The sequence below is a fragment of the Chionomys nivalis genome, chromosome 6, assembly GCF_950005125.1.
Source record: "Chionomys nivalis chromosome 6, mChiNiv1.1, whole genome shotgun sequence".
Taxonomy (NCBI): Eukaryota; Metazoa; Chordata; class Mammalia; order Rodentia; family Cricetidae; genus Chionomys; species Chionomys nivalis.
This window is the reverse complement of record NC_080091.1, coordinates 92,201,324-92,778,039: the sequence shown is the minus strand read 5'-3', so window position 1 is coordinate 92,778,039 and position 576,716 is coordinate 92,201,324. Positions and strand designations below refer to the sequence as shown.

Sequence of the window (576,716 nt, the reverse complement as noted above, 5' to 3'; positions counted from 1 at the left end):
GGTGACAGAAGCAACCAACTGAAGTTCTGACACTGAGAGCAGAAGCCCAGTTTCTCATGTAGGAAAGCAGGTTCCGTTCCTGTGGAATCCTCCAGGACACTTCAGCAAGCGGCCAAGAGAAACGACTTTGAGATCACGAATAGATGTGCGTTGATTTTTTTTGTCTTTTTCCAATTCCAAGTGTTTGTCAGGCAAAACCATGTCAACCACAGACATCAGTCTGACCTAACTGGGCAGTTCTTGACAGTGACTTCTCAGCTCTTACTGAACCTGAATCCTCACAGACTGTCATTCCAGTCTGCTGATCAGAAATGGAAGGAGTTCATCAGACACCGAACACACTTCCTGGAAGTAAATGTAGTTCACATTCAGATTGTCTCTGGTGCTGCTAGAAATCACATGAGTCATGGTTTCATCAAACCCCTCTTCCTGGAAGGCAAAGTATGCCCCACGGTCCATCTAATGTATGTGATAATGTTATTCTCATGCCATCAGATAGTCTTATGTCAAAGTATGCCCCACGGTCCATCTAATGTATGTTATAATGTTATTCTCATGCCATCAGATAGTCTTATGTCAAAGTATGCCCCACGGTCCATCTAATGTATGTTATAATGTTATTCTCATGCCATCAGATAGTCTTATGTCATGAATTCTGCAAAAACCAGTGAGAAAACAGTAAGTAATTCTATCAAGCAATGCTTTGCTTCCTATAATCCCGTACATTTACACAATTATTACTCAAGCTGTTAAAAACAATGAATGACATCATGAAATCTGCAGGCTAATGGATGGAACTAGAAGCGACCATCCTGAGTGTGGTAACCCAGACCCAGAAAGACAAGCATGGTATGTATTCACTCATAGGTGCCTATTAGTCATAAAGTAAAGAGAACCATGGTGCGATCCACAGACCCAGACAAGCTAAGTAACAAAGAGGGCTGGTGGGGGATACATGAGTAGATGGGGTGAAAGGGGGAAGGGATTGGGAGGAGAAACTGGGAGGAAGGGGAGGAAGGGGAAACTTTGGTTGGCATGTAAAAACAGAAACAATAACAAAAAAAATCACTTGTAGCTCTCCATCCCTCCTCCTTAAGCTCTTGTGTCTGAGTTGAGTGTGGCCTAAGTCACAGAGAAAAGATTACTGAAGTACATTTCAGTGTGAAAACCCAGTTTAAGTCTAACATACCTAATGATGTCTCCACTCTCTCCTTCAAGCAGAACTCTGAAATACTCCACATTTTCCAATCACAAATTTGCCAATAATGAGTGAATCCCTGATCATTTGTTTCCATGGATTTTTTCCATGTAAATTTCCAGTTTTAATCTGTAAGTTTGAAACCAACTCTAAGATGGCAAAATGAGGTGTGCTGAACTAAATAAATGAGTGTTTTTTCCCGTGTCATCTACTCATTAGGACAAACTCAATGCGATTTATTGATGTGCATTTAGGCCTTGATCTACAATAACCTCTTTACCTCCGTAAACACCTCCTCCAGGTGTTTGCCAAACTTAGGTGCTATGAAAAGCAAATTTCAAATGGGATCATTTATTATGGGCCAGATATAAGTATGCTGGGACTGGAGACATGAATCAGGCAGTAAAATGATTGCCAAGCAAGCATAAAATCCTGCCTGATCTTGGATCTCCAGAGCCTGCATGAAGCCAGATGTGGTAGCACACATCTGTCAAGAGACACCCTAGAAGTTTACAGGCCACCTGTCCAGGAGTATGCAGTAGCAAATAGCAAAGAGACCCTGTCTCAGATAAGATGGAAGGTGAAACCAACATTGGAGGTTGACCTTTCATCCATGTGGTGTCACATGTATGCACTCACGCATAAATACATGTATAACACATGCATAAAAATAATTCTGTAAAAGGGGAAATAGCTACAAGCAATGTAAAGTATACTTTGTATTTGGGTGTGGAATACCCCATGTACTAGCCCATCTCCTTGGGAAAAGGCAAAATCAGTTCAAGAAAAAAGGCCTGTGAGACCAAACTGGTCCTAGTTCCACTCAGCATGGCTTGCTCTACCCCACACTTGAGCTGTAATTGTGAAAAAAAAGAAAAGAAAAAGAGAGTGTTTAACTCAAACTCTTTCTTCATTTAAGAGATCAACTAAACCATATATTGCAATGAAATCTGACATCATTTTCTAAAAAGACATTTCCAGAAATGACCTATCCTAACCCCAAAATCAACTGGCTTCAGTTGATGGCAGGAGAATCTTCTTTTCAATGTTGCACTCTATGTACTTTCAGAAAGAGAGAAAAGCAAACCTGTTCTGTTGCCTTTCTAACTAAGTCTGCTGGTTCCATCCTTGGGCTCAGAAGCTATTTCAACATTCTCCACTGTAGTGATATTTCATCAGTATTTTAATTAATAAAGCTTTCCTGAAGTTCAGAGAGTAAAACAGCTGCACTGATCAGCCTTACAGACCAGGCAATGGTGACACACACCTTTAATCCCAGGAGCCACACTAGTTTGCCATAGAAACTGGGTGGTGGTGAGTCTTGGATCTCCGAGGGAGTAGGTAGGAACCAGAGACCTCTGCAGGTCTGGGGAATGAATCCAGAACTGCTGAGGGAGTAGGCCTGAGCCAGGACCTCTGCCAGAGTAGACCCAAGGCAGCAACCTCAGCAGAAAGAGCCCTAAGCAAGCGATCTCTGTGTGAGGAAGCCCAAACAACCCCTGGTATTCCAGAGCAAACCCCAGGAGCAACGAACAACCTCCAGGAACACAGAGAGACCAATGGGGTGACTAGAACTATGGCATTGATTGCACCATGAGGAGCAACCATCTGAGTCTTGGATCTACTGGCACCTGAAAGAATGATCACCAGAGTCACAGACAGCCCCAAGTACACCAATCAGAGGAAAAGATGGGTAGACAAGGTAAGAACACATACAACACCACAAAGAGAAACATGACACCAGTAAAACCCTATAACAACCAAATATAGATAAAGCAGAAGAAAATGACCTAAAAACAACTTTAAGAGAATGTTTGAGGCCCTTAAAGAGGAAATGAAAAATTTCTTCAAAGAAATGGAGGAAAAGACAAAAAATTGGGAGACATCAACAAATCCCTTAAAGAAAACCATGAAAAAAATCAAACATATGAAATAAATTATTCAAGACTTGTAAACTGAAATAGAGAGAATTAAAAAAAAAAAACATAAGCCGAGAGAATTTTAAGAACACAAATCATTAGTAAATGATAAGGAACTACAAATACAAGCATAAACAGCAGAATACAAGATGAAAGAGAGAATCTCAAGTACTGAAGATACGATAGAGGAAATAGACTCATCAGTCAAAGAAAACATTAAATCTAACAAAAGCTTAACACAAAATATCCAGGAAATATGGGACACCATAAAAAGACCAAACCTAAGAATAATTAGTATAGAAGAAGGAAAAGTTCAACTCAAAAGCACAGAAAATATATTTAACAAAATCATAGAAGAAAACGTTCCCAACCTGAAGAAAGATATGCCTGTGATGATACAAGAAATCTACAGAACACCAAATAGACTGGATCAAAAAAAAGGTCTCCTCACGACATAATAATCAGAACACTAAACATAGAGAATAAAGAAAGAATATTAAGAGCTGCAAAGGAAAAAGGCCAAGTAACATATAAAGGCAGACCTGTCAGAATTACATCTGACTTCTCAATGGAAACAGTAAAAGCCAGAAGGTTCTGGCCAAGTGTTATGCAGATATTAAGAGATCACAGATGCCAGCACAGACTACTATACCCAGAAAAACTTTCAATCACCATAGAAGGACAAAACAAGATATTTCATGACAAAACCAGATTTAACCAATACCTAGCCACAAACCCAGCCCTACACAAAATACTAGGAGGAAAACTCCAACCCAAGAAGTTGGTTATATCAACAAAACCCCAGACAATTGATGATCTCATAGCAGCAAATCCCAAAGAAGAAAAAAACACACAAAATCACATCATCAACAACAAAAACTAAATTAACAGGTGATAGCAATCACTGGTTGTTAATATTCCTTAAAATAAATGGACTCAACTCACCTATAAAAAGACACAGGCTAACAAATTGGATACAGAATCCATTCTTCTTCTGCATACAAGAAATAACCTCAACATCAAAGATAGACATCACCTCAGAGTAAAGTGTTGAGAAAAAATTTCCTATCAAATGGACCAAAGAAACAAGTTGGTGTAGCTATCCTAATATGGTGTAGGAGGTTCTTCTGTCTATGTGTTGCTTTCATTGGTGGAATAAAGAAACTGCCTTGGCCTTTTGATAGGGCAGCACTTAGGTAGGTGGAGTAGACAGAATGGAATGCTGGGAGGAAGAAGGGCAGAGTCAAGATGCCATGGTTCTCCTGCCTGAGACAAAAGCTGGTTAGACTCATGCTGGTAAGTCACAATCAAGTGATGATACACATTTGTTACGGCGTAAATGAATGGCAGACAGAAATTATATTAAATATTTAGCTTTAATTAGGGTAAGACTTACGAAACCGAGGTTCCCTCAGAGAACAGGGAAACAGAAAAGAATGCAGGGAGTATGCCCGCAATCTTTATTAGTAAAAAATAACCTCAGGGGACCCCGCCCTTCAAGCAAGGTGATTGGCTGAGGTTCCCCTACACACATTAATGGAGATGGGTTAAACTAATATGTGAGAGTTAGCCAATAAGAGACCAGCAATAATGGGCCAGGAAGTGAGTTAATTAATATAATTTCTGTGTGATTATTTCGGGGATTATGCTAGCCAGGCCAGGACTAACAAAAGTACCCACCCTCCTCCTTTTACAACACTAATATCTAACAAAATAGACTTCAAACTAAAGTCAATCAAAAGAGACAAAAAAAGACATTTTATATTAGTCATAAGTATATATCCAAAGGATGTTCAATTGTGTCACATGTGCTCAACTATGTTCCTAGCAGTATTGTTTGTAATAGCCAGAACCTGGAAATAACCTAAAAGCCCCTTGACCAAAGAATGAATAAGGAAAATGTGATACATTTACACAATGGAGTACTACACATCAGAAAAAAATGACATCTTGAAATTTCTATGCAAATGTATGGAACTAGAAAACAACATATTGAGTGAGGTAACCCAGACCCAAAAAGACAATTATCACATGTACTCACCTATAAGTGGTTTTTAAACATAAAGCAAAGAAAACCAGCCTACAAATAACAATCCTAGAGAACCTAGACAACAATGATGACCCTAAGAGACATACATGGATATAATATACATGGGAAATAGAAAAAGACAAGATTTCCTGAGTAAATTGGGAGCATGGGGACCACGGAGTAGAGTTGAAGGGGAAGGGAGAGGAAGGGAGAAGAGAGGAGCAGAGAAAAATGTATAGCTCAATAAAATCAATAAAAAAAATAATTAAAAAAAGAGAAAGAATGAAAGAAACCAGGTGGTAGTGGTGCACGCCTTTAATCCTAGCCCTAGACAGGAATATAAGATGGGAGAAGACAGCTCTTAGACACAGTCTCATTGTGAGATTCCTGGAGGCAGGAGCGCCATTTTGGACTGAGGTAGAGGTAAGAGTCAATAACTGGCTGTTTTGTTTTTCTGATCTTCAGGTTGAACCCCAATTTCTGTCTCTGGTTTTTATTGTGCTACACTTTAAGGAAAGGCAAGGCCACATCTCCTCTTACCGCCTGTCCAGTATGGCGGTCCTAGTTTGCTGGACTGCCCTAACAAACTGTCCCTCATGGCCTGTGTGACTTAACCTTGAAGGCTGGAAGCACATGGTCAAGGTGTCAGCAGTCTTGGTTTCCTGTGATACCTGTCCACTGTGCTTGAAGATGGCTACCTTCTTCTGTGTCCACACTGACTTCTCTCCAGGTTTCTGTGTCCTACACTCTTCCTGGACAAACGCTATTCCTGCTGAACTAGGGTTTACCCTAATAACCTCATTAGGATAATGAGTTGTGTGTGTCTGGTCTTCTATGCTCTTCTGATTCTAGTTCATATTTACTTATCTCATGTGCCTGACTGCCCTTGATTGTGAAGCAATTATTAGATTTTATAAACTATTGATGTAAACATACTTTGTGATATAGGACAATACTAACTTTTTTCTGGGAGAATTATCTTACAAGGTTTGTATGGGAATTAACAATCTTGGTTCCTATAAACTCAGTTAAGGGTGCTGAGCTCCTACTAGGTCAGTAGGCAAACTTGATCTCAGCCAAAATCCCTGTGACCAAACCTCCAGCCAGGTTCATTACAGGATTGAGCCTTTTGGGTCAACCCAAAGGACATGGTTTACTTTGCCCCCCCCCCATCCTTCTTAGCCATATGTTCCATCTTTTATGTTCCTAATCCAATAAATTTGTCAAAACTCTCATAGTCCCTTTTATTAGACTAGCAGTCAGCTTTCATGGAAAGTTACCCTAAAAGCCATGTTCACCATTACCAACCTTGCTCTTCTCCTTGATAGCAGACCGGCAATTCACTACCGTGTCAGTTATCAAATACCTCCAACCGAACATTGCTCCAGCTTGTCCGTGTGCCCTCGTTAGAGGAGGAGGTGCGTGCAACCTTGATCACCATTACTCTGGGGAGTTCAAAGCGGTTGCTTTGTTTCTAAATTTCCAACAACAAATCTGAATTATCTATATGACCAATGAGAAATATTGTTTTTAAGTAGTATTGCCTTCCTATAATAGTAAATTAAAAGTATTTTCTAAGACTTTTCAGAGCATGCTTTTAAAAGTTTATGATAAACATAGTTAAGGAGAAATTGTTATATGGACTCCAGGTCAAGGAAAAAGTTATGCTAGTGCTCTTCTCTGTATTCTTCTGTTGAATGGTGAAAATTACTGATAATTAAAGAACTAGCCCCTGTCCCCTCCAATCTGTTCTTCATAACTGGAATGAGCTGGTGTTCTAACGTAGCGTGGTCGATAGAGTGAGACTCTGTGCCAACAAAACACCATTAGCACTAACCTTAACTTTAACCCAGTGCCCCCCAATAAAATTCTGAACTGAGCACAGGTGGTCACTCAGCTCCTGACTCACGTCCTTCTCCTGCCGCTTGACGTCAGTCTGATGTGTAAGAGGCACCCGAGCAGCTGTCTTCTCTTCCCCTGGTCCCTTCCAATCTCATAGGGTAGCACTGCCCAGAACAGATGCAATGTGTTGTTTTACCTTTAGAATTTATGGAGATAAATCCACCTCTAGACAGTGTGAGCCACTATACTTTGAACTCTCTTAATTAATAATTACAGCCTAAGTCCCACCTGATGCTCATTCCTTACTCTTCTCCCTCCTCCCTTTCCCCAGGAACTTTGCTGTCTTCTCAAGGCTAGGTGCTTCTTCCATAACTCAAGCACAGTACTTACCACTATGCTGAAATGACCCCTTTCCTGCCTCTCTCCAACACTAAAATGAAGTCTTTCCCGCTGGAGACTGTGCTTCGTTCACCTTTGCATCTCAGCCCCAACTGGGTCTGGAACACACTAGAGTCAATAAGTATGTTTAAATTCATATAAAGTTAAACAGTTTACAAAGTTTAAATCCCATTTTATAAAAGTGTGTGAAAAGCGATTGTAGAATATCTTTGAAAAGTCCTAATTTTGTGTGTAGATAAACGTAGATGAGAAGGTGTGAGAAAAGAGCATATTCCCTCGATTACCAATTAAACCTGCATGCATGAAGGCACTAGGGAGATGGCTCTGTAGGTAAAACATAGCCAATCAGTGAGTTCCAAGTTCAGTGAGAAATGTCTCAAAATACAAGGAGAGCAGTAGAGGAATACATTCAACATAAACCTCTGCCCACCATGCACCCACAACTGTGTCTACATAAATACTGTGTGTTCACACACATGCAAATGCTCTAACACATATGTTATGTGATAAACTGCATAGTTGTGTGTACCGTGTGAGTCAGTTTCTCTGTAATTCCCCCATCATACTCCCAAATCTCTCAGTCCCGGAAACAAACTGGAAGTGGTTCCCACAGTATTCACTTATTTGAGTTCTGACAAGGTTGCTCTGAAAAGACACAGATAACTTTACATGTTAAGAAATGTGTGGATATAGAGTGTCCCCCAAAGGTCCATATGTTAAAATCTTGCTCCTTAGCTTATGGTGATGGAGGGACATGGTGGTGGGGTGAGTGGTGGTTAAGTAGAGCTAATAAAAGGAAGTTATCTCTCTCTCTCTCTCTCTCTCTCTCTCTCTCTCTCTCTGTGTGTGTGTGTGTGTGATGTGTCTGTTTGTCTGTCTCTCATCCACCATGATGTGGCAGCCTCCTGAACCACAGGCCCTAGCTATAGTATGCTATGATATACCATGCTACCATAGGCCCAAGGCAATGTGCCTCAGGTACCACAAACTGAAGTTAAGAGCCCAAATAAACTACCTTCTTGAGTTCATTATCTTGAGTATATTTGCAGTACAACAGAAAACTGACTAAGAAACATCAAACCATTACTACATGCATACATACACCCCATAGGAATTAAATTATCAGAATGCATAGACAAAGTCAGTCATACGGAGTTTAAAACACTGGACAGAGTTGGTAGAAAGCAGAGATCGTGGAAAACAGTATCTGGAGAGGGCAGGCCTTCAGCGGGCTTTGAACAGGGCAGGGAACATCTCTCCTCAGGGAAGAGCATCTACATGGGTAGCTGGGAGCTAGTGAGCCAGTTTGCCCTGATAGGTTATGTGTGCACCTCTGTTTCTCTTGCTGCTTCCTTTAGGAGAAGTTACCCAAGACAGGCTGTTGGGTACACATTGTTTCTTTGAAGAAGTAGTTTGTCTTGAAAAAAAAATCTTAATTTTTACGTCCCAAAAGATAGATGCTAGTGGCGTCGTGCGATCCAGAGAGAAATGACTCAAGTCCTTAGCAGGAGCAAATCAGGTAGGTGTTATGATATATACCCTGGGAAACCCTCTAGAGGCTTCTACCGAAACTGCTTCCTACCATGACACTTTCAACGAGTACAAACCGACGCCAAACTCAATGCATTTTTATGACCAGAATTGAAACAAGAGTGGCAAATGTCCCTCATTCTTTTGTACTGGGTCATGACTGTAATCTCATGGCCCTGCTCAGATGTCAACCTCTTGACTGAAAGGGCAGGTAGGTGACACAAGAGTTCATTCTTGTTCCATCTCCAATTTGTTCACTGCAGAGTGAAGAAGGGCACCCCTCGCATAAAGCGAGGCACGAGGCTTTCATTTTGCTTTTAACCCCTGGTGTGTACGTGCGGTGAAGCAAACGGTGCTGGCCCCCCACGCTTGAGTCTCTGTCAAAGTATTTATATCATGCTGGGTCCTATGATGTGGACACACATGTGAAAAAGCACAGAGATGTGCACATGCGTATGAATATTCAAAGAGTAACCATGGGCTGTGCTCATTTGCCACTCATTCATCAGAGGCAGCTCTCCCGAGACCTAACGCATACAGCATCTACAAAGTCTGGTTATGTGCACACTAACCTGAAATCCTATTCTAAATAGTTAAATTTCTTATAGATGCCAGGCCTAATAGGACCTAATTTCTGAGAATATGGAATTATGTAAGTATACAGAGTTGGTTAATGGACCTTCATTTCATATAACTTGACACAGATATATTACACTTGGAGGTAAGAGGCTGCAAGACTGAGGTCCTTAGCCTTTCTCTATCACACACTGCTTCAGAGCCGTGGACACACATTCCCAAACAGTATTTTGTACTATATAGAGCATATTATTGCCCCTAATAATATCTATTTTAATACTGTCATGTATTTTCCAAAGACTGTAATATTGCATTGGGTAAAGTGCCTTTACCCATCACTTTAATGTTCAGTTTGAACCCCTTTTTTTCTATATATATAAAAAATGTTCTTTGTAATAGCAGATGGATGAGTGGATGGAGGAAGAAAGGAGAAATGAGATGGGGGTAGGGAGTACTTCATTGCTTCTTCATTACTGGACCATTTCTTGAATGTGAATGTAACCACCAGGTTCAGGGAGATTCCTCAAGTGTGTGGTTGTGTTCTGACATAATGAGTTTGTTAGAGGTTGAGACCCACTTATTAGACATTTGGGGTGCTGGAGCTAGCCTGAGGCTTTTCTGTCATGTGCTCATGTCCTTTGGAGGGACACAGAATGGAGAGTGACCAGCTCACCATGATACCCAGGGACCTTAGTTTTTCATTGCAGGATTTGAAAGCCTTATAAAGAATAAGATGAAACACACACGTTTTCATATGAGGAGCAAAATGTCAGTCATCCCTGAAGAGTGTTAAAAGCAAGAAAGGTTCATGGACCCAAGCTCTCTGGGCTCCCTTTATCAAAAGATGTGCAGGGTATCAATTCAGCATAAAGTTCTGCAGTATTGCAGATCCAAGCAGAATTCCCTAGTGAGCTCAGTCTAGTTGGCATCAGATGGGAATTACAGCCAAGTGAATTCTCCATATTATAACCCTATTATCTCCCTCTCCCTCCATCTATCTTTCCTGGGCTGTGCTTGGTTGGGCCTTATGGAAAGTTATCATTTGGATGCAAAACAATTATCCTAAAACAGTTTGCCAGAGTGGTCCGGACACACAGATTTATCTTCCCTCTCCTTCACTGAAGAACATCTATCTTCCATGACCTCTTGATTACTGAAGCCTTCAGAATATATTCTTTGGTCTGTGACACTGTGCACAGTGCTGGGCAGAGCATTAAATATCACCCTCTATGATTAATTGGAAGTTAATTAAATCTATCACTGAAACAATGGGAAGGCAATGAGCTATGTAATCATTGCAATAGTAAATGAAATGATGTACAGGTCTCTCCATCTTGCTTATTGACAATGATGGAGAGGTGGCAGGCCTTGGATGCCTTGTGAGGCTGGCTGCCTGACCTCACAGGGTGCCTCTCTCTTGCCACAGAGCCCAGGGAGGAGGCAACTGAAAACCTGTTTCTGAGCCCTTTGCTGATGGAGTCTCCAAAGTATCCTTTGCAAGGTTCTCCTTGCAATCTGGTGGATAGAGTATGGGAATGGCTAAAGGAACAATAGAGATGCTGGTTGCTAGGCACTGCTGGAGCAACACTCTGTCTCCAAACTTCAGGGTCTCTCCACAGATACAGTGCATGGCCACCAAATTCTCAGTATCTTTGCCTTTCTTTCAAACTTAAACATTTTCAAAATGCTTTCATGGTCATGATGGCATGTGACCCTAACAAATCCCTGTACAGAGCTATGAAACGGCACAAGGGGCTTGCTTGTGTTTATATGGTTGATCAGGGACAGAGGTGACGAAAGCTGATTAGAAAGTCAAATGGACTAGGAGGCCTAGCTAAACCCTCGGGTTTTATGTCCACACTTATTTAACTTGTAGAAGGGAACACACAGAAGCCCACAAGCTTTGCGAGGTAACACTAAAGTACTGAGTTACCCAGCATCCCCAAGATCTAGACTGGCATTCCCCTGCATATGGCAGTATTAGTGGAGCTCACTAAGCAGCGGTCTAGATACTCATTAGTCTCTGTTTGCCTCCCACTGGCAACTTAAACAGATCTGGAGGCTGGATGTCCGAGATGAGGTTTAAGTAGGGGTGGGGCAAGGTGAGGACTCTCCTGGCTGGCAAACAACTGTGGTCCCGCTGTAATCACTAGTGAGCTTCCTTTCTTCATAACCCACAGTCATGCCATGTTGGGCAAGACTCAGTCCTACGGCTTAACCTTCATCACCTCTTAAAGACCAGCCTCCAGACATCGTCATCTCAGGGGAAACCGGGGGATAGGACTTCTAACACGTAAATACGTTGGGGTTAGGAGTCACAATTTAATCCACAGAATAATTTTAAAAAATTATACCTCAATAAATACTGCAAACTAAGATGCCCTCTTTAAACTCTAGTGCACTAATATTTGAAATTTCCATTTGTTTTAGACATCGTTAAGTGGAAGAGCATCTTCAGTTCTCAGATTAACTTGGGATCAATCCTCCTCCATTTTTCTTCAGGTTCTGTCCCTTTCTGATGCAACAAGTCCCCCTGTGCTCCCTGTTGTCAGGGCCCTGTTTGAGCAAGTTTTGGCATCATGGGAAGGCTGTTCTTACTCTCAGATAGTCACTGGACAAAAGTCAGAAAAGAGGTCATTATTAATGGATGCTAGGGCCTCACCATCCCAAGGGACCTGTCAAGAGACCAAGCCACTATTTGTGGATCAATCATAAACAAATTAATTAACTAAAGAGTCTTATCACAGTGTTGAAATTTAATATTGTTTAGTAACGAGCCAGTCAGGCAAAAATTTTATCACACATAGACAAGAAAGATATCCACCCCTGAAAGATCCTTCTCTTTCTCTCCCTCCTCTGACACAATTGGGCCACCTGCTCTCCATCTCACTGAAGATCAAAAGCTTTCAAAAGTATCACACTGGATCTTGCTCCGTAATTGTCCAGTACTAGTTCTTCCCAGGAAACCCATGGGCTCATATGCAATGTAGAGGCTGTACAGTACATAAGTACTCAAACCAGGCTTGGTCTAAAAGGAGAACCTAGAAAATAACAGCAGGGCGTGCCTTGCTTTTTAAGCCATTGCGTGTGTTCTCTTTCTTGAAGTACACAGGGCCTTAGCAGCTGCTATCTCTACCTCCTTCAGGTCATTGATTAAATGCTTCCTCATCAAGTCTCTGGCCTTATTAACAAAATGATGTCTCCACCCTGGCTGTCACTCTCTGATCTCTTAGTCTGTCTTTGTTCTAGAATACTAAGCACCATCATGTAGGGGGAGGCTGCTCATTCATTCCCCATCTTCCCAGACACAAATAATCAAACAGAAACTATATTAATTAAAACACTGCCTTCCAATAGCTTAAGCTTCTTATTTACTAACTCTTACATCTTAAATTAGCCCATTCCTATTATTTTATATTTTACCATGGGGCTCATAGTTTACTGGTAAGGTTATGGAGGTCTTTCTCTTTCAGCAACTACATGGCGTCTCTTCAACTCCACCTACTTTTCTCCTCTATCTCAGCTTGAAATTCCCCCCTTTCTCTATTCTGTGCTGCCATAGGGCCAAAGTACCTTCTTTATTAACCAATGATAATAAAACATATTCACAGCATACAGAGGAGAATCCCACATCATCTTCACATGGTAGTGTTTAGTTCTGTGTCACTTTTCTTTCTCCACAAGATTCCATGAAGTCAGAGGAGTTGCATGTTTTTGTCTTTGCGCACTGTACAGAACAGACGAGGTGCCTTGGTGAATGAGTAAGTAGATGGGCAAAATTAAGGGGCAACATGAAACAAGTAAATAAGACAACACCCCAAAGTCAAGTCAGTTACACAGGCAGTTGACACAACAAGGACACACAAGTTCAAGCAGCAGGGTGTAACCTCTTACTACCAACCTAACCTCCCAGGACCACAGTTACCAGGACCACAGTTATTTATCTGTGAAAAAGCCTTGAAGCACACGTTCCCGTACAGCTCTAACATCCTAGGAGCTGTGCTTTAGATGTTTTTAATTTGAACTTGATAATGTGACATGCTATCAGTTTCAGGAATCCTGGTCCTCATGCTATCCAAAGAGCCAGTTAGAATACATGCACCATTACTATCTTCCACATAATTTTTTACATTTATTTATATATGGTGTGTGTGTGTGTGTGTTCATTATGTGTATTAAGCCACAGTCCATGTGTGGAGGTCAGAGGACAACTTTTTGGAGCTCTTTCCACATGCATGTGGATTCTGGGGAAAAGCACCTTTACTTGCTGATCCATCTCACTGGCCCACGACTATCTATTGAGTTACAGATATCTCAAGGCTGAAGGACTAGCTAGAAGCTATCCCAGCTCCTTCACCACAAAGGTAGCTAAAGACAGATGTTGCTCTCTTAGGCTGACCTAAATTTTATGTTTTCTTCTGATACTGGCATTCTTGAGTTTTGGACTTTTTTGTAAAAACAATACAATTATTCCATCATAAATCAATCAAATAAATAAATTCTCTCTAAAATATGTTTTTCGTTTAAAAATGAACAGGATTGGGCTGGAGAGATGGCTCAGAGGTTAAGTGCATTGCCTGCTCTTCCAAAGGTCCTGAGTTCAATTCCCAGCAACCACATGGTGGCTCACAACCATCTGTAATGAGGTCTGGTGCCCTCTTCTGGCCTGCAGCCATACACACAGACAGAATATTATATATATAATAAATAAATAAACATTTTAAAAAAATAAAAAATAAAAAAAATGAACAGGATTAAAGATGAAAGACAAAGCCCAACATAGAACTTTCTTGAAAATATTTTGCATAGTGAAGAAATAAGCATGGGCACAGTGTTTTAGCTCAGGGAAACTCTGGGCTAATATGATAGAATAATTACTTTATTGATGTCACTTCTGGTCATGATGACTTGGTATATTATAGTTAAGTGAATGCTATTAAAATGACTGAAGAAGTTTTGTTTACCTATTTAGATCTATTGACTTAAAGACTCTGGGCAAACGTACAAAATACTCGTTTGAATTGCAAATTGAATCCATCAGCTAAAGTTACATTTTTTAAAATCAAATTTGGAATCTCAAGCCATTAATTCTTAAATGGTCTTCTGTAGAGTATATGAATTAGCCTATCACAAAGATAATATAACATTATTGAACAACATAAAATAACTTCCTCTTATTTGCCCATAATGTCTGCATTCCAGGTTTCCTGACTCCCTCATAATGCCTGATGGTGCCACAGGGCAAATACGTGTGAATTGCACTCACTGTATGAAAAGTGACTTCCGAAGAGGTGTGTTAGGGCTTTCAAGATGATTCCCTGTCAATAGTCTCTACATCAAACTGCCTCCATGTCTAGGTCAAACAGTGTTCTCCATAGATTCAGCCCTGTCAGGGTGATGCAAAGGCTGAAGTGTGTGAGCTGTGTCTTTTAAATCAGCACTGGTTGCAGCGATCTTGGGTGGAGAAGAGAGCAGCGGCCTTGTTTACTTTGTGATGAAGGTGGTGGATCTTGTCTTTTTCAGGGAAGTAAAATGCATGTGGCTAAATTATAAGATGTTCTACGATGTTCCAAGTTTCCTTAGCCTCCTGGTCCTATGACAGAAACCTCAAAAAGTTTGTGCTGACGAGAGCAGAGGGATTAGAGATGTTATTACATAAAGAACCATGATGCCTTCAAAGATAATTAAAAGGAAAACAGAGATGTTTGCCTATTTCGAAAGGAAGTCTGGCAGCCCTGGAAGGACAAAACAGACTTTGTCTGCCTCGGGACTCAATTCACTTAGAGCAAAATTGCCAAGCTACTTGCCATCCTGTAGCCTCTGAATTGAATAAAAAGGAGAGGATTAGAGTTTTCACTTTCAGTCGCATTAAATAAAGCATGCATAAATAAATATGAGGAGAGCAGGAACCCGAAACAGTCGGAGTCATCAGTTTTGCGATGCCTTTGTTTTAAGGTCTTTCTCCTTTGTCTGGGGTTGAGTTCTTTATGCCAGAAGACCCTGCTGCAAAGCAGAAGTTTGGCTTAGTCAATATTTTTAAAAAAAAATCCTTTCAATGCCAAAAATCTGTGGCCAGGTAGTTGAAAGAGCTGGTGTCATATTTGATATCATATTGACATAACCATTATCCCCTATCTTCATTGACCAATTAGAAAAATTAAGACAACAAATGACGCCCAACCTTTTGCTCTGCTATTGAACATCTGTGGCTTTTACAACTATGTTCCACATTTCTTCTTTCCATACGTGTCGTCTGTTCCCTTGGATACTGAAAGGCGAATGAAGGTCGTCAGAAGACAGGGCAGTGAAGCCAGCGCATCTGAGCTCAGACGCTGGTTCTGGGCCTCATTCGGTAGACAGCCTCTAGTACACAACTCATCTGACTGGAAACTTCATACAAAGTAAGTGGGAGAATGTCCATAAGCATTTACACATGTATTGATTTGTTTTTCTTTTGCTTAAACACTGACAGGAAGCACCTGGTCTATTTCAGTTTCAAGTTAAGGCTCCTCACTGAGTGCAACCAAGGAAGGAACTCAAGGCAGAAACTCAAAGCAGGTGTTCAAGGTAGGAAGTGGACTCAGGAATTAAGGCAGAGAACATGGAGGAGCGCTGCTTGCTGGACTGATTTTTGGGCTTTCATCAATCTGCTTTCTTATACCACCCAGGCCAACCAGCCTAGGAGTGGCGCTGCCCTCAGGGGACTAGGTCTTCCCACATCAACTATTAATTGAGAAAATGCTCACAGGTCAAGCTGATGGAAAAAGTTTGTCAGATGAGTTTCCCTTCTCCCAAGTGACTTCAGTTTGTGTTAACAAAAACTAACTATCACAGCATCATCCGGGAAATATAATGAATGCTTAACACATGACAACCATGTTAATTAAATAAAATATTAAACAACAACATAAATGTTCAAGATCTTTATTGTTAGTTCATAAATTTAAATTCAGAACAGATATAATGTTCAGAGTTTACATTGAATACCTGCACGTTCTCACAAAGATTTCATGAAAGAAAAGAATTAAATTTGCCTTCTATGAAAACACCAGAAAGTTCCCACAGCCCATCACACATCAATCTCAATCAGGAAAAATGTTTACTTCTTAATTATGGCAAATATTAAAAGGATGAACCTTCTTATTCCCAGAAAAGTTAAGTGTTAAAGTTACTTCACGTTGTGGCAATCAGGGGCCTGTAGAGGAACAGACCCAATGGAAAGAGGGAGAGTATTGGGTCTTTTATAATCAGAGGCAACATAATGCCACAGTGGTAAACCAGAGATCTGTTCGGGACAATGACGTAACCCCAATCTGAGGCTGGGAGCCTGGAAGCTTTCTAGAGAGGGGCTCCATGAGTCCACACTCAAAGGCTAAAGACACTAGAGTCTGGTGTTTACGGGTGATGCCAACAGCAAAACACAGCTGCACTGAAAAAGAGCCAAGCTTGTGAGTGCAGAGCATCACTCTTTCTGTCATATCAAGGCTCCTGGCATGTTGCATGGTGTCGTCCACTTTCAGGGTGATCGTTGCCCTCCTCCTGTTGACTGATGCATCAACTGTCCATAGACTCAACCTCAAAAGCATATACAAAACTGTACTACTGCATTGCATTTTAGTCAAGTTCACAACCAAGATCAGCCAGCATCAGTCCCTCCTCCCAAGAGAGAAATGAAAGGAACTTCTAGATCCTACGTGAAGCCTGGGCTGTGCCCATCCCTCAAGCAACCCTAGCTTCATAAAGAAGAAAGCTCTTGTTTTACATTGTTACATTTTTTTATTGACATGTTTGGATTTTTTATGAAGTAAAATATGTTTCGAATCAGGTATATGGGTATGATCAACAATCAATTATCTTAATTTTCTGTCATTTCTTCATAGAGAGCATTTTAAACACTCTCCTTCAATTATTTTTAAGATACGCATTGTATTACCAATCATATCCACCCTGCTGCTCATCAACATTCCAGAACTTGGTCATCTTATTTAACAACAGCCTTGTTCTTGCTTTGTTTTCTGTGTCATGGGAGAATTCAGATGAAATATGATCAAATTGAGAGTCTTTAAAGCCTTCCACTAGATGACACTTTCAAAACGACTCCAGAGACATGTGGCTTCACTGTAGGCCCGGTCCTTTCCCCAGCTGGATCAGCAGTCATGGCAAAGGAATTCACTAAGCATATTTAGTGTGTAAATGGTGGGCAGGGGCCTGGATGGGAGCATTCGCAGCTGCTCCCTTCCCACAGATAATTTCACAAAGTGCTGAGAGTCAACAAACAGAATATTTAACTTGCTGGATAGCTTGCTTTAAGGGGTAGTACACTTGGAAATTCTAACCCTCTCACCTTTCCTTCTTAAATAAGTCAAAGTATAACATGGGCTTTTCTCTCATTGTCATGAGCCACAGGGTTGGAGGGGTGAAAACATAGGTTTGAATCCCAGGCATTATTGGGTACTTTGTGTGGATGTGATCAAAATACTAAGGACAACTTAAAGGAGCAAAAGTTTACTTTGTCTCATGGTTTGACAGGCTTCAAGCCATGGTGACATGGCCCTGTGTGGTTGGGCAGAGCATCATGGAGCATGTGACAGAGGAAGTCATTCACCTACCACTAGATAGGAAGCAGAGAAAGATACAGGAAGTGAGCAGAAAAGATACAGCCCCAGGACAGTGACTTGTGTTTTGGACAGTATCATGTCAACTTGACACAGATTAAAGGTACCTGGAAAGAGGGAACCTTAACTGAGAAAATGTCTCCATAAATCCAACTATAAGACATTTTCTTAGCTAGTTTTTGATGTAAGAGGAACCAGCCCACTGTGGTGGTAATGTTCCTGAGCTGGTGGTGCTGGGTTCTATAAGGAAGCAGGCTGAGTAAACCACATGGAGCAAGCCAGTAAGCAGCACCCCTCCATGGCTCTGCATCAGCTCCAGTTCCTTCCCTGTTTGAGATCCTGTCCTGACTTCCTCCAATGATGAACATTGATGTGGAAGTGTAAGCCAAACAAATCCTTCCCTCCCCAACTTGCTTTTTGATCATGGTCTTTCGTTGCAGCAATAGAAACACTAAGACAACTTGTCTCTTCCACTTAAACCTTGTCTACCTTCTGAAGCTTATATCGCCTCCCCAGGTAACATTACTGGACCAAGGTATAGCACATTATCTCATATTCAAATCATAGCATCCAGTTTGGGCTACTTCTTAGCTTTCTACACTAGAAACTGAGTCTCAGTTCTTTAGTTGTTACATATAAAGTGTTTGACAGACTGCATAGTTATAGCAAGTATTGAAAAAAATTTATTTATGTCATCATTACTACAACTAGTATTCCATCTCTTAAAAGAATATTTTGGGAAATGGGAAATTTTCCAGATTATACACAAGGGTAATGTCAATAATCTTTCATATGACTGATTATTTTGTACGTTTGTCTTATTTTTAAAGGTTCTTGTGTTGGATAGTATAAAATAAAAGACTGATCTAGGAAAGAATCATAGTGATTTACACTCAAATATCTTCACAGCTTCGTCACCATAACACCTAGGCGTTCGTGTGGACAACATCATTTCATCATAAATGAGAAGGTAGTCCTATTGAACTGTAATCCCTCCATTGATTTATGGTCCCAAGTTTCTCCAAGGATTTTCACAAATGCCCGTGACGTTTCCTAGTGCCGGACTTTGCATTTGGATCTGTGATTTAGATGACAGATGTGTGAAATCATATGTAGCCAGACAAATCCCTGGTGATAACACATTCGAGGGGCCTCAAGCAGTGATGGATTAAGGTCCAATCAAGCAGATCAGCTAATCTGAGCCCTTTCCAGTGACACTGGCCCTGACGCTTTAAAAGGGGCACCCCAAACAAATTACTTTCCAGGAATGATGCTTTCTGTTCTGCATCTTATGCCTTCCCCACAGCCAGCTCTCGGAGCCTTTGGAGAAGACCTGCCCACATCAAGAGAGCAGCTTATTATGACTAGAGTTAACCTTTGCCTCAATGAACTGGCTAACTTCACTTGTAAAATCTCACATTCTGAGTAGAGATGGGATTGTACTGTGTCAGTTTGACCATAGCCATTTTGAAGGCCTGACAACACGGAAGACATATATCCAGGGATTTGATAATACTTTCTCATATGTTAAAGAGCTTATTCTGAAGAGCTGAGAGTTGGGAAATCAAGGCTGGTTCTTAGAAGAGAGTAATAGATGAACCTCACTCTCCAACCTTGCCCAGCAGTAAAACACCAAGGCCGTGGGTAAGCTTATTTTCCCAATGGATTTTCTCGTGTGTACTTACAGGGAAATCAGAAGGAGGCAGGGAAATCGTTCTTGTGTGTATAAGTAAAGGAATATAGCATGAGATAAAGAGCTCCCCTAAAATAAAAAGCACAAAAATCAAACTTCTGAATTTTGCAAGAAGCTGTGTAGCACAATGAAGTTCCTTCATCCTATCCCCCTATGGTGTTCCTGTTCAGTTTCAGAAAAAAACAGATTTGAATGAAATACTAAATTAAAATTTCTGGAAACTTTTTTTTTAATTTTATGTTCATAGGGTTAACTTTAGACTATCTTTTTCTTTTTCATGGTTAACTAAAGTATTATCCAAAGCAACATTTTATATACATCATTGTCTACCAGTGGCAAGCCTTTAAGCAAGTCTGTGTTGTGTGCTTTGAATAATCAAGAAATGTTGTACAATAAGGAGTTTGATATTATTCGCTGTGTGTTGTGAGCTTGAAAAGCAAGTAGATAAAGGTACAGGTTTGTAATTTGGATTTTATTTTAACCTTATTTCTCACTGGAGTGTTAGTCACCGAATCATGGTCCACAGTCACTTGAGTCTGCTGCTTTGGGAGTTATGACAGTGCATTGTAGCAGGGAGTGCATGGAGGCCAAGGCTTCTCAGCTGGTGGTGGACAAGCAGCAAAGAGACAGGGAAAGGTGCTAATTGCTCAATATCTTTCCCAGGTGCATGCCTCCCATGGCATAACTTCCTTTCAAGGAGTTCTGCCTCCTAAAGAGTCTACCACTTCCCAACACTACAACAGGCTGCCAACAAACCTTAGGCCTATTAGCCTCAGGGTGGGGAATACTTAAAGTTTAGACCTGGCTTTCTCTTCTTCCCTGAGGTCTATCCGTGCCACTGTTGTTAAGACTATCTCAAAGCTAACAGTGTATATGCTCCTGGTTCACCACTGACACCTCATTTAAAACAAGTCCTGCCTTTTATGTGATTATTATTGTTGCTGACTAGCATTTATTCAAGATCTTGGGAAGTTAATTCAAACAGGAGAGCCTAATTCCCATACCTATACTGTACCATGCATCCCTTATCTTATTTTTGGTATCCAAAACAGACAACAATGATAATGTAACTATAAAACTGAATGGTGGGTGTAGTGATTTGAAAAAAAAAATGACCCCCACAGGGAGTGGCACTATTAGGAGGTGTGGTCTTGTTGGAGGAAGTGTATCTCTGCAGGATGGACTTTGAGGTCTCTTCTGCTCAAATTTCCCTCAATGTGACAGTTGACTTCCTGTTGCCTGCAAGATGTAGGACTCTCAGTTTCTCCTGCAGCACTATGTCCACCTGCATGCCACCACACTCCCCATCATGATGATGATGAACTGAACCTCTGAAACTGTAAGCAAGCCACCTCAGTTAAATGCTTTCCTTATAAGAGTTGCCATGGTCATGTCTCTTCACAGCAACAGGAAACCTCCCTAAGACAGAAGTTGGTACTTGGACTGTGGTGCTGCTGAGATAGGCCTGACCATGATATTATTTGGAGTAATATGGACTTTGGTACTTTGGGTTAGGAAAGCAGTGGAATGCTTTAAGCACTGCTTATGGGCCACACTAGTAGGAGCATGGAAGACAGTGGTGCTGAGTATAATTTGATGAACTGTCTGGAACTGGATCAAGAAGTTACAGATTACAATGTGTTGCCTAGAGACTTTTCTTGTGATATTTTGATAAAGAAAGTGGTTGTCTTTGCCCTTGTCCAAAGAGTCTGCCTGAGGTAAAAGTAACAAGATTTGGGTTAATTGCTTTGGCAGAAGAAATCTCAAAACAACCTAATATAGACTTTGTCATGTGGATCTAATGAAGAGATATAATGGAAAGGGGCAAGCTGAGCAAGGAAAAATATTTGAAGAGAAAGGGGACACCAGAAAGTGGAATAAAGCTAAATCCTATTTTCAAGGGGATAAACAGATTAAGAAATGGAATTAAGAGAGTGGTGGCCTCAGGGCAAGATCCCACCCAGCTAAGTTTCCAACTTGGAAAAAGGAACTAATAAGAAAAGCTTAGAGCCAGGTGTGGTTGGTTGCACTTTTAATACCAACACTGGGAAGACAGATTTCTGAGTTTGAGGCCAGCCTAGCCTACAAAGCAAGTTTCAGGACCGCCAAACTTAGGCAGTAAAGGACAGAAAGCTGGTGAAGATGTAATTTGAATATAGGGGCCATGTTCTAGCCCCAGTGAGCAGCAGAACTTGCTGGCTTGGTCAAATAGTTCTGGCTTTAAAGTTAAGGATAAAAAAGAAGTTGTGGAATAAAGTCCCTGAGGCCAGGCATGTTTTAGGGGTGTCCCTGCATGGAAGCCCAGAGAGGTGATTGCGTGAAGCTGTGAAGGTGAAGTCTGTATTACCTTGGAGATCCCGTGATGTTAGAGATGACAGAGTCATGGAAAACCTGATGAAGAGAGTGCTAACAGGGAGTGGAACCAGCCCAAGAGAAAGAAGTGTGTTGTTGTCAACAAAGCTGAATGGGTTTGGAGATGTGGAGAGGATTTTGATATTAGACATGCAGATGCATAGTTTGGAGTTTGTCCAGCTGGTTTTCAGTCTTGCTTTGGTACAGTATTTATTGCTATGCTCCCTCCCCTGAATTTTGGAAGAGTAATATATATCCCATGCCATTATATGTTGAAAGCATGTGATCGGCTTTTTGATTTTGATTCTGTGGAGGATTATAGTTAAGAGATTGCGTGAATCTCAGAAGAGGACTTGAACTTTAGACTTTCAAAGATTGTTGAGACTGTGATAGACTATAGGAACTTTTGCGGTTGGACTAAATTCATTTTGCATTATAATATGGCTCTAAACCTCTGGGGGCCAGGGAGTTGAATGTAGTAGCTTAAAAGAAAATGATCCCCAAAGAAAGTGGCACTATTTGGAGTCTTGGCCTTGTTGGAGGAAGTGTGTCACTGTGGGGGTGAGCCTTGAAGAATCTTTTGCTTGAGTTTCCCTTAGTGTGACAGTTGACTTCTTGTTGCCTGCAAGATGATAAAGATGTCTCAGTTTCTCCTGGAGCACCATATCTGCCAGCTTGGTGCCACACTCTTCATCATGATGATACTGGACTGAGCCTTTGAAACTGTAAGTGAGTCACCTCAGTTAAATGCTTTCCTTGTAACAGTTGCAATGACCATGATGTCTCTTCACATAAATAGGAAACCTAACTAAGACAGTGGGGCATCTCCTGAACCAGTCATAATGAATTCAGTAGAAATTTTTTGCAGGGGCAAGAAATACGAGCTACTCTCACTAAGTCCCCTTTTTTAATATTAATTTATTTGCAATATTAAACCTCTGTGAACTTCTTTGAATTTATGTGGAAGCACCAGGTGTCTATATTGCAATAATGAGAGAGTCTAAAAAGACAAAAATGCCATGCGGGAGCAAGAATGAGACTGTGACATCACAAAGCCTAAAGGTTACAAAATCGGAACTGTCCTGTGTCCTTATGTTTTAACACTTAACCTAGCAAAACACTGAGAAGCAGTAAGTTTTGAAAATAGTATCCCTTGCAGGGACATTCAACTATTCAACCTCTTATTTCATCTTCCCAAGAGGATGTATAATATTCAGAAGCTAGATTACATGTTCATCACAAATCTTCAGTGAATTTGCAATAAATGCAACTCATCTGCTTGTGTTTGATGCAGCAGGGAGTGTTGCATAGATGTGTGTGCCAGTGACGCCACCTTGGACAACTTATTCAGCCTCTATTCCCTCAGCTTTGGGATGAGAGTTCTCCTGGTTCCCTCTTGGGGTTGCATGAATCAGATGAAATTCTTCCTCTGTGAATCCTTTGTTACCCCATGGATTACACAACACATGAAGTGTCCCAAGGCTTTTAATATAAACAGCATTCAGAACACAGCTAATTGCAGTCAGCTGACGACTATGGGCCTCCAATACCATCACCATAAACTTTCTACATGGCATGCAAGAACCAAAACATCACTTTGAATTAAGAAATTTTGAGACCGAGGATCAACACATGAGGTACTCTGGTCCATGTCCATGCTTGAAGTAATTTCTAAGCAATCTCCAAAGATGTCAGCTGTCTTTTCCCTCTCACCGCCGGTGGTCCATCCCACGGCATCAGCACCAGCCCTTCCCTCCCTTCACTGTGGCTCAGACCTGCCTCTCTTCCCTCCTTTCTCTCTACTGTCTCCTTTATCCTCACCATGTTCCTCTTTGATCCTTCACTCATTTCTAATTCTGAAGGCCCTTTGAGGAAGGGGGAGGGGAGGAAAACAAAAGGTTAATTTTCTCCAGCCTGCCCAGGCCGACTTAATGTAACAGAAGGCAGCAAATTGTATTGATTTAGTGACATGCAACTGTCCAGAAAGAGGTATTTATACATTATTCAGGACAAACACTGTCATAATGGACAAACAGCAGCAGCATCTGGGATGTTAATGTCTACAAATAAGATTATTCTTTGAAAGGATTAGGATGAAGCATTTTGTGTAATTAGATTTCTCCGTTTCAGGAATGAATTGCCTTTTAGCAGTAAAAGCTGTCACTGAGGGAGCCATTAGCTCCTTATAACTGAATTAAATGCATAATTAGTGACATGATCACATTAGGATTTGTTTCATTTTTAACTAATCTGAGGAGGGAGGGACCAGGGGAGAGTTGGAGAGAGGAGGCGGAGCCATTTCCAGGTCACTGCAGCCTTCCTCAGCTGGGATAGGCCTCAGCTGGTGTGCTGAAGTTGGTAAAAGTCAGGCGTGTGTGAATCAGAGCCCGGGCCTCGCCACGGCGACGGCCAGGCTATTCATCACTGGGTGGTGGGTGACAGTGACTGATGGGCTAGGCCCGGGCCTGGCACTTCACCAGTGCAAGAATCATACAAGCCAGGGAGCAGAATGACAGCTGGAGCGCCGTGTCAAGTGGTGGAGAGACCAGAGCTATTAATAATGTGTGCCACATGATCTCAGCTGCGAGAAAACAATGATTTAGACATTGGTGAGAATAAAGATTTTACATTTAGTCCGGAGGTGACTCTTCCCCATGGCACTTGTAGAATAAATCGCTATGCAATCAGCATGTATGAAATCAGGCAATGCATATATTAGAGACTGGCTCACGAGGGAGAGGCGTGAGTGGGGAATGTTGAAATCTTTGCGTGGGCTACGTGCCCCTAACTCCCTCTTCCTGGACTTCTGCCGCTGCTTCGGGTAGCGGGGTAGGAGGACCATGAGAGAGTGTTTTCACTCAGTCCCTCACTCGCTAACTCACCCTTCCCCTTCCTGGCTTTGGGATCCACCATGGATGGCGTGGGAGAACTAACAGATCTAAGGTCCTCACTATCTCATGGGAGTTAAGTGAACAGAAAGGGAGCTGGGAATCAAGTGTGTCTTGCTAAAATGTTGGCATTCTCGCTACCTTAGGGACCCTTACTCTTGTTTCTTGGTCTGAGAATTAGGAGACATGGAAGTGAGAGCAGGTTTGGAGAAGAAGGTAAGCAGTAAATAATGTTTGCTCCACGTTATAAAGCCTGCGGCACTTTGGGGGTGAAGGACTCCCTCAACTTTGTGAGGAAGGAGTACAGAATGAAGAATAGTTAAGATGTCTCACCATCTCCAAACCCCAGCACTCCTCCACTAACATTAGAGATTCCCGGGGTTTACTGGTATGGGGTCATCTTTGATAGAGTGCATCTCAAAGACAGGAAATAAGTTATGATTTAAGGATCAAATGGATACCCTTGCAGAATTGACAGTACGTGTTCACAATGTGGTGCTTAAAAAAGATCGACTCATGATGATCAAAACTGGCCGAGAGATAGGGTTGTCACTGGTAGCCAGGGTGGTTTGGGTGAGATGTTCTTTGTGCCCTCCTGAGGGGTGGTGAGGACTCACCAAGGTCTTGGTAACCTTTGCAAAGTCATATGAAATCCCCTCAACTAACAGCTCAGCAATGAAGAAAGGGATTTATTCTCTTTAGAGATGCCATTTACAGGACATTTTTACGTTCAAAACAGACTTTTTGTGCATTGCCTGAAACCTATGGAGCTTTCATAATGTTATGCCAGGGAAATGTATGTAAAAATTCACATATAACCTTTATATATTGGTGGGCATTAAGATTTTCCTGTTCTTTGAGGCAAATATTGACCTTGACTTCACCTCGGTCAATATTTACCTCTCAGGTCAATAGATCTTGATGTTCACCTCAACAGAAGTCAATATCTACTTATTATCTCATTTCTATCTGCCAGGTGCCCGTGTGTAATCAGTAATGTGAATTTTCTTCCCTTATGCATTTTCTGAGGTTAAGATGGGATTAATTTGGGACTTCTGCTTCCCATTTGTTAAATACTTTCTTCCCGCTGGAGCTCCTGGCAACCCTCATGCAGAATATTAACTATATATTTTTTCCTTGTTCTCACTCATGTCAGGGGAAACATGCACAGAAAACAGAAAATGTTTTAAAATAAAAGCATTATTATATTCAATAAATATTTATTGTCCTTCATATTTCTGGCCATATGAAGAGACAGACATGATTCCTGCTCTCAGGAAGCTTCCTGGGATGACCTAACCTTCCCAAACCTCTGCTTGTCGGAGGAGGCAAAGACGCCTGCTCCAACATCCCTAGAATAGTTCATTTGTTTATGTTTTATTTGGTTTGGCATAGAGGATGTAATTTTTACAAATACCTACATATGCAAGGTTGTTCCAGTGAGCAGGCTCTTGGGAGCAGGCATGTTGGCTTGTTGTATTGTCGGATGTCTGTAGTGTGAATACTCATGTTATGGCTAACTCCAAGCCACAGGTGTGCCATCACTTCTGGAGCACTGGAAAGAGCTAGCCACCTCCAGCACACTATCGCTACTTCTTTTTTCTTATAATTTTATTATTTCTTACTTGTGTGTGGAGGGGTGGTTTATATGTGTGGATGTATGTGTATGTGGAGGTGTATGCACAGGTGGGGTAGGTTACATGTGTGGATGTATGTGTATGTGGAGGTGTATGCACAGGTGGGGTAGGTTACATGTGTGGATGTATGTGTGTGCAGAGGTGTATGCACAGGTTGGGGGTTGGTTACACATGTGGATGTGTGTGTAGAGGTGTATGCACAAGTTGGGGGTTACACATGTGGATGTGTGTGTGTGTAGAGGTGTATATGCACAGGTGGGGTAGGTTATATGTGTGGATGTATGTGTGTGTGGAGGTGTATGCACAGGTCTGTGTGTAGAAGCCAGGTGTTAACAATGGGGATAGATCCTCAGGTGCCGTTCACTTTGATTTTTGAGTTAGGGCCCTCCCTGGGACAGAAGACGCACTGATGCAGCTTCAGCTTGCTGCCAGCTGTCTCCATCTTCTGTGTGTTGAGATTTACAAACCTGAACCACCATGGCCTGCTTTTTAAGGGGTTCCTGGGGATCACACTCAGGTCCTCCTTGCCAGGTCTTCCAGTGCCACTGTTCACCTTCTACACCATTTGGGGATCCCCCTTATCTTCATTTCTTCTCCACATCCCTTGTTTTTCCACATAAATTTTTGAGGAATATACTTCTTAAACTCACAGATTTCAAAACACCGGATCAGTTAATATACAAAGAGTAAATTATCCAAGATTCGTAAACTCCACCGGAATGTTCACACATGGCTAGGCGAAAGGACTTGGGCCTCCTCTCATGGAACTATGAGATTGTGGAATTTGAGTCTCGTGAGTTTTACTTGGCTCTAAAAGGACCAAATGAATCTCCTGAAATATTTCACCAGTGCCCCAGCAACCACACTTGTGATCTAATTGCCCCGTCCTTTAACCAAATTCTCAATAAAACCTGATTTAGACTCCTTCTTCGTTCTGCTCCTGTTGAAAACTTACTCTGTCTTCTGTGCCCTCCCAGAGTCCTAAGAGCCCCACTGTAAGCAAGCAGCAGAGTGGGGAGGGATGATTTCTATCACTTAGGAGAAGAGGGGCCCCTCTAGGTTCTTTTTTGCCACATTCCACTGTTATTTCCTCCTCGTACCCACTTTTAGGTTTTGACTGTAGCGGTGGGGTTTTTGTTGGTCTGTTTGTGTTTGAGAAAGGGACCTCTTGTGTGCTCTGGCCGGCCTGGAACTGACTCTGTAGAGCAGGCTGGCCTTAACCTCAGAGTTCAACCTGCCTTTTCCTCCCAAGAGCTGGAGTTAAAACTCCACCCTAACACCTGGCTATACACACCCTGTCGTCCCTACTTTATAAATATTGTCTTGTACTTGTGTGCCTGTAGGTGCGGTACATTGAAATAGGTGTGATATTGCTATCCCCATGATCAGTCGCTACATGTGTGACTATCACTGTGATGACTGTGTATGTGGTGACTGGCAGTAGTGGGCAGAGTGGATGAAAAACAACTTCCTTACCCAAGTGTATTTCCGTGTGTGTGTGTGTGTGTGTGTGTGTGTATACCTATGTGTGTAGATGCCCATGAATGTTAGAGAGGGACTTCAAGTTCCTTGGAGCTGGAGTCATGAGTGGTTTTCAGTGAACCACCCAATGTGAACGCTGACATCCAAACCTGGATCCTCTGATAGAGCCGTAAGTGCTCTTAACTTAGCAAGCATCACTCCTGAGATTTTCAGCTTTTGTAGCTTTTGAATCTATTTATATATTAAGCTCCATTGTAATTTACATGCTGACAGTAACAGATTTGTTGACAGGATAGCTCAAACTGTAACTTTGGATTTTAAAAGTGTGTTCTGTAGACTTTCTGCACAATACCTCTATAAAGAGTGGTAATGAAGGCCCTGGAGTGTGGGCAGGGCTGAGTTGTGCAAGGACTGCTAGGCAGACAGATCCTCTGAGTGTCAGAACTTGTGGAGTATCAAAACTTCCCTGTAGCTCTACCTGGGAGTCAAATAAACAGGTTTATTTTCCCAAAATATTTAGACTGGGTGCCTACTCACTTACCTTCTCACCTCAGATGAGCTATTTTGCCTGTCTGAGCTTCCACATCTTCATCAGTAAGATGGGAATTTTAATGCACATAATATCTTTGTCATAAAGATTAAAATACCAAAAATCACCTGAAAGTCCTGGTTAGATACAGAAACATGATGATTCTCTGTCCATCATCACCACAAATACCACACAAATAGAAATTGAACTGATAGTAAGATATACGTATTTTTAATGAACCACACATCCAGGCATACATATGCATGTAGACACATCATATACATATGCACGCAGATAACACCTTGTATAAATTATGGACTCAAACTGTGGGTGTGATGGGGAAATAATCATGAAATTGACCACAGCCGAGGGGAAGGTGACAAGGAAGAGAGATGGCTGTCACATTGTGTCTCCAGCAGGCAGAACAGAGGTAAAATGTATTCAAATGTTGTCTCAGTGGATCATCACTGGACTGTCATAAAAACAGAACTCAAATTCTTGCAAGAAATTATTAATTCTATTTGTTCTGATTTTTTTCTTTAACGAAGACAGTAGCACTTTCTCTAGATAAAGGCCTACTTTAAAATTTGGATTTCTAGGGAACAATCTGGAAACAACTTCTCAGGTGGCCAGAACGTCAGTATGAACACCAATCACATGATGAGATAGAAAGAGTTTTTCATTCTGGAATTTCCTAAAAAGGAAAAGCAATCATCAGGAGGTGATTCCTATAAGTAAAACTTAAATTCGCTTTAAATATCATAACTTTTCTTACTAGAAAGAGTCTCCCGCCGAGATAGAGTGACTATGAATCTAATGTTATTAAGCCATGAACCCTGCCCCTTCCCTGATCTAAACATGTCAGAGGTGCCCCCTCCATGGACTGAGAGGCTCTCTCTTCTCTGCTCTCTGCAACTGCAGCAGTGGGGATGTTATAAAAGCTGCTTGGGCCCCATAGCTTGTTGGTGGCTGAAGTGAGGTGTGTTCCCTCAGGGAAGATTCCTCTTGCCACAGACCAGCTCTGCTCCCATCCCTCATTCACCTGTAGAGGTAAGAAGCAATGGTTCCCATGGTTCCCCGCTGCTGCTCACTGTCCTGTTGCTTTCTGTTCCCTCCAAGATGTACAAGATAGAATTCAGCCCAAAGAAAAACAGCTTCTAGCGGGCAACGACGCTCATTTCCAAGAGATGTGCGCAGCCTGACACGGTTAGAACGGTGATCGTTTCGGTTCTAAACTGAGTGTGACGGAAATCAATAGCTCTCTTTCACCTCTGAAAAACTGGGTTCAGATCTGAATTTGCTCCCCAGTGAAATCAATTTGGTGGCCTCTTAACCCAGTGTCTGGGAACCACTGGTCCCCATCACGCAATCACCCTGCAGCTTTTATTCAGCCTGGTTGCCTTTTCTTGGGAGAGATGAGGATCATAGGTGAGAAAGGAGCTGAGAAGGGGCCAAGAATGAAAGGTGACTAGGAGGAACCTGAGGGCCACCACTCAACCCCGCTGGCTCCCTGCCAAGGGGGAATCTGATGGCAGCGAAGGAAAAAAGGAAAAAAACGGAGAGTCCCCGGCTCCCTGCCAGACTCTTGTAGAGAGCCTTTCTCTCGGCTAATCCTGGCTGTGTTGCCCATCCCCTTCTTCTTTTATAATTAAAACAAACTTTAGACTGAAAATTCACAGTGAAAGGTATACCAGGTTTTGAAGGGGAGGGGATATTTATCAATATTACTTGAAATGTTAAGTCCTAAAGAACTAAAAAATACTCTCAAAACTCCCAATTTTAACTAGCTCTCATGACAAAACTGTTCTCACATTTTTAGTTTTGCTGCCCTGACATTATCTTTAAAGGAATTATATATGTACGTATATTCTGTGTATGTAGGAACTGAGAGATAAAGAAATAATTGATTTCTGCCAAGATTGTCATCCTCTATTGCCAAGTTTGAGTGTGTAGATATTCTCCTTGGGATTTGTTTTTATAATTTTTTAGTTATGCATGTGCGCATGTCCATGTGTGGGTATAGGTAGGTGAAACCAGGTGCTCAAGAGCCCCTGGAACTGGAGTCATGGGTCACCTGTCATGGGTACTGGGGGCAGAATTCTGGTCTCAGCCAGGTCTTATCTAAGCTCCTAACTGCTGATTTTGTCTCTCTAGATTCTAGCATATAGATATTCACAATGATAGCATTCTTTAAAATGTTTCATTCCCAGTTCTTTTGAAATTTTAGGAACTTGGCTGACAGGACTGTAAAACGTTTAACTTTATGTGCAAAAATAATGTTTTGGCTCCATAGTCAACAACAAAGCCAACAAGAGGTAGCCTTACTGTTTGAAAACAGCACAGCGTGGCCTGGAGTGTACAGTCTTGCTTCCGCGTGGCTGAGGCTGTTTACTCACCCCATGAGAACACGTGTGGTCCCTTCCCTTAGAGCTGAACAATTACAACCAAACTAGCCTTTGGACGTTTCTATTTAAGGGCTTGTCTTTTCTTATAATAATTTAAAAAGAAATTTTGAAATTCAAACATAATGCTATAGCTTTCCCTGCTTCCTTTCTTCCTTCCAAGCCCTTGTATGTACCTCTCCCAGGAATTTCTAACATGCTTTAAAACATTTTTTGACAAATTTATTTAAACACATTATTTACTTTTTCACTACAGTCTTGTTATTTCTAGATATGTACATCCATTGAGGATCTGCATTTACTAAAATTCCGTTTTCCTGATTTGACTTATAAGGCCCATGGCCTGGCCTATGTTCCTTACCCAGCTTCCCTGAACTTTTTGCATTTTGTTTTTTATCTTCTTTTTTTTTCAGCTGCATAGACAGTAACAGGATTCCTTCAGGCATTCTTACTGACCGAGAATGTATGTCAATGCCTCTCAGTTCTCAAGCATTTTCTTGCCTCAGGACATCTCTGAAGCTCTTCCCTGTGCCCCCCTGCCCTTTCCCTCTTTACCAGATCAATATTTATTTTTCCCCTTGATTTTTTAGCTTTTACTAATAATTTTACTATGTTTTTAGTTACACAACCATCTCCCAATGCAGCGGAATATTGTAATCTTCCTAAAGCTCTCTTCACAGCTGCTCCAGGTCTCCTCCTCCTCCCAGACCATGCAGCCCAGGAGCTGCCTCCCGTGCCTTTCCTGGGGGTTTCCTACAAGCAGAGCCCCACAGCAAATGCCCAGCTGCTCTGGTTGGTCCTTGTCAACTTGACACAAGCTAGAGTCACCTGGGAGGAAGGAGCCCCAACTGAGAACTACCTCCCTCAGACTGGCCTCTAGACAACTCTGTAGGACATTTTCTTCTTTTTTAAAAAAATTTATTATGTAGCACGGTATAATACTGGTCTTTTTTTAGAAGAATAAAAACAAAATTTATGCCATACCTGGGATACAGAAAACCTCTAAAGACACCCCATAACCCCATCCAACCTCTAGTCCCTTGCAAACACAGTGCACCAGATGAAGTTCAGCATGTGCCCACATAACTCACTCACAAGAGAAGAGATAAAACAAATGCCCCATCCCCTGGCATTCCCATAGTTTGTCACGATCAACAGAGGCTTCCACTCTCACTGCAGCATTAACCCCGCACAAAGCCACAGTCCAAAGACTCTGGAATGTTCTGGCAGCATGACTGTTTCTTGAGAGCCCTCCTCCAGGTGAGTTGGGAGGTTCACCATGTGGGCCTCTAAGGAATGTCACTGTCACTGGAGAAGCTGCTGGAGGTCACATGTTAGAAACATCTTGAATTTGCACATCAGTACTTTCAGTGGTAAATTAGTTAATTAAGCCCTCGGTGTTAAGAGGCTGTCCTGTTCAGGGTGTACACATCTGGACTTGGACTCTTTGGTCCTTTGCAGCTTCTGCTTTGTCCATACACAAGGGAGCTTTATTGGGAATGGGATAGTCAATAAGGAAGGACAGAGATGAGAACAAGGAAAGAAATATTTTGGTTGAGGGAGCCATTGTAGGGTTATTAAGAGAATTTCTAGAGAAATTCCCAGGAATCCACAAGGATGACTCCTGCTAAGACCCTAAGCAGTAGAGGAGAGGAAGTCTGATCTTGACTTGTCCTGTAGTCAGACTGATGAATATCTTAAATATCACCATAGAACTTTCATCCAGCAACTGATGGAAACAGAAACAGAGACCTACATCAGAGCACTGGACTGAGCTCCCAAAGTCCAGATGAAGAGTGAGAGGAGTGAGAATATGAGCAAAGAGGTCAAGACCATGATGGGGACACCCACTGAAACAGTCTACCTGAGCTAATGGGAGCACCAACTCCAGCTGGACTGGAAAGGAACAAGCATAGGACCAAACTAGTCCCTCTGAATGTGGGTGACAGTTGCATGGCTGGGGCAGATTGGGGGTCCACTGGCAGTGGCACCAGGATTTATCTCTATTGCATGTACTAGCTTTTTGGGAACCTATTCTCTTTGGATGATACCTTGCTCAGCCTATATATAGTAGGGAGGGTTTTGGAACTTCCCCAAAGCAATGTGCCTTACCTTCTCTGAGAATTGGATGGGAGGTGGGGTGGGAGGGTGTGTGGAGGGGATAAGAGGAAGGGCGAGAGTGGGAACTTGGATTGGTATGTATAATGAAAAAAGATAGTTTGTTTTAAAAAAATAAATAAATAAAAAGGAAAAGAAAAAAGATGTATTATGTATACAATTTTCTGTCCGTATGTATGCTTGCACACCAGCAGAGGGCACCAGATCTCATTACACTCATTACAGATGGCTCTGAGTCACCATGTAGTTGCTGGGAACTGAACTCAAGACCTCCAGAAGAACAGTCACTCTTAACCTCTGAGCCATCTCTCCATTCCCGCTTATACCAGATTAATGGTGGATGTGGGAGGACTCAGCCCACTGTGGGTGGTGCCATCCCTGGGCTGGTGGTCCTGGCAGTATAAGATAGCAGGCAGATCATGATATGAGGAGCAAGCAAGTCAGTAAGCAGCACTCCTCCATGGCCTCTGCATCAGCTCCTGCCTCCAGGTTCCTGCCTTGCTTGAGTTCCTGCCTTGAGTTTGTTTAGGATATGTAAGTCAAATAAACCCTTCTCCTTTCCAGTTGCTTCTGATCATGATCATTTAGCACAGCAGTAGATGGCAAGCCAGTAGAGGTCAGCTTCTTCCACTTAGCATAACTTGGTTTATCTGTGGTATAGCATGGTTGAGAGTTGGCTTCTTCTCATTGCTATATAAAATATGTATTTCACACACATTGCCAGTGTATTATCCAGTTGGCTGGGCATTTACATTGTTTCAATGAGGAATATTATTTTAAATGCTGCCATGGATATTCATACAAAAAGCTGCATAGGTATATATTTCTGTCTCTTGAAAAGACATCTAGAGTAGAAAAATGGCTTTATGATATATGTGTATTTAACTTCTCAATAAGCCTGCCCAGAATTATTCAAAATGGCCTCAGCAGCAGAGTGGAAGTTCCTGCACCCCATGTCTTTCTTTAACTATGACCATGCTATTGGGTGTCATGTGGCATCCATCACACAGTTTTGATTTATAATTCCATATTAAATGTCTGTGCCAAGCAACTTTTCATACACTTGCTAACTCTTTGCATAGCTTCTTCAGTGAAAGACTTAGGCAACTGTTTTAGTTTTACTTTAACATTTTTCAGTCTTCTGCTTATTGTCTTTTTCTACTTCCCATGTAGATTAGATCTATGTAAGTCTCTCTTAGGGTCCTCATTCTTGTCTAGGTTTTCTAGGATTGTGATTTGTAGGCTGGGTTTCTTTGTTTTATGTCTAAAAGGCATGTATGAGTAAGTACATATGATATTTGTCTTTCTGGGTCTGGATTACCTCACTCAATATGATGTTTTTTAGATCCATCCATTTGCCCACAAATTTCAGGATGTTGTTATTTTTTCTGCTGTGTAGTACTTCATTGTGTAAATTACCATATTTTCCTTATCCATTGCTCAGTTGAAGGGCATTTAGGTTGTTTCCAGGTTCTGGCTATGACAAACACTGCAACTATGAATATAGTTGAGCACATGTCCTTGTGGTACAATTAAGCATCCTTTTGGTATATACACAAAATTAGTATTGCTGGGTCCTGAGGAAGGTTGTTTCCTAATTTTCTGAGAAATTGCCACACTGATTTCCAAAGTGACTGTACCAGTTTGCACTCTCACCAGCAATGCAGGAGTGTTCCCTTTACCCCACATCCTCTTCAGCATAAGTTGTCATCAGTGCTTTTTATCTTGGCCATTCTTACAGGTATAAATAGAATTTCAGAATTGTTTTAATTTGCATTTCTCTCATGACTAAGGATCTTGAGCTTTTCCTTAGGGGTCTTTCAACCATTTTTGATTTCTCTGTTGAGAGTTCTCTGTTTGGGTCTGTACTCTATTTTTTATTGGATTATTTGTTCTTTTGATGACCATTTTTTTGAGTTCTTTGTATATTTTGGAGTATTAGTCTGATGTGGGGTTGGTGAAGATCTTTTCCTCTTCTGTAGTGTAGTAGGAGGGGTCAAGAAAATCTCTCTGTGGCACACCCCAGCAAACAGCAAAAAGCTGTGTTAAACTGTTTTTTTTTTTTCCTGTCTGTTTAGAATTCCTTTTTAAGCCCTCTCAGGTTTTACATGGAGTTAGTTGACCATGTTGAGGCACCAAACTGTTGTGACGAGGCGTGGGCCGCATCCTGCCACCCGGTCTGCTTAACCCCAAAAATGACCACACAGAAATTGTATTAATTAAATTACTGCCTGGCTCATTATCTCTAGCCTATTATTGGCTAACTCTCACATCTTGATTCAATCCATTTCTAATAATCTGTATGACACCACAAGGTCATGGCTTACCAGGAAATATTCTAACCAGCACGAGTCTCAGGCAGGAGTTCATGGTATCTGCCACACTGCCTTCTTCCTCCCAGCAGTCAGTTCTCTTTTCCACGCCTACCTAAGCTTTTCCCTACCAAAAGGCCAAGACAGTTCCTTTATTCAACCAATGAAAGCAGCACAAATACAGAAGGACCTCCTACACCACTGTAGGCTGCTGCTTTGTCTTGTTGACCATGTCCTTTGCTTTACAGAAGCTTTTCAATTTCAGGAGGTCCCATTTATGAATTGTTTCTCTCAGTGTCTGTGCTACTGGGGTTATATTTAGGAAGTGGTCTCCTGTGCCAATGCATCCTAGCACTGTTCACATGGGCACATCCCTCCAAACTGCCAAGGATGCTCGGGAACCTAGCACAGTTCACTGTAGCTCCTCAGTCTCCCTCTTAATTCTCTTCCCACTCTGCTTTGTCTTCCCCAGTGACAGCTTCAAAATAGCTGTGAAGCTGGTCTTCCTGACTTCCACTGTTACTATTCCTGTTTAAAACCGTTTCTCTCCATATGGGGTTGCTCCAAATTTTCCTCATAGAACTTTGGTGCCAGAAGGATTGGAATGCCATAGGCTCCCATCAATCCTTAATATCCAGCCATTTTCTGGGATAAATGTTTCTTAATTTGTCTCCTGACTTTGGCCAATATCTGGGTTTCCTATAACCTTACTCAGCTCTGGAGGACTTAGCTGGACCATCACTCCACAATCCCAATGTTCCCTTCCAAACCTACCATTCTCTTCTTTTGTCTGACACTACTTCTTATATATCTCCTGCTAAGCCTGAAGTAATTTCCCTTTGATGTTCTCACATCCCATCCTGTGCTGTTGACAAAGAATTTTCCATAATCTCACAGATGACTTCTCTACATACCCACCTGACTCTCACTGGGCTGCAAAGCTCAGAGAACAGAGAATGTGTCTTTGCTGCCCACTCCCACATTCCAGCAGGTGCCCTAGCATTTGCCATGGTAGACATCAAATGAAAAGTAATTGACTTGAATAAGTGGAGTGAAATTTAATCCACAGACTGTCTATAATGCCAACTACACGGTTCAAGGTAGTGTGTTTATCACCACTCAGTTTGTAAAACATGGTATATCCTTAACTTAATTGCACTGGCACCTGTTAGCATGCATGTAAATACTAGGAAGCCAATATGTAGTAGTGCCAAATTTTAACATACATACAGAAGTTTTGCCCTGACTTATATAACACACAGTTTGGCATATTTCATAATGGTGAGTAACAGGCGCTGTAAAAGATTTTTATATGCACATAAGTATATCATTTTAAATTTAGGTTCCATATATGAGAGGAAACATTGTGTTAGTATTTCTAGATCTAGTTTAGTGTTCTTAACATAATAATTTCCAGTTGTATCAATTTTGCTGAAAAATCAGAATTAATGGCTACAGAAAATCCATTGTGAATATATGATATAGGATTTCCCTCCATATCCTGCGATTACCATTAATGAATAAAGAACTGCTTCAGGGCAGGGAGGAGCAGAGCTGGGTAGAGAGGGCTGGACTGAGTGGTGGGAGAAAGAAGGGCAGAGTCATAGAGAAGCCATGGATATGCCGGAGACAGACCCTGGGAACTTTACCTGGTAAACCACAGCCACATGGCAATATACAGATTAATAAAAATGGGTTAACTTAATATAAGAGTTAGCCAATAAGAAGCTAGAGCTAATGGGCTAAGCAGTGATAGACATGAACATTGTTTCCATTTCCTGGCTGCTGTGAATAGCACAGCAATAAGCATGGTTATATAAGTGTAACTTTCACTGTGGTAGACTGATGAAAGACCTTTGGTCTATACCCAAGAGTGGTATAGCTAGATCACATGGTTGGGGGTTTTGCTGTGGTTTTGTGTGTGTGTGTGTGTGCTGTTGTTGTTGTGTGGGAAAATTTCACACTTATTTCCTTAGTGGCCACACACGTTTGCATTCCCGCCAACTACGGGTATGGGTCCTGCTCCCCACATTCTCGGCATTTGCTCTGCATTGCTCTCGGCAGTAACCATTCCCACTGAAGCGGGGTGAAATCTCCAAGTCCTTTTCATTGACATTTCCCTCGTAGCTACGGGTGCCAAGCACTTCTTCGCCTGTTTATTGGCTGTTTGTGTTTTCTTTTGAGAAATGTCTGTTCGGTTTATTTATCAGATGATTTTTGCAACCTATTATATCTGGATATTTGCTCTCTATCTGATGTGAAATTAGCAAAGATTTTCTCCCAGGCTGTCAGCTGTCTCTCCAGCCTGGTGATTATCAACGTCACTGTGGGGAAGGTTCTTATTTTTGTGGAATCTGTGGAAGATTTCAGCTTTTAGTTTCTGGCTGTGAAAGCAATTTCAGATGATAATGTTGCCCTTGTTTCAGAGTCTCTTGGAGACATGCTTGCCATTCCCCACCGGAAGTAGGTGAGGCCGGGGCAGGAAATGAGAGAGCATCTGCATGGATGTACGTGTGGAGGGTTCCGTGACTGCTGTATGAATATTTATTGAACATTTTAAATTTCATGGCATTAACTTTCAAATTGAAGATTAGGAGAGACCAATTAACAGGTCTCTAGGCTTCTATATCTCTTCCTCCCATTCACGTGTGGTTTCTATTTTGAAACATACAAAAAAGAGACTACTGGTCTAGCATTAAGTGAGATCATCACAATCGCTAGATCTGTGGCTAAAGGCACCAGGTACTAGGATTTCTATTAGGTGGTCAAACACTGTGTCTAAAGCAGCTTGGGGAGGTGAGGGTTTGTTCCAGCTTCCAACTCTTAGGTCAGAGTCCATCACTGAGTGAAGTCAGACAGGGCAGGCACTCAGGAATAAGAAGCCACAGAGGGAGTTGCTTACTGGCTTGCTCCTCGTGGCTTGCTGGATACTTTCTGACACAGCCCCAAACCCCTGCTCAGAAATGGCACCGCCCATAGTGAGTTGGGCCCTCTCACATCAACTGCTAATTAAGAAATGTCCCACAGGCTTGTCTACAGACAGGCTATGGGAGGGATTTTCTCAGTTGTGTTTCCTCTTCCCAAATATGTCTAGGTTGTGTTGAGTAGACAAAAAACCAGCCAGCAGAAGGATGTTTCCCACTAAATGATTGTGAGCATTAAATGCAATTATGCTCTTAAAAATGGCTATCTGCCTTAACCCATGGAGGCTGCCAAAGCAAAACCCTGTGAGCTATGCACCATATAAACAGCTGAAATTTGTTTCTCACAGGTCTGGAGAAGAGAGCTCAATGTGGTATCTTGGAAGTACCCACTTTCTCATTGTGTTCTTACCTGTTACGGAATTTTTCTCGAGTCTGTTTTACAAGGGTGTTTTGTCTTTGTGATCTGCTCGCCTCTGAAAGACTCCCTCCTCCTTCAGTATGTGAATGGGGGAAAGTCATTGCATCTGCAAGCTTTGCAGTGTTTAGGAGGTTGGATCACACATGCGGCTGCTGCCCTTATGAACTTGTAGCTGAAGATAGATTATCACGAGAAATGTATTCACTCTGGATATGTTTCAAGCTTGGCTTCAGAGCTACTGTACGGAAGCATCAAAGAATCTTTTGAAGTCCGTGCATCCTTTGTGCAGATGCTGACCGACTTTCACCTCTTATTGGTACCTAGGTCCTAGGTAAACCAAGCTTCTAGCAGCGAGGTCTGATGCCTTTGTCATTACCACAGGACAGTACCCTTCTCGACAGATGAAGCATCCTGCTTAAAATCTAGTCCTCTCTTTCTCCCTTTCTCTCTCTCTCTCTCTCTCTCTCTCTCTCTCTGTCTGTCTGTCTCTCTCTCTCCACACCCCACCCCGGCCCTGAGCCTTAAGGAAAGAAAAATAAGTATCCCTGGTCTTCATTATTCTGATAATAAAGAATGTTCTCTTAATTTCCTATTGTTGTATACAAGATTTAGTACTTACCCTTAGTTTCAGTGTCAGATTGTGAACTGTAATTAATTTTCATAAAATGGAAAGCAATAAACCCAGATATATTAAATGCTGGCTGTAGAGGTTGAGGTGGCATAATTTACAATTAGGGATGGGGTGGAGGAGCAGGCTACATATGAAATAAGTGATAACTCATCCGGGCCTTGGCTTCAGAGATTATGGGGTGGTCAACAAAGCTGTACAAACATATCCCATGACACCACGGGGCATCTGGGAACTTCTGAAAGAGCTACACTAAACTTGGGATTGCCTTTCCTTATTCCACCATTTGGACCATTTGTATTATCATTAGTTAACAATAATAATATACATGCACCTAAATTACCACCGAATGAATCACATAAAACCCTTCCTGGGCTTTATTTGCAACATGCTATAGATAATAGACCATAATTCTATATCAACCATAAAATAATCAGCTGCCTACTGATTAAAAATTCATGTTCCCTTCATCTTACCATTGAAGACCCACAGAAGAGGCATGTGTAAGACTGTACAGCATTTTTACAGTGAGTAATTATTTATTATTTAGGATATAAACAAAAGGGAAGCTATGTACAACATCATGTATGAAATTCTGCTGTGTTTAAAAATGTATATTCATGTTGGAAGCGCAAGCAAGTTCACTTTCTCAATACGTTGCCTTGTTTGTTGCAGGACATGTACCCAAAGGAAGTGTACTCTGGAATCAGCACTAAAAAATCAGCAGAATGTAGTGGGTTTCTTGTAGGGGAGACCCAGCCAATCACCTTGCTAGCAGGGGGCGGGGTTCCCCGAGGATATTTTTTACTTATAAAGATTGTGGGCATGCTCCCAGCAGCCCCTTCTTCTGCTTTCCTGTTCTCCGCTGGAACTTCGGTTCTGTGAGTCTTTCCCTAATTAATGCTGAATATTTTATTACCACCTACCCATTCCATTGATGTGAATTAAAATGGAGGTGATTGCTCAGCTGGTAGTGACCACGGAGATATAAAATGACTCCTGAGGAGCGGGCAATGCTTATGAAATAATGCAGTTATTTTTACTCTCACACAGAAAGCATGATATTCATGTCAGAAAAACTCAGAACACAGCTAAATCATACTGTGAGCTTCAAAGATACTTTGAGAGAAACATTATGCGATAGTCATACTGCTACTTTCTGTTTCTCTATCACGTATTTTTATTTTTAAAAACTAAACATGATGCTTATATCTTATAAAACTCAACTTACAGTCCCTGTAGCTTATTGCCTGAAATGGATGAGTCAGATTGTCAGTAGGGATGAGACTCCATGTTTACCCTAAGCTGAACCCCAGCTACAGCTAAATACTGCTTCCTGCCGGCCCCCTTTCTGAACCCTATTGTCCTGATTTCTTCCTTCATAACACATTCAGAACTTGGAGCCACACATCAAAATGTAAGATTGCAGACACACCCAGCTAAACTCAAACAAGAGGAGTTTTCTCCTATGACGTTTGCTTTTGGGCTAGAACGATGGCTGCATGATTAAGACCCTGGTTCAATTCCCAGCACCCACATGGGGGCTTACAATCATCTGTAATTGAAGTCCTAGGGGACCCAATGCCCTCTGCAGACCTCAGTGGGCACTAGACACACATATGGTGCACATACATACAAGACAAAATACTCATACACATAAAATAATAAAAATAAATCTTTAAAAATTATTTTAAAAGAACCACACATAATACAGACTTCAAAATATTCAAGCATTTGAATTTTTTCAGGCTCTGTCCTAAGCCATGCAGTTTTGGTGGGCTTCTATTGCTGAGATGAAACGTCATGACCGAAAACATCTTGTGAAGGAAAGGGCTTATTTGACCTACAGTTCCACATCACTGTTCTTCACTGAAGGGAATCAGGACAGGAACTCAAGCAGAGCAGGAACCTAGATGCAGGAGCTGATGCAGAGGCCATGGAGGGGTGCTGCTTACTGGCTTGCTCCCCATGGCTTGCTCAGCCTGCTTCCTTATAGAACCCAGGACCACCAGCCCAGTAGTGCCCCCGCCCACCACCCACAGTGGGCTAACCTTCCCACATCACTACAGTGGGCTAACCTTCCCACATCACTACAGTGGGCTAACCTTCCCACATCACTACAGTGGGCTAACCTTCCCACATCACTACAGTGGGCTAACCTTCCCACATCACTACAGTGGGCTAACCTTCCCACATCACTACAGTGGGCTAACCTTCCCACATCACTACAGTGGGCTAACCTTCCCACATCACTACAGTGGGCTAACCTTCCCACATCACTACAGTGGGCTAACCTTCCCACATCACTACAGTGGGCTAACCTTCCCACATCACTACAGTGGGCTAACCTTCCCACATCACTACAGTGGGCTAACCTTCCCACATCACTACAGTGGGCTAACCTTCCCACATCACTAGTCAAAAAATGTTCTGTGGGTTCTTTGTACAGTCCAATCTTTTGGAGGAATTTTTTTCTCCAAAAATTGAGGTTCCCTCCTCCTAGATGACTCTAGCAAATATCAAGTTGACATAAAACCAACCAGCAAACAGGGTAAGGTCTAGAGGGCCAAGAAAGTGGGGCTATGGCATAGTAGGCTGGAAAACCTTAGCTTCTGCCCTGGACGTCAGACTAGGGGCTACTTCTTGGGGAAGTGGTTGTCCTTGAAACTCCTCAGGGTTTCTCAGGTGACCAATACTCCATGACACACATCATCTCTGATGGAGATGTGCCTAACCCAAACTGCATGAAGAGGAATGTAAGAAACGGGGTGAGGGATGGGCCTTCTCAGTTGTGGTCCTTGGAAAATCTACTCTTCACCGCTTTGGGGTAAGTTCAATCACCCAAGACTCTTGGGCCATCTCACTTCCTGTCCTGTCCTGCTTATAAACTTTGCTCTTCAAGGGTACAGGTGGCAGAGTGAACTCGGTGACAGCAAGGTCTCTGTAGCCTCAGGGTAACAGCAGTGAACCCCACGACATGAGCTTTGAGGGTCTGAACATGAGTTGAGCCAAGACAGCGTCAATGATAACTTTTCAGTCTCTTAAAGGTCTGCTTGAGGCTATTGTACTCTTGTTTCAGGCTCCCCAAATATTGCATGTTTAATGCCTGTCTTCCGTGGATACAGTGCACAGAGCAAAAGAAAACTCTATCCCAAACCCTGAGCACAGCCCCCACCACCACGTTTCATTTGTGCGGTATATGTAGACTAAGCAAGCAGTCCAACATAAAGTGATGCATAAGGTGTAGCCCTGTGTTTAAAAAAAAACAAAGTGTACCGCCAGCAACTTTACCACCAATTTTCTATCTAGAATCCATACCCAAGGCCCAGCACTGAAAGATAAGGTAAAAATGAACTCATGCCGATAACTCCCAGGAGAGGGTAATGAGTCAAATCTGGCTGGTGAAAGATCAGACACAGGCTCCCTCATTCAGCCCATCAATAGTGACTAGGCCTTTGCAGGGCACAAGAGGAATATCTGTGTTTCTCTCCCCTGTGCAGCACGACAGGATGGAGAGTGTAGAAACAGGTTTTTTCTCAAAGTGAACTGGACACGTAAAATTGTCACTTTCTAATGTTGAGTTGGAAAAAGCAGAGACCCAACCTAAACTTTTTGCTTTTCTTCGCTTTGTCTGATGTCTACCAGTAAAGGACAGCAGTCTTTGTTAGTCGCCTGATCTCTGTGTCAGCTGAGAATCCTAAGACAACCCACACACCTCACAGAGCAGGGAACTCCATTCTGTTCTCCTACAGAAATCCAGAGAAACTTTTCAATTTAAGTGGAATCTTGTTGACACCTGGAACCAGCGTATAAGGTTGTCTGTCTCGCATAGTCTGGGCCCATACACTGGACTAGGTACATGAATATATGGAAACCCTGTACTTCGTCACTTGTTGTCCAAGACCGCGTTCCTTCCCAGCTGCCCAAACCACAAAACAATCACTCAGACACCATTTTATTTGAATCACTGCTTGGCCAAAAGCTTAAGTGTATTACTAGCTAGTTCTTACATCTAGAATTAATCCATTTCCATTATTTTATATTTTAGCACAAGGTTTGTGGCCTACCGGCAAGGTTCCAACTGACAGCTCATGTCTTCCCCCCTGGAGGCTACATGGCTGTCCTAAAGTGTGTTTCTTACTTGAAACAGTACATGTAATTTTTAGCTACTCTATTAGTTACTTTTCTCATGACATCACCAAATGTATGACAGGAAACAATAAAGGGAGATGTTTTTTCTGGCTTACGATTCAAAGAGATACATTCCGTGAGGATGAGAAAGTCAAGGCAGGAAGTATGGAAGCCGTAGCAGCAGAATGAGGTTGCCTGGCTGTGCTGTATTTACAGTCAGGAAACAGAGCAAGCCAGAAGTACTGCTGGGTTTTTATCACGGCAACAGAAAGAAACTAGTGCACATGTGCGTGTGTGTGTGTGGGAAGTGCACATGTGTGTCTGTCTGTCTGTGTTGTGGGTATCTGTGTGTGTGTATATATGTGTGTGTAACTATGTGTGTGTGGTATGTCTGGTGTCTGTGTGTGTATGTATTTATGTGTGTATCTATGTGTGTGGTATGTGTAGTGTCTGTGTGTGCATGTATATATGTGTGTGTATCTGTGTGTGTGGCATGTATGGTGTCTGTGTGTATATGAATGTATATATATGTGTGTATCTATGTGTGTATATGTGCCTATGTGCATAAACATATGTGTGTGTGTGTACAAGTGCATGTGTCTGTGTGTATGTCTTTGTGTGTGTATTTGTCTGTCTGTCTGAGTATATATATATGTATGTGTGTGTATTTGCATGTGTTCATGTGTAGGTGTCTGTGTGAATATCTTTGTGTGTATTTGTCTGTGTCTTTATGTATGTATATGTCTATGTGTGTATATTTGTGGACATGTGCATATGTACATGTGTCTATGTGCATGCCCATATGTGTGTGTGTAATCATGGAGACCAAAAGACATCCTCTAATTTCCTCATTCTTTTTTAAACAAGTCTTTTCACTGGCCTAGAACTTTCCAAGTTGACAAGCCTTGCTGGCCAGGGTGCCCCGGTCCTGTCTGCTCCCCAGCTCCCCAACTTGCACTAGGAATGCAAGTGCACACCATCACACCTGTCTTTCTTTTTACATGTTTGTTCAGCTTGGGTCCTTGTGCCACCCAGCTTCTTCTTTAAGTGTGGGTTAAGCTCAGAAACTTGTGCTTCCGAAACAAGCGCTACAGCGCCCGAGCAACCTCCCCAGCAGCAGAGCCTGGCCCTTCCAAAGGAAATGATCGTTAGCTCAGTTCTTTAATAGTATCCGAGTCTATCTTGACCACCAGAGTTTTGCCATTGTTACTATTGTCATGTTTCTTCTTAATCAAGCATGGAATTTAGAGTTGCACAAAATCCTGCAATAAAATGTCCCGGCATTGTTCCCAGAGTAACTCTCCAGACCCCATTAGCTGTGTTCTTTCGTGATAGCGGGTCTGAACCAAAGCCAAGGATGAAGAAAAAGAATGAAGTACTTCTCAAGGCAAACCCAAAGAGCCTTGAGAGCAGGGCTCTCTCCTGTGATGCTTCCAGCCTGAGATTTCACACATGGGAGGTACTGACTAACTGGCTTTCAGAATAAGGACACCAAGACACTTAATTTTCATGTCAAAAACACTGAATATATTTAAAAGCTCTTAAATGGAAATTTGATAACTTTAGGCAATAGAAAGTAATGCTTTTTTAAAATCTTATGAGATTGGCTCTATCTCAGCAGATTGATGAGAAACAAAGCATTAAGCCCTGATAATAGCATGTAACGAGAAGCTGGTCATTTCCTTTACCGCTTCCTAATCCAGGACTGTTCTCTCCAGTCTTTTCAAAGTGGCTTTTGTCTTATGAATGGCCCTTGACTCACTGGCTCCGCCCTGCCTTCTGGAATCCCCAGACCAGAGCCCCAGAGTGTTAAGCTGCAACCTTGCAGCAACCTTGCAGAAACAAGTGCTGGCCCACATGGCAAGGCCTTTGTTAAGCTAAGAATAAAGTGGCTGAAGATGGGGAGAAAGGCATATGGGTGCAGTTCAGTAGGAGAGTGTTTGCCTCATACACATGGGGCTCTGGGTTCGAGACCCGGGACCAAAGGAAAGAAGGCAAGAGGAAAGTAAGCTGCTGCAGCTTCCTGCAGCTTATCTGGGAGCAGGAAGTGAAGAGATGAGTGGAGGGTTACAGTGCCTTTTATGTGACACAGCACATCTTTTGAATAAAGGAATATAAAATCCCCACCACCCGCCCAGCCCAGATCCTTATGCTTTGGACATGGACGAGTGCACTGCATGGTTTAACGAGACAACCGCGGCTTCCTTCCCACGTTGCCGTCCTGATTATTCCTTTGCCATTTCACATCCGGTTAGCAACAGTCCTTTGCAGGGCAAACCCTGTGCTTTCCTATCAGTGTGATGTAGAGAAAGGTGTGAGCACACATTGTACTTCACTGGCATCCCTGAAAAGGAAATGGATATTCATTCAGGAAGGGAGAGCCCACGCGCGCCCAGACCACCGCTCCCATTTGCCTTCTTGGCAACACCACACTGGATACTCCAGGTGCCAAAACAAAAGTTTTCAAGGCCGAGATGGTGTACCAACCGCTTTAGGCCGTGAGGGACAGCGATGCCCTCTCCCTGACATGACTAGTTTCAGAGCTCCTTTGATGGCGCCTGGGATTGCGGCGCCCATTCAGGCCTGCTGTGTTGTAGAGGGTTTGAAGCATGAAGTCTGGTTTGAGAGCAGAAACTGCAGCTCATGCCCATCCCCTGGCTGTCATTCCCGTGATGGACAGCTTTTCAACAGTTTGGACTCCAGGGCTGGCTGGAGGGAGATGGAGGGAGCAGGCAGGGGGAGAGGGGAGGAGCGGGCACTTGGGGAAGTGAGATTGAAGCAGTGTTGTCTCCTCAGACTCTCAGGAGCCCCACAGACACTCAGCCCCAGACCTCCCCGGGAAAACTGGGTGCCTCTGACATCTTGGCTGCCCTGTGTGAAACTGGCATGGAAAGCTTTAACCTGCTCGATCACTTTCTCCAGACACCTGCCCAAGCAGCAGACTAAACAAACAGGGATTCTCCGCTGCGCAAAAGTTGGCCTCTTTCAGTGCCTCTCCCATCTGTTAAAAAGCCATTGTCTGAGAAAGTGTTCGGCTAGCTGGGGAGCGAGAGCGATTGCACACTGAACTGCCCCCTTCTCCCCCATAAAGGGTCCTCTTTAGCATTTTCTTTTCTCCCTGGTTTTCACCGCCTGATTTATTCATTGGTTTCACCTCTTCGCCCCTCCCCCTTGGTTCGGGAGGAGAGCCTCCTTGTCTTGGGTTTCTCGGGGGTCATGTCTTTTCAGTCACCGGGACAATACCCACTGCTGGCATCTGCTTCCAGATCCAATCAGCCATATTGTGAGCACATCCTGCCGGAGAATTGTTCCTCCTTTTGCTGGGCTTTGTTGCCAATTTCATGCCGTGTATCGCTCCGTGTTTTGTGCTTCATGAAGCTGTCACAGGCATAAAAGTGGTCTGACCAGGGTCGTAGTAAAAGGGGTGGGAATGGAACATCCACCAAAATGTTGAGCAGGCCACCCACAGTCCACACACACACACACACGCATGCACGCACACATATATACACACACACAGAGTCTCCACATTCATACCTAGCCCCCACACATACACACACAGTCCACGCACATACAGTCTCCCCTCAAATCCAGCATACACAGAGTACCCCAAATCATACACCGATCTCATAGGCACAAAATGTGTCTATCTATACACACTCAGAATTCACACACAATATGCAATCCACTCTCACTTCCACAGACACACACCCAAACAATTCTCAAACACAACATATACACAAACACGTGTGCATTGGGGCCCTCACATAGGTTTTGTTTCTCTCCCCAAGATTGAACTGTTTCACTGGTAAGATACTTCATGCTTCTCCAGGAGGGAACACTGCTTTGCTGGGTTTTGATTCCTTTAATAATGGTGAGGAAAGTATTAAATAAATGCTATGGAAATCCAGAGAGTTCACAGGCTCCTCCCCCACTCCATGTTTCTAGTTATAATAATATATCATTAATACTTTAGTGTACAATCCTTTTTTTTTTTTTTTTTTTTTTTTTTTTTTTTTTTTTTTGAGACTGGTTTTCACTATGTAGACCAGCCTGGCCTGGAACTACTCATAGAGATCTGCCTGCCTCCACCTCCCAAGGGATGGAATAAAAGACATGCACCACCATGCCTGGCTTTAGTGCACAATTGCAAAAAATAAAATAAAATAAAACACCAGAAAGTATTTTTAAGACAAACTTATCCCATATTAAAAGAACATTACATAAATAACAGGAAGTATACACAGAAGGGAAATGTCGAAACTGAACCTTGTCTGGGCAGAAGGTGTCTATGAACTCTCTCGTCTCTGAGTTATGATTCCTGAGTGAGGAAAATTATGACATGGTGGAGAGAAATGAGGAGAAGGATCAACCAAATCAAAGTATGTGTGAAAATACCAGAGTGAACCCATTACTTTATATGAAAGTTAAAAAACAAACAAATAAAAATATAACATTTGGAGAGATTAAAAATAAAATAAATAAGATTCTCTGTGTGTATATACAGGTGTACAAGTATGTATGAGAGAATGAGCATGTATGCATGTGTGAGTGTGTGTGAGAGAGAATGTGTGTATATGTGTGTGCATGTGTGTGTGAGAGAGAATGAGTGTGTGTGTGTATGTGTGTGTGTGTGTTGAGCCCAGCAAATCAGGACACCATTGCAATCATTTCTGACATAACCATTAGCAGGAGGAAGTGGGATCTGAGTGCCCCATTACCTTGAGACCCACTGATGGGATCTGGGTCCTCCCCTGTCCCAGCCAGCCTGAGAGGAATTTGCCTTTTTCCTTGATATCCTAAATAAAGGGGAAGTGGGAGGCGGGATAGAGAATGAAAAATTCAAGGCACTGCAGTGCACATTGCCTGATGTCATTTTCTTTCTATGTAGAGTTTATCTTCCTCCGCTTCTTTATCGCAAGCATGGCTGGAGCTTCTAAAGAGGGCACATCTACACTCACGTCTTCCCATGCTTCCATCCCAGCCCAGGAGGGAAGCCATCTTGCCTTTTTCAATAAGAACACAATTTTGATTTTGACTGGTTTATTTTATCAAACCTTGGGGCCGCACAACCAGGAGAGGACGCCTTGATCCTAAGTGTCAATGCTCCAAACATGTGAAAAATAAATTTCTGTTGATGAAGTCAGCACTCTCCATTGTGGGTGTTTAGAGAATGCTACATTAAATGCCCCTCAGGTGTGATGCTCAGGGCTTTAAGAGAGGACAAAGCAGCCAAGCTCTGCTTGCCATCATCAAAAATGAGGTGTTCCTTCATAGACTAACTGGAGAACATGGCTTTTCTGTGAGCGTGAAGTCATCCAGACAACTGTGTAGTGAGATGCTCTATCCAACAACAAAACAAAGGGGTGTGGGGGTGGAGAGGAGGTGCCACGGTGAAAAGTAGGTGGGAGACCATACCAAGGAGCTGCTTTCTATGACCCAGGACTACACTAAAGTGGTAGAGGGGTCCTCAGTAATTGAGAGTGCAAAGAAAACTAGCCAGCACTCGGTTCCCTACTCGGCTCTTAAACATGCCAAGCTTTGACTTTTCTTGTAACTTAATTGTTTCTAGAAAGCCTTTTGACATTCCAAATGTACCCAAGATCACCACAATCCCAAATCCACTCTCCTTGCGTTGGTGGTGGTGTGACAAGGGCAGTTTCATGGGGGGTTTTCTCCCCCTTTCTAGATCTGTACTTTGTATTTCAGTTTAATACGGACATTGAGAGGCCCCCCAGCCAGCTTTGTGCTCTGTGTGAGCGTGTATGTGTGTGTTAAACAATTTCACGGACATCTGTCATGCACAGTTAACTTTGCATTGCTGCATTTTAAGTGGTGGGCCCAAGCTTTGCCGGCAGTGATAAAGTAGCTGGCAGTTTTGAAAAAGCCACAGGCTAACAGAGCACGAATCATAAAACACACTACTGTGTAGCAATATCCAAGTTCATTCAATGCAATGAAGCCGTGCAGAGGCCCTTTATTCCCGGCTAATTATGTGGAAACAGCTAAGACAATAAGGCATCTGGTGGTCTTTCTTCCCCATTTCAATTTTTCTCAATATTGTGACAGGGCAAAGTATTGTGCCTTTCCCAGGGTAGTTGCGGCGAAGAAGAGTAAAAGCAAGGTCAGGGGAGAGCAAATAGATGAATGTATAACGTTTTCTATGTATCCCTTTGCCATTGTTCCTCTGGAAGTCTTCCTTGAGAGTTGTGTTTTGCGATCACTATTCCCATTGCACATGACTTGAATCCCTCCCCACCCCCGTTAAAAAAAAAATACCACCCAAACGGCCAGACCTTCTACTGGTCCCTGTGTCTTGTCAGGGCCTTTCCCCTGGTGAGCGCACAGAAAAAGAGTGTGAAATGTATACTCTCTCTAGACAGAGCTTAAGGATCGGCTCTGTGCTGCTGGGATGGGGAGAGGAGCATGGTCACTGTGGTTGAGGATTTCCCAGGGAGAATTCCCCATAATTGCCTTGCACATGGCTCCTTTTGCTATTCTCTTGAAAGCACACGCAACTGCCATGGGCTGCACTCCTGGGGGTTTTCATGAAAGCCTCTTTATAGCTTGCTCTCCACTGTGCGAGGAGAGCAGAGCCAGGGTCTGATGAGGTGACTAATTGGTACTACCAGCTTAAAAAGCTAATAAGTTAATTAGATTAACTTTGTTCGTGTTTGCACAGAGCTTTGAAGAGGAAAACACCACAGGAGCCCTAAGCTCGGCATCAAGACACTTGCAGCACTGAGCACGGCAGAAGTCCCTCCGAGAGCCACATGAGTCCATTGTTGTGACATTCTCTGTTCTTTGAGTCCACTATTTTATTTCTCAGCCATCACCAAGGGTGAAATCAAAGTGAATTCTTTTCTAATGGGACAGTTTTAGTCAGAAAACTAAATTCCACTTAAGTTTTCCCTGGGTAACGGTGTAACAAAAAACACAAGGATTTTGAATGCTAACTTAGTAATAGTCCAGATTTTTTTTTCTATCCAAGGACAGAAATAAATATGAAAAGGTGACCTGACTGAGGAGGGTCAGTTTCACATGGACTCTCTTTACTTTCCCATATCTTGAAACTACAGTGGAGTCCAGATTTATGGGGAAAATTGTTCTGTAGAATGTTAGCACTGGTTTGATAAACATTCTCCGTTCCCTTTTATACAGCTTTCCATCTGTCCATCATCTCAAAGCTTCAGCAAATATTGGGCAGGTCATGAGGATACTGCCAGGAGACACGAAGATGATGGAGACTGAGTCCAGCCTTAATCCTCTGGACAATCAGTTTAAGAGCCAGGCAAGAAGGAATCTATCTACCCAGCTGGAGAAGTCCTGCAGAGGATGCAAGGCTAGAGAGTTTTAGGGGCTGGAAAACGGGGAAAAGACATGCCCTCGGCAAGCATAACCAGCAAAGAAACAACAAAAAACGTTCCGACAGAGTAGAGAGTGCGTGGTGTCCCCAGCCAGCACTAAATAACCCAGGGTGGCTGAAGCACACATACCGTGGGAGATAAGTGACAGGGTGGGACAGAAAGGTTGGGGTCAGCTCTCGAGGATCTTTCTCAGGTTTGGGGGGTTTGATTCTATTGTTTGTGCAGAGAAGGGACACTAGAAGCCCCAGCACAGAAAGACAAAGGGATGATCTGTGATGGTGTTTGAATGTGTCCTCTCAACGGAAGCCAAGGTCCTAGGCAGATTGGTGGCAGGGGTGGTAGAAAGGAGGGAGGGAGAAAGGACATGGGCAGCCCGGGAGCAGGCTGAGCAGGTGACTAAGGAATACATAGACCTATGCAGATACACAGAGACCTCTGCAGATGTGATAACGATTAGAGAAAAGGGGTATGAATTTCAAGGAGAGCAGAGGGGGCTTTTGAGAAGGTTTGTGGGGTGGGGGGAGGGAAGGTAGAGGTGTTGTGACTATATTATAATCCCCCCCAAAAATTCAAAAAGTATTTAGAATTCGTGAGCTTTCTAAGTGAAGAATAAAGAGCAGATGCAATGGGAATGCACATGGCCGTCATGTGACATCAGCTCTCTTTGTAGTCATCATGGCTGCACAGTCGGTCAATGGTGCTTACTGAAGACTTTCATGGTTCGTTTAAATCTTCCTTAGTAATGAATAAACACCAACTGTTAAAAGGGGGGGGATATGTTTAAATTTTATTAGCTAACAGTTATGACATCAGCATAAGACAGTGACATGGGCACAGTGTTGCTAAACGGAAACAAAGCATCAACCGTGGAGAGTCAGTGTTGGGAAAACAGACAAGGAGGGTACTAGAGCTTAGCCTTAGACAGGTTACAGCTCTCAATTTTCTTATCGGCAAAGCGGGGGTGGGGGGGGTTCAATTAGGACCTGCGCTTCAGGGTTCTGTAGTAATAAGGGTGGCGGGCTGTGTCCCGCAAGGCTAGCTTTACCCAAATAATTACACAGAAACTGTATTCTTTTAAATACTGCTTGGCCCATTAGCTCCAGCCTCTTATTGGCTAGCTGATCTAACCCATTTCTAATATTCTGTGTAGCACCACGAGCTGGCTTACCAGGAAAGATCTTAACCTGCGTCTGTCTGGAGTGGGAGAATCATGGCGACTCCTGACTCAGCTTCTTTCTCCCAGGATTCTGTTCTGTCTACTCCACCCACCTAAGGGTTGGCCTATCAAATGGGCCTAGGCAGTTTCTTTATTAATTAACCAATGAAAGCAACAGATAGAAAGATGGCCCTCCTCCATCAGGGTTCTCTTGTTTGGGTTATGAGAGATGACTTGTACAACGTGCCTGAGGTGTGTGTGATACACACTTGAGAAGTGTGTGGGAAGCTGAATGAAGCCATCAGAAGAGCCAACACAGACTTTCCGGTGGTTCCTGTGGATTACCAAGAAGCTGAACCGTTCCGGAGGGCGGCACACCAATCCACTTCCCTTGGAAGAATATGGCGCTCTTCCTCTAAGCTCCTCCTACTTCCTTCCAGTCACCCAGCACAGCTGTCCTCTGCTTCAAGCTCAGTTGGAGAGAGGTGTAGAACGAGTTCTTGTTCTTGGGTCTGTGTGTCCTTCCCTCTCTTAGAGGGCATTCTCATTGGATTCAGAGCCTGTGTGAGCTGATTAGTTTAGTCATGTTAATGCATCCACAGGCTCTGGCCATGTTCTGAGGGTCTGGGCAGGTGTGGACACAGGGGTGCAGACACTGTTCAGTAGTTGCAGACTTACAATCACATTGGCTTTTCCTTCAGCTGGGTGAGCCTTAAGGCGCTGATGTCTGTGTAGCATTACGCACACTGATGTCTTAGTTTCTAATACCTCTCTCTGATTAAATGAAGGAGGACCCCTTGGAGAAAAAGTCAATTCTAGAACGAGACCATGGGAGCCACTTGAAAGTCTTCACAGTCCTAAACAGAACGGCTGGAACAGTAAAATAAATAAGGTAACATTAAGTCATAACCCAAACAACAAGGTGAACGCCCATGACATGCATAAGTCAAAAGTGGAGCCATTAATTAGTGGGAAAAAAGAGAGGTGTTTTCATTGCAGGAGCACACATCATCCGTGTAGCCCTACGTACAACATCGACTCCATATGTGGGCTGTATGGCTTGGCTCCACACTGCAGTAAGGAATGGAGAATTTCCAATAAGAAACTAGGAAACTCTGTATTATCCAAGTGACCAGGGCCAACATCCAAGTCACAAATCACATTGATGGTATGTGGTCCAAATACAATGTTTTTAAAAATTGGCTCTTTACCTTTGTTACTTTTGTCCCCATAATGTGGTACCCAAATTTTTTAAAAAAATATTTATTTATTATGTATACAATATTCTGTCTGTGTGTATGGCTGCAGGCCAGAAGAGAGCACCAGACCTCATTACAGATGGTTGTGAGCCACCATGTGGTTGCTGGGAATTGAACTCAGGACCTTTGGAAGAGCAGGCAATGCTCTTAACCTCTGAGCCATCTCTCCAGCCCAGAACCCAAATTTTATCATGAGAAAAATGTCACACAGACCAGAGTATTGAGGCGTCCTACCAACTCCTCAACACCGTCAAGGTCATCAAAACTGAGAACAGTCGTAGAAGATGCCCTAGCCAGTGAGAGCCCAGGCAGCACCTGACTAAATGCAGCGTGGAATCCTAGGTGGAAGCATGCAACAGAAATAGGGAAAAGCTGAGAAAGCGTGAGCAGACTGTGTGTGTCTGTAAGCAAGAACACATCGAGAGTGGTTCGTTTAAACAAGGACGTCAGGATCTCTGCAAACTCCAAAGTTTCTGTAAATTCAAAACCACTTTTTTTTTCAAGACAGACTTTCCTTGTGCAGCTCTGGTTGTTCTAGCACTCGCTCTGTAGACCAGGTTGAACTCACAGAGATCCGCCTGCCTCTGTCTCCTGAGTGCTGGGACTAAAGGCATGAGCAACCATTGCCCAGCCCAAAACTTTTTTAAAAATTAAGTATATTTAGAAATATATCACAGGAAACGATCTCAGTACTTCGCATGGGAATAAACATAAAAGGTGCTGAGCCCAGGGACTTGCTTTTCCTTTACCTACTTCGTTAATGATGTTACCTAGGAGCTGACATTGTGCAATGACAGGGAGAAGTCATTCTACAGATGGCACTGAACACAGGTGACAAACAGGGAACTGAAAGGGACTGGAGATGGACAGCATCTGACTCCATGTTCATGGCCTGTTTGTTCCCTTCCTGGAGTGCTTCCAACCAGAGAAAGGTCCCTGAGAAAGACACATTGAGCATTTTTAAACTTTTTAGGCCCTTCCACTGTTTATTATTGAATGATTCTGTGTACTAAGTATTTCTTTGAGAAGAAATATATTTCTTCTCTATCCAGTGTACTTATTTGTAGATATTAGTTCACCAAGCACTCATACTTGAGGAACTTTGGATACAACTTAAGAACTTTGAGGGACAAGTGACCCCAGGTTCATCTGCTTTATGCTAAATAGCTGATGAGTTAACTAGATAGCTGATAAGACATCCAGCTGTCGAAATATCACTAAATATCAAACTGCATCTAAAAGCTTACCTTTATACCCAGAGAAGCTTGTTTTAGCAGCTGACAGTGGTTGGTACAGGTGGAATCAGTTAAAGGGCAGAGAATAAGTGACTGGGGCATGCTCGGCCCTAAATGATAGAGCTACCTCACACTCTACACACACATAGCTCAGGAAACACCAGGGAAGAGGGGCAGAGAAACTGTGAGAGCCAGAGGTGGGGAAGACCAGTGTAAAATAGTGTCTCTAGACGTGACATCACAAATGCTCATGAACTAACTCAGTGGAGCAGTGTTTGCCTGTGTAGCTCCTGTGTGAGATTGGTCCATCATCCTCGAGGGACTGGCAGAAGGGGTGTCACTGCCTTCAGTGGTGTGGCCACTGACAACTTGCCCCTGCTCCAGTAGATAACCTACCTCCCGTGCCCATAGTCAAACCTTTTTAAACAGGTCGCACACAGAGAGACAAAAGACGTGAACAGAGGAAAGGAGCTTGCTGAGGAAGGAGGAGGGAGAGGAGCTTCAGAGAGAGAACCAAAAGTCTCGAAGCAGGTAACGAAAGATGCGGAGAGCTAAACTTTATTGCATACATACAAGCTCTCAGGAATAAAAATAGATAATTTCTAAAATAAAGAGAACTCTGTAAAAGTCTGATGACAATTTTTAATCTTTCCAAAGCTAGCGGGCTGCTTTGGTGGCTAACTGCTTCAAATTTAAAATATGAGTTGTTTTTCTAGTATGGTTGGATAAAAATGAAGCCTTATGTTTTAATTTTTAATCTAATTTTTGCATGTTCATGGCTAAAGCAAGGCTTCGCTTTCAAGGCTCAGTCCTACCTGTTGAGCCAACTCATCCTTACCTCTGGAGTCTGAGGACACTTACAGAAAAGCATCTGACAGAAATAGTGAAAGACGCTCACAGGAAGAGAGCTGGGCACAAAAAACTCCACAAAGTTTTCGGGGTTGTCTGAATGTCAGTCGCTGGCATCACAGGGGATAAGGGAGGAAGGAATTCCCTGGAACTGCATGGGAAGAAATAAAAACTGCCAGGGCACTCTTTCCATGCCAGTGTCTCCACTCCCAAGCACTGATTTTTACTCTCTGGTGCAGGAAGTGAAACCCTGGGCCTTGTGCATGCTCAATGAAAAAGAGCCTGCTGCTGAGCCGGAAGATCTGCTTACTAGATGTGGGTTGTAACGAGTGTGAGCAAATTCTCCTGTAGGTCTGCTTCTCTTGAACTTTTCCGTTGGCCTCATTGTGCATCACTGGACACTCGGTGCACGTGGATGTGTCTGCATGTGCATGGCTGTCTCTCCGTGCACATGAACCTGTCTGTGTGCACACGTGAACACAGTTAGTATAAATGGCTGTAAGAGAAGCCTCGCCTGTTGCCTCATCTCTTTTCATTTGAATCTTCAGGATTCTCTTTTTCTTTCATTTTAATGTGTTTCATTTAGGAGTGGGGACCTCGTGTGTCATGGTGTATGTGTAGTGGTCACGGGAAAGCTTGCAGAAGTCAGTTCTCGGGTCATCTGTCTTGATAGCAAGCGCCTTATTTACTGAGTCACCACTTCGGCCCCACCTGTGCTTTTCAATGATCCTCTGAGCCCGGCTCCCACCCTGTGCATTCTCTGGGGCCATCCCTAACTTCCTGCGGCGAGCTTGCCACTGCAGGCATCTCCTCTTCTTCGAAACCCCTGCTTCATCATCCTCATGACACTTTAGAGTCTTTCCCACTTGGTGGCTGTCCTTCTTCATCCTTCCCCAGGCCACTCTCGGTGTTAATGGTGCATCCCCAGTCCCTTTAGATCCACCGTCCCAAACAATAGCTGAACTACCTAGCGGATCTTCCGGAGAGCCCCTTTGACCAGCGCTGTGTGCTGCAACCTCTGTCTCTCTTCACTGAGTAAGTTTCTCAAGACTTAGCTAAAGCACTGTGCAGCCTCACTTTTACTGCAGTGATAGGCTCTTATGTTGTATTCCCGCGGCATAGACACTGCGTGCACTATCAAAACAAACAAGATGATCTATAGTAGTGTTGAAATAAAGACCCAGCAAGCTTTCTGCACAGTCTGAAATTCATCTTCTCCATGGACCTCAGCTTCCTTGACTGTAAAATGGGAGTCATCTCCTATCATACCATGAGGACCAAGTAACGGAATACATGTAATACAGACAGCCAGCACCGAGGTCACACTGAGTCTTCAGAAAGTGTTAGCGGTTAGCCATTACAGCAAATCATCGTGTAAATCAGAATTCTGAATTTGTTTCTCTGACTTTGTTACTAGGGTAGGAGACCCTCAAGGTGGGAAGGGGGCCCATTTAACACTCTACCCCCAACTCTCATTGGAGACTACATTGCAGGTGCACAAACTGTGGATCGAGTTGAAAACCATTTCGGTAAGAATAAATGGAGAATGAAGTAAAAGTAATATTGATCTGGGAGTACGTTGCAGTTCCCTTGCCCAAGAGGGAGTGTGATCCCTTATAAGAAAGATTGCAAACCCACTTTTAAAAAAATGAAAAAACTTGTGAAAAGGAATCAGCTGCCTGGGGAGCTGCAGGAATGTACAGATGCTGAGAGCAGGGCAGAGGTGAGAACTGACTTTCCCGAGATACAGAGGCTGAAGGAAGCCATGGGAGCTGCAGGGGTGCTCAGAATTTGATGCGAATAATATTTAACAAAGATGTGTTTGCAGTGGTTGCAAGCTTCCATAGGCTGCAGTTTTCTCTTTCCTGCCACCCATTTTTCTTCAAGAAAAGTGCATCTATTCTTTTCCTGCTTTTAAGATTGTGAGCATAGGCTGGGAGTGGTGATGTGTCCCAGACTGAAAGGCAGAAGCAGGTGGAGCTCTGGATTTGAGGCCAGCCTGGTCCACAGAGCAAGTTCCAGGATAGCCAAGGCAGTACAGAGAAACACTGTTTAAAAAAACCAAAAGTGTGAGTGAGTGTGTGTGTGTGTGTGTATGTGTGTGTGTGTGTATGTTGCTAGCATAGATATAATATCTTCTAGTTTATTACTGGGAGAAAGATCTCTGTGTCTTTATCTCTATCTCTCTCTTAGGCTGTAACCTAGCATTCTTCACTAGGAAGCAGCTAAGTGACTGCTTACCGAGTGACTAAACAAGAAGAAACAGAAAGGGGATGAAAAATAGAAAACATATGAGCAGATCACTATCTAAATTTGTTCGTGAACTTTGAAGGATCTGGTACATTTCCACATTTGCCATAGTGAGACGAGGAAACGGTTACAAAGGCCGAGAATTCTGATCTTTGTTCATTCGGAGAAGTGGATGGTTTTCTCACAAATGTTTCAAAGCACTGGTTTCAAAGGTAAGAAGAAGAACATGCTTCAAATCTGTCAACTATGGATGCATGGGGAAATTTCCAACTGGAAAATTCCAGACTAAGGGTGACTGGGTGACTCTGGACCCCAGGGGAAAGCTGAAGTTAGATCACTTAGAAAGAAAGAAGTATAAAGGAAGGGAGACTTGGAGCCATTGAACTTTGCAGGGGTTAAATGACAAGGGACTTTCTTGAAGGAACCATTGTCAACTGTGGAACTGACAAGCATCAGAAGGAGGAGGGGAAGCATACAAGAAGAAAAGAGAGAGAGAAAGCATGGACCTTGAAGAGAGGAAGTGTGGGAGTCTAGAGAGTCAGTGAGGCAGCTGAGAAGGCATGAGCCAAGAACCTCAAGAAGAAACGGAGAAGGAAGAGCTGGCAGAGGAGGAGGGAGAGGGAAGGGGGAGGAGGGAGAGGAGGTGGAAAACAGGTGGACCATAATAATCACAACAGCACATGGACCACTTTCTCTGAACAGGAATGAAAGAAAAACACCTGAACAATTTTTTGTGTCCTGGATGAATGATCAAATAAAGAGGACCAGTCGGCTGTAAATGTATTACAACAGAAAAGACTTGTACAGACTTCAGAATCAGACTTAGGGAGGACTTCCCAGACAATGTCAACTTCACTCTCTGGTGTGGGATGTCAGGAAACCAGTGTTAAAGTATCTACTTCAAAGTCACACTGCAAGCCAATTTTAGGATAAAGGTTCAAGTAAGGGTTTCCCAGTTGGGTGGGTCACTGTTCTGCCTTTGCAACATGAATATTGTGCTTGAAAAAGAAGAAGGAATGGTTGACACTTGTTCCTTAGTTATTTCTTTTCTTTTATTTTTTTTTAAATATTTATTTATTATGTTTATTTATTATGCTTGTGTGTATGTCTGCAGGCCAGAAGAGGGCACTAGACCTCATTACAGATGGTTGTGAGCCACCATGTGGTTGCTGGGAATTGAACTCAGGACCTTTGGAAGAGCAGGCAATGCTCTTAACCACTGAGCCATTCTCTCCAGCCCCTAGTTATTTCTTTTAATCAACCCATGATCTCTTATGAAAACACGGCATTCATACTTGCTGCCGTAAAGATTATTGTCAATGGGGAAGATGGATCCCTTGTGTTTCCACACTTACTGAACAAAGACTTCACATTTTCATACCAAGTTGCTTATAGTCAATACCATGCCATGAAAACACGAAGCTCCAAGAGCCCAAACTCCCACTTCAAAGAGGGATGCTAGCAGGTGCAGCCCTGATGGGGAGATGATTCTTCCCCCTTTGCTTCCTACTACAGAGTCTGCAGAGCCCATGTAAGCTCACAGAAAGACCCCGCAAACACCTGGCAAAGGCAGGCTCCATCAGTATCCAGGCCCACAATTTGGGCATCCAGACAAAGCAAAATATTTTCTAGACCCTGCCAACTCTCACCTCCAAGACCTGGGAGACTCCAGTGTTCCAAATGGTGGTATTGCCGAGTTGGCAGGCAACCACATGAGGCCTCTGTTGGCAGCAGAGACCCACTTGGCTCTGAGTTCCAGGATACTAAAGGGGTATTTAGGAATAAACTTCCCCTCTGTGCTGCCACCAGAGGACTGGTCAACTCACATTAGGAATGCAATGGCTGGGTCTCTGGTGGACAGATTCACAGCCAACCATCCAGTGGCGGTAGTGACTTAGCATAGCAGAGTGCTAACCTCATGCACTGACTTCAGCCAGTGCCTGAATCGACAGGCTCAAAGAGACTTCTCATCCGTAAGCCATTCCATGTTTTCCTTACACCGCCTGTCCTGAGAGTCTGATTCCAGACCTTAAAAACGAGAATACATTGTAGCTTCTTCTTGGTGCCCATATAACTGTGAAGATACTTGGTATCAACTCTTTCAGACCAGGAGAAAACTTAGAAATTCAGATGCATTTACTTAAAGTACTTACCCTTCTTCAGCTCCTTTGGCCTTCCTGCAGCTGCCCCAGTGTACTGACAACTGTGTCAGGAACATAACCATTCCCATCATGACTCCATTCAGGAAGAGCATTGTGTAGGACTTCTCGCAGACACAAGGAGAAAGTACACCTAGACACAGATGTAAAGCTAGAAATTCTGCCTTTCACAAGGCCGACACAATCCTTGTTGGACTAATAATACATTCAGCAGCCACCTAGCCAGCAATGCAAATGGTCCCTGGGTTCAAGGTTCTACATTAGAATATAATTTGGCTGCAGCTTCTCTCTCTATTATGGAGAACAAATGTACTTTTGAATGGTTTGAAGAAGAGGTCGTGCCATCACTTATGATGGGTAGACTGAAGGAGGGTTCAGGGAAGGAACATAGTTCAGATGAGGCCCTAGAAAGTGGGTGTGCTCTTTCAACCCTAGTCCCATTTCTTGGATCTCTCTCTTCGCGTGCCTGGCAGGGAACTTAGCCGCCAGCTGGGCTCTATTTGCCACTTGTGAGATTCCAGACAGCTACTGTCGTTCTTGTGATTGCTTACCCCTGGTTACTCCATCCATGCAGCATGGGGACTGCCACCTACATCAGGTTAGGGGTACCCTACGAAGCTGGGGGTGGGTTTGTGGCTGTGCTAACTGAAGACAAACGGGGAATAGTGGTGCACCTTCCTACAGACAGAGTACCGAAAAGAGGTCTGTGTGTTCAAACCTTGTGATCTTCTCAGTAGCCCTGACTGCTTCATATACAGCTTCAAGTCAACACGAGAACCAGTTTAAGCTCTTTGCTAAAGAGCTCGAGTTCCTACTTCTCACAAGCAATTGAGCAGTATATTTAGAGGGAGGGCAAATATGCCTTAGGTATTCTTAACCAAACCCTACAAGGGAAATTGCTTAGCAATGTGTTCTATTTGCAGTCCTCCCTTTCCTAATTAAATTGGGTGAAAGGAGGCTGGAGAAAACTGCATAATTACATGAAAAATCAATCGCCTGTATTTTGACAGGCATTGAATGCATTGTTAGAAATCATGACTTTGGGCCAGGGCTTTTTCCCCCCATGTTCAAATACTTATGTAGTGTGCTGTAGGTCTAGCCAACTTCCAAATCCAGCTCTAGCGAACCTTTCAGGCATGTATTAGTTGAGGCCTAACCCTCCCTATGAGGTGTATTACAGTCCTTGGAGCGAGGATTGGCTGCACACTCTTCAGCCCACACCAAGTTTCTTTTACTGGAGAAATAGTCACAGTCAATCTACTGTGCAAATACACAGATACAAAACCACCCCCATTTCATCAGGACTTAGTCTCCAGAAGGACACAGAACCCCTTCACCTTTGGGGTGAGGAATCCATCCTGGTGCACACCAGGCTCCATAGGAAAGGCCTTTCCCGAGAACCAGTGGGGGTCCACCTTGACTCCAGAAAGCTAATGAGCCCATTATGCTTCCAGAAAGTTCTGGATCCTGGGTAAAAATGACACATGTCAGCTCTTCGTCTTCCTCTCCTTTCATCCTCAGCATTGTTGCTCATCAGGAAGCAGTCAGCCACTGGAGGAGTGAGATCACTAACCGCATCCAAATCTCGAGCATGCTGGTTCCAGCCCATTCCAGGTGGACAGTCTCTAAACACTGTCCGCCCAGCCACAAAGGCCTTTTGAAGCATAAATTCCCAGAAGAGTCATGTCCCGGAGTCTTGTATGTTTCTTACTTTCAGCAGCTAAGAGTACTTGCTGCTTTTCCAGAGGTCTTGAGTTCGGTTCCCAACATAAATCCCAGGTGACTTCAAGAAGAAACACCCTTTTCTGGGGCATCTGCATTCACACACACACACACACTCTCTCTCTCATATGTACACACACACACACAATTTAAAAATATTTGAAACAGTAGTAATGATAAAAGACAGGTGTTACATGATTCCTGGGAAAAGGAGAGTAGAACACCATGGGATTTTATATGATCTCCTTGTAGGCTTCAGTGAGGTTGACTAAGATTATGTGTAGAAAGAGCAGCGGGCCACTTCCCGCCGCCTTGCTAGCTTATGCCCCGAAATAATTACACAGAAACTGTATTCTTTTAAACACTGCTTGGCCCATTAGCTCTAACCTCTTATTGGCTAACTCTCACATCTTGATTAACCCATTTCTAATAATCCGTGTAGCACATAACCTGTGTCCATCTTGGAGAGGAGAGCTATAGCATCTGTTTGAATCTGCTTCTTTCTCCCAGCATTCTGTTCTGTCTACTCTGCCTACCTAATTTTCTGCCCTATCAGCACCAAGGCAGTTTCTTTATTAACCAATGAAAGTAACACATAGACCCTCCTCCATCAATCATGATTTAAAAACAAAATTGTATGAATATTGTCTTAGTTAGGGTTTATCATTGCTATGAAGAGACACCATGACTCTTATAATTATAACTATGCTGGCCTGCCCTGTCACCTGGGTACCTTGTTCCTTTAAGAGACAAGCTCTACCCATTCCCAATCTCCCACTTCCCACTGAGGCAAGCTGGTCTCCATTCTCTCTCCCTTTCCCTCTCTCTGTCTACTCTTCTTTTGAAGAGGCAGCAGCTTCCTGCCTTCCTCTTTCCCCTTCCTCCCCACCTCCTCCTATTTTTCTCTTTCTTTCTCCTCCCCATATCCCCTAGCCTCCCATACCCTCCCAACACTCACTAAATAAACTCTCTATACCCAAACTCTCTTCACATGGCTGTGTCTGTCTGTCTCCCACCCACTGTGGGACCTGTCAGGGTCACCTGTAGCAATGACCATGGCAACTCTAATAAAGAAAACATTTAATTGGAGTGGCTGGGGAACATGGTGGCATGCAAGCAGATGTGGTGCTGGAGCTGAGTGCTACATGTTGCAGGCTACAGGAAGTTGACTGCCACACTGATGGAAGCTTGAGAAAATGAGACCTGAAAGCCCCACCCCCCAGCGACACACCTACATCAACAAGGCCATACCTCCTAATAGTGCCACTCCCTTTGCGAGCCATTTTATTTCAAACCACCACAAATTGGCATGAAATATCTCTGAAAACCTCTGTAAAACCCCACAGCAGTGGTTACTTCTGAGGAAAGAAACGGATGGTATGAACCAGGATGTCAGCATGCTTGGTAGTTTGCATGTAATTGACCCCCATAAGCTCATAGAGAGTGGCATTTTTGAAGGTGTGGCTTATCAAAGGAAGTGTGTCGCTGCAGGAGTGGGCTGTGAGGTCTGTTTTGCTCAAGTTTCGTTCAGTGTGACACTCAGATCACTTCCTGTTGCCTGCGAGATGTAGGACTCTCGGCTCTTGTCCAGCACCATGTCTGCCTGTACACCGCTATGTCCCACGGTGATGATAGTGGACTGAACCTCTGAACTGAAAGCCACCCCAATTCAATGTTTTTCTTTTATAAGAATTGCCGTGGTCATGGTGTCTCTTCAGCAATAGAAACCCTAACTAAGACAGATTGAAGATAAAGGAGGCGTGGGTATCACTTTCAAAGAGTTCCATGTTGTTTCACATGGAAATCAAAGAAACACCTACAGAAACAACACAAGTCCCACCGCAAAGCTGTTGGGGAAGCCAATGCAACTCGCTCTTCCTTCACAGTGGCCACTCAGGCCCCTTGTGTTTCTATTCCATGTAGCATTCTGTTCCCTACAGCTTTCCATTTGCTCACCTAACATTGCCTTCTATCTAGTAACACTTCCTGAGCCCTTCTATATCCTGCTTCAGCCGCTGAGTGCTTGTTAACTGCCCAGCAGCCTCCTAAGTGCATTTCAGAGCCGTCCCTACAGAGGACCGTGACCATCTGTAATCCGCAGTAGGGAAAGTCAAATGTGGCAGAGGATGTGAGCTGCGCGTTAGCATGGCGCTAATGCAGATCTGCCCACGGGGGCCGTGAGGTCAGCTGTGTGAAGCTACCAGACTCACACTGCCCCTTACGCTTCATTCCTTCACTCGGGTCTTCCTAACTCTTCTTCTTTCTCTTCCCCATCTTTGTATTTACCTCTGTCTTGTTTTCTCGATATTCCATTCTTTACCCTGCCTTGTGGGGCTATCTTTTGTTTTATCCTTTTGTCCACAATACAAGTAGAAACTTCTCTTCGGGTCCTCATTTCCTGTCACACTACATCACAGTGAGGGCCCAGCTATGGTAGTCAATGACCTTCAACTGTGTTACTCTAAGGAAGTGGCTTCCTACTTACTTTCCTATGGCATTAGGGTCCATCCTGTCTGTGTGTGACAATTGTATTTGTCCGGATGGAGCAGTTAAGGATTCAGTGTGGTCACACATCAGAGTCTAGCTGGGGTGGTGAAGTGTGCAACCTATGCTTGTTTGTTTCAATGAAATGTAACAGCCTCGCTTGAGGTGCATACACACAATACAGAAGCTTTTCTCTTTAGCTCTACAGTAGCAAACATTATAAACTGTTAAACATGAAATAGCAATCAGTCATAAGCTCATTCTTGTTCTATGGAAACCATACATTTCTGGGAAGGTTTGAGAATGATTATTTTTCAATTATTATTTTAAAAAAAACTAAAATGGGGACCCGGCAAATGGCTCAGCAGGCCAAGTGCTTGCTATATAAAAATAAGGATCCGAAATTGAGTCCCCAGTACCTTTGTAAAGCTGGGAGTGGAGGTACACCTATCTGTCTCCTCAGCACTAGGGGTATGGAGACAGGTGGATCCCAAGATCTTGCTGGCTGGCAGTCTAGCAGAAATGGTGTGCTCCAACTTCAGCAAGAGACCCTGTGTCAAGAGGCAAGATGAAATGGGTAGAAGAAAATAGCTGAAGGGGACCTCTCGCCCTCATGTAACAAGCCTCGGAGTGCACTGTGCACGTGTGCACACGCACACCCCCCCCACACACACACCACAAATAACCAATGGAGAAAAAGAAAGGAAGAGTATCAAGCTTCCAAAAATAAAACCTTTATGTAAATCTTGTTCTCCCTCTCACACTCCATGGACTTCTAGAGGCTAGGAGAAAATATGTATAGTTAAAAAGCATATTAAAAGACCAAAGTAAAACAATTATCTAGAAATAAACATGTACACACACACACACACACACACACACCTGTTGGTCAGAAGCCACACGGCACCACCACAGCTTGAGTCATATGTAGTAATTAATTCACTGCATGTTTTCCGTGGCCAGAATCGCATCCCTGCCCACTGCTTTCCCATAGGCAAGCAGAGTTTGTGTACCACGGGCGCTCAGCCTACGTGCTTAACACATTCATTAGCCAGGGAGGCTGGGGGATGCCGTTCTATGTTTCTCATTATTGAAAAGAACAAGTTAATCTCCCCTTTGGAGGGCTGCAGGACTGGAGACCACACGATCCTCCTAAACCGGTCTTTGCCCCACATCCTCCCTTGTTGACAGGTCTGCTTTCGTAATTTTATTGTCATGGCTGCAGAGCAGATTTCAGTGAGGTAGAGTTAGCTGATGGAAGCGTGGGGATGGGCAGGAGGATGAGGTTGGGAGAGGAAATCAGGTCCTGTGATGTATGGCAAACCTTCTATCAGACACATCTCCTCGCCTTCTGGAGTGCCCATCATATCAGGCAAACTGCTCCTGAAGAGCTCTCCATTTACCTTCCCCCTAATTAAATGTGCACTTCATTAATGTAAATTGGGGGTTTAATGCTCTTGTTGAAATTCTGAAGAAAGTGCTATGGCCTTGCGAAATGCTTAAGCATCATTGCAAATTAGATTAGGGACCAAGAAAGGCAGTAAAATTAGAATGATAATGGCTGATGTGGCTTCCTGACAGGCATGACTATTCAGGGATCAATGGAAGCGGAGCAGTTTCCCGAGCCCGGAGTGAAAGGCAGGGACAAACGTCAGCCTACAGATGTGGCTTTTGGAAGCACTTTCAATTAGTTTAATTTGGTAAATGGCGGGGATTTAGAGGCTCTCAGCCAGTCATACAAGACAAGAATACATTGAAATGTTTTTCAACTTTTTAACATAAAATAGGATTGGCTTCCCATTTGCATTTCTCGAACAAGATGGAGTGGGTTGGGGTGGGGCAGGTGGCACAGGGAAAGTTTCCAAAGTGTTTGACCAACTCCGCTTTTGAAAATGGAAATGACTTTTATAAGCTCGGGCTAAAACCTTGCGACGAGTGGGAACGCCGAGAGTGAAGCTCCAGGCTCAGCCTCCGAGCCTGAGCTCCCGAGTTCAACACGACCCAGGGCGGTCGCAAAGCCACTCAATGCTAACCGCCCCCCAACTTCCAAAAATGAGCATTATTGTTCAACTGCGACACCTTCCCTGTTGTCTACTTTTAGTTAAAATAAAATTATAAAATAAAACCACATTTGGAAGGCTTAGGAAGGAATTTCCCTGACCGTATCTCCCAAACGTTGGCCCTAGTGCGACAGCAGTTGCTTGGAGAAATACACAGGCCTGTGGCTTCCGAGAACCTCACTTTTTGGAGAACTGCTGTTGTGCCCTTCCCGGTTTCTTCAGGTTAACCCCACCCCACCCTGACACCACTGGCGCTGATCTGGTTGCCGGGCTTTTGCAAGCAGGACAGCTTGCGGGACACAAAGGCCTCCTTCAGATACGCATGCACGTTTGAACCACAGCTCCCTCCTTACGTTCCCAGAATACTGTCAAGCTTCACTTGCACCTCCTCCCTGAAGGCGTCTGCATGTTTCATGAGTGAAGAGGAGGAGATGATGTCAGAAACTACAGTAAATATGACCAAATCCCCCGTGGCTCCCAAAGCCGGGGTTCAACCTTGTGAAGGCGCGGTGATTGTGGATCCACCCAGCCTAGGCTCTCAGGCTCCCCAATCTCTGGTTACCTTTGCCCCAGAGTGCAGCAGCAAGCATGGAAAGGAAAGGATAGAAACACGGGCGCCACGGTAGCAGTCCATCTGGTGTCCTGAGAGCGAACCTGGGCAAAGATGCCCATGAGACTGTGCCCTGTGAATCCCTCAGTCAGAGCTGCCACTCACACAGCAAGGATGGTAGGGGATCCTCATGCAAATTCACACAAATGGGCTTCATTAGACCCTGTTTCATAAAGCTTCTTGCCTCCCACAAAAATTTAGATGTGAATAAGGAAGAAAATTCCCATCAAATGGTTTCCATTTAGTTTGTAAAAACTATAATAATAGAACCTAATATCTGCCTAGTACCTTGTTACTTTCCCCCAAAGACCCCATTTTCAATTATTCACTTGATGGATAGCAGATTGGAGGGCAGTAGAAAAGAAATAATTATTCTTCCTGTTTTATAAATATTAAGGATTCCTTGGGGACATCCCAGTTACTTTCCTGAAAACACTGAGGCAGTAAGTTGCAGAAGAGAGTTTGAGACAAAAGGCCTTCTTTTCTAAAGTGTTCAATATAGGAAAGAAACTGATAGGTGGTTGATATGGGAGAGAGTCTATGTAATATAAAAATGTGCAAAGCAAAATTAAAGTGTACTGCAATAATAACTGCCAATCTTTCACGTGATCTTCTGTGCGTGCGTACAGATAAATAATATAAAAAAGATGAAAGAGGAAGGGAAGAGAACGGGGGGGGGGGGGGGCTAACCGTGTGTCCGGGAGCTGGAAAACTGGCTGCATGCACTCCTCAGAACAGCTGCCCCGTAGATGAGGCTCATAAAGGAGGAAAATGAGACTTGGAGAGTCTAGGTGACACAGCTAAATTCATACCTCTATGAGGATTATTTACAAACTGATCCTGAGGTGTTTAGCACGATCATGCACCATGAACATCACGATTCAGCCATCATGTTTCGAGGCTCTGGATCCGGCTGTCGCTACACGGTATAATTCAGTGAGCAAATCCCCTATAGAGGGACGATTCACACTTTTGATTTTTTCCACCACAAGCAATGTTACAGCAAAAATCACAAGCAAACTTTCAGAATTATCTTCTTAGGGTGAACTCAAGGCACAGGATATATAAATTGTGAAGCAAAACTCAGCTCTTCTGTTTGTGGCTTTACTGCTTATTTGCAGGCAGAATCCCGAGTAATGGACGCCATTGGGAATCAATAGCTGATAGCTCTGAGCCTAGTGAAATATGGACCCATTTGAGATTACGGTCCCAAGCCTCCCTAGAAATCCAGAGACTTGCCTGTAAGTGTAGTCCTAGTTTTCAGAGAATAACAACATGATGGTGTTATATGAACCAATCATTGCCATCCTTTCTGGCATTCCACAACCATTGGACTGGCTGCAAAGAGAACTCACTGGAGATTATAGCCCCATATGGTAGACTGAATCCTTAAACATTTATGTATTTATTTATTGTGTATGGATGTTTTGTCTGCAAACCGGAAAAAGGCATCGGGTCCCTTAGACTATAGCTACAGACAGTTGTGAGTCACCATGTGGGTGCTGGGATTTGAACTCAGGACCTCTGCAAGAGCAGCCAGTGCCCCTAACCACTAAGCCATCTCTCCGACCCGGAGTCTTACAACTTCTTTTTTTGTTTGTTTTTTTGTTTTTGTTTTTGGTTTTGGTTTTTCGAGACAGGGTTTCTCTGTAGCTTTTGGTGCCTGTCCTGGAACTAGCTCTTGTAGACCAGGCTGGCCTCGAACGCCCAGAGATCCGCCTGTCTCTGCCTCCCGAGTGCTGGGATTAAAGACGTGCGCCACCACCGCCCGGCTTGAGTCTTACAACTTCTACCTGCCAACCAAACTCTGCTCTCAGTCAGCCTGGTAGGCTACTGGGGAAGAAATCCAAAAGGCCCAGCTAGGTTTGCTTAGGGAAGGGGCTGGTCAGTGACTATCACAGGCCTTAATTCTAGCCAGAGAGCCCCCAACACACTGACTTCACCAGACCTGAAAGCCTCTCCCCTGTCTGTCCCACCTCACTAAAATAAATAGTGACAAGGGCTTCCCGCCTGCCACCCTCCTTACTGAGGATACAGTTTAACTTTCAAACATTCTGCCCTGCTCCTTGCCAGAAGACATTACTGAACTCCGCAACAAGCGTTCTGGAGGGAGAGGAAGGTGGATCTCTCTGAGATTTTAGAGATCAGCCAGGGGTCTCAAATAACAATAATAATTTTAAAAAAAAACCCTCTAGAGCTGCCCAGCATGAGATCTGCTCTTTGCCCCACTCCTAAAGGATTGAATATATACGTAAATAAAGGATAGAAGACAGCTCTGTAGGTAGTCGGAGTCCTTGCTGTGTCCGCCACCTCAGAGCCACCTATGGTAGAGGTAAGAGGTCCAGGAGCCACGCAGTTCTTGAGACTGGCCCATTTCTTTGTTGACACAAAGATCTCAAAGGGACATTTCTCTGCTGGCATCAGTCAAAAAATGTTCAATTCCATTTCACTTTAATTTGCAATAAATGTGCCTAATTTTATTTTTAATTTCTTAAATAGATTGATTTGGCAAAGCCAGTTCACCAGCTCAAAGGTTACATTCCTGATTGAAAATGCTAATAACAAATTCATTTTCTCAGATGCTGATTTCCAAAATCGTTGCCTAAAAGAGATTAAAAGATCTATAGACACGGGAGGTTTCTTCAACATGAATCCAGTAGACCCAACAAGGCTGAAAACTCTTGCCCAACAAGATGCCCCTGGCTTATAACCTCCTTCTATCCCACTCCACTGAACCTAGAACACCTGACCAGGTCAACTGTCGCCCTAGAAACTGTCTCTTAAGAGGAATTCCTTATGTTCTGTGAGACTCCTCTTCCTTTGGAATTCAAACCACTGTCAGACAGATTCTTAGTTCTAATCACTGTCCTAGATAAAAAATAAAATAAAAGCAACAATAGTGAAAGACTCTCACAGGAAGCCAATAATAGCAGTTGATACCCAGAAGGAAGAATGAATGGCAGGGAGAAGAGGGTAGAAAGGAGAATCGCTCTGCGTGGGTTAACTCGAATGGCTTGTGTCATTTACTGTGTATGAATTTATCTATTAGGACACTGAACCTGCGTCCTAAGAATGCAAGGAGAGCAAGTTATCATGTAAATTCTTTCCAAAGAGAGATCACCCTGTTATTCCGTCAGTTTGATGGGAACACACAGCTCTAGATTTCGGATGTAGTTGTCTCCTGGAGGGGACAGAAACTGTTAATCCACCGAGGAATGTGCGAAGCCCAAGAACAAAGAGCAGCCCCAGAATAGAGATGGAGAGTCCATCAACCTGGTGTATCTGGGCTGTCTGTTAGCAGGGGTTCCAAGTGGGGAAGAATGCTCCAAGTAGAAAGAATGCCTGCACAGAGTGAGGGGATTAAGGAGTACATGAAAAACCCACTGCTCACACTGGCCCTCCATCCCTCCCAACACTCAGATCTGAGAGTGGCCTGCCTCTTTTCAGAAAGTCTTGTTTGTTACAGTTCTGCTTTAGACTTGAGTTTTCAGGGGAACGGTTTGCCAAATTACAGCACATCCCTGCTACACAGTATCAAAGCCAGTTAGGAAAGAGCAGCCTAGCTGAATGGGATTTTAAAGGTGACTTCATATTAGCCTGCAGAGCTCACACACAGGGGCAAGGCCACCAAGCCTGAGGTGTGTTTACTTATCAGATGGGGTGCGGCCGTTCAGAAATGGAAGCTGTCTTCATGCCAGCAATGTTGACTCCATCAGAGTGGAGGGATTTGGAGGACACAATGGGCATTTTGCTTGTTTAAATTTATTTTCTGCTTATATGTAGACATTAAATATGTGCAAGTCAAAGGCCCAAAGGCCCAAAGGCTAGCCGTCACCCGAAAGCGCATCAGAAAAATGTCTTTGTGATCACATTGGCATTACTGAGGTGGTTTCTAAATTCTTGTCACATAGCTACTGTTACTTATGCCAAACTCCACACATCCTGTGTGTTTGTCCCTTCATGTAGGAATAACTTTTAAAGCACACAGGGTGCCAGCTAGAGCAGTTGGTGAACTTACTGCAGTCTACCTTCATCTGGAGAAAACTTGGATGGAAAGAGCTAGTTGGTATTATGAAGGAAGAAAAGAAAATATGTATTGGAGTATAATTGATAATTTTTTTAAAAAAAGCCCCAGGAAGTCTAAGGCAGACAAGGGGCGTCCCAAAGACTCTAGGCTTGCATATTCTAAGGAACTTTATTCCTCCCCTCCCATTGTCCCTCCCTAGATGCCTGCCAACTGCTTCCCCCACCAATCACACACAGACCCCCTGTGCCTCTTGGCTTTTGAGAAGCTGGACCTGAATGATTAGGTATGGGGCTGTAGCTCACTCTCACTTACTCGGCTGATAGAGCCGCTTAAGCCTTCATAAGAACGCTAACATTTGGGTGCCAATAACAGATTGACCTTTATTCATAAAGTGCAAAGAGTTGGAAGTCGAACAGATTGCTTGCCAGCGATGGCCTTTTATGTGCAGTTTAAGGCTTTGATTTCTCTCCTCTTTCTTCCTTTAATCTGACATCGCTGGCTTGAATAGCATTCGCAGTCTAAGTAAACAGGGCTCGGGGAGGCCTCCGCTTTTGTAGCCCAGTTTGCTTGCGCGGACAGGAGACAGAGACTGAGAGTGACTTTTTAAGATTTGCCTTCGGAATTCAACGATTTAAGAATGGCTTGAAAGTCCGTCCCTCCCCCCCCCCCCCTCCACTGAACGGAGCTGGCGGGGAAGCTGAGAACTGAACCCTTCGCAGTCTTTTGCATCTGAAATCAGCCCCGTGCATGCTAAGTGGGAAAGTAAGGATTCATATTAACTCTGCAAAGTTCACTCTGTGTCCGACACAAAAGGGGCAGCTCACAAACCGCTGAGCCTGTAGATGGGAACAGGACCACACTGCAGGCCTCCAGGGCCCTCTCCTAGCCGGCCGCGATTGTCTCCAGGCACAAGGCTCTGCACGGCGGATGAAGCCTTTCAAACAAGCTCGAACTTTTAAAGCATTCCAGGACTGGTACAGACACTCTCCAACAAGCGTTTGAGTCTAGACTTTTTTTGCCCAGATTTATCTTGATGATGCATTGTTGGTTTCTTTAACAGCACGGCGTATTCTTGATTATAGTTGGAGTCTTTGTAACATTCTCATAGAGAGTGTATGTAGAAGGGAAGCTTCCCAGCAGCCACTTGTGTAGAAATGATGGTGTCCTTCGTGAGTCACCTGAAACGGAAGATGCGAAGCCCTCAAGACTAAGACTAGGCTAGAAGAAGAAAGCTATTGGCTGTGAACACCTTCTTGCTGGGCCTCTAAATAACCTTTACAACACTCTTGAACGTCTGTCAGGAGTGCAGACATCTTTCTGATCCTGACAACTGGCATTGCCGGAACGACTTCGACTTTAAGATCTAGATGTGTACCCAGGCCTTGTCAATAGTCACTTAGTCAAGGGGCTGGTCTCGGATCTCAGAGCACCTCCATGCTGGGCCTGCCAGTCAGGGGGTTGTGGAAGCCCTGAGCGCCGCTCCCAGTCTTCAGCGGGTTAATGAACTGTTAACTTTCGATCCTGTTGCTGTCTTTGATCCATGTGGAGAATATGACAGAAAGGACAGGAAGCACAGAACAACAGACTCCGTCCACGGCCAAGCTCACGGAGACTCTCCTGTGGTGATTGTCACTAGCAGGTCATTTATCTGTGTCCATATTAACTCACTATCTTCAGACACATAATGTTTATCTCTTGGCAGCAAATGGATCTTGTGTTTCTTTGACAATCCTGCTCTAGAGTGGATGCCAACAAATTGCTTCTTAGTTCATTCTTCTTCACTGGGAATTACCTCTGGCCTAGTGAGACATCTGATGTTCTTTTTCCAGCAATCCCTCCGTTCAGTCTTTCCACCACTTTCAGTTCTTGCTCATGAACCTGACTCTCCTGTACTTACCTTGTCACTGGGCTAGTTTGGGGGTCACCAATCTTCCAACGGAGAACATGCATGCTGAGCACTGGGTCACTCTGCAAACTGATACTGAAAAGCACTCCCCCAAACTTCTACCACACTGTGGCCCCTCATCAGGCCACCACATCTCTCCTCTTCGGGGGTTTCTTGAGGAATGACACAGGAAGGGACATGAGTGGGAAGGATTTTTAAAGAGATAAACATCACCCGCAGCACTGTGAGGTTCCTTTGGTTGCTTTCCCTTAACTCAGACGGCCATAAGAAAGACGAAGGCTGCAGTGCACTGGTTAACTGGGTAGCCATCTTGCTGGAGGACCCTGGTTTCAACCCACAAAGGAGATGATTTCAGAGGCCACAGATGGATGGGGCTGCTACTGGAGAAGGAACAAAACTGCTCAGATGTCTTCAGCAAGCACTGGTGCTGCCACCCAATAAGAGAGAGAGAGAGAGAGAGAGAGAGAGAGAGAGAGAGAGAGAGAGAGAGAGAGAGACTCTTCTACAGCTTCCAGATCACTAATGCCAATGCCCCTCTTCCTCCTCTGACACTTCTTTATGGGGTGCCAGGGTCAAACCCACAGAGTGCTAGGTAAGCCTCCTGACATGAGCCATCACTTCATTCAGTGTCAGGCTTCAGAATGGGAGCAGTGACTCTGTATCTGTGCTGTGGAATTCTGAAACACAGAGCCCAAAAGAACAAAGAGCTGAAATTTACATCCAGCTACAGAAACACACAGGCGGCGGGCAGTCTGGACTGTCCACTTGACTGGCTAGAGACTCGCAGGGGAGACACACCTCCACCACTACGGCTGACCCACCGTGGCAGACTACAGCCCTTTAAGCCATGAGCTCAAATAAACCCTTCCTCTGCTAAGTTGCTTTTGTCAAATAATTGTTTATCACGGTGATAAGAACAGTAAGCAGTAGAAGAAATGACCATCATACAGAACAGCAAAGTGAGGAGGGATAGATGAGAGGCTAAGCTTAAGATGCCCTACCTTCACAAGGCCTTGGAGTCCCCCAAGAGGCAGACACTGCGGGATTTAAAACTCTGACCTCTGGTCCCAAATCTGCAACCCACCCAGAGTCCGGGCTCAGTGTTTATTCTCAGTGGTTACTCATTGCTATTTAATTGTTTCCCCACAACCCTTCTTTCCATCGCCAGAGCCAGCCATGCCAACGGGCTCTTAATGAAGCCAGGGCATATACATGAGGGAAAGATTTCAAAAAGATTATGAATGTGATTTTGAATGCCTACTGAAGTACACACAGACTCTTCATTGGAAAGGAGGAAATGCTGGAAACGGTTTTTTAAAATAAATCCTTAGTAACCGAGAGTTGGCAGGCCCAGAGCTGCTGTGAGGGAGGCCAGGGAGAGCAGCCTTGCTAGGGATGCAGTGTCCTGAAGAGTCAGTGTTGACAGGAGCCCTGGGTCTTCAGTCTGCTTTACTGGTGTGTTTCTCGCTAGTTGGTAGCCATGGTGTACACAAGAAGAAAGTTTTGCTTCAGCTTTAACAATGATGGTCTTTTTGATTCCATTTCTTCTGTGAAAACTGGGAAAGTCTATGACAATCTCCAAACAGCAGGTTGTTTGAAGGCTTCTTCCTCCTCAAGCCAAAAACCTTCATTTCCGTGCCCTCATCTGCAGGATACAGAGCTGTAGAGACCTTCAAGTATGTCTAGAAAAGGAACAGAAGAAAATTTAGATTTTTAGACATTTAGAAAGTTGTGGCAGGGGAGGAAGAGGGGGAATAGAGCAAACCATGTTAAAACTGAGAGAATGACTGACGCCCCCAAACTGAAAGTTTAATGTCCCTGACTGTTGTGGAAATTAATGTTCAAATCAGAGTCTCTGTGGAGTAAAATTCTGTTGAATGAATGTCAGGAGCCATGTCCCCCCAAAATTTACAGGAAGCACCGCCGTGAAGAGTTTTGCAGAGAGCTCTACTTCTCAATTGTATTGAGAATAGTTTTATTGACAAAGCCTATCCCACACCCAAATTAACTGTTAATAGAGAGCTATCTGTTAATGGAACCCACCTCACATTCCAAACTATCTAGAGAACTAGGTGGGTCAATTTGTGACTTCCTGACCAAGGAATCGTGACCTGACCGATCGTAACCTCTTGGCCTACGTGATGGGCATGGACCACGCGGCAAGATCCCATGCCCCAGCCCCCCAAGCTCCTCATCCAGGGGCTATATAAGCTGTAACCATGACTCTAATAAACGGAGGCTTCGACAAATCTGCCTAGCCTCCTTCCTCTCATCAGCCCATGCCTTTCAGGTGGTGCCTCTCCGTGACCCTGGAATAACTGACCAGCCAGGCGGGTTACAGACCCTAGACAGAGTAACTCGCCAAGCCGGTCGACAAATGAATGAATGAATGAATTCCCTAATGTTACCTTACTTCAGTCAACGCTGGTATTTTCAACTTTAACCTTCCTACTCGGCTCAGCCACAGATTTGGTAGGCTGCCACTGCTAAAGTCATTGAGAACACCTGAGCTGCGAAGGCAGCTCTTAGTCACTCTGCAGGTGCACTAAAGGAATAAGGCAGGGCATAAAAGACGGGTACAGATAGCCAGCAGCTAGGCCACCACTGTGAGTTCTCAGATTGCAGTGCTCAGCTTGAGAGGGAGGGTCCTCAAGCACAGACAGCAAGAAGGACGCATGCTGTAGTGCACAGGAGCAATGCCCATGGGGACAGGGCCATCGAGCTTCTGACACAGATATTTTAATAAGGCATGAAGAGGAAAGATTCCTTTTCCTACCAATCACTGTTTTTTGGTTTTGTTTTTGTTTTTTTTTTTTTTTTTTTGGTTTTTGGTTTTTCGAGACAGGGTTTCTCTGTGGTTTTGGAGCCTGTCCTGGAACTAGCTCTTGTAGACCAGGCTGGTCTCGAACTCACAGAGATTCGCCTGCTTCTGCCTCCCAAGTGCTGGGATTAAAGGTGTGCGCCACCACCGCCCAACCAATCACTGGTTTTAAAAGGCATCATTCAGCCACATGTCATCTCAGACTCCATTTTCAGAGACGATGGTCTGGAGCTGCACTAGAGAGCTGAAAGACATCACCAACAGTGCTTTCAGTGTTTCTGCAGAGTGAGAGTTCTTACTTAGAGGCCAGGTCGTGGTCACACACACACACACACACACACACACACGTACACACATGCACTCATGCACGTACACACACACCTATCAGATTGCTGTCTGAGTGACTGGATGAACAGATGCTATAGAAGATGCTAATCAGGCATGGGATTCACAGAATTCGCTTCATTTCGGAGTGACCCAGACTGATACTTCCAGAGTCAGGTGGTGGACTGGAGAAGTCAGCTAAGCTATGCAACATTATTCTTGTTTGCCTGTCCTGTGTGGGTTTCCTTTCTTTGTTTTGAGACAAAACTTCACTCTGTAGCGGTAGAGTCTGGAACTTCCTACAGAGTTCAGACTAGCCTCAAATTCACAGTAATTCTCCTGCCTGAGCCTTTTAAATGCTAGAAAATCCTCCTGCCTTGAACTTTCAAATGCTAGAATTATAAACATGAGCCAACACAGTGGGTGAAAACATTAGTTTCAAAAGTCTCTTAAGGCATTTATATACACAAAGCTAGAAGTTAGAAGTTCAAATCTAGAACTCAGATACACAAAACTAGAAGTTAGAAGTTCAAAGTTCAAATCTAGAACTTAGATGGACAAATCTAGAACTTAGACACACAAAACTAGAAGTTAGACATTCAAATCTAGAACTTAGAGAGGCAAATCTAAAACTTGGATGTACCAAGCTAGACCTTAGAGGCTCAAATCTAAAACTTAGAGGAACAAATCTAGAACTTAGATAACATGAAGCTAAAGCCTAGAAGCTCAAATCTAGAACTTAGAGAAACAAATCTAGACTTGGAAAGATATCTTTGCAAGACTGAGAGACTTTGGCTGAGAGAATCCCAGTGCCCAGGACCCTGGTGCTGAGGATAGGGCCTTGTGGACTATCTGGAGTCTGTGGCTGCTGTCTCCTTGTGAGAAGACAAATGAACGAAGCCTGTTCTCCTCAGTCCCTCTCTGAGACTCTTGTTTTTCTCTCACTCCAGGCCTGTCTCTCTTCTCTCTTAATAATGGATCCTGAATCCCTCCAAGGGACCGCAGGACAACTCCTTATCTGCCCAGTGACTTTCAGATTTGGATCCCCAAATGACTCTGCTCTTATCCTGCTCTTAGAATCCCTTTCCATGAAACAAAATAAAAACAAAAGGCCCAGTTCAAAAGGCAGAGACGCCTGTGCATTAGTAAGTAAACGTCAATGAGAAAAGTGGTAGATGTCAATTATTTAAACCCCTGTGAAATCATGCCTCACTCCCTACATCTGTGTAAACAGATCATACAAAGCCTATGTACAACCAATTGAACAGGCATTTGTCATCATTACAGAAAACCAAGAATAGAACCACCAGCCCATGCAATGCCTTCATGGCCTTCCCTTTTACACTCGCTCATAAAATTAGCACACAAATCTGTGAGGCTATGCTGTCAGCACACATTCTCATCATTGAGAAAAAGCAGGAGACATCTCACCTAAGAGGGAGCTGCGGGCTCAGAAACTCCGTAGAAAGATCTCTTCACTGTGGGGAAAGGCATCCTGCCAGTTACATCAGTGTTGGCATCACCACAACCTGTAAGGAAGAGACACCAGCAATGAGTCCAGGTACTAGAAATGAAGAAACTGGAAGCGTGGATCTGAGTGAGGGCTAATCCTTCTGCCTTCATCTCTGCCCTCTCCTCTTGTGATTCCGGGAGTAAGTGTAGGCTAACTTTGTGCCTTACTTCTCTGGATCATTTTTACAGCCCCTCAGTCCAGAGTTAGACTTTCCCCTCAGTCCAGGGCCAGACTTTCCCCTCAGTCCAGGGCCAGACTTTCCCCTCAGTCCAGGGCCAGACTTTCCCCTCAGTCCAGGGCCAGACTTTCCCCTCAGTCCAGGGCCAGACTCTTCCACAAAGCCATCCAGCTTTGCCCCAGGTGGAGCAACTCACTTGGCTTCTCCATCAATTTGAAAGATTCTTAACTCACAGGCCACATACCAAAGAAGCCAGCAAGCCAGGCTGCCAAGAACTGGCAAGTACATGCCTGAAGAAGCCCAAGTCTTACCCCATCCCCTCTTATGAGGCAAGCTTGTCTTGAACATATTTGGGGGCAGGAACCTCACATAAGAGCCAACAGCTGATAAGGACTAACCAAGTCCTCCAATACTCTAACATTCCCAGGCTCATGTGTAGAAACTGAGACATGAAAAGATGAAATAATTTTCCCAAGGCTATTGATCTCTAGGTGGTAGACAAGCATTTTTACCCAAGCAGTCAGAGCTGATTGTCTGGGTCATTATCCTTACAGCATGAGAAAACACCAACCCTTCCATGGAAACTGAATGGTTTGTACTCCATCACCAAATGGTACAAGTACCTGGCAGTCTTGTGTTTGAAGCAGGTATAATATGGATGGAGAAGAGAGACCCAAGGGCAAAGAATGCATGTAGTGGGCAGATTTTCAACCTCCTAAACACAAGAATATTTTCACTGGGTAAGATAGTCTTAGTTCAAGCAATAAAATCCCAGCAAAATATATTTTAATCAGAAACCTTCCCTCCGTGTAACTGGAAATCCTGGGGCAGGGCAGCAGCTGGTAAAATCCCACAGCAGTCTGTCTCTTGTTCCCCATCTCTTGGTCACCTCTGTTCTTGAGCAGAAATGGCACCAGTAGCTGGAGATTTCCTTCTTCACTGTGGTGGATCCTTCTAGGAAGCCATGGTAACTAGAGATCCGGGAGGGTTTTACCAAAGAAGTGACATTTGCATGCCTGCTGATGAAGCAAAATCATTTAAGGTGGGATAGGGTGAGCATTCTCGTCTCTGTGGACCATCCTGTGTACTGTGAGCCTCCTGGAGCATCCCGAAGAGCCCAGATTCAGGGGCTACTGCCCTCTGATGAAAGAACCAATGTGAAGGAAAGCTGGAACTCTAGGAAAATCAGTGTTACAAAAGTTTACTCTGTAATCGAATCTATTGGTTTTTGAATACAGTAACTTTTGATTGTCTATACAGTAGACTCCACTGGATCTACGGTCTTGGTTGAGCAATGTTTAAGGCCTAAGAACTGAAACAGAGTGGGAACAGCCTCCCTGCAATGAGATTGAGCAACCCTAGTAGTTTATTAAATTATCAATGGCAAATGTTTCCTGTGGCGATTTCTCATCTCTGCTGGTTTCTTCTGACCTTCCCTCACTTGACTGAGCATCTCCCAGAACTTACTAAGACCTTCTGAGGAGGAGGAGCTGCTTGCTGCTCTGCTCAGCCCTCTGAGCTCGACTCCTTCAGATCTGTGCTGTTCGGGAGAAGGGGCCCAGCCACATACAGCTACATGAATTGACACTAATTAAAATTAAGCACAATCAAATAAAACTACACCTCGGTTCCTGTGTCACATTAGATAGGTCTTCAGAGATGGGCACCCCAATATTGAGAGCAATCATCACAATGGAAGACATAGAGAGGGGATGCTTCATCATGGCAGAAAATTCCATGGGGCACCCGGGCCCGACTCCTGACTCTGCCTTGTCTCTCATATTCTGTATTTTAATCACTGCACGGTTTCCAGATCAGGGACCAAGACAGACCAAAGAAAGCTTTCCACCCACGAATGGTTTAGGGAAGTGCTGAGTGTATTGTGGTTACTTCCAGTGTCCGGTTGCTAGGTTGCTTATGGGAGTTTGTGAGTCAAAGGGGATGGCCACACTGGAAAGCCCACCTCAGTGTGGACAAAGGCTGTGAAAACTGCATCCCCGATCTTACACAACTCACAGACAGCTTGACCAATGGGAACCGTCCTCTCCTCGACAACTGCCACTGCCTATAGCTGGGGGTGGGGCTTGGGATACCTGGCGCTTTCAGGTATTGGGCCTTGTTTGTTTATTTCTCCCTGGCGTTTCTCTAAGTTTTATTTACTACCTCAGTCTTGAGCCCTACACCCAGGGGGGAACTGACCAGAGTAGGAACTCTCAGCTGCTATTCATTTCCTACGTCTGGTCCCCTGAAGGCCCTACCTAGCAAACAGGAAATTCAGAAACCAAGGTCGTGCTTGACCACCCTTAAGTCATGCCTTCGGACCCCGCCACAGGAAACACTTTTAGATTGTCTTAAAGCCTCTATACAAAAGTTTTTAGTTAATAAATTGCTTCAACCAATACAAATAAATACTGTCTTCTGTAATGTCCTGCCTCTTCAAACTCCAATGTCCTTCAAAGAGGGAGGAAGGACAGAGGGAGGGAGGGAAGAAAGAAGGAAGAGATAGAGAGAGAAAGGGAGAGAGAGAAATCTCTTGTCAGCAAACTCCTTACTGAAAATATTAATTCCACTAAAAGCACCAAAAGGGCTTTTTCCCCCTTAGAATGAAAAAAAAAGAGAGAGATACAGCTGCATAGCAAAACGGAGGGCTTGAATGAGCATTCCCAGTCCTTCTTGTCGTAAGCCATTAGTTGAATTGCTTAAAGAAACCTCTTGACAACCCTAAGTGCTGTTTTTATGTTTGAAGCTTCATAATGTTGCCCACAAGAAGAAATTTCTCCACAAAAGCTCCTTGTGTTTAATAAAGTGATTTGTTCCAGTGATGGTGATAGTGAAATTGCTCAATTGAAAGGAGATTGTTCAATGAAGACCCGAATCCAATTTTCTGGGCCCGTATGATTACACTTTCAGCTCTGTGTTTACTCATTTGTAGAATTGCTGCCAGTCTTTTGATACGAAATTAATAGGATTAATGGTTTTCAGGACTGGCGGGAAGTAACAGGGAACAGAGCCTGTCCACACGCAGATTGGCGGCCCGGCGCGCTGACCTGCGGAGGCCTGCACACCTCGCTGGCCAGCACAGCAGAGCTGAAGGTTGGCCGCCTTTACCTTTCCTGCCCCCGGAAATGAGGCTCCTTCTCTACAGGAAAAATGGTCTTTTGAATAATTTCATTTAGGTTTATGTGGCTTCCCACTTTGGGTAGCTCCTCGGGGAGTTGGTGGTGGAGACATCTCTCCCAGAGAAAATATATAAAGACGAGTATAGTTGTCACAGGGTTACCTGGAATAAGGTCTTCACTAAGTAATTCTGCATAAACAATGATTAGCATTGTTAGTGGTGGTTTAATGACAGGATCAAGATTTGTGCTAGGTTCCATTGCCTGGAAATTTTTGAAGGTTTGGATTGCGTGTGTGTGTGTGTGTGTGTGTTTGTGTGTGTGTGTGTGGTATATGTGCATGTGGGTGTGAGCAAGTGCCTGTGCTCACACACTTACAAGGCATACAGGAAGGTATTGGGTGTCCTACTCTGTTGCTCTACCTGATTTCTTTGAGACAAAACCTCTGACTAAACATGAAGTTACACATGCAGCCAGCAAGCCCAGACCATCCTTGTGCCTCTACCCAAAGTTACAGGGCCTGCAGCCTTGCACAACTTCTTTTTAAAAAAAAAAATTATTTATTATGTATACAATATTCTGTCTACATGTATGCCTGCAGGCCAGAAGAGGGCACCAGACCTCATTACAGATGGCTGTAAGCCACCATGTGGTTGCTGGGAATTGAACTCAGGACCTTTGGAAGAGCAAGGCAATGCTTTTAATCGCTGAGCCATCTCTCCAGCCCCCTTGCACAACTTTTTTACATGGGGGCTAGGGGTTTAAACTCTGGTCCATCTGTTTGTAGAATAAGTTTTCTGAAGATGGAAGTTTCTGTTCTGCCTGATCCCACAGCTGCTCAGTCCCAAAGAAAGATCAGAGGTTTATATTAGTTATAAACTGTTTGCCCTACTAGCTCAGGCTTATTATTAGCTAGCTCTTACAACTTAAAATAACCCATAATTCTTTTTTTTTTCTCACTCAGGATAGTGCCATAATTCTTGTCTATGTTTAGCCACGTGGCTTGGTACCTTTTCTCAGTGAGACATTCTCATCTTGCTTCCTCTGTGTCTGGGTGGTGACTGGGTCTCTGTTTTCCCTCTTCCCAGAATTCTATCTGGTCACCCCACCTATACTTTCTGCCTGGCTAATGGCTGATCAGTGTTTTATTAAACAAATATGAGTGACAAATCTTTACAGAGTATAAGTATTATCCCACAGCAGTTTCCTTAGCCACTAAGCTATCTCCCCAGCACCCAAAATAATGTGCTTTTTTATATTTCTATACACATATATTATGAGCATTGCTCATATTCATCCCTAACACTTTATCTCTTGCCATCCCCTTTCCCATCTGTCCCTTTCTCCCCCATCAAATAGTCCTCCTATTTTCAGATGGCAGATAGATGGATAGATAAAGATATATTGATGATAAAGATAGATAGATAGATGATAGATAGATAGATAGATAGATTGACAGTAGATAGATTGATGATAGGTAGGCAGATAGATTGATAGATAGTAGATATATTGATGGTAGATGGATAGATAGATAGTAGATAAATTGATGATGATAGATTAGAAAGATAGATAGGTAGATAGATAGATAGATAGATAGATAGATAGATAGATAGATGGTAGATAGGTAGGTAAATATATCAATAGATAGGTAGATAGATAGTAGGTAGGTAAGCAAATAGGTAAATCAATAGCTAGGTTGATAGATAGATAGATAGATAGATAGATAGATAGATAGATAGATAGATGACAGAGAGATAGCCTCTAGGTAGGTGCTGTATCTCTGGTGCTGCTGGCTTGGATTCCTTGGGGAATGCTCAGGAGTGCTCCAGCTGGGTCACATGGCAGTTCTAGTTTTAGTTTTTGAAGGATGTCCATGGTCTTTTCCATAGTGGCTAGTCTAATTTACACTCATCCCAGTGGTGTAGAAGTGCTCCTCTTTCCAACATCCTCGCCAGCATTTGTTGTTGGTTGTCTTGGTGGTAGTCGTCAGATGGGGGTATGCTGGGATCTCAGCATCTTTTCATTATTTTTTTTAAATATTTATTTATTTATTATGTATACAATATTCTTTCTGTTTGTATGCCTGAAGGCCGGAAGAGGGCACCAGGCCTCATTACAGATGGTTGTGAGCCACCATGTGGTTGCTGGGAATTGAACTCAGGACCTTTGGAAGAGCAGGCAATGCTCTTAACCGCTGAGCCATCTCTCCAGCCCCTCAGCATCTTTTCATACTCACTAGAATGCCATGAATCTCACTTCTTTCCACTACTGAGCAGTTTCAAATTTTCATTCTTTTGAAACAGTCTTGAGTGTCTGCCCTAAGTTGTGACGTCCTTAACTAGAGTTCTGCATAGGAAACATACTCATAGTTTTCCATTCAAGTTAGTATATAGAAATTTTAATTTATGGACACATTTTCTCTAAGTTAAAGTCTTCACTTTGCACACTAGTTTAAGCCATGAGAAAGACCTAACAAGCTGAAGCCACACAGAACAGTATTTATTTATTTATTTATATTGTTTGCATTCGTGTTTGATCTGTATGTTTGTCTGAGTGAGAGAGTCGGATCCACTGGAACTTGAGTTATAGACTTTTGTGAGCTGCTACATGGAAGCTAGGAATGGAACCCTGGTTCTCTGAAAGAGCGCTTAACCACTGGGCCTTCTTTTCAGCCCCACAAAGCAGTTTTAATGACAGGAAGAAAAATTATGGTGTCCCACAATGTAAAATTTAAATAATATCTCTGGTTCAAAGGGTGAAAAGGGCCCAGCAAATAAGCGTTGACATTCACCCATGCCAATTCGCGGTGCCAGAGAGCATTTGTGTTTCTGCCGTCAGCTTTGTCCAATATCTACTTACCAGTTCCTGGTTTTCAAGCCTCATTGTTTTAGGATAGGGATTTGAGCAGCAAAGTTGGCAGAATATGAGCCTTGATAGATTAGAGCTGCTGGCATGAGAGCACAATGGTTAGGAAAGAGTTGAGCATGTCCATAAGAGCTTGGAGGGAACTTACATTTCAAAGAATGGATTTCACTAATCCTCTCAAGGCTACACACATTTGGGCAATTTGGGTTAACTGTTTCCTATAAGGGCAGATTAAATTTATTTAAATTGCAAAAAGAATAGCATTATTCAAACAATTATAAAAGTCTTTGACCTTTACCACTGTTTTTTAAACTTTGTTCTGGGAAACACCAGTACTCCTTGTGATGGTAATATATATATACCCCTTAACCCAAAATGGGGAGGCAAGCTTGGTCCTGAGTCTGAATGGTTGCAATGGATGTGACCATTCAGAAGCCTTTGATGATTGCTGTAGTTTAGAAGGAGCCAAGTTTAGTTAGCCACATTTTTCAAACACGTTCATCCTGAAGCAGTTTTCAGATGGGGTGGGGATGGGGATGGGAGGAATTAGGGGAAGTGAATGTTATCAAACTACACATACGCATGAATGAAATTCTTAAACAATATGAAAAGTATATTTTAAAAAGAGCAGTGTGCTTGACATCAACAGTTTTGAAAAGCTGCACAAAAGGCATAAATAATCTGGAAGGGCTCCCACTTTCACAGGCCTCGCATTTGAGGCAGAGTGAAGACAGTATTTCTCCATCACACCTTGACCCCAAGCACCTGAGCAATGAAGTCCGAGCATCCTGAGCATTGCTGCAATGGCTCACGCCTGACATAAGTCTGCCTGTGTTCTGTTCTCTCCTCCAGACTGATGTAGCCGTTGGAAAACTCTCTCATCAGGCAGAGTCTCTTGACCATCCATCATCCTGGTGCCCTAATTCAGCTCAACAAGAAGGACAAACTTCCAACGCCAACGACGCACCCCTAAGCTATGGTGTACGGCCTCAGTGCCGTCACCACTTAGCAGGCAAACACAATGACCACAGCCAAAGCAACTGAGCAGTGTGTGGGGTTTCGAGGTCATATTTTAACACCTTGAAGTTGGAGCATGTCTTACACAGAAGTATCCTGTTCCTCTGAAGATAAAAGGAAAGGTCCCCTTTGGCCATCTAGGTGTCTCCAATGCTCTAAAGCTAGAGAGGAGTTGAGACCTTGCTCCATGGGGACCATTAATTCAGGCCACTGTTTTTGCAATGCTTTCCTATCATGAGAGTTGAAATCTGTATCCTAATGTATCATCTCCCTAACAATTAGCAAAAGGAGCCAATTAAATTACCTGGAAGGACCTGTTTCTAAGTCACATGTCAAACATAAAAAAAAAAAACAAGCAAGAAATATGTCATAAGTAAGTGAAGAGCTTTCTGCAAATTTAAACATCATCTTTAGAAAAGTACTATTATTATTTTTGAGGTATGTTTGGTAAGAAAATTTTGCTTGCAAACTTGGTAAGATGCTAAATTTCTTTACATTTTCACACCTAAAGTTAGGACATTATGATTCCAGCCAATTTAATGCCCACATTCCATTTCAAATAAAATAAGAAAAGATATTAGCAAGTCCCCACTCCGGGAAGTGGATGTGGTCATGAGCCTAGGAGTGAAGTAATGACTTTGCCTCAAGTATGTTGTGCTGCCCAGGTAGCCAGCTCAGCTCTTTAGACTCGGGCACGTTGCCAACATTTTTGCTTGGCATGACTTCAAGGGCACATGTGCCCAACCCAAGGATACATGAGCCAAGCTAACTGCATGCAAAGCAGGCCAGGTCTTGGACTCGGTTTGCACCAGCATGTCGTCAGAGAAAGACGTTTATGCGGGTGAGAGTCTAGGACTGGGTAGAAAGATGAGAAGCAAGGTTAAGCAGAGTGGAGCTGCGGAGAACACCATATGCCCTTGGAGGACAGGCAGGGGATAAAAGAAGGTCTGGGAGGGCAGCAGAAACAGAAGGGCATTCTTCACAGGCTGGCTGGCAAACCCTGTGGCGGTGCCATTCTTCAAACAAAACCTCCCTCGGCCTCAGATCCTCCACGGGTCACGCCACTCTATTGATTTACACAAAACCTTCAGGGCTTTGATCAGCTCCCAAAATGCAAACATTTGAGGCAATGGCTCGAAGAAGCTTGTTTAAAAAACAGTTGATGTAAGGGTCTAAAACAGTCCATTAACAATCGCATGTAGAGATGTGTATGCTTCTACGCACAAGAACATTTTATATAGTCTATTAACCACACTGTGGACTTACGACACACGATCACTTCAAGCCCAGAGAAGCATTCTTTACTCGAAAATGTGAAGTCAAAAAAAAAAAAAAAAAAAAAACCTTAAACTCTTTTCACACTGACCCTCACACCCCAAGCGAAAGAAGGAAAAGAACCCACACTACGCTTGTCCATCCCACACAAAGAGTGACTTATGGTTGGGCCTATTTAGATCATAAGCTCTCGCCTACGATAAAAATTTAGGATGTAAATTAACCACATGATATTACAGGCTTCAGACGTATGAAGGATTGTTTCTAAGTTTTCATTCCTCGTGATGTATCCCCAATACTTGTCACCCTGACAAATGTTCTGCTAAGAAATCACAATGCTCAGTTGCACATACCAGAGGCCACCATCTGTGACCCCAAGAGCTTGCTCAGCCTCCAGCTTTGACTCAGTTCCTGGCTTCAGAAGCATCGCCAAGAGTTACAGCTGTAAAATCGGCAGCAAGATGGAATGGTGTGCCCTGAGCTTTTAAAAAATTATGAAATAATATTTGTCTGCCCTGAGTCATTTAGACTGTGTCTCTGGGCTTGGTGAGTGTGGCGAGCTCCATTCTGTTTAAATATGCACTTCTTCCATAAAGGCAAGATCACCCTGGCTCCAAATGATTCCTATAAAGAAAACATTGACTCATGAGGCCAAGGATGGGGCTACGCCAGTCAAGCCATTAGGAATACGGAATGCAGTAGTGACCAAAGCTCTCGACCTGTCTTTCAAGCTCAGGTTTCTTCCAGCTGAAGAGCTAGTCAGTAATAGAGCATCCTGCTGGTCTGAAGTGATGAGCTAGCCTTCCAGGGGCACAGCCACGGGCAGCAAAAACTCAGTTTCTTAATCCTCCAGAGAAAGCTCTCGAACACAGTTCTACACCCGTAATGGCCAGCCCTTTCGCCCCAGCACTGAAGTTCAAAGATCAATAGGTTCAGGGAAATTTTAACATACACCATCTCGGAGCTACAAACAAGGCAGCTCTTCCCAGTTCTTTGCTGAAGAAAATCCTCCTGGAATTAGCCAAACCCTCTCTGAGACCCACACGAAGAAGGACCCTCCATGTCAACAAACAACCAATGCTCAGCCAGGAGATCTCCTTCACGGGTTCGAATTTCTCTAGCCTGATTTGTGGACAGGAGCCTGTATCCAGTCCCTCCCTCCCAGCTGAGCAAATGTTCTCAAACCCCCACCCCTTCCTTTTATTGTTCCTGCTGCTACCAACACATAACACATTGATTAGGGCAGAGGGGACAGCTCAGCAGGTTACCAAAAACCTTGCCACACAAGCCTGATAACCTGAGTTCAGATCCCCAGAAGCCACAAAAGAGCCAGGCATGGCAGTGCATGTCTGTAAACTCTGCACTTGTATGGCAAGGTGGGAGGCAGAGACAGGGGAATCCCTGCAGCCGCTGCCTGCCCATCTCAGCCCAGAGACCCACGGCCCAGGAGAGTCCTCTGGAAGCTCATCAGTGTGGACTATATAAAGCAGCAATAAACAAGAGAGACCCCGCCTCAAACAAGGCAGAAAGTGAAGAACAACTCGAGTTTTGATCTTAACACTGTTTAACCTTTAACGGTGTTGGCCTTAACACTCTCACGTACAAATGTACACACATAAATAAATATTTAAGAATAAGTAAGGAAATAAATAAAATTTATAAGTACCGGTGTATAATGCTTACACACACACACAAACCAAATTTCAGCATTTATAATGCTGTTAGCTACTAAATTTAAATAAAGTATTGCATGTCTTCACTGAACCAGCAATTTATGAAAATATAATTAAAGCCATACGGATTGGAAGGGCCAGTAAAAGGGTAATGCTGTGTGGCATTTAGACATATCAGCCCATATATTTGAAACCTTGACACACACCCCCAGGGACATACTTCCTCCAATAAGGTCACATCTCCTAAGCCCTCTCAAATAGTTCCACTAACATATGGGCCTATGAGGGTCATTCTCCCTCAAACAATGACACACACTGAGAGTAAAGAAAGACACTGGCATGCTGTCCTTCTCTTTGTATGAACCCAAGATGATAAGCCGTAGGGGAGCGTTACATACAGGGCTGTTCAGCTGGATTGCCTGGGCTGAAATCCCTGTTCTGTCATACTCTGTAGGACCTCTGTGTGCCTTGGCTTCTTGAGTTCCTCATCAATCAAACTGATCTTTGATCATCATCAGACCGGCTTCAGAAAGTTAAGAGACTGAAAAGAGAGAGGGCTGAGAAGATGCCTTCCACAGGGACATTGGGGAAACTGAAGCCGGGAAGGCAGTCCAGTCAATAAGTGTTTGCCTTGCCAGCAAGAGAAGCCTTCGTTTTTAAAAGTTGAACATGATGGCATGTGCTTATTATCCCAGCACCAAAAGTGGAAGCAGGAAGATCCTTGGGACGTGACGGCCAGTTAACCTATCCTAGCCTATCTTAGCCTAGATAAGACCCAGGCCAGTGAGGAACTCTGTCTCAAAATAAAAAAAATGTAGGTAGCACCTGAGGAATGAGATGCAAAAATTAGTTCTCTGACCTACACACACACACACATACACACACACACACATTATGGAACAAAACTGGTCACTAAGGTATTCACAATCTAATAAAAAGTCGTAAAATGGGCTGGAGCAAGAAGAGGTCCCATCCTCAGGCTGGTGGCCTGGGAGTCAAACATTCCCATTACAGCAAACCCCTTAGATTGGCACATCATACAGCTGGGTTTTGTTGCTGTTTTTTCCAATGGACTCCTGCGACTAGATTTTCATGCCAGGTTTTAAGGCAATCTCCTCAAATACAGGTAGACTTAATCCTCATAATAAAAGAAAAAACTCTGAGCCCTATCCTGACTGAAGCTTGAGGCAGTCGAGATCTGGACATCATTGGAGCCATGGAACTAAACCCTATCCTGCTAGCTCACCTAGTCCTCTGGTGTCACCAGTGTCACTCAGTAACCGTGACAACTACAGCCCTGAGCAACAGATGACTCCTAGATCCAAATTCCTGCTATTTTGTGTAAACTTGTCTGAGTTACTTTCTATTGCTGTGGTGAAACACCAAGACCAAGGCAACTTCTAGAAGAAGAGAGTTGTTTGGCTCACGGTTTTTGAGGGATGAGACCATTTGTGACAGGGAAGAGGTAACAGGTGGCAGGTGGCCCAAAAAGCAGCTGAGAAGTCACATCTCCAACCGAAACCAACTGGGGACCAAACATTCAGATGCTGGAGAATACGGGGAATACCCCACTCAAACTACTGCATGGCTTAGCAGCTAATTTTACGACAATGTTACTAATGATGCAAAACAGAACACACATTTTTGGCATTTAGTTCTCTCCAAACATGCAGAATCAGTTTATCTATGATAGCATTGTCTTAGCTGAAAATCTTTTCAGTGGCAGAGAATTGATTTTAACTTAAAATTTCCCCCGGGGAAGCTCTTCAGCATCTCGCTTTCCCCACCACAGATTCAGCTCCAGCCAGCAGAGAGACTGAGTAGTAGGGTGAGGATGAGAGGAGAATGCAGACGCTGAAGAACAGAGCATCTGTGACTACACCCATCCCTCACAGGCTGTGCCCCGTCCCTCACAGGCTGTGCCCCGTCCCTCACAGGCTGTGCCCCGTCCCTCACAGGCTGTGCCCCATCCCTCACAGGCTGTGCCCCGTCCCCCATGGCTGTGCCCCGTCCCTCACGGGCTGTGCCCCTCCCTCACAGGCTGGTATGAAATCTCTGAACTAGCACAAAGTGAGGGTGAGTCATGAGTGCCTGGCATAGAGTGAGAATGCCTTGGGTTTTAGTTGTTACCATTGGAGTGCATCAGAGGCACTCGGTGCCAACTGTACTAATTAAATGGACATCAGCTAAGAGCCAAGGAACTGACTTACGTTATCTGTTTAATTCTCACCACAATCACGAGAATAAGAAATTTCCTCCTCCATTTCAGACAATAAATGAGAAAACAAGCTCGGGAAACGTGATGACAGGGGCAGAAAGCTGACATTCGTGACAGAATCCATTTTTAAATGCAGTTATCCAACAATGGCAATGCATATTCAATATTATTTTATGTATAATGGAAAAGCAATCAATTTATTTAACTCTACCACTGAACATTGGTCCAGGGAATCTGAGGAGAATTCGTTTGTCTATTTTTCTGTGAACTTGAAATACTACAAGCATATCCTCAGGAATCTATAAAGAATCCAAATCTAAGCTACTATAATGCCTTTAGTGAAGTTTCAGGCCTTTGTAGAGGTCAATCAACATTACTCTCTTATAATAAAACTTCCACAGATTAAAGCTCATCAAACTTGCTTGAACATAAAACAGGAATTTGTAACTAGAAAACAGAACCAGAGGCATCAAGAAAGGGGATACAGCCAGGTCCAGGAGGACTAGAATATTCCAGCTGGGGTGGGATCACAGGCAGGAAGGCGGAAATTGTCCTCCAGGCTCTATAGTTCCCTGCTTCTCTGCTTTTTTTTTTTTTTAATCCTTCATTGTGTATCTTTCTCTTCTCCAGGCCCAAGCCCACCCACAGTTCCTGACTCAGAACATTCAAGGAATGGATAAAGATGGAGACAAGCATCTCTGAGCTCCAATTCAAAATTCTCTAAAGTGACTACATAGTACAGCAATCCCAGCGCTCTAGGCGGTCCCATACTCACACACAGGTACAGACTATAAGCACACATATGCACATGCATGCATCTTGCTCCCCGCCCCCCACCGCCAGCTCCACATGCAGATAATACCCTACACAACTATTGCCCAAATAAACTGTCACTATGTGGACACATTTTACCAATTCTTCCATCAAAATGCTCAGGAAATTCTAGGTGTTCTCAAGCATGAATGGCCAAAGAAAAATGGGGAAAAGAAATTTTGAAGTCAGACACATCAGAGCTGTAAGAAATTGCCTGGTAGCAGCAGTTGAGCTGCTGGGGGAAAGGGGGGTCTAGCATAGGCCTTTATGTGATGCTTAATCAGATGGTGAAGAGGGAGGGGCCCTGCCAGCCAGCATCGCAGCCAGACCCTCCAGGAGCCCCGGGAATAGAGAGCAGTCTGCTGGAGAATTCTCTCACAATGGCCTGGCATAAATGGATGGTCCACACAGGGAAGGATCAATTGTAAAAAGTGGAATTAGTCATTCTAAATCATGCAGCTGTGGTCGAAGGGGCTCTTCTAAAAATCATTAAACAATCATGTATTCCTATTGATTTATTCAAAATACCTTGAGGGAAAGCAGATTAAACACAAGGTAAAAGGAAGCTAATGCAGATTAAATGGATGAAGGATGGGCAGAGAGTTCCCTGGGTAGTTTTTGTACTAATGAGAGGAAAATTATATGTACACTATTACCAGGATAAAGGGGTCTATTAGAGGTCTTTTGCTTGACATATTTATGTATTTCAAATACTAAGTAGCATAGTGAATTAGGTTTACTCTGGACATTTGTTATTTTTATTGCATCTGCAAAGTGATAAACACAGTTCTCTGTTGAGGGCAGTGTGCAGCTCCGAGAAACCCTGGCTGAATAGGCAATTCTGATGCCACTGCCGCTCCCTGGACATCATTTATTATCAAGTCTAGCAACCTGACTGCAAAGACTGAACCTTGAAACCCCACGAGCAGCAATCCTCTCCCAGAGGTTGGGATGGGTAAGGTGGGGCGATTCCATAAGGGCCCTGTTCCCTGGGTCACCTTCAGAGATGCCCTGGAATCTATCCAAACATGTTAGCACACCAGAAAAACTTGTTGCGTGTCTTCCTCACACATGTGGTAGACACAGCGGGTATAATTCTCAACAGGGGAGATTACCAGGAAGGTCAGCTGTGAGCAATTCAAGCTCCTGGAACCAGAGAAGCTGAGAGTCAAGGCCCCAGGCCATTCTCTCCGCTGCTTCAGGCTCTTCCTCCCACACTGTGTACAGGTTAAATCCACACTCACGGGCCATTATTTTGAATAATTTGATTCAATTGATTGTTATCACTGGTTTCATTGGATGACTTAACACCAAACTCTCTGTCCCCTCCAAACCAGTATATCCCCACAATCTTTGCTCCCATCACTGTCTGTTTCAAGCACATGGGAAATTACATCATCCTCCCATGATCCCTCTTAACCAGGGCAATAAAATTCCAGCTAGGAACATTGATTTCATTTCCCTTTCTTAAAACCCCACTACTATCTTAATCTTCCTAAAAATATTGCTTTCCTATGACGCCCATTCATAAACTCAAAGAGTTAACGTGGCAATCACCTGTATTTCTTTTCTACCCTATCTACAAAGGTATCATGGAAACTGCCTAAGGAGACCTCACGCGTTGACAGACTGTGGTAGCCTCACTTTTTAGTAGACTGCTCAAAGGTGATGTCAGGAGCCTTGTATGGTTGACGCAAAGGCTGAGGGAGAAAAGAGGATTGACAGGCAGCACCCATGGCCGAAGAGACCATGACAGAGTGAACTCTAGGCTAGCAAAGGCTCCTGCAGTGGTAGCATCATTAACAAAATATAAGTAGAACCAATAAAACCGCTAACCTCACTCGACTCCATGGTAAAGGCTTTAACCTAAAGCTATAAAGATAGGGCCATGGGTCTCGACTTTCCAGATACACAGGCTTTGCCATTTCTGGGTAAATTGGGCAGAGTCGGAGGTAGATGCAAATCTTGAGGATGAATACTGCTAAATACCCATCTAAACTTCATTAGAAAATGAGAAAGAGCAATGACATTTATCCCTCAACATAACATTTTTATAAGGAATTAAAGTTCATTTTTTAAAATGTGGGTAGCACACTTGCATTGAGAACCGATGGAGAAACTCCTCCACTCGTTCCCAGCTTGCTTCTCTGCCTTTCTCAGAAGCGCATGCATGCACACACCGCAGGCGCAACCCCATTAACTGTCTAAAACCTTCTTGGAGAAGTCCAAACAGAAGAAGTAAATGCCTAAGTAAAGTGTGTTTATTAAAGCTGCTCGGATACCGCAGAGCTCCCAGAAGGAGCAGAAGCACCGGCCGCAGGCACCCCGCGAGTGTCGGGAAATGCAGATGGTCACAATGTCTTCATCTGTCTCAGTGTCCTCTGTCCAGCGCCATCAACTCACACTCCAAGCCCCATCCTGCTCGGAAGTTATGAAATGCTCCTCGATTTCCCGTTTGTCCATGTGCTTTCATTTCAAATTGCCTGGTTTTAGGCGAGGCATCCAGGAAGAGCTTCCCCCACCCAGCTGACAATGCCTTTTGTCCTATTTGGGGGTGGATCACTATGGCTGTGTAGGTCCAGGACAGGAAAGTCTTTCTGCTTCCCGAAAATGAGTTCTATTCACAACTATGCTTCAGACTCTGACTGTTCACATTTTCTTGGACACTGTTAAACTTATAAAATAAACACTCCCAAGATTGTTTTCTTAAAAGTCAGTCCAACACAAAATCAAATGAAAAGAACTTTTCTGAGTCTTCGGTTCAACCCGGGAGCGTTTAGCCAGGAGCGCACCTTCTCCTTGGTCTCTTTGAACTTCATAGACTGATCTTTGTTTTTCCAAGTCTCAGCCCCGGCTCTTTCCACTAGAGACTACTGTTTGATGACTGGCTCCGTCCTAAACTCTGGGACAACATTTGGATGTCAGTTATTTATTTAAGATCTGCATTCAGGCAGATGCTGAGACAGGTGCTTAGGAACGTGAGCACTCACTGAGCAGTTACAGAGCGCAAGTCTAGACCGACACTCAGGCAGAACATCCAGGCAGCAGTTTCCAAGCAGAGAGGGGTGGTGTATATTGTTCCATTTTACAGCTTAGACGCCTGAGAGGTGGACAAGCCATATCACCTATTAATGGGTGCACAATGGTTTAGTTTGGACCTAACTCGCCTCCTTACCAGATGTGTACTGTTCCTGCTACATGCAGAATAGATGGATTCACACACTGCCAGGTTCACTGCAAAATGGTCAACAACTTGGACCCTGATCAGATCATACAGACTTGAGGTGGAGCCCCATTTCCTCCATTTGCTATCTATGAGAATGAGCAAGTTTCTTTACAGAAAGAAAAATGGAGCCAGTGAGTTGGCCAGGGGTAAGGGCGCTTGCTGCCAAGTCTGATATCCAGAGTTCAATTCCTGGGTCCCACAAGGTGGAAGGAGAGAAGCAGCTCTTCTCACCAGCTGTCCCCTGACTCAAACACACACACACGACACAAATAAATGTAAAAACAAAAGAAAGAAAATGAGGAGCAGTCATCTCCCAGATAGTAGTAAAAGGACTGAGCAGGATATGTACTAACTACCCAGTGTTTATCCCAGAGTCTAGCACCAGGTAAATATATAAAAATACCATCTATTGCTGCAGGTCTACAATTAGTGTGTACATATGGTCTCTTTGCAGTCACTTGTATAAGCTTCTAATAATTCCAAGATAAGCAACTGAAAGGGAAATAGCAGAGGAAATAGGCTGTTTGTGTAGGGGGTTAGCATGCACTCCTAATACACGGACCCAGCTTAGGTTCTGAAGGGGAGTAGAAGACTTTATTCCATTTGGTGAGGCATGTGAAGATGTGTAGACATAATAGAAAACTAATGTCGTTTGCAGTGTCCTCCATGGTGTGAGCCTTCCAAAGCCTAGCCAGGGCTCTCCCAGTGAGTCCGGGGAGAAAGTTGATAGTATTCCTTAGAGATCACACACTGTAGCACATAAGATTCAAGGTTCTCCAAAACTTGAGTTCCCCTCTGTGGTTGACCTCCCTGAGGACCATGCAGACCTACACCAGCTGACAAGAGCTCCAGAATGATGTCTTCATCGTTCCATTTCTGTTTTCAGGTCCCCTCACCCCCAGGCAGGCCCTTGAACTGAAAAAAAAATGGTCAAATTCACTGCCCTATGCCAGAACCTATATGACCTCTTCCAAAACTGTAAAGACATATTGACTGGGTGCAGATCCAGGAGACATTTGAGATCCAGTGAGGCAAGCTACAATGGAAGACTGACAAATTTCAAAACCCACCAAGAGAAACAAGAGGCATCACCAGTCCATTCGTCAAAGGCGAAGATGAGCCATCATGTGACACCACACCAAGACACATGCCCCTCCCTGAGCACAGAGCGCCTTGACACAACTCAAGCACTGTGGAGGCCATGAGCACACACTTCCGGTCCAGGCGAGCCAGCACCCTGACTCGTTCCTTCCTCTTACTCTTCCAGCTGACACTACAGCTCAACGTAACTTTCCAAGGACGGAGTGGGAGGAAGGTCTGAATGTTTACTGACTTCTCCCAATTGGAAGGAAGTATTATTGCCTCTCATCACAGCACGCCCCTGTGACCGCACACCCCTGACATACTGTACCTCACAGATGAAGAAACAGAGGCAAGGGGACACGACACAGGAGAAGACAGCGCGTGCTGACACCACAAGCCAAAGCACAACTCATAAATTAAGGTGAGGGTAGATTCCTGGATGTGCTTGCCTCTGGCACATCCTCCATTGCCACGGGTGGCAGCACGCCATGTTGACAAGAGAATCCAGGGAGAATGGCGTGCCTTTCTCATCCTCCACAGACAGGCATGCCACTTTACAATGGAAGAAGGTGACCTGGAGAGAGAGAGGGAAAGATGACTGGAACAAGACGACAGGCTAAAGAGGACTGGGCGTGCTGAATGTCAAGAATGCTGTGCACCTAACTGAAGGGTAGAATCCACAGGTCTCATTCTAATTGATAATTCCCTAAAATTACAGTAAGAAAACTGTGTCCAAATTCAAGTTCCCTTTGCATGAATTTGGACAAATTGCCTCATCTTGCTAAGTCTCAATTTCTCCATAGGTCAATGGTATTCAATGGTCCCTATCACATAGGACTAGATGTGTTTGTACATGTTATTTACAACAATTGAAATGTAGAAAATAACATTAGCAATTATTAAGGAGAAAAGTCACACCTTCACCATCTTTTCCTTTATCAGTGAGATCACTCATACATTGATATGATGTGAATGTAGATCTTCACTTATGAATGCATCAAGACTTAAATGTTAATGTGCGCTAGCTTGGTGTTAAGGAAGCACTAGGAAGAAGAGAGATCCCGTCACGTCCTCCTTATAGCTCAGACTCTACAGCAGCTTTTATTCTGACTTTCTGTCTAAAATGAAAAACAAACTGACTACCTCTGTCTTATTTGTTCAGTATCCCTTCAAATGGTCTTCGCTTTTTGCCGCTTCTATCGCTGTTGGCACTAATTGCTTGCATGACACGCGATAGATCGCCCGCCACTTCTAAAGGATACTTGATGAGTGTGTGGAAGAGAGCTCAGCAGGGTGCAAGCTGTGTGCAATTACTTCCTAGTTAATCCCATTAGAGACGGTGGTAAGCGTTGGGGAGGGAGCCCCTAATAGGGAGACAGGCGGTTCGCGCGGTTTGCTGTGTTCCACACCGCCTGGCAAGCCTCAGCTCTTCATTTCCAGGGCAGTGTCATTGAAGAGACGTCTCTGTGTCACCTAACACATGTTTAGTGATGATTTTATCTGTGCGTGGTGACGACCATACTAAACGATTGCTCCCTCTGTCTAGTTAAAACTGACAGGGCTGTCACTGCTTCTGTGATGGATCCAACACCCAGCGTCTTTTCCAGAATATGTCCCATTCCGTGTCGCAGAAATATAGACAGCCTGAGAGTGGGCTCAGCCAGCGATACACAAGGAGCTCACTAACACATGCTAAATGTATGGAGCACATCCGAGCCACAGGAGGGCTTATTTAAAGTTTCTCTAGTCTCCACCCATATTCTCAGACCTTGATTTCTGCTTTCAGTATTGAAACAGCCTGGTCCGTTATGAAATGCCAACCCTTACAGAGGGTTTTCAGAAGCAGGTGGCAGCTTTTCTCAGTCCCTCTACCCCTTCCTGACAGCCATGGTATATCACAGCAGTGGCATCTAGAGAGATAGTGCTACCTTAATGGGCCACAGTGGATCAACTGGGAGGAATGAATGGCCAGGAGAGATAAGAAATCTAGACATTAAGGAAGTTATTTGGGTAAACCGAACCTTAAAGAATTTCATGAATGATAAGTAGATATGCCCAGAGGAAGTGCTGATAATAGCAAAGGACCTTCTTGGAAAATGCTTGGAGTAGATGTTGCTTTTATCTTGTGTACCCCACGTTTTGGATTTAGAATTGGAATATGTCCCTTCAAATCAAGTTCAGTACCTTTCTAAGTGAAGACAAGGACCATGTTTGGTCTCTCACACACGCTGTGATGGGGAATTCTGGACTCTGGGACCCATTAGTTCTTATTTTTCTGCTAAGGCTTTCAATTCACCATTTTGTCCTCACCTGGAGGGAAGGGGAAGACAGAAAAAACATACTCATGGTTTAGAGCTAAGCGAGCAAGAGCGTAGCTAAGCTGTCAAAGGCCAGGATCTCCGAAAACGCTGGAGCTGAAAACAGAAGAGAGGGGATTTGCTGAAGCCGAAGCCACGGTGAATAGGAATGGTCGGTCAACCAGTCAGCAAGGAGCAGTGGAAAGGGCGGCCTACGTTTAGCCATCACCACGTCCATCACGGAATAAAGTGGGCGTTACAGTCTGAAGTCCTGCTTGCTTCCCAAAGTTTAGCAAAAACGGAAAGTGGCACCACATCAACACCCTAGTGACAACCAGAAATAGTCTGGCCATCTGGGGTTAACCATGAGGTCACCCCTGGAGCTCTGCCGTCAACCTGGCCATGCTCTCCACCTCACCCTACCCCCAGTCCTTCCCAGCTCACTCCATGCGTATCCACGGCACAGCTGCCTGATAAATCAGACAGAATTCTTCAAAGGGCCCCGGGAGGCTCATAATCACAATAAATATCCCGAGTTTGTCCTCACACAGACCTTTGTTCAGGAGGCTTTCTAGCTTGCCAGTTGAGTTGTTATGACTGCTCCGTGCCTCTCGCACAGGAGATTGATGAAGCCTGGTGGCTTCCCTGAGGTCGCCCAGCAGGACGGGGTCCTACCAGAAGGTTCCACGCTGCCTAGAGAATCAACGATGTTACAAAACAGAGCTCTGTAACGCCAACAAAAATATGTCAGTGGATCTTACAAAGGAGGTTTTAATAAAAGAGCAAACTCCAAGTCTGTCTCGGGTCTCCTTTATGGGCTGGGTTCTTTATTATGGGCTCTACCACCTCCCAAATCAGCAGCCAGATGTGGAATTAAATTTGGTAATATTTGGTAGGCTAGATAATCACAAGCGGAATTCACATTTTAAAAATCAATCAAAATTTGAAAACAAAATCAATTGCTAGCTCATGTGTGGAGGTCGGAGGTCAGCTTGGAGAAGTCGGGTTTCTCTTTCTACCATGTGGATTTTTAGGACTCGAACTCAGGGCTCGCAAGGGTCGACAGCAGATGCCCTTAGAAGTCGAACGGTTTCTCCAGATCCGTAAGTTTTTTCCTGAGCTACTAGCTGTTAATATGAATTCTCCTAGCACGGTGGTCTTCAATCCCCAGCAAGGTCACCTAGCAGGAGACGGGCAGAAGCTGTGACTGTCACAGCTGGATGGATGAAGGAATGTCACTGAAGTCACAGTGGGACAGGGATTGCTGCTGACATCCTAGTACAGGGGACAGTACCCACAACAGAGAATTGTCTGGTCCGTTTTGACAGTCATGTATCAAAAGCTTGGAGGCAGGAACAGCAACTGGGACAGAGAAGGGACTTGTTTGGAAATCATTTCTTCAGTGATTGGATCTTGAGGGTTTCTTCCCCAAATCTGGTACCAGGTATCTACTACCCCCTGCCCCGCCACCTTTGTAGCTGATGTCTGTTACACCTATGTGTATTTCTAAAGCATAAACAAACATCTGGGGAGGTTTGTTTTGGAAAATAATGGAAAGGGAATAATGGTTGCATCATTTTTGCATATTGCAGTTTTTCCTCCAAAGTATATTGTTGAAAGTCTTCTATACTTGTGTGTCACCTGAGTTCAGTCTTTTGAACCACCATACAATATTCCACTGTGTAGATGAACTTTGGTAGGCGTCTGGATTGCCTACAGGTATCTAAAATCATGAATAAAAATCATAGCTAAAGTTCAAAGTAGATGTGTGGTTTTCTATGAGTATACAAAATATAAAATATATAAATATATAATATGTAATATTAAGGAATTACATATATCCAGATATTAATTGCTATTAGTTTCATGCTGTTGGATTGCTAATAATTTTCTCTTTGTTATTTTTTAATTTTTTCTCTAATGACTGTGTATCTTTTACAGTAAGGAAAAAATGTTTTCCCTAATCCTGGGAGATTAGTATTATAAGTGAAGAATTTCCTTATATGGCAGATATCAGAAAACCAATATAAAATACTATTGTGAATACCCCAGTTAAGCTATCTTTCCCTTATTGCTTTGCTTATCTAAGGGCTAAAAGCCCAATGCCGCAGCCATGCCCAGCTGAGGATCACGAGGACTAGACAGCAGCCTGCACATGTCCAGGCCCTGATGCAGGAGGCTCTGCACCACGTTCCTTCTGTTCCCTCTTCTCCGCCTCTGAGAAGGATGAAGGAGACCCTTCATCTTGAAAGGACGCTGTCATCTTGAGAAAGGCCAAAAGCTATATTTTAACCAAAAGGAGTGGGGACATGTAAAGAGGTAAACAGGTTTGCCTGGGCGGTATGCAAAGTCAGAGGGAGGTGGAACACTACAAAGACCAACGAATAACTGGCCAGGCAAGTGCGGAAAGTCAAAGACGGCCCTACTCCTGAGGTCCTTACCCAGAATTAAGGACAAAAGACATTTTACAGCATCTTACTAACCCATCTGTACCATGACACGCCCCAAATGATTCTGAACCAAATCAGAACAAGTCCCCCCACCCCCCGTTGCGATGTTGCGATGTTAGGTAGCCTAGTCAGTCAGTATCTTGACTCGCACTCACACAAATGCCAACAACTGACCACAAGAGAGGAAAAAACCCACAGCACAAACTGTGTCCCCAAATATGAACCGGGAGAGACAAAAACAAAAATTCCCCTCTCTCCTCACTCCTATCAAAAGACACATGAAGTTTCTCAGTTTGTCTGAAAAATTATTGTGAATCCCCTACTCATTATATTCTTTCCTCTCGTTTTCCCACCTCGTTTTCTCCACACAGAGAAAATATGAAGGTTCAGTGCTTTCATTTTTCTTTCTGTTCTTCCTCTTCTGCTGTGAACCCTGACTGCAAACTGAGCAGTCCGCAAAGCCACGTAAGACCCGTTGGACGGTAAAAGAATGCGAGGCTGTGGAGAGGAAGGGAGAGAGAAAAACCCCTCACTAAGGCAGCGCACCTCCTTCAAGGAAGACCCCTGCTCGCTGGAAATCAGGAACTGCCGCCGAGGCTCCCATCTGGCCTGGGCTTCTTTTCCTCACTGGAGAGAAAAACCGACAGGTGGCAGTACCTCATTCCCCCCTGTGCCCAAGCTTGTCCAAGAGGTGGCCCAACTGAGTACACAGCCACAGGCACAAAAACAGGATGGCGCGCCCGCCCGCACAGGCGGGCAGAAGCTACACCTCCGCTCCGCCGCAGCCAGAGCAAGGAATTGTGTTTGCCAGAGGTCTTAAGGGGATCTTCTATTTCATTCTCCAGCGATGCCCTTTCTGTTGACAAAAGTAAATTGACGGCAATCAAGAGGCAAGCATGTGATGGAGAATTCTGTTGACCCTTCTCGGATTGGATCTGACCACGGCACAGGACACTGGCAGTTGCAGAGATGATAGATTAATATAGTGACTGCCAGAAAGGCCTTTTGGCATGTTTAAATGGCAATAAATTTCACCAGGAAGAAGGCAATTTTACTACTTGAGATCAGTAAGGAAACACGCTGTTTAAGGTGTAAATAAATCCCACCATTAGCAGCAAACGCATTCTTTCTACAGTGAAATTCCTAATCAGTGGCTACTTGCATTTAATTTAATTAGGTGGGTCTACCTACCTCATTATGCTTTTTCCTTTCAGGTCACAGACTGCTCCGGCTGGCACCTTTGGTCCCTTCCTATTTATCTTAGGTCTAACAGCAGAGCCCTGCTTCCTCATCTCCCCTTCCATGGAACCGGAATAGAGCAAGGCAGCTCCATGAGACTGACTCAAGAGTAGCTGAGTGAGGGTAAGCTGGAGACTGGTCCACTACCTGGACCTTCCCTTGCTCCAAACTCCTCTCCGTTCCTCAAACAGTAAGCAACCTGGCTCAGTCTTCCCTGGACTCAGTCACTAACTGCAGGAGAGAGCAATATACAAGGCGTTTGACTTTTCTTCAAGAGTGACTTATGAAAACCCCGCTTGTGACTTATGGAAACCCCGCTTGTGGCTTATGGAAACCCCACCTGTGGCTTATGGAAACTCCTCTTGTGGCTTATGGGAACCCTGCTTGCATTTGCAGCTCCCTCTCACTGGCAGATGGCAATGGGTTGTGATTTCACAGGTGTAAAGCTACTGGGACTGAATCAAGACTCGATCCCATTGCTATAGCTCACACTCTGAAGCATCACTTTAAATGGTCATTTAAAGACACCATTAAAGGTAGGAATGAACAGGCTTCATTAATAATCATCTACTTGTGGACAGTTTAACACATGCAGTGTACATCTAGATCAGTCCCAAGTCAAACTCAGCTGACTTCCAGCTTGGATCATTTTGGAGCTGAGGAACAAATTGAGAAGATACACTAAAAACCATGCAGGCCAACGCCACGCTGTACAGAACCAAAGGGGTGTTGAGTTAGTGATGGTCAAGCACCCACGGCTTCCCAAGCCAGCATCTCCATTGATACTGAGCACTGTGCTGAAAGAATGTCATTTTTCAGTGTGACTAGGAGACTAGATGAAAGTCCAAGCCCTCATTAACACCAGGACCGTTGTTTCTCTCTGCTTCCTTCATGGATTCGGGGATGCTCACTTCCTCAAAGCACACTGGGAAGCATCTCTGCTCCTACGATTTTGCCAGCTTCTGGGAACACACCAGTAGCTCTGAACAACTTTAGGCCACAAAATGTTCTTGTTACTTTCAGATCACCCACAGAGGTTACTGAAACTCCAGTTGGCTTTCAGACTTGGGGGAAACTGTCTGGCTGACCACACTGGACTGCAATTTTAGAAGAATCACACTTGGTACTCCAGCTAGAAGACTGGGAAAAAAATATAAGAGGAGTATAAGAAAATATGAAAAGTATAAACATCCTAGGCAGAAATTTAAGTAAGGCGAATATCTGAAAAACTGATGGTACAGGGAAAATGGGACATGTAGCATGAGAGAGACTTGCGGTTTCAAGCAGCGGATGGTTTCAGAAACCAGTCTTTGCTGGAGGTGTAGCCTGGTGGTGAAGAGTTTATTTAGTATGCTCAAAGCCCCAGGGTCCATTGCCAGCAAAGAAGAAAGGAATAAAGAGAGGAAGGGAGACATGGGGAAAGGAGAAACAGCCTGTAATTTCTTATTTTATAGACATGAAAGTGAATGTTCAAAACCCTGACTTATTTTTTTTCCTAAGACTTACTTTTATTTTAAATTATGCACATGAAAGTGTTTGTGCACATGAGTGTAGGTACCAGTGGAGGCCAGAAGAGGGCATCAGATCCCCCAGAGCTGGAGTTACAAACAGCTGTGAGCTGCCTGATGTGAGTGATGGGAACCAAATTCATGTCCTCTGCAAAACTGCATGTGCTCCCAACTTCTGAACCATCTCACCTGTTCCCTAAAGGCCTTCAAATTATGGTGACAAGCTAGGACTAGCTAAAAGACCCTGAAGCTCACTCTGCTTCCTCAACACTGTACCAAAGCAGAGAACCAAAATCAGCCACAATCTGCTGCCCACGGGAGCCCGGGGAAACCTACAGGCATCCTGGTCCCTTCCCAGGGTGTTCTGAGCTGGACTATCCCTGAAGACAAATGTTCAATGTTTTCGGGCAGCCAGGGTGGCATGCATGGGTCTCCGAGTCCACATTGCCTCTCAATCCTGGCTTAATTTTATATCCTTATATCCAGAGATAAAATGAACCTACAGAAGAGCTGGGTATTTTTAGACCACAGGACGAGGTTACCTGGCTCTATCTGAGATGAATGCACAGGGTCAGAACCTTGCCCATGTTCACCAAAGTCAGCCAGTTGACCATGTGGGAGGAAGATGGAATTTTTATAGGCACTGTAGACATTTAAAAGGATATAATCACGTGTAGCGATAAGTCAAGCTAGCAGTGTTTTTAACGGACTCCCCTCTTCACCTCCCTTCTTCAGCTGAAGATGGCCTTATCTGCTAGTGCTCAGTTAACCCCAGCTAGATGCAGCCCGCAAGCTGGCCAAGGGCAAGCACTTGCCTGGAAGCCTGCTCTGTTTACTGTGTCTGGCTCAGCTAATTCCAGGTGAGGGCAGTCCCCCACACAAGGGGCTCATGCTGATGACAGGGAGGTAATGGCTGTGTAGGTGACTAGGAAGGTGCTGATGCGAGCATAGGAGGGCAGATGCCGGCGGTTTTCTCTTCTTACTGATGAGGGCTAAACTCTTAAAGCAAATAGCCAGAGATAAGATATAAATGAAGGAACCTGAGTCAACAACCGACTGTTGACTTCACGCCGTAAAAAAGCCAGGTGGCCTTATGACCCTTTGTCCTCTCCCCAATATTCATTTTGTTTGATTTCTACTTGGTTGGCTTTATGATTTGCTTATTTTGTCGGGTTGATCAGGTACAATTAGCATGTCTTCCTAACAAAGATTAATAACTCTTCAGCTCAATGAAGAGCAATTAGACATGAGGTGTATTATAGCGATACTCGGAGGAAGAGGATATGTTTGTTTTGTACTGTTGGTCATACGCATGGTCCTAGGCCCCCATCAACACCGCAGCAGGGGACAAGAAGCCAGCTCACTGGGTTGTGGGTAAGAAATGCTTTAGTGTGGGTCTGACTGGCCCAGCACAGTGACCACACAAGGCTTGTTTTGGATGGCCTCTGAGAAGACAGCCATGAGCAAGCAGCGTAGGCCCAGCAGATGCCCAGGGGTTTACAAGCCTCTGTGGTTCATTCCTCACATTAAACATACGGCAGAAGTGTGGCAGGAACTCATTCTTTCTCACTCAGTCCTCCCTTCTTTTCTCAGCAATGGAACCTTGATTTTTTTTTTCTTTAACTGGGTAAAAGGTTGCACTTCTCAGCTTCTGTTGTAGCAATGTGTGACCACAGAAACTGTTTTGAATGGCCAAGACTTCAAGCAGGAGGGTGTTTGTCCTTTTGGAGACAGTTCCTAAAGAGAGCACCTGATGCTTTTGCCCTCCTCCTCATCTTCTTGCCTCCTCCCCTAACACAGGTGTGATGGCTGAAACTTAAACCATCACTTTGGATCTGCCATTAAGCTAAAGAGGAGACACAAGGAGCCTTTAGGGGAGGGTGTGATATAAAAGTTGTCACAGTTATGATTATCATCTCAGGATTCTTACTGTCACGTTAGATAAAGAAAATGGGACAAAATGGGAAACACTGCCCCAGTATGCAAAGCAAGAAGTTAATAGCTGAACCCATTTTGTCATCCCCCAGAGATAAGCAACCAGAGGCATCACAACTATTCATTCATTAGATAAATACATACACAAATAATAAATGGTGAGCGTCTTCCACGTACCAAAGTCTATACCTCGGGAACAAACAAACATGAGAGCGTTGAACATTGAACATGTTCACAGGAGGCAGAGTGTATCCTGAACAGAGTAAGGAGGAAGAAAGGAGAGATGGTTGGCATGAGGTAGAATAACTGAAGAGACAGGAATATAATGCTATGCTTGAGTTTTTTCATAGGTTTACTGGTGACAAAGTATAATGCACCCATGAAACTAGATTTCCACATCCACCATCTGGCTTTCAGAGCAGTTCAAGGCTGGGGTGTAGCTCAGCAGAATCGAACTCTTTCTCTCTCTCTCTCTCTCTCTCTCTCTCTCTCTCTCTCTCTCGCTCTCGCTCTCGCTCTCGCTCTCTCTCTCGCTCTCTTGCTCTCGCTCTCTCTCAGTATGTGCAAAGCCCTGCCTTCCACCCCCAGCACCATCAAAAACAAAAATACAGCCTGGGACTGTAGGTTCTGTTTGCTCTGCTTAAGGCTGACTCCGTCACGTATGGCCTGCAATGAACATGTGTTAGCCATCTCTGCCTATCACTTTGAGAAGGGATAGAAGCTCGACAGTGCTCCTCACCAGCTGACAGAATCCAGTCAAGGAGTCCAGCAGACCAGACAGCGCACTCCACACCTTTGCCCTCCAGAAACCTGTGCCACTGTCACGTGTGGCTCACAGTCTGCGTGGCTTCCCGTCAGATCAAACTGAAGAAAAAGAGTTTTCTCTTCCTGGATTGATTCTGAGTAAAGGATGTGATGTGTGGTGCCAAAAAGACCTAAAAAACAAATACATATGATACACACACACACACACACACACACACACACACACAAGTAAGGAATAGTCCTTTTCAAACTGGAAGCATATGGTCTCTTTAGTCCAAACCCATCCTTAGGACAATACTTTTCCCAGGCAGTGAACTGGAATTACAGTAATGGTTATCTTTGGTTGGCTGACCAGAGGAGATGGGAACTATGAACGTACTCATTTAAAATTAAAAGGAAATAAAACCCTGAAATCCTTACTGAACTGCTGGTTCCAAAAGACTTCTTAAACTCAAAGCCAAGCTCAATTAAGTTTCATATCTAGTTCCATTCCACCTTAGCCCTAAACCTGTGCTTTATTTATTTATTATTTATATCAATATTTTTATAGTTGCTATTTTTACTTCTGTTTATTGTTTATTTATAACTTATTCACCATGCAATATTAACCAACACATAACCCAGGCCCTGATGGAAAGGGGGAATCTTTTCTCATTTACTTTTATAAATATTTCAAAATAGTAGCCAAAATGGGTAGTTTCTCCATTTCTATATGAGTCTTTCATGTGCTGAGTTATGAAGTACTCCAAATTCTTTGCCATGGGTCCCCAAATAAGTGCTCTTATCCCTGCCCCCTATAGCTCCGTATCCGAAGATGTCACACATGAAAGAGGTACATCACTGTAGCTAAGACCAGACCTAAGGAAGTCAGAGTGCTCTGTGGTTCTTGTGACCCACTGAGGCACAGGCCAAGCACAGGAGGAGAAGTTCAGGTTTGTATTTCTCAGAGTTGACTCTAAATTAGGTTTAGTGATCTATGCAATCCAAATACTTCATGGTGCCATTGGAGAGACTGCAAGTACTTAAGGAACCACAGATCGGTGAACAGCACATCACACTACATAACTTCACACACACAAAGTACCTGTTTGTCAATACTAAAATGTGAAGCTCTCTAACGTGAAGAATAGCACAGGTTGCTTAGTTTAGTTCTGGTGAGTAGATCTGATAATAACCAAGGACCTTACTGTTTGACTCAAGGAGGCTACACCTCACTTTGCAGGTGCTAGCTTTTGCTCAGGTGTTTGTTGGCTTTGATAGATTAAATAAGGATGCTTCAAGATTACCTTGTGTTTGGTCCCAGCACTCAGGAGGCAGAGGCAGAGGCAGATAGGCTACCGAGTTCAAGGCCAATCCAGTTCTAGAACAGCCAGGACAGCCAGGGATACACGGAGAAACCCTGTCTGCAGAAAAACAAAACAAGCAAACAAAAAGATTCCATTGTCAGATCTACCCTGCCCTTGTTCCCGGAGAAGGAGCTTTCCTTTGGGGGCTGGGGGCAGGGTCTGGAGTTCTTTGGCAAGACTTCCATGCTGCATTGTGTTTCAGTTAAGGATAGCTGATAATGATTTTCACAACAGGTTTTGTGTGGCTCAGTGGTGCACTGCTCAGCTAGCGTGTGTAAAGCTCAGGGTTCCATAGCTAGCACTCGAAAACTCTCCCCCGCCTCTCCCACCCTCGTCGATCAAATCAACTGTCTCTTTACCAAACCTAGGTCTTCTTTGACTTTTTCTTTAGGACCAAAGCAAGGAACCCCACAGTTTTTCTTTTCAATACTTAGTTACACATCAGACTTGAACCCTTCTCCAACTATTTACAACATAACTGACTTATTTTTTTTAAGATTTCTATTATTATTTTATTTGTGTGTGTGTGTGTGTGTGTGTGTGTGAGAGAGAGAGAGAGAGAGAGAGAGAGAGAGAGAGAGAGAATGCCTCCTGTGTGTCGGTGCCCACAGAGGCCAGATGAAGCAATCTAATGCCCCAGAGCCGGGCTTACAGGTGGCACGCGGGTGCTGGCAGCAGAGCCAGGTCCTCTGTCGCAGTCACTACTCCATCTGTGAAGCCTAGAACTGACTCATTCTGAAACAACAGCAACAAAAATAGTCATCCTACCCAGCATAGCCAATAATTACAGTTTTATTGTTCTAGAAATAATTGCTTTGGTTGAAAATTATCTATCTGCAGTTCAGCCAGGAGTTTAGCAAGGATGTGCTAATAACAACTTTGAATCTCTGACTGTCCTGGCAAACCAGTCCCTAGCACAGGACCTGTACAGGTAGGCACACAGTAAATATGTTTTGAATGCATAAGTCTCTATTACCTGTATTTCTAAATATTAATATTCCCTACCTGAGACGTCTTCCCTCAGCCAATCAGGGTCATTCCCAATTCAGTTCTGTTAACATGGCCTTAGCGGTTATGTGTGTGTGAGACTGTGTATGTGTAAGTGTGTGTGCAAGCGTGTATGTGAGTGTGTGTGTGTGTGTGTGTGTGTGTGTGAGAGAGAGAGAGAGAGAGAGAGAGAGAGAGAGAGAGAGAGAGAGAGAGCAGCAAGGATGTCACCGCTGAGAGTGGAAAGGAGGCTGTCTGGGCTCACACCACGACCCATCTCACCGTTCCTATGTACGGGGTAGTTTAAGCTTCTGGATGAAGCTGTAGAGAAAAGGCTTCCCCTCCACGAATCCCTGAGGATAAATATTAATTAAAAAGGTCATTGCGGAAAAAAAGCTTTTAGGAGATGGCATTAAAATTAGCTTCGAGGAGCGGACATCTCCAACCGTCTGCATAATCCACTCAGCGCAACAATGTAAAAATGAATTTACAGAGAAACCAAGAATTGTGCTAAGGATAAGGTAGTATATAAAATTATATGAAATGTATTTGCATTTATCGCTAGCTAGTCTCTTACTGTCACTGCTTCAAACCAGCGGTGTCTGCTAGAGTGAGCTGCTGCCTGTCCTCTATGCCATCTCTTCTCACAGGACAGCCATAGGTGGGGTGACAGGGGTGTCTTCTCACAGGACAGCCATAGGTGGGGTGACAGGGGTGTCTTCTCACAGGACAGCCATAGGTGGGGTGACAGGGGTGTCTTCTCACAGGACAGCCGTAGGTGGGGTGCCAGGGGTGTCTTCTCACAGGATAGCCATATGTGACAGGGGTGTCTTCTCACAGGATAGCCGTAGGTGGGGTGACAGGGGTGTCTTCTCACAGGATAGCCGTAGGTGGGGTGACAGGGGTGTCTTCTCACAGGATAGCCATAGGTGACAGGGGTGTCTTCTCACAGGACAGCCATAGGTGGGGTGACGGGGTGTCTTCTCACAGGACAGCCATAGGTGGGGTGCCAGGGGTGTCTTCTCACAGGATAGCCGTAGGTGGGGTGCCAGGGGTGTCTTCTCACAGGATAGCCATATGTGGGGTGCCAGGGGTGTCTTCCCACAGGACAGCCATAGGTGGGGTGACAGGGGTGTCTTCTCACAGGACAGCCATAGGTGACAGGGGGTGTTGTCTCAATGGCATGCCACTCAGTATATTTGATCACAAATAAAATACTTCAGGAAGAAAATTACATTTTAAGTTTTGAATGTACAATACAAATATAAAAACTGGTTTATTCCCTTCTGATGACAAACTCTAAATTAGTCTCAAAATTACATATCATGCTCAGAGCACCCTGTATTATAACAACCCTATCTATTCAACTTACAGTTCCAAACTGGGAAATGATGATGGAAAGGCATCCAGAAGAGAAATCTAGCCTGGGTTAGATCCTGAGATAGCCCCTTCCTTGCACCCTTGCCACTTAAGCTGTCCAGACTGTTAGAGCCGAAGGTGGTGGATCCGAGACGGCACGGACACTATAGAGAAGGCAGATGTGGCCCGCGCGGCTTGGAGAAAGCAGGGAGCTTCCTGTTGAGAGACAAGGAGGAAAGGAACCCAGGACAGGTGGCCCGAAAAACCAACAGAGGACACAGTCATGAATAAGAGGCACGGGCAAAGAAGAGCATGAGAGCGGAGGGAAAGAGAAGTGGGGGAAGGGTCAGGAGAAGTGGGAGAGCAGCAGGAGCCTGCAGGAGGGATGAGAGGAAGGGAAACAGAGAGCCACTCCTCTCCAGCCCTGCCTTCTCCATCTTTGTCTCTCTCTCTTTCAGATGGCACACTGACAGAAGATTAATTCAAGTCAGCTGCTGAAAATAATTATTGCATTATGGGAGCAGTAATCATTATTTAGAACATGATTAAATATGTCTGCACCTATTGACTCTGCCTATGATTTATGTATTTGTTTAGTCAATAGTCTAATGTAAATGATGTAATTAATTATAGATGGTGGTGTCAGGTCATTGCTGAAAACAATCTGAAGAGAACAAGGGCTCTGTTTTTTTCATGACAGATGCAGAGAAAGGGGGTGGGTTGAGTTGAGGGAATTCCAGGGGAACTTTTTCACGTGTGAATGGCGGCTGGGATCTCAATTTGCATGTTGTCTTTCTCTTGTTCAGCCTTCGTTTAGAAATTGAAATAACTTGTTAAGCAAAGGGGAAGGGAGCAAATGATTGCCAAGAGGACGCCTGGGACTTGGGCGGGTGAGTAGGTAAAGAGCCAGCTGCTCCCTAACACAGGGGAGCGTGGCACCATCATTTACCGCTTCATAAAATTAAATGTTTTCCAAATTAAATCAGCAGGCAGTGTGCAGGAGGCCCACTATCTCTAATAACAATTTTTCAATCAATATTAGGGGCCCTGCCAATATGAAAACAGAGCTCAGGACGTTATGCCAGGTTAGGGGCCTTGCCAGGGGAGGCTGAGGAGAGGAGAGGAAAAGAAGACTTCAGATCCAAAGCCTTCCATCAAACTAAAGGAGATATAATGTTACATATATATATATACATATATATATATATGTATATATATATATATATGCATGGGGGACTCGCTGCTGGCTGTGAGTCTATTCCCCATAGATTTTTCTCTTAACTGATAATTCGGTCAGTCACATTCCTCAGAGGGAGGTCACAGGTCACCCCAGCCCCTGTCAGACCTCAGAGAAACCATTTCCATTTTAATGCCACAGCTATAATCTATCAAAGATGTGATGTACAAGATACAATGAATTTAAGTGGTCTCCATATATCACGAGCTTTCATGCCTTCACCTGGGTAATAGTCTGAATTACTCTCCCTACCTCACAATCTGTCACCCCCAGTAAAATAACTGCCATGCTGGTGTTAATGGCAGATTTGTCCAAATTGGGGCCACGGTAGCCAAAGTCATTCTCCTTCATAAACTTTAGCATCCAGTGCTTAACCTGGAAAGGGCCCATAGCTTAAAATCCTTCTGTAAATAATTCTGCAGAGAGGCTCGACTCATGTTTTTATTTATGAGCTAAAATAAATCTAGCCAGACAACACCAAGCCTGCCTTCTCCATCTTCTGAATCTAGTCCTTTCTGTCTCTCAAACCCGTCTAATCCAGCCTGTCACCTTTCCTCCGAGAGGTGTCTAATAGACCCGGACCTCTTCCTGAGACAGTAAACGTCGGAGAGTTCAGAAGACTCAGCTTATAGTTGCTGACCTTCCCTGCAACTCAGCGATTAACCCTTCCTGCTTTTCCAGCAAGCTGTGAAAGTCCCCTGCTGCCAACACATCTGTCTTCCCACAAACAATCCCTGGCTGACGCGTTACAGTAACTTGTAGACATCCACGGCCCAAGTGCCCTCCTGCTCAAGGAAACTTAAGAAGCCTGATGCTTTCAATCCTTCCACACCCCTTTCAGTGCGCATTCTCTCCATCACCAACAATCCTTCTATTATCTTCTCCAAAGGCTTCAGATCAAGAGGTGCAGGCTGTGTATGAAAACAATGTCTGATATTATAATATTATACTTAGCCTAATAAAAAGATAATATCTACTCTAGTCCGGCCTTTGTCATGCTACCAATGGATGAATGACCTATATGATAACAATATTATATAATTAGTTACGTATTAGTTGCTAAGACTCTGCAAGGCAAGGGCCAGTTCATTTTGTTCCTTGGTCACTTAGTACCAGGGTCACACAGTGATGATCATTCACCAGCAATGTGAAGAATGTTAGTTTTGCAAAGGGTCACTGCTTTTTGAGTTTTTTTTTTAATTTTCTGAAATTAGAATATAGAATTCTTTTTTAATTAAAACATTTAAAACTAGATCTATCATTTCCTCTTTCCCTTTCCTCCCTCCAACCCTTCTCCTCATGGACACCCACCTTGTTCTCTCTCAAATTCATGGCATCTATTTCTTTCATTTGTGTTGCATACATGCTACTGAATATATACATACAACCTGCTCAGTCTGTATAATGTTACTCGTATGTGATAACAATCGGTGAACTCTGTCTGGAAAGACTATTTCTCCTGCTCTCGGCATTCCTTACTGGCCTGTAGTTCTGTGTGTAGGGTTGAGGCCCCATGCACTTTCCCCCTTCACACGTGTTAGTGTGTCTATCGACGTCATCCTTGCTCAGGTCATGTTTATGCAGCCATGTTAAACATGAGTGTCGCATCCCTGACATTTCTTGGCGGCACCATCTTCCCTGGCCCGCTGGCTCTTACACTCTTTCTTTCTAATCCTTCTGCCATGGTCCCTGAGCTTAGGTGCAGGAGTGAGTTGTGACTGTGTCGCTAGGGACACTCTATGGTCTCAGGTTCTCTATGTTTTGATCAGTTACAAAGACTTGCTCCATTTAAAATTTTTTGTGTGTCTTGTGTTCATACATGAAGACTGGACTACTACCTGATGGCTGTCTTACTGGCTGACTGTAATACAGACGGCTGTCTTACCTGGCTGACTGTAATTCAGACGGCTGGAGTGAGGGAGATAAGTTTCCCACGCCACTCATTCTTCACTAGCTGTGGATTCCTAGAAATGGAAGCAAAGTTGTCGAAAAAGTTGATGGCTTGACTAAACGACAAAAAAAATTGTTTTTGAAGTCAATGGGATTGAATTTGCTGTAGGAAAGGTTCAGACAGAACATGTGTGGCAATTCTTCCTCCAGCTTCCAGACCGCTTGTGTCCAGCAACAACCAAAAGCCTGGGCCCTCCCATTCAGATAATGCTTTCATTAAGGTAAACAATATATTATTAATGCTGAGGGTCTTTCCAGAAGGCTCTGTTTGCTTCCACCTTATCTGGGGGTCTTTGCAATGAATTGTAAACTCAGAAGATGTAAATGAAAAATTGTTCCCAGTCAGTCAAAATCAATGAGAGCTCTTGCTTTCAGCTGGGGAGAAACTGTAGCAAAATGAAGCAAACAAAGCTTTTTTGAACCAACGATGACATGTACTTGGTGGGCCCTTCAGCGTTTTCGTGAAGTGTATGTTTTTAAGCATGGGCACAGTGAGGAGATGGTCTCTGTTCAAGAGCAGACTTCAGAAGGCCATTAAAAGTGGAACATGGCTCTGACACAGACAACCAAAGCTACCACCTTCTTCTATCTCTGCACATCTTTTGTCCTGAATGATTCTTTGGACTTGAGAAATACAAAGTTCACTGAACATGCAATGCTCCCGCCAGTGAGATTGGTACTGGCACGGAGAATTTCCAAAAGCTTTCCTTCCAAAAGCACAGCCTGGACTTGCATGGTCATGAACTTCATTGCTCTTAAGAGGAACCGAACAGAGACAGCGAACTGTGTGGCCCGAGGTTTAGAAACTCATTATCTACTCCAGGGAAAAAAGGCAATGAAAGTCTCATAGACAAAGTGCCCATCCATCCCCCACCTTCACCGACACTTCGGAATCTGCTAATGGTGTGTGTGTGTGTGTGTGTGTGTGCGCGCGCATGTCCTGACAATACACACACAGTTCCTAAAGTTGTTGTTTTTCCTGTGGGAAAACCCTTACCTTGTAAAACAGTGTGGAGCAGGGCTCGGCTGACCTGTGGGTGCACTCCTCGGTAATTTACAAAGCTCTTCTCAGCTGTGCAAAGACAGACCAGTAAAACATTGTCCAAAACGGTTTCACCTGGAGCCTGAGCTTTGGATGAGCTCAGAATGCCTGTCCGAGGCAGTGTTTCTTAAACTCAGTTTAAGAAATTAAAACGTCCAATTAATTTCAATTCTATGACAATAACAATTCTTTTTTTAGGATGAGCATGTTCAAAGATCACATGGGCATACTCATCAGAAATTCAAATTCACTTTTTGGGTTGATTTTTCTGTATTTGAAACAATCTCAGTCTGTAACCCTAGTGGACTTCAAATTGATAGCAATCCTCCTAGCTCAGCTTCCCATTTGCTGGGAAAACTTAACTCTTTTTGTTATTGTTGTTTATTTGTATATCTTTATGTCCTTGCTATTTTGTCCACTAAATCTGGCCGCCTAAGAACCAGAATGACCAAAGGTGTTTGCATTACAACACAGACACAGACTCAGCCGGCCAAGGGAGAACTTGGGTTTGATCACTCTATCAGGGACATCAGGCAATTTTATTTTTTAAGTAAGCACCCTGGGTTTTGCAGGGTAGACAGACTTTGAGAATCATGTCTGAAGCGGTAGGATGTCACTTGATGAACTTTCATCTCTCAGAGCTTGGACCGCTGCGAGTATTGAAACAGTGTCAGGAATCACAGCTTTTCCCCGGGAAGTCTGATATGCTTGCCCAGCCTCCTCAGATCCCAGAGACACGGTCCTTGATCACCCAGCAGGAATAAGGACAAGCCATATGAGTTTCTGTCAAAGGATAAATGGGGCCTATTACCTCTTCCTTGTAATTTTCCTTTCCTCACATATGGAATAAACTGATTTCTGCTGCCGTCCTTCCTTTGCAAGTCGGGTGTTATTTACAATAAATTGAATCATTTCCGTGCTTGACATATTACACTGATCTATGACTGGGCTTTCATTTTGTCCTGTTAACTAGAAACCCACTTCATCATGAAATATGTTCCTTACACTTTCCTCCATAGTGAGTAAAAACATTGATAAAGCATCATAAATTGTAGGTCATTCCTCAAGTGCTTCCTGTGATGGTGAGGATGGGGAAGGGAAAGTAAGGACTGATCAATGGCTACTTGATCAAATTTATGCGGGATGTATGGACAGGGGAGCAATGGATGCTCCCGAGGCTGCGTTATAAGATACTCCACTCACACGCTCACTTCATTCTTTAGTTCACAGTCACAACGGTGATTCAGCCTTTCCCTGCCTGGCAAATCAGGCCCCTCCTGAGCACTATATTATTGAATGCAAACTTGCAGGAGTGATTTTATCTGTCAAATAGACAATTAAAATCAAAGCATTATGCCTAAACTAGCAAAGCAGTTCTGAGGCACCTGTTATTCTGTGTGAATCATGACTGCATAGAGTTACTTAAAACCTTATGTTGAGACAGACGTGTCAAAGACAAAACTTTGATTCCAACACAGCAGTATCACCGTATAAGGAGAGATGCCAGTTTGCTGTGTGGCAACAAATACGCCGGAATTTGTCAGCGTGCCTCTGGCAGAATGTCATAATGACATTGTAGAAATGCAAAACTGGATGATTTGGCTCAGAGCACATTGGAAGAGGTGAAGGCGGTAAAGAAGGGACCAAAAAAGGAAAAGTGGGGTGGGCGAGAGGATGGCATCCTTCAAAACCTATTTGATAGCTTGTTTTTTGGATTTTTGTTCTCTAAATACCTTGTGTAGTAAGAAATATTTGAGATCCCTGAATATTCCAAGGCACGAATACCTTTGTTTGTCGTACAATAATAGCCCCTGCATCAGCTTCTCTTCACTGAAAGATCCCCCTTAGTAAAGTTGAAGTTGTCTTTATGAGTCAGGTCAGCCTGAAAATAAGCACAAGTCATCGTGCCCTAGAGCACATGGCTCCACTTAGCATCATTCCGTGCTGGGTTTCCGGAATGCAGGCCCCGAAGGCAAGACACTAAAAAACCCCTCTAACTAAAACCTGCCGAGTCTTCTCCGCCTCATCGTGAGGACAGCCAACCTGCCTCTCAGCTTTGGTACGAGGAATGACTAATACAAGTGAGTTCAGAGCCCTTTGAAAACACCATGTGCTATGTGAATGTTAAGCAATAACAAGGATCGGGGTGACTGCGGTGAGCGGCAGCCCAGCTTCCAGGTGCTCTTTCAAACTGGACACCAACCATTTCAGATTCACCCACCATTCACCCCCTCTCCTTATGAGAAAGTAAAATGGGCTGTTGCAAGGGAATAGAAGGACTTAATTTCAAAGGATTCGAGGTTGCATACTTTGGCCATTTAAAGTAATGAGTTCTGTTAATTAGTTAATGAAGAAGATGTGTATATAGGAATTCTGAGGAGACAAAAGTGTCAGTTACACCCAAAACAAAATAGATTATTGTTGCTGCCCTTGGTTGCCTTCTGAGGTCGAAGGTAAACGCCTATTGTGAGGACACCACACATTTAGGCTGCAGGAATTGGATGATTTGAGCTTGATTTTTTTTATTAAGAACATTTTAATATACAACCTTTTCTCATTTTATATGGCTATCCCCGATTCCACTCCCTTCCTTTCTCCCACTTCCTCCATCTTCCCCCAACCCCACCTCTCCATCCAAAAAGGGTAAGACTTCCCATGGGGAGTCAACAAAGTCTGAATACTTCACTTCAAGGCAAGACCAAGGCCCTTCACCCCTATATCTAGGCTGAGCAAGGTATCCCTCCAAAAGGAATGTGCTCCTAGACGCCAGTTCAAGCACTAGGGATAAATCCTGGTCCCACTGCCAGTGGCCCCACAGACTGCCCAAGCCACACAACTCCCCCACATTTAGTGGGCCTAATTTAGTTCTATGCAGGCTCACCCGCTATCAGTCCAGAGTCAGTGAGCTCTCACTAGATTTAAGCTAAATTTAACATGGAATTCTCCTTCCTCTAGTTTGGCTTCCATGGTACCAAAAAGTACTAAGCACACTTCCAAAGGAAGAAAGCAATTAAACAGTTATATCCATCCAGCTACAACACCTATGAGCCAGAACAATAACCTGCAGGACAAGCTATCCCTAAGGCTCAACAGTGGCGTTCATATCTGGACAGTGACCAACAGCTGTCTAATTGAACTGAAGGCTGACTCAGGTCGCACCTGGTACTAGAAATCTAGCCAACTACCTGGGGCTAATGAGGCTGTGGATCATAGAGGAGAACCTACCTGGGGCTAGTGAGGCCATGGATCATAGAGGAGAACCTACCTGGGGCTAGTGAGGCCATGGATCATAGAGGAGAACCTTCCTGAGGCTAGTGAGGCTGTGAATCGTGGAGAACCTACTACAGCCACTACTACTCCAGTAAACAACCATAATTCCTATCTGCATTCCAAAGCCTCTCCTTATACCCACAGGTAAGTACAGCTCTCACCCTCATCAGAGAAGCCTCTCTTTACAGCCAATGGAGACCACAATAGAAAAACACAACCAAACACAATGCGGAGATCAACCAGTCATGAGGAGCCTGGCTTCAAAGGATACATCTACAACACAACTCCTGTACATAACACTCAGGGAATATTGCCGAAGAGGGGGCAGAAAGAATGTTAGGACCAAGAAGCTGGCTCTCAGACTGTCTTCCAGAAACGGTTGCCTAAACAAGACCTGAACGATGACTGTGTCAGTAGATGCGCTAGAGCAGAAGAGGGGAATCTCAAGTTTCCCATGCTCTGCAAAGAGCTATGAGGGTCTAACAACCGCTGAGACAGCAAGAATTAACGTCTCTTAGGAATGGGGCTCCTAACTGGTTCTCCAATATAAAGTGGTCAGCCCTGAAATCATACATACATAATCAACAAAAATGGACTCAGTGGGCTGGATTTACATATTTGTGCCTCTCTCTTTTCTCTCTCTCAAACTGTGTGTGTGTGTGTATGTGTGTGTGTATGTATAATCAAAGAAAAAGAGGCCATCAATTTGAGAGGGGGAAGGAAAAATGAAAAGAGAAGTGAGAAGTAATGCAACTATATTTTAATAAAAAATGTATATTATAAAAAAAAACTCTTACCAATAAAGCTTTGCTTTCTCCCCAGAAAGCACATAATTCTGGCTGCAGATAGGTTTTAAAAATGTCATAAAAGGCATATGGTGCACAGCCAATATAGAATGGCACTGTGTGTGTCCCTAATTCTTCCAGGAAGTCATAGCTAATCCCCAAGCATTGTCTGTTTGTGTGTGAGACAGAAGGTGAGAAACACCATGTTCATGACCAATGTGGCAAGGGTGACTGTCGTCCTGCACAGCAAGAAGGACAGAGAAACAAAGGCTTCAAACCGTCTTCTCAAAGACGTGATCTGCTAGCATTAGATTGGACAAGTTGTAGGCACCAACATTATTTTCCCCCTTTGCTGTTTATATGAGCAAAGATTTGTTGCCGCTCTTAAGAAGGACAGGGGATGCACTGGAAATAGAATTAATAGGTTTTTCCCATTGCCCATCTTTAGAAAAAGAAAAGGAGAGGAAGACGAGGAGGAGGAAGGCAGCAGTCCTTGTTAGGTAGTTCTCACTTCCCTTGGGTTCCGAAGTGAAAGGCATGGACTCCCGTATTACGTGAAACGAGAAGACAGATCTGAGCCGCAGTCACGTGGGAAGGCAGGGAGTCAAATTCTGTCCCCATGTGAAGCCCCCTTTGGAGCTACACTGCCCTCCAATCAACAGGATGTGCATAAATCTGCTACATGTTTGAGGCGTGTTGTATATGGCTGTACTAAATGTACATGAAAAATTAATAAAATTCCATTCACTAAATGCAAGTCATTATTGCTTAATGTAACAAAGAAAAACGGGGGCGAGTCTCAGTCCACACAGATTCCTGGGTGTCTTATAAGATTCTTGCCACACGAACCATCCCCCAGAAACAGTGAAACAGAAGTTCGTCAGGAACGGGACAGTGCTGAGTTTATTCCTGGATGAAAGAAGGGTGTAGCGTTTGCTCTTCTCCAGTGATACACGGGTCTGAAGAGAACTCCAGAGAGGAAGGAAAGTTTGTGCAGACTCCGAGGCTGATTTTTATGAGTGCCATCACGTTTCTTTACGGTTAAGACAAACACAGCTTTGTAATATATGTATATTATATGCACATACATCCTTCCAAGCAGCCCGTCTCTGCCTCTTAGGACGGCAGAGAGGCTCTCAGCCTTTCCATTATAAAACCTGCTTCTCGGGGATTTGTAACTAAACTGAAGATTTCCCGCAGAGGGAAGCGAGGATCACCGGGTCTCAGCTGAAAGCGAAATTTGGCGCTGAGTTTTCTGGGAAGTTTGGTTTTGTCATTATCAAGTTATGGAAATGGAAAAATAAACAAGCCAAATCTTACAGGGCTCTGGCTTCTTTCCTTTTTTATTTTTATTTTAAACCTTCGTGAAGCTTTCAAACAGCGCGGTTATCTGAAATGACATTTAGTCCAAAATATGGATTTCTTTCTTAAAACGTCTGCAACATTGACATTTAAAAATTGGTTATTACGCATGCATAGAAGCCGCTGCTCCAAAAGATACTTGACTGCACTGTGCAGTACGGTGTGTACCATGCATACTTAATGCCCACTTGCCAAATGACCCTTTCCTATTGCTGGGCTGAGAAAATAGCTTTTAACAGAAATGACAAATATATTACCAATTCAATTACTGTTTTATTATATCGCACTCATTAAAAATTTCTTGAAGAGTAGCATAGATTGTGCAAATTACTTAGTTTCATGCATCATTCAAAAAGTAATTATTTACCTCCAAATGAATATTGCCCAAAAGGCTCTAGGAACCTCTCCACCAAAGATCTTGGAAAACGACAATTATGATTTTTTTACCAAGGCCCAGAGACATAAAAGAACATAATGAAAATCAGAATAACGTGTAAGAAACACTCACAGAAATTACCCCTGTAGTTTCTCCTAAGGCCACATAAATATCCCACATGCTCCAAACACACTTCCGAATGCATAGATTTCTATCATCTAAATGGGTTCATTGAAAAAGAAAAAAAGCCAAGAAGTGGTTGTTTTCTCTGTTAGCCTCAGCTGAGGTCAACAGGAAACAGGAATCTAGAGGGAGGCCTTGTGCAACGGGAACCTGACTGAGTCAGTGGCAGGTCCCGATGCCTGAGGGGAGGACTCAGCGCTCACTGCTACAGGCCAGATGCCCACACCAGGTGTGCCCACGCTGACACAGCCGTGGCATCAAAGTGTAATGGCCTAAAATGGACAAATTTTACTTCCTAAGTTGGCATTCATGCTTCACCTGGTATCTCTCCCACTAATAATACATACTCAGGAATCTGATGTTAAAGAGCAAACAGAAGACTTGCCCATTATTGTCACGGACAACTAGATGAGAGGCTGAGTCTATGGATGGGAAGGACAGAGGGAGACGTGCTTGAAACATCTGTTTATGAGCAATCAATAGAGGCCTGGGGCCTCTGTGCTTGGGAAGATGCCCCTTAAAAGAGCACATTGGCTTGACCACACCACAGTTGATTAAAATTGTGTATAATTCAGAAGAATTTGTTTCTTATCACATTTCCTACTTGATTGGCCTAGAAATTCTCAAGTACGAATGGAACGAGTTTTGTCCGTGTTTCCTCATCAGCTGAAATGTGGAGGTGACGGCACAGTTCCGGGGCTAGACCCGGACACAGGGATGGTAAGAAATGACATCGGTGATGCCTTAGCAACATTTCCTGAAGTTATGGCTGTCGATAAATCTTTTTTAAAACATTGTGACAAGTCCTCGTTTTGTTCTTTCTGTTCAGTAGCTGGGGCTGTTGCTATTATGCACCATCGGCATTGCTGATGCTGTGGCTACAGATAGAGCGGCAATGCTCAGAGCTTCACGGTTAAGGACTGTGTCGACATTTTTACCACAACCAAGGACAAGTCAACTGCGCTGTCAGATGACTTTTTCTGCCATCAAGACTAAGATGTTTGCTGTCGGGTCAAAGGGCACATAAGAGCTTGCATCACAGAGCAAGACCAGCAACATAGGAATGAGAAGATGCTAAACTAGCCACATAGGAATGAGAAGATGATAGGCTGACCACATAGGAATGAGACGATGCTAGACCGGCCACATAGGAATGAGAAGATGATAGGCTGACCTCGTAGGGATGAGATGATAGGCTGACCTCGTAGGGATGAAAAGATGCTTCGGCTGTACGGCATCTCAGTTTATTTCCTCTGTGCGCAATGCTGCTAAACCACACAGCATAACATAATGCGTGCAATGAGTAGGCACCATAAATTGGAATAAGGAAAGCGATCATTCGCCTCTGACTTTTCTCAGCTTTGCTCTCTACCTTATTAGAATAAAGGCGGGTCAACTTACCCATCTATGAAGGGATACCTGGCTGCGATAAGTGTGCACTGAGCACACAGGGAGGCGAGGAACACAGATGCTGGGAGTGTCTGGTTTGCGAGACAGCATGCAGAGCGCTGGAAGAAGCATGAGATGCGCATCCAAATCCTGCACTCTGCCTGCCCCCCACCACTTGCTGCATGACCTCCATCAGTTTCCTTCCTGAGCCTTAGTTTCCCTGTAGGGGAAAATAAAGTGTGAAAAACACCCCAACATCTCAGGGGCAGGTACAAACCTGAAGGAACTCACTCTGTAAACTATGCAAAGAAGCAGACTCACATGAGGTATCATTTTTAAGGGATTATTATTATTTTCATGACCACAGGGGATTTTTTTTTATCTTAAATGTAGGTTTTTAAATGCCTGAGAAAATGGGGTGGTCACAGAAGCATGACTTTAAACAAACTTTATTTGGGCGCATGACTGACTGGCAATTGTGTGCAATCATTTTAGCTGTCACGGGCCCAGAGAAATGTGGGGGAGCTCTTCCATGAAATGTTTATATTTCATAAACAAAATGATGTGCTTAGCAGTCAGAGCGATGGGAGGGTTCCGGCTAATGCATTTTCCAATGTGTGAGGCAGATTATTAATGCGCTCCAGTAGCTGTTAATTTTAGTTTGCCGGAATGATTTATGGGGAGGTAAAGGAGAGAGACATAATCTAATTGAGATCAGAATCGCTGTTCTAGCAGCAAAGCCCCAGCATGGGCCCTGGGCACGGCAGAATGATTAATATCTAATAAGCAAATAATCCGTTAAATTATTATAAACATTACTTTTGACAACTCTTTTGTTGGCAAATGAAAGAGGGGGGAAAGAAACAAAGAAACAAAAGGTATAAAAAAAACCCTCCACTTTCTTTGATGATGAGGGAAGAGATTTTGTCAGGGCAAAGGTGACGGCATCATCGTGGGCTTGGATGTTGTGATCAGTTTTTAAGAACATAAGGGAGGGGTTTGCCAGGTCACTCCGCAGACACAAAGCTGGATCACAGCCGTTCTCAGGGCACAGCTCTTCTCCCTACACCTTACCAAGACCCCTCAGAAGGCAAACCGTGCCTTGCCACTCTGAGACCACAACATATAGAGCCTACGAGGGCATGCAAACAACCCCTTTTACAGCCTTCACTTTCGTTCTCCTCATTTTTGTATTTTTAATAATCTATAAATATTGTAAAATTATTAAATTACCATTTTGTCCATTTTCCAATACATTAGATGTATCCACACTGTCGTGTAATTGTCTTTGGCATCTACCTTCTGAGACTGACTGTATCAGTGAAAGATCCCTGTTCTCGGGGTCCAACCCATGGCAGACTGACTGTATCAGTGAAAGAAAGATCCCTGTTCTCGGGGTCCAACCGTGGCAGACTGTATCAGTGAAAGATCCCTGTTCTCGGGGTCCAACCCGTGGCAGTCATTGGCATCTTTTCTGCCCCTGGGCTTTGACTTCCGTAGGGAATTCATACAAATGGAATCAGAGCACTCGTTTTTTCGTGACTGACTTTACTTAACAGACGTCGTAGCATGATTCACTCATGTCATAGCATGGGCCAGAACATTGTTTTGAAGGCCAAATAATATTTCGTTATGCACTCTATTTTATTTACCTGCAGACAGCTGAGTTGGTTCCATTTTTGGCCACTGTGACTAATGTCGCTATGAGAAGAGACGTATTCCTATACCAATTTAAACCCTTCCTTGGTTCTTTTAGATGTTGCCAAAAGTAAAGCCAAGGGGCAATGTGGAAATCCCTTTTTTATTTTTTTAAGGAATTGCTGTACTTTTTCCATAGTGCCTGCACCACTTTCTCACCAGCAGCACACTGGAGATCCATCTGATTTCTCCACCTCCTCACTGACCCTTAGTATTCTCCTGATTGCACCTCTATATAGCTAGACACAATACATATATAAAATCACATGTGTTTAATGATCAACCCATGGATGAGAAGTAGCTTTTTCTTAAATAGATTGAATTTGTCAATCTTATTGTATCATATCCAAAGGACCTAGTAAGAGTTCTTCTATCCTTGGACCTGCTTGGGGACTCTTCTCTTGCCTGTAATTCAGCAAGTTCTTGGCATCTTTTTTATATTGAGCCTGGACCCAATTGAACACATGCTTTCTTGCTAAGGAGGCGACCCTGCTGGAATGAGTAAAAAAACCGGTAGAGGCCCCCAGCTGTGTCTAAGGGGTGTCTAGCATTGGAACGATGCAATTGAGTGAGGTCTCTTTCACTACAACCCAGGAATCCCAACCCTCAAGCCTGACTTCATCTTCCTCTGCTTCTTCTTTAATAATTCTCTATGGACCTCCTGTCTCATAGCTATTTAAAGCAGGACACCTTCGTTTCTTCATCCCCGTCTCCGCTGCTCTTCCAGTGCGGTCTGTCCTTCCCAACACTGCATTATTCTTGGAAATTTTAAACCCTCTATTTTCCGATACTTAAACTAAAATTGAATTTTTGTACTGTTGTATTTTAAATAACGTGAAGCCATTTATTTATATGTTCTTCGCTTTATTATTCATTTATTTTTAGAAACAGGCTACATAGGCCTTAAACTCTGTGTGCTCAAGGTAGTCTCAAATTTGAGGTCCTTCTGTCTTAGCCTTCCCCGCCCCAAGTATTAAGGTTATAAATATGCACCACCATGCCCAGAGGTTGAATCATTTCAAACTGTTCGAGATTTTGTAGTTCAAGAAGATTCCTGATCATGTTGTGTAGCTTGGTTTCCTTTGTAAGGCTCCCAGCACTGAGATCAGGGTCTGTCCCCAGCACTTAACTGGCTTTTGGGAACCTGTTCCTTCTGCAGGATTACCTCGCCCAGTCAAGGGAAGGAGCTCAGTCCCGCAACTTGACGCGCCTTGCTTTGTTAAAGTCCCTGGGAGGCCTGCCACTTTCTGAATGGAGATGGAGGGGGAGTGGATGGGGAGAGGAGTAAATGGGAAGCAGGGAAGTGGGGGATGGGGCAACCGGGGAAGAGAGGAAGAGGGGAAACTGCGGTAGGTATGTAAAATACATTAAAAATACTATTTAATATAAAATATAAAAATGATCCCTGACCATGTCCTTTGCCCATTTCCCCTTTTTGTTTTACTGTGTTGTATTTGTTCTTTTTTAAAAGAAAGTTTATGTACGGCTTTGTGTACATGTGCACATGTGTGTGCAGACGCCTGCAGAAGCCAGAAGATAGGATAAGATCTTCCAGAGGTGACGACTCCGGCCGTGGGGAGCCACCTGATGCGGGTGCCGTTGCTCCAGCCACCTGTTCTAGTGCCTTTATATTAGGCAATCAGCTCATTGTGTGACATATGAATTAAAAATACAGCCTTTTAGCCGGGCGGTGGTGGCGCACGCCTTTAATCCCAGCACTCGGGAGGCAGAGGCAGGAGGATCTCTGGAAGTTCGAGGCCAGCCTGGTCTACAAGAGCTAGTTCCGGGACAGGCACCAAAGCTACAGAGAGACCCTGTCTCGAAAAACCAAAAAAAAAAAAAAAAAAAAAAATACAGCCTTTTCTGTTTGTCATCCATGTTTCACCTCATCCATTCTGTTTTTGTCATGGCCATCGCTACTTTGCAATCCATTTCTAGAATTTCCTTCTTTCTCAGAGCTGTTCGTGCTCTGTCATTTTTATGATGACAATGCCCGTCTTTTGTTTCTAGCTCTCATCAGTTATGTAAGGAAAGCTTTGCTCATCCTGATGTCATCAGAAAAGTTTGATCACATTGTCTTCTAGTGACGTTTATGACTTGGTGTTCGCATCTCTGTTGTTGGCTCTTTCTCTTATTCCCCTCTGTGTCTCAGCTCCTAACTATTCAGCAACGCACAAATGAGTTCGTTAGAAAACCTGTAAGCTTTCTTTTGGAAATTGGACTGTGGAATCGTGGAAGGGTTAAGAACATCACACCTTTGTATTTCTTCAAGAAAAAAATTATATAACCAAACAACTGGATTTTGAAGTTCAGAAGTTGGGTATACTGTGGATAATTTGGGGGGGGGGGCTAACCTCAGCATTACCTTGGCTTTGCTTATTGGGGGTTGTGAACAGCTTCTGATGTCTTACAGTGATTTTCCTGATCCCAGAACATACCCTTCCTTGTGGGAGGTTTCCAGGAACTGTGCCAGTGCTGAGGACACAGCCCCAGGCTGAGACCAAGGTTGCCATCCCTATTTCCAAAGCATATCACTCTTCTTTGAATATCATTGATGTAACCAAAAACTGAAATCAACGACTACGATTCTGGCCCCTCTTTGGAAGCTTCTTTCAGGCATCTAGGCATATTTGAGTGTCAAAGAGATCAAGGCAGGGCGGCAGGTTCTAGAGAAAGACTGGCAATGTGCTACCCAGATATGGAAGTCAAAGCGTAGCTGCTAATTCTGTCTCCTAGTCCATGTGTCCTGAAAGTACAGAAGGATGTGGCAGCCCACTGGCGGACTCCAAAGCTGTCCTGAGAGGACTGCTTAGGGTATCTCCGTTTTCTCTGGCTTTGCTGGTTTTCCAGTCATAAAACAAAACAAAAAAAAACCCATTGCTAATAGAGGAGTGGATGAATAAAACATGCTATATACACACAATGGATTTTTTATCCAAAATAACAAAATTATGTCATTTTCCAAAAGATAAAAATGATTTTTTTTCTCTTTTGTGATCCCTAGATTATATATAGATACATAAAATCATTTGTGTGTATACACTATAATATACACATAAATACACAAAATTGTCAAGAGAAACAAAGGAGGCTGGTAGGAAAGGAGGGAGACAACAGAAAAGAGAGCACAGGTGGGAATGTGTTCAGCATGTAACATACGACTGTCCAAAAACCTTTTTTAAAAAGCCTCTTTTTGTGATTTAATGAATGCTTTTATTTTGTTGACACACATTTGTTCTTTTGCAATAAATTTTATAATTTTTATTTTTCCCAATTTTCCCCCAAAGTAGCTCTGGAATGCTTCTTGTGCTCAAGTCTATGTGGCTCTTGAGAGGTCGGGATACTGAGAGGAGACATGGCACTTTTGGATCGTGTGGAGGAGAAAACAAGGAGTACTTAGGCGATCCAGGAATGTTCCTATCAGTGCTCCAACTGATGAGGAATTCGGGGAGGCTGCTCAGAGGCGACCACTCCTCCAGCAGTCTCTCTCTCATTCACTCTGTGGTGTCGGCTCCCAGAGGTCTTAGTGAGGGAATCACTAGCTATTTTGCGGATACGCCGAGAGCTCTGGAGGGATGGAGTGTGGATTCACCAAAGGAAGCTGATGGTGATCAATACTTTGTCATTAATGCAGGGTCATGTTCCTCCATCTTTCTGTATTGATGCGGGATCATGCTTAGGACATGGGGAGATGGATGAACCTCTTATTCGGTTCTCTCGGAGATGTCATAGACGTTTCTAGTACAAAGCAATTTGTGCATGTGGCGTTTGCCGTGAGGTGACAGAGTGAGGTGACAGTATCCACGCTGTAACTACCGGCCACCACCCAGCTTCTCCATTTCCCCTACACTTACCTGATGCCTCACTGACTCCTTAAAAGAAGACTCATTTATATTTATTTTATGTGCATTGTATGTGTATGTGTGAGAGGTGCCAGCTCTCCAGGAACTTCATGTGGGCGCTGGGAATTAAAGCCGGGTCCTCTGAAAGAGCAGTCAGTGCTCTTAACTACTGAGCCACCTCTACAGCCTGCAAGACTGATTTTAATCAGTCCAACTTCTAAAACATTCTGGCAGCCATCTATATTTTTCTTTGTTACTTTAAAACCTTTTTTTGAGATAGCTTCTTTCTATGCAGTTCATCAGGACCTTAGTCTCCCTGCCTTTACCCCAGAGGGCAGGAGCGGCTTACAGACCTGTGCCAATGTAAACACGCACTATCTACCTTGTTCTATACACTGCAATAATTCAAGTGCAGAACCCCCTGGTGTCTCACCCAGACATCCTCACAACCGCCTGTTGTCTTCCATCCCATCACAATCTCTTTGGCACCTCGCTGGTGTTACAAATTATCTGCCCTCTCCCCAGCCCTTAAAACCCATAAGGATTTCTTTCTGTTTTCCAGATAAAACTAAGCCTTGGGGGTCCTGGGTGCTATGACACTCATCTGCCTCCATAGCTGCCTTGTTTGACACGTCCTCCTGAGTCTATCAGTGCACTCTCGCCTTTCCAGCTGGCTCTTGGCAGGAATCCTCTTGCCGGTGCTGTGAGGCTTTCCTACCTGCTCTCCCCGCAGCTCTGCTGGGCAGCTTCTCCTCACAACTCACCTTCAGAAGCAAAGAAACTGGAAGAACCTGACAGCCTCTCTGGACTTTGCCCTGACCTTCAAATGCAAATTTGCCTTCCCTGGGTTGTCCCATTACTTGGTTCCCTTCACCCTCCTTACTGCGGTTTGTAAGCACATTTAACATTTTGCTTATTTCCTTAATTCCTTTCTCTCCTCCTGGAGTGCCAGCTCATGGGGGCAGGAAACAATTTTACTCACCCATGTTGTGGAATGCAATAGTGTTAGTGATCACGAGGGTTCAGAGGTGTCCTGGATCAGCAGGGACATTTGATGGATGATGGGTAAGAGTAATAACAAGAGATGTCTAGCTAGAGTTGGGAAGGAGCAGGGTAGAAGGAGACAGAGTGTGAGAAAGGCTGAGATCTGGTCTTGTCACTGAAAAGCAGGCAGCTCCATGCACACGTATGCTTCTCTGGGCTACTCGGAAATCACGAGAAAGTGTTACACATTCTAATGGGAGTGGAGGGGTTGATCACAAGTTCGACATCTTCTTGCCTGTCTCTGTAAGGACCCATCTGGTAGATTCAGAATTCACTATATTTAGAACAATTTTGTTTACCCAGTGTGGACTTTGAATGCAAGGAAGACACACCTTTTCCAGCATTCCTGAGTAATTTCACATAGTCTTGTGGTAATATTACCTAATGACATTTTATCATGATTTTGGATTGATTGACAAAGGGACTGGAATAGTATATAATATATAAAATCAGGTCTAAATATTTCATTACTCATTACTTGCTGATCTATTATCCTACATGTCTTACTTCTTCCCCTGAGCAGTAATTCTTAGATTGCTCACATGCACTTTCATATTAATTATAATAAATCAGAAATATCTTAAAGTCTCACAGCAAGTTACAGTCTCCAGTTAGATTGTAACTTAATTGATGACTTCATTCTTTTGATCCTACCTTAATAGGAGAAATTGAGGTTGAGAAAAGAGATATGACTTTGTCTATACCCCAGAGACTGTCAGTAAAAGAGTTTGATAAAAGAAATTAGACCCACCAGAGCATCGGATGAACGGCTCACTCTTGCTATGCGTTGGCTATAAGACTTGGATGGTTGGCTCGTTCTTGCTAGACATTTGTTATAAACATCGAATGGTTGGCTTACTTTTGCTAGACATTAGCTCTTTGACACATAACAAAGAGTCAGCAGTCCCATTCGGTAAATTATTGATTTGAAATCAATAATTATTGGTCTCTTTTAATCAATAATAGAGAAAAAGAAAAAAAAACATGGAAACAAATTGTTTAAAGAACTCACTAGAATAAAGGAAGTGACCAGGTAGGTGGTGGTGGCACACACCTTTAATCCCAGCACTTGGGAGGCAGAGGCAGGCAAATCTACAGAGTGAGTTCCAGGGTAGCCAATGCTACACAAAGAAACCCTGTTTTGAAAAACAAAACAACAAAGATTTTTTAAGAAACAAAAAAGAAAGTGTGTGTTTTATACAATGTTTTTAAAGACTTATTTCTATTTTTATTTATGTGTGCATTTGAATCTTTGTGACTATATCACAGAGTATGTCCAAGTGCCCACAGAGGCCAGAAGAAGGTGTGTGAGCCCCTGGAAGTGGAGTTACAGGAAGTTGTAAACCCCCTTATGTGAGTGTTGGAAACCAAACTCTGGTCCTCTGGAATAGCAAAGCATGCTGTTGACCACTGAACGACCTCTCTAATTCATAAGGCTTTTCTTTTCTACAAAAAAATTAATAAAATTATTTACATTTTAAATATGGGGATTTTTCTGAACAGAAACAGAAGAGAAGTGGATTGGGAGGGATCAAAGGAGAGGTGAGGGAGGGAATGAGAGGAGGAGAAGGAAGGGAAAATGCAGTTGAGATGTAAGATAAATTCATTAATTAAAAATAAATAATAAGCCGGGCGGTGGTGGCACATGCCTTTAATCCCAGCACTTGGGAGGCAGAGGCAGGCGGATCTCTGTGAGTTCGAGACCAGCCTGGTCTACAAGAGTTAGTTCCAGGACAGGCTTCAAAACCACAGAGAAACCCTGTCTCGAAATAAATAAATAAATAAATATAAATAATAAACAAAAAAGTGGGGTTTGGGTATAGTTTAGTGGTAAGCCACTTGCCCACCATGCAGATGGCTCAAAATTCAATCCCAGAATTGCAAAAACAAAGATAAATAAAATAAAATTGAAATACGTCTCTAACCCTTTGACTAGCTGACTCTAACTGACTTGCCTCACTTTAGAGAGTTGTTCACAAGGTCTAAAATCCACAAGCTTAGTGCAACCAGAGAACCAAAGGCCAGTGGGAAAGGCCTAGAGACCAGCCTGTGTGTCTCCCAGGGGCCAGACTGTGAGGTCAGACATCGACGCGCGCCTGTGTTCTTGGTGACTTTAGATTGTAGGCACCCTCCACAGTGGCCAACTACATCAAAGGATGAGCCCGAGAAGGCAACCAATGGACAGGCCACCCTCCTAGGTTTTTAAACGACCAGAATGGTAAGTTGCTCATGAGCCAAGCAGAGTCCTTGAATGGTGGCTGAGCAGATCCCAGAAGTCAAAGGCTTCAGAAGGTCCAGGGAGCCAGAGTCAAAGAAAGGTCACCAGAAATGTGCTCGAAAGTGGGGGGCTCTCATCTGAGAAATGGGCAGGTCCCCCACAGAAAGGTTCTTCATATCCCACAGAACACCCTCTGGAGATCGACGATGTGGGTTGCATGGAAACTGGAAGGGCAAAGCCTGAACGCTATAGCAGCACTGATCCAACATGGAGGAGGGGGCAGGGCCCTGCACAAACTCCCTGCGCACTCAACCTCCCGCACCCTCATTCGCGCTGAGCAGAACATAGTGGACAGCACTTAGATTAAAACTGAATGTGCTGCCGTTGAGCGAGTGGAAGTAAAAAACCAAGAGGGGCGATAAGAAATGACAGTAGAGGCTGCGTGTGGTCTTGGCACATTGTTTGCACCCGTGGGATTGTCATAATGTAATTCTTGGTACAATTAATATGCACTAATAAGAGAAGTGGTGGTCCTGGAAACGTCAACATCTTTTCAGATGGGTTTTTTTTTTAATATCCCAAAAGTATCCTGACCACAAAAATAGTATCCTTCTTAACACAGAAAGCTATTTAAGGTGTGGGGGTGGGGGTGCCGTGGGATGCACCCGAGAAATGAAGGGGCAGAGGAGGAGCATGGTAGAGCGTTGGCTGAAGAAAACACAGCATCCTAAGCACAGCATCTCACTAGACAAAGCAGGAAACACAAAATGAGCATGAGATACGGAGTAGCCTTTGTGGAGGAAGGCTAGACCTTCATGAAGAACCGGAACACAATGAAGAAAATGTGTGCTGCGAGGCAGGGATGGGAAACTGTCAGCACTTGCTGGCCTGCTCCTTTCCAGGGAGCGGGTTTCATCTCCCCTCCCTTCTGTCCAAACTCAGTCCCAACTTGATCAGAAAAAAAGGGCTGAGCTCAGAAACAAATAAGTAACTTTATGTTACAGAGATGCTGACAGATGAATTTAAAATAGTTAGGCTAACGTGAGTTTACAGTCTTAATTGGCTGCTTAATTTAACCATATAAGTTCTATCCCTGTTGCCACAAATAATTGAGTAGTTTGTAAACTAGAAATAAGTGGCGTAACCATTTGAAAGTGGAACGAAGGAAAACAAAGCAAATTATATCATTTATAAATAACAATGAAAAAAACTAATAAAATTGATTGGAGAGGAGATACATTTGGGGCCAGTGAGAGGACTGTATGTAAAGATGCTTCTCAACAAGTCTGAGGACCTCACAATGGTGTTCCTGAACACACACACACACACACACACAAGATGCAGACACACTAAAGGTTAAAAAGATACATCTGTATGACATTCAGTCAACTAGCTAGATACACAAGTTAGTATTGCCCAAACACTAACAATATAGTTACAAAACATAATGAGAAAAATGATACATGACAAGCTAAAACATAAAAACTGTAGGATTAACACTACCTAATAACACCAAATGCAATCATTTCTAAATAAAAAGCACATATTTTATTGAGAGCATGTTTAGGAAATATTCATCTGTTTGCTGACAGTTGCCTCTGTGCCATTTATTTAACCCGAAACCAACAGACTGGCAGGCAAGATGTGTGACATATGCTAAGTCATGATCCAATCAATGGGGATGCATAAGCTCAGGGCTGGCGTCAGCCACGGGGGTGCCTGCTGGCTGTAGCTCTGCCTCGTGTGTCTGTGTGAGGCAGGAGTCCTGAGCAATACCATCCCTCCCTGTTCCCATCAAAAGGGAAAGAAGTCGATACGGTGAGTTTCTGACCCAAAGCACTGTGCTGTTGAGTTTATTTCTGAGGGGAGGAGGCTGTTCCTTCCATAAGGCATGACTGAGAACCAAATGCCCCACTTAGAATTTGTGTCTATCTGATGACTGGAAGAGGTCTCTGCAGACTGCCTATAGCTCCGGGTATTTCCACCTCTTTCTGGGCTGGCATCTTCCTAATACAAAATGTGCTGCTGTAGCAAGCTGAGGGGCATCCCAACGGTTGGGCTCATGGGGGCTGCTGGAAAGAACTGAGCCACATGGAAAGTACTGCCACCTTTGTCTCGCTAAACTCAAGCGCATGATTCCCAGACCGGCGTCCATGAGCCAAGCATTCCCCTTATGAGAATTATCCTTCCCTCTCTCCTTCCTGTCTCGCTATATAGCCCAGGCTAACCTCAAATTCACAAAAGCCTCCAGTTCCTTACTCTGTTTTCTTTTTTTAAATTAATGTGTTTATTTATTTTACATCCTGACCACAGCGTCCCCTCTCTCCCCCCCTCCCACCCCCTCCCCATCTCCTCCATATTCTCTCAGAAAAGGGCATCTGTAAAGCATGCCCTATCAAGCTGCCAGGACCCCAGGCACCTCTCCCATCCCATTTTCCGCTCTTTCTTCGGCTGCCCAGGAAATTCCACCCTCCAGTTAACTCCAGCTTCTGCTTCCTACAGCCCCTTCTCAGGCCGGGTCTAAAAATCTTGAAGATTAACAGGAAAGCTTTTTCCATGCTACAGCTCAAATAGGGACGTCACAGAAGCCAAGCCAGGGTTCCTTATCAGCATTCCCCTTAAGTCAAGAACGATTTCCACAAAACAGTGAAGCTTAAGCGCAGTGTGACTCAAATGAATCTTTGAAGGCATGCCTCTCAACAGCGTCACACATGCACGTACACGTTTAGTAAAGCCAGGCAGAATGACGTTCACCTGTGATCCCAGCAGCTGGAAGCTATGGGAGGCGGAGACAATAACGGCTGTGAGCTCAAGGCTAGCCTGGGCTACGTAGCAAGACCCTGACTCAAAAATAGAAAAAGAGGAAATGGGAGGGTCTCCCGAAACTCATCAGCCCCACATTCTGTGATGTCATCTTGGCCCTGGTGGGAGTACTTGTCCCGTAAACCGACAAATGGTGCAAACTGGGACTTTCTGTTCTTCCTGAAGGGCCACTAAACAAACATTACCAGGACCCCCACCACCACCAGATTGGATTCCTCAGAATCCAAACCAAGCCGCTCGAAACGACTTTTAGGTCACACAAGTTCCCTTTCATCTCCATTGCCACTGCCCAAATTCAAGTCACCATTATCACCCTCTGGGTTGCCAGTCTATTTCCACCCAGTTCTGCGAACCACCCAGCCAGCTTTCCAGCAGTCTGAGTAATTCTTCTTGGGCCTCCCGCCCCTGTTTAAGGTTTCCAAAAGGTTGTGTATGCTCCGGGATAGTCTGAATTCCTCACCACCGCAGACATGTGTTTTCTGCTTGACCTTGCTGGGTACTCTTCTAGATGGAGGGATGCCAGGGCTGATGGTAGAGCTAACCCTGTCCTCTGACCTCTTACATGCTCAGATGGTAATAAAAATAGGGCTTAGCAGTGGGGCCGCGTGTTAGCGTGCATGCCTAGTATGCACGAGGCCTTGGTTCAGCGTCGAGCATGCAGAAGAAACAAGAAGATGGGGGAAGGGGGAAGAACGGAGGCGGTGATGAATAGACATGCCCGCACATTTCAGACACATTAGAAATAAATTAGGAAACGGGGTGTTCTCTGGAAAGGTACTCTTTCTTTCTTTCTTTCTTCCTTCCTTCCTTCCTTCCTTCCTTCCTTCCTTCCTTCCTTCCTTCCTTTCTTCCTTCTTTTCTTTCTTTCTTTCTTTCTTTCTTTCTTTCTTTCTTTCTTTCTTTCTCTATATAACAGTCTTGGCTGAACCCACTCTGTAGATCAGGTTGGCCTCAAACTCACAGAGATCCTTCTGCTTCTACCTTCCGACTGCTGAAATTAAAGGCATGCACCACCACCACCCAGCTGTGGAAACATTCTTAACCTCTGATGTATACAGTCTTCACACCACTGCATCTCATCTGCTAACATCCCATTGACCAAAAGCAAGTCACATGATCAAGAGAAGGTCAGACACTAATCTGTAGGTGAGGGAGCTCTGGAGCCCTGAGAAATGGGTTTGCTCGTGGAGAGAAGAGAAAGTAGAACCGAGGTGCTGCCCAGCGCACTCTCAATTTCTGTGATCCCTAGCAACACTGAGACCACCTCGGACTTTCATAGACAAAGCAGATCTGCTTGGATAAAAAATACTATAGCCTCTTTCATAAAAACATGTTTAGGAAAAAACGTATTACAGTGAAAGACACTGGATTTGTGAGTAATTGTGAATGCTTAGCTAGTAAATGAAGAAAATCATAGATAAAATGTACCAAACGTACAGACAAATGTATACCAGAGAAACTATTCCCCCTGCAAACTTAGAGCTATCTGTGAATGGCTTTAACTTCTTATTTTGAAACAGCATCAAGTTTATGGAGGATGCTTAGAAATAGCAACACAAATAACTTCTATAACAGGTCACTCAGATGCCCCAATTATGGCGTGTTCTCATACCTAATTTACTTTCCCCTGCCTATGGGCACATTCGTGCATGAACGTGTGTGTGTGTCTTAGAGATTTTCCTGAGCCCTTCAAGAACAACTGGCAGACCCGATACCTTGCTACTTCTAAATACCTAGGTGTGTGTTTCCCAAATGAAAGGCATTTTCGACTACAATCAATGACCTAAATCCAGGAAGTAACACAGGTACACTGGGAACTTGGTCTGTAGAACCCATTCATATTTTACCAATTATCTCAAAAACAGCCCTTTGAGGAAATAAATCATTATCCATCATGCATTGCAGTTAGTTGTAATGGCTTTTTAATCTCGATTGGTCTAAAATAGTTCATCTGTCTATATTCTTTTCATTACTCTGGCCATACTTACGAGAACTGACTAATTACCTTGAAGCCACCTCATCTTGTCTTTGCTGGGCTCTCTCACACTTAGAATAAGGTTGTGCAATTGGACAGTATTGGCATAAAGTAAGGTTGCATCCGCTCAAGTACAAAGTATTGAAAAGCCTACAGTTCGCACCTGTCAGTACAATGCTAACTAAACCTTCGGTTCTCCACTGTAGACTTCATCTGGGGTGGGGTAAGCAGAGATGGCTGAGAGGTAAGGGGTTTACCTCCAAGCACAGTGACCTTGGACCCACAGAGCACCAGTAAAGAACAGATTCCCCAAAGTTGTCCTCTGAGCCTTGCTTGGCTTTTAATGTGAGTGCAAAGATTCAAACTCAGGCCAGCAAAGCAGACCCTCTTATCCACTAAGCTGCTTCTCCAGTCCTATTTTCTTGTTAATGCCAGTACATCCCAGGAAAACCCTGTTTATCCTATGTTTATTGTTGGGGTGTCCAGTTGCTTATTTTGGACTTGTTGTTATTGTTAGTGTTTTATTTTTATTTTTTTATTATTTTTGCCTTTTTAAAGCAATTTCTTGACATTATAATTTCATCATTTTCCCTTCTCTTCCCTCCTCCTTCCTGCTTTCTTATTTTGAGATAAAGTCTCTCTATGTAACCCAGGCTGGCCTTGGACTTCCAATCCTCCTGCCTCAGACTTCTGAGTGCTGGTATAACAAGCAGAAAACCTTACAATGTTTCATTTACCTGTATCTATGCTGCGATTGTATGATCATCTCTTTGGAGTAGCTTTAAGTATTTTTCTTAAAATACTTATTGCTTAAAAAATACTTCCGTATTTTTTTAAATATGCCAACTAAAGTGGCGATTGCCTTTCTTACTCTCTGAGACTCCGAAAGCTCTCCGAGAGTATGTTAACATATTGTGTACCCATTTCAAATCTGGCTTTCATTAGCCATTAAAATCAAAAACAACTTTAAAGTCAAAGATAAAAGAGATTTCTGCTAAGCTTAGCCTCACATTAGCATACGAGAGCCTCTGCATCAGCAAAAAAAAAAAAAAAAAAACCCTCTTTTTAAATGAAACTAAACCTCCGACTAAATTAATAAGAGCCAAGTTTGACCTTTGAAATGCTAAAAAATACAGTTCCCAGTATAATTCTTGTTCATCCTAGACCACACCAATCTCGTAGTAAATTATGGAGGTAACAGCTGGCTGCCAATGAAGTCAACTATTAATTGTATGTTCACTGCACAGCCTGGTATAAATCAATATGAGTAATGAGCAATTGTCGCCAGTCTATAGATGCAAAGATCGTACATTGCAAAATAATTTAAGGTTGGCTGTCAGGCTTCTAGGACTCCATGTCATTTGGTCCCCTTTTTGCTGAAGACGTGGCAACAATGAACTCATTGCAGACCATCTAATCTACGGTCTCTGTGGTGAGCCTCTAACTGTCTCTGTGAGAACACACAGTCTTCAGAGGCTGGAACGATGACTCAGCAGTTCAGAGCCCATACAGCTCTGGTAAAAGACCTGGGTTCGGTTCCCAGCACCCATGTCAGAGGTCCCACAGTTGCTCTTCATCTAGTTCCCAAGGGATCTATCACCTCTGACCTCCATGGGCACCTCCACTGACTTCCACAAACCTGGACACATAAAAGTAAAATAATTCTAACGATAGTCTTCATAATCTAGAAGTGGGCTTTGACATCTGTTCTGAACAACTGTTATGTTCAACAACCCGGTGAAGTCTGAAAAAGAGCTCACTGTTTTACTAACTGAGACTCTCAGACTTCTCTATCGACCCCCTTTTATGCTTAGTTTCTCACTTTTGTCCACTGCACTTGCTCTCCATCAACATGAAAGACACCAGCTTTACTCCCGGCTGCTGCTGGCCCCAGCTTCTCTAGTGTCTTCACCCAGATTTAACCGATTCTCATCCTGGAAATTCCTGAATCTGGACCACCCCATCGTGTCCCATATATTCCAACTCCTACGTAGTAGTGTGGTTCGGCAATATAGGAAACAATTCTGACAGAATCTGTTTCTAATCATCCTTGTCTAGCTTTGGTGGGCACTATCTACTTCAGGAATATCTAAGTGGCTCCTGGGAGACATCCTCAAGATTTACTAATGTGACTGGGCTGTGGTGGCGCATGCCTTTAATCCCAGGACTTGCGAGGCAGAAGCAAGCGGATCTCTGTGAGTTTGAGACCAGCTGGTCTAGAAGAGCTAATTCCAGGATAGGCACCAAAGCTACACAGAGAAACCCTGTCTTGAAATAGCAAAAAAAAAAAAAAAAAAAAAAAAAAAAGACTGATGTGACTATGTAAATTTGGAAAACACTAGTTTCAGTCAATAAAAAGACATTCTCCATAGAATTTACTAGAGGCTGGTAGAGAGTGTGGCTTTCCAAGTAGAGATTACATGACACTATTTCTCAAAAACGTTCACCAAAGAAGACAGTTTTCACACAATGATCATAATTTTACTATAAAATGAAGTACAATGAGGAAATACTGTATTTACTTGTTTCTTATTAATTCCTAGCCAAATTTTCCAAACCATAGCTACCCTAAAATCTCTGGAAGTAAATCCTTCCTCGACAGTAGCAAATTACACCCTTCACGTCTTTTGCTGAGGGGATGAAGAAAACACAGACACCCTGAAAAGCCGAGGCTTGGTGGACTGGACTCTCTGATGGAGAAAACACAGCACCCCAGAATTACATCATGGTTATTCTATACAGAGAGGCAGGATTATTGCATACAAACAAGGAGGCAAGTTTAGCTAACCTCTGCAGGAGCCATCTCTGCAGGAGAGAGCGCTCTTTTCAGGCTGTGTCTGCAGGGAGAAAGCTATGGTGAACATTTTCTGTCAACATCCACATATGTACTGGAGGGAGGTTTTGCCATTCCCACAGGATTGAGGCCCTGGAGGGTATTGATATGGCCTTGCCCATGTCAACAGCACACACTCGCTCCATTCCCCACAATTGTTTGTTGCTTGAATTGCTGGACATAAAACTCAGCGCCTGACTCATGCTAGATCAACGCTCTGCCACTGAGCTATAGCCCCATCCAAATATAAGATGATTTAGGTCATCTTTGCTGAGCTACGATTTACAAAATGTCCCCAATTTATGAGTATCCTTTGATGCGCTTGCACAAACACCGATTCTCACTTAATAATCTAATACCTCCATGGTTCTAAAATGTGCCATCCTGATCCTTTTGTCTACGCATGCTCTGCCCTCAGCAAACACTAATTTATTCTTTTCTATGTAATTGATTGAAATTCTCTTTCTTCTCTCAGCTACAGTTTTTGATGACCTGTTTCTACTTTTAGTGCATTAATTGAGTGCATATTTGTCATAACTTCCTTGTAAATGATCCTCTTATCATTATGAAGAAGCATTCTTCTTTATCTTTGGCAGCATTCCTTGCTCTGGTAACTTCAGTAAAAATAAGAATAAAACACCCTCAGCCTCTGTGACTGGGTTGGCATTTCACCCTCCCGCTCCTACCATGGCTTTTGTTTGTTTTATATGGTGCAGTACAAATAGCTAACATTTAAGTGGGTCTTATGTTATCTTCCGATCTAACCACCTCTGGCATGTTAATTGGAATATACAAACTATTTACTTTTAAGGCAATTATCAATACAGCTGAATTTAAAGAAAACCGCTTGCATTTTCATCCTGCTCCATCTCACTTCTTGTCTCCATCATGACTTTTTTTCCACTTCGGACTGAGTACATTTAGGATTTTTCCTCTCTTCTTCACTGTTGACCTGTTAGATCAGTCTCTTGGCTTCGTCTCTGTTGTTGCTTTATAACTTAAGGTACTCCTCTTCAGCATATCAAGGTCTCTTTTCAAACAATGCTATTCACCAAACATAATGAAAGAATTTTTAATTTCCCCATCCTGTCATTATTCTATAGCTAACATTTTAATTTAATGTTATGAACTCTACAAAATATGATTATTATTTTTTACTTCAATTATCAATGTTTTCTACTTCTGATGAAGTAATTACTAACAGGACACCAACTATAGTTAATGTCTATAAATTATAGACAAAAATATTTTTAACAGCTACATAGAGGCATTGAGACATTAAAAGGCACAAAGAGAAAGGAAGTAAGTATTGGGTATTTTTATTATTATTAATATTATTATTATAGTAACTTGAAAATAAACCTAGTGTCTACCTTGTAGAACTATTAAAGCTACTGTGGCAAAGTTCAGTCTTAGAGATCCAAAAGAACAGTAGAATTGATGGTAGAGATCCCCAAAGTGAGAGCCAATCGATGCCCAAGCCCCATTTCTAACAGATGTATTGACAAATCTCTGGCAGACATCTAGACACACGTGTCAGTAGCCCAAGTAAGGCTAAGAGCATGAAATGTAAATCTAAGTTTCTTCCTATAACAGGAAAAATGAAAACTGAAGCCAGATTTTAATAAAAATTTAAATGTTCTCCAAAAAAAAGTAACAGAATCTAAAATTCCTGCTATTTTATGATAGTCAGAATATAATACAAGATTACTCAACACACAAAAAAAACTTTTAAATGATATGATGTCTTGTCAAGAGAAAGAATAAGGCTGGGCAGTGGTGGCACACATCTTTAATCCCAGGATTTGGGAGGCAGAGGCAGACAGATCTCTGTGATTTCAAAGCCAGCCTGGTCTACAAAGTGAGTTCCAGGACAGCCAGGGCTACACAGAGAAACCCTGTCTCAAAAAACAAAACAAAAAACCAAAGACACACAGAGAGAGAATAGTCAGAACAATCATAAGGTGCCCCGGGAGTTTATTGTTTCTTCAGAAATCAACAGATAAAGGTTTCAAGAAGTTATGCAACTATACGCGGTCATAAAACTATGCTCATGATGAATTAAATGGTAGACTATCTCACCAGAGAAACAGAAACTATAAAACAACGAACACTCTGTAATTGAAAAAGATAGAACATCGAAAGTAAAAAGAAACCCGTACTGCATTTGTAGCAAACTGAAGATGAAGGAGGAAATGATCCCTGTCCTAGAAGGCGACTTACCAGGAAAATCAGCCATCTGCAGAGCAGAAAGAACAGCGGGAGCTGTTAGCAGTGTCTCAGAGACTGTGGTACTCAGAAAGTTTCCCAAAGCTGACTCTGGGGTCCCACAAAGGACGACAAAGGAGCGGGAACCAGTGGTGCCTGAACAAGTTCCGGGAAAGGAAATCTGACAAAAGCCCACTAATCTGCACTTCCCTCTCGGTGCCCTGGTCCATGTGTGACTGCTCAAAGGAGAAAATAAAAACGGCACCTTGGAGTCTAGGATATAGCATATAAGATGCCTTACAACTGCAGTGTAAAGATGAAAACGTGGCATTGCAGTTTTTACGGCCAAAGAGCGTCTATATTTTCAGAAGAGCAGCGCAATAGCACCAGGACAGTGGAAAGGATCTTATGTGACTCCTAGGGAGCTGCTAAAAATAATCACAAAGCTGTGTAACAAAAGAGTCAGGGAAATCTTAAATGCAACTCTGTATACCACATATATATGTAATATATACATATATGTAATAAGTTCAAAGGAATGCTGCAAAGATGGGAGAGAAGAGTGTGAGAAAGAGGATAAATGAGAAGCAAATAATAAATGGTGGGCGAAAAGGCAATCATGGCAGTGATGCCTTTGAAAATGAATACAGCAAGCATTCTAATTAAAAGTAAATGCTGGCAGGATGAATTTTTTTTTAAAAAAATACAAGATCAAATTATATTCTGACTGGAAATCTTGAATATCATGATGTAAGTTGAAAACAAAGGGATAGAAATATATTTACCCCACAAAGAGTAAGCATAAGAATATTATAGGGGCAATGTTAATATAAACTAGGTATGTTGATAAAGCTGAAAATTGATAAAGCTGAGTGTGGTGTCACAGACTTCTAACCCCAACTGTTCCTAGGGCCTGAGACGGGAGGACTGTGAGTTCCTAGTTATCCTGATACACACAAGACTTTGCACCAAAAATTAATAAGCAAAAAAAAGTATTGAAAGGCATATGGGCATTGATTTAATTATAAAATGGTTAGTCCATCAGAAAGCAAAGTGTCACTGCTCAGGAAATGGGTGAAATCATTGCAAACCTTTCCCAGGGTCCTGAATAGTCAAGAGTTTCAGAGTATTAAACACCAACCTAAAGGGCATGGTAAATGAGGAAGGATTGTGTGACTTTTTATCAGTCCATAAATTATACCCCAACACACACACACTAAAGAAAGACCATCTTTGTTATACTGAAGAGACAGTTACCAGTGTAGCCTTGTGGTTAGCTTTCTTTTTTTTTAGGTAAGATTGTTTAGTTTTAGTGACAAAGGCTGAGGGGAACACAATCAAACTTATTATCATTTTAAATGGAATAGACAGCTTGAGTGGACTCATTAATCAAACCCTAGGACACCAGCGTACCAACTGGAATTGGAACGAGTTTTTTATATAGCAATGGAGAGAAGACAGCTAACACAAATCCTTGCTTTCAAAAAATAAGCCAACCTAGGGAGAAAAAAATCCCTCTCTCTTTCTCTCTCCCCCTCCCTTTCTGTCTCTCTGTCTCTCTGTCTCTCTCTGCTTGTCTGTCTCTCTGTCTCTCTCCCTCTATCTCTGTCTCTCTCTGTCTCTCAATCCCCCTCCCTTTCTCTGTCTCTCTCTGCCTGTCTGTCTCTCTGTCTCTCTCCTCTGTCTCTCTCCCTCTATCTCTGTCTCTCTCTGTCTCTCTGCCCAATTTTAATACATATTGAGATAAATTGATTTAATGTATTGAAGACATACCAGGCTATGTCTAGAATACTACTAGATATGAGAGCAATGCTTCTCTCTTCAAGATTTATAATCTATGTAAGAGACACTTTCGGAGAATGACTGACACACGCTCAGCTTCTGCTCCAGCACCATGCCTGCCTGCCTGCTGCTGTCCACTGGAGTCCACTGTTAAGGAGAGCCGCTGAGGCCAGGTGTGTGACTGAAAGAAACCAAGGTGCAAAGCTGAGAAGGTGAAGTCTGGATTTGCTGGAGACTCCAAGATGTTGCAGATTCCAGAGCTGGGGGCTGCAAGGAGAGTTGCTGCATACGGGGAATGAAAACAGCCCGAGAGAGAGAAGTATGTTGTTCCATGATGATGCTGGACTCTCCCTTTTAAACTGCCAGCAAGTCCCAAATCAAATGCTTTCTTCTATAAGTTGCCTTGGCTGTGATGTCTCTTCACAGCAGCAGGAAAACTAAGAAGTTGATGCTCCACGTGGGGCCATTGCTCTGGCACACCTGACCATGCTGTTGCTTTGGGAGAATATGGAAGGCTTTGGTGTTGTGTGTTATTTTTGCTCTTTTGACTTTGTGTGGGAGGCCAAATAAATCACACACACGGAGGCTTTTTCTTAGTTATGAATGTCCGGCTTTTGCTTGTCTTGTTTCTTACCAGCTTTTCTTATCTTATCCTGACTACCTTCTCCCTCTGAGTTTTTCTCTCTCTTACTTCTGTATATCTTACTTTCCTTCTTATTCCGTGGCTGGATGGGTTGCTGGGTGGCCAGGTGGCTGAGTCCTGATGTCCTCCTCTCCTCCTCTTGCTCCTTGTTCCTCTCATTCCCGATTCTCCTCCAATTTATCCTCTCTGCCTGCCAGCCCTGCCTACCCTTGCTCCTGCCTTACTATCTGCCATTCGTCTCTTTATTAGGACCATCAGGCATTTTAGACAGGCACGGCAACACAGCTTCACAGAGTTAAACAAAAGTCACACACCTGAAAATAATGTTCCCCACCACTTCGGGACTTGGGTTTAGGAAGTAGTGCAAGGCTCTAAGTGGCGCTCAATGGGCCATCCTAGCAGGAGATTGCAAAACTGTAGTGCTGAGAGTGATGCGGACTGTGGAAGGCCAGGTCAAGAGGTTTCAAGGGGAACAGTATTAGTAACTGAGCTGCAGACCATTCCTCTGATATATTGGCAAAGAATATGGCTGGTTTTTGCCCTTGTCCAAAGAATTGAAGATGAAATTGAAGAGTTTTGCACTAACTTTGTTGGCAGAGGCGATTTCAAGGCAACCAAATGTTGACTGTGGTGTGGTTATTGGTAATCACGTTTATGTAAAACTACAATGAAAAAGAGCAAGCGGGGAAAGGAAAACACAAAATGTACAGTTTGGTAGGAAAAGAGAAAGAAACCCCAGGAAATTTCATGTCGGAGCAATGGTTTGTGCTGGAAGAGCTAAGGAGAGACAGAATAAAGGCAACAATCCCCACAAACTGTGAAAACAAAAGGCCTAGGGAACTACCGTCCCTAAAAATGAAGCACAGTTAATAAAAACTCAGAGAGAGAAATTGGGGTTCAAACATGAAGACCCAAAAAAGCAAAGCAGCCAGTCAGTGGTTCTTACCTCGACCTCAGTCTGAAATGGCGAACCTGCCTCCACGAATCTTGGAATGAGACTGTGGTTGAGAGCTGTTCATCCCGTTTTATATTCCTCTCTAGGGCTGGAATTAAAGGCATGCACCACTGGGATTAAAGGCATACAATGCCCGGTTTCTATGGCAACTTGTATGGCTACTGGGATTAAAGATGTGTATTACCACTGCCTGGTTTGTAAGGCTGACCAGTGGGGCTGTTACACGTTCACGATCCCCAGGCAAGCTTTATTTATTAAAATCCCATTGAAATGCAGCTACATAAAAAGCAACAACCAATCAAATCATCCACAAATGTAATTTGAGGCGGAGACAAATGCCAATACGGCAGGAAGCAGAACTTGGCTACATTGTCCAGGTGCTTCTGTTTTAGACTCATGAAGGCCACTGGAGTCCACTCTTAAGGAGAGCCACTGAAGCCAGATGAGTGGCTGAGGAGTCCCAATGTGGATGCCCAGAGACACAATGGTGTGAAGCTGAGAAGGTGAAGCCTGGATTGTGTTAAAGACTCCAAGATGTTGCAGATTCCAGAGCTGGGGGCTGCCAAGGAGAGTTGCTGCATACAGGGAGTGAAAACAGCAAGAGAGAGAGGAGCGAGAGAAGGACGTTGCGGTCAACAAAGCTAAAAACAAAACAAAAACCATCTAAGCCCTTGACATTGGACATAGAGCTACAGAATTTGGGTTTGCCCTATTGGGGTTTGATTTGCTTTGGTCCAGTATTTGCTCACTATGCACCAAATCCTCCTATTCGGACTGGTAATATATATTATGTGCCATTGTAATTTGAAAGAATGTAATTTGCTTTTTTGTTTTACAGAGGACTACGATTAAGAGATCGCCTTGAGTCTCCAAAGAGACTGTAAAAGACCATGGGCACTCTTGAAGTTGGACTAAGTGCATTTTGTACATGGTAAGCAACTCTAATGAAATCCTTCAGGTCATCAAAAAGCACAGAGAGGGAGGGAGAGAAGGAAGGAAATGCTAGTAAATGGGTATTCAAAGTACTGAGACTGGAGAGCCGGCTTTGCGGCTAAGAGTACTAACCGCTCTTACAGACCCTTCGGTTCAGCTCCCCCACCACCGTGTCAGCTAGCAAAGCAGTTTGAGGAGATCTTTGCCCTTCAGACCTGCAAGTACCAGGCATTCTGCAGTACACAATGCACACACGCAGGCACATATTTTTTAAAATAACCAAAACCAAAAAATAATGTTCGCAGGACGTAATAGCACACAACTTTAACTCCAGTGCTCTGGAGACAGAGGCAGGCAGATCTCTGTGAGTTAAAGCCCAACCTGGTCTACAAACAAGTTCCTGGCCAACCAGGGCTATACAGTGAGACTCTAACTCAAAAGAAAAAAATTCAAAATATTCATAAGCCCTAAAGGACCACAGATAGTGTTAGTGTGTGTTTGTTCTCATCTGTCTAAACAGCAAGCACAGTAAACTTGACTTGGGGAAAAGCTTCCAGGGTTTGAATCTTGGCTCCCTAGGGAGGAGGTTATGAAAAAGGAGCAAAGAACCCTAGTTTCTACATTAGTATCTCTGTGAGCTTGTGGGATCCCTTAATCTCCAGAGCAGATGTGTGGGTTGTATACTCTTTTGGAGGGGGGTGGAAACAGAGTCTCTCTGTGTAGCCCTGACTATCCTGGAACTCACTCTATTAACCAGGCTTGCTCCAAACTCACAGAGATCCCCCTGCCTCTGCCTCCCTGAGTGCTGGGAGGTGCACACCACCCCTGCCCAGTGGCAAACTCATTTTAAAAGACAGAGAAAAGCACAGAAATATATTTCTTTTAGGAAAAATTTCAGTTGCACTGAGAAACAGTAAGAACTCTATGAATGTATGTAAATATCACTTTAAATCCCATTAATATATGCAATTAATATATTAATTAAAATTTTGGAGCATATGCAGAAATTCTTCCTAACACATGTGATGATGTCATTTTGTTTATTATTACACTAATAATTCTGTTGTTCCTCCTTTAAAGAAGTTGACCACCTATATTTTTGTCTGCTGTGTTCACAGGTTTGTCCTTCATTCTGGGAACAGTGACTGGCACAGGATAATTCTCGGGATATATACTTAGATGATTAAATAAACTATATTTCTATAATTTTGAAATGTATTTTGTTTGGGCTTTTGTCTGCCCAAAGCTAATATGGAAGAGCGGCACCTGTGGTGATATGTTAGCAGGAAAATCTCTCTCACGTGCGAAGAGACTGGAGCTTCTGTCGGACCTCAGTCAGTGTTGGTGCCCTGATGTCATACAGCAAAATTTCCCTAAACTTAGTGGCTTATTACAATGCCTGCTTGTTATACACAGCTCATGGGTTGGAGGTCTGAAACAGCACAGCTGGGACCTCTACTCAAGTCTTCAAGGGTGAAATCAAGGTGCTAACTGGCCTACATGGTCTTTGGGTGGCCAAGAAGGACCAACTTCAAGTTCATTCCTGTTGTGGATGTGTGTCATTAAGGCCAAAGAAATCAAGTTGCCTGTTCTTCCTGGCTGCCAGTTGCAGGGCCCTATAGCTACTCACGTTCCTTTTAAAGAGGCCTCTCCATAGTCAGGGTCGCCCCGACAGGGAAACAGCCTCCGACTTCAGTTCTCACCAATGTCCTCTGCAGGGGAGCAGAGCTCTGTTTACAGAATGACTGGTGAGTCATTCTGGAGAAATATTTCATCGTCAAGAGAGGCCCTGCCCGACTTTAAAGGAGTGTCACTCAGTATTTCTTAGAATTCTGCATGCACAGAGGCTGTGTGACGTCAACAAAGAATGATTCTATCGGTGCAGTTGTTTACCACCAGTCCTAGTACATCGAAGATGGTCTTTATTTCTTAATATGTGTTAAATATGCAAGAAAGGGGTCTATCAGGTGGCATATTAACATTTTATAGTGACAGTAACAGGGAATAGTATGAAATCACTCATAATTAACATCAGATAATCTCAAAATGAAAAATGATAAAAGCAAAAAGAAGTAATTGACCCCTTTGTTTTTTATTGTATTTCCCTAATTTCCCATGCTGTTTTAAAGATGAAAACTAAGTATGTCTTTCTGTTTTAGTTCAGCTCACTACTGATGGAGCAGTCAACTAGAGTAGCTTCTTCCCCTTGGAGGCAGCTTCCTCCGAGAGGATGTGAGTGTTTCCTTAGGGACCACTGAGCCCTCACAACCTCCTTGAATGTTCAGAGGTTACTGCCTTGCTGATCCCAAAGGACAGCAGCATCTATGGCTCTCTGAACCCCGCCCACCCTTTCACGCCATGGATTCAAGTAATATAGGTCTGGTCTACTTTTTTCTGTCCAAGGAAAGAGAATTAAAACCTTAACAAACCCTCCGGTTTAAAGAAAACCACTGTGCGGTCACCCAGCAGAACTGAACAAACCAGGGAGCAGTTGAAGCGGTTGTTTGGATTAGCTGCATATTGGACAAGACATGAATTAGGAACCCAAGCCATGGGTGTGCTGACATTTTGTTATGGAATTCACGTGTGGAGGAGTCTTTGACAAGCAGTATTTCCATACTTAGACTGGGCAATCGATTGAAGCCCTAAAGAAAGGGGATGTACTATGCAGCTGTCAATCAAACTGTGAAAAACTTCTGAGGGTTTTCTGCCACCTTCTTCCAGTGTAAAGAGATGATTGGCAGCCAAGAAAACGGGCTCTAATTAAATCAATTATGTTGCATCATATCACGTGATCAACGCGTACATATGCCAATCTCTTCACGGAACAATTGAATGAAGCATTTATAATTCAAATATATAAGCACATGAGCTACCTCGTACTTGACTCGCCAGCTCAAAACAGTTCTAAACGCTCAGTGTAATGAGGTCTCTCTCAGCTGGAGGGAGGCAGGGCTGCGAAAACTTTACAAAATTTAAACTTCATCCCGACTCAGCTGTGCTCTGTCTTTCAGATAAGCTAGGAAATCCCAGAATTAGCTTTCCTCTGTGTGCCTGCCCCAGCTTCCGCCCCAGCTCTCTGTTTGTATTCCCAATAGCAGTTTTGTAGTGTACCTCATTATACCCCACCAGGCCCCAACACAAAGTCTGCTGGCATCGCTTTTTTTTTAAAGTACATAGCAATACAATATATAAATCAAAAACAGCATAGCATAAAAGAGATGGTCACCTTGAGGGGCTTTGCTTAGCTGCCTATTGAGCTTGGGAGAAGATGAATTTTTCAACGTGTTAACAGTGATTTTTTTCCTATGATACAATACAGCTTTTTTTTTCTTTTAAAATGTGAGCTTCATCTTCTGAAAAATCTATCAAATGCTTTGAAAGCAGAGAAAACATCCATTAGGCCGCACACGCTTATAGAGGCAGGAGTAACTGGAAAAGTCCAAAGTGCCACATAAGCTGTAGAAATTATTCATATTTCCAGTGTTTGGTTTCTAAAATATGTCGTGTGCCAAGCAAAGTTAGTTGGCTTTTCTGGTTTTCTAGTTAACAAAATGGTAGACTCTAATGTTCTCCAGGACTAGTGGCTTCAACATGCTCCAAAACATTTCACAAATGCTTAATTTGCTATGAGAGATTGAAGGACTGGGTTTATTTAGTTATATGATGCTCCCTTGTGGCATGTGGCTTGTGAAAGGGGGGTAAAGTGAAGCTAAACACAGGACGACAGCCAAAGAAGAGACAGCAGAAAGGGAGCGTGTGTTTTAAAGCTCAAAGGTCCATTCCTCATGGCAGATGAAACTTTCAATAATAGCTATCAAGTTTCTTAACGTGAAATGTATAGGATAAAAAATGCCACTGAAGGGGCTGGAGAGATGGCTCTGCAGTTGGGAGCACAGTCTACCCTTCCAGAGGACCCTTGCTCCATCGCTAGCACACATGACAGGCGACTCACAACTTCCTGTAACTCCAGTCCCAGGGGATCCTGTGCCTGCCTCTGCACATGCTCGGATGCACCTGCACACACCCAAGGAGACTCAAACCTACCCACACATAATTTAAATAAATCTTTTTTTAAAATACCACTGTATTAAGTGCATGACACGAGATGTTTTCAAAGATAAACCCTGAAATCTCAGTAGATAACCACAGACAATGTTTACTATTTGCTTTAAGTTCAAAGAGAAGGAGGAGGAGACAATAATTTCACAAGGCCATTCAGGGGCCAGGATGATGGTGGTTTGGGCGTCTTCAGTTGCTGGTGTCAAAGCCATCCCCAAACGTTCCACATCCCGCCAGCAACTACAGTTGGAGGGGAATGTTCTGGTTGTGGCTCTGATGTAGGTATAATGTCATCGCCGTCCACTTTGCCTTGGCTTAAATATAGCCCCATAGTGGTGTTCGATGCAAGGGAGGCTGAGAAATCTAAGAGGGACAGGAACCTGAACTACAGCCTTGTCTCAGCCAAACTGTAAGAGCTCTTGTGGAGTTCTGGGGTGGTTACGAGGGTGTAAGCACTTACTGAGCAAACCAAACCACTTGAGTATAATTCCCAGAACCCACATACAGGCCCAAGGAGAGGACCCCTCACAGGCCTACATACCACATTTAGAACCCATTCAAGCAGGGAAGAAAGAGATTGCTGTGGGACAATGGTCTTATACCCTGTAAAGTTTTGTAAGTTGTACTGGTTTAATAAAACACTGATTGGTCAGAAGTCTGGCAGGAAGTATAGGCAGAGCGACCAGAACAGGAGAATTCTGGGAAGAAGAAAGGCTGAGTCTGCAGTCATCACAGAGGAAGCAAGATGTGACTGCCTCACTGATAAAAGGTACCAAACCGCGTGGCTAACACAGACAAGAAGTATGGGTTAATGTAAGTTATAAGAGTTAATAAGAAGCCTGAGCAAATAGGCCAACCAGTTTATAATTAATGTAGACCTCTGTGTGTGTGTTTGGAACTGAATGGCTGCAGGACTGGTGGGACAGAAACCTCTGTCAACAGGAGAGGGAAAGAAAAGACAAAGGGAAGAAAAGAAGGAAAGAAAGAAGAAAAAAGGAGAAGAGGGAAGGGCTGGAGAGGGGAAGAAGGAAGTAAGAAGGGAGGGAAAAAAGGAAGGAAGAGAGGAAGGGAGGGAGGGAGGGAGGGAGGGAGGGAGGGAGGGAGGGAGGGAGGGAGGGGAAAAGAAAATGTCCTCTGCAGCCAGCAGGACAATTTATTCTGACTTTTCAAGAATTTTCATTTTTTCTGAGCCTTTAAAGTCTCAGTTTTGCTCTTGCATTGGATGCTAGGTCCACTCACACAGAATTCAATTTTTTAAAAAATCATAAAATATGGAAACAAAGGGCAAAGTAGAAAACTTGTACAGTTTAGTGCTTAGAAGTTTGTGAGCCAACTTGATTTGCTAATCTGCAGGCCGAGCTTCTGGAGGGGAGAAGAAGGGGAGTTCACAATCCACAAACCAATTTGTGTTGTTTCTGCAACACTGCAGAAGTGCGACTCATGAATATGCTAATGAAATTGCGATGAGCGTTTTGGCACTATTTCATCCCCTCAACTAGATTAGAGAGTAATAACACTATGGGCTTCCATGTCTTCAGAAACTGCTGTGGTAGTAGGAAAAAATGGATCTGTGATATTTATAATACAACAAAAATTACAACCATGCTACAATAAAATAATAATTATTTTATATGTAATTAATAGTTGGACACACACACATACTTTCCTGCTACAGCCCTTCTCTGTTTTCTACGGATCTGTTTACTGGTGCTAAGGTGAGTGTGTATTTGTGAATGGACTCAGATCTGAGCCTTCTACAAAGATAGAAAACTGATATTTATGGAAATACTAAAGCAAAGCAGTAATCTTTACTGCTTTTTAGCCCTTTTTAGGATTCAGAAAGCAGAACTTGGGGGTGGGGTTATTTTTATTTTCATCATGCAATTACTAATGTGATGGTCACATTATGTCCCAACACTTAAGGTCTGTCCAGTGCATCAAGAACACTTGGAAATCAATTCATGAGTTGTTTCAAGGAAGGGGCCATTCGACAGGTAGAGTTCTGTTCAGAGAACAAAGAATGGGAGACTGCAGTCCTTTCAAGACTTGAGATTAAGTAGACCCAGCCATGAAGAAGAGACAGAGACCTCTCTACAAATGGATCCAGTCTGTCTAAGTGGGTCCTTTTCAGCTGAGCCCACAGTTACCCCTGTAATCACAATCATGCTTTGCCTCCAACCGCCAAGTGGAGGCTTTCATTCATAGTTTAAAAAAGTGAAGGGAGGCGTATGGGGAATATAAATCCATGGGCTCAATAATTTAGAATCTCTGCTTCCTAAGGTGAAGTTGCTACTGGCTCCATGCACTGAGAGGATGCTGCTGGATCCATGCATTAAAATGATGCTGCTGGCTCCATGCACTGAGATACTGTAGGAATTCCTACCGCCAGGAGCCTTTAAGTTATTTGCCCACTTGGGCGTGGCCTCTTATACTATATATACCCATGTAAAGCATGTGTCCGGCCTCTTTTTTGGCTGCAGGATTCGATTGCTGTTCCCCATTCAAGGAGAGGATTGTAATCTGTGAGTGTACCCCTAAATAAATAACCCGCTACTGTACTCAATTCTGAGCTAGTGTGGGATTTCTTTTTTAGCATCCTTCTTCATCTGGTGCCCACGTGGATCAGAACTCCACACCTACCAGTGAATTGGCTTAAAGGCCTAACCGGTCCCACCCCCACCAGCTTGACTTGCTTTTACCTATTAAACAGGTGGGTTTTTTTTTTTTTTGTTTTGTTTTTTGTTTTGTAAAACCCCCGCCACAGCGGAGATAACTGCATGTGGCGACTTGGACATTTCCCAAGCACACGCGTGCACACACCCCACACTGCCATGTTCCCTGCCATGTTCCCTGCCACGTGGCAACTTGCACAACTTCTGGTTTATACGCCTTGCTCCTGAGTTCTAGGCTTCTTGTTCTGTGTGCAGAATTGATTTAATTGCTTTTAATTTGTCAAGCAAAGTCTATTTCTCAGTATTTAACTAGCATCAAGGCTGGGAAACCTAACTGGCTCAGGACTGTTCATGGCACCAGGTTGCAACTCTAGTTGAGACTCTGCAACCACGACACCTGCTGGACAATAAAGGTTGTTACACATAAAACAACTTACCAGGCCTCATACCAGGTAAATATTTTATTAATTAATGAATCAATGAACTTTAAAATTATATAATTGCAGACCATATTACCATAGAAAATTTTAATAACATTTTTTCTAATACTATAGATTGTATTCTGCAAGACTTATATGGTTATGACGATACATCCATTTATTGAATATTGGGACTTAGTTTTTTTTCTTCATATTATATCCTTAAGAAAACAATTTAATAACAGAGCCAAGAATGAGGCACTTTTAGAAATGATACAGTCTTTACAGACTAATAATGAACAGCTAGCTGAGAGGATTAATACCATTGAAAATCAAAAGTTACCTGAAAAAATTAATACTATTGAAAAGGGTAACATTAATTTGACAGACAAAATTGAATCCATATCAAAGGATACTGAGAAATTATCTGAATGAATTCATACTGTTGAATTTGGCAACCAAAATTTGTTAAAAATTTATGATAGGTTAGCAGATAGAGTATCTCTCCATGATGGCAATCTACACATTATCCAAATACTGTACAAGAATGAGATGTTATCTTTAAAGGAAAAACTTCAGACCTTGGAATCACATGTGCAGAATGAGAACCAGAGGCTAGGTGCCTTAATGAAATCACTAGAAATATATACAGGCCAAGAGATTCAGGCTTTACAAAAGACAGTAGTAAAAAGATTTAAAATAATTGAGGAAATCATTGGAGTTGATGAGCAGGGAAAGTTCATCCACAATGGTGACAACCATACAGATGGTAAGGAAACCATATAGGGTTGGGGCAGGGTTCTGCTCTTGTCTTTACAAGAAAATACACATCTTCAAAAATTCAAGAGACCCTGGATAGTTGGATGCTGACAAAAGGAAAAGTAACTATCCAATAAGAATCATCAAGAAAAAAGAATATGACCTGTAAGGACAGGTGATCAAAACATACTTTGAATATATATGTATATTTATGAATATATAGAGCTGGCTTTTTGGACAAGGGCTCTGTCCTCTAAATACAAGAATGTTGTTAAAAGAAAAATTCAGAGTTTTTGCCTTATGTCAAAAGCTGTCTGGTATGGAACGGAAAGAAAGAATTTAGAAAAAATTTTACTTTTCTTCATACCTATTTTTGTCTCTATCATACCTTTCATTGAATATATATGTCTGTACATGTCTATATAAATAATGTTTAAGTTTCCAAAATGAACAATGAATTTTCCTGCAGTAATCTTTGAAGTTTCCAGGAAGAAGATGGGGCCCCACAACAACAACTCCACCTGGTTGACATACCCCTCCACCTGGTTGATATGATGTCATGATGCTGATAGCACTACCATAAGACCTGTTTTGGGTACCAACTGCTCAAGATGGTTCCAACTTGGTTAGCTGAAATGGTGCACTTTTTTACAATGTTCTGGCTAGAACTCCAAATAGGCAGCTCAAAAAAAAACCCTACCAAATACTCAGAGACTATTTGCAATTATAACAGACAGTAATCTTGAAACTTAACCATCATTTTACTCTCAAAGGATCCCATAGAAAGAACATCACCCCCATGAGAGCTGGAAGTAATTCTAGAAGATGACATCCCCTCTCCCAACAAAATCTGTCCTCAAGGTTAGGGACATTATTTAGGGGTTGATTATAATTGGTATAGTGCTGGGGTCTGGGGAAAAATTATGTAAGATCAGGGATCTCTTTGAAAAAAAAAGAGGGGGGGAATTGGATGGGATAATATATTACTGTGAGCTTACTCATGTTAATAATAGTGAGTAATAGAGTGAACTTGTGAGGTATTATTTATAGACAATTTACATTAGTATAGATTCTTGTATATTGCTACAAGCTTAAATTATATTGAATATGTTCCTGTTTTCATATACAATATTTGTATACCTAGGCAAAGTTATATTGTCATAATATAAGCATGCATGCTTCTACCTCTGCTTAAGACATTTTGTATATTGATATAATTTTGGGATGCATTTATTATATTACAATATACATTTCTACCTCTGATCAAGATACCTATATATTGTTTACATTTTGATGTCATTGTCTTCATTTGTTGCACAGTTGTTTAAAGATTATTTAATATTCTAATATGAAGTCTTAGTCTTTAAGTTATATAGGTATTAAGAAGTATAGGTCAATAGTCATCCATGTTTGTTATATTTATAGTTAGACTAACCATGTTCTTTAGATACATAGAGATTTTATTACACATAGATAGTTAATCTTCAACTACTTCAAAGAGCTGTAGAATATGGCATTTAAATAACTTAGGGTTCTGTTGACATGAGACATGATTTCTCCTGGCAGCACCCATCTTTTCCTGAGAGAATGTTGAGCACCAAAGACACTCCACTCGGAGCTTGTTTTCTTCTTGGCAAAAACTGGGCTCTGGACAAGGAATTGCCCATGCATCAACCACTGACAAAATGCACAATGTCCAAACAGGATAAGCAGAATACAAGAAAAAAGACTGTCAAATCTTTTCAAGATAGGATAAGATGGTTTTGAAATTTTTCCTGCCTCTGAAAATGGTCTGTTAGTTACTCTAGTCCTTAGCCAAAGTTGGTTGCTCCAACATTGTAAATGAGATTTTGGGTGATTGCCCAGATAGCCAATTGTCTCTGTCATTTGTTAAACATTTTGGGAGCTGCTTAATTGTACTTCCTGCTTACTCAAATAATATTATTTCCCTTCTCGGGTCTTTGTTGGGGTTGAAGACTAGATAGTTGTAGTCACTTTCCTCTCATGACTTGTATTATTTATAATACAAGACCTAAACTCCTGAGGATAGGATAATTATCGAAACATCACGTTTTTTGCTTGATATTGTTTATGCTGTTGTAATTCTAATTTTTATACCTGATATTTGTTCTTATTGTATATAATTTTGTATTAGGCTTAGAACTTTCTTATTTAAACAAAAGGGGGAGGTGCTGTAGGAATTTCTACTGCCAGTAGCCTTTAAGTTACTCGCCCACTTGGGCATGGCCTCTTATACTATATATGCCAATGTAAAGTGCACATCCAACCTCTTTTCTGGCTGCAGGATTAAGTTGCTGTTCCCTGTTCCAGCAGAGGTTTGTATTCTATGAGTCTACCCCTAAATAAATAACCTTTTATTATACTCAATTCTGAACTAGTGTGGGATTTCTTTTTTAGCATCCTTCTTCACTGAGAGGATGCTGCTAGCTCCATGCACTGAGAGGATGCTGCTGACTCCATGCACTGAGAGGATGCTGCTGGCTCCATGCGCTGAGAGGATGCTGCTGACTCCATGCACTGAGAGGATGCTCCTGGCTCCATGCACTAAAATGATGCTGCTGGCGGCATTCACTGAGAGACTTCAACTGTTTTCCTCACCATGTTTCGTGGCACAGTACAAGAAAAGACATTATGGCTTATTTGAAATTATTTAATAAAAAGAAAATAAATGTTTCCACTTAGCAATAAGCCAATGGATATTAAGAAACATGTAAGTTATAAAAATTTTTCTATGTAGCATCTCAAATAATGTCATCCACTTATTGGTACCAGGATGAGCACCCACTCATTTAAAAAAATAAGTATCCCCAAATGATGAAACTGTCAGGTAAGAAGGCAGGGGAGAAGAGAAGGGGCAGAAGGAGAAAGAGCCTCTGTAAAAGGAGACTGCATGCTCGTTTCACACAGAAACTATATTAATTACAGCACTGTTTGGCCAATGACTCAGACATACTCCTACCTAGTGCTTACATCTTAATTTAACCCATTTCTATTAATCTGTACATCACCACGAGGCTATGGCCCTACTGGTAACATTCTGGCTGCGTCTGTCTTCTTCGGCAGCTACGTGGCATCTCCTCCACTCTGCCTACTCTCTCTATATATTTCTGTTCAGATTTCTCACCTGGCTAAGCCTGCTAAGCCATTGGTCGAAACAGCTTTATTCATCAACCAATAAAAGCAATACATATACAGAAAGACATCCCACATCAAACTTCTATTCCTCAGCTTTGTTCAGAAAGCTTTACACATGGGGCTGGAGAGATGGCTCAGAGGTTAAGAGCATTGCCTGCTCTTCCAGAGGTCTTGAGTTCAATTCCCAGCAACCACATGGTGGCTCACAACCATCTGTAATGGGGTCTTCTGGCCTTCAGTCATACACACAGACAGAATATTGTATACATAATAAATAAATAAATATATTAAAAAAAAAAAGAAAGCTTTACACAACAAAAACTACTTCTACTAGCTCTAGTAAAACTTTGACTCTTGAGGTGTGACTGCCTCCAAATATCTTCACTTTGAGAATAATTATACAGTTTTAAATTAAGAAGATACATATTCATTTTGAGAATACTTTGGCAATATTAAATTAAGGAGATTTTGCTTATAAAAAAGTTGTGTGTAGGACTAGCTAGATAACCCAGTGGTTAAAACACTGGCTGCTCTTCCAGAGGACCTGGGTTCGAGTCCCAGCACCTGCATGACAACTCACAAGCATCTCTAATTCCAGCTCCAAGGGATCAAGTGCTCTCTTCCGGCCTCTGCAGGCACCAGGTACATACAAGCTTCATAGGCACACATACAGATGAAACAACCATACAGACAGAATAATACTTTAAAAAAAAATAATCTGGTTGGCATCTAAAAAAAGGAAACAATTCCAACTATATCAAATAGGACTTTATGTAATTTAGTTTCTATGTTTATATTTATAAGGTTGAAATTGGATAGGTGGATGAGAGGTAGGTAGATAATGACTTAGTTACTGTTTCTTTTGCTACAATGAAACACCATGACCAATAAGTTTAGTTGAGGAAGAAAGAGTTTATTTGGTTTACACTTCCATAGTACTGTTCATCATCAAAGGAAGTCAGTACAGGAACTCAAACCCAGCAGGAACCTGGAGGCAGGAGCTGATTCAGAGGCCATGGATGGGTGCTGTTTACTGATTTGCTGCATGTTGGTTGCTCAGCCTGCTTTTTCATAGAAACCATGACTATCAGTTAAGGGATGGCACTATCCACAATGGGCTGGACCTACCCCTATCAATAAGTAATTAAGAAAATGCCTTATGGCCTGATCTTATGGAGGCTTTTTTCCAACTAAGATTCCCTTCTTTCAGATAACTCTAGTTTAGCTGTCAAGTTAACCAGTCAGAATAGATCATGACAGATATTGAATGGAAGATAGGTAAGTAGTAGATAGATAGATAGATAGATAGATAGATAGATAGATAGATAGATAGATAGTCTTTTAAATTATAAGGTAGAAAAATGATAGGTAGGTAGATAGATGACAGGTAGATACACAGATTAGATAGATAGATAGATAGATAGATAGATAGATAGATAGATAGATAGATAATAGAGCAATAGAGAAATGAAGCATTGAAGAATTGATTATTGTGTGCTGAACATTGTGAGTTCTAAGCTTACTTTTATTACAGACACTCACCTAATGACCTTGGGGGATAAGGTCACATAAATGAGGTGAGACTTAGGAGCCTTGAGTTATAGTTCAACACCTCTTTTAGTTTGGTAAAGAGCTGCAGCAATGTCAAAGGTCCCATCTAACTCTAAAATTCTCTGGTGATGTTGCTTTGCCCCTGGAGACCCAGCTACTAACAGAGCTGCTACCTTGCTCTGCATGTCTTGGAGGTTTCTAGGGATGCAAGCCATGCTGCATTTGCCCATCTGAATTCCATAAGTTGCATTGAATTAATTTGGAAAGTCCGTAGTGTAGTTAAATGATAGTAGGGGGATTGGACCAAAAAAACACCACCCGTATGTTCATGTTTTGTTCCTATTTAATCTCTTTTCAAACATGCCACCTTTGACCAAAATTCTCAATGGGTTGGCATCAAAAATTGCCAAAACTTTAGTTTTAGCCAGATCATAAAGTAATTTGTTTATTCTAATAAAGTAATACTTTGTGGAAAACAGGCATACCTGCTATTTACTTAATACGACCAGCTCTAGACTGTACGTTCTAGGCTGCATTTCTTAGATTCTTTCAGGAGGGAATGCTTTTAAGAGTCTATTGGATGCTAGGAACTCTCTCCAGAAAAATACATACATGCCATTTTGCACATAAATTCAAGCCCCTACTAAGTGGTAGACCACAAACTAATAACTCCTGATTTACAATGTCACCTCCCTGTTTATAAAGTACCAAGGCTCTTGGATCAGAAGAGTCTAAATTTGTAGATCTATTTGCATAAATTTGCATACTCTGTTCAATCTGCTCTACCTCTATGTTTATAAGATAAATTATTTAGTCTAACCTAGTACAATAGTTTTCAAATTCAGTATAAGTGACATGATATATGTAAAATCCTTTAGGAAGTTTTAAGACAATCAATTTAATAGCATCTCACAACCAAGGTGTAATAAGGAAAGCCCTGGCCAAAATGAGAAGTATTCCATCATGGCCTTTCATATGCATTGAAGTTCGCCATAGCCTGACTGGCCTTTCATACACACACACACACACACAGACACAGACACAGACACACACACACACACACACACACACACACTTCCCATGTCCTCTGCACCTAACTGTAGCCCTCGAATGTGATGAGACTGCCCTTGGCAGTTTATTTACTAACCATCAAAGCTATTCTTTCATTACCTTCATAATGTGATAGTTATTTTATGAAGGCTCATTAAATTTAATGAGATACAGCCATGTTTATTGCTACCCTATAAAATGGATGGGGGGGAGTAGTAACCCATCTTCAAACTGACTCTTGTGCCTGTGGAGTACCCAAATTAAATGCCAGCCCCTCCACTGTACTCAGGGCAAGACACTTCAGAGTTCAGAAGCCCTGTTTAGGAGCTGTATCTGATTAGGATCAGCATTTCCACTGTCATTGCCACCACTGACATGTGGCATTATTACCAACAATGGCAAAGTCATGGGACTACGAATCAGTGTGCAAGTACTCTTTGCCACCGTTTCTGTAAACATGGCACATGTTACACAATTTAATTCAGTTGTACCATAAAACATAAGGACCAAAATTGCCCCATTTTCATGCAAGGGAGAGCTTGGTTATAGTGCACAGATTGTAAGGTGGGATGCAGTGGGCTCTTCCTAAGAGCCCATGGGAGTAGCAAAGGAGCAGGCCTGGCCCCCAAAGTAGAACCAGCAGAAAAGCCAGAGGGGATCCCTCTAGCTGGAAGCTCTCCCTTGCAATTCTCACTCAGCACAGTCAGAGCAGTGTGCCTTGGAGCTCACTTCCACCAAGCTGTCTAGTTGGCCACGTGACCTGGGTTGAACAGCAGTGGGCCGAGAACCAGCTTAGACAGTCTGCACACACAGACCTTAGAAATGGAATTCTCTGCCTCTTTGGTCAGGCAAGGTGGTTGTGCACTCTTCCGGTTGCCAGAAATGGTAGGAAGCTGTGCACTCAAGTGGCAGCTCTAGGGTGGGTTGCAGGGATTCGGGTTGCCTAATAATGAACAAGAGTTAAGTTGTACACTAGACACCATGAAAGTCCTAGAATATGAGTAATGGGCATAGTTATTATAAGAATTTTGCATTTTAAGAAAGGAAGTAACTTAGTGGTAAAGTGCCAGCTACCATGGGTGGAGGCCTTGGGTTCCAGCCCCAACATCACCAGGCCTTGGTTTCATTGCTCACTGATTGACCTAGTTCATCTCCTCTTCAGTGTTCCTTCTAACCCTGTCCCAGTGAGCATCCAGCAATGAAGCTGTTTGGAAGGCAGAAGAAGAACCTTTCATTGCCCCGATCTCAGATTCATTCCACTGAAAAGCATTCTATAATATCTGACAAATACCCAGCATCCTGAAACTAGAACTAGCTTATGAAAATTGTTCTTGACATCTGTGACCTGCAAGGGTTCCAAAAAAATTAAATTTCAGAAGTAAACTGAAAATACAGCGTAAGTAAAGAAAGACTAGGGCGGGGCACTTGTCTCTCCTTCAAGATTTAATTCAGAAAGGTGCTATATTCCCGGCACTCAGGGAAACTAAGGTAGGAGGAGCTTAAGTTTGAGGTTTGTCTGGGCTACAAAGCAAGTCTGAGTCCATCTGGGCCATGCAACAAGACTCTGTCTCAAAGAATTAGAAGAAAAGAAAGGAAGAGAAGCAGAGGAGAGGTATCATACAGAGAGAGAGAGAGAGAGAGAGAGAGAGAGAGCCTGCCAGAAGACTCAGCAAGTAGAGATGCTTGCCACCAAACCTGTTGAGTAATCACCAGGCCCCACATGGTAGAAAGAGAAAGCTGACAACTCCTGTTGGTTGTCCTTTGGCCTACACGTGTACACACACACACACACACACACACACACACACACAGCTAAATGAAAGGAGGAAGAGAGAGAAGGAGGAAAGAAACAAATGAACAAGAAGGCACGGGTTGGAAGTACAACCCAAGTAGACAGCTTGACTGCCTTCTCCAAAGCCGCCACTCCTCACTAGGCATGGAAACTGGTATGTGTAGGAACAATACCTACACATGCACAGGCAGGCTCACAGAGAGACAGATGGACAGACAGACAGACAAGAGAGAGAGAGAGAGAGAGAGAGAGAGAGAGAGAGAGAGAGAGAGAGAGAGAGAGAGAGAGAATATTTAGTTCAGCATACACGGGGAAAGCAGGCCCTGTTTATAAGCAGATGGAGCCAAATATAAAACAATACACCACTGAGGCAAGGAGTCTGAATAACAAATTCTCCCAGTCCCAAGGAAAATAACTCTAAAACAGAGTACTTAGCTGAAAAATTTCCATCTCCAAAGTCCTATGGGGAGTTACACTACTGGAGCCCCATCACGAATACACCCGCAAGAGCAGATCTGTTGTCCTCAGATGCCATCCGTCCATTTAAGAGGGAGGAAGAGTCTCTCTAGAAAGGGCAATGCCTGGTGAGAGGCCCGCCCTTGAAGGGTGTGGTTTTGTTCAGGAGCCACAAGAAATGATTTAGTAAATTACCTTGTCTGGGTGCTAAGTAAATTAACTTGTCCGGTGGTCTACTCTTAGGTTCTATCATTGCTTAAAAGAAGGTCTTGATTTAACCATGGAGATTGGAGACCGTGTCTGTTGTGACACACACCTTGAGACAATTGTGATTAATTGCTTTGCCATCATTTCCAGGACTTCCTGAAGTCTGGCATCAGGTGTGCGCAGAACGTCATTGTTCTTAGACCTGAAGCTGCCACTTCCATCACACTAAACTATGGGTTGCAGGAGTGGATTCCAGTGGGCGAACGCTCGCCTAGTGTGCACTGGGCTCTGGGTTTGACATCCCTCCCCTGCTGAAGAAAATAAGATGAAAACAAATAGCTGTAGACAATAGCAGTTAGAAATTACGGTGGAAACAGAGCTATGCTTTAACACCGTGTATGCTCCATGAGGACAACACGATGCATCAGTTTGGACTCAATCTAAAGTTTAGGGTGTGAGTTTGCATCTAGAGCAGCACCTTGGTTGACTTTGGTTCCTCTCTGAGTCTCAATAGCCTCATGTGGGACATGATTACCTCAAAGGGCTGCTGAGAAGTCCACGAGACGATTTGAAGTGTGTCATATGACACCTGATGCCTACTAAGTGCCCAAAAAATGACAAATATTGCTAAAATTGGTAAGCTTGGAACTGAAATTTACATTTACAAGAATTTATTTTTTGAAGAAATAAAGGAAGTTGGAAAGCTCAGAAAGCCTGTCTCTGTTTATTTAGATGAACTGTGTAAAAAAGTCTATTCCTGTTTCTACACAGTGATCTAATTAACCTTTTGCCAGTATTAAGGTGACCTTGAATTGGTCTTGTGATCTCAAATGTTTAATGTTGTTGACTTTAAATGGTTTTTTGGGGATGGTCAGAAATAGCGTATAGAGAAATGGGCAAAAGGTCAAATTAATTTACTGTGTAATAAATGGCCAACACATTTGGTATTAGCTGCCTATAAATAGGAAGAAATGAATATAATTCATTTCCCAAAACAAGAAGGTAAGAGATTACACAAGTGTTTTAGAATAAAATTTTAAAAGAAGGATCTGTCATTCATCTGTGGTCTCACACGACTTCTGTTAAACTAGGACGAGACTAAATTATTCATTTTTATAAACTAAAGAAATACATTTCCAGCTCACATTGAAATGAAGCAAAGATGGATCTAATTAAACAACACTGATTCATCATCATAAACACCCCTGCCCCAACAGAGAAGTCATTGAGCCAGGATGAAATGGAAAAGATAAATGCAGAGTGTGGAAATGTCAGAACTGAGCGACTGTCTGATTTCTGAGACGCCTTCTCATTTTACAAATGTTTACGCTTGAGAAACCAAAACTCTAGTGACATCTTTCATGTTATTCAAACGTTAGGATGAATGACCAAGCCTATGTTACCAACAGAATCATGTCTGGAAGATTAGTTTCAAAACAGAGTCACAACCATAAATAACATTGCATCACTTTAGCCGTGGTCCATACACAGTCCATCTGATTGCTGTGCCTCACACTGAAGTCTGGTAGATTGTGGGTGTTTTATTATTATTATTATTATTACTGTAAGAAACTTTCCTGAATCTCACTGGCATGTTAGAATCTAATTGTCTCTGATACAGAAGTAACAATATCTTTTTATTTATGAATCACACTCATCAACCCACGTATTTATTTCCTGTTGAGAGGCACGTGGAGAGGAGGGCACCAAAGCGTTCAGCCACAATTGTCAATACGGGTGTGCACTCTGAAGTCTGCCCAAATGAAGTCAAGCTCAAATGTCTGCCCGTCCGGTATGCTTAAGAAAGACGTATAAGACATCTCTTATTGAAATTATCTGCAGCTCTCCCTCTTCCTTGTAATAATTGTTAAGCCGCCGGCTTAATCAATACCTGGCTTCTGTGCCAAGCCGAGGCCTGAGTGCTTACGTAGGGCCATCACTCCACCTTAGATTTCTCCAGGCTCATCTGTCTCTGCAGTGGGCCTATCTGTTACCATTTATATCAGTTATTGTTTAACACTGACCATTCCGGCCACTCTGTTATTAATTTCTGTGCTCCCTGGACCGTGCCCCACTCTTCCCATGCTGTCCCAGGTCCTTGGCCATTGCTTCCCGGAGAAATGAAGCTTTAAAGGCCTGTTATTTGGAGGGCATCACCATTTGTAATGTCCTAATTATTCTACATAATCAATAACATCAAGGCCTTTTTTCTTGGAGACGTTCTGTTTATTCGCATTGTATTCCACACACGTCAGTTCCCATCAAGAGCAAAACCGATTTTCTTGTCTGGTGTCTGCTCTCAGGACAGCCTTAATTCACCGTAAGTCTATCTGTGTTCACTATGTCGTCGTTAGACCCAGTTGGTGATCTTGATATAATCCTGGGGCCAAGCATATCCTGCTCTGCAAAGCAAGACTTTTATGTAACTGGGAATGCTACCCAGACGACCAGCATGGAGACTGCCGGCGGGGGCTTTATTTCATTGTTGTTATTTTTGCAGAGGCCTCTGTTTATGATGTGATGCATTTGGGCCTGAGCGCATTAGCTGCATTATTCATTGGGTACATTTGTCAGAACATGCATGTGTATAAAGAACTAATGATCCATATTAAATTAATGATGCTATAAAGAAGAAAAATACTCCACGCACACAGCTATGTCAGAAAGTACAGACTCCGATAAACCAGAGAAAGGGCCTAATCGGATGAAGCATTGGACTGTTCTGTCTCCAAAATTACATTTCTAGAAATGTGCTTGTACACAATGTTGGTTTTATTAAAACAAATTAATTCAGTCATTAAGGAATCATAAGGCAAGTGTCTCATAAGTCAGGACCTCCAGTGTAACAAATTGATTAAATGACTGTGTAATAGTCTCTTTAAACAAATCTAGTGTAACAAGTTAATAGATCTGCTCAATTACCATGCTGGGGGATGAAGCTGTGGGTGACTCTCATTAAATCTGGAAGATTGTTCTTCCGAGTTCTGTCCACTCTCCTCTGTATTTTTCTGGGTGTGCTCTGTGGTGTTTCGAATCTGTGGTGTATTTGGGGGGGGGGCTCTAAAAATTGATTGCTGTAATCACAGTTTTAATTTTTTTAAACTGAAACTTGTGGTGGATCTCTTTATCTTTTCCTCTCCCTCCTCCTCCTCCTCCTCCTCCTCCTCCTCCTCCTCCTCCTCCTCCTCCTTCTCCTCCTCCTCCTCTTCCTTCTCCTCCGCCTCTCACCTCCTGTCCCTCTCTCCATCCTCCCATCTTCTCCCTCCCCACTCACCTTCTCCCTCCCCCTCTCACCTTCTCCCTCCCTCCCCCCTCACCTTCCCCTCTCACCTGCTCCCTCACCCTCTTCCTGCCTTCCTCTCCTACCCGAGGAGCAGGATAAAATGGAGGCTGAACCCTACCCACTGCTTTCCTCCGACCTTAGTATGTAAAATAACCTAATTGTCCTCATGCCAGGTGCTTTATCTCTGCTGATAGCAAAATTTGAACAATGCAATCTGGCCAGTGAAACCTGGGATGGCTTGGATGAACAGACAGAGAGCGCAGAGAGCGAGTAGCTAACGGGCAACCTTACTTTTCAGCTACGGTTGATTCCCGTGGAACATACACCCACCCCAGCCGGATGCTTCACACGCAGGAGAGGGAAATTTACGGCCAGCTCAGAGGCCCTCCGCAGCCCGACTTTGCCCTTTCCCCAATGGTTGGCTGAGGTGGTGAGGAGGATCTCACTCAGAGTCTCCTCCAACCGGGGCTCTACTCAACCGGGGCGGTAGAAAAGTGCCCCTGAAGGGAGCAGAAGGAGAGCTCAGGTGTCTATTGCAGACTGAACACTGAAATCTAAAATCTGGAGCTTTTTTGCTTTAAGAAACACGGAAGTGTTCTCTGGTGGGTGCTGAAATCTCGGAAAGGAGGGAAGATGATCACCGAGAGACCTGGGAAGTTAATGCTACCCCTCGCTCACAGGATTCCGATTCCCCGCAGGCTCTTGGTTGGAGCAAGAAAAAAATGACTTGAAGTCTTCCTTTTTGGAGGTGTCCGTGCCTATGACACCCTTTCACCAAAGGCCCTGGAGGAAACAAAATCTATTACCTATTGCCATTTTGTTAAGTGTTTGCTCTGCAGTGTGACCCTGCCACTTTATCTGTTGCTTTTTATTTTCTGAGTGCATGTTGCCCATATGTTACTCTAATAGTTGCTATAATTCTTGAGCAATGGGGCTCGTATTTTACGGGGCTGAATTAAAAAGAATGCACTTTAATAAAAACCTTAGCAATACACTAATGGCCTGACATTGATGTATTTGCATAGAGATGAATTATACGGGCCTGCTTGACACGACTTTTAATAAATGATGGAGAAGGTTATTACAGGGATGCAGTTTGGTGCGTGCTAACAGGTTATTTTAGTGCATCCGTGGCTAAAACCCGGGGTGATACAGTACAGCGCACAATCGTAAGGTACTTTTTTGTCTTGCATATTATGACATTTATTGGGACCGCGCTGAACCCATATTACGATCGCAAACTGCATTTTATTAACCATTAGTAACGTTAGCTGTAAATGGAATTGGGAATTGAAGAGAAAAACGAGCCCCTCCGATAGACCCTCATCCACATTAAATTTGTAGGCAGTTGTAACGAGCATTTTATACCTGGCGCCCTCTCCTCTGAACTGACAAACCTCTATTTGGCTAGAAGTGGATGGGAAAGGCCACCGCATTCCCAGGGAACTACATACAAACTGCTGAGCAGTGACAGTAAGAAGCCACCAATTTAGACTTAGTCGGTGAAGTACGATGACTTTGGGATCCACCCACTAGAGGCTGTATATACACACAGCCCCGAGGGTCGTACTCTAATTAAAACCCCTACCGATTGCGAACGTTAACTTGGTGTGCCCACTATTGCATTCTCACTACGTGCACGTCCTACCCAAAATAAACAGAAAGAAAACGGCACACCGAATTGATCAAAAACTGAAGGCCTCCCAGCCTCGGCTCCTCGGGCTTTCTCGGACTTGGCTCGGCGTCCCCAGGTGGGGTCGCAGACAGCGCGCCACCGCTCGGTGCCCTTCCTCCCGCGACCAGCCAGCTGCGTTACAGCCACAGAGGCAAATGGTCACATCGCACACGGAAAAGGAGATTGGAGGGACTAGTCCTCCTCCTGAACCTAGAGGAAGGGGTGAGGATGAGAAATCGGTTAGAGAGGGCGCCGTGGGGCACGTGCGACCTCAGCACCCAGGGTGTGGCACGTCCTTTCAGGACACGGAGCCTGGAGTCCCACACCTCGTCAGAACAGATGTTTTTGTCCCTCGCGGAGATTTGTAACTGATGTTCGCGACAGCTGGTGGACCCCGCCAGCTACTTGCATCTGTTCTAGAACAAACCTGGTGGGAACTGCGGAGGAGAGGGAAGGGCCCGGTAGGGGACAAATTAAAACGTGTATTATGTGTACACAGTCTCTGTGTCACTTGCAGAGTGAGAAAGGGTCGGATCCAATTTAGCTGAGCTCGGTAGAACTAACCAAAAGAGAGAGAGAGAGAAAGGCTAGAAATTCCTTGAGGAAAGGAGCGAGGTCTCCTTTGGATGTCTTGTGTCTCAGCAGCTCAGAGAATACCGACAGGGGTCTGCCGATGCGAAGGTCCGTAGCAGTGGTCCCCAAACCCGAACTGCTCGACCCTGAGAGGCTCCAGAGCACTAGACCATCCCGGGGATAGGCGGCGGCGAGGGCGTGGGCACGGTCTGTGTCGAGGGTGCTAATAGCCATAGGTCTAGAGGGAACCGTGCGGACATCCGCGGCCTCGGTATGCACGGCAGGGTCTGTAGTGCTTCTGATCCGAGTACCGCGTTGTCCTCCACGCCTGCAGGGGGCGCTCCCCGAATTCGAAATGAGCTCGCGCGAGACCGGCCGCGGGGGCTGTGTGTGTGTGTGTGTGTGTGTGTGTGTGTGTGTGTGTGTGTGTGTGGCGCGAGGGGTAAGGCTAAATAAACCAGGAAAGGGGATTTACTGTACCCAGTTCTATTCTGAACACTCCAATGCCGTCTTCTCTGTGAAGACATGCAGGGCACCCAGGACAGATAGTGTCAAGGACTTGCACTGACTTCTTGAGCCCTCTTGGTTGTCCTGGGCAGGAAGATTGGGTATGATGCAATGGATCAATCGATCCCCGCTGGGCCTCAGACAGGTCTGTCACCACGCTGACCAAAGGTCTGCCCATCGAGGACACCGTAAGCATCAGGGAACTAAGCCCAGGAGTGGCCATGCCCTGAACTCCAGACTTGGTTGGGTCTGGCTCCAGATGGAATGTGTCAAAAAACATCCTGAAACCAGAGAAGGAAGTACCGGGTCTACCGGGTGTAAACAGAAAGTCCACTCTAGAAGACAAGGACTTGGTACTAGCAAACACCGTCCTTGACCCAGTGAGGGTTGGTTCAAACTGTGTGAGGGTGGCAAAGGAGAAAATATGCAAGGAAAGTTCTACGACCTAAGAGAACAATGGACAGGGGAGGGCAGAGGCCATTATAGGGTTTGCCCGTCATGGGTGGAGGAAGGCATTCTCTGCGAAGATCTTCGAAGATCGGGAAATTGTGGCAGCTGTCCCTGGTCCCTCTGCTAGCAGGTGTGGAATATGCTAAAGGAGGTGTCCTGAACGATCTTAACTCCATCCTATGGACCCCACTGCCTCAATCCCGGGATCACCCTTACAGGGAGTCCAGCTGCCAAACCCATCTACGCAGGAGCACTGGCCTGCCTTTGGCTTCGCAGAGCTGCACTCGATGGCCCACAATGAGCTTGAAGAAAAGCAGAGGAAAAAACGGCTTGAGACTGGGGGCTGGGCAGGGAAGGGGGGAGCGGGCGGCAATTCCCGCGGGTCCTCTTTTCCGGCACAGGCGAGTACCACGAACAGCTCCGCGGTATGGTATTCTTTTACTTTGCCTTGCCAAAGAGTTGGGACTAATTTTCATTTGTCTGTGTTTCTTTTGTTATTTGGCTCAATGGAGCCAACAATCCCCAAATTTGGCATCTTTTTCCAGTCCTCAACCGACGGGAAGAATTTTCTAGAGCTGCGGCCTCCCGCAGCCTGGCGTCACAGAGCCTTCTCTGTTCCCCCGAAGGACAGTCTCCAAGAGCTCCCCCCAGGCCTCGGGAAAGATTGTGTTTGCATTCTCTGTTTTTGGGCCCTCATGAGATATTCCAAACCCTAAGAGCAGTGGTCCTCATTACATCACGTGTGCCCCACCCCTGCTGGACCACAGGAAACTGGTTTTCCTTCCTCTGTTCTTTTTTTTTTTTTTTTTTTTTTTTTTTTTTTTGGTTTTTCGAGACAGGGTTTCTCTGTGGCTTTGGAGCCTGTCCTTTTATTTGTGAAAGTATCTGGCCCGAGAAGCAGGATCTGGGAAACAACTTCTTAAAAGGGAGGCGACCAGGTAATCTAAATAGGCACCAGGAAAACACCCCCTTCCCCCTCCCCTGCCCCACTTCCCCAACCCCATTTCCTTTCTGGTCTGTTATAGGACCAGGCTATTTCTCACCATCACAGGCTTTTTCTCAGCTTCCCTCCAGAGCAGGATGGCTGTTATGGTAAGCTAGAATAATAGAAGTACCTAAGAAAAATAACTGAAAGATGAATCCATTACACATGGGAAAACACCCCCCCCCCCCCCCCCCGTGAGGCACAGCGACTCTTAAGTACCTGAAAGGGCCAGGGAAGGATGGATGCTTAGACTTTCAGTGTTGTGACTTTAGCCAGCAGGTTGGAGGAAGTTGACTTCAGCTGATCACCAGGCCCGCCTCTGCCAGCAGGCCTCCTGAGCCTCATAATCCTGCAAGAATCCTTCAGCATAAGGATCTCTGGCATGCCCTGCATGCTGCCTCCTGACTTTCTAGGCACCAAAAACCGGCATGCTGCAGACATGGAGGGTAGCCTAGGTAAGTGCTCCCGGTGAAGATTCTGCAGAAGTTGGACTCTAACTAAGAGATCAGTTTGCTGTGTTCATATGTTTAGTAGTCCAACTTTTTGTCCCAAAAGAAAATATTACTGAAAAATCAGATTTGTCATTCTAAATGCTCTGCTGGGGGAATAAATGAGACATAAATTTCCCAGCAATGGACACTGGAAATGACCGGTGAGCATCCTTCTTCCGCCCTCTGGCTTGTGTGTAATCCTCACCCATGTGACTTGAAGAGTACCAGAAACAGCATGAAACAGCTTGACTGAAGCGTTTCTTTAAAAGTAACTCTAAATGAATTAAAATACCATTTCTTGGGCTTCCATTTCTCCCAGGGAAAATATTGACATTGAGCTCATCAATCTCTTATGTTGGCTTATTTTTACAACTTCTCTGCTATTTATAAATATAACAGGCCATAGAAGAGACTCCGGGAGCCTGAGAACTACTTCCTTCCAGCGTGCACTCTCTCCACCCCCCGCACGTGTGTGTGTGTGTGTGTGTGTGTGTGTGTGTGTGTGTGTGTGTAGAAGATCGAGATATGTTCCTTAAGGTTGTAGCTCAGTTAATAAAATGCTCATCTAGAATACTAGAAGGCCTAGACTCAGTCCCCAGAATCACATAAAACTGGATATGGGGCACACCCTAGGCAGATGGAGGCAGGGGGATCAAAAGTTCAAGGCTACCCTCATAGCAAGTTTTATACTAAATTGTTACATGAGGTTCACACAACAGTAAACAAGCCCCGTGTTCTGGTGGAGTGGTATTTTGGCTTTTCTGTTTTCCACAGGGTTACTGATGTTACATTGTATTCCAAGCTGCTATCCACTGTGACCTTTCTAGACTCTCTGAGGCACACTTGTCTCCCTGGTGAGATAACACACAGGTAAGCTGAAAATGTAAAAGTAAAAATATGTCTACTTGGAAGATATCAAACCTCTTTCAGGTGGAGCATGAATCCTTGGCTGTCAGTCACCTTAAGCATGCTGGAGGCAAAGGCTATGCCCACTTCTGTCTTGCAGTCTGTCTGCAGACCTGTGCTGTTTTCATATTTACCTCTCCAGACCCCTTACCAACTGAAATAATCTTTGTCAGACTGCCTGGGCAGGCACAAGGTTGGCTTCTTACCCAGGGAGTGAGGAAGGCCAGTCTTGGGCTGTGTCTTGCTGGCATTGCTCCATTCCTGGTCCCCTGAGTGCTCTCTGCTTGCTTTGTTGGAGGGGAATGTGAAAATAAAGTACATAAGCTAGCCATAATGGGCTTGCCTATAATCTCACTCCTTGGGAGTCTGAGGCAGGAGAATCCAGAGTTCAGCCTAGCTTGGGCCACATAGCCAAGAATTCTTTGTCATGAATAAATGTATTTATTTATTTTTGCGCTTTTTAGAAATCAAGTTACAAAGATGAGCAGATTAACAAAGGAAGAGTTGTCTACCAACTAACTTCATTTATTACTCATGCTGAATGAGGGAGTGTCTAGAGGCTTTTGTTCTTAATATTTGGTTCTGCTCACATCTAGGTCTTTTGTGTGCCTCCATCCCTCTCCCCATTCCTTCTCAGGAGGCCACAGAAGCTTCAGCAGGATCTCTCATCCCCCCCACACCTCACCTCATGGCCACTCCAAAGACCCACAGCCCTGGCTCTCAAGAGAGAGGTAAGAGAGTAAGGAACTTCCAAATACTGAGTTCCCAACTTAAAACTGTAGAATGTGTGTGTGTGTGTGTGTGTGTGTGTGTGTGTGTGTTTCCTGGCATCTAATAAAGCAAAGAAAAAATGGAAGTATGTCTTTGGTCTCTTCCCATGGGGAGAAACAAAACAGACAAACAGGACACAAAGCTGCCTGCTTCGTTCCATGTCTAAGGTCTCATAATGGAAACATGGTATCCCATACATAGCCAAACTACAAGCCATATTACAGAAAGTGATGTTATTAAGTTTCTCAACCTTGAGAGGGCTACTCTTATAGTAAAATAATTGTGCAGGGAAAGAAAGGGAAGGTTACTGAAGTCAAATGACTTACCTGGAATAAAGTTGGAATGATGCAGAAGTTAAAAGCATTTGCTCTTGCATGGGACTGGCATTTGGTTCCCAGCACCAAATCTGGCGCCATACAACCAACTCCAGTTCCAGGGCATCTGATGCCATCTTCTGGTCTTCATACACCCGGCCACACATATACTCAGGCACATACACATACACCTAAAATAAATACATTTTTTTTTTCAAAAAGTGAGGAAAAAGAAATAAAGATTCCTGGGGCTCAGATATTGTTTAGTAAAATTAAGTGGTGCTTCCTGTTTATTTTACAGGGTCCTTCTGAAGTGTGTTCAACCAGCTTTAGGTGTTCAGTTCAGGAAAGACGCCCCGAGTCTTTTCTTTTGATACCTCTTATCCAAAGAACAAAAATAGATCTGTTAGATGCTTAGTTATCTGTGCTGTATAACAAATGACCCCAAAGTTCCCGGAGTGAAACAGTAAACCTTTACTACTGGCGTACTCTCTGTAGGTCAGAGATCCAGTGAGCTGGCTGACTCTGAGTCAGGAGCTCAAAGAAGGCAGCCATCAAGAGGGTGGCTGTCCCTGAGCTGGAGGGTCTGCCTCAAGACTCTACCCTTTGGTAATTTATAAGCCAGGCAGTGGTGACACACGCCTTTAATCCCAGCACTCAGGAGGCAGAGGCAGGTGGATCTCTGTGAGTTCACAGCTAGCCTGGTTTACAAGAGCTAGTTCCAGGACAGGCTTCAAAGCTATGGAGAAACCCTTTCTCAAAAAAACAAAAATAAAAAATAAATAAATAAATAAATAAAGCCTTAGGCGGTCTTAATCTAGGTTGAAGATGTAACTCAGTTGGCAGAGTGCTTGCCTGCCATGGGGGCAGTCCTGGGTTTGGTCCCCAGCATTACATAAAAAATGTGTGGTAGTGCTGATCTGTATTCCCAACACCAGGAAGAAGAAGAAGAAGAAGAAGAAGAAGAAGAAGAAGGAAGAAGAGGAGGAGGAGGAGGAGGAGGAGGAGGAGGAGGAGGAGGAGGAGGAGGAGGAGGAGGAGGAGGAAGAAGAAGAAGAAGAAGAAGAAGAAGAAGAAGAAGAAGAAGAAGAAGAAGAAGAAGAAGAAGAAGAAGAAGAAGAAGAAGAATCAGGTTAAAGTGCCTGAGATCCTGCTCCTACTCCTAACCCTGTGTGCCTCTCTGTGGAATTGTCTGAGTAATGACAAGAGACCACTGACTTCCCCAAGCAGGGATCCAAGAGGCAGAACAAGCCACATTCTCTAACCAACATGATGCCCTCACCCAAGACTGGAATGATGAGGCTCTACTTTCTAAAGGAAGGACTCTCCCAGAGTTTTTGGAAGTCCTTTAAGGACACCTCAGCTAGCTGCACTTTAAACGTCACATGATGGAAAGCAAACCTTGTCCTCAAGACTGTTCTCACTTCCATCTTATGATTGCTCCTGGACCAAGTATCTATCCTGCATTAGAGCTGAAAGTAACCTTGGACAAGGCCTTTCTTGATGCTACAGCAGCTGCTTCCCATGATGAAGATGATAAATGTTTGGTTCCCACAGCTTACCTGTGTCACACTTGCTCTCAAGTAGGACTGTTCTCAGGACATCATATAAACTGACGGGTTTCATTCTCTCTACAACCCTAAGAGGACAGTGCAGTTGACATGCCTACTGTACAGAACACAGGGGCACAGGGAAGGCACAAGTCACTTAACCAATACTGCACAGCCAATCAGGGGTGCCAGTGCTGAGATTCAACCCAAGCCTGGCTATCATACACTATATGATCTTGTGATTGTGGCAGAGACAAAAAGAGTCCCAAGGCCCTCCCACTCTTGAATTTGAGGAGGAAACTTGACCAGCCCTTGTAAATCCAATGATGACCCAGGAAGGGAAGTGGACAATCCCCCAGGGAAGAGGAGGACTACAAAATGGTTTTCAAGAGCTTAACCAAGGCTAAGAACCAAGGTCAAAGCTGCAGCAGTTCCTGGAGATGACTGAGAACTGCGCCAATGTATGAGGCACAAAAACACCTCAAAGGCCTTTGCTTGGAGATGGCCGCAGCCCTATGGGAATAACTAAGTGAACTGACTTCCAGGAGCCTTAGCTTGCTCTATGTAATACAAGGAAATTTGCCCCCCAAAACTTGACTTTTTTTTTTCATGGTTTATATACCCTGACCAATTAAAAACCTGAGCACAGAGGTGAAAGGAACTTTGGCTTCCTTACTGAACTTCCTCTATCTGCCAAATAGTGCAATTATTACTCAATATGTCTTTTGGTTACCCCCAAGGAAGACAATGGCATTAGCAATAGAAAGTACTAGAGATCCTCTGTAACAATGCTATGCACCTATCCAAACTGCATGGTAGAAAATTCCCCCTTACAATGTAGAAGGATCCATCTTTGAGTCTAACCTTATATGCTGAACCAGCCTTTTTTTTTTTTCAAATAAGACACTGAGTTTATAAAAGAGACTTCTGCTTCAGGCTGGCTGGAATAGATACCAAACGCCTTGGGAAAGTTATACTTTCCAGCATTTCTAATGTGTTGCTCCATGGTAGCATCTGCTCCGGAGCCTCAGAACAAGTATACACATCTGGACAGCTAATCCTCTAGTCACAGGGTTCAGATGGGAAAGGAAGCCAGAGAGTGAGCTTGGGCACCAAGACCAACTCTCCAGTTTGTGGAAAAGCTCCAAGCCAATTGCAGAGAAATGGCCCTAACCCTTTAGCCACACTGGTCACACCTCCTCTCCTCTCCATGAACCTTTCATTAATAAATGGGAGGGATTGTGGCGCTATGTTTTAAGAGGATCTAGTTGGGCATGGTAGCAGGGACCCTCCATCCCAGGATTCCTGAGGAGGGGCAGGAGAATCTCCAGTTTGAGATGAGCAGGAGAAGGTCTCAGAAAGGAAGGAAAGGGTAGGGGAGAGGAAGGAGAAGGAAGGGGGGACTAGAAGGAGAAAAGAAGGGGAAGTGGTGAGAAAAGCAAAAGAAACAAATGGGGAAGAGAAGAGGAGTACAGAGAAGGGGAAGGCAAAGAAGAAAGAGGGGGGAGGGGAAAGAAGAAATGGAGGGGGGAAGAGGGGAAGGGAGGGGAAACATTCATTATCCCAGGGAACACACATAGATCTCTGAAGTAGCTATCTAAATGCTTCAGAACAAAATAGCACTTTCCTAAGAAAGGGGGGCGCGTACTGAAGAACTGACTTTAAAAAGAAAAGGTGGTCCTGGGGGTGGGGGGAGCATTCCCTGCATGTCTGTCTGTGTGTGGTAAAGGGGCAAGGGTGTTGAAAGCAGAGAGAGCTGTTCAAATTAGCCTAAGATGGAGATCATAGATGAAATCAACACTTACCTCTGTTGTTGCTACACCATCTCATTGTTGGGGGATTAACAAAGGGGCCACTGTCTCTTTAAGCTATTCAGTGCTAGGAGTTCCCAAGTGGAATCTCTCTCCCTCCCTCCCTCCCTCCCTCCCTCCCTCCCTCCCCCCTCCTTCTTCTCTCTCTCTCTCTCTCTCTCTCTCTCTCTCTCTCTCTCTCTCTCTCTCTCTCTCTCTCTGCATTCCTAGTCCCCTCCTAGTCCACTAACTTGAATGGGAAGGAGACCTCCCCAAGTTAGTGTTGGCTTACCATTCTCATCTCTGGACCCTAGAGAGCAGAAGACACCCTTAGCTTCTGACATAGAACATACAATATGTCCAAAGAGAGAAGGGCTCCAGAACAAACCGCCTGCCCTTGGAGTCCTCTCTCTTCCCACTGTCCTCAATACGAAAAAGAAAAGTGGATTAAGATGCTCTCAAACTTGGTAACATGTCCAACACCCCCACCCCCAGCTTCTGGAAGGAAAGTATATGTGCTTGACTTCAGAATCCTGAGCGTAACCCAAAGGGAAAATTAATCACTACATAGGAAAATTGAGCTTGTATGGAAGAGAACTGTGCAAGAACAGCGAATCCAGGAGCATGGCTTGTTCCCTTCCACTGCAGGCCCCCAAACCTCAACCATCCTCCTCACTGACTTCCTTTTTAGGAAAAGAAACACACACAACAAAAATCAAAACACTGTGCTCTCCCTTTCATGTGCACCCACACGCGCGCGCGCGCGCGCACACACACACACACACACACTTTGCTTTTTGCACTTGTAAAAGCAGTGGTCTATCAAATCCCATGGAACATTTTTTTTTTTTTTTTTTTGGCTTTTAGTCATGAATCTTTAGCTGTGAAGGCTGGAGGTTCATTGGGTGCTTATGGTTGTTAATACCACAGTATTTTAAACCAGAGATGAAAAGCAAAACAAAACAGAAGACTCCAGGACTCTTCCCCTTGCTGCAGTGCTGGAAACGTGCTTCCTCAGTTTCCCCACCGTGCCAACTCTCAGGCAAAACTATCTTTTTGCATACACACAAAAAGAAACCAAACCAACCCAGACAAAGGGAAGCAGAGGAGGCACCCCCCACCCACTTCTCCCTTCCTACCAGCTGTGGGGGGGGGCGGTGGTAACCCGTGGGCAGCTGGAGTTTGGGATGGAAGTAAATTAACTGGAAACCTCAAGTCACTGTTGCAGTCAACTGGAAAGAAAGGGTGGATGCCAGTGCAGCAGGGCCCCAGAGCCCAGGGCCACCAGCTCCGTCCCCTGCAGAAGCTCTTGCCACCATGTCCTACTTAGCGGGTGGGGTACAGTGGAGGCTACATTTAAAGACGCCAAGCACACAGAGAATTATGACAGGACCTCTCCACAAGTCCAACCTGAAATAAACACTGTCAGCCTTCAGATGATTCACTTCCTGAGAGACACATTAAGTCTTACTGAAAAGTTTTCTATGACTCCTATTATTGTATCTATCGTTTCTCCAACTATGAATTATTGTTGTCATTATCCAGAAACAATGTTTTAATTGTAGTGTAAATTTTTATTTCCTTTTGCTTCCTAGCTTTTTCATGCAGCAGAGAAGTTAAAAGTTGACAAGAGTACAGTGGGAAACGGATTTTTATGTTTTTCAATAAAGTGTCTTTGAAAATAGCAAGTGTGTTTGTTCCCTTTCTCAAAAACCGTGAAGAAGGACAGAGAGGGAAAGGAGGGGAAAAGGGAGGGAGAGAGGAAAACTGACAAAGGGGGAAATAATTGAAAGGCTGGAGAGAGATATTAAAATACTGAAAAGGGAGAGAAGAGGGAAAGAAAGGATGAAGGAAGAAAGAGAAAACGGAAATACTGAACAGAGAGGAGGGTGGTTTCTTGCCTGTTCGCAGTTAGCCTTAACCAGCTACCAGTCCAGCAGAGTACAGCATTCTTGGCAATCCAGCTGCCTTTCTATAGGATGAATACCTCAGTCTTGCTAAGAACACAGAAACCAAAATGCATTCGAAAATTCTGGAGAACTTTGCAAACTGGAGACAGTAACAGTGGGGCGATTTCCTTCCTTCTTTTCCAATGAACCCTGCCATCAGGAATATACAATAGCCGGCCAGGCAGTGGTGGCGCAGCACTCGGGAGGCAGAGGCAGGCGGATCTCTGTGAGACCAGCGGGGTCTACAGACTGAGTTCCAGGACAACCAGGGTTACATCTTGAAAAACCAAAAAACCAGGAGGGATATACACCACAAGAATTACTATTAGCCATTCCAACTTCTGGGGAGAAAGCGATGTTTTTCAAATCTGCATTCTCTAGAAAACCAAACAGTTCTCACACTTGCGTTCCCTGAAGTAAAGAATGGGGGTGCCACCGATCTGTCTTTCTCTGGACACAGGTTCACTAGTCTACATCACTAAAGAGAAACTATATCTCCCTGGACCTGTAACTGAGAGTCTGAAAATAAAACAATAGCCAATCACACCCATGTCCTTCAAGGCCCCAATACAGTAACTGCCGCCCCCCCCCCCCCCAGTGCCCTGGATTAACACATTTCTCACTGAAGCAGCTTGGGGCACTGTGTCTGTAATTCTAAAGGCTGCCAGGCCACATCACTTAAAAAGATACTTTCTTTCCTTCTCTGTTTGGGGAATTACAGGCTCCTGACTTTTCTGCATTGGGCTAGGTAACTGATGCAGACGGGCAGCGCCCAGATCCCTGCTACCCCTAAGCTAACTGAATCAGAGGTTGCCTGAGGAACTGCATCCATACAAGGAGATGAGGTCTTCCTAGATTCCCCAGAGGCTTCCTGGAAAAGGGGGAAAATAAGGGAAAAAATTAGGAGAGACATTACAAGCATCCGCTAGACAGTCGCAGGAAGCTCTGATAAGGGGACAGTTTCTCCATCCTTCCATACCAGGGGGTAGGTGCAATTCCTTCAAAGAATAGACGATGGAGGTGGTGGAGCTGCTGCTGCTGGTGATGGTGGGGATGAGGAGGAGGAGGAAGAGGAGGAGCTATTTTACCCAGGACGCCTACCTAACACTTTTTTTGTGGTTTTCACTTCTATTTGAAACCTCTGATGAGGCCAGGTGATCTGCACCTGTTCATTCAAGGCAACAGACACATTCAAACTATTTTTTTGTTGCTGTTTTTAATTAGATTTCTCCTTCAAAACAGAAAGTGCATTACATTTCATGGGTCTCGCAAAGGGGCTACCTTTTCTTTACAAACCGAATTCCGTATAAATTAATAAATGTTAAAGAGGCTAATATGTCACTGTTATTAGCTTAAAAAGAAAACAATTTACATATTCTATAGTATTCTTATAATACAAAACATTTCGGATTGGATTGCAGCAACTAAATGGAATTTTCATGTTCTGACCCAGAGAGCTTGCAACAATTCCCAACATCTACTTTTATGCATTTTTTATCAGAAAGGAGTTAAATTAAATACAAGATATTGTAGCCCCTCCCTCCCCAATATTTTCTTTAAATCACTAATAAATAGCAACAAACGACTGTGCAATTTCGGAAGGGAACCCAGAAGCTGGTGTGAGAAGCTTGAGGGTTCTGCAATTTCAAGTCCTGGGGCGGGGCGGGGGGGGGACTTGGGGCTGCCCTGGGGCCCAGGGAGGTCTGCCGGATCAGCGACAGAATCGGTGAAGGAGAAAAGATCCAGAGCCCTAAGAGGAATGAGTAGGGAGGTGTCTGAGGAGGGCAACGACATTTTTTCCCTACGATTCCCAAGTTAAAATGAAAGCAGGCCAAGTGGTGTATTAGGTCTTAAAACCAACGGGAGGAAAGGTCCATCTCTTTATACCAAATTCCAAAAAGCATTTTACATTTTAAATATTCACAATAAAGTAACTTCTAGTCAGTGTGACTCACGATTTATTTACATAGAGCTTTCAACAGGTTACTTAGTGGGTTGAGCAGTTGTGGGCCGCGGGAGCGTCTCTTTTTCCCTAGGAGGCGGACGCCCTGCGTGGCTCCGAGATTCCCACCAGGCGTTGGCTGTTGACTCTTCAGAAACACGACCCGGAGCTCAGGGACCGCAGAGCCAGGGACCAAGCCTGGATGGGGGCGGGGGGAGGGGAGGCGATGCTGACGTCGCGGGTGGGAAGGGTCCTGGGAAGCCGTGGGGTTGCGGGTTCGGCTGCGGGGTTTTTGCACAGTACACTCGGCGGGCTCCCTTCCTTCTCATCAACGGCCGTCCTACCCCCAGCCCCCGCCACAATTTCTAGGTTAAAAAAATAGATATGTACATCTTAGAAAATAGTAAAGACCCGGGGAGCAGCCGGGGTGCTGGGGCCCCGGGCCGGACCGGCTGAGCGGCGCGGTCGGGGATCCATCCCGGCGCTGCGGGCGGCGCTCAGGACGAGCCCTCGGCTTCCGACGCGTGCAGCAGGAGGCCGCCGCTGCCCGACTTGTGCTTTTTCAGCAGCTGCGTGATTTTCTCGTCGTCAGAGTTCGGGTCCAGAGGCTTGTTGTAATCGTCGTCGTCCTCCTCGTTCTCCGAAGTCCCCTTGAGCCGCTCGGTCTCCGAGTCCTGTTTCTTCTTGGCCGTGGCCATCTCGGCTGCGTGCTTCTTCCTCCACTTGGTCCGGCGGTTCTGGAACCAGACCTGAGAGAGGGCAGGAGGGGGAGGCAGAGCCGGGAAGGGGGTGATTGAGCGCCGGAAGACCCAGGCTCCCACCTCGCCACCCTCCCTTGCGGGCCCCCGAGGTCCAGGCGTCAAAGTCAGTCTGGTGGCCTCACTAACCCACCGCCGTTGCCATAGCGATAGTTGCAAGAGCATTGAGGCCGGCCGTAAGCCATTTCTCCGAAAGAGTGAAATCAAGACTTGGAGTTGCCCTAAAAATAAACTTGCTTTTCCTATGTTCCAGCAAGAAACGGAAAACTTGCTTAGTTTTCCGATAGTAGCGGATTTTAGTCCTTAATTGTATCCGTAGATTAAGAAGTTTCAAACCACTACAGTGTTGTGTGATTTGTACAGAAGAGCACAGTATTAAAACCAATTATCTCGACTGTGTTTCTCACTTTTGAACACTTGACTGCTCACTTATTAGAGGCCCGAATCCTCACTAACTTCGCTGGTCAGTCCTCCTCTCTTCTCCACAACACTTAAGATGCGTGATCCGAAGTTTTCCGATAAAATGGCAACTCCAGTTCACGCATAGCAACCAACGCAGGCACATGGAAATATTCAACAGCTCAGTGCTGAGTTTCTTTACTCACCGTCAATGTTGTTCATAAAGCTAATATCATTACCATTCGCTATCTTTAAACGGAAAGGTTGCCGGTTACATTATTTTTTATTATGATCTTGCCTTGTCTTTCAAACATTAGTGTAATATTGCTCCTGCCTAAGACATTCATTTGCAATACAAATACGTTCAACCTGTTCATGATGTTTGACATGGACTGACACATGTATTTTAATCTTTACAATCGGGAGAAAAAACAACCAATTTTCTCAACATGTTGAATTGTCCTCGTTGTATGCTTCTCATCCGTTATTTATTTTATCCAGGGAATTAGAACTGTTAAGAAAAGTGATTTTCTTTATATTGCTATAATAATTCATTTCTGGCCATATGGACATATTTACGGTGGCAAATGAAGACCTCCAGATTAAGGTGGTAGACTCTCTAGCCACCCGCTGCAAAAATAATTTCGAATGTGATAATTTTCTAATGGCCACGTGAAAAACACTCGATTGAAATATATTATAAGATGCTTGCCTAGCAGGGAAACAAACTCTTAAGTAGCTCAGTGATATTACTTCTTAATGAGAAACAATATAACTAAAGAAAGCAGACTGCACACACACACACACACACACACACACACACACACACACGCTAAAGAAACAAATGCACCAAACTGAAGTGGACAAAGAGAACACAGAAAGCCAGTAAACCATCACATTGAATTTACACAGCAGGTTCGATCCCTTTCCTTTCAGGGACAGATTTCTGAAATTTGATTCCCTAGAAATGAAGTACACAACTCAATTATAGCCAGAGAGACACCTTGCTTGGAAATTGTCATAAACTGCACTGTCTTAATTCTGCAGGTAAACTTGCTTTTAAGAGAGTTCAATCCTAAAATGCACTAAAAATCTTGCCAGCTCATTTGGAAAATTGGAAAATTTGGAAAATTCCAAAGCGATCGTATTCGTCTAAGCCAAAGCAAGTTATCAGTGCTACGTTCTTCTGGATTTATTTCCCTTTAGCCTACAAATTAACATAGCACTGCAATTAATATAGCTGCTCCCCGTTAGGAAATTATATATCTAGTGGGGCCTGAATTGACAAACAGAAGCTTGAGTGTCTTTACAAATAAAACAAATCAAGCTTTCTAATCGGCTCGATCTGTGCTCAGGGATATCTCCTTAGTGCTTTTATTCTCTGCTAAGGGCGAGTTCCCCCAGCACAGGCTGCAGTCTAGATTAGCCTAATTTCTAAGGCGGGGACTTGACTCCTTTTGTTCACCAACAGTTTGCCTCCAAAAGACCCCAGGGCCTGTTCGACCCCAACCCTCTCCTCCGCTCCCCACTTCTCCCCAGGCTCCCCAGAGCGCACCCCACCTCCACCCGGATTGTCAGTTTGGGGAGGGGGAACATTCAGGCGCGTGGGTATGAACACACACACACACATACACACGGGCGTGCGCTCACACGCACACGCACGTTCGGGAACGCTATCCCTGGAGGTGTCAAAGGTCCACTTACCTTGACCTGACTCTCCGTCATCCCCAAAGAATAAGCCAAGCGAGCTCTCTCTGGCCCCGCCAGGTACTTCGTTTGTTCGAAGGTCTTCTCCAGAGCGAAGATCTGTTGGCCAGAGAACGTGGGTCTGGTGTGTTTTCTCTTCCCATCTTTGTCCAACAAAATGGATCCCTGATCTGCAAGAACCGATATCATAATCAGAGAAGGACGAGGCAACCAGTTACAGTGCTTCATAGGGGAGTGGGAGCAGGGAGAGAATTAGCAAGCTCGGCGCAGTCGCGTTTGTAGTTCATGCTTATCCGTGGTCTGCGCCGGAGGTGCACCCCGAGCTACCTTTTGCCGGCTTCTGCTCACTACTTTTGTCGAAGCCAGGTGCAGTTGGGGCAGCAGTAAATACTTTATGCTTAACCACAGCGCCAGATAACTAGGGGGCCACTGCAAAGCGTGCGGGGCCGAAATGGGACACCACCCCTTAAACTAAGCAAGAATGCATGAGAAAGGTCACCCTCGCTCCCGGGGTAGTCTCTGTGCTCCTGAAAGAAGTAGTTTGGTACGAAGGTAACTGAATATATGTATATATATATATATATATATATATATATATATATATATATATTTCCCTTAGTCACTCCCCTAACCTGTGTTGGGCAACAAAAGGCTCCTTGTGTTTTGCACAATTGAGAGCTAACTGGTCTCTATTCTGAGGCCCCTGTGGGCTGGAGGAAGAGAACGAAGGGGGGGGGGGACACAGCTTATGGCGATCCCTACAATCAACACTGATACACGTCCCCAACACCCCAACCCCAATAACCCTAAGGAGTTCCCTTCCCAAGAAAGTCTCACTTGGTTTCCTCAGTTACTGAAGTTATTGCCACTAAGCCCCAAGTAAGCAGGCCCAGTGACTTGGACTAACTTCAGGGACTTGGTCACCAGCAAAGAACAGAGTGAGAGAAGGATCTGAGCAGGGCCCTGGACGCCATCTGGGGGCGAGGAGCCTTCTAGGAGCTGGGGCTCACTGGCCAGAAGCCTACCCAGATCTTGGGTCATCGAGGTGACCCAGAAAAGTCTTTGGGAGCTACGTTTTACTGCTGCGTCCTGTCACGGGTCATATTTCTCCCCCTCTCTTTTCATGTGTTAAGCCAGTGAGTGTCGAAATGCCTCTTCTTTGTACCCAGATCCCACTTGCCGAGGACCCTGGGGTCCAGGAGTTGGGAGAGCCCAGGCCCCAGTCTGGGAACCACCGGCCCTGTCGTCAACGGGCTAGCTGTGAACAGGTGTGTTGGGGGTCCGCGGGGAGACGACTAAAATGTAAGCTGGAGTGGCAGGGGAGGTGTGTGTGCAAACGCCTGCTTTTCTTGGGGACGTGGGTAGTTGTCCTACCCTCCTGGGTTTGCGGAAAACACGGGTCAGGCTACTGCCGGCCTGACTCTGGTTGGCTGGAAAGAGCCAGAAAAACAGGAGTGCAGAGGCCTCTCCCCTCTCCAGCCGCTTTCCAACTTTGGAACCCAAAGTTGGTCCGTTTCAGGAGCAGCCCAGACAAAAACTCCGACGCTTGCTCTCCCGCGGAGCCCAGGCCTGCCTGAGACTTGACGAACTCAGGAAATCTCGCAACCCTCGCTAGAAGACCAGGTCCAGGCAACAGCATGCTATTCTAGTACTGCCAAACTACTGGGGTGTCCAGGAGGACCGACCCATCCGCAGGCAACCTAGGCACCGTGACCCGAAAGCAGGCATAGGAAACAGGGATCCAGGCCCGCGATAGTACTCACGGGGGGTACAGGCCAGGCGTGCGTCCCTCCAAGGCGGGCTCTGCATCACCCCGGGCCAGAAGATGGGCGTCCTGCCGGGCAGCTCGGCCAGGGGCTTGGGGTACCGACCCACGGCGGCCACGGCCGCAGCGCTGGGGCTGAAGTAGAGCCCGGGCGGTGGCGGCGGCGGGCTCAGGCTGCTGAAGCGGGGCAGGCCGGCCAGCAGCCCGGCGGGCGAAGAGGCGGCGGCGGCAGCGGCAGCAGCAGCAGCGGCTGCGGCCGCAGAGGCCGAGGTGGCAGAGGCGGACGAGGAGGTGGAGGAAGAGGACCCCGAGGGCGAGGCGGAAGGGAGGGCGGCCCCCGAGGCCACCGGCATGGAGGGCCGGCTCAGAATGTCGTTGATGCCGTGCGGGGTGGCGGCCGAGAGCTGCTGCGGGGGGCTGCTCAGGGACGAGAGGCCCCCCGCGGCCGGGGGCTTCAAGCCGCCTGGATTGTGGGAGCCCAAAGGCGGGGAGGGCGACGAGGACGAGGAGGACGAGGAGGAAGAAGGGGGCCCGGTGGGCAGCGGGGGGTAGGCGGCGGGGTACAGCGGGGTCTTCATCTCGGCCATGCTGTGCAGGGCGGCCAGGGGCGGACTGCTGAGCAGGAACGCGCTCTGCCGGGGGCCCTCCATCGCCCCCACAGCTAACATCCCACAGCCAGGCCCGAACCCGCAGCCGCGCAGGCCGGTGGCCCCGCTGGGGCTCCGGAGAGCCCGATGCGCCGGGGGTGGGCTCGGCTCACTGGGAGGCGACCGGCCAAAGGAGCCGGGACCGCGGGCGCCCGGAGCTGCTGTCCGAGCTGCGCAGCAGAAATGTCCAAACACCTCGCTGGAGGCGGCGACGGGCGAGAGCCGCTGGAGAGCTGGTGGGTTCGGCGCTGCCTTGGTTCGGAGAGTCCCGGACTTCGGTCCCCGGCGCTCGTCCCTCGTCCGCGGCTCAGAGGGCTCTATTTCTCCTCTTCTCCACCCCCGCGGGAAATCACCAAAACAAGCCCGGAGCCGGGCCCTGAGAGTTTGCAATAACGCTGGAAGCCACCGAGCGTACACTTTGATGTAGGAGGGTGGGGGCTGGCTCGCCGGCTTTGGGGAGCTTCAAAGGGAGCCGCGTTGCGCCCGGTGCGCGCCTCTAATCTCGCTCGGACTCTCAAGCGCTCACCACTGCACAGCTGATTCGCACTCGCCTCTCGCTCGGGAGGGGGGGGGGGGGGACAGAGCGCAAATGGCCCGCGCGGGGATCGCGCCTGCCACGACCTCGGGCCCGGAGCTACTGCGCCAGAAAGGGCAATGTCACTGCTCCAGCGGCCTGGGGACTTGGCGCGCCCACGCGCCTGCTTCCCCTTTGGGTCACGCGGCCCCCGAGTAGCGGTAACGAAAAGAATTAAAGAGGAAAAGAAAAAGAAAAAAAATACTTAAGTGTGAAAAGTCTGACGGGTCGGTTCCCGCTCCGACCGTCCGTCCGCTTCTGCAAACCGGCCCGGAGACCCCCGCCCCACCCCCTGGCGCCCTCTCTGGCTCTCACTCCCCGCCTTTCTCTCTCCTCTCTGGCATTTCTCCTTGGCTTTCCAGGCTTGGCTCTTCTAAACCCTGTCCTCTGGCCAAACTGACCCTCTCGCGGCTCTTCCCTTCTCTGCTCTCTCCCTCCGGGCCTGACAGTTCGGATGAAGCTCTCAAAGGTAATAAAACATTTGCACCCCTCCCTGCCGCTCTTTAGCTGGGGGACGCCAGGGAGGGGCGGTGGGGGGCCAAAATGAGAACTTTCAGGGACGTCACCACTCCGGGGCTGCTCGGCGGGGCGGGACTGAAGAGCGGGGCGCAGGTCTGGGCGTAACCACCGCCTCCAATGGCGCTCAGCTGCTGCCTGGCCTCGCTCCTCGGGCACGCCCACCAGAGAGCGCCACATCCTCTGATTGGCTGAGGTTAGGGAGCCGTAAGGCCGCGCCCTCCTAGTCCCCTCCCCGGCGTCCCTTGGGCGGAGCCAAAAGGGGAGGGACCTGGCGAGAAGAGTGTGGTTCCAGCCCAGGGCCAGAGGCCCCGCTCAATTAATTGTGCAAAATAAAATGGAAAAGGGGAGGAGGGAGCAGGAACGAAGAGGGTATTACTTTTTAAAGAGAGGAATAGTGAAAAGCCAGCCCTTTTATGGAAAAGTAGTTTAAGTTCGTGCCTTCCGCCCACATCAGCTCGCGTCATCCTCTCCCACTTTCCCCCACGAGCTCTCGGCGCCTCACCTCGAATGGTGTCTGGACCCTTGCGAAAGAAATGGAGCTAATGGAGCAGGCAGCCGGCGCATCCCAGGCCGGGTTCCTTCTTTTGAAGGGATTAATTAAAGGCCATCTGGGCTCTTGCAGAATTGTGTAAATTAATTTGTTGCTCCTTAAACCTATAGATGTCCTTAATCCCCTCGCAGGCCTAAGGGTCATCCTTTCCCATCTTTCCTCCTCCTTCTCTTTTCTGTTCCTTCTCCATTTTGATTTTCATTCTTGAACATCCCTCCCCACTCTTCTCACTTGGCGGGGGTCTCATTGCTCTAGGAACGAAATCAGCTTAATAGAAATATTTGTCTCTTGCGTGGTGTCCAATCCTAAGAGGAATGAGACGAATAATAATAATAAAAATACTCCCTCTACTATTATTAGTTGGATTCACAGGAGGCAGAATGACTAAAATTCAGGCGGCAACTTTAGATACAGGAATACCTCCAGAATGTTCTGTCAAATTTTCAACTCTGAGCTGTTGAGGAAGCTGGAGATGCCGGGACTTGAAGGCTGGGATTGGGAGCAATGGTCAGAAGGGCTTTGCTCCCTCTGACCTAAGCCCTCGCTCGGGTCGACCTTGAAGAATCAGGCAGTTAATGGACCAGTGTGTGTTGGGGGGCGGAGGGGATCATCGCAGAGATCTGCATGAGGTTACTAAACCCAAATTTAAGGCTCAGAAAACAGAAATAAATGCAACAAATTACCCAAGAATAAAAATTGAGCTGCACCAGGGAGTTTGAATGTCAAGACGCCTTTGTTAGTCCAAGCAGGAGGCCTTAATCACCCCCCACCTTTCAACCCTTTCCCAAGCTTGAGTCTTCTACCAGCGTCAACCTGGGGTTGAGTTTGAAATGTAAGAGCAAAGCCAAGCAGTTAATCATCCTTTGCCCCTTTCGTTCACTCCGAGTCCGGGGATGATATTTGTCTTCCTCCATCTGCCCCACCTTTATTAACTTCAAGACTTGGTTAATGCCATCTTTTCATAGACTTTAGGACCTGACGTAGGAATGGTGGGGTTCTGCATGGATGGGAGGTATGTTAAGAGGCCGCCAGCCTCTGGCTTCTGAGGAGAGCTGAAGTGGGCACTGTCTGCACTTCCAAGCGCCTCTGCGCCTAAATCCGAGTCTAAACCCGAGTCGAGCCGCCAGCCAAATTCGCAGGGAGACTTCAGAGGCGATAGTGGCGGTGCAGTCACCGGTCCTGGTTCTGGCTTCCTCACAAACTTCTCCCATTCGGATCCAGCATTTCGGCCGTGGCATAAGGTCAGCCTGCACCCGAATCTTGGGCCTCCAGGGAATCTGCGGGAAGGAAGGGCGTTCGCAGGGACTAGGTAGGAACTGAGAAAACGAAGCTACTGGTCTTGCAAGTTAGCCGCTCCAAAAGTGCCTATCCCTGTAAATACTGTAATACGCAAAAAGATGGTAGTTTTAGAAACGATCATTTTTCTATTGAAAATTTAGTATCTGGTGTTGGGAAGGAGATGTTAAAAAGAGACCCGAAAGAAAGACAAAAGGAGAGAGGCACACAGATAGAGACAGATGGACACAGAGAGAGAGAGAGAGAGAGAGAGAGAGAGAGAGAGAGAGAGAGAGAGAGAGAGGAAGAAGAAGGAGGAGGAGGAGAAGGAGGAGGAGGAGGAGGAGGAGATCCGTCAACTCCAGTTTAACTGTATTTGCTAGTTGCAAAGCTGGGTATGAAATGAAGAAGTCTCAGCCGTTGATTCTGTAACTGTCATTCACGTTGTAGAAATTAAAGTAGTATGATTCTTAATTCTAGCAATAAAAGATTATAGGACCTGTGTCCTTGATCCCTGATGGGTGAATGCGGGTGCCTAAATCCTCCAGCAGCTTAGGCAGGCAGCGTTCTGCATTCACTCTGCCAGCCTCTGAAGAAAGGCGGGTGCCTCTAGCCAGGTTATGTCGGGAATCTGCCCCCAGCGTCCCAGGAGCGTGAGCTGCTCGGTTCATTCCGGTAGAGATCGCTTTGCCCTCTACTGATCCACTCTGACCCAGGCCCTGCCAGGCACTGCCTGGTGGGCTCCAAATACTCCTGGGACTCCAGACTTGGTTTTCCTTGGGGGAACTACCCGGGCCCCCAAGCTCTTATACCCACTTCCCACCAAAGAAGGTCTAAGCGTCGGTCCCTGTTCTTTCCAACACTATGTTTCTATATGTATACAGCTATATATTGGGGAGGGCCAGGCTGTGCTTGAAAGCGAATGATTTGCATTTTAATTAAAAATAAATGAAAGCTTTTGGCAAATCCGAAGTTGCAGGAAGGGTTCACAGGGCCGCCTTGAGGAAGATGATCTGCCCCTGGACTTTGAGCCTGGGGGGCAGTGGCTCTCCGGTGCCCGGATTCCAGTTGCAGCCTACTCCTGGGAACTGCAGCTTTCGGGATCCACTGGGCTCTGCATTCTCCCTTGACCTTTGACTCAGAGCGCCACACCACGCGCTATTGATACTTCTGCTTTAAGAGAAAGGAGCCGTCATTAGATCCAGGGTGACACATGGGATGAATGCGAATGAAACCCCAGCTAACTGTACATAAGCTCCTCGAAGATACCAGTGCCTCTGCCTGGATTATATTAGTGTCAAATGTCAGAATGCTCGAAGGTGCTGTAGAAAAGCTATTGCTACAAAAAAAGGAGTGGGGGCTGGGGATTATGTGTTTCGGACAAAACAAAACCAAACAAAAACAAAACAAAACAACACACACTAAACAACAAGAAGTCTCTTCGGAACCTGTTTTGTGGAACCCGCTGGAAGGATTGGGGCCTGTTTGGGCTGAAAAAGAGAAAGGTTAGTTTTAAAATAATGTTAACAAAATGAGCTAGTGGCTACAAAGAAATACAAGGAAGACACAAGAATGTCCCCAAACTGGCCCAGCCTGCTCTAGGGAACAGACGGGTGGTGGGGTCAGGGGAACATTCGCGGGTCTCTTTGCAGTTAAATGTTGTCAGGTGGGAACCGGACCGGAAGTTCTGCCAAAGGGGAAGGAGATTAAGAAAGGAGAGCAAGACCCTGTCAACCCACACCCGGGCAGGCAGTGAAGGCCCTGGTGGCTAGCGCGGGGTGGGAGTGAGTGGTGGGGGTAGTGCGCCCTCCCTGCTCACCGGTAAGGAAGCGCCAACAGATGCATGGTGGGATCTTCTACTAAAAGACCCAGAACCCCTCTCCCGGACTTTCCTCAGCCTCCTTGGGGGCTGCCTTCCCCGCAACCCGCAGCCCAGCACCCCTGCAAAACAGCTGCAGCACGCGACCCTGTGGAACAAGAACAGGAGCGCCCCACCGGAGGATTCCGAAAGGACCTCAGAAGACAGGAAAGAGCAAAACTTTAAATATGCATAAGTATCTTCAAACAAACAAAGAAGATAGACATAGGAATGCAAATATACGGCTTTTCAAATGAAAATCACCCCTCTGCTCATCCCCCAAACCCTTGGTTTGTAATCTTGGTTTCCTTTGAAGTATATATTCTGGAATATATACAGATGGAGAATCAAATGGTTGAAGGAATGCCCGTTCTAGAGTTAACTCACAGAGGAAAATGCTAGGTCAGTCTAATGCCTCAGATTTGAATCTGATGTGCACAGTTTTGATTGACAAGCTTACATAACGACAGGCAACATGCATGGTTTTTGATAGACTCCATAAACCGGTTCCTCCCGTGGGATTAAGCGCCTGAGTGTGTGGGCGTTGGTCCTTGCCTGTCTCCCGAGTGCAGCTTTTTATTCTTCTGTCCAGGCGGCGGCTGGAAAGTTATTTTATTCGTGTAGCCGCTGGTTGGCCTACACGCGCTTGTGAAAATTTGTGCAGTTATCGCCCTCTTGTGGGGAAAAAATTCCTAACATTTTCCTAGCGCCCAAGGAAGAACTGTGGGCCCATTGCGTTGGGTTGTCAGTGGCACAGGCTGCCTGAGTGTAATCCCCGTGTGGTTCATTGGCATTTGACAATTTCTTTATTATCTGCCGAATTCTTGACGTGAAGGATGGGTCCATTAGTTTTGCTTTAAGTCAGGTACCACAACCCTTCTGGAATGAACATTTAATGTTTAAGTCTTTCTAACTATAGTGATTCATTGCCACTTTTATCAGAATTATGTTGGCTTTCTGCCTTCTCTGCACATCGAGTGGAATTTTGCTCATTGGCACATTTGGAAAGTTCAGAGGCTATACAAGTGCACATAAGCCCAAACATTGTGATCCGCAACCCCACCTTCCATGCCAACACTGTGACCCCCAATCCCACTTCCATGGCAACACTGGTCCACAATTGTACCTTCCATGGCAACACTGTGATCTGCATATAGTTCTCTTCTCTGGTCTGAATGTTGAGATTATTCTGAAGTAGACAGAGTTGTTTTATAACCTTTATTTGCACGGGGAAGCAGAAACAAACCTGACTTGGGAATTAGCCTCTCCTAAGAAGGATCATATTCCTGTGTCAGAAGGCCTAGCTCACTTTAATAAACTGCAGTCTTGCCTGGAGATTGCTTCAGTGGCAAGGTTCCTCCTTGATCCTTCCCATCACTGTCAAACCCTTCACACAGCCGCTACTCCTCAGCATGCTGTGACAGAGGAACAGGGATAGCAGCTAATAAATGTTTAGTGTTCTAAGTAGTTTATGGCACTAATTCAACAGCTCGACAAATTAGGCAAAATAAACATCCTCCTGTGGAATGAAGTTGTAGCACAGAGAATTTAAGAATTCTACTCAAGAATTAGAAAAATAGGAAGACTGGAATTTTTACACACACACACACACGCACGCATGCACACACACACACCCCAATCTGGCTCCAGAACCACCCATACTTTTAATCGGTATCTTATGCTGGCCTTCTGCTAGTGCAATAATAATGGTGCTTAAATGTTTGTGAAAGCAAGGGGCTGGGCATGTAGCGTATCAGTAGAACACTTGCCTAGCATGACACACAAAGGCCTGAGCTCCATGTCAGCGCCAGGCAGGAAAAATAGAAGAGTGTGTGAAAGCAACTTGAACAGTGAAAATCGCCAGTTGACTCTATGTATCCATTACAGAGGAAACGGAATTCACCATATCCTGGGCAGGAGAAAGATTTTGGACCATCTCAAATAATAAGAATTTAATCCCTGGAAATAAATGTCTTTAGCTTATACACAAGTCAAGTACCTAAGTTTAATTTGTGTTAGTTTTTAAGTCAACACACGCTTTTGTTTCTGTTTTTTGTTTTCATGGTCTTAGGGATCTTACTGGCTTCACACATGGCAGACAAGCATCCAACTTGCAAGCCATGTGCTCAGTCCAGGCTTTCAAGAGACTTACTTTTAATTTTTAGTATTTTAAAATTGCAATTGAGTCTGGCCTTGAACTCTCAACACTCCTCAGCAAGCCTCCTACTTCCATGTCCTAATTTCCAGGACATAGCTATGAACTGCCTCCTTTGGCCCTTTTAAAGCTTTTTTCATTCTAAATACACACAAACCAGATCCACATCAATATTCCCTTAATTCCCTAGTCACAGAGATGCTGAAGACATCCACAGTCAATGACCAGGTACCTTTAAATCAAATTAACCAGTCTAAAAAAAAAAAAAAAAACATTCACTGCACATTAACCCAAGGAAATCCTCAGTTACCTGATATACTTCGGGTGACAAAGTTATGATTGCTGCGGAGGCATGATACTGAAGCCATTTGTCAGTTTTGCACAGGCATCACCCCATCAGAAGGGGTGCTGCCATAGGCATCAATTAACCAGAGGGATACCCTATCTGTTGGAATAGATGTACTGTTGTTTTGCTTGTCTGGTGGCTTCTTTTGAGACACAGTCTTTTGATATAGCTCAGGGTGGCCTTGAACTCAGCATTAAACTTGTCCTAGAGGCAAGCCTGTTTCAAAGTGGTGATCCTCTCATCTCTGCCTCCTAAGTACCAAGAACAAGGTGTGTGCCATGGCCAGGTAGATGTACTATTTATCTGCCTGAGATTTAAAAAGAAATTATTCAGCTCCTTGTTGATACACATCTTCTCAGCTATGATCTTGGATAGGTTAATTACTCTGTTGGAAACTGATACTTTGTCAGGTTAGTAAGTCAATCACTCTTCTGAAAAGGTGCTGGCTTTAAGATGTCCTTCCCTGGAGCTGTTAATGGAGGTATCTGGGAGCTATGAAGACCCCTGTGAGATAAAAAGGTGATACTCTTTCAAAGGAATCAATGTAGGCAGAGGTTTCTGTTCCACCAGGTCCCTGCAGCCATTCAGTCCTAAAGAAACACACAGAGGTCTGCATTAATTATAAACTGGTTGGCCTATTCACTCAGGGTTCTTATTAACTCTTATATCTTATATTAACCCATAATTCTCTGTGTTAGCCATGTGGCTTGGTACCTTTTATCAGTGAGGCATCCTCATCCTACTTCCTCTGTGTCTGGGTGACTACTGCAGACAGAGCCTTTCTTCTTCCTAGAATTCTCCTATTCTGGTTGCCCCACCTATACTTCCTGCCTAACTAATGGCCAATCAGCATTTTATTAAACCAATACAAGTGACAAATTTTTAAAGGGTACAAGACCACTGTCCCATAGCAAACCAAGACTTTCTGATGTCTGTCATGTGTAGAAAAGCCCAACCTTGGGAAGGAAGAAGAGGCAGAATTTAGATGACTCAGCAAGAGCAAACAATTCTCTGTTCTTTTGTTTGGATCTCAAGCTGCCCAGTGTACTTTGCACAGAGAGGTCCAGTAGATGCAGCAGCAACAACTCCTAATCTACAAAGAACTCCTCATAGGGACTCTCCCACACTGGTGAGTCCCTTGTAGAAACTAGTTCATTCTAGTCTCTGAGGCATTCTGTCAGCAGTCAAGGCAAGGACAGTTTTTTGCCCATGTGGCTAGCTTTGCCACATTGAAAGCAAACTCCATATGGAGTTTCTTCAATGCCCATCATTCTTTCCTGAAGTAAATTGGTGCTTCCAGAAGCAGACATGTCTCACAATCATGAAAAGCCTTAGGTTATTAAAACATCTTAAATCCATATTCTGTAGGTCTCTGGTGAGTTCAAAGACCACAGAGCTAGCAAAAATATATCTCTGTTTAACCTTGAAAACACACCTAACATGACTACAAGTTTAGCATAGACTAACTTATATTTCTTAATTATACATTAATTTTTAAATGAGCTGCATATGTACAATGCCTTAAACAAGAGTTAACTCATATATGCAGTTTAACAAAAATAACCTTAATTTTGTATCAATATACAAAAACACTTTAAGAATAGAAGCATATACAGACTATATTCTAACAAAAATAACCTTAAATTTGGGCTGGAGAGATGGCTCAGAGGTTAAGAGCATTGCCTGCTCTTCCAGATGTCCTGAGTTCAATTCCCAGACACCACATGATGGTTCAAAATCATCTGTAATGAGATCTGGTGCCCTCTTCTGGTGTATAGGCACACATGCAAACAGAACACTGTATACATAATAAATAAATATATATTTTTAAAAATAACCTTAAACTTGAATCAATATACAAAAATCCATATCAATGGAAAATATTTGAGAATAATAGTTACTTCTTAGTTTAAAGTAGATTCAATAAACTATCCTTTTATTCTATCATTCCTATGTCCCCCTTTTTTCTTTTTCAGGAAGAAATCCTTAAATCCAACCTCCTTTTCTTAGTTTCTTCCCTTATAATGACCAATAACAACTTGCAACCAACCCCCTTAAATGATGACAAATACCCATACCCCACCAAATGACCAAAAACCATCCTCCCCACCTCTTGGGAATGTGGGCCTCATGTTCTTAAAATTACCTCCTGCTGACTGGGGGCTGACAGCATTTTAGTGGACCTTGAGAAAATCAAGATAACTACCTGTAACATCTGTTGTGAAGTCTCTGTGTAGTGGGAAACTTCAGGGTTTATCTGAAGCCCTAGTTAGTGTAGTCTACGAGGCCAGACCCTCTCAGCTAGCAGCTTTGAAGTTGTCCTGAGCAGTTTGTAGTGCAAAACTCATCTGTGTGATAAAGGAGGATCATCTGTCTTTGTGTTACTTTCATTGGTTAATTAAGAAACTGCCTTGGCCCTTTGATAGGACAGAAAATTAGGTAGGCGGAGTAGACAGAACAGGATGCTGGGTAGAAGGTAGTGAGGCAGACGCGATGAAGCTCCAGCCCAAGATGGACGTAGGCTAGAATCTTTCCCGGTAAGCCAACATCTCATGGTGCTACACAGACTATTAGAAATGGGTTAATCAAGATGTGAGAATTAGCCAAGAAGAGGCTGAAACTAATGGCCCAGACAGTGTGATGGAGGAAGGTCATTGGTTAATCAATAAAGAAACTGCTTGGCCCTGATATGTTAGAACATAGGTGGGTGGAGTAAACAGAACAGAATGCTGGGAGGAAGAGGAAGTGAAGTAAGACGCCTCAGACAGAGGCCATGCCACTGCTCTCCAGAGCAGATGCGATGAAGCAAGCTGCCAGGTCAGACATGCTGAATCTTTCCCGGTAAGCGCACCTAGTGGTGCTACGCAGATTATTAGAAATGGGCTAAATTAATACGTGAGAATTAGCCTAGAAGAGGCTAGATATAATGGGCCAGGCAGTGTTTAAAAGAATACAGTTTGTGTGTTGTTATTTCGGGGCATAAGTGAGCCAGGCAGCCGGGAGCTGGGTGGCAGGAAGCGGCCTGTAGCTCCTTCAACAACAGTGTTTAAATGAATACAATTTGTGTGTTGTTATTTAGGGACATAAGCTAGCCAGGCGGCCAGGAGCTGGGCAGGAATGCAGTCCGCAGCTCCTTCTACATCTGCGGGTGGTGTTTGTCAGTTTAATGGCATTACTATGATCCAGGTAGAATCATCATTGTATGACCCCATCATTTTTTTGGAGACTTCAAAGGTTGTTGTTAGCAATGGTCATGATTCATTGCAGAAAACTTAAAACATTTTAAATGTCATATGCAACAGATCTCAGAGAGGTTAAAGGACCACAATCTATTAAATATCATAAAGGCTTTGAGTCACTTAATTTTGCTGACTTATAAGCCTGACTTTTCTGATTTATTTGTATCAGTATAGAAAGTAGGGACTCCAGAAATTGGTGTTCCCTTTATTATATGAGAGAGAATCCAATTAGTTCTTTTTATAAAGTGAAATCTCTTGCTTTTGGGATATTTGTTGTTAATCTCTCTCAAAAAATTATTCAAAACTCGAATTTCAGCATTAGTAAAAGGTACCACAATTTCTGCTGGGTCTATTTCTTCTAATTGATGAAGTCTCAGTTTTTCTTTCAGAATCAATTCAGAAATCTTTTCTGCATAGCTCTTTAATATTTTACTCTGTGTGGTAAAAATATCCATTCTAAGACATTATCTTCTCTCTGCATAAGAGTTCCTGCAGGAGAATGAGTGTAAGGCAGAACGACTAGGGTGCATCAAGCTCTGGATCCAAATGGTCCACATGTGCATCCTGTAATTTCTTCTCTTCAAGAGCCAATTTTATCTCAGCCTTGGCTCATGGTTTTCTTGGGCTGTTTATGTTCTTGCCAGCTTGTAAGGTTTGAACTAAATTACTTAGTTCTTGAGTTGTTAATCCAATTGTGGGCCATAGCCAGTTAATATGTCCCAATTTTTGATAAGCATTCATAATTAATCTCTCCTGATTTGTACTTTCTGTGGTTGAATTTTCTGTAAACCTATCTTATATCCGAAATAATTTAGTAAAATCTCTTCTTTGTATTTTTTTTCAGGAGCAATTTGTAATCCCTAACGAGGAAAAATTCTCTTTATTTCATCAAACATTTTTTTCTATAGCATCTACATCTGATTCAACCAGCAAGATATCATCAGCAGAGGGCTCTCTCCCTTCCTGCAATTTCCAAGCACAAACTCACTTTTCAGTGTCCTGCAAGCAGCAGTGGTGGCAGCTTACTGCCGTGACTCTCCTTTTGTGAGGTCCAGCCATGGACTGGATGCCAAATGTTGGTTGTTTTTTCCTTCAGCACAGAGGCTGAGCTTTAATCCACTGCTGCTTTCGCCAGCCAATGTGGCTCCTCTGTTGCTGGCCTGCTTCTCTAGCAATGGGCTAGACACTCAGGCCATGGCCTGGCAGGAATTCTGTTCCAGCAGGCACAAGCTATGTCACCACTGCCAAATATAGCTTTCAATTAAATCTCTATTGTTTTATTTATCAATAAGACTCGGGAGTCAAAGGCTGGGGTAAAAACCTGCTAGCTCAGAGAGGTTGAGTTGCAACTAGCTGAGCTTCTTTCTTTGCCAAAGTCTCTGAAAGAAAACACCCCTCTGCTCTGCCAAAACAAAAGGACCCATACTGTACTAAGTCCCTCCCTACCACTTCCTGTGTGTCTATCATCTTACAGACACCCAATGACTCTCTGAGATCTCTTTCTGTCAACTAGTTGCTAACTCAGCCTCCTGACCCAAGGTTTATTTTATTTAATTAATGCAAATACAAACTTGGGGTTCACAGTGTAATTGAATATCCCACAACAGGACAGCACAGAGGCAGACCCTGACAGTCAGCATTGGTAAACTATCAATTTATTACTAGACTTTCAGTTGCCTCCAATGTCCCATCATTCTAGTAAACTGTTATCAACCCACACACACTGCGCCCAGTACCCTTTGTTCTCTCACGCCCTCCTGTGCTTAGGGTGCCCTGCTGTGTCACTATGAATCTATGTGCTCACAGACAATCTCTTTCCAGACTGTTTGCTTCTGGAGAGCAAGCCCGCACTTTCCTAACCTTTGTAACCCTTTTACCCCGCCCAGGATCCAGACCACGGTCAGTGTCCAACATCTGTCTGTCAATACCACATCCTCCACAAAGTCTTCTTGACCCTAATTAAGCATTTGGGATGAAAGTGCATGTGCTCCCATATACAGTACATATTTAATTAATTTTCAACTTTTACAGATCAGGTGAAATTAAAGCTTAGGTCAGGAGGTGTTTACTATCACTCTGTGCTCAGCACTACTGTGAAAACTTAACTGATAAAATGCAGAATTTTTTGGTATGTGTATGTGTGTTTGTATGTGTTTGTGTGTGCGTGTTGTTTTGTTTTATTGTTGTTTTTTTTTTCCAAGACAGGGCCTCACTATATAGCTCTGGCTGTCCTGGAACTCACTACTTCACTATGTAGACCAGGCTGGTCTGGAACTCACTACATAGATTCGGCTGGCCTTGAACTCATGGAGATCCACCTGCCTCTGCCTCTGCCTCCCTGGCGCTGGGATGAAAGGTGTGCTACACCCAACTAAAACACAGCTCTTGCTCATGACCTTGTTTCATGATTTCTTAAGAAATGGGGTACAATATGCAAAATTCCAGGATGTTATTCTGTATTATTATGCAGTTTGTTTGAAAAATAGAAGCTAAGTGTTACGGAAACTGAGAATTACAGACAGAGTCGTCGAAAGGTGTCAAGTGGAAGTGGACACTCTGGGGAGAAGCAATGCTGGAGGATGGTAGGGATTTTCATTCAGAGTGAGCAGGATCCTTGATCTGGAAGTAGGAGAAACACACAACCAAGGAACAAAAAAATTTAAAAAATCAATGTGACGTTAGCAAGGAAGAGATAATGGGAGAACGCACACTTCGTTTTTACTAAGTGCTGAATTTGTGCTTTCAACACAGATGGAGGAGTGGGGGAAAGCTGTCTCTTCATAGACACGAAGCTGAGTTTTGCCTAAAAATATCTGCTTTCTCAAACCCTGCTCGTATTGTGGCAGTTGCTGGCTTCCTTCACCAAGTGTCTGCCCACGGTTCCCTGAATTTACTTGTGTGTCTCTCCCACACCTCCAACCGGAGGGGAAACAGAACTGAAACAGATAGCTGGGACAGGACTAAGGAGGAACTGAACCATCTTACCCAGTTCCTGGAGAACTCAATCTAAAGCTCATCAGAATCATCAGGAGACTGGGGTGGGAGGTGTGGGGAGGAGATGGCTCTCAGTAAAGCACTTCCCACATCAAGCTTCAAGACCCGAGTTTGGAACCCTACAATCCACGTTAAACCTGCACCACAGCACGTCAATAGTGCCGGAGGCTGGAGGAGGGGCTGAGATAGGCAGATCCTTAGGGCTCACGGTTAGAGACCTTGCTTCAAAAATAAAGTGGACATCAATAGAGGAATACACCCAACATCAGCATCTGTATGCTTTCACACATGTATGTATTACACACGAGCATGTGCACACACATACACCTCATACACACATACACCTCACACACATATGCTCACACGCATAAAAGATATCAGTTGGCAGCATGGGGTGGCGGTGGGGGAGGGACATTAGCTACTAAAAACAGAGACTGGTAGTTGTCCAAGCCAGTCTTGAGAATTCAAGCTCAGGAGTCAAAGCCAAAGAGACTCATTCAAATGGCCCTGAGAACAATTGCCACTGCTTATAATCAGCCAAGGCTCATCAGCGTGAGCCTCTCCTGTACCAGGACAAACATGGATTAGGATTTAGGAGAACAGAATCCTGAAGCCACCAAGGTTCGAATGTTGGTGGCCCTAATGTTAGTGGTCTTCAACACACTAACAAATAAGGAGATTGTTGGTTAAGGTCATTTTTATGTTGCCTTCCAATGCTCATATTCTTTGATCTAGTTGATCAGTACTCGGGTGCACACAAAAGACAACATGGAGGCAGGCCTGTCTGAAGAAGATTCTGAGGCTGGACTTACCTTCTTGGACACTACCTGAGGACTGTGGGAGGTCCCCTCCCTTGCAGTTGTAAAGCACACTTGTGACCACAGCTGGCCAGGCACTCTTTCAACTGGACATAGTTCAAATGATGTTGATTTGTTATAGCCAACCCGTTTGCACAGTAACATTTCCTCAGTGTTTGGAGCCTGTGTGAAGGGTCGGTTCACTCCATATGAATTCTCTCAAAATTATTCATGTCAAGGGATCACACTGTAGCCAATAGATTTGAGACTTACTCAAAGGATGTCACTGCTACCTGTTTGCAGTTTGGGCTGTGAAGGGATGCCTAGACAAATACAATGGTGTCTGAATCCTGGACAAAACTTAGAATGTATTCCAAAGCGATGGATACAAATCACGTCCAGGACACAGGCAGTGGAGAGTGTTGGAGACCGACTATTTGCGTGTTCGTCCATTTAGCTCTTTGTGCTGGGGATCCATCTCAGGACTGTGCGCATATCCTCAGCATACACTTTTCCAGTGAGTTTTATTCCCTCAGCCCCAGTATTGGAATTTTAAAACTAACTTGTGCTTTTAGTATTTCTGGAATGTAGTGAACTGACAGGGTGATGTATTAAGAGTCAGCAAGCATTGATTCTAGCATTTTCCATCCGACTTCCTTCATCCTTAAAAGAGCAGATGAAAATACATGCCTCTATAGACAGTTTCGGCCCAGCAAGCAGAGCATATACTAGACAAGGGGAAGCAACCCAAGTACTCATCAACTAATACATGAATAGATACAATGGGATATAGTCATACAGTGGAATATTACTCAGCAATAAAACAGAATAGAGGGCTAAGGAGATGTTCAGTGGTTAAAGCATTTGCTGGGCAAACTCAAGGACCAGAGTTCAAATCCCAAGAACTCACTTAAGATTGGGTGGGTGTGGTGACCCATCTATATTGCTGGTGCTCAGAAGGGAGATGAGAGAAGCTCTGAGTTCAGCTGACAGACTCCAGCTCAATGAAAAGGGGAAAAGGGGTTGAGGGTGACTTCTGCTACCAACCAGCTGGTGGCTACCCAAAGGCATGGAAGGTCTCTGGTTGGCTCTGCTGGGGTGCAGGAGAATGTAGTTATAAACTGCACAACTGTGAATTTCCTAAAAGCTTCTGAGCTGTGTGCTCAGTAATTACAGAATTTTATGGTACATGAAAACAAAGTTCATTAAAACTGTTAAAAATATCAAAAGAAATGGGACTAGGTAAAAGGTCAAGCCCGCAGACGCAAGAGTAACGTGTGTTGTGTGGGCGGGACACACTGTTGTCTTCCCCTGAGGAGACCCAATGGGCCAGGGCACAAAGGACACGTGCCAAGAGGGACCTGAGACCAAATAAAAACCTAAGAAAGCAACAGAAAAACATGTCTCCCCTTTGAGCACAGTTACTCCTCTATTCCTTTGTGCTTTCTACTGTAAACAAGACAGAATTGACTGACAGAGAGATAACAAAAAAAAAAATGCACAGTGAACTGAGTACTGCACAGCCATATTCCACAATACGGCCGAAGGTCTATGGCTGTATCTATGCCATCGAACCTAACAGACTATCTTGCTGCCGTGTGAACAGCATGTTGGTAGAAGTTCGCATTTTCAGTTTGGTTTTGCTGATGTCATGTGTGCAGACCCTATGAAACTTTACCAAAGTAGTTGAGCATTCTCACCTTGTTTTGTTACAGTCCTGGGGATTGAACCCTGGGCCTCCCACTCACTAGGCAAGCACTCTGTCACTGAGCTGTGTGACCAGCCCTAGAGATGCAGTCTCCCATGCAGGAACAAACATGTCTTCCACTGTAATGTTGACTGCTCTCTTACTGTGTCCTTCACTAAGTAGCTAGGCAGCCTAGTGTCAAGGAATATTATTATCAGGTGTGTGACTTTTGTTTATGCTGCATTTGCTTAACTCTGTGAAGCTGTGATTCTTTGCCTGACTAAAACACCTAATAAAAAGCTGAATGGCCAACAGCAAGGCAGGAGCAAAGATAGGCAGTGCTGACCGGCAGAAGGAGAAATCTGGAAAAGAAAGGAACAAGAGAGAACAAGGAGAGGAGGACGCTAGGGGCCAGCCACCTAGTCACTCAGCCACCCGGTCAGCCAGCCACACAGTCACACAGTCACCCAGCCAGCCACAGAGTAAGAGTGAAAGAGATACAGAAGAAAAGGAAAAAACCCAGAGGAAAAGGTAGATGGGTCAATTTCAGAAACGTTGGCTAGAAACAAGTAATCATGTGTGGTTTACTTGGGAACCGGGTTGTAGGCTCTCCCTCCTGAAAAAACAAAAGAATAAAAATAGCAAAATCAACCACCAACAGCCTCGGACAATTCCTTAACCTCTCCCAGTCTCAGATTCTCCCTTTGCACCCGAGGTGCCACACCGCCTACCCATGACAGCTCTCTGAGGCTTGTGGGGGTGGGAGATCACAGTGTATAAAGGATTTATATCAGACTCGGCATTGTTTTATGCAGATGGTAGAATTGGGAAGGGACTCATCATAGCAACAAAATACTTGACAAAAGCAATGGAAAGAAGGAAGGATTTCTTTGGGCTCACACTTCCACCGTGCAATCAGCCACCATGGCGGGGAAACCATGACCACAGATATGCGAGGTGTGGCATTGCATCAGTTAGAAAGCAGAGAGAGGCGAGGGTTAAGGCTCAATTGGCTCTCTCCTTTTTATTCGGTTTGGAACCTCAGCTGTGGCTGCCCACAGTTGGGGTAGGTGGGTGTGTGGATCCTCTCCCCTTAGTTAACCTAATCTAGAAATCCCTCACCCACATGCCTAGAAGTCTGAGTCCTAGGTTTTTCTAGATCCTGCTGAGTCAACAACCAATATTTATCATCGCCCTCTCTTGCCTTAATTCAGTCCTGATAACCAAAATCAAAACCATCATTTTCACTGCTAGTGTCCAGACTTGGCTGGTACCACATCTCAGTGGCAGAGCGCTTGTCTTGCATGTGCAAAGCTCTGAGTTCAAGACACAGTACTAGGGAAAAAAGAAGACTTATCAGGCTTCAATAGGGTCTCTTCCATCACTTTCAATCATTGTTATTACCCAACTCCTAAACACAGTTTTCATTCCTCCCTCCATCCTTCATGTCTTCTCTATTAATATTTATATGTAGTGTTTGTACAAGAAGGATTTGAAGTGTTGCGTGACTAACTTGTGTAATCAATTAGTCATCAATAAGTGTTTACACAGCCACCAAGTGTCAGGTTCTGATGCAGGCAGGGGTGTACAGTTTGGGGGCGGGGGTGGGGAGACAGCGGAAACCCTGTCTGTGTGGAATGAGTTAAGGAATGGGAAGGAGAGGACCGACCAGTGGGTGGATAAAGGGCCACTTGCTGTGCTTCAGATAGGGTTAGGTGTGTTCTCTAAAAGCTCATGTGTCGGAACCTTAGTCTCCTTTGTGGTGAAGGTATGAGGTAACAGAACTCCGAGGAGTTGCCAGCTGGTAGGCAGAGGTTAGGTCACGGGTGGGGAGCAGAGGAGAGAAATGACGACAACCAGGCCTCAGGGGAGAAGTCTGCGTGGTGTACACGGGAAGGAGTCTGTGTGGGTCCACGTGGGTGTACGCGGGGAGGAGTCCCTGTGTGAGTACAGATCAGGGCATCCGTGTTTGTACCTTTGAAGCCGAGTCTAAGAGACAGTAGTCTACCAAGACCATGAGTGCAATTTCAAGGCTGAAACGTGTGCATCAAAGAACAAGGGAAGATCAGGGGTGGGGGAAAGCTGGCGCGGTAAGACAATGAGGGTGAAGGAATCTGGAGAGGGTCATGATCTAGAAGTTCCCCCAGTAGGCCTCTGGGTGCAGAGCCGGGATCAAGTCAAGTGCCACTAGAGGCAGGTCAAGGTAGATGAGCAAGGGCTGGCAGGCTTACCCAAGGGAGAGTTGTTGGTTGTGATAAGAGCTGGGTGACTGCTGCAGAAGCTGTGATGACCTCTGGAAAGTGCCGGATGGAACTGGAGAAGAAAGTGAAGGGGGCGCGATAGCTTTCTAAAAGGGGAACAAGAGTCGAGAGAGAAAATGGGGCTACAGAGCCAAGAACCCTTGCTCTGGGGGAATTTAAAAACAGATGTCTATGGGCATTGAATATATTAGCACTTCTTTATCTGCAGATATACAGAATCAAGGATGAGTTTCAATGTGACAGGTAGTTTCTCTCTTCATAAACACAGTAACTAGGAGGGAAGGAGTAAAAGGATGGATAGAGGGATGGATAGAGAGATGGAGGGAGGGAGGGAGGAAGGGAGGGAGGGAGGGAGGGAGGGAGGGAGGGAGGGAGGGAGGGAGGGAGGGAGGGAGGGAGGGGAAATGGCTGAAGGCAGGAAGGGAAGAAGGGAAGGGAGGAGCCCAGCCTCACTGGTAATCTGGTAACTTTCCCTAAATGGAGCTGATAGGCAGGCCCTAATTAGCTTCAGACTTTGAGCACAAATGAATCCAAATGGATTCAACTTTCCTGAACGATGTATCGTTTATTTTGTTACTGAAATAAGAGTCTCAGGCAACTGGGAATCAATGCATTGATTTAAATATTATGCAAAAGATGGAGCTATTACTATGAGCACATTTTTATGACTTAAAAATCACATTTCAGCATTTTCTTATGTCAGGGGCTGTGACAGGGCAGCATTGATTAACACGTTCAGGCCCAATCATCAAGAAAAAGACTTGAAACTGCAAATTTTTTTCTTGTGAAAGATGGCTTCTTAGGTCCACATTAAGTTCAAAGTTATTAAATAATGACAGTTACATTTGGGAGTTTTTTGGCGTGTGATTTGTTTTTAACTTTTTATTATTATGAAAAATTTCAAACTGGGGCAAAAGTACAGAAAGACTACAGAATGACCTTCCTCTTAGCATCCTCTGAACCCAGCTGCGATCATTACCAACTCAGAGTCCAGCTCACTGCATCCACGGCCCGCTCACTCCACCCCCTCTCCTAAGTACTGGACTACGCAAGCAATTATTTTGAAGTGAATTCCAGACCCTGCGTCATTATATCTGCAATGATTTCACTGCGTGTGTTGGAAAGAGACTATTTTTAAAACAGTAAAACATCACATTGTCATTTTCACACTTAAAATCAGCGCGGTCATTAATTCTAGCAAATATTCCTTGGCGTCCCCATTTCCGTAAATGCCTCTGCAGAGATCAGTTTCAACTGGGATCCTGTAGACACACCATCTTTAGAAGGGACAGAGCTTTACAGGGTTACAAGCTCTAGTTTTATAGGTATCTTACCCGAAACTCGTTGTTGTTGTGGCACGTGGTATAAAAGACAGTCTGATTAAAATACGGACAGCGTGTTTTTAGTGCTTTAGGCTCCCAGAGCTCTTCCCAGGTGGGTGCCCTTGGACTGTTCTCATTTGTCTTTGCTCACGGTCTCCACGGGCCTCTGCCCCTTCCTTCCACCTGGATCCTCCCTGCCCCAGTCAACCCTTCCTGACCCTGCCACAAGCTTCACTGGCTTCCCCACTTCCCGCCTCCATTAAGGCGTCTTTGTCCCCTCTCATGATCCCTTCACTAGCCTCATGTCCTACAAACTCACGTGTAAACACACACACACACACACACACACACACACACACACACACTGTAAGCTTAGGATCCACACTTGTCTTTCTGTCTTTTCCTTCGCTGTTACTCACTGACACACAGGTAGGCTCTATAGCAACACGCCTGAAGATGTCTGCAGAAGGAGAGAAAATGGGAGGAGGAAGGTTGTAGTGGCATTTCAATTGTATTTTAATAAATAAAGCTTGCCTGAAGATCCCATTGGTCAGCCTTACAGATTAGGATATGGTAGCACACACCTTTAGTCCTAGCAGTCACAATGACACGCACTTTGAATTCCAGTAGCCACCCTAGTTGCCATAGAAATCAGGTGGTACATGCCTTTAATACCAGCACTAAAGAGGAATATAAAACGGGACAGGGGAGACGCTTCTCATACACAGTCTCCTGTGATTCTGGGAGGCAGGTTCTCCATTTCAGACTGAGGTCAAGGTAAGAGCCAGTGGCTGGCTGTTTAGCTTTTTGGATCTTCAGGTTGAACCCCAGTTTCTGACCCTGTGTTTTTATTAATCGTGCTTCATAGGGTAGAATTCATGGCAACTGCTATGTGGATTGTTCCATGCACAAGCAAGGCCCACACTGTTGGGGGAAGCAAGTATAGGTCAGGGTCAAAGACCATCAACTCGGTCACCTTGGTCCTAAGTCCTAACCCCTCTCTCTCTCTCTCTCTCTCTCTCTCTCTCTCTCTCTCTCTCTCTCTCTCTCTTTCCTTTTATAATGTGTATAGGTGTTCTGCTTACATATATGTCTGTGTATCGCATGCAAATAGCACCCATGGGATGAAGGAGGGCGTTAGATGCCCAGGGATGAAGTTACAAATGGTTGTGAGCCATTCTGTGAGTGCTGGGAATTGAACCTGGGTCCTCTGGAAGAGAAGTCAGTGCTCTTAACCAAGCCTCTAAGCCCCTCTTACTGATTGCCTCCTAACTCTGGGCCACACCTTCTATAATAAACAAACAAACAAACCAAAAATATTGTTGCTGCTCTCTTCTGATAAACTGAGATGGCCTCCAGCCCTGCATTCTTCCTTCATCCCTGGCTTAGATAAGGCTACACTAGAGGACAATGGGCACTATGCCATAGTTCATTAATTCTCCACAGTGCTCCAGCCCACCAGAATCACACTACAGTCCAGAGTAAGAGCTGCAAACCTTGGTACCTTAATGAAAGAGTTGAGAGAGAGGGATGGGACAGGGGCTGGAAGAAGGGACTCCAGGAAGTCATCACCACACAGGCCCTTCACACATGGTGTTGGTGAAGGCAGAGCCAGGGTACCACCTGATCAGCACAAAAACTGCCACCATCTTTTTCTCCTCCTCCTCCTCCTCTTCTTTTCCTTCTTCTTCCCCCTCCCTTCATCCTCTCCCCTCCTCCTCTCTTCCTCCTTTTAAGAGCTGGAGATGGATCGTTATTTAAAACTTGGATCTACCAAGTTGGCTTTTTTCACTAACTCGGGGAACAGTGACCTTGACAGACTTCACAATCTTCCCCTTAGGTGCTGCCTTTGTGGGGGTCTTGGTAGCAGCCATTGCTGTCTTCTTTGATGCTGCTTCCTGGCAGTCCTGACAGCTTGCTCTCCATGAGCTTCCCCAACTTCTGGTTTCTGATTCCTCTCGGTCATTATATCAACAGGAGATGCACCAGCAATTGCCTGATGAAATTTGACTGCGGGGCAGGGTCTTTCCTTTGAATTTCATCTGACTGTCCTGTTTTTGTGTTTTCTTCTTGATTAGAATATTTGGTTTTCTAGTGTTTAATTTTGCATTTCTCTCTGTAACCCCATCTGGTACATGACTGGAAAAGATTTTGTTCTATCTGCAGGCTGTTTCTTCATTCAGGTAGTTTTCTGTGCCATAGCTTTAAAAGTTTATGCAAATCAATTTGTCTTCCTTGGGTGTACTCCTGTGATGTTGAAGCTTTTTATGGAACCTTTGTCCATGTCCACACAGACTACTTTCTTGTTGACTTGACATAAACTAGACTCATTCCGGAAGAGGATACCTCAATAAGAAAGAAATCCCACCAGGTTGGCCTGTGGGCATTTTCATTATTAGTGATTGATGTGGGAGGGCCAGCTCACTGTAGGTGACGCCATACCTGGGCTGGTGGTCCTGGGTGCTATAAGAAACCAGGCTGAGCAAGCAGTGGGGATCAACCAGTAAACAGCGCCATTCCATGGCCTCTGCATCAGCTTGTGCCTCAGGTTCCGGTGCTGACTTACCTTAGGGATGGTCTGTTACCTGGAAGAGTAAGATGCAGTAAACCCTGAGTTGCTCTGGCTCTGGAGTTTCATCACAGCAGTAGAAACCCTAACTAGAACGACGTCTGTAGTTTGAAATGCTTTTTCCTAGGTCTTCTAGCAGTTTTACAGTTTCAGGTCTTATACTAAAGTCTTTGATTCATTTTGAATTGTTCCAGTTTGTTCAAGATGAGAGATATGGCTCTAATCTCATCCTTCTATATGTGTATCATTTGTTGAACGGGAAATCTTTTCTCCAGCATATGATTATTACATCTTTGTCAAAAATTGGGTGAATGTCACTGAGTGCCTTTATTTTCCCGTCCTGTATTTTATTTCACTGGTCGATGTGTCTTTGGTGCCAGAACACCCTGTTTTTATTACTATGGCTCTGGAATATGATTTGAGCCTGGCTATTGTGAGACTTCCCACAATGGCCTTTCTGTTAAGGATTGCTTTAGCCGTCTGGGGTCTTCTGAAGTTCCTTGTGAATCTCAGGGTTGTTCTTTCCAGTGGCATTTTGATGGAGATTATACTGAACCTGTAGGTCAAATCTGCTAAGTGAGCATAGGAGCTCAGTCCAGTCTCCAGTGTCCTCTTCCGGCCCCTTCTTCAGCGACTCAAAGCTGGTTGGAGAGGTAGAGGTCTTCCCGCTCCTTGTTTAGGAATCTCCCCGGTGTTTTCTTGTTTTGAAAGCTATTGAGGACGAGATTCTGCCACCGCCTTCTTTCTCATCAAATTCATGGAGCTGTGTATTTTAAATATGATGCAATGGGTGTGAAGAGGGGCTTCTCAAGCAAAAGCTTTGCTGGATATGTGTTTTGGGACAGTCACTCATAAATTCACCCACAACACACACAAGGCCTTCCAACTGCAGCGCAAAATCTTTCTTTTTTCTTTTGGTTTTTCCAGAGAGGGTTTCTCTGTGTAGCCTTGGCCATCCTGGAACTCACTCTGTATAGATCAGGCTGGGCTTGAACTCACAGAGAACCTCCAGCCTCTGCCTCCCAAGCTGCTGGGATTAAAGCGTGCCATCACCACCCTACTGTAAATACAAAATCCTAACCTTAGCCGGACGGTGGTGGCGCATGCCTTTAATCCCAGCACTCGGGAGGCAGAGGCAGGCGGATCTCTGTGAGTTCGAGGCCAGCCTGGTCTAGTTCCAGCTAGTTCCAGGACCGGAACCAAAAGCTACGGAGAAACCCTGTCTCGAAAATCCAAAAAAAACCAAAAAAAATCCTAACCTTGTCTCCCTGTTCCTGTTGTTGCCTTGGCTTTGCAGGATGAGTTCCAGTCCCTCTGTCCTTCCAGTGGTTCCCACACAGAAGGCTCAACGCCCTCCAGCTCAGCCCAATCGAGAAATTATTATAGTACCCTCCAGAAAAGAACTAGAAAAACAAACAGAAAAAAGAATTCAAACAAAAGCAACGAATTTCATGTTAGAAACCTCTGTGTACATTGCCGGCACTGTTTCCAGCACGAGGGGCGCTCTAGCTGACGCCGACTACCGGGCATCTGACACTGACGCTAGGAAGCGTTCACAGGACCCCAGCGAGCTTTGAGCGTGGTCCCTCCACTTAGAGAGGTGGCAACAGAGGCAGAATGGATTGTCGGGGGACCACGGAGAAGGAAAGGGAACCCCAAGCCCAGACTGTTCTACAATCACACTGCCTTCTGTCTCTACTGAAAAATCAGTGACTCCAAACTCCAGGTTCACGTTTAACTCAAAAACAGCGTTTTTTCACCGAATGAAAAAAGCACTTAGAGGGCTGGCTACCTTCAAGTTTCATTTGTTTTTATCTTACCGCCCTCGCGTGTGCTACCATTTCAGAGAATGTTACCAACTGTTATAAATGACTCATTCTTATTTCATTATTCAATGCGTTTAATATGCTTTATTCAACTACATTCATCCACATTTAGCTCTTGGCTGACAGAATGAGAGACATTAGGACTGTCCAGACTCAGTAAATATTTATTCCTTTCAAATTATAGTAATGTTTCTCTTTGAAACAGCCGGCTGTCGTATTTATGGTAGGATGAAAGGACGCCACCGTCGTGCTCACGGTTTTCCCTCACAGGGAAGACTCTTATCAATAAACTACGGAGCTTGCATAAGTATTTTTAAAGGAGCAGCACATAATTTGTTGTAATGGCGCCCCCTAGTGAAAATTTTCATTATTGCCTTGAACACACTAGATTTGTTTTTTAACTGTTTTTTTCTATTTTATTTTATTTTTTAAAAAAGAACTTTTTAAATTTTACATACCAATCCCAGTTCCCAGTTCCTCCCCTCCTTCCATTCCCTCCACCTTCCCCCCCGACCCCACGTCCCATCCACTCCTCAGAGAAGGTAAGGCACATTGCTTTGAGGAAGGACCAAGGCCCTCTCTATGTCTACTACATGAGCAAGGTGTCCATCCAAATAGAATAGGTGTAGAAAATAGCTCGATTCTGGTAATAACCAGGCCCACTTAAAGATAAACAATTATATATATATATATATTTTTGTTGTTGTTGTTGTTGTTGTTGTTTTTTTTTTTTTGGTTTTTCAAGACAGGGTTTCTCTGTGGCTTTGGAGCCTGTCCTGGAACTAGCTCTGTAGACCAGGCTGGTCTCGAACTCACAGAGATCCGCCTGCCTCTGCCTCCCGAGTGCTGGGATTAAAGGCGTGCGCCACCATCGCCCGGCTACATTTTTAATTGTAATAAGGGGAAACTCACGCCACAAGAATGGGAAGTCCGAGTTCCTCTGTATCCGGCAGGAGTCACCCAGAGAGAGCGCACACCTGGTCCGTCCCAGTTTTTCTTCCCTGGGCTCCAGGTAGCCATGCCTTAACTAGGCATGATTGGTTAACAGAGCTTCCCCATCAAATAGGTTCCAAAAAGCCAGAACAGCAGGTATAAATCCTTGACCCACTGCCAGTGGCCCCACAGTCTGCCCAAAGGGCCTAGTTTGGTTCCAAGCTAGTTCCTTCCTTGTCTGGCCAGAGTTGGTGAGCTCCCATTAGCTCAGGTAAGCTGTTTCAGTGGGTGTCCCCATCATGGTCTTGACCTCTTTGCTCATATTCTCATCGTTCCCACTCTTCGACTAGACTTTGAGATTTGTTTGTTTTAATAGTTGGTTTGTTACTTGGAGTTTTTCTTTTTCTAGAGCTAGGCAGGGTGGCACATACTCATAATCCAAGCACTTGGGAGGCCGAGATGGGGGATTGCCTCAGGCTTTGGTCCAACCTGGGATACATATCAAGACCTGTTTCAAGACACTAAAAGAAAATTCTTTTCCTGCCTGTAAACAAAAGTTATGCCTCCAAATGCTCTTTTAAGTTTCACACGTGGTCACAAAACTCAGCAGTATAAGTACAGTTCCTTTCATCTTGAAAAGAAGTGTCCACGCTTTCACCCGCTTGGAACAAGAAAAATGAAAACAGTAGCGAGACTCCAGGGAGTGGAATTGGCGATAGGAACGGCGATGTGTGGAGACATGATTTTGTGTGGATTCTTCCTCAGCACTCACACAGGTCATTTACATAATCTTTGGGTTACTTTATTTATACTGTGCCAATACTAATCACACGGAAAGCACACCAGCGAGCAAGGGGAAGCTGAAATGTGAACCTAGATTGCCCGATCCAGGCCTCAAGCCACAGGATTAGTTATCAGTTGACATAGTCACTGGATTAGTTATGTCTCAAGCCCAGTTTTTCCCAGAAGAGCAAACCTGCTTGCTAGATGATTGCTTGGCTTATCCATTCTCCTTTGCTGACGTCACAGACAGGGCCAGGATTGTCCTGCTCCAGGATTTCAGTTCTATTTCCTACACTCTGCAGCGGCCACTCAGTTAGGAGGAAGTGGTCTGTAAGCCCAGAGCCACAAGTGTCAGCTTCTCCTGCCAGAGCTGGGACAATGAGAACATCCACACAACGATAAAGCATAGGAAAATGAGACGTTCATGAGTTCACACACTGGAAAGATGGATGGTGGATTTAGAGTATATATATATATATATATATATATATATATATATATATATATACACACACACACACACACATACCCTTCGGTGGTTTGAATGAGAAATGTCTTCCATCTGCTCATGGGAAGGTTGTGGAGCCTTTGGAAGGTAGATCCTTGTAGTGGCATTTCAACTGTATTTTAATAAATAAAGTTTGCCTGCAGATCTGAGAGTGAAACAGTCCCACTGGTCAGCCTTACAGACCAGGTTATGGTAACACACGCCCTTATTCTCAGTAGCCATAATGACACACAACTTTAATCCCAGTAGCCACACTAGTTGCCATAGAAACTGGGTGGTGCATGCCTTTAATGATGGCGGTGCACGCCTTTAATCCCAACCCTAGGGAGTATTATAAAATGGGAGGAGACAGCTCTCAGACACAGTCTCATCTGAGATTCCTGGAGGCAGGATCACCACTTCAGAGTGAGGTTGAGGTAAGAGAGAGTGGCTGGCTGTTTTACTTTTTGGACCTTCAGGTGGAACCTCAATTTCTAACCCTGAGCTTTTATTAATCATGCTTCAGATTCTGGTTGGAGAAAGTATATCCTTGGGAGTGGGCTGTGAGGATTTAAAACTTCACCCCTATTATATGAGGTTTCCATCCTGCCTGGTCCCATAATAATCACACAGAAACTGTGTTAATTAAATCACTGCTTGGCCAATCAACTGATCTGGTTGATCACTGTCTAGGGATTTAGCGAGGCACAATAAGGAAGTTGCAGTTTCCAGGCAGGGAGCAATTCCCGCTCTGGTACAGGTGTTGTCCTTCTAGCTTGTCCTAGAACCGGAGGTGACGGACCATAGGAAAAAATGAATCCCAGAAGAGAGAGTTACAGCATGTGGCCAGCTTTTCTTCCGCCTTTAGTAACCCACTAGGCATCGACAGGCCTGGGTGACATGTAGGTGAACGCCTTTATCACTGAAATAAGATTTCACATCGACTATAAAATTTACTTAACAAGGCCTATTTTCAACACATATGAGGCTATCTGTTCCTGATGATTCTGGGAATTGTAGGGTCAAATCCTCTACGTGAATATAATGGTGTACCTAAGAGGCTTCTGGGAAGTGTAAGGCGACAGCCCCGCCCATAACTTCCCCCTCCCACTCATCTTGGACCATGGAGCCCTGTGGGAGGAGCAACACGGCCATTCAGACAGCTGCCACCATCAGCGCATGCGCGCTTCACCTGAGCCCCTGGAGATTCCAGTCCGCATCTGCCTTTCAAACCTCGAAGCTGGTTTTCATTTTAACAAAGCCCTCAAAACAACCGTATTAGAGTTTCTATTGCTGTCTGACATTACTTACGGGAACTCTTTTTTTTTTTTCTGAAACTACAAATTTTTCTGCTACATCCCGTTCTTTTCCCATTTATTCATGGTATGCTTTTGCTTTATTCATACCAAACCCTTTTATTTTGCCCAGATTCTATCTATGGCCTATTTATTCAGTTGGAATTTGAGTTGTGATGTAATTTAAAGCTGGTTGAGTAAAAGATCACTTTAAGTAGCAATAATGTTTTTTGTTTGTTTGATTGGTTTTTTGTTGTTGTTGTTTTTTTTTTTTTTTTTTTTTTTTGATTTTCGAGACAGTGTTTCTCCATCTGTTTGGTTCCTGTCCCGGAACTAGCTCTTCTAGACCAGGCTGGCCTCGAACTCACAGAGATTCGCCTGCCTCTGCCTCCTGAGTGCTGGGATTAATAGTGGTTCTTTAGACGAGACGCTGGCTCTGTCGGACACCTGCAAAAGGGGGCCTGGGATAGCATGGACATCCCGACAAGGAGAACGTGTGAACTCTGGTGGCCCCAGGGCTTTGACTAGTAGGAGCAGGCTACCTATGGTTGCAAGGGTTTCCATTTCTCAGTGCTGAGTCACCTTGTTTACTCCAGAGGGGCCCACTCATCTGAGTCTGTATCACATGCTTCCCTCAACCCAGCTGATGCCACTAGAAGAAGAGAAATGTGGACATATACTGCTAAACACAGCTAGGAGTCATAGTAGACAAGGAAGAGTCAGCATGGCCAGAGCTCTGGATTTATGAGCTGGAAACATTCTATTACCAAACCGCTGTATTTATCCCAGCATATATTTTAACAGTATTGCCCCTACTCTCAAGAAAGCTGATGTTGCTGTGTGAATTTTTGCATGGGGCACATTACTGTTATTAAGTCTCAGTGCTAGAAGGTTCTCGGACAATTCTCCTGGGTTTTCATTGTTGCAAATAATAACCTGTTTTACTTCTTCCCAGGTCTTTGTTTTATGTCTGATTGTCTGCTTTGTTTACCAATGTATCTTCAGCTTTTAGAAGCATGCATGGTTTATTTAGTAGGTATAACGTCTAGGCCAGTCTTAATGAGTTAGAGTAATATTAAACATTCCTGGTCTTTCTGGCTCTCAACATTTTTATTATAAATGTGTATTGTTGTTGTAGGGGAGTTTTGCCTGCAGGTCTGTCTGTGAACCTCTTGCACGCCTGGTACCTCTGGAGGCCAGTAGAGGGCCTCAGATGCCGGAACTGAAGTTACAGCTGGTGGGCTGCCCTGTGGATGTTGTAACTGAGCCTGGGATCTCTTGAATAGCAGCCAGCGCTGTTAACTGCTGACCGTCTCTCCAGTCACTATAGATGCTTTATGTGCCTGTTGCAAAACAAATTTGAGCAATGCGAGAGACTCCGGAGGATGAACTCTTCCTCCCTTCGCATACCCTTGGCTTGTGACAGCCCTATTGTCACCAACTCCTTTGTAGGCTTTGACTGTCTTCTTTTTGTTTCAACTTGTGTTTGGCTTTTGTTGTTCTCCTTTCCTGATGCACCTTTACCTCCTTTTACACGGCACAGCCTAGGTAGGGCTAAGCTTGGTTTGTAATCCAGGAAGGGCAGTGGACCCAGCTGGGGCCAATCCATGAATTGCTTTCTACTAAGGTTTGTGGCCTGTAGGATGTGAGCCTGGAGTTATCATCGTTGCTACCCAAGAGATGGGAATGGGATCTAATTACATGAGAGCAAAATGAAGACAGAACAAGGGGTGGTTTCGAAGCATGTGGTCCCCCAAGCACCCAAGTGCCAAGAATGATCTCTGTGCCCTCTCAGCCTCTATCTTGGGCTGTCGTGTTGGTTCTTTGTCATCCATGACAAAGGGTCACCACCACCACCACCAGTTCTGTACAGATTTGATCTGTCACTGACATTTGCTTCCAAGAGTGTGACCCGAACTTCAGACAAATTTAAATTTCACCCTATGGTTGTCTCTGGGTTGTACATGTTGACATAAAGGTTTTGGGTCTCTCTCACTTATCCTCAAAATGAGACGAGATTGTCTTTATTCCGCATACTGATTACTTGAAAACATTTTGTCAATTATAAAGCATTCTGGAAAAAGAAATTACTTTTGAATTATGTTTACACCAGTATTAAATGTATGTTTTTCAAAATCATTTGTTTTACATGTCTAACTAAAAGTTTCAGTATGTTTTAAATTTTTCCCTGATGTAGGATTCCCCTCTGTATGCTGTGAGTACCACTGGTTAATAAAGAAACTGGCTTGGCCTGATAGGGGAGAACAGAGCTGGGAGGGGGGGAGCAAACTAAACTGAAGGCTGGGAGAAAGGAGGCAGAGTCAGAGAGAATCCATGCAGCCCTGCTGGAGACAGATGCCAGAACTTTAGCTGATATGACACAGCCACGTAGCGATACACAGATTAATAGAAATGGGTTAAATTAATATGTAAGAGTTAGCCTATAAGAAGCTAGGGCTAATGGGCCGAGCAGTGATTTAAATGATATAGTTTCTATGTGATTATTTGGGAGCTGAACAGCTGGGAACCAACAAACGGCCTCCCTGCAACATTTCCCACTTGGAATGACATCAATCACGTGTTTCTTGGGATGCATGAGATAGGAACTGGTAGGGTGGTGACTGAGGGTAAAGATATCAGAAACCAGTCATGGTTGGTCACTGCTGGTGTGGTTTGAATGAGAAAGGCCTCCATGGATGGGTTCACATTTGAATGTTTGGTTCACGTTTGAATGTTTGGTTCCCAGATGGTGGACTATTGGGAAGGAGTTGGAGAGCAGCCTTGCTGGAGGAGGTATGTCACTGGGGATGGGCTTTGAGGTTTCAATAGTCCACTTCAGGCCCAGTGTCCCTTTGTCTCTCTGCCTGCTGATCAGTATGCAAAGTCTCAGCTACTGCTCCAGTGCCTGTCTGCTTCCTGCCACGACAATAGTAGACCAACTCTCTAAAACTGTAAGCAAGCCCCCAGTTAAATGCTTTCTTTTATAGGAGCTGCCTAGGTTGTGATGTCTCTCTATGCAATAGAATAGTAACTAAGGCACCATTAAACCAAGATAATAGGACTGGAGAGATGGCTGTATTTGGTTATGAGAAAAAGAGCAGTCAGTTTTTCAAGTAGTACCCAATCCACGGTGAATGCCACAAAACTGCGGCGACTACTCCTGTATCATTGCAGTTGTTACCTTTGGGAGAGCACACTGACGTCTCAGCAATCTAGAGAGAGTGTGTCAACAGGAGGAACAGCTCCAGGACCATGGCCACACCAGGCCATGGATCTTTGAAGCAAGCCCTGCTGCCTGGAGTTCTGGGACCATGGCTCTGAGACCAGGGTGGTTCTGATGGTCACTCACTACCAGTGGACCATTCTTGGATTTCATCTTTAGAGAGTGTCACTTAAAACCCTTGCCAGGGACTTCCCCAAGCCTGACTTTTCAGCAAGGAGACAGGCTGGAATCCCAGCGGATGTTATTGTGGACTTGCCCGTGACCTCATGAGTCAAACTGATCTTCTGGTATTTATTGTTGTAATTTAATCCAGCTTGCAAGGGGTGTGAATGAGACCTTCCACGTGGTGATTAGCCGCTCATGGTCCAGATCATCACAGAGAAGGCAAGAGAAGTAGATGAAGGGAGAAAGGATAACAGCAGAACCAGTTCAGGAAGTAAACATATTTCTCCACTTGGCAGGGACTGCCAGGGTCCTTGACCAACGTGTGACATCATTTCTGCACTCCCTACCCCAACACATGGTAATAATGGTTTCCCTCAGGGGGCACCCACAGGATGGACTATTAAACTATCATTTTCATTTGCACAACCTTATTTGGAATCCTTTCTTCCTACGTGTAGGGCTATTGCATTTATCTTTCTGTGAAGTCTTCAGTTTTGAACTGTTACCCGTGTAAGCTACTCTGACTTCACAAGTCATGGCGCGCGGGGGGGGGGGGGGGGAGGCATTACAGCAAACAAAACAGAGCACACCCAATGCCATGGCCCCTTGCCCTTCTGAGTGCAAGGGGAACCAACAGACCTCACGGCCTTTGCTTCACTTGAGGAGTCTGTTTCCTGGCCCACACTCACGACAGGAAGTAGATGGCAAACCAGTCATGTTACCCTCTTGACAAACAACAGGGACCCAAATATGGAGTTGGCCACCCCAGCACTAACTGTACCAGTGCCCATTAGTCCATTACACCCCTCTTCCTGGTAGTGGACATGTGCCCAGGCTGATGCAAGGCCCAATAACCAGAGCATCACAGTTAATATGCACCACTGCCACGGCTTCAGGTTTCTGAGAATCAACCAATTCGCTTTTTACTCTGCTAAGAGCGGTGTCAGGAAGCCTCTGGTCAGAGAAAAAGGAAGAAAAGTGTGGTGGTTACTTTTAACTGACGACTTAGCCAGGGCATAGCACTCAGATGTATTGTCAAACAGTATGTATGCTTTTATTTTTTAATGTATTTTTTGAATCTTTTTTTTCTGGAAGTATAACAGAAAAGTTATTTTAATTTTAGTATGTGTATGCGTGTATGTGCATGTGTACACACATGTACATTGTATGCTAAGGTCCTTGTTATTTATGTGTGTACACTATGTGTGTGCTCACACTTGCTACAATGCATGTGTGGAGCTCAGAGGGCAACTGGAAGAGTCAGCTCTCTCTTCTACCTTTAGGGTCCTGTGGGTCCAACGCAGACCGTCAGGCTCGCTGTCAAGTGTTTTAGTCACTAAAGCCATCTTACTAGCCTGCTGTCTTCTTTTTGGAGTCAGGGACCCTCACGGGACCTGGAGTTTGGCATTTTGACAAGACTGGTGGGCCAGTAAGTGCCCTTCCCTTCATCCTTTGCATCTTGCCTGCCTCCTCTCCGTGTCACCAGAGTTACAGACAGAGGCCCTACCCTGTTTTTACGGATGCTGGAGATCTGAATTCAAGGCCTCATCTTTGTGGGGCGGGCACTTTATCTGTTGAGCATGACCTCAACCCCTATGGAGGTGGTGTTTTGTTTTGTTTTGTTTTTGTAAAACCATTTGAATTTTGTATAAAACAAAAAGTGGTCTGTGCCTGGGGGCTATAGGAAATCCAGGCAGATTTCAGTCTTTTAGGGGGCTGAAAAAGGTCTATTCTCAGACAAAATCCCCAAGTGTCCCTCAAGCAGGGGCGGAGATTGGACAGTCAGGAACCCTCACTGTCTGACCACAACCCTAGGTTAGCACACTGCTGCTGTCTAGGACGAAAGGGAAGAAAACCCCAGAGTCCAGGGCACTGACCCGACTGGTGCTAGCAGCTCCTGATGTAGGAGATGACTGCGGATTGGCACAGGCTGCTGCAGGTCAGCACGCCACATATGGAGAACATGTCCAGGCACGGGTCAGCTCACAGGACCTCCCTGTGGGTACAGACCTCTTTGAGAAACTGTCTGCAAGGTTTGTGGCTGCGCCAACACTGCTCCTGGCAGCAGTCAAGAGGCCAGGGTTCCCTGGCTCTACAGTTTTTATTTTTTTCTGGGGTGGAGGCTGGGATGATTTCCTGTGGGCTTTGGTGCTGGGACTAGGACTGGGGACTGCTCGTGGGGTGTGTGTTGGGGGTGGGGCTGGGAGGACTCACCTCTTGACCATCACAGTAGCCGTTGTACTGGATAGGGTGTAAGATCTGGGGCAGAGAAGCCACAGCCTGAAGGCCGGCAGGCAGGCAGGCAACTCTCACAGCCAGAGTGAGGAAGCTTCTGTGGTCATGTGATATATAGAAAATGCTGTCAGCCTCCCTGTGCCCCGCTCCACAGAGCGAGTGTGGGACCAGGAGGTCTGGCAACTTGAGGCTGAGTTTATTTATTGCCCCAGAGTAGACAGCTCCCACCTCCATCCCGGAACCTGCAGGTCAGTGGTTCTCAACCTTCCTAAAGCTGTGACCTTTAAATACAGTTCCTCATGTTGTGATGACCCCCAACCCTAAAATTATTTTCACTGCTGCTTCATAACTGCAGTGTTGCTACCATTGTGAGTCATAATGTAAATATCTGATATGCAGGGTATCTGATGCGCGACACCCAAAGGGTTTGCAACCTAGAGTCTGAAGCAGCCAGCCTGACGATCCGGTGATGCAGTCAGAGGACACAGGCTGAGGACTGGTTCCCCTTTTGAGGATTCGGTAGAGGTAAAAGGTCCCTCTAGTGGCTACACTGCTTCTCTGGGTTTTTATTATTAATACCAGTCAGAATTCGTTCTACACGAGTGGGCTTCCTTTAGTCAGTTGATGGATTTAATAGGAAAAGGTTGGCTTCCAAAGAAGAAACAGTTCTGCCTGTAAATGGCTTTGGAATTTGTACTGAGTCAGCAACTCTACCCCGGCAGATTTTAGAGTTCGGGGTCTCTGTTGCAAGTGCATGGGTAATGTCTTAAAAGCTCCCCCTCCCCCTCCATATACACAGATAACATACTGGCCCGCACCCTACTGCCTCTGTTTCTCTTCCTCTGAAGAACCCTAACAGCAGTGGGAGCACCGATGGATGGACCGCTTGGAGGTGGTAGCCATGTGTGAGGAGGGAAAGAACGGGTCCTAGAGAGGGAAGCAGCTCATGTGGCTTCATGAGATGGGCAACGCCGAGACATCAGACCAGCTCCGGGACCCTCTGCCTGTGACACACGTCTCTCCGTCCAGGCCCAACCAGAGACATCAGACCAGCTCCAGGACCCTGTGCCTGTGACACACGTCTCTCTATCCAGGCCCAACCAGAGACAAGATAGGGAAACCTAGACACCTCCTAATGCAGTTGGCTTTGTTCCTTGAAATTAGTTTCTGTCTCCATCCCCTAAAAGGTAAATAAATACACGTGCAGGCCGAACAGCTGCAGGTCACACGGGAGATGATGAGCAAAGTCACCTGAGAAAGGGAGAAAGATAAAAGGACCTGGGGAGTTCAGCATGGAAACAGTGCTGCAGGAAACTCTGAGGGTGGGGCATAGACTTTGCTCATCTGAGCTGTGTATACTGGCAGCTTCCTGCCGTTTCAATATTTGGACATATAACACAATGTATTTTCTTTTTTTAAAAGATTTATTTATTATGTACAGTGTTCTGCCTGCATGTATGCCTACAGGCCAGAAGAGGGCACCAGATCTCATTACAGATGGTTGTGAGCCACACCACGTGACTGCTGGGAAATGACCTCTGGAAGAGCAGTCAAATGTTCGTAACCCGGGTCATCATCTCTCCAGCCCTGCAACTGTATTTTCTTATTGGCCTCTTCTGGATTCATTTCTTTACAAGTCGTACTTGTGGAACTGGGCCTTGAGGGAGGGCAGACTCACTTGTCTGCGGCAGGAACACACTTGAAGATTTCCTAGACAAGGAGGCTGCATGACTAGGCCAGGACTGATGAAGACACAGGATGAAGAAAGGATGAAGAATTGGTTTCACAGATGCCATGCTGGTTTCTCTGGATGAAATAGGAGCTGGTGTTGCAGGAGATAAGGGACCACTCATTGGTTGGTTGGTCCACCTGCAGGGAGTCTGTGACCGTCAGTGCAGATGTGATTATGAAAAGGAATACTGTTGATAACTGTACCAATCCCGGGAACAGGGCATCATCAGGGCATCTTGAAGGCTGCCTAACACAGGAACCATTCTGTTTGTTTGCTTTTTCTTGAAAATATTTTTTAAAATCTTTATTGAAAATAGATTCTTCTTTCATATAATACAGCCCAGCCACAATTTCTCCTCCCTCCACTCCTCCCAATTTCCCTACCTCCCCTACCCCATCAACTCCCCCTTCATTCGCCCTCAGAAAAGAGCAGGTCCCCAAGAGACAAACAGGACAAAAGAAGATACAATAAGACAAGGCAAAAGCCCTCATATTGAAGCTGGACAAGGCAACCCAATAGGAGGAAAAGAGACCCAAAAACAAACAAAGAGTCAGAGATACACCTGCTCCCACTACTAGGCGTCTCATCCCCCCCCAAAACCAAGCTAAAAGCATAGTAAAGAGTTAATAAACAATTGATATTGGGTTCCAGACACAGCCTTGCAGTAGACTGATGGATTTTGCAGTGTGTTATGCTTTTAAAGTTAAGATTTCAGAAAGAATTTCCTCATTGCATGGGAAGAAATTGTCCCTGACAGTCATGAATCACGCTCGTAGAACATAGAAAATGGCATCTGGGGATTCCGACATGAGGGAAAAGAAGTGCTACTGAATAGGAGCCCGGAGACCATCTAGTGCTGGGCCAAGCCTTGAGCAGCAGGTTTGTAGCACCTAGGCAGCCAGGTGAGAGGAGAGTACAAAGTCCAGCTTCCTCATCTGGAGTTCATGTGCTTCCTACGCATGTGCATGCGGGAAGGGTAAACTTCCTACACTCTGTGTCCTTGGGGTCGCACAGGAAAGAGAAACAATATGAAACGGACACAATACACAAGTTGACTTACTTAGAATATTGCTTTAAAGTAGAGACAGAGTTGAACTTATATGTATCTGACTTAGAGTTTGTGGATGAATGTTGTTTCCTGCGTGTGTGTCAGTGTTGTGCCACCTGTGTGCCTGGTGCCTGCCCATGGAGGCCAGAAGAGGGCACTGCATCCTCTGGAACTGGAGTTATAGATGGTTGCGAGCCACCATGAGGTGGATACTGGGATGTGAACCCAGGAGAGCAGCCAGTGCTCCTAACTGATGAACCATCTCTTCCGCTCTGACCCTTTATAAAAGAGAACAGGTTTCTTTCAGCTCATGGTTTCAGTCCATCACGGCAGGGAAGGCATGGGAGGGTCCACAGCGGGAGCATACGGTGGAAGTCCTTACATGGAAGCTGGACCAGGGCAAACGAACGCTTTGTTTTCAAATGCTGCTTCTTATTACATCATACTCCATCACAGATATTCAAAGGGCAAACAAGGTCCTTCCTTACCTGCACCCCCTTTTAAAGATTCGTTTTGTTATTTTGAATTATGTGCATGTGTGTGTCTGTGTCGAGGTATATGCACACAAGTGCAGGTGTCTGTGGAGGACAAAGGTGCTGGATACCCTTGAAGCTGGAGTCCTAACATGGGTCCTGGGAACTGAACTCAGGTCCTCTATAAGGCTAATACATGTTCTTACTGCTGAGCCCTCTTTCTATGTTTTATCTCCCTTTCAACTCTTTCCTTCCTTCTCTCCCTTTCTCCCTCCTCCCTCCCTTCCTCCCTCCCTTTCTCCCTCCTCCCTTCCTCCCTTCCTCCCTTCCTCCCTCCCTTTCTTCCTTCCACCCTTCCTCCCTTCCTCCCTTCCTCCCTTCCTCCCTTCCTCCCTTCCTCCCTTCCTCCCTTCCTCCCTTCCTCCCTTCCTCCTTTCCTCCCTCCCTCCCTCCCTCCCTTCCTTCCTTCCTTCCTTCCTTCCTTGTGTCTGCCATCGTGTACCTGTGGAGGTAATCATGGGAAAACTTATGGAATGTGGACCCGGGGACTTTTTCCCTAAATCTGGTATCTATTCTGCTGTAGAGAGCTGAGCAGATATCTTACTGAGGTCCCTCACCGGGACTGAAGGCTTAAAGAAGAGGGTTAATATTCGGCCAGAGAATCAAGCCCAGTGTGAGCCTCCACCAAAGGAGCCTAAGAAAGCATCAGGAAGTGTCTTGGGAGACAGAAGATACTCCACCTGAGCAGTCGGGAGGATCTGTGTTCACTCCTGGACGGAGCGGTCTCTCTCGTGTCAGTCTTTGCATATTTCCCACCCAAGCTCGGATGCGAAGACGAGGTTTAAAAGATTGTGAATTTCATTGTATTCCTTTTTTGTATAAGTGCACGTGATATGACTAGGTACAGATTTTAATTTCAAATAATGATTTAAATTTTAGTGTACGTGTATGTGCTTGTGTGCTCGTGCACGCATGTGCACGCCCGTCACAGTGTGCACACGAGGTCAGAGGACAGCTTTGTGGAGGCAGTTCTCACATTTCACCTTTATGTGGCAATCAAACTCAGGTTACCAGTCTTCCAGCAAGCACCTTGCCCATGCAGCCATTCTGTTAGCCCTGAATGATTTTAAAAGTGAGTTCTAGCACTGAGGGTGTAGCTCAGGGGTAGGACCACCTACCTATCGTGCATTAAATCCTGGTTGAATCTCAAGCCCTACAAGGAACAAAAAAAGGAGGTGGGGAGAGGACTTCCAATTAGAGTATGATTTATTTTCAACTCAAGAATTCTGAAAGAGACAAAACAGAGCTAAGGCGACAATAAAAAGATTCGTGACATGGCAGATAATATTCTACTTGTTATTAAAATGCACTCCTGTCGTTACACGTTTGCCACTAACTGTAGACAGCACCATGGAAGTCATGCCATCCAATGCAAATCAAGGACTTTGGGTGGGAGCCATGTGCCACCCCAGGCTGATCTGCTGCAGCAAATGTGCAGAGGACGCCTTCACAGCTGAGACTGCACGTGTGGGTGGAGGACTCACAGTGGAGGAGGCTGCACTGTGTGGGGAGGACTCACAGTGGAGGAGGCTGCACTGTGTGGGGAGGACTCATAGTGGAGGAGGCTGCACTGTGTGGGGAGGACTCACAGTGGAGGAGGCTGCACTGTGTGGGGAGGACTCACAGTGGAGGAGGCTGCACTGTGTGGGTGGAGGACTCACAGTGGAGGAGGCTGCACTGTGTGGGGAGGACTCACAGTGGAGGAGGCTGCACTGTGTGGGGAGGACTCACAGTGGAGGAGGCTGCACTGTGTGGGTGGAGGACTCACAGTGGAGGAGGCTGCACTGTGTGGGGAGGACTCACAGTGGAGGAGGCTGCACTGTGTGGGGAGGACTCACAGTTGAGGGTGCATGTGTATGGGGAGGACTCATAGTTGAAGAGACACGTGTGTGGGGAGGACTCAGTCAAAGCTGCACGTGTGGGGAGGAGGGTGTGAGGGCTCTGTATTCCCTGTTGTTTTGCTGTGAAGCTAAAGCTGGAATTAAAAAATAAGTTTCCATCAAGTGATTCTTCTTGTAAGAGATCTCTTGTGGAAAATATGAAAGTAGAAATAAGAGAAGGACCCCATCCAGTCAGGCGTAACAGTTACAGCCGTGTGGCCAATCTTGCCAAATCCCACACCTACTCACTTCCCTCCACCTCCTCCACCAGGTAATTTGAAAACAAATCTGGTTTCTTATCTAACTATTCATTGTGTGGTGCTCATCGAGGATCTGAGAACCTTTAGACCTCAGCCCAGTCAGGGACTCGCTGTAGCAGGTCGTGGATGGGGTCTCCATTTCCCCCACCATGCAGGAACAGCCAGAAGTGGAACTTGAGGACAGATGTGGTAGTGTGGCTTCTCCTCCCTCACTTGGAAGTCTTAGAACCACAGAAGGTTGGAGGGTGGCCTGAGCCTTTTTTTCTCTCACGCACAGAAAAAAGTACTTTTCATCGTCCGTTTTCCAAGCTAAGTATTTCAGTGGTCTAATATGAATTACTTTACTGTTTTTGCCTGTGTATTTCTTCTGGACATCTTGAAATCATTTCCCTAAATAAATCTACAATACCTCTAGTTTTTCCAAACCTCCACATTGGACTTTATAAACACATTCCTAACAGAATATTTTATAAACCTTGAGAAACATCAAGGCTCTGTATTGACACAATCAATAGCTTTCAAAATTAGGAGAAGAAATAACAAAACATTAAAGATGGTATCTATGGCCTCTGAGCTGTAAGAAGCAAGGCCCACGCTTTCAGCATCGTATGTTCTTAAGTGCCAGGACGTCTTCTGGGTGGGGCTCTCCTGCACCAGTCAAGCAAGCTATTAACGAGGTGCAGCTTGAGCAACCACCCAGGAATGCTGAAGTCAGTGACCTGAGCTTGCAGGAGCCTGGCTAAGCAGCTCCATGCAATCTGCTTAGGCATGCTGACAGCTTCCCTTAATAAACAAAGGCTCAGCTAGATCCTTCTTGATAAATATTATTGGAGATCATATTGCAATAGATATGTTTAATACCATGTTTATCACCACCACTAGTAAGACTCTACTAAAACTATTTTTAAAAAGAATTCAAAAGACACAGTGTCAAAAAAAAAATAATGACAGCAGGAGATGGAAAAACGCAAGAAGAAAGATGAGAGGAAAGGACAGGGAAGGAGCACACAGTCCAGAGGCTGGGAGGGAGCCGGCAACGCTGAAACCCAACTGTTGTGGAAGAAAAGCCATTTAAAAATTTCCACAACCACTAAGCACCTCTTCTGCCGTCCTCTAGATATACGGTTTGGGAGCTCCTGGCATTTCTGCAGGTGAGATCAGGACTATGACTAACACTGGAGGGCTGATTGACAGCTCATAAGAGAAGCAAACGGAATTGTAAGGAAGTCCAGGTACGCTTGCACATTTTCTGAGACAAGTTGGAACCATTCGTTTCCTGCATTAACAGGCGGGGTCGCGTTGAACTGTGCAGTGGCATTGGGTACAGCACATGGCGGTTGTATGAGCTGCTTCTGCACTGCCAGGATCGAACAGGAAAGGACCTGAGGGGCGAAGGGTCTATTCTGTCCTACAGTTTTAGGAGCTTTAAGTCCACCGTAAAAGGGAAAGCGCCCAGAGTGGTATTCACAGCGGCAGGAGTGAGTGACAGATAATTTTCACGTCACCACAGCCCAGCAAGCTAGTAAGTGGGCTCCTTTTCACCTAGTGGAGACTTGGGATAGGAGCTCAGTGCAAAGTGAAAGTCAGGTTTAGTGTAGGTATTACAGACTTCTCAGCAAGAAAGGGCCCCTTCCAGAGTTAGGGAGACCAGCAACTCTAAGTAGGGGTCGGTTTTTATTTGAGTTTAGGTGATTCTTCCTCCTTTTTAAAAATTGGTCTAAAGAAGGCAATGAGCTCCTGAAGACAGCAGGGACTGAGTCTCTGTAATTACTGATCATCTAGGGTAAAAGTGGGCACCCCAATTTTCTCTGCTCTTCGTGGTACAATAGGTACAGAGAAAGCCATTGTATCTGAGGAAAAATGGGCTGTGCATCAGAGAATAGAACTTACTGCTAGGGATAAAGCCACAAAGAATAAAAAAGTACTGCCTATTGATTAAAGCAAAAAGTCATTAGAAATCCCTCAAACTGAAACTTTTATGTCCCCCCTTTTCTCATCCTAAGGATCCGTTGCCTGAAAGCAGAAGGAGGGACCAGGGTCAAGGGCCAGGCTATAAATTTAAGGCCCTCTCCTTATTACTTGTGTCTACTCATCAGGTCCTTCTTGGAAAGGCTCTGCAGCCTCCCAAAATACTGTCCATCATCTGTTGGGAAACGGGTGTTCAGAACAGGGCCTGGTGGGGGGGCAGACTCAAACTATTGGGAAAGGAAATGAAAGCAGCTATGAGAATCTCTGACCTCTGAATTCTTGGTTTTCACACCCGTACCCAGTCAGCTTCCAGGGCAGGGGAGGCCGAACACCAGAGAATTCTCAGGGAGAAGGTCTCCATGTGGTCAGGTAGTAACACAGTCCACAGTGAGGGAGACTGACCAGGTACAAGGCTACCCCAGTTTGTCAGTGATAGCTCTCCTGCTTGCCCAGCTCTGGGACTAGGTCAAGCAGTAATCGTCTAAGGCAGCGTTCTCAAACTGTGGGTTCTGACTCTTCCAGAGTGAAAAGATCCTTTCACAGGGGTTGCCTAAGATCTTCAGAAAACACAGGAAAAGCAGATATTTACACTGATTCATAACAGTAGCAAAATTACGGTTATGAAGTAGCAAGGACAGTAACTACAACATGAGGAACTGTACCAAAGGGTGGCAGCATTAGGAAGGTTGAAACCCCCTCAGTCTCTCTCCCCTTTTTCTCCTCCCGACTCTCTGCCTTTCTCTCTCCCTCTCTCTTCCTCCATCCTTCATTGTTTTGTTCTGCCTTCTTTTGGAAGGATACGGAGCTTTGCAGTTTCCCAGGCTAGTCTCGAATGTATCTTTTAGCCCAGGCTGTTCTCATAGCGACCCTTCTGCCTTAGTCTCCCAAGTGTTGTATTACATCTCTGCACACCATGTCTGGCTTTGTTTCAGGATTTTAGGGCTTTGTTTTGTTTGTTTTTGTTGTTGTTGCTGCTGAGAAAGGGTCTCATGTAGCCCAGAACTCACTATGAAGCTGAGAATGGTCTTGAACTCCTGATCCTGCCTATGCCAGGTTCTGAGACTGTCACTGTCGGAAGATACTGTCATTTTGGTTTATGGTTCTGGGGAGTGAACCCAGGGCTTTGTGTAGGTAAGCAATCTACCTTCAGCACTCTATCCTGGGCACCCAGGATTTCTTAAATTTCTAATAGGCATCCATAAGCCCTTCTACTCTTTCAATAAGTCAGAAGAAATTCTGCAGTTCACAATTAATATTTATGACAAATATTGTTTAATAGAAATGAACATCTTATCATATATGAAGATGTTGAAATAAAATAGCATAAATATATTATAGTATGTATCTATAAAAAACTGTGTGTGTATATCTTTTAATTTATTTTTATTTTTTTATTTTTGAGTTTTTGAGACAAGGTTTCTTTGTGTGTAGCCCTGGCTTCTTGGAATTTGCTCTGTGGACCAGGCTGGCTTCCCACTCACAGAGATCTACCTATCTCTGCCTCCTGAATGTTAAGATTAAAGTTGGGCACCACCGCCACCCAGCTAAAATAGTATATTCTTGTACTGACTAGTTTTTATGTCAACTTGACACAATCTGGAGTCATCATAAGGGAGGAAACCTTAATTGAAAAAAATGTTTCCAAGTTGATGACCATTGATGGTGCATGCCTTTAATCCCAGGACTTGGGGGGCAGAGGCAGGTGGATCTCTGTGAGTTGGAAGACAGCCTGGTCTACAAAGCAAGTTCCAGGACAATCAGAGCTGTTACACAGAGAAACCCTGTCTCAAAAAAACAAACCAAAACCAAAAACCACTCCCCGCAAGGTTAAATGACAGAAGAAGAAAGTATGTAAAAGAGCGAATGGTATTCAAAATAAATAAAATTAAAAATATTTTTTAAAATCTTTGATTTACTAAAATTAGCTAAATAGGTTTACAGATGATCAGCATATTTGGGGAGTCAGATTGCCATAGTAGAGTAAGGAATCACAGGACAAGCCTATAATCCCAGCACTGGGAAGCTAGAGGGATTGAGTTCAAGGACATCATCTGTGTCCCTCAAGATGGAGGCCAGCCTGAGCTGCATGAGACTCTACCTCAGAAAACAGAACCCAAAATGAATCAAAACCAAATCCAAATTGTTACATCAGAAGGCACAAAGCCTTGGCCTAAGACTCTGGCCTAGACCCTGGTTTTGCTGGTTACTAGTTAAATCTTTGGCAATCTCTTACTCTTTCCTTCCACGAAGTTCAGTCTGAACACATGGGAAATAATGGCAGTATCTCGTGGTGTTCAAGGATTTTTAAGAACATACGTGAAACTCTCAGTAAGGCATCTGGCCTATGATACGTTCTCAATATCCAGGGTACCACTTTATAACTGATACTCGCCCTCTGACCTTGCGGAGGGAAAGTCCCCATTTCTGCTTTGGTCTGCACGGTCTAGCGTTCGACGGAAGTAGCAGAAGGATGAGCTACCTGTCCATACGCATCAACACGGCTGTAGATAAGGACGGCACTTACACTCCTGGTCCCTGGATCCAAACATTATGGAAAAGGGAACTTGGCTGACACACCATTCTTCCATCTGCTCTTAGCTCCCCAAAAGTCTGGTAAATGCACCATAAAACCAGTCATCCCCAAGCACGGGTGGTAGCTGCTTGGGAAAGGAGGCATGTGCTATTGAACCAAGCAGACTGAGGCTGTGTGAACTGAGCATCCTCTCAGGGTGGGGGTGTGAGTGGGTGGCCCGGGAACCAGGGACAAGCCATGGAGCACACTGATCCCGTGAGACCCGCACAGCAGTCCTGGATATGGTGCGGCCTCATTCTCTCGTTTTCAGAAGGGAGGGAAAATCCTGTGTGCAGTTCAGTCCCCTAAATTTCTACTTGGTGAAATGATTATGAGATACTAAAAAGGGGTAAAATGATTAAAGTATATTAATACACACACATTCACACTTTTTAAAAAGGTAAAATTACCAGAGGCTAGTTCCATGGGGGTATAATTAACTTAGTGGGCTTTGGGGTATGTTATTTTTGTAGTCAGAGTTCAATACCTTCTACTTTTTAAAAATAAGACTTTTCTACTATCTCACAAAAACCCAGAACCTGACAAAGAAAATAGACACCTGAAAGCTCCTGTTAATAAGTTATCAACCAAAGTCCCATAACGTGAAGTTTATTTTTGGAAAAAACTGAAAATAATCCTAAGATCCGTGAGATGAACCAGCCTTAGGCTGCTGCTCCTTTCATCTCTATCTATGGCTTCTTGATCCTGGAGATAGTTTTTTTTTGGGGGGAGGGCGGGGGGACTCAGAGACTCCAGGAGCCAGAAAGAAAGTCAGGCTCCTAACATTCTTGTTTTGGGTTTTCCTCTCCACAGAAGCGGACTTCTGGATCCAGTCTTTCTGTGGACCTGAGAGGGTAGACTGTCAGGATCTACTCTTCCTCCTGGAATGTCCATTGAGGCTGCAGAATTTCTCACAGCAGTGGAAGCTGCTGGGGAGAGGCAGAAAAATGTGTTGCAGAAATTACCATCTTACCAGATACACTTAAAATCACCCTTTCCTCTTACTCAGTCGAGCCAGCATGATTCCACAGCGACACCTGACTATGGACTGGCTAATCTCATCTCATTAGCAACTTCATGGGGATATAGCAGCAAGCCCCAAATGTTGTAAACAGAAAGTATTTGGTAGATTATGAATTTCACAGCAATATTATGTGGTCTATAGTGTTGTTTGTTTAGTTTTGCAGATGAGGAAATGGGCTTGTAGTGATTAAGTAGTTTGCTCAGAGTCAGATGTCTGTCAGGTAACAGAGCTATAATCAGAAACCAGGGCTGCCTGCCGGGGGAGCTGGATTAAAAGGCTTTACCACAATCACCTGCTAGCAGCCAGCCACTCACAAAGCATGGCTGGCCGGGCCACATCTTCCCACCAGAGGCTTTCCCAATGCCTTCCCTGCCTCCTCCACCACTGCCCTATTCCACACTGGCAATGATGACAGATGAATACAGAACCACTGGGGCCTCTCCTGATGTCTGGTGGGCTGAGAATGAGGAAAAATATCCTTAAAGTATGAGTTTAGGGCAGCATTTAAGATAAACCAAGAGGGGCTTACTCTGTAAAGGATACTGCAAATAGACATTACTTAGAAGGCAGAGATTGTACACATGTGTGTTTATGTGCCTATGTGTGTGTGTGCCTCTGTGTGTGTGTGTGTGTGTGTGTGTGTGTGAGTGTGAGTGAGTGAGGGTGGGGGGAAGAGAGATGATGGTTTAATTTGAACTTCTTAATATTCAGTTTGGATTAAGTACATAAAATACACTCCTGTAAAGAACATTCCAGAATTGAGAAGTCAGAAATTATAGCATTGAAAAGTAAAGGACAAGATGAATTAAATTAATTATGAAATAGAAATTGCTTTATTAAAAAGAAAAAGTAGGATAAAACTCAAATAACTATAAATAAGTAGAAAAACTATTTTTTTGTTATTGTTGTTTTTTTGAGACAGGGTTTTTCTGTGTAGTCCTGACTATCCTGGAACTCACTCTGTAGACCAGGATACCCTTTAGTCCCAGCACTCAGGAGACAAAGGCGGGTAGATCTCTGAGTTTGAGGCCAGCCTGCTCTAAAAAATGAGTTCCATGACAGCCAGAGCTGTTACACAGTGAAACCCTGTCTTGGGGGAAAAGAGGGGAGCGTTTAAATTTATTTACTACAATTGCAAAAGTTCAATGACTTTAGGCTAAGATTGTTTACTGAAAAAAAATTACCTAAGAATTCTTAGTAGGGAGACACAGTGAATAAGTGATAAGTCAGTTTACTAGATTATCTTTTATGAGGTGTTTTATGCAAAGATGCCACACTAATAAGAACACTGCCACGGAAAGCTGAAATTAATTACTTCGCAGTGTTAATACTGATTATCAACTTGACAGGATGGAAAACCGCCGGGAGACGAAGCTCTGTGAGTGCTGGCTGTGTAATTTTATAGGCTCAGTTGAGGTGGTGCTGTCCTAAGGGCTGGGATCCTGAACTGAATTAAAAGGAAGAAGTGAGCAGAGCAGCACTCACCTCTCCCGGCTTCCTGATGATGGATGCAGGCTGACCAGCTGCCTTGTGCTCCTGTCATGGTGCCTTCCTCTCCCTGATGAAGAGGGTCCTCAAAGTGTGAGCCCCAGCTAACTCTTCCTCCTTTAACTTCCTTTTGTTAGGCAACAACAAAAAACTAACACAGAGTCTTCCTAAATTTTTCCTGATTTTTAAAATACACACAGTCAAACATGAGCGCTCTAGGACATAACTGTTGAATATTTATACCAATATCTGTGATTTTGAAAATATGACTTCTTGCCAGGTGTGGTGGCCCACATCTTTGATTCTAGAACTTTTGCAGACAGAGGCAGGTGGATCTCTGTGAGTTCAAGTCCAGCCTGGTCTACATAGCAAGTTCTGGGACAGCCAAGGCTACACAGAGAAACTGTCTCAAAAAAAACAAAAAATAAAATGAAATATGACTTCTCTGTAAGATAAAGAATGAACTCCTTGGCCGGGCGGTGGTGGCGCACGCCTTTAATCCCAGCACTCGGGAGGCAGAGGCAGGAGGATCTCTGTGAGTTCGAGGCCAGCCTGGTCTACAAGAGCTAGTTCCAGGACTGGAACCAAAAAGCTATGGAGAAACCCTGTCTCGAAAATCAAAAAAACAAAACAAAACAAAACAAAACAAAAAGAATGAACTCCTCCAAATACATATTCATACACATTAAAAGCTAGTAGATGATTTTCCCCTTTTATTGATCAGTGTTGATTTTACACACAGGAAGTATATTGAGGATAAGGGCAGTTGCAAGTGTTGTGTACTTCCTAAGGCTAGACAAGGCCTGATTTGTCAAAGAGGAAGCTGGTGTTGAAGGAGGGCTTGCTTGTTTGTCCCGGCCACCTGGCTACCTTAGATCTGAAATAGTCACACAGAAACTGTATAAATTAAATCACTGCTTGGCCCATTAGCTCTAACTTTTTATTGGCTAACTCTTACATCTTAATTTAATCCATTTTTATTAATTTGTGTATCACCATGAGGTCATGGTCTACCAGCAAAGTTTCAGCACGTCTATCTCTGGCGGCAGCTCCATTGTGTCTCTGACTCTGCCCTTCTTTTTCCCAGCATTCAGTCCAGTCCTCCCAACCTACCTAAGTTCTGCCCTATCTGCCCTATCAACTGCCAAGGCAGTTTCTTTATTCATTAGTGGTAATCACAGCACACAAATGGGACTCCCACATCAAGCTGGTATACTCTAGATCACAGGAGACCCCTGAATCTTTGGAGGACGTATTCTGAATCCCTCCATGGATGGTGAACCTGACTAGAACAAGGCCTACACATCCCATGTTGTGTCCTAAAGACCTGTAGTATTGTCACAGAGTTCAGAGTAGTCCTCCCTGTTCTGTGTCTGGGAGCCTCCTTAGTAGTATATTCCCCCTGTTTGGGGATATTATTAAGTTAAAACAAAAAAAGAGTTATTTAAACTAATGCACTGCCATCCCACAGCAGTCGACCTGAAGAACAAGGCTGAGTGATGTGGGAGTCCCCTCTGTGTGCTGTAATTACCATTAATGAATAAAGAAACTGCCTTGGCCTGTTGATAGGGCAGAGTTTAGGTAGGCAAGAAAGACAGAACTGAATGCTGGGAGAAAGGAGGGCAGAGCCAGAGAGACACCATGGATCCACCAGAGACAGACCCTGGGAAGTTTCTCCAGTAAGCCACTGCCATGTGGTGATACACAGATTAATTAATATAAGAGTTAGCCAATAAGATGCTAGAGCTGATGGGCCCAACAGTGGTTTAATTAATATAGTTTCTTTGAGGTTATTTTGGTTCTGGGCAGTCAGGACGAACAAGCGGCCCCTCCTTGCAACAGCTGAGTACCTAACAGGTGGGTAGCATATAAAGCTTGGACACACTGGGTAAAGGAGCAGTTGGTACTTTGGGTTGGACAGTGCAAGCTCCACTCAGGAGGAGGCACAGTTAGAAACTTCCACACTGTTTTTTGTTCTGGAATTTCCCCTGTAATATTTTAAAGCTGGTAGCTGACACTGCAGAAATTGAACCCCCAGATAAAGTGGGGGTGTCTTTTGTGTAAGAGGGTTTTGTTCTGCTCCTTCCCACGACCTTGAGGGAGTTATCCAACCTCCCCCTGGCTCACTTCTCTTCAAAGGGTGATGATTATTGAAGTACCTGGCGGTCGAGGGTGTTTTGAGGGCTAAAAGAATGACATAAGGGCACCGGTAAGAGGATAGCACAAATAACTCTCAGCTTTTCATCTTCACAGAAGTGTCCAGAATGGGCTCAGGAAATACTTGGTGTCTGAATAAATGAATGACAATTAGTTCTGCTTATTCCCCCTGTGGACTTATTAGTTGTCCCCACTATGCAGACAAGTCTATGGTTCTGATATACAATAGATACTCTTTTGTTGGGTGGTGGTATGTGTGTGTGCACGTATGTACCTGCATACATGCCTGTGGAGGCTGGAGGAGAACATCAGTTGTCCTGTTCTGTCGTTTTCTGCCGTATTGCTTTGAGACAATGTCTTTCATTGAACTTGAAGCTAGGCTGGTGACCAGCAAGCTCCAGCAATTCTTTCGTCTCTGCCCCACGCCCAAACCCACAGTGTTGGGTTCTAGGCAAGCAAGCCACACCCAGTTGCTTCTGTAGGAGCTGGGATCCAAACCCAATTTCCCACTGAACCATCTCTCCAGTCCCTACAATGGGTATTCTTGTCACACTATATAAAAGTAAAAGAAGATTATACAACAGCATGCGTGTTCACCTGTTTTCAATTGCAAACACGTTTGTTTCTGATCAGATAGCTTTAATAACTTTATAGATAAGAAAGGGGTCCTGAAATTGATAGAGTACTATAACTCATTAAAAAGCAAATACTTGGGCTGGAGAGATGGCTCAGCCGTTAAAGGCTAGGCTCACAACCAAAAATATAAAAAGCAAATACTTGGGAGGCAGCTGCAGACACAGGAGGATCCCTATGAGAAAGATGATAGACAATCAGGCTATTATATCAAGACTTAAACCAGACATTTAAGACTAAGAAGAGAACCGTTCAGGTGAGGGTTTTTAAATAACTATTCTTCTAATGTAAAGAAAAATAATAGAATTAATCCTAATTTTCAATTAAATGAAAGCCAGGTAACACTCCAGTTCACCATGAAGCCAGGTAGCCTGACTCAACGACAGCAGTCGGTCCTTTTGAGAGCTTCTAACAAAATCCCGCATGCTAAAAACACTCACACACAACAACTGGTTTCTCAGTGCTGGAGACTGGGAACATGGGGATGATGGCAGATCCTGTACGGGGCGAGAGATGAGTCATGGCTCACAGTCAGGGCTTGTCTGCTGTGTATGGTGGAAGGGTGAGGGACATCGCTTGAGACTCTTATGGCAGCAGATAATCCTGTTCGTGAGGGTGCTGCCTCCATGACTAATCTCCTCCCAATCACATCCCAACGGGTGTGAATTCCAGAGTGCAGGGGCACAGTCTTCTGACCACAGTGAAGACAATCATGGCTCTGCTCAGCCTTAGCTACTGCTGTGGAATACAGTTGAAGATGTGTCCCATTCCTTTATGTGGTGGAACATTTGTTTACGGATGCAAAGATGAGCTGCATTCTTTTATGCTGCTTTTGTTTAACTCTGTGAAGATGTGTCACTTTGACTGGTCTAACAACGAACTACACGGCCAATAGCAAGGCAGGAGAAAGGATAGGCGGGGTTGGAGGGCAGAGAGAATAAATAGAACTCTAGGCTGGAAAAATGAGGGAGGAATAAGGTTGCCAGAAAAGAAGAGGAGGACTCCAGGGGCAGCTACACAGCCACACAGCCACACAGCCACACAGCCAACCGTGGAATAAGAAGGAAAGAGAGATAGAGAATAAAGAAAAGTAAAAGGCCCAGAGGCAAAACACAGTTAAAGAGAAATGGTTCCATTTAAGTTAGAAAAGCTGGCTAGAAACAAGTCAAACTAAGGCTGAGCATTCATAAGTAAGACTAAATCTCCATATATTTATCTGGGAGTTGGGTGGTTGCCCCACCCCCCAGAAAAAAACACTACAAGCTACATTTTCATACTGAGTTCTCTGGGGTGTGTGGAAACCCTGCCTCACTGCCTAAAATATCAGAGTACTCCAAGCATGGCTCAGACAGAGTTCCAGGTGAGTCAAACCCAGGGACAATGTGGCCTTGTAAGCCTGAACTAACTTGAACTGCTAAAAGTCAGAAACAGCTGATCTGAATTCATACTTTGGTTGAATTGTCAAGTAAAATACAGGGTACCCATTTAAAGTTCAATTCAGATAAACAGTGAAATTCTATTTTTATTTTTGTTATGTTGCAACTACTGCACAGGACATGTTTTTACTACAAGATTATTTATGGCTTATTCTAAATTTAAGTTGGTTTTATTTGCTGGCTAGCGCACGCTCCGGTCTTAATGCTTTTCTTTTCATCTGTGGCTTCCCTGTTCATTCATGGGGGGGGGGGGGGGAAAGGATGAAACAGTACTGCAGAAGGCGGCAGAAAATATATCATATTCATTCTGACATTGGCCAGGGAGAAGAAATGAAGACAAAATAATACCTCACAATTAATATTTTCAAGTTAGAGAAGTCAACTGCCATCTATGAGCCAAGGCGATGGAGTTCACCACAGACTCCAGGTTCTCTGCTGTAGTTGAGGAGGCCAGGTGATCCTGAGGAGGGCGTGGTCATTTCTTTAGATGGTGGGTAAACTGCAGGGAGTTAGCACGTGGATCGTTCAAGTGGGGTTAGCACATGGCTCGCAGATGCTGGCTACTGGGTGTACTGGTATGCTGCTAACATACTTGCTGAGAGTAAGTAGCATATGGAATTATCCTAAGCAACCATTAATGGATTAACAGGTAAAGAAGATGGGGTTTATTTATACAATGCTAGTCTGTCTTGGTGAAGAAGAAAATATTGCCATTTGTTGCAACTTGAAACCACTTTGAGATTCCATTTCGCCCTAATCTGAATGGCTGCCGTTAGGAAAACAGCAAGGAGTGAGGGGATAGGGAAAGAGGAACCGAGTTACTGCAGGTGGAGTATGAGCTCATGTAAAAACCAGTGCGGAGGCATCTCAAAAACTAAAATAGCACGGTCATGTGACCCAGCTATACCACTCCTGGGCGTCCACCCAGAGAATTCTATATCCTGCCCTAGAGACAGTTGCACATCTGTGTTTATTGCTGCTCTTTTCACAACAGCAAAGAAATGGACTCAGCTGAGACGTCCATCAATACATGGAAGAAGAAGGAGAATGTGACCCATGAACACAACGGACTTTTAGTCAGCTACAAAGGAATGTGAAATTTGCAAGAAAATGAGATGGAAAATATTATATTAAGCGAGGTAGCCCAGGCTCAGGAAGACAAATGCCATATGTTCTCATATGCAGATCCCAGCTTATAATTGTAAATTATATGTGTGTGGGTGGGAAGAGGGATGGGTAAAGACCAGGAAACTAGGAAGGGGCCCAGGAGACAGGGAAAAAGAGGCTTTGGGAGAGGTAGGGAAGACAATAGAACACATGAGGTGATAGGTAAGCGTAGTGGCAATTCATTTGTATTTTAGTAAAAAAAAAAGCTTGTCTGAAGGTCAGAGAGCTAAGCAGCCATCCACTGGCTCTTACCTCGCCCTCAGTCCGAAATGATGATCCTGCCTCTAGGAATCTCAGAATGAGACTGACCGAGAACTGTCTCCTGCCATTTTATAATCCTTTCTAGTTCCGGGATTAAGGGTGTGCACCATGACTGCCTGGTTTCTATGGTAAACCGGTGTGGCTACTGGGATTAAAGGTGTGTGCCGTCACTGCCTGGTCCGTACGGCTGATTAGTGCAGCTCTTTTCCTCTCTGATCTTCAGGCAAGCTTTATTTATTAAAATACAAACACTACATTGGGCGCCAAATTGTAAGAGGAAGCATAAATGTTGTGGATGAAAGAACACTGTGGAGATGGAGGAGGAGCAGGAAGATGGGGAGAGAGGGGGGAGGGGAGGGAAAGGGATTGGGGGAGGGAGGGGGAACAGGGGAGGGAGGAATCAGATAGGCGGATCTCTGCGAGTTCGAGGCCTGGTCTACAGTGTGAGTTCCAGGACAGGCTCCAAAGTTACAGAGAAATCCTGTCTCGAAAAACCAAAAAGAGAAAGAAAGAAAGAAAAAAAGAAAAGAAAAGAAAAAATGAAAATGCTAAGCCAATTTTTAAAAATGAATAAAAGCACTGTTATTCGTGACACCATGGGTAGATCTGGGAGACATTATGTTAAATGAAATAAGCCACATTTAGGCCAATAAAGCATGCATGATCTCACTCATGTGTGGATTCTGAAAATGTTGCACAGCAGGACGGTGCGTAGCAAGGGCTGGAAGAGAATGGGTTTGAGGAATGTTCTAGTTTGTTTTCATTGCTGTGATAACACCATGACCAAAGTAATGGAGGTGGGGAGAGATTTTGTCTTACGGGTTATACTCCATCACTGAAGGAAGCCAAGTCAGGAATTCGACTCAGGAACCTGGAGAGACTGACGCAGAGACCATGGAGAAATGCTGCTTACTGGCTTGTGCCCAGGTCTGCTACCTCTCCTGTGCAATGCAGGCCTGCCTGCTCATGGTGACACCACCCAGAGTGGTCTAGGCTCCTCTACCACCTAAGAATCAAGAAAATGTCACATAGCCATGTCTGCAGGCCAAGCTGAGGTCCTCTCTCCCAGGTGTGCCTGGTTTGTGTAAAGCTGAGGAAAATTAACAAGTACAGGGAGATAGTCATCAAAGGAACAAGTTCCAATCATATTGGAGGAGTTAAAGATACCTATTGTATGTTTTTGTATTGGAAAACAAACTCGATTTCACGAAAAAAATGCAAAAAGAAAACCTCAGTGGCCTTACGTAAATAACACTGCCTTTTTGATCATACAACCTAATTGGAGGTATGTATGTGTGATACATTTGTATGATCGTATATGTTAGATAAATTTGGGGGAGCAAGTGATGTCTCCAGGGAAGGTGGTAGAAAGTAGGCTATGGTGGAATTACATGGAGCCTGAAACAGGAGAATTGCAAGTTGGAGGCCAAACTGGATTGCCTAGTGAGGCCCCGCCTGTGGTGGTTTGTATAGGAATGGCATCATAGGCTCACATACTTGAATGGTTGGTCATTAGGAGATGGTGTACTCAAGAGAGGCTAGGTGGTGTGGCCTTGTTGGAGGAAGTGTGTCACTGGGGGTGGGCCCAAGCCCAGCTCGGCGACTCTCTCTACTTCTTGCTGCCTGCAGATCTGGATGTAGAACTCTCTCAGTTCCTCCAGCCCCATGTCGGCCCGCATGCCACATGTTCCCCACCATGATGACAGTGGATTAAACCTCTGAAACTAAAAGAAGAGCCAGCCCCAATTAAATGTTTTCCTTTATAGAGTTGCCATGGTCATGGGGTCTCTTCACCAATGGAACACTGATTAAGATACTGTCCTAAAAAACCAAACCAACCAACCAAATGAATGAAAGGTATTTAAAAGACCTTGAACAGAGCCTGGAAAGCCATACAGATTATATAATGTCAGCTATCGTGTAGACACGGGAATCTCAAATGCCTCCTAATGTGTACTGAAAAGCCTACATCCAGGGTCCATTTCCTGTTAGTCTGAGTACTTGCTGTGTGACTCAGGATAAAACTGAATAATTGGCCTCATCATTAGCTGGAGAGGCCTAACGACAGTATTTTGGGTATGTGGTTATTGAGACTGTTTCCCCCTTTTTAGTGTGTGTGTGTGTGTGTGTATGTGTGTGTGTGTGACATCATGTAGAGATGTATGCTTACGTCTGTGGATGTCAGTGGTTGATGGTGAACGTCTTCCTCGGTTGTTTCCTGCTGTTCTGAGGTGGCTTCTCTCAGTGAACCCTTAGCTCACTGGTTCTGCTAGTCTGTCCCTTTCTCTGTCTTCAAAGTGTTGAGGTTACGGTCTTGTCCACCCAGCCTTTTGTGGGTGCTGGAGCTCAAACTCAGGCCCCCACGCTTGCATGGCAAGCACTGGACACTGGAGCCATCTCCCCAGCTCTAGTTAATGAGAATTGTAACTAAAAGAACAAAGCCATTGCTCAGGACTGAAAGCCCTAGACGCTTGCTAGGCAATTTTTCTCTTCGCCTTCTGTCTTCTTGCTTGTGCACCCTCTCCTAGGCCTGCTGTTGTTCCTGGATTCTTTCCCTTCTCCCTGTCCCAGGGAAGGCTGTCTTCCATCTCGGCACCAGTCTCTACCTCTGTGCTGGCGGTTCCTGGCGTCTACATTCAGTCTGTTACCCCGCGTGCATGACAGTCTCATAATTCCTCCTGTGACCTCGTCTTTTACTTCCATGTTGTCTTGTCAACCCCCAGACTTGCCTACCTGAAATAAATCTCTCAGCTGCATAAGGCTGATTTCTCTTGGGGAGGGAGAAAGCTCAGTTGTTTTCAGTTCTCTTGCTCTTGGTAAACACAGCCATTCTTCAGACGACCCTCAGCTCAAAGCCCTGGCCTGTTACCTTTCGTTGAGTTCACCAGCGATGCTGTGGGAAACCAGCTCCCCTCTGCCTTTCTGGGGCCCATTAGAGGAACCTGGGATTTCAGAGGCTGAATTTCATGTTCTTGTACTTCCCATTGACACAAAAATGCAGCTCTTCCCTAAAAGAGAATAAGATATTTTATTCTAGAGCCAAATATGAGTGACCCCAGTTCAGGAACACAGATTTAGGTTACGCCCAGTTCCATACTTCAACAAGGTCACAATTTTGTCACCACTTTATACAAACACTGCAAAGAAAGAATACTTTTTTGTGCCTCAGAAGGCAGGACCAAAGAGTCACATGGTGGGTTTCTGGGGAGGCCCTCCTCCTGGATTGCAGACAGAAACCTGGCTATGGTCTTACAGGTGAAGAGGACAGGAGCATTCTCTGGAGTCTTCTCAAAGACGCCTGTCCTTTGGGATTATTGCCTCACCCTGATGGCCTCGAGTAACTTCAGTTACTTCCCATTTCAGAACACCGCATTTGGAACAAGAAGTAGAGGCAACATGAACTGCTGACCGTATGTGGGACGGGTGAGGGTGTAAGAGCAGTGGTGTGCCTTTTACTTGAGCAGCCTACTGTCTGGTGGCACATAGCTGGAGAAGGGGCCTACAGGAGGGGAGCTGGGCCTGAAGCTGAGGAGGATGTCTTTTCTACCACAATGCTTGATTTGACACAGAGCCGGGCAAGGGATGATTATTCAGTAGGCTAAAGACAGTCCAAAACAGAGCCAAGTGTGCTGGTACAGGCCTTTAATCTCAGCACTTGGGAGATAGAGGCAAGGCAGGCGGATCTCTGTGAGTTCAAGGCCAGCCAAAGATACACAAAGAAACCTTGTCTTGAAAAACCAAAAAGGAAAAAAAAAAAAAAAGAAAAAAAAAAGATAGCCCAAGGTAAATTGTTAACTGGGCCCTGGGCTCTGAGCTGCAATATTCTAACCTCCCCACATCACTGAAGTTCTGATCAGGCTATCAGGTTTGTAGACACGGCTTTCCCCAGGCGTTCCTGTCTACATCCTTAACCATCACAAGAGTGAGGGTGGATCTGTGAGTAAGACACACAGCTCGGCAGCAGGTCCCCTTCTCCCATGGTTTGCCCCATGTCTGTAAGTCCAAGGGAAAACCATTATTTCAACACGCAGGCCAAGATCCTAGGGGCGCTGCCCAACCTGTTTCATTCTGTCACATTCTGCATCTAAGAAGAAAATATAAAGTATGTTGGTGCTCCCTCCAAATCATAAAGAACCTGACGCATCTTGGCTGCTGTGCCCCTGATACCGTGATACAAGCAGCCAGCATCCCAGAATCCTCCTAGCTGGCTCTCCCAAAAATCCTCAGGAGTGCATAAAACAGCAATAGTTAGAGCTGTAGAAATAAATGTGGAATTGTTCCATTAAGTAAACTGCTATGCTCAGAACAGGCTAGGGGCCAATAGGCTGTTTCACAATCCTAGCTACTTTTTATTTAAAATCTAATGGGTTTCCTACTGCATCTGGAAGGAAACGACCTTATCTGATTTGTTGTAGATGTCCTAGCTGTTGTTTGGGCAGCGCATGGGTTGCACCTTAGGCCTTGCCCATGCTAGGCAAGAGTTATACCATTGTATAGCACCTAATTGTTGTGTATAACTCACCCAAGTGCGTTATATCACCCGATGATATAAACAATACCCGGTGCCTCTGAAGGAAAATAAAGCGTGACTGATGTTCACCCATTTGGGCTTAATACAAGGAACTCCTCCGACTTGTTCTCAGCATTTCTCTTACCACTATTATTTACAATGGTTTCCAAATAAATATTTCAGTTCTTAAAACCAGAAAGTCCACCTTCCTGTTGCCACTTGCCCCATATGCAACAAAATTTCCTACAATTTACCATGTGCAAGTATTGACATATGGGGCAGAACAGACAGGCCAAGGTGTAGGCTGTGGACATGACTTCCTTGGTGGTTCTTGTCTGAGCTTGTCCCAGTGACTTTCCATGTCCTTATCCAGAAAATCAACAGGATAGCCTGTAAGCCTGCGGATAAAAGACATTGTATATAAAGTGATAGTTGCGCTTGGTGCTTTGTGGGTTTCTCTAGATTTCCAGACATCTTCCTCAGCTTCAGGCCCCGCTTCCCTCCTGTAGGCCCCTTCTCCAGCTATGTGCCACCAGACAGTAGGCTGCTCAAGTAAAAGGCACACCACTGCTCTTACACCCTCACCCGTCCCACACACGGTCAGCAGTTCATGTTGCCTCTACTTCTTGTTCCAAACGCGGTGTTCTGAAATGGGAAGTAACTGAAGTTACTCGAGGCCATCAGGGTGAGGCAATAATCCCAAAGGACAGGCGTCTTTGAGAAGACTCCAGAGAATGCTCCTGTCCTCTTCACCTGTAAGACCATAGCCAGGTTTCTGTCTGCAATCCAGGAGGAGGGGCCTCCCCAGAAACCCACCATGTGACTCTTTGGTCCTGCCTTCTGAGGCACAAAAAAGTATTCTTTCTTTCTTTCTTTCTTTCTTTCTTTCTTTCTTTCTTTCTTTCTTTCTTTCTTTCTTTCTTTCTTTCTTTCTTTCTTTCTTTATTGTTTGAGCTACCCAGTCCACAACACCCTGCAGCTGAAGCTAAAAACACAGATTTTCCTACCAGGAATAGGATATAGTGTAGCTAACTGAGCACGCAACTGAGGCATCGGAGGGAGAGGTCAGAAGAATTTTGAAGTATGTTTTAGAAAGCGCTTCAGTCACAAAGGGAATTGTGAAGGAAATAAGGATATTGACGGTCATTGGTGGCCATCAACGGCCAATGTATCAGTATGAAGGAAGAAAAACAGGGACCTGGAGAGTAAGTTTCCATCTTCAAGATGACAGGAACAATCTCACTCATTCACAGAAATGGATGTCACTGGTCATTCTGAAGATGCATCCGATGGAAACGGGAAAGATGTTGGAAACCAGAGGGAAGGTGAGCCACAAGACTGAGGAGAATTTGACTGCATCTACAACAGTCTGTTCTGTGTGCAATGGCTAAAACCGACCCAATCTGCTGGAGCGCGCCAGGCAGTGCTGGGTGTGGGGGCAGGTTCTGCACCCCGAGCTTCTGTGATGGCAAGAGAGGAAGAGGTGGGGAGGGCTGTAATTTCATGCATTTGGGCCTAGTTTTCTCAAATGGAAGCCCTAAAGCTCAGAGTTCTCAGTGGGCGCTGCAACCGGAGAAAGAAAAGTCCACATATCCATCAAATAAGTTAATCACACATCCTGCCTGTGCCCACTTCCACCTCCCTCCCCACAACATCCTCAGGAGTCCTGAAACAACATAAAACCGGCACAATCGTTTGGTAGGCACATCTTACAGACCCTGTCAGCATATGAAAAGCACGTGTTGAGGGGTTGAGGGAGACATCACCAACATCTACTCCCTCTCCACACCCCCAAAACAAACCAAGGTGGGGTTCGCTGAAGTTTAACTCTGGGGAGCCAGTGAGTTTATTAGGCTTCCCTGCAGAGCAATGAGTGAGGGTTGCATAGGAACATAGATGGAGGTCTTTACCCAGCATGCATTTGGGCACGATGACTCCTGCTGGCTTTTCCTTCTCCTAATCCTTCCCTACCTGTATTCTTTCTCCCAGTCCCTGAGGCCACATTCAGCTATGACAGAATTTCCTACAACAACTTACAAAGGGTGGCTGGATACTCAGGTGAGGGTCCCAGGACCCTCCTTAGGCCCTGCGTCCGTAAAGGGGAAGTCAGCAGTCAGCAAGCCCAGCTGGGATGGCCTTTGGTGAGCAGCCAGCCACATTCCTGAAGACAGCAGCAGTTTGGCTTGGAAGATAACCTTGTTCAGTAGCATATGTTCTTGATTTTATCACTCTCTGTCCAGGTATTTGTAAAGTTGTTCCCTCCTGTGGATTTATGTTCAAGTATGTATAGTAAATGTACATTATAATTATGTACAGAAATTTAATAATAATGGGATTGAAGTAAAATCCTGACATGTTCATCAATAGAATGGCTAAATAAATTTTGGTACTGTTGTATAGATACTAACTGGAAGAAAGAGTGTTGGTGACCTAATACAATACCATGCTGAAGCGGAATAATCAAGGATATTACAGAGCATTATGTAGACACATGCCATATGCCTGATTTTTCTTAAACCTTTTTGAGACAGGGCCTCACGTCATGACTGCAGCCTGACTTCAGACTGCTAATGTGGCTGTGGATGACCTGAACTCCCAACACCTCTGCAATGGTGGGATTTCAGGTGTGCACTACCATGCCATGTATGCAGAACTGAACATTGGTGTCACATAGGCAAGGCACACACTTTACCAGCTGGGTGAGCGGCATCCCTAGTTCATGCTTACATAAGTGAATATAGACACGGGAAATATCTGGAAGGAAGCCTGGTAAACAGTTAACAACCAGTTACTTCTAGATAATGAAAACAGGAAGCTCGAAAACAGACTTTGAAATTATAAGATGCTCGAGATAATACAGCATTAAGTTTTTAACTTCAAGTGTATGTGTGTGTGTGTGTGTGTGTATACATATTTACATATAGTCTGTATATATTTATGTATCTTATGAAGAGCCTAAAACTGGGATCTGACTTGGAAGGTCCTCAAGGATATTTGCTATATAAAGCGAAGAATGTAAACTCTATTGGATGAAAACAAGACTAGGTTGTTACAAAGCCCGGTTGACAAAGTGAGGGCCATAAGTTTCAAGTGAATAGGAATTAACATATAGCAAGTACTTATTTCACACTCAACCATGTAACCAGAGAGACCCTGAAGTTAGAGAACTTATTAAAAAGGATTTTAACTTAAAATCACTCATCAGACAAATGTATTTATAGTCTATAACTTTGTATTTATATTCTACAAATATGAACCACACAAACAACTGTCTTTCTTCTTAAGATTAACCTTTACTCCACAGAGCTGTAAAAATAACCTGGTTGAACAAAGACAGGCAAAGATGTATTCACCCAGTTGTCCTCAGTGGAATAATGGCTAAAGAAAATGTGGTCTATTTCTACAGTGGAATACTGGTCAGCACAGAGAAGAAGAAGAAAAGAAAAAAAAAGAAACTGGTTCACACATTCATGATGGAAATGAAAGTCATTACGCTATGTTAAATAAGCCAGACACAGAAAGACAAGCAGCACATACTCTCACCCATATGAGGAAACACTCATGTCAGACTCATAAAAGAATAGATCAGAATAGTGGACCCCACAGGTGGGAGAGAGAAGGGTGAAGAAGAGATGACCAGGGACACAAACACACAGGAAAGGACTTCTGGTGCCTCATTACACACAGGTTAACACCTAAAACATGACTCACTCTGAGAAGGGAACAACTCCCAAAGTGTACAGATGATGAATGAGTGAGGAGAGGAAAAGACCGAGGTGACCATTGCGTGTTGGGCACAGACTCTGACGCATCCTCCTGGATCACCCAACAGCATCACAGATGGGTGCCAAGATGTGTCGACTGAAGCAAACAGAAAGTTATGGAGCGGCAAAGAAAGAAATAAAGGGAACCTGGACTGGAGACCCATCACAAACGACCGTTTTCCACTTGACTAAGATAATATATAATACATCTGACTATTAATACCACAACGTATTATCTGACACTCTTCTCTTGAGTGGGTGGATTGAGGCTTCCAGACATAGGATTTATGGTTTTTCTTAATGTTAAGGATGATGAAACTGACATTTTTCAAATAACATAATTTTAAGGGCTGCATATTTCCTTGTATGTTGTACATAACTCATGAATTTATATTTTTTTTTACCATTTGTGTACTCTCATTCTGTTTTTATGTTATTAACATTATATTTAATGTTTCTGTATAACTTTGAAGTTTTTACAAAATCTTTACCCTGCTTCGATTTTATTTATATTTCCATAAATTTTTCCTACAGCTTTTTATTACTGTTTGCTTGAGAAACCAAATGGAAGCATTTGTAAAATAGTTGTAATGAAATATATATATATGTGCACACATATTTACATACATATTATTTTTGTATATGCATTTAAAAGTTAAGAATTCATTAAAATGGTCATTCCTTGAAGGCGAGGATTTTTTTCCTCCTGAAACCACATGACACCCAGAGTGCAGCCATACAGAGCAGGACTTTGAAGGTTTTAGTGACAAGTCTCTTGAGTCTTGAGCTTCTTTTCTCTAAGTGCATAGCAGCTAAAAATATAAAATAAAATGAAATGAAAGAATCACACTGTTACCTTGGAGGAGGGCATTGGGTAGAGCTCAGTTCCTCTTCCCCACAGCCTCATACCACTCTCTTGTGTTCATAGCAAGAGAACATTTCCCAGTAAGAGCAGGGGGCACTGGGACAGTTCTCTGATACTCATCGGAGAGTTTTTCTGGAGAACACATGGAACTCCATGGGGACTACAAGTCAATACAAAGGATGCACTGTGGGTTCTTCTGCCGATCTCTGTTCTCAATTTCTAGCCATAGGGTCAGATGATGCATTTTTATACTTTGTTTTTAATTGAACTATACATTTTTCATCACTTCCGTTCCTTTCTTTCCTCTCCCCTTCCACGCTCCCCACTGCCTCTCATGCTCCCAATTTACTCGGGAGAGCTTGTTTTTATCTCCTCCCTAGGGTATCCATGTGTGTCTTTCTTAGGGTCATATTTGTTGTCTAGGTTCTCTGGAGTTGTGAACTGTAGGCTGGTTATTCTTAAAAGCCACCTATGAATTTTGATATGCAGACTATGTTAATAAACACGGAAAAGCAGTTTTAAAAGGTGCATGTCTATGGGATCAGGTATCACCAGGCAGACCTACTGGGCATGCCCAGAGAGTACTGGAAGGACAGCTAGGAACCTCTATTGCTCATTTCAAGACCTGGCCAATTTTCCCTTCCTTGCTATGTTTATGATCACAGCGGTAGCTTGAATGTAATTGGCCCTCAAAATCTCATAGGAGGTGTGGCTTTGTTGGAGGAAGTGTATCACGGTGGGCATGGAATCTGAGGTTTTCTATGCTCAGGATACCGCCCAGTGAGTCATTCCACTTCCTGTTGCCTGCAAGATGTAGGACTCTCAGCTCCAGCACCATGTCTGTCTGCACACTGCTATGCTTTCCGTCATGATGATAATGGACTGAACCTCTGAATCTCTCAACGAGTCACTCCAATTGAATGTTTTCTACCTTAACTATGACGGTCATTCTTTGTGTTCTGGAACACGTGACACACCTTTTGAATATTTGCCAATGAGCCCACAGATCTGAGGAATGTCTCCAATGTACACAGAGCAGACGGCTACTAGTCATTTATCCTGTTGACAAGATGGCCAAGTGACAAGGCAGATTTGGTTGTTTCCCTGCTGAATGCAACTCTACATCTTGCCTTCTGGAAACCTCTGGAAATCCTTGTAGAAGACGTTTTCACTGCACTGCTAATCTCTTCCCCAAACATACTGAACTTAACAAGACCTAGTAAGAGTGCGTTTGTTCCCCAAGCTCAGTGGCAAAGGGATTACACTCTGTACCAGGTGTTATGGGCAGTGAACAGAAATGAGAAACAACACAAGACCCACCGCCATAAAAGCAAGAACCAAATCTCTTAAGCATTTTAGGTCAGCAAGACTTTTGGTCCACCCACCTACTTTGGGCTCCTCCCAAGTATCTAAAGGCCGCAGTGAAGAGTCTTGGTCCTTTTAGCAACTCCATGTATCAGGCTTTCCCAAGTAAGTGCAGAAATATGTATCAGATAGTAAATAACTAAATTGTAAATTATTGTTATGGAGCCAGATAAGATCAACTTGCTGGCCATAATTATTTGGGCTATTAATATTAATTTGATGAAGAAATCAGTAAAGTCTCTAAAATAGGACCAAATATTATTAGTGGATCAAACTATGTGAAAAAAGGTTACCATATAGCCGGTCATACAAGGAATGCAGAGTGTAGAAGTGTTTTGTCATGCTCAGTCGTTCCTAAGGATTTATTTTATTTTTAATTGTGCGTATGTCTGTGTGTCTGTGAGTATTTGCAGATATACAGGTGCTTACAAAGGCTGAAGGGGTCATCAGATCCCTTGGAGTTGGAGATACAGGCTATTGTGAGCTATCCAATGTGAGTGGTGTAGTCAAGCCAGGCCCTTGGGAAGCCCCCGTAACCACTGAGCCATCCTTCCAGCCACAGCTGTAGCAAGTTCTTCAACATGACAGTGACGACATTTTGCAAACCAAAGCTGAGGTTTCATGTAGTCTAACTGGAGAATTCTGAGGGACTATAATAATATATAGATGTGAAAGCTTGTCAATATTTAAAAAATCTGATTCACATATACTTACTAATAAATATACCGTATTTTAAAAAATACAAATAATTGCCACCATCCCCCCAAAAAATCCCAGATTCCTAACCAACAGCAATGAGGCTTGAAAATGCTCTATTTCATTGCAATCATCACTTAAACGTTGTACCATGTTTTTATGTTCCTTATTAGGTTTCCAATGCTGTGAGAAAATCAAGTTAAAAGTAGGAAAGAGTAATTTCCCTGATAGTCTCAGAGGGCCTCTACCTGTAGGCCTACAATGAGGAGGAGCATCCTGCTGGGGAATGCAGAAAGAATGTGTTAGTCACTGTCTGGTGGTCAGGAGAGAGAGAGGGGAAGAGGAGAAAGGGAAGGAGAGAGGAAGAAAGGAGGAGAAACAGAAAATAAAGAGTAGAGAGATAGAAGGAGGGAAAGGAGAAGGAGAAGGAAGGGGGTAGGCTGTGGTTTCAGAGTCATGGTCCCAAAGACTTGACTTCCTTCTAGTAGGCCTCCTCTCCCACAGATTGCACCATCTCCCAATAACACCACAAGCTGCCAATCAAAACTCCAACACATGGACCTTTGGGAGTCTAGATACAAGCTACAGCAGTGGCTAACGGGACTGTGGCAGAATATTTCCTTAACACAATCAACCAGAGTCTGTCTCTCAACCTAGGAGCCTCATCACCTGTGGATTCCAGCAACTTGCTCAACACAGATGAAAACCACTGATTTAGTCTGCAGCAGCTGTTGGCTCACTCCTGACTTTATTTGGTTTGGGTTTGATTTTTGTTTTTGTTGTCTGTTTTGTTTTGTTTTTAGCATCAGTATCTCAACCACTCTTATTTCAAACTGGCCTGGAATTAAAAAGTCCAGCTTAGCCTCCAACTCCCAGTGATCCTCCTGTCTCAGTCTCCCAGGTACTGGGGTTGCAGGGAGGTCCCATGCCTGGCTGGGATCCAACCCTTCCAACAGCAGTTGTTTACTTGGTCCATTTCCCAAAAGACACAAGTCCACCTGTATTTGAAGAACAAAATACTCACCCATTACACAGTATCAGAGACGTGTATAGATTCACTCTCTCTTGTGTCTATTTAAAAACATAAATCTTATTTTTGCTTGAAATGTGCTTTTGCCAATAGTCAAAGGAAAGCCACGAGTAAGTACTCCATCCTTTAAAATTGTGAATTTATAGAAAGTGTCTGCTATCTACTTTACAAACAGATTAAATCACTACCCTGTGATTTTCCCAGGGAATGTAGGACTCATGGAGGGAGCCGAAGTGAAAGGCGTTCTACAGTCCTCACACTGTGTACATGGACACAACAGGTTCCAGTTAATAGTGGGAGCTCTGTCTGGATTATTTTTGACTCCTCTCAGGGATAGAACATAAATCCTTTTGGTAAGCTGATGTTGCTAAAGACACCCCACTTCCTGTCTCACTTTCCACCTCCCCACCAAAACAATAGTAGTGTTTTCTGTTCTTCAAGGTCCTCTGGGGTACAGCAGTGACTTTAGAGATCAAATATTCCTCTCTTTCAGAATGTGGATTTTAAGAATATGAATAATAATAATACGTCATGTTGACAGAGGTTTCTGTCCTGCAGCCATTCAGTTCCAAAGAAACACACAGAGGCTTATGTTAATTACAAACTGGCTCAGGCGTCTTGTTAATTCATATCTTATATTAACACCTAATTCTTGTCTGTGTTAGCCACGTGGCTTGGTATCTTTTATCAGTGAGGCATCCTCATCTTGCTTCCTCTGTGTCTGGGTGACAGCTGCAGACTGAGCCTTTCCTCTTCCCAGAATTCTCCTGTTCTGGTTGCCACGCCTATACTTCCTGCCTGGCTACTGGCCAGTCAGCATTTATTAAACAAATGCAAGTGACAAATCTTTACAGGGTACAGACCATTGTCCCACAGCACTCCTCCTCCTTTGTTTTTTTTTTTTTTTTTCAAAACAAACACTCTGAATTTAATCTCCTTTGTTTAGCTTTCTTCCTGACCATTATCCACGTGGCTTGCTTCTGCCATCAAGGATTTCTTTCTTTGCCTCCTGAACCAGGCAGAATTTGAATTATAGACGTGTAGATGACAAGCCTGTGGTTCTGTCACACTCCTGACCCCAGCATGAGGAAGGCTGAGGATGGAGACTGAGGCTTTCTGGCTAGCCTGAGCTCTGTAGTGAGTTCAAGGTCAGCCTGGGCTTCCTAGAGAATTACTCAAGACAGCAACAACAACAAAACAAAGACATACACTCTCCCATCCCCCATCCACTTGGGTTCCTAAAGGAAGTTTTGTGTTGAAACCTATCGTTCTGAATCTCTTGACTTTTTTCTTGTAAAATGGGAATGATGATAATATTTGCCATGTCTTATAGGTGAAGTAGAACAAGTGAAATGATGTGTGAGAGAGTTCTGTGTGAAGCAATACCTGAAGAGACTTTAAACCTGTCCGTTAGGATGTGGCTTCAGCCATGTCTGATGAAGGCGCAGGTGAGTTGGGTGAGAGCTTGAAGATGGTAAATAGAGACATGACCCCCAACTCAGGGCTACTGGCCCATGAACCCGAGGCTTCTACCACCCCATTGCATTCCCTCCGGTCTCTCTCACTGTAACATCACAGGCCTCACCGTTGTTTCCCTGCACAGTCTAAAAATAAGAGTGTTGTGAATGACAATTATCTTTCAAGATTTTCCCCAAAAGATGCCTCATTGATTGGTTTAAATTAGAAACTCTGTTTTTGTTCTTTTTTACTAATTTATTTTACTTTACCTTTTTATTTTTGAGATTTTATTTTAATCACAATATTTCTCCTTCCTTTTCCTACCTCCAAACCCTTCCATATATCCTTCCTTCTCTCCTTCAAATTCATGGCCTTTTTAAAACCAATTATTATTACATCCATATATGTATTTGTATATGCATAAATATTCCTAAACATAACCTGTACAGTCCATATAACGTTACTTGTGTGTTTGTTTCCAGGGCTGCTGGGCTCTGAATGCCCACAGAGGAGGGCCACCTCTTCTGCTCCCAGCTTTATTCAGTTGTCTGTAGTTCTTCCGATAGGATCGAGGCTTCAGGGGCTTTTTCCTGGGTGCTTTGTCATGCTCATTGATATTCTCCTTGGTTAGCTCACATTTGGGCAGTCATGTTGGTGAGCTTTTACAGCCATAGCTTCCTATGTTTCTGGAAGACAGACCCTCATGACAAACTCCCTGAGCCTCTGCTCTTACCGCCTTTCTGTGCCCATTTTTCTACCATGTTCCCTGAGCTTAGGTGCAGGAGTGTTTCACAGATGTGTTCCCTGGGACTAGGCTCCACAGCTCTCCATATTGACTGCTTGTGGTTTTCTGGATTGGTCTCTTTCTGTTGCAAAAAGTCATATACTTGATGAGTGCATGTAAGGTCAAATGTTTCTAGGTTATTGCTAGGGATTATTCTGGTTTTGTAACTCAGTGGTTGTAGACTCTCCTCCAATAACCATGGTTTTATTAGCACTGGTTAATTATGTAGGTTTTCAGTGCTAGGCTTGGAATCTCTCTTGTTGTTGTATGGGTCTTAAGACCAATTAGAGGGTAGTTGGTTATCTACAAGTAATGTGTACCACTACTGCACCGGTAGGGTAGTTACTGATGTAGTTCATAGGTGTCATAGCTGGGTGGGACTGTTGGTTGCTTCTCTTCTCTGGAAGCTTGCATGGTGCCTTCTGATATCAAAAAGCTAGTTTCCTGGAGGGGGCATGCTTGTCGGTTGCTCAGGGGTCTTTGGGTCCTGCTTCTGAAGTGCATGGTGTCTTTAGCAACAGGGACTTACTTTCCACCGTCATGGGGTAAACGAGGGCAACAGGGATTGACCTTATATTTGGAAGTCTCTTAGCCCTGGCCACCGACTCAGAAAAGGGCTTCTCCTGTCAGGTATTGGGGTTTTGTTCAGTCGTTTGTCTTATTCAATATTCTATTGCTGTGAAGAGGTGTCATAACCACAGCAACCCTTTTAAGAGAAAGAATTTAACTGGGGCTTGCTTGCTGTTTCAGAGGTTTAATCCATTATCATCATGGTGGGAAGCATGGTGGTCCACAGGCAGACATGGTGCAGGAGTGGTAGCTAAGAGTTCTACATCTAGATCCATAGGCAGCAGGAAGAAGAGAGAGCCACTGGGTCTGGCTTGGGCCCTTGAAACCACTAAGCCCACCCCCAGAGACATACTTCCTCCAACAAGGCCACACCTCCTAAACCTTTCAAAAACTACCACTTCCTGGTGAGCAAGCATTCAAATCTATGAGCTGATGGGAGCCATTCTTATTCAAACCACTGCAGTGGACTTCGGTTTTTGAAGGAGCATTGTCAACCTAAATGGGGAAAGTTCATTAAAATTATTATCTACATTGAATTGCATGTATTATTTTTAGGTAAATAGCTAATCATATGATTCCTTGTGGCTTTTTTAGCCATCTATTTTGTTATTTCACTTCTCTTTCCCCTTAAATCAGAAACGATTACCTCCAACTTATTTATATAAAGAGCTGGAAGAGGTAGCAGAGAAGGTAGGTCAGGCCACAAAAGCTATAGGAAGGGTATCCAGGCAACCAGAAACCTTTGGTGAGGCAGAGTTCTCCTTCGCTTGGCGAGCTGGGATGTGAAGCCTGTAGGGCCCAGCATGACAAGCTCCATAGAGGCCTGAGTCTCAGTGGTTTACCCGAGGCTATGAAGACCACAAACTGAGATTACCCAGGTAGCACCCAGGAACAAACCAACCGAAGGAAATTCCTAAGGTTCCTTCCAACCATTGTAGATAGGATCACCTGCCAGCAAACACCCATTGCTTTTCACCAGGACACTCCTAGACACATGTCAGCCAATCAGGGGTCCTAAACCTTAGAAATCCTCTCACCACCACCTTTGCTACTTATAAAAACCCAACTCTAACTGATCACTGTAATACATTGGACACACGGAGAGACCGAGTTTGCAAACTTGTGTAAGAAAGCCTCTTTGCTTTCTATACAGGGCTCGGTCTCCTGGTTGGTTTTGGGGGCGCTCCTTGATCTGGGCATAACACAGCCAAGGATGTGGGAAGCAGCTCAAATTCTCACCTAAGAGGGAGACTTTATTCAGTCTTGAAACCTCAGGACGCAGTTCTTGGAGGAGCAGTAGCAGGTCTCTACATATTCTGTTCCTATTATTGCAGGCAATGGGAAAAATTAAAACCCAAGCTAAAATAGACACCATAAAAATAACATCATCACTGCATGCTCTCACACTACCCAGCCACTCCCTTGGTAAGAGCTAAGCAGTTCCAGGACCACTGCCATGGAAACTCTTCAAACTAGCCAGGAGTCTCTTGACCCAGTGTCTCCTATGTACTCTGGGACTCCTGGAGGCCCTTCAGCAGGTCAAATCGTAGTGACAGGGGAGGCTTGGAATCCTTACATGTCAGATTTTGTACCATAGAACACAAACATAAACAAAGGTGGAGAAAAATGAAAGAGTTAAAAAAAAAAGGAAAGAAAAAGGGTCTTGAATAAAGTCTGCAAACGTTAAGTGCAATAAAGCCAGCTATCATTAAATATATTGTAATATATCTTAATTAAAATATAAAATATTACTGGAACTTCTTGAATACATGTTAAACTTAATATCTTTTAAAGGTGAAGTGAAGCATGAAGAAACGTGGATACGCATGTGTATCAATTAGTCAGAGTTCTCCAGAGAGACAGCCCGGACACACTAACTACCTATCCCTACCTACTATCTATCACCTACCTACTATCTATCATCTATGTATCATCTTATCTATAACCTACCATCTATCTGTCTATCACCTACCTACTATATATCACCTACCTTCTATCTGTATCTCTCTCTCCATCCATGTGATTTATTAGAGTGGCTTGCAGGTTGTACTCTGAGTATTCCAACAATAACTGTCTTCTGATGTGAAGTCCAAGAATACTTGTTCAGACCATGAAGACTGGATGTCTCAGCTGGTCTTCAGTACACTCAGGGATTCCAAAGAAGGCTCTAATAACAGTGAAGGAATGAACTTGCCAGCAAGAGCAAGGGCAAGCAAGAAACATCAAGAACTTCCTCCTTCTATGTTCTGGCTGCCACAGGCAGGTGTGGCCCAGATTTAAGGTGGGTCTTCCAACCAAGAAAACAGGGTTTTAGTTTTAGATATAGTCAAGTTGACAACCAAGAACAGCGGTCACATTGTATAAGTCAAAACATGAGCACCAAGTAACTTCCTATCAAGCCATACATCTCTATCCATTCGCTTCCCATTCACCTTCTTCAACAAACGCTGCTGACTGAGGGTAAGGGCTGGCTCTGGGGCAAGATCTTAGTCTGTGGTTCCATCGATCATTCAACTAGAGTCAATAACTATAATGAAGACAGAAATAAATTACCGTGTCAGCTGAAACACAGGGAGCGGCAGAACTTAGAGAAGGGCGGGAGTACTGTGATGACGGACATTGTCCGGCTCACTTCCCTGAGCAGAGAAGCACTATTTCTTCTGTTACGTTCACTGTCTTCTCCCATCCCTCTTAGTTCTACTCCCCTACCGCAAAGGGGAAAGAAAGGAAGGAAGAAGGGGTTGACTGCTGGAGGAAAGAGAAGTGTCGAGCCACCTCTCTGTGCCAGGGGAAGCAAAGGCTAGTGTCTGTAAGGGCTAGGAGGGTCAGGAGGCCAGCCTCCTTACTATTCATTTTACAGAGGGAGACAGGGGGCTTACCCACTTCCTAGAGGCCACAGAGATAATGGACACTTCTGGACTGGAACACTGGTTCCCCAGCTTCGTGGAAGAAAGTTTAAAGTCCTTTTTTTTTCTGCCGGGTGGGATGGACAGCCAGTGTTAACTCACTACAGCCTTCTGTGGCCTCTCCTGCTATTACTGTGCCTTCCCATCAGAAAGCACTTTCTCCCTCGTTCTCCAAAAATGTACAACAACTAACCTAATTACTTGAAGTCTTTTATTCTTTACCCAAACCAACAAACCAACCCAAAACCAAAACAACACACACACACACACAATCACGCATAGGACTTACTCATGCCTTCCATTAGTTTTCAGTGATATTTATTTATCATAAATGTAGAGATCAGAGGACAGCTTTCTGGAATCCCCCATGTATGCAGGGCTTGGGGATTAAACTTGAGTCCTAGGTGTGGCTGCCAGTGTCTCAGTGTCCGCTGAGCACTCTCCGAGCCGTCTTCATTATTTTTTGCTACTCTGCTTACAAAGAACAAATAATTCCTCTACACTTTTGGGAAATGAAGCTGGCATCCCTAACTGAACTTGACGGCTTTAAAGGTCTGCTGTTTCTCATTGCGTCTTAATTTGATGTTTGTGTTTTCCTGACTAGTTATTAGAATGTAAGAACAACATATTACTTGTTTTTTACTTTGTCAGTAATGATCCGAGAATTTGTTGATTTATTACATTAAAAGCGCTCCTCTGCCTGGTTTGTGGAATACGTGTCACGTTAGCCTTTAAAGACCAGCTAGCAGATGCATATGAAGAAAACTAAGAACCTGCTAACAGGATTTAGAAGGGAATTAACGCAGATCATGTGTCGGTCCCGCTCCAGTTATAGCGTCCCAAGGTCCTTGTCTTTCGGAGAGACACGGTTGGCGGTGGCGCTCTAAGGCATCCAAGGTTCTCTGTGGAACCCACGGTAGAACATGTTGTGAGAGTCAAAATCAAAAGCCCGAGTTTGCCCAGTACAGAACCTGGTACGAGATTTAAACTATTGGCCAACTCATCCCCAGGCACCGCGGAGGCAAAGCTGGAACGCGGAGCCAACGGGTCTGTCCTGCCGAGCAAGTTTCTGCTTGGGGACGCCTGCGAAGCTCCGCCGCGCCGCGGCGCGTCAAGCTGAGCCGAGTCCCTTGCAGGAGCCGGCTGAGCTCGCTCTAACGCCCCTGCGCCGTCTAGGGCTTCCCGTCGCGCGGGTTCGCCTCCCGGTCTCCCACCTCCACGGCCCGGCACGCACCTTTCCGAGCCCCCACCTGAGCTGGGGCCCTGGCGGTGACGTCATCGCCAGGGGGCGTGGCCCGGGGCACCGCAGTGCAGCGCGGAGGGGCGGGCAGGGCGGGGCCTGCCTGCGGCGCGTGACCGTGCTGCGGGAGCTCGGCGGCGGGCGGGCGGGCGGGCGAGCCGGGTGGCGCGGTCGCGAGGCGCGAGGGAGGGCCGGGCTCCCTCCCGCTCCTCCGCCCTCAGGGGCCAGTGCGTGGAGCCGCGCACCTGGCAACGGCGCCGCCGCGTCACTGCCCGCACCCCCTGCCGGCGGCCTCGAGCGCTCGCTCGTTGATGCCGTTCTGGGGGTGACCCGGCGCGGCTCCGCGGTGGCGGGGCGCTAGACGACGCCAGCCCAGCCAGCGACGCGGGAACGGGACATGCTGGAGCTGCGGCACCGCGGGGGCTGCCCCGGTCCCGGGGGAGCGGGGACACCGCCACCCCGCGAGGGAGAGGCGGCTGGCGGCGACCACGAAACCGAGAGCACCAGCGACAAAGTGAGTGAGAGACAGAGAGAGAGTGAGGCGGGGCCCGGGCCGCGCCCCCGGAGCGGGCGTGCCGGCCACGGGGGTCCTGCGTGTCCCCCGGGGCGTGCGAGGCCGGGGCTGCCTCACTTGAACCTGTGCACTTTAGATTCTTCCCTCCACCCCGCACCCTAACCCCGCTCAGGGGCCTGGATGGAACCCGTCACCACGGGCGCTCCGGCAGTCCACTCCCTCGCCTCTCCTTGGTAGGGCGACAAAGTTGGGAGTAAACTTAAGACGGGCACCTTGGGTTCTAGGCTGTCATTGGAGCCTGACGCAGACCGGCTCTGGAGCTGCTCCAGGCTGCGCTTTCGTTTCTCTGTTCTTTTTTCCGGGCGGATATATTTCGGAGAGTTTGAGGCAGTCCTACATGGGGAACACGTGAGAGCATCGCACACGGGGCAGTTGTCCCCACCAGCGGTTTCCCTTTAACCGAACAGACTTTTAACGTACATACCCCACCTTTAAGATAGATTAACATTGCTTCATACTTAAAGACTTGCAGGTGTAGTACCACTGTTATAGTTAAAGCTAGTCAGAATTTTAGGTGTTTTCCTAATAAGCTGGTGCCAGTAAGAACTTTTGGAGAAAAAAACATGCAGTTTTATGGTCGTGTGAAATAGGTAGATTGGGAAACTGGGCCAGAGAATACCTTAACTATAAAAGCTATGTTTACAGAATTCCACTTTGCTTGAGAAACTCAAAACTTTTGAATCATCCTTTGAATTCTTTTGTGGACGATGGTGTGGTGGTATTTTCTCATAATCCCAGCACCAAGGAATAGGGAAAGGTGGAGGCAAAGAAATAATAATAATTTCCGCTTTGTAGTAAGCTGGCCCCTGGCCCCGGTCTCAAAACAGAAAGACTGCTCTCTAGTTGTCTTGAGATGGTCCAAGGTCAAGCTCACTGAATTTTGTGCCTGGAACCTAACTGCCCCACCTCTGTGTTGTTCTAAATCTCAGGGCAGCTTGATTGTTCCTCCAAAAGCTTATGTTAATGAACTCGATGGAGCTTGAGGTACAAATCTGTGCCAGGAAAACACGGAAGCAATAAACACGCTGGTGATCTTAGGACCAAAACTTTGGACTCGGTGAGTTGACAGCGTCTTCCGTACTGGTGATAGGTATGAGGCTCAAATGAGAGTCTGGGAAATATGTGTGCTGAGGAAATAGGATACATTTTCTAGCCGTGCAAGGTTGGAAGCTGGAGGCGGTGGGGCTAAGAACAGCCTTTTGTGGAAACTGCCTTGGGAACTAGACCCAGAATAGAATTAATTAGGTTGGGATTTTGTTTTAGCACTGCTATCCTTTGGAATCAAGGAAATACCAGCCTCCTCATGTTGACTTCCTTAACTAGAGAAAGCTAGTGAGCTTTTATTAAGACAAAACATGTCCTGAAAACGGGAAACAGTGCGTAAAATAGCTCTTGAGTGGATTTACTTACATTGTAAGCACCAGAATGTATTTAAAACGGCTTCTGTGGTATCATTTGCCTCATTAGATTCGTCATCCCCCTTGGTGACTTGTTTACCCCCACTGGCTTGTGTGTGTGTTTATAAAGTGCTGTGTTGTTAGCTGCCATTGGTACGTATGTGGCGGATGTGCTTTTCCGAGATGAAATGCGTCCATCTGTAACTCATCTTGTGGTGATTTCCTAGATGAGGGTGAACTTGGTCAAACGGCTGAAATATTCCTGTACTTCTGGAGTGTTCTGTCAAGGGGCCCTTGACTTGCCAGGCTTTGAGGCGTTGAGCTGTATCTTCTGTCCTTTCTTATCAGGGTGTGTATTTGAACACACCTATATTTCCAGGTCAAGGGCTATTTTTAAATCAGTTGCCCGTTGGAGGCTGGTTAATATTTGGTCCATCGAAACTCTCAAGTGCTGTTCTGTTCAAGAGCCAGTAAAGAGCAAGAAGAAAAATCCCTTTGAGTTTAATGCAAGCAGAGGAGGTGCTTTATAGCTTGCTATCAAACTGCACCCCATGCTTTGCCCTTTTTTAGCCTTTATATTGGTGTTAATGTGACATTTCCATTGTTCGGGACCCTGAGACTTCTGCCTAGAGAAGGCTCTGTGTTCGGAGAATTAACGCGTGGGAAAAGTGCTTCTTACCTCCAGGGGAATGTTCCTGGACTTGTAGCGGTGGAGTGGTACTTGGCAGAGGACAGGGACCCCTCAGCCCAGTCCCCACCCTGGAGCCTTGTGTGGGTTAGATTTAGTAGGCAGCCGTGAAGGCCTTGTTAGCACTGGAAGGTCTGAATGAACTACCGTCTGGACGCTGTAGGAGAAACTCTAAAGAGCCCCCGAGGGTTGAAGTGGGAAGAAAGGATGCCTGGGAATCCAGTCAGGTGGACGGCGGTTAGGGCAGGGTGTTCTAGGCAAAAGGCATGCAGAGCTGCTGCTTGACTCGGCATTCTAGGGACAGAACACAGAAATTCGTTTAGAAATCCCAGAGCATAAACTCTACCTGTTTGGTAGGTGGGGTTGAGCACTCGAGAGCCTTATAGCTTTTGATGTTCCTCTCTGTTCATGGACTCTGGGAAGCTACTGGACTCGGTTTTTGTTGTTGTTTTGGTTGCTGGTTTCCTCTGAAGTAGTGTTTCATGTGTAGTCCAGGCTGAGCTAGAACTCATCAGCCTCTTGTCTTTGGCCCCTCAGTGCTGGGGTTAGGTGTGCTTACCACCACGGGTAGCTTGTCTCTAGGAACTTCTGCAGAGACGTGCATAGCTCAGGAGCAGTGGTCTGGAAAGTGCTGGAACTAGTCAGGAACCCTGAAGAGGAGGGTAGGATTGCAGAGCTATCTGGGGAATTAATGGGCTAATCAGTCTAGGGCAGTGATGTCCTGCAGCCTAGAGAAGGCATGTATCTTTCAAAAGATGGCGGTGCTTATGTTGAGACTAACGGAAGAGTGTCCATGTGTCCATACCAGAAAAGTGTTAGAGATGTAAGGAGTGACCGAGATAAAGGGTCCTGGGTGTCAAAAGAGGAGGGGTTGCTCGGAAGGTATCCTGAGTAGCGCTTTAGGCTAAAGGCCAAGGCACACACAGAATTCAGCCAAAGCTCTTGGTGGAAACCAGGCTCTCTGTTAGGAAGGTGAGGGGAGCACACTTGGTAGCTGTTGTTGGGAAGGGGCAGTGTAATGGCAGCGTTAAGATAGGGGACCATCCCCTCAGGACGACTGTTGCTCCTCAGGACGACTGTCCCCTCAAGGACGTGCTGAAGAGGAGGTGGAAAGATTGTAAGAGCCGGAGGTGATGGGTGACTCACGACAGGCCTGATGCTCGGATGAACTCGCCTGAGTTCTGAGCCTGTGGCAGCACGTGCAGGTCCCGCCCAGATGGGGCCCAAGCTCTGAGAAAGGGGAGCGGACAGGGGCGCCGACCCTTACCCAGGAAACTATCCACAGCTGATACCTCCCTGCAAAGGGAAGATGAGTTTCCTCGAGCAGAGTCAGTGGTGAATCAGCCACATCCCAGGGCAGAACCCGTGCCCAGGAGTAGCTGGCCAACACACAGTGAACTCTGGTATTCTTGTGGGCTTCTTGTTTCATTTTGCTTTTTTGTTTTGAGGGAGAGGAAAAGAGCATAAAGTTGTGTGATTAGCGAGGTGGGGAGATCTGAGAGGAGTGGAGGGAGGGGAAAACACGATCAAAATATATCATATGAATTTTTTTTATTAAAAAAGAGGCTAAGGGAAGACATTGTTTTTCGGTGGAGGGGAGGTGTGTTCTTAGAAATGAACGAGAGATGGGGTGCTGACATGGATGAGTAGGGCTGAGCGCTAGGCGGGAGTGAGCCTGGAGCGCAGGGGAGTATGTGCATGTGCCAGGGAAGAGGGGCACGTGCTCTTCCGTGAGGAAGAGGAGAAAGCAGAAATGGTCCAGCACCGTTCTGAAAAACAGAAGAGCGAACATCCAGGTATTGGCCTTGGGCCCGCCACTCTCTGAGCCCAACAGGAACTCAGAACCAGTGAGCCCTAACAAATTAGTTTATGCTAACACACTGGTGGTGTCCTTTTTGAGGCCCAGGACATTAAATGAACAGGAGGCAGCTAATAGATCTATCAAGCCCAGTGCAGATCGCTACACAGCGAATCCACACAGCCTAAGTTAGCCGTAAGTCAGAGCATCTGATGTCTGTGAGGGGCTCAGTTCTTTTGGACTTGCTCCTCACGATGTGTCTGGAGTGATAGCCAAGCAAGAGGCAAAGCAGTTGGCGTCTTGCAGTGGGAGAGCAGGTGTGGCAGAACCGAGACTCGGGTTAAGGCGTGCCTTTCAGTGTGGAGGCCTGGTTAGGGTGGGCAGCTATCATAATACAGCTGTGCAGAACTGTGGATGTAGCCAGAAAGGACTGAGCTGGCTGTTAGTACTTCCTGTGGATCAGCTGATGGGTACTTTAGTTCCCTCTTGGGGTCCCCTCAGAGGACAAGGGCCTTCCTGAGCACGTGTCTTCAGGAATATAAGCTATGCCACAGAAGCCAGTTCTAGTACAGGTGTGTAGACAGGAAGCTGAGGGCAGGTGAGGGTGGGACTTGGTCTTCTTAAAGTCTTTCTTATATTTGGGATTTCTAAAGAACAGCCTAAAGGTGTTACTGTGTGAGCTTTTACACTTTGGGTCTTGACTTGAAGCAGTTCATCTTACTGTTTTGAGAAATTCCCCAGAGAATAGTGTCTGCTGCCTATAACAAACCACCTGTTCCACTAGAGTGGACTTCCTGATGTAAGCAGTCAGTATTGTGTGCATTTATAAATGTCCAGGGAAAGGTGGCATTTTGATATTTTGGTAATTTAATATTTTTTCCACTCTAGAGGTCTTTATGTAGTATCCCTGCTAATCCGAGGGGACGGTCTGCAGCGGCCGTTTCTTCTTCTCCAGGTGAAACCGACTGGCACTTTGGCTCCCTTCTTTCTCACGATCATCTTCCCTCACTAATTAGGGAGCTTACTGTGGTCACCACTCATGGATGCTGACATTTATGGGGCATCCTTGTTGAGTATTCCCAGGCCCTCATTATCACAGGAACTGGCCCTGGGAGCTCGGAGTGACACCCCGTGAGATCAGACTGCAGGAGCGCAGAATGTGGCAGTGCTGGTGATGGGGCCAGTTCCGCTGCCATTAGTTGTCTTGATTTTTTTTTTTTCACCCAGAAAGGGGTCAGACGTATTCTTCTAGTAATTATGTCTGCGTAAGTGTTTGTCGGAACTACCAAGATCTTAAACTTTGTTTTAATATAACATTGAAATGCACAGAATGGGAGAGTCCAGAGCTCTGTGGGGATCCTGTTTATCTCAGATGTTTTGTGAGCCTAAAGGCTGCTTCCTGACTGCTGGCAGTCCTTTCCAGTGTCAGCAGGACTCTTGGTTGACTGACTGAGATGTGGGGTGCTGGAGCTCATCTCACTCCAGGTCTACCTGGCCCAGAGGGCACTGAACCTGTTTGCATTAAGATAAGGGCTCACTGCTACACCATCTCCGTTTCCAGTAGGCTGTTTCAGATACGTGGTGGCGCTGTGGGGCAGTCAATATTTATTAAGCTCATCTTGGACCTAACATTTCACCTCAATATGTAGAAATCCAGATGAGGAAACAAGATAGACCTGGGCTCTTCCCTGGCTGTTCTTGTTTTCTTTCATCCACTTACTATCAGGCGAAGCCTTCTGGCAGCTGTATAGGATGGTGTGCGTGTGGAGTCGGGTGTGCGTGTGGAGTCGGGTGCGCGTGGAGCCCGGTGCGCCTGCCTCCTGAGTGCTGGGATGAATGCCTGTCTAAGCATGTGTATCTTACAGACATTTTCCTACACAGCCACAATACCGTTACAGGTTTAAAGATGAACAAGTCTTATTTAGCTGGTTACAATGGCACACACTCACACTTCCAACTAGTTAGGAGGTTGAAGCTGGAGGATCACTAAGTCCAGGAGTACAAGACGAGTCTGGGCAACACAGACCCATCTTAAAAAATTAGTCTATATTCTAATTTTCTGATTGTCCCCAATGTTTCTTTCAGAGCTCTCCCACCCCCAAATCAGGATCCTAGTGCGCCCGGACTGGGAGTAGGTGTGGTTATTCTTAGTTGTTTAATTGGGTTTTCATTTTCTGATGGGGTAAGATAGTGTAGTGGGGAGAAAGTGGTGATGTCGTTCATAAAAACTCGGGTAAAGCGCACATTCGCTATCACAATCGAAATTAGCATTTGAGTGAAACCCATCAGCTGTCTGAACTTCTCGGTGTCATCCTATGCCTTTATCCCTTAAGGGATCTTTAGTTCTAATTTGGGACTTGGGACTTACGTAAATGACACCATTAGACATAGTGTAATTTTAAGAATGACGTGTTGTCTCCGGGGAAAGGTTGCAGTGAGCAGGGACGTCCTAGAACAGGGCCTGAGATGGACTGTCATGTGACTACTGCCCATGGCATTTTAAACAGCAGGAGATGGCGAGGGCAGTGGGGTGGCCACCCAGGAGGCTGGGCTCATTCATGTCTGTCACCCAGAGGGCCATTACCAGTCCCTCAGCACACAGAGTCCTCAGGGGCAAGCATTGTCCTGGGGGGTGGGACTCTGGCAGGTGAAGAGGCTGGAGAACTCTGGCAGAAAGGCAGGTGGCTGGAGGGGTCTCGGTGTGGCAGATTGGAGTATGGGTGCTTTTTAGTATTTTATTTCTGATAACGTCTTTTTCGTATCGCCACAACAGTGGCTTAAAACAACACAGACTACTGCCTTAGAGTTTTGAAATCAGCTCTCTGAAATGAGTGAGCCCCACGGGCTGAACTCAGGGTGTCAGCAGGCCTGCTGCTTCCTGAGGCTTTTAAGGGAACTGCTGTTTCCTTGCCCTCTCTCGATCCTCGGTCTTCCTGCATTCACGAGCTTGTTGTAGTAACTTCTGCTCTTGTTTCTCCTCTGGTCCTTCCTCCATTCTCTCCCACTGGGGTATATGTGACCCACCCGGACAGTCCCGGATGCCCTCCCCATCTCCAGGTTGGCTACTTGGCAGATTTCATTGCCGTATTTCTCCCTCACACAGTGACAGAACATCTTCACATCGCGAGTGCCCACATCCTTCACCACCCAGTGTTCACGGTTGGGAAGACCCCTCTTTTCAAGTTCTCCAGTGACATCACTAAATTGAACACACTTAAAATGCGTGTTGTTAGTTTAAGTTGCTATAACAGACTCGTCAGGGATTTATTTTTCACAGTTCTGGAGGCTGGAAGTCCAACATGGAGGTTGTGGCTGCTGTGGTCCCAGGGGAAGTTGCTGTTTCATATTTCAGATAGCACTGGCTGTCTTTGCATGGCAGAGCGGGAACATCTGTCTGTGTCCTGTGAGGGCACCGGCTCCAGTCTCCACCCCGTGACCACTCAGTATTATCACACTGGAGGTTAGCAGCAGGGTGTGACCCGGAGGTCGGGGGAGACAAGTAATCCATCGCAGGTACAGTTTGATGAGTTTTGACCTATTTTTTTTCCAGTGTAACCATCACCATGATTAAAATAATGAATATTGTCTCCTCCAACCCGTGGCCACTGGTGTGCTTTACAGTACTGTAAGTTAAGTGCACATGTCGTGGAATGCCGCACAAACGGAGTGGATGCAGGCATGTACGTGTGTACACATTTCATCTCACCCTTTATTTTCTCATTTCACCCAGACTGGCCGCCAGCTGCCTCCACCTCTGTCACCACCACACAGCCCATGTCGCAGTAGGTTCACATAGAGAACGAGTGACAGGCTGCCCATTTCACAGTGCGATTTTAGGTTGTCTCCTGTTTGACACCATGGCAAATACAGCTGCCATGGGTTTATGTGCACAGCCACATACAATATATATGCTTCATATTTCTTGAGAAAAGGCTGTGAAATGCAATGGCTGGGTCATCCGGAGACTATGCATTTAATTTTCCAAGAAACTCGCAGACTGTTTTTGGAAGTAGTTATCCTGTTTACAGTCCTACAAAAGCAGCATACAGGGACAGAACTTCACAGTTTCCAACAACTGATGTGCTGTGTGTGTGTACTTCTGTGTATAAGTGCGTGAGTGTATGTGTATGTATACTTCTATTATATACTTGTATGTGTATACATGTGTGAGTGTGTGCATACTTGTGTGTGTATACCTGTGTGTATATACTTCTGTGTATATTCTTGTGTGCTGTGCATATACTTGTGTGTATATACATGTGTGAATATGTGTGCAGCCTTTGTGTATACTTGTGTGTATATGTGTGTGTGTTTATGTGAGTGTATGTGTGCATGAGTGTGTGTGTGTTTGTGTGTGCATGAGTGTGTGTGTTTGGGTCTCTGTTGCCCAGACTGGCCTCAGACTGGCAGTGTGCCCTCCTCCTCAGCCTTCTGGAACTTGGTTGGTGTGCCTGTGCCTGTTTCACTTGCAGGTTTTGATTTTCATCTCCCTAATGAGTAATAATGTTGAGCATCTTCCCTTGTGCTTCTTTGCCATCTGTGTGTTGTCGTTGGCGGAGAGTGCTAAAATATTTGCTCATGGGTTGTGGTTGTTGACTGTTCTCATTGAACTTTGAGAGTCTTTTATGTCAGAGTCTAGCTATCAGACCATTAGAAGCTATTTTACCTGTCAAAGCTATCTCTAGCTGTGTGATTGACAGGTGTTTTCTCCTAGTTGTCAGGCCATCAGCAGCTGTGTGATTGACAGGTACCCTCCTACTCTTTGGCTTGTCTTCTGATTCTCTTAGCAGTGTCTTTCAAAAATAATTTAGCAAATTTTATTTTCTTTTTTCTTTTATGGATCATGCTTTTGTTATATTTTAAAAAAGTCTTTAGGACCTAAACCAAACTCAGAGACTTTATGGAATTTTAAAAATTCTTTTACTGGGCTGGAGAGATGGTTCAAAGGTTAAGAGCACTGGCTGCTCTTCCAGAGGATCTGAGTTCAATTCCCAGCACCCACATGGTGGCTCACAACCATCTGTAATGGGATCTGGTGCCCTCTTCTGGTGTGTGTATACATAATAAATGAATCTTAAAAATTCTTTGACTTGGGTTTTGGACGTGTCATGATATCTGGGTAAGGATCCCATTTCTGCAGTTGTTGCAGGCCTTCCTAAACACTGTTTTCAGAGTGTTGAGAATGAGGTGGGCACGTGTGTGCAATGTCACTTCCTGGACCCTGTTCCAGGGACGGTTCTGTCTTTTGTCTCAGTGCCATGTGGTCTTGCTGACAGCAGTTTTATAGGAACTCCTGCAAGCAGCAGTGGATGTTCCTAAGCTTTATTCCTTCAAAGTTGGCTCTTCTGTTGTTAAGGTTTCCTGTCAGGGCGCCTGCAGGCTTAGCATTAGTGCACAGAGTGGTTTGGGAGCCTATCTAGAGCTGGGCAGAGTGGGTGTTTTGCTTGACATCTCAGCGTAAACTTTGTCACTTATGCAGTGGAAGTGATTATTTCCTTTGGTGAACGCATCATAAGTGAATCAGTATCTAGGAAGCATCTCGCTCCGCATTCTAGAATCAGTTTCACTGTAGAAGCCAGACTTGCAGGTGATCAGGGAGACTCACTCAGCTCAGACACCATGAGCAGACAATTTTTATTTGGGCTTTGTAGTTGGATGATAGTGCTCCCTACTCAGAAGTCCTCATTCTACCTAAGTACAAGGTAGGTCCCAGGTCAGGTGATTTACCTGAGATTACCTGTAGCAAGAGCAGGTGAGAACTTTCTTTAATGTAAAGTTGTAGCAACAGACTTGTGTTTGTTCAGTGCCGCTCCTTGGAGTCGGGATTGCTGCCTGTGGTCAACACTTTCCCTGCACAAAGGGTGTGGACTAGTAACAAATACAGACTATCAGGCAGGTCACTGCATTAAAGTGAATTCGGGAAGTATAGTTGAAGAGTAGCTAACCTGGGAGTCAGAGAAGATGAGATCTAAAGGAGTGGCCTTGCTGGTGAGGTCAGGCCAGGGCCCTGCAGGGGCAGGACTTGAGGAATGGACTGGGAGGTTAGAAACAAAGCGGGCAAGAGAGGGCTGTAATTCCTGTATTTACAGAGAATAAGTGTCTACATGCAGGAAAGAGGGAGGACGCTTTTTAAAAAGTGGGGCACAAGGAGGATGCCCGGAAGATATGGGTGCCCTCATAGAAACAGCCAAAACAGCACTCAGTGATTTGGCTTCATCCTGGTGATTTTTGGCAGGGGATCAGTAAGGTGGATTTGTGGCTTTATAAAATAGCCTTGGCTGCAGTGTGCACAGCAGGTTCGAATAGGCAGGATAGGAGGAGGCTGAGGCACGGGGAGGAGGGTGATGCCCAGGAGGGCTTATGGTAACAGAAGGAAAGCCAGAAGGCAGGCGTGGTGGAAGAGGCAGGTCAGTTGTTTCTGTTGTGTACCCTGGTGCTTTTCTTGGAAACACTCCGGGACATGGCAGACTGGGAGCTAGAGGTACAGGTCCCTGGTGAACAGAGATAAAGGAGAGGCGTGTAGACTTTGGAGTCGGGGGCCCAGGATGGAAAGACATTTGAGAACCGCCTTTAAACTATTGGCTTGGCAAAAGGCATCTGTGACTTTGCTTTTCAAAACTGTTTGAATGTACCCAGCATGCATCAGTGCAGTGAAATGATCCTTTGTCCATTCACCTTTAGAAACCACTGTCTTTGGGGCAGAGGACCCATTCAATTCTGATGTGTGAGTAATGCTGTTCTGATATACTGTGTTTGGGAATTACACTTTAGTCTTTATTTAAGATGAAATTAAACAAATAAAAATAAATCTTAAATTGTGTTTCTCTAAAGGAAGAAAGATAAAACTCAGAACTTGAGGAATATAACTAAGAGCATGGCAGCATGGGAGAAGGGCACTGTTCTAGAGCATGGCAGTGTGGAGGGAGGGCAGTGTTCTAGAGCACAGCAGCATGGAGGGAGGGCAGTGTCGAGAGCATGGCAGCGTGGAGGGAGGGCAGTGTTCTAGAGCATGGCAGTGTGGAGGGAGGGCAGTGTTCTAGAGCATGGCAGTGTGGAGGGAGGGCAGTGTTCTAGAGCATGGCAGGGTGGAGGGAGGGCAGTGTTCAGAGCATGGAAGTGTAGGGGGAGGGCAGTGTTCCAGAGCATGGCAGTGTAGGGGGAGGGCAGTGTTCCAGAGCATGGCAGCATGGGAGGAGGGCAGTATTCCAGTTGCATTTCTGTTGCTTTGAGGAAAAAATCCTGAGAGCAGGCAGTGTTACTAAGAGAAAGAGTTTATTTTAGTTTGGAATTCTCAAGTTCCTCACTGACAGGGAAGTCACAAAGGCAGGGGTCCTGGACAGCAAGCTACACCACAAACACAGTCAGAGCAGAGAGAGATAAATATGCCATGCTGCAGTCTGCTTGCTGACTAGCTTTTTTTACTCTTAGACCCTTCAGTGCTGTCTTAGTCACTGTTCCATTGCTGTGATACAAAGCAGATATGTGATCTAGATCTCCTTTGCATGCACATTCCAGGTTGGTTCAAGTGACAGTTAAAACAGGAGATGAGGCATAGCCAGGTCTGTCATTGTCCACTGGACTTGGATATGGATTGCAAAAATGTTTTTCACTTGAAGGAAAACGACATTATATCAGAGCTACATTTGGTAGGCTGAACTTTGATTTTTGTTTTATAAAGTCTGAAAATTCTGCCTAAATGCTAACGTTTCATTTGGAAAGCCACCTGAGGGGTTGGAAGGTTTGATTTAATCCTAATAGCCGACTGCTTGTTTGAATTCACCCCATCCTCAGCATCATATCAAATGCAGTTAATATGGTGACGAGACTTGCCGAACTTAGATTCCTCAGAGTTGTTTCCCAGCCCTCTCTGTGCCCAGTGCCTGCCCTTGTCTGTTGGAAATGTGCCTTCCCCTGAGCTTGCTCCCTCTGGTTCTCACATCCTGAAGGCTGTTGGTTGCAGATTCTTGGAGGGCTAGGAGAAGGGAAGGATGCCATGACTGTTCTCACAAATGCGTTAGCCAGCCTATCCTGAACGTTCTAGGGTGGCCTTTGTCCTAGAGACCCAGGGCTCCCAGGGCCTATAGCACACATGGTGCTTGCGTACGTGCCCTCTTAGAAGTTAGCTTAGATATTGAAGGTCAATGGTCAATTAATAAAGAAACTGCTTGGCCCTCATAGGTTAGAACATAGATGGGTGGAGTAAACAGAACAGAATGCTGGGAGGAAGAGGAAGTGAGCTCAGACGCCATAGCTCTGCTCCCCAGGGCAGACGCGATGAAGCTCCAACCCAGCATGGACGTAGGCTAGAATCTTCCCGGTAAGCACACCTTGGGGTGCTACACAGATTATTAGAAATGGGCTAAATTAATACGTGAGAATTAGCCAAGAAGAGGCTAGATATAATTGGCCAAGCAGTGTTTAAAAGAATACAGTTACCATGTAATTATTTCAGGGAAAGCTAGCTGGGTGGCTGGAAGCCATGCAGGAGCCGGGGTGGCCGGGATGCAGCCCACCGCAGCTCCCACTACAGAATGGCCCCCAACGTGTGGACAACTATATCCACAGAAAGCCTGAGAAAGCTTGGGAAAGAATAGAGTAAAGCATGTTTTCTTGGTAGCAGCAATTTCTTGGGTCTGCTCTGCTTGCTAGAGGCAAGCAAGCACTCTCATCTAAGAGAGGCTTCCTGACTCAGCTTCAGCTGTGAAACCTTGCAGCTCATTTAAGAGGTTCTGCCATCAACACTTGAATGGTGTTGAGAAAAGCTGACTACATGCTTGTTTGTTTTCAGTCGTAGCAGGAAAAAAGTTGTGCTGTTTTAAAATGCTGGCTTTCTGGGCTGTCCTGCCAGGGCAAACTCTGACTCTTTCACGCAGGCGGTTCATGTGGTTTGCAAGCACACGCTGCTGAAGCTTGCTTGCTGGGAGGGACCTTGAAACGCCATAGACTTAGACTTGTGGCAATAAACATGGCTACAGCCGGTACCTCCGCCATGAGGCTGGAAAGCTAAGGAATGGGCTGGATCTAACTGGCAAAGCCACGGCTTTAATCCTACCCATATTGCTCAGTAATTTAAAGACTCATGTGGTCAGAAAAACAGAGAGAGATACAGTAAAGAGAGTGTCAAAAACAAAGAAAACCTTTAAATGATTTACAGTGTGTTTAAAAATATATGCAGGCTAAAAGTTCAAGTTCTTAAAAGTAAAAAAAAAAGGAAGAAAGAAAGTAGTTGGGTGTGGTAGTACACACCTTTAATCCCAACACTTGGGAGGCAGAGGGAGATTGACCTCTGTGACTTCAAGGTGTGGTAGCACACGCCTTTAATCCCAGTGCCTAAAAGGCAGAGACAAACAGATCTCTGTGAGTTCAAGGTGTAGTAGCATACACCTTTAATCCCAATGCCTGGGAGGCAGAGACAGGTGGATCTCTGAGAGGTCAAGGACAGCCTGGTCTACAGAGTTATTCCAGGTCAAAGATAAAGAGAACCTGTCTCAATAAGCAAAAAATAAAAGTAAAAATAAACAAAATAGAGGTTAAAATAAAGCGCACAAAGATGGAAAATACACAGAGAATTTTGATACTGTATGCTATTATGCTCTGTTTCAGTTGTTTGACTGCTGAGGAAGGAGCAACAGCTGCTAAAAGATATTTGTTTATAAATGCTACTGTACTAATCCAACATAGATATTTTGAAAATACCTTGACTTCAAAATTTGGATCTAAGGACATGATGCTTTAAAAAGGAGTTTCTTCTTTGGTTTTCACAGAGGATGAGACACTGTGGATTGCTTTTATCCCAATATGGTATGATAGACCACGCCCTCCTGAAAGGTTGCTGTGAACACCTTCAAAAAAATCACTTCATTCAACTGCTGACTGAGATGAATCTAGCACACAGGTTATACCATGAAAGACCTAAATAACAGCGCCCCCATTCAGCAGGAAGCAGTTTAGAGAGAAAACACTGTGCCCATGTTCCCAAGTATTGTTTATAAATGTTCTTTTACATTTAAAGGGGGAGATGATATAGGTATGAATAATTTGCATTGCTATAGATTTTAATGTCAATTTTGTTATAGATATATGTATTTCTGACCTTGATTAAGGTATTGTGATTGTGTAGTTCATTTAAAAATGTAATGTATATAGGTTGTTAATGGATAATTACCAATAATAGTCAAGCTTGTAGTCATGTTAGTTAGATTTTCTAGATGTACATAGATATATTTTAGATAGACATTCTTCATATCTTTCATCTTTCAAAGACTACGGAATATGCTATTTAATGTTTTAATAACTTAGGACTTTTCATGACAATGAGACACTCTGCTCCTGGCAGCACCAATCTACTTCAAGAAGAAGATGGGCATCGAAGAGGATCCTTATGGCGTTTGATAGCCATTTGGGCAAGAAACTGCTCTTGCCTGGACTATTGTATAAACTGGACACAGAGAACCCACAGAGAGAGGACTACTGAACTTGCCTAAAGATGAGATGATCTTTCGGGGTTCCTGATTCATGAAAGAGTCTGCGAGACATTCTGCAGGACACAGCAGATAGTGACTGAACTGCCTTTGAAATTTCCTGCTTCATGGAAATGTCTGCTGGAAACTATGGGCCTGTAGGCCGAAGATGGATGCCCCAACGGTACAGAGAAACTTTGGGTGACTGTCCAGGCAGCGAGATGTCTCTGTCATTTCTAGAGTTTGAAAGTTGCTTATTTCTTGTTTGCTTAGGTAATATTGTATCTTTCTGGAGTCTTTGATGGAGTTGAAGAATAGTTAGTTATAGTTATAGTTTTCCTTAGTTATGATAAAGATAAAATAGATGTAAATATTGTAATTTTTACTTGATAACTGTTTTGTTATATGTAATTTTGCTATGTTAAAGTTAAAGCCTTCTTTTTTTTTGTTTAAACAGAAAAAGGGGAAATGATGGAGGAAGGTCATTGGTCAATTAATAAAGAAACAGCTTGGCCCTCATAGGTTAGAACATAGATGGGTGGAGTAAACAGAACAGAATGCTGGGAGGAAGAGGAAGTGAGCTCAGACGCCATAGCTCTGCTCCCCAGGGCAGACGCGATGAAGCTCCGACCCAGCATGGACACGTAGGCTAGAATCTTCCCGGTAAGCACACCTTGGGGTGCTACACAGATTATTAGAAATGGGCTAAATTAATATGTGAGAATTAGCCAAGAAGAGGCTAGATATAATGGGCCAAGCAGTGTTTAAAAGAATACCGTTTGTGTGTTGTTATTTCGGGGCATAAGCTAGCCAGGCGACCAGGAGCTGGGGCAGTAGGAACACAGCCCACAGCTCCCCACTACAAGATATCAAAAAGTTTAATCTGACAACTGTAGTAACACCTTTGGTCACATACATCTGCTGGAGAAATATAGTGTCCACTTGGCTGGCTTTCCTGGGGTCCAGTAAAAATGATGGATGTTAAAATCCATATCGCTACACCTAAGCAATAGCCTTCTTCATGTTGATGCTAGGATGTTAGTCAAAGAAAACCAGACTGAATGGCTGGTTAGCTTTTACAGAAATGGCCCTGTCCTCCCAGTTGAGAAGCAAACAGTAAACACTTGGTTCTGTCAGCAAACACCTGACTTAGGAGTCATCTAAACTGTTCTTCTGTCTTTTGTTTAAGATAATCCTTTCTTTTGGAATTTTATCAAAGATAATAAAGCTTACTTAGCAAGAAACTATGGCAGTGCTTGGGCATTCAGTGGAGGCTAATAGTGCCTTTGTCTTAGATTAGACAGCTTAGTGTGGCTCACCGAGCAATGAGAGGATGCGCTGGCAAGCAGTGCTGTTTAAAAGAACGCTTTGCCCCAGGACTGATAATACACACCTAGATCCCAGCACTGGTAAGCGAAGGCAGGAGCGCCAGAGTTTGAGAACCACAGGGTGACCCAGTGAACTGCAGGCCAGCTCTGGGCCAGCCCCAGGGCACTCCTAGCCCCATCTCAGAATAAACATATGCACGGATGCTTTGCAGACAGTTCTTCCTTTTAATTTTAGGAAACAGACATTGACGACAGGTATGGAGATCTCGACGCCAGAGGAGATTCTGATGTTCCTGAGATCCCACCATCCTCAGACAGGACCCCTGAGATCCTCAAGAAAGCCCTGTCTGGACTGTCTTCAAGGTATGATGGGTCAGGACAAGTCCATCTTGCTGCCTAGCACAAACACGAATTTCCAGGTCATCCCGGTTCGTCCATGCTTCACGTTTGGCTCTTTGTGAGTTTGGGACCCGTGGGAGAAGAAGGCTGTAATGGAGGAGGATCTGAGGTGCTTCATAGTTCCCGCGTTTAACTGTTAGACCGGGTTCAGTGTGAGAGAACAAAGTCTGACAGGTTGACTAGTGAAGGCTGCAGGAACAGCGCAGGAGGCCTCACAATGAAAATTACACATTGTGTGTTCTTCAAATGCGAGAGAAAAAGACGTAATTTTTATCGTTTTCTTTGATGGTTGCTGTTGTTACGGGGGGGTGTACATATGTGTGTGCATATGGTGTATGTGTTCTCGTGGAAGTGTTCATGTGTGTGTAGGCATGCACGTGCATGTGTGTGCACAGGCCAGAGGTCAGCATCAGGTGTCTGACTTGGTTATTGTTTGAGATAGGATCTCTCCCACAGAGCTCATTGATTTGGCCAGCACGCTTCCCCTCCCCCACTGCCTCCCCCACCCTTCCCCCACCCCACCCCCGCTGCCCCCAAGCTGTCGTGTGCCACTGGACTTGGCTTTAACCAAGGGTGCTGGGATCCCAACCAGGCACTCGTGCAGGAGGGGCTTTGTGGCCTGAGACGTCTCCGAGCCTCCAGAATTTCTTTCTTTAACTGAATCTAAAATTATGGTCTCAAACTCAACAACGCTTTACTGTTTTTGCATTTGTGTTATTTTAAGGTGTTTATGACCATAGGATTTCAGCTAAGTCTATCTTACCCTGCGCCAGATGCTTTGGTAATCTGAATTATAAAATGTATAAGATTGAAGGAAGCGTTCATTTTCATCCAGGTTACTATGAGAAATGTTCACATGCTGACAGCATTCACCAGCATCTTTTCCCCATCCCACCAGGAAGAGATGTATTTTGTATCACATCCCAAGAGGCACAGACACAAAGATGCTACTAAGGTTTTATATGATGATACCCTCTGATTTCCTTCTGCTTGATGCTGTTCTTTGGTACTGAACAATAAACAATGGACATTTCTCCTAATGGATCACACCACCTCTGCTCTAGTCATGGATTAAAGGCAACCGGAGTTTCCTTGTTGTGTTGGGCAATACCCATTCTGAGGATATCCGGACAGACTTACATTCAACTCAATCCCTCCTACTTGACTCTAACAACATGGATCAGTCGTGTGAGCTGTGTGCGCATGTATGTGTGTGCACGTATCTCTGTGTGTGTGTGCATGTGCGTGTGTGATAGCGGTCACCCACTGTGTGTCTGCTTTGACACTGTCTACCTGGAGAGACAGCAAAGGTGTCAACGGACTGAGGCACAGGACCATTCCCACTTCAGATACGGTCGGCAGTCTGGGCCTTCAGAACTCCAGACTAACCAGACATGGATTGGGTTCCTGTCAACCCTCTAATGAGGCTCAGTTCAGAGCAGCCCGCAGGCCTCGAGGAAATGCTCGCAGTGTTGGTTTAAAGGACTTCTGACAAAACAGCCAAAGAGATTCAGAGGATGAGGTCTCCATGTCCCCCAAGTGTCAGGTTCTGTCTCCGTGACATCGTAGTTACCTTCCTCCTGGGATATGGATGAATTGTTCACCTTTCTGGACTACTGATGACAGAAGCCACAAAATAATCCCATACCAGCTCAGTATTATGAATAATAAAAGGGTTATTTATTTAGGGAAAAGTTATAGATCACTGTCCTAGACAACAGTCCTCTGTGTGAATAGGAGCAGTCTAGCAGCCCAAAGTGGTAGCTGGAAGCGTGAGAGTAAGCACAAGCTTTACAGCTGCTTTTTACAGTACCAGAGACCATACCCAAGTGGGCTGGATCTTAAAGGCTATTGGCTGAAGGAGCAGAGTGTGCTCCCACAGCACCTCCTCCTCTTGTTTAAATAAGAGGGTTCCAAACCCAATACAAAACTATGTACACTAGGAACAGATATCAAGTATAATTAGAATTACAGCCAGCATAAACAATATTAATCAAGGAACATATGCTAAATGTTTTAGTAAACATTCTATCCTAAGGAGTCTAAGTCTTGTATAGGAAATGGCTTGGCTAGATCATAAGAGGACAGTAACTACGACTGTCTAATCTTCAACCCCATTGAAGGCCTGAGAAGGGAGATAATATTACTTGAGCAGGCAGGAAGTACAATCAAGTAGCTTCCAAAGTGAGCAATATATGATGGAGACAATTAGCTATCTGAGCAATCACCCAAAGTCTCATTTTGCAACATTGAAGCATCCAACCTTGGCTAAGGCCTAGCTTAACTGACAGACCATTTTCAGAGGCAGGAAATTTTTCAGAACTGTTTTACCCTGTCTTGGCACAATTTGACAGTCCTGCTTATCCATTTCCGGATATCATGTAACTTGTCAGTAGTTGAGGCGTGCCCAAAGGAATAGTTGCAAACAATTTTTGAGCAGTAGATAGGATTCTTTTTTCAAAGTTTTTATTTGGAGTTCTGGCCAGAACACCATGGGAAGGTGCATCATTTCAGCAGCTGGTACCCAAAAAACTAGTCTTATAGTAGCGCTATCTGCATTATGATGTCATCTCAACCCAGTGGAGTTATTGCTGTGGGGCCCCATCTTCTTCCTGGAAACTTCAAAGATTACTTCAGGAAAAAGGATCTGTAGGAAAATCTACTGTTCATTGTGGAAAACTTAAACATCATTCATATAAACCTACATTCAATGAAAAATAGGATATAGACAAAATAGAGATGGAGAAAGTAAAATTTTTCCTAAAGTCTTCCTTCTGTCCCATACCAGATGGCTCCTGATATGAGACGGAAACTCTGAATGTTCCTTTTAACAACACGCTTGGATTTAGAGAAGTACAGAACCATTGTCCAACTCTAAAACCAGCTCTATATATTAATATATATTTTTTAGTCACCTGTCCTTACAAGTCATTTTCCTTTTTCTTGATGATACTTATTGGGTAGTTATTTTTCCTTCTGTCAGCATCCAAACATCCAGGGTTTCTTGAATTTTTGAAGATGTGTATTTTCTTGTAAAGACGAGAAGAACCCCGCCCCAACCCTTATGAGGTTTTCTTTCCACCTTTATGGTTGTCACCTTTGTGGATAAGCTGTCATTCCTCTTTTTCAAGAGGTTTCTTCTTTTCAAAGTGAATCTTTATTAATTTTGATGGTATCCATAATTTTTCTTCTCCTGTGGAACAAGAGTGAAACTTCTTCCCCAACATAGCACATCTCCTGGTTTCCACTGTTAGGTCAAAGCAAACAGAGTCCATCCAAGAAAATCGTATGAAGAAGCTGAGCAACTTTTTTTTTTTTTTTTTTTTTTGTCTAGAATTATTTTCCAAGCTCTCTCAGGCTTTTAAGTGGATTTGGTCAGCCCCACGTTGGCACGCCAGTCTGTTGGGGGAAGGGGCTGCTCGTTGGTCCTGGCTGTCCAGCCACTGCTTGGCCCATTAGCTCTAGCTTCTTATTGGCTAACTTTTATATATTAATTTAACCCATTTCTATTAACCTGTGTATCTCCATGTGGCTGTGGCTTACTTGGTAAAGTTCCCAGCATCTATCTCTGGCAGTTCCATGACTTCTCTCTGACTCCAACATTCTTTTTTCCCAGCATTCAGTTCCATCTTCCTTGCCTACCTAAGTTCTCCCCTGCTATAGGTCCAAAGCAGTTCCTTTATTCATTGATGGTAATCACAGTACACAGAAGGGACTCCCACATCACCCAGGCCTGGTTCTCATCTGCACTGAATAGCAAGGGAATACTTCTCAAAATCAAAAAGATACTTGTATACCATCATTTATGAGAGACTTCGTTCTAACAACCAGAACAGTAGATGCTCCTAACAGTTTAGTCTCAGGCAATTCTCTGTACAGAGTTCATGGATGTTTCTATACAAACATGTACTTGCATGTTTCTCTGAGGCCTTCAGTTAGTGCAGTAAACCAAAATGAGACCATGTTGCAGAGACTTGAGTTTGTGGATATATAGGGTTAAAAATCCTCACTGTGTGAGAAGTTTCTGAGCCATAGGAGGAACTCGTGACCTTCCCAGCACACATATTTGCAGTATTGGTGTATATTCTTAGGTCCTCTGCTCTGTGAATTGTGCGTGCCTCTGTGCGGTGCAGAATGGGATCAGAGTCTTCTTACCGAGCTTTCATTGCATTCTGTGTAGTTAGAAGCAATTTCTCCTATCCTTAAGTATTTTCTACCCATTGGGGTCATTTAGTTTCTGAATCTTCACAGTGGAAAGCATATGTATAGTAAACAATTTTGTAGCTACTTTCTCCTAGAGAAACACAATTTTGTTAAAGTGAATCCACAGTTTTCTTAGAGTGGAGCTGCTTGGCCAAGCCCTTCCTCTGTGATGCCTCAAAAGAAATGTGCTTTTGAAAGAGAGAGAGGCCTGAAGAGTTTCAGTCTCTAGTGTTGCCCCAGCCATTTCATCATTCAGGTGTGCTCTGGGGTGTGTGCATCAGCAGTCAGGTGAGTGTGCTCTGGGGTGTGTGCATCAGCAGGCAGGTGAGTGTGCTCTGGGGTGTGTGCATCAGCAGTCAGGTGAGTGTGCTCTGGGGTGTGTGCATCAGCAGGCAGGTGAGTGTGCTCTGGGGTGTGTGCATCAGCAGGTGAGTGTGCTCTGGGGTGTGCTCATCAGGCAGGTGGGCTTAGCTTCATCTCTCAGTCTCTTTTGGGGACATGTGGCAGTGTATCGTGTCAGCCCAGTATCTGCTGCTGACAGCTGGTAGGTAGAGACCAGACCTGGACAGCAAAGTATCCTAGGGAGGCTCATAGTAGGGTTCTGCTCCAAGGTGATGCTAATGCCACAGAAACCCTGGAAGATCCAGGGAAGCCTACTGGTGCTCCTGAGCTTTGCATTGGATCTCCTTTCTCTGAGAACCCACACACTTCCTGTCTACCTCTGCTTCAGGATGCTTGATGGCCTTTCTCCAACTCCTGCTCTCCATCATATGACAGAGCCTGCCTGCTCTTTAGGCCCACTTCTGGGTCCTTATCTTTGGCTTAAGTAAGCTGCGTGACCACGCAAGTTCTTGATGACTCATGATGCTTGTGCCTCTAGGAAAATAATTAAAACATGTCATTAACTTTTGAAATAGAACTGATGTACTGCTTATATTCAACAGCCTGGCTGTTATTCGATCAGCATGTAACCACTTAAAATGATTGCTTTTTCCCCCCTGGCTGTACTAGGGATTGAAGCATCTCATGTGTGCCAAGCACATTCCATTTTAGCAACAGTGATTTCCTGCTCTCCATATTGTGTTATGTTCTTTGACTGAGTCCTTTGACTCTACGAGGCAGTTTTTGTGTATAGGAGGATGTGTTTTCAAGTGTTTTCCAAAGCTCACATGTAGAACCTTATGTGCAGCAGGGTTGACAGGTATGGCGTAACAAGAGCCCCTGTGGGTAGGTGAGTGCCATTGACATGGGAGTGGGGGTACTTATCGCAAAAGCAGTCTTGATGTAGAAGTGACATTTCTTGGTGCCTTGCCTGTGGCCTCTACTGTAGGATGAAGTGGCAGCATTCCCAGATGCCACACTTGACCTTGGACTGCTTGCCAGGACTATAAGAAGTTTGTCTCTATTAGTCATAAGTTACCCAGCTTCAGGCGTTCTGTCACAGCAGCAGAGAAGAGGGCTAAAGACAGTTGCACTTGATATATACAACATGTCAGACAGCTCACAACCACCTGTAACTCCAGTTCTAGGGGTCCCAGTCCCCTCTCCTGTACTCCATGGACACCCAATCACACATGCACACACCCACACACAGACACACATAATTAAAATATAGTAAAATCATTTTAAAAACCACCATGTGACCCAGCCACACCCCTTCTGGGTGTGTGCCTGCAGGACTCTTAGGAGATGCAGCCATGTGAATGCTGTAGCACTGCTGTCCACAAGAGCCACACCCTGGATGCCACCAACAGATAAATGGATCAGGAAGATGTAGTCCACATACACTGAAAATTTTATTTAGCTTCAAAGAATACAGTTATAATATTTGTAAGAAAATAGATGAAGCCAGAGATCATTGCATTATGCAAAATTAGTCAGACTCAGAATAATGTGGAATCTAGCTTTAAATTTGTGTGTAGAATAGTGGGCATGTGTGTGTTTGTCTGTATGTGCGTGTACTCACAGAGAGACCATGAAAGAGAAGAAGGAGGTGTAAAGGGAGCAGGGTAGTGGGACAAGAGGAGTCGTAGGGTACATGTGCCGTGAAAGGGTGGTGCATGTTTTGGTGAGGAGGAAGGGGACCAGCCTTTAGAGGGGGTGGTGTTGCAAAAAGAGCCGTGGGCTGCGTTCCAGCCACCCAGCTATCTTTATCCGAAATAATTACACGGAAACTGTATTCATTTAAACACTGCCTGCCCCATTAGCTCTAGCCTCTTACTGACTAACTCTCACATCTTGACTAACCCATTTCTATTAATGTGTGTAGCACCATGAGGTGGTGGCTTACTGGGAAGATTCTAACCTGTGTCCATCTCGGAGAGGAGAGCTATTTGCAACAGAGTGGCGCCCACGTGGATAACTGAATCCACAGAAAGCCTGAGAAAGCTTGGGAAAGAATAGAGTAAAGCATGTTTTCTTGGTGGCAGCAATTTCTTGGGTTTGCTCTACTTGCTAGAGGCAAGCAAGCACTCTCATATAAGAGATGCTTCCTGACTCAGCTTTAGCTGCAAAACCCTGCAGCTCTTTTAAGAGGTCCTGCCATGAAATACTTAAACGGTGTTGATAAAAAGCTGAACGCATGCTTTTTGGTTTTCAGCTGTAGCAGGAAAAAAGCTGTGCTGTTTTAAAATGCCGGCTTTCTGGGCCGTCCTGCCAGGGCAAACTCTGACTCTTTCAGGCAGGCAGTCCAACTGAGTGTGGTCTGTGAGCAGAATGCTGCGGCTTGCTTGCTGGCAAGGACCTTGAAACGCCATAGAGTTGTGGCAATAAAAATGGCTACAGCCAGTACCTTTGCCATGAGGCTGGAAAGCTAAGGAATGGACTGGATCCAGTCGTCAAAGCCATGGCTTTCATCCTCTCCTTAAAGACTCATGTAGTCAGAAAAAGAGAGATATATAGTAAAGAGAGATTTAAAAAAAAACTCTAAATGTTTTACTGTTTGTTAAAAATATATGCTGGCTTGGCAGAGAAGAGAAAAAGGTTAAAGTTCTTAAAAAAGAAAAAAAAAGAGAGTAGTTGGGTGTGGTGGTTCTCACCTTTAATCCCAATACCTGGGAGGCAGAGGTAGATTGACCTCTATGACTTCAAGGGGCAGAGGTAGATTGATCTCTGTGACTTCAAGGTGTGGTAGTATACACTTTTAATTCCAATGCCTGGGAGGCAGAGGCAGACCGACCTCTGTGAATTCAAGGACAGTCTGGTCTACAGAGTTATTCCAGGACAAAGATATACAGAGAACCTGTCTCAAAAAGTAAAAGTAAAAATAAAAGAAATAGAGGTTAAAATAAAGGCATGTAAAGATGAAAAATCCACAGAGAATCTTGATACTGTATGTTATTATGCTCTCTTTGAATTGTGTGAATGCTGAGGAAGAAGCAACAGCAGCTAAAAGATATTTGTTTATAAATGCTGCTGAACTAATCCAAGATAGATATTTTGAAAATACCTTGACTTCAAAATTTGGATCTAAGGACATGATGCTTTGGAAAAGTCCTTCTTTTGTTTTCACAGAGGATGAGACCCTGTGGATTCCTTCTATCCCAATATGGTATGATGGATCATGCCCTCCTTAAAGGTTGCTGTGAACACCTTCAAAAAATTACTTCATTCAACTGCTGACTGAGATGAATCTAGCACACAGGTTATACCATGAAAGACTTGAATAACAGTGCCCCCATTCAGCACGAAGCAGTTTGGAGAGAAAAAACTGCACCCATGTTCCCAAATATTGTTTATAAATGTTCTTTTACATTTAAAGGGGGATATGATATAGATATGAATAATTTACACTAGTATAAATTTTGTTATATGTATATGTATTTCAGATATTGATTAAGGTATTGTGATTGTGTAGTTCATTTAAAAATGTAATGTTTAATTAAGAAATATAGGTTGTTAATGAATAATCATCAATAATAGTCAAGCTTGTAGTCATGTTAGATTTTCTAGACACGTAGAGATATCTTTCAGTTAAATAGGCATTCTTCATATCTTTCAAAGACTACAGAATATGGCATTTAATGTTTTAATAACTTAGGGCTTTTCATGACAATAAGACATATCTGCTCCTGGCAGCACCAATCTACTTCAAGAGGAAGATGGGCATCGAAGAGGCTCCTTATGGAGTTGGTTAGCCATTTGGGCAAGAAACTGCTCTTGCCTAGACTGTTGCATAAACTGGACACAACCCACAGAAAGAGGAGTGCTGAACTTGCGTAAAGGTGAGATGATCTTTCGGGGTTCTTGACTCATGAAAGAGTCTGTGAGACATTCTGCAGGACACAGAAAAAAGTAACTGAACTGTCTTTGAAATTTCCTGCTTCATGGAAATGTCTGCTGGATACTATGGGCCTGTAGGCTGAAGATGGATGCCCCAACGGTACAAAAGAACGTTGGGTGACTGTCCAGGCAGTGAGATGTCTCTGTCATTTCTAGAGTTTGGAAGTTGCTTATTTCTTGTTTACTTAGGTAATATTATATCCTTCTGGAGTCTTTGATGGAGTTGAAGAATGGATAGATAGTTATAGTTTTCCTTAGTTATGATAAAAGATAAAATAGATATAAATATTATAACTGTAATTCTTGCTTGATAACTGTTTTGTTATGTGTAATTTTGCTATGTTAAAGTTAAAGCCTTCCTTTTTGTTTAAACAGAAAAAGGGGAAATGATGTAGGAGGGTCTTCTATCTATCTGTTGCTTTCATTGGTTAATTAATAAAGAAAACTGATTGGTCTGATAGGTCAGACATAGGTAGGCGGGGAAGACAGAACAGAATGCTTGGAGGAAGAAAGCAGAGTCAGGCAGATGCCATGGAGCCAGCCACCTGGTCAGACATGCTGAATCTTTCCTGGTAAGCTACCACTTCGTGGTGCTACACAGATTATTAGAAATGCGTTAATCAAGATGTGAGAGTTAGCCAATAAGAGGCTAGAACTAACGGGCCAGGCAGTGTTTAAATGAATACAATTTGTGTGTTGTTATTTCGGGTGTAAATCTAACCGTGCAGGAGCTGGGTGGGACGAAAAGCAGGCCTGCTTGCCTTATCACTACAGGCTGGGGCATGGCAAAGTGGGGGGAACAGATAAAAATTAAGTTTAATATATATGTATAAACAGTAATATGTCACAGTGATACCCATTAATTTTGATGCCAGAAAAAGTCTCTTTTTGGAAAGTGAGTAGGAACACTTTATGTGTTCCTTGAGGACCAGGGTGTGTTGACTGTGATGGTGAGATGATGGGAAGAGAGTGGCTGTCTTCTTCACATTTCTGGTTCAGCAGCTGTTGCTGTTAAAGCTCAGACCAGACACAGACATCTGAATGGTGTCAGCTCCCATCCAGGGCCTGGCTTGTGATACTTCTCTGGGGAAGGCTAAATATTCCGGGTTTCATGCGGACAGGACAGGATTATCGTCACTGGCTGGCTTAAGGTACTTTATTTACCTCTGCCTGGCTTCATGACTTAGCCCAGTTCCCTAATCCATTTATTAATCTGCAAGAGTTACATCTGTACAACTAAGCAGAACCTTTCAGTTGTCTTTTGACTGCACACTGCTGTTTAGTTCAGGCCTGACGCCCAGTGAAAGGCATTGTGGTTGTGCATGTTTTCTTGCATGTTTTCTGACCAGTAGAGGGAAATGTGGAAGGGTAAACTCAGCCAAAGACCTTAGGGAGCCTGGGAAGCTAGCAAAAAAAAAAAAAAGCTCTTGTTTTCGTGTTGTTGAATCCTTGAGTAACGGCGTTAAAGGATTATTTGTAGAAGTGTCTAAACTATTCAGGATAGGGGATGAGGGTGTGGCTCAGGGGTGGAGTGAGTGTTTGTTTTGTATGTGTGGTTCTTCTGCACGAGAGCCCCAGCACCACACACACACACACACGTAGGATTCATGCTTTCTTTATGTGTTTAAAAAGATAAAATCAGTCACATGAGGTAGGAGAGTGGTTGAAAAGAAGAGATATTGTCAGTATTTTATAAGTAGATGAAATCAGCCAATAGGTCTGTTGTAAAAAGGGAGGGGGCCTGTGCCTAGATTAAAATGCATTAACTAGACTAGATTGAATCAAAATCTTTTGTAATATAAATTAAATGTTATTACTGAAACTAATAAAACTCTTATATGATAGCTAACTTTGTCTGTTTGGTTTGATTTCCAAACACCCAAAGCATAAATTAGACACACTGTGGTGTGTCTGTAGCAGTGGTCACAGAGAGGCTTAGTGGAGCAGGGAGACACACCCTGCACATGGCAGCAGGGTCCTTTTGACTGGAGCTCTGGACTGCATGAACCAGGGAAAGGACACCTGCAGGGCACTGGCATTCCTTCCACTTTCTGCTCTCTGATGATTGCCTGTGACCTAGCTGCTCAGGTCACCCATCATGACTTCCCTATCATGCTCGTTCAGGTCACCGTGCCTTCCCTGCCAGTTTGCAGTGCCAATTGACGAAAATCGTTTCAAAGATATTTTAAAATTTATTATATATGTGCTCATATACATACGAGCCACAGCACTGGTGTGTGGAGGTCAAAGGTCAGAGGAGAACTCTCTAGACCTGTTTCCACCTTATGCCTTCACCAGGCCTGCAGAGCAAGCCCCTTTGCCTGCTGAACCATGTTGTTGGCCCTGAATACCCTGCTTTAAACTTTATGCCTTATATTTTTGTTAACTTGTTGATTGGCTCACTAGCTCCTCAAATATTTGCTGAGCAAATACTCTGTACATGTGCATTTATATTTTGCGGCCACGTCCCTCAGCAGACAGTGTACTAAAGGAGGAGTCGGTGTGTAGAGAGGAATGTACCACTTACACAGATCAGTCCTTCCTTCAGTATTCAAATGGTCCAACACATGCAGCTGAGGCCCTTGGATCTTCATGAACGTTGCTAGTGAAACTCACGGAGGAGAAGAGGTTGGAATCCATGGGAGCCTCCAACTGTATGGGGCCTAAAGCATGTGTGGCAGAAATCACCATCTTAAAAACAGCAGAGAGTGTGGATCCACAGTGATCCACATACTGCACATACCAGTGCTTTCAGATCTGTTCAGGTGACAGCGCCTTGGGCAGTGTGGGCTGCCTCACACTCCTGGTGTAAGTGGCCTTCCATCACTGCACCAGGTAGCTGGACTACAGGGGTGTGACACCTTAGGGTTTCTAATATGGCTTACAGTGACAGTCATGTGTTAGGATTTTCTTAGTTTTGTGTATAGTGTCTACCAGTCTACCTCATGGCATGATCAAGTAACACAAGGACTCCCAAGGGGTATTCTCGTAGGGAACAGCATGAGAGGAGGGGGTTGCTGGACGCCTTGGCCTTAAAGCAGAGGTCTGAGGGGGCCCAGTCCTCGGCGTACCAGGAGCCAGCCCTTCCTTGCTGCTGGGGTGCTCCACCCTGAGAAACAAACTCTGCTGGCAGCGCCACATTCTTAACGAGACATATGACTATGACTCCAGGAACCCAAGCGTCTCCTTTCCAAGACTCACATCAGGCTGCTCCCTCACAGAACCTGTCGGGAAGTCCCATTCCCACATGGGCTCTCCCAGCTCTCCGTCCTTGCGACTCCCCTGCTCTTACTTAATGGCAGCCCCTTTTCTCTCATTAGCTAACACAGTGTAGCGTGTTAGCTGTTGTTGCCATTATATAAGACAAAGTAGTCTTTTTTTGTTTTTTTTCTTTTTCTTTCTTTTTTTTTTTTTTTTTTGTTTGTTTTTCGAGACTGGGTTTCTCTGTGGCTTTGGACCTGTCCTGGAACTCACTTTTGTAGACCAGGCTGACCTTGAATTTACAGGGATCCTCCTGTCTGTGCCTCCCCCGAGTGCTGGGATTAAAGGCGTGCACCACCACCACCCGGCTGAAATAAGGTATTCTTAAAGAACAGTTAGGAGAAATTCCCAGTTCTGGGAATTGTGTTGAAACCACACATACCGAAAGTTTAAAATCACATTATTAAATCCTGACTTTTTGGACTTCTCTGTAGATGGAAGAACTGGTGGATCCGAGGCATTCTCACCCTGACCATGATCTCCCTGTTTTTCCTGATCATCTATATGGGGTCCTTCATGCTGATGCTCCTGGTAAGTGATTGGCACCAGCCTAGTAGTTGCATATCATTGAAGTTGTTTGAGCATATCATCATAAAAAGGTAACCCACTACTTGACAGCAGCAAATTCAGCTCCTTTAGCAGTTTCTACTTCATGAAATGATCTAGACAAATCTTTTGTTGGTGCAATGAACCCACAGTGTGCTCATGCAGCAGAGACCAAGTGGGTGTGCATTAATACATAGATACCTAGATATCCAGGATTGTGCAGAGCATTAGGTGTGACGGAAATGCATATAGCACTTCCAAATACTTATAGCTGACTCGATCCCTGACTTCACAGAACTTAGTGTGACAGCAGAAACACTCAGGACTCAATAGCGGTAAGTCTCATGACAGGCCATGTTTCAGCCCAGGGGTAGAGAAACACGCCGTCTGGTCTGAAACAGGGATAGCAGAGGCTTACAGAGAGATGGTGCCTAAGCTTGATCCTGAAGATTACCCAGAGAAAGCAAGGTGGAAGGCAAGGTGGCTATTCCAGTGTCAATCAAGGGAGGAGCTAATAAGAGAAGGTGGTACCGCCTGCATGGGATCCGAGCTGACCTGTGTGTAACCCTTAGGGTTGAGACTGGTGAGCTGAGTACCTGCCCTCCTGGGAGATTTAGATGTGTACAGGAAGCCAAACAAGTAATGAGGGCAAACAGATAAATTAAGCTGACTTCATTCATTTCATAAATGCTTCAAGGTGACTGGTGTGCACTGAGCATTACCAAAGACCCGGGGTGCGTTAATGGTGTGCTCAGAAGAGCACACCAGCCTGTTTTCTCAGTGCTTGCTGTTTACACTGTAAAGAACGGATTAGCCGCTTCTCAGTACAGACTGTGTGTTTTAAATGAAGACTAGCACTGTCAGAGCAGAAAAGGAGTTGGCAGACGGTCCCCGGGCATTGCGCAACACGTGAGCGTCCATCTGAAGGTTGAATAGGAGTCATGGAGGTGGAGAGAGGAGCTAGGAGTGGAGGCGTTCCTCACTCAATGTCTGCCTCAGTTGTGGGAGCCAGGAGAAATCATTGACTTATCAGGTGTTTCCAATTATCCAGGCATGGCTTAGCCATGAATAGTGATGCCCATTCTTGGGGCACACACAGTGTCCTTCTTTATTACTATATAAGGATGAGTTGAGAAGGTGACAAGCTCTCTAGATAAAACTGTTCACTCCCTGGCCAGGCACTGTGGCCCCTGCCCTCCCGGGACATACGTGTGCACCAGGCAGCTGTGCTGGTGTTGGACCTCCCTTTTACTCCTTTGCTTTCCTCATCTCATCTTGGTCCACGCAGCCTCTTCCGCGTACTCACATTCCTCTTCTGCCTACCGGAGAGGACGAATGCCTCTAACCCATCTTCCTGTCTTCCCCCGTGTCCTTTTGAGAGTAGATATGATTATCAACAGCATGGTGTGCTTTTCCTTTTATTAAAAAAACATTTGAAATTAAAATTAATCACAATAAAAAATTTTATCAGCACAGGGAGTCGGGGTGAAGCCCCCAAGAAGGGCCAGATTACATTTCCATGACAAAATTCAGAGCACTTTTAGAGAAGTCTTGCTGTATTGCCCAAGCTGACCTTGAACTTGCTCAGGGAGGCCAGGTTGGTCTCAGACTTGCAATCCTGCTGCTTCAGCCTCTGCAGGGTAGGGATTATAGTGTGCACCATGCTCAGTTGGATCCTGATTTTTAAAAGAGAATCATCAAACTGCCTAAAGTACTTGAGATTTCTTTACCTTTCCTGCTGTCTAATGAAATGTGAAGCATTGTGTTATTTAAATCGCTGTGCTTTTTTTTTAAACATTCAGGTTATGTTCTGATTCTTTAATAAGAACATTTTTAATTCTGAACATACTGGAGCACAAGTAAGTTCTGATTTCATAAATCAGATTATTTTCTTAAAATAGATTCCTAAATTAAAAATAGGCATTTTTATTTGCATAACGCACATCTGACACTCAATATGTCAAAATCCTGTTCTGTCCCCCAGCCGTCCTGCGTAAATCTGCTGTTTAGCCCTCTAATGTGTAATGTTGTCTAAAAAGGCTAAGTCGAAGGCTTGCTTCCCACCGGGATCTAATCACTGAGAGGGGTCTGACCTAGTCAGGGTTCCATCTGATGGACTTTTTGGAGGTGTGGCAACTTCCAAAGGTGGACCAATGGGAGGAGGCGGTTCAGAGCAGAGAGGCTGTGACACTTGTCTCTTCTCCGGCTCACTCTGTGCCTCCTGCACTGAACAGCCTGTTCCACGGTGCCCCCCACAACTCCATGTCTGCGTCACCATAGATCCCCAAATCTCTGAACTCTAAGACCTTTGGAATAAACTCTATGTTGTTTTGTCAGATGTCACATTCCTACTTTCCAGCTTCAATTAATCTAGTCTCCACGTGTCCCCGCGACACTCTCTGCTGGTTTGCACTCTGTTCACACCCACATCGGTGCATTCTGACAGCTCTGAGCTACTTAGTCAACCTAGCATGCGTCGGTCATCTGTTTCTGTTTGATGCTGCCTCTGCCCGTCCATCCCCTACCACAGGTGTGTGTGGTTGTTTCCACATGGCCTTAGAGTTATGTGCTTCTTCACAGACTCTCTCTCTGAGAGCAAATGCCCCAGATCACTTCCAGGACTCCTCAGTATCTGTTAAAGAATTGGCTGTTGTTTTTAATCTCCTAACACATTAACTGGGCCAGTGAAATTCTTTCAATGTTTATTGCTACCTGTGTCAGTAGCTCGGTGTATCAGTTTCTGCATAATCTCCTGGTTCGTAAAACTATAAAGACATTTTGAAGATTCTTATCTCTAGCACTTTGAATTCCTTTGGTTGTCCCAGACATTCTGTAGCCTCCTCACCAGCTGTAATGATAATCACACAGATAACATGGCTGCTAAATAAAGCCCTTTCCCTCCTGTCCATTCAGTGCTGCCTTCAGTGCTGCGTGGGTGCTCATGAGATCACATCACTGCACGTGATACTCTAAAAGCTCTTTGTTCTCTAAATAGTGTGGTTTGCCATTTTGTCTTCACACTGAACTTTGTCCCCATTCTTTATTTTTTGTGAAAATAACCTTTTGTTTCATATTTACACAAAGATTATTTGAAGAATGACTTAAATATCCTTTGTTTTATAATACACTAATGACTTTTGCCTCCACTCTTCCTTTACTTTCCTGTACTATGAGACAATATTTCTTTATTATGTGACTAAAGGGAACACTTATTTTTTAAAAGTATATGATTGAACATACGATAAATATTTGGTGACAAAATAGCTTAAAAATCCCCGAATGGCAGGTTTGAGAAGGCTAGTTTATAGAAATCCTTCTCTCCCCACCCCATGTGTGCATGTTTGTGTGTGTGCATGCCCTTGTGTACCTGCACTTTCCCGTGCGTGTACGTCCTGGAGGTGGAAGATTGCTGTTGAGGTCTGTCTGTCTCTGCACCTTCTCTTTGGAGGTAGGATCTCTCATTGAGCCTGGAGCTTCTAACCCCTGAGCCCTGGGATGCCCCTGCTGTCTGCTCCATCACTTTCCCGGTGCCGGGGTTGGAACGTCATGCATGTCAGCCTAGGTCCTCATGCTTGTGCAGTGTGTTGTGTTATCACGGGCTCGTTCACCCAGACCCCAAGAGATGCTAAGAAAATACACCTTCAAACATGAATTTTGAAACTTTTTTCAATGAAAGACCAAACAGTAGTGTTTTTAGATTCTAAGCTACAAATTGACCTGTTAAAGTCTTTTATTTTTAAACTCTTTAAGCTTATAAAAGTCTCATTTTTGTTTTTTTTTGTACACGATTGCACGATGACAAGTCCTTGGGTATGCTGTTTAAAGGAAGGAAAAGAATCCGTTGTGTTCACCAAGACTCCCTTCTGGCTCAGAGGTTCTCACTGTGCTGTTTGAGTCTTGGAATTGGCCAAGCTTGAGCAAGATGTTGCAGCTGTTATGGTTTAAGTAAAATTATGGAAGGGAAAGGGAGAGGCAGGTGGTAAGGGGAGAAGGGGGAAGTGGTGGGGGGAGAGGAGCCAGAGCAGCAGCTACCTCTTAGGGAGAGAGACAGAAATGAAGAGGCCCTGGCTGCAAGGAGGAAGGAAGATCTGCCTGCCTCAGCGGTAGGGGGGATGGGCAGGGCGGTGTGTGTGTGTGTGTGTGTGTGTGTGTGTGTGTGTGAGTGAGTGGGGCTTGTCTCTTAAAGGGACAGGACAGACCATTACATTGACATCTCTTTTTTATATGAAAAGGCAGGAGGTTATACACGACAGGTTAAAGGAATTGGATTTGCGGATTCTCAAGACTGCTTTCTGCTTATTTGTGGGCATCTTGGGAGGGGGGGACCTGAGAAAGCTGGGTGCTGGTCACATCCTGGCATAACTGGTCTCTTTGCTCCTGTCCAATGTTTGTAGTATGGAAACGTCTGGTGTCTCTTACACATGTTTAAGGCACAACAGAGGATAAAGTTAAGTTTAGGAAAAAAAAAATTAGGACCAGGGAATTGAGAGGGGTGTATCTGACCTATTTAAGGTGGATCCTCCAATTCAGCTCCCTGGAACTCACAAGAATTCTTTGGGTGTATGAAAATTTAAACAGCAGCAGAATGATTGTGACAGATGTTTTTCAGCAATGAAAAGTATTTTTAAGACTATGGAAGGCAGTGTGAGAGAGATTTGATAAGTTGTATTTGTCTTCACACCTTTATAACTTGCAGGTACACACCTTAATAACTTGTATTTGTGTTTTACTGAAAATTGTTTGGTGAGGTCATCCTTTAAACTGACAAAACCTCTCAGCTGTCAGACTGCATCAGAGATCTTTGGAAGGATAAAGTTTTACTTGAGTTATTGTTTAAAAAACTACATTAGAACTTACTTGGTTGGCACCTAGAGCTACTCCTCAGGGTCCTCCATGGTTGCTGAAGGTTGTATTTGTCTTTTGCTGTTTAGCTCAGGGCCTGCCAGGCTCCAGAAGATCCTGTGGGTTAGAAATCTGTAGGAAGACAAGCCTACTTTGACCTGAGCAGCTAGGCTGTCAATTTCAGTGATTCTGTGCATGTCTGGAGATCTTCAGTTTAGATGAAAGGCAGATTTTCCCAGTGGTTAGTACTTGGCAGTTGAAGTAAATTGCAGATGGACATTGTTGTGTGCCCATTTGTCTTCTGTCTTCTTTGGAGAAAATAGAGTGCTGATGGTAGGAGCCAACCTGTCTGTTTTTGTTATGAAAAGTTTTTTTTAATAATTATGCATTTAAATGTCATATTCCCCAGATCTCTGAGCAGATGGGAGCTGTTTACTGGGTATAGATAAGTCATAACTACAGTATAGAATCTTCCTGGAGAACTGGATCTGGGGTTGACTGTACTGGCTCAGTAAGATTTATACTTATAAAAAGAAAGAAGAAAAAATTGCAATAGAAGGTTAACAGCAGAACTGACAAGAGTAGAGAACAGCTTATTATATTTTAAATCCGGGTTGGATTAAGTGACTTAAAAGTACACACCAGTTTAAAATATGAGACTTATTACTTTGTAGTTTGGAATGAGATTCAATGAACAGAAAATTATAACATTTAACAGTAAACATAGGTGCATTTAAGATACATGTATGCGTGCACACACACGCACACACAGTGAACAGGAATTGGGCAAAGGGAATGCTTTGGTGGACTCTACCAAAGGCATGCCACTGTGTAAAACATATGTAACAGAGTCAACACCAGGGAACCAGGTAGGGAATACCTCAGTAAAGATGGCGGGACTTGGTCACCTGACCTGACTCTCAGTTAAGATGGCAGCAAAGTCACCTGACCTCAGTTAAGATAGTGGTAAGGTTACCCATGTAACAGAGTTAACACTGGGGTACTAGGCAGGGAATACCTCAGTAAAGATGGTGGAACTTGGCAGCTTGGTCACCTGACTTAAAGTCACCTGACCTCAATCAAAATGGCGGCAGTCACATGTTGAATGGAAGAGAGACCTAGAGACATGATCTGCCCTGTTGCTGAGCGCCATGCCACAATACACTGTGGGGAGCAAAGGCTAGAATTGAAAACAGCTGCCTCGTGGATCAGTTTCTGCGGGACCAGCGGTAGTGGTGTCAGGGATAGTTTGAGGAAAAGTGGAGCTGGTGGGACATCAGCAGAGCATTCACAGGCGGGTGGCTGATAGTTTGAGGGTTTATACCATAGCTGAAGATGTGAAAACCCACAAAACAACAAACACTGCAGGGCCTATAGGAGGATGTCTCTTCTCTACAGGCGGGTGTTAAAGCCTTACAGGCTCAGGTCCAGTTGACTTAGAAGCCAGAGTCTAGAGGCCACTCTGAGCAGTCTCTCATTGCGGGGACTACTTATGAGTGGTCCAAAGAAAATGAAAGGAAAAAGAAAAATCCGAGGGACCCCAGTCCCCAAAACGAATGCACCACACAGCATGTGCAGTGCTAGCATGGGAGGACCAACCCAGGTTAGTCCAGGCACGTTTTTAGCTATGGGAAGCAACCAGAGATGAATGTCAATGAAGGGCTCGACCTCAGCAGTGAAGGCTGTGGTTGGCTGACTGGAAGGGGAAAACTCACCACTGAAGCCGCTGGTGTGTGTAGAGGTCAGTGTTTAGGCAGATAGAACGTAGAGCTAATGCAAAGAAACTGGTTCTGGAGCCCAGGGTTTCACTTGTCCTCCGCTGGCCCACCTGTGGGCAGGAAGGAACGTGGAGACAGCCTGGCCAAGTCAGTAGCACCAAATGTTATGGTAAAATAAAATACCATAGGTCCCCAAGTGGTGGCAGTGGGCAGCAGGCACGAGACCACAGTGGGCCACGAATGCAGCCAGTCCCAGGCAGGGAGCTACACAGCAGGTGAGAGACAGATCTGTTAGGCACACCATGCAGAGAATGTGGGTATTTATTTAGTGGGTTATAGAGGGGAAAGGGGAGAAGTGGGGAGAAGGGAGAGTGGCAGAAGCTGCCTCTTCGGGAGAGAGACTGAAAGGAAGGGACTCAGGCTAGAAGTGAAAGATCCTCTTGCTTATTTGGTGGATGGGGGTGGGGGGTGAGGAGAGTGGGGGAGGGAGTGGGCAGGGCTTGTCTCTTAAAGGGACAAGACAGACATTACAGCAGCCTCACCTTGATCCCTGGTTTATCACTGGGAAGGGCAGTGAGCAGACCAACAGCTTAGGAACACAAGGACATCTTGCAGGCAGAGCTCCACCAGCTTTGTTGTCTATATGCCGGCTACGCTGCCCAGACTGACCAGAGCTGTTGCTGGCTATGCTGTACCTGTACCTGAAACACAGGAGGCTGGGGAGCTGAGAAGGGAGTGAGAGGCCAGTTTGTCCTATAGTGTGAGACCTGTCTCAGAAGAGATTATCCATCTCGAGAAATGGCGAATATGTGGCAATAAATAATAATAAGAAACCTCCCAAGGACTCACTACCCCTGGCTATTCTTGGGAAGATCTCAGGCCTTCGTTGTAACTATCCTTTTGCTGCTCCATTAGGCATCACTTCCCTTGAAAGAGCGAATATTGCCTCTTTGCTATTGCCATTTAGAATAATTAGAAATAGGTAGATTAAGACTCTCTAAAATACACATGGCAAGATGTTGCTTTAAGTCACACAGCACAGATATAAACACTGGAGATCATGTGACCCTGTTGTTTTACTCTCAGGTTCTGGGCATCCAAGTGAAATGCTTTCACGAGATCATCACCATTGGGTACAGAGTCTATCACTCCTATGACCTCCCGTGGTTCAGAACACTGAGTTGGTGAGTGACTGACACACTGCTCTGGATAGGGAAATTGAATCCATCTCTAACGTTTTTAATTGCAGAATGATTTTGGAGAAAGAGAAACATGCTGTAACTGAATTTATAAAGAAGAAAATAACCTTTGTTCCTCCTCCAGCACAGCAATCCTCAAGCTTTCATTTTAGTCTCTGTAGTGACATCTAATAAATGATTAATATATATATATATATATCACTTTATTTCCTTCCTGATCATAATTTTATGAAAAGCTCTCTTTTTCCCCAGTTGATCAGATAACATCAAATATTTTATGTGTGTGTGTGTGCATGTGCGTGTGTGTGTGCGTGTGTGTAGCTTTGCTTTACTTCTTATTATTTTTAACATTTAAGGCATTCATGCCTGCCAAGACTTTGGAGTAGGAAACACAGCACTATGCTAGCTCATAGTCAGGCTCCATGGTTGTGCCTTTAAGGAAGCTATTCCATTAACATCTTCCCTGAAGCCACTGTCTTCCTAAAACAGGTGTTTCTCACCTCTGGGCTTAGACTATTCTAAATAGTTCCTACCTGAGTGTGCTGACTCAGACCTTTGACCCTGGTTCTGGGATCCTGGCCACAACAACTTGCTCAATTGCCCATTGTCTGCGGCAGGAGGCCCATGAGGTCAAGACTATTCTGAGAGGTCAAGGCCAATCTGAGCTGTTTAATAAGATCCTGGAGATGGGGAAAGTGGTGGAGTGGGTATTGATATTATAAGGGGCCATTTTCTCCTAGTACTTTTCTCTGTTCTAATAAAATATATGGGAAACACACACACACTAAATCAAAATAAGAAGAATCATTATTTGATTGGAACCCTCTGGGCATTGAGAAGAACTGAGAAAAATGTCGGAACTATGTGCAGGGCAGTGGGGGAGATGGTCAGCCACCTCTTCCTCCTTCCCTCTTAACTAGCTGGTGAGGTGAGATTGTGTTCTCCGGGGTTAGTTATTAAACATGAGAACATTGAGCAGCCAGGAGCTAATTTTCATTATAAACTCAATGCTGTGTGTACACAGATGTGTGCACATCTGCCTGTTGATTGTAAACTCAGTGCTGTGTGTATGTATGTGTGTGTGTGCGTGGACATGTGAACATCTGTCTGTTGTATTTTGACATTGTTGTCTCTGATACTATATTTTGATTGAACACATGAATTGTACTTGGTGAATTGCTGATTGCTGTTGACTGGTCTGAAATAAAGTTTGAATGAGAAAACAACATTTTTTGTGGAGTGTATTTTGAATTAATCACTCAAATTTGGTTTTTGCCATCAAAATACAGGGAATAATTGTGTCCCATTTGGTGGGGAGAGCATTCAGACTCACCAAGCTAATGGGTTTCAATTGCAGGTACTTCCTCCTGTGTGTGAACTACTTCTTCTATGGAGAGACGGTGGCGGATTACTTTGCTACGTTTGTTCAGAGGGAGGAGCAGCTACAGTTCCTCATTCGCTACCACAGGTTCATATCCTTTGCCCTCTACCTGGCAGGTAAATTGAGGTCGGTCTGCACTGACCTGTGTTAATGTTTTCCACATGTGTCTTTACCTAGGTCATTTAAATGCATTTGTATGGTTTTTTCTGTTGCGTTCTGTTCCGGGCTCTCTTTACATTATTTCTCATGCATAAAATTATTTTTTCCATTGTGGGCTTAAGTAGCATTTATTCCCTAGTGATAATTAAGACAAACATAATTATAGCATTCCATGTTCCTGAAATTTTTCTTTTCAATTTATAATTAAAAGAGAGAAAATTTGAAACATTTATTAGAGTATGTATTAATCAAACATAATTTGCAGAGAAAATTTTGCAAATATGTATTTATAATTGTCTCTAGGGAATAAGGTTTCGTCTAGAGCGGTGGTTCTCAACCTTGCTAAGGCTGTGGCCCTTTAACACAGTTCCTCGGGTTGTGGTGACCCCAACCATAAAACTGCATCATTGCTCCTTCATTCTGTAACTTTGCGACTGTTGTGAATGGTAATGTAAATACTTCTGGAGATAGGGGTTTGACAAAGGGGTTGCGACCCACAGATTGAGAACCACTCTTCTGTATGACAATCTGCTGGAGAAGGCGTGTTTTGTGGACAAGCTTGCTTCCAGGACGCCAGTGCCTTTCTCATTGCTGCCGATTAGGGTGTGGAACCCAACGTGGAACGTCTGGGGGCTTTGAGAGGACGGGAAACTTTTCCTAAAGGATTTTCCACATTTTAGATCGGATATTTTATCCAATCTGTTTTCTGATTTCTTCCCTTAATTTTAAAAATTGTAGCCAGGTGTGGTGGCACATAGCTTTAATCCCAGCACTCTGAGACGCAGATCTCTGTGATTGCCAAGCCAGCCTGGTCTACAGAGTGAGTTCCAGGACAGCCAGTGCTACACAGAGAAACCCTGTCCCCAACCCCCACCCCAAATGTTATTAATAGATGGTTCAATGGTTAAGAGCACTTGCTGCTCTTGCCACAGACCCAGGTTCGAGTCTCAGCATGCTCGTCATGAATCACTACTGTCAGTCTCTCTTCTGCATATACACATCCATATAGGCTAAATGTACACATACGGTAAAATAAATCTTTACAAGGTTATTGATGATGTGTTTACAGAAGATGCGTTCTTAGAAATAGGCATTAGAATATTCCTGTTCCTTCAGTTTGTAGGTAATTGGTCCCTTTGAATTCTTGGCAGCTGGAAGGTGTGGCCCCTGCTGAGAGGTCACCTAAAGTTCTGTAGTCTGCGAGGCAGGGCTGCCTGCTCCTCAGTGCATGTCCGTGCTCTGTTTCTTTCTCTGAAGTCAGTTTTGAGATGGAATCTTTCCTTGGGAGATAGGAATGCACGTTATTAATGTTTTAAAAAGTTAGTGAAGTTAGCAGGAAAACGTTTTGTAGTGGCTTCTGGCTTCTCCAAGTTTGTTCATTTATTTTCTTTGGTGGCTTTTAGTGGTGCTCAAATTGAGGGTCCCACATTCCTTGGCAAGTGCTGGGTCTCCAGTCTGTCTTCTGCCATTAACCCTGCAATCTTGCTGTGTAGTGGGAGCTGCAGGCTGTGTTCCTGCCGCCCCAGCTCCCGGTCGCATGGCTAGCTCATGCCCCAAAATAATGACACACAAACTGTATTTTTTTAAAGACTGCTTGGCCCATTTGCTCTAGCCCTTACAGGCTAATTCTCATATTCTGATCAACCCATCTCTAATAATCTGTGTAGCATCAGTCTTACCGGGAAAGAGTCAGCATGTCTGACCTGGCGGCTTGCTTCATTGTGTCTGCTCTGGAGCACAGTGGCATGGTGTCTGTCTCTCAGAGGAGCTGCCCTGCATCTGCCCGGGAGAGGGGAGCATGGCATCTGAGCTCACTTCCTCTTCCTCCCAGCATTCTGTTCTGTTTACCCCACCCACCTATGTTCTAACCTATGAGGGCCAAGCAGTTTCTTTATTATTTAACCAATGACCTTCCTCCATCATTTCCCCCTTTTCTGTTTAAACAAAAAAAAAAGAAGGCTTTAACTTTAAGATAGCAAAATTACATATAACAAAACAGTTATCAAGTAAAAATTACAATATTTACATCTATTTTATCTTTATCATGACTAAGGAAAACTATAACTAACTATTCTTCAACTCCATCAAAGACTCCAGAAAGATACAATATTACCTAAGCAAACAAGAAATAAGCAACTTCCAAACTCTAGAAATGACAGAGACATCTCACTGCCTGGACAGTCACCCAAAATTTCTCTGTACTGTTGGGGCATCCATCTTCGGCCTACAGGCCCATGGTATCCAGCAGACATTTCCATAAAGCAGGAAAATTCAAAGGCAGTCAGTCACTATCTGCTGTGTCCTGCAGAATGTCTCGCAGACTCTTTCATGAATCAGGAACCCCGAAAGATCATCTCATCTTTAGGCAAGTTCAGTAGTCCTCTCTCTGTGGGTTCTCTGTGTCCAGTTTATGCAATAGTCCAGGCAAGAGCAGTTTCTTGCCCAAATGGCTATCAAACTCCATAAGGTGCCTCTTTGATGCTCATCGTCTGCTTGAAGTAGATTGGTGCTGCCAGGAGCAGAGTGTCTCATTGTCATGAAAAACCCTAAGTTATTAAAACACTTAAAATGCCATATTTTATAATCTTTGAAAGATATGAAGAATGCCTATCTAAAATATATCTATGTACATCTAGAAAATCTAACTAACATGACTACAAGCTTGACTATTATTGATAATTATCCACTAACAACCTATATACATTACATTTTAAAATGAACTACACAATCACAATACCTTAATCAAGGTCAGAAATACATATATCTATAACAAAATTGACATTAAAATCTATAGCAATGTAAATTATTCATACCTATATCATCTCCCCCTTTAAATGTAAAAGAACATTTATAAACAATATATGGGAACATGGGCCCAGTTTTTTCTCTCCAAACTGCTTTCTGCTGAATGGGGGCGCTGTTATTCGGGTCTTTTATGGGATAACCTGTCTGCTAGGTTCATCTCAGTTGGCAGTTGAGCGAAGCAATTTTTTAAGGGTGTTCACAGCAACCCTTCAGGAGGGCGTGGTCTATCATACCATATTGGGATTGAAGAAGCAATCCATAGTCTCATTCTCTGTGAAAACAAAAGAAGAAACTCTTTTCCAAAGTATCATATCCTTAGATCCAAATTCTGAAGTCAAGGTATTTTCAAAATATCCATGTTGGATTAGTTCAGCAACATTTATAAACAAATATCTTTTAGCAGCTGTTGCTCCTTCCTCAGCATTCAAACAATTCAAACAGAGCATAATAGCATATAGTATCAAGATTCTCATTGTATTTTCCATCTTCGTGCGGCTTTATTTTAACCTCTATTTCATTTACTTTTACTTTTATTTTATATTTTCTATATATCTTCGTCCTGGAATAACTCTTTAGACCATGCTGTCCTTGAACTCTCAGAGATCCCTCTGTCTCTGCCTCCCAGGCATTGGGATTAAAGGCGTGTGCTACCACACCTTGAAGTCACAGAGGTCAATCTCCCTTTGCCTCCAAAGTGTTGGGATTAAAGGTGTGTACTACCACACCCAACTACTTCCTTATTTTTGTTTTTTTACTTTTAAGAACTTTAACTTTCAGTCTGCATATATTTTTAAACACACTGTAAATAATTTAAAGTTTTTTTTGTCTTTGAATCTCTCTTTACTGTATATCTCTCTTTTTCTGACCACACGAGTCTTTAAAGCAATATCAGTAGGATGAAAGCGGTGGCTTTGACGGCTGGGTTCAGCCCATTCCTTAGCTTTCCAGCCTCATGGCTGAGGTACCAGCTGTAGCCATGTTTATCATCACAACTCTGTGGCGTTTCTAGGTCCTTGCCAGCAAACAAGCTACAACACTCAAATGCTCTCTCTGTAGCTGATCTCCTGCCTCAGAGTCAGAGTTTTCCCTGGCAGGATGGACCAGAATGCCAGCATTTTAAAACAGCACAACTTTTTTTTTTTTTTTTTTTTTTTTTTTTGCTACGGCTGAAAACCGAAAAGCATGCCTTCAGCTTTTCACCAACACCGTTTTAAGTGTTTTGTGGCAGGACCTCTTAAAAGAGCTGAGGGTTTTGCATCTAAAGCAGAGTCAGGAAGCCTCTCTTAGATGAGAGCACTTGCTTGCCTCTAGCAAGCAGAGCAGACTGCAGAAATTGCTGCTACCAAGAAAACATGCACAACACTGTCATTTTGTTCTAGAATTACTTCCCAAGCTTTCTGAGGCTTTCTGTGGATGCAGTTATCCACGTGGGCGCCATTCTGTAGTGGGAGCTGCGGGCTGTGTTCCTGCCGCCCCAGCTTCCGGTCGCATGGCTAGCTCATGCCCCAAAATAACAACACACAAACTGTATTCTTTTAAACACTGCTTGGCCCATTTGCTCTAGCCCTTATAGGCTAATTCTCATATCCTGATCAACCCATCTCTAATAATCTGTGTAGCATCAGTCTTACCGGGAAAGATTCAGCATGTCCAACCTGGCGGCTTGCTTCATTGCGTCTGCTCTGGAGCACAGTGGCATGGCGTCTGTCTCTCAGAAGAGCTGCCCTGCATCTGCCCGGGAGAGGGGAGCATGGCGTCTGAGCTCACTTCCTCTTCCTCCCAGCATTCTGTTCTGTTTACCCCACCCACCTATGTTCTAACCTATGAGGGCCAAGCAGTTTCTTTATTATTTAACCAATGACCTTCCTCCATCATTGCTGTGTTTCATGTTACTGTTATAGTACTATAATATAATAATACTATAATATATGAATTATTTGTGCTGTTTATTAGTTTTTAAAAGCCAGTTTCCAGAGTTTGTAGTATAAACAGTATCCCTACCCCACTCCTCTCCAATGTTCTCTTGTTTCTGTGGGTAATATGTCTGTTCCTTTATTATTGGCATCATTTATTTTGATGTTGACTTCTTGTTAAATTCCGTATTGTGTTCCACAATCTCAGACCTTTAAGTCATTATTTATGGTACTTAACTGGTGTCTGAACCACAACTTCCTATAGAGCCAAATACTGTCTGACTTCTAGTCATATTTTTTAAACGTTTTATTTGTCTGAGTGTTTTTCCTGGATGTATGTCTGTTCACTATGTGCATACGAGGCCTGAGGAGGCTGGGAGTGGAGGGCAATGGATGCCCTGGAACTGGGGTTGGAAACAGTTGTGAGCTACCATGTGGGTACTGGGAATCAAACAAGGTCCTCTGGAAGAGAAGCCAGTGTTCTTAAGCCACAGGCCATCCCTCCAGCCCCTCCATTCATTTTTAACTCTTTACTCTCCTTCTACTGAATCAGCTGCCCTACCTAGTAGAGCCGTCCATATTACCCATGAATGTAGCCCTTGTGTGCTGGTAGTGTTTTTTGGTTGGGTTTTCTCGTTTTGTTTTGTTTTTAGATGTCCAAAAAACCTGAGACCATGTCTTTTACTGTGGTTAGTGGAGGTCCCTGGGCCCTCCTCCGGCCTTCATGATTCAGTTCTTTCCCAGGTGCCCCAGCTTTTTGGACATCATCCCGCCTTGCAGAAACCGGGCTTCTAATAGTGGCCTGTGAGATGGGACAGAGGAGAACGCTTTGTGTTCATAAGTTCTTGGCCCTTAGGACTGAGCGCCATGACTGGGGCTTTGTGCCTGCCGCCAGTCCTTTTCCTTGGTGCTTCTCTTGCCGCCACTGACCTTTGGTGTTGGTTTTGGAGCACACTGTCAGCCAGCCCTGTGGTCTCAGGACTGCAGAAGCTACCCATACTGCCTGCTGTTGAGTCTGGCGATGTTTTTCTTCCATCCTCTTGGTTTCGGTTGGTCTTCATCTTCATTTCTTTGGTGGCATTTGCATGGACTGCCAGGGCCGAATAGAAATGAGCGTGCATGCTCAACTGAGCTTCAACCTGATTCGACTTCTTCCCCTGTCTTCACAGAGCCCCTTGCTTTCTCAGTTTTGTGGGCTGTCAGGGACAGCCAGCTTTTCTAACAAAGTTCCTAAAGTCAGTGGAGTCTGAGTAGTGTGGGAAGGCTGTACCTATGCCCGCTGCTGACCGGGGCCTGGTCTGTACCTCTCCATGGGAGGCCAGAGAAATGAAAACCATGCCAAGATTCTAAAAGTCTTATTAAAGATAGGATTTTTTTTTTAAAAAATATACTCTGTACTTTGTAGTAAACATTCAGAAAAACAAAGAACTATTCAGTAAGATCATTTTAATGCCTTGGAGCCTTACTTCCGGTCTCCAGGGACTTGCTGAAGTTATTGTGACTTTCAGAGTATTCAAGCTTGTACGCTACTTTCCTATCTTCTGTCACCTATTATTCTATAACCCATCACCTCCAGTTAATGTAGCTTCAGGTGCTTGTATAGTAACACATCTAAACCCACGCCAGTGTCTCCTGATCCGTAGTTGTATCAGATTACAGCTTGCAGTCCGACCGGGCACAAGTCCATGTATACGAGGCTGCTCTTTCCTTTCTTCCCACTGTTGGTGGCTGTAGCTCATGCTTGAGAATAGCGTCTGTTGAGCAGAGACAGACAGCGAATTGATTTTCTTGTTATTTCTGTTTAGACTTTCTACAGACTGTTCTGTACGTGAAGGGTTTAGAATCTCATAAAATAACTATTGGTTGTTTTCCCCAGTGATTTCTGCTAGATATATTTCACTACACGGTAATAGGCACAGTGGTCACAAAGCTCATTTGAAAGTCACTGGTTCTTCTTTGAACAAACGTTCAAGACCTCAGTGTGGCGGCACTGACAGCATGGGGGACAGTAGCTAACCCCACCCTGTGTAAAGCCTCTGAGGCTCAGTGCCCCATTTGGTCAATTCTTAGAGCTCTCTGTCGAGCCCAGCAGTGAGTTTCCTTTTGTGTTTGCTGAATGATGAGACGGCTGAGAACGTGTGGATCCACGGGACGCTTTTGAACGCGGTCACCTCGGCCTCACTGCTTTGTTTGTGGTGCTGATGAGTCTTTAAGTCGTCAGCAGTGCTATGAGTCTGACTGATGGAGCTGGACTCTGAGATGGTGTAAGGAGATGAGAGTGTGAAAGGGCACTGGGAAATGCTGGTTTATTGCCGTGACCAAAGGACTTTGGAAAGATGTCCTAGCTGATGTAAAAAGCAAAGACAGCCTAGGCTGATTCATTGACATTATATTTTATTGGAAAAAATGTAAATATCTCTGGGTCTGTCCCCCTCATCAGAGGCCATGAAGTTCAAAGACTTGCTTCCTGTCATACAAGATAACTCACTGAGTAGAATCTCGTAGTTGTCCTGACATTAAATAATCTCGTCACAAAGAGAATTTTACTAAGAAGCAAAGAAAAAAGTCAGCAAGACTGGAAATAGTACAAGTTTCTCCAGAGACTAGATTTGCATAAAAAAGAGCACCGTCTCCCAGGCTTGATGACTTGGGTTAGGGCTGTTTAGGAATGAGAGCAAGCATGTGGTTGCAAGTTCTGTGATGTGGGTTGATAGGTTTGGGGTGCTTGACCCCCAAAGGACATCAGCAGCTACAGTCACATGTGTATTATCTTAGCAAAGGATTGTTTTGCTTACATGTTATATGTGGTTGTTTTGGTTTCTATAAGATCCTTAGGTAATTGATCAGTCTCCATTGGCAGCTTTTGTTCTCACATTCAGCTGCCATGACTGTGTATCAGTGTCTGAACTACCGGTTCCTTTAACCCTTGTGTGCACAGCTCAGCCGTAGTCTAGGGTGTGACTCGACCACACAGTGCAGCGTGCCTCTGAAGTTACCTAAGATGATACCAGAAGTTGGGGTTTTGACAAGTAGTATAAAAAGAATGAGGAGGAAGTTGGTAAGCCCCGTGTTCAAACCCAGGCTCCTCCTCATGGCCCGTTCAGAGTTGGCACCATATGTTTACTGGGTCCTTAATCACTAATATTAAAATTTAAAAAAATTATTTTTCCGTTTTCCATCTCTTCAGCTGGACAGTAAGCTCTGTAATGCTCTTGACTGTCTCACCTTTTTTTTTTTTTTTTTTTTTTGTATTTTGCACCTGGAATGTTATAAATGCTTGATACGTTTTAAAATTGTTAACTCATTATCTGAAATCTGCTGTATTGTGTCTAATCTGCTGTATTGTGTCTTGTGGGCTTTTCCAGTATCTCAATTTTTCCTTCACTTTTCACGACCTGCTCGACCATCTCATCTGCTTCTATTCTTGGCTATAGAGACTTTTCTTTGTCTGTTGGAAACTGGCTCTCGCTGCTTCCTGGGGAGTGCTTGGGATGGAATGCAGGATGCTCATATCTGCATCAGCACCTCCAGCTCAGCCAGTCCCGCTCCACATAACTGCATTGAGAGCTGTTACGTCACAGCTGAGTGGGTTAGCACACCTGTGCTAGTGTGCTTTCTGTTGCTGTGATAAAACACCGATCAAAAGCAACTTGGGGAAGAAAGAGTTTCTTTGATTTATATTTCGTGATCATAGTTCATCACTGAGGGAAGTCACAGACAGAACCTGGAGGCAAGGTAAACTGAGTCTATGGGGGATCTTGGCCCACTGGCTTGCTCCCATTGCTTGATCTGCTATTCCAGACCACTTGCCCGGGGGTGTCACTGCCTGCAGTGGATTGGGCCCTCCCACATCCATCATTAATAAAGAAAATGCCCCACTCATTTTCATAGATATTGAACACATTCTGTAATACTCTCAATCAATGGACATTTGTTTGTTTGTTTGTCTTTCGAGACAGGGTTTCTCTGTATCTTTTGGTTCCTGTCCTGGAACTAGCTCTTGTAGACCAGGCTGGCCTCGAACTCACAGAGATCCGCCTGCCTCTGCCTCTTGAGTGCTGGGATTAAAGGCGTGCGCCACCACCCCCGGCTTCAATGGACATTTTATGTAGTGGAATTTCCTGTGCTGAAGATTAAGCATTGGACCCCACTCCTCACATGCTAGGCAAACACTCAACCACTAACATGTCAGCCTGCTCTTGGTAAATTGATAATTTGAGATGTTTTCCAGCTTCCATATTAGCAAGGGACTAATTAATTTAATTAATGTAGGAGACAGAGATTGAATTTTTCCCATGGAATATGTCTGGCACTTTGGAGATTTCACAGTTGTTCCTTCAGGAGACTGCTTAGGATGCTCTCTGTAGAGGAGGAGAGGTAGCTGAGTGCTTAGGATGCTCTCTGTAGAGGAGGAGAGGTAGCTGAGCACTTAGGATGCTCTCTGTAGAGGAGGAGAGGTAGCTGAGTGATGACTTGACACATGCTTGGATGAAGTGCAGGAAACTGGCTTTGGGTGTGGGGGGTGTTCAGGGGTCTTCTACTCCGTGCAGAATCCCACAGCTTGTCTTGTGTTTTTGAACAGGTTTCTGCATGTTTGTGCTGAGCTTGGTGAAGAAACACTACCGCCTGCAGTTTTACATGGTGTGTATCAACAGTTTTCCATAGTTGCGTTCACCTTTCTTTTTTTTTTTTTTTTTTTTTTTTTTTTTGCTTTTTCGAGACAGGGTTTCTCTGTGGTTTTGGAGTCTGTCCTGGAACTAGCTCTTGTAGACCAGGCTGGTCTCGAACTCACAGAGATCCGCCTGCCTCTGCCTCCCAAGTGCTGGGATTAAAGGCGTGCGCCACCACCGCCCGGCTACCTAAGTGTTTCTTTAAGAAGACATTCCACAAATTATTATTGCTAAGAAATCTGTAGTGTTTTCTACATTTATAATTTCAGGTGATCCTAGAATAAAATCTTAATGAGATCTAAGAACATCAAGACTGGTTGGAAATAACCAGACCTCCTGTCAGGACATTGTTCTAGGACCCTTGTGAATGACAAACTCTGCACGCTTGAGCACTTTCTGTTTCTCAATGTTCCACGGGATCCTCCTTTGCACTTCAAATAATTCCTGTTAATTATAAGACTTAACATAATCAAATCCTGTGAAAATAGTTATTGCTTGGGGAATAATGACAAGAAAAGAATAAGTGTGCATGTTGATCCATGTACCTGTGGTTCCTGAATTTGTGGGTATAGGATTAACTGTATGTAGAGGGCCAGCTGTGCGGTATAATAGGGCCAGTTGCCTATTGGAAAAAAGGATGTATTGTAATGTAACTACTGTAAAGTGCTAGGTTCCTTTAAGTGTATACCAATAGACTAGAAGAAAGCAGTCACATAAAATATTGTGTTAAAATATAAATAATGTTTAAGAGTAAATAAAAATCTGAATTATTTAAAAAAATCACTTCCTAATTGCCAATCCAGTTTATCTGATGAGTACACAGAATGACTGTTTTTGGTTCACGTTCTGCTCATAGTAATTGTGCTATAGTCACTAAAACAGCCTACCCTCAGGCTGAGGGCCAAGGGGGGGGTGATGAGGGAAACAGCACAGGGCTTGAAATTCTGAAATTGCATCATGTCATTGAGCAGACTTAGAAAGATGGTCTTTCAGCATGAAAGGATGGAGCTTTGTAAAGGCAGTTGAATCCTGAGGGTTTCAAGCATTCGAAGTTAGAATAACTCTTTGCAGGGGAAGGTTGTCAGGAAACTCAGGAGAGACTGCAGCTTCAGCATGCTAACTGTGCCGCTCTCAGAGACCAGCACTGCTTCCGCATACCACAGTGATGCTGTCAACCGAGTGCTCCAAGATGGCGCCTTATTTCTTTGTGTTTTTAAAAACTTGATAGTATGTCTCACTGGTATTAGCATTCCTTTTATCTATAAATTAAAATAATTTTGCTAAATGTTTTTGTTATTTCAGGGTTTTAGTAGACAATGTGAAGAGTGTAATTTACTAACCATGCTGTTTTGTTTGTATGATCCTATCTTACAAAGTTTGATCAGAAGTCATGGCAGAAAACTTGTGTTTCAAAATCGCTCTTGCTAATTGGCTGTTTGATGAGCCGTGTTTGCTAACTTCTGTGTTGTTGGGCTGTTGACAGTTCGCATGGACCCATGTCACTTTACTGATAACCGTTACTCAGTCACATCTTGTCATCCAAAATCTGTTTGAAGGCATGATATGGTAAGGGATTGTGTTGTGTTATGCTGCATGCTGTTTTCATGTGTTGCCCTTTAAACCCCCTAACTCCAGGCAGTAGCTTTCTGGTTTCCACTACTGCATGGAGACCACTTGCTATCTCACTGACTCTTACTGTTTGACAACCCAGCACAGAATGCCTACCCAGAGACTGAAGACTCTTTCTTCTAGTTCCAAGCAAAATGCAGAAAGTCTTCCCCAAAACCCATGGAACTGGGTTTCAGATGCTAACAAACCCCAGCGTTGTATTTTAAAAACAAAGGTTAGATGTTATTTACATGGAGCGCAGAAAGTAGGTGGGAGCTGCTTTCAGTTAGCAGGTTGGAGAAGTGCTGGGGACACTTGGGCAGGTCCTGCTTTCAGTTAGCAGGCTGGAGAAGTGCCTTTTCTCCAGGGGACACTTGGGCAGGTCCTGCTTCGCTTCTAGGAAGGAGCAAGCTTCTAGACTGTGTGTGTGCAGAACTGGGTGCTCCACAGCACTTGGGCTTGCAGATTCAGACAGCACTTTTATTAATTAAAAGTAATCCAGATTCATAATTAGAAATGAACAGGAATGGAGAAAGGCTTAATAAGTTCTCTGTGCATGCATCTAGACAGTGAACACGAGTCTTCCCCCTCCACATCCATCGCAAAGTCACCAACTAGAATCTTTCATAGCTATCTGGAGTTTGCCAGGATAAATTGATCCTCCTGACAGCTTACCACAATGTCCATGTGTTTGTATAAACACTCTAGTTTAGGGATGAATATCATATAAAACCTTTCAATTGAGGGAGAAATGTTGCTTATTTAAATAGGTTCTGCAAAGTTATCAGTGTGTGACATAAGCTAAAATCGAATTAAGATTAATAATTTTCCTGAAGGAGAATTTGCATTAAGAGCCTGGCATGACTTGTCACTTTAGTCTCTGCTTGCACAAGTGACTTGTTTTGCATTTCACAAGGCTGCTTTTCTTGAAAGTTATTTTTTATAAAACTAAAATGTAAAACTATAGAGATTGGTTATTTAATAGTTTCCTTAGCAGCATTCTCTAAGTTCTAAGTTTAGAGATAGATTTTGTTTCGTCTCCTGGCTAAAGGAGCGAGCGTGTGTGGTATTTTCTGCTTCTCCTAGGCCTTGCCCTGTGCTATGCTCTGCTCTGTCCACTGTGTGAGCTAAAGGGTTTAACGTGGGTTCACTCTGAGCTGTAGAGGGGATAAGCGTTTGCTGTCTAATCACACAGACTTTTCTCTGCTAATCTTTTCAAGGTTCCTTGTTCCAATATCAAGCGTCATCTGCAACGACATCACTGCTTACCTTTTCGGATTCTTTTTTGGAAGAACTCCCTTAATTAAGGTAATGGAAATGTTAGACAGAAGCCCTTCCCACAGACTTACAGGCCACAGAGCATGTCAATCATTGCTGCTCTTGCGCTCTTCCCAAACGCAGCAGCTTGCCACCGTGGAGGGCAGGAGTTCCCTCTGCTGTCGTGTGTCTAGCTGGGTCCTCCATGGGGGCCCAACTCTATTTCCCTCTGCTTGTGAGGGCTCATCTTCATTGCCCACTTCTTTAACCCACTCCCAGCATTCCCGAGCCTAGCTATGCTGTCTGACACTAAACTTCCTAAAAGAGCAAGGCTCACAGTCTTTATGTACTGTCCTCCAAAGATTCCCAAGTTCATCTACATAAAAGACTGGAGGATCTAAAGCCAGTGGTAAGAGGCAGAGACAAGGAGGAAAGCACACATGAACAGCCATTTTGCTTTGATTTGGTTCTGTTTATGGACAGTGGAGGCAAGGGTATGAATTAAATTATTCAGATCTCATTTTGGACAAGAAAAAACAGTTCTTCATGAGAAATCCAACCTTTTCCTTGGACTTTTTTTTTTTTTTTTTTTTTTTTTTTAAGAGAGCTTTTTATGTTGGGACTTCTTGTAGGATTCAGTTTCCACATTGAGCCAACTGTTTAATAGGATCTCACACATACATTCCTTGGCTGAGAGGGAAGCTGTTAGGGAGGAGCGGCTGGAGTCTGAATTAGCCTTGTGCTGTTGGGAGCCATGTGATGAAGTGTGCCGCTCGAGTGGGTAGCCTGCCCCTCACAGTGCCTCCCTCAGCTCTCCTCTCGGGACGGCCGCACAGCACCAGGCCCAGCTGCAGGGCTGCTGGCATGCAAGGTGTGCATGTCTGAGCTGTGTCTAAAGCTGCTGCACAGAACGAGTCAGCATGTTCTTCATGCTCGCATGGGCTGAGCTCTAAACTAACATGCCGCGAGAGACCCGTGCAGGAATTCTAGGGACTGGTTTTGAATGCCTTTCAGGTGATTTCAGCAAAGGAGATTATTTGTATGATATGCCCAGGAAGTTGGGCAATTCACTTATGATCTGGTGTGAGTCAGCTCTACGCTTTCTTAAGTAATCAGCAGATACTTTGAGCCCACTCGATGGCACCAGTACAGACACGGAATTGTTCCCAGGAGAAGGTGCATTGGTTCCTTCTCTGTGGCAAAACTGTCACCAGATTTGCTAAGAAACCATTGCTGCCAGCTAGTTTAGCAATGAGGTTTCTCAACTTCAAGTTAAATAGTCTACAAGGAGCTCAGGTAGCCAGGGCTGTGACCCATTCCTTCCCCGAGTCATACGCATCTGAACGTTTACCTTCCGTGGCAGCTTAGGGCGGTTATACCACAGCTCCTAAGTTTTCTCTCCTATCCCTTACCCCACTGAGTTCCGGACTTCCCTCCAGATTTTCCTCCCTGAATGTCTCATTGACTGGGAAAAAGCAGCCAGACTGAAACAGACGCAGTATCTATTCTCAGAGCACAGTCTGTTCCTTTCTACCTAAAGGTAGATGTCGATTATGGGGGTGGGTGTTGAATATTTCATTCCAGAAGGAAATCTCGTGTATCTTGCATATTAGGACTGAGCTGAGCATGCTAGTACAAATTTATAACCTTATCAGTGGAGAGGCTGAGGCATGAGGGTTGCGAATTCTAGATGCAGTGGGCTACGTAGTGGGACCCTCTCTGTCCGGCCTACCTGACACACGAGACCACCTGGACTGCCGCGCGGCCGTGCCTTGTGGTCAGCGGCGGGTCAGCACTGGCAATGTTTGCATGGCATGACTAATAATCTCACTCTAAGAGAAGCATGCAAGGCGTGAGGAAATTATTTCGCTATTGAACCTATAGCCCTTTGAAAAAAAGAAAGAACTTGAGGCTACTTAGCAGGATGAGTAGATATCACAGTACACCACACGTTTGAGGGGCTGCCCCGCGTTAGGTGCCCCTCAAGACGCTCACCCAGGTCAGTCATGTTCAAATGAGAGCAAAGGGAAGAGATACACGGGGCATTGGGGAACGTATGAGGAGTACGTGTACTAACCCTCCACCTTCTCCGGCCTCTTCAGCTGTCTCCTAAGAAGACCTGGGAAGGGTTCATTGGCGGTTTCTTCTCCACCGTCATATTTGGATTCATTGTGAGTTCTACTGGGGTTTTACTTTTATTTATACTCTGAAAACGCATGCTAGGGTTTAGCCTTTTCTAAACCTACAAAACCACAAAATGCTAGTAATACGTTAATTAAAACTTACTAAATAGGCAGCCATAGTCATTCTCTGCCTTTTGATTAGTATGGATTCTGTGATGATCTCCATCTGCTGCAAAAATAACGTTGTTTGATGAAAAGTGAGAGCCACACTTACCTGTGGATATGACAGACCACCCATCTCCACCAAAACATCCCTACACCTAAGACTCAGGGAGCATCTTCAAAGATGGGGAGGAAAGATTGTTAGAACCAGAGAAGCAAAGTATCTCCTACAAGATAGTGCCTTTCATATGTGCCAGGGAGCTGCACCCATGAAATCTAAACAAGACCCCATAGTGATAGCACTGCTTGCCATTCCTGTGCACAAGCAGTTGGAATCTCTTCCTAGCGGCATGTTTGAATTTCTGCTGTTCTTGAGGAAAACAGTGGAGTGAGTGGCCGGGGGAGAAATGGAATCAGATGAACAAGATGTTTTATCTTCTCTCCCATTGCCATGGCTGAGGAGGGCTAATTTTAAGAATTGCACCGATGACATCGTGGGCTGGCAAGGGGCAGTGCCTTTCCCCCGCACTGTTGTGCACTGTTTGTTTAATGTGAAGTTAGCACAGTCTGTGTGCAGTAAGCCCCCCGCACAGCCCATATCTTTATAATCCACTCCTTTACCACGCCGTCTTAGGCCCTGCTAAGAGAAACTATGCAGACTTTTAAAAAGTAAGGTCTTGGCCTGGAGAGATGGCTCTGTGAGTAAAGGCCCTTTCTGTGCAAATCCCCAGAGTTCACATAAAAAGAGAAAGGGGGGAACTGACTCCAAAAGCAGTCCCCTGGCATGGGGACACGTACAGTGCATGCATACTTAGAACATTTGAAAAGTCAGATCTCCTATAAGGCTCTTTTAAGAACACATCAGCCCCGCCCCTTCTGAGGTTGTATGGAGATCTCGGTGCTTTCGAAAATTCTTTTGTTCTCTGAAGGTTTTTCAGTTTCTCCTGGGACCATCCTGACCTAACTCTGGATAGAGCCAAATGCCGGTGCACAGGCACTTGGCGTCTGGCTGTGCGCTCTGGCACTTGGCTTCCTCTGGCTTGGGCACTATCTCACAAATTCTTGCTTTGGTCTTCAGGCTGCCTATGTGCTGTCCAAACACCAGTACTTTGTGTGCCCAGTGGAGTACCGAAGCGATGTCAACTCTTTCGTGACAGAGTGTGAGCCGTCAGAACTGTTCCGGCTTCGGAGTTACTCTCTCCCTCCGTTCCTAAAGGCAGTGTTGAGAAGGGTAAGAGCGAATGGCTTAGCCGGCGTGTTTGGGGATCCTTCGTTCCCATCCAAGCTTCATTAAAGAGGGATGCTCTGGTTCTTTTTTTTTTTTTTCCCAAATATGTGGAAGTGGTTGTATGCTTGTCATCTTATACATCAAATGGCTATTAACATTTCCAAGCTTATGTGTGTACACTGGGGATTTATTTGCATAATGATTTAAATACTGATAGCAGTTTATATTATTAAAAATTATTTTAAAATATAAATAAAATTTAAAAAATAAATAGATTTTTACAAATAAATGAATGTTACTGATATGATGAGTAAGTATAAAGCTTGAGACTCATCAATTGAAAGAGTCCTTGATTTTTCGGGGTCACTATTAATACAGAAATCTAGAAATGAGCCTTCCATTGCCACCGTTTAAAGCACCTGAGATGTCATCTCCCAGATTGTTTGGTATGTTCTGCAGTAGACTCTGTTACAGCATTAGAGTGGGAAAAAGTAGGCCGGTTAGTTTTTACGTGGGAAGGATTGCCTCCATCAGATTGTCCCGTGGGCTTGTTTGTGGGGCATTTTCATAATTGCTGATTGATGGATGAGGGCCCAGCCTACTGTGGGTGGTGCTGTCCCTAGGCAAGTGGGCCTGAGCTGTGTAAGGAAAGTCGCTGAGCCAGCCAGGAGAAGCAAGGCAGCAAGCAGGGTTCCTTCCAGGTTCCTGCCTTGACTTGCTACAGGTGACTGTAACCTGTAAGTTAAATAGCCCTGCCTTTATAGCAGCAGAAAGCAAGCAAGGACATACAGTAACTATGCACATCTGTGCGTATGTACATTGAACTTCAAGCTCACAGCCGCAAGTTTTTGGAAACAGCCTACAAATAACTTATCTCTTTGAGTGTTCATTATTTGTTTTTAAACATTTCTTAACCATCCATGTTACATCCTATAAAGCTTGGGCTCGTACCAGTCTTTAAGTCTGGAGCAATGTTGCTCTTTGAGAACAGATCCAAAACATTTTGGACTGAATGTCTTTCCTGGACCATATCCGTCTTGTGCTGCTTTTAGTTCATAGTTAATTCAGGGGGGAAGAGAGCTATTTCCTCAGATAATTTGAATGTAAAATTCTGTTCCGATGATTTCTCTAAATCTTTTGAAATAATTTTGTTTATGCCCATTTTGACAGGCTTTGTTTTGTTTGAGACAGGGTCTTATATAACCCTGGCTGACCCTTGACTCCAGGTACTCCTGTGTCAGCCTACAGAGTACAGAATAACAGGGGCCTGCCACCACCCCTTGACAGTATGTTAAGAAACTCATCTCTGAGTTGGGCAGTGATGGTGCACACCTTTAATCTCAGCACTCGAGGTCAGCCTGGTCTACAGAGCAAGTTCCAGGACTACCAAGGTTACATATAGAAACCTTGTTTTGAAAAAGCAATCCAAAAAAAAGGAAAAAAGAAAAAATATTTATTTGTGTTTGTTTCCATAGCTTTCAACTTAGTTTTGGCGACAAAGACAACTTCTTGCTGTTTCATTGTTTAAAATTAGATCGTGTTATAAAATATAAAATTAAATTCTGTGATTATAAGAACAAAATACTATGGTCTAGAGAGCAAGTGTAGAGTGAACCAAAGTGTGAATCTCCCACGTTTCCCACACAACTGTGTTTCCTAAGTCCTGGCTGAGCTGGAATTCTACCGGGTGTGGCAGTGGGGCTGTGGGTGCCTGGCAGGGAGTTGGCACAGGGCATGGAGACTGTGGCGGGTGTGGCGGTGAGCAGGGAGTCAGCACGGGGCATGGAGACTGTGGGTGACGGGCAGGGAGCCGGCACGGTGTGGAGACTGTGGGTGACGGGCAGGGAGCCGGCACGGTGTGGAGACTGCCGATGGTGCCGTGTTTTCAGTCATGGTCTTTAACGCTGAGACGTTAACAGAAATGTGGTCTGTCTCAGCCTCCTGTGTCTGCCATGTTCCTGGGTTAGGCGGCATGAATAAGTTCAGTGTTAACGCAGCTGGTCCTCTCTCCTTCCTCCTCCTCAGGAAACATTGAGCTTGTATCCCTTCCAGATACATAGCATTGCATTGTCAACGTTTGCATCCCTGATTGGCCCGTTTGGAGGCTTCTTCGCCAGCGGATTCAAAAGAGCTTTTAAGATCAAGGTGCGTTTTTACATTCTCTGCTGCAGTCTCTGTGCGCATAACAGGAGCTCTCTGTCCTTGGGATGTGGCTCACACTGGTCACACTGAGCCCCTGACATCCGTGTAGCCTCACAGCCATGCTGCCTGGCTGATTTTTTTTTTTTTTTTGGAAGGCTTGGTGATGCCATGTTCTTTTGAAGTGTCTTATCCTCTTCTGGGGATGGAGTGTCCCTCAGTCCTGGGGCAGCTGTCAGACTTCAGGAATGGAGTAGTGCGCCATCTGCAGCTCAGCATCTCCCAGTCTCACTCAGAGGGTTCTGCCAAGGAGCATTTGGATCGGGAACTGTTAGGTAGAATTTGTCAGACTTTCTGTCTTGCACGTTCTCTGTGGTTCAGCTCTGAATGCGGCTGCTGCGGTATGAAGCTTACACCACAGACGTGTCCGTGAAAGTCTTAAAACTTTTGTTTGTAAGACCTTCTTGTGGGTTGGATTTGATCTGTGAGAGTTGGTTCGCTGATTGTGGTCCAGATACTTAAAGTAATCCCCACGCGTTAGTACAGCAGGGTCACCCTAAAGTCCTATTATCACGGCCGCCCTCCCTTACCAGGTAAAAGTAAATCGGCTCACTGAGGGTTAGAATGGCTGGGGAAGATGTGCTAGTCAGGGAACGGTGCTCCGAGGAGGTGGGATTGGAGCCGAGATCTGAAGAGAGGACGAGGATAAATCTTACTGAGATGTCCCAGGAAGAGTGTTGACATGAGTTCAGGGAGGGAGGCCTCGCTGAAGGGAGCCAGGACCGAGCAGTTGTTAGGGAACAGCATTTGGAGACTACCCCAGACCTTAGGATGATGACCTTAAGATGGTCATCAGGGAAGTAAATGAACTCGGGGAGCCGCTGCCCTGCCAAGGGTGCTGTGGTCGGGGCAAGGTAATATAGAAAGCCTGCAGGGTCCCTGGCCTTAGGATGCTCCCTCCCCATGGGGGAGGGTGGGAAGCAGCCCTGTCCTCCCTTGCAATGGGATCAGGCTGCTGGGGCTCCCTCACGCCTCGGTGAGCAGAGAAGGGAGGAAATAGGTTGGGAAAAATTAGTCACAGGTATTTAGATTGTGGGTTTTTTGTTTTGTTTTGTTTTTTAAGACAGAGTTTCTCTGTGTAGCTCTGACTGTCCTGGAACTCACTCTGTAGACCAGGCTGGCTTCCAATTCACAGAGATCCACCTGCCTTTGCTGGGGTTAAAGGCATGTGCCACCACCACTCAGTGTGTTTTTTGTTTTTTGTTTTTTTAATGGTCTCTAAGGTTCCTCATTAAAAGGAGAGGGTTTTTTTTGTTTTTATATCTGAATGTGCAGTTGCTGTTGTATCTTGTGTGTTAGTGCCCAGATGTTCACAAGAACACTTGTGTTCTCTGGGGTTTGGGTAGTGAGCTCTTCTGCAGAAACCTCACCGCCTGGCCTCTCCTCACTGCCTGGCCTCTCCTCACCGCCTGGCCTCTCCTCACCGCCTGGCCTCTCCTCAGGCTGTCTGATGGATGAGCACGTTCTCCACGACCCAGATGCTTTGTTCTTCTTTTACCTCATGCTTAAAGAAGTTTGCTTACCACTGGAGTGTTTGTTCCGGCACAGGGCTTGTTGGATAAACACAAGTTAGAGATTCGTGTGTGTCTGTGTGGCAGTGAGGCAGCTCCCACACAGCTGCTCACCATGCAGGGCCACAGGCAGTTACAAAACGAGATAATTTAGAGAGATTACAGTAATGAGAAAAAGTGCTAGACTTAATTAATATGTAGTGTTATTTCAGTGCTGTGGGCCAATTTAGAAATCATTCAACAGTGAGTGGAGAGTTGAAAAATAACATTTTAATCTGTTGGCTGTATTCTAATTTATTTGTATTTGTTAGAAAAAAATTAATAGTAAAGTTGTTTTCCTTATAAAGTCTATAATACTGAAAAGACATTTACATGCCAGAATTTGATGCAAGTGATGTGTATTTCACATTTGTATGTTTGTTTCTGCAGGATTTTGCAAACACCATTCCTGGACATGGCGGGATAATGGACAGGTTCGATTGTCAGTATCTGATGGCGACGTTTGTGCATGTGTACATCACAAGCTTTATAAGGTACATCCCTACTAAAACAGAACCAAAAACTTCGTTGCATCATTCTTTTGAGTTCCTATTAGTTTAAGTTACTGCTTCTGTCAGTGGTTGTTTATAATGTCAAGTGAAATGAATTGTGGCTCTCGTCGCTGTGAGCACATTTGGGCAACTTAAAGTCGTATACACCATGACAGTTAGCAGAACCCAATCAGAAGACCAAGTTAATGCGGCTCATGCTAGGTTCAAAATACAAGCAGATTGCATTTTTTTTTTTCTGAGACAAGATTTCTCTGTGTGTAGCTCTGGCCGTCCTGGAACTCACTCTGTAGACCAGGCTGATCTTGAACTCACAGAGGTCTGCCTGCCTCTGCCTCCCTAGTGCCGGGATTAAAGGCGTGCGCCACCACCCGCCCAGCCAGATTACATTTCTTAACTGTGGGCATAGCACTGAATGCTGTTAAGGAAGCAGACAGTTCATTCAGCCCAGTTATTGCTGGAGTGTCTATGATGTGCCATCACAGAGCAGAGCACAGTGATCCCCTCCCTGTCCTCAGAGCTTCTCTTGAGTGACATGTCATCACGGAGCACAGTGATCCCCTGCCTGTCCTCACAGCTCCTTCCTGAGAGAGCGGAGGACATGAAGTGATAGCGATGATCTCAGCCGGAAGTGAGGGGTGGAGGAGGTGGCTGTTTAGTAAATCGTTGGCTGTTCTTGACACTAGAATATGAGTGTTTCCCATCTGCCCTACAATGACAGTTTAGCATGGGAGAGCCAACAATCATACCATGGTGGATTTGATCTCCTGGTCTCTACTGGGGCCCAGAAGGTCATGGAAAATGTTTTCATCAGAGTTATTTAGAGGGAAACCCACATTCAGAAATTCATAAATTACACTTAACAATATGTATCCATACTATTGTAAGAAATTTTGTATTAATCTTTTGTTGGGGGAGGTTGCAATCTTTTTCATCAATTTCCTTCACCTTTTCAAAGACTTTATTAGTTTTCTCTGTGGTATGTTTGTTTTCTCCTTCATTGATTTATACTTATTTTTTCATTTCTTTATATTTTCAAAGTTTAATTTGTTCTTCTCCTAGATGTTTAAGATCACACCTAGGTTGCAGATTTAGGCTTCTTTTCTAAGGCTGCAGACCCCGTCTTTAGCACCCCCGGGTCCTCGTCCTGTGGGTCCCAGTGTGCTCGTTTTCCCCTGCCACTGTCTCCCCTGACACTCAGGTTATTTAGAAGTATGCTGATTGGTTTCCAAGCAAATGAAGACTTTGCCGTTGTTCTTTCTTTATTGCTGTTTGTCCTGGTTTCAATGTGTGGTTGGAAGAACCTAAGGTCTTGAGCCCTGCTTCACGGCTCAGCTCACCGTCTCTTCTGGTGCACGTCGCATCTGACAGGAGCAGACGGCCACCATGCAACTTCAGATGTAATACTGTGGCGGGTGCAGTTTTGCTAAGAGCTGAGTGCGGTCATTGAGTTGTGAGTGCTTGCTTTACCTTAATGGAGCGCAGAGGGCGTTCCTGCCACAATCGCAGGTCGTTCCTTTCTCTGCTCTGGTACACACGTGTAAGTTTCACATCCTCTCTTTCGAGGTCGTGTTGGAGTATCGTGATGTGGCTTTGTTGTTTCCCTGTGGAATCCCTCCTTTGGCCACCGCTTGTCTTGCTGCCTGCCCGATGTGTGTTAGGACACTGGGGCCGCTTCCATTAGTGCTAGCATGCAATTTCTTGGTCTTTTTTTTTTTTTTTTTAAAGCATTTCCCTGTCTTCATTTCAGCAGTGTTTTTCTTTTCTGGTTGTTTTATTCTTTATGACCCCATCACCCTCTTTGTCTTTTTGTATGGTATTTCCTTGTTGATAGAGTCTGACATCAGTAATTTATGGCCGAGTCCCTGAAATCCATAAAGCAGACAACAACAGAGGCTTTAGAGATGGCAGACTTTGAAGGCGAAATTTACACTCTTTGTTTAGGAAAGGATTTGCCTTGTGTTCTCTTAGCGGCACAGTCACGCTGCACCACGCCCCTGCGGCTGAAAGCAGATCCTTGGCCTATTTGGAGGCAACAGAGATGTCCTGGATCCAGCTCCCAGGAAACACCTGCTGACATCACTTTCCAATTAGCTCAGCTTGCTGGCATAGCTCCTTTCTCTGTGGGCAGCTGCTCCAGGTCATTCCACCGAATGCAGCAAGACCAGCTGGGCTGTGAGGGGCACATGGCCACCACAGATTTCTGCATGTTTGCCTCGAAACACGAAAGTGACTCGTGGGATGGCGGCTCAGTGCTCTTACACTGCTACTGTTTTAAGTCAGAGATTTCTTGGAATAAATTGTGCCTCTTGTGATGTTTCTATGGAAGACGTTTCTTTGTCGCCAGGATTTCTACTTCTTACAATTCTGTTTTTAAAATCTGTTCTGTAAATCATTTACCTACCTGTTTTTAATGTGCATCTCAGAATTCTGCACCACCCTACATATTTTGCTAATGGGATTTTCTAAGTAGATCTCACCGTTGTTTACACATGCACCCCTCTGCAAGTGCACTGGGGAAGGTGGTAGGTTTGTGGGGTTTTGTTTTTGTTTTGCGACAGTGTCTTACTCTGTAGATCAGACTGACCTGGAACTCACTACATAGTCCAGCTTGGCTTCCAACTCATGGAAATTCTTCTGCCTCAGTATGTCCAGTACTGAGCTTACAGGTGTAAGCTACTATGTCTGTCTTGCTTCACAGACCATTCATAGAATGTATACATGTGTTGAGCTCTCCAGGTCTGGCTGTGGGAATTTGCATTCCCATGACTGCAGCAGTGTTAGCAGAAGCCAGGGTGTGAAGGAGGGACCCCTGCCTGGGGTTCCTCTTAGCTCTGTGTACCCCAGCTGGGTGACACACTGAAAGGCTGGAGTGGGGATCCTGGAAGAGTGAGCCCAAGGGGAAAGGGTGACGGGCTGATTCCCTTAGCTGTTCCCTGGGCCCCTTTCTCCTCTGTGGATGGGCAAGAGGCCAGCGTTGTCCTTGGCCTCCGTTCAGAGAGCAGAGGGTGTCACACTGTTTGCGTTTCCCTGGGACTTTGAAGAAGACACTGGTGCATCCATAGTTCAGGACTTTAGTGGTTTGTCTCTCAGATCATAGTTCCCCTAGGGTATTTCATCAACAAAGTACTTTACATGGTCTTGAAATCTCTTTGAGGCTAAAACTTGTAAATTTCTTTTTGTGCCCTCCTTTCGGTTTGTCCTGTGTCTCCTGGACCAAGGGTTTGCCCTTCATCAGGTTGCCTTTGAGAGAATTTCTATAGAACTTAGATCTCTGTTCTGCACCTGCCGTTCCCTCCCTTCCTGCCCACTCTTCTTGCGTCTTAAGCCTCAGTCATCCTGGTGCATTGCTGTCCTCGACACGAGTGCTGGGCGCTCACGTGGGAGCAGTTGCAGTTCTGTGGTAGTGGTTGCTTAGCCCTTCAGATGGGTTCTTGGTAGCACGTGCTCACTTAACCCCTGTGCAGACGGTGTGCAAATGGTGCCAACATGTCTTCTCTGCTTCCTCATCAGGGGTCCGAATCCCAGTAAAGTCCTGCAGCAGCTGTTGGTGCTCCAGCCAGAGCAGCAGTTAAACATCTACAGAACCTTGAAGACACATCTCATCGAGAAAGGAATCCTGCAGCCCACCTTGAAGGCCTAGCTGCCCTGAGAGGATGGACTGCCAAGGAGGAGCTCTTAGAACAGCTCCGAAGTCTTGCACTGAGCTGGCATGGGGCTGAAGAGGTGACGGATGCAGGTTTTACAGATGTGAATGTCTTTCTCTGAAATTACTGTGAATATTTAACAAACTCGTGGTCTAACTGGTGAGTGTACAGCAGGCGCCTGCCCGTGAGAGAGCTGCTCTTTTCTAAGGTGTTTCCCATGCTAACTTCTCTGCCCTCACATGCTGGATTCTGCAGTTTAGGAGACTTGTGTTTTAAAGAGTCAAACACTGTAGGTTGAGCCCCTCTTAGGGTTGTGCCTGACAGTGAGCTCTTTTGCACAAACTTCGACCTCTGCGTTGGGAAATGCCCCTCTGTAGCCCCAGGCTTGCTGCAGGCATCGTGGGGAGCCAGGTCCTGGGGCTTCCTCCTCTTAGAGACTCAAGTATTTCTGAAGGGCTGAGTTAGATTAAAAAAGAAAGAAAAAGAATGATTGTTCACTTTCTTCTGTTTTCTTACTTTTTGTTTGTTTGTTCATGGTCCCGGGAATGGAACCCAGGGACTTGCACTCCTTGGCTCTGTTCTGTGAGACTGTCTAACTGTCAGAGAGGTAACAATCTGCTCAGTGGGAACGTCCTCATTTTAAGTAGTTTCAGTATTCGGAGGCTAGAGGCTGAAACCTCTACCGTTACTGATTTGTCCAAAAGCAGGTGTCAGCATCCACTTCTGACTAAACTCTTTAAAACCATAGCCTACTCCCCAAGAGACCCAGAAGTGGGTCCTCAGCAAAGACAGTCACACCTTAAAAGCTGCAGAAAGTCATTCCGTGGCTTGGTGGTAACCTGTGGATCTTAGTTCCCTGGGAATTGATTTCCCTGAGTCCCAGAATGGGCAGGGGTGGGGCTGGGGCAGAGCCCTGGCAGGTGCCAAGGTGAGGCGCTGCTTCCTGCTCTCTTGTGTACCTCTCCTGGAAAGAAGACCCAGGCCCCTGCCAACTCCTGCTGGCCATTGTTCTTCCCATCATGTCAGAAAATCCAAGCAGAAGTTATAGCCATTAAGAAGAAAAGCACATAAATGTCATGCCCTCCTTGGGTGGGCCGGACATTGTCACCAGACTGGAGGACACCTCTCAGCCCTGGACATAGCTCCTGTTACTGTGTGCTCTACAGCCATCTTAATATCGCGCATTGCCCACTTCTCCACTTCAGTGTCTAGAGGGGAGAAATAGATACATTGTAAAGGATATTTTGGTAATGAAAAGAGTAAATATTTTGTTTAAATTAGAAATGAATTTCAGTGATCACACATTCCCTTCCTGCTGTAGATGTGCCTGGGTTCTGAGGATTCGCCTCCAGGCACCGAGTGTGCTGTCCTCACACAGTGTATGTCCTGAGAAGGCCGTCACTGTTGGGTCTGCTCTCTACTAGGTGACTTGCAACCAGGGGCTGCACCAGCCTCCATCGCGTCCTGTCTCTGTAGAAAGCCTAGCCACGGTGCTGCCACGGCGCTGCCACGGGCCACGTGGGAAGTGATTCCTACCCCTTGCTTTTGTTTGCCCCACTTCCCACTCCAGATGTTGACAATAAAAAGTTGCAGGCACCAGAGAAACAGGAAAAACCTTGTGATAGGAAGATGCACTGAGCTGCTTCAGGACGGTGTTGATTCCCCTCACCCGCCGCGTGACTGTGGGATTGGTGAGGTGTTACTAGACAGAATTAGGAAAGCATAGTTTACTCACGCGTACTAAAAGTCAATATTCTCCTAAACAGATGAAATTAAAACCATTGGGGGTCACAGTGAAAGCTTTTCTCAAATAGACTTTTAGATTGTGTACATTATGCCATGTAAAAAAAAATAGGTTCCCAATTTTAAGAAAGCTCTGAAGATTGACATTTCTAGTATACTTTTATAGCATGTATATTAAAATGGACCATATTTTAGCAATCACCGGCAGAGCCAGACTCCAGTCAGCGTTCTATTTGCACCAGAAGAGGCTTCAGCTGCTGCAGAATGTAAGGGACAAATGAGAGCTGGGGACGCCTTCCACAGTGACGGGAACCTGCTGCTTGGTACCCATTGTTTGGCTTCTTCTTGTGGTGGCGCACACAGTCGCTGAGATTACAGACCGCCCCCTCTCACTTAGCCTTCTCTCCTCACTCGCACTTTGGTTTGGATGCAGGTAGTGATGCCTCTTTCACTGAAAAGGAAATGGTAGCAACATTGTATATAAGCTGTACATGGGTGAAACTTTATGATATGTGTCAATCAGTTCTCTGAATCTTTTTACTGAAACTGAGATAGAAAAACAACAATAATAAAAAATGGATGATATTTTGACTTTGCTGTGCATTTTGTCATTGGAGAAGCATTCCTTAAGCATCTGAAAAATGAACCGCCTGCTCTGTTCTCACTCGTTTTTGGACAGCCCCATCCCTTGTCCCCTAGCGTCATTTTATATACTTCTAAGGTGAGCTTCATTGTCCCTTGCTGATGGGACACATGAGAGGGCCCCAATCTGTGTCCAATGAGGAGGAGCCTGTTAGTAATTGTGTCTGTGCCCACTGCTGCCCATAGCCAGTGGGAAAGGGTGGGTTGGGAGGGCTGAGTCAAAACTCAACTGCTTTGACTGTGGCTTTTCTGGTAGGACTAAGTGCTTCTTGAATGGTAGGCTGGCTCCCCTTCCCTTGAGCAAACCTGGAATGCCCCCACTAATCCGTGTAGCCCAGTGAGTCCTTCTGGAAACAACACTGGAACTTGGATGGGGGATGAAAAAAGTGGCTGCAGGTGCAAACCCCAGGTCCATGGGAGATGGGAACCACCTGAGCTCCTTTGAGAGGCTCCAGTCCTTTGGAACCTCTGTGGAGAAAGGGCCTATGTTTTTGGGAGCCAATGAAGTTCTGTAAAGGCAGTCAGGCCTAGACATCCCCTAGACCAGGAGTCGTCCTGGCAGCCTGATGTCTTCACGCACAGCTGTGTTGTACTTTGCAGAATCATCAGCACATCCGGGTCACTCAGTAAAGAGTAGCGACAGGCACATTTGTGTCAATAGCACAGTGTTCTCCAAAAGCTGCAGGGAGAGTCGGTACACTGTCCTAAAGTGTAGAGGGGTATGGCTGATAAAGGCCTTGTCCACAGAGAAAATCCTTGAGTCGGACATGCCATCTGAGTAACTGGGAGAATGGAAAGCCTCTTTGTCCCCTTTAGTGGAAGGACAGAGCTCCAAATCGCTCCCTTTCCAAATCCCCTTCTGAATCTGTGGGCTTTGGGCTGCCCGTAAACCCCGAGTCTCCTTTACTGTGGGTCCAGCTCGAATTTAGTGGATCCCAGTGGTTTTTAACCCTCAGCTGGGGCCTAGAAGAGGGCACAGTTTATAGGATAGTCTTGGAAAAACCTATTAATATAGTTTTCATTAGTTTGATAAATCCTTCATAGTTATGAAGGGATGAGAGAACCAGAAATTTCACCTAGTCCAGGTCAGATGGACATTTCACTGGTAAGCCTTTCCCCTGCAGAAACTCTGTTGAAATATAATTTACACACCAGGCTGTACATGACAATGCATGCCTGCTCTCCCAGCACTAGGGAGACAGAGGCAGGAGAATCAAGAGTTGAAGGTCAGCCTCAGCTATGTAGTGATTGCCACATCAGCTTTGATCTTAAAGAAGAACTTGCCTCAGAACAACCAAAGCAGTTAATTTACATACCCAAACTTACTCAACCATCACTAAACGTGGTTGGAAACCGTGTCCTTGTTCTTCCCAAAAGTTCCTGGTGTTCCGTTTGCAGTTAATCCCTTTGCTGATGCCCAGCTGTGTTGCCCCTGATCCACTAACCTGTTTCGTTTGCCTTTTGTGGGCTTTGTGTATTAATGGAACCATGGGTGTGCTGTGTTTTTTATCAGGCATAGCATTTTTGTGTGTATTACTGCTTTTCAGCCATATTGTTTGGATAACCCATTTGCCACTTGAGAGGCACTTGTATTATTCCCAACGCAGGGCTTTTATGAAAAATGTTGCTTCCATCGGGGAGAAACTAAAAGAAACCTCTGAAGACCCTGGTCTCCGTGAGCCTCTGAATTAGCAAGAAAACGGGGTAGGGAAGACACGGTGTTGGATTGCTGTTTCTCACAACTGTGTGTGTGTTGGGGGGTGGTAAAGGGAAAGAGTGAAAATTAGGTACGTGTTAAATCGTCCCTTCTAGGATCCAAAAGCTTGGAATTCACAGAAGACTCAGAGGAAGGAGACGCGATCGCGAGATATCTCTTAGACTCCACCTTTATGGCACAGGAAAGGAAAGGTTCAGCACGCTGATGGAATCTTCGCAGTGGCTTGGCGCTAGAAGCCATGATAATAAGGGAATGTGCTGCCTCTTAACTGCTTGAATTAGAAAACTGAAAAACGTAGTTATTTCCAAAGTTATCACTGTGTCTTGACATATCTTATTGTCTGGGTTAGTTTTTTTTTTTTTTTTTTTTTTTTTTTTTGTTCCGCCTCAAGCTAGTCACCTGAGAAGAGGGAACCATAGGCAAGTCTGTGGGGCATTTTCTTGATTAGTGATTGAGATGGGCGGGACTAGCACCGGAATTGTATAAGACAGCAGGCTGGAGAGATGATTCAGTCACAGAGGGCGAGCTAGGCTCACCGTGAAGAAAGAAAAGAAAGGTTGAGCAAGCCAGTAAGCAGCATTCCGCCATGGCTTCCGAGTGAGTTCCTGCCTCCAGGTTCCTGTCCTGATGGCTCAGGGATGGACTGTGATGGACAGGTAAGCTGATATGCCCTCCCTCCCAAGCTGCCTTTGGGAATGGTGTTTTGGTCATGTTGGTAGAAAGTAAACTAAGAGACTGACCAACTGAGCCTGCGGGAAGGGAAAAGCCCAGGGTAAGCACTCCAAGCCCTTTCTTTGTTTCATTTTCAGTTTTATTGTAGATATGCAGATCTCCATATTATAGGGAGATTAGACTTAAATCAGACACAATTACAAGTCCCACTTTGGTTTTTTGTGTGTTTTGTTTTCTGTGGAGAGGGGTAACGAATTCTAAACCAAATATATTGACCTGCGGTAAGGAGTAGAGTCTAGTCACGTTAAAAAAAGTCAGGAAGCCTAGGCCCAAAGGACTTGACGGAAGTTCTAGGCGTCAAAGAGGTGGACATATGTTCTTCTCGCTTCCAGACAGCAAAGGGAAAGACAAGAGCTTCACACTGACCCCCGAGTTCTCAGGAGAGAACACTTGTAGGCACCAGGAATAATTCTACTCTAAAAGATCTTAAATTCCAGCCTGATATGGTGGCCCATGCCTTTAATCACAATACCCTAGAGGCAGGGGCAGGGTTAGGGTTGTGGAGTTGAAGCCAGCCAAGGCTCTATCAAGAGACCTATAAAGGGACAGAAAAATACATTTTTTGGAGGGGGTATAAAACTGAAGAATACTTATTCCCACCATCCCTGTGCTGGGTAGTTCTATGTTAATTTGACACAGGCTAGAACCATTGGAGAGGAGAAATCCTTGATTAAGAAAATGTCTCCAGGTAAGCAGGCTGTAGGCAAGCCTGTGGGACATTTTCTTAATTAGTGCTGATGGGGGAGGGTCCAGCTCATGGGGAGTGGTGCCAGCCCTGGGCTGGTGGTCCTGGGTTCTGTGAGAAAGCAGACTGAGCAAGCCATGGGGAGCAAGCCAGTAAGCAGCACCCCTCCATGGCCTCGGCATCAGCTCCTGCCTCCAGATTCTTGCCCTGTGTGAGTTCCTGCCCTGACTTCCTTTAGTGGACTGGTTTCATCACAGCAGTAGTGACCCTAACTAAGATCATTCCCAAATTCCTGATTTCTGAAGGGTGGGCACCATCTCTTCAGTAGAGGTGCACATGAAGTACTATTTGGCAGGAATGCCACTTTGGCACCCCCAGCTAAGCCCACACTCTGCCCTCAGAGCCCTTCAGGTCAGCTGGGGAGATGCATCTGCCGTGTTTGCAGTCTACTCAGGAAGGACCCCTAACTTCTGCTGGAGTCAGGGGTGATGGGGGTGAAGAGGAGGGCAACAGGGAAAGCCCAGGGAGGTCCAGAGGCTTGGGTACCTTCTGCAGCTGCTGGGACAGCCTGCCACTGCCACCTACTTTTTCAACAGATACCTTCTTTATTCTGGCAAGTGGCCTGTCCCCAGGTCAGAATGTGTTGGAATAGGAACTTAGTAACAACATGGAGGGCGTGGATGGGGTGTTGCTGGTTCCTGGGAAAAAAAGCCCTTGGATACCTGCTGAGGGGGTGGGGAGAGGGGACACATGGCTAATGTATGCACCAGGACCCAAGAAAGTTGGAAATGTATACTAAAAGTTGTAAATACGTCTTCACAATAGTTAAACATGGGAGCAAATGTAGAAATGTGGGCACGTTGCTGGTCGATGGATAAATACATGTGTATAAATTACACAGTGAACCTCTGCTTGGCGGTGAGCAATGCACTGGTACATGCTGCAACATGGATGACCAGTCACAAACACGTCTATCTGTATAAACACAGACAGATACTGTTTTGTATACTCAAGACTCGCTCAGAGTCTATAGCCCTGGTTGTCCTGTTAGTCTCTAGTCCAGGCTTGCCTCAAACTCGCCAGAGTCCAGCTTCAGCTTCCTGGATGCTAGGATTATAGGTGTGAGCCACCAGGCTTGCTTATAGGAAGGATATCTCAGTTATTCATATCGCTTATTATGGTACCTGCGCTATGGGGTCTGTAAGCAGGCAGAATGAGTTGGGGCACCCAGGGCTGAGGGCAGGTCAGGGAGGGCTGCCTCCCATTTGAGCAGGCTCAGTCAAGATGGGAGGCTTTCTCTTCCTTCTGACTTTGGGCAAGGATGCTTCTCGCTGAGAGAGTGGGCATGCGGCTCCATGGACCCCTCCAGGACTAAGGGCCATGGAAGGTTTAGAATCAGTTGTCTGTGAAGGATTCAAAGACAGGGTTTCAGGCCTGGGATCTAGATACACGAAGGCTCAAACCCAACCCCACATGTTGCAGAAGTTGTTCTATGAAAACTGCATCCGAGCTGAGAGCAAAGATGCTCCAGCTGCTGCCCTGCCTGACGATGCTTGGAGGATTTCTGCACAGTGGCGGGTAGGATCGAATGGTAGACCTTCCTTTCCACAGCTGGCCATGGGGAGACGGACAGTGAGCCGCTACAGAGCATGGTTGTGGGAAGGTTGTGCTCGGACCACAGGACCCCCGCTGCCCTCAGGAGTGCTGGAACCATCCCTCTGAAGGGGTAGGCAGAAGGCATGGTCGGAACAAAGGAGAGAAGCCACTCAGGGTTTTAATCAGCGCAGTGGCTCAATATGGCGTTGGTACTGTTGTGTGGAGGAGCTACTGGGAGACAAGCAAATGCCACCCATAGCACCCAGTTCGGAGACTCACACTGCTCCCCAACAGCCTGTCTCGCAAGTGGAAAGCGAGTGGACGGGAAGATGAAAACCACTGTGAATAAAGATGAGTAGGTAAGAAAGTGTGCCGTCTGAGAGGGAAGACGGCCAGGAAACACACGAGGAGGCTTAGTATCACGACTGTTGAAAACAGTACCGATTCAACAGAGGGTCAAAATTGGCACAACAGGATATTATAAAAATGCACATTGCAGAGCCTAAAATCCCCACCCTGGCAGAGGCTATTCCACTGAACTTTGAAGGTAGGGCAAGGGAAAGTCACCATAAGTTTATTGAGTTGCTACGGAAAGGTCAGGCTCTCGTAGGAACGTTTTAGAAGAGGGTTTTTGTCTAACTTTCTGATGGCCCAGCTGAATGTGTATCAGCATGAACATGGGGGTTGCTACTAGAAGAAAAAGTAGCATTTTCAATGTGTGGATTTGAATTTGAACTAGACGCATGTTCAATAATGTGGAAGACTCGGGCAGCAAAGCCAGACATTATGAACTGATCTGTAGGTGTGCAGTCACAGCCTGCTTGGGTTACCTTTGCTCCAGGAGTCCTTTCAGCAATCAGTTTACAGAGGAGTGGTTTCCTGCTATGGTTGTGAATGTGTGGTGGACATTACATTTTCATACTGGGGTGGAACTTGGAGATTGTGCCTAAGTCCACGCTTCATCCCTGCGCTGTGCTCTTAGCTAGAAGCAGCATTTTCAAGTCCCATCGTCTGAAGTTGGTTGTAGTTTTCAAGGCAAGGCCACAAACGAGTTGTTTTTATTGGAACAACTCTGTCCTCTTCCCTGGGAAAAGCTTGCAGTTTCACTTCGAGCAGGAAGCATGAGAGAAGATCAGGGTTGAAGTTCTAATGGTTTATCTTCCTGATATGGCCGGGTGTGATTCTACACAGATGGCATGACCGGGTGTGATTCTGCACAGATGGCATGGCCGGGTGTGATTCTGCGCAGATGGCATGGCAATCATTCTAAGCATACGTTCTCTGAGGTCATGAAAAGGACACTGGGAAGGGTGAGCGCTGTGAGCAGAGGCTGGATGGAAGAGGGAGGACGCTTGTTTCTCATGCACCTCACTTTGGGAACTCAGATTCCTCTGAAGCAAGGGTGACTGTGGGCTTTGACTGCCGGGAGCTCTTTCCACTGTGCCCGGACCACGTGATCAGTCCCAGGAGCTCTTTCCACTGTACCCAGACCACATGGATGATCAATTCCCTACTGATTTGCTTTTGGGTTTCATAGTTCAGCACATCATTTCTTGTTAATTTCTGGTGGTTTGAAAGAAAATTACCCTTGAAGAGGGTGGCACTATTAGGAGGTGTGGCCTTGTTGGAGGAGGTGTGCTGTTGTTAAGGAAGTGTGTCACTGTGGAGGCGGGCTTTCAGGTCTCATAAATGATCAAGATACCACCCAGTATCTCAGTTCACTTCCAGATGCTAGCAAGATGTAGGTCTCAGTTATTCCTCCAGCACATCTGCCTGCGTGCTGTCATGTCCCACCATGATAATGGACTGAACCTCTGAAATGTAAGCTGCCCACTCAAATGTTTCCTTTATGAGTTGCTATGGTCATGGTGTCTCTTCACAGCAATCGACACCCTAAGACAATTTCCAAGTCAGTGGGTATGTGTTGAGGTCATACGTACTACTTTGGCTCTCTAACTTCCAAACACCCAAACCGTACAGCACTTGAGGAACAGGCATCTTAGTAAATTTTCACAGAAGAAACTCAGATACAGAAAAGGTTGTCATTCGCTCAAGTGAATGAGGAGAAACAGCTCTGGGCCTGATCGGCATAGCATACTTGCGAGAGCTGTCTGCAGTGTTAAAATGGTAGTGCTGACAGCTGTGATGATCAAAAGTGTAGTCTTGTCTAGGATAACAGTGGGAGGTTTTAAAAGTCCTTGTTAGTCCCCGACACTTCCGAAGTGTGTCATTCATAGAGATTCAAGTCTCAGAGGGAAGTTTCAATAACTGGTTGTAGCTGCCAATGCCCAGTCCAATTTGGCAGGTGTTGGGGGAAGCTCAAAGAATGTGCTGGAATCTGATTAGCAAGCAAACAAGACTGCAGATACACCATCGCTGTGTGGGAAGCATGCCTTCAGTGTGGGCAGAACTTCCTGCATCTTTTCCTTGGGTTATGGTTCTCAGGTCTTTATCCCTCCAGTCCTGAAACCTGTCTGTGGGTTAACATGAAGCCTGCTCTCATAGAATACTAAAACCAGGTCTGTTCTTATCACCACGCTGATACTTGCCCTGCAATACAGGAGTGCTGGAGAAAACTGGGATTATGGTGTAATCAGTGAGCATGTCTTCACTACCAAGCGCAGGCAACAAAAACAGGTACCAGCTTTGCTTAAGAAATGGCCTTAGAAATAGGCAATGGTGGCACATGCCTTAATTCCAAAACTCAGGAGGCAGAGACAGCAGGATCTCTGAGTTCGAGGCCAGGCTGGTCTATACAGAGTTCTAGTACAGCCAGGGAAGCAGAGGAACCCTGTCTCAGAAAACCAAAACAAACAAGAATGGCCTTGGTGAACAGTAAAAATGGGGAATTTTGTTCAGTTTTGACTTTTCAGGAGTCAGTGACACACTGCAGCTGCTTGGAAGATGCGCCTGGGGTTGAGCCATAGTGTGACTAGCGTAGTGTGACTAGCCTCCTTTCTTGGACAACACTTTGTACTCACAGAACAAGCAGCAGACGCCGGCTCTGTGGCAGACACATTTGTGATGGTCAAAAATGAGCATGCCAATTCAAAGACGACCATAGACATTATTATTGCTAATGACAAAAGTTTAGGTTTGAAGGAAAGTGTCTACTTCCAAAGAACTTAGAATTTCCAATGGTGCTGGTACTATTTTGGTTCTATATATGATCTATCATCCATCTATCTATCTGTATGTCTGTCTATCCACCTACCTACCTAGACCTCACATAATGGACTATGTGAGCACCTTGAAGCTCTTCAGATTCTGCAGCAGCACACAGCTCCCTATGACACTGGCCACTAGCATTTTTGTAGCACATCATGAGGCTTTATGGTTATGGAGAGGGAAAAGACACAAGACAGATTTTATGACAGGTTCATTGTTACAGATATAGATTCTTGATAACAGTCAGCATGGTGGCACACACCTGCGATCACAGCACACACTTGGGAGGCTGAGACAGGAGGATTGCTGGGAGTCTGAGGTCAGATGGTACTACACAGCGAGACCCTATGTAAAACAAAGCAGAGGCTGGGGGATGGCTCAGTGGTAAAGTGCCACGCAGTCACAAGAACCTGAATTGGGATCTTCAGAAGCACCCATGTCAGGGTCAGGCATGCAGTAGAGGGAGATACAGCAGAGCTTGTTGTCCAGCTTTAGCGAGAGCCTGTCTCAAAAGATAAAGTGCAGGGCTGGTAAGATGGATCAGTAGCTAAAGGTGGATGACGCCAAGCCTGGAAGCCTGAACAGAGCAGACATCCAAGGTTGTCAGGACATATATGCACACATGCAATAAACCTAAGATAATGGTTTTAAGGAAAAAAAACAACAAAGATAGAATGGAGCCCATAGTAGAAGACCCTGATGTTGCTCTCTGGCCTCTACATGTGCACACTCATATGTACACACAACACAACACACACACACACCCTAAACAAAACCTCCACAGACAAACGAAGCTTCAAACTATTAAGAAGCACTTACTTGGGAAGATTAGAATATTTGTTAGCTAGGTTTTCACTGAAGAACAGTAAAATAAGAATTCTAAAGCAGACCTGAGAACCTACTGGTCCCTATTCAGCTAGACATGAAAGAACTTTCACAACCATAAACAATTCTGGGTCAGTGAAATACCTCGGCACATCACCAAGCCAAACAACCTGAGCTCCATCCCTGGGACCCACCTGGTGGGAGGAGAGAACTGACTTCAAAATGTTGTCCTCTGACCTCCGTGTACACACACACACACACACACACAACTCCATTGTTTGTGTGGGGTTGTGTGTGCCTGTTGAGTGGGTTTCCTCGGTTGCTCTGCAGCTTATTGTTCTGAGGCTGGATCTCTCATCAAACCTCAAGCTCTGATTGGCTAGACTAGAGCCCGACAAACCCCAGGGACCTTGGCTATGCTTCTCCAGAGCCAGGACTGCTCCATCACTGTACTTGTGCTTTTGTTTTCCTAAAAAAGTAATTTATAAACATATGTATTTGTTAACATGGCTTCACACTGTAACTTAAAAAGGCGTTACTATGCTCGGGGCGGTGGCACAGACCTTATTTCTAGCACTTTAGAGGCGAGCAGTTGGATTTCTGTGAGTTCCACATCAGCCAGGGCTACATAGCAAGGCCCTGTTTTAAGAAAAAAAAGTTACTAAATATATTTTTACATCTTGGCGTTTATAAGACTTTAAATATTGATGTACATTATTAACCAAATGAGGAAAAGCTATTTGGGGGTTCTCAGAAAATGTTCAAGATAAGTCTAGACCAAAAGTCGGCAGCAAACTGTGTTATTCTTCCATGCTCTTTGTGTGAGGGCAGAGGACTTCGAAGACAAAAAATAATTGAGACAGTCTAAATAGACTTAAAAAGTCTTGTCTGTTTTTTTTCCCCTGGGAATACTGCTACCTCTAAACCAAACAACTGATGGCCACGACGATGACCTTAGTAACAGCTGGGGCTGGTGAATCCTAAGTCTGGGAGGTTGAACTGGAAGGAACAGCTGCTCACAGTGACTGCAGGACTTCAGAAGATGGGTGGGACGAGACACACACACATACGCACACATGCATGCATGAACGCACACACACACATGTGCACACATGCAGAGGTGCTTTATATAATAATGAAAACAATGCTTAGAAAAATAAAGAACCAAAATTATGCAAAAAGGTCCTTGATAGGCCAATTTAAATTTGAGAGCATGGCCCCCAGAAGCCACTGGCCTCCCTTTCTTGCCAGCCCCACGGTCGCCAGCCTGGTAGTCCAGTATGGTGGGAAAGTCCAGGATATAGATAGGCAGCCTGGTTCATAGGGATGGATCAAACTGGAACTTGGACTGTGACCCACACAGCTTGTCTCTGCGATTTAAGCAGAGAGGAAAGAAGTATGTTCAGCCAGAAAAACGTTACACTAAATAGAGGGGAGAATTGTCATCAGTTTTGTTTTTCTTCTCTGAAGAACTTAATTTCAAACAACTTAAATTTTTTTGTGGTAAATAGTCGGTATTTATTTGAAATGAAAAAAATACTTGAGTACCTGGACTATTGCATTTCATCATGGATTGTAATTGTCTACCTTTTTGCATCAGACAGAGATACAATAAACACTCGGAATCACAGATTGCACACTAGATAGGAAGTTCTTCAGGCCTTTTCCATCACCACCAGAGGAACAGATACAGGGTTCTGCGATACAGTACAAAAGTCCACAATCAATCCAGTCTCAGCCAGCATCTTCAGTTTACTTCCGTCGCTGTGCGAACAGTTGGCCGTTACTAGGGCTCACAAGTTAATAACAGGACAAAAATATACATCGCACTGACACAAAAAGTCAGCTGTGTTAAGGGTCATGCAACAAGTACCCAAACTTGCTGAAATTAAAAATACTCTCTAAAAACAGGTTTTTAACAGCATAAATATTTTATACACAGTTCGTTTACCAAAACAAAATGTATTTAAATGATACAAAGCAAAAATAAGTTTCTACCACCTTTGTACATAAGAAAGTGCAAAATAACTTATCTAGAGTGTTTTGCTATTCTCCAGAGGGCTGGCTGCTACGGGCAGCTACTTCTCGTCTTCGAAAGCTTGACGTTACACTTGCACACTGCACACGGATGTGTCAGAGCACATGGATGAGTAGGGATGGAGGGACGGGTGGATGGATGGGTGGGCGGAGGCATAAATGAACATCAGGCTGGAGCCCTGTGAGGTACTCAGAAAAGGAATACAGACCACAGGAAGGTGGACGCACGCAATGTTGCTAAGCAGATTGGCACGGACCACAGAGGGCAAAATGAAGAAGGAAGGAGCCGACGGACGCGAGTGAGTGCACTGCCCGTGTGAGCGGCTTCGTGATTTCTGCAGAAGTGAAAAGAAAACAAACACCAAACCTGATGGACAAACAGTCGCCCACAGCGCCAGCCGCCAGAGGAGATGCTACCGTCAGGGGTTTGGTTTCCACCTACTAGTTATGGAAGTTGTGTTTCAAAGTTTTAAGAGTGTTCATCCCACAGAACTTTGGGTTAGACAGAGGAACAAGCTTCAAGCGGCTACACACACATTCCTATATTCAAGTCTCGAGAACACCTCTGCTATCGGCTACAGGTAAACACAGGTCATGGGCCAAAAGAGGGGCGCTTCTCGGCAAAGGTGAGTAACACTGCTATAAAGCATTCAGGCGCAGACAGGGCCAGCCCACCACCACGCAGAAGCGGTTTCTGCAGCTGAGGAGGAACACCAGCCCCTTCTAAAGACCTGATGGGGAGATAGCGGGGCTGCTTAAGACACAGGAAGGAGAGCAAAGCAAAAGCCACTTTTCTTCCAGTGAAAAGAGTTAATGCCAACAATCCTTTTCCCGTGTGTATTTGAGCGTTTAGAAATGGAAGTATTTGAGTCAATTTTGATATGTATCATAGACTGTAGGCTGAAACCTATAAAGGAAGGTTTACATTTAGGGAGCATAAGGCACTAAAGCAGCCTTCACGGTTTCTCCTGGAGACCTGCGGATCAGGAAAACTACTCTCTGTTCTGAAGCTGCTTTCAGCCCACGGGGTACAAGCTCACTGTTGTACCAATGCCTGTTTCTGACACATGTGTATATATGTGCATTTTAGTGCATGAGTGTGCCTGTCACCAGGGCTAAGGATGGAGAGTTCGGGAAGCCAAAGCCACTGTCCTTTGAATGGTACCTCCCTCTGTGAGGGCGCCAAGGCCTGTCCTTTCTCTTGGGCCGTTAGTGATCCTCTGTTGTTCAAATCACAGGGCTTTTAGAATTGTTCATATTATTAGCACTAAGTATCTGAAAATGTTAAAATCTAGATTAATTGTTTTATTTGATTTCATATATATATATATTTATATTTATGTACATAACACACATTTTTAAAAAATCCCACCACTAAAGCCATTTTTCTATAAACTTATCTCTCAGCTCCCACCAGCTTTAATCCTCCTGGATTTGTGTGTTCTGCATCCAACTAGTAGAAGAAATTAAATAACTAAATATTAAAATACTGTAATTATATTCATAGCAAAACCAAAAAAATAGACATCGATACAGTATAAATCTCACTGTCTCAGGTAGATGGCATTAAATGGGAAAGGTTCATCTTAAACAGTTCTGACATGATCCAGTTTTACAAGGTTTAAATGTTAATTCTGTACACTTTTTTAAACCCTCTTTTGAAAATAAGTTGTAGTAGCACATAGTGTCTCCAGAGACACACACTTGTTATGTTCTGTGCAGAGAAGCTAATTTGGGGTGACATGCAAATCTATTTCCATTAACTGAGGCAGCGCTGTGTCCTGCCTGACATTGGTCACCTGGTCCCCTTGGGGCCATCGATGCCGAGGTGCACTGGGACCACACAGCCCACAGGTCAGGTGAAGGGGCCTGTCATGTAAGAACACCGTGGTCAGGTACTTGCAGGTCGCCGCATGACCAGACCACTTTTCTCCCACATTAGCTCCGAAAGCAGGGCTACACGATTTTGGTTACTAGCCTATTTTAAGTGGAGATACTGTGGGCAACTTGAAAGAAATGGTATCAGGCACACAGGCTTGGTTTGAACAGGAAAAAAAATATTACAGATAATGTCTTTGAGGATTAAAAAAAACCCTTATTTATAATTGAGAGATGTTAGACAAACCTTAAATAGTTCATTGAGTTAGTGGCTTAGTTTGAAGTCTCATGTTACAGGCAATTAGGTCCTTATTTAGAAAAAAAAGGCCTTTATACCTATTTACAATATACACAGCTGCTTGCAAAGAAGTCAGATTTACTACTGTTTTCTATAAGCCTTTTTTTTTAAAGTTTTTCTTGATTTTTCCAAATAAGGATGAATAGCTCTATAAAAATGAGATGCAGGAAAGACAGTTGGGGCGCACGCTACGGGAGACTTGGGTTCTGAAACGCGCCTGGAACCACCTCGAGTTCTTGTGCTGCTCACTGCTAGTGCCTGCCAGTCACCGACCTCGGAACCGCGATCCAGAGATCCTCAGTGTGAGAAGCTGTGCAAGTGGAGGCTGCTTCAGTACACTGGGCGCTGAGACGGGACCCAGAGAGCTCCCTCAGTCTCGGCAGTTTCGAGGTCCGTCTTCTGCCCCTCTCTCGTGCTGTAAGCTATAGTAACAGTTCTGGCAGACTCGCACCGGGGATGAGATCTTCAAACGCTTGATTTCTGACTGAAATCGACTGCACCTACAGGAAAGCAGAGATAGGTTAGTGACAGATCCTCTCCACAAGCCACCAGGGGCTGAGGGCACCAGCGATGTGGAACTGCACTGGAAAGCAAGCAGTCTGGGGGTCAAAGGAGCAGGACACCAGAATAACGCCCAAGGCCATGCTGGTTGGTCCTCATGTTGCTGGCCCAGGACCAAAGAATGCTGCAGAGATGCCAGGAGGCCCATCTGTGACCAGAGAAAATCAGAAACATTGAGGGATTCCACACAGCTGTGAGTCTGCATCCACCCTGAGCGTCAGTAGACCTTAGCTGCTTAGGACACACTGCTTTGGGTCAGGGGGTCTGGGGTACAGGAGCCTGATGACGAGCCAGGAGGTCTGAGTCTCCTCACTGAGCCCCACACAAGGGAAGTCAAAAGCTGACCGCATCCGTGTGCCGGGCTGCCTCTAGTTTCCCGGACTATAGGTGCGGCTATTGCGGGAGCTCCCACAACATGTGGCGAGTGTGGCAGTGTCATCATTGAGCCTAACCTTCCCCCTTGATTGCGAGCGCTGCCCACTTGGGTGTTTTCTTGCTTTTAATTTATGTCCTCACAAGGAACTGCTCATTTTGTTTCTGCCAGTGCATATTAATTATATTAATGGCACTTAGTGCTATTTCTACACATGTACAAGCAGGCACTGGTCAGCCCATCTGTCCCTTCTGTCATTGTCCCCCACCTCCAGGACCTTAACTACTAGCTGCTCATCATACTCTACTTTCAGGTCACCCAACTTTTATTTTTTAACTTTCAATAAATGTCCTTGAATGTGTGCTATATTTGTCTTTCTCTGCAATGGCCTATTCCACTCAGCACACATGTTCTTCAGTTCCATTCCTTCGTCCTTTAAGGACACCTAGTACTGTGTGTGCATATATACATGAGAACTTTGCACTATTCTATTACATTTTGTTTAGCATGTGTGCATGCATGCAGTACGAGCGGAAGTCAGAGGCCAGCCTTTGGGAGTGTGTTCTCATGTGGGCTCCTATGTTTGAATTCAGGCCGTGCAGCTCCTCTGCAGTCATCTTTCAAATACGCAGTATCCCCGAATCCACTCACTGCTACTCTAGCTCTTGGCTTCCGGGACTACAGCTACGATGGCCACGGCTATGCAGGCCCTCCCAGAGGCTGACTTCCATGTCCTCAGATGTATGCTCAAGGACAGCTGGCCACATAGCAGCTCTGAGCTGACTAATTTGCATCTCACAACAGTGTGGAAGAGCGTCTTGTCCTCCTGTCCACGGGATCATATTATTGATGACAGCTATTCAGATTATGGTAAGATGGAATCTGTCATTTTGAATTATATTTCCTTATGGCCTGATGGCATTGAGTATTACTTTATATATTTATTGGTTATCTGTGAAGCAGCTATTTGGACCACTTGCCCAATTTTCAATCTAGATTACCTAGTTTTCGTTTAAGTGCTCTAGCTATGAATCCAGGATGACGAGCTAGCACACGCTCTCTCCCATCCTGCGGGCAGCGTCTCCATTCACTCACCACACCCTTTTCCGTGATCACAATTCATTTGTCATGTGTTGCTCTTGATGCTTTGGAGTCTGATCTAGAAAACTGCCTAAGCCAGGGTTTCTCTTTGTAGCCCGGACCTGCTCTGTAGACCATGCTGGGTCTTGAACTCAGAGATCCACCTGCCACTGTCTCTCTAGTGCTGCAATTAAAGGAGTGCACTATCACCGCCCAGCCTAAACCAGTACAGAAAGAATCTCTCCATGCCGCGCGGTGGTGGCGCACGCCTTTAATCCCAGCACTCCGGAGGCAGAGGCAGGCAGATCTCTGTGAGTTCGAGGCCAGCCTGGTCTACAAGAGCTAGTTCCAGGACAGGAACCGAAACCCCCCCCCCAAAAAAAAAAATAAAAAAAGAATCTCTCCTATATTTTCCTTTTGGTGCAGTGAGAGCTTCTGGTCATACACCAAAGTATGTGAGCTATTTGAGCTGACTTCCACACGCGGTAATAGAGAGGGTCAAGTGTTAAGCTCCTGTATGTGGTTACCGGGTGTTCCAAAGCCATCGCTGAAGAGGCTGTTATCTTCAGGGTGTTTCTGTCAACTTATCAGTCAGTCACAGTGTACAGGCTTCCCTATGTGTCTGCAAGCTGACCCACTGGTCCACCATCTGCTTTTAGCCCAGCACCATGCTGCTGTGGCTACTATAACTCTGACTTTTTGTTTCCCTACTAATTTTAGGGTTGTTTTCCCTAGTTCTGTGCAGAATGCCATTGGTATTCTGAAGGGGGGACCACGGTGAAGCTGAGCTTGCTTTGGGTAGCATGCACATCCTGGCAATATTCATTCTTCTAGTCCGTGAACACGGGAGGCCTTCCAGCCTTCTTCTGTCTTCTCCATTTCATCCTTCAGTGTCTCATCTTCACACGTTAGATGTCCTGTGTGTATGCGTGTGCGCTCAGTTACTCTTCCTTAGGAGCCATCCTCTAGGTTTCTGGAGACCCGACCAGGCTCCCGTGGCCATGCCTGCACGGACTGGGACTGCAGGCTTCCTTCCCCACCCTGAGCCTGTCCGGGGATGTCTGCAAACTTTCCTCTCCCTGAGTCTGAAATGCTCGCAGGAGTGGGTGAGAGTGGAAGGCCAATATCACTGGCAGTTTCTCTCCAGGCATCCACAGGCTGTGTGTCCCATAGCCATGCTGGGACTGCTGCGCTGCTCCAGGACACCTCCGGAGGGTCCTCTGTGATAGCAGCAATGGAATCAGAGCTCTTCCCTTGGTAACACAAGGTGGCAGGTGGAGGGCGGGTGCAATGTGAGCAAAGCCGTCCTTCTGTCCAGGTCCCTGTTTCAAACCAGTCACAACCGGTCACACCCTTGGCGGCAGGCTCCACCATCCTTATGCATCGCATCCTTCATCTCCGTGTGCCAGCATCTGTTTTCCCACATAGCAAGAAGCCACATGGAGCCAGTGTGGCGGAGTCCCTGTGGAGTCTCCTGAGTGGAGAGATTCCGGGATTCTGACCTTGAAGCAGTGCAGATTCAGAGACTGGGTCTTCACTGGGAGCAGAGGTGATCAGCCCTTCTAGCTAAGCTATGAGCCTGTGCAGGGGTGGGGGATGCACTCCCAGGACAGGATCTACAGTGTCTGTCTGTTGCTCAGCTGAGAGTCTCCTAGCAGCACAGCAGGGCCAGCCCAGAGTTGTGGGATATTTTCTCCTGTGGTGCCTTTGTCTCAAATTTCAAGGTTTCATGAGTTTCCGTTTCTCTCCTGTGATTTCCAGTGTTCACTTGGTATGCGGCATTACCCAGGCTGCTTTGGGTCTCTGTGGAAAAGCTGATGGCTCTAACCAGCAACTGTGCTGTATGACCACTGTCCATCCAAAAGGGCACTCCGGCTACCACACACGTTTTGTCTTTCAACATTTTTATTCTTTCCTTCCTTTTTTTTTTTTTTTTTTTTTTTTTCTGAGACAGGATTTCACTGTGTAGCCCTGGCTGTTCTATGACTTGCTTCCTAGACCAGGCTGGCCTTGAACTCACAAAGCTCCACCTCTGCCTCTTGAGTGCTGTGATTAAAGGTGTGCATCATTCTATGTATTATAGATTGAACCCTGGGAAGTGAGACTGTTTGAGGTCTCATAAACGGGAATACAGGCTGTTCCAAACATGCCATCAAGTGTTGCAAGCAGACTGCACAGTCCTGCAATCATTTCTTAAAGGCTTTTTTTTTTTTTTTTTGGCTTTTCTTGCTAAGTGAAGTGTTCTTATTTCTATTATTGAGAGTGAAGTGCTCCCACAGGCTACTTAAGATAAGTTCATGGTCTTTAAAAAGTACTGTGGGTTTCTTTCCATAGAGTAAATCAGGATATGACGCCAGGCATGGCATTAAATCATTTTCAGCTTGGATTCTCACAAAATGGATATGCAGATTCATACAATCTGTTAACCTGAGTGTCAGAAAATAAACCGAGTGCTTAAGAGGGTCACGGGACTGGCTAGGGATTTGTTCAAACGCTCAAGATGGAGGCGGTTCTCAGCAGCAGGGGGCAGGAAGGTTGTACCTTCCTACATAGCTGATTCTGGCCCTGTCTGCTAAAACAGCAGCTGCTATTTGGTCAATGCTCTCAACAGCCTTCACCATACATATCTGAGCAACGGGTAATTTAAAGACTTACCTATATTTAATTCTGAAACCACTACGAAGAACAGGTGGGTGTCAGTATTGAGCATTACACTGGGGTGCTCCACCCATAATTACAACATCAAAGCACAGTGCTACGTGACAGGATCCTCTGCCCCACCTCATTCAAGTCCCAGTCAGAAATGCTGGCAGTGACATTCCTGCTAATGTACCTTGCAACCCACTTCTAAGAATGGGGGTGTAAGGGAAAAAAAAGCAGTAATTATAACACCTCAGAAACCTAGCGGGCCTCCATCCCCACACTTGCTGTCACTCAACAGCTCTAAAGACAAGCTCTTTTACCCACAGAGAACAAGCTCAGGGCTTCAGTGAGGTAACAATAAGCTTGCTCTGAGTCAATGGAAATACCACCTCCTCACCAGGGACCATATGACCTGTGAAACCTCAGAACCTGCCTTCAAAAACGATTATACAGGTGTTTTCTATGAGGGCATTTACAATGAGACAATGTGGGTGTCAGAGAGGCATATCCAGGGGATCCCTTCTGTGTGTGCAGGACAAGAGAGGCCTGGATGTGCCATCAGAGGATGGCGAACTCACATTTGTTCTGGGCCAAGATAGACTGCCTATCATAACTTAAAGTTATGATAAAAGATTAAATGCAAAAAGTAAAACTTGAAAGCGTTAAAAGAAAATAAAATTTTCTATATGATCAAACTTAGGATACTAAAATTCTAACATACATGCACAAACTGAGTATAAGTGCAATCAAAATTGAAGCCTGTGCGCCAGACAGTACAAATGCAAAATTAAACTAGAAGTAGGTATGTGCATGGCACAGCGGAGGGCTGGAGTCCAGAGCACACAGAGAACTTGAGACAGGAAGGAGGGAGAAAACCTACAAGGAAAACGGGCAGACTTTCCTAGAGGAATCCTGGGTGCCAATAGGTGCCTGAAAAGATGCCAATGTCTCTAGCATTGCAAGTTAAGACAATAAGACATTTCCTTAACCATCAGATTGGCAAAAGGACAAAGGCTTGGTATACCAAGCATGACTAAAAATCTGGAAGTTTCTGTGTCCTACTGGGCCAGGTGGAGTAGTGCTGCTGTCCTAGAGTCCTTTAGCAAGACCAGGTAAAACCCAGGTCAAGTCTATGTCCTGGAGGATGTGCTGTCTCCTGGGGAGGAAACCGGCACTTAGGATGGAGCACACTGCAGGATTATTCACAGCATCTGCAAGATGGGGCGCTAACACCAGGGATCCTCAGGAGGAAGTGTTGGGAATCAATTCCTGCCTGGCAAACGGTTACACTGAACACACTAGAATAATGGTTATCTGTGAGTGGATTAGGAACCAGAGTCTGACTTTACAGAAGGGTGCAAGACGGTGCAGTGTAAAGCCGAGAAAAGAACCAGACTCTGTGTGCCGAGTGGCAAATGCTGATGGCTTTAAGGATCATCTGTGAAAGTGGGATGGACCACAGTCTCAGTGCAGTATGGATGTGCACATACCCCGTGTGCCTCTACAACAGTCCGGACGGCATGCACGTGCGCTTCTACAACAATAAGGACAACATGCACACATGCAATTGAAGTCAGGGTGGCAGGTATTTTTGTGATTATTTCTCTACTTTCTATGAGAGAAATAATTCATAATGAACTCACTTCTGACAGAAGAGCTGCCCACAGTTCCTGCAATGGTGCCGTCTTTCGGTGAGGGAAAAACGCACGGAACAGCCGGAGCAGCTGTCGCCACCTTCATCCTTCACCCAGTGGTCAGCAGCGGAGCGGCCAGGCTGGTCACTCACAGACCAGCTGAACACGCGGCCCCGACTGTCACCAACGAGGATTCTGCTGTGGTCCCTGTGGAATAGGAGAAGGGCTCTGGTCCAGGGCTCACGGTGTTCAGAGGAAGCCCAATTCCCTCAAAGGAAGTTAGTTAAGAGAGGCAAAAAAATAAAACCTAGCCTGGGTTTATTTTCCCATTTCAATTTTCTTTGGCTCAAACCTTGCTGTGTCTTTAAAAGACACAGAGAGCATTATGGTTTATTTGTTGAGAATTAAAATCTACCCAGTGGCAAGCTTCTGACCAGGAGAATCAGATCAGCTACAAGCATAATACATGTCTCAAGGACTGGGCTGAAATAAGGGTCCCTAGCTATGAAATGACCCAGAAAGAGAGATGGGCTCCAAAAAGCCTGGCCCTTACTTGGAGACACCCAGTGCGGTGACCTCGGCTGGGTGTGCATTGTCTTTTCGATCAAAGGCCGTGTGCATCGTCAGTTTGCTTCTGAACACCAGCTGTCGCTCCCACCGGTACCCTGGATGGAGAAGTGGAGGACAGAGACAAACTCAACCTAGGGAGCGACAGGAATGGAGGCCGTTTTTGCACTGTGGTTTCTTGTTTAAAACATGCCTAGCTTGAACTCTAGGAGAACTGTCAGAGGCCTTGGTCTGTGGCCTAGGCCATAGATGTGATCAAGGAGAGAGCCCCAAGGGAGCTGGACCCCATGGCCCATCACACAACCTCTCTCATCACTCACAGGCAGGGAGAAAGACACCAGACCTCAACTTACCTGGTTTCAATCTGCTGTAATTTCGTGCTTCGATGGGGTTGGGGTGGGCATGAGTGAGGGGGCCCTGCAGATGGGCTCTGGTCTGGCCCTCAGAGTAGTTCACAAATATGAAGCCATCTTTTTCATCAAGACTGAGCTGGTCGGACCAGCGCCTGGAGTCATCGGAGCTGCTGTCCGTGCACCACGTGGCAGTGGCTCTGCAGGAGGCTGCCCTGGGCCTGTGGCTGGTGCTGCTGGGCTGGCTGGCCGCTTCCTTGGGCTCCTGGCTGATGCTCGGCTCCTCTGTTTCTGAATCGGTGCTGTCTTCATCTTGGGCTTGCTGCCCTGGGTAAAGTATAAGTGAAGGGAGACGGCAGACACATCAGGCAGACTTACTTTGGTCCTATTCGCTTTTCTTTTATTGGTGAAAGCCACAATAACAACAGAACACTTTAAGCCAAGTATTTCTAGTAAGGTTACAGACAGTAAAGTAGGATCTGTCTTAGAATTCCATTTTATAGACTATGCCTGAGAAAATCCTTAGCTTGGCATTTTAGCCTTTACAGCAGAACCCAGACTATAGTCTTCCTAACAGCCTGGCTCCTCTGGCCCTCCCCACAACCTGCTCGCCCTCATGGAGGTTTGTATGCACTGTTTCTCTACATGAACTTGTCTTCCATGTCTGTGTGGGCTGGTGCTACCTGTCTTTGAGGACACAACTTTAATGCTTATATCTCCTTCCTCTGCCAAACACCTTCCTGCCATGCCTCTCTAAACTGTTGCCCCTATAACCTTACAAACAGTGAAGAACAGAGAAGCACAGGAACATGGCCGTGGCAGTGGGTAACTATGCCACTTCTAAGACCAGTGAGTTTCTTAGCAAAGTTTAAATCTTGATCCTTTTCTTCCCATTGTCATTCTCCATTTCCTCACACTAGTGATCTGTCTGCTGCAGAGAAGATCCAGGGAAAAGGTGCACAGACGGACACAACGGAAACCCACAGTGCGCACACACATTTCCTTGTCAGCACAGAAACGTCCCCAGCTGCTGAGCGGTGGCTCTGAGCTCCTGGGAGCCCCTAGTTTGTCTTCCTCGAGTCTCAGGTCTGGCACTGTTCAGTCCTTCCCTGTGGACCGCTTCCTCCCCCCTTCTGCAAACCGCCGCAGCAGAATACACAGGACCACGATACAGGAATTCTCTCTACTCTGGGCACGGCCCTTCTTCCATCTTATTTACTTATCTTCTTTTATTCATTAAAGGAAAGACTTCCTTCTCACTGGACCCCATAATCCAATGACGTAGATAAAACAGGCAGCCAACCCCCAAACAGTTACTGAATCAAAGTTTCCGAACGGCACTTCTCCCCATCACCACTTCAGATCACCTCTTCTGGGGCTACAGTCTAACCTGTGGGAATTACATTATCAATATGACGTGAGAATTAAAATGTCCTGCTGATGGGATTATTTCTCCTGACACAGAAAGCAGACACTTTGTGCCGTTCTGATAATGTTGCCTTTTCCCGGAGAAGCCCCTTATATCACCAGAGTCATTCAATTCTCTGTGTGCAGAAACACAGAGGTCACCAAACTGAAAGCTGATTCCTTCCAACAAGTCATTAGTGCCAGACCATGAGGGGCAGCTTCTGTGGAGACAGCGGCACAGGGCAGGCCACTGCTGGCTCCCTGGCTCTGTCCCCAGTCATTCTGAGGAGAAATCACGTGGCTCTGTCTCAGAAATAACAGGTAACAGCCTTCAGTCGCCATTACTACCCACGTGAGCAGGAGGCCTGGGGACTGATGTCTGGCTTACCAATTTAAAAGCATTGCACCCACTTGTTTCTTCCACACTGTACCCCAACAGCTGGGCTCAGCAGCTGTAGAACTGAGGTGAGGAGCTGCCTTACTCACCCAATGCTGTCCCTAGAACTCAGGCCTCCAGCACTGCAGGGAAAGCATTCCTGTATCTGCCTGCGATGTCGAGGTCAGCTAAGCCTGCCTCCCGAGAGGGCACTGGTGAACTCTAGCAAACCAGGTACACAGGAGCCTGGGAACGGCGGCAGAGACAGTGCCGAGTGCGGCGCCCAGCCTTGTCCATTTGAGATGCTCGGTGTGACCAAAACCAGAGTGTTAAAAACCTATCTGTGCTCCACCTAAACCAGGGTGGTAAATACCTATCTGTTCTCCACCTAAACCAGGGTGGTAAATACCTATCTGAGTTTCAGGACAGCCTTCCTGCGTTTCCAGTTCTTCCACAGGCTCAGGAGCTGGTGTTTCGGGGACTTGTAGAAATTCCATCCTCCAGAACTGCAATAAAGTAACGTGGAAAGAGCGCACGGCAGAGTCAGGCTGGAGACAGTGAACACATTACTTCATAAAGGTGCAGGCTGAGGGGCAAGTGTGTGGTTCCGGTTATTGCTTCTAAATAGGTTTTTCTGAACCTGCGGGGCTACTTGCCTTACATGGTAGTTACCCCTCACTAGGGGCAAAGGACAGAGGTCAAGAAAGTTTAAAGTCATGGTTACTGTGGAGGTTTGAGTAAGGATGGCCCATAGGTTCATATATTTGAATGTTTGGTTCCCAGTTGGTGGACTGTTTAGGGAGGATTAGGAGGTGTGGTCTTGTTGATGGAGGTGTGTCACTGGGAGTAAGCTTTGAATTGAGGCACTGTCCCTCCCTCCCTCCCTCCCTTTCCCCATTTGTTTCTGCTCTCTCTGTTTTCAATTTGAGGATAAGATGTATACTCTCAGCTACCGCTCCTGCGCCCTGGCTGCTTGCTGCCCTGCTCCCTGCCATGAGGGTCATGGACTGGCCCCCTGAAACTGAGCCATCAATTAAATGCTTTCTTTTATAGTTGCCTTGGTCATGGTCTCTTCATAGCAATGGAATGGTAATGGTAACTAAGACAGTAGCCACATAAGTAAACTTTACAAAACTTGTAAAGTCTTGCATACATGAAGACAAACCTCACCTCCAAGTACACTTGTCTGTTAGCAGCAGAAGCTGTAGCCTCAGAACTGCACACAGGACACCCCCCTCCCCCAACCCCGCCCCACTTACTGCCCGAGGCACTGCATATAGTTTGGGTGTGGCTGTCAATTTCATCTCTAAACCTGAGCCTATAATTCAGGAGAGTGACAATCAGTCACCTTGACAAAGGGTACAATTAAGGGACTTAGAGCTACAAAGAAAAGGAAAATCTCCTGAGTGACTACAGAGCTTAGGACACATACTGTCTCTCTGTGATGCCAACACAGCAAGCAGCAAAAATAGGGGCTGCATTTAGGTCCAGCTTGAGCATGGACAGAAGGTCTCAAGACGTGTTTGCATGTGTATATGCATGCAGGAACAGTAAGAAGGCTTTTCTGAGGTCACTTACCCGGACCACGCCATCCGAGTGTCCTGTCACGATGACATTCTGCGTGTCCCACTCGTTCATCTCGGACACACAGCAGCAGACGATCTGCTGGCTCCTGCCTGTGAATGTGTTCACACTCACGATCGGGTTGCCATTGATGCTCCACACGTGGATGTGTGTGCCAGCACAGGACACAATGTCCCCCTGAGGAGAAGAGGAGGAGCTTGTCTCTTCACTCTGAGATTCATATCCCATGTCTAGCTCTCAAAACCCTTACATCCTGAAGACTAGTGGCTCTATGATTTCTGAGGTAACCTACAATTTGGTGCTTGCTGATACAGGTATCTTCAACAGAAGCTTCAAGAACTGAAAGAGGAGTCTTTGCTGGAGCCAGGGATCACAAATGGAGGCAAGAAGCAATGAACTCAAACACCAGGACCAGAGGGTGGAGGGAAAACTATGAGCCCGGGAGGGTGGCATCTCCAGTAACTGAGAAGGCAGATGGGTGCTACAGACTGTGGTGTATCTACTGTCAAATCTGTACTTTCAGCAAAAGGGGGAAACAAACCAAGCTGATGGTTTCTAGCAAGAGGTCAGGCTGTGCAGTTCATTAGAGAAGCTGGACGGAGAGCCGTGGATGGACAGAAACCTCTCCAGAAGTCACTGAGACTTACCAAACCATCTTTAAAAGACTGCTATGCATACAACTGTTGCCTGCATGCATGTCTGTGCATCATGAGCGCTCGCCTGATGCCCACATAAGCCAGATGTGACGCTTTAGATACCCTAGGACTGAGTTATGGACAGCTGCGAGCCACCATGTGCGTGCTGGGAATTGAACCCTGGTCCTATAGAAGAACAGCCAGTGCCTTTAACCGCTGAGCAAGCTCCACTAAAACATCTTCAACAAACCCAAATGCATCTGTACAGTTTGGAGCCCTGGCTGCAATCGTGTACAATGGCTTGGCAAGACTAGAAACATGGATTCGAGCTACTTAGGAACAATCCTAGACCAAAGTGTTCTGAATGCTGACATCAAGCATCTCACTGAGAAACCCCAAGGCCAAGGAGTTATGTTGTGCCCACAGTTTTAGAAAGCTTTTTAGGTGCAGTGCTCATACAAGACCCCATGCATTCCCAGCTCTGAGCGCACGGCTCGCAGCAAGTGACACTCTCTGTGGGAGTCACTAGAGCTGAGTTCCTAGGAGTGGCTGCAGGATATCTGACTAAGACACAGCACGCAGTGTCACAGTTTGAACACGGGTGACGGCCGTGGTGGGAATCACTGGACTCCTGAGGCAGGAGGCTTATCTGTGGAGGTAGATCACTGCAGGGTGGGCCTCTGAGGGCTATAGCCTGGCCCTACCTCCAGTCTGCTAGGGTCTGAGTGTTTCTTACAGACTTCAGTACTAACAACTGCCTTATACCCACTCACAGCCCGCAGACTAGAACGGTTTAGCTGCTATGTCTTCCTCACCGTGATGGACCATAGCCACTTACATACCATGAGCCAAAATAGACCCTTTCTCTTTTGCTTTTGTTGGGAATTTAGTTACCATGTTGAGAACATTAAGTCTTACAAATAGAATCACCTAGAAGAAACCAAAATTATAAGGGTCCTTCCAGACAGAAGGCTGTGCGGATGATAGTAACAACCTCATACTGTGTTAAGAAGAAAGCCCCAGGACAGGGCCAGGGTAAGATGCAAATGAGTATGTGTAGCCAGGAAGCCAACAGGTAGGTTGCTATTAATTCCCAGGATTGCTCTGCGGATGGAGCACCATCTGTACAGGATGCCTCGCAGAGAGGAAGTCTCACACCTGAGCTCCCCTTGCTTATCATTCCAGCTTAGCAACGGATCTCCTTCTTGTCTACCTCAAAAGGCCTTGCTCTGCCAGAAGACTCTAGATAATGCATTCATTTTATTCTGATTCATTTATTTATATATGAAACACTAACTTTTAAAAAAGCTAGCATCTTCTGGTAACTTTGAAATCTGTTTTTTAAGTAACCTGATAATTATTTTTCTCTCGTTCATTGGCCCAGTGGTTAATAGTTTTTACTGTACAAAGAATTTCAACAAAGCACTTAGACTGTTAGCAAGTCCTAGGATTTGCATTTTTGTTGCTGTTTGGATTATAATTTTACATCCACTTGCTTTTCAAGCAGAATGCAGTGGCTCCTACATCGTGAATATACAACATGAATAACCATCAACTTTCCAAAGAGCTTCTGTCTGTGTTTAGTCTGGCCAGTATGTTTCCTAAACATTCTACTTACTGTTAACTCATTAATACAAAGAGCAGAAACGGGAGCTCGGTGGCCACGGAGCTGGGTTAGAAATGACAGTCTGTTCAAATCCCAAATGATGCAGGTTCGGTCTCGGGACCCGCTAACAATTATGTGATAGGCTAGTGATGCTGTGGCACAGGTGACAGTGTCCGTGTGGCCAAGTAAAGCCTACAAAGGGAGGAAAGCGAGAAATCAGGCCAACCCAATGGTAGAGTAGCCTAGCTGTGTCCAGTCTTCTAGTACCAGCAGAAGGACAGGTTCATTATTAGAGAGCCAGATGCCCAGAGCAGGTGCGGGGGTGACGGTCTAGACTCTCCTCCTTTCCATTCTTTTCAGCATGATGGAAAATGGTGGCCCAGACCTTTGAAGGAAGGGGGAATGTCCACTACCACTGGCTTGGACTCTTTCCACTCTTCCCGGGATCATGTGCTGACTATGGGGCCAAAGTCGAGGCCATAAGCTAAGCTTCTATTCTTCTGCCATAAACTCTTCTTTAGATGATTGTGAGCACCTGCGATTTTAAAGAGGATGAACCAAGAGCAATTATTACAGTGCTCAGAAGTAAAGAAATTAAAATTGCATGGTTGTGGTACATGGTCCTAAAAGATGAAGGAGTCTGGTCCTGACATGCCACCACTGCATCCTGCCGTCCTGCAGCTCTGTCTGCAGAAGTCGTCTGCACTGGGTAGTCCTTCCAGGGCTGCAGCAGGACAGCAATGTGCGATGGTTAGGGAAGAGTTAAGAGAAGTTTCTGATCAATGTTTCATTTACTGAAAATACGCTGCCTCCCCTGTCCCCAGTGGGACATGCTTGCTTACAGAAGGAGCTGCCTTAATTTTGTGGTCATATTGACACCTGGAGATATGCTGGGCAAACAAAGAACGCTGTTTTAAGTCCTAAGTTCACACTGACAGCACATGAGCTCAAAGTCCATTGGCTCCTGGTGGGTCCTTTCTGCCAGAAGTGTGCTTAGCAAGGGCGCCAGCAGCCTTACCTATGGTGCTGTGGAGAATGCCTTTACATGTTCATTGTAGTGACCAGAAGGACTCTTTGCTCCGTGTGGAAGGTTGTTGGACAAGGGACTTAATCCTCCCCATATGCAGCTAAAATATGGTTTGTTTGTTTTTTGCCTTTAAAATAGAGTCACATCTGATCTCAAGTTCTGGCTTTATCTCAAAGGTAACACTGCATGCCTTTTATGCATGCCCTCACCCCCAGACACAGTAACTACCTTGTAACTTGAGGCTCAGAGTTCTGTATGAACAAATGAGATAGCTTATTAATAAATTGCTTTTCAAATTATATCCTAAAAACATGGATGTACCCTCCTTATTTGAAAACACCTGCAACAAAGCCTCACAGATCCAGCACTGCAAAGCAGTTTAATACTAGAAGGATGGTGCTGTGGGCAGAGGAGCCTAAACACAACCCCTGGGCCCTGAATTCAACCCTAGAATCCACGGAGAGTTGAGAACAGAAATGGACTCCATTAAAAAAAAAAAAAAAAAACTTTCACATTAAGTAAAAATTAATAGAATCAAATAATGATTAAGTAATCAAAACACTTGTCAGCAACACCATCAGTGTTTTGCTGGACACGTGAACGAATCTGACCTGCTCTTAGGAATGACAAATGACAAACAACTAAGACTTGGTGGCCCAGCTAAGTGGAGCATTAATGACAATCTACAGAAAATACGCTTGGGGTAGAGAATTTCTAAGAAACATTTGTGTTTAAGTATCCTGAAATATAGTCCCCAAAGACAACTTCATTTAGATTTTAAGAGACAGTTTTTGAGAAACAGCTTATTCTGATTATTGAAAAGTATTTCTAGTAAATTAATATTTTGGGTCAGATGCAATTCCAACACCTAGGTGGTTGGGGAAGCATGAGTCTGAAGACAGACTAGACTACAGAGCTGGAAACAGTCTTAAGCCAAAAACAACATACAGCTTCACCCCCACAGCCAAACCACGCCTCCCCAACCATGCTCTGGGTTTGTCTGGAGTGGCTCTGGCCTAAGGAGGCCTTCCTAGTTTCTGGAGCCTGGTAGCTGAGCAGGAATGCGCCCGCCCTTTCCCCTGCTATGGTTACCTGCTTAAGCGTGAGGGGTTTGGCCTTTTCTTTGGAGGTGCCCATCTCCCACACACACACCACCGTGCTTGTTCCGCCCGTGATCACGAGCTTGGGGTTGGGGCAGATGGCGCAGAGAATCTGGCCCCACTCGGACAGACATTCATAGACAGTCACTGCCTGTCAAACAAAGTAGACATGAGACACAGGCCACCAAGTGCTGAGGAAGAGCTGCGCTGTGCTCCCGGGGAGAGCAGCCCAAGCACGCGCTGTCTCCCTCTGGGCTGGGTTCAGTTGCAGTGGACAGGGTTCAGTTAGTGACAGTTCCCCTGAAGTTCTATCCCAACTGCCTAAGAGCGTCTAAGCTACAGAAGCTGCTAAGCAACAAAATTAAGAGACTGTGTTCATATCAGTCTGATCTTTACCCGGTTTGGGAAAAATGATGTTCAACCTGTGTGATGGTAGCATGTCTGCCGTGAACATGCGTGTTTAAGGAGCATTCTGCCCACAGAGAACAGTGCCCAGTGTGACCATGGGGCTATACAATCTGCTTGGATGGGAGGAGCCAGCAGAGCTCCTGTCTGTTTCTCTAGGACACAGCACAGCTTTTGTGCTGTAGGAGGGGCTGCTTTAGGCTACTGTTACCATGGTGAGCGGCCAGATTGTGACCTGACAATAAGGAGGATATTCGGGTTGCAGAAATGGTGAGCCCTTTGCTGACTAGGATCTTATAGAAGAATTCTGGGAGTGGGAGAGAAGCTGTTAGCACCCAGTTCACAAGTTTCCCAGAAACACTTGTTCTTCAGGCTCTTGTAACTGTTCCAGCTTCTCCCCAGCTGTTAAGCCAGGCTGTCCAGACATGCAGGGAAGGATGAAGGAGGGAAGCAATGCACACCTTATCTGACTCGTAGGTCCCCAGTCTGCAGCTGAGGTCTGCATAGCCCCAGGCGAAGGTCTTGTTCCATGCTGGTGGGATAAGAACCTTGTTCTGCTCTACTGCAAGAATTCCTTTGTCTGTGCAGACAATCTGCCCCACAGGCTCTTTGAGTTCTGTATGGAAATCATTGCATTAAGACAAATGAGGATGTAGGACCTCAAGCCTCACACACAGAGCAAACATCCTGACCCCAGGCTCTGGTGCCCACCATCCTACCTTTCACAGGGGTCAGCGAAGGCCTCAGGTTGTCTAGGTGGTGGAAGAAGAGCTTGTCACTGGTGACTCCCGGGGGGATGGAGATGCTGATGTTGTCTCCATTGAGCCGACTCCTCACTCGCTTTGGTGGGTGAGGCTTCTTAAACAGCTGAGGAGGAGGAGGACACACTTAGAGGGAGACGTGTCCTCAGGCCTTTGGATGCCAAGCGTCATGGCCTCCTTAGCATACACTTTACATGTAACATCAACTATATTACCCCCATTTACCATCTGAGGAAAGAGGTTTAAAGGCTGAGACTAGGAGACGTACCACAGTAAGCAGCTACAGGTTACGGTGCTGAACTAACTTTCTGAAGACATAATTACTCAAACTAGACCTCGGCTGGCAGTTATTTTCCAGGAAACGGACCACGAAGGATAAGAACCTCCATACCTGCTTAGGGATCTGACCGAAGTTGTTAATGAAGCCGATGGTGGCCGTCTCCTTCAGAGGGTCGTTTATGTTGTAGATGTCCACTTGACCCTCATAAAAGAGGTGATGGAAGACATTGACAGCTTCCACTGCTGCAGGGCCCTGCTGCTTATAGCCAAAGATCAGGTCGATCCACTCGTGCAGGTGGGCGCTCACATAGTCACACTCCAGAGCCTGGGGTCAGAGGTCAACAGAATGAAAATATCCTCACCCCGCATGTGGTCACCGACCAGAGAAGCCCAGCATTCTTTCCCTTACCTCGCGGTGGACTCTGATGAACTCTCTCGGGTCTCCCTTTGCCCAGGGCGGAAGAATGACGTCTCCAAGCTTGGTGCCATTTTGTTTGCAGCCTGTGCAATGGGACGCGTTAGGAGTAAAGTGGAAGAGCAGTTTAGTGGTTGGCTGCCTACTAAAGAGACAGAAACTGTGCTAGACTCATCGCCAGAGCTATTCAGCCACAGCACAGAATACCCTCCCCAGTCCTGAGGCTGTTGTGGCCTTTCTCCAAGGCTGCTCCCTAGAGCAAGCCTCAGAAAGACTGCCAAAGTTCAAAAAAAGAAAAAAACAAAACAAGCAAAACTCCCTCAAGTGTCCTTCGGGAGGGTTAACTTACAAAGTTAAACACAGTTTCTCCCAGAGGCTCTGAGGCTAAGCTTATGGTTCACTAAGGGCAACACAGCAGTTTCTAGAATGCTGATAACTGCGAATCTCTTTTTAATGGCACATGTAGTAACTTCAGTACACAAGTTTTCTCATCTGTTCTCTCTCTCTATCTCACACACACACACACATATACACACACACTAAAGACAGAGTCTTTCTAGTGTGTAGCTCTGGCTGGCCTTGACTCACAGAAATTCGCCTGTCTTTGCCTCCCAAGTTCTGGGATGAAAGGCTAGGGCAACCATACCCGGCTGACACTTAAGAGGCATCCACAGAAAACAGATACTTTGTAGTGATGATTCTCATTAAAAAATAAAATCTGAAACAATAAATTTATAACATTAAAAGAAAAAACATTTGGAAAAATTAGAGCCTGTTGGCAGAAACAAAAACATCATTTTGCAATAAATATTGATCCCTATTCCATGTAAACTTATTTAAGTTATATTAGATAATCTGAAAGTATTAAAGAAATAATTTGAGCCAAGCACAGTGGTACACATTCATAATCCCAACACTTAGGAGACTGCAAACTGGAAGCCAGCCTCAGCTATATACAGCAAGTTCTAGGTCACCCTAGGTTACGCAGTAAGTAATAGGCTAGCCTGGGCTAGAAAATAAGATTCCCAATTTAAGAAAAAAAAAAGAAAAAGAAAACATCTGTTCTGAGGTTTAAAAAATTAACTGGAATTATCATCTGGAAAAGCGGGTTTTTTAATGAACTAACTCTTTTAAAAGTCATCTTGGCTTGTAATTCCCATAGGGACAAATGAGACGGCACCGTGCTGGAGTTACTGGAAACACTAAACCAGCGGCCTAACTTTGCGGCAGCTGGTTAGATAAACAATGTGCTGTTTCATCAAGTAGCACAATCTTCAAATTTCAGAGCACTGGGCTGCCTCAAAGAGATAGCCAAAAACAAACAAACAAACAAACAAACACTTCCTGAAGAAACCATCAAGTCTTCATCATTTAAAATGTGGTGGATGTAAAAACCAGTTTATTGACCGGCAGTAGTGGCACACACCTCCAATCCCAGCACTCGGGAGGCAGAGGCAGGCGGATCTCTGTGAGTTCGAGGCCAGCCTGGACTAGAGAGCGAGATTTAGGATAGGTTTCAAAGCTACACAGAGAAACCCCATCTCAAAAAACACAAAACACAAAAAAAAGAAATTACCATGTGACTTAAAAAGTCAAAAAGTCATACCATTATAGTGACCACACACTTCACATGTTCCCTCTCAGCCCCTCAATCGATCCCCTGCTCTGTGTATATGTCTGTGTGCGCACGTGTGTGCATGTGTGTGCGTGTGTGTGTAAGTCTGCAGAAGTCAGCTGGAATTACAGACAACTGTGAGTCACTCTACATGGTTGCAGGGCACTGACCTAGGACCCTCTGGCAAGATGGTCCTCACTCTTAACCATTGAGCCATCTTTCCAGCCCCACAGACCAAATTTTTTGTTGACTAAAACCAAGCAATAATCCCCAGGCCTCTTTGAGAAATAATTGAGCTTTAGAGAATACTTATGTTAGACATATTTCTTCAGAACTACCAGTCATTTTAAAGGTATCTGAAGGTGGCACAGTCACAGAGAAACCCTTAGTTTATGTATCCTGCAGGTCTTTTCCAGGAAAGACACAAGAACAGGAGCACCAGAACAACCGGAAAACAAGCCCGTGTGCTTTCTCTCACGCCATTGATCTTTGCTCGGAGAGTGGAAGCCTGGTTTTGTTTTGTTCTTGAGGTAAGAGTCATACGACGACTCTGATCAATTTAAAGAGACCAATTCCACGGCATTTGGTCATTCAGCAGGCACACAGCCAGCGTTTTTAGGTAGCTCCAGAACACTGTTATGCCTCTGAGAAACCACGGAGCGGTTCAGTGTTTTCTCCTGCACGTGGCAGTCACAGTGTGCGTGAGTCTGGGGTCTACCTGTTCTGAGGATGGCCAAAGCGTCACATGTTGTGTGACAACAATGGCGGAGCTGGGTTTTTACCACTCAGCATGATGCTTCTGAGGTTCCCCTATTGCTATACCAGGTGTGGAATGTCTCCCGAGGCCCTTGTTTGGTTAGACTGGTGCTACAAGGAGGCTGGACTCAGGGGTGGTCTTCTGGCCACTGGGCCACATTCTGAAGACATAGAGAGACACCAGTCCTTCCTGCTCAGTTCAGTCCGCGTTCCAGTCCCAGGAGAATGGCCCTTCTACCCCACAAGCCTCTGCTGCAATGCTCCCCTTCAGCATAGGCTGAACCCCAGGGCCAACCAGATTGTGGACTGAAACCTCCTACAGCCTTCTCATATGGTCAGGTATGTGTTGTCGGGTAGGATGAATAATGTTTCATGCTCTGCACTTGCGCGCTTCACATGTGCTCATCCATGAGCCCACTCACACACAGCTGAGCTGCCACGTGTGTCATGTGACATGGCACTCACACACAGCTGGTCTACCACGTATGTCATGTGACATGGCACTCACACACAGCTCATCTACCACACGTGTCATGTGACACGGCCCTCACACACAGCTGATCTACGTAACGTATGTCATGTGACATGGCACTCACACAGCTCATCTACCACGTATGTCATGTGACATGGCACTCACACACAGCTCATCTACCATGTATGTCATGTGACATGGCACTCACACAGCTGAGCTGCCATGTATGTTGTGTGACATGGCACCCACACACAGCTGAGCTGTCATGCATGTCATGTGACATGGCACTCACACACAGCTCAGCTGCCATGTGTGTCATGTGACATGCTGGGTGTGTCTGCTTAAGCTCTGGCTTCCATTCCACACATGTAGGAGTGGACCACTAGCTTATGTAGTGTTTTTATGCTCACTATTCCTTTGGTTTGTTTGTAGACTAGGCTGGCCTGAACCCTAAGATCACCCTCCACACCAGTCTCCCAAGTGCTTGGACGGCAGGTGAGCACCATCACATCTGTGCTTAACCATTGAAACAACAGACATCAGGTTCTTAAAAAAGACAAACTGAGGAGCAGCTGGCTGGAATACTCTAAAATGGGAACCATGGATTTGATGCTTTCAAAGAAACCCTCAGAAGCAGAGATCAGCAAATCATAATCCACAAGACTGTAACTGAAGGCAATGTCTCTTCCCCTAACTGGCAGGTAACAGAAGGAACACTACGCATGGAGATTTTCTCTTTTCAAGACATGCTGATTTGGTACTCCCCCTCCACCTGGAAAATAGGATATTCACAGGACAAAGAAACATGATTTAAATTATTTTTAAATCATAGTTTAAAAAAATGGGCATATAAAGTGATGATGCCTCGGGTAGCAGACAAGATTAACAAGATGCACGGGACTGTGCACACCACCCTCGGCCATTGATAGGGTTTCAACAGTAGATGTTTCTCAAATACACTTTGTTTTCACTGAACAACACAACCCCAACTATTGGATGCCGCCTGTGTCAGTGTTAAATTTCTCCCAGATTCCCAGTTGAACTGACTCTTTTGAGGCATGAACTTGCTTTCCTGTGTTCCATTTAGACACAAAGCAGTCAGCACAGCAGTGTGGATTACAGGAAACTTGCTGTCCAAGCACCACAGACAGACTTTGTAAGAGAGACTGCTAACGGTCCCAAGAAATGCCACTTCTCCGTACCCAGATCAAAGTTGTTAGAATTGAACAGGAATTCTGGCAGATAAAAAAATTCCGGGATGAGTTCTTTCACATCCGCCATGTTGTGCTTTGACGCGGAGTACCAGGCCTCACGCACGCTGTGGAACATCCGGTCTGCCAGATCGAAGTGTCCGCCCTGTGGGCAGGAGGAGGGAACAGAGTTTGTCAAGCTCGAGGGCTGAAACACTTTATACACCTTTGCCCACATTCTCATTTCTTGCCACCCTACATTAAACACACAGAACTTGAAATAATCATAAAATCCATTTCTCTTTGGTGTATTCTTTACAAAAAATGCCCAGTATATGTTTTATAATCAAAGTAAAATTAAAACAAGAAGACTGTAGACCGTTAGTCTCTACAGAGACAGCGAGACCATGAGGAGTAAGAATCTTCCACAAGGGATGAAGGCCTGTGGAACATTCTCGTGGGGACCCCATGGAATTGGAAAGTCAAGTCCCTAAGTGTGAGCGGATGTTTGGCCAGTTCTGCTTTTTACGTCAGCTCACAGGGTACCGGGTTCCACACAGGACTCCCATTCATATTTGCCGTTGGTGGATTCCATGACTTTCTAGTGCATATTAATATAAATTAACACGACACCTAAGTTTTTGCTGCGATTTTATTGAGTAGAAAGTTATCAGAGATTAATGGTTGATAAAACATGTTAATGTAGAATGCATTTTTACCCACGCACCCTCAGTTTTCTCCTGTCAGACCCTGATGGTGCTTTAGGGAGAAGGGAGCATTCGACAGTTGTTATAGGAAAACGCCAAAGACCACTAAGGGCAGCTGAGGTCTCTTGCTTATGGCTCTCTTACTTCTCCACTCTGTTCTGGGTACCCTGGCACCTTGCTGTCCCCACCCCCTTTGCCAGGCAGGCATATGCTTGCCTTGGGCCCTGTGTAGATTCCACTATGTTTCCAGGTGTTTGCAGGGTCCCTTCCCCCCTCTTCCCTAAGCCAACTCTGTTAAGTTGCCTCCCTCCCCCCCTTTTCACTCTTCACCTGCATTTCTGACACGGTTGATCACACTCTAAAAAACACTGCCCAATTTACTCATTTAAAACAATGTGTAGAGCCGGGCGATGGTGGCGCACGCCTTTAACCCCAGCACTCGGGAGGCAGAGGCAGGCGGATCTCTGTGAGTTCGAGACCAGCCTGGTCTACAGAGCTAGTTCCAGGACAGGCTCCAAAGCCACAGAGAAACCCTGTCTCGAAAAACAAAAAACAAACAAACAAACAAACAAACAAAAAAAACAATGTGGCCGGGCGGTGGTGGCGCACGCCTTTAATCCCAGCACTTGGGAGGCAGAGGCAGGCGGATCTCTGTGAGTTCGAGACCAGCCTGGTCTACAAGAGCTAGTTCCAGGACAGGCTCCAAAACCACAGAGAAACCCTGTCTCGAAAAACAAACAAACAAAAAAAACAATGTGTAGCTGTCTCCTTAACTAACCCTGAAACTGCAAGATAGAGCTTTGTCCTTATCCTCAGATGTCCTTCTGGACAGCCCAAGAGGGACGTGTGCAGGGGGGTCAGCAGGCCTGTGCTGACCCAGAGTGCGGGGGGGGGGGCTCAGCAGGCCTGTGCTGACCACAGAGTGTGTGTGTGGGGGGGGGCTCAGCAGGCCTGTGCTGACCACAGAGTGTGTGTGTGTGGGGGGGCTCAGCAGGCCTGTGCTGACCACAGTGTGTGTGTGGAGGGGGGGCTCAGCAGGCATGTGCTGACCACAGAGTGTGTGTGTGGGGGCTCAGCAGGCATGTGCTGACCACAGAGTGTGTGTGCGTGTGTGTGTGGGGGGTTCAGCAGGCCTGTGCTGACCACAGAGAGAATATGGAGGAGGCGATTATAACCATGGGCACAGAATAGGGCCTTTGAAAATAAAACACTTGCTGAATTCTAGTTAAGACTAACTCTCCCAGCCCCCACCCCCCCACGCTGGAATATTCATGCTGTTTACTTTACCTACAGGATCCTGGCACTTGTTCATCCTAAATGAATCTTGGTTTATTTATCAATTTAAGCTTAGCAGCATCTCAGCTCAGCTCTGAATCACCAACTTGTCACTACTAAAGCTCCATAGTGCTCCTTCTAAGGTCACATTTTTTTAAGAAAAGACAATTTTAAATGAAAGTAGACTGAATTAGAATGGTAAAAATTCGGAATTTGAGCTTTACCTGAAGCCGCAAGAATATCTGTGTGAAAGGCTCCATTCTGACGAGGTACGAGGCCACAATCATTGCCGACGAGTAGTGGGTGCCGTAGTGGTATGCTGGAGTTTCTCCTGCTCCAGACAGTTGGGGCATCATTAAAACAAAAGGAAATAAGAAAAGTAAACTTGGTGTTAATCAAATCAGAAGGTTTGGAAATGTTAGCAATTGTGATAGGTAACCGGGACACCAAATGCAGCTAGTGCCAGGCATGGACAGCAGGGCCACTTCAGCCCCACTAACCTCAGGTACATCCCATCTGGCAGGCACCGAGGACAAGCCTGCTGGATTCTCTCCTGAGAGGAGCACACCTGCCTTGGTCAGTTTGGGGCTCCGCAAGCCATCACCCACTGAAGTAGGATACCCACTTAGTGGATACTTGTTTCTATTAAGTTATAACTTGTAATGATAAACTGAGATCGACAAATGCAACGCAGTAGTATGTATCATTATTGTGTATCTTCCTTGGCAGTCAGGGTGGGGAGAGGGGCAGAAAGAAAATGGGCACAGGCATACAAATAGGCTTAATGTCAAAAGTTTCCCCCCTTTGCTTTATGTATTTGAGGGGAAAACCAAGTCACTAAATATAATAAATTGTACAGTTTACAAATTTCATCAATTCATAACTTTAAATGAAGGGCTTTTTAAAAATGCCTAAATGAAATTAAAGGAAACACAATAAATGAGTGTGTACTTCAGACTAAATATTAGTAGAGACCAAGACAGAGGAGACAGTTTCTTGTCAGGGCTCTGCAGACAGCTTCAAACACCTCAGAGATGGCCACGAACTGGCGTGAAAATCTAATTTTGATTGCAATCACGCGTGTGCAGGTGTGCACACGTAACACACCGGCAGCAATCACGCATGTGCAGGTGTGTACACGTAACACACCAGCAGCAATCACGCATGTGCAGGTGTGCACATGTAACACACCAGCAGCAATCACGCATGTGCAGGTGTGCACACGTAACACACCAGCAGCTTGCAGGCATATTCACAGGTGTCAGACCACTAAACACAGTGTTGACTTTTGAAACCGAAAAGGAAGCCAAAGGCAGAAGGAGTGCCTCACCATTGGGGTCCTCCCAGTCCTTATACCGCTTCTTATACTGGGCCAGCCGTTCGTCCGTCTGTGCGCCCATCGGCTTAGCCAGGTTTCTGAATGTCTTGGGATTAGTAAGATCAACCTCCTGAAATATGAAACAAAACCCATGCTGAGTTACCAGGCGCCCTTCTCAGTGTGGATACAGCAGCTGTGACAGGAGTGACCCTGTCCGTGGGCCGAGTGAAACAACTGCGTGTGCCGTTTACACATCTTACATTAGAGGCAGAGACAACCGCGTGTGTGTGCCGTTTACACATCTTACATTAGAGGCAGAGACAACCGCGTGTGTGTGCCGTTTACACATCTTACATTAGAGGCAGAGGCAACCGCGTGTGTGTGCCGTTTACACATCTTACATTAGAGGCAGAGGCAACCGCGTGTGTGTACCGTTTACACATCTTACATTAGAGGCAGAGGCAACCGCGTGTGTGTGCCGTTTACACATCTTACATTAGAGGCAGAGGCAACCGCGTGTGTGTGCCGTTTACACATCTTACATTAGAGGCAGAGGCAACCGCGTGTGTGTGCCGTTTACACATCTTACATTAGAGGCAGAGGCAACCGCGTGTGTGTGCCGTTTACACATCTTACATTAGAGGCAGAGACAGCTGTGTGTGTGCTGTTTACACATCTTACATTAGAGGCAGGGCTTGCTACTACGCGGCCCCGCTTGACAAATGTTTTGGAGATTATGCATTTCACAGGAAGACACTTGGGATTCCGGTTGTAGGAAGGAAGGTAACAGGGAGATACTTCTTGTTCTTAACAAGGACACAGAAGGACACTGCAGACCAAAAGCTCCCATTTGGAGGATGGAGTCTTTCTAGGTTTCCTCCCGCCCCTTCTACTTCCTTTTACTTCATTCCTCAAGGGGTGTCTGGCAAAGTTGATGGGGGTAGGAGGAAGGGAGAGGCGGGACGCCTCGGCCACTGATGGATGGCAGCATGGAAGAAGGTGTCATCTCTTAAGATGACGTCACAGAGCTGGGGTTGCACCTGTATCAAGAAGTGAGGGGCCTTACTACCTCCGCACAAAAATGCGCTGGTTTTGCTTTCCCAACACTACAATTTGTAATTTAAAATTTTCTTTTTCAGATGAACTGGAATATTTTCACCTCCTGAATCTTTCCCCTTGACCACCCCGTAAAATGTATTCATCCACCCAGCTGAGCCAGCTTCACGCATCAAGTGTGCCTTGGCACGTCTGCTCGGCAGGGCAGGTGCTGTTCTCCCACTAAACCAGCATCTTTCTGAGGACAAAAGCTTCGATTTTTCCAGAATATGACACATAAAATTTTGGATCATTTAGGCAGCTTGATTCTAGCAAGAGACAAGTCAGGTGGATGTCTGACTTTTGAGAGTGACCAATCTTTCTCCTCCTTGCTTAGAAATGCCAATCTTGCCTTACTCCGTTGGCTCCCGCTGCACCAGATCCAGTGTCATCTCCACCAGACAGGAAGTGTCAAGAGACAGAAGTGAGAACAAGTGTTGCATGCCATCGACTTGGAGCCCCAAGTTACGTGAATCCCCCATGCTTCTCAGGAAAGCAGGAAACAGTCCTCCTATGCAGCGGTGATATTTTACAGAAAGGGCCACTCCCACGGTTTTCTAGATAACAACTCAATCTGCAAAGGCAATTTCTGACACTTCCAATGGATGCAAACTGATCAGCACCAAAGGAAACTGAACAGACATGGTGAGCCAGTGCCTAGTACCAAGGAGGGACTCCATTATCTAACCTTTGGTATATTTTATACACCCAATGTACCCACGCTAAATGCCCTCTTGTCTTCCTCATATAGTGCCTGTGCCGATGAGGGAACAGTGGACCGCAAAGAAGCACAGGAGAACTGAAGCTTCCCTCATTTCTGAAAATGTATTACACTCGGGTAATGACTGGACGCTCACCTCGGAGTCATAGTCTGCGAGAATCCAGGGGAAGACGGGGTACTGCATGAGGTCATTGTAGGATCTGCCGGCCAGGGTGTTCAAGTGCATCAAATACTGGAAGTTGCTGATTTCACCTCTCTTAGGAAAGAAAATAAAGGGACACATCTTAGAGTAAGTAATTAGTTTTGCTGTTTGAAATTTTTTATATGCAAAAATTGACATTAAAAAAAGGTTTCCTATAAAAGCAGAATCTCTCCTCTGTGGCTACATTTACAGACCGTGACCTAGGAGGTACACGGAACCTTCTGTGTACTTGTGCTTACCTCCCACCTCTGGGTCACAGACTTCTCTCCAACCAAAGTACTGAGTAATCCAGACCTAAACACAGAAGACAATCAACTGTAGGTCAGAGTTTTCCGTCTGAATAGCTTTCCAGCAGACACATTTCAGTCTCTTGTCTCCAGATCCTTTCCAGCCCACAGAAAGGATCTGTTCATGTGGGCCATGAATCATTTTATAGGACTGTGAGGGGCACTTTGAAACACGAAATAGCTGAAGCAAATGAGAATTCAGAAGTCACAATATACAGCAAGGGAGGCATTTTTTTCTATGAACTGTGTTTCACTATTCATGATTTAACCTTAGTGCCCGGGGATGTAACACAGTGTATACATGTCATTATCCATCATGGGTAAAAGACCTGGAAAACCTTGATCGAATCCAACTTTGTAACCACAGTAGGTATGCAGCTCCTGAAATAAGTGATTGACAGTATGAGAATTTATGACAGGTTAGCATTGCTGCTCTGTCAGAGTGTTATAAAATGCTCTTTAAGGTTATCAGAACTATGCATTAAAAAATCAAGCACTGGTCCAAGAGTCATTGGCTATCCCCTTTATTATCTGAAGGGGAGGTAGATGGCACACCTCAGGTTCGGTGGAACAGGTTCCATTTTCTACATCTATAAAGTCCTTCCACCAGGCAAAGTGAACATGCGGACTAACCCTGGGAAGGACCAGAACATTCCTCAGTACTGAAACGCTCCCCTTCCCGTATTTATGTCGACAACAAAAATGTGTGGAGCTTTTAGGACCTGCTTCTGAGGTTAACAAAAGCACGTACTGAGGATTTTTATTTGCATCTTTTTATTAACTTAATATATTCTAATATGCACAGATTGAAAAGAAAATTCATTTGTAAAAAACTCTATTAAGTTTTTACACCGTGTGTGTGTGTGTGTGTGTGTGTGTGTGTGTGTGATTTATTTAGTCTCACAACACCACTTCTTTCCAGGTGGCCTGTCACAGAATGACTGCAAACAAAGCTGAATGTATGGATTCTTGAAAGGCTGCCGCAACCAGAGGATCCTCTGATTAAAAGGAGCTATGGGGGAGCCCAGAGGCAAGGGTGATGCTGGAGCCATGGGGGAGCTCGGAGGCAAGAGCCGGGGAGTTTAAAGACCAGAGAAAAAAAGAGGAAGGAAGGCTGGGAAATTTGTATAAGTAGAGGTGTAATCAAGACCTCATTATAGAGACATCCCCTGTCAGCTGACGACAAGAACTCAAGGAAAAGTGGGCACACGAGAGGCGTAGCTCAGAGTCAGTTGACAGAGTGCAAGGGTACTCTTAATGAAAGCAAAAAAGCATAATTTAAATCTGAAGTTTTAGTAACTAATGCAGAAAGCTGGTATCTATTCAGTAAATGAAATCAGTCTAAAAAAGGGCAGGATACAAATGGAGAATTTCTTGTGTATCAACTTGGTTTTGTATATCAAAAGCCTTAGTGTAGTGGCATTTCATTTGTATTTTAATAGATAAAGCTTGCCTGAAGATCAGAGAGTAAAACAGCCTCACTGGTCAGCCTTACAGACCAGGCAGAGGTAACACACACCTTTAATCTCAGTAGCCACACAAGTTTGCCACAGAAACTGGGTGGTGCACACCTTTAATCCCAGTCCTAGAGAGGATTATAAAATGGGAGGAGACAGCTCTCAGACACAGTCTCATTCGGAGATTCCTGGAGGCAGAATCACCATTTCAGACTGAGGTGGCTGACTGCTTTTCAAATCTTTAGGCTGAACCCCAATTTCTGTCTCTGAGTTTTTATTAATCTTGCATCACCTTAGAACTTATATACTTCACTTTTTGATAGACATTTTATACACTCAAAACAAAGTGTTCTTAGCCGGGCGGTGGTGGCGCACGCCTTTCCCAGCACTCGGGAGGCAGAGGCAGGCGGATCTCTGTGAGTTCGAGGCGAGCCTGGTCTATAAGAGCTAGTTCCAGGACAGGAACCAAAAGCTACGGAGAAACCCTGTCTCGAAAAATCACACACACACACACACACACACAAAAAAAAAAAAACCCAACCAAAAACAACAACAACAACAACAACAAAAAAGTGTTCTTTAGAAAACCTGGAAAAGGTCCCATCAGAAAGTCAGAGAATGCTTTATACATCTGATGAATACTAAAGTTATATTTCCAAAGAGAGCTTGGAGAAATATTCACATACAGCACTAAATGAAATAATAAAAGCCTGTATTCTGAGAATTCAAGTTTTTAAACACCAAATAATTCTCTCTAGATATAAGTCACCTTGAATTCACAAAGAAATGATTTGAGCATCAACACATGGCTTACCCTTGTTCCACACTGGTGTTTGGTCTCTGACCGGAGACAGACTCTGAGCTGTCAGTGAGAGATGGCACAACTGCCAGGAACCTAAAAAATTTAAAAGTGCGAATGAAGTCTCAGTGGGGGCCACATGGAGCCCTGGAAACAAGGGCAATCCCCATATCTTTACTGCGCCTGACCCTGTGACCAGGATGCTGACACAGAGGCCCACAGCACCTGTACTGTCACATGAAGTGGGGAAGGGGAAACTGAGTCAATAAATGAAGTGCTAATGAGTGTCTGCAACTAAGTAGTCACCTGACAGTAGGCAAGACATGGCCAAACTAATGTTAACAGACATCACTAACTGAACGGGACATGCAAGGTGCAACTTTGTGCACTACTGTTAGCTTTTGCAGAGTTGCTCGTGACATCAGTATATGTCTCAGATCTCAAAGAAGAGTTGGAGGGGAAGCCAGGAGAGGATGTGGACCTTGAGCCTGCCGTGCATAAAGACATTTCTGAAGGAAAGACAAACGCATCTCTCCCAGCACCCCACAGTTGTGCAGGTTGAACTGCGTTGCCTCCGCAATGGCTAAGTCAGATGAGTGGGGGGGGGTGTCACTTGGTCAGCCCTCTCACAGGAAAGGAGTCTAGGGACTGTATTTAAACAACATGTTATTTCTGTGCCACACACAAGTCTTCTGCTATCTACAGTTTTAGTTTCTGTCATTTAGTTACCTATGGTCAAATAAAGAACATAAAAAATGGTTCAAAAATATTAAATGAAAAACTCCAGAAATAACTTTTAGATGTTATAACTGATCAGCAGTTTTAGCAGCTATGCTACTTTTTCAACAATGAAGGCATTCAACTTCTTTTCCAGGGCTGTAAAGACTCTCAAGAGGATCCTGTTTCTACAGGAACTCATTCTGGAGCCCCACAGAAAGGTAAGGAGAAAGGTGGAACTTTTAGAACCCCAAAGTATTACTTTTCAACTTTTACTTGATTTATTATTATCGTGTATATGTATGTACACCGCATGTGAGAAGGCACACGTGTGGAGGCCAAAGGGACAGCCGTGGAGCTGCTTCTCTTCTACATTTTGTGGGTTCTGGGCTTCAGGATCAAGTGCTTTTACAACTGTCAAAGGCTATTTAATCACAAAGTCTGAGATTTAAAAAACAATGCTTTAGTGGACTGGAGAGATGGGTCAGTTCTCACTCTAAGTCACCAGAAGGGAGACAAGCTATTTCAGGAAGGAACTGGCACCATCCTAAACTAGGAGGAGGAATCCCATTTCAAGAGGCTGGGAAATAAAAAGAACACTACAAAGACATCGACTCACTGGCCTGGAGTCTGGATTTTAAGCAGCTAGCAGAACAGGCTGCCAATGGCCCCCCTCCCATTTCTTCCCACAACAGTGTATAAGGGATTCCTCATGAACGAGACCTTTGGTAGACTTTATTCCGAATTCCCTTTTGAAAAGCCAGGAGGTAATTCCGTCCATCCCCAGAGAAAACTTCAACAGCGATAGGCTGAAATGGTTAGAGAAAAATAAATTATGAAACAGACCATAACAAACACACCAACTTCCCCACCGTGAAGCCCTACAAGGTTGATGAATTTCTCCACTGGAAAATATTTTAGACTCATGAATCCTCTGTACATTAAGCCATGGGATCAAAGAATTTTCTTTCTTTCTTTTGGTTTTTTTGAGACAGGGTTTCTCTGTAGCTTTGGAGCCTGTCCTAAAACTAGCTCTTGTAGACAGGCTGGCCTCAAACTCACAGAGATCCGCCTGCCTCTGCCTCCTGAGTGCTGGGATTAAAGGCATGAGCTACCACTGCCCGGCTACTGGAATTTTCCTATTCTTCTCAAAATTAAAGAGATCTTTAAAAAGAAAATGATAAATAGTAACTTAAAGATTCTGTTCCTAAAATGACGAGGATGTATTTTTTACATGAAAGGACAGAATGTGCACTTGAAGACTAGAGAGAGATGCACAGTGGAGGTGCAGGAGAACTCAGACTGTTTAAGGAGACACAGATGCATCCTAAGGGCCATGACCCTTGGGTTCCAAGTCTCCAAGGAGCAGTGTGGATGCTGCAGTTATCACCATACCGATCCATTTAAAATAATACATTTTCGGACCAAGAATGAGGGGAAACATTTAGTGGGTCACCAACTCACCTGCAGGAGGTACCTCCTTTTATGCACCTCCTTAATGTCTTCATATGCAAAAATGCTGCATGTTCTCTTGAGTTGACTGGGGCCTTGTCTGGCTCCCCGAGGGATAATCGGCTCATGCATACTATGAGTAGCCAAGAGAAAAGGGAGCAAACAAAACACAACAGTAGGTGGATAAACTCATTGATTAATGAAGCAGACGCCATTTCCAACACAGGGCCAGGAGGGGAGACAACATACAGAATTTCCAGCTAGAAATGTGGTTAGGAGAGCACTCTACTGCCTCCTGTGAACAAGGAAACCCCTTTCGAAGAGTTTATTTTTGTTGGACCAACCTTTCTATTAAGCAGTTGGACAGGGTCTAAGCCAATAACATATGTTTAATTTCTTTCCAAAGCAGAATAAAAAGACTTAAAACATTTTAATATAAATCTAACTTTATATGAGGAGTTACAAAACATGGCTTCATTTTATTTTTCAAGAATCATAAAACATGATTACAAAGGTTTTTTTTTTTTTTTTTTTTTTTTTTGGTTTTTTCGAGACAGAGTTTCTCTGTGGTTTTGGAGCCTGTCCTGGAACTAGCTCTTGTAGACCAGGCTGGTCTCGAACTCACAGAGATCCACCTGCCTCTGCCTCCCAAGTGCTGGGATTAAAGGCGTGCGCCACCACCGCCCAGCCTACAAAGGTTTTTTTGTTTTTATTTTTTATACAGAAGAGGGGCTCATTAGAGTCATAGCTTGGCCGAGACTGTTGAAGAAAGCAATTATTTGCGATATCCTCTAGCAATGCAGAGGCCCTGTCTCATTAACTGTAGTATTAGGTGCTCAGAATGCTGAAGAGGAGACAAAAGCCCACATGTGTGTTCTGGCCACTTAGTGCTCTAGTACCTACAATGACCCCATGACTGGGGGAAGGAAAGGAAGATGGAAAAGAGCCCAGCTAGTCATCCCATGTGGGCTCTGGTTACCCTACTTCCAGGACACTCAAAGTACAGGGTTGGGTTGGTCTTTTATTAAAGAGTGTAGTTTCTGTATGTGCTCTTACCACCGTATGCACATGTGTAGGGTGTATATACATGTGTGCAATGTGTCTAGGTGAGTACATGTGTAGCATGTAAATGCATGCTGGAGCACAGGCACGTACGTATGTCTAAGTGTGTAATTGTGTAGCTTGTATATGCATGTGTGTATACTGGTGCACAGGCATGTGCTCATATGTCTAGGTGTATCCATGTGTAGCATGTATATGCATGCTAGTACACAAGCACGTGCGTATGTCTAAGTGTGTACATGTGTAGCGTGTATATGCACGTGTGTATGCTGGTACACAGGCATGTGCTTATGTCTAAGTGTGTACATGTATAGCGTGTTTTTGCACGTGTGTACGCTGGTGCACAGGCATAAGCGGAGGACTTCAGGTGCTGAATCGCTCTGAGACAAGGAACACAGCTAGTGGCCATGAATCCCTAGCAATTTCCCTAGCTTGGTCCCCACAGCACTGGGGTAACAGGTGCCTGTGTGGCCATGCTTGTGTTTGTCATGTGGGTTCAGGGCATCTCAATTCAGGCTCTCATGCTCCAGCACCAAGCGCCTTTACCCTTCCAGCCATCTCTCCACTCTGCATCAATGACTTCACCAGTGATCTCACAATTCAGAATGAACCTCTGTCAGCTCGCCACAGTTAGAGCCATCTGGGAAGAGAGTCTCAGTGGTGCAAACATGTCTGTAAGAGTGGTCTGTGGGGAATTTTCTTGATTTCTGTGGGCAGTGCCATCCCCTGGGCAGGTGGGTGGTCCTAGGTTGTATAAGAAAGCAGGCTGAGTGAGCCTTGGGGAGAAAGCCAATAACAGCACTCCTCCATGGTTCCTGCCCTGTCCTCCATGGTTCCTGCCCTGACTTCCCTCAGGGAGGGATCTGGACAGGGAAACTTAAGGCAAATTAACTCTTTCCTCCCCAAACTGCTTTTTCTGGCGATACTGTTTATCACAGAAAGAGAACAAGTAACTAAAACACCAGGCTAACAATGACTGTAACTTGGTATCCAATGCTCATAATGGAAAGACATAAAATGCAATTATCATTTGATGAACAAGAACTCCCCGCCCCCCCTTTTTTTAGTGGAAATGACAGTATTGGCCAGAGGCACACACAAACTGAGAGATAAAGTTACTTAGGACACAGGCTTGGGATTAAAAAGAAATAACACAAACATTTTCTGTCATCTAAAGGCAGCTTTACCTATGTCTCTTCATTCATTTACTTACTTTGGAGGTAAAGTTTCAATGTCTCTTATTTCCCTGGTTGCTGTCATGGTAAATCCATCAATCACATAAAAGTGCTCTTTCCCAAACAGCAGTAGCCCCTCACTGGTGTCCAGGCCCTGGACGCGAGCACAGCGGTACATGTGTTGAATCTACAAAGAAAGTCACAAATAATCTTTCTTTTAACTTTAAAAAATTTTTTGTTGTTGTTGACTAATTTCTCTCTTTTGTTACTGTTACAGTAAGCCCCAAGCTAAACATATTAAACCCAAGAAACAGCCTACACTCAATTCTACCTGCAGATGCCTTCAGCGACAGGAGACAAGTGTTCACCCACATCACCCATTTAAGCCCACACCCCATTTAGGAGTCATCTCTTATGCCAGGTGCATCTAGGGAGGCAGAAGCAGGCGAATCTCTGAGTTCGAGGCCAGCCTGGTCTACATGGAGAGTTCCAGGACAGCCAGGACCCTGCCTCAAAACACCTTTCTTCCTATAGCTAATCACTGCAGGAAGGTTTGTGCGTCTGTTATGATTGAAGTCATATAAGGTGATGGGATGTGGATAAGAAACAGTGCCTGAGTATAAGCACACACCAGGAAGAGAAGATGCAGGAGCAAATGATTATAATAAGGGACTAGCTGATAGCTATTAGGCAGTCTGCAGGCCCAGGGGGAGGGGCACCTAAGTGAGGCTGAGCAGGCAAGTGTCCTCATGTAGGCTACAGACTTCTAGACTAATGACACACAGATGTTACTAGCTGGAACCCTTATGGTGAAGGGGAGTGGGGGGAGCTGTCAGAAGAAACAGCATGAGCAAAGTTCAGAGCTAAAACCATGGTGCATGCAATGAGTGCAGCGTGCATGCTGCAGCAGACGCTCAGGCTGTGGCAGGCGCTCAGGCTACAAGCAGTGGAGTAGGCAGAACCGAGGAGGCAGACAGCTTCCTGTGTGTGAGGGAGAACGGAGTGAATACAAGCGGGAGGTGAGGGCACTGATCAGCTGGTACAGTTTGCATGATGACCACAGTGATGGAGACGCAGAGGGGAAGGCATATCATGGCGGGGACAGCAGGATGGCTTGTCTGCAGACTGACCAGACCTGCAGAGAGTGTGGTCTAAGGGTGGGGCCATGAACTCCATTTCTGATGAGTCTGCACTGTGGAGTGCAGGACGGCCAGAACCCTCAGTCGCCCTGCGCCTGCGCTCTCTTGCACCTTGTCTTTGGCTACTACTTCAACACACTCGCTCCTCAGAAGCACACACAGTACCTTTTCTCCTTCCTCCAACAGGCGCAGCAAGGTGGCATTGTCTGTCTTCTCCTCCTCTTCTATGGAGCTGCTCTCAGCGATCTGGTCTTGTAGCTGCTCCTGGGTCTCCTCATCGCCTCCATCAGGTGCAGACCGAGAGCGCTTCAGGGGAGGCTTCACCAGGCCTGCAGTGCAGAAACCAACAGGGTCACGTGGGGAACAGTTTAGTTCCAGAGTCGGTTATGGGTCAGGTGGCCTTCACAGGCCCATGGGCTAAAGCCTTAGGATGGTGCTGGGGATTTTTAGGATGGTGGAATTTTTAGAGTGAGCCCAGTGGGAAAAATTAGGTCATCAGGAGATGTACCCCAGGAGGGGATATTTAGACACTTCCTATCTGTTTTGTGGCTGCATGAGGTGAGCAGCTTTGCTCTCCTGCGTGGTACCTGCGGTCTTGCGACAGACCTCAAAAACGGCAGCAGCCACGACAGGAGACTCTGAAACCTCTGCTCTGAGTTTACTCGTCATGTGTTGTCACGGCAGAGAAGGCTACTCACACACAGTCTGTGTTATACATCTCCAGAAAGAGAATGCTGGAGAGCACAGGCCTGCAGCAGTGTTCCAGGGTCAGCAGCAAAGGCTTGGGAATTCAACCCTGCATGACTCCGGGAAATTATCTGCCTTTTGTGCACCACGGTTTTCTCCATTATAGAACTGGGGAGGAGTCTACCTAGCTCAGAGGTTTGTTGGAGGGCTAAATTTGGTAATGACTGTAAAGTCTTGGGACCATGATCACACATAGTCAATTCTCCGGGAAGTCGGATGATGGCAACAAACAGCTAGCGTAAGTAGTGGCAAGAACGTGCTGTTTGTCTGAGTAGCACGGGGGAGGCTCTGTGAGTGAACGGCTAACGACAGTCCCTGCTACACACATGGGGACGGCATACTACACGCATTATAACTCAGAGGGCTCAGGGAGACCATGCCAACCCTCACCCAAAGTAGCAATGTGATTCTTCATGAATGAAATTCATCAAACAATGGGTCACAAGGAACAGGAATAGAACTCTTTTTAACAGCACAGGAACAGATGAACTAAAATTAAGAAATACTTTACTGCTCGTACTTGGATAATGTCAAGAAAAATCACATTTGAAGAAATAAAAATCAGTGAGATCCTAAAATATTAGATGTTCTCAAAAATGTACTATAAATCACAGTGTCTTCATATTAGCTGTGCCATCAAAGTGACAGTGGACTTGTTACCAACACTGCTCTAGCATTCGCCGAACGCTAATGACCAGGGCTCTGGCTTGCTTTGAGAAGACACGGCCCAGTGTGAGCAAGCAGGAGAGACGAAGCCCACAGAGAAACCCATGAAAGGAAGTCCTCCTGGTGGCATTATTTCAAGTTAATGCATCACGACCTCCAACTCTACAGCTAGAATAACTTGTTGCATACAATAGTAACGACATTGATATTTGTGATTTGAGCTAATTCCAGAGATTAAAAAAAAAAAATGAAGCTTGAGACAACAGCCTGAAGCCAGGCCATGTGACTAACTGCAGGCTAAGCTTGGCTTATTCTTAGGAACATGGGCTTAGACCCTGCCCATGGTCTGGCAGCGTGAACAGACACAGAGCTGAGTCCTCTGCTCAGCTGCAATTTGATTCTATGAGTATCTAGAACAAAAGGAAGACCTACTGTGTATAGAATCCACGGGTTAATCCGTTGTTTCCACTGTTTTAGAGTGTCACTTAGTGAAGTTGAGGGCACCACAAGAAAGAATATATGTGTTTTAAGGGAAAGAGAAAAAGTAATACTATTAGATTTGCTTTCTGTTGACATGAACATGAGCTATTAGTTTTAAATCCATGGGATGTGAGGTTTAGTTTTCTTTTTTTAAATTAATTTTAAGTGTTTTGTCTGCATGCCCACAGGGGCTGGAAGAGAGTGTCAGATCTGCTAGAAGTGAATTTACAGACAGTTGTTAGCCACGGTGTGTGCTGGAACTCAAATGTGTCCTCTGGAAGAACAGCCAGAGCTCTTAGCCACTCAGCCATCTTTCCGCCACTGAAGCATAGTTTTAATTTAGTGACAACTTTAATATTAAATTTTAATCTACTTGCTTTCAATTTTAAAACTTTTAATTCAAAGTTCTTAATTTATACTTTAGGGCTTAGTGTTGGAAAATGAAAATATTTTTGAGTTTGTAGTCATTCAGACACTTTAAAAAACTGAAAACAAAGGCTTATGGATCCTTTCGCTTTAGGAACGTGCCAATGGCATAAGAGGAATGGAAACTGGGGCTGGAGAAGGGTTCCGGGGGTACAGTGTCTGCTAAGCCAGCGTGAGAACCCGAACGACTGGCAGCACATGTGTGTAAAGCGGGGGTAATGTTGCACACGTGTAACCCCAGAACCGGTGTAGCTGAGACAGAAGCATTCCCAGGACTTGCTGGCCAGTCAGCCTAACAGAACTAGCGAGCTACAGGCCAATGAGAGAGAGCTCAGAGAGCAAGGTGGAAGACTTCTGAGAAGCTACGTCTCTGGATTACCCGGGGCTTCCATGTGCATGAGCACACATGTGTGCTTGTGCCACACATAACTATGTATATGGGCACACTTACACATCACACAAAATGAAAATCTCTGCCTTGAGAAAACTTACAAATTTAAAAGAGAATCAAGTTTCTCTGAGTGTTTTGTGAAATACAATCAAAACCTATTGAGCTAATGACTATAAACCATGAGCTAATGACTACAAACCTTACCTATCTATAGGGAATAGAGACAGTCTCTTCAGTTCTCATCCACACATCAGCCTTTCAGTTGCGGTGGTCAAGTATCTATGGACATGTTTATAGTTGGCCCTCCTGTCTGCAATGCTCATATTTACATGTGAAGTCACATGGAAGGAAGGCTCCAAATGATTTGAAATCAAATTCAAAGAGAAGGCTGACCTTTGACCTTGGCGATGGTGTCTTCTCCATGCTCTGGTTCTTGCTGGGTGGCTTCCCCTTCAGAACTCTCTACGATAGCATCCTGAACAATGCCTGGGTTCCCAGAGGCCAGGCGTAAGTAGTATTCTTTACTGTCATAGCTTATAGCTCTTCTGTACCGAGCCGGTTTCTAAGAAATAACAACAGAAAATGACTCAGAGTTATTTTCAACCAGTACAACACAAGCTTGTGAGGGGTTCTCTGTGTTCCTATAGTTTAGGGGCTATTGTGTAGACTAAGTGAATAAACACTGAATATACAGACTTCCAGGTTATGTGGCTCCATCAAAAACTCCACAGTTTGTAAGGTGACACATATTGAAAATACTGGTAGTTTTGTCCTTCCCAAGAGAAAGAGACCATGTTTAACCAAATAGCATTTCTGGGCTGGTGCGGTTCCCTGTCAGTTCTGGATCTGCTGACCTTCTGGGACAGCAGAGGAGAGCATGTCCGTTATGAAGGACCCTGGGCTGCAACTTGGGTTGAACCAACCAGACTGAAAGCAGTATATTAATTATAGACACATCAGGGAAAAAGTTAGTGATGTCTGTCAGAGGAGACGGAAGGGCGCTCGTTCACTGGGGACAATCTCAAGTGCTTACTTCGGGAGCTTGCAGGACCCTAAACACAGCCAGCACCTGCCACCTCTGCATCACTAGGCACAGAAGACACCTTCAACACTAGGTGGCACTCTCTGGCTGGCCTGCAAGATGAGCTGGTCTGTAGTACTGTCTGGCACTATTTGGAAACATAACTATAGAACTGATAAGACTTAATTCTGATGAAGAAATGAATACCTAGAGATATAAGGGAAGATTCAATATTCTGGATATAGTGGGACATTTCTTTCACAGAATCATCTTTATTCTAAAATGGCTTTTCCAATTGACCTAAACTTGCTTTCCTTCTTAAAATTACATACAAGGAGAAAGCAATGGCTCAAAATCTTTAAAAATGTCTATGAATAATGACTGCTAAAACCCAGACTTTGAAGACTCCAAACATGCTCCCCCTCAGACAGCATTTCGGTTCTCCTTTGTTATAAGTATGATATTCAATCTTTTTTTTTTAATCCTATTTTTTTCACATTCTTTTTCACATTCTTGTAACTGATTTCCAACTAAAGCGGAAAGCAGGTACCTGGGTGGTGAGATACTTAGGCTAAAATACTAAAAGGATTTCCAGACATGCGATACCTAACTGAAGACATAATGCCCTTCTTTTAATTTCAGGTGTGGAGCCGGGTCACTGAGATCTGTGAGCAAACTGAGGAGGGGGCTATGCAGACGGGTGTGGGGGGGAAACATGGCACAACTCTGGAAAATATCAAAGGATGTGGAGTGATCTCACAGGAATGGGAAGTCGAGCTGACGGGCAACCTAACAAGGGAAATGGCGTGTTCCATTTAAATGAGATGAAGACAAGAAACTTAGCCCCTTTATGGCATTCTCTATGAAGCAAAATGATCATATTCAACTCTAAATTGCTTATACGTCACTGAGACAGAAAGACCCACTTAGTAGACAGCTAGTAACCGGAGTATCACCGCCAAAACTACAATGTTTTCAAAGATGATATGATAGCATAGTTAGTGATGGGCAAAATAATGGATTAATGGATGTAGATTTGGCTACTGACTCTTTCCAGAATGTGTTGAGGTACATTTCTATATCTATATTGAAAGTACTGAACCTTTTTAGAAAACAAACAAACAAAAAAAGAAAAATACATGCCAATTAAAAAAGTGATCATACGCTTTGTTTTTAGATTAATTTCTTATGACTAGAAAGCAATTTAATTGGGATAGTCTTGCATTCTCAGCATTTAAAATAATTACAGTATATTTAAAAAGCCGAGGGTGCCCGCCTGCCCATCACTAACATGCCTCATAACGGGTTAGTCACGCGTGAAGCAGCACACGCTGGGTCAGGTGACAGCCCCGCCTGTTAGTGAGCAGCAAAAAGTCCCTGCCATGAGCGCAGAGCAGCTGAGGAAGGGGAGAAGTCTCCACCCCAGGGACCTCACGGGCTGTAAAGTTAGTCACTAGTCTACCGTGCACTAAGAACAAAGCCCCAGTGGTCTGCAGTCCTTTGCAGTAATCAGTGTTTTACCTTCTGGGCAATGACATCATCGGGAGCCTCGGGTTGTTTACTTGGGATCTCAGACTGAAAACAGGGTATTAAGTATAGACACATCAGGGGGGAAAAAGCATATAAAGATATCAAAACCAAAATTTTCTTGAGGACCATAAGACATACAGAGGATGTACTCAACTCAAAGGGAATTAACATGACCTACTCGGCCACTTACACAAGCACTGAGCTTATACGGTTACTTCCTCGCTGACCAAAGAGCAGGGTTTTAAAATAAAATTTAAACATACCAAAGTTTCAGTGCCCTGAACAGACAGACATAAAAATTGCAAAACAAAACTTCAGCAGTGCTGTTATCATGGATGACTTCAAAAGAATACACACACACACACACACACACACACACACTCACGCCAAGAAACAACCTTGTGCACATTTCTTCCCCCACATCCCCTAAGTCTGTGCTGTAACAACACACGTGATTTACTTTGTCATCTACATCTCTGTACACACAACCAGGGCTGACTGGTTGACATCCACCCTGCTACGGAAGCCCAGCCACAGGTTCCCTGCTTTCTAGTCAGCAGCAGGGAAAGCCACCAGGGGAAGGCCGGCTGTGTCATCAGCCCCAACAGCAGCTTTTCTGGAAAGAATTTTAGAAGAATTAACAATCACCTAATGGACAAGAGGCAATTCTGCTGAGGGCCTGGTGTAGTTTCTATGCAGAAACAGCCGGCTACAGGGAGGAAGCAGCAGTTACAGGGAGGAAACAGTCGGCTACAGGGAGGAAACAGTTGGCTACAGGGAGGAAACAGTTGGCTACAGGGAGGAAACAGTTGGCTACAGGGAGGAAACAGTTGGCTACAGGGAGGAAACAGTTGGCTACAGGGAGGAAACAGTTGGCTACAGGGAGGAAACAGACGGCTACAGGGAGGAAGCAGCAGTTACAGGGAGGAAACAGTCGGCTACAGGGAGGAAACAGTTGCTACAGGGAGGAAACAGTTGGCTACAGGGAGGAAACAGACGGCTACAGGGAGGAAGCAGCCAGTTACAGGAGGAAGGAAGCCGCTGGCTACTAGAGGAAGCCGCCAGCAGCACTTCCCAGTGGCCCTGCTCTCCAGGACTCCTGTCTGAGGATCCTCTCTTACTCTCCCTTGGCAGAGCAGACCCTGAGGGAACTTCCAAGCACTTCACATGGCTTCCGGGACTCGAGCACTTCACAAAAAATTAAGCAAGTGACTCACTACAGAGCCTTGTAAAATAAATGGTCGTATTCAGACCTCGGGAGGGGTCTGGTATGGGAGACAGTTGCCAAAACCCACTGAGATGGCCAAAAGGGAAGTAAATGCTTTCTGTTTCCAGGTTTTTAAGACAGGGTCTCATTCCCAAGCCCTGGCAGGTGGAAATTCACTATGTAGATTACAGTGGCTCCAAAATCAAGATAATCCTCGGGCCTGTGGTTCCCAAATACTGGAGAGGACTGAGGCACCCTACCCAGCAGTAAGAAAAACCCACTTTAATTTTAAAATTTTAAAAGTTCTTAAAATTCAACCGTGAGAAAGGAGGTTAAGTGTGTTGTAACTTAGGGTATGATGACCGAGTAAAGGCCCTTAGCTTGACCCTAACGTCTGTGAACGTCTGTGACTACAAGATTACCCTGATAAAAACTTATGATACTGAACCCAAATTAATAATAAGCAGAACTGTTTTAACATGTGCTCAATATTGAAATTAATAAAAAGAAAAACCCTACAGGACAGTTTATGATAAATACAACAAGATGGACCAATCACCATTGTCCAGACAAACTCTGCCTGTTCTACTGCAGAGCCCCAGGCAGAGGTGTGTGAAGAGTCCAGAAATGAATGGCAAACACGACCAGGATACCAACAAAGTGTTATTACCTCAATTTCCTTTTACATAGAAAAACTATAATAAATTATTTATCATCATCATTATTATTATTATTATGGTTACAGAAATCTACTTTTCTCACTTAAAATTTCTAGAAAATAATTTTATACTTTTTAACTTTACTATCTCTTAAACATGCTGGAGATGGACTGTCCCACATGAGCCGTTTAGTTTCGAATCCTAGAAGAGCGACATGAAAACACAGAGGCAGCTACCAGAGTCATTAGTCAGGAAAGAAAATGTAGACTAGGTCAGCTTCCTGCCTGGCACTACCCCATGCTCATGCATGTGCAGCTCGTACTTACCACGCTGATGTTTGCAAAGAACAGCACATTTATTTGAAATTTGAAGTTCTTAATTTGAAAAATATGACCCAACCTATTTTAAAAATATTTACTCATGTATGTGTGTGTGTGTGCGCATGCGTGCATGCTCACGTGTATGTGTGAGCTAGTGTGGTACCACAGGCATCACAGTGCATGTGTGCAGCACAGAGAACAACAGGCCAGTTAGTTCTCTCTCCTTCTACCACAAAGGTTCAGGGATTGAGCCCAGGTCATCAGGTTTGCTGGCGAGCACCTTGCCAGCCCAGGATCTTATTTTCTTGCTTTAGGACTCACAGTCATGAGTCCGGGTTTTGCAGTTTCATCGCAGCCTGTACTGACTTCCTAATGTCAGCTGTGAGCACACACAATCCACACAACAGCAGTGCCATCCAGCACAGCTCCTTGCATTATGGGAAGTGTTTCACCCTTCCAAACAGTCACCATGCAGAGAGGGTTTGGGCGAGAATCTGAAACGCCTTTTTGGATGAGTTTTGTCAAGGCATTAATTATTTAGGTTTCTTTGTTTTAATTTTATATTTTTACTTTCAAGTCTGTGGCACATGAACCACCAAACATATAGTACATTTTATAAACAAACTTCAAAGTTAGACAAGAGACTCAGCTATTTTAAAGCCTAGGGTGCAGATTGTCAGGGCTTAAGAACCAACTGACTGGGGGCTGTGGGAAGAGCTCGGGTTCTGTTCCTCACATCTATGTGGTGGCTACAACCATCCAGAACTGTAGTTGTAGGGAGTCTGATGCTATCCCTCACCTCCTAAAATCCTGGGCACATACATAGTGCACATATATACACGCATGCAAAACACTCACACAATAAAATCCACACCTGTGATCTCAGCACTTGGGAAGTGGGGCGGAAGAGTCTGCATGTGAGGTCAGCCTGGACTACGAGACTCCGTCTCAACCTGCCTCCCCCAAAAAACCTCCTTGCCCCGTCCTCAAAGGTCTAATAAACAAAGACATAGTAAAATACAGAAATAATCACTAGTTTAATTTCTAACAGAAAGATCTAAAGTAGAATTAGCTTTTAGTCACCACTGTAGTCTACAGCTTATACAACAGAACACACAATATAAACATGACATAGAAACGATAATCACTCTGGATTAACAAGGTCCGTCCTGCTGGTCACTAGTCTTTGGGAGCTGTTTTCTCTCGATACACAACTGCTAACTGCAAGTAGTCTGGCTATATTTTATAAGTTGGGCAGGAATGAGTTTAGGGTGTTGAAAGAAAGGTCAAACGACCTCTATTTCTAAAGACTTAACATGGCTGAGGGCAGGGATGGAGAATATGGAGCTTAACCTTCAATAGAGCATGCTCCGTATGGCTCTTATACCCCCACCCCCAGAGTGTCACACTTGCACCCCGCAGTCCTCCCCCAGAGGAAACGCTCGTTCATACTAAGTTACCTTCAGGACCCAGAAAGCTGGCTCTTGCCCCTTTCAGTGGATAATATTTAAGAAGTGCTCCTGGACAATAAAGAATTACAGATACCCAAAGGACAGATTCAGATATAGAAGACCTCTAAATGGGTCACAGTGTTGAATAAATGTATGTAGTCTTGGGAGAGAGAAGAGTATACAGAGAAAGTAAATCAATTGAAAAAAAACCCAAAGTTTAAAGAGACAGAGTACAGAGATAAAATGAGTAAAAAAAAAAAAAAAAAATAAGCCAAATAAAGATGGAGAATTCACAGAGAGTCTGGATTATGTATATTATTGTGTTTTCTTTGATTTTTTTTTTCTGTGAAGAAGCTAAATACAGAGAGACATTTCATTGTATGGGTCTGCTAAGCTAAACCAGCATGTATATTATAAAGGTATCTTGACTTCAGAATTTGTGTCTAAGGATATGTTGCTTTGGAAAAGAGGTTCTTTTTTTGTTTCCACAGAGGATGAGCATATGTGGATTCATTCCAGGCTAATGTGGTTTGATAGACCACAACCCCATGAAAGGTTGCCTTGTACACTCCTAAAAAAATTACAGCAGGAAGCAGTTTGGACAGAACTACGCCCATATTCCCAAATATTGTCTATAAATGTTTCTTTATATTTAAAGGGGGATATGCTATAGAGATTTGCATTGGTTAAGGTCAATCTTGTTATATGTATATTTCTGCTCTTTATTAAGGCTTTGTCACTGTGCAGTTCATTTAAAATGTATGTATAATTTAAAAAAAAGGTTACCAGATCGTCATCTATAATAGGCAAGCTTGTAGTCATGTTAGGTTTTCTAGATATATAGAGATATGTTTCAATTAGATATTCTTCAAATCTTTCAGAGACCTTCAGAATATGGCAATTAAATGTTTTAAGAAATTAGGACTTTTCATGACAATGAGACATGTCTGCTCCTGGCAGCACCAATTACTTCAAGAGGATGATAGGCATCGATGATACTCCTCATGGAGTTTGCTAGCCATTTGGGTAAGAAACTGCTCTTGCCTAAACTGTTTCATAAACTGGACATGCAGGGCCCATAGAGCAATGACTGTGAACTTGCCTAAAGGTGAGACCATCCTTTGGAGTTCCTGCTTCATAAAAGAGCCTGCTAGACATTCTGCAGGACACAGAAGAACATGAATGACAAACTGCCAATATAGGCAGAACTGTCTTTGAGATTTCCTGTGTCATGAAAAAGTTTGCTGAATACTATGGGCCAGTAGGTTGAAGATGGATGCCCCAACGGTACAGAAAAACTTTGGGTGACTGTCCAGACAGCGAGATGTCTCTGTCATCTTTAGAGTGTTGCAAAGTTGCTTACAATGTACTTCCTGTTTACTTAGGTAATATTATATCCTCTGGAGTCTTTGATGGAGCTGAAGAGTAGATAGTAATAATATAGTTTTCCTTAGTTATGATAAGAGATAAAATAGATATAAATATTGTAACTATAATTCTTGCTTGATACCTGTTTTGTTATATGTAATTTTACTATGTTAAAGTTAAGACCTTCCTTTTCATTTAAACAGAAAAGGGGAGGTGATGTTGGATTCCCCTCTGTATGGTGTGAATATCTTTGGTTAATAAAGGAACTTCCTTGGGCCTATAGCAGAGCTATAGGGAAACAGAGCTAGGCCGGGACAGCTAAACTGAATGCTGGGTAAAAGAAAGATGGAGTGAGAGAGAAGCCATGTAGCCCTGCTGGAACCCGACAGAACTTTAGCCAGTAAGCCACAGCCATGTGGCAATATACAGATTACTAGAAATGGGTTAAATTAATAAATAAGAGTTAGCTAATAAGAAGCTTGAGCTAATGGGCCAAGCAGTGATTTAAATAATATAGTTTCTGTGTGATTATTTTGGTTCTGGGCGGCAGGGACAAACAACACTAGGGGAGGCAACAATCAAAGCCTAAAGACCTGCTCTGCTCTGCTCTGCTCTGCTCTGCTGTGCTGTGCTGTGCTCTCTCTGCTCTGCTCTGCTCTGCTCTGCTGTGCTCTGCTCTGCTCTGCTCTGCTGTGCTCTGCTGTGCTCTGCTCTGCTCTCTCTGCTCTCTGCTCTGCTCTGCTCTGCTCTCTCTGCTCTGCTCTCTCTGCTCTGCTCTGCTCTGCTCTGCTCTGCTCTCACAAAGCAGGTGCTAGAAAAGCCTGCAGAATACGGGGGTCACTGTGTTCGCAATGTGTCTACATTTGGAGGTAGAGCGAGTGCTTTAAGACACTGTATGTCATTCTTGATAAAACTAACGTGTTGAAAAAAGTAGTTTTAAGGAACTATTGATTAATAGAGTCTAAAATCCTTATTCCCTTGAAAAAAAATTGTAAACTGACAAATTCTAACATGTATGTTTATGAGGTAAAAGGGATACTGTACAGTTTACAGTGACTTCATAAACTAACAGATGGTTACTTCAAATTCTATCACTTTTGTAAGGAGCACACAAATCCTGAAACATATAAAACTTCACCGTTAGCTCCAGTTCCTCGACGGGGAACAGGTCTGCTAAGTGTAGTCAGTGTCCCACTACAGCCTGGTCACACCCTGCTCCCTGGCTACCACACTCCTTCTGCTCATTGCCTTTGATGTCACACGAAGGGGGATGAGGGGAACTCCCTCTATGCACCTCCCTTCCTCCACTTGACATGTCTCCAAATACACCCAGGTGTAAGCAAATGACAGCATACTCTTCTTGTTACAATCTCAAGTGTTCCAACCTCATACGAGCTGCATTTTCTGTTTATCTGTGGATGGACATGGATGTTGATGCGGGGACCTGTATTCTAGGCAGCACTGTGGACGGGCACGGATGCTGATGTGAGGGCCTGCATCCTAGGCAGCACTGAACAGGGCTTGGAGCCACAGATGAATGGAGCCAGGACTCCCACAAGGAGAGATAGGAGCTGCTGTGTGCTTACCCTGTGGTAGACGGTACTCTCTTAATACTCAACTGACATAATCCTAACAGTCCTGTGAGGCAGAACTCACTTCCAATTCTGAACATGAAAAGGTGGAATTAAAGAGATCCTACAACACACTGTAACATGCAACGTGTGTTCTGCCTCATGGTGATGTCACAGGTATACAGACACAGTCTTCCAGTTAGTGTTACCTAACAGGTCATCCACTAACAAGGAAAAAGGAGCCACCACGAAGGCTGACTGACTCACCGCCACGCTGGTCTCCTGTTCCGTCTCTGGCACGTAAGGGTAGTGGTTGTAGAACATGTCATTGCGCACCATCTTCTTCCTCATTCGGCAGGGCCCCTCCGTCATCTCTAACATCCACTTGTCCAGGTGGGAGCCGATGGGCGGGCCCCACAGCCCGCGCTCCCGCAGGAGCTCGCACTCCATCTGGCACCACTCCTCAGTCACGTACTTCAGAGCGTTCTGCTGGCGCTGCAGGGAGAGAGGCCAGGGTGCTTTTCAATGATAAAGAACACAAACGACCTGAAAAGAAGTTATAGTTGGGAAACAAACTCAACCAGGTCATTTCAGTAAATATAATAAATCATATTTTAGTCATAGTTTAAGGAAAGAAGGCTTCATGAGAAGTGGGGTTTGCTGTGAACAAGCACTTGACATTTAAAAGAGACAGCAAACATCTCACCCAAGGGTGCAGAACACCAGGGCCAGTGTTGCGGATGCTCACCTCCTGATACTCCTTGTACTGTGTGTCCACCAGGTCACGCACAACAGCGATATGCGTAAACATCCACTGGGAGATCTCCTAGCAAACCGTAAGAAAAGAACCTTAGCATTTTCTGAATTTTTTGGGGGGGAAAATGAGCCTGAAATTAGTGCTGAACAGTGACATAAAATTTGGCCAAAAACTCTGTCTCCAGCCACGTAGAGTAAAATACACTATAGTGTGACACTTCCCAGTGTCCAGTTCCTCTCTTTTCCATAGGGATGGGCTCTGAGGACATCCCCAACCCCCTTCCTGTAAACTGGATCCATAGGAATGAGCTCTGAGGACATCCCAAACCCCCTTCCTGTACACTGGATCCATAGGAATGAGCTCTGAGGACATCCCAAACCCCCTTCCTGTACACTGGGTCCATTGGGATGGGCTCTGAGGAAATTCCCTAATCCCCTTCCTGTATACTAGATCCTCCTCAAAGTTGGCTTCTTAGAAGCCCGCTATGGCACAACACATGCCAGGCACACGCCAACTCCTTCAGACCCTTGTCACACTGCCACTGGCCTAAGGGTTGTGACGAATGAGGATGAAAAATTAATGGAGGAGGCAGATAAGATTGAAACACACCAATCAAGTATTTACAACTAGACCATAAACATTCCTCTGTCACTCCTAATAATTTCTACAATCATGGAAACTGTGAAAATGTCACCCGTCTGTCACTTGCTCCAGCTGTTAAGTGGATTCTCACACTCAGTGCCTCGTGCATCTTACAAGGTGAAGACACCCGGAACCTGTCATCTCTCTCTTCTAAAGCAGAATGCAGAGCAGTTCAACATCAAACCTTCTGCTTGACTATGTGAGCAATATTAAATAAAACACCGCTGGAGAGATGGATCAGTGGTTAAGAGCACTGCCTACTCCGTCGGAGGTCCTGAGTTCAATTCCCAGCAACCGCATGATGGCTCACAACTATCTATAATGAGATCTGATGCTCTCTTCTGTCATGCTGGCATACATGCAGATAGAGCACTCATATGCATAAATAAATAAATAAATAAATAATAAAATAAAATAAAATAAAACACTGAAACTAGACCTGGAGATACAAAAATCCTTGAGGTATGAGCCATAGCGCTAAGTCTTGTACCTGGGTGGAAGGGTTGTGTTTGTGAAGGCCGCTTTCCTTTCGATTCCTTCTCGACCCTGTCAGTTTGGAAAGGCCAAAGCCGCTGCTGACCCGGGACAGTTTGGATTGTGTGGTAGGCACCAAGGCTTCTCCCCGACTTATGCACTTCTTCTCATGGGCTGCAAATATAGAATTAAGCAACTGTACAATTCATCATGCATTTATTAGGCCTTGACTATTCCATGTTCTGGTCACGGATCACAGCCATCTCCCCGTGATCCACCATTCCCTTCCTCGAGCTGCAGCACCCAGTGTGCAAGCACAGTCAGAGACAATGGCTGCAATGCAGTAACAGGAAATGAGATCTGGAAGATCGGAACATGAACGTGCCTATCGCAGTACAAGGCCATGGCTGTTCTAGTTCATGTCTGTTACTAGCCCATGTAAATGCAGCTGCAGGCGTGCAGATACAGAAAACACAGCAACACAGGAACAGCGCTCCCTGCACCTCTCCTGTGCCTGTGAGCCCATCTGGGGACGAGCCACTGTAGATGAAGAACTGCTCCAATTACTAAAAGGCGCTCATCTCAGTTTCTTTGAGGTGTCACAGATTATTTATTGCTGGTCCTGTTTAAGGTCAGGAGCTTGAGAACTAGTGTGGCAGCTGAATTTATATTTGGTTGTAATGTCACTCTCTTCTACTAAGATGAAAATTTATTAAAATCAGAATGTGTCTTTATGTTAATTATTCACAATCTATTATCTCAAAACATTTGTGGTTGAGAATGTTTTGGAACACAAAATGTCTTAGATTTGAGGAAAACTAGGAAGTATAAGCACTAAAGACTGTATACCACCGAGGGTCCATAATATAGCTCCTTAACATCACCCAACAAATTAGTTTGTACCTAATATGATAAAAACAGCTACCAAGGCACTTTGCTTTAAGGGCATACTTTAAGGATAAAGGGCACGGACATGGACACGGAGCTGAGACAGTGACATCCACAGCAGTGTGTTACTCTCTAAGCTCACTCATGGACAGTGCAGAGCCTTAGCTGCACAGAGTGACATGGGGCAGAAGCCACAGGGTCTCTGAGGGCCTTCTTACCCAAATGATTCTGCCAGCATTTCAAACCAGCCTCTTCGATGAGTGGCCGTGCGGTGGCTATGTCCACATGGCCCCTGTCGTTCACGGGCAGGCTGACTCGGAAAAGCTCCTCCAGGACTTGCTTCTTACTGTGGATCAGCTCAGTCCAAACTCTGTTGACAGCTTTAATGAGAAGCTGACGCCCTTGAAAACGGAAAGAAAGAAAAGGATGCAGAGAGAACATGAAGGTAGCCGTCTTCCTCATGCTTCCCCCCAGGAATTTGAACTATTGTATTTAATTGTAACACACAATTTTAGAATTAGATTATATTCAGTTCAGTGAAGAGAGTTACTTAATTTAGATAAGCCAAAGTAAAGTTCTGCCTATGTGGAAAACATTCCAGAAAACCTTTCCATCCTGTGAAAATGATGTACTGTTCATTTATCTACCGACTTTCAGAAAGAATTGATATCTCTGCTGTCCTTTACCCTCAACTGAACCTAGGGTCCCATCTGTGGCACTCAAGTACTCTGCTAGGGCTACATCCTCGGGCCCCTAAAAACAAATTTTAACATATTTCTTTCTACAAATGAATTCTAAGTTAGAGCACAAACAACAGGGGTCGCCATGGCATCTCACACATACACGTAATCCTTATTCATGCTTCCCATGGTCCCCCACTCTTGCTGGCACTCTTCCTCCCCCTTGGTAGCCCTCCCCATCCTTCCAACCTTCTCCCCTCTCCTACTATCTCTCCCTGTTCTCTCATGGTGACCCCTTTAACTCTTATGACCTCTATCTGTTTGTCTGTCTGTCTGTCTGTCTGTCTTACACTGTACACACATTCAAATATAGATTCCACATGAAAACAAACAAAGCATTTCTTTCTCAGTCCAGTTTAGCTCACTAACAATGGTTTTCCAGTTTTATCTGTTGGCAAGGCTTCATTATGGAAAACAAAATAATGTCATGATTATGGACACATTTTTTTTTTCTAGGATGGTTCTATTTCTTGGCTATTTCGTATAACAGAACAGCAGAGACACACATATGGATGGGCAAATTATCTCTAAGTAGGCTGACTTAGATATCTGGGTATACACCCAGGAGAGGAACAGGGCAGGTTGCTCTTCTGCTTTGGCTATTGGCCTTGAACTTGCAGATATCTTGCCTGCTTCTACCTCCTGAGTGCTGGTGTTAAAGGTGTGCACCACCACAGCTGGCTCCCTTTTTTTTCGTTTTTTGAGGAACCTCCACACTCATTCTCATGGTGGCTGAATCAGTTTATCTTCCCACCGACAGCAGCTGACCCATCCTTAGCAAGCCTCAGAATCTCTCTGAGGGCTTGTGACAGACAGCCATTGTCAGCGCTGGAGATTCTCATTCAATTGATCTGAGGGGTCCGATAATCTACAGTCATGAGTTCCAAGTGAGTCTACAGAGCACACTGCAGGAACGAAGTTTCTAGACCTCCAGTTCTGAGGGGCAAATCTCAGTTTTGGGGACCAAGACATTTTAGTAGAAGACAGAAGCACCAATTGCTTAGATAAAGGAATGAAGGGGAGACTCTGAGCTCTGGCCTTCCCAGGAGAGGACCACACATTATAGCACCCCACGGGATTGCTGGGAGACAGACACTATGTAGTAACTGGAACACATGAAGTAAGAAATCAATGTACGTGATGTTTATAGAGCTGGGAAAGAAGAGATTCTAAAAAAGAGAGTAATATGTGGGAGCCTGAAGCAGGCGGATCACTGCCATCTCAGGGCTAGATTTACGTACACAGTTCAAGGTCAGTCTAGGTATGCAGTGAGACCCTGTCTCAAAAATAAACACACAAGCAAAAAGATGAGATGGTCCTACTGACCACTTGCCTCTAACGGGGACGTGCCAGCACAAGCACCAGGCGGCTCTCTTTCTAGACAGTGCCATGTTCTTCACTGCAGCACAAAGGCCACCAACTTTCATGAGAAGGCTGAAGGTTGGCTTTGACAGCCTCACAGTTCTCCACAGAAGACTGTCTGTGGAGGTTGGCAGACGGACAGGTTGGCTAGGTGAGTGGTTTCTGAAACCAGTTGTTGTGTCTAAACCTGGAGATGCACAGCACCACACCCACAGCCAGAGGGACAGTTACCTTCACTGATATCTTGGCTGTAGCCCCCATCGGGTTCAATGTCTGAAGGAATCATGATGTGCCACGTGGTCATGCGTGCTTCTGCTTCCAGGCCAAATCCTTCCACGTTGCTGAAACAGTCAAACCAGATTCCACTGTGAAGGCATGATTATAGCTGAGAGACATAATGACTGTGAATCACTGTGCAGACACGTGTGGACACCGGCCACATGCCATCATTCCTAGCACAGACATTCCGCAGATGCGAACAGGACTCCTGGTTTGACACAAACGTACCATTTCTGAGGGCTGAGCTCACAAATGCACTTAGCTACACATAGCTCAAAGCCCCTTTAGGGATCAAGATGGCCATGGCACAGTAATGGCTTTTAGACAGTGTTTATCTTAAAATTGCAAAAGGATCACTTCTCTAAAAGCACTGCTGCATGCCAGGGTCCTCCCCGGGTGCTCCCCATTGTTTCATTTGCAGCTGCCCTGAAGTCAAGCTCTTCCCCCTGGAGGTAGCTACACACGTGGCTCTCCCTTCTACAGCAGTAGATGGCCAACACAGAAAGACCCCAAGGTGTTTTTGTAGGCATTTTGTCACATACTGCTTTGAGATTCTTTTTTAATCTTACTGGTCTTTTGCTTGTACATTATGCTTTCTATCTTTGTACTTTTATGGATTTTGTTGGTGCATGGATGTGCCTGTGTGTTTCTTGTTTATCCCTGTTTTCTTTTTATTCTGGTTTGTGTGGTTTTTGCTTGTTTGTTTGAGAGAGAGAGACAGAGACAGAGACAGAGACAGAGACAGAGAGGGAGGAGAGAGAGAGGTGGTAGTTGGGTTGATAGAATCTGGGAGGAGGGGCTGGACAGGTGGCTCAGAGGTTAAGAGCACTGACTGCTCTTCCAGAGGTCCTGAGTTCAATTCCTAGTAACGACATGGTGGCTCACAACCATCTGTAATGAGATCTGGTGCCCTCTTCTGGTCTACAGCATATACGTAGGGAAAATGTTGTATACATAATTAATAAATAAATCTTTTAAAAAAAAAAGAATCTGGGAGGAGTTTGGAGGGAAAACCATGATTGGAATCTATTGTATGAGAACAATTTTTTTCAATAAAAAAAGCAATTTTCTTTTTACAATTACATGAGTTACATATGATTATTAACACATTTAAAGATGTAAAAGTAAAAAGAGAACAATCCTCACTATCTCTGCTGAAATGCAACGCTTGCCCTAATCCTTTTCCATAAAGCAGTAAATAAAACTCATTGAAGGGAAAGGAAAATAAAGAGCTCTGACAGGATGCTATCAAGACAACAGGACAAACAGAACCCCAGAAACTTACCTTCCAACATGCAGATTAATCAGGCAGTGAGCAAGACAGCTAATGAATTCTTGGTCGTGGTTGCCAGGTCCCAGGATCAAGTTGCGGTTTACAGTAAGGACCCTGAGTGAATCAAGGAGAGCCACTTGCTGAGGAACAGTTTTGTGTGCACGCGAGAACTGGTACAAGATGGTCCTATTGAGGCAGTGATAGACCGCATCAAGCGACAATCCCTGTGATCTTCTCTTTGACTAAAGGAACGAAAGATAGGTTTTCAGTAACAGGACGAAAACGTAAAACCCGCTGTCTTTCACAGGCACGCTTGGACCAGCTACCATGCAACGGGTGTCATTGCTCATAAGGATTCAGAACCCAAGATCACATAAATGCAATTTTAGAATGTTAGAGCCTTCTACAGTCCCCAGTGAGGAGATCCATGCCTGTGCTGCGGAGTGGCCTCCCTGAGAACGCGCAGATGTCACCTGGGAGGAAGCTTCCCCCAAGCCAACTCTGTTATCGTGAGTGGCAACTCTATGGCAACTGAAGAAATCCCAGGAGTGTCAGTGAGGGCAGTCCTGTGCTCGGGCTTCATTCCTCACCTGAGAACTGTCTCTGGCTTAAGTACCAATGTACATCTTCAGAGGGAAGGGTACCCACTACCATACACCAGCTGAACATGGCACAGGGCAAGTGATGCAGCTTGGCATGGAGATGAGAATTTTTTTCTCTTTCATTTACTTTTTACATCTTTAAATTTGTTCATATCACCACATGTCATTCATGTAACTATAAATGGGAATTTGCCTGTTTTATTGAATTTTTTTCTTCATGCTGTAGATTCTGATCTCAGTTTTCCTTTCCAACTATTCCTGGGCTTTCCCCACCCACTCAGACACACACCCTTCTGTCGTTATCTTTAGAAAACAAACAGGCAAACAAACAAACAAAAAATCAGAATAAAAAATGATATAGAAAAAAAAATTACAAAGTAACACACACATACAAACACCAAAACATAAAACCCGTAAAAATGCAAGCCCATTATATACATGGAAAAGTAAGATATGTGCCAAGCCCGACCAATGCTCTTTGGTCCAGCACGCATGGGGGAATGACATTCTCAAAGGAATATGGATGATAGTGAACTGGAGGCTCACAGATGAAAGGACATTTCCTCATCTCATGCCCCGTAGTCTTCACGCGACACTATAAAAGCTTATCGAGTTGTATCAACTTAAGGCATGTGAAGTGCTTGGGTTAGAGAGGGTTGGCAGGAGAAGGATCAGTCTGAAACCCAGGCACTTCTGTAAAGAGAGCACTGACTGCAGATAAGCGAGGAGAATTCGGTATTTCTCAATTCACCTTTACAAAGCTTGGGTGTATCAAATGTTAATCTTCACTATCTTATTAACTATACCTACTTCCAATAATTCTGACACCACAGGAAAAAGTTAAAAGAAAAACGTGTGCTCCACAGTTAATAGAGACAATGGATTACCTGTGCAATGAGTTGAATTATAAAATCTATAAGAAGTTTAGATTCTTTGTTGAACATGCCTTGCCAAAGCTTGTCCACCACACGCTGTGTGAAATAAAACACGTTGTTCACCAGCACCTGGTAGCTTCCTCCGCTGGTAATGGGCAGAGATGCATCCTCCCCTAAGTCCAAGTAGGAAAAGAGATCTAAGGAAATTGACATCTACCAACACAAGACCAAAGACACCAGGCTGAGGCAAGACAAGTGAACCCAGTCTTCAAGAAACATGGCCACGGCTTTTAAAAAAATGATGTGCATGGCCAGAAATCAGGATAAACATGGAAAAGATTATTTTTTTACCAGGTTATGAGCTTTGTGGGCTGTAAGTCCCTGCGAACACTCCTACACCTAAGGACAGCCTGTGAGAAGCTAAGAGTTCTGCAGCCAGAATCTCAGCAACAGCACATCTTCACCCGATAAAAAGTTCAATTAAAGATGGATTAAGTGTGAATAGTGAACGGGGGTGTGGGTGGGAAGGAAGCTTTCTCAGCAAGACTGTTGTGGCGCACTTCCCACAGCAACCAAGTGATGCATGCGGGCATGAGATTCACAAAACGGTCAGCACCGAGGCACCTCAGGCAGGGGCCACAGACAGCTGTGACCAGGAGTGCAGGCTCCCTAACCAGGGGACCCCAGTGTCAACCCCCATACTGTGGAGACCACACAGACCACTGATTACCCCCACTTCTAAGGAGATGATCTCAGGGGATAAGAACAGGCACAAAATGTGAATTGACATTTAGTGGTAAAAATTCAGTTACATATTAAGGCAATAGTTAAGATGTCCTGGCAAATTACTTTATGAAAATATTAATTTACCAGAAAGGTTCTGTGATTCATATGATCACTCAGAGTAGGTCAGGGAGTAAATTGTTCAAACTTCTATAGTTATGCTTTCCAAGAAGGGTCTCACTAGGTAGCCTAGGCTTTCCTTGAACTTGTAGTCCTCCTGATGCAGCATCTGGAGTCACGCCTGGATGACAGGCAGGCAGCTATTCCTGGCTTTGAACTAAAACATTTTCTTTTCTCAGAAATTTCATTTTGTTTGATACAAAAGTGATGTGTCTATTGTAAACGACTTTCTCAAGTGTTAATTTGTATTGCAACTCAATACAAATGCCTTGAAAGAATATAGTCCAGTGCCTTCTGACTTTCTAACCCAAAGCCGTCCTAAAGAATAGTGTGCACATACCTGAGATCCCACTACCCAACAGACACACGGAACATACATGCTTGTGGCTCCTGAATAACAATGTTCACAGCAGTTTTAATGGCGTTGTCTCTAACAGGAACCTTCTATATATCTATCAGCAATAGTATTAATAAGCATGCACACATGTGACATAGCACTATATAGCGATGACAACACGCTGCTGTATGCAAAAATGTGAATATATCATCTCAAACGAAGAGGTCAGTCAGAAAAGAAAGAAGGAAGATTAGAGAGAGGAAAGCGGTAATGTATGCACTTTTAAAACATAAAAATAAACACAGAATTACCCAATAACACATCAGCTGCAAGCAAGTGGTCCATCACGCTATCCAAAATGTGTGTCTGGAATTCTTTCTGCTGCGTTCTTGTAGATCGTTCAGGAGAGGCCTAAGTAAAACAACACGCACACCAGGATCAGGAGGAAACCTAACCACACAAAGACGGATCAGGAGGAAACCTAACCACACAAAGACACGGCCACCTGATGAAAGCAGGCCACACTGGTAAGTGTCTCATCACTGATCAGTACTTAATTTTATTTAAAAAACAAAAATGTTTCTAGCTTCAGAAGGTGGAGACTTATTTATGGTGACTGAGTTATACAGGAATTAAGTCTTCCGAGTCTTCAAAGCGATGATGAAACTTACATTCCTTACTGGCCCTCGCTGCCTAGTTAGAATGGTCCTGTTGGGACTCAGCAGCCTAACTGTTAAAGAACTCAAGATTTTATGAATGCAGGCATCACTGTGTCTTAATTTAAAAGAGCTCATTAGCATGTTCTTATGTGCTTTGGTATATACATATATGCCCTCTTTAACTGGCAAATGTCATTTTGAAATGGGGAAATTCCTATTTTAGAGACAAAGGGTGACTGTTGGTTTTTGTCAACTTCACACAAACCTTGAGCCATTTTGGAAGAGATACTCTCGATAGAGGAAGTGCCCTGACCAGGCTGCCCTGTGAGCAACCTGTGGGTCATTTTCTTGATTACTGATCAATGTGGGCAGGTCTAGCTCACTGTGGACTGTGCCGTCCCTAGACAGGTTGCCCTAGTTGTATAAGAAAGCAGGCTGAGCCAGCCATTAGGACCAGGTACGATGGTCAGAAACAGTCCTGGCTCTGTTTTCATATTTGCAAACCACCAACAGCATGCCTCTGCCTACAAATACAAACCAACAGCATTCCTGTCTACAAATACAAACCAACAGCATTCCTGTCTACAAATACAAACCAACAGCATTCCTGTCTACAAATACAAACCAAGAACATTATGACAGTTGGAATTGTCCACTGTGTGTCAAAGGCCTGGCATTTCAGGACAACCCAAGGATCCCTAGTGTCTGGCCATCTGCCAGGTCCTGTACTTGAAAGCTAGGTTGCCGCCCTAACAACCAACAGAAACAGCTGTCAGAATGCAGTTCAACTGTGTCCTAAGCTTTCACCTCAGCGTCACACTCAATCCATTCTCATGAACAGGGAACCCGGGCACCACGTCACACTCAATCCATTCTCATGAACAGGGAACCCGGCCGGGCACCACGTCACACTCAATCCATTCTACCTGAACGGGATTCTGTTAGTTTTAGAGACTGCTAAAGAAAATAGACTCACATGTTTCTTTGGCAGATATAATCAAGAAAGCACGTTCTCCCATGACAAAACTAACACTAATAAGACAGAAGAGAGTATGGTTCACAGTGGGCAGATTAACGATGAATGTGTTTGAGGCCCTCCCTTCGTGCAGCAGGCAGTAAATACACAGCTCTGCTCGAGTCAGAAGATTAACAATCATGCTTTTTAAGGAAGGCATGGAAAACAGTAATATTAACTAGACTGATTTGTATATAGACACATTATATAAGTGTGTAAAGTTCTTTACTGTTGCAAGTTACTTTTATTAACATGTATGCTTATGTAGGCACGTGTGGTGCCTGAGCTATCTCTCCATCTCTGCTTTTTAAGAACAAGCGTCACCCTTTCTGGTGAAGATGGAGTCCTATCTCCCTGTTGGGCAGAAATGTAGTTGAGTTATTAAACAGCACACCAAGGGACTGTGCCAACTGTTACAGGGGATCAAGACATGAAAATCTGCCTGTAGCTTTAAAGAGTTTAACATCCCCCAGGGCTTCAATCTGACAGTGCTGTTGTTCCCAGACTATAATCCTCACACTCAGCTCTCCAGTTCAAAGGGCACAACTCTACACACCTACGGTGAGACCATACTTGAGGTTGACACAGGTCAATATATAATTATAAATATAATACATATTCCAAAATACATTATTCCTGATTACATACGAAACAAAAACATAGGTCCCTAAGTTACTCATGACCAGTTGCTTAGCTGTCAGTGTTCTTAGGAGCTAAAGAGATACTCTCACTGGCCAGACACACCTGCTCATTTCCTTACCTCTATGCCAACCTTGGAGCCTTTATCCTTCCTGCACATTTCTGTTGAAAACCATCTTGTGATTCCAGTGTTTGGTTTTGAGGGTTGTTTCCACTAGATACTAAGGTGCTAACCCTCTCCCTTCTTGAGCTGTTCTGTTTGTTCATCACCGAGCTCTATCACCAAACTCCACTATAGAGCTCCATGGTGGAGCGCTGTCACTGCTCTCCTGATCTCCACCACTGAGCTCCATCCAAGGTTCTATCATGAAGCTCTCTCACTGATCTCCACCACTGAGCTCCATCACCAGGCTCTATCATGGAGTTCTCACCACATTCTATCACCAAGCTCCAACACAGAGCTCTGCCACTGAGCTCCATCACCAGGATCCGCCATGAAGCTCTACCACTGAGCTCCACCACTGAGCTCTATCATGGAGCTCTCACCAGCTCTGTCACCAGGCTCCATCATGGAGCTCTCACCAGCTCTGTCACCAGGCTCCATCATGGAGCTCTATCTGTTCCACCAAGCTCCAGATCTAGCTCTATAACGCCTCTAGGTTTCCTGAGCAACAAGTTGTATCAGGCAGGATTTTAATCGTGTGGTTGTTTACTGCTGACACATGATTCTCTCTGCCAATTTCAAAAATTTGTGGTTTTGGTTAAGATGCTTCTAAATTCCACAAGTGATTTCTTTTAATTGACTAAATGGAGATGTTTTCAAAAGAGTGAGATAAACACCTTCCATGGTTTTGAGGTTGCAATTAAAAAGTTAACTGCAGTAGCCACCAGAGGGAGCAGAGAAATCTGTTTTGTTTGTCTAGCTGTGAGCATGTGACATGTTTCCATCCCTCCCTTTGAAGAGAGCAGTCCCCACACACCTTAACCTCACACCTTGCACAAGCAAGGACTCTTTGGTACCGTTTCCATGCACTGCCCAGAAGGGTCAGGCAAGGGATGAGTCACTCAGATTCTTTCTCTCTGATCTATTTTCTTTAGTGATGTCAGTAGATGAATATTTTGTTTTGGTCATTAGACACTGTTGTTTAGAATCAAACCCACAGTCTTATACAGTCTACCACAGAGTGAGACGCCCAATTCTAGATGAACACATGAGAGTGGTTTTTAGGGATGGTTCACATCTACAGCCAGCAATGAAACCGCTCAAGTGCGGAGTCTCATTTTCTCCTGTGCCACTGATCCTCTCACTCCCCTCGAGAGGGACAACCAGAAGCCTGCTGCCCTTGGGAAAGGTCACTGAGCGTGTGTTGAGTGTCTTCTATGTGCAGCACAGCACGCTGGAAGATGCACTGGACAGTGGGAGCAGCCGTGGGTGGCAGTGGGACTGACTGCAATGTCTAGAGGGGCTGGCACGCACACACCGTGCCTGTGAGCTGACTCCAGCCTGTGTCCATGGGCAGATAAAACCCTACTCATTGCACCCAAAGGCCTTTTCTCTAGTTCTGCTCATAGCACAAGGGCAGAGATGAAGCACTGTGACAGAAATTAAAGTCAGCATTCCTGAGCCCTGATTGGAAAAGTTTGCCATAGGAGAAAAGGTGATAAAGGACTAAAGTAGAAACATGCTTGAGGAAAGGAAAAAATAAAAATGGAACCAAGTGACAGGGTTCGCCATCCACGTAGCATTGAAAACTATCTACTCTCACACGCTTTGTGTACGTTACCCAGAAGAATTAGAAGTCTCAAACTATTCTGCGCAGAGCTTAATTGGTTCCTAATGTTTTCATTATAAAAGCAATGCGGGCAAATGATACGTGCGTTTCCTTGTCTTTACCTCCAACAACAGATCAATTAGAGGAGTTTGCTTGCTAGCAGGGGTGAGGCAGAGGTTGTCGATCATTAAGACTCTCATGAAGTCAAAAACGAACTTCTTAGCTGGGTGATTGGTTAAATATGTCTTGGTGCCCACATTGCAGTACTCTGATTGGCTCCTGTTCATGCCTGTGTCTGCGGCGAAGGCTTTAAATTCTTCTGCTGGAGAGCCAACCTCGTCATCGAGATCTGTCACCTGACGGAAGGAATCAAGGGCAATCGCGTTAGAGTGTGTATTGATACCTCACCAGTATGTTTGCCAGCCTTTGCTTCCCGGTAGGCTAGTCAGCTCAGGACCAGATTCTTCTATCCTGGCTTTCAAGGCAGGAATCTGGCACTGCACCATGCTACTCAACACTTCCAACAGACCATTGGTAATACATCTGCTTTATGGGGAATATGAACACTTCAGATACAGGACATGATGTCATGGGGACAATTGTACCTGCATATCTGAAGCTATCTGCTGAGAAGCCAAATGTCACTGGCCAGAGAAGAATCTATATACTGGCAAGCCCCAAGAGTTGAGCTATCTTTTTTTTTTTTTTTATTTTGCAGCTAAACAAAATCAATTAAACAAAATATCAATAAGTTTCAGCTAAGCCAGAGAAAGAGCTGTAGACAAATCCCAGATGTTGAAGAGGAGATGTTAAGGAAATGTTGTAAGTCCATATATGCATGCATGTGTGTGCATGTGCGCGTGCACACACACACAAATATGTATACACATACTTTTTAAACCAAAACAAGGACTCTAAAACTCTAAGCCAGCAGAGTGTTAAGGTTATCACAGTCTGTCTCTAAGTCAGGAATGGGCACTTCACATTTAGATAGAGGAAAAAATTAGTGTGAAGAAGGAAGAAGGGCGTTTACTTCAGACCCTGCAATGCATGACAGGAACAGGAAGTATGAACTATCTCTTTGGGCCTCTCTGAAAGGACAGACGTCTTTGTAGTCTGTCTGATTGTAGACTAATAATTTCCTGTTAAGTTAGTACAAAATAAAAGGTTGAACAAGGTAAGAAAAGCTGAGCAAAAGAATCACACTCATTTCGTCACTGATGAAGAAAGTCAACCCTATAAATCACTTGGTAAAAATAAAACCTAGCAAACATCTACCATCTAAAACAAAAACCAGTTTGTTTGGCTAGAATCCAGGTACTAAGAAGAACAGTTTCTAAGCACACAGCCACCATCTCCTGGAAAGACATACAACAGCAGTCGCCTGGTCAGAGGCATCAGCAACAGACTCACAACAGCATGGAGACAGAGAGCAGGGGGTGCAGTCTGTGGATCTCATAGGGGGAGGCCCTGACATCAGACAGTGACAGAGACGTGGTACAGAAGGTGACAGACAGACAAGCTAGTCAGGAACTTAGGGGGAAAACGTGCTTCCTCCAGAGCAGACCAATTCCAGCCTAACCGCTCCCTCCGACTTCTTACCATCTCTGAGTAAGGGCGGATGTTGAAGGGGAAGACAGTGGCTGCTAAGGCACACAGGAAATCGGGGCTCATCCACATGGAGGCGAGGTCTGGAACATTGTGGTACAAGTATCTGAAAAACTGCATCAGGGTCACTGGGTACTCGCGGAGCCACGACCCCTCTTCTTCTGACTGCCAGGGCTAACACAGGGCGAGAGAAAACAGCTGTGTTAGAGACGATTCTAACGGTGCTTTGCTGGGCTTGGTGCAAACATCTGCAAGCCAGCTCTTGGGGAGAGGAGGGAGAAACATCAGGAGTTAAGGTCATCCTCAGCTACAGGGAAAGTTTAAGGGTAGCCTGGGCTACAGGAGACCTTGTCTCAAATTAAAGAGGGGGGATTTACTATTTATTCTTCTTCTAATACTGCACATATCAATGATCCGAAACCTTATAAATCATACATGAGCAAAGACGTATGTGCAAACATGTAACGCACCCGGCAGTCAGAGGACACCCACACCCTTAGAAACTGCCCGCCAGCCCTCTCCACAGCTCGGCTAAGAACAGTTGTTGGCATCAACATGACTCCGGCTCTCTGCCTTTACTGTTCCTGGGCATCCTGCCAGAAAGCCGGGAGTAGGCTAAAGATGCAGAAGTCATTTCTCCCCATACACCTTCCACTACATCCCAGTGCAATACCTGCAAGCACTAGACGACAAACGTGGTGCTCCGTGGACAGTACGCAAATCTAAGTATTTGAAAAATGCTATTTCTTGAGACCTGTCCGGAGCGTGGCTTCTCGACATAGAATTTTACATTTATTTATGGACCAGCAGGAAAGTAAAGTTCAAAGGCAATGAATGCATTTAATGCAATGATGTTTTGTTCTTGGATGAGAACCATCAGATACAAGTAATGTAAGGACTCTAGGTTAGCATTTTCTCTTAATATACAATTCTAAGCTGTGTAACAAGCTAGGCCACCATTCACGGTGTGCCTGTAGACAGACAGGAGTAGATGCTGTCACTACTCTTCTAACCGCTATTCTATAAATAACTAGAACGGAAAATAACATCTAAATGAAAGTAATTTCAGAATCTCAATGTGTAACCATATCATATATACAAGATACTATGATTATATGCATATCTATTACTATATATCTTATGGTGGTAATATTAGTTGATACTTATGATACTTTTAATATATTTTGTGTATATAATACCTCAGAAATCCTCACAACCTACGAGATAAATGCTGTTATCACAAGATGACTAAACTTAAGATGTAGACAGAAGCTAGCACATTTGGAATACCAGGCGTGGGACCCTTGTTTCCAGAGTCTGTGGTTTCTGGTCGCTCTTAAGTGCTGGGGCTTAAACCCCACCTCCCACTTGGCAGGCAGAGAGTCAGCCAGTGAGCCACACCTCCAGCCTGTAATCTGTGGTCTTAACTACACTGCCTGTCCTTACATTAGAGGTAAGAAAACAACAGAGACTAGAGCCACGGCAAACAGACAGCTAGCTTTCTCTGTGCGGTAGCCAGCACTGCACGTGGGCTGTGGGCTGCCAGCCCTCTGGCCGTCGGAACTCACTGAATTCAGCATGCTGCGCAGCATCCCCAGCAGTAAGAAAGCAGATTCTGTGCACACGTTGTGGATGGAAGAGACCACTGTTCCGCTGGAGGCGGGGACTCCAAAGATAAAGGTCCAGATGGAATCCAAGTCAAACTGCAGATCAAGCAAGCAACAATAAGACACTGGTCATTTTTTCCCTAGAGGAGATGCCTAGATATTCTAACAATCTAAAATCTCTTTGAATCTACTTTTGCTTTAACTGAGTAATGACCAATCAATAGATCATTAGTAACCCTCCATTCTACATATCAAAGCTTGGGGAATACCGTATAGACCGTCGCCTGGTCCATCTCAGCAAGTACCTACACATTCAACGTTACTCTATTCCTTTTTTCTAGAGAAAATATGGCCCCAACCCCCACATAGCAATTAGAAAAAAGATGAAATCATCAATGTGATCATCTTAAGCAACATGTTTACAGGAGCACAGTGAAGTCAGTTCCCAAACTCAGCCATGACACAAACGTATGCTACCTATGAGTAAGATGTGACAGAATGAGTGGGTGATGAGAGCTACTGAGAGCAGCTTGACAGAACACCACGGCCATGGTGTCATGCGATTCAAAAAGACCTGGGAAACCAAATTCTACTGAGCATAAATCTAAGAGTAGCGCTTAGTATATTTCATGGAAAAGGCTTAGTTAAATATAAAAACTGCTTTGAATATCATTTGGTGTTGGATGGAAGCAAAGTCGAATTTAAAGGCTAAAGTAAGTCTTTATGGAGCCACAGATATCAGTTACATATAGACAATTTTAATGACAATTTTAATGACAACTCAAATCAATCATTACTGGAAATCATCCTGAAAATGTAGATGTTATATACCATTAAGAAATTAACAAAGTTTTTCAAACCAATACTTGTACCTACTCATTTTAGAGTGGTGTGTGTGTGTGTGTGTATGTGTGCGCAAAATAAGCAGATGTGTGTGGAGAACCAAGACTGATGTCTGGTATCTCTCCTTGATCACTCTCTAGCCTTCATTTTTATATTTTGAGACAAAGTCTCCCCATTGAACCTGAGGTTTACCAATTTGGGCACAGAGGGTCAATGAGTTCCAAGGGTCCCCACCCCCCTACTTAAGGGCTGGGGTCATGAGGCTGTGTAGCCATGGTGACTTCTTGCTCAGGTTCTGGGGGTCGCAGGCTCAAGCTATCTCCCCACACCCACCCTTCATTTATTATTATCTGGTATAAAATCAAATTTCTAGGTAAAGTTAGATTACTCAAAACAATCCCTTAGATCAGCGTTAATGTCACCCAAAGTCGTCATGTATAGACAATCACACAGAACAACCAGAGAGAAAAGAACATGTAACCGTGACAGGGATGTCTTCCTAGGAAAATTACCTAGCAAATTTTCAGGGTTTTTAAGTCCCCAAATTCAACTTTAAATGTCAGAAGGAAAAGAATGTCAGGTTTTACAGTGACACCTTACTAGGTAATTCCTACCTTGCAGCCCTGCTTACATCGGCTGCTGGTGACAGGCACACTGACCTGCAGGTTCTCAGGCAGCTCACTCACAGGCTGCTGCAGAAACAAGGCCATGAGAAGGAAATAGAGGGCAGGGACATTCGTGTGCTTAGGCAGGAAAGACTGCAGAACCAAGAAGCCGGGAAAATGGCAGGCCTCCCGGTTAATCTCCCTGACTGTGGATCTCCCACCGGCACTCCTGCCCACATTGAACCCTAGGAGAAAAAAAGTGGGGAAGAGTTAGGAAGGGTCCCAGTGCCACACTGACTAAGAGAGCACAATTCTGTGGCTGTGGCACACTTGTCCTGTGCTCACACAGGCAAAGCCAGCCAGGGACCAGCGGCTGACCCCATCTTTAGTCCAGGTTCACGACACCACCTGCTGGACCGCAGCAATCTACCCAGGAGGACACAGGTTCTCACAGAGAGCTGGAACAGGTCCACAGATGCTTCTCACAGTGGACAAGCACATTCAAGACAAGAGTAACTGTCAAAGAGCTCACGTTTCCAAAAGAATTAAGTGAAAACTGAGCAATTTGTCCTCAAAAAAAGGCAGCATACACATCTTAACCTTACGTTATATATGGAATCAGGCTTAGGAGTAAATGAAGACAAATGACCTCCTCACACAACACATCCGCACTGTGTCAGAAGACGGCAGACGTGGAGAAGGCAGATCCATGCCCACTGTGGCTGTGGTCTCCCCAAGCTGAGTGGGTCACCCACCATTCTCTGAAACTTTGCCAGGAGACAGCTGGGAGAGAGCCGTGGATGTGGATAAGAACATGCATGCATCTATGAATTCTGTCTCTACAGGAGTCCTCAATTACACCAGAGTTTCAGGGTACGACCCAAACATGGTCCTTCTGACACCCCATAACCAGCAGAGAGCTCAGTGCAGAGTGAATGTCAGCCACAATTTCAACAGAAATCTTTTGTGCACAGAAGCAGTAGTCTGACTTTCACTCTGAAGCTATTAAAATTTCAAATGGCGATTCACATTTTCCAGTTATGTTATTTAACACAATAAGAACAATTTATATCTAGGTTGTTTTTAAGTATATGTATCTTCACCAGTTTCTCAGTGTGGCTGAATTGTCTAAAATATACTCTAATGAAGAAAAATTTCTCACTCTCTTGCATACATCATCTTGTTTCTGAATCACAATGATCACATGTGACTTAGGCCCCGCCATACATATCTGAGACAATGGGGTGTCTATCCTGATGCGTCCCTGCTGTGTGACTGATGTCAGCCCTGGGCTTTGATAAACTTACACATCATCCAGTTACTGTGCAAACCAAACAAGCTATTGCACGGCGAGCACGGTGACTGGTGCAGGACATAGGCATGGACACTGACGTTCCCATTAGTCAATTCTGCTGTAACAGTTGAGGTCAAAGAAGATTGTATGGAACAATAAAAGCAAAGCCAGTTATCTGAGTTTTCACAAATTAAAATTCCGTCTCTGGCTGTGGTTTGAATCTGGAAGACTATAAGGTTTCTTTTCATTGTTATTAGAATTCACAGTTCCTAGTGGCGGCGCTATCAACTGGAGTGCGCACGCTTACACGGCACTCAGACAGACCAGCAGCGTATTTTGAAGCACGGAACTGGAGTCTCTCACCTAGCACAGTCCCTATCTTATTTGTCAGCACAGAATCCGTCTGCTCCAGCCATCCTCCGCCGCTGAGTCCTTCCTTAAACTTGATGAGGATCGACTGGTTACTCAGCAGGGCCACAAGAATCCGCATGGCAGCTGTGACTGTGGTGGGATGCAAGTGTTCTTCCATGAACATCAGGATCCAGTCAAAACCCAGGGTCCTCACCAGCTCTTCACAAGCCCTGTTCCAGGACAGACGGGTTCAAAGAAAGGAAATTAGCTTTCAAACTAAACTCAAATTTCAAATAGAAAATTTGGCTGAGCTTCATTTTCGAGATACTATCAATTTTAGGGTTAAAGTCGATCCTTTGAAACCTGTTTGCAATCTCTTCCTGTTTGACAGGAAGTGATGAGTAATTGATGTTGGATGTCCTTCTGTATATGTGTTTCTTCTATTGGTTAATGAATAAAACTGTTTCAGCCAATGGCTTAGCAGATTAAAACCAGATAGGAAATCTGAACAGAGAGAGAGAGAAAGAGAGAGAGAGAGAGAGAGAGAGAGAGAGAGAGAGAGAGTCGGTGGAATCGAAGAAATGCCATGCAGCCACAGAAGGAGAAAGATGCCAGAACATTACAGGTAACCACAGCCTTGTGGTGATGTATAGATGAACAGAAATGGGTTAATTTAAGATGTAAGAGCTAGCTAGGAGTATGTCTGAGCCATTGGCCAAACAGTGTTGTAATTAATATAGTTTCTGTGAGATTATTCAGGTCTGGGTGGCCAGGAAACGAAAGTGCAGTCTCCGTTTGTAGGACCAGCATACAGGAATATCAGTTCTTTTACTCTTTTTTATTCTTCATCCTCGTCGTCTTCTTTTTTTCCTTGAGAAAGGTTAGCACTACGTGGTCCTAGCTGTCCTAGAACTCACAATGTGACCAAGCTGGCCTAAACACACAAAGATTTGCCTGCCTCTGCTTCCCAAGTAGTGTGATTGAAGGTGTGCACCCTCATGCCAGGCTAGGAGCAGTAGGTTTCACTTACTGCAAGTTAATGCTTGTCTTTTCTTTCGATGTATGAACTAGTTTTAGCAAGATGTCTAGAAGTCTGTTCCTCAGAAGTATAAGATTAGCAGACACAAGACCTCCGAACTCCTCTTCTGATCCTAATGGGGAGATAAACACATTTACATACCCCAGGGATGGAGGATAAAATGCCCAATACTCTTCTTTGAAATAATGGGGAAAAAAGCCTTGTAGGAAACATGTTCTTCACAAGTGATTTCCACCATAGCAAAAAGAAAATGAACCAGATAATTTCTCTTTAGAACCATGACCAGTGTTCATTTATACCTCCAACATTGTCAAAGGTAGTGACTTCAGACTTTATTTCTCTTGTGTTTTAACTAATATTCCCCTATCTTCCTTAGTAGGAGGAAGCCACCAATTAAAACCATAGGAATCAAAACAGTTATTCCCACAGAACCTCAGTGTCCCTGACAGGTCCTCTACTTCCTATTTATAGATGAGGTAAATGCAGGCGTGTGGCCTAAAGCTCCTGGAACAGGCAACGCCCACATTAAAGCTTCGATATACTCAATGAACTCCCTAATTATGAAGACTTGGAATGTTGCAGATCAGGACCCCAGAGGCCTTAGGCTACGCTAAGCTTGCTCTTCTCTCCTGTGTCTGACCTAACGCCTCTATGTGATCCAGTAAACCCTTCTGAAATAAATTAACTCAGCAGACTGTGACCTTTCCCCAGCTACAGTTAGGAGAACATCAAGATGACAAGATGCTCCCTTGCTCTGCTGGATCCTGCTACCCAATGTTTGCACCAGTGTGAAAAACTACTTACTTTTGTTCTGTAACTACAAAACTTCACGAAGCCGTTCTACATTAAAACATGCTACCTGAGCCAACCTGAACCGAGGCCATGATCACTCATTACTGGCTCAAGAATAAACTTTCTCTTAATTTCTCTGAGATGAGAGCTATGCTTTCTGTTGAGACTAGATGTTAAAGTTTGAAAATAGGAATCATTAGTTTATTCAACAAATACAATACACAAAGCAAAGTGAGAATTTGTATAGTTCAGAACAGAGACAAAGTCTTCACAAAGCACAAAAGAAACTATAGCAAAGCTGAGCAAGACAGGTTCAGAGGCCCTCAGTGGGGTGGATCAGAAGCCTAGGGCTTGGGCACTGTTAGTCACTGCCACGCTTCCATTTCTGCTAGCACTGAGGCCCAGCCAGAACTCTATTGTGATTTTAGCTTTTACTTGTTTGGATCATGGACTACTCTAGAACTTTAGACTGTCTTTTAAAATATGGATTTGGCTGGGTGTGGTCACATGTGCCTTTAAACTAACATTCTAGAGGTGGGCAGATCTCTGTGAGTTCAAGGCCAGTCTCATCTTCATAGTGAGTTCCAGGCCAGTCAGGGCTACATAGTGAAATAAAAAGTAAATTTAGCTGAGTACAGTGGTGCATGACTTTAATCCCAGCAATCAGGAGGCAGAGGCACCTTGGTTTATATACCAGGTTAGGTCACCCAAAGACAGAAAGTGAGAGATCCCGACTCCTACTTCCCCTCCATATACACAAAGGGAATTTATTACTTTATTCATTATGATGCTTCAAGTTCACAAGGGGACTTAGGACACCCTCTTTCAGGTGCCGAGCACCAGGGGGCCTTGGAACACTCAGTTTTAAATAGGATCTCCCTCCCTCGGGAGTCAGGGAACTCTGGGGAAGAGGAGGTGGGAAGACTGGAAGAGCCAGAGGGGATGGAGGGCATCCCGAAAACAAGACTGCCACACCATGAACTCGGAGATTGTGGCAGCATGCCCAGGGCTGGCAAAGGTCTCAGCCAGATGGCCTTCTAGCCCCGAGAGTGGCAGATGCCACCACCTATTCTCAACACAGAAGTTGTCTCCAACTTATTTTTACCACCGAATCTCACTGGGGAAACAAGGCACACCTAAGGGCAGGCCCGAGCTCCACAGTGGATGGCCAACACAAAACAAACTCAATGTGACAGCATTTTCGAAGATTTTTTCTCACAATGCTTTGTCTGGGAACTTGTTGTTTTCTTCTTACAGGTCTTTTGCTTATATATTGTGGTTTCTGATTTTGTTCATGGGTCTTCTGTGCATGTGAACATGTGTCTCAGTATCTGTATGATTCTTTTTTTTTTTTTTTTTTTTTTTTTGGTTTTTCGAGACAGGGTTTCTCTGTGGTTTTGGAGCCTGTCCTGGAACTAGCTCTTGTAGACCAGGCTGGTCTCGAACTCACAGAGATCCGCCTGCCTCTGCCTCCCGAGTGCTGGGATTAAAGGCGTGCGCCACCACCGCCCGGCTTTATCTGTATGATTCTTATGCCATCCCTTTGGCCCTTTTTTATTCTGTTTGTTTTTTTCTTTTTGTCCATTCTGGTTTGATTTTATCTTCTTCTTATTATTTTATTTTTAGAGGACTGTATTCTAATGAGACAGAAAGACGGTGTGGATTTGGATGTGTGTGGGAGTATAGAGGATTGTGTGTGTGTGTGTGTGTGTGTGTAGAGGATCTGGGGAGAGTTGGGGTTAGGAAAACAATAAGCGGAATATACTGTATAAAAAATCTATTCAATAAAAACCAAAAACCTTATGTTGGTTTGGGCTACCTTGATTCAAATATAGTCACTATCTTAGATCTTTCAATTATGTTGCGTGAGTGGCAGATTCTTTTCCCTAAAACAGAGGTGGCAGTAACCACAGCACAGGGTTGTTGTGTAGTTAGATAGAACACACAATAAGTATTCAGCCAACACTGTCTATCCATTTCATCGTAATTCTGCTATTTTTTTCTAAGATCAAGGTAGTTTCAAATGAACTGGCAGGAGCAAATTAAGCCGGAGCTGAATGCTCTAGTCCACGTCTGTCATTAGTAGACCGGTTTTAGCATTCCAGTCTCTTAATCTTCGTCCTCTGCAAGCTGAGGTCACACTACTTTTGCTATACTTCTTCTGTGTACGTCTGTAAGCTATAAGATTCCATGGGATAGATTTTCTGATTATCTAACAGGGCAATAACATCAATAATGATGAACAAGGAAAGTTCTCTCTCAGTTTCAGCAGGTAAAGATTTCTCTCAATGACTACTGAAGACTATGGTAAAAAAAAAAAACTACAGAGAAATAATACTAGTAATATGGACATAATTTTAGAAATGAAGTAATTTCAATTATACCAGAAGAGAACTGCCATGACTCTAAAACCAGGAAAGATTTTATATGTTGTGACCACACAACATTTCTGCATATTACATAGATTTAACATATGATAGGCATACCCGTAAAAGACAAAAAAATGTAACATAAAGAGGAATGTCACATAATATTTTCACATACAATCCAGTCTCATTTGTATCATATAAGGGCAGAGTGATTAGCTGCCCATTTTCTTTGGTTAACTCACCCACGTCAGGTTTCTCTTCATTATTAATTTCCATAACCACGAATTTCTCACAAACTGCAAAGGTTGGCAAAGTAGAGGAAATGAACTGGCCAAACCTTTAAATAAAGCAGAAAGCAAAAAGGTCTAATTCTTCTTTTCCCTAGATCACGAGATACAAAGAAATGAGAAAACAAACACACACATTTCTGCTTCGACTTCTATGGCTCTTTAGGTGACGGTATTCAGTTTGTTTTCTCGTAGACCATACCTAATGCCATCAACACAGAGACGTCTCTAGGTTTTCAGAAGTCTGGGCTCTTTAACGCACTGAGCCACGTGACTTAAACAAGCTGGAGGGCATGACTGGTCAGGTTAGATGCTCTGGCTGATCTGTGTGAGTCCACTGAGCCGGGGATGGAGAGCCTGGGTTTAGAATGCAGGCTAGGTTATACATATATGATGTGTGTGCGTGTATATAAGTATATTTACGTGCACACACACACAGAGGCACTGACTGACTTTTAACAATGTGACAGAGACAAGCAGTTAGAGTTCTCTGGGCCCTTGTTCATTTACAAAGGAAGTGGAAAAGTTAAAAAAATAAAATGTTGATGAGGTTTGGTGATAATTTCATCTAAGTGGTCATATGGCAGGATAAATTCTAAATAAGTAATTAAGATAATTGAAATTCTCCAAAACACTGTCAAAGCCTCAGCTTTGAATATCAAAGTTAAAACCATCAAACAACTTTCTGCAGACTCCATAAATAAAAGGAAAGGCTCTGAATTTCCCTCATGTTAAAAAAAAAGCTATTACCTATGGCACATGCATGCAAGTGTGTGTGTGTGACTGTGGGGTAAGCATGTGTGTAGGGGTGAGTGCCTGTGCATGTGTGCAGGACAGAGAATGAACTGGCGTTCCTACCTTGTCCTTCTCTACTTTGTTCTTTTGAGACAGGGTCTCTTCCTGAGCCTGGTGCTCCTATGTGACTGCTGGGCGAGCAGCCAGCCCCAGTGACCCTTCTGTCTCTGCTTCCACCTGTATGGGGTTACAGGCAGATCTGGCTTGCTATGTAGGTGCTACTCAGCTCATCACAGCTGCATAGCAAGTGATCTTACACCCCGAGCCATCTCTTCAGTTACTCTAAGCAAATTAATTCTCAAATCATATAAAATATTTATGTCTCCAACCATAAAGTTTCATCTGTTTCTGAGTGACAGAGGGCAAGGCAAGGTGCAAAGCAGAAGTCCATATGCACGTGTGTGACACACACCCGAGAATGAACAAGCCTTGAGGGGTAAGGGTGGGGCTGACAATTCCTCAATCCCTATACTGAAAACTTCACATCTAGGTCAGCCGATGTTTTGGCTGATTTCCACACCCTTCCCACAACTTACTTGCACGATACTGACATTACAAATGTTACATGAGCATAGGGACCCTAGGGACCAATTCCATCCAACTCAACTCATCTCTACCTCACTGGCGATTTCAGTCTCTAGAGAGACAAACCCACCTGAGCAGGTCGTTGCTGCTGGGGAAGCCCTGCAGCAGGAAGCTGAGGACATTACTAATAGCAGCAATGGTCGGCTGGGACAAGGACATGTCTCGGAGAGTCAGGAGCAGCTTGGGGATTAGCTGAAATTCCCTCATTAACTTGGCATTCTTGGAAGCCTCACTGTAAGAGAAAGACAGTTCACACATTGTAAGACCATCTCTTTCATAAGTGGATAGTCAACGACACGAGCATTAACTAATACCTGGACTCGGTCAGTAGTTCAATGAAGTGTTCAAATAAAGAAAGATGAAGTTCATACGGTGCGTGGAGCCAGACCTACAACAAAGCATGAACAACAAAATATTTAAGCCTGAAAATGCCCTATTGATTGTCAGCAGAACAAAATCAAGCACACTAATGGAACATACTTTAGTCATATAATTAACTATATACAGCAGAAAATGGGGGAGAAAAATCAGTCACTATAAACAGACCCAAGAAGACAGAAATGCAATTAGCATGCTTTTAAATCTATTATATATATTCTATATGTCATAAAGATAAATACGATCGATGACATTTTTAAAGTGTAGAAAAGTGAAAATGGCCAAGTAGAAATGCATTTACGCAAAAGCATCTTTAAATAAAAAGAGAGAGAGAAAAAAAAAAGCCTTCTTCAGATGGGAGAATTCATTGCCAGCAGACCTTGGTTATAATTCAGGTACGAGACAGAATACAGATTTACAAATAAGGACTGTGTTGTTAGGCCAAAGAGAAGGCTCAGTCATTAGGAGCCCTCGCTGCTCTTGAGAGGAGACAGCTTCAGTTCCCAGCACCCAGACTGGATGGTGCACAGCTACCTGTAACCGCAGCTCCAGGGGACCCGAAACCCTATTCCGGTCTCCTTGGGTACTGCACACGGGCACAGATATACTTACATAAAAAATAAAAATAAAATCTTTAAAGAGCTGTAAATATGATACATCTGGGCAATGAAAAGATTTTTTAAAATGCATTTAAAAAATTAACTGATCATTTAAGGTGAAAATAATATAAACTATTTTGGATATTATAAATTAGAAAAATGCACAAATACAGCAGAGGACAGGAAAGAAGAAATGGACATAGTACAATATTCTTCAAAGATAAACCACATTATTTTAGATTATAAAATAATATCAAAGAAAATATATGCTGTTATGATTATTTTATTTGTGAAATGGCTGTTTATAAAAAGGGGAGGAATTATTTATAGACTACTGTGGCTTAGTAATAAAAGATGCTCTAAAAAGTCATGGAGTAGAAAGGTACTGTGAAACGGAGCCAGAATTTGGTATTAAACTAAATTTATGTTTGCATATTAAATGGTAATCATAAACTTGAAATCATAAACTTGAAAACTGCTGTTTCAGGGAGCACATTCTTTCACTATGGAGCTGCTAACCACCCAGACTCCACTTCTCGTGGAAAAGTTCCTTTCACAAGAGCGTAATGGGAACCTTTGGTTACGCCTGCTGCAGTAAAAACGGGCAGTTGCAGGGTATGTATTAAGCATTTAATTTCTGTAACATTTGTAGAACAGGATGTATTTGGAGAAAAGGAAATATAATTACTTGATTTCTTATGTTTTACTAAATGATATTGATATAATCATAAAATTACATGATTTCAGACACATATATCTGAGATAAAACTGCTTAACTCTCTCATAGAGAAGAAAAAAGAAAAAGTTGAATAGATCCATCAACTTTGTATTCTCAGTTAGTGTGTATAACTTACTTCAAAATCACAAAGCAGGTCCTGGAAAGCGGTGGAATTGGGAATAATGGATGTCTCATGGCCACTGTCAACGGTCCCCACCAGGGAAAACGTGAGATGCAGGATGTGGCTGTTGAGAAGGGAGCGTTTCTTTTTTAGCAGCATTGCCAACAACTGGAAGAAGAAACACAACAGGCCTATTGCAGATAATCACGTGGATCGTGGCACATATAACCGACCTAGTCAATGGGTTAACTCTTTGTTGGCTTTATGACCTAATGCTATTAGTGCAGGTGAGGTCCCGCTGGGTGAAAGGAGCCACGGGGGATGTACTCGTTGAAACAGTCCTCAGTCCCTTCCTGTCTCCTGCTGCATGAGATCAACAACTCTCCTCAGGCACATGCTCCCCACTCCGATGTCCTATTTTACAACAGGCCAACAGTCACAGAGCTGGCAGATCATGAACCAAGCCCCCAACGGCACAAGCCGGAAGACAGCACTCATGCCTTCGTGCTGGTTTTCACAGGTGTCCAGAGAGACAGCAACAAAACTCGACAGCAGAGACTCTCGGCTTTGCCTCAAGTATTTATTTTAAATTGTTTCCCTTGCATTCCTTTTCTGCCCCACAGACTACACAGCAGAGAACGACGCCGATCTTACAACCCCTGTGCACCGTTGGGAACAGCCGTGTGTGCTCGCTGTACAGTGGCTCTCCATACTTGAGTGAGTATGAGAGCTAGAGATGAAGGGGTGGGAAATAGAAGGGAGCCAGAAAGAAAATGGGGAAAGCTTTGAGGGGTCACCAACCCCCAGTCTCTCCAAGTAGCAGCTTAACCTGATCCATTTCACTTCACTCCCTCTGGGTAGGGAAAGAACACCCAAGCAAGGAAACAGCGATCTGAACATAGTTGGCTTTCTCTATCCATGGCGCTTGAACATACAGATTAGGTCAAATTGAAGTCAAAAACATCCTATTTAAAAGCATTGTACAGACATTTTCTCTAATTATCCCCTAACCACCGCACTACATAGTAACTGTAGGGAGAGAACTGTAGGGACAGAATTCACATAGTAGTATGAGCGATAGACATCTCAGATTTCAGCACATGGACTAGTCACACCCAAGTCACATGCAAAAGCAGCATGGATGGATGAGATGTGTGTGAGACTTGCGTGGAGACCTGGAACCATTCCACAGGACAGCAAGGGTCCAGCGCCTCATACATGTCAAGGCTGCTGAAACAATGCAGTCTGCAGGACATGCATGACTGAGAGAAAGACGTGGACCTGAGAAACCAAAGTTAAACAAAGCCACACAGATGTCTCCTCATTCGATGCGTTTCCAGTTTAGAAAACAGGACTAATGAGAATGAGGTGATCTGGGTAAAGCGGAGTGACGGCAAAGCCTTACGGTTACCAACCTGATAGCCCTTGATTCTCTCCATCTCCTTACTGGCTAGCGGGTTACTCTTGACCACACAGACCAGAGCCTTGACTGCTGCATACAACCCTTCCACATCAGAGGCCATGGCCACCAGGCCCAGGATGGCAGCAGCTCCTCCAATGTACTGCAGCGTAGTGGCAACAGGCTTAGGGACAAACGTTCTTACTCCTGATTGAAAGGAGAGCGAATGATAATTAAATAGATTTCCCATGCAAGCAAGAAGTCGCACTGACGAGTTTGCTAACAGTCACATATTTCATAAAAACAAAAACAAACAAAAAAAAAAACTGCAAAGGAAGAATTTGGGAGAAGGCAGTGTTAGTTTCCGTACTCCCAGAAAGGCGTGAGACGAGCATATAGGATGGGTTTAGTACAGCTTCACCTATCCAGTACACGGTGCTGGGCAAGAGACAGGCTAGAAACACAGAGGTCAGGAATTTGGGGTGAGAAAGAGCTTCCTAGTTTCTGCCAGGGAATCCATGTGGGGAAATGAGTGCAAGGCAGGGATGCTGCTCCGGTGAGCGCTACCTGACTGCTCTTTAGGACTGAGTGATTAAGATGCCAAATCAGAGGCTGGAGAGATGGCTCAGTGGTTAGAGTGCAGCGTGTGGTCTTAGAGAGCTGGAGTTCAACTCTTAGCACTCATGTTAGGTGGCTACAACCTCCCGTAACACCAGCTTCAGGATCCAGCGTGTTTGGCCTCTGAGGGTGCCTGCCCATCTGTGCACCTCAGCTTCTGCATATACACATACTTAAAAATTAAAAAAAATCTTTAAAAGTAGCTGTGACGTGTAGCCCCTGTTACTAAGAAGGATGGATGAAGATCACTTGAGCCCAGAGTTTTGAGATCAGTCACAATATAAAATGTATGAGGAATCATTATTTTATACTTAGCTAAAATTGCATTTGTACATATAAGTGTATGTGCATATACACACACATTTCAAATGAAATTACATCATACAGGCTTATAATACTCCTCCCACAAACTATCTAACAAACCTTCAATTAGTACCAGGCATGGGAAAGCTTTCAAGTGGTTAGTCAGGGGAGTCTGTCCAAGTGAGTCCCAAAACAACAGAGCCTATTGCCAAAGCCCCTGGATGTCTCCCTGTTGTCATAGCTCCTTGATGCCTTGCTATTGCCATAGCTCCTGGATACCTCCTTGTTGCCATAGCTCCTTGAGGTCTCCCAAATACAAAGACATTACACATACTTTGAGGGTCTGAGCTGGAACTGACCCCAAACCTCCTCCTTGAGAACTATTTTTCATAGTACTGGAAGGCGCAATGCAAGGTACTGAGGGAGGAAAGGACCAAGAGTCCTAGCCAGGTGTGGCACCTATGTCCATCACAATGACCAGGGGGCAAGCTATCCCTATAAATGCCACCCAGCCATGACACATGGCTGGTAAGGTCATGGATCTGAGGTTCTTCTAGGGCGACTTTCCTAACCTACTATAACCTGGCTACAGTCTACACACTTACCCTTATGTGCACAGATAAGCATAGCTCTCACTCCCCATCAATCTCTATTTGCAGAAGCAAGAGATCAGTATGTCAAGTCACAAGAGATCAAAATGCAGATCAGCTGATTGTGTGGTACCCAGCCCCAACTGCTCCATCTCTCGGGGAACAGAATGGACGAGAGGCTGGAGAAAATGTAAGACCAGGGAAGTCTGCTATGAAACTGTGACTCTTAGAAGTGACAGAGAAGCTGTGTTCATGAAATCTCAATATGTCTCCCTAACGACCTGAAGAGTTCCACCAATGGTTGATATCCCAATGTCGATATCTCATTGGGACCCACAACGTGATGAAGAGTGACAGGCAGTTGACAACTGCTGAGAGAGGGAAACTCAATCTTCACTGGAGAAGAGCTCTCTGATTGGGTTACCCCAAACCAAGTGGACAGCCTTAAACACAGGCATGCAAGCGACTGAGCAGACCCAGCAGGCTGTACTTCTAAGTTGGTTCAGTTCTCTGAATGTGTAAAGACAATGGCTGTGAATCTGGGAAGCCAGGAGGCAGGGCCCTTAGACATGAGGGATAGAAGGGAGGAGAGAAATGATGTGATTATAGTTTAACTAAATAAAAAAGGAAAAACCCAATATAAATATACCCACATGTTAATATGAATTTAATGTTTATAGGCTTTGCAGCGTTTATAACATTTTAATCCATGAGAACCATGGATTTTGAGAACTATTTTCTAAGGCTATCAGGGTAAGTGTTATTCACAGGGAAGGAAACTGAAGTCTAAGCAGCTTAGATGCTTGGCCTGAGTCACTCAGTGGGATGGCAGGAATTGGAACCTGGTCTGCCAATGCTTTGCTCATCACTTCCCACCACACCACACTGTGCTGGGGATCTGTAAAGAATGGAAAGCCCTAAGTCCCAAAAGCGGTGCTCCATCAAACAGGGGACCTTTAATAATGCAATATTACCACAAAAGAAAAGCAGGGTCAGGATATGGCCAGCATAGGGTGCTGAAAATTGCAAGGATGAATTCAACATAGGAGTTGGCCCAGCAAAACTGTTACTCTAAAAAGGAACCAGCATCACGGGAGCACAACTTTAATCAGTTCTCCTGAAGCCTGGGAGCCTGATCGGGGTGCCTTGATCCTGCCTAACCATAAACTCCAACTCCAAGACAGAGCGTGGAGCTCTAGCAGAGGCAACTCTGATGCCTGTGACAGGTGGACCGTGTCTACACCCAGAAGCTCCCCCACTTCACTCTTTCTGCTGCCGTCTGGAGGTACTGGGGATTAGACCAATGGCTTTGTGCCTGCTACAACCCTGTTCTTTCAGATCATTTTTAAGAAACAGAAAGACATAAGGGCAAAACCAGCATAGAATGAAGTCACGAAGTAATCAATGCTTTGATTTTCACAACTGTTTCTACATGTCATTTGCAGTTTGTACAGAAGCTCAGGAGATTTCATGAGTGCTCATAATTTTTAAATATGATTAGAATTTGGGACAAATTCATAACACAGCAGGAACATGATCTGTAATGTTAAAGTGTAATGTCAAGTGCTTCAAAATATAAACCTAAAACATTCCTTGTCTCCCTTTATATGAATACGAAGGAAAGAAATGCACATTTGAAAGCAAAGAATTTAAAACAAGAAAGACAATTTACTCACCCAAGTAACCAATGAGAGCGGCCCCAATTGTGCGTGCTGGGCCATTGAGATGGCCTGCGGCATTGTGAACCAGCTTCACCGGGGTGGCATTCTCATGGGAGGAAATGCCCAACTGGAGAACAGGAAAGGAAAAGAACACAATCAGAGAAGAACGAATGGTCTGGTACGGTGCTACCACTCCTATGATGGGTAAACCCTTTCTGTCTCCTACTTACAGAATATGTAAATATGAGTCTTCTTTACAATCTTTCCTTTAATTGGGCAAGGACTTCCAAAGTATGAGATTTAATAAAAGTAATTTTAAACACAGTCGACAGAGGTAAAGATGGCAGAAATATTTGAGAGACTTCCTGAACAGACTTCCCTGTGGCTGTCCATCATTCAGTGCCTCGCAGACAAAAATGTTGATGATGCAGTTTTATCCAGACCCAATCAGCTTCATTTGTATAAAATTTCCAAGATTACAGACGAAACATGACTACATAAGGAAATTATAAAACATACCGACTAGGCTCTTCTGCCATAAAGCCAGAATCACAGAGAAAACCTTTTTTTATTGTATTTGTTTAAATTTTAACAATATCAGTATTTTTTTTTTAAAGGAAGTCTATGTGGTCCAAGCTTAAAATTTCAGTGTCTAGGAGGCTAAGGCAGGAGGAATCCAGGTCAAGACCGATGTGGCCTATGCAGTGAGAACTTGCCTCAGAAAGCACAAACCAGTCAGCCTAATAACTTATCAAACAAACACTAGAAATTGAGTTCTTTAGGACCATAAGGTTCAACTTCTTAACATTCTGTGGTGTGGGGGTCACACCTAGGGAATGTGTGCAAAGAAAGTGTTCTACGGCTGCGCTACACTCAGGCTGAACTTGACGCTGCCAACATAAGCGTTGATACTCAGCAAGATATTCTCAGTTTCCCAATTAAGCTAAATATTTAAATATGTTTGGCCTAAATTAGGAGCAAAATGTACCAAATATAAATGGCACATGAAGGTGGCAATATGGAAAAACAAATATGCTAATTAAAGTCCCAGAATAAAACTAAGAAAATGCAGCAGAAAGGTATTTGCAAATCTAATTACTGAAAGGTAGTGGAAGATGTGAATTTATATTTCAAGAGAGTCAATGCTTCCATTCCAATCAGGGAACACATTTCTCAAAAAGTCTAGGTATTTCATATTTGATTTTTAGAGATCAAATGTGAAAGAAAGAAAGAAAGAAAGAAAGAAAGAAAGAAAGAAAGAAAGAAAGAAAGAAAGAAAGATGTTGTAATAAGAGTGGCGGGGCTGTGTTCGCCACCCGGCTGTCCGCACGACTAGCTTATGCTCCAAAATAATTACACGGAAACTGTATTTTTTTAATCACTGTCTGGCCCATTAGTTCCAGCCTCTTATTGGCTAGCTCTTACATATTGATCTAACCCATTTTATGGGCCAGACAGTTTCTTTATTAATTAACCAATAAAAGCAACAGATTAGAAAGAAATCACTCCCACATCAGAAAGAAAGAAAGAAAGAAAGAAAGAAAGAAAGAAAGAAAGAAAGAAAGAAAGAAAGAAAGGGAGAAAGAACACACAGAGAACCATCACTTCAGATGCTCAGGTCTGCATCAGAAACTACACAATACAACAAAGGAAGTAGTTTGGTTTGATTGAATTGTCAACTTGACACAACCCAGAACCACCTGAAAGGAAAGTCTCCAATCGAGAACTGTCTAATCAGATTGGCCTGTGGCCATGTCCGCGGGGAATTGTCTTACTAACTGATGCAGGTGAGGCTGGCCCACTGTGGGTGGCACCATCCCTAGGCAGGTCATCTAGAGCTGCATAAATAGCTAAGCACGAACCCAAGAGGGAGTCGCAGGCAGGGTTCCTCCACTTCTTGTTCAAGTTCCTGACATGATTCAGTGAGGGACTGAAACCTAACCCTTTTCTCGTCCTAAGCTGCTTTTGATCAAAGTGTGTGTCAGCGAGAGAACGACCCCAGAAGAGGAAAAGAGTAACAAATGTTGCAGTTACATCCAGCAACCCTGCCCTGCGGGGAGGAAGACCACGGCAGTCTCTTGGATGCTTTACCAAATTACCACCCAGCTAAGGACAACATTAACTTGATGATCTTAGTTCTGAAGATCTGTGGACAAACCCGGTCCTGGCGGCCTAGGAAGGTACTGGCAGCGTTGTATTGGTTGTGGAGAATCCATTGTCTTTTGGCCTACATTTGTTGGCCCATGTTCCCTTGTTTTCATCTTTAAATCAAGCAACATCGCACTCTACTACATTGGGCTTCACATCTGAGGGACCCTGAGGGCCCATCTGGACCACCCTCCCAGTGAGAACCGCCATGGTGAACTAGGAGAGCGTTCCACTTACCTGTTTAGCGATAGCTTTGCTGTCTAACTTGTTATAGACTTTCCGAATTCTTGCCACTGTTAGGGAGGACACGGAGAGTGCATAGAGGCCAAATGAAACCTTTTCCTCTGCAACTAGTGACACAGGCGAAGGAATGACACCTTCAGACTTTACATCTTTACCTTCAAAAGAAAGAGAGCATCTTATCACAACGGCCAATCGTTTTCTACACGCTCAGAACAAAGCGTCTGTTTTTCCTGTCATTCTTGCCTGGGTGGCTTTAAATATGTTTTAAAGTGGAAATAAAAGACAGCCAGATTTCACAGCAAGATTTCAATCCATTTTGCCTTTTTAGCTCTTGTCTATTTCTGTGACTACAGTATAGGAAAGGGGCTGCCAGTCATACAAGCCTATACCCGTTTTACTCTTACCGAACCTGACCATCAGGCCTACTGCGCAGGGGGCGAAGGGATGAAAACTCATCTAACAAACCATCAAACACTCCATTCTGCATGGGAAAACCTAAGAACGCCTGGTTGTCGGCAGCTCTGCTTACCAAGCGCTCTCACCTAACCACGGTGGGGAAGAACACACATTTTGGAATCTTGCTTTACTACTGAAAATCTATGTAGTAAATCTATTTGTCTGTCTGTCTCTGCCTCAGCTCCTACACTGATGAAACGGAAGTGAAAATGGCAGGAGCTGAGACGCTGCTTTGAGAGAAATAAATATGCATGAGGCGGAGCAGAGAACAAGGCCCTTGGGGTATTAACCGACTGAGCACAGGGTCGGCTCTCATCAGACACAGGGCTGAGTAAACAAAGTACTCAATCATCATCAAGTTAGCTAATATTTAGAACTTATCTGTCATAACTAAGGTCTCTGAGACCATGAGTGAAATCAGAACAAGGAAATATGGGTGCCACAAGTAAACTGTAGTCAAAAACGGATTTCAGAAAATTGATTATTACGAGTGACAGCTTTAATCTTGAGAATTTTTTATTGGGCCTACTTGTTCTTTTGTAAACATTTAAATATTTAAATTGCTTCATGTGATAGAAGTAACAACATAAAGAAAATAGGATTGGAGTTGACCAAAATCTTCATCTTTAATCCAAGAATAAAACATGGGAAATTAGTGAGTAGATAGTGAATCAGAACAGCACAATGTGATTGTGAAAAGGAAATTAGTGAGTAGATAGTGAATCAGAACAGTACAGTGTGATTGTGAAAAGGAAATTAGTGAGTAGATAGTGAATCAGAACAGTACAGTGTGATTGTGAAAAGGAAATTAGTGAGTAGATAGTGAATCAGAACAGTACAGTGTAATTGTGAAAAGGACAGTGTGATTGTGAAAAGCACAGTGTGATTGTGAAAAGCACAGTGTGATTGTGAAAAGGAGCACTATATTTTCTTTCTTCCCCCCCCCCCCCCCCTTTCTTCTTTTGGTTTTCCGAGACAGGGTTTCTCCATGTAGCCCTGGCTGTCCTGGAACTAGCTCTTGTAGATCAGGTTGGCCTTAAACTCACAGAGATCCTCCCAAGTGCTGGGATTAAAGGCGGGCCTCACCACTGCCTGGCTCTATATTTTGTTCTCTCTATCAATTTATTCGTGATGCTGAGGAATGAATCCAAGGCCCAGACAAGGCAGCAAAACACTCTAGTCCTGAGATATATCCTCAACCCGAGAAGAGCACTTTCAACAGGAGTGATGGATAAAATTAAAAAGCACTTTCCCAGCCAAACACATACCCAGTCCTACATACACACACACGAATCTCCGAATCTCACTGCAGAAGTTATGCCCCATACAGCGTGCAGAACTGAGGCTAAGTTACTCACATGGCACGCAGACAGCCTGGAAACTTCCAACGTAATTTGGTCCGAGTTCATAGATGGCGGTGACACTGGAAGGAGGTAGAACTTCCTCTAAGAAGTGAGTGGGCCCCAGGCGCCAGACCAGTGACGCAGTGTGGCGCTGTGCAGGAGGAGTCCCGATGTAGGCGTAGACTGTGCTCAGCACTGGGGGATTTGCAGAGCCAGAGCCTCCAGGAGTGCTGTGGACATAATGCAACTGCAGAGAAGACACAAGGGTGAGACGGCGAAAGCCTGGAACCCAGGAATAACTACTTTACATTATATGTGTTCTCATTATCCCAAGACCACACCATATATTCAAACCAAGTTGAGAAACACAAAGGGCAAAATTCTACGGTTTGTAACTGGGTGGTCAATGCAGAAATTTGTCATCAGATTCTCACAAAGTACATTATATAGAGAAATGGCAGCAATTAAATATAGGGATACTATCACTCACTGCCTGTGGTCTGATTATCAGATTAATGATGCTTCTCTGAAAATGCAGAGTTCACAGTTCTATGATGAAACCACTATTGATGTGAGTCTAATGAAAATTACTGATTAAAAGTATCTTAATAGTTAGAAAAAAAATCTATAATTTATATGCATATATATTATCTCAACACAAGATAGGCATGGTTGATTGACATTCTCAGAGTTGAAAATGTTTTGTTTACTGATGAGACATCTTAATTATCAATCAACTCATTTTAAATAAATATATATTTCAGTTGGTTGTAAGAGATGAGGAACTGAGGGTCTGCCTGTAACGGTGGCTTCTGTGACAGGTGAGAGACATTGCCACTGATTTGTTTTTCCATAACATCAGCCAACCTCAGATCATACCCCAAATTTTACATTATTAAAGAATGATCCCAGGGCTGGAGAGATGGCTCAGAGGTTAAGAGCATTGCCTGCTCTTCCAAAGGTCCTGAGTTCAATTCCCAGCAACCACATGGTGGCTCACAACCTCTGTAATGGGGTCTGGTGCCCTCTTCTGGTCTACAGGCATACACACAGACAGAATATTGTATACATAATAAATAAATATTTAAAAAAAAAAAAAAAGAATGATCCCAGTGTTGTCAGCGTGGAGGAAAGGCACTCTCAGTAGACGTGTGTACGTGGACATGTGTGTGTAATGCTGCTGTGTGCCTCTCAATCCTAAAAGCTGGCGACACAATAGCGTGAATAAGGAGGAACCTAGCAGAGTCTAGAGACTCACTTTAAACACCACCATACACCAAAGAATCAGTGAACACTGTAATGGGAAGTTCCGGCATTTATCTCATTGGCACAGAATGTCACAATAAAACATCACTACCACTGGGGAAGATGATTCCAGGAAGCTGATGTTTTCACACAAAGAGACTAATTTGCTTTCGTTATTCTCTCAAATAACATCAGTGTAAGATGGACACTGTCTCACACAAGTTAAGGAATTTTAACCTTGCTGAGTTCTGTTCAAAGTAAGGACAGCTTACAGCCTGGACCGGAAATGCTTTAGATCGATTTAGTCTGAACTGGAAGTGTTTCAGACAGATTTTCCAGACTTTAGCATATCTATGCAAATTTTGTTACTCAGAATATGTAAAATTCAAAATACTTTGAAATCCCCCCCCCCAACCTTTTGTGAATAATACTGGCACTCAGGAAGTTTTAGATTTTGGTGTATTTTGAACTTTAGGTTTAGAAACGTTCACCTGAGACCAATATTCACCTCATTCAGGAAGGGATTCTTTACTCCTTCTTCCCAGTGCTCCTGAATACTAGAGTGTGACATTCTTGATACATCGCCATCCCTTCCCACAGCATGAGTACCCAAGGGAAACCCAGGCACGGTGGCCTGCATCAGTGAGCAGCACCGGAGAGGTGGAGGAGGAAGGCTCACAGGTGCTGGTGCCGACCAACCTAGTCATCCCGTGAGCTCTGGGTTGAGAGGGACCCTGTCTTAGAAACAGAGTAGTGGGCAACAGAGGAAGACACCCAAAGTCAACTGCTGGCCTCCACATATGCACACATGTACGCACGCATGTACGCACACATGCACGCATGCCCCTCTGCCGGTGTGCACATGCCCCATTACCTTCTCTCAAGAGCTGGCTTGAGAGGGCTGTGTTTCCCGGTGCAGAATGCTTACCTTCACAGTGCTGACCAGTTGCCCGTCAATATAGAGGGCCGCGGTGCTGTTCTTCAACATGCCTTTGCTCATCAGCAGAACCAGATGATGCCACTGTCCTTCCACTATCAGCTCTCCACATCGAAAGCGGGCACAGCACGGGAGAATCTCATAGAAGGAGGATTCTTCACTGAAATCATCAACTAAAGCAGTGGGAAAGAGTAAGAGTGCATGCCCACACTGCCCCTATTCTGTAACCATCATCAGAGGAAGGCATGCTGCTCATCCCACAGACCACCCTGCCCAGAATCTCAGGACAGCAGCTCTGCATGGCTCTGTGTGGAAGGCATCGGCGGTTGTAAGCTCTTGCTTTCTGGGAGAACCTTGTCCTACAGTCATCTTCTTCTGCCAGCTTCCCCAACTCTACAAGCTTCTCTACTCTCCCCACTTCTGCCTGATATGTAGCACTAGTCACACCGTGCTAGCACCAGGTTTACACATATGTAAACAGTAAGATTACAGGACAGAGAGAATTTTCTCCTTTTCTTATCTTTGAAACTGTAACTTAATTACCACAGTGCTCCCTTCCTTTTGCTTCCTCCTTCCCACCCCACCCCAGCTCCTCCCAGGTCTCCCTCCTTCCCTTTCTCCTCCCACCCCTACTTCCAACTCCTCCCAGATCCTTCCTATCTCCCTTTCCAGTTGTTCAGAATAATTTTGATCAACTATAACAAAAAACAAAGGGTTCATAATAATTTCATTTTAAATGTTCATCTAACTGAAAATTTATGTACTGTCTTTTGTTTTGTTTGTTGTTCTTGGTGGTGTTAGGAGGCAAATCCAGAACCCGACACGTGCCAACATGTATTCTTCCCCTGAGTTATAGCACAGTCTTGCTCTTTCTCACAATTTGTAGTGGGTAGACATCAGCTGAGAGACAGAGGTTAAAACCACATTGAAAAGGGGACATGAAGGAGCTAACATAACCCATAACCAACTTGGGAGCAGACAGGAAAGAGCATTAAATAAGTACATTTAAAAGTAAAGTTCCAATTATATGAAAGAACTACAAGCAAAACGCTGATTCCTGCTTTGGGCCTATAAAGATAGCTATTACAGTAAAGCATCAGATCTTATTTAGAATGACAATTCCTTAGCATGTATGGAGCCCTGGTGTCAATCACACACACATACACACACACACACACACACACACACACACACACACACACACACACACACATACCAGCTCTGGCAAGGCGGTTCATAGGTAAAGGCACTTACTACTGAGTCTGATAGCCTGAGTTTGGTACCCAGGACTCACAGTGGCACAGGCTCCTCTCTTGCATCCCCCCAAAGGCACACCAAAGGAAAAAGTTGTGCTTCCCTTCCTTATTAATAAACAGTAAATATTCTCCAGTACTGAAGGTGATATTACTTAAAAATTCTATGGGGCGTCTGGTGGTTTGAAAAAAAATAGCCCGCAAAGGGTGTGGCAGTACTAGGAGGTGTGGCCTGTTGAAGTGGGTGTGGGCTTGCTGGAGGAAGTGTGTCACGGTGAAGGCGGGCACTGAGGTCTCATGTATGCTCAAGCTATGCCCAGTGGGACAGGCTACTCCTTACTGCCTGCCCAAGAGGCAGAACTCTCAGCTAAGTCTCCAGCACCATGTCAGCCTACACGCTGCAATGTCCCACCATGGTGATAATAGACTGAACTTCTGAACCATACGCTCCTTCAATTAAGTAAGAGCTGCCATGGTCACGGTGTCTCTGCACAGTAGTACAAACCCTAATGAAGACCAGGGTGGGTGTGGCGGTTCAGCTCCTACAGTGCTTGCCTGTATGCGCGAAAGCCAAACTCGGTCCCTAACACTGCACAACACCACACATGGCTGCGGGGCACGCTTGCAATCACAGCAGGAGGGGTGAAGGCAGCAGGATCAGGAATTCCAGGCCACCTGGGCTAACAGTGAGACTTCCATCTCAGAAGCAAACCAATAGTAACAGAGAGTTTCCCTTTTGGAGAGGAATGGACGGCGTGCCACAGTAAGACAGAGCAAAGCCTGGCAGTTGAGGGTTACTCAAGGCTTCGAGCTGGCCAACTAGCTGTCACCAAGACAAAAAATAGACAGAGAGGTAGGTTTCATAAACAAATCTCAGACAAGGTCCTGTACAGAAGAAAATTCAAGTCTTTAAATGCAGATGTTCTCTATGCATGTGAAATACAAACACCAGGCTTAGAAAATGGACAGACTTTTAAAAAAGATAACTTCATGGTTCCTGGGGTAATGTGGACTTAAAAGCAAGCAAAAAATGATGACCCCTTCTCTTCCCAGGGAGAACAGACTGGACCAAAGAACATTAATTCTGAAGGAAAGATGCAAGAAAAACCGATCCCAGGGAGGTGTGAGAGAGGGTGGGGAGAAGAGCGATGTGACTGAAATGGGCATCCTCAGCACAGCATCAGGACCAGAATCCTGAGCGCTGGCACGCGAGATGCGCCCTCGCTCAGGCTCAGCCTCTGCTGCTTGCCTTAAGTGGGGTGTACTTAGGACCAAACGAAACAGCATACATGTAGGAAATTCTCAAAGAATATATGTATGTGTGTGTATATGTGTGTATGTATGTGTGTACATATGACACACAAACACAAAAGTATCTTACAATTCACTGGTAAATAGGCAAAAATCCATATAACCTGTTCTACACTAGCCTACTGAAAGCCAGATGAGGATTAATACTTTAAATTTACAAATGGATATTAATTAAGGTAGACATTCCCCTTGTGGAATCATGAGAGCAGAAAGGGGCTGACACCAACCGTAGTTCTGCAGTAACTCCTCCTTCGTGGAGACAATTAGGGAGCGGTCCTTTGCAGACAGAACTATGGCAAGGCACACATAATGCTGCTCGGAGGAGTTCGCTCGCCGCACAACAGTGAGGAGCCTGACAGGGTGGTTATTCGGAGGAGAACTGAAGTGCTCAATGCAAAACCAGCTGGAATAGCTTAGGCCAGAAGGAGGAGGGAAGAACCTCTCACCTGGAGAGAAAAATCAGGAAAAGGCTTTGTGGCTCCCGTTTACATTCTTGTAGGTTATATTAACAAACCTGCATGCGCAATACAAAAGCACAGCAACAAACAGATGATGGAACACCACCACCACCACCACCACCACACAAAGTTTTTCAGTTCTCTTGTACACGGATAAATGGTAGAAAAGTTTGGTCACTGTTTGAATCTTGACTATACCTGCTGATACTGACCTGTCAAACCTACACTAGTTCACTGTAATTATGTATGAAAACAAGTTATTCCAGATCCTTACAGCACCTGTGCAAATGTTATTCTCACGTGAACTGCCTTCTCATTCTCCGTATGTTTATTTAACTTCCAGTTTCTGGGGTCTAAGGTTGAAGCCTGCCATATTCTTTGGGGTTTTATGTGCACAGCACTGGTGGTATTTAAGTCTGTAATATGATACAGGCAGAGTAAACTAAGGCAGCTGTGAAGCCTGAATAAAACTCAGGCCAGGAGAGGGCACAACAGCCAACTTCCTGATGGCGTGCATCACTGGAATGAACAAACGTGTTTTTCCTCCAATAATCTCGCCAGTGGCTTGCATGTCGCTGCACCAGTAACATGTGTAGACCACGTCTGCCTGGAAGACACAAAGCAGCACGCTTTCAGGACCACTGGTTGCTCTTCCTTTTCTTGTGCCTCCTCTTTCACTGTGGGCACGGGCTGTTTGAAAATGATTTCATTATCTTTATTGTCATCGATTTTGGTCACTTGTGATTTTTGTCTCTCCAAAAATGTACAAACTGGTGTGGGATCCTGGCTGTCCACAGTCTTCTCAGCCGCCTTATTCCTCTTATGAACCATTTTGGCCATTTCCCAAAATGTCCTCTTCGTTGTATTCCTAGGTATACCTGAAAGCCTGTCTTTTGGGGTACGCAAAACCTGGTTAGCCTTGGACTCCTGAGTGCCCAGTGAAGACCCTTTCTTTGGATTAGGTAAGACCAACAAAGGGAAACTATAATCGATCCCCTTCTTAGCTAGCTTCTTCCGGAGTAATTTTTCTTTCTTGAACCGATATTCCATCTTCAACATTAGCGAATGCCCCGGTTTCTGATTATAGCGATTCAGTGCCGGGAATAATGGCTGAAGAAAGGGAACATTCCACTCTTTAAAAAGGCCCTCGTGGACTTTCTCTGGTGACATAAATTCACACGACAGAAGTCTTGCGCCATAAAGGTGGCTGTCCACTGTTTCTGCAGCCATCCTGGCAACATTCGCAGACTCGAACTCTGCAAAGCCACACCCTCTGCTGTTCCCAGTCCGTTCACTTCGGGACAATCCGAATCTGCTAATGGCGCCAAACTGGGTAAAGTAATCATAATGTGACTTTCAGAAAATGTTGCTGGCAGGTGGCTCAGAAAGATCACTCCAGGATTAAGACTTTTTTCTTCCTTCTTTTGCTTTTTCGCGAGCCGTTGAGCTTGTGTCAGAACAATCTGAAACTGCATGTCTTCCTGCGAGTTCAGCGCTACACTCGGCTTTGCGGGAGCCATGTTGAAGGAGGCCTTCCCACTCCCATTTACATTCTTAAATGAACGGCAAGTGAGATACCTCCTGAGGAAGAGTGACGCTTACCTGAACCGATGCCACTGACCACGGCCCCATCAGTAAGACCAGTTGTGACAGCATTATTGGTAGGGGCGTTATGGGGAGCCAGGCTGGGCAGAAACAGGCAGCTGATAAAGAAAACACATGCTGGTTAGAGGGCCACTCTGTTTTATACAACGTGTGTGCAAATAAGCATGCAACCATAGCTGGAGATTAGAGGGTATGAAATACATCTGGTAATACAATCTCAATCAAAACACTTGAGTAATTTCATTATCACAGAAAAGATATCTCCCTTCAATGCTTCCTCATAATTATGCAACTGGACATAGTTGTGCACACTCTGAGGCTACTGGACTTCACAAATTTGGAGACTCACTGTAGAGTCTGTATTGCTGCGTTGGCTCCTGTATCAATCTCAGGATATTTAAAGTTATCATCTGACATCACTGAGTAGTCATACAGATGTCACTGAGGTGTCACTGAGGTGTCATACAGATGACATTTATCAACCATAATATCATACATAATCTGGAGGCACGATGAAAGAACCCAATCTGAGCTTAATATCTAAGTTTATCTATCATCTACAGCTCATATTTATTACAACAGAAATTGGCTGTCTGGAAGGGGACAGATAAAGCACCTCCTGTGTTCAAGCAGCTTCCTTCTAGGATGACATAATTCTGCCACTCAGAGAGGATACATGAATGAGCTGGATGTGACCCAAGAAAACAATTTTATCCACAATCAAACTTACAAAAACTTACTCAACCATGGACCTCAATTATTAACTCCATCATTATACCAATATAGTTAATATGATAAATAACTTTTAAAAAGTAAATATAGAAAGAGCATGCTCAAACAACTGGAATCACTGAACACATACAGCACAGAAGGTATAACAGCATACTCTAACCCAGCAGTCAAGATCAAGTCCATCGCAAAGACCTCAACGAGGCTCAAGATGATAGAACAAGACTCTAAGGGAGCACCTCCGGCGACCTTGCCGCTTCCTTACCCAAAGCCTTCAAGGGATGTGTCAAATTCAACAAATGCTGGAGTAACGGAGGAGCCATGAAGTCTGATGTCGTGAGGGGTTGTCATGGAGACGAGACACTTCACCCTGGTCAAGGGAACAGTGCTTCCTTCTGCAGACTTCACCAGACTTTTACTTATCCTGTAATGGTTATCCTCATGTAGGCTGAAAACGTTGTCAGAGCCCAGACCTTCCAGAGAGGTGATCATGCTGCCTGCAAGGAATGAGGAGAACAAGCTGAATTTTAAAGTAACTTTACCGGACTGAGTTATATTCAGACGCTAGAATTTTCTTTTTCCATACCAAGGATACTTGTGCTCTTGCAATGCTGGTTGTTCCGTTTCAGACTTGAAGAAGAGCTTGCGTTCCCTTTTAATCTTACTATCAAAGACCACACACTCTGCAGAACATCAGACACTGGGCACTAAAAAGAATATAAGTGCCCACAATCACCGCTCAACCCCCACCCCCGACACGTAACTAACTCTCAGCTAAGGGGTGTAGTTTCTTAATTCACAACAGCATTGATCGTTTCTCTTTGAAAAAAAAATAAGACCACCCCCCCCCCCCCCCGCAACACAAGCAACATAGCAGAAAGTAACTGGGTAGCTCAGAGAGGAATAGCAACACTCACTTTTCCTGTCTTCCCCCATCTTTTGTACCCTTAGAGCTATCAGAATAAAACCCTTTGCTTGAGGATCTCTACGTGGAGACAGTGCTGATAAACAGTTCTGTCTTCCCAGGGAACATCTCAAATGCAACAAAGGAAACATTTCCTCTGAAGAGGAGCTGCACGGTATCTTCAATGTGCCTGATGCCAGGTCGACCATATAGTGTTATAACGCCGTCTTAGGGAGGAACTACTATTTTCTCCATGTTAACAAAGGGAATTACAACTCAATTCTAAAGAACTGTGTAAAACACAAAAACCAAAGTACATAAAGGGGATGTACAGTAATTAACATGAAAAACTGTAATATATACTGCCTTCCCATGAAACCGTGCTGGAACTCAAAGTTTCCATGACACGGCAGCTAACAGTGGTGGTGACTGGTAGGGGGATCAAGGGCTGAAGGTTGATGCACTGACGTCAGAACTGTGGGGAACAACTGTGACGGACATTACTGCCTCTCACAGCAGCCACAGCGGACAGGGAGGATGCACCTCAGGGACAGAGCAGCTGCCTAGCACAGGGTTAGTTCTCAGCACATCCAAAACCAAAGGGCAGAAAACACGAACCTGGGAAGGGTTGTCTGTCTCTACACAGTGCGCTAACATTGTCTATTCAACCTTCATTCTAAGTCCACCTTATCTGCCCTTCCTCCATGGCCAGCAACGATCCAGAGGAACCGTAAAGTGAAACATGCACAAAACCACAGAATTAACCATGGACGGAAATCCAAGAACCACAGTTAGCCACAGGCTGGAACCCAGAATCCAGGGCAGCTGGGCTCCTCTGCCATTGTGCCTTATAAACCTGACTGACCAGTGGGGAGTGCCAGCATTCTGCTCCTCCCAGGTCACCTTCCTCCGCTCAGAGTGACATCTCCTTGGAGGCTACTCATCACATCTACCACAGTTGTCTAGGTGACTACATCTCCCCCTGTACTCCTCATTCCTCTGTTCATTCCATCTATCTTCTCTCCTCTCATTCACGCTACTTTGAGGACGAGTTAATTGGTTCCTATGAATGACCCATAGGACATTTCCCTCATCTCCCTCTTCTACGCCAGGGGCTAACCTGCCCGTATCCCATACCACCCAGCACGACTCCCCCATCACATCCAGAGAACCTGAACTGTTCTCTGTGCCACTGCTCAAACAGCAATGAACTCTTCTGTTTGGAAAGGCTTTCATAAATATCCACCCTCCCTCACATGGACTTGATTAACAAAATAAACCAAGACAAAGAATTTCAAACTCAGCTTACTTCTCATCTCGGGCTCGTAGCTCAGCGAACTTGGCTTGTGGACCCTATATTGCTTCAGCAGCTTTTTGTCCCAGGCACCACAATTCAAAGGGCTTGCCAAACGCAAAAACTCCCTAAAGAGAAAAGCAGAGTTACTCCTTGACTGAGAATATTACAGGACAACATGCCACATCGTGAGGGTGGGGCATAATGAATTATACATATATAATTCATATATATATATATATATATATATATATATATATATATATGGAGTAGATAGAACACAACATGCGATGCCAACATCACATTATAATCAACATACGCCTGCACATCTACTATGCGTTTCCTACACACATTGAGTGCCCCCTTCCACACATCACTGAAATGTGTTCGTAGTCCTCTCATTTACTTCCTACATTCATACAATTCCCGTGTTAATCATATAAATCCTACTTCCTAAAACTGTCTCTGATCTTCTCCTTTCTCTCCAGTCTCTAATACTACCCAGACTAACTGCCCTGTTTTTGTATTCTAGAAGCAGCTTTCATTGCCTCCTGTGATTCCCACCTTGTCTTAACAAAATCTACTCATTAGTGGCTTTCAAAATTCAAATCTACAGACTGTCCCTGCCTTGCTCAAGGCTTCAGTGGCTGTTCCTTCCAGGTAGGGGGAAACCCCAACTCCCCAAAAGGCTGGCACACTTCAACTTTGCTGCATCTACTTTCTCCCCACCCACAAATCCACCGAGGTCTTCTTCATTTAACAGAAGTGCTGTATTGATTACTGGACCACCGTGTCTGTCTTTCTCATTCGAAGTGGAGTCCCCCAGGATTTAATCTGGTTACTTTCCGTATTCTATTCTAAATTGCCATCCTTTAGAAAACCAGTTCTATGCCACCCTACCTAAAATTTTGGGTAAGTTGTCCTTAAAGATTCTATAACACTGCTATTACAGAATTTACTATAAAATATTTTAGTTTCCTGTCTATGTGACTGTATTCCTTTACTCGGTTGTACATTTTTTTCAGATAAAGCTCCTTCTAGTGTCTGCTCACCAATGTTTTCCTTATGTCTCAAATAGAGTAAGGCTTCAAATAATAGCACGTAATAGTTATAAAATAGGCTAACTTCTTTTTTTAAAGATTTATTTATTATGCATACAATGTTCTGTTAACATATATACACCAGAAGAGGCACCAGATCTCATTATAGATGATTGTGAGCCACCATGTGGTTGCTGGGAATTGAACTCAGGATCTCTGGAAGAGCAGCCAGTGCTCTTAACCTCTGAGCCATCTCTCCAGCCCTAGGCTAACTTCTTGTTCTTATTTTAAGGACCAGAAAGAGTATAGAAGTTGCAATGGGCTAGGAGATGCAATGTGTTGAGTGTGTTCTGGATGTGGTGCACACATACAGTGCACCATCCAGGAATCACACACAAGCATACATTCCTTCAGAGCCTTGTCATGTGAGAGGCCATGCCACCTGATACAACACTGGTTAATGTGTTTATGTCAAGTATTTTTCTTTACAATAAGTTGGCAATGTGCTTTAAAAATCACAAGTAGATTTTAACCATGTTTTTGAAAAGCTTTTCAAGTTTCAACATGAGACAAGAATAATTACAGAGCAGTACAGTCTCAGAACGACAAACTATAGGTATGTGTGTAAAAGACGCAACAAAGTGATGTATTACTAGATCTATCTGGCAGTATAGTGTCAGAACGACAAACTATAGGTGTGTGTGTAAAAGACGCAACAAAGTGATGCATTACTAGATCTATCTGGCAGTATAGTCTCAGAACGACAAACTATAGGTATGTGTGCAAAAGACGCAACAAAGTGATGCATTACTAGATCATCTAGCTAGATGACTTCAAAGAAAACAGGTGTTTTTAAAAGGATCTATTTATATTAATTTATGTGTATGCTATTTTCCCTCTGTGTATTGCTGTGCACCATGTGTGTGCTTGGTGCCCAAAGAGGCCAGAAGAGGGTTTCGAACCTGGAGCTACAGAAGGTTTCTAAGTGCCAATGTGTGTTCTGAGAACCAACCAATGCTCTCAACTGCTGAGCCATCTCACCAGCCTCAGAAAAAAGTTTAAAAACTCACCAAATTTCATTTTAAAACACAGCATTTTCCTCTTGAATTAAAACATACATTCTTCTTGATCTAGGGATATACCTCAGTAGTAGAGCACTTGTCCAGCATGCAGGAGGCCTTGGCCTGATTCTCAGCACTACCTCCTCCCTGCCACACAGACATAAACACACACACGCACGCACACACATACAAGCACGCACACACATGCACACACAGCGCATGCGTGCACATACACACATGCATATACAAACACATATATACAATTTGGAGGGCTTCACAAACTGTAGTATGCTCACACCATATTATTTAACAATAAACAGGAAGGAACTAATTAATGATATACATTAAAAACTTGCATATATCTCAGGAGCATTATAAATAAAAATTATCAATCTATAAATGTCACATACAGTGTGTGTGCAAGCAGAGCATTCTCAAGGTGACAAAATTATGGAGCTAGAGTACAGAGCAGTGGTACACAGGTTAGAGTGGTGGGAGACCAGAGAGTGTGCGACACTGGGCACACCCCCCGTATCTACTTTTGGGGATAAGGTGTTACTATAGTGGGCCAGGCTGCCTTAACTCACAATCCTCCCACCCCAGTCTCATAGCGCTAGGAATGGAGGCGTGCCACTTCTAAAGAGTTGGTCCATTTTGTAGTTTGTTCATATTTAGCTCAATTAAGTCCATGAAAGAAAACTTTTTATTTTTTGTGGTACTGGGAACTGGACCTAAGAGTTTGTGCATGCTAGGCAGACTCGCTACATCCTCAGACTTCATTCACGTTTCCCTGTGAGACAGCATGGCACGAGATTCCCCAGGCTGTCATCCACAGTCAGGCCTTGTATTTGTGCCCCACCCTCCACATTCTGTCCCAGCTTCCTGGGTACCTGAGAAGGCAGGCCTTCACCACAGGGTCAGAACAGGTCGTAAAACCCTCGCCTCAAATGCGATGACTCCCAAAACTGTCTTTTACTAACAGATAAATATGAAAAAGAATTTACTAACCTCAGCACCATGGGCTCCAAGGCCTGGGAGGCTAAGCGTTCGAACATGCGCTGGAGGGGTGGATGTAGCGAGTGGTCCTCGTCAGCCAGCGCAGCACTGCACCTCTGCAGTAGCCGTGCATGAAGACCAGCTTCACACATGACCTGCTGGTTCCTCTCCGTGTGCACCAGCGATTGTAAAATATTGGCCACAGCAAGTTGAAGGTCCAAAGCATGCTGAAGTTAACAGAGAGAGGCATGCCACTGGGGCGTCCTTAGTGACAAGGGCGGCGGTTCCCTACAACTAGCACCATTGCAACAGCAAGTTTTATTTCCTTGAAAACATGCTCACATAAATTAAGACACTGGCTCAAGCAATAAATAGAGCAGCTTAAGAATAAGGCCATTTCGATTCGCTCCACTTGGGCTTGACTGAACTGTCTTCTCCCTGACGTCTTCCGAACACCACAATTACGCAAATAGTTCTGTTTCCATGGAAACAGGTGTAAAGTCTCCTTTTCTTCTCTGTAAGGCAGGGTATCACTGTGTAGCTAGGATCTTAATATGCAGAGCAGGCTGGCCGAGTACCGGCTGGCCTTTGCTTTCCAGTGCTGGGATTAAAGCTGTGTGCCTGCGTGTCTGGGACATGGAGTCTTTTCCATGGTGGCAGACAATTAGCTTAATGGAAGTTTGTCATTCACATTTGTGACACTTTGGGGCCTAGAAGTCACACAACACTTTAGCAAAAAACATCACCCCAAGTGTAAATAAGCCAAACTTTTGAGTGCTCATGACAGAAGAGATAAACAGGCTCATTGTGGTACCTGTAGGAAGTTTTTCTTCGGTATTGCCTCTCAGCCACTGCTACCACTGGTCAGGACTTACAAAGGGGTAACAGTGAGACTCTCACACCAGAGGTAACCAGCTGGGTTCTACTGGTAACAAATTAACTATATTCAAAAACAAACTGCTATCTGGAAAGCACTGCCGGAATGGCTTTCCTGCTGCTGTGACAGGCTGCTACAGTCAATGCTCTCTTTGGTCCTTATTTCTCAGGTAAAAAACACACTTCTCTGTCGTTCACTAAACCTGGAGAGAACTATTCAACCTAGCTTACCTCTGGCTGAGTCACTGAGCCCACAGAGGCCAGGAGGTCCAGCATGGCCAGCATGGCTCCAGGGTGGATGATGACAGCATCGGAACTTGGGAGAGGTGAACTTGTCGTGTCGAGCTTCAGGTCAGCGACACCTTTTGCAGGATACACAGGAGGAGTTGAGACGCAATGAAACGCGTGCCTACAAAGAAGGAAGGCCTGTTGAGACCTCACATAAAACCAGTCAGAGTTCGCTTTCCTCATCTCCTGCTATTTTATATTTTAAGTCATTGATTCCTTAAAAAGGCTTGCAATTCAGGGAGTTACAAAAACCTGATGAGGGGGCTGGAGAGATGGCTCAGTGGTTAAGAGCATTGCCTGCTCTTCCAAGGGTCCTGAGTTCAATTCCCAGCAACCACATGGTGGCTCACAACCATCTGTAAAGAGGTCTGGCGCCCTCTTCTGGCCTTCAGGCATACACACAGACAGAATATTGTATACATAATAAATAAATAAATATTTTTTTTAAAAAAAAAAACCTGATGAGTGAGACTCTTAAAAACCAAACCAATGTATCGTCACCTCACTGAGTTTCGTGCAGACAACTTACCAGCTCTTGGCTCATACGGCCTGTACTGTCTACTCTCTGGGTCACTTCATTAAACAGCAGCACGAGTACCAGGAGGTATTTTTAAAAATCAGGTGAACGAGTGACCCACAGCTCTAAGAGGACAACCATTTGGGTAATAGCTGACTAAACTGAATCCCTTGCCCGAGTCTTTTGAAACTAACTGTGTGGTGTAAATCTTCTCTTGACCCAAGGGCAAAAGAATCATCGGCTAACAAGATGTAAGTGATATACTCTAGCAGAAGCAACTGAGTGAGTGCTGGCTCAGCAGAGAAGTCTTTGGCTGATCTGGAACTACGTTCACATTGTGTGTCCTTCCAGTATCACTGAAAACATTCAGTCTTTATGAGCAGAGAGGGTGTCTTTCATACAACAAGCTTCTATCAGAAGGACAGTCAAGCCATTCCCTCCCACAACGTGCTCTTTTTCTATATCTTAAAATACTCATCTACAATGCACGTTTCTGCTGTCCAATGCTCCGAACAGGTACCTGTGGCCACAGCCCGTGGGCGCTCTAGTTCCAGTGGGTGGGTCTCAGCCTAATCTCTGGTCGAGCTGTCACTAAAAGCTGTGCAGCTCCGGCTCCAGCTCAGGAGCAGCTTGGGAAACAGATGCCTTCCTTCAGTGACTTAGTAAAGAACTGGCACTGCCATGTTTCCAAACACGCACTATTCTCTTTATAGGAATTCCAGGAAAGCATTCATCTGCCCTCGTGCTCACTCACGTCAGCAATGCTGTGCCATTCATGCTCTCAGTCCCCTCCTGGATTTGCTGGTTTACATTCAGAAAGCTCTAACTTCAAGACTTATCGACAAGGATGTCTGGGCTGGAGAGATGGCGGGTGTTGGCTGCTCTTGCAGAGGCCTCCAGCTCAGTTCCCAGCACCCTCAGAGCAGCTCACAATGTCTGTCGCCCTCTTCTGGCCTCTCTGGGCACCAGGCACAGCAGGCAGTGCACTTACACGCAAACAACGCACTCGTATACATAAAATAAAAATAACCCTAAACCAAAAAGAGCTAAGATTTCTAAGCAAATCTTACTAATGGTTGCTGCCTCATAGTCTCTTTCTCTTTATTCCTGAAAATATTTTTATCCGTCTAGAAAAAAGATTACACTTTCTCCACAGTGTAACAGATTCCCCCATTCACTAAAATTTAAAAAAATCCATACACAGTATTTTCATTATAAACAAAAACAAATCAAATTTGATGAAAACAGAGATTTCAGTTGTATATCTTACATATAGGCCTTTCTTTGAAATTTGTGAAATTATATGATTCAAATTTGAACTTAAACCATAGCCACATCCAAAGATACCTTTTGTCCATAGAAATTAAACTTTTCATAGACGGATAAATATTACAGCCGCAAAATTTAAACCCTTATATGACAATATGGTTATAAGCAGAAAACATTGTAAACATTATTAAAAACCTAAAGCATGATTTTTTAGTTCAGTAAAGCTAGCTGCATTTTATAGGGCCGTTAATACAGCACCAGTTCTTACCAAGTAGTAGATATGACCAATCTTTAATTATGGATTATGATGAGTTTATTAAATAGTTAATTCACAAGCAAGACCCAACTGTTTGTAAAGGGAGTAAAATAATTTTTCATACATCAGCTAATATGAATGTTGTAATAAATTTTAATTACTAGAAATTGCTACTTAAGACTCCAACTTAAATTCCTATACAATAAAGTTTTGCCAGCTTGTTTTGGTAAGACATAGTCAAATACTCAAAGTGCACCCAGCTTTTATTAGGTATTTCAAGGCACAGGTATTGTACAGTGACTAGTGGCTGTAGCCCTCCCCTGCAGGTCTATGTAATTGCTTTAACTATTGTGTATTTTATTTCCCTAACTCTCAACATTGCTCAAGTAAAACTTTGCCCTAGTATTTCTTTTAAGTTATAAGTCACGAGTTTTATTTCCCCAAACACGAGGCTAACTAGTTCTTCCTATTTTAAAAATAGAGACAATCCCCAGGTTTTTCATGTAAGACAGATCAGAAGTTCAAACTTCTTTAATGTCCAGATGCTCCACAGGTCAGGAAAACACGGAACAAGACTGTTCTCTCTCTTGCCAGCAAACCCAACGCGGGCTGCCAAACGGAAGAGATGCCCATGAGCTGATGTAATCTGTTGAGGAGCTGTAGAAATACTGTGACTACATGACTATTCTAATTTCAAAATGCACTATACTTGGATGTGTGAATAAATATACTGTATTATTTGCTGGATGATAGCTCAGGAGGGGACAAACTGACCTACATGGCAACCTGAAACTGTAGGCAAGGGGGAGGGCATGAAGCTCTGTAACAGAATGCTTTCCTTAAGTGGCCATGCTTAGTCCTAAGCAGTGGGGCTGGGGCAACTGTGATTTCAGCACGAGTGGTGCCAGGAGTCATTGGTTTGTAAGACTGATGGAGAAAACACACACAGAGACGGTCGCTGTGTGAGTGACGGCTTCTCCTAAGTCCCTAGTGTCTCTACAGATGGCTGCACTACGCACAGCGAAAACACATTTCTGACTGAAAGTCACACAGAACTCTACACAGAGCCATTTCTCTTTGTCAATCACTACTTAAATAACGGACGTGCTTCCAGGTTTTTCCTCTAAAAGAGAAGTCTGTTCTTTTAGACTGTCAACTTCTACTCCATGAGTTTCAGGGAGTCCATGCAAGGACTAACTGTTTTGGAACATGGCAAATTGTAGGCCTTTTTCACTTATAATATGGTCATTTTAAAATCAGAACTTTTAGTAATTTCATACTAAATTAAAATTTTCATACTACTTCATAAATATAATCCTTTCTCTAATACTTACTGATTTTTTAAGATCATAAACACACTAATGTTCAAATGGAAAAGTCTTTTATCACATTCATTTTGCAATGGAAAGCTATACTGAGTTCACTCAAACGTATCTAATTTATGTTCTCTTGAATTAAGATCAACTCTTTAAAAGAAAATTATTTGGCATGCACAAAGCCGTATTTACTCATAGTATCACACAAAAAAAGAAAAAGATATTTGAGGACACAAATATATTGAAATGCAAAATTTATTTAAAACTATTAATAATTAATTGTAATGGGATACAAGTCCTAGCAAAAATCTAAAACAAAAAGTAAAATAAAATGTACCCTTGTTTCCCTAATGAGTATTTCTATAGGAACTTGGTCAGTCCTGCATATCCTAGGGGATCAGAACGAGACCCATGGTGAGCCAGCTCACGCGTGTTCAGGTTCCACACAGAAATGGGGTCATGCCTGCCTGTAATCTAGGCACATTCTCTTACCTAGGTTATTCATCATGCCCCATACACTATAAATAGTTCTTAGACTACATTGCTCATGGAATAAGAAGAAAAAAAGCTCATATGTATTCAATATAAAGCAAAATTTCAATCTGAGTTTGATTGAATTTACTGGCACAGAAAAAAAAACAGAATGTGTGATATTTTTGATCCATTACCCATAATTATATTTGTTTTGTAGTCTGAACAACTGTCATTAGGATGAGAAGCATAATATAACAGATTCTCAGATTCATTTTTCAAAACACTCAATTGGAGATGTTTATATGAGCTAATGAACTGCGGTAGCCATGAGGACAACAGAGAAGAGAAAGTGCACAGTGCCAAAGGCACAGACCAATCAGACTAGGTGCAGGCTGTTCACAGACTCTTGAATGGATCTTAATCGTGCTTGGCTGATCACTTGCTAATTTGGTTCTCCCACCCCTTTAATTGATAAAATTCATGTGCAATCAACAAGACCAGCTTACATATTTTCAAGGGATATATGAAAGTAAAATCTTAGGGTTTTTTCTTTTTTTCCTTCCCTTTTTCAAAACTTGGCTTTTTCTTTGTTATAGCCTCATATTTCAACCAGTTCAACCTGATTGAGAAAATACATGTTTCCTTTGAGGGCTGTTCACTTTGTAATAACAGTAAAACCAAGAATGTCCCCAACAATACCTGATAAGAAAGGGGGAGCAGTCTACTTAAAGAAGCATGAGCCCACAGTTATTATTTCTCTATAGGGGAACAGATCATGAGTACACTGCGGGAGCCCTGGAGTCAGCAAGAGTGCCCGGGCAGTGGAGTGCAGTGGTCTGGGAGAAGTGAGGTGGTCTGGGACATGCGAGGTGGTCTGGGAGAAGCACAGTGGTCTGAGAGAAGCACAGTGGTCTGGGAGAAGCACAGTGGTCTAGGAGAAGCACTTTTGCTGTTAGATAAGCTTCTCTATGCACAGCTTCATGCTGTGTAAGGAGGGTGGCATTTGTTGCTTGTGTAGGCAGGCACACAGCAGGAACCTGCGTGACTTGTGGGGAGGTCAAATTACCACCTCAGGTACCAGTCCTGCATGCCCCTGGTTTGAGAGTCTCTTGTTCATACTGTGTAGGCCAAGTTAGCTGACCCACGGATTTTCTGGAGATTCTCTTCTCACTGCCTCGCATCTCCCCTTCTAAGCCCCGGGGATCTTTCCAAGCTTTCTGGGGATCTGAACTCAGGCCATCACGCTTGTGCAACAGGCACTTTACCCACAAGCCATTCCCCCAGCCCAAGGACAATGTTCTTAATAGAAAGTATGCCTGCTCTCCAGATCATAACAGTGAAAACTACTTAATAGGGATGAATGAAAAATTCTACACATCCCACATACTATTATAGGTTAAATACATTTTACTTTCATCAACATACTGAAGGGAAACTAAAAATCTAAAATCCTAAAATGTATTTTTTTTAGTCCTCCAAAGGAAGCCTAAATAAAACATGAACCCCAGGTTACAGAGTGCAAACACACAGTCAAGCACAGGAAACCCCACAGCAATCCACATTGACTTCTCGTGTGAGATCAGTACCTTTTCCTGGACAAAGCTGGTGTTCCCCAAGGAGAGGGGAGAGAAGACTCGCTTGTCAGGCAGGGAGGGATCTGCTCTGCACGACTACAGATGACAAAACAGACAGGGGTTAGCGGTTAGGAGCGTGCGCTGCTGGCCGGCAGCTGGTTAGTATCACAGGAGATGGAGGGTCAGTTTCATGAGAAACATCTTCACATTCTGCGGGAGGGAGGGCCATGAGGAGCACAACACAGGGCCAACTGGAAGAGGAGAGCTGCCAGAGGCAGAGGCTGCTTCCCCAGTGTTAACACGGACCTTGTTAAACAGATACCACTAAATCTAAGGGGTACTACGTGGGGTCAGTAGCAGAGAGAAGACAAGTATAGTTTACACATTTCCACAGCTCATGCCTTCAGTGCCACACAGCAGGCTGCTTCCTGCAAGTTAGTAATTAACAGCAAGATGAGAAACTAGGTACAATACCTGGATTTTCAAACTTATTAGGAACCAAGAAATATTATTAAGATGCAAGAAACATCTCAATATATGTTTAAAAGTAAATATTCCATGAACAAAATAGACAAAACCCATGAGAATCCCTGGTTGCTTGGTCTGTTTAGGGCTGAAATGGGAAAATCCCATTCATTATATGAAGGAAAACTGGAAACTATTAAAACTGATAATGCTTAAACTAGAGAAATCAGAACACGACCACACTATTTTTAGTGGGATGTCAACTGAAAACACAGTCAAACCATGAAAGTAAAGACGCTGGGTGAAGGAGCCGGCCTCTTTCTGTGCAGAACCCTGGATTTCTCCACGGTAGAATGTGTGTGCACACTGCAACTATTTGTGTGTGTACCCTATCAATGAGCAGGTGGCCAGGACGCAGAAGCATCATGCAGGCCTAGAGCCTCAGTGCTGGGGTGTGCAGCAACCTGGGGTGCAGCAGGTCTTCATCACTGGGAGAGTGAGGAAATGGTTCTGATGGCCTCTTGACAGGGATGGCGCCAGACACTCACGTGTCTCCTAGGGAGCCATGGCGTTTTCCCAGGACTGTGAAATGGAAAAGGCTATCTGACAGCAGCCTGGACACAGGCATTATAGTAACCATTTCTCCAGCTGATGAACAGGACGAACACATCCACATGCACCTAGTGTTTCTTGAGAGTAAAGAACAATAGACACACTAGGAAAGGAACGGTACAGAAGCTGTTTCATCAGCGACGGCTAGGGAGCCTGCGTGGGGCTGACCTATGCCCTCTGCATGTAGATGACAGTTGTGTAGCTTGGTCTGTTTGTGGGGTCACTAGCAGTGGGATCAGGACCTGTCCCAGGTGCATGAGCTGGCTTTTTGGAACCTATTCCCCACGCAGGGATGCCTCGCCCAGCCCTGATGCACGGTGAGGAACTTAGTCCTGCCTCAGTGAGATATGCCATGCTCTGTTGACTCCCATGGAGGCCTGCCCTTTCTGAACAGAGGAGAGAGGATGGGGGAGAGAGGGGAAGGAAGGAAGAGAGAAGGGAAGGGAAACTGGTTGGTATGTAAAACAAGTAAGAAATTTTAATTACAGCGGGGGGGGAGGGGGGAGCTGTTCCATTACGTGCAGCAGAAGCTAACTGAACTTTCCTTTACTGGCAAACACTGGTTTCTGCACTGCAACTCAACATGTGGGCAATAGTGACAGTCCTGGGTAGAGGGGCAGACCTCAAGTAAACAGAAGATAGTAAACAGAAGATTTAGTTTTCCCTTCCGGTTAACTCCAGCCTGAAGGCCGACCTTGTGCCGAGTGCACCCTGCCAACCAGAAGGTGGAGCGGGCCCATACCTGTCAAAAGAATCGGTGGCTACTTTGTAGAGATAGATGAAAAGCTTGCTGCAGTGCCGCAGGGTGGGCGCCACGGAGTCTGCTGAGGCGGCTTCTTCCTCGAGCAGTCTTTGGAAAGGTTGTGTGTTAGAGGGGAAGACATTCATGGCACTTATTTTCCTAAGGTCCGAGAAGCAGCCAAGAAACCTAACAGCATCCGCCAGCTTCTCATACTGAATCTCCGTCTTGAAGAAATGCGAGTTGGCCGGCTCGTAGCGCAGGGCTGCTGTCAGCGTGCAGAACACGGTGTGGAGGAGCTCAAACACTTGGTTCTGGCTCACCTTCTCCCAGCCGTTCTTGGGAGGACAGCTCAAGGACCTCTCCATAGCCACGAGCAAGGATGTGATGTACACAAAGCCTCCAACTTTCCTAAATACTGTTCTTGAACGATGGCTTTCTCGAAGGACTGAAAGGAGGGCCTGCAGGAGAAAAGAAAAAAGTTGTAACCTGAAATTAATTTGGAATTCAAATTAAAAAACAAAACAAAACTAAAAACTACCATGCATGAATATCAAAGGCAAACATCGTTCTGGGAATATTTGATATGAATGTCTTTGTCATTTGACCAATAATAAATAGTTGTATAAAGCATTCAAGTTTTGCTGTGACACGTGACAATGTGGCAGAATACAATTTCAGGTAATGCTGTTACATATTTCTTCTCTTTTTTTTTTATTCTTTTTTTTTTTTTTTTTTTTTTTGGTTTTTCGAGACAGGGTTTCTCTGTGGTTTTGGAGCCTGTCCTGGAACTAGCTCTTGTAGACCAGGCTGGTCTCGAACTCACAGAGATCCGCCTGCCTCTGCCTCCCAAGTGCTGGGATTAAAGGCGTGCGCCACCACCGCCCGGCTTTTTTATTCTTTTTTAATTAAAATTTCCACCTGCTCCCCGTTTCCCATTTCCCTCCCCTCCTCCCAAATATTGCCCCCTCCCCCCACTCCCCTCCCCCATCCCCACTCCTCTTCTCCTCCCCCCACTCCATTCCCTCTCCCTCTCGATACTGAAGAGCAGTCCAAATTCCCTGCCCTGCGGGAAGACCAAGGTCCTCCCACTTCTATCTAGGTCCAGGAAGGTGAGCATCCAAACAGGCTAAGCTCCCACAAAGCCAGTTCATGTATTAGGATCGAAACCTAGTGCCATTGTCCTTGGCTTCTCATCAGCCTTTATTGTCCGCCATGTTCACAGAGTCCAGTTTCAAATCATGCTTATCTCGCAGGTGTCCAGGGAGATATTACACATTTCTTGATAGGCTAAGACTGGATCCAAACAACGGCTAGAAGCCTTACCTTGTTTAACTTATAACACTATCGATGAATTCAACTTCTTAACAGAATGATTGTATGAAATAAGTAAACCACGCCATCTAACATCACAAGGCCATGAGAACGTGGACTGTCTACAGTATAAAAGGGGGATTAGTCCAGGAGGGATGGGAAAGGTAAGGGCAGCCAAGAACCGAGGTCCTTGATTCATACACACTGTTTCTCGAGTGTAAGACAGTCTCTCTATAAAATTAGAGCCTGTAGACCAAAAAAGAGGTGCTGTCCCATTTAAATACATGGGGCACTAAGCACCGAATTCCTTCAGACCCTGTTGTCTTTAATTGCTCAACAGTACTATGTGTTAAGTAAAGTGAGTGTCTCTCCTCCAAAAGGCTTAGGTCCAGGAATTCTGTGTAATGTTTGCAGAACACCCGCATATATGCGATGATATACTTTGGGCATGGGAGCCCATGTTGAATAGAAAAATATGTTTGTTTCCTATATGGTTTACAAAGATAGCCTGAACAGTGAAGTATTTTAAATAATCTTATGTATGAAACAAAATTCTACTCTAGGGGATTTCTGACATGGGGCATTGGAGCAGAAAGTTCTAGACTTTGAGGCTGGAGTCATGATCCCACAATCACGAGCACTGGCAACTCCTATAGAGAACCCGAGCAGGGAGCTCACAGCAGGCTGTAGCCTTTGTTCCAGGGTACCTGACATCCTTCCTCTTCTGGTCTCCATGGATACAGGCATGCACATGGTACACAGGCATGCATGATACAGGTGGGCAAACCCTACTTTTTTAAGTTTTAGAATTTGGAGTTTTTTATTATTATTTTGGATTTTCAAAACAGGGCTGTTCAACCTATATTACTACTATTATTGGATGATAAATTAAGACCACAGTAAAAAAAAAAAAGAATCAAAGATTCTATACTACATTAAATGAATAGCAAAGGTAGGATTTAAAGCCAGAAATTCCAGTTCCCCAAATGCACCTAACCATGATATTGTACTGTCCTGAACTGTGTCTGATGCCTGTGGACACACACAGTGGGCTCGTTCCCTTCTGTTTCAGTTCTTATCACACAACAGGCTGGTGTCTACCAGGAGTTTAGACACATTTTAATCTTAGCAGTTATCACGTTTCAGAAAGTCAACTTAAAATATTTCACGTTTCTAAGGGCAGCCAAAGAATGGAAAGGCTACAGGCTAGTATAGGATACAGTTTACACACGCTATATGTAACCAGCCTCCTGAGACACACTGCTTCAGAAATGAAAGTTTGTTTCATTGTATATACTATGACTTCTTATCTTAAAAGAATTATCTGTGTATGTTACTAAAACATAAAAACATAGTATATCCTTTCCATTCTTCTGCAAAGAATTAATTTCCATTTAAAAAAATTTTGGTATCAATATCATTTCCACATTGTCAGTAAATTATATTTATTTTTAAAAATTACAACTCATGTTAAGAAATTTCAATGCTATAAAATCTTAAAGTTATCATGAAGAGGAAATGGATCCCAGTCCTGGCACTGACAGTAAACTGCTTTATCACACCAGTTACTAGAGCTTTCTGTGGTATTCAATAAGGGACACGGCCTACTACATACCGAGGTTAGTGCACACTGTAGAGTATACAGTCCCAGTCCCGGGACACAACCTACTACATACCGAGGTTAGTGCACACTGTAGAGTATACAGTCCCAGTCCCGGGACATGGCCTACTACATACCGAGGTTAGTGCACACTGTAGAGTATACAGTCCCAGTCCCGGGACACAACCTGCTACATACTGAGTATACACTGTGGTGTGTATGGTCACAGTCCCGGGACATAGCCTACTACATACCGAGGTTAGTGTACACTGTGGAGGGTACGGTCACAGTACTGGGGCATAGCCCCTAAATAGTTTATTAAACACTGAGGTTAGGTATGCTAGATTATTTCAGATTCTAAGTATCTACTATTCTGAGTCATATAGGCAGCAAAACACTTCTATATCTGAACAAATCTAAACATGGGAAAGGTACAAAGGAAACTGTCCAGGGAACTGCACTGACGCCCCTTACACTGTGTGGCTCACTCAGACAGTTTTGTATGTGATGTAAATACCTCTACACAGAACACAATCACAGTTTTATAGATGCCGACAGGTGAGTTCAGAGTTAAGAAAAATTTCAGGGCTGGTTAGAACTTTGATAGAGTTAGAAAACGGTGCCTAATTCTTAGTCTAAGAGTTATTATTTTGCCTCCTACTTCATCAGAGTGGCTCCTGCCGGCAATCTCACAGTCCAATCAGTATTAGAAACTTTCAAGTTCCAGGGCGACTTCTTGCTCAAATCAAGATATGATAAAGAGCACGAATAATACAGCTATGATGAGAGCTGGATTCCAGGAGCTAAATAGAGAAAACTTCACTATGTATATAATATATAATTCAACGTGTGTGTCAGCAGGATTATGAAGACCATAGGATTTCAGTTTGTGTATAAAGAACTGCGGAGCAAATTAGCAGACATGTGGGCTGCACAGTTGGAGACTCTGGGAAGCAGCTTTGAATGCAGGGAAAATGGAAATTGAAGTTGAGATCCCACATCCTCCCCACTGCTTCCCAGCACTGAGGCGCAAGCCCTGAAATCACAGCACGTGGCACCGTCCACTGGCGCAGGCCCTTAGGCAACCAGTGCTGGCTCGGAGATCAGCAAACTGGTAGCGAGGAGAATGCAAATCGTGGTCTCCGTGACCTCTTGACAGCAAGCATGAGCTGTCCTGTCATGGTGCTGTGTTTCTGTCCTTTGTTTACTCAGTCCCCTGCTTTGCTCTCTCCCTCACTTTTCGGCTAAAGAAAATGATTTCGGCTCACTTTGTCTCTTTATCTGCCTCAGCTGTATAGTCCCCATTTTCCTAAGGAACCCTGCCTGTTACAATAGAAATGATATTCAGAAATTGTGGATCAATAAATTAAAGAACACATACAAATATCAATGTCTCTTCTTTCTTATGCAGATATTGACGAAATGCAAAACAAAGATTCTAGCCAAAAACCAGTAAGTCTCTTTTGATTAAAGCTGTTACTCAATTGTGCAAGACCAGCTAGCTCTGTCCTTGGTTCCCCGACCCCCTAGACTCCCACTTCCGATTGTTTAATAAAGCTGTGCTCCAGTTGACAGTGTATAAACACAGGGAGGGTCTCGGGGCAGAGGAACTGCAATAAAATAAATTACATAGAATGGCATAGGGACACCAACAGCATCTATCTCTGCTGAGAGGCTCACGTGAGTGGGTGCATACGAACACACACAACAATATCTACACACAGGAAATGGTACTAGCTGCTGCTGGAATTACAAGTTTTCTGGCACTTAGACAAATGCTTTCATGTGTCACTTCATAGTCTTCGCTTATCTACTCCACCTTGCTGGGAGTCACTGAACTCCTATGTAAACAAATTAAAAAGAGAATGTTTAATTTTAGTGAGTTATAAAGTTTCCTTACATGGCAGTGTAACTACAGCACTGTGAGGAAATACACGTACGGAAATCCTGTGCAGAATATTAGTGTGGCAGAAAGGATGCGTGTTGAGGCCGTGTGTGGGGAAGCACAGGCAGGCTGCGCTATTTTCCTCCTCTGCCCATCAGTACATAAGTGTAGCATTAGATGACTGGAACTGAATAGATAATATATGCGTTTAGATTTTACTAACTCCAGATGATTCTAACGAGCCAAGATAACTGCTCCAAGGCCAATCAGAAGGACCACAGGCACCAACAGGCATGAGAGAGCGCGCTTTCCCAAACTCCTAGCATATATAAACTGAGGAGGTTTCATTATTTTGGATTTTTAACAGTTCTCTTGTGTAGGCTGTATGCTCAGTGGTTAAAAGCAAGTACTGCTCTGCAAATGGCCTGAGTTCAATCCCTGGCATCTCACAACGGCCTCTAACTCCAGCTCCGTGGCTTCTTATGCCTCTGGCCTTCACTGGCACCCACAGTCAAGGGCATATACTTACACACAGATACACACTTGAACACATAATGTTAGAAAGTAATACATAATAAATCTCTTTAAAGAATTTCCTTGATAAAAAGAAATATATTTGATATAAAAGGATCCTTAGATTTAATAGTAAGAAAGCAGACATGTATTAATCAAATGTACCCTTAAGATGTCCGTCTTCAACTGCAGTTCTGTGGGTGGGGCTGAGTGCATCAGCCCCAGGAGGGTGCCCATGTCGTCGTCCCCAGTCGGAGAGAGCACCAGCTGCTGTATGGTCATCAGGGCGTGCTGCCGGCACTGCGGGTACCTGACTATATTGTGTGCACATCGTGCGCCGCCAAACTCTCGGAAGATTCCTGAGGCAGGGGGAAAAGGGACAGCATGGAGTAACTTAAGGCAGTCAGGGTAATTCAGGTGAACTACAATTCAACTGCTTCTGTGGGAACAATACCTTAAAGAAATGTGTGGAAAGCTGACATACCTATTTTATCTTTTATACTACAATATAAAAATTGCATTGTGGGATGTCAAGAAACATACACATATACATTTTCTATACTTCTTAATGGAAGATTAACGTCCTGATACAGTCACCATGTTCATTTCTAGAATACCTGAAAATTTTATAGGTTTGTACCAGGAAATCATACACTGAAAGCAAGCACCAACAGGTGTTTGGATAAACAATGCCCAGGTAATAGAGGTCTGCACTGAAGGCGGTTTATAGCACAGTGCTGGAGAAGAATGGAATCAAATGAGGAAATACGGCAAACTCAACAACCAAAACCACAAAATCTACAACAGAAAACACCAGTTGTGGGGACTGCACCAAAGCCTGCTCTCTGCATATTTAACCCTAAGTCCCAGCTAGTCAGTGAGAGCACAGAGTTCGTGTTCGCAGGCAGTGTCCCAGCCCATGTTCCCACTCACTCTGCATCCCGTTCTCAGATCAATGCTGCCTGCTCTCAGGCTTTAAAAAGAAAGACCAATCATGTAAATCACCAATCTGTATTTCTAACAAGTAGTTCGGCAATCCTTCTTTATAAAATATCTAGTTCCACTTTAATTTTATCAGTCTTCTTGCTGTTTACATATCACCCATGAAACTTAGGATTTTCTTATGATTTTGTTTCAATGAAAATATGTCAATTGAGTAACAGTGCTTTTTTTATTTTACCTTGGTGACCACTGTCACTTCAATTTCAGTGGCTTTCCATTTGCTAACTCTATAGGAATTATAAAGCTTTGAAGTGAGTGTGAGGTCATGAACTTCAGACAACACACTGGATCCAGGCTGATATGGGGAGGTCATGAACTTCAGACATAACACTGGATCCAAGCTGATATGGGGAGGACATGAACATGACACTGGATCCAGGCTGATATGGGGATGTCATGAACTTCACACATCACACTGGATCCAGGCTGATATGGAGAGGTCAGGAACATGACACTGGATCCAGGCTGATATGGGGAGGTCCTGGAGCTCAAGCCCTACACTTCGGAGTGGGAGGCAAGGAATACAAGGCGAGCTGGAGCTATCTAACAACAAGACTTTGTCTTTAAAATAACAACAACAAGAAGCCAGACTTAGGGCATGAACTTGTGACATCCTTTGTACATGAAGGGGGACAAACCCAGAGCCTATCAGACTCCACATGGCTAACAGTTGAAGAATACTTTCTGTGGACCCGGCACAGAGCTGCGGATTATAAGGGAAGAAACATCTTTCCTAAAAAAGAAAAGTCAGACACCAAAAGAATACATGGAAATGTCTGTACCTGGGAGGTGCCAAGGCAGTGACTGGGTAAGCAGCTACTCTACAACAGCCAAAAATGAGCTGATCCTAGCCTGGGCAACTTCACACAACACTACCGAAAGCTAACTTGACAAATTCTTGTTTTTCATTATTTATTGTGTCTATATCTCAGTCAACTAAATCTAAGTAGCAGTAAGCATACTAAGCATTCTACAATGGACAAATGATCCTACAGAGCCCATGAAACATCATCTGACTCATAGTTTCTGTCACCTAGTAGATTTATTCAGCTTTGTCTAAGCACTTACCAAATTGTATTTAAACAATCACTTATATAATTATGCATTGCATCTTTCCCCCAGATTCTCCTGGGGGAAGAATTATCTTTTCGTCACTGTGAGTTGGTATGTTGGCTGGGACACATTACATTTAAATACGTTGGATATAGAGTTTCTCTGTGCTCCAACAGCCATGCATTTTACATGATATTCCTTCATTCATCTGTGGCTTCCCCATACAACCACCATCCAGTTCGAGCTCCTGCACGTGTCCTAAGAAGGGCTCCATGATGTGAGCCTGCCCACAAGCCTGAGCACACTTAGGCCTCTCAAGTTGTCTTAGAATTTGGTTTCTTTGAGGCAGCGTCTCACTATGAATCCTTTAATCTCTGTGTAGACCAGGCTGGCCTTGAACTCACAGAGATCGGCCTACCTCTACCTCTTGGGTGCTAGGATTAAAATCTTGCTCTACTACAACTATGAACCACAGCTATGAAGAAGTATTTCAGAAATAATTTAAATAAGGCGATCACTTGAAGAAGAGCACACACTATAACTAAAAAGGGAAAAGAAAGAAAAAAGCCAAACAGAAAGCATACCATAAAAAGCAGTAAATATATTTCCAGACAATAACAGCAGTAAAGATTTTGCTGGGGCAGTATTTCAGCAGGCCAAAGGTGCCTCCTTTTGGGGAGCTTGACTGCACCGTTACTGAACCAGTGTTTCTCCTCTGGATGACAGGAACCCGGAGAGCAGCAGACCCACTCCCGAAGCATGAGCTGTGCTTTCCTGTTACCTGCATTTGTGTTCGAGCCTTGAAGGAGCACAGTCAAGGCCTCCATCACCAACAGAGCCAAGTGTTCTTGGTCTTCAGCTGAACTATTATTTCTTGAGTCCCCTAGAAGATAGGTTCAAAGGTCTAAATCACAAAAATTGCTTTTTTATTTGAGCCAGTTTTAGTTGAATAATTAATTCCTTTCATTCTGCCTTTAACATTTACTTTCTCCACTAACACAAACGCTAGTCATAAACACTTCAAAATAACAAGTGTCCAGTACCTGTCTAAAATATGCCTAAATAAATCATATTAATAGATTTCTATTTTAGTGTGGGAAGAGTTAGTTATGTAACAAATATTAAAAATGAAAATGCCAAAGTAAATATGGCCTTCTCATGGGGATTCTAATCAATGAGGGCAATAGAATTATCATACAAAAAGATGCTTATGAATCAGCTGTCCATTCAACATGTATTAACTCCCAATTAAATCGTGTCAACCGCTAGATACAGCAGTTCTTTAGTTATTTATTAAAAAAGCATATAAAGTTTATGAAACCACTAAATACATATAATTGTTCTCTAGAATGAAAATATTTTGAGATACCCACATTTAATTGTATTTAACCAATTGTAATTAATGACAATTTCAATTATTCCAGAAATTAAAAAAAAAATCTCCCAGAGAAAGCAATAAACACAAGTCATGAAGACCATGCATGTTTATTTTGAACTCTCTCCCACTACTGTAAATCAATTCTAGGCCCCCCTTGCCCAATTTCCTAACAAAAGGTGAAGAAGAAGTTAAGGCTGGGCAATCCGCACTCTAACACCACAATCACATCAACCACCAAATGAGAGACAGTGGCGCCTCCCTGACCCTCTCCCTGACCCTCTCCCAGCATGTTGTCAACCAGGTGGGGGTTTACCTTGCTCACTGAGTGCTTGAGCTGGATCCTTCAGGAGGGCAGCATACTTATGTAAAAGGTTGACCATGACCTCCAGAAGGCCCACCTCTCTGAAGACGTCTTTAAAGATGTAGTCATGTCTTGTAAACTTCAGGAGGGTTTTCATTGCAATGATGCTACAGTGGTAGGAGGAGCTGGATTTCAACAGGATACTAACGCTAATGAGTTCTTTACAAGGAATATAATTTAAGCTAAAAACAACAAACTCCAGCATTTCAAAGTATTTGTTCTGCACGTCTGGGAGTTTGGCGATCTTCTCCGCAAACTGGGACAGGGTGTGCTGGGACTCTAGGATGAAGTAGTTGGCATTGTCAGCCATGTAAATGTTTGTGATGGCGTCAAGGATGATCTGGGCAAGGAAGTTGGTTTTTGCTTTTAAAAATGCATTCTGAAGAACTGCAAAGGCCTGGATGTTCCTCACACTGTGACCTGAAATAGAAAACAAGCACACAAGTGGATGCCGTGTGGCGCTTCACACAGGGTAAAAGATCCCGTGTCAACACAGCACGAGCTTCACCATTATCAACTATTTACCAAGACAAGATCCTGTTTTCATGAGAGGCCTCACTTTTCTTCATCAAGTTCAAATATTTAATTAAAAATAAACAGAACCAATCAAACATTTAATGCACAATTATGAGGATCAAAATGTTAGAAGAATGTAGCCTATGAAAACTTATTCTCTAACCTAAAGGAAATAATGCGACCTCTTTGTCTTAGGGTTTGCACAACCTTAAAAGATATGGAACACTCACACCTCCTGCTTTCCTTATGTCCCTAGCAGCCCTCCCAGCAGAGGTGAAGCAAAGTGTGTGCTCAAACCTCCAGCCACACACAGAGGGCATGCAGGAGCAGCACTCAAAGAAGGAGGCCCAGATGACAGGGCTCAAAAGCACGCATCTTCCGATGAACCCCTCTGGTGTAGTGCTACCATACTATTTTCAACTCCTTGTCCCTCAGACTGAAGAGGGAGAAATCTTTCTGCAGCTCAACTGCGGGCAGAGAACTTTATGGAAAACGGTAATCACTTTCACACTGGTAATTCCTACCAGGATCCACCAGTAAAAACAAATCCACTCCTCCTCCACTCTGGGCACTCAGGAAGAACTCACCTTTGCCTGCAGGCTGAGGCACTGCAAATCCAGGCAACAAGAAGGGGGCCCCTGTGGTGACACCGGCTGGCTTGAGCTCACTGACCCCATACGTGGTCAGGGAAGTCACCAGATTCACCAGATCCTTCAAGGCGTCTCTGCATTCCGCCTCTTTCGCTTGTTCCAATCTAGAAAAGGTTGATTTCAGAACATTTTTTTCTTTTGTTAATATTCTTATATTTAATATAGAATTACCTGTCAATTCAGACTACATAAGTAAATTTATAAAGTAATTACAAAGTATTTTACATCTTTCTCATATACATATTTCTTTAAAAATTTCTAAAGACTGTATTATGCTACATCATAAAGCATTTCAAACTTTTTTCGAATTTACTGTTTTCAAAAGACAGTTTCCCTCTGCTGCCCTGCTGGCCTGAAGCTCTGCATTCCATAGACAATTACAGCATGATTTTATCACACAGAGTCCACTGTGTGTGTACAACAGATCGCTCTTGAGCTCACAGTGATCCTCCTGCCTCAGATAACTCTTCCTAGTAAGTTTTCTCCACAATGTTTAAAAATGAAATTTATGGGAAAGCTCATATATATATGCGCTGCATGGGTTTGTGGGGGTGATGCTGTCAGTCAAAGGTCTGAGAGTGCAAAGCAAACTTTGGAGCTGACCTGACTCCTAAGAGCTCCTGCCTGAGGTGGTGAGCGTCCGTCTGAGGTCATGAGGACACGACTCTTGCTGTTGCCCTACTGACAGCACAAAATGCCTGAGAGAATCCCATTTTCATAAAGACTAAGATTCACTGGAACTTTCCTTATTATAGAAATTACTAATTGTCATCAACATAGACTCAGGAAATGCCTAAGACTGGGAATGGAGAAAAGATGTGGCCAGTGTCATGACTCAGCCGGCAGGATTCACTATTCCCCTGTGCTTTCCAAGTACTGTTTGGGATTTTCATTGGATCTAAGTGTGTGATCAGGTCCACCCCTACCCGGTCGCCAAGTCCTTCCACCCAGCCAATCACTTCTCCGCCCCAGCTGCATGCACTCCTTTCTTAACCCAGAGTCAGCTAAGCGATGCCTGCCCACGTGTCTACAAGGGCACCCACTAGAGCGTGCCTCTGTGGCCTTTCCGATTGCGTCCATCTGGAGACAGTCTCTATGCTGCTTGTTATTACACCATATTCACAGCTGCACAGCTGTTTCTCCCCCACTGACTGTGAAGCACGCCCCCATGTTGAGCTCTCCTCCAGAACCACGTTTCTGATGTTATTCCAGCCAATCATGGCTCCAGCAGCTAATACGCCAATGTCCTTTCTCCATGTTTGGAATCCTATCCTCTCACCACAGATAAAAGATTGGATTGTGTGAGAGCCTCAAGATATGAAGGTACAGCTTATCACCTTACAAGCTAAAAGAATGCACCAGTTACTATCCGGGGGTGACATTCACATGCCCTCTCCTACAGATGCGGACACCTCCTTGGGATCACCTATTAGCCAACAGTAAGTAGAATAAAGTACTTGCAGACAATAAATTCACAAAACAGTGCTGTCCTGTGATACAGCAAATGTTCCAAAGACAATGAGCATCCAAGGATAGGTAGCGGGGACGAGGTCACAGTTCTCAAAAAATATGTACCCAGCCATTTTGTGTGTAGTATTGGAGACAGTGGGGAGGCACAACATTTAGCAATGACTAATATGTCTTATATACACAAGTGCACAAATTCAAACTATGTTGAAAATAAAATAAACCAGAAACTTAATAAAAATAACCAGAAACTATATAAGTAACAATAACTTAAAAATAAAAGGCCATGAACTTGAGAGGGGTGAGGGGGATGTGGAAGGACTGGATAGAAGAAAGGGCAGGACCAACTGAAGCAAATGCAGTACTCGTGAATGAGATCTCGAGAATTAAATGAAACAAAAAATTTAAACTTTTAGTCTGTCTCTCATACACAAACACACAGAAACACACACTGGTAAGCAGTAGAAGATGAAGAAAAGCAAAACAATAAAGAAGCAGGAAGAGTTTACACTTGAGAGCCACACTAACCAGCTCTCCAGCCTCCTCTGTGGTTACAGGAGAGGGCAGCCATGCCGTGCGCTGCCTTTGACTGTCTCACTCAGAATTCCCCTTCTTCTGGGGGGGGGGGAGGGAGCAGGAATAAAAGGAGAGTGACGCCAAGACCCCAAGAATGCATCAAACAGGAAGTGTTCCCTGGTTTCTTCTGACGATCCCACCGTCTCCACAGACATTTCAAATGTGATCTCAAGCCGTGGGGTTTACCTGAGCAAGAGGTCACACAGGAAATTATATCCTTGCCATATCCGGAAGTCATCCAGGAGAGTTTGGGAGACGCCACTGGAGTCTTTGAGAAAGCACGAGAGCCCTGCGAACATTTCAACGATCTCCAGGGGAGACAGGTCGTCGGATTGCTGCATGTTCTGCACACACGTAGACAAACATTCTTTTTCTGTAAAGATAAAAAATTAAGTATGAATTGTCTATATCCATTGCTTAAGAAAAGGGTTTTAAGGAAGAATCACGTGCTAATGTACGTATGACTGGGTAAGGTTGGTTTTTTTAAAGGGGAAACGAGGCCTCAGATGCACGGGAAGGGGCCCTAAGCGGTAACAAAGGGTAACACAGGAGCAGCTGGGAACCAGCTGATGCTAGCACAGTTCTTACTACACTTTGATGCCTTTATTAAACAAAATCTAAACAACTGCCCACTGCCAAATAGTTTCTGATCATTTACACTAATACATACTCATACAAAGATTTTAAAAAAGGAAGGAAAAGAAATTATCAAGTATTCAATGTACAAATATAGACCAACTTAATACATTCATAAATAAAGGGATAAAATGTTACAGTCACATCCCATCAACAACTATGAGGCTTCAGCATCCTACAACAGAAGCTAAGAATAACATGGGAGAAGAAGGAAGACATCACCAATGACTAGTTCAGGACGGGGTGTCAGGCCACACACACACGCGCGTGTGCGTGCACACACACACGCACACACACACATATGCTGCATATATTAACTCGAGAATTTCAGGACACTTCAGCATTTATGTGCATCCACACAAAGTAAGAGAAACACTTGAGATGCTGCAGAAATTGCCTGAGAGGCTGCAGGAATTGCCTCTCACATCGGCTCCTCAAAGGCCAGATGACACTAGATATACATTAGGCAGACAAAGAAATCTACCTCTTCTATCTATTCTGTATGAGAAAGATTACCAGTGAATTTATCTTCAGAAACACTGGCAGCTACAGCATTTGAAAACACTTGCTTTTTTACTAGGAGAACAGATAGAGACAATGGCATAACCTACACTGAATTAAGACTAACATTCACACAACAGTGAAGTAATTTTAAATTCATATCCATTATGTGGAACCTATGAAAATGCCTTGCCTTGGGAAGACCCAACAAATCATTTTTTTCTCCTGGTAAGTTTTTGTACATGTGTATCTGGGAATCCTAGGGACTGGACAGACGCTCTCCCACAGACTAGTCAAGCCTAGGAACTGGACAAACGCTCTCCCACAGACTAGTCAAGTCTAGGGACTGGACAGATGCGCTTCCACAGACTAGTCAAGTCTAGGGACTGGACAGATGCTCTCCCACAGACTAGTCAAGTCAAGCAGTTCATACTGGGCTACAGGCAGCCTGTTTGTCCTTTCCATTGTGAGAAAGGATCTCACTAAGTTATCCAAACGAAACAAAAATTCACTTCATAGCTGGGGTGGGCCTTGAATTACATCTCTCTGCCTCAGCCAAACTAGACCTGTCAAAATGTATGCATTAACGTAAAGGCAAACTTTGGAACACTTAGAGATGACAGGAGAAAATGGGAAGACAACAGGCTCCTCACCGTGAATATACTTCACCACGTTGACACTCAGCCCGTGGCGGGAGATGGTTGTAAGGACCTCCCCCGCGCTCTTCCTCCAGGGCAGGTTATAGGGGGGGCACCAAGACGTTATTGCACTGAACAAGAGCTGCAGGTCATCCTTCTGGGCCAGCTCCTCCGCCGGAGAAACGAAACTGCACAGCTTTACTAAGATCTAGATGGAAAAGGAAACAAGAGTGTGTGCTACCCAGAGGGCATGGGACCAAAACTTCACCCAAGTTTCCACGCGGGTACTTGGCAGACAGTAAAATTACGGTGACCACTGCTCTTAGGAACGTTAAAAGATATCTAGGGATCGGGTACGTGCTGGAGACTGTGCTTAAAAAACTTCACTACCCCTTCTTCTTCTATTTTTGGATAATTCAGCTTGAAACAGAATAAAACAGCATTGCTGTACTTCTTTCAGTGTCAGTACTTAAATTTTTTAATTTTCTCTTTCTTTTTAAATTTTTTTTGGGGGCGGGATGTTGAAACAGGCATTCTCTATGTATCCTTGGCTGGCCTGGAATACACACAGATTCCTTCTGCCTCTGTCTCCCCAGTGCTGGAATTAAAGGTATGCACCACCACAACTGCCCATTTTAACTTCCTTATTTAGTTCTTCTGTTCTTTATTTGCACTGATGAAATATATTTTTTAAAAGTATAGTACAACTGATATTAGATAAAGTGAGTTTTAAATTGTTTCCATTTTATATAGAAGCAGGAAGAAATCTCTAATTAGTATAAATCATCATAATTTCAAAAGATCGTTCAATTACATCTAATTGATAAAAACTCCCTGAAATCTGGCTTTCAGCAAAGACTCTGTCAGTTCCAGAAGGAAGAGCTACCTGTGACCTGCAAAACTCTAGCTCGGCGTTTTGCTGCACTGGCGCTGCTCCCCAATAGTTCAAGTAGACTTTGCCCTCAACAGTCTCTCCCTTCTGATCCAAGTTCAGCGTGAGGGACAATCACCTTCTCCATGATGAAGCCCCTCACCTAGACATGTGGTGAGATATAAGACACCACAGAATCATTCCTTTAGCTCAACAACATTCTTCAGGAACTGTGGGTCCCTTAACACCAGGGAGAGCACAGCTCCATGAACTAGAGAATCAGAGCATGAGAAATAGCGCGCCCTGCCTGCAAAGCCAGGTCCTCCGTGTCCTATTCAGAGCCAAAACTTTCTTAACTAACAAAGGCTTCCTAGTTCATACCTGCCAACCCACAGGAAGAGAGGGCTGAGGGCTGAGAGGGTGAAAGGCTCCCATGGTTAGCAAACACAGGCACCTTCTCTACAAAAGGCCTGGAGGAACTTCTGGGTGCAGAACACCCCCTGATGTGTGCTTCTCTTGCCCAAACAAACACAGCAAGGCTAAGCTGATAAGGGGGATGCTGTCGGCTCTGTTTGATTCTACTTGTGATGCTGCCATTAGAACAGATGCCATTTCTCTAATTCATAACAGAAAACAAACCAAAATAGTAAAAACTAGGAAATAAAATCCAAACCAAATCCCTGCTCACTGCTGAACCCTAAAATAACTAACTGGCTCTCTACTGCCAAGTGACTCTTGAAAATCATTTAGCCTAACCCTGTCCCCCGGGCCGGAAGTGCTGTCTATCGCTGTTCTCTCTCCTTCCCTGCAGGACTTCTTGTCCAAGCGTGGTAGAGGCAGAACTGCTCACATGGTCCAGGCAGCGAATGCCTGCGTGCAGCGGCACCAACTGCTAAGGTCCCAGGAAACCATCTGTCGTCACAGAATACAAACACGGAGATTTGCTCCAGCTTGATGCATTCAATAAGCTCGCCTCAATTTTTTTCCTGAACAAAATGATAGATATGGTGTCTATCTGGGGTGAGGCAGGAAAACAAAGGAACTGACACAGTGGCGAAGGAGCCAATGGCAAAGGAGCGCACCAGGTCCTCGCCAGGGTTGGGTTACACACATGACGTCAGCTCCCACAATGCAAAGGGGGAGTCTGAAGCTATACGTTCCTTTGCACCTTAACATTTAACAACTGCAGTACATTAACAAGAGCCTTGCACTATTTTAAGTCAACATCTACCCCTTTCAAACACTGGGCGTCAATTTCTTAAAGAAACAGAGCCCCGTGCCTGCTTAGATGCTAGGATTAGAAAATCAGTTTCTACTTGCTGCTTACGGTCTCAGCTATTTTTTTTTTTAAATGAAAAGATGTCACTGAAATGGGGCCGCCACTCTTAACTGTCAAGATTAACCCACTACACTCATCAGCAAGGTCTCACAGAAACTTTAATTCCTATGTGATGCTTTTCTTTATTTAATCCTACAGTTCTGATCATCTGCCAATTGCCAATGTAATTATTTTGGCGAAAAACGAAAAGTTCTATGGTTAAACATTGTTTTTCAAGTTACATGGGATGAAGTGTTAAAGTTTAGTATAAGAATATATATATATATGATTAATCAAGTGTTCAAAAATTCTTTTCTTTTTTTTTTTTGAGACAGGGTTCCATGTAGCCCAAGATGGCTTTGAGCTTCACAGGGAGCAGCGGCTGATCTTGAAGACCTATCCTATGCTTCCTTCATGCCAGGATCACAGATGTGCGCCACCACCCCTAGCTAGTGCAGCGCTGGGGACTGACCCAGGACTTCCTACCTCATAGACGAGCACTCAACAAACCGAGGCCCCGAAATATTTATTGAGATAGCATTTTGTTTAGTGATGCGAGTCTATTTTATAGCTGGCATAGTGCCCCAGGCTCTATCCTGCTGCAGTAGCGCCTTCTCAAGGCAGCCGGTCTTGCAGTGAAGACAACGAGAAGCACACGGGCCACCAGCGTCTACACCCACAGCACAGACCCACTGTCCTCTAGTTTCTCGCTGCTCTCGCAGCAACAGCGGCAAGTGGCTATGTAAAGTCTAGTCTGTGCTGAGCAGAGAGCTACAACTCAAACTCAAAAACCTGTAGACACACACTTTTCTCTCTGTAGATAAGGAAACTATATCCTTGATTACATAACTTCAGAAACCTAGATTCAACGGTGTTATTAGTGTACTATGCATGGAAGTTTCTAAAAACCTCATCAAATTCATAATCTTCAGCACAGGAAGTGACGGACTATAGTGTTAGCTATACACACTGCTGTCAATGGACCTATAGGTTCTAATCTTACAAGGCTGGAACCTTACCCCTAGGACCCTTTCCTACGGCTTTCCCTCCCACATCGCTTGTTCTCATTTCCTGAAGACTGTAGCCACCTCACGCAAGTACAATCATTTCGTATTTGTCATTTGTTTTGTTTTGGTTTTATTTGCTTTGTTTTTTAAATTATATTAGGTCCATGGACAGACTATATTCTAAATGTTTGAAGACTGCTTAAAAGTCTTTCTCCCACAGAAGACCATGAGGTGCTGTATGTGACGGTGCTTAAAAAAGGCCTTTTACCTTCATTTAACACAGTGCTATGAAAGAACAGTAGCAGTGATGGGAAGGGAATTTCCAGAGTTCAGAAGAGTTGGCAGGAGACAGGAAGAGGTGGCAGTAGACAGACAGTAGGAAGTCCAGCAGGATAAGCCAGTAGACAGACAGTAGGAAGTGGCAGCAGCCAGTATAAATCACTATTTTCTAAGTTGAATATTTATAAGCCTGCCAAATCCTATCTATAAATAAAAATTGCATAGCATTTTTTGTTATTATAAGACATATTTCCCAAATCTCAATATGACAAACTCAGCAAAAAATTATTTCCTTAGCAATCTAATTTTAGAGACATCATTGATACTTCCCATGTAATTTTAACAGCTGGACCTGTTTGCAGAATCAAATGCACTAACACCTTCAAACATCCCCAGAAAGCATTTTCATATTCCTTCTGCAAGAAAATGCAATTATGAGGAAAAGCCATACCATAATAAATGTCATGGAAAGTGAAAACAAGCAAGCAAATATGGGTGAGCATTCCCATAATCCCAGCGTCTGGGAGGCTGAGACAGGAGGCTGTGGTTTGCAGTCAGCCTGGCCTACAGTGAGAACCCGTGCTAGAACAACCAGAAGAAGACACAGCATCTACGCAATAAACGCTCTAGTCATCTCACAGACACAGAAACAAGCCACGAGGTGAGTGCCCGCTTACCTGTACAAAGACTTTCTGGAGCAGTCCGCGGCGCTCCGCTAGAGGTAGCTCATTCTGGGCACCTCCACCTGCCTCAGGCACATGTGGAAGGTCAAAGAACAGATACAGACATTTAACCAGGGTGGAAGGCACTGACATCGTTGTCATGCAGTCCACGGTTTTCTGGAAGACAAACCAACCGAAGTGAGTAGAGAGATGGAATAACTGGAGCTGGGACAGCTAACGTCGTCACAAAGACGGGCTAGAGTGCCATATATGAGCCAAGCTCACTCTTGAATGCCGGGAAGATTTAAAAACCGATTTCAGACTGAGAAACAGTCAATTTGCCATTTGGGCAAATCTGCTCTAATCAAATGTTAAGAGTGGTTTGCTAGCAGTGAAGTAAGTAACTTATTAAATATATTTATTTATTAAGCGGCTTGTTTCACAGAACATAAACTTTAGGAGTTTAAGAAAAACACACAATTACCACAAATAGTGAAACTACTTAATCTCTGGGGCCTCTTCTCGCTCTCCTCTCTGTCTCTCTCTCTGACTCTCTCTCACAAGTGAAGAGAACTGTGTATACAGTTCAGGATAAAGACGGCAGCTAAAATACAACAGACACTAACAGTTAAGTTTGGTGGCACAGGCTGCAATGTTAGCTAGGTCAACCTTTATCTGGACAACAAGGTAACCTTGAGGCCAGGCTAGTCGACTAACTCATAGTCTGTCTCAAAAGAAAAACTAAAACAAGGCTTGGAGAAAACCTTAGGGATAGAATTCTTTCCTTGAAGACAAGAGGCTCTGAGTCCAATCCCAATCCAAAGAAATAAATGAATCAATCAGTAAATAGACTCACTGGCCACTAAACAGTGTATTGACATCTGTTTTACTACCACGTGTATCTCTATTTTGTTGGGATGGTCTTGGGTGGGAAGGACATCTGAGAGACACACATGAGGTGCTATCATTTTCAGAGATTTACAAAACGAAATTATTGACAGTCTTTTAGGGATCATTTCAGTGTTGCTAAGAAGTATGATATAATTATCAAAAAATCCACAGTGCAGTGGGGCAGAAAGTTAGACTATAGTAGGGACTGGCAGTATCTTCAATTCACTTATTTACTTTCTCATCAGACATATTTATTGAGTATCTAGGGCAGAGGTTCTCAACGTATGGCTCACAACTCCTTGGGATGTCAAATGATCCTTTCACAAGGGTTCGCCTAGGACTTTTAGAAAACCAGGATATTTACATTATTATTCATAACAGTAGCAAAGAAAATAATTTTATGGTGGTAGTGGGGGTGTAGTGGCATTTCATCTTTATTTTAATAAAGTTTGCCTGAAGATCAGAGAGTAAAGAAGCCCCATTGGACAGCCTTACAGACCAGGCAGTGGTGACACACACCTTTAATCCTAGTAGCCACGCTAGTTTCATAGAAACCAAGTGGTAGTGGTGCACACCTTTAATCCCAGCACTAGAGAGGAATATAAAACAAGAGGAGACAGCTCTCAGACACAGTCTCATTCCGAGATTCCTGGAGGCAGGATCTCGAGTTCAGACTGAGGTCAAAGTAAGAGTGGCTGGCTGCTTTGCTTTTCTGGTCTTCCGGTTGAACCCCAATTTCTGTCTCTGAGTTTTTATTAATCGTGTTGGGGAGGGGTCACCACAGCATGAGGAACTGTATTAAAGGGGCATAGCATTAGGAAGGCCGAGAACCACTGGACTAGGACATGTGAGACAGCCCATGGGAAGCTGCAGGCAAGGACTAGGAATCCCTCCCTTTCAAAGGACCATATGACTAGGACTATAACCATTGACAGACCCCTAAGTAACTCTGATCTAAACCCCCACTGACAATAGCAGTACATGCAACCCAATATGAACAGGAAGAATCAATCAACAATGTCTGAAATGAAACAGATAATTACAAATAACTAAAGTTGGGGAAACACCACCTGAAGACACTTGGGATGTGAGACCACATATTTGAAGAACTACAAAGTCCAAAATGGCAGGTGCTTGAAAGCTACAATAAAGCTGACTTAGGGTGTGTTATTTACACCTCAGACTCAACACTGCATGGTCCTCACAAAGACAGCAATCGAGGCGCATCACTGACATACCCTGCTTTAGGTGGAGAGCCAGTTGAGGGTGCATGCCCAATAATCCACGAGAATGGTCTCACACTCTAGCTTGACTTTTTTCTTTTTAAACTGGTGGCAGACACCCAATGAAATACCAACAAACAAGAACAGAAACTGAATTCAGATCATTAGCCTGTAGCAGCACAGATCATAAACAGCCAGAGGAGAGGGAACAGGGAAACCAATCAGAAGGCCACATGCCGCGAGATGAACCGATCAGATATAGTCCTGGGGCGGGGGGCGGGGGTGGGGGTGTGGGGGGTGTGGGGGGGTGGAGAGGAGGGGAAGTTTCGAGAACAAGGCTTTAAAGGTCTGGCCCACATCTGCAAAGACATCACCATTCCATGCAGACTCGCTGCCTCCTTGGCTTTGGTTTGTGGCTTCTCAACCCCACATGCCACCACATAGCTACCGTGTAGTTCAAGTCTTTGTCATTTCTCCGAGTTTCCCAAATCCCATTCTTTCCTCTAACCCTCAACCTCACAATGTTTACGGCATTTCTACTGTCGAGGCTCATCACCGTATTTTACGCTATATTTTATCTGCCTCTTATATGTTGAGTCAGGACTATAGTCATCTTGCTATCATGCTGGTGCCAGCAGAAAACAGCTCTCAAACAAAAACAGCAGCTCAAGGCATAATGCGCATTTTGCTTTTTAAATGCATCATTTTCCAGTCAAATTCTCACTGGCTTTCCCTTCCCATTATGCAAAGCACTATGGTTTCCCATTCTCATCTCATTACCGGTGCATTTGAGGCACAACTTGGCATCCAAACTGTACCGTATTTGTCATCGTTTTAAGTGACTGAGGCGCCACTGGCTGTTTCTTTCTTTTTTTTTTTTTTTGGAGACTTGGTTTCAAGATGTAGCCCAGGCTGCCCCTTAACTCATAGGCTAGCCTAGGCTGGACTCACATATTTCCAACTTCCTGTCTCAGCCTCCTGATCATAGCTGCAGACCACCATGTCAGGCTCTTTTCTTAGCTGAAAAGCCAGCTAGCCATTCTTGGAGTCTAAGTTCATCTCCACCCAGTGATTTTTTTTTTTTTTGTCGTGTTAGGGCTACCCCCTAGGGCAGCCCTCTCACCATAAAAAGATCTTAATTAAGCATTTATAAAAAGTATTAGTAACTTCAGAAACATTTCAATTAAAACTTAACACATAGGAAGTATTGATAACAATTATTTCATTTCAATGATAATATTTAAATAGCATATAAAGATACGGTACTTTAAATTGAATCTGGGTACTGTGGTATAGAGGTATTTGCAGCTATAGTTAATGGCAGAAGGAACTGGGAATTTGCTAGTCCTCTAGTGCAGCCGCAGACACTGACATGGTGGTCTATGCGAACACTACCTGAAGGTTGATACTTTTGATGAGTGGACTCCCTCCTGACCAGGGACTCAGGGGATGTCTGAGATGCAGCACTTTTTAGGTTGAAATGTAAACAGTAAGTTCTGAAAATCAGGATAAGTTCGTCTGGCAGGTTCTCTAAGCATCTTCAGTGAGGGCAGACAAACCAGGAAGCTGCAGAGAACACAGGCTGTTCCGAGGAAAAGTCCAAGCACCAAGTGCTCAGGCTGGTAAGCACATTAAGACTGCAGTTGTTAAAGGTACCCACTGTTTCTGAGGTGACTTTAGTAATTGTCATTGTTAAGAACGTTGGGGTTTTTTAAGTTCACTGAGTTTAGACAACAGATACTGAACATTGGTTTTCCTTCTAATAGGTAATTATACTCCAGATTTAGAAAACCAAAAAACCTTCATATTCCAAGATGTCAAATACAAAACTAAGGTGTCCAAATGTCTCACTCATGAGTACATTCAACATGTCTCAGCTCAGACAATCAGGTGAAAACATCCTTCTCAAACTCAAGATGTTAGCCCTCCTTACTTCCTGTAAAGATCAGAAATACTCATAAATATTCTGTGTCATTTATTTATTAGCTGAAGATATTACATGAGTGCATATTTAAAGCCAGAATTTTTCTAATGTGAGTCACACACATGCTGGGTATACCCACTGCTGGCTAGCTCCCTTGGGCCACCAGTGGTCCATCTTGTTGCCTACTATGCTCTATAATGGTATACTTATGTGTGTTGTAACATGACAAAGATGGAAACAGCAGCGCCTCACGGAGCTGTCATGAGAAGCACGGAAGCAGAACATGCACGACAGAAATGATTACTGCAGCACTGAAATCCCAAGACTGAAGGGTTCCCTTCCCAAACACCATCGCTCACCTGACCAGAGGATGCCAGCAGGTTGATGGTTGTCAGCAGCATCCAGCCTCTACTGGCTTCTTCGCTCTGATTGATCTCCAAGAACTGGACAATGGCCCGACTTGCAGCTTCTATAAAACCAAAGGGAAGCCGGTAAGCAGGGGAAATCCCTAGTCAACTTAAAACAACCCATAAACCATATCAGGGAAAGCATCATTTCCTAAGCACACATTTTATAACAGCATTATTTTGTACTCTATGAAAAAATAAAATGCAGTCTTTACTGAATATTTGTGTGTGTATCCATATACAATTCCGAAGGAAGGCAATCTGAGGGCTGTAGCTGGTGGTGTGAGAGGGAATGAAGTAGAAAACACGACTTTAAGACTGTGACACTGCGAGTCCAAAGAAAACGGTGGTGAGAGGATAAAAGACACTGCCTGCGTCCATTACACCTGCACCCACGGGGACTACTTGATAGGCTAGCCTGGGGACAGAGAAACAGTAAGATATATGAGCATCCTCCACAGAATGGTAGAGTTATAAGAATATCTGAAAGTCAATTTAGCTGATTATGACTTTGGACTGGCGAGAAGGCTCAGCAGGTAGAGGTGCCTGCTGATGAACATGATGACCCGAATCCAATCAGCAGGATCCACCCTGAGGAGGGAGATAAATGACCCCACAAGTTGTCCCGTAATGTGTACTATGGGCGCATGCATAATACATCATGATAAATAAGTTTTAGGAGAGCAATGAAAATAGAGAAATCTCTAGACATCCACTTAATTTTATCAGCAGTTTGCCAATTTTAAGATCTGGCATGAATAAAAACTGCCAGAAGTTCCCAGGGACTCCTGATGAACGGGGCAAGACACCAGACTGCACCTGGTGCACTTCATGAGGAAGCAGGAAGCTTACTAGAACTTGGCCGCTGAGGTTCACTGTTCTTCAGTGTTTAACACAGCCACACATGAGCTTAAATAGCTCAGCTCGAATCTTATATGACGCTGTGCTGGACACATTTCATCTTTATGCACTTGTACTTGAAGGAATATTTTAACAGAAAACATTAAATCATTGTTTTTCCGGTATTGGCAATGTTTGCAGTGCCCATGTTTTAGCTTACTCAGTTTTCACACAACTGGATGAGTTATTTCCTATTAATAAGCCTCTCCGGTAAAAATTTTAAATATGGAATATATAAGTAATTTGCCAGTAGTGAACTCACATTTAAACCTAAGCTGTCTTGTCTGTGAAAAATAGGGAGAAATATTAAAGAGAGAGGGAGAGAGAGCGAGGGAGCTGGAGGGTTCTGCTGGGCAGTCGCTTAGGCAAGCATGAGACCAGAGTGGGACTCCCAGAAGCCATGTGAGGAAACGGAGAGTGCGTGAAGCTGTCCTCTGAACATGGCTGGGGCTCGTGGACTTACTAACGCAGCTGCAGTTCCCTGTACAAGGCCTGTATAAGGCTGGGGCCTTCAACCTGGGGACTGTGGTGGCGGCTGGAATAAGGGTGTCATTTTCTTCACCAGCACCGGCACGGCCTGTTAACTAGAAAACAGCTCCTGCCTATGCTTGAGCAAGAATCCTTGTTCAGTTCAGCTGGAGGGAGGGTTTCCGTGAGAGAAGAAGAGGAAGAGAGGGGAATGGGAAGTGGGAAGCATTAAACTTCATACTTAAAGTAAAAAAAACTGCCAAAGAGTTAAAAAGAATAAAATCTGGGCTTGCAATCTTAGGACTGGGGAAGCAGAGACAGGCAGGTTCTGGGGGCTCACTAGCCAGCCCAGCCTATGGTGAGATCCAGGCCAGCGAGAGACTGGGAGTCCTTGTCCAAAACAGAAAAAAACAAGCGATCAATACCTGAAGAACAAGCCCCAGGTTGGCCTCTGGTCCCACATGTGTGTACACAACAAAGAAAAGCACAGTAGCCCAGAGAAACCTAATGTGTGAGATGCTACTGGTGGCCCATGACCATATTCCTGTGCTTATTAAGTTACAGTCCCTGGCCTCTCCAGAGAACATGAACCATAGGAACAGAGTCCGTGCTAAGCCTTGTCCACGTGTGATCCTGGTCACTGACCTTGAGTGTGCAATCAGTAAGGACCTGCCGAGGGGGCAGCCAGCCCAGAGTACAGGAGTCACCAACTGACTGTGGACAGCAGGGATTCTGTAACACTTAGGAAAGGGGAGTGACGTGGAGTGACGTTTGGAGCTCGCAAATTTGTGACATTCTTATTACACAGAAAAGGAAAAAAAATCAAAAAAGAAAAACTATCACTCAATGTACTTTTAGCAACCACCATCTGAGAGCGTGGGTATAAACAGAAACTGTTTCTTGCAAAGCTACAAAGGAGCCAACTGACGGGTGAGAAACCCCGAGAGCAATTAAACAGACACAAGGTAGACATTCGTCCCGGCAGCCGAAACTCTTGGCCAGAGCAGACCAATAGTCTCCACAATGGGGCAACTTTTATGTTAAACTGCGCATCTCCAGCCCCATCCACAGCAGCTTTAGGGAAGGACTTGTGCTTTCCATACTGATGGCGTCTAGCAGCCCAATGCATTGACATAATACCTGATGACAACACTGCTTATGAAAAGACCTGGTTAGTGTCTCCTATACACTCACAGAGGAGAAAAAAGATTTCTAAAGAACTAAATCAACTTTAAAACTCAAAGCATTGTCATTTTCCTGGCAGAGAGGACCAAAGTCGAGAGACATGCACAGACTGGGAATCCATCTGGGATGCTCACTATTAACTTAGAAAAGTGCTCAAATGGGTTTTCCACTGCTATTCAAGACTGCCAGATACTAGTACAGCATGTTAAACTAAAACAAAAAACGCACTTTTGATTTTTAACTATTAATACTTTTGGTTTATATTTATCTGTACAATGATAAGCATTTATACTTGAAAGGGTATGCAGTTTGTTTTGTTTTTTAATTATTATTTCCATCATTATGGTTATGATATGTGTATGTGCCCGTGTGCAAGGGCTTACATAGCATGAGCAGGGAGCTAGAGGACAACTCTGGGAAGCTGGTTCTCCTTTCACCCCAGTCTCCACGCACTGAATTATGTCATTAGGCTCTTATCAATCAAGCCATCTTGTCGGCTCTGTTTGGTTTTTGTTTGTATGTTTTTGAGACATGTTCTCATGCAGTCCAGACTAGCCCCCCTCACCTTATTTTTCTGCTTTGACCCCTCTGCCATGCCTGGCAATGGTGTGTTTTTTATATATTCTGTCTGACACTGAACATTAATTCTTCATCATTTAAAAGGGCAAGGGACAGAGGGACAGGCAATGTCCTGACACACCTACATGCTCTGTGCATCAGTGTGCCAAATAAATAAAAAAGTGAAACTAAACCCAAAATAACAAAGTCAGTAGAACCCTTCATGTGTCCTTTGAACACCTTTAACACTCACTTTTTGAGGAGGCAGGAAAGACCCAAGTATGGACAGTATGGGGCAACTGGTGTGTGGCTGGGAGCTATATACCTCAACAGACATGAAGTCTAGACAGTTTGTGGCTGGCTGATATAAGGGATGTCCCAAACTTTGCTAATAAAATGAATTATCAGGGATGGAGAGATAGCTTGGTGGATAATTGCATACACTGCTCTTGGAAGACTTGAGTTCAGTTCCAACACCCACCTCAAATGGCTCACAACTACCCGTGAACCTGTGACTCAAGTTCCAGGGCTTTAGATGTTTCTTCCGGTCCCCAAAGGCATCGGCACTCATGTGCACGCACCCGACACACCCACACCATATTAAAATAATAGGTCTTCAGCAACAACACGAATTAAATCCTCACACCATAAACAAATGTGGAGGAACTGTTTACTTTCACCTTCCAATTTCAATGGCATTTACAGTCAAGCAAAGGGATCCTCCACTCTAAGTGGGGAAGCAGCTCATGGAAACACAGATTTCATTTATGGCGTCTTTAAGACATTTTGTCTGGGCTGAGGCTGTGGCTCAGTGCAAGACCAAACTCCTTACTTCTCGTCACAAACATTGTGTCAGGATCTTTTAATTTCCATAACATTTAACAAACGTAGGTTGAATGCTGAGTTAAGGGTTCTAGAGTTAATGAAGACACATTTTAGTTAACTCAGCTCTTGAGCTACAACGTGGGATGTACGTGTCAACTTTTCCACCCCATATCAAGATAAACACCAAGAGGAAAGGAAACATGGGGTCAGTAGAGCTTAAGTTAGGTCAAATGGACACACAATGTGCACAGCCTTAAGACAGATGCAAGTTCCTGTCACACATGGAGAAGAACTACAAGAGAGTTCCAGAAGACAACATCTAGAGCAGCCAGAGCATGAAATGTGTTAATGACAAACATGAAATCCACCCACGCCCTTTGTGCAGTCCACTGAGAGCACGTGCCATTTCCAGTGGTGCTTCAGGATGACAGCAGGAGCTGAGCTTGCAGTATTGTTATATTTATTTTACTGATGAAGAAACAAAGCCCTAAAAAGGCCTGGCCCTCAAAAAAAAAAAAAGCCATCTGTAAATTTAGCTGGAAGACGGTATTAGACTTCATGGACTCTGTCCTTGCTTCTTTTTACCTACTGCGTGTACACACCTTGGGGATGGTATCACCTGAGGTGCTATGGGTCTGAAATCCTTGGAGAACAGCACCACACACTGTTTTTCTGTCTGGAAAGAAAGGCTGGGTTGTCTAATTAGATTCCCTACAAGTCACTAACCGCGCTGTTGGAGGACTGTGACCGTCACCAGCCTCTCCATCACTAGCATGGCGCCACTGGGAACTGCACTATTGGGTTTAGCTGTGGCCTCTTGCATACAGCAAAGTCATTTGCAATAAACTGAAGATATTACTGCACACAAGTGAGAAAGCAACACACAAACATGAAATCTTTAAAACTTCTAAATAAGATTAAGAATGTTAAATCTCAATATTATATGGGCTTACGAAACAGGATAACCATATACCTTAAAGTCCCTTAATAATAAGATGTCACAGTGGGGAACAATGAAGGGCGTCCTGAGATTCTCCATATCATTCCTGCAATGTCCCCTGAGGTTATAAATACTTCAGAATTAAAACTTAAAATATTTGCATAACTACTACTGTAATTAAGAGTGAGTGAGACACACTCTGTTTAAGACATCTGTCATCTCATCGAGAAGATTAGCTTGTGTATAAAATCTTCAAGGGAGCCAGGAAAACAAGTCTGGAACACAGCCAAGTGTCCTTCCACAGACAGTCCAGGTGTTCACAGAACAGAACAAGGATGAAGGTGGAGCCCGTGGAAGCAAAGTTCGAGACTGTCCTCTAATCTCGGGTGTCACTCAAGAGAGAAAGCGCAATGACAGCAGCAAACACGGGACAGAACTTCCCTTTCCACCGTCTGTCTGCAGTCACACAGAGCTCACACAACAAATCCTCGCTTCTGCTGAGTTAACTAGACCAGGAGTGTGCACTACAAGAGGGTTCGATTCCACCCTGGGCGCAGAAGGGAATGCGGCCAGACAGGCTTACTGACCCTCTCATTAAACGTATTTCAGGTGCAAATGTAATCAAAGCCACCTTGGTTTTAAATGCAAGTATTAATCCACTTATTGTACCAGCGACCATGCATGGATTTAATCCTCAATTAAAGACATTCTAATTGCCAGGCAGTGGTGGCACACACCTTTAATCCCAGCACCCAGGAGGGAGAGGCAGGCAGATCTCTGTAGATTCAAGGCCAGCCTGGTATACAGAGTGAGTTCCAGGACAGGCACCAATGCTACAGAGAAACCCTGTCTTGAAAAAACGAAAAAAAGAAAAAAAAAAGACATTCTAATTTCTCCAAGACTGCATGATGTGCGTAACGGACTCGGGTTCAGACAGACATCTCAGATTATGTGCTTAACTCTATTTGCTGAGTGCCACTGCTGTGGTCTGAGCTGCCGAGCCAACTGTGTCGTTATACACAGATGGGGCACCTGGGAAGAAACCAGGGTGAGATCGGGTTGTGAGGATAGGTCCCTCACAATAGGACGAGCACACACGTTAGAAAAGTCCTGAGGGCTGGCTCTCCCATCTGAGTTCAGGGTGAGAAGGCAGCTGTCTACACAGCAGGAAACCCACCAGCACGCAGGAACAAAGCCGAAGTGTACATCCTGAAGGTTCCTAGCCTTCTTCCTTTCTGGTGCTGGCTTCCAAAATGCCAACAGATATCATGTCTTTTAAGCAGAGTCTGAATAGTTTTCCAGGAAATCCTTCTTTAATGAAGACACAAGTTACCAAGAGTATAACTCAACAAGACAACATCACTCCAAACTCACGGAACCAGGTTCTGCCCCAAACTAAGGCTTTTTGCTAGAAAGAGGGATGATGCTAAAAGACCCTCCCAGCTGACCCTGGCTCCTCACCCTGGACTCCTGTAGAATGACCTCGCTGGCCTAACAACTCCAAGGGCTTATTTTATCCTACACTTCCAGGCAATAGTCCATCACTGGGGGAAGTCAGGCAGGAGCAGGAACTCATGGCAGACAACTGAAGCAAAAGCCATGGAGGAATGCTCTTTGCAGGTCTATTCAACCTGCCTTCTTATAACATCCGAGGTCACAGGCCCAGGGGTGGCACTGTGTCCAGTGGGTAGAGCCCTCCCACATCCATCATCAATCAAGAAAATGCCCCAAAGGCCTTAACTCTGTGTGCTGAGTGCCACATGGTGAGGGCATTTCTCAGCTGAGGTTCCTCATCTCACAGGACAGTACCTTTGTCAAACTGAAAAAACAGCTAACTAGAACAGTTCTTAAGGTGCTTATGGTACAACACACATGCACGCATGCACATGTGCACACACAAACACACATGCACACATGCACCACTCATGAGGCTGAGAAACACAAGAATGGTTTGGAAAAATAAAAAAATGTTTTGATTGCAGAAATCATGAGCATTTTTCATCAAGGAAGTGTGACTTAACCAGGCTGAGTTTAGGTAAACTGAGTAAGGACTGTCCTTCTGGGAGAAAACGATAAGAAGAGAAACAAAAGCACGGTCAACTCTGCAGCCTGCAACAGCTCATTCTGATCAAAAGAAAGAAAAGGAACCAGGAATGGAGACAAGTACACACGTGACGTCAGATCATAGACTGCCCTTGAGCATCATGACGTGGTTTAAGGATTTGTGTACAGGATGGCAGGGTGGCAGTGGAGGGGCCAGTGGCCCCGCAGGGCAGCTTCCAGCAGAACTGTTCTTTTAGACAGTGCATGCTCAAAGCAGCAGGCAACAGTGACTGCAGTGGGGAGGGGCTGTGGCTGAGGTCCAGGTGCCTGCAGCCGGGCTGGCTCCTACTGCATTTCAGCAGCAGTAAGCTCCCATCCTCTGCCTAGGTCTGCTCCTGGCCCCTCTGTAAATACCTGTGGATTTGTTTGATGCTCTCCTCCGAATCTCCGTCACCATTAGTCGCGAGACTTGCGTTGTGAACTGCAGAAGGTCAGAAAATTTTTCTGTCATAGTATTTGGTGGAGCGTTTCCAAAAACCTGTAAACGAGAGAAGCATTTAGTGAGGCCCTGTCCCTTTGCCTGAAGTGAGAAGCATTTACCGAAAGAGCATACCTGGACACAAGTTCTCATGCGTATGAATGGGTTGAGTATATGATTAACTAAGCAAGCTGAAAACACCACTAACAGACTTCAGAAAGCATAACCATTCCCTGTGGAAGCCTAAACTGAAAACTCATGAAAGGGGGCGGTTTGCTGAGGGAAGACAGGTGCTCTATGAGAAGACGCAGACACAGACCTACGCTGAGCAGAATTCCTTCACTTTATTTGATATTTCAGAATAAATTCTAACCACAATCATTTTTAATGTAAGGCTATCTGAAAATGACAAGAGATAAAGGAAAAAATAGAAGGCTCATAAATAAACTGTCTTTCATGAAATTTTAGGGCAAATGAACTTTATAATAATAATTCTTAAAAACTGGTGTAGACTCAGAAGAGAAGGGATGAAACAGGATGGACCGCCATAAGAGAAGAGGAAGTATTTTAGTAGCCATATGGATAGGCTGAATTTTTTAAAATGTTCTTTACAGTTGAAAGGGAATCCTGTCCTGTAAGCTGTGGTAGCACTACACTTCCCATTTACAATGTGCTATTTGCATTATTACTATTCAAACGGCTGCTATAAAGCCAGCCCACATTCTTTCCCAAACGAACATGGCACTAGGCATTTGCAGGGAAGTTCCCTAAGTAAAGTCGGTTGTGTATATGCACACTGTCCTATAAGCAAGTACTACCTAGAGACTGGTAAAGGAAGACTGAGTATACACAACTGTACCCAGCTGAGGAGCTGGGACGAGCGCCCAGAGCCCAAAGCCAGTCTGAACCACAGTGTCTGCTGTCTCAAAAACAAAAGCAAAAGCAAAACAAACATCAACCAGCAAATAAAACGCCAGGGCAACACAAACTGCAAACTCAACACCCAAAAAGAACTCAATTAGTCAAAAGATAAAGCCTAGTGAACTGTCCTAAACCAAGTCCATCATTCAGTCTCCCTAAGACCTATGCATCACAGATGGATGCTGTATGCAGTGGACATCTTGGTATCTGTCAGCATGTACAAAGTGGACTTCTCACCATCTGCCATGCATTCTTGCTATATGTATGTAGACTTTTCAGTATTTGTCATACATGTATGCTATATGTACATAGACTTTCCAGTCTTTGTTATATATGTATGCTATATGCAATTGGTCTCACCATCTGCCATACATGTATGCTGTGTGCATGTGGACTTCTCAGTATCTGTCATACACACACAATGTGGTTTTCTCACCATCTGCCATACATGTATGTTGTGTGCATGTGGACTTCTCAGTATCTACCTATCATACATAAATGTTGCATGAACGTATACATGTAGATTTTTCAGCACCTGTCATATGATGTGGGATTCCCCTCTGTGATGTAGGAGGGTCATCTGTCTATGTGTTACTTTCATTGGTTAATAAAGAAACTGCCTTGGCTTTTTGATAGGGCAGAATTTAGATAGGTGGAGTAGACAGAACAGAATGCTGGGAAGAAGGCAATGAGGCAGTCGCAATGAAGCTCCGGCCCAAGATGGACGTAGGTTAGGATCTTTCCCGATAAGCCACCACCTCGTGGTGCTACACAGATTAATAGAAATGGGTTAATCAAGATGTGAGAGTTAGCCAGTAAGAGGCTAGATATAATGGGCCAGGCAGTGTTTAAATGAATACAATTTGTGTGTTGTTATTTCGGGTGTAAAGCTAACCATGCAGGAGCCGGGAGGAACGAAAAGCAGGCCTGCTCGCCTCATCACTACACCTCTGTATGCTGTGACTATGTTTTATTACTATTGGTTATTCAAGAAGCTGCTTTGGCCTGTGGCAGAGCAGAATGTAGCCAGGCTGGAAGAGCGAGAGAGAGAGCGAGAGCGAGAGCGAGAGAGAGAGAGAGAGAGAGAGAGAGAGAGTCAGTGGAGTCAAGAAGATGCCATATAACTCCCCAAGCAGCAAGAGGTAACAAACCATGAAGCTCGTGGTAGAATATAAAATAATACAATGTAAGAGTTGGTTAATAAGAAGTCTGAGCTAACAGGTCAAACAGTGTTGTGATTATAATATAGTTTCTGTGTGATTATTCAGGTCTGGGCAGCTGGGAAATGAAAGAGCAGTCTCTGTTTACAGTCATACGTGTATGCTGTATGCACTTGTACTTCTCAGTACAATAATAAAAGACTTTATTTCACAGAGTCTAGTAAAATATACAGAAACCCCCACAATATCATTTTAATATAGGATGTTTCCTACGTCTTATAAAGATACTGTTTCAAATTAAGTGGTAACTAATAACAAACCATTCTGCAAACGTTGCTCTGGTCAAGGAATAATCTGTTCTGTCAATTTCACAGGAAGAATTTTTATGCTTTCAAAGAACAAATTGTTTTTAAAGAATTCCTCAATTGTTTCCTACTACAGTTTTTTAAATTTAAAAAATTAATTTATTCACATATACGTGTTTTGTCTACATTTCTGTTCATGCATTGTGTGCATACACAGGTTTGCCTGGGGCCCATGAGGTCAGAAGATAGTCCTAGATGACCTTGAACTGGAATTACAGTCTGTGGTTTGCTGCCAGGTGGGACTGGGAACTGAACCTGTGACCTCCGCAAGAGCAGCCAGCACTCTGTACCAGTCCCCTCCCCCCATTATGGCTCTCTGATAAATGTGTACTTTCAGTTAAATCTTTCGCCTGTTAAATAAGACCCATAGCTCTGTTTTTTGTTTGTTTGTTTTTGTTTTTTGTGATACATGGGTCTGAATACTGGGCTTCAAGAAGGTAAGTAACTGGCAAGTAACTTTTAGTAGCTGGGCTATATATCAGCAAGACCAATATTCCATAACAAACTCAAGAAAAGATAAAAATTCAGGTACCGACTAATGATTTCTGACCCCTACTCAGGGATAAACATGTAATTTTAAAATGAGGTTGTCTATAAATATTCCTGAGACACGGATTACATTGATGTATTCTATATTCTGCTTGTAAGAATTAAGTGTTTCATTTATTTGAGCAGAAGAAAGTTTCTAAGCAAACAGCCACTTCTTCCAGTGTAAGAATGGAAGGGTCCAAGCAGTTTTCATGTAAGGCACACAAAACATCCTGAAAATACATCCAACTTATACAAACTTGAATTTTATTGCTTCATTTCTATCACAAAATCTTTTCAAAAGATAAAAGGAGTATGTTCTAGCTACTAATCTAAATGAACAAGCATGGCTTCTACATCAATGATATTAGCATAATGAAACAGCGCACGCCCAGCAGTGGTCTAAGAGCTAGGAACTCACAGGTAAATAAAGACTAAATTCTAGTGTACACCAAGTTCATATTCTAACTTAGATGACAAATGCTAAGGAAATTAGCTTAAAATTCTAATGACTCAGTTCACTCCCTAATAACACAGACACACACACAGACACACACATACAGACACACACACAATTACACTCATACACACGTACACACATTAGAATAGCACAAAGACTATAAATTTTAAAATTCATAGTTTTATGATTTATATCTATAATCCCATAGCCTCAGAGCTCAGAACTCCAGAGAGCTCCTGTTTCAGAAAGCAAAACATTGACTATTAAAATTAGGGGTTCAGCTCAGTGGTAAGGAATGCAGTTAGAATATGAGTTCCTGGGTTCTATCTCCAGCACTAAAAATAAATAGAAATAAAAATATTGAAATTATTCAGGAGGATGCTTATATGTTTTTCTTTGGGTTCACCTTCTTATTTAGCTTCTCTAGAATCACGAATTATAGTCTCAATGTCCTTTATTTATGGCTAGAAACCAAATATGAGTGAGTACATCCCATGAATATTAACCTTCATCAGGCGATAAAAGAAGACAGAGACAGAGACCAACATTGGAGCACTGGACTGAAGTCTCACGATCCAAAGGAGGAGCAGAAGGAGAGTGAGCACGAGCAAGGAACTCAGGACCGCAAGGGGTGCACCCACACACTGAGGCAAAGGGGATGTTCTATCGGGAACTCACCAAGGCCAGCTGGCCGGGGTCTGAAAAAGCATGGGACAAAACCGGTCTCGCTGAACATAACGGACAATGAGGACTACTGAGAACTGAAGAACAATGGCAATGGGTTCTTGATCCTATTGCACGTAATGGCTTTGTGGGAGCGCAGGTAGTTTGGATGCTCACCTTAATAGACCTGGATGGAGGTGGGTGGTCCTTGGACCTCCCACAGGGCAGAGAAACCTGCTTGCTCTTTGGGCTGAGGAGGGAGGAAGACTTGATTGGGGGAGGGGGAGGGAATGGGAGGTGGTGGCGGGGAAGAGGCAGAAATCTTTAATAATTAAATAAATTAATAAAAAAAATAAAATAAACATTTCAAGGAAAAAAAATATTGAAATTAAAATTAAGAAGCTAGAGAGATGGTTCAATGAGGTAAGAGCACTTGCTGCGCCTACAGAGGACCCAAGTTCCATTCCTAGCACCCATGACAGGATGCTCACTGTCACCTACAACTCCAGCACCGGGGGGGGGGCGGGGGGAAATCATGCATATATACACATAATTAAAAAGAATAGCAGGCATGTTAGCACACACCATTAATCCCAATGCTTGGGAGACAGAGGCAAATGATGCTTTGAGTTTGAGGTGAATCTGGTCTGCACAGTGAGTTGCAGGACAGCCAGGGATACCCTGTTTTAGAAAAACAAAACCTTGAAAAATGAAGATAGGTATGTGCTATGAGGAATAGTGTCTAGTGTGGAGGAAAACTTCTACAAGCCAACCTGAGGCGGTGACACGGACCCTAAGGATGGCACTGTGTGATGCTACAGAGAGGCAGAGCTGTGCAAATGACATCATGGTGAAGAGGGTGAAGAGGCCTGGTAGTCTGGACCATGGCAAGATGGAGGAGCACAGCAACTGAGATCTCAGTCTGGGAAAACTGAACAGATAAGGGTGAGCAGAAGAAAGCGTGCTCTTTGGGTTTTTTTTTTTTTTTTTTTTTTTTTGGCTTTTCAAGACAGGGTTTCTCTGTAGCTTTGGAGCCTGACCTGGAACTAGCTCTTGTAGACCAGACTGATCTCGAACTCACATACATCCGCCTGCCTCTGCCTCCCGAGTGCTGGGATTAAAGGCACATGTCACCATTGCCTGGCGAAAGTGTGCTCTCTGTAAATGACAGCAACGTTCCATCTATAAACACTAGGTACGCTTCCCCAGGTACAGCTCCACCATGTAAATATCTTTTAAAGAGAGCATGGAGCTTCAAGGCAGGAGATTGGGGTCTTCTCTCTCTCCCTGTCTATCTGCCTGTCTCTCTATTTCTCTCTCTCCCCTTTCTCCTTCCCTCCCTCCCTCCCTCCCTCCACGATTCCCTACTGTAGAGTGATCCTTCTCTACACTGTGAAGATGTGTTGCTCTCATTGTTACTAAAAAGCTGATTGGCAGATGGCTAGGCAGGATTATCGGGGAGAAGGGCAGAGTAACGGAGTCAGGAGACTCTCAAGCCAGACCCTCAAGAAACAACATAGATGAGGCAAATGAGACTTGGGGCAGCACAAAGATGAATAGAAATGGGTTGATTTAAGTTGTAAGAGCTGGCTGGAGACAGGTATTAACAATTAATAATAAGTCTCCGTGTGGTTATTTGGGAAGCAGCTGGTGGGACAGAAAAGTTCACCTAGAATTCCCCTCCTATCAAGGGAGACACTTAGCACATTCAGCTCAGGAAAGAAAGGTTGTATGATAAATTTGTGACATTTGTGACCCAGACTGGGGGTGGGACGATAACTCTAAGGAACAAAAGCACCTTGAAACACATTCAATAATTAACTAAACTTAGAAACAAGAATTTACACTTTTTCTAGCACTGTTCAAATGTTTAACATGTCATTAATGTCCCAATAAACTTTTACAGAGCAGGTGCTGGTAGCATCCCCCTTTTACAGTTAAGAGAATTAAGGGTCAGTGAAGTTAACCTATGCCAAGATAAGAGCACAGGACTAAATATGGGGTCAGTCTGATCCCCAGAAGCATCCAGGATATTTTCTCTACTAATCTTTGTCAGAGCAGCTTCCTGTAATGCTGCATACTGTCGTCCTATGAGAGGTTACTGACTACGTCACTGAAAAGGGTACCGAGCCATGTGGCTAACATAGATAAGAATAATGGGTTAATATAAGTTATAAGAGTTAATAAGAAGCCTGAGCTAATGAGCCAATCAGCTTATGATCAATGTAGAGCTCTGTGTGATTTCTTTGGGGCTAAACGGCTGTGGGACCTGGTGGGAGGACAGAAACCAGACAACAGGTGACTTGATATTCCAAGGGTTATTTTTATGGGTTAATCATCTTCTAATGTTAGCAGTGTTGTGAATCAAAGCCAGGGTCTCACACTGGTGAGGGGGATGCTAGCTAGTCCCTGAGCCCTCTTAAAAGGCTAATTTTTAATATCTACTTAATAAATACTGAAAAATTTCCTAGCACTTGAACTAAATAGATTTGGCATATTCAGAGAAAAGAAACTAATGGTGCTATTTAACAGTGTTTATAAAGTAGGAGCCCAGTCTGTTATTATTATTATTGAATGATATCATTAAATAAAAACAGGCTGGGCGATGGTGGCGCACGCCTTTAATCCCAGCACTTGGGAGGCAGAGGCAGATGGATCTCTGTGAGTTCGAGACCAGCCTGGTCTACAGAGCTAGTGCCAGGACAGGAACCAAAAGCCACAGAGAAACCCTTTCTCAAAAAACCAAAAATAAATAAATAAATAAATAAATAAAACAGATATGACTAATAAAAGAAATTAGGACATACACAAGATCTTGTTTCTTAAATATGTCACCATCTAAAATTGTTAAATACTGACCCCCATTAGTTCTTAAATGAGTTGCTATGGATATAAAATGCAACAAAACAGATCATCTGCTTGAATTCTGGTCTTTCTCTTACCTGGATCTAAATGTGTGTGCCCCTGTCTAATGCCAACAATTTTAAAGCAAAGGTCACTTGAGGGATTTAGACACTGTTTTCAACTTGGATACTTCTCAAATATAAACTGAAAATAATTTCAAAAGCAAGTGGAATTTCTTAAGGATTAAGTTCATAAATATTAATTTCAAAATAAGAGGAAGATATGCTGTGATAATTAATAGTGCCATCTTATGGAATTTCAGACAATGAAAACCTATTCATTTTGCAAAACTTAATACCCAGTGTTTCCTCTGTGAGATTTTGTTCTTGGACATAAAGATTATTTTTTAGATTGCCAAATAAGTTTATTTCTCTGTTCTCAGATTTTCTGTGATCTTGAGGTCTGAGACGGGACAGCAGCAGCTGCCCTGCAGGACGTAATGGAGCTCAAGGGCGGCATTTCAAGACTGCACTCAACATAGGCCAACACAACCCACGGCTCCCAAAGTCTTGTTGGCCATAATGCCATTCTGAGCCATTTATTCACCAACAATACTTCCTGTTGGTAGAAAATGTTCATGCAGATGGAGAAACATTAAACAACTCTCAATTTGTAGATTTGATGGAAATGGTAATTTTTGCTTATTAGTGTTAACACAATGAGTATAATTTGTACATATTTTAACTGGTCATAATGGTATAGAAATAACATCCAATCTTTTCACTACTTGGGAATTTCCTAGGAAGGTAAGCGTAAGTCCTCTATGGTAGAGCACTTGCCCAAGCATATAAGAGGCCTGCCCTTCAAAACCCACAGCCAGGGTGGGTATGTAGGCCAGTAGAGCCCACACAGGAAGTTTTACAACTACATAGGCACACATACATGGGGTTGTTGTGGAATATTCCCTTACACTATGTAAAGCTATGCCGTGTTGATTGGTTTGATAAAGATGTGAATAGTCAATAGCTAGGCAGGATTTAGAGTAAGAGAGAACCCTGGGAAGAAGGCAGAGCCACTACTTGGAGGAAGCATAACAAGTAGGAGATGAGGTAACGAGCCATGAGCCACGTCGCAGCAAGTAAATTAATGGAAATGATTTGAGGTATAACATCTAGTTAGAAACAAGCCTACGCTATTGGCTGAGCTTTCACCATTAATAAGAAGTCTCTGTGTGGTTGTTTAGGAGCTGGCAGCAGGTTAGAGGAGGACACACAACAGAGGTGTGTGGGTGGGTACTGAACCAAGGATGGGGATATATATAGCTCAGTGGCAGAGCCCACGCTGGATTTATGTTCTATCAACACACACACACACACACGAGAGAGAGAGAGAGAGAGAGAGAGAGAGAGAGAGAGAGAGAGAGAGAGAGAGAGAGAGAGAGAGAGGAGAGAGAGAATACTAAATTTCTGAAGGTCAAATTATTCATTATAAAGAAGGTACTGTACGTACTAGCACTTCTAATCAGCTAATTAAAAGCTTTCAATGTAAAAAATTTAATAGCTAGTTAATGGTACTTCTTTACAATAACACAGACATAAGAAAATTAAACCAAAAAGTATAAATAGAGAATAATCTGTCTTGGATCCACTTTGAAAACAAGCAAGCACAAAATGCAAATACTTTTAAGACTCAAGGACTAAGATTCAGTTCAGTGACTACAGAAGCTGAACTGTTGAAGTATGTGTGTGTTTGTGTGTGTGTCAGTGTGTCTGTACGTGTATGTGTATCTGTATGTGCCTGTATGTGTGTGCCTCTGTGTGTATCAGTGTGTGTCTGTATGTGTGTCTGTGTGTGTCAGTGTGTCTGTATGTGTGTGTGCCTCTGTATGTGTCAGTGTGTGTCTGTATGTGTGTTGGTGGGGGGGGAGAAGACACAGACATATGCCAGGTATCACTTAAGAGTTCACACTGAGAGCTGAGTGTGAATTGGACAGGTAGCTCAGGGTAGACCACCAGAAGGCTCTGAGCTCCAACCCAAGGAACTGCACTAGAGAAGCTGAAGGCCATTCTGACAGCTGTCTTAGACACTGTCACTCCCAGGAAATGTTCATAGTCTGAGAGAATCATGCTGAGCTAACCATAGCCACGATTTTCTTTTTAAGCCAACTATGAAGCAGGAAAACAGCAAGTACGCTCTACAAGTGGTTCCAATATAACCAACGACTTTCTGAACAGGGCTTGGTTCATAGCCAATTGCAGCTCCCATTTTAAAATGGCTGTTTTCACCACTGTGCTGTCTGTCTCTCCTTGTGTTCATGCTACCGTCTCCTGCTGCAGGGTTCTTGCTCCTCCCTCTTCACACTGCCATTCTGAAAAGGTCAGCTCTCCTTAGTTCCCTACTCAGTTCACTCCAGACCCACAAAGGACCCTTCCACCAATGAGAGCAGGAATCTAAGGTCACCAAGCAAGACTTTAGCCAACACTAGCAGACCCTATTCACCCAGCAAAATCTGTCTCCCAGACGAGCTCAGTGGCCTTCTCCTGCCCAGTGCTTACTCACCCACCTGTAATTCGACACTAGGCTCTCTCCTCCTTTGATCCAATTGTATACTATCTTTGAAAATTTACAAATTTCTCCCTTGATGAGGTTTTTTTTTCTTTTTTTATGAGCAAGACTGAGTCTTTGTAATCTTCAAACACAGCAAACTTCAGTAAACGTACCAAACTAACTATCCCTCTGTGCTGGCTGATTTTTGCCTGCTTAATACAAACTATGGTCATCTAGAAAGAGGAACCCTCAATTGAGGAGCTGTCTCCATGGAGTGGTTGCTGAACAAGTCTGATATGGGAGGGCCCAGCCCACAGTGGGTGGTGCCACCGCTGGGCAGGTGGGCTTGGAGTGCATAAGAAAGCAGGCTGAGCAAGCCAGTGAGTGCCACACTATAGTTCCTCTCTCTGTTCCTGTGTGAGTTTCTACAGATTCCCTCAATGACTGACTTGTGATTTAGACATAGAAACCAAATAAACCCTTTTCTTTTGCTTCTCTAGCAAGACTCAGCAAGCGCTTGCCAGACTGTCAGCACCTCTGCTGTTCAGACTCTTCAATTCTTCCTTAAAAAAAACTCCCTAACATTGCGCATCTTGTTACAGCAACACCAGATTAAGAGAACTTCTACCAATTTCTTTTGTTCTATTTCTTTCAAATTTATCAAAGCCTGGTGTGTTCTTTCCATACCCTCTTCAATTCCTCAACTCACCGCCTCATAGTTCCACCAGGCACTCTTAGATTAAGTCACCCTAGTTAGCCTCTGAGCACACTCTGAGAACTGCCTGGTTAGGTTAGTCTCTAGGCACACTGTGAGGACTGCCTGGTTAGGTTAGTCTCTGGGCACACTGTGAGGACTGTCTGGTTAGGTGAGCCCAGGGGCACACTGTGAGGGCTGTCTGGATAGGCTAACCCCTGGGCACACTGTGAGGACTGTCTGATTAGCCTCGGGGTACACTGTGAGGGCTGTCTGGATAGTTAACCTCTGGGCACAGTGTAAGGACTGTCTGATTAGCCTCTGGGCACACTGTGAGAGCTGTCTGGTAGGCTACCCTCTGGGCACACAATGAGGATTGTCTGAGTAGGCTACCCTCTGGGCACACTGTGAGGGCTGTCTGGTTAGTCTCAGGGCACACTGTGGGGGCTCTCTGGGTAGGGTACCCTCTGGGCATGTCTGAGAGGGATTATCTAGTTTATATTAACTGAGGTAGAAGACTCACTTTAACTGAGAGGCACATGGGCAAGTGATCCGAACACTGACTATTCATTACCCTCTGCTTCTGTCTGCGGATACCATGTGACCCACTGCCCCTATCTGCCACCATGCCTTCCTCACCATGACAGCCTGTGACTTCCAACTGTGATCCAAAGTGAACCCTAAGTTACACTGATCATGAATGTCACCGCAGTAATAAGAAAAGCAACTAGAGGTGGATAATCTTATTCTCATTTTACAGCCCAGAAAAGGAAGATGATTGCTCCTCTGCAGTCAAAGAAACAAGTGAAGCTAACAGTGTAGACCAGGACAGGGTGTGGGATGGAAAACTGAGAGATTGGATGGAAGTCTGTGTACGGAATAAGAACTATTCCTCATCTCACGGCATGGCTCTAAGAGCACACTAGCTGTCCTGCTTACAATGACCCCTGCCTCCTGCGAGAGCAGCATTCAGGAAATAATCCCTTTGGGGATTGTTAGGAAATTTCCTAATGCCAGCTCTCTGCCGATGCAAAAATCCCAATCAAGCCAAATCACAACAAGTCAAATTACAAGTATCCAGGTTTAATGGGATTCCTGCACTCTCGGGTGGCCCTGAGGGGAAACCAGGAAGTGGTGGGCTGTCTTGAGCCTCCTCCGGGGAGGGGTCAAGGCTTAGTGGGCACAGGAATGGAGCACAGGTCTCTGGTCTTTGGAGGTCAAAGACCAGGACTTACAGGTATGGCATCTCAACTACACAAGCCAGGTAACTCAGCCACGACCAAGGGCCTAAAGGAGTCCTGCTTCTCTACATTCCAAGGTATTTTCAGTGTCTCATCCTTAAATATCAGCACGATTAGGAGAAAAGAACCATTTCCAGAAGATATGTTCCAGAGAAAATGATACAGAAATGAAGATTAGTGAGTCAGAAACTCAGGAGGGAGAAGAGGAAGGGAGATAGAGTGGGAGAGAGCGAGAGAGCAAGAACTGGAGTAGGAGGGATGGAAGGAGAGAGAGGGGACATGTGTTAGAGGGATGAGGCAGAGGGAAGAAGGAATGGGAGAGAGGGAGCAAAAAGAGAGGGGAGCCAGAAACAGGGTAGAGAGACAAGGGAGAAAAAGGAGTCAGAAGGAGATGGAGAGAGGAAGAGAAAGAAGGGAGTGAGGATGGAGGAGAAACGATTACAACATTAGGGAACGAGTCTGAACTACTGAAGGAACAAAAGGGACACACCCCAAGATTCACCTTTGCATTATAGGGACCCTTCAACCAGTGGCCAGTGGCTGAGAACAGTTAGGCACGACTACACGGAGGTGGAGAGAGTTGAGTGTGTGAAGCAGGGGGATTACCTATGCTGTGGTTGGGAGGAGCAGGAAGAGAATTCTCCTTTCTTAGGAGGAAGTCCATTAGAAAGGGGCAATGGGGAAGAGCAGGGGAAGCTCGGAGTTAAGAACTTCAGGGGCAGCCACATCTGGTGGGCAGCAGCAGGATCTCCAAGACTGCCGAGCCGTTAGACGTCTCAGGCTACACACTGCAACCCTTGATTAATACCAAAATGTCATGTTAAAAAGCTCCAACAACATTGCTACATGCGAAAATAGAAATACATGAAAGGACCAAGTCTCCTTCGTTCACCACAGCCAATAACTATCCGCTTATGGCATGTGTCAGAAAGCCAGCTGACCAATGCTAACTGTGATGCCTTTTTTTCTGAGATGCTCTGACAAAGTAGCCCTGGCAGGCTGGCTGGAACTCACTCTGTAGACCACGCCTGTCTGGAACCCACAGTGATCCGCCTACCTCTGCACTCTGAGTGCCGGGGTTAAAGGCCGTACCACTGTGTCCTTATGTGACCACTTGGAACATACAAAGGGCTTGGCAATCACACAAGAGAATAACACAATGAAAACTAACAATCTCGCCCCTTCTGAAACTTGAGTGAGTGCCCACCATTTTTACCCCAGGGCTGACGAGGACTAAGTCAGCACAGTGTACTCTGTCAGCTTCAGTCTCTCTCGTTACAGAAATGTAGAGCGAAACCAAACTAAAGAGTGGGTATCACTCTTCAGACCTCAAACCTGCAGTCGGCTCTGTCTCCCAGGTGTTGTGACTACAACTGTGCTCACCTGGCTTACAGAAAATTAAAAAATGAAACAAGACATATGCTGTCATCTATCCGTGACTTTCTGCCAACATTAAGATTTCCACGGCACCAGCAGTCCTGGAAGGACCATGTTCGGCCAACTGGACTCACCCTGTTGAACACGGGCAGCATCATGTACAGCTTTTCTTCCTGCTCTTTCTGGGTCATGTGCCTCGGAGGATGGCACAGCTCGCTGAAAAGGCGGCGGAGGTGCATCAGGCCCAAGGCGTTGTCCTGCGGACTGCACTCCTCCTGCCGAGGCCGCCCCATGATCCTCTTCACCATGTTCATCTTGGCTGGTGGGTGAAGCACACTTCTGTTTCTGTAGGAACATGTCAAGACACAGGCAGTCAGCATGGCCGGCCTTGCCTCGGGCAAGCAAGCCTGTGAGAACTTTAAACAGTCCACAGACTGTCCAGAGTCTGTCTGACTGCTTTAAATGCAGAGCTATGGCTGATAAACCTCCCAGAACAGCTTTATGGACCGGCAACCTCAACCTCCTACTGGTTCCCAATGTATATAGGATATGATGGGGCAAGTCAAAACTGCCTGCCATTCAGTTAGCATCAAGTTCAAACTGTAAGAAGGGGATCACAAAGCTTACTACTATGAGGCTTAACAAAGTATGTATGAAAAATCAGTGACCCTAAAACTCAAAACATCTAAAATAAAGCCCAAAAGAAGCGAACTTCACAATTTTCTAGTTTTAATTTAAAAATGCTTGGACATGAAGGATTTTGAGCATGTGATGAACAACTTGTTAGTCTGAAAATATATAAATTAGATGGAATCATATCTCTTAAGTGTTTAAATATAGAAAGACTGATCATAGAACTAAAGACCACTTTCGTGAACTGTGGTTGGAAACCTTTGTGACGTCTTGTTAGTTCGTCACAGTGGTGGACATTTTCTAGAAGAAGTAGCAGAGGAGCCAATGGACGGAGCGTGGGAAGGAAGGCTACCGGCCGGTGCCGCGCATTTGAAGGATGCATGAGTGTGCATGTGCGGTTATGGAGCGCGCGTCCCTCACTGCACCCGCAATCAGTGAACTACTCAACGGGCTCAGTACGCCAGAAATCAATCACAGGTTCAGAAAGCGCCAACAGCTGTTCGGTTACTTCTGACTGTGCCGGGAATTAGCCAATCTCAGACACAAAAACAGGAAATCTAACAAAGGAACCAGGAAGGCTGGGAGAACATTAGGATAAGGCCAATCTGAATGAAATGTGGTTTGTTTTCAGTCTGTTATAAAGTAGCCATGGCCTGCTTTGATTTTCGCTTTGAGGTCACATGAACTAGCATGCTACCCCTTAAGAAATGAAAGGCCATGTCTAAGCAGGGGTCTCACCTACCATGGGTCAACGACTTAAACCTTTGAGAACGAGGATCTGACCAGAAGTATGTTGCCCTTGGGGAATGTGTGCAGGCTACCAACTGCACACATTATCTCCCCTAAGACAGGAGGGTCTGAGGAGCACCTCCGAGATGAGAGGCACCTCCTAGATAAAGGGGCACCTCCCAGATGAGGGGTACTTCCCAGCTGAGGGGTGCCTCCAAATAAGGGGTATCTCTCAGATGAGGGGCACTTCCTAGATGAGAGGTAGCCATGCTACCTAGAGTTCTATCTCTGGCAATGCTAGGTGTGTGGAGTGGCTACCATAATCATATATTCTCAAGAGCCTCATTGTGGTAGAGTACCTGAACATACAAAAGGCCAAAAACATTTAACTACAACGTAACAAAAATGAGTCCAGTTCAATGCTGTCCAATATATTCATTTTTGGAAAATACAACTCAAGTCTGCCAAATGTTAATAAAAGGATTTCAGCAAATATATTCAAGAAGCTTACTAATATGGTAGTTTTTTACAGTCCTGAAAATCTCTAAATCAGAAATAGAATTGGAAGTGAACAGTAAGCACACATACTGGGTAGCTCACAACTGCCTGTAACTCCAATTCCAGGGGATCTAATGCCCTCTTCTGGCCTCTGTAGGCACCTACACACATGTGGGACAAAAAAAATCACACAGGAGTGTACACACATACACAGAGCGATAAATAAATCTTGTAAACAAACAACCCAGGATAAAGCTACTTGATTATAACACTTATTAACACGTCTAACACTGATTACACAATTCAGTGCTGCCCCTACGGTCACACTGTTGCAGCCATGCCCAACAGCTCCTCCATCTACCCCCAGCTCTGGTGTGACAACCACCACCTTACTCTCTGACTGTGCTGACCTGTCATGTAACTGGCAACATGAAGTATGTGCACTTGCAAAGCCACCTGGATCCACACTTAACAATGCACTCAAGGTCCATCCACAGTGTTTGCCAATGACAGGGTTTCTATGCTCCCTGAGGTGGAATAATATTCCATTGGGTATACACTCACATCGTTCTTCTTAATCCATTTATATATTGTCTAGTTACTGTTCTATTTCTGTGAAGGGACAATAGGACCAAGCCAACTTATAAAAGAAGGCATTTAATTTGGGGCTTGCTGTAAGCAAGTGTTAGCCTATGATCACCATGACAGGGAGGGCAGCAACAGGCAGAGATGACAGCGGACCAGTAGCTAAGAGCTTATATCTTACCCATAAGATGGAGGCAGAGACAGAGACAGAGACAGAGACTGAGACTGGCTGAGCCTGGTGTGGGCTTTTGAAACCTTAAAGCCCACTTCCAATCACACCAACTCCAACAATACTTCTTTAACTTTCTAACTATCCACCTGAGAACCAATCTGAGAACCTCTGGGGGCCATTCTCATTCAAACCACACCAAGAAGCATGTAGGTTGTTTCTACATCTTGGCCATTGTGAATAAATTCTATGGCAAGAATGGGAATAGAGGTATCTGAGATCAATTTCCCTTCAGTAACTAGAAGAGGATTTCTGGGTCGTCTGTAGCTCTAATACTAGCACCTTAAGGAGCCGCTACACTGTTTTCTGTAATGGCTGTATGTGGACGCCTACCAACAGTGTACAAAGGCTGTATCAGTATATATGCCTACAGTGTACAAAGGCTGTATCAGTGTGTACACCTACCAACAGTGTACAAAGGCTGTATTAGTGTGTATGCCTGCCAACAGTGTACAAAGGCTGTATCAGTGTGTATGCCTGCCAACAGTATACAAAGGCTGTATCAGTGTGTATGCCTGCCAACAGTGTACAAAGGCTGTATCAGTGTGCACGCCAAGCAACGGTATACAAAGGCTGTATCAGTGTGTATGCCTGCCAACAGTGTACAAAGGCTATATGTGCATGCCTGCCAACAGTGTATCAGTAACATGCCCACCGATGGTGTACAAAGGCTGTCTTTTTCTACCTGGCCACCATCTATTATCGAGGTAACAGTCAGGTCATATAACAGCTACAGAGGCAGCTCCTAGTTTGGGTTTGTATATCCCCAGTGCCCAGTGATACTTCACATATCCTCACTCACTGGAATGTCTTCTTTTGAGAAGCATTTTTCCAGATCATTGACAAGTTTTTAACTGGGTTATTTTAAGTTGTTGGAATTTTCTGTATATGTGGGATCTTAACTTCTAACAGATACATATGCTGCAGGTATTTCCTTCTGCTTATAGGTTGCCTCTTGAACGTTTCCTTTGCAGTGTAGAAAAGTTCTCTCCCCTAACTGCTTTTGCTGGCTATACTTTTAGTGTCAAGCCCAACAATATATTGCTTAAACCAATAGCAAGAAGCTTTCACTTGCTTTTCTCTGGTAGCGTCTGGTTTCCAGTCTGAGCTATTTTGACTTGGTTCTTACATACCCCATAAAGTAAGAATATCATCTCAGTTTTCTGCATTTGGGTGCTGTACTGGCTGGTTTTGTGTGTCAACTTGACACAAGCTAGAGTCATCAGAAAGGAAGGAGCCTCAGTTGAGAAAATGCCACAGTGAGATCCAGCTGTGAGGCATTTTCTCAATTAGTGATCAATGGGGAGAGCCCAGGCCGTGGTGGGTGTTGCCATCACTGGGCTGCTGGTCCTGGATTACATAAGGAAGAAGGCTGAGCAAGCCATGAGAAACAAGTCAGCAAGCAGCACCCCTCCATGGCTTCTGCATCAGCTCTTGTCTCCAGGTTCCTGCCAGTTTGAGTTCTTACCCTGACTTCTACCCTAAGACAGGTACCTAGTTCCCCCCTCCCCCCATTTACTACAGGGCTTGCCTTTGTCCATTGTGTTCTGTTCTAGATACATTAGCTGGAGAGTTCACTTATAAATCCAGGGACTTTCTTCTCTCTATCTTGCTCTGTTCCACTGATCTAACAGTTAAAGTGACTACAGACTTGGAAACAGGAAGAATGAAGCCTCCGGTTTTGCTCTTTTTTCTTCTTCAAGACTGCTATAAATTGTGACTATCTCTAGGGTCATGGGAATCTTAAGATTTTTGTTTTGTTTTTACTTCAGACAAGAACAGATCTTGTCACATTGAGGATTAGCCTCCAACTTCCTGCCTGAATTAGACATCTAGGGTGTGCCGTCACCCTCACTTGGCGTTGCTACTGTTCATTTGGGTTGTTTATTCATTCTTTTGTAAAGAGAGCCATTTGGATTTGGATAGGGGCTGAACTGATTCTACAGGCATGTGAATTTTTACATTAATTCAACTAATCCATGAACACAGAATCTGCTTTCACCTTGTCTGCTCTTCCTCCCATTGGGGTTTAATAATTTTAGTGTAGAAGTCTTTTATTTAGGTGTGGTTCTATGAATTATATCAATTTTGCTGCTACTGCAAATGTAGCTGCTTTTTCTACTAAATTCCACTAGGAGACAATGAATCACTCATATTACCACAGTGGGCAAAACAAGGCTGGAGGGGAATCCACTCCAGTCTTTGAGCTCTGCTCGTGTTCTAATCACGGGCTTACCACTAATTTACCAATTTATCATAAACAATTCTTGGAAATTGTGAGCTGAATGTTTATTTAACATGAAGGGATGGTCAGAATCTGAAAATTTTCTTAGAGATAAATTAATAAATTTTCATTGAGTTATGTTAAAAATAAGGCTACAACAGCAGTATATAACTCTTGCCCCAGCACCCAGAGGCCTGGGCAAGGGGGCCTGACAGAAACCAAACACAATACTACATGCTGAGAAAGCAATGGAGTAAAGAGCAGGAACCCACAGAGCACCAGGAGAGGTTAAAGCTCTTAAACCCCTGGGTCTGAGTTTCTTTCACCTGTGACATCTTCCCTCACAGCCTTGTGGTCCTTTCCTCGGTCATGAAACTTCATTCCTTTATACAGCTTTAAAAATTGTTTAATCAAGTAAAAAAGTAATATAAATCCTTAAGAATGTTAGACTTGCTATCTATCTATCTATCTATCTATCTATCTATCTATCTATCTATCTATCTATCTATCTATCTACATATATCCATTCTCTCTTTCTCACACAAACAGACACAGAGGGACAGGGACAGACATAGATACAATCAATTTCTCCAATGGATGTCAGGAAAAGTTTTTACATGGTTTGGTTTTGGGATACAGGGCCTTGCTATTATAGTGTGATCAACGTCACTCAGCCGCACAATAAACTCATGACAAGCTTCCGGTCTGAACCTCCTAAGAGCTGAGATTATAGGCCTGTGCCACCAAGCTCAATTGAAGAACAGAATTATAAGGCAGAAAATTAGAGAAATAGGCCGGGCGGTGGTGGCGCACGCCTTTAATCCCAGCACTCGGGAGGCAGAGACAGGTGGATCTCTGTGAGTTCGAGGCCAGCCTGGTCTACAAGAGCTAGTACCAGGACAGGAACCAAAAGCTACGGAGAAATCCTATCTCGAAAAATTCAAAAAAAAAAAAAAACAAAAAAAAAAAACAAAAACAAAGAAAGAAAGAAAGAAAAGAAAATTAGAGAAATATGCAAGATACACAATGGGAGGATAATTATATTCAGAATTATGTTAAGGGGAAATATGAACAGGTTTATTTTATTATAAAGATTGTGCTTAATAGGCTTTCCATTAGAAATCCTAATTTTTTTCCAACAAGGAAAAAGTGTCTGCCCTGCCAAGAGGAGAGCGTTTAGGCATCAGCAGGATAATGCCCCCTAATCTGCACAGCACTCCTTGATCCAACCCGTGTTAATGCCTGAAAATCACTTTACACTCCCCCAAATCCTTCTAAAGGATTTTCATTATTTAAGCTACAGAAGCACACAGACCAAGCGAACCCTTTAAATACATGTGTGCAGTCACCAGCTGCTCCTAGAGGCTTGGCTAAAAACTTCAAACAGCTTTGCTAAGTTACCCTTCATCTTATGAGAAAAAGAAGCACAGCTTCATCTAGGACCTGCAGGTCCTCAGGCGCGTCTTCTTTTTGATTTTTCTAGGTAAAAAAACAAAAAACAAAAAAAAAAACAGGTTTTTCCTACACTCAAAGAATAAAGGGTAAAACTTGGATGCTACAAGCTGCATGTGAGCTTGCGGTTTAAGGTGAAGTAGGAAGCAGCTCAGACACAGCAGAAGTACACGGTTAAAAGTCTATGTTGAAATGTAAACTAAATTAACAGGAGATAGCAATCCACTGGTCATTAATGTACCTTAATGTAAATGGACTCAACTCACCTATAAAAAGTCACAGGCTAACAGATTGGATATGAAAACAGAATCCATCCTTTTTATGCATACAAGAAACACATCTCAACCTCAAAGACAGACATCGTCTCAGAGTAAAGGGTTGGGAAAAAATATACCAATCAAATGGACCTAAGAAACAAGCGGCTGTAGCTATCTAATATCTAACAAAATAGACTTCAAGCTAAAATCAGTCAAGAAAGACAAAAAAGGTCATTTCATATTAGTCACAGGAAAAATCCATCAAGAGGAAATTTCAGTACTGCACATTTATGCCCCAAATACAAGGGCACCCTCATACGTGAAAGAAACACTTCTAAAGCTTACATCATACATTAAACCCCACACATTAATAGTGGGAGACTTCAACACTCCCCTCTCACCACTGGATAGATCAGTCAGACAAAAAAAATGAACAGAGAAATAAGAGAACTAACAGATGTTATGACTCAAATGGACTTAACAGACATCTACAGAATATTCCATCCAAACAGAAAAAAATATACCTTCTTCTCAGCACCTCATGGAACCTTCTCAAAAATTGACCACATACTCGGTAACAAAACAAACCTCAACAAATACAAAAAAAAAAATGGAATAACCCAATGTACCTTATCAAGTCACCATGGTTTAAAACTAGAAATCAACAGCAATACTAATTCCAGAAAACTCACAAACACATGGAAATTAAACAATGCTCACCTGAATCATCAATGAGTTAAGGAAGAAATAAAGGGAGAAATTAAAGATTTCCTAAAATTCAATGAAAACGACCACACAACATACCCAAATTTATGGGACACAATGAAAGCAGTGTGAAGAGGAAAGTTCATGGCACTAAACGCCTGCATAAAGAAGCTGGAAAATCCCACACTAGTGAATTAACAGAACATTTGAAAACTTCAGAACAAAAAGAAGCAAATGCACCTAAGAGAACTAGAGGGCAGGAAGTAATCAAATTGAGAGCTGAAATCAACAAAATAGAAACAAAGAAAACAATTCAAAGAATTAATGAGACAAAGAGTTGGTTCTCAGTTCTTCGAGAAAAATCAACAAAACAGACAAACCTTTATCCAAACTAACCAAAAGGCAGAAAGAGAATATCCAAATTAACAAAACCAGAAATGAAAAGGGGGACATAACAGCAGACACAGAGGAAATCCAGAGAATCATCAGGTCATATTTCAAAAACTTGTTATTCCACAAAATTGGAAAACTTAAAGGAAATGGACAAGTTTCTGGATAAATATCACTTACCAAAATTAAATCAAGACCAGATAAGCAAATCAAACAGACCAGTAATTGCTGAGGAAAGAGAAACAGTCATCAAAAGTGTCCCAACCAAAAAAAGCCCAGGACCAGATGGTTTCAGTTCAGAATTCTACAAGATTTTCAAAGAAAAACTAATACCAATACTCCTCAAATTATTCCACATAATAGAAACAGAAGAAACATGGCCAAATTCTTTCTATGAGGCTACAATTACTCTGATATGCAAACCACAGAAAGACATTACTAAGAAAGAGAATTACAGACCAATCTCTCTCATGAACATTGATGTAAAAATACTCAATAAAAATTGAAGCCAAGAACACATCAGAACCATCATCCACCACGATCAAGTCAACTTCATCCAAGAGATGAAGGGATGGTTCAACATACGAAAATCTGTCAATGTAATTCACCACATAAACAAGCTGAAAAATAAAAACCACATGATCATCTCATTAGAGGCTGAAAAGCTTTTGACAAAATACAACATGCCTTCATGATAAAGGTCTTGGAGAGAGCAGGGATACAAGGAACATACCTAAGCATAATAAAGACAATATACAACAAGCCAACAGTCAACATCAAACTAAATGGAGAGAAACTCCCAGCGATTCCACTGAAATCAGGAACAAGACAAAGTTGTCCACTCTCTCCATATCTATTCAATATAGTTCTTGAGTTCCTAGCTAGAGCAGTAAGACACCAAAAGGAGATCAAGGGGATACAAATAAGAAAAGAAGTCAAACCCTTACCATTTGCTGATGATATGACAGTTTACATAAGCAATCCCAGAATTTCTACCAAGGAACTTCTACAACTCATAAACACTTTCAGCAATGTAGAAGAATACAAGATTAATTCAAAAAAATCAGTAGTCCTCCTGTACACAGATGATAAAAGGGCTGGGGAAGAAATCAGAGAATCAACACCCTCCACAATAGCCACAAATAGCATAAAATATCTCGGAGTAACTCTAACCAAACAAGTGGAAGACTTGTATGACAAGAACATTAAATTTTGAAGAAAGAAATTGAAGAAGGCACCAGAAAGTGGAAAGATCTCCCATGCTCTTGGGTAGGCAGAATTAACATAAAAATGGCAATCTTACCAAAAGCAATCTACAGATTCAACACAATTCCCATCAAAATCCCAGCAAAGTTCTTCACAAACCTTGAAAGAATGGTACTCAACTTCATATGGAAAAGAAAAAAAAAAAAACAAAAAACCAAGATAGCCAAAACAATCCTGTACAATAAAAGAACTTCTGGAGGCATCACAATCCCTGACTTCAAACTCCACTATAGAGCTACAGTACTGAAAACAGCCTGGTATTGGCATAAGAACAGACAGGAGGACCAATGGAACCAAATAAAATATCTGGATATCAATCCACACATTTTCAAACACCTGATTTTTGACAAAGAAGCAAAAAATATCAAATGGAAAAAAACGCATATTTAACAAGTGGTGCTGGCATAACTGAGTATCAACATGTAGAAGAATGAAAATAGATCCATATCTATCATCATGCACAAAACTCAAGTCCAAATGGATCAAGACCTCAACATAAAGCCAGCCACACTGAACCTTATAGAAGAGAAAGTGGGAAATACACTTGAACACATTGGCATTGGAAACCACTTCCTAAATATAACCTCAGCAGCACAGACACTGAGAGAAACAATCAATAAATGGGACCTCCTGAAACTGAGAAGCTTCTGTAAAGGAAAAGACATGGTAAACAAGACAAAACGACAGCCTACAGAATGGGAAACTACTTCACTAACCCCACATCAGACAGAGGTCTGATCTCCAAAATATACAAAGAACCCAAGAAATTGGTCACCAAAAGAACACATAATCCAATAAAAAAAATGAAGTACAGACCTAAACAAAGAACTCTCAACAGAGGAATCTAAAATGGCTGAAAGACACGGAAATGTTCGACATCCTTAGTCATCAGATAAATACAAATCAATACAACTCTGAGATTCCATCTTACACCTGTAAGAATGGCCAAGATCAAAAACACTGATGACAACTTATGCTGGAGAGGTTGTGAGGAAAAGGAAACACTTCTGCATTGCTGGTGGGAATACAAGCTGGTACAACCCCTTTGGATATCAGTGTGGCAATTTCTCAGAAAATTAGGAAACAACCTTCCTCAAGACCCAATAATACCACTTTGGGGTATATATCCAAAAGATGTTCAATCGTGCCATAGGGACATGTACTCAGCTATGTTTATAGTAGCATTGTTTGTCATAGCCAGAACCTGGAAACAACCTAAATGCCCCTTGATCGAATAATGGATAAGGAAAATGTGGTACATTTACACAATGAAGTACCAGACAGCAGAAAAAAAACATCTTGAATTTTGCAGGGAAACAAATGGAGCTAAAAAACATTATTTTGAGTGAGGTAACCCAGACACAGAAAGACAATTATCACATGTACTCACTCATAGGTGCTTTTAAAACATAAAACAAAGAAAACCAGCCTACAAACCACAATCCCACAGACCTTAGACAACAATGAGGACACTAAGAGAGACTTACATAGATCTAATTAATCTACATGGGAAATGGAAAAAAAAAAAAAACAAGATCTCCTGAGTAAACTGGAAGCATGGGGACCATGCGGGGGGAGAGTTGAAGGGGGCAGGGGAGAGACAGGGAGGGGAGCAGAGAAAAATGTAGAGCTCAATAAAAATCAATTTTAAAAAAAGTCTACGGACTGGAGAGATGGCTCAGTGGTTAAGAGCACTGCCTGCTCTTCCAAAAGTCCTGAGTTCAATTCCCGGCAACCACATGGTGGCTCACAGCCATCTGTAATGAGGTCTGGTGCCCTCTTCTGGCCTGCAGACATACACACAGACAGAATATTGTATACAATAAATAAATATTAAAATAAATAAATAAATAAAAGTCTACGTTGGAAACACAGTAGAACCACACTGCTACAAAGTCTAGCATGGAAGATCCAATGGCCAGTGCTCTGTCACACAGAGTAGATTAAATTCTTGGGGGTGTGGTGGTCACACCTTGAATCTCAGCATTTTGGAGGCAGAAGCAGGTGGATCTTTGTGAGTTCAAGGCTACCCAGGATGTCAAGGGTTAGGTAGTAAGACCTGTTCAATAGCAATAGTGGTAATAATAATAATAATAATAATAAATCAAATTTCTACCTTCTGAAGACTGAACTTTTTTGCCTTTCAATGAGAGTCATAAAAGTTTAGTCCAATGTGAGATGTACTAAAGCAATCCATCTCTCTTACAAGACAAAATATGTAAGACCCACCACCCCTTCCCTACCATTCCAAGCTAAACTCAATTCTTTAGATACACCTTCAATTCTTTAGATACATATTCAGTGAAGAAAACAGATAAGAGAAACTTAAACCCACCCGAAAACACTCAGCTATGATGGACAGCTCTGAGTGGATACTGTAGGTATCTCCAAACTTGCATCCTCACCCACCTTCAGCGAGGGCTCCCACTGGGATTCGTAATCAGGACACCATGACTGGGGAACATCGCCCTACTGAAGGTTAGCTGGTATTACTAAATATATAATTGATTACACTATAGAATAAATCCTTGTCAGACCTACAATAGCTAGCGTCATCAGAGAGCAGGTGTTCATTCTGCCAAGAACTGTTACAGCTCAGTTCTTCTGTAATCCTGCATTCTAGATGTTTCTCCTGAAGCCCAGGTCATTCTGTCCAGCTGTAACCCTTCTGCACTCTCGATTTCCCAGAATTCACACCTGGTTAAGAGCTATTTCCCCGCCAGGTGGTGATAGCACATGCCTTTAATTCCAGAACTTGGGAGGCAGAGGCAGGTGAATTCCTGTGAGTTCGAGGTCAGCCTGATCTACAAGAGCTAGTTCCAGGACAACTAGGTCTGTTACACAGGGAAACCCTGTCTCAAAAACCAAAAAAGAGCTATTTCCCCATTTATTTCTGCTTGTGTGCTAAAGTCCAGGAAATTCTACAGTTCTTCATACTGTGTATATTATTATGATGGACATGCTGGCACAAGCCTTTAATCCCAGCACTCTAACACTAAGGGGGCAAAGGCAGGCAGATTTCTCAGAAGCCAGCCCCATCTACATAGAGTTTCAGGCTTGCAGAGTTACAAAGAAAGAGTCTGTCTCAAAACACAAAAAAGCATTGCTATAATTTCTTCTATTTATAAATAAAAATAATACAACTAAACAAAGGTATAAATGTGAATAAAAAATTAGTAGCAAGTGTAGAAAGAAATGATAAGAGCTAAAAGTGAATTCTTCTTTAAAAAAAAAAAAAAAAAGAACAAATTTATGAGTAAAAATAACCAGAGTTACGACATGTAAGACAGCAGGGACAGGGCTAAAAGAAATATAAACAAAAAATGAAGACAGAAAGAAATGAGCTAATAAAAATAATAGGCACAAAATAGATTGTCTAATCAGGGCTTTGTAACTAGAATATCTCCATGGAATTCTTTTCTTTTCTTTTTCTTTTTTTTTTTTTTTTGGTTTTTCGAGACAGGGTTTCTCTGTGGTTTTAGAGCCTGCCTGGAACTAGCTCTTGTAGACCAGGCTGGTCTCGAACTCACAGAGATCCACCTGCCTCTGCCTCCCAAGTGCTGGGATTAAAGTGGAATTCTTTTAATTAAAAACCCTAAACCTAAGTCAGGTGGAGATGGTGTACACGCCTTTAATCCCAGCACTTGTGAGGCAGAGGCAGGCGGATCTCTGTGAGTTCAAGGCCAGCCTGATCTACAGAGTGAATCCTAGGACAACAGCCAGGGCTATTACATAAAGAAACCCTGTCTGGAAAAACCAAAACCAAACAAAAACAAAACAAAAAAAACCCACAAAAAATGAAAACAAATAAAAACCCTAGACCAACACATACTTAAAATAAAAACATAGAAACCAGCCAAGCCTAGCAGCTCACATCCAAAATTCCAGCACCCAGGAAGCATAAGGATTCTCTGGGCTTCAAAGTGAGAGCCAGTCTCAGTGAACACTACAAATCAACCAATTAAAATAACAAAGTACTGCAGGTAAAAAGAGCGCATTACTATACAGGTATTAAGAACATCAGAAATGCAAATAAAAACAAAGAACAAATATTTGCTCATCAAATTTGACAAAACTAATTAACAAACTACATACTTAGTACAGCAAAAATGGAGACATGCAAACATGGTTGATTAAAATTTAAGCCAGTTGTCTTGGTTAGAGCAACCAGATAGTTCCATGATAGTTCTCAGCTGGGGTTGCATCTTCAAGGATGCTACCGAGAAATACTACGTCAAAAAGAAATCATCCAAGGTGCACATGTTTTTACGACCATTGGGTTATCATGACTTTTAGCAGGGCCTCCATCACAGTCCAGGTGAGTGAGGGCTCATGTCTCAGCATGTAGGCACACACCACCACATGAAGGAAATGGTCGGTAAGTGGGGTGGTGTGCACAGCACTAATTTACAGGTAATTATCAGAGCGGAGAACGAGTGACAGGAAAAACTTAAAGAAAAAGCAAAGCTAAAGTTTATCATACCATGAAAATCTTAAGCAGGATTCTTGCCTTGACAGCGAAATCACTGAATAAACAGGAAAGACTCTCTACTCAGATGGCTGATGTGAAATCTGCTTCACCCCAGAAGCCCGTGGAGCCACGAGTGGGAGAAAACCTCTCTGTGATGAGTGCAGGAGAGTGGCCAGCAGGAAGGAAAAGGTCCAGGTGTGTGGTTTCAGCCTCTCTGTGATGAGTGCAGGAGAGAGGCCAGCAGGAAGGAAAAGGTCCAGGTGTGTGGTCTCAGGATGAGCAGACACATAACTGCCCAGGTTTCAACCCAGGAGTTTCACTCTAGAGACGGGAGATCCGGGTGTCTGCTTCTGGCAAAGGGTGGGAAGACTTTCTGTAAGAGAAGGTCCCGCCCAGAATACAACCCGCGGGAGGGAAGATCAGCTCTCCAAGAGAAAGCCTTCCCCAGAGAGTTCTCTGGCCTGAGGGAACAGCCATTCCTCAACCCATGCTCCAGGGCTTCAGAAGAAAGGAAAATAAAGGTAAATTTTGAGTGGTCAGCTAAAACAAAGGAGAGAAAGGTGTGTGTGTGTGTGTGTGTGTGTGTGTGTGTGTGTAGATAAAAGCTACCAAGAAAAGTTATAAACATAACAGACACTGGTGTAATCACAACAGGACGACTGTAACAGCTTGGATCATGGTCTCCTGATCAAAGCCATGATGCTAAAGTCCCCCAGCGGTGAAGACACTTGTCTATAACTCCAGCACCGAGGGACAGAGGCAGGGGGAACTCCAAGGAGCTAGATCTACGCTCTGGACAGGTAGCAAGAGCCACACAATGAGACCCCGATTTTAAATAATAAACAACAAATACAAGATAGAGAGATGGCAAAGGCATACCATGTTAACTCCAACCAAGAGAAAAACTGGAGAAACTAGATTAATTTCCTGCATTGCTGTCAGTAGAACAAGGACAAAGCGTCAGGTAGAAGGGAGCCGATCCACCTGGGCGCCCACCTCTCCTTCCTGAGTGAAAGCTAACACGTGAGACAAACTCCACAGGACTAACAGAGAAAGAGATGAAAGACATGGTTGGTAGCCTCAAGTCCTTGGACAGCACAGGACAGATCTAACTGTAGTAGGGGCTGTGGGCGCCATCTGTAGTAGGGGCTGTGGGCCTCTTCCCACAGCCCGGCTCATGGTTGCCTGGCTAGCTTATGCCCCAAAATAATGACACACAAACTGTATTTTTTTAAGCACTGCTTGGCCCATTAGCTCTAGCCCTTACTGGCTAATTCTCATATCCCGATCAACCCATCTCTAATAATCTGTGTAGCATCAGTCTTACCAGGAAAGATTTAGCATGTCTGACCTGGCGGCTTGCTTCATCGCTTCTGGCTCTGAGAGGAGCTGCCCTGCATCTGAGCTCACTTCCTCTTCCTCCCAGCATTCTATTCTGTTTACTCCGCCCACCTATGTTCTAACCTATGAGGGCCAAGCAGTTTCTTTATTATTTAACCAATGACCTTCCTTCATCATCTAACCCTACAGGATTTACCATCATTTTCTCTTGGCGCAAGCCTTTAATGCCAGTATTCCAGAGGTGGAGGCAGAGTCAAGAATTAAGGAAAGAAATTTTAGGCTGCAGACAAAGCTCAGTTGTAAGTACACACCTAACATGCACAAGGCCCTGGGTCTCAACCCTGTGTTCTCAAACAACATAAACCCAGCATGGTGGCTGTTACACACCTGGAATCCCATCCTCAGAAGTGAGCTGCAGGAAGATTAGTTCAAGTTCTCCTCTGCTACATAGAGTTTGAGGCTAACCTGGACTACAAGGGACCCCGACTCCAAAGTCAAAACCAAACCGAAAGTTGAGCACAGTGGTTTGTTCCTGAAAGTCCAGCACAGGTCCCAGCCTAGACTATATGGTAAGATCCTAAACAAACAAATACCAAAATCACAAAGAAAGAAAGCAAAAAAAGGAAGACAGCAAAACCAAAGCCTTGATCTTTGAACCAACTGATAAACTGCATCTCATACTTTAGGACTGGTACCTCACATCTCACACCACAGGACTGGTACCCGGCATCTCATACTACAGAACTGGTACCCTGCATCTCACATTACAGAACTGGTACCCTGCATCTCATACTACAGAACTGGTACCCTGCATCTCACACCACAGGACTGGTACCCCGCATCTCATACTACAGAACTGGTACCCTGCATCTCATACTATAGGACTGGTACCCTGCATCTCACACCACAGGACTGGTACCCCACATCTCATACTACAGGACTGGTACCCTGCATCTCATACTATAGAACTGGTATCCCACATCTCATACTACAGGACTGGTACCCCGCATCTCACACTACACGACTGGTACATCATCTTAACAGCGTCCTCCACGGGTCCGGAACTACCTTGTGAACAGCAAAATTGCCACAAGATTTGAGTCTCTATTCCTGAGAATACATTAAAACAACTCGATCTAATATCTGAGTTCTCAGATTCCTTGGCTTCATTTAGCCCACTGCCTCCCTCAGCAGAGCCCAGTCCAAATTCTCCTGGAAGGAAGCCCCCCCTCCACACCCAACCCTAGCCTTGGTGATACTTTCAGTGCTCCTTGCATGGGTTAATGCTGTTTTCTCTCAAGAGTGAGCCCTCCTCAGCTTTGCCTACCTGCAAAGTACTTGGCCTTGATGTCACCTTCTCAGGGCTAAGTGGTCCCCAAGTGTACAGGCCGCTTTATCCCACAGGGACATTTTTCTTTTTTTTTCTTTTCTTTTCTTTTTTTTTTTGGTTTTTCGAGACAGGGTTTCTCTGTGGTTTTGGAGCCTGTCCTGGAACTAGCTCTTGTAGACCAGGCTGGTCTCGAACTCACAGAGATTCGCCTGCCTCTGCCTCCCAAGTGCTGGGATTAAAGGCGTGCGCCACCACCGCCTGGTGGGACATTTTTCTTATAGTAAAACTTAAGACTACTCTTAAGTGTGGAGCAAAATTCCTGGAAAAAAAAAAGACCCACCCGCTTGACCATAGGATGACTATACCTTCTGCGATTGTGGAGAGGCCGATGTGCTGCAAGGTGGGAGCTCAGGTCCTAATTACAAACTATCTTGGGCGATATCTGCCATTACTAGCCACATCATGTAAATCTTTGGAATGTACAGACCACTAACTGAGCCAATCAAAAGGCTCAGAATGCCATTGGACACCCCTGAGGCTGCTGCTTCTGGGATTCCCTCCTCTCCCTGGAGCTCCTGCTTGAGTTCACAGCAATGCTCTCCAAGTACCCAGCCCTCAGGGCTCTTTGTGTGTTAGGTTCTGTTGCTATGCTAACCACCTAGGAATATGGAATTTGGAGAAACCAGAATCTGTGTTCTCAGGCTATGTTCACTCAAATGGGGTTCCAGGACAAACTGTTATTGTCTATTTAAGATACATTAAGTAATGAATGGGTTTCCCCTCACTAATCTAATAATTTCTTCAGTGGTGAAAAACAAATCTTAGTCAGGTTTGTATCCTGAATTCAGTCTGTAATGGGCTAATACATTAAAAAGATAAACAAAATATCACTTACTTACTAACTGGCAAAACCAGATTTTCTCTCAAGTTATTCTGATCTCTGGGCAGGCCAGATTGACTATTTCTCAAAAAGTTAAATATTATAGCATTTAATTTTTTTAAACTTTGTAATTTATGTATCCTACTTCTTACTAAATGAAAACCCTTCACAAACCCCCTGAATTGTCTCCAGAACAAAGGCTGTATTACACATTTGTCTATGCTGAAAAGGTACCAATTTGTTTAAAGACAATTTCCTGCTATCCAGTCATCACTACCCCTCAATGATCTACGAATTCCCTCACGGGTGCGGTCTCTAATCCTTCACCTCTGCAGAGGCCCAGTGCAGTGACAATGAAGAGCATGTGCGCAAGTGATTGCTGCTGCTCTGCAGATTGAGCAGCCAAGCCATGGGTCCTTACTGTGGCCCCTGCAATGCTGGGAGTCATCACACCCCAGAACCCAAGTCCATCCAGCCATGGCCAGGGCTTCCATGCTCACTAACGAGCTTTAAATCTCAGCTCAGCTGCCCCTTTTTGGAGAAAGCATTCCCTACCCTCAATTTCACAGGAAACCACTCTTTTTTGTTCCCATAGTGCACTGTGTAAATGCTATTTTTCCAACACCAGACTTTAAAAAATAAAAAGTATATGGTACAGAAGGCAAAGGTGATGTCCGGCTCAACTTTTCTTGCTCAACACCTGATGATACCTGGTAAATAAGAAACAGACAAAGGGGCACGTCTTTAATTACGGAACTTGGGAGACAGAGTCGGGAATCTCTGTGCGTTTTAAGGCAAGCCTGGTCTACATAGCTAGTTCCAGGACTACATAGTCAGACCCTGTCAGAGAGAGAGAGAGACAGAGACAGAAACAGACAGATGATCAATATAGTTGAGATGAATAAAGGTATCTCAGGACAGAGCGATGATCAATATAGTTGAGATGAATAAAGGTATCTCAGGACAGAGCTAAGGGGAGGTGATTTACATTGAGTCCGACGGCCACAGTGTAATGCAATGCACAGCAATGCACAGCTGTAATCTCAGAGCTCAGGAAGCAGAGACAAGAGGATCTCAAATGGGAGAACAGCTTGGGCTCCACTGCAAGTGCCCGGTAGATCTGTAACATCAGCATTCAAGAGTCTAAGGCAGGAGGATTGTAAAATACAGCCAGCCTGAGATAAGGTAAGATCCCATCTTAAAATCCAAGTAAGGAAAAATAAATTTGAAGGTCTGGGGGTATAGGGCAGTAGTTGAGCATTAGCCTAGTACGCCCAAGACCCTAGCTAAGACAATGGTGATCCCTCCCTGTGTGTGGGGACACAATGTGCTGCAGTCCACAATGTTGAATTTCAGCCACAAGGGCTTTGTTGAAATTGAATTCCTTGAGTGTCTGCTATATATAAAACATCACAGAAATGCCAGCTCAAGTCTTCACTCCATCCATGATGTGACAACATGCCTTTCTCCAAAGATCCAACCAAGTCAGTGTATATGTTCTTAAAAGTGATGAGTCAGATAAGCTAAGAGCGGTCCTCAACTACCGTAAGCTAGAAGTCCTCAACATCTGGATGGGCCAAACCACCATGAACTAGGAGAAAAGTCCTCGGCATCTGGATGGGCCAGACCACCCTAAGCTAGGAGAGAAGTCCTCAACATCTGGGTGGGCCAGACCATCCTAAGCTTAGAGCGCGGTCCTCAACATCTGGATGAACGCATATAGCTCTCTGACCCTCCATGCATGTTGTACAGGGGCTTTCTTTCTACACCAAGGCTTTCTTCTGCTTGAAATGAAAACTAAACATTTTTAACTGCCTGAAAATTTATCATGGATACTTAACTTTTCTTAATCCTGAGGTAATTTGAACCGTGGCCACAGAAATACCCCAGGCATTAACTCACAGCTCCAAGTCACCCGATTCTGTGTTTGGACCTCCTGAAGTGCAGATGCTACCACTCACATCCCCTGCTCCCATCACAGTATTACACGCTAATGGGAATGAAACTTGTTTAAGAGCATCGCTCTGTAACCAGACTGCACTCAAGTTCATGATCCTCCTTCCTCACACGGTTGCCTGAGTGTTGCGGAATGAACTATAACAAAGTTGTAAAATATTCCCTAAGCTCAGTGTAAGAAAGAATGTTAAACAAAACTAGACACATAACACATACAGAATCAGCTTTATGAAAATTAAAAGCCACTGTACATCCAAATCAACAAAAGAAAAGCAAACTAATAACACACAAGTCCCAAACGGGGGAGGGGGAGAAGCCTGTGACACCTGAATGAACAGAAAAGCATGAGATAGATCTAACACATACAAAAAGCACCTTCTAGTCAATGACAGAAAAGCAAACAACCTCCACCCCAAAAGTGATCAAAGCACAAATATACACTTTGCAGAAAACAGAAACGAACATCCACAAATCTTAGGAAGGCTGACTAACCAGACTAGAAATAAATGAAATGCAAATTAGTAAAAACAAGTTTCAGCCAGCCAAAGTAAATCTTTCCACTAAACCAAAAGAGCCCACATTCACATAAAGCAGAGAAGTTCTCAGGCCACGATACCTCAATTGTCACCCTAGGATGCCCGACAGTTTCCACTGCAAAAGGGACTCTGCAAGGCCAGATGTGGTAGCACGTGTTGGTTTTTAAATTTATTTTTACTTTATGTGTATGAGTTTTGCCTGCCTGTATCTAAGTGCACCACATGTGTGCAGCACCCTTGAGGGATGGAAGAGGGCGCTGGAGCTCCCCGGAAGGAAGTGTTCTTAACTGCTGAGCCATCTTTCCAGCCTGGCACTTGCATTTGAACTCAGCAGGCAGATAGATCTCTGTGAGTTTCAGGCCAGTCTGGTCTACATAACTAAATTCAACCAACTAGGGCTATCTAATAAGACCTGACTCAAAATAAATAAAAAGGACTTTGCAAATATGACAAAGTCAAGGACCCTGAGATGAAAAGAATGTTCTGTAAGATCTGAGCCAGGCTGGTATGTTCACAAAGTCAGGGAAGGAACGTGAGAGCCGGAAGAAATGTGGCTTGGGGAGCAGGGTCAAGGAACTGCAGCCATGAGCCAGAAATCTGGTGAACCCCAGAAGCTGACAAAAGAAGAGGCTCACGTCACCCCACCCCTGTGCCTTCAGAAGGAACACAGCTCTGGACATGGTTAGAAAATTTCTGACTCCTGACCTCAGGACCAAAAGATAAAACCATTGTTCCCATTTGCCACTGTAATTGTAATTACACAACAGCGGGGAAAGAACACAATACTAAAGTTCAGTGTGACATTTAGCTGGTTTAGCATCAGCTAGTGACACTGAACACACGCATGCCATCTCGACTAGCAGCTCCCGTCAGAAGCACATGCCCAGAGACACTCTTGCACATGCATAGGATGTGTGGGAGAGCAGACATAATCTGAACTGATCCTTACTAATGGAAATGAGCAAACTTCATGGAACAGAACGGGTTCATTTGAAGACTTAAAATGCATAAAGACAGGAAGTTGAAAAACAACTCGCTACATAATACCACTTTCTGACATGAAACTTCAGAACAAAAACAGACAAATACACTGTTTTGTAGGAATGTGTGAATCTACAATGTATCCTTTTCTATATGGTTTATACACACACACACACACACACACACACGTAAAGGTAGGGAGCAATAAGCAGAGAGTCTAGGTAGCGCCCAGGAGACAGGCAGCACAGCTTCCTGAATCACGCAGGGACGTGTACTAGTACTGTTTTATAGAGCTTTTGTTTCTTGTTTTTCTGGTTTAGTCTCAGGTTCATGTTTTCATATCATGAAACAGATTTTGCTGTTTATAAATGTTGCATCACACATATCACTTGCTACCTGTTGCCTGGGCCATTTTACTGTCCCCCTCCCCTCCCCTGTCTCAGTCTATAGACACGCCCCTCACTCACAGGTCACAGGTGATCACAGAATTCATTGGTGTTTATTTGGTGGCAAATTAATTTTTCTTAAAATTATTAGAAAAAGGATATCCCTGGTTTATCTCAAACATACAGAAAAATAAAGAACACAGTTATTTCTGAAGCTCCTTGAAAGGAAGAAATATCTAAGGAAATATTGGTCTGCCCAGTGAGGCTCTCTCTCAGCCTGTCAAATCACAGCTCCTTTCCTGAGTGGGTAAATCCAAGTGCCATTTGCTTCCATGAAGCAGTTTTATTGAACTCTTATTAAAATACAATCCCTGAGATCATAAAAGACTCTTAAGACCAGTTTATCAGCTGCTGCTGTTCACTCGTGAGTCTATGTATGTATGTATGTATGTCTTAAACACCAGCTTATTTCTTAGGCTGGTCTCAACTAACCCATGAGGTATATTTATATACTTTTGTCTAACCTGATTCTCAGGTATTTTCAGTGAGTCTTTCTCTTCCTTTTAATGCTCTAAAGCTAAAAGAAAAAAAACACAACAAAAACATGCACTTAAATATAATCTGCTCAGAAAATAACAAGAAAAATATTACATCTTAAGAAATACTTAGCTGGAAGTAGTTTTTCTGTTCTTCTTCTAAAAAATACTTGTGACCATTAGAATCATATAAACAGAAATAAATTCCGAATAGGCTTCTCTCTCTCTCTCTCTCTCTCTCTCTCTCTCTCTCTCTCTCTCCCTCCCTCCCTCCCTCCCTCCCTCCCTCCCTCCCTCTCTCTCTGGGGAAGGGGGAATGACTCTCTCAGCCAGTGATGACAACTCAGTATTTGTTCCCAGGGAAAGATGTTTAGCTCAGAGACCCCAGAGAGCAAGGAGAAGCAGACCAGTCAGGTCTCTCAACTCCTGAAAGAGTCTTGCATGAGGGAGAAAGAGGCATAAAAACTGTGTATTTTAAAATAGCATCCAGACAAACTATGCAGCCCTGAATGGTACAACACATCTGATCTCGTACTCCCAGAACAGACCTACCCACAGTCTCCAACAACAAACCAAGCTGATTCCACAGTGTTCAAAAATCCCAATTTGGCTTTATCAACTTCCTATATTTGGGTGTCACCATACATTTTACGTATTCTCCTATTTGTTGTGTGACCATGTAATAAGAATGGTGGTTCTCAATGATGACACAACCTACTAAATTGGAATCCTATTTACAAGATGTAAACCATGCCCTGGGTAGGAAGGTCTCCAGGATGGAGCGAGCACCGAGCACCATATGAAGGTCTCCGGCATAGAGCGAGTACCAAGCACCGTATGAAGTTCTCCCAGATAGAGCGAGCACCGAGCACCGTATGAAGGTCTCCGGGATAGAGCGAGCACCGAGCACCGTATGAAGGTCTCCGGGATAGAGCGAGCACCGTATGAAGTGCACTCCGTGGAGCACAGATACACTCAGCCATTTGCCAGGAGAGTCTGAGTGGTGGCGAGGACACAGAGAGGTGATGGGGGCTGCGCCCTTACAGCAGAGAGGCAAGAACAAGGGAAAGTGGGGCTGCAGGGCTGTGGGTGAAAGAATATGTCAGCTCAGGCTATGGACATGTTTACCAGGTTTTCAACTTCAGGAAGCCAGCCTGTCCTCAGCCCAGCCCAGCCTTGCAGGTTTCTGCAGCTCTACTTCTGCCTACGTCAACCACTCAAACCCAGTCTTTTCCACTCACCGGCTGGTGACCGGGCTTCCCATGTGGAAAACAACAGCTATTCTGTCCTTAAATCATTTTAAGAGCCTAAAGGGACTGCATCTACACTGAGTACCCAGGGCTGGTGCTGGTCCCTAGGGTCAGGAAATGCAGTCTAAGGTCCTCAGACTCAGACACACAGTGCTAGGTACTTTCACAGAAATGGAGTCATGTATTGCCAGAAAATGGGAGATGGAGAAACACACTCAGAGACTAGAGCAACTTGCCAGAAAAACTGAAAACCCAGCTTCAGCTAAAATTTGAAGATAGAAAAATCTGGATCCAGTCTGTTGTGGGATATTATTTTAAGATGTGTTACATTCTTTTATGCTGTGGAATATTTGTTTAATGATGCAAAGATGTGTTGCATTTGTTTAACTCTATAAAGATGTGTTACTTTGTCTAAAACACCTGACTGGTCCAATAAAGAGCTGAACGACCTGCCAGGAGGAATAATAAATAAGAGGGAGGAGCAAAAAAAAAAAAAAAAAAAAGGAGGAGGAGGAAGAGGAGGGGAGGACACCAGGGGACAGTCACCCAGCCAGTCACAGAGTAAAAAGTAAAGAAAGGTATAGAATCGAGAAAGGTAAAATCCCAGAGGCAAAGGTGGATGAGATAATTTAGGTTAAGAAAAGCTAGAAATAAACCAAGCTAAGGCTGGGCACTGATAAGCAAGAATAAATCTCTGTGTATTTGTTTGGGAGCTGGTGGCAGGCCCCCAAAGAGTAATAAAACAAAACACACACACACACAAAAAAAAAAAAAAAAAACCAAAAAAAAAAAAACAACTCCCCCCCAAAAAAACAATAACTACACCAGTCTTGTACTATTGTTGGAAGCTAACTCAGAGATTGTGTGTGTGTATGTGTGTGTGTGTGTGTCTGCGTGTGCAGGTGTATACACCAGAGGTTAACACAGTATCTTGCTCAGTCACTCCCCACTTAGCTTTCTGAGATGGAGATCAGGGCTGACTGGCTGGCTGGCTGACAAGAGAGCCCTTTGATCCACTGTCCCCAGGTACTGGGGCTGCAGGAGCACATGGCCCCAGCTGGCTTTCATTGGGTGCTGGGGTCTGACCTCAGGGCTTCATGTCAGCACAGCAAATTTTACCCATCAAGTCATCTCTTATCCCAGGAAATAATTGTTTATTCAAGGATAGCAATCTTTATTCTCTAGCAAAAAGTGGGATTTGTTTCTCTGTAACACTCAGATGAAGTCACCATGTCAAGTATTTTTACACAGAAAAAAACTTTTAACAATTGCAGGAGGGTATGAGGGTGGGAGGGAGGCCAACTGACCCTATGCTCGCTCTGTGTGTTCCATCACGGCTGTAGCCAGGCTGGTAAGGAACAAGAAATGTGTTCTGAATATGATCTCGCCAGAGAATTCTAATCTCCAGACACAGTTGATATTCAGGAAGTGCCCTACACACATGACGGCATTTTCTTCTCTCATGAGAGTTTCCCTGATTATAACAACCACACCTTGAACCCAAATATGAATAACACTCAGAATATTAAGGAAACAATTCCCTGGCAGAACCCATTGAAGGGGACTGCGAATAAAAGACACTATTGGCAGTCAAAAATTAAACAGAATGTTATGTCATATAATTATTAAGTTCTTACAAATTTCTTCATGAATAAGAAAATGAGATTTAAAACTTCAAAAGAAAAATGAATCCAGCAACAATAACTGTTGACCTTATTATTTAAAATAATCACTTTGATTTAAAAATGAAACTCAGGATTCATGAAATATTTTCCCTAAATATCCAACATAAGTAGAAACACAGACAGCTCTTCGGTCCGTCAGGTCCTAACCTTGAGCCGCTGGTCCAGATCAAGTCAACCATACGAGCTGCAAAAGAACAGAATGGCTGAACAATCAGAATCCGGGCAGCAGCTGGGAACCAGAGCGGGGAATCCACCAAGGAAGAAGCACTGACAGTCAATCCCGTCCTTATTCCTGGGGCAGTGTCCTTTCAGCCCTGAGCTCAGTCCCCACTCTCAAAAGCCTGCTCCCCCCCTCTGATTTCTATGATTATCATTTTTATTTTAAGATTTGCTTAGTTATTTGATGAGTGCTCTGCATGTACAACTTTATGCCAGAAGAGGGCACCAGATCCCATACAGATAGTTGTGAGCACCGTGTGGTTGCTGGGAATCCAACTCAGGACCTCTGGAAGAGCAGCTAAGTCACCTCTCCAGTCCTAGATTTCATGTGTTCAAAGGCCTGGCCTTGAAATTAATTAGATTTAGCTTCAGAAAGTTAAGATATTATAATTAAACAAATTAAACTATTTGCATATGAGATGGATCGTAGATCATCATCTCATTGGCCTGATGTGTGCAGCCTCATGGGAAATGGATCCTGGATCCTGTGGGCCTGATCTTTAACAGCAGCACCTTGGCTGGAGCGCTTCCGGAATATCTTTACAAATGTTGGAGGCATGCTGTGGACGGCACTTGATTCCTCAGAGCTGGGAAAGCTCACAAAGAAAAGTCATCAACCAACCCTCGAAAACACCTTGCCCAGCTTAAGTTAAATCAGAGAATTCCCTCGGTTTTATAGTGTAAGAGAACAGAGTATCACAATGCATGTGTGGGGCCATCACATAGTGAGTACTCAATGTCTACTTAGATCATAATCATAATTATAGCTAATCAATGTGTGAAAAACTGATCCCTTTTTGTGTGCAGCCTCAAGACCTATGGATGCCGGGCAAGCACTGCACTGGAAGCCTCATCCTCATCCCCACCCTCCGTTCAAACTTCCATTCAGGATAGTGCTGAGCAGACTACATGGGCCTCATACTTAAGATCCTCTTCCACAGCGTCCTCAGAAGGAGCCATGGGCCAGCATGCCCAGCGGAAGTTACCATCTTAACGAATGCAGGGTGATGGAGGAGTTACTTTCATTTAATAAAGAAACTGCCTTGGCCCCTTTAATAGGACAGAAAATTAGGTAGGCGGAGTAGACAGAACAGAATGCTGGGAGAAAGAAGTCGAGTCAGGAGTCGCCATGATTCGCCCACCAGACACAGACGCAGGTTAAGATCTCCCTGGTAAGCCACCAGATCGTGGTGCTACACAGAATATTAGAAATGGGTTAATCTAGATATGAGAGCTAGCCAGTAAGAGGCTGGAGCTAATGGGCCAAGCAGTGTTTAAAAGAATACAGTTTCCGTGTAATTATTTCGGGTAAAGCTAGCCGGGTGGTGGTGGGAAGCAGCCCTGCCGCTCATATTTCAACAGAGTGGCTCTCAACGTGCTAATGAACTCCATGTAAAACCTGAGAGGGCTTAAAAAGGACACAGAGAGAATTTAAGACAGCTTTTTGCTGTTTGTGGGTTGCCTGCAGCAAAGAAATTGTCCTGACTCAGCAACAGGAAAAAACTGGCTGTTTTAAAATGCCGGCTTTCTGGGCTGTGCCGCCATTGCGATCTCTGTTTGGCTCCTGCTGGAGACAGAGCTTCTGAATGGAGCATTTGGAGTAAAGTGCTACGTCTTGCTTGATGGCAATGTGGACTGCTGTGTGCCTGGAACTGTGTGTGGCTCAGGGGCACCAAATGGCTCTGAGGCAGGAGCGGCTCAGCTCCGACATGCTGAACTGTGCTGGTCTCAGGCAGGAACAACCATAATTACCATAATAACAGCACAGTTAAGGTTTAGACTGGGCAGTACACAGGCGGTACCATATTACCTGTACATGGTGCAACTTAAGTTTTTAAGAAGTGCTTAACATTTTAAGAAATGCTCCTGGAGCACTGGACTGAAGTCTCACGATCCAAAGGAGGAGCAGAAGGAGAGTGAGCACGAGCAAGGAACTCAGGACTGCGAGGGGTGCACCCACACACTGAGGCAATGGGGATGTTCTATCGGGAACTCACCAAGGCCAGCTGGCCGGGGTCTGAAAAAGCATGGGACAAAACCGGTCTCGCTGAACATAATGGACAATGAGGACTACTGAGAACTGAAGAACAATGGCAATGGGTTCTTGATCCTATTGCATGTAATGGCTTTGTGGGAGCCCAGGTAGTTTGGATGCTCACGTTAATAGACCTGGACGGAGGTGGGTGGTCCTTGGACCTCCCACGGGGCAGAGAAACCTGCTTGCTCTTTGGGCTGAGGAGGAAGGAAGACTTGATTGGGGGAGGGGGAGGGAATGGGAGGTGGTGGCGGGGAAGAGGCAGAAATCTTTAATAATTAAATTAATGAATTAATAAAAAAATCAGCAAGAAAAAATAAATAAATAAATAAATAATACCATTTAAAAAAAAAAAGAAATGCTCCTGGATAGTAAAAAAATTACAGATTCACAATAGTACAGATTCAGACACTGTTGGATGAATGTACGTAGGCTTGAGAGAGAGAAGAAAAGAATATAGAGAATAAAGTTAATGGTTAAAAAAAGGGTAAAGTCTTTAAAGAGACAGAGTACAGATAATTATAGATTAAAAGAAATAAAGAAAAATAAGCCACGTAAAAATGGAAAATTCACAGAGAGTCTGGATTCTTTGTATTATTGTGTTTTCTTTAAAATTTTTGACTGTGAAGGAGCTAAGTGCAGAGAGAAATTTCATTATATGGGCTGCCAAGCTAAACCAGAATGGATATAAGGGTATTATGATTTCAGAATTTGGGTCTAAGGATATGATGCTTTGGAGAGGGTCTTCTTTTGTTTTCACAGAGGATGAGACTCTGTGGATTGAGTCTATCCCAATATGGTATGATAGACCACGCCCTCCTGAAAGGTTGCTGTGAACACCTTCAGAAAATTACTTCATTCAACTGCCGACTGAGATGACCCTGACACACAGGTTACACCATGAAAGATCTGAATACAGCGCCCCCATTCAGCAGGAAGCAGTTTGGAGAGAAAAACTGCGCCCATGTTCCCAAATATGGTTTATAAATGTTCTTTTACATTTAAAGGGGGATATGATATAGATATGAATCATTTGCATTGGTATGGATTTTAAGGTCAATTTTGTTATATGTATATGTATTTCTGATCTTGATTAAGGTATTGTGATTGTGTAGTTCATTTAAAAATGTAATGTATAATTAGGAAATATAGGTTGCTAATGGATAATCATTGATAATAGTCAAGCTTGTAGTCATGTTAGTTAGATTTTCTAGATGAGCATAGATATATTTCAGTTAGATAGGCATTCTTCATATCTTTCAAAGGCTACAGAATATGGCATTTAAATGTTTTAATAACTTAGGACTGTTATAGTGAGATACGTCTGCTCCTGGCAGCACCAATCTACTTCAAGAAGAAGATGGGCATCGAAGAGGCTTCTTATGGAGTTGGTTAGCCATTTGGGCAAGAAACTACTCTTGCCTGGACTGATGCATAAACTGGACACAGAGAACCCACAGAGAGAGGACTGCTGAACTTGCCTAAAGGTGAGATGATCTTTTGGGGTTCCTGACTCATGAAAGAGTCTGCGAGACATTCTGCAGAAAACAGCAAAAAGTGACTGAACTGTCTTTGGAATTTCCTGCTTGATGAAAATGTCTGCTGGATACTATGGGCCTGAAGGCTGAAGATGGATGCCCCAACAGTACAAAAGAACTTTGGGTGACTGTCCAGGCAGTGAGATGTCTCTGTCATTTCTAGAGTTTTGGATCTCTTGTTTGCTTAGGTATTATTATATCCTTCTGGAGTCTTTGATGGAGTTGAAGAATGGATAGATAGTTATAGTTTTCCTTAGTTATGATAAGAGATAAAATAGATATAAATATTGTAACTGTAATTCTTGCTTGATAACCATTTTGTTATATGTAATTTTACTATGTTAAAGTTAAAGCCTTCCTTTTTGTTTAAACAGAAAAAGGGGAAATGATGGAGGAGTTACTTTCATTTAATAAAGAAACTGCCTTGGCCCCTTTAATAGGACAGAAAATTAGGTAGGCGGAGTAGACAGAACAGAATGCTGGGAGAAAGAAGCCGAGTCAGGAGTCGCCATGATTCGCCCACCAGACACAGACGCAGGTTAAGATCTCCCTGGTAAGCCACCAGATCGTGGTGCTACACAGAATATTAGAAATGGGTTAATCTAGATATGAGAGCTAGCCAGTAAGAGGCTGGAGCTAATGGGCCAAGCAGTGTTTAAAAGAATACAGTTTCCGGGTAATTATTTCGGGTAAAGCTAGCCGGGTGGTGGTGGGAAGCAGCCCTGCTGCTCATATTTCAACAGCAGGGATCTGTATTTTCGAGCTTCTACAATGTGCCCTCATAGACTGAACATGCCATAAGCAAAAACAGCCTGGCTTCCAGACTATGCACAGCTTCTGGCTGCAAGTTAGGAAGAGTCAAGCAAAACCCAATTGCATGAACTTTCACTGGCAGAAGAGAGTAGAGACCGACTGCACTGCCAATGTTTTCAGCTGTGGGACTAGAATTCCAGGGTCTGTCGCCTCCCTTTGGCTGGCAACAACTGAAGCATCCTGAGGCGGCCTAGAGCGTGTAGCCTAGAACGAGGGCTGGCAAACCCAGGGCCAGATAATAACTACTTTGCCAGGATGTGTTTGTTATAATTGCTTAATGCTGCAATTGTGGGGTGAGAGAAGTCACATGTAATAAATAAGTGTGGCTGTGCTCCAGACACAGTTCACATATGGACACTGGTACCACAAATCATTGTTCTTTCGAGATACTTTCAAATCTTTGAAAATGACAATCTAGTCACAGTTCAAGGAACACACACAATCAGGTCACAGGTCACATCTGGCCTCCAGCTTCGAGTTAGCCATGCCTACAGATCTCATGCCCATACATAAAGCATCCTCAATGGGAACTGGGGTGATGGCTCAGCCATTAGGAGAACTTGCTGCTCTTGCAGGACTCAGGTTTGGTTCCCAGCACCCACATGACAGCGCATAACTGTAACTCCAGAATCAGGGAATCCAACACCCTCTTCTGTATCTTTGGGCACTAGGCACACATGTGCAGGCAAACACGCATAGTCATAAGATGAAACTAAATCTTCTTTATAAAGCATCCTTAATGGTGTGTTCTGTAGTATAAGACAGTCCTTCTGTCCACCCCGCGAATCTATACTCCGCTAATACTCTAGTAAGAATATTTACTCCACTAATACTCTAGCAAGAATCTATACTCCGCCAATACTCTAGCAGGAATCTATACTCCGCCAATACTCTAGCAGGAATCTATACTCCGCCAATACTCTAGCAAGAATCTATACTCCACCAATACTCTAGCAAGAATCTATACTCCGCCAATACTCTAGTAAGAATCTATACTCCGCTAATACTCTAGTAAGAATCTATACTCCACCAATACTCTAGCCAGAATCTATACTCCGCCAATACTCTAGTAAGAATCTATACTCCGCTAATACTCTAGTAAGAATCTATATTCCGCCAATACTCTAGCAAGAATCTATACTCCGCCAATACTCTAGCAAGAATCTATACTCCGCCAATACTCTAGTAAGAATCTATACTCCGCCAATACTCTAGTAAGAATCTATACTCCGCCAATACTCTAGTAAGAATCTGTACTCCGCCAATACTCTAGTAAGAATCTGTACTCCGCCAATACTCTAGTAAGAATCTGTACTCCGCCAATACTCTAGTAAGAATCTATACTCCGCTAATACTCTAGTAAGAACAGTCCTGTTTGAACTGACTAGCATGGGAGCTACATCTGCAGTTCACAGTTCAACACATATCTGTGCACTTTTTCTCAAGCAAAGTCTTGTTTGGCATGAAACTGGTAATATATTGTAAATAGTCTACTATAAATTCATTGGAAATGACTATAACCTTTAAAAATGAAACATGGGTGGGAAGCAGAAGCGTGAGTAGGGGTGACACAGCCGGGTGGCCCCTCCAGGGAGGAGCAGAAACATGAGTGGCACTAGTGGCTTCCAGAAACTGTAGTGAGAAGTTCCTCTGTGAGAGTACTATGCCCCAGCCAGCCTCCAGTGCCATTCTCTGTACCTGATCCCAAGTCATGTCGACGACCTACGGAGACACAGAAGCCCCTGCACATAGGAGAGTGCCTGCCCACTTGAGCCGCATGCCCCTTACAGATAGAAGAGCAATCACTGGAGGCTCTGCCTGGCCTGCATACAGAAGAGTGATCAACAGAGCCACAGGCCCCAACTACATCAGTTGGAGAAAGGGAGACGCCCTGAGCACAGGCTCCACCTGTATCAACTGGAGGAAGAGATGGATAGACAACAGTGTAAGAATACACTCAACAACATAAACAGTAAAACAGCACCTCCAGAAGTGAGTGGATCTACAACAGCACGATCTGAACATCCCAATGCAGATGAAGCAGAAGAAAATGACCGTAAAAATAACCTGATGAAGATGATTGAGGCCCTTAAAGAGGAAATGAAAAACTTCCTTAAAGAAACAGAGGAAAAGACAAACAAAAACTTGGAAATCAACAAACCCCTTTAAAAAAAAAAAAGCAACCAAACAGATGAAGAAAACGATTCAAGACTTAATAAATGAAATAGAAGCAATAAAGAAAATATAGACTGAGGGAACTCTGGTAATCAAAAATCTGGTAAACTATCGGGATCTACAAACACAAGCATAAACAACAGAATACAAGAGATAGGAATCTCAAGCATAGAAGACACGATAGAGGTAATAATAGACTTATCCGTCAAAGAAAATGTTAAATTCAACAAATTCTTAACACAAAATATTTAGGAAATATGGAACATTGTGAAAAAGAACAAACCTAAGAATATTAGGGACAGAAGTACAAAAAGTATATTCAACAAAATCATAGAAGAAAACTTTCCTAAACTAAAAAAGTACAAGAAGTACAACCTATGAAAGTACAAGAAGTTTACAGAACAGCAAATTGACTAAACCAAATTAAAAAAAAAAGACCCCGCCACATGATAGTCAAAACACTAAACATACAGAATAAAGAAAGAATACTAAGAGCTAAAAAGAAAAAAGGCCAAGTAACATATAAAGGCAGACCTATTAGAATTACACCCAGCTTCTCAATGGAAACAATGAAAGTCAGAGGGTCCTAGACAGGTGTTATGCAGACACTAAGAGACCACGGATGTCAACTCAGACTACTATGCACAGCAAAGCTTTCAATCACCAGAGATGGACAAAACAAGATATTCCACAACAAAACCAGATTTAAACAATACCTACCAATGAATCCAGCCCAACAGAAAGTCCTAGAAGGAAAACTCCAACCCAAGGAAGTTAGCTACATCTACAAAGACACAGCAATAGATAATCCCAAACCAGCAAATCCTAAAAAAGGGAAACACATATACAATATCATCATCAACAACAAAGACAAAAATAACAGGAACTAGTAATCACTGGTCAATAATATCCCTTAGTATCAATGGACTCAATTTGCCTATAAAAAAGCATGAACTAATAGAATGGATATGAAAACAGACTCCATCCTTCTGCTACATACAAGAAACACACCTCAACTTCAAACACAGATATTACCTAAGAGCAGAGGGTTGGGAAAAGATAATAGACCTAAGAAACAAGTTGGTGTAGTTATCCTATTATTTAACAAAAGACTTCAAACTAAAAATAATCAAAAGAGAAAAAGGACATGTCATATTTGTCATATGAAAAATCCAACAAGATGAAGTCTTAATTCTGAACATCTATACCCAAATACAAGGGCACCCACATCTGTAAAAGAAACATTACTACAGCATAAATCACACATCAAACCACACACACCAATAGTGGGAGACTTCAATGCCCCACTCTCACCACTGGACAGGCCTACCAAACAGAAATTTGACAGAAAAATAAGAGAACTAACAGATGTCATGATTCAAATGGATTAAAAGACATCTATAGAACAAACAAAAGAATATACCTTCTTCTCAACACCTAATGGAACCCTCTCTAAAAATTACTACATACTTGGTAACAAAACAAACCTCAACAGATACAAAAAAATATATAGAATAACCCCCTGTATATTATCAGATCACCATAGCTTAAACTTAGAATTCAACAACAACAGTAATTCCAAAAAACCCACAAACGCATGGAAACTAAACAACATTCAACTGAATCATCATTAGGTCAAGGAATAAAAAGGAGGAAATTAACGAATTCCTAAAATTCAGTGAAAATGGCAGCACAGCATACCCAAACTTATGGGACACAATGAAAGCAGTGCTAAGAGGAAAGTTCACAACACTATCTGCCTATATAAAGAAGTTGCAGAAATCCTACACTAGCAAATTAACAGAACTGAAAGCCCTAGGAAAAAAGAAAGCAAACTCATCCAGGAGGAGTAGATGGTTGGAAATAATCAAATTAAGGGCTGAAATCAATAAAATAGAAATGAAGAAAACAATACAAAGAATCAATGAGACAAAGGTTGGTTCATTGAAAAAGAAAAACAAGATAGACAAACCTTTATCCAAACTAACCTGATGGAGGAAGGTCATTGGTTAAATAATAAAGAAACTGCTTGGCCCTCATAGGTTAGAACATAGGTGGGTGGAGTAAACAGAACAGAATGCTGGGAGGAAGAGGAAGTGAGCTCAGACTCGACAGCTCTGCTCTCTGGAGCAGAGGCCATGCTCCCCTCTCCAGGGCAGATGCGATGAAGCAAGACACCAGGTCAGACATGCTGAATCTTTCCTGGTAAGACTGGTGCTACACAGATTATTAGAGATGGGTTGATCGGGATATGAGAATTAACCAGTAAGGGCTAGAGCTAATGGGCCAAGCAGTGTTTAAATGAATACAATTTGTGTGTTGCTATTTCTGGTGTAAAGCTAGCCGTGCGGGAGCCGGGCAGGACGAAAAGCAGGCCCGCAGCTCCACACAACACTAACCAAAGGCAGAGAGAGAATATCTATGTTGACAAAATCAGAAATAAAAAGGGAGACATAACAACAGACACTGAGGAAATCCAGAGAATCAAACTTCAAAAGCCTATATACTCCACTAAATTGGAAAATTTAAAGGAAATGGTCAATTTCCTGGGTAAGTACCACAAACCAAAATTAAATCAAGACCAGATAAACAATTTAAACAGTTTTATAACCCCCAAGGAAATAGAAATAGTCATCAAAAGCCTCCCAATCAAAAGAAGCCCAGGACTAGATGGTTTCAGTACAGAATTCTGTAAGATTTTGAAAGAAGAGCTAATACCAATACTCCACAAATTGTTCAACATAACAGAAACAGAAAAAACATTACTGAACTCTTTTTACAAGTCTACAATTACCCTGATACCCAAATCACACAAAGACGCAACTAAGAAAGAGAATTACTGACCAATCTTCCTCATGAACATTGGTGCAAAAATACTCAATAAAATACTGGCAAACCGAATCCAACATCACATCAGAAAAATCATCCACCATGACCAAATGGGCTTCATCCCAGTGATGCAGGGATGGTTCAACATATGAAAATCCATCAATATAACCCACTACATAAACAAACTGAAAGAAAAAACCACATGATCATCTCATTAGATGTTGAGAAAGTCTACAACAAAATCCAACACTTCTTCATGATAAAGATCTTCGAGAGATTAGGGATACAAGAAACATACCTAAACATAATAAAGGCAAAATACAACAAGTTGACAGCCAACATCAAACTAAATGGAGAGAAACTCAAAGTGACCCCACTAAATCAGGAACAAGACAAGGTTGTCCATTCTCTCCATATCTATTCAATATAGTACTCAAAGTCCTAGCTAGAGCAGTAAGACAACAAAAGGAGATTAAGGGGATACAATTGGAAGGGAAGAAGTCAAACTCTCATTATTTGTGAATGATAATAGTTTACATAAGGGACTCAAAAAATTCCACCAAGGAACTCCTACAGTTGATAAATACCTTCAGTAATGTGGCAGGATACAAGATTAATCAGTAGTCCTCCTATATACAGATGATAAATGGGCTGAGAAAGAAATCAGAGAAACATCACCCTTCACAATAGCCACAAACAACATAAAATATCTTGGGGTACCTCTAATCAAACAAGTGAAAGACCTATAGACAAAAGCTTTAAGTCTTTGAAGAAAGAAACTGAAGAGGATATGGATTGAAGAGAAAATGGAAAGATCTCCCATGTTCTTGGATAGGTAGGATCAACATAGTAAAAATAGCAATCTTACCAAAAGCAATCTATAGATTCAATGTAATCCCCATCAAAATCCCAATACAATTCTTTATAGGCCTCGAAAGAACAATATTCAACTTCATATGGAAAAACAAAAAACCCAGGATAGCCAAAACAATCCTATACAGACTTCCTATGACTCCATCACTCAGAAGGCTGAGGTTGGGGATTATGGTTTGAGGGTAGCCGGGGATATACTATAGGATGAGACAGAGAAACAGAGACACACAGAGAAGGTGGAGCAGGGGACTATAGAAGTTTGAAGCCAGACAGACTTTAGAAGGTCACTGAATTGAGCATCATCTCAGTTTTGCATAGAGACCATCAGAGCCTCAGGGATCTCTGAAACCAAGCATCATGATAAAAATAAGAAAAGCTTTGACTCCTAAAGCATTGAGTGGTTTTGTGTGTCAACATGACACAAGCTAGAGTCATCAGAGGTGACATCGGAACCAGACCTTGGAAGCTTAACTAAAGACCATTGAGTGGGGCGGATCTTATTTCTAGCAAACAGACTATGTATCAAAGGAAAAAGCACAAGACATGATGCTGGGTCCTGTAACTATTGGGCGCAGTTAGCACACAGGGTGACCTGGAGGGGATGATAGAGGTGAGCCCTGCATAAGAAAGGTAGACACAAACAGATCATTAAAGGCTTATGTATGAGCTAACAATAATTTCTAAACATAGTGTATGGGGTTGGGTGGATGAATTTAATGCTGTTTTGCTGACAAGGGTGGGGTAGAGGTAAGACAAGTGATCAACACCTGGGAACTGGCAGTCTTTCAAGGTCAAAGGACAAGATGCAGAGGACTGGGCCGTCCACCTGTGTGGCTGCAAAAGTGCTAGTACCAGAAATTGAACCAGAGAAAGAGCCCACTCTAAGAATTGGTGTTACAAATCAAACAGGACAGATCTGGCCCTGGTGAGTTAAACAGAGCGTAAGAAGATGCAATGAAAAGTAAACCTAAGTCTTGAGTTCAGAAAACGAAAGGTGAAGGGTGCCCCTAAATGCACATCCAAACCAAATCTGCAGAGGCCTTCAACTCCACTTACAGCAGGGTTGTTTTATATCTTCCTAGTAGGAAAAATTGTAAAACTACTGCTAAAAATTCGAGAAAGTTTTGAGGCATCAGTTTTGTCTGTTTTGTTTTGGAATTTACCATAACCACAGGTTCTAAAACACAGCACGGATACAAAAATATACAGTGGAAGGAAATCCCCGCAAACTTCATGTCCCCTCCTTACAGCCATTATCAGTTTCTTGAATATTCTTGCATACGACTTATACATCTATAAGCATATGGGTGAACATGCAGTATACATCTGCTTTTAAACAGCCCATTCAAATGTAATTCTTAAGACATTTTATAGTTCCTAAGATATTTTAATCATCAAATGTATAAAGATAGATTAATCAAAATTTAAAAAGCCATTTCTACTCAGAAGCAATCCATCATCACAATTCACTAATAAATTCAGTGTTAGTAAAGATTAAAGAGAAGCCCACTAATTTGTCTTCCAGGCACTGACCTTTAGGGCGTTCCTTGGACAGCTCGCTCTGAGTGCGTGAGCACAATGGGGCCCATCCCCGATGGCTGGCACTTTACTTGGGACTTGAAATCTGGGCTCCGACTAGAAAGGGGAGGGAGATTCTGAATTAGTTTCTAATTCAGGATATTTTCCTCCAGAGAGAAAGCCACATCTGCTCATTGCCTCAGGCCTACGGATTCCTCCAGTCCTAAGAGCGGCTAGACACTGTGCTCCGCACACCCTCTACTGCCCAAGTCAGGAGCGGGAGGCCTAGAGCAGTGGGCGGGCATGAGGGTTTCCTTCGTAGCCTCTCACGTGCGCCAGGGCTGAGGACCATTGCCACAGAGATAAAGTATCAGATTTTATAACGATCATTCCTAAAGTTCTGATCTTATTACTAAGTAATATTCAAGAACAGGAAGTGCACTTTTCAAATATTCGAGCAAACGATGGCTTGATCTTCAGAGTGTTCCTAGCAGGAGACACCATGACATAAAAGATTCACTGTAGCAGTCTCTGTCTTCTCAGTCTGAGTGAGTGGAACCCACCCTGGACACAGCTTTCCAGAAGAGGCAGAATAGAACACCGGAAACACCGCTAATTCTAAAGAGTTACATACACGGCACCAAACACAGTTCTGTAACAAGATTCTTAAACAGTAAGGTCCATGATCAGAAGTGAGGTGAACGAATGAAATTCTAAGGCAAATCCACACACAGGCCTGTTTATAGGGATCGTAACCCACAGGACTTGGGAAGGGTTAAGTCTGTATTGTCCAATATGACAGCCACCAGCTATGTGTGGCTTAAGCTCACATTAATTCCAATACATTAAGTAAGAAGTCTGCTTCCTTGGTTTCATGAGTCACGTGTGAAGCCAGCTAGTGACAACCCCATTAGATGAGACCAGGCAGGGCATTTCAGTGATTAAGAGAGTTATACTGGGTAGTGTTAGCTTGGGAATAACTTCATTTCAATCTGTCAATACAATCACAGTACCTTAATCAATATCAGAAATACATATACATATAAGAAGATTGACCTTAAATTTATATCAATAAACCAAGATTCATATCAATGCTTTAGTGATTTAAATTTAAGGTCAATTTTGTTATATGTATATGTATTTCTGATATTGATTAAGGTATTGTGATTGTGTAGTTCACTTAAAAATGTAATGTATATAGGTTGTTAATGGATAATTATTAATAATAGTCAAGCTTGTAGTCACGTTAGTTAGATTTTCTAGATGTACATAGATATATTTTAGATAGGCATTCTTCATATCTTTCAAAGATTATAAAATATGGCATTTTAAGTGTTTTAATAACTTAAGGTTTTTCATGACAATGAGACACGTCTGCTCCTGGCAGCACCAATCTACTTCAAGAAGAAAGAAGATGGGCATCGAAGAGGCACCTTATGGAGTTTGGTAGCCATTTGGGCAAGAAACTGCTCTTGCCTGGACTGTTGCATAAACTGGACACAAAGAACCCGCAGAGAGAGGACTGCTGAACTTGCCTAAAGGTGAGATGATCTTTCGGGGTTCCTGATTTATGAAAGAGTCTGTGAGACACTCTGCAGGACACAGCAGATAGTGACTGAACTGCCTTTGAAATTTCCTGCTTCATGGAAACGTCTCTCGATACTATGGGCCTGAAGGCTGAAGATTGATGCCCCAACGGTGCAGAGGAACTTTGGGTGACTGTCCAGGCAGTGAGATGTCTCTGTCATTTCTAGAGTTTTGAAAATTGCTTACTTTTTGTTTGCTTAGGTAATATTGTATTCTTCTGGAATCTTTGATGGAGTTGAAGAATAGATAGATAGTTATAGTTTTCCTTAGTTATGATAAAGATAAAATAGATGTAAATATTGTAATTTTTACTTGATAACTGTTTTGTTATAAGTAATTTTGCTATGTTAAAGTTAAAGCCTTCCTTTTTTGTTTTTTGTTTAAACAGAAAAAGGAAAAATGATGGAGGAAGGTCATTTGTCAATAAACAAACTGCCTTGGCCCATTTGATAGGCCATCCCTTAGGTGGGTGGAGAATAGAATGCTGGGAGGAAGAGGAAGTGAGGTCAGATGCAGGGCAGCTCCTCTGAGAGACAGACGCCATGCTCTCCTCTCCAGAGCAGATGCGATGAAGCTCTGACCCAGGATGGACGTAGGCTAGAATCTTCCCGGTAAGCACACCTTGGGGTGCTACACAGATGATTAGAAATGGGCTAAATTAATATGTGAGAATTAGCCAAGAAGAGGCTAGATATAATGGGCCAGGCAGTGCTTAAAAGAATACAGTTTGTGTGTCGTTATTTTGGGGCATAAGCTAGCCAGGCAGCCATGAGCCGGGCTGTGGGAAGAGGCCCACAGCTCCTACTACACTTCCTTCCTGTTTAGAGAATCCATCTACAGGAACTTCCTTCCTGTTTAGGGAACCCGTCTGCAGGCACTTCCTTCCTGTTTAGGGAACCCATCTACAGGCACTTCCTTCCTGTTTACAGAACCTATCTGCAGGCACTTCCTTCCGGGATACAGAACCTATCTACAGGCACTTCCTTCCTGTTTACAGAACCCATCTACAGGGACTTCCTTCCTGTTTACAGAACCCATCTACATGCACTTCCTTCCGAGATACAGAACCCATCTATAGGTACTTCCTTCCTGTTTACAGAATCCTGACAAAGCTTGCCTGGAGACCAGAGGGCAGCAAAAGCCACTAGTTAATCATAGAGGCCAGGCAGTAGCAGCACACACGTCTCTGTGAAATGATGTAAGCTGGGTTTCACCAAGCAGGGCTTCCTACTTTATTCTAGAATAGTGGAGACAGAGATGAGGCTTTGCTCGTCACTGTAAGAGACAAGAGCTGTTAAAAGAAAGCAAAGGGTTCCGGGCTGTGGACAGGGACTAGAAAGAAGAAAAGGCAGTCTACACTGAGGGCAGTTCGAATTGACTGCTTCTACTTAAGATGAAAGAAACAGACATGAGGGGTGGTGGGAAAGAATAGCAAAGACAACTAGAAACCCATCCAGCACTTACCTATGCAGAACTGTCCAACTCTACATGCGACACAGGACACATAATATGAAACTGAGTTATACATTAATAATTATTAACAGCTCAACACATAGATGTAAAACTAATTTGAAGATGTTTCAATCTGTCCTACTTATCAAGCTTCAATAATATATCAAAAGAAGCCTTTAAGACTTTTGCTATTTAAGTAATAGCCTTGAAGATTGCTGCACTGAAATTACTACAGGCAGATAAAAGCATGAGAAAAATTACACATGGATATTTCAGGAACGGTTTCCTACATTTCATATACAACCCATGCCCATACCCTCTATCTAAAACCATATGTGAGGGCCAGCCTCGGTAGCACACACCTTTAATCCCAGCACTCGGCAGGCAGAGATAGATCTCTGTGAGTCTGAGGGTAGCCTGAGCAACACAGTGCGTTCCAGGCCAGCCAAGGTTACAGAGTGAGACCTTGTCTCAGAAAACAAACAACAAATGCAAATCACATGAAGAGTTGTGGAAGTGACATCTGATCCAGGCACATAAACAAAATGAGGGCAAAGAGTGGGACAATGAAAGAACGGTGTTTACTATGAGCAGACTGTTGTCCACAATGAGGAAGTGGGTTTGCTACCTGCTCCATCAACAGAAAGTCAGCGCGAACATTATCTCTCTTAAGTACTAGATAATTAACAAGATTTTTAAAGAGAAAGAATACACATCACGTTGTGATACAGTTTTAAGTGTCAACTTGGCACTGGCTAGAATCACTGGGGGCGTTTCAGCGGGGGTCTAGATGAGGTAGACCTGCAAGCAGTGTTGTGGGGTGGGGTGTTGTGTAATTGAGGTGGGGAAACATTGGGTGGCACCATTCCCTAGGAAGAAGATTCTGGTGTGTGCATGTACAGAAAATGAGCCAAGCACTAGCTCACCTGCATTAAAATGCATTGTGCTCTGGCTCTGGCGGGTCACTTCCCCAATGTGAAATGATCACCCGCCTCAAGGCCCTGTCACCCTAGTTTTCCTGTGGTAATGCACTAGCCCCTCAAATTCTAGTTCATATCCTCCCCCTAAAGCTGCTTGTGGGGTTATCGTATCAGAGCAACAGAAAGACAAATTTACACATTCTCTTTATGTGTACGCATGAACAAAGCAAGCCTTCCATGTTGCCCCTTTCTCCCTGTTCATGAAGTAAGTGGCCACTCCAGAACCTTAACTGTCCTTATCTCTTTCCAAGTCCCTGAATTCCAGGACCGAGTGAGTTCTCTCTAGATGATAGCAGACTGCACATAATGAGTGTTCAAACGCACTCACGATTTCCCTCTCACAACACCCTGTCTCAGAGGAACAGCATTCGTCCATCTGCCCTAGCCATAAACCTAGAATCACCTTCTTGTCTCCACGTCTCCTTAAGTCTCATCAGCTCTAGCAACGAGTCCAATCTCAGCTCCATCTTTTTCCTTTTCTGATCACTGCCAAGTCATCTTCTCTTTGGACCACGATGGCCTCCTTCCTGTTTTCCAACTCCTCTCCTGCCTGTCATTTCTTGCTTTTGCAGCAAGGTTCCTCTGGTTAAAGAGAAACTCTAACTGGTACATTTAAACCTGCGGATAGCTCGCAGAGCATGAAATAAGTTCCACACTCGTTATCATGACTCAGTCTGATCCCTTCCTACCTCTCTGCATTCCCCTCTCTGGCTGGACATCTCCCAGGATCCTGTCAATGCCTCACACACCAACTGTTCACACCACAGGGCCTTCCTGGCACACAGAGCGCTCCATTCTCAGCTTTGCGGTCCCCTCGACCGATGGTGTTTCTGACAGGGCAGGTGCAGCTCTCCCCACAGTCTTCTGCCAGCTCATCTTCCTTGGTGTTTCCACAGAATGCACTCATTAATATTGGTAAATACCTACGCACTAGTCTATCTCCCTGCCAGATCATGAGCTCCGAGGAGACAGAGCATGCCTGTCTCAGCATCAACACTTAGTGCCTAATAAAATGCCTGACATACAAAAAAGAACCAAAATTTTCTGAATGTGAAACAAATTAGGGCTTAAAGGGTTTTAATTTTTGTTAATTACTAGCTTTTCTATGCCACAAAGTTCAAAGACTATACTTCTTTCTCTGAAAAGTGCATCAGTGCATTCCACAAACAGAACTTTTAAATTCCAGCTTAAACACACGGTGGATTTTGCACAGTACTCCTTTTACAGGCAACACAGTTGACTTTCAAATTTCCAGAATCTCAGTGAAAAAACTGAAATAAAATTATAAATAGTTAGGTAGCAAACCAGTTAATTATACTTATATGTAGCCTGGCTACTTTGCATCATGAAAAAGCAAGCAAAATATTTTAATAAAATCATTCTTTAAAATGTCTGAAACAATTTCTACCTGGACCATTGTTTTTAATATCAAGAAAATGATCCATTGTGGTCAGGTCCCAAAACAAAAGTATAAATTGCTGTCTATTCTGCGTTGGCTATAAAACACATGAACCGACTCCTTTACTCTCCTTTCAGAGTCTAATTACCCCTTTCCTTACTTGTGGCTCACACCTAGGGACATGTGCCTAGGGACAGAATGCAGCAGACGTGATGATGTGTGGCTAGCTCAGGAAAAGCAGCTTCCCCTGGCTGGCATCCACCGTTTGCTCTGGAGGAAGCCAGCTTCCATGCTGTGCAGGCACATAACCAACACTAAGGAGGGTCCACGTGAACAGACAACAGGTTTCCTGAGTCAACACCCATGGGTATGAGCCATCCAAAACAGGAGTTCCCACCCAGGTCACAACTTTAGATAATCTCTTGAGACATCTGAAGCCAGAAGCACTCAGCTAACCCTGTTCTGCAAGCCCAGCCCACAGGACCTGGGATAATAGATGTGTGTCTTCCTAAGCTGGCAAGTTTGAATAGCATCATTATGACTATCACACATTTATCCATTTAATAACTACTGGCCTGTGCCTCCTATGCCCTGCTTTCCACTGCTGCATCCTACGGGAATTGGAGGAGCATAAGACGCCACCAGAGAGGAAGAGAATCACTGTCGTGTCCGCACTCTAAAGACCTAGAGATGAAGGCCAGGTCTGCTGGCTCGCACCCAGACCCTCAGTGCTCAGAGGGCCCAGTGAGGCTTGCCATAAATTTGAGGCCATTCAAGACTACATGGCAAGTACCAGGCCAACCAAGACTCTAACATGACCTTTTCTCAAATAGGCCATAATAATAATACATAAGTAAAGTGAAATAAACAAATATAAAATCCTTCCTACAGTAATGAGGACACAAAGTTCTGGAGGACAGCGGAGGAGAGAAGCTGCGCTGGAGGGGCAGTAGAAGGGGAGGGACAGGTGGCAGGTGACCGGTGGGTAAGGAGAGCTGCTGCACACTATACTCTGGGTTTAGCCAAAGATGACAGAAATACACAGATTTCAAAGACAGAGTGAAGGCTTACAGTGAAGTAGAGAGGGGGTTCTCGGGGCACCACTAAAGCAGGCAGCTAACCAGAGTGTGGCCAGCACTTCAGACGACAGCCTGTGCCAGCCGGGACAGTGTGCAGAAGCGACACAGCATAGAAAGCATAAACACCGCACTAGCTGTAAGCTAAATGTCAGCGGTTCTCAAGAACTCTAAAAACTCTTGATATGGAAATATTCAGAATGAAAGAAAATATTAATTATTTATAGCATAACTTTTAATTTCCGAAAATGAACAACATATCCTAAATATGCAAATTTTAAGTCACACTGTACAAAATACAGACTGTAAATTCTCTGAACTCAATACAACCCAGTCATGAAACGCCTACACATCTTTTGACTTCACTTCTGCAAACCTCAGCCGTAACTCACATTTATACATTCTAACAGCAAATAATCTTATTGCTGACATCAAGTACTGTTCTTCTTTCCTTCACATGTGAGAAGACCCTTGACTATCTGAATGAGATCTGTGAGAGCAAGCTCAAGAGTCACACTCACCCAGAGTCCTAGTCTGCTACCTGCAGTTCTGCAGGGCTGCAGGAAGTTCCTGCAGGTCAGAGGTCACATCCCCAGCTGGCACTTCAACTGCTCTGCTCCAACAATTCAATTAAAATGCAGTTACCATACAAGCTCAGCCTACACTGTAGCATGTCAGAAATGTGTACACACACATGCGCACGCAGGTGCACACCTTCCAAAATACTTCACTGATACCGTTCACTCCAGAACAATGCAGAAGGGAAAACGGGCACAGACACAGACGAAGTGAGCAAACCAGGAAGGGCACAAAGTGATGTTTCAAGATTTCTCAATGTTATCAGGGGAAAGTAATTTAAATTAGAATTATGGGAGCCACCTATTTTATTCATAGGTTGGAATAAATAAATTCAAAACTTAAAAAAAATTATAGTTTCTGAGAGACTCTTAATTGATCACATTGTTTTTGCTACAAAATATTTAATTCTCCCTTGGCTGGGGGCTGGAGAGGTGGCGCAGTGGTAAGAACACTTTGCCTAGGAGACAGCCTAATGTGTTTTCCCCACTCAATTCAGGGGTATATAAGATGTTTGGAGAATAAAGAGTGATTCTGGCTTTTTCCAGGAAAACAAAAACAAAACAAAAAAAAAGAACACTTGTTGCTCCTGCAGAGGACCACGGTTTGAATCCCAGCACCTGCCCGATGGAAGCAAACCATCTGGAAGTCCAGGTCCAAGGACTGGATGCCATACTCTGGCTTCCACAGGTACAGATGCATATGGCGCGCACACGTGCATGCAGACACAACATTCACAGACACAAAAGGAGAGGACGAGCCGGGCGATGGTGGCGCATGCCTTTAATCCCAGCACTCGGGAGGCAGAGGCAGGCGGATCTCTGTGAGTTCGAGACCAGCCTGGTCTATAGAGCTAGTTCCAGGACAGGCTCCAAAGTTACACAGAGAAACCCTGACTGGAAAAATCAAGATTAGATAGATAGATAGATAGATAGATAGATAGATAGATAGATAGATAGATAGAAGATAGATAGACAGACATATAGATACATAGATAGATATATGGATAGATAGTTCTATTTTAACAATATTGATCCAGTTATTGACCAAAACCAAAAAACAAAACACAGTGCCATGTCTTTGCATGGCTCTAGGGACTGGCCTAAAACAGGCGGGCACATGTACAGAGAAGCTGGGATCCAGCTCAGCACCCTGGAAGCAGTATTTATTATAGACAACTGAACAAGGAGGTGGGGCTATTCCATCCAGATTAATAAGGAGGCAGGTTAGCTAGCCTAGGTAGGTACAATCTCTTTTCTCACCATTAACATCTGCGGAGAGAAGGGAAAACGGGCAGTAGTGACGTTCACAATAGCGAAAAGTAGACATAACTCAACTGTTTATCAAAGGAACAAAAGGGGACATATACTCATGATAAAGTATTGTTCTGTCCTAAAAAAATTGAAGTCCAGTACCTGCAGTAACGTAGATGACCTTGAAAACATTCTATGTGAAAAAGCCATATATAAAGAGGAAAATCTTTTAAGATCACACGTGAAATGTGTGAGATAGGTAAACACAGAGACAAAAAGCAGAGGTTATCAGAGACCGTGAATGAGGAGTGGGAAATTACTGCCCAATCATCAAAGAGTCTATCTGAGATAATGAAAAGTTCTGGAAATAGAAGTGATGATTACAGAACATTTTGAATGCATAAAGTATCAATGAATCACAGTTAAATATAATTAAATGGCACTTTTAGATTATACAGATTTTATCACTATAAAAATACATTTATTATAATACTAATCACACAATTTGAACAAATCTAATGCCTGTCACAATAAAATTCCAAACCAACATTAACTGATAAAGTTCAAAGTAAATACTGACATTAAAATAAAGCACCCAACTCTGGCCATGTTACAGGAACTCCCATGAGCCCCGAGAAGCCTGCCTGATAGCATGAACCTCCAAACCGTGAGGGAACCCAGACACTGCACACAAACAAGAGCAAAGCTCAGTGAAGGCCTGATCTCCAGCCATCTGTTTTTACTTTGTTTCTGTTTCACACCTCACACACTCTCTTTATATTAGCTTTAAACTAGGATCCCCAAGAGAAAGTCTGTTCGCTCAGATATTTAACAATGGGAAGTGTACAGGAAAGGAAAGACACCCAAACCTGCACGACCTGTGGGTAGTAGAAACAGTAAGCGTGCAAACCTTAGTTAAGGGGCACTAGAATAAAGAAGGCTTGGTTGTACAAAACACACACACAAGTTCCATGGTTCTAGCAAGCGCTGCAGAATCAATTACCCTCTGTGCTGTTTGCTCCGCACGAAGGCTGGTGCTCCTGTTTCATAATCCACTAATCCTGAAATTACAGCTGATGTTCTGCACCATGAGACTAGAGTCCTGTCACACATCTAAGGGCAGCTGCTCATTATAAAAAGTTCTGGTTTGATTATCAGTCTGGCTAGTATAAGAAAACCATCTGTTTTGTGGGCAGCCTGTAATTTCAGAGAAGGAATAAATAACATCATAAACTAAAATGAGAAAAACACAAAGACAACAGGCCAAGAAATGAAAGGGAAAGGTAATGCAAGTCCCCAGTGGGCAGCTGACAAGAGATGGCCACAGAAGAACAAATACGAGCCCATGCAGCTGCACCTCCACGATTACTCCATCTTGCTTGCCCACTTCCTGTCCGGCGTTCTGTGCCGTCATGAGGGTCAGCATGCTCTTCTCGGTGAGTAGGAACCAGTTGTGCTCCTTACTTGTACAAATGATTTATCTATCGGCATGAGGTGAATCACTAACAGCTTCTTTCGCTACACCCAAGATGCCAGGGTCGCAGCGTAGGATGGCAGCGAGCAATCTGCTTCTTAAGCAGGAGGGGAGAGCTGCTCTACAAATAGAATGCAGACCCTGCCCAGCATTTCAGTGTATCCAGAATGCGTTGCAAATGGACCATTCAGGGCTGGAGAGATGGCTCAGCGGTTAAGAGCATTGCCTGCTCTTCCAAAGGTCCTGAGTTCAATTCCCGGCAACCACATGGTGGCTCACAACCATCTGGAATGAGGTCTGGTGCCCTCTTCTGGCCTGCAGACATACACACAGAGAGAATATTGTATACAAATGGACCATTCACACGCATTGTTGTTCTAGCCACACAGCTAAGGAACGTTATCAGCCTAGAAGTCCATCACTGAGGAACGGACACTGAAAATACGGTCTATAAATACAACGGTATTTTACTCAAATGAAAAACATTATGAAATTTGTAGATAAATACATAGAAACAGAAAAATGATACTGAGTGTCACTCTCTTCTATGTGACTCCTAGCTTCAAAACTCTAATGTCGTGTGTTTGATTCTGAGTACCTATGGAAGCCAGAAACTAAAAAAAGACCACTGCAGGAGAGATGCATTGAGGAAGGGGCTAGGAGAACAGGGGTGACATAAAAGTGAAAAGGATGGAGTTGAGGACAGCAGGGGAGAAGGGGGAGATGAGAGCGATGAGGAGAAGGGGAAGAGCCAACTAAAATAAGGGAAGTATAAAATGTATGCAAACTACTGTCTTGTAATCAAATTTTAAAAATGTACTCTGGACATGATGATTCCTGCCTCAAACCCAGCACTCGGGATGCAGAGGCAGAAGGATCTCTATGAGTTCAAGGCCAGTCTAGCCTACATAGGGACCTTCAGTCTGTCAGAGCTACATAGTGAGACCTTGTGTCAAACAAGACCCCCAACAAACGAAAACACAGCTTATGATGATAATTAAAAGACGAGTTTGAGAAGAGATACCTTACATGGCTAAAAAAAGTTCCCAGAAGCCATGGATTATGTGATAAATGTTCCAGTGACAGGTGTGGGATACCTCCTTAGGAGCTAGACCTGAGCTGGAAGACCCCTCCCCGCCACATGGCTGCCACTGTCCCAAAAACTACTGCAGACTGCCTGAGGTAGTGAATGGATCAGAGAAACATCCATTAGCCCAGCTGTGAGACAAACCTGCCAGGCAAGATAAACCCACTGGTGCAATATTGGCACTAGCACCACGTAAGTAACCAGAGGCTATCTGAACGGATCCGAGACCCACTCCACAGAAAGGAATTTACATATGTGCGTAAACCTGGTCAAAACCCATGGCAGGGGAAACCTTACGATCTTGGAAGCACTGATACCAAATACTGTGCTTTAGTAAATTGCCAGTGTCAAGCTGCCTTCTAAGTATTTATGTTTATATCCATTGATGTCAGCAACTCTCAGGATTAATCAGAGAAGGTTCTCTTTCGAGTGTAGGGTGGCGAATACAGACACTCATGGATGAGAATAAAGGATGAAAGTGTACTCAGTCCTAAACCAGACGGTCCCACTACGGCTCAGGAAACACTGCATAAGACGGGCCATAAAGAATCTAAGAGCCAGAAGACAGGGAGAAGGGTTCTGAGAGGTCATTTCCTAGGCACGACACAGCTGCTGCAATCGGATATTCATAGCAGATGTGGATGCTTGCACTGGATTTGCCCGGACAGGATGATGGCCTGGATGGAGGAGGGCCTCATGGGCCCTTACCCCTCACTGCTGGACCATTTACCACAGGCTATTGAGAGATCTACTGACGACACCACCAAGCTTCAAGAAATAGTCTCAACTCAATGGCTGCAGATGGCCCCAGTTAAATCACACTAGTCTTTCTCTCTCTCTCTCTCTCTCTCTCTCTCTCTCTCTCTCTCTCTCTCTCTCTCTCTCTCCCACACACACACACACACACACACACACACAGAGTCATGAGCCTGTGTCATGGCATGACAGGGACAGGAGGGAGGTAAGAGGGTGTGAGGAAAGAAAAGTCAGAATACGCTGTACACATATTTGAGATTATCAAATAACAAAATCAATAACAAAAGGGGGAAAACAGAGCTCTTGTGATTTCTAATCATTCTTACAAATTAATCAGATTCTTGACAAGCTAAAACTAATATTCAGAGTTAAAATAACTCCGATGAAAGCTAGCCAGCTACGTGACTGCAGTCTAAAAATGACAGACTACAGAAACTCCTTTGAGCAAACTGCAAGTTTTGAGAATTCTATCGTGCTGCATTTGGATTCTGGCTGCCAAGCATCTTCTTATGACTCGCTTGATAAACAATACTGGCAGTTCTATTTTAACAATATTGATCCAGTTATTGACCAAAACCAAAAAACAAAACACAGTGCCATGTCTTTGCATGGCTCTAGGGACTGGCCTAAAACAGGCGGGCACATGTACAGAGAAGCTGGGATCCAGCTCAGCACCCTGGAAGCAGTATTTATTATAGACAACTGAACAAGGAGGTGGGGCTATTCCATCCAGATTAATAAGGAGGCAGGTTAGCTAGCCTAGGTAGGTACAATCTCTTTTCTCACCATTAACATCTGCGGAGAGAAAGCTTTGGATATTTTCTATAGACCTTGTCAACATCCACAATGGACCCAAGGAAGGCTCTGCCACCCCTGAGCTTCCCCAGGGGAAGGCTTTGCCACTGCCACAGGGCTGAGTCACTGGAGTCCTTGGCTTGGTTGTGCCCATATCAACAGCACACATTCGCTCAGAATCTCATTTCCCTCCTACATGCCAATAAATTCCATTTTCCTTGACTGAAATTAGACACACAATCTTCTTTATTTGGATCTTTTATTGACACAAGCTCTCTCTGTATATCTGGCTGTCATGGAACTCACTATGGAGACCAGGCTGGCCTCAAACTCACAAAGATCATCTGGTCCCTACCTCCCAACTGCGTGCAGCACCATGCCCAGTCAAAGTCATATGGCTTTAATGCGCTAAGCAAACAAGTCATCTGAGTTACTGCGCTGATACCTGTCATCTCTGTTCTATAAACTGTAGACTTGTTCCGATGACAGAGTTATGGACACAGGGAAAGGAGGTGAGGGAAGAAGGTGAGGGCTGTACTAAGAACACTGAGAAAGGTTGAGACCCAGGGGACCAGCCAACAAAGGCTATCGGGAGCTCAAAGTCCCCCTTTCAGAGTAGCTCAGAGCTGGGGTCAAAGCCATGTGGATGGACAGTCTTCAAAGAAAGGATGGTGACTGAAGCTACAGAACGATAAGGTCTGTTTGAAAATGACTGGGGAGAAGTTTAAAGTTAGTTTATTCTGTACCTGAAATAACATTTGTTTAGGGTCCAGCATTAACATGTGAGACTATTGCATACTGACAACACTGAGAATTATTCCTGTTTCTCCAGAAAATAACCACTTCATTTCTTCCTTGTTTTACGTATCAGTTACATTTAAATTTAGTATGTTTTCTACTATCTAAAAAGTTAGCAATAACAGAGTCACTAACAGATAGGATTACATAGAAATTTTAAATCTGAGTGGCAAAATCTACTATAAGCAATCTCAAAAACCAAAAAAGGAAAACACTGACAATGTATATTACAGCCTGGCTCTACTGAGATATAATAGGTTGAACAGCTGAAACACGGAAAACTTGAGAAAATGGAGTAATATTAAGTAAAAATGTTGATACTAGTGGGGATCATGTTCTCTCTATGGGAAGGGTCAAGTGAAGGTATCAGTGTGAATCTGTATTCCAAAATATGGCTGGCCCGACCCACCTGCAGTCCTAAGCAGGAATTCCAGGTCATCCTTGGCCACATGGTGAATGAGGCTGCAGAAGACAGTGTCTCAAATGAACAAACAACAACCAAACATAACTATTCATACACTTATCTATGTAAAAGGAGCATACAGACACACATACGATACATACATATGCATGTGTGTTTTTATATATAAGGACAGACATATTTACTAGCTCTGTTCCCTGATGGAGCCTAGAAACAAAGCACCTACCACTGGCATACATGCCAAGTGTCTGCATCTTGGTTTCTTCTTGTGAAGAGGAACCACAGCCACTCATGGCAAGGATCAACTCCAAGCAATGATCACTACAAGCACATGGTAAGCCTTCCTATAAAGGGTGAAAATAATGAAGCGCTCATTTAAAAAACTGTCAGGAAATAAAAAAAACATAAGAATACAGTGAGACATTGGGCAGTCTGAGAACCAAAATGCTGAGAAAATCATGACTCATTAATCGTGGGGAAGGGGGAGGAAACTGGGATTTCAAACCAATTATAAATAGAATAATTCCAACAAGCATCACCAACACATCACACAAAGGAGATGAAATGTTATAAGGAACTAACTGCTAGGCAGTGATGGCGCATGGCTTTAACCGCAGCACTTGGGAGGCAGAGGCAGGTAGATCTCTGAGTTCTAGGCCAGCCTGGTCTACAAAGCGAGTTCTAGAACAGCTAGGGCCATTACAAAGAGAAACACTGTCTCAAAAAAAAAAAAAAAAAAAAAAAGACATGTTCTTTATGTAATATTTTACCCAAGGACACTTACTCGAAATCACAGCAGGCAGAAGGCACAGCCACAGTTAAACAAAGGGAAAGGTAAGATACGTGCACACCCTGAAGATGTTCATATAACAAAAGGCAAAGAAATTGTGCACAACTATTCTAGAGCAAGGGATGCTAAGGACTTGATCCTCCATGATGTTCTGCCTAAGCAATGGAACCAACCAAGCATGGGATGAACTCTCTGAAACCATGAGCCAACATACCCTTCCTTCTTAAGTTCTTTCTCAGAGTGCTCATTATAGCTACGCAAAGGCAACTTCATACAACATCTAGACCAACACAGACCACAGACGAGCTCATACTGGGGGCCAGCCAAGTGCTGCACCGAGCATCTGCACTGCTGCAGAGCGGAAGGAAGATGGTAGACTGAAGGAACGTAATGGAGCTCAGTGCACAGAGGTGCAGCTGCTAGCATACAAGATCTACACAGAGGGATTCATGGCAGAAGGGCTATCATATAGTGATGGAAACTTAAATGTCGTGTGTGTGTGTTTACATGTACACAGAAGCAAACATATATGTAAATAATAAATTCCACACAAGAGAAGGGCAATGACAGGCAAATCTAGATACAAGATTCGTGGTGCTCGCTATAGAATATTTTGCAACTTTTCTATAAGAACTTTGAAACTATTTCTGACAGCCTCAGAAACTGAGATCTGCTCATCTCCAATTCCCGCAGTTTCAGGGCAGCAGCAACCCATCAGGCTAGAAAGTTGACAGTTGACCTGGATGACACAATGTCCTCACTCTCCCTCCCTCCCTTCAAGTCCCACATGCAAAACAGCACCCTCGGGGAATGCTGCCCACTCTTCTCTCCATGACCAGGTGGTCCAGGATTTGAGCACTGGGCATCTCGTCTGAAGGACTTTTGTCCCCTACTCGCTGTGGCCTTGAGTTACCTGCATGCTGCTATGGAGTCCCTAACCCATTTCATCCCATGGTCACATCTGACCACGATCCTCTCTAGATTGCTTAACAGGTCGTGACCTAGGCAGGAAAGAACTTACTTCATGAATTTAAAAGTCACAACACTGACAAAATACATTACAGATATATTTTTAGGTCTTTCTTCCTCCTTTTGGAGATTGAGAAATATGCAAAAATTATTACCCAGGGACTTTTGTAATTCCCCAAAAGTATTGTCCAATGAGTACTGCAAACTCAGTCAGGAGACAACTGAAGAAGTCATCTTTCTGGTTTTATTTTACAGTTATAATTGCATGTGTGTGTGTGTGTGTGTGTGTGTGTGTGAGAGAGAGAGAGAGAGAGAGAGAGAGAGAGAGAGAGAGAGAGAGAGAGAGAGAGAGAGTGTTGTATATATGCGGGTCAAGGACAACTTGCGGAGTTGGTGCCTTCCCCTTCCTTCTACCATGTGGTTTTTGGGGATTGAACTCAGTTTGTCACGCTTGGTGGCAATGGCCTTTACCTGCTGAGCCATCTTGCTGGCCCTCTGGGAACCACTCTTAAGGCAACTATTGTGAATCAAGCCAATCAGTGCTTCCTTCACACATGACATGGGATAGAACTCTGGGAAGAAATAGAGAACACAGAACAGAAAGGAAGGAAAATGGAGAGGGGTAGAAATGCAATGGAGGGAACGAAAAGGAGACAACAGAGATGAAGAACAGGAGGGAAGTATGTTCTGTCAGAGTCCACTTACAGCAGATCCTAGTCTACTTAAGAATTAACTAGTCTTTCAGCTATTCCTAACAAGAGCCAACTGGACACAATCAGGGAAAGTTAATATTTACATGAAACTGGGTATCACAGCTTGGTTGGAATCTACCATGCAGTACAGGCTAGCCTAGACTCACACATGTAGTACAGGCTAGCCTAGACTCACAGGCCCCCTTGTGTCACCCTCACAGGAATGCTGGGATTAGAGACATGCTCCATCATGGCTGACTTGGGAAAGCCACTTCCACCTGAGAAGTAACACAGGGCAGTCCTATCAACATGTTCTGCAAGAACTGAAATTGCTGGGGCACGAGCACAGAGCTGTTCCTACCGGTTTCATCTTATGGTTTTGTAGTTTCCCAGTTCACAGAACCAACCACAACCACATATAAACAAAGCTATATCCACATAAACCTACGCCTGTTGTGTCCCAAAAGGAACCAACCACAACTACATACGAATAAAGCTACATACACATAAACCTTTGCCTATGGTATCCTGAAGTTGACACACACAATGGGACGGGTGGATCTTCTCCAGTTCATACAGCAGAACAGGGGTGGATCCTCTCCAGTTCACACAGCAGAATAGGGATGGATCTTTTCCAGTTCACACAACAGAACCAGGTGGATTCTCTCCAGTTCACACAATGAGACAGGGGTGGATCTTCTCCAGTTCACAAAACAGGACCTGGATCCTCTCCAGTTCACACAAGTAGAAGCTATCGAGCTGCATGGAAGGATGAAGATGCCATAACCAGAGGTGTGACCTCTCTCCAGAGTAATTCCTGCCTTTGATGAGTATAAGAAAATAGGTGTCTTTCAACGTTTAACTTAAATGATATATGATCACACAACATACACACACACAGAGAGAGAGAGAGAGAGAGAGAGAGAGAGAGAGAGAGAGAGAGGATCAAAGATCCATTCAGTTCTAATTCAGCTCTTGCTTGGATTTCTATAGGTCTGAGCATGTAAATATGCATCTCTGGAATTTTATATGAATTTTATATGCAGCCAAGTTGTTAAATTTGCTCTTCATTCAGACTGCTCAAAGAACTAAAAGCCAGCACAAAGTGGATGTGTTTAACTAGCTTCCACTTAGCTAGGAGGCTGGCGAGTGTACCTGCCTCTTTGGTCTTCTGGGGTGAGGAAGTTCAAAACGAGTCGCTCAGAGTACACCACTGTGACCTGGTGACAAAGTCTAGAGGGACTCAAAGCACAGTCAGTACACTACTTCTGGTGTAGGAGGTCCTTCTGTTTGTGTGTTGCTTTCATTGGTTAATGAATCTTTGAGCCTGATAGGGCAGAACTTAGGTAGGCGGAGAAGACAGAACTGAATTCTGGGAGGAAAAAAGCAGAGTCAGGAGAAAGACATCATGGAGCCGCCAGGTCAGACATGCCGAATCTTTTCTGGTAGGCCACAAACTCGTGGTGATATACAGATGAATAAAAATGGGTTAAATCAAGATGTGAGAGTTAGCCAATAAGAGGCTAGAACTAATGGGCCAAGCAGTGATTTAATTAATACAATTTCTGTGTGGTTATTTCGGAGCTAAGCTAGCCAGGCAGCCAGGAGAAGGGCCCTCTCTCTTGCAACATACTTCTCCATGCTGTTTTTCCTTCTACTGACTCCTGATTGATGGATTGAGACAGGCTCCCCTCTGTAGCCCAGGCTGGCCTGGAACTCATTATGTAGTTGTCTCAGTTACTGTTCTGTTGCTGTGAGGAGACATTATGACCAAGGCAACTCTTATAAAAGAAAGCATTTAACTGGGAGCATGCTTACGACTTTAAAGGTTTAAGTCCATTATCATCATGGCGGGGATGGGGCAGCATGGCGGCACAGATGGCACTGGAGCCGTAGCTGGTCCACATCCTGATCCATGGGCGTCTCCTACAGACACACTTTCTCCAGCATGGCCACTCCAACTGCAAGGCCACATCTCCTAATCCTTCTCATGTAATGCCACTCCCTGATGACTAAAGTATTCAAAAATATATGAGCCTAGGGGAGTCATTCTTATTCAAACTACCATAGCAGACCAGGCTGGGCTTGAACTTATAGCAATCCTCCTGCCTCAACTTCTTGAATCCTATGATTACAGGTGTCTAATTAAACAGAGGAAAAATAAAATTCATGTGTAGACAGTGTTCCCTCTGCCTAGAAGGAACCAGGCGTTATCACAAAGAATGGCAACTACCTGTCCAGGCAAGAGTCGCTACCCTGCCGTGTCTTAGCCACACCACTCCCCAGTTACCTACCAGAGAAGCAAGCTGTCCTGCCTCATCGAATTCTCCCAACTTAACACTCTGCTCAGTTCACCATGTAGATGCTCTGCTCCCACTTTTTTTTTGACCCTTTATTTCCTTCCGAAACATCCCCTTATTTCCTGCACCATGTAACATGCCATGACTTCAATATCAAATGCCCACAGGCACATGTGTGACAGGCTAAGTCTCCAGCTAGTAACACTACTGAAGGGGGAGGCCTGGCTGGGAGAAGGTCACCATGGGCATGCCTTAGGGGACCCTGCTTTCCCACTGCTCTCTGCTTGCTGGTAAAACCTGCTCCACTATGCCTTCTGCCATGATGTCCCCTCAGCAGAGCCCAGGACAGCAGAGCAGCTGCTCCTGGATGAAAACCTCAGTGGCAAAGCCAGCTGGTCCTTAAAGTTGCTCTCCTTGCCTGTGTCCACAGCAATGGAAACCAACTGGGTTGACGTGTCTGTATTCTCACCTGGCTCAGCCACTACCAGAGGAAGATAGAGCTGGAATTCTGTCTCCTTACAAGGGAAAAGACAGTTAAATATATAGTAAAGCTCTTCCTGAGTCGTGAAGTAAGCACACTCTTCACAGCTAGGTCCAAGCATCAAAACTTAAATTCCACTTGGATAGGACAATGGCCCTTAACCCTGCGAGCCAGGCATATAACCCTACTATCAAACTGCAAGCACTGTGACCAACGTACTTTGTTTTTACAAAAATGTTTAAAAATAAAACAAATTTCCTCTAAGCAACATCAAAAGGGATGCATTGAGACTATAAATAAGTCACACAAACACTCCAATGTTAACATTCCACCCCGAGAGATCAAAGGAATTATTGCGCGCGCGTGCGCGCACACACACGCCCTCCATGTTGTGTATTTAACTATCCGCTCTGCTTTCTTCAGTGGATTTCTGGAAGAAGATGTTACTTTGTTACTTTCTAGCATGTGCCGTTTGTTTCTCTCAGGCCATCATTACTCAGAGATGTGAGTCCACGGTTCACACCTACATTTTATTTCCTAGGCATCCACAAGTGTTCAGTATAGGACTATATTCTCAGGAAAGGGATTTCATACTTATCTGACCATTTAGCTTGACCCAAGTAGCTGCCATATTTCAGGTCCACATTCACCCACCGTCTTTCACCTCTTTAATCCTAACTATAATCAGGTGATGTGGACGTCATCTATCCTGTTTCTGTTAATTTTCATGTGTAGCCCCGGCTATGAAGTCTCCTTTAGTTTTACAAACCGGAAGCACTTTACTAATTTACTAAGTTGAGAATGAAGATGAGCAGCCACACCAGCGGCCAGAGGAGCAGAGTTAGGATAGTCGGCTGGCTGCAGTCTCTGCTCCTTCCCCCACGCTAGCTACAAAGGATGGCAAGACGCTCAAGTCCCGAGCAGAGCTGTTGACCTAGGCCCACAGAAAACAGACTACAGCCAGGATCTGGTTCTGAACTGCATCCCGCTGTAGAGTCACATCACAGCATATAGATGCAGCCTCATGTGAGAGCACGTCAAAGCATGTCAGAGCGTGGTGGTGAATATGTCTTTGAAAATTCGCAAGAAGCAGTGCAAAAATCTCAATTTTACCTGTACACATGCACAGAAAACCTTTGACAAACTGACAAAATGTCTAACACATACAACCTCTTCGGCCTTCTCAACGAAAATCATGCAGATCTGGGCTCACTCAGCCCCGTTCTGGAAGACACCTTGTAAACCCTGTTCTCATCCGTCAGCCCCAGCCAAGCACAGCTAACTCTGCTGCTATCCGATTTTCAGGGATTTTTTTTTTTTTTTTGTACATCTCATGTGGTTTCCTGTTCCTATGGTAGGATATTTTCCCACGTCACTAGGCAGACTCCAGGAAGAAAAAGATAAAGAATGTGGATTTAAGAACACTAGTCTAAGTATTTGAGTCTAAATGGACAAAAGCAAGCTGGTCATGGTTGGGTGACGTGCCTACAATCCTGGGACTGGGAGTGGGGAAGGAAATTGAGGCAGAAGGATCGTGAGTCTAACACAGTGAGATCGTCTAGGAAGTGAAAGAAGTGAGAGGTGAGTTACACAATGAGATGTTCTCCCTTTGCCTTTAGATTTCTAGGACTTGGCTTCGTTTTGGCTTTTTTTGGGGGGGGGCAGGGGTAGGAGTTCTGCAGCCATGAAAACAAAACTCACAAATGCTAAGCAAACGCTGCTACCCAGCCATATCCTTCAATTAAATTTCTAGTACTCCTGCAGAGTGTCCACCGCTTCCTCTGAGAATGGATTACCATTCTCATTCAAAGTGAGAAGAACACAGAAGACTATGACTGCTCTTTCTTTTCCTTGTATAAACAAATGCACAAGACTCTGCCCACAACACGTACAGGACCCCAGAGTTGCAGAACTGTCTGTTGCAGGGGTGAAGAACTATGGCTGAACCACATACATCTCTCCAACAGCAATGTTCACTGGAGTGTATCATCAAGGGAAACCAAAACTATAGACCTAAACTTGTGGAGGCCCAAAAATGTGAGCCTATTTCCACCTTGTCTGAAGCTCAGAGAGTATTAGCTTGTTCAAAGTTGTTGACAAGTGTGGCTACACACCCTGACCTAGGGTGTGGTTACGTGGTCCTTTTGACATTAAGGTGGCCCACACAGGTGGACCCACTCCAGCCTGGCCAGTGGTCAGGATATTCAAGCATCCTTAGGCTCCTTCTTTTGAAATAGGAGATTTGACCTTGGGTGTGGCTGCCTTCAGGACTCTTGGTCTGGGGTGGGTTCACTGCCTAAACAACAGAATGCTTTTCTCATGGATTATTGGCTTAAAGGCTCAAATTGCTCTTTGTATCATGGTAAAGCAGTCTTTTGTCTTCTTCCCTGTTGTGTTGGGGTATAAAAGTGTATGGACATTTAACACAGGTGAATTTCACTATTCTCTGAACTCCCTCCCAGTGCTAGCCTATGTTTCTGTTTTATTATTTTCACTTACATCTTCGTTCTCTTTACTGTTTTCCTAATTCCCATGACCCTACCTGGTAAGCGGTATTTTTGTCAAAGCTGGTCTCCAACATAAAGTGTCTTTATAAAACTTGTGAATTACTTAAAACGCCTTATACATTGTCTATTATTCTGTTGAGTAGTTTTCTTTTTTTTTTTAAATATTTATTTATTTATTTATTTATTATGTATACAATATTCTGTCTGTGTGTATGCCTGCTGGCCAGAAGAGGGCACCAGATCTCATTACAGATGGTTGTGAGCCACCATGTGGTTGCTGGGAATTGAACTCAGGACCTTTGGAAGAGCAGGCAATGCTCTTAACCTCTGAGCCATCTCTCCAGCCCCTGTTGAGTAGTTTTCTAACTTTTAAAAATTCCAACCATGCTGAGATTCAGGGCTCAGGTAAAGCATGCAGGAAGGAGCACAGGGCTCGCAGGGTGGCTAGGCATGTAAGTGAACTTGCTACAAACCTGATCATTTGAGTTCAAGCTTCAGGCTCCACACAGGGGTAGGAAAAACACCAACGCCTGAAAGTCATCCTCTGACTTCCACACTTGCAGTGTTGTGTAAGTGCATGGGCAGACATCTGCACACCAAATGAGCAAACGTTTTTAAAAAAACAAACTTTAATCCTACCACTCGTGAGGCAGGGACAAGGGTATCTCTGTGAGTTCAAGACTAGCCTGGCCTACATAGTGAGTTCCAGGATAGCCAAGGCTACAGAGTAAGATGTCTGAGAAAATAAAATAAAATAAAGCTTTTCTCTTTAAAAAAAAAAAGGGGGGGGGGAGCCGGGCGGTGGTGGCGCACGCCTTTAATCCCAGCACTCGGGAGGCAGAGGCAGGCGGATCTCTGGGAGTTCGAGGCCAGCCTGGTCTATAAGAGCTAGTTCCGGGACAGGCACCAAAGCTACAGAGAAACCCTGTCTCTAAAAAACCAAAAAAAAAAAAAGGGGGGGGGTATATCCAATTTGGAAACAAAGTAGAAAAGATGCCAAAGGTTACCACACAGTTTTTGCTGTCTGCTTCAGACAAAGCAGGACTGATTTGTTTGAGGCCCACCTGCTTCTTAAACAGAGTGAAGCTCTCACTCAGATACCTGTTTCCACTAGAATTAGAATGTACTCTCATTCAGACTCGTAAAGAGCTACAGAAATAAAGTATAGCACAAACCCAGTACCCATAAATGCAAGAAACCATAAAGAGACACCCCAAATTAGTAACCTTGAAACAGACTCAAACTTGCACCTCCTGCTTTTTTCCAGGACAATCTCTCACTTTCCCTTCCAGTTACTACAGTAAGCATACTCCCTTTCTTCCGGCCACAATGTCCTAAAGAAACTGCCCTTTCCCTGGCTCTGGGCTGGAAACTCTCTATGAACATTAAGCTGCACTCTTCCGAGAATGCCTGCTGGACATCCTTCAGAATGGGACCATGGCTCCTCTCTCCTACCAGGTACACTCCTGTGAGAATGGCTACTAGACACCCCTCAGAAAGGCCCACGGCCCCACTCTCCTACTGAGGAGACACACAACAAGCTACTTACGTAGCAGCCTTCATACTTGGATGGACCACTGAACATGCTAAGAAAGCTGAGCAACCAGCAACAAAAACGAGATACAGGCAACTCTAGGAGAGAAAGAAAGGCGCAGGCACCTAGAAAGGTTCTTGTCTGTGGCAGCCTGGCTGCACTCCCTGCCCTGGAGATCTACAGGATATGGCAGTAGGATAGCTGTTTTCAAAATGACTCCAGAGCCAGGGGTGGAGGCGCATGCTTGTAATCCCAGCACTCAGGTCACAGGTCTGAAATGGGCAAGGACAACACAGTGAGATCCTGTCTCATCCACACTCTGTCTACAGTGAAAGGTAACTACGGGCAACTACCTAAACAGATAAGAGTTCCAAAGTAAAGTACTTAACACATTAAATACCAAAAATACAATTAGATTTAGCAGTGCTTGAGATTCAGTTTCAGGTAGTAGGTTTTTCCCCAAATAAAATTTTACCTCCACCCAGGGTTAGAACATGAAGGAACACTCTTCCTGAAACACCTTCCTACCAGGGAGTTTTATATTTTTCTCACCAATAGAATAAGATGGCTGAAACATGTGTTTAATACAATAACTGTTGTAAAATATTATTTTAACTAGGCAAAGATGTATTACTTTTATTTATGGTGTATTTATTTAACAATATAAGGATGTATGTTTAATTGTGTAAAGATAAGCTGCATTTGCTTCACCTTGTCTGCCTAAGGCACCTGATTGGTCTAATAAAAAGCTGAACAGTCAACAGCTAGGCAGCAGAGGGATAGGTGGGGCTGGTGGGCAGACAGAATAAATAGGAGGAGAAATCTAGGTTTGAGAGAAGGAAGATGAGAGAATGAGGAAGAGAGAAAGAGAGACATGCTGCAGACAAGAAGTCAGGCAGCTGCTGTCTGCCATCCAGATGTGAGAAACAATGAAAGTAAGATATACAGAAGAAAGGTAATAAGCCCCAAGACAAAAGGTAAAGAGAAACAGGTTAATTTAAGTTAAAAGAGCTAGCCAGAAACATGCCCAAGGTAGTCAGGGCATTCGAAACTAACAAGTCTATGCCATGATTTGGGAGATGGCTGGTGGCCTAAAAGAAAAGAACCTGATACAAATGTCTATCATCTTTAATACTGCATTCAAACACAAACAGTCAAAATGTTTCATGCCCATTTAGGGTCAAAAGGAAGAAGTGAGATGTTTTTCCTATAAGACCCATGCAGCTGCAGAGTGTTGGAGACAGCCAGCGACTCTGGCCCCATCACCACCCAAGCAGAAAATTAGACTGACAATAATGGAATCTATTTATTAGGAAGAATAAATGAAGAAATATATGATAAAGAACCCCAAGGAAACAGTAAATGCTACTTACTAATAATACTGTTTTTATTACCATTAGTTATTCACATGATGTAGGTGGATTTCAAATATAAATGTGACATTATCAAACTAAATTCTTTGAACAGGCTATTCTTCAGCAGGTGCAAGAAATGAAAAACATTGAAAAGCATAATCTAAGAAGCACAGGAGAGAAAGATAAGCCCACATAAAAACACAATCACTGATTTCTAGACAACCTAAGTGTGTGGGAAGACCTTCACAGTCAGGCTTAATGTGCTCTATTTTTTAATCCTCCCCCTCCCTGTGTGTGTGTTTGTGTGTGTGCACGCGCGCGCGTGTTACAGCATGCATGTGGAGGTCAGAGGGCAGCTCTGGGCATAGCACTGTGCCTTCCATCTTGTCTGAGACAGTTTCCTTGTTATTTGCTACTGTGTACCCCAGGCGCAGCTGCCATATCTGCTCTCTCCACTTCCTAATCTGCTGTGGCAACACTGCGATCACAGACACCGTTATGTCTGGATGAGACACAGGTCATCAGGTTTGTGCCAAAGCACTTCACCCCTGAGCCCTCCCCCAGCCCAGCATGAGGCATCCTTTCAAGTGGGATGGTTTGCTTTCTAAGAAACTTTGAGCAGTTTTCCTTCAAAGATATGTAAACATACACATGTGCATGCGCATGCGCACACACACACACCCCACAGCCCTCGTTCCTGAATATTCTATCCTCAAATATGGCAAAGCACAAGGCTTATCTACTGATGCTTTTGAACTAAGCCAAATCTTAACTCTGCTCTTTAAAGTTTAACTTTTATCAAAACTAGGGCAGAGAGGTATATTCATACATGTGAGGCTCTTAGAGGCAACTCTTGAACAAGTAATTGGATATCCTAATTTTTTATGTAAAAAACTAAAAATATTAGGTAAGAAAAAAATTTTTTTAAGGACTCTGTTCCTTTCTCTGTATGATTTGAAATCTGATTGTTCACATGGCCATCCATGCAGTCACAGGGTCCTGAACCTGGGCTTCTTAAGTGGAGTCTAGGCCAGTTTCTTCTGAGTTTCCTGCCTCAGTGCACGAAGAACAAAACAGCCTGAGAGTGTGTGTCCCAGAGATCACCTGCTTCCCGTCTTTCCTCTAGATCAGTTATACGGCCAAGCACTTTCGTTACTCTCATTTGTGTTTGTTCCGTCTTTCCTTTCTGACAGGTCCCCATGTAGCCCAGGCTGGCCCACACTGTCCCTTCACTGTGACCTCCAGGTGCTGAGATTACAAGTCTGTCAGTCACTCCTGAAGGAAAAAACAAAGCAACACAATGTGCCTGGACACACGTCTGATGTCTGATCCAATCAGGTCAAGGTGCTTAGGTGTGGGAGGCTTCCTCCCGAGCTCCTCCCTTCCCCTTACTTACACAGATCCACTTCCTCAAGGATCTGCTCCTCAGGAGGCCCCGAAGCAGCCAGACATCTAACAGCCACAGTAATCCATGCAGGAGTTTTTAGCAGAGATCTTGGTAGAACAGGTCACAGGGAAAATGACCAGCACACTCCCTGACAAGGCCATGGGGACATGGGCCTTCTGCTCCTTTCCCTAGACAGGCAGAGCCACACCTCTCGCTGCACCAGGCTGCCTCTGCGAGCGGTCATCACCTCTGACGCTTCTATTAAGAACCTGTAGCAGAGCCATCTTACTGATGAGAAAACAAGAGGCGCTCAGGAAATCTGCAGACAGTTGGCGGGAGCAGCGTGTCTGGGGCCTGGCAGGTTTTCACACAGACCACTTGGGTTTCTCTACAGGGGTTGTTGTTAATTAATTGCCCCTTTTGATGAGGACCAATGTATACTCTGTTCTCCAAATAAGCACCCACTAAGGATACTAAGGATTTAAAAATAGTTCTGTGAGGTGCAAATCTCAGGTATCGTTCAATAAGCCAAAAGTCTACAGAAAAGGTGAAAATTATACAAAGTTTCACAGCAAGAGATAAAGTGGTGATGAAATATTTCAACATTCTGAGACCTAAATTCTGTGCCTACTTAGTGACTTATCTGTTCGTCCATGGTGACGAACGCCAGACTCTGGGTCTTAGGCCTGCCAGGTCAGTGCTCTGCCCCGTGAAGACACAGCTCCTCCTCCTGGGTACTAACTTTTAACCAGCATATCTTACAATTAAGGAAAAATAGGCAGGAGTTACCAGGGTCAGGAACACGCGCATGTGTCCAGGGGACAGAGAAACCTGAGTGTGTACAGAAGACAGTGAAACACACCATGTGTAAAGAGTATGGGGAAAAGTGAGTGTGTACAGAGGACAGGGAAACACCTATATGATCAGAGGAGAGAAACTCACATGTGTCCAGAGAACAGACACTTCGCTGAGAGCTGGCAAGGAATTTCTGTGCTTAGGCCCCTGGGTCGCCATTGTGCAATCTGGCTGTGTTTCTGCCCTTGGGTCTGTGTCTCCTGGAAAACTCCCAAAAGCCTGATACCTTTCCCTTTTTAGTTAAGCTGGTTTCCGCTGAGGGATTTTCAAACAGCAGAGAAGATGGCCCAAGAGGCACCATCTCCACAGCGAAGAACATTCCTGAAGGACTGATAGCCCATGAAAAAATAAGCAATTCAAAGTCCCTCAGTTAAATGAAATGCTACAATTAAGGCAGTTGCAGAATCCTAGGACTCACAAGACCTACAATGTCATTTTCCACTCAGCTGTCACTCACAGTGGGGACAACACACCAATTAAAGAAGCCTGCACTCTGAAGTTACTACAGACATCCCAGTTCACTGCTGCTGACTCCAGTGCCAAAACAGTATACACCTCCTAAAAACCTTGCTTTCAGTATTGAATTTTGCTCTTTTCTGGGTCCAGTGATGGTGTAATAGTCTCTGATGCTGGACGGGGCAGAGAGGGGCAGCTTCCAATCAGTAGGGGTGGGGTGGGGGATGGTGTTCGGCAGTGTGTTATGCTGCTAGGCCATGACACTCCATGTGTATGGTAAGTGCACTAACAATCTAATATAATTTTACTTTATGATGTGTTAGTTCATCAAAACTCAGTATTTTCCAGGAAAGAGACAAAGGAAATGTTTCTAATACATGATTTTGTCATTTGCTGATGTGGGATTCCCCTCTGTATGCTGTGAATATGTTTTATTATCATTGGTTAATAAAGAAGCTTCTTTGGCCTACGGTAGGGCAGAATATAGCTATGCAGGAAAACTAACATGAATGCAGAGAGAAAGAAGACAGAGATAGGCAGACACCATGTAGCTGAAGAAGAAAGACACCAGAACCTTACCGGTAAGTTACAGCCTCATGGCGATACACAGATTAATAGAAATGGGTTAATTTAAGATCTAAGAGCTAAGTAGGAACACGTGTAAGCTGTTGGCCAAGCAGTGTTGTAATTAATACAGTTTCTGTGTGATTATTCCCATATGGGCGGCCAGAAGATGAACGACCAGTCTCCATTTACAATTTACAGGTACCAATACTAAAAATATTGATGAATAAAGACAGAATTACAGCTGAAGATAGTGAATTCCAACAGACCCAGTTTGGTATGAATGAAGAGAAAATGGCATTCCCAAGCTTACCCAGTTATCAGGGATGAAGCAGAATGGAAACCTCAGCGGGCGTTCGGAACCCCAGCCCAGGAGACTCAAGGATTCTGTCCTTGGCTCCTTTACCAACAGCCTAATGAAGTCCCCAAACTGACCTGATTCTGTGTGCTGGGCCGGCATGAACCTGTAGAGGCAGGAACAACAGGCACTTTCTTCCTGAAGAAGATGTCAAGAGTATCACACCTGTGAGAAAGAAAGAGACTCAGCTCATGTCCTGAAGACGAGTTGACCCAGGATCTTCTGCCACCTCTACCTGTCGCCTGCCGCCTCCCTTTAACACCCGAGAGCCCATCACTCAAGGCAGATAAACCCTGCTTTAAAACAACCCAGGAGAGGGGCCAGCAAGATGCCTCAGTGGGTAGAGGTGCTTGCCGGCAAGCCTGACAAAACCACACCTGAGTTTGATCCCTGGAACCCACACGGTGGATAGAGAAGCAGGATTCCTACAAGCTGCTCTCTGGACTCCAGAGGTCAGCAGGCACAGACGCACACACAAAAGGAGTAAACAAAATGTAAGCAGAAGCTTTTGAAAAAGAAATAGGGCTGATAGCTTTTCTTAAAATCCATGAAAAGCAGGTCACTTAAAGTATCCACGATAGGTCACCCAGTTTGGCTTCTTTACTTGGTGAAGAAACTGAGACCCAGAGAAGTTACATGAAGACAAACTGACAAAGCCATAGTGAGTGACGGGGTCAACCTAAAGCCAGAGCTACCAGCCCTTGGGGCTGGTATTCACTTGTCTCCCCTTCAGAGAAAACAAGCAAACAAACAAGCCAGTATCCCCTTAGGTATGTGTGTCCAGCATCAGGAGGTACATGCAGTGAAGAGCTAAACGGATTTGTATGAATTTAAAATCAGAAACCCATCCTCTCTCACAGGTAGCACTCCAGCCACGCCACACACAGATTATTTAAATTTTTCTCTTATTTGTGAGTCCCTATTTCAGCATGAGAATCCTAGTATCTGGATTTAGAGTCAGCATTCCATGCCTTCAAATGTGAGTAGCAACATTCTGCTTTCCTGTTCACTGCTAGTCTGGGTCATAAAACTTTGTTAATCTCACTATTCATAGTATAATAATTCAAACAAAATCAGTTAATCACTCAAGACCTATCCAAAGATAATCTAGCTGTGATAAGTATCTCACTTCTTGGCTGTTTCTTTTTACTATTGCTGATCGTTTTTATTTGTGTTTATTTATTTATTTATTTGTTGAGACTCTGTAGCCTAGGCTAGCCTTGAACTCCCAACTGCTGGGATTACAGGCAAATACCACCATGCCAACCAAGCTTGGCTGATATTTAATTAATTAGAAGGTAAAGTTGGAGAGAAAAATATTCTTCAAAAATTGGAAGCCATTTCTTAATGAGCTCAGTTCATTAATGACATCTTATCAGGTAAAGAGCCGATTTCTGCAAGATGGACTCTGACTTCAATAAACATGCACAGGCACACAGACGGAAACAAATAGATAATAAATGCTACTTTTCAAAATCCTTCATTGCATTTTCAACAACTTTAAGTTGCATGTTGTATCAGATGGTAGACACACAAACAAGCTCACTGAGGAAGAAACATTTAAACCAGCAACTTAGCGGCACCATTAGTAATTCAAATTGTAGTGAAGACACCTGTCCTAAATCCAACTTAACTGGGTCTTATGTAGCATAGGCTGACCTTGAACTCACTATGTAGTCAATCTTCCTGCACCCACCTTCCAAGTGCTAGGATTATAGACGTGAGCCACCACAGCTCATCATGGAATGCTGAAGATCCTATAAACGAATTCATAGAAATAACACCAAACAGTGCTTATCTTATAGGGCTTAATGTTCTCATTCAACATTACTTTCCAACATTCAGAATGCTAGACAAATGTTCTGCTAATGGAACTATAGTCCTATTTTACTTATATTTTAAATGTATTATTTGCTACTTACAATTATTTGTAAATGTTCACCTAAATTCAAAGCAAAATAATAACATGAACATTGCGAGGCTCATGACTCTGAATCTTATCAAATGAAAACTAAATATGTGCATTCTCCTTCATGTGTAAGCACACAGTTCAGAGATATAATATGTGAATTCTCCTTCATGTGTAGGACACAGTTCAGAAATATATGTGCATTCTCCTTCATGTGTAGGCACACAGTTGAGAGAAATCCTAACGCGTGGGTAAGGACCCTTCCTAGCACTGGCACTTCCCTAGCACACGTGTAGACAGCAAAACAGAACAAAAGAAAAATCTATTCTTTTTTTCCCCCGAGACAGGGTTTCTCTGTAGCTTTGGAGCCTGTCCTGAACTAGCTCTTGTAGACCACGCTGGCCTCGAACTCACAGAGATCCGCCTGCCTCTGCCTCCTGAGTGCTGGGATTAAAGGCGTGCACCACAACCACCTGGTGAAAAATCTATTCTTTTAATAAAAGAATTAGTAACCACTTTGGGGTTGGGTTACAAAGCACGGCATCATTCTAAAGTGCAAAGCAAACGAGCCATATCCGCAGACAACGGTACTTTGGAAAGTGAGGCCAGAACAAGAATTCAAGGCCATCCGCAGCTACATAGGAAGTTGGAGGTCTAGCAGGGGCTACACAAGAGCCTCTAGATACAGACAAACAAAAACAGAACATCTAGCAACTGTCTCCTAACTCAAGAACTAAACGTAGGTTACTTCTGTTACTCCACACCTCCAACTCCCGCCATCTATAAATGCACACATCTATTTTGCCTTCATCATTGTTTTAAGTATATTATATATTTATGTATCTTTCAACAAGATGGTATTTTAGTTTCTTTATAAATCTATAAAAATGACAAACAGCTCTTATATGTTTAACTTAATGCTTCTATTCAATATTGCATCTCCAAGACTCATCCATTCAATTTTCCTGATACTAAATTTATTCCCTACTATGTGCTTAGCAATTATGCTCTCATGAGCAATAATGGTTCATATTTAGCTATATCCTTTCACTTCCTTATAATTTTAGGATATAAAATGGTACTCACTGCAATCTTAATTTGCATCTTCTTGCTCCTTAATGATGCTGCATATTCTACCATACTCATTGGCTACCTCATGGCTTCTCTTTGGTGAAAGGCCTGTTCCTACCTTCTGCTCTCTTTCTTCCTGAGTTGTTTCCTTTTCTCTTACACGTGCTGATTATCTGGCTTTGCCAGTTCTGAGTGGCCAGGCCCAAGCAGGTATCAGATAAAGTAGAAGCAGGAAGCCAGACAACTGGAAGAGCCAGCTATATGTCAATGTTTTCCTGACTCCATACTTCTGAGTGGCATGCAGATAGATACAGTAAAGCTCAGATATAAAACACGATACAGTGGATGGAGCTTTCTAAGCTTGTATTTCAATATAAGTTCAGCCAAGAAAAAGCTCAGAAGATGTCAGTACATTCTACTTGTAGCCTACAACACAATTTCAAGGTGTCAAGTTTTAAACAGGCCACAATTTAGACAGCGTTTCCACCGTGGCCCTTACAGTTTATATATTCTTATATCCTGCTTTGTTTACCTCTGATTTAGAGTGAGTATGGTACAGTGTCAAAGGGTTGAGTATTTTTAAACGCACAAATGTTCATACATAAAAATCTGAATTTCAAAACTCAGTTATATAAATTAGAAGCAGTCGCCTGAACTCCAGATTTAGCTAAATGTTAGCTATGCCTAGATCTCAGCAAATCTAAGGGATTTAGAATCAAATAACTCTTTGTAGTTTATAGATCAATGGAAAAAAAACACTGTTTCTCAGTCTTAAGCGATTTTCAAAGGTCTCTGAGTTTAAACAAAGTGAACCATTAAATAATAACAAAATGCTCACTTTCAGAAAGAAACTTTTAATGAGCAATTGTATAGCCTCCTATGGCTCTTCTGGGACACCTGCCAGACACCATAATGAAAAGCACCAAGGAAACAAACAAAAGAGCACATGAAATCTGTAGCCCTCCACATGCTGACCTGATCCCAGAAGCCATGAGAAGAGGACCGCAGGAGCTGCCGGTACCACCCCCCACCCCCACCCAAACCCCCACCCCCTGCACTGTGCCAGCTTCATGGTCACACACAGGCTCTAAACCTCCGTCAGTACAGATGTCAGCCTGCTGCTAAGCACGGACATTGCTGGCTAAGTCCCACTTCTGTCTCCTCCCAAGAAAATAACTACTGGCAGACAGATAGATCTCCAATTACTAGAAGATAAACAACCCTTTCCCCTAATATCCCTGTAGGGACAGTCAGACATCACTTCTGCCTGCTAGGACCCTCCCATTCAAAGGGAGCACACTCCTATTAGATTTCTTCCCAGCACCGCACCACTGAAACTTAAAGGCAGCAGGTAACCTACATACCCTCCCTGAGCTACAGGCAGCACCAGCATCACCCCCCCACCCCCCCATCCCCCGCCAACCCTGGCCATGCTGACAGGTTCCTGTCCCTGCAGTTCACTCTCTTAGTCTGACCCCATTCTTGGTGACTCCCTTCCCACCTCCTTGACTGATCCCTCCTCTATCCCCACCTCTAAAAGCCTAGTTCCTAGCCCTCCCTACACTCCAGCAGCAGATATGATTGACAATTCCCAAAGTACAGTCAGAGTCTCTTCACTTACACAGTACCTGTGCTGGTCAATGTCAGTGTCATCTGTCTCGTCAGTTCCTGCTAAGGTTTAGGAGCTGACCCTCAGATCTCTACCCCAACTGTATTCCAGTCCTTTCTCAGGAAAGGATGATCAGACAGTGTAGAGCATACCTATCTCACGGCGGCGTCTCCTTGCCCTCAGTGAGAATCAACACTGTCATCCAAGAGTCAGTAAGACATGGCTGTGCTCTCACCCCCATTTCCCACCATGTCCTCACACCTCGTGGACCTGCACATCCTGCCCAAGGCCTTCGCACTGGCTGCTCTGTCTGTGAGCGCTCTCATGAGACATCGTTTCTGTGCAGCCGTCACGGGCAGTGTTCCCAAATCTGCCCTCGGATCCCCTCACTCCCTTCTCTCCAGCTAACTTCTCTTGTTTTCCCCAACTCTCCCTCCATCCCCCACACACAGAAAGTAAAATTCATGAGAACAGAAATTTGTTTTGTTTGGTATAACATCCTCAACACCTAGGAAAGGAGACAGGAAGCAATGGCAGACAGTTAACAAGCAAATGTACACCTATTAGGGCAATAAAAAGGCAAGAATGTATAAAACAAGAGCATTAAATAATCATGGGCTTTTTAAAATTTGAATGAATTGTTCTAAAAGTCCTTTAAAATATAAGATAGTGACAATCCTGAGGACAGCAGCTGATGAGCAGGTGTGATCGTAGTTACAAGAGAAAACGCGCCCCTAAACAGAGTCTCCGGGGCCACGAATGGCTTGTTTTCTACCAACTCCTGCCACGGCTGACAAGGGTGGTTTGCGGAGTTCAACACCAAAGCGGAGAGAAATACTGCAAAACGTTCATTCCAAACCCCGACTCCAGGCAGAGAAACAAGGGCTCTGTAAATGAGAACGCTCTGAAATAAAGGGCAGGTGTTTTTAATGTTTTAAATATTTTGCTTCGAAATAATTTCAAGCTTACAGAAGAGTTACAAACGCTGTATAAGAACACAAAAACCACAGTAAAGACAAGTTCACCTATCTCTAGCTACCCATCTTATTTCAATCTGTGTTCATCTGTTCTTCCCCAGCCCCCTCCCCAGGATAAATCACAGGTGCCACGAGCATCACAGCCCCGTGCTTCTCTGCGATTGTGCATTTTGCTAGGGGTACTTTCCTCTACAGACAAAACGGAGCCATCAACTCCAGCTAATCCGCGTCGTTACACCTTCATCTGCCTAGCCCTCGGTCTGTGTAGCCACATTTCTCAGCTGACCCAGTGACAGGTTCTACAGCACCTTCTCTCAACCTGGCAGCCAACGGAAGATCAAGCAGTGCACTGCTAGCCCACGCTTACATCATGGCCTCTAATGGGAACAGGGCTCCTTCCTCAGCCTTCATTTACAGGACTAACTTACTCATAAAACACGCCCTCTCCTCGTGCTGCTCCGTTTTCTAAAGTATAGCATTCCTGATTCAGGATTTGCCTGATGGTTCCTCCTAACAGGAGGTCATGGCACTTGGGCAGAGATGAGGATGTGTCCCTTTGGGGTGTCATAACTGCAGTCACATGGTGACCATCTGTTCCATACTGTTGCTGGGTCTTACCAATGTATAATCACTATTTTATTCCTTGCAACTAACAGTCTGTGGGGAAATGCTGCAAGACACTGAGAATATGGTCAGTGATTCTCTGGTTTTGTTTTGATCCTTGGCACCCCTAACCATTGCTAGCCATGCTAACTGGCTTCAAAGTGATGGCTTCCAGCTCCTGAGCTTGGATTCTTCTATAAGCAAGAGCCTCACCCCCATGTATTTGCTTATCAATCAGTTTATTATGGTATGGCTTCTTATTTTGTTAACTTAATGTTTATTTTAATTTTTATTTATCTGTATGTGCGTGTCCTTATGAGGGTATGTCATGTGTGTGGACACCTGTAGAGGTCATACGTCATGTATGTAGATACCTACAGAGGTTGTATGTCATGTGTGTGGATGTCTAGAGAGGTCAGAAGAGGGTGCCAGATCCCTGGAGCTGGGATTAGGAGCTGACCCATTCTCTAGTCCCACAGATTCTATTTTTAATGTTTCACAATTTATTCACATGTGAATATATACTGGTTTTAAAAATAATGGATTAAACTGGTGTCTTCAGCTCCAATCCTTCCCCCAAAGATTTATTCTTTCCTTCTCCTACCCCATATTTACACATCTCATCTTTCTCAAGGAAGCCGTTATTCCAACAACTTCAAAACTCAATCCTTGATGTACCTAAAATTGTCCCTAAACTATTTTGTTCACATAAGTGCAGAAAGTAAACATGACAGGAAGAGATGAGGATCTTTATGTCCCCGAACTCCACTCAAGATGAGGGTAAATGTTCACACACTGTGTTAATAAGTAACTTAGACTGATTTTCTAATGTGGACAAGTACTAATTTAAAATATAAATAGTTCACTTGTTTTAGCAATTCAGGATTTTTCCAACTTCCATTCTCATCTAAATGTGAAAAGTAACAGACTTGGGAAAACTTACGCTATATAAAAAGATGTAACTTTGAAGCGTCAGTCCCTTCCATAAACCCTTGACCCCATACCTCCCTTACCTTCGTTTGATAAATTCACACTGATGTATGATTTTGCTTCCCTTTTTCCTATATGAGCGGCAGCGCAATCTCTAAATATGCTGCTTGTTGATGCTCCTCAGTGTGAAGATCTTTCTAGACCATCTTACACGGTAGCAACAGCACAACAACAAAAGCCGAACAGCAAGAGATGTTTACTCTGCACGTCAAGAACTTAACAAAATATCGTTTAGTTTTATTTTTCACGTAAATGCTTCATGCCAACCAACTGCACCACGGGAGCTCGTTTGAGTTTTCAAGACAGGGTTTCTCTGTGGAGCCCTGGCTGTCCTGGAACTCGATCTGTAGACCAGGCTGGCCTCAAACTCTCAGAGATCCTCCTGCCTCCGCCTCCTGAGTGCTGGGATTAAAGGCATGCGCCACTATAATAGACTCCAAGCCATAATTTTTGTTTGCTTTTTGAGACAGGATTTCTCTGTGTAGTCTTGGATGTCCTAAAACTTACTCTGTAGAGCAGGCTGGCCTCGAACTCAGAACTCAGTAAATTGCCTGCCTCTGCCTGCCAAGTGCTGGGATTAAAGGTGTGTACCACCATCTCCCAAACTTTTAAAAATATTAGCAAATAAAAACTCACAATATATACTTAACAGTATAAATCAAAAGAAAATGAAGTCTCAAACAACATCAACAGCACAGAAATCCAACACGCAGCAGCCTGGGCTACAGAATGAGACCTTGCCTCCAAAAAACCAGCCAAACATTACCCACTGGATCCCCGATGTGATTGTTAGTCTGGGCATATCTATGAGACTCCACTCCGAGGGAAGCTGCAGGCATCAAGTCAAAAGAGAAGCTCCTTGCAGCGGAGACAACGGAGCTTAAAGGCAGGGCTGCCGGCAGCCACTAGAACCCACGTGACTGAATGGTTAGCCCAGAGGCCAGCTATGGAGTGGGGCGGTTTGGTGTCTGCCCTATGTGTTTAGGTTTTGCTCTGACCAGATGTTTGCTTGCTGTCCTCCCATGGCATCTCTTTTGAAATGTTTACTCTGTGCTGTCCTGCATTGCAAGTGTGTCACCCATCTGTTCATTTTCAATAGGGTCTCACAATGAAGAGATCAGAGCAGAGAGCTTCAGAAGAGGGTTCCTAACAGCACTGGAACTGGCAAAATCTGTGAGGACTTTAGGGGTGGACTGACAGCATTTTACACAGAGAGAGAAGGGAAACTTCCGTGGTCAGGCGGTAATGTCAGGATACAAAGTGTCCAATTCCGGTGTCAGATTGACAGGCAGCCGGGTTGGAAGGGTGAATCTCCACAGGTGTCTTGGCTGTGTTTAGAATCGCCATGAGAACACACCTCTAGGTGTGACCAAGAGGTTGTTTCCAGAAAGGTGTGACTGAGTCAGGGAGCGTCTTCCTGAATGTTGGTGGCACTGTGCCAGGGGCTGGGTGCCAGACCAAATCAAAAGGGGGAAAGGAGACGTTGGTACCCTAGTTCATCTCTCTGGCGGGAATGTACATGCAGCTCCCTCACACTCCTGGCGCCATGTCTCTGGCTTCACCAAAATTAACCTCCACTCTAAAAAGCACTTACATAACTGAGAAGTTCTAAGCTGGGAGAAAGCGTTTGTAGAACAAGTATAAAACTGGTATTCAACATATAGAACAAAATATCAACTCAGAAGAAAGCCAACAAGTGTGTAAGTGCACAGCAATTGTGGTGTGCACGTGGATGTCTGCAGGGACCGGAAGACAGCTATGGGTGTGTGCCTTGTCGGTTGTTTCTCTACCTATTTCATTCATTCATTCATTCATTCATTCATTCATTCATTCACTTATTTGAAAGCGATCTCCCACTGAACCTGGAGCTCACTGATGAAGACAAATGAGCTGCCCAGCCTGTCCAGGGGATCCGCCTGCCTTTGCCTATGCGATACTGGGGTCACTGCCCATGCAGCTGTGCCTGGTCTTTCACACAGGTGCTAGGGACCCAAACCAAGGCCCTCACCCTGGCACAACAGGCTCTTTACCAAGGGAGCCATCTCCAATTTTAAAAGGAACAAAAAGCCAACACATACAAAAACACAGAAAGGAAACACAGGCATGAACTAGGTAGGCTGCCTTCCCCGACTATTAAGGGGGAGCTGTCCCTTCACCCTGTGTCTGGGAAGACCAAAAAGAGGGGGTGGGGAGACTGGAGAACTGAGCTGGCCTGCTAGGAACATGGCCACCATAATCCAAAGGGTAGCAGAAAGCAAGCTGTTGTCTGCAGTGAACTGGTTTCATATCTGTGCAGATAGACACCTCGGGCTTCAGCCACTGTTTCCTTCCTGGTTGCTGGAGTAGCAAGGACCTCTTCTCCATCATGCTGACACAAGTAGGCACAGTTTCAGCTCTAAAATACCAACCAATAATCACAGAGACCTGGAATGCCCAGTGCCCCTGTTTGCACGATGGCTCGGCCTCTAGCTATGGCACCTCAACTTGCATCTGGGTTTTCTTACACAGGAAAAGCTGCACCCAACTCGTGCGCTTGGATCAGGTGCTCTGGTGCACATTACTGAGACAGAGGCTGCCAGGACACCCAGGCCAGCCTGGGACAGACAGCAGAACCTTGCTACAAATAACCACGAATCAAACAAACAAGACACGCTGACACATCTCTCTTTTTGGATGTAAGCAGAAACAGAAGCAGGAAAAAAATGGGGTTACCAAAGAGATGTTCTAACCATTTCTAGGAAGGGTGTGTAGCTTTTGATTTCTGCTTCATGGGAATGACCCTAAATGTACAAAGAAAGAACCTCAAGGCAATTGCCCTACATCACATCTCTGTATTCTGACTCTGGGAGGGACCAATACCTGACCTGAACAGGGCTCATCTGATCTAGGCTTTTGAGCAAAGCAACCTTAATAGGAGGGGACTCAAAAACAGTATGTCTAAAGCCTGCTCTCAGCCTAGCGTGAAGGCACAGGCCTATAATCACAGGCCTGGGAGGCTGAGGCAGGAGGATAATAACTCCAATGCCAGGCTGGACCTCAGAGTGAGACTGTCTCAACAATAAATAAATAAGTAACTCCTGTTAATGAGGCCCTAGAGCAGCTCTCGCTCCTGCTGCTTACGCTCCATGTGTTTGTCACCAAATTTCCCACGTGGTCCCTTTCTCTTCCAAGTCCAACCAACTGTCATGCCAACGCAGCTTGTGCTGGGCCGTAAATGAAAGCCTGGAAGCTCACACTTACCACGGAGTGCCCTACCAACCATGCCTACTGTGGAATCTCACACTTACCACGAGGTACCCTAACAAACATGCCTTCCCCTTGCTTCCTGTCACTCCAAACTGCAGGTTTGCCTCCTGCAGTGACACAAGGACCTGGGGCTAAAGTGCTTTCTCACATCCGCCTGTTCTGCAAGGAAGCACATTCCCGCGGAGCAGAGCTCACTTCTGTCTGCACACCAGTTCCCCTGGAAGACGGCACTGGGAAGCAGCAGCAGATCTCAGCGGTTCTCGGCGCTCTCGTGATGTCACAAAGTGCCAACAGGGCAGACTGATGGCTACTCATTAACCCTGGAAAGGCATTTTACATGAAAGAATGTCAAACTAACCCTGTTTCTACCCCACCCCCATGGCATGCTCCCCAGGATGGACAACCAGGGTTTCTAGAACTTTCTGTTATAGTCATCCTTTCCTCGTTCACCACCTTAGCCCTATCTCAGCTAAGTTATGATAAATAAACTTTTGTTTCTATGTTTTTGGCAGTCCCTAGCCTGGTCCCTGTCTAGATACTTCCTAAGACCAGACCTACTTTCAAACACCACTCCCAATCCCAAGGAATAGTAGCAAGTCACTATCCAGAGCCCAGGGCCCACAGAGAGAGAGCTAGCTAAAGGCCATCCATACAGATCCTGTACACAGCAATGCTTCTGCTCATGTATGAGGGATCCACACGTTCCTATCATAGAACCTATGTGTGTCGTCACCTGAATTCTCAAGAACAAGAAGCTGGGTGGGGTGATCTCAGGTGTTCTGCCTCTGGCATGGCCTCCAAAAAATCCCTTGAGCCATTGCTCGGCTATACTTGCTGGAGCTTACGTCTCTGGTCTAGCCCATCCAGTCTAACACCAGCCATCTTCCCAGATCTGAAACTTCCCGAGTCCTGGCCAATAGCAAATACAAAGAAGCTTTAATAAAATCTGACAGATAGTAAACAGAAAAGATAAACAGAAAGGAAAAGAAAAAATCTTAAATGGTATGACCTGACATACTACCATAAAACAATTAAAACAATACCATAATACAGGAAGGGTTGCTGGATATTTCCATGCCAAGTTTTATCTTTCAATCACCAGACTACAGTCTGTAACTATAGAGAAAAGTCGTGTGTGTGTGTGTGTGTGTGTGTGTGTGAGATTGAGAGGAGAGAGAAAAAATATGAATGACTGAATTGCATTTTGTAAAATGATTTTACTATAGAATACTGAGATGACCATCTGGTTCCCAAGTTTTAGCAGAGATCTTAACAGAACAGACAGTGTAAAACAGAACAATAAGATAATGTATATATTTGACCACATAAATCAATGTCTCTTGCAACCAATGCTGAAAGTCCAGCATGGAGGTGGACGCCTTTAATCCGAGCACTCTGGAGGCAGGGGCAGGTAGGCTTCTGTGGGACTGAGGCCAGTCTGGTCCACAAACAGAATTTCATCCAGGCCAGACAGGCTACATAATGAGACCCTGCCCCAAATAAATAAATAAAATTTATGATACTTCTCAGTCCATTAGAGTCTTCAAATGGGATTCCTACTGCTTCATCAAAATTCTATTTTCTTATGAGTACAGTCTCGCTGAAGATGTTCTAGTGACTGGTTTTCTTTACAAGTTTGATACCCACCTAAAGAACAAACCGCAAATGAGGTCCTCTTCTGTATAAGTAATAAATACAAGGGGCCAAGATTCAGGGGGGAAAGGCAGCATGTGGATTTGCTGGAGGCCCTGTGAGGCCAGAGTTGCAGGACAACAAGCTAACAGGCTGAACTGGGAATTCCAAAGGGCAGTGAGGCAGGAAGCCAAGGACACTCGGGAGCAGGTCCTCTGGCACAGGAAATTCCCCCGAACCTGGACTAGCAGACGCGAGCTTGCGAGCAGGAAGAAGTATCTTCCCACTTCATATTTTTCAGCGTATGAAGTGGGCATTTAATAAAGACGTGCTCGGGGGGGAAAAAGGACTCAGGCGGCAGAAAAGGTGTGCCACTCGGCCTGCAACACAGCTAACCACCAGGGAGGAACCTGTGCTCAGAAGTGCTGTGTGGAGTGAGTCCTGAGACCACATCCAAAGCAGTTCCCTACAGATTCACTGCAAGATGCCCCTCACAGCACGGACTTGCCCGGCACACTCTCTCATCCAGTCAGGATTTGTCACTGAATCTTATATTCCTATGTTTTCCTGTGGGGGGAGCAGATGAAGTCCTGATCTGGGTGCCTGTGTAGTGTTTGGCACGAGCACGGCCATGACCAGGACCCCAAGGCCTTCCCGGGTCAGGTTTGGGGGAAATGGCAGAACTTTCCCCAGCCAAAATGCTGACAAATGTTGACAGAGTGTGCAGAGAGCTTCAACCTCAGCTTCCTCTTCCCTGGTGTTCACAGCCTGAGACTGGTCCCCTACAGAGACCTCCCACAGAGACAAGCTAGCCTTCCTTCACGTGATAACTGCGGATAAATACAGGGAGCGTCCTCTATCAGTGCCTGCAGAGCCCACCCAGTCCCCGCTTTTCCACGTGTGTCTCTCTGTCTCTCGTGTCTTCTTCCCAGCATTGGCCCAGTTAGGTCTCCAGGGCCGAGACACTATACTGTGCTTTTTCCACACTCTAATCCTGTGTTTAATACTTTCGTGTTAAAAGTCCACTTTACCACTCACTTATCTGGGTAGGGCCTCACTGAGGGAAGCTTAGGCAGCTCAAGGCAGGAACCCAAGCAGAGATCATCCCACACAGGAATGCTGCTTGCTGGCTTACTCTCCAGAGCTTGCTCAGCTCCGTTCCTCGCCCAGCTCAGGACCACTCAGTGAGCTGGGCCTTCCACATCATTAGTTAAAAATCATTAATCATTCATCAAAAACATGTCCCACGGACTTGCCCACAGGCCCACCTGAAGGAGACAGCTCCTCAGCTGAGGGCCTTCTTCCAGGAGATTCCAGTTTGTCTCAAATGGATAAAAAAGAAAAAGAAAAAAAAAAAAGCTCAAGAAGGAAACTGAAGGAAGGAGCACAAACAGGGCCATCACCTACCTCCAGACTATGGGGGGAGACTTCCAAGCTCTGACAAAACTCAAATTATTCTTAACTCTAAAACACACTCGGCACTATGAACACCTAAGTGACAATGAGATGCTGGGGTGCCAACAGTGTTCCCCATTAAAATTGTGCTTCTTAAAGGAGCTCTTCCTTCTCAGCCAGGAGACTGACTCGCAGGCACAGCGAGAGTTACACTCGGGGCTACACTAAGCTGGCTATCAACAACACTGCTAAGAGCAGAGGCCAGAGGCCAGAACTCTTTCTAACAACTTCCAATACCAATAAACAGCCGTCAACATTTTGTAAAACAAACATTCATTGTGGGACCCCCTCCCACATGTCCAGACTTAGGGTCGATCCCCAGCAGAGCAGAGGAAAGAGAGGAGAGAATTAGTCAGACGAGAAAATCTCAAACTATATGAAAACCCACACCAAGTCAGCATCTCTCTTAAAGACACTGCTCATCTCCGGGCTAATGAACACAGGGCACCGCACCATCCTCAAGGACTGCCATGGGAACTTTCGCCCTAGCCTGCCCCAACCACACGGGCGCATGCCAGTGACCGCCTCAGCCCTGGAGCATCTTCAGCAGCTGCCATGCCTTCCCCTTCTTCTGAGCGGGTATAGCCTATGCTAGCCCATGTATGCTTATGTAACCTGAGAAGCTGGGCGACACCCAGCTTATTTACTCCGGTGACTCAGATGTAAATCTAGGTCTCTGTGGAGAGGGAGGTGGGGAACACAGAGGATATTATGATACAATTCCCATCAGCACTAGTTGCACAACTAATACTAACTCCAAAGATTTTTGTTCTTCATAGTTTTGGAGGATATGCTTCAGGCTAGGCTAGGTACCCTCTGACATCTACTCTGACTGACCCAAGGCAGATCACCCCATTATACAGGAAGAATCCATTTGCCCTCTCCTGCCTTCTGTCACCTGCCACACACCCAAGCTCTGTCCTTTTACCCCAGACATTCAAGCGGGCCACTGACAGCCACCTCAGCAATCCTACATTCCGTAAAGTCCTGAGATTCTTTCAGTGCTACTTGACCTAAAAGAAATAAAAACACTGCAACCACTGGAACTTCTGAAATTAAAAAGAAAAAACCAGCAATATATCAATTTTCATTTTGGCCAAAGACACAAATAATCTAATTCATTATGAAGTTTGACAAATCAAATGAAATACTCAACACACATCTGTTATCTACCCAATAGACTGTGTCACCTTACAAGGCATAACCTAGAATATAATCTGTAGGCTCTGCGTCTAAGGATGGAAAGCATGGAGGGCGGGGATGGGGCTGCCCAGCACATGGTTCCATGGCAGACTGCCTCCCTAGATGTACGAGACCTTGGACTCAATATCTGGTGCCACAAAATATGCAACATGTCTACAATGAACATGTAAAAACTTTGTAAACTTTCTTGTAATACTCTCCTAAACACTACAGGATAGGGAGCGTTTACTTAGTGTTTCTATGGTGTTAAGTATTTTATTTTAGAAATTTTATGTAATCTACAGTTGTGTATAAGTTAAATTAAATACTATACCATTATAAAGAACTAGAGCACCCTTAGATTTTTATATCCCAGGTCCTGGAACTAACTGTCAACAGATCCTGGGGACATGCGAAGAGACTAAGGTGGTCATCCTAAGGATGCCAGGGTGGACGGATGCCAGTGTGGATGGATGCTCCTTAAGAAACTAACACCAAGGCCGTGCTGGAGATGCTCAGCAGCTAAGGGCACTTCCGGTTCTTGCAGAGTATCCCAGCACCAACATCAGGGAGCTCACGAGGGCCTGCAACTCCAACTCCAGGGGACTTCTGGCTTTCCCAGGCATGCATGTACGTGATGTACATTCACAAAGACATGCACAGAGGTACACATATATGCATAAATAAAATGATAAGTATTTCTAAAAGAAATTAAAATTAGCATTATTTATGAACCAACAACCCCTCTGAAATACAAAGAACTGAGATGACCTCACAACATTACCACAGACATGAGTGACATCACAAAGGTGTGTATGTTCGCTGCATATTACCACAGACATGAATGATGTCACAGAGGTCTAGATATTCACTGCAACGTTACCACAGATAAGAAAATATCTCAGTGTCTACTGATGCCAGAGTAGATTTAAAAAAAAAAAAACTGATATGACACCCATTTACCCAAGCTAAGTACCTGTCTACACATCCATTATTCAGTCCTAAAAGAGGAGATTTTGCCATTTGCCACAACATGGATAAAGCTGATGGGCATTATTTTAAGAAAACTAACCAGACACAGAAAGAGGAAGAATAATGCAGGATTTCATTTGCATGCAGAATCTCAAAAAAAAGGTAAAAATTAATTAATTAATTAATTAATAAAATGAACCACACAGAGGTGGAGAACAAATGGCAGCTCATGATGGAGGGGTGGTAGGAAATGAGAAGAAGGAGGTCAAAGGATTCAAAGATGGGTCATAATGAAGTCTAGTGCTCTAACTACGTAAAGATTGCAGTAATAAAGTTATACTGCATATGAGGGTCTCCCTAATGACCAGATCTCAGCTGTTCTTCGCTGTCATAAAATAAAAGCTGATGGCTGTGTCACTAAAGTGCCTGCCATTCAAGCACGAGTCAATCGCCAGGACCCACGTTAAAAAGGGTCCTGCACTCTCAGTGCTGGGGAGGCAGAGCTAGGAAGTCCGGGGCTTGCTGGTCAGCAGTCCAGCTGAATCCGAGAGCTGCAGGCTCAATGACAGTCTGTCTCAGAACAAAAGGTGGGGAGCAACTGAGGAAGATACACAGTGTTGCCCTCAGGTCTGTACATGAACTTCCATCTATGTACACGTGTGTGCACACACATACACACCCACAAACAGTACCACAGATACACAAATGTTAAAATTAAGAAAACAAAAAGTTAAAAGCAAAATGGCTGTGAGATGGTAATACTGCTCCATACAGTAGCTGTTTTAGTATGTGTGTCTCCTGTAACATCATGCATATGCCTTACATACAATAAACTTATTTTTAAAAAGGAATCCATGCTAGGAAATACTATTTAGTATAATTTTATGATGACCTAGTTATACAATGTTTCAAAAGCAAAAGTAAGGTTTTCATGGTAAAAACAACATTTTTTCCAAGACTATTACTTCACTTCTGTTCCTTGAGTTTTAGGGTACCTGCCCTAAGCCTCCCCTGGATCAGACAGTAAAACCCTCCAACTTCTGATTGCTGTAATCCTGGTGTAAGTAAAATTTACAGTTTTTACCAAGGAAATTCTTTCACTCCTCTGTCATTCAGACCAAGTATCACGCTAGGGTTCTCCTCACCACATCAATGGCGGTATGCTCGCAACTCAGGAAGTGTTCACAGAACTTCTGCACACACCTGGTAGTCATTTACACTCTTGTCTCCACTGCGCTATAAAAGTGTGGGCAGCACAATCTCATCCTGACATCGATATTGATGCACATTTGGGAAAGAATCACAGAATTTACCATTAAGGATTGCGGCATCACTGAGTCCCAGGCAGCAAGGATGATCCCTTTTGCTTTTAATTTAATCAGTGCATGCTGCAGAAATAAATCAAGCTACACAAAATTATCAGGCAATCTGTACACAACAATTATTCTAAAAATAAGTGAAGTTTTTTATTATACACTTATCTACTTTAATATATTCGCCATCTCAGTCAGACATAATGGTGAAGCCTGCACATGCCAGCATTCATAAGGCAGAGACAGTCTGTGCTCTAGAGGGAGACCCTGTCTCATGAAACAGATATGACATCTGGCATCTAGATCACCCAATCCTGTGTTCTATAAGCAATTATCGCAGGGAAAGAATGTAGAATTAGGAGACAGAGATACTGAGACTTTAGTCAAAGAAATCTAATTATAAATTTACCAAGTGATTTCTAGGAGGAACAGAAAAAAGAATCATATAAAGCATGCTCACAAAGTGAAGCTGCAGAGCTCCTAAGAGGAACAGTAAACTCGTTTTATTCTATTTCATTACTTTGAGACAGGGTCTCATGAAGCCCAGGCTGGTCTTCAACTGCTAATGTATCAGAGGATGATCATGGACTTCTGAGCCTCTCATTCTCAACCTCCCCCAGCCTGGGATTAGGGACCAGCTACACCATGCCATGTGCAGTAGGCTATAACCCTGGGTCTTGTGCATGCTACACAAGAATCTACCAAGTGAGATAAATCCCAAGCCTTTAACATTTATTTTCCTGGCAGGGCGGTGGTGGTGCACGCCTTTAATCCCAGCACTCGGGAGGCAGAGGCAGGCGGATCTCTGGGAGTTCGAAGCCAGCCTGGTCTATAAGAGTTAGTTCCAGGATGGGCACCAAAGCTACAGAGAAACCCTGTCTCGAAAAACCAAAAAAAAAAAAAAAAAAAAAAAAAAAAAAAAAAAATTATTTTCCTAAGACTTATATACTTTTACGATGATATTATTATGTACATTTTACTCAACTGTCTAACAAAAAACAACTTTGTGCCTATGTTGTGTTGCCTTGCCCATGTAGGACAGTGCTCTTTATCAATTCATCTGAGTGCACCATGAGCCTCCTTCCTTTCCCAAAAGTTCCGAGCATGGGCACACTGACACTAACATCCCTGACTGATGGCTGAGTTCTTCCTCTGTACTCTGTTACAAATCAGAAATGAAAGCACCCAGTAAGCCAATTTAGTACTTATTAAAAGAGGAAGTCTTAATAATAAAGCAGAATTGTGAAAAATGCCATGTAATTAAAGTTTTACATGACTATTGTAGAAAACGTAGGAAAGAAACCCCTTCAGTGGCCATCTGTAGAGGGGGTGGGGGCGAAACAGCAACATTTCTGCACTCATAATAAAATGCAAGCTGCTTTCCTACAACTGCACAGGTTGTTATTAGGAACAAGAGACAGCTCTCTCTCTCTCTCTGCAACTCTGTTCAGAACAATCAATAAGGTAATAAACACAGAATTAACAAAGGTTCAGTGAAATTAAAACAGGTAAAGCGTTTGTCCAAACTTGTGCTTAAAATATACTAAGCAATTTTCATAGTTCGAGAAAATACAGTTGTAGGAATTCTGGCAACACTTCCTAACTCACAGTTCACGAAATGAGATTTACATACACAGAATAGCTACAGCAGGCGAAAACAGCAGGCAACACAAAACCGCTGGGCCTAACTTCCTAATGGACTAAATAAATGAAGGCCATGTACCATACTCTTCTTTCCTATTCAAATGGTAGGCTTCCTCAAAGTCCAAACCAGCTAAGAACTGAGGGGAAAGGCCAGGAGGAACCATCACACAGGAAGAAGAAGTTGGGCCAGTCTGGTACCAGGCATGCACAGATCATTACCAGGCATGTACGGGTCATTATGTGTTGAGCACATACCTACTGTATGTCAGAAACTACCTTGTCCTGTGAGCTCCTCGTACATGGAAGTACCAAAGGCTTAAGAAACTGAGGAAAGCAAACTAAGGGACGGTGTGAAGGAGTTCAGTTATCAATATTAAGTCAAGGACCTGGGATGGAAAGGACTGGCAAAGAGGCTGGACAGGCTAGGTGACCTGGACGTGGGAACACAGCTCTGTGGACTTGTAGAGTTGGAAGCCTCTCTCCTTGGCTTGGGCACTGTCCCGGCACAGTAGTACCAGAGGAAAGCTTGAGGGGTCAGGCCACAGGAGGGTCAGAGAGCGGAATGCCTTCGGAAAATGTTCTCTGACATCCAAATGGTAGGTACCGCTCTTTACACCTTCCGTGCCTTCCCACATGTTGAGGTGATCGGAAGTTTCGAATCTCAGCTTGCAGTCTCACCAGAGGCCTAACTGCATCCCATCTACGCCAGCTCTCTGTACGCTGGGGATCAGTTTAAGTCCTGAGCTTGCTGGAGTACAGCAGCTTCTCATCGACACAATGCTCCTTTGTGGGACATCACAGAACAATAATACAGAAATCACTAGTGGCCTTAACACTGTGTAAAACCACACGGCATCCACCAACACACTGGCGCACAATGGAAGCCAAACTAAAAATGAATTCTAGGGGGCTGAAGTTTAAACTGAAAAAAAAAACAAAAACACATCTTTTATTGAAAAACCTCACGTGCACATATGACCACTCTGACAGGGAAACAAAGTCAAGACCCCGTCCAGGCAGAAACACCAAACTCCAAACAATGTTAAAAGAGCCGTTAGCGAAATCTATAGCTTAAGTGGTCAAAATATAACACAATACAGAAGATCAATAATCCAGCATTTATGAGCTATTGCGTTCGACCTACTGGACATGATGCCTCTTGGTTAGATATTAATGGAGGAAAGACTCATATTACTAACAGACGTTAAATGTTCTGCCTCCAGACTTCAAGCCTCTGCAGAATCAGTCTTAGGTCTCCCTCCCAGTGTCTTTTCCCCAGAAGTTCCAAACACAAGCAGGAACTTCAGGGCTTTGGAAGTCTGAGGATTAAGGGTCAGGCCGCTTAAAATTACAGGTAGCAAACAGTTGTATGTTCAGGATGACACTAGAATGCTCCAGAGTTGAAAGGTCTCTAATGGAATCTAAGACATCTAGACTCAAAAAACCACCCCACCAAAGTCCTAAACCAACAGGGCCGAGTAAACAAACTACAGGGCAATTCTCTGTTCAGTCACATGAAACCGTAAGAAATACCACTGGGTACACAAAAATGTTGCTAGATATTTAAAATTCTGCAAGACCATATTTCAAGTTGTACACAGAATTTATATTCTAGACCTGTCAATGTTTGCACATAAAGACAAATGAAGCCATAAAAAATTAACTTGAAAAAAAAAGAATCCCTGCTAAAGAAAGGCAAAGAAGAGAAGGGGTGAGCCAAGCCCTCTGTAATGAACCCCCGCACTTAGCTTGGAGTTAATTCCTTCCCTATGGGTCACCTGCCTAGTGTGTGGCATCTCTTGAGCGTGGCATCAGTGCTGGGATAAGGTCTGCAAGTCCATCGTAGAGAAATGCAGTCCAGGCTTACCACCATCAGATCCTCAGTGTGCGGCACACGCCGCATCCATAGGAGCTATGAGTCACGGCAGTGTGGCTGGGTATCTACTGCCCAGTTGTCAACAAGGAATCCCATTTTCAGCAATTCCACAATTTCACAAACACGAAACCACTGAAACAGGAACTCAGAAACTGAAGACAGAAACCTAGGCCTAGTCCTCTGCCCACAAAGACACCGGCCTAAGAATGAGAGTAAGTACAGCATGGGAGCTCAGGGGGCGCAGGGGCCAGTGCGGGTGGGCTGGCCTCTGAACTTCCAGGTGGAAGCCGGAATGCACCTCTGTCCTGGCGGAGAATGTAAAATGCGACATGGGCAAAAAGTTCCTGAGCCTAGAGCTCAAAGTCCCTCGGCAAGGACAGGGACTGCGGCTCCGCTCCGGCTCCCCTCCGGCCTCTCCGCAGCCGGCCTTTCCTTCTCCCCGCCAAGCCACACCAAGCCTCGGCACTAGGTCTCCTCTCAGAGCTACAGTTCTTCCCCTCAGCTGCTCCAGATTTCTTCTCCTCCGGAGAGGCTCTCTCACACAGTTAACGGCAACCCAACTCACATGGTGCCCAGTCCTGCCGTTGCCCTTTGAACCCAGTCTGTTCCTCCATGGCACTCAGCACTCCAGGGATACGGACTGGCCAGCTAAGCTGAACACTGCAGCGGAATCCAGAAGTGTTAAGTCACTATCCACTGTAACTACAACAGCACGCGCTTGTTATCAGCGCTCCACACAACCCTTTCTGAGCTGAGTTAGAGCGCTCGGCCACCTTGCAGTGTGCACGGCAGACACACAGCTTGCTCTTGGTGCTACTTTGCAAAATGAACCAAAAAATGGCTGGCAGAGCCGGGACTGGGGAAGCAGGGGCAGGTCCCAGAGACCTTTGTCATCACCAGGTCCAACCGCTTCCACAGAAATCTGATAGTAACTTTGGAGATTCAAGGGTTCTATGCAGGGAAAATAACTGAAAGTCTGCAAGTTCCTAGTTTTCAGAATTTTCAGAGACAGAATTCAGTGTGGAAAGGTATAAGGGACATCTATGGGCAAGGGGAGAATGGAGCTCAGATCATTACAGGATCTCTGTAACACTTCAGCAGACAGACAGGGGGCTGAAAACCAGCTTGGGGGACGAGAAAGAGGCTGAGGGGGAGAATATTTAGACGACAAAAGCCATCAGATCTGAGGCTTCTGTCAATGTGGGCCTGAGGGATATCGAGGCATGGCTGAGGATTCCGGGGTCTCAACCTGGTTATGGCGCAGGAGCTGAGCGTCTAAGCTAAACGGGCAGGCAAGGTGGACACACTTGAGGGAGAAGGCATCAGAGAAGTGTCAGACACGCTGAGGACAGGCCTGAGCACCAGCAGCTGAATATTAATACACAGATCTAGAACTCAGCAGTCTGCTGTGGGCTGGTTTGTTTTATTTAAATGGCAGTTAGAAGTGAAACAATCAGGAAAAACATTGCTGCCTGAGCGTAATCCTATCAGGAGGAACGCAGGAGGAATCACTTGAGCACAGGAATTCTAAGGAGACCATGCTCAAAAGGAGAAAAAAAGAGATCTCTCTCTCACAGACACACAGACACACACACACACACACACCCCATTTCAAAATTGTAAGAGAATGCCTGGGCATCAAATCTGTTGCTCTATCAGAAGAACTAAATATAATCTTGTATCATCACAGAATCATAGCTTTCCATGTTGATAAAGTGTTTAACAGAAAACACAGTAAATAATAAAAATGATAACAATAAATACCAAATATACTTAACCAAGAATATATATTTAAAAGGGATGCCAAAGTTATTCCTATACTAATATTTTTTACAAAACCCGAGATCAAAGTCTACACAATTAAATGTATCCAATCTATAAATGCCCCCTCTGACAGAATATTAACATAACAACTCAATAACAGAGCACACATTTGCTGTTTGGCATTTTCTCAAGTTCTTTCTCAAAGACTCACTCACTCCTTCCCTTCCTTCCTTCCATCCTTCCTTCCATCCTTCTTTCCTTTTTTTCTTCCTCCTTCCCCACCTCCTTCCTACTTCCCCTCCCTTCTCAAGCACTTGTACTGGCCATCCTAAGTATGGGTAAGACTGGGCAATGACAGCAGAACTCGAAAATAGCGTGGCTATTCAGTCTTCCTCCAATGTGCGTGTCTGCATGTCTGCTGACACCCCAAAGTCACCTGCTTATACCCTGGGTGTCTCCAGGTAGACACTGGTTCTTGTAGGTAGTTCTGACCAAGGTGAAGTCTGAGTTCTTGGGACTCCCCACCCCATATACCCTAGGCCATCATTTAGGCAAGGCCCTGTCCAGCAGTCTCCTTCACTCAACTCTAAGCTCTGCCCTGACAACTACTGTGCAAGCAATATGCACGAGATGCTTGTTCTGAGTGTAACAAAATCATGAATTAATGAGCGAACAGAAGAGGTTACACAAGCACGTCTTACACTGCAGGTCCTCAGATTATGAGTATGATTATTCTAGTAATCTGATAAAACTGCCAATAAAGTTCTAGCTACCGCTTCTTATAATCCATTCCTAACTGATGACATAGTATTCTAAAAATAAAGAATGCATTTTACTACTGAAACTTAAATGCTCAGGGGTTGGAGAAGTGGCTAAACAGTTAAGGGCACATACCTCTGTTCAGAGGACCTGAGTTCAATTCCCAGCACCCACAGCATGAGGCTCACAACCGCCAACAACACCAACCCAAGGGAGTCCCAGGCCTGATTTCTGAGAGCATCTGCACACGTGTGTACAACATAATTAAATTGAAATACTTTTAAAATTTAAATGCTTATAAGGAATATACATAATCCAACCCGACCCTTTCACTGCCCTCGAACTCGCCACTTAGCTGAGGCTAGCCTTAAACTCCTGGTCCTCCTGCCTCCACCTCCCACGCACAGGGATCACACCTAGCTTTAGCGTTAGAACTGTAAGCAATCAGTCCAATGAGCCTTAAAACACAGCACTGAAATCTGTTCAGGGCAAGGCTGAACTGAAACCCAAGCAGCACCTGAGAACTTTTTCAAGCCTGAGTAAAAGTGGAAAATTTGGTAGTGATCTCTTTACTAAAACTAATTTCACAACATGAAAGGTGAAGTACATACTAAGTCACCTGAGAAACAGCCTTGATAACTCATCAAAGCTAGACCATGGCTAAGACAGCTAAGACAAAAAGGTACTGTGTGAAACGTCCATCCTAAACTTCCTGTTGTCTCAACCACTCCTGAAAATAAGAACTAAGGCAAAATGTAAACAAACATATTAGCACATAATATACACACAAGGAAGGGCTAAAGTAAGACTGGCCAATTACAAGTGATGACAATGGTAAACTACCACATCAAGGGTAGGCATGCAGAAGGAACAGTTTGATAGTTTGATAAAAGTGTATTGATACTTAGATAAGACCTTAGAATCCCACCTCTGCATACTCAGTTAAGACAAGCAGACCTGCCTGCCGAAGTTCAAAATATCTCCATTCATAATTAACCAAAACGGAGAACTCAAATGTCCATTAATCATGAATGGGCAAAATGGGGACCATGCTCCAAAGTCATGGTACCCGGAGGAAAAGGAAACTCAGCATATGCTGGAGCTGGTTGGTACCAGCCGAACAGTACCCTTGGTTGAACTGTTACGACTTTGCCACGGTGGTTTATGAGGCTTAGAATAGGCTATGGCAATTATTACACTGCAGTAACCACCAAATGTCCCAAGTTAGGGTTGGCTTGTCTTTTGTCTTGCTTTGTTGTTTGGGAGAGTAGGCTGTTAGCATTCGCCAGCCGTGACTGTCCCACTGCTGGGTGACACAGGCATTATGCCGAATGCATGAAGACATAAAAGGCAGCATTCTGTAGGCATCTGGATGGTGTTCCACAGAAGACACTGATGGCTGCCAAGGGCTGAGGGCTAACAGCAGAGAGGCACGAAAGGCTTCCTGGGGTGGGAGAAGGTTCAGCTTGTCTATAACAGAGACTGCTCAGCTGAACATACAGGTAAAACCTCACTGCAGGGAGATGATACCTAAGTAAACCCAACCGGAAAAAACAAACAAACAAACAAAAAAAAAAACTAGCCATGCCATTAATTTGTGAATTATATTATGGATAAGAAATGCATAAGACACACAGAAGGGGGCCGGGATCAGTGCACACACCAGATTAACAGATCTATACACGACATAAATGGAAAATAACATGAAAACACAGGGGGAAGGTGAATGGGTGATCATGCACAACACTCAAACCAGAGGGTACCTGATCCTGGGAAGGATGCTACAGGAATGGCCTCTGGGTGTGACCCCAGAGCAGGGCACACACGGGGTCACCCAAGCAGGGTCCCTACAACTGAGCCCTTTCTATTGCAAGCCTACTACAGCCTGTGGCTCCAGTCTGCCATGTTATTATCTTCAGATGTTTCCACTTCTAATTGATGTCCTAAAACATCAGTTACTCATCTTAACATCTATCAACTGGGGCTGGGCAGTGGTGACACACATCTTTAATCCCAGCTCTTGGGAGTCAGAAGCAGGTGGATCTCTGTGAGTTCAAGGCCAGCCCGGTCTACAGAGAGTTTTCCAGGACAGCTAGGACTATTACACAGAGAAACCCTGTCTCGAAAAATCAAAACAAAAAGCAACTATCTATCAATTGTCCTCACTGCCTCTAAATTTAGACCATTTGGGTACTAAACCTTCAAAATCGCCTGATTGCCCATCTGTACAATGGGATCAACGTTTTCCTAACCTCTGCACAAGGACGCATGAAAACCTGCATGCTATACCACTATCCGCTCAATCACAGACATTAGACACGATCAGGTAGGAAGGCAGGCACATACATTCATCTTTATTTTTCTGAGGTAGCGTCACATGTGTTGCTCAGACTGGCTTGAAACTACTAAGCTTAGCTGTTTCTCTCGCCTCAGCCTCCCACTGGGAGAACAGGTGTGGGCCACACACCCAGGCAGATATTCCTTAACTAGTATGTCCAGTTGTTCAGAATTGTTGTGGTCCCATATAAAACGGGGGGGGGGGGGGGCGGCACTAGCAAATGCTGCATTCTGAGGATAATTTCTGGAAATTCCAAGACCCCGCTGAATGAACCACATTAGTGGTACTGAGAATGCCGAGTATAAACAGGCTTGCGGAGCTCAGAAGGCTCAGAGAATCTGACAGACACTGGAATACTGCACAACTGTTTAACTTGCTTTCATATTTTTCCAGTAACTTCAGAACCTCATGCTTCCTAACTCATACCACATTCATGCAGAAATTTTGTTAAGAGCATATCTTTACAGGAATGGATTTCAACTAAGGAAAAGAAACTATTTCAAAACCTGTATTTCTAGTTGCTTCAGGCAGAGCTGTGTTCTTAGTAATATCACACACAATACTGATTTCAAACACCATGAGTTCTCAAACCTAATGCAAAACGGATTTTTTTTAAACATAAAAGCATATCAAGCTAATCCTTACACTGCAGGGTCCCATGAGCTTTTAGTTTTCTTTTTAAAGACAGATTTATTTTTACTAAACCTATACACTAACACTACATCCAGTTTCTCTGTATATCAGCATTTCTTGGGTTGTTTTGTTTTTTACTTGTTAAACGTCTTGATCGTGAAAACTGATTGATCTAAATCTGCCTGACGGATACTAGCCTGGAAATATGCTGTCTCGATGCACAAGGTTTTGTTTTTCTGTTTTGTTGGCTTTTCAGACAACATAATAACCACTTGGTATTGACCGACCATGCCTATTAGTGAACGAAAATAGTTTTTCATATGCATAAGCACCATTTTCCCACAGAAAACACTTAGCCACCGTTGAGGCACTGAAAATCCATGCTTATGGTAAACATGCTAGATCTGATTTTATCCCATTATGTCTACAGAGGAAGATCTCAGAATCGGTCTCTCGGACTCAAATCGTCAAAAATCAATGGGAACGCAGCACCTCCGATGCAACCGATCGGAAAGGTCACCGCTGCCTTTTAAACCCCGCCATCACCGTGGATGTTGATGATGCCACCACATCCCCGATGCAGGACAGAAGCATCCTAGGTCCTTTCCACGGGGAAGGGTTTCCAGCTCAGGGCGCAGAGGGATGAGCCAGGAGAGGCCCGCGGCCCTGGAGACGGCACCCGAGGGATGGAGGCCGCGCTCCGCGGCGCCCTGGCGGAGGAGGGGGGTGGGGGAATCTAGGAATGGTCACCCGGAGTGTCCGCCCGGGGCGGGGGGACCCCCGTTCCCGGGACGCCGCCAGGTTACGCCCCCGCCTGCCCCTCCGTCCGCCGGCCGGGGACCCGACGCCGACGGCGCCCTCTCCAGGCCCGGCGGAGGACGCGGGTGGGGGAGCGGCTGGGCCGCGGCCTGTGCCCGGCGGCGAGCGCGGGGCCGCGCGGGCAGCGCCTCCGCCCCGCAGGAACAAAGCGCCCCGCGGGCGGGCAAGCGGGCGAGCTGCACTCACCGCGGACCGGCAGCCTGGATGCGGGGCCCGGGAACCCTCCCAGGCCGGGCCGGGGCCGAGCGCCCGCTGCAGTCCGCGAGCTGCGGGGCCGGGGCCGCCGGGCGACAGCCGCGCTAGGCGGCCGGGGCAGCGACGCCGCCGCCGCTCCCTTCTCCGGCCCGGGTCCCTGCTCCGCCGCGTCTTCTCCCTCGCCGGGTCCCCGCCGCCGCCGCCTCAGCCTCGGCGCTGCACCGGCTGCTGCTCTCCATCAAGGCCGGGCCCGGCCGCGGGCAACATCCCGGAAAGTGAGGGCTGGTGGCCGTCTCCCGCAGCTGCTGGTGGCCATCTTTAATCCTCCTCCTCCCGCTCTCTCCACCTCCCGCGCCGGCTGGCTGACGGACGGCTCGGGATCCTCCTCCCGCTCCTCCCGCTCCTCCCACCAGGCCGGCCGCAGAAATTGCAGCCGCCCGGGGACGCCGGCCCCTCCCGCCTTTCCTTCCTCTTTCCTACTTCCTTCCCTCCCCGCCGCCGCTCCCGCTTTCCCGCATCCCCGGGGTGCGAGCGCACACGGGGTCCGCGCCCCTCGGCCTGGCTTCGGGGCTCCTCGGGTCCATCCCCTCCCCAACCCCGCGCGGTGCTCACCCGCCCTCTCCGCGGGTGTCTCGGGAGACCCTGCCGAGAAAGGACCGCTGCGCACCCCGAACCCCTACACCCCTGACTGGATGCTGTCACCAGCGATGACAACACGCAAGCCTGCGTTCGTTTTACTCCAGCTGGAGTATAAAAGAACTGCCCACGCTAGCTCTTCCACTACGCGGCCTCGAACCCCGCACCTTCTCCAGGGGGCTCGGGATCAGGAGTTATGTGCCCAGTCTCTAGGGTTGTCCTGGGTCAGTGACCTTGATCAACAGAGGTTTTAGGTTTGCCCTTTCTTTCTGGAAAGATGCATTATTTATTTATACCTCCATAGATCTATAGATCTGACCAACACAATGTCTGGACCTAGTAATATGTATTGTTAAACCTAAAACAGCTAAGCGGGCATCAGCTTGTCTCTGTTCCTAGTCAACCCAGCAGACCATCCGGGTCATGCTTCTGTTCTGGCAGCGGGGACAAACTGAGTCAGCATGAATGCTTGAACTCCTTCGAACAGCTCAGAGTGGGGAAGTGGCGCTTTACAGAAACTGGAAACATGAGCTTGTTTTTCCAACGCTGCAATCTACAGCATTTCAGGATTTCCTCTAAGAAAAACGAAGCAATTTGGACTTGCTGTTTCCTTTTTTTTTTTTTTTTTAAGCCAGTTTGTGTTTGGAAGTGGATTCCGTTGTAATAATTTACTCACTAAACCCAAGATTCAGCACCACTGGCAAACCCAGAACTCATCTGTGGGGATCACAGTTCCTGCTGCCTTTTGTAGGTGCCTGCTGGCAGCGGAAAATACCTTATCCAGATGTGGAGAGCCAGGCCTGAAAGGCCTGTGCTAGGGCTACAGGGTGAGGGGGGTGGGGAGAGAGGGTGAAGGAGGCAGGAAAGGGGGGACGGAGGGGGGGTGCAGGCAACAGAATAAAAATTTAGGTGTTACTAAGTTCTGAGAAGAATATGCCAGAATATGCCAGAACAAACCTTTTTTTTTTTAAACCACCCACTTTAATAACAAGATTGGCATCTTCTAAAGGGCTTGGCCATCTCTAGAACCCAAACAGTCTTTGCTGTAGCACTCTATAACACAGTTTTAAATGAATCATTAAAAGTCAAGTCGCTGTGTGGGGAGGGGTATGCCTGCTTATATTTCATTGTTGCTGCTCTCTTTCCCTTGTGACCCTTTGGTGTTTATTCTTTAGATTTAGTTTCTCCAATCTAGCATTAGACAAAGGTGCCACAGAAATCCTCGAATCTTCAGACCGAGAGCGAGGTGAAAAGAATGGCTATGGGCTGGTGGCCACTTAGGAGGAGAAAACTCGGTTGAGCCAACACAAGGAAGATTTTCAGCTTAAATAAGAGGTTTGCGAATTCTTGGTGTACATTGGAAGGGGAAAAAATGTATAAAAATTAAGTCATTAGTCCACTAATTATATATGTTTTCTGTTGAAAAAGCTAAGATTGCGATAAAGTTGCTGTCTTACAGTCAGGCTCACAAAGGTTTTTATTCTAGTGCACACGCATCCATGTAGCCACCTCCCCTTGTTCTACTGAAGCCATCCAAACACAGGAATTATAAGGATGGCCAGGAAAGAGCCATGGCAGTGGCTTTTCCTCAGCTCGGCTTCAGATCTGTCAACATCAGAGCCCTTACCTTCCTTGGTCTTTGTTGTCAGCCAAATGTAGTTTCTGTCATCTTGAGTTTAAGTATTAAAAAAAAAAAAAAAAAACTGGTCAGAGCAGGTTCTCCAGCAAAGTGACTATTGTGTCCTACGTATTCCCTCAGATGAACTCCTCATAAAACAAAGCCTGTGGTAAAGTGGGATAAGCCCTTTGTGCGGAGGCCAGATGGAAGGAGTTCTAGGCATGTGCGGCAAACTCCTTGGGGGATAGGGAAAGCTGAAGGGCTATTTCTAAACAGTTCTGCATCGGGAGTCTGCTTCCTAACTCCAGGTCACGGACGAGGTGGCTGTAGACAAGAGCAATTGAGAGGCTTTGCCTGACAGCAGGCAAAAGCCACACATCCGTGGTGACCGGAAACTCCATGAACACAAACACGCAAAGCACAAGAGAAAGAAGGAGAAAAATAATCATAAAAAATACATGAGGAGGGAAGAACGTTTTAAATGAGAATTCTGAAAATTGTTAAGACAAACATTAAGCTGAAAAATTGTTATTTTTACAATAGCTTCTTTTATATTTATAAGATGGACGAATTAGTCTAAATTTTAGCTGATGGGATTATATATATACATATACGTATACATTATATATAGTATATACATATCAAGTAAATGCTCTAATTTTATGATGTTACTGGAACATGGAGCGCTACAGATGTTAGGAGACAAAAATTATACAGGCTTTAACCTTTGACATTCACATTTTACTTATATGATAAATTATGTAACTATTATATTTAAAATGTATTTCCATTTTTCCAGGTTATTAGCTACAACAATGGAATTACCATTGTTTCCCCTTGTTTAGAGGAACCAGATGGAAGAGAAACTGGGCAAGCAAATGGGTGTCTCCAGGGATTGTATGAACGAAATGTTGGTTAAAAAAAAAAAAAAAAAAAGACAAGAAGACAGAGTTAAGTAAATGTTCAGTTTTATTCTCATAATCTCTGTTCTTTGTAAAGACAATTATTTCTGTTCCTTGTTTTCCTCTGATGGACTGTCTAAAATATCGAGTGAATAATGACAAGCCATATTTATCTGCACTGATCAAAACTGAGTATCATTCTTCCCTCCTCAATTTAGAGGGCTCCTTATAATTAACTGATGAGCTGTCCCCAAGACAGTGCCATTTAGAGTCATTACTGACTCTAATTGGGGAGAAATGCTTCTGGAAAGTTCCAATTAGAGGCATTTTCTGTTGTTCTTGTACATACATTCAAAGGAGGTACTGGAGGCGTTCCTTTTGTTTGGGGGACTTGTAGGTTGCTATATTGTTTCTGTTTGCACTTAAGTAAATAGCAGAAATCTAGATTCTATAAGCTTTGGAGTAACAAGACCTCAGGAGGGAATGGAAACGGAACAGCCACATTTTTGCTCTTGTGTATCATAACAATCATGATGGTAACAGAAATGGGATATCGTGGAGACTGCCTTGAAGGGGATCTCATTCCTGCATACAGCTCAAGTCTCTCAATATTTTCTCCTTGTTTGTGTTTTTGAGATGAAGGGCTCGGACTTGCTCCGCAGAGCTCAAGGCCGTCTGTATGTTGATTTCCCATTTATTCATATGTCTTGAAGGCGTTCCGAAAAGCAGAGAACTTCAAAACCATCATTGTTGTGGTGTGTTCACAGGTGCAAGTTAGTGGCATGTGTGCTGGATTTACTTCACACATCAGTTACAGGGGAAAAATTATTAAAGGCTGTCAATACACAACGTACCTTGGGAATGAGACAGCAGTCAGAGACTTCCCAGTTGAAGGGGTTCATCTTTCTGATGGGAAAGGAAAACCAATCAAATCTTTAACTCTGCCCTCTGCAATTAAATACATGGAACTGTATTTTTGAAATTTCTGGGAATCATTGACTTTTTCAGAAAAAAAATGTTAAGAAATAAAATTAAACAAAATAATTGTGGTGGTAAGAACTGGAGGCCAACCTGAGCCTCACACTGAATATTTGTCAAAAAGAGAGAGAAAAAAAAAAGCTGGGTGGTGGTGGCACACAACTTTAATCCCGGCACTCAGGAGGCAGAGGCAGGAGGATCTCTGTGAGTTCAAGGCCACAAGAGCTAGACAGCTAGAGCTGTTGCCCAGAGAACTCACTTCTCAAAAATACAAAACAAACAAACAAACAAACGAACAAATAAAAAGCAGGGTTTCCTGTTTACAAAACTAGTAGCGATTGTTTGCGCCAAACAAGTAAAAGGCAAATTGAGCAAGAGTTTAAGAGAGTTTGGGTAAAGAATGTAAGGTGAACTCTCAAAAGCCCTTGTTTTTCCATGTTTCATCCAAAACAAAAGCTGTGATTACAAATACTTAAAGAAGATAAAACACTGCCATCTGCTGGCTAGAAGGAAAAAGTCAGCCAGACATCTCTAAACAAGAAAAAAATCTAGGAATTTATTATCTTTTGGGTTTCTTTTCTTTTCTGTTGAAACAAGGTCTCCATAGGTAACGCTAGTTGACTTGAAACTTTCCCAGTCCACCTGCCCAGCCTGCAAAGAGCTGACCTTACAGGTGTGCACCTGTTTCAAGCGAGCCTTCCTGTGCTAGGCAAACACTCCCAAGTGTGCCATATTCCCCACCTGCTCAATGCCAGCTAATCATACTAAAAAGATAAGGGGGAGGAGGGGTCATAGAGTCAGTGCACTTCTGTGTCCACATTCCGAACTAGTGAATGGTATACCAGTCCCAGGTAGACGACACTGGAGCGCTCTACTAGGCTCTAGTGCAAGCAGACGCTATGACAACCGCAAACAATGCCCAGACCTGTCTAGGAAGGGTGTGCTCCGCTCTCTCCTTCCAGGTTTTCCTGGGCCACTGTCTCACTCAGAAACCTCATGAGGCCACATTCATGACACTTCAGTTTTCTCTCCCTCCCTCCATGGAATCCATTACCAAGCTCCATCAGTTTGACTTTCTATATTATATTCTCTCTCTCTCTCTCTCTCTCTCTCTCTCTCTCTCTCTCTCTCTCTCTCACACACACACACACACATACACACACACATTTGTTTTTTTGAGACAGTGTTTCTCTGTAGCCTTGGCTATTCTAGAACTTGCTCTGTGGACCAGGCACAAATTCACCTGCCTCTGCCTCCCAAGTGCTGGAATTAAAGGAGTGCACCACCGCTGCCCGGCTTTCACTATTCCTGTTTTGGTAACACTCCTTTACATTATAAAAGCTTTTTACTCATAGTAGAAAAATGTTGACAGGCAGTTAGGAATGACTACAACTTTAATGGAATACATTAATGTAATGAATGGATAGAAGATTCTGAATATCAATGATCTTAACACAGGCTACTCTCTGTTGTCGCAATGTCACATATTCATACACTAACTACTTGCTCATATTTCTTTCCTATGTGTTGTGCTAAGACTAGAAAACATTGTTTTCTTCACAATTGCCTGCTGGGTTCAGCTATGCATATCATGCACACACTAATTTGGAAGTGATCTGTCTTGAGGACGGTATCTTATTTGGGAAGCATCTGTGAGATGCTGAGCTAGCTTTTCTCTGGATCTATGGCTGATATTTGGTGGGTATTTTGTTGTTGTTGTTGTTCCTTTCCCCTTGGCATCTGTGACATTTAGAAATAAAGTCTCTTTTCCATGGAACTTCTGAGACTTTCAGGAAGTGAGAAGTAGAACGAAACAATAACAAATTAAACAACCGGAAACACAATCCACCCTTTCTTTTCTAGGTCTATTTATTTCTTTGTATTATGTGCATGTGTGCTTGCCTATGTGTATGTATGTGCACTGTGTGCCTGGTGATCTGGAGACCACAAGAGAATGCCAGACCCCTTGGAACTAGAGTAGCAGGTTGTGGGGTGCCACGTGGGGGTGGGACCTAACCTTGGACCTCTGCTAGAGGAGCAAATAGTCTTAACCACTAAGCCTTTGCTTCTGTTAACTTCTTTTTGAGACAGGATTTCACAATGCAGCCCTTGCTGGCCAGAACCCTGCCATGTAGACCAGTCTATCCTTGAACTCAAAGGTCCTACTGTGCAGCCCAGGCCAGTCTTACTGTGTAATCAAAGCTAAGTCAAGTTCACAGACCTTTTGCCTGGACTGCCCAGGTGCTGGCATTAGAGGTGAGCACCCCCATGCCTGGCCTTTTATTTTTTAATTTTTCCCAATAGTTTTGGCTTCTACATAGACTCATTCATTAATGGAGAGGGTTCTGATTTCTTGCCTTGTCAAGGAATTAAATTCTATATTCTATTTAAGGTTCTGTAAAAATCAATTACATTACACACACTATGCCAAATATTTTTCAAATAAATCTAAATTCAATTCAATGCCTGTGAAGATTAATTCTATGTGTCAGCATCCCTGGACCATAGATTACCCAGATACTTGGTTTAAAATGATTCTGCTGTCTGTGAGTATTTCTAAGGGAACTGATGTTCGAGTCGGTCCCATCGTATTTCTGCAGGGCCCCAGCTAATCAACCTGTGACCCTCAACTCTGACTACAACTGCATCTCACTTCTGGGGTGTCTGTATTTTTTAAATACAGACTTGCTATGCCAGCCAACCTGGCCTGGTTCTTAGGACTTCTGGCCTCAGCAGAGTTCTGAGGGCTGAGATGTGCGCACCTCCCTTTCCAATATCCACTCTTCTACAACTCTCTCACTGATTTTTGACTTTTTCCCTCTGCTGAAACCCTCACCAAGGTGTAGTTGGTTTGTTGTTTGTTTGTCTGTTTGTTTTTACTCTTTGAGGGTCTGACCCCGGGCTCCCAAATAAACACATGGAGGCTCATTTCTTATGAATGCCTGGTCTTAGGTTGGCTTGTTTCTTGCCAGCTTTTCTTATCCTGCCTACCTTTTGCCTCTGAGCTTTTATCTTTCTCTTTTTATGTAAACCTTTCTTTACTTCTTACTCTGTGGCTTGCTGTGTAGCTGGATGGCTGACCACTGGTGTCCTCCTCCTTCTTCTTTTGCTCCTAGATCCCCAAATTTCTCCTTCCATTTATTCTCTCTGGCTGCCACCCCTACCTATCCTTTCTCCTGCCTTGATATTGGTGATTCAACTCTTTATTAGACCAATCAGGTGTTTTAGACAGGCAAAGTAACACAGCTTCAGAGAGTTAAACAAATGTAACATGAAAGAATGCAACACATCTTTATATCATTAAACAAATGTTCCATGGCACAAACAAATGTAACAAATCTTCTTTTTTCTTTTTTCCTTTCTGTTTTTTGTGGAGGGGTTGAGTCAAGGTTTCTCTAGTTTTGGAGCCTGTCCTGGAACTCGCTCCATAGACCAGGCTGTCCTCAAACTCACAGAGATCCACCTGCCTCTGCCTCCCCAGAGCTGGGATTAAAGACATGTACCACCACTGCCCAGGAATGTAACACATCTTTAACTAATATTCTACAACACCGATTGGGTCCTAAATGCAACATAAAATAGCATCTCTCACCATGCTAGAGGTCCTCTGTCCCTTTGCCAAGCTCTTCCCTCAAATGGTGGCACTGCCCCCTCCTGCTTCCTCTCATACCTATTCTCTGGTCAGTCTTCCTTCACCTAGACTGTTTCTTCTGCCTGACCCCAAGTCCCTGCTTGCTAAGGTAATGCTGTCACCCTGCTGCTTTTCCAGTAATGCAGCAAATTCAAGGCTCCACTGTTGAAAGAGGTTTCTGTCCCACCTGGTCCCGCAGTCGTTCAGTCCCAAAGAAACACACAGAGACCTACATTAATTATAAACCAGTTGGCCTATTAGCTCAGGCTTGCTTATTAACTAACTCCTACATCGTACATTAACCCATAATTCTTGTCTGTGTTTGCCACATGGCTTGGTACCTTTTATCAGTGAGGCATTCTCATCTTGTATCCTCTTGGTCTGGGTGATGACTGCAGACTGAGCCTTTCATCTTCCCAGAATTCTCCTAGTCTGGTCACCCCGCCTATACTTCCTGCCTGGCTACTGGCCAATCAGTGTTTTATTAAACCAATACAAGTGACAAATCTTTACAGAGTACAAGACCATTGTCCCACAGCACTACAGGTGGTACAAACCAGAACCAATAACCCAGACTTTCAGCTTAGAGCCAGTTGTGTTCTGGATGCTTCACCCTCAGCTCTTTAAACCTGTTGTCACTCCTGGTGCCTGTCTCAGTGCTGGCACTCTGCAAACAATTGGCTTTAAGAATGAAAATCCTCACAGTGCTCTGGCCGGAGTATCCAAGCCTGAACCAACAGTTCCTGCATTCTCAATGGCCAACATTTCCTGAGGAATCATGACTTTCTTGTCTGCACTACTGGGGAATCACTCATGACTGTCCTGTCTGCTCTACTGGGGACTCATGACTGTCCTATCTGCACTACTGCAATCAACAAGGTCACCATGGAGAGCTGATGACTGTCACCTTCTCAGACATCCTGCCATCTCCTCCCTGTCCTTACCTCTAAGGACACAGAAGAGAGGTGCCAAGGATGCAGTTGGAGGGACGTGCCACACTCTCAAAGCATTTCTTCTTTGGATTTCTAGACTCAGGTCTATGTTTTCTAAAACTAAAGACGTGGTGCCTTTGGTTCTCTCTTTCAGTCTGATGGGAAATTGAAGAAGAAAGGGGGAGGGGGCAGAATGTTCAAGTTAGGAGCGAACAGCACAGTTTAAACTACTCTAGAAATAAAAAGGAGACATTGAAAACTTCCACTTTTGCCTGCCCACCATAGCATAAAACCACAGCCATTAGTTCAGAAATGAGCAGAGGTAGAAATAAAATATTAATAGAGCTGCCAGGAGAGCGAAGAAACCGCAGCTCGCCACCAGCTGGTAAGATCTTTAGATCTGCTGGGGAGACAGACGAACTGAATAATCACATTTCAAAATGTAAATGATTCACGATAGCAATATAAAATACTAAAGGAGGTGGATGAACAGATGGCTCAGCAGTAAAGATGGCTTGCTGTTCTTGCAAAGGACCCAAGTTCAGTTCCCAGCAGCCACACCAGAGGGCTCACAGTTGTTTGGAACTTCAGCTCCAAAGGTTCCAACGTCTTTCTCTGGCCTCCACAGGAAGCTATATTCATGTGCCTATAGGCACACAGTCACACAGATAACAAATCATAAACATGTGCAAAGGAAATACTTAAAGGTAGTAGGTGTTTTTCAAAGGAAATATATATATATATATATATTGTTCTGCTTGCACATTTGCCAGAAGAGAGCACCATATCTTATTACAGATGGTGTAAGCCACCTTGTAGTTGTTGGTTATTGAACTCAGGACCTCTGGAAGAGCAGCCAATGTGCTCTTAACTGTTGAGCCATCTCTCCTGTCCCTCTTTCTTTCTTTCTTTCTTTCTTTCTTTCTTTCTTTCTTTCTTTCTTTCTTTCTTTCTTTCTTTCTTTCTTGGCAGTATCTACTATGTAGCCCAGGCTAACCTCAAACTCATAATCATCGTGTCTGGGTCTCCTGAGTCCTGGGGTTACAGGTGTACCCCACTAGCTCTGTTCAGTTCTAAAAGATGAGTTGAGTACCTGAGGAGTGAGGGTGGTTGATACATAATACAACATGTGAAATTAGGAAGAAAGGAAAGCCAAAAAC

General features: G+C 44.2%; 4 protein-coding genes across 10 annotated transcripts; 1 reads left to right on the top strand and 3 right to left on the bottom strand.

Annotated features, from left to right (window-relative positions):
- Nucleotides 1-177,069: 177,069 nt before the first annotated feature.
- Nkx6-1 (NK6 homeobox 1) lies at nucleotides 177,070-181,869 on the bottom strand. Its single transcript, XM_057773064.1, has 3 exons — nucleotides 181,200-181,869; nucleotides 179,434-179,606; nucleotides 177,070-177,321 (listed from the first exon to the last, which is right to left on the bottom strand). The coding sequence occupies exons 1-3, from the start codon at nucleotides 181,867-181,869 to the stop codon at nucleotides 177,070-177,072; spliced, it is 1,095 nt and encodes a 364-aa protein (XP_057629047.1).
- A 70,568-nt stretch (nucleotides 181,870-252,437) lies between these two features.
- On the top strand, nucleotides 252,438-316,507 carry Cds1 (CDP-diacylglycerol synthase 1). Of its 2 annotated transcripts, XM_057772839.1 has the most exons (13): nucleotides 252,438-252,802; nucleotides 268,769-268,896; nucleotides 281,112-281,208; nucleotides 288,870-288,967; nucleotides 290,340-290,479; nucleotides 299,823-299,881; nucleotides 301,394-301,476; nucleotides 302,739-302,826; nucleotides 304,878-304,946; nucleotides 306,139-306,291; nucleotides 308,314-308,433; nucleotides 310,428-310,531; nucleotides 314,060-316,507. In XM_057772839.1, exons 1-13 carry the CDS (start codon nucleotides 252,686-252,688, stop codon nucleotides 314,187-314,189), a joined length of 1,386 nt encoding a protein of 461 aa, XP_057628822.1. In that variant the 5' UTR covers nucleotides 252,438-252,685; the 3' UTR covers nucleotides 314,190-316,507. The 2 variants fall into 2 exon arrangements, with proteins under 2 accessions (XP_057628822.1, XP_057628823.1); XM_057772840.1 differs by lacking the exon at nucleotides 268,769-268,896 and having other exon boundaries at nucleotides 252,629-252,802.
- Nucleotides 316,508-324,724: 8,217 nt separating this feature from the next.
- On the bottom strand, nucleotides 324,725-567,188 carry Wdfy3 (WD repeat and FYVE domain containing 3). 6 transcript variants are annotated; one of them, XM_057772666.1, is made up of 68 exons: nucleotides 566,851-567,188; nucleotides 539,950-540,037; nucleotides 511,986-512,087; nucleotides 475,785-475,995; nucleotides 462,787-462,910; nucleotides 455,406-455,515; nucleotides 451,024-451,185; nucleotides 446,887-447,079; nucleotides 445,283-445,469; nucleotides 442,991-443,157; nucleotides 441,840-442,307; nucleotides 440,930-441,031; nucleotides 438,259-438,452; nucleotides 432,785-433,242; nucleotides 430,978-431,061; nucleotides 425,503-425,680; nucleotides 424,408-424,622; nucleotides 421,314-421,426; nucleotides 419,366-419,597; nucleotides 418,369-418,469; nucleotides 416,536-416,754; nucleotides 413,736-413,917; nucleotides 411,578-411,809; nucleotides 409,758-409,918; nucleotides 407,388-407,499; nucleotides 404,217-404,407; nucleotides 402,817-402,969; nucleotides 401,300-401,373; nucleotides 401,056-401,217; nucleotides 399,561-399,655; nucleotides 396,149-396,269; nucleotides 395,131-395,348; nucleotides 393,483-393,718; nucleotides 391,987-392,121; nucleotides 390,413-390,592; nucleotides 388,933-389,166; nucleotides 385,037-385,136; nucleotides 383,498-383,658; nucleotides 382,021-382,250; nucleotides 380,688-380,797; nucleotides 378,573-378,755; nucleotides 377,483-377,640; nucleotides 376,342-376,419; nucleotides 375,861-376,088; nucleotides 369,009-369,062; nucleotides 366,860-367,028; nucleotides 363,922-364,085; nucleotides 362,656-362,804; nucleotides 360,393-360,513; nucleotides 359,652-359,737; nucleotides 358,227-358,307; nucleotides 355,908-355,962; nucleotides 355,603-355,722; nucleotides 353,663-353,780; nucleotides 352,557-352,663; nucleotides 350,363-350,516; nucleotides 346,312-346,403; nucleotides 346,015-346,227; nucleotides 345,582-345,729; nucleotides 345,324-345,478; nucleotides 344,450-344,608; nucleotides 342,343-342,522; nucleotides 340,084-340,266; nucleotides 338,915-339,011; nucleotides 336,726-337,049; nucleotides 336,359-336,470; nucleotides 335,815-336,012; nucleotides 324,725-330,014 (listed from the first exon to the last, which is right to left on the bottom strand). In XM_057772666.1, the coding sequence occupies exons 4-68, from the start codon at nucleotides 475,962-475,964 to the stop codon at nucleotides 329,885-329,887; spliced, it is 10,590 nt and encodes a 3,529-aa protein (XP_057628649.1). In that variant the 5' UTR covers nucleotides 475,965-475,995; nucleotides 511,986-512,087; nucleotides 539,950-540,037; nucleotides 566,851-567,188; the 3' UTR covers nucleotides 324,725-329,884. The 6 variants fall into 6 exon arrangements, with proteins under 6 accessions (XP_057628649.1, XP_057628652.1, XP_057628653.1 ...); XM_057772669.1 differs by having other exon boundaries at nucleotides 393,528-393,718; XM_057772670.1 differs by lacking the exon at nucleotides 369,009-369,062.
- LOC130875595 (MKI67 FHA domain-interacting nucleolar phosphoprotein-like) lies at nucleotides 417,283-418,286 on the bottom strand. Its single transcript, XM_057771615.1, is given in 2 exon segments — nucleotides 417,283-418,115; nucleotides 418,118-418,286. Coding segments are annotated over 2 exon segments (1,002 nt in total).
- Nucleotides 567,189-576,716: the final 9,528 nt, after the last annotated feature.

Bases quoted from the DNA above. Each gene is read 5' to 3' on its own strand.
- Nkx6-1 (XM_057773064.1), bottom strand. From the start codon at position 181,869: ATGTTAGCTGTGGGGGCGATGGAGGGCCCCCGGCAGAGCGCGTTCCTG. The intron at 179,607-181,199 runs GTGAGTACTATC...CGGTTCTTGCAG, and splicing joins ACGCCTGGCCTGTACCCCCC to ATCAGGGATCCATTTTGTTG. The intron at 177,322-179,433 runs GTAAGTGGACCT...GCCCTCTCTCAG, and splicing joins TGACGGAGAGTCAGGTCAAG to GTCTGGTTCCAGAACCGCCG.
- Cds1 (XM_057772839.1), top strand. From the start codon at position 252,686: ATGCTGGAGCTGCGGCACCGCGGGGGCTGCCCCGGTCCCGGGGGAGCG. The intron at 304,947-306,138 runs GTGAGTTCTACT...TTTGGTCTTCAG, and splicing joins CCGTCATATTTGGATTCATT to GCTGCCTATGTGCTGTCCAA. The intron at 310,532-314,059 runs GTACATCCCTAC...CTTCCTCATCAG, and splicing joins TACATCACAAGCTTTATAAG to GGGTCCGAATCCCAGTAAAG.
- Wdfy3 (XM_057772666.1), bottom strand. From the start codon at position 475,964: ATGAACATGGTGAAGAGGATCATGGGGCGGCCTCGGCAGGAGGAGTGC. The intron at 350,517-352,556 runs GTAAAGCTCAAA...TCCTGCCCACAG, and splicing joins AGATATTCTTGCGGCTTCAG to GGCGGACACTTCGATCTGGC. The intron at 339,012-340,083 runs GTAAGTGACCTC...ACTTTATTGCAG, and splicing joins ACTCGGATGGCGTGGTCCGG to TTCTGGAGGATGGAATTTCT.